Source organism: Ambystoma mexicanum, chromosome 13 (assembly GCF_040938575.1).
Source record: "Ambystoma mexicanum isolate Mex_15411 chromosome 13, UKY_AmexF1_1, whole genome shotgun sequence".
Classification (NCBI taxonomy): Eukaryota; Metazoa; Chordata; class Amphibia; order Caudata; family Ambystomatidae; genus Ambystoma; species Ambystoma mexicanum.
The window spans coordinates 511,613,025-512,189,740 of record NC_090938.1 but is presented as its reverse complement, the minus strand read 5'-3'; positions in this window follow the sequence as shown (position 1 = coordinate 512,189,740).

The window sequence follows — 576,716 nt, the reverse complement described above, 5'->3', positions numbered from 1 at the left end:
TGGACTGTTCCTACCCTGAACCCAAACTCTATTCCTCCTCACCTGAGAGACTGGATTCTGAGCTGGTCGGTATCTGTGGTCGGCAGGCACGGTTGTCCTTTTTTTAATGAAGACTGTGTCTAACTCGGAAGGAAGCCACAGTGAATGCTTACACGACAGCAAACCTGTGACTCCTCTCCCGAGAGGGACTTTTGGGGAAAAAGCCTCACAGAGGCACAAAACACCCCAATGAACAGCAGGTTCCAAGCGGTAGGTGAAACTCCTGAACACAACCCCTTCAAGCGGTCCACTGGGAGATGGGCTCTGATGGCTAAGTAGTTGTAGAAAAATGGGATCAAAAAGCCCAGCAGTCGCTCAACAGTAGAAATCCAGAGAGTGTACACCGTACAGGTTAGGAGAGGAGATGGGACTCCACAACAAGAAAGAACAAAAGCTGAAGCGGGGTCAGCCAGCAGATTGGGGGGTTAATGGAAGCGGATAAGGAAAGATAGCCGAGGGAGAGCCAGAGACGGCGAGGAGGTAAGTGTAAGAACAGACGCACATCACCGAAGCACGTAGCGCAAGAGAGAAGAGACAGCAGGGACGAGAGAGGACACAAGCGCACCTGCAAGGAAAGCAGGGCGCCGTGCGGGAAAGGCTCAGAAGGATAACAAGTTCCCACAGTGGAACGGAAAAGAAACGTGCGTGCTGTAAACAAAAGCTGCGGGGAAAACAAACCGCATTGGTTGCAACGCGCCAAACGCCGGTGATGGGCATGGTTTAAAGGCTCCAGCAATGGCGGTTGACAAACACTAGACCGTAGCTATGGTGAACTCAGTGCGTGGTGGAACAGCTAATGGCAGCCTAGACGTACACTGGGCCACAGGTGCCACGGAGAGAGGTGCATGACAGTTTAATCGGTATCCGGTGATGACACTGACCTTAAAGATATAAACTAGAAAAATAAGAGTCAACAATTTCAACAAAATAGGTACAAAAATGTAGGGTGAGGTTGACTTTGTAGGGTGAGGTTGAGAAAGTTCGGTTGACTTAGGGGTAGTGTGGGCTGAGCTTCCATGGATGATGTCGGAGAGGGTGGGAAAGTGGAAGTCTGGGTGGTACAGGAAGGGTAAGAGGTTTGGAAATTATGGGCCTCATCACGAGTTTGGCAGTATCCCGGCGGTATTACTGCCGGGATACAGCCGGGGCAAATACCGTTACCGCCACACCCCCGGAGCTATTAGCGCCGGATCATGGGTTTGGCGGAACAGGAATTCCCATTCCCCATTGGGCCCATTTGGGAATTTCCCATTGGGCCCAATGGGGAATTTTCGGTGCAACTACCATCGGCGGTATTACTGCACAGTAATTGTGTCGAAAATCAGCAAAATCACAGCGGCTTTACTCACATTTAAGGGTTACCGCCAAACTCTTGATGAGGCCTTATGTATGTTATATGCTTGTTGGTGGTTGGGAAAAGTGTGTTGGGAGAATGAAAGAGACAGATGTGGGTGACTCGCAGGTAGATTTGTTCCATAGATGTACCAGTAAAATATTCAAACTGAATTATTTAACATTAAATGTTATGTTATGTTATGTTGCTGGTATTTATACAATTTAATTGCTGCCCTTTGCATGGTATCCAGGGTCTATGGCGGATCTCAAAGCAAGGGAGATGGGTTTGATAAGTCGGAGAAGAGGGAAAATGCAGGATAGTCTTGGTGGTGTGGTTGATGATGCAGGCAGAAATGTTCCCTGGGCTCTGCGTGCTGGTGACTTTCAAGGTGTTCTCTGTCAGGAGCGTAGAGGCGTTTGTGCCCACAAAGGAAACCTTGTGTGCCCATCGAGTTGGGATGCCTTGGCCGGGGCACTGGCATGTAAGTTGGTTGTAGAGGTGTAATGCTCAGTTATTCGATGACTGTTGGGAGCAGTGCTTAATTTGTGGGGGTGTTTGCCAGGGCTCAGCCTTGGCACCTATTATTGAGCCCCGGAACCTATTGTCTCAGATTCACTTTAATCATGAACTGGTGATAGTCAGTGCATCCATCAACCACAATGAGCAGGTGTAAGCTGTAGTGTAACCCCGAATATGTTGACAGTGTGGGGAGCAGCTATGGTGGTGGCAGCAGTGGTGGGTAAATACCCACCCACAGTGTCAGAGGAGTGCTAAAAAATGATGTGTGCCTAGAACTTACTTTTTAATTAAATTAACCACTGGTTGGGAGGGGTATTAAAATGCTGTGTGTGGGTGACTTAGTGTGTCTGTGTGTAGTGTGTTTGAGTGCTGAGGTTGTAATGTTAGTGGGTATGGTCAGCATAGGAAGCAGTGAGACATCAGGGAGTGCCTATAGTTTCATTGCTCATATGGCGTAGATACAAGTCACAGTATAGTACAAAATCCAGTGGCACATGGCGTGGTGGGACAGTGGTGCAGCCATCCTCTGCGACAACAGGCAACAGAAGTAATGTAGTATGAATTATGTTATGGTAGAAAGGTCCAGAATGCCCTTCCCGGGCTCAACGGGCAAGCATATACAACTCTCTGGTTGAATTGCCGTTTAGCGTGTAATGCTGAAGGTCCTCTGGTTGCTGGATGCCGCTATCCCAGGTTAGGCATTGAAATGTCTGAAGATAAGATGATCCTAGCTTGCATGGATTGACTTTGGCAAAGTAAAGTAAACAAGAAAATATAAGGTTTTATGTTCATTCATCAGCTGGTTTTTTTTGCAGCACTTTTTGCAGGCAATTTTTTGCTGAAATGTTTTTTTGAATTTTTGTTTTGTTTGGCGGGGTCCCCCCAAGTCCCTCTCGTCTATTATTTATTTCCTATACACCATCCCACTTTACCACTTACATGCCCTCACGCCCCTATATTTTTTGAAGATTTTCTTCAGCAAACTTTTTTCACCAAAATGTGCCGGAAAAGAAATGGGCGATGAATGAACGTCGCACCAAATATACATAGACATAGCCCCCTGGTAAGCTAGGAGCAACGACGCATGGTTCCAGCTTTGATGATAAATGAAATCAGTAAACAATGCAACAACAAAGAATTCAACCAGTTTAAATTCCAAATCACAGAGAACCAGGAGCCATGTTTTTCCATTGGCGGCCAGAATACCAGTGGTGTGTATCTCTTTAACAATGAAGATTTTAATGTATAACTTTTAGGGTTCCTTTTCCAAAATGTGGGTATGCCCCATCCCACCTTTTTCTCTTCCCAGTTCCATTTGCTTTTTCATATAATACAAACTTTAGAACATTACCAACAGTGATGTAACAGCATTTCAATAGCCTTGCACTGATGTGAAAACCCATACCTCTCAACCTGTTCTGTCCCCAGGGCGGGTGAAAGCACAAGATTTCCTTTTTTGGCTGGTGAAAGCTGTGAGAATCCAGAAGGAGTCTCAGCCGCTAGTCCCCGCAGATCTCTCACTCAGGTGGCCAGGGCATGACCATCACCTTTGGATCCAAGCCCTGGGGGGGTACTAGTGCAGGAGGATCACCACGGTGAGGGGTCTTCAAGGAGTGGGGGAGGTAACCGATGGTGAGACGCAGTATTCCCCTCTTTTTTATATCTGACCCATCCTATTTTTTGGGATTTTCCAAAGTCCCAAGCCCCCCCCCTTTTCACACAAACACTGGGTCGAGGAAGAGGGCAACTGAGAGTAAACAGACAAACTGTCCCACATCGTCTTGGATATGTCCGGTTAATTGGGTCAGGCAAAGTCAGGCACTTTACTCTAAGTGCATACGCCTAATACCAATTAGCTCTTCTCACACGAATAAAAGGCAACACCAAAAGACACACTCTGAGCAAGGCGGAACACAAGTATGAGCAGAACTTCCAGGACAAAGGCACACCTACTAGAGCAAAGCGACATACCAAGGGATGAGAGCAGCGGGTCGAAAACCCCAAGAGTTCCCTACTGGAGGTTGTTGCCTCCGACAGGCCGCGAAAGACACATGGAGAAGGCCAGATCCCACAAGTGAAGACTGCATTGTGTTTCAAGGAGGCCAGCTACCTGCTTGGGTGAACGAAAGAGTTGGATAGGTGAGGCCAATCCTGTGGTACTAACCTTTACTTGTGAATTGGAAAAAGCAAAACCAAGAAAGAGACGCAGAAACGCAGAAAGAGAAAAAGTAGCAACATTATATCGCAAGTGAAGGCTGCACGCGTGTGGATGAGATGCGGAAAAAGGCAGACCTGTGAATGAACTTTGAAGTGAGGACAGCTGTGAAATCATTGATACTAAGGGCCTCATTACACGGATGGCGGAGAACCATGGTGCTATTAGCGCCATGGTTCATGCCGGTAAAATACCGGCACCGCCTTGGAGGAAAGGGGAATTACCGCCCCATTCCAGGGTTGGCGGGGCGGTAATTCCCCCTTCCACCATTGCCCTTCCCCATTCCCATTTTTGCCCCATAGGGCATAATGGGAATGGGGAAGGTGCTAATTACGGCACCGCAAATTGCGGTACCGTAATTAGCTCCCTGGGTCCCTTTGCGGGTTGGTTTTTAACGCCTGTAAAAAGCAGGCGTTAAATCCCCCAACCCGCAAAGGGACCTCGTAGTAAGGCGGTAAGGATTTACCGGTACCAGTATTTTACCGGTACCGGTAAATCCTTAGCGCCATCCGTGTAATGAGGCCCTAAGTAACGGAGTGGTCCGGCAAAAGAAAGTAACCCACTCAAAAGTCTCTGTGAAAGGTACATTGTTTGCAGCGTATAAAGCAAATGAACAGAAAAAGTGAAGTAAGCAAGAGAAAATGTGAACTTTGCAACAAAGTGGTCATTTGGTATTCTGTAAAAAAAGCCACACACATTCAAAAGTCTTCGACATCCGAAAGTGGTCTGAGCCTGACTTAGGGGGACACGAAGTATAATACGCTTTGGGAAGTGAGCCCCCTTGCACATTTGTGTTGAACGTTGTTGTGAGATGTGTGAGCCCAACAGAGGTGGCCCTACGTGAACTGTGTGCTGCAAGGTCTGAGCCCGACAGAGGGGGGCCTTTGTAAACTTTTTGTTGAAGCATTATTTTGGAAGTCAAGAAAAGAAGAAAAGAGACTTTAACGTGGAAGGCCAAGCGGACCTCAATCCACATTTTGGAATTGTTTATTGTGTTGGAAACCGAGCCAGAGTGTGTCATCCTGCCTACAGGGACAGCTTTATTCCATTAGGTCTAACGTGTAGAGGAGAGCTGGTTCAACCACATTTATTCTTCTGAACACTGATTTTTCCTTTGCATACATTTCTCCTTTTTACACTGTTTATACAAGACATAGGGCAGGCATTGCATTTTGTCATTTTGTCAGTGTCATACTTGTGAGACCATGCATCCCCTACAGACCTCATTGAGTTGCATGGGCGGGTTAGGGCAGGTTTGCACACAATAAAATGAGCAAGTAGGTGAATTCTGAATATACTTATTGGCCCTCATTACGACCCTGGCGGAAATCGAAAAACGGTAGCGGAAATGCAATACCGCCATCGAATAGCGCTCGGTGCGACTATGACCCGTCACCGCAAAGTACGAAGCCATTAGCGACACCGTAGTGAACGCCAACGCTAACTGCACCAAGCACGCGCGCGCGCGCCATGCCAAACCGCAAACACCACCATGGTGCAACGGTACGCCAATTCCGACCCTAGCGGACATGCACCTAACGCCATCAGGCATGGCGTAATGTACCATTCCGCCATGGCGAGAAGTACGGCATCGCGAATCAACCGTAAACGGCCCCACTGAGTGCCTGTACACCGCTCCCTGCCCACAAAGTACAACTCCCCGTAGGTGCAATGAAGCCACAATGCAACCATTGAAATGTACAAGTCACCCATGCATGCCAACGAACAAAAGAAACACAACAGGGGCCAATGGGAGCTGCAGGGCACAGATGGCACGAATACAGAAGCCATCCCAATGGACATGACCACAGTCCCCCACCAAGAAACGCACGCAAACACAGGCACCTGTGACCAGCAATATTCCGAAAATCACATCATTCCACCAGTCCACCTGGCTGACCGGCATCTGTTACACAAAACCCAATCCCCCGCCCCTGAGCATGACAACATTCAAACTGTCATATTGGCAGCCCCCATCCCTGACCTCACTGGGCTTCGTAGGCAAACGCGGCCAGTACAGTACCACGCAACTAAACCCCGAAGCCGGAACCCGATGCAGATCTCCTCACAATACATCGCCCCCCAAATTGGCATATGCCACATCACTTGCAAAGAAAAACGCTACACGGGCCAAATCCGAATAGAAATTTAATGCACATCAAAATCACCAAGCCCATACAGCCATCAGGGCATGAACTCCAAAACACCAATCACCATTGTGGGCTGCTTCCGCAAGAAATGACCAGCCACTACCTGTGTGTCGCCCTCTTCCCCCATGGTACACAGAGCCACAATCACGTACGAAAAGGCAACATGGAAGCGCACAGAACCGCAGGCCCGTCCCAATGGGGAGGCACTAGTCCAGCTGAAAGGCCGAAATGTTGCTCCGAGCCACCAGTACTGCGTAAGGGCATGTGGCCCATTGGCGATCGTCCCATAAGATCATAATGCTGCTCCACTGATTAACACGAAGCAGCAGGTGTCGGGAGTAAAATCCATCTGCAGGAGTGGCATACAGATGGCAGTGGCAAAAGGGGAGGAGATACCTGTCAACCAAAAGAAAAGAAAAAGAACAGAATGGCCATCAGAACTACATTCCAACTACTCACTTCAATGATCACACGAAATCCACAGCCATATGCATGCTAGCCCAACCAAAAGGATCATCACCACCCCAAAACCACTTGCGACTCATAACCATCTATATCGAGGTGCAAACACCATCACAAACGAGTGTACCTGTGCATGCGTCTGTCAAAACAGATTCCATCAGATGGGAATGTTAACGTGCATGGACACAAGTGTCTGAGGGCGCCTCGAGACAGGGAGGGCTCAACAAGGCCAGATGGACGATGGTCCCACAATGGCAGCCCTGCATCACATAGCGTAGGGGAGGCGGATAGATCCCAAGAAGCCCTGTACATGGCAAACCCTGTATCAAATCACCTGCCCATGCATCCATCCATCATTCCCTCATCCCGGGATCAAAATGCCTGAATAATTACTCACATAACATTAGAAACATCCATTGAGTCCGTGCGTTATGCAGCCTGCTAAATCCACAGTGCCCCAGCCCGTAATTCCAGTGTTGTGAAGTAACATGTTTTTGGGAACGGACGGCCTCATCGCCCACGTAGCTATTGCGCATCCCAAACTATTCATATCAATCATTGCTCCCTCGCCATGGGCCCTGTCTCAAGGACATAGAACAATAGAACGTTACATTTGCAGTCAGACCTGTGGGCATCTCCTCGCCGCTAGCTGGAAACCGAAAGCGCCGCCCCTCGAATTCCTCATTTGCAACATCACGTCGAAAAGGCATCTGTGGCCGTTTGAAATCACTAATTATTCCATCGAGTGCGGCTGTGTGTGAAAATGGCAACTGCCTTCACCCACGAATGGGACGCCCCGCCCGTCGTTGAACCTCGGTGCAGTGATGCATGAGGGTCCACCGTTACTCGAGTACTACGTTCCACTGACCCCTCACAAGTCAGTTCGCGACTGCACAGATAGTATGTGAAACAATGGGACCACAGCAGAATGAACATATCAACCAATCTTACACGGCCATCGGGTACAAATACATGATTGCAATAGCAAGATACAATTCCCCGAATTGCAGTGTTGTGCGCGGGACGTGCTCGGCCAAAGGGGAGAGCAGTTTGCACAGGTGGAATCAATCACCACAGGTGGAGGCCATACAGCCTGAAAACACATAAATTGCACAGCCAGTCTCCTCCCACAACCACACCGAAATGCTACCGGCAGGACTCGCGATGTTGGCCCTGGGGGACCTGATAGCACTGCAAGCGCTCCGACTCCAAGAAGAAGACGAACACCAACTACAACCAGCCGCACGGAGGAGACGCAGGAGGAGGAGGAGGCCAAGGCAGGGCCAGCAAGGGCTGCCAGCACAGCCACTACCACCACGCAGGCAGCCCGCAATCCCACGCCTCCGAGCACATCCGTTCAACCTCACTGATGAGCAGATCCACACCCTCTACCGTCTGGACCGGGACACCATAACCGCCATTGTGGACATGACACAGGCTGACCTTGTCAGCATGATAGATAGCCCAACCGCCATCCCACCCCTACTGAAGGTGGTGTCTGTACTCCACTTCCTGGCCACAGGCACCTACCAGCACACAGTCGGACAGTTGCATGGCATGTCTCAGCCACTGTTCTCACGGACACTATTGCAAGTGCTCGATGCCCTCCTGAAGCACGCAGACGACTACATCTCTCTACCACGCTCGGAGCAGGAAATAACCAACACAAAAGTGGGATTCCATGCACTTGCCGGCATACCGGGTTGCATTGGTGCCATCGACTGCACCCATGTTGAATTGGTCGTCCCACATGCCATGGAGGCCCAGTACCGCAACCGAAAACAATTTCATTCCCTGAATGTACAGATGGTGTGTGACTCCAACAGGATCATTACACATTGTTGTGCCCGATTCCCTGGATCAACCCATGATTCGATGGTCTTGAGGAACTCTACAATACCACGCTACATGGAGCGACACGCAGGGAACAGATCCTGGCTACTCGGTGAGTCTCATTACATGCATGATGATGTGGGGTATGTGAATTGGCATTGACCTGCCAGGAAGGGGGGGGGGTGTGCGTACGTATCAATGGCATTCCACATCATACGTTTCTCGTCCACATACAGGTGATGCTGGATATCCACTGAAGAGATGGCTCCTCACACCAGTCCGGAACCCACGGGACCAGCATGAGGAGGACTACAACCATGCCCACTCACGTACCCGTGTAGTCATTGAACAGGCATTCGGCCTACTGAAGACCCGTTTCCGCTGCCTCAGCAGGTCTGGCGGGGCACTCCTGTACCGCCATGAGAAGGTTGCAAAGATGGTGATGGCATGTGTCATGCTCCACAACATGTGCGTACGTAGAAATGTGCCCATGCCCCCTGACGCAGAACTGCAAGCACCTGATGATGGTCATGATGAGGGTGGGGATGTGGCAGCACCTCATGGAGTCTGCGAGGCACCGGAGGCCCGTGACATTCGTCAGCATCTCATTGATGTATGCTTCTAGCACTCACGCCTGGTGGCTGATACATGGACACGGGACTCGTGGCACTGCGTGTGTCTGGGACATGCACAATATGGACTGTACGCCTATGATGGCCTAGTACACAAAGATCAATGTCCACACTTCTCATTGGTTGATCGTGCACTTTTTATGGCATATGTGATATCATGTTGAACACCCTATCGACCCGCCACCCAAGTGAGCCCAACACACTCCCTCCACCCTCCTACCTCCCCCCCGAACACCAGTGTCCAAAGATGCTCATTGTAAGTGGGCTGTCGCTATTGCATGCCCCCTCTGCGGGTATCAGGGGCACCCCTGCCTGTGGAGCGCAGGTTCCTCCCAGATCTACGTTGGGGGCTGCCCTGGACGGAACTTGCAACGGATGATGTGTCTGCCTGCTCACGTCCATGCATGTCCCTAAGGGTTTGCGAGAGCTCAGTGAGCACACGGCGCACTGCGGCAAGTTCGGCACATACGTCTTTGGACGTCGCATGCAGTTCCCCCCTCAGGCTCTCGGTGCTTCTCTCAATTTGTGCCCTTAGCGTCTCTGTACCTCTCTCCATTTCTGCCCTAAGTGTCTCAGTTGATGTTTCTATGTCTGCCTTAGTGCCCCCACATTCATCGGCATGGTCCTTGAGGAGTGTGGCCAGTTGCTGCTGTTGTTCGATCAACTGGTCGAGGGACTGTTGCCTCTGCTGGGCCATGGCCATTTGCGGGGGTGTCACAGAGGGGCTGTTGTCCTCATGTTGCCTTGCCACAGGGCTTGTGGGGGATGGCCAGTCGTCGTCTGGTGGGTGCCCCTGCGTGGTATCCTCATGTTGTACGGGATGGAACAGACAGGGGGATTTGGACAGGTCATGGATGGATCTGACTTCGGCATCCCCGTTTTCTGTGTCCGAGCATGCTGCCATCAATGGGGTGTCACCTATGGTGCTGCTGCCACCAGAGGCAGTGCCTTCTGTGGCATCCATTGGGGGGACCTGTGGTGGTGGTGTTGTGGGCATGCTGGCTGCTGGGGTGCCTGTTGATGTTCCCTCCTCTGTGCTGCCACCTGATTTGTGCTGCTGCCGTGTCTTGATGCGTGCAGCTGAGGTGGAGGGTCTCTGGCCGTTGGTCTTGGCCCTCTTTGCAGGTGTGCTGGTAGGGGTGTCCTGTAGCTCGTCGTTTGGATCGGACCCTGTGGTGGAGTAAAGGAGGGCGAGGGTTATTGATGGGTCTGTGGGAATTGGAATGGCATTGTATCACATGCATTGGGGTGGTACCTGAGGGTGATATGGGTCGGGGCCTTGGAGGTGCTTTGATTTGTGTGTGGAGTGAGGGTGCAGTTGTCTGGCAGCCTGCAGTTAGGGTGTGCCTGCTGCACGTGTAGTGCGTGTATTAGGGGTTTTTAATTATTTATGTATTTATTGTGGGTTTTAACGTGCGCTTGCAGGCCGATGTGTGTGGACGTTCTCCTGGACATGTGTTTCTGTTGCACTATGTGGACGCATGGTACTTCACATGGATGGACTTTGTGGATTTGGCATTGTTTTATTTGGCCCACCTACCTGAATCTTCGGATGTCTGCACTCCTTTCTCCATCCCTCCGACTCCCTCTATGCTCTCCATTCCGATGGTGGAGGCACAGATTTCTTCCCAGGGGGTCAACTTGATGGGTGATTCAGGACCTCCCCCGGTGGCTGTGGCAATGTTGCGGTTGGCAGAGAGTATGCTGCGGACGCGTATCCGCAGGTCGTCCCATCGCTTGCGGCATTGCTGTGGGGTGCGGGGTGCGGTCCCCACCGCACTTACCCGCTGTGCCACCAGAGCCCATATGGCCTTCTTGTTTGCAAGTGCCGTTCTGGTCATTTGCGTGGAGAAGACGACGGCAGCATTCTCCTGGAGGGTCTCTGTTAGCACGGTGAGTTCCTCACGGGAGAAGTGGACCTGCCGCTTGCGGTCGCACGCTTTCTTCGCTACTTTTCCCATTTTTCTTGGTTTCGCTAGGGTGGTTGACGGGTTGGGGTGTGTTTCAGGGTAGTGATTTTAGTGGTTGTGTGGTTTTGGTGTATTTATAGGTGTACGCCGGGATGTTTCCCGTTCCGGGCCCATGTTTTAACTTCCGTTTCCGTATATTTCCGGCCACCGTACTTTCCGGTAGGCGCACACTGCGGTGACCGCTAAGAGGGGTGGCGTTATTGCACCTAGGGCGCCGTACGGCGGCGGTGTGGGCCGTTTTGGGGTCATTTCCGCCATCGCGGACTTTGCACTTCCGCCATGCCGTGGTGCTCGTGCCCGATGGGTCGGAATGGGCCGCACTTTGCTCCTTCGTGCAATGGCGGAAACGCTATTTACGCTGTGGCGCTCCGGTCAGTCGCTTTCCGCCAGGGTCGTAATGAGGGCCATTGACTTTATTGTTCGAAAAGCCTGTGAGTTGAGAGGTTTGGATTCCAGGATCACTGGTCTAAGGGGGCATAGATGGGGCTTTCCCGGTCCGGCATGCTCCATGACAGGGAGCAAGGCTTTACTCACCTGGGAACAGCAATTCAGCCAATTTGTGTGAAATCGCAATTCTGAGAAGTTTTGTCCCTATTCTTGCACTGCTTTCCAAACTGTGGCAACATTAAGAATAAAACCCTAGCCAACACCAGCAAGGTATATTCATACAACCTAGCTTACTGCTATTTTGTGCTTGCAACAAAAGAAAGCATAAGATTTGTCAATTTTAAATGTGCCATAAATTCTAAGATACTATTAAAAAGGTGAAAAATATAGTATTGTTCCCATTTGGTACTTATTATGGTCTGATTGACACTTTTGCGTCAATTAATAATACCCTGTGCCCACATCATTTGTGACCCCCCCCCAAGTCACACACATCATGTATCTGACATAAATTGCATTGTGAGAGATTGTTTTCAATTCAGCGGCACAGTGAGGGCATTAGAAATGGAATTATGTAAGCTTAGTAGCTACCTATAACTATTTCATTTTTTTTAAAAAAAGACTTCAAAATGAATACTTTTGTGCTGCAATATTTCTATTTTCTTTCTGCACAATTTGCAAATCAATGCTCCAATATCCTGAGGTAGTCTGCATATGGCATCTTTTGCATCGAGGAAAAATGTTCCATCTCTCGCGCACTCCCACAGGACGGGATCCTGAGAACGTTCAATCTGAACGACTGACCACACACGGCATCCCGCTTAGAAAAGTGTCAGTGATCATGAGAATTTAGATGATCTAACACCGACGCGAGGACCGCTTTATGCCTCATTGGTTTCAGTGCCGAATTTTGTTGCCAGCCGAACCTAACAGATATATCACAATATATCACAATTTCATGGATTACTACATACTTATAGGTGATAATTCATGGAATCAAGCACAGAAGTGGCACTTGTGCCAGCCGCGTGCGCCAAAACCCATTTTGACACACAGCGTATTCATGGATTCAAACATACATAACCAGCCGTGGCACAGCATGGCGCAGCGACCCTGCAGCAGCACCAGTTATGCCCCCAACCCCGCCCCGTGCGCCAAAAACATCTGCACAAATCCCCTACTTGGAGCAAAGGCCAGTGCACCAGCATACAGCCCCCCAACAACGAAATCGCGCTAAAAACGGCACTCATCCCTCACGTGACAACCCAATCGCGCACTGCTCGGAATATGCATACCCCGCTTGCGCCAAACCAATCGCGTGTAAAACTCCTCACGCACCCCTCTGAATACGCGTAACCCGCTCCCGCCAGGCCAGTCATGTGTAAAACTCCCCGCGCACCCCTCACAATATGCGTACCCTGCTCGCACCAGAACAATCGTGTGTAAAACTCCTTGCGCACCCCTCAGATTACACTTACGCCACTCGCGAAAGGCCAATATGTGTATAAAACTCCCTGCGCACCCCTCGGAATACACGTATCACGCTCACGCCAGGCCAATCGCATGTAAAACACCCCGCGCACCCCTCGGAATATGCGTACCCTGCTCGCGCCAGACCAATCGCGTGTAAAACTCCCCGCGCACCCCTCGGAATAGGCGTACCTCTCTCGCGCAAGGCAAATAGTGTGTAAAAAGTACCCCCTGTGGTATCACGTTGATCCTCCGATTTGATAAAAAAAGGGGGATCAGCTGTTATCTGGAGCGTTGACTTCCCGGTCATATGACAACGCCTTTTCCGTGTAGCGCCGGATCAGGGAAAGGATTAGTTATTAATTGTTCTTCCCGCCCAGGGCCCATCAGGGAAGGCGGCCAGGAACCTGTGTTTGCTTTGGAGAGCAGTGAACCCCTCACTATTTTTCTGTACTTATTAGTGGCACTGTGAGCAGGGTCGTGTTCTGGTATTGCGCAGGTGAGGAGGCACACAGTTTGGTGCACACAGCTCAGTGCATTTGTACATGACTTCATGATGCACCAATAACCACGTACTTGTGCTTCGTACTGTATATATTTTGCTGTATTGGGGTACTGTTTCCTATTAGCGTGTTGTGTTCTGCATAGTATTTATTATGGCTTTGTCTGGTGTCCCAGGACCTCAAATTTGTATGCCTACCCCAGGCCAACCTAGGATCAAGTGGGGCCCATGGAAAAGGGGATTTTTGCATTATGTTAAGGCGACCTGTGGAAATGGAATGTCTACGGAGAAAAAAGTATCCACGTTAATGCACTTTTTGGGCTATGAAGGCCAAAGAATTTATGAAACTCTGCCCAATATTGAGGAATTGGATATGGAAGGGGGTGGAAATGACTTTGATTCAGCTTTACTGAAATTGGATAAACATTTTGAGTAAAAAATCAGCACTGTTTTGGAGCGATACCATTTTGGAATGAGATTCCAACATGATGGCGAGTCTGTAGAAGTCTACATTACAGCATTGAGACATTTGTCATTAAATTGCAAATTTGGTGGAGGGTTGGATAAACACATAAGGGATCAGTTCATGTTGCATTGCTCTAGTGATAAGATTCGGGAGGAAGTGTGGCTGAGAGATGATCCTAACCTAGATGAAGTCATAAATATTGCTAAGAGAGTAGAGCATACTATGCAATGTGTGGCGAAGTTAGGTACCAGAGAAGTAAAGTCCTCGCAGGCCACTGAAGTCTTGAAGATTGGTGAGAACAAAAAAAGTGGTGTTAGGGAAAAAAGGAAATCGAAAAACAAATATGCGAAGGGAAATGATGTTGTTCAGGGCAAAGGTGGGGGAAGTCAAGGTCAAGTGGGTGGTAAAAACACCCAGAAGGATGTTGCCCAGAGAGGCCAAAAGAGAGATGATCGATTGTGTTTTAGGTGTGGTAGTGCACGCCATTTATCAACATCTCCGATATGTCCTGGAGGCGAGCAAATTGCAATTCATATAAGAGGTGGGGGCATTTTGAAAACTGTTGCAAGAGCTACCGGATTGGTGGGGGAAGGGCAACCATGTTTGTTGAGGAAGGTGATGTTGCGTCGTCAGGAGAAGGTGAAGAATCTTAGTGTGAAGTAGTCACAGTCAACATGGTGAAATGTTCAGAGGGTGATGAGTGTGAACATCCTGCTGCTTGGGTCAGGGTGAATGGTCAAGAAGTAAAAATGTTAGCGGCCTTGTGTTCAAAAATTACGTTAATTTCTAGAGCTACTTATGAAAACGTAGTGCATGGTCGGATGGAAGATTTAATTCCTTCTGATAAAAATCCTGGAGACTACAATAGTGGGAAAATAAAATTGTTGGGAAGCTGCATGGCCCATTGCAGTTTTAAAGGGAGGATGATATATGGTAAGATATATGGCGCAAGGAGGGGAGAGACCTTGCTTGGGTGGAGGGAACAAAGAGGTTTGGGCATCAGACTGGACCTAAACAGTGAAGAACAAGTGCTGAATATTGGTAATGTGACTAAAACTGTCAGGATGGGTGATGGTGTGAATGATTTGATAGTAAGATATCGAAAAGTCTTTAATAATGGTGTTGGATGTCTCAGAGGGATGGTACACAAGATTATGCTTAAAGAGGGGAGTATGCCTGTATGTGCAAAACTTAGACCCTTACCCATGACTATGCGTGATGCATTAAATGAGGAATTAAGAAAATTGGGAAAAGCAGGTATTATTGAACCAGCCAAAGCTGTAGAGTGGATCTCCCCGGTTGTAGTGGTAAAAACCCAGTGGAGAATTGAGAGTTTGTATAGATTTGAGGGAATTGAATAAGTGTGTTATAGCTGACCGACACCCACTTCCCAACATGGGTGAGCTACTGAGTAGACTTGGCAGTGCTAAGTTCTTTGTGAAATTGGATTGAAAAGTGAAGAAGCATTAAAACAAAAGGTGGAGACTGTCTTAAAAATATTCAGTGACCGTGAAATTACGTTACGAGGAGAGAAGTGTGTTTTCTGTACCCGCACAGTGGAGTATTTAGGTCATGAAATATCGGAAGAGGGCCTCAAACCAAGAAAAGATTTGGTAGATGGCATTAAAAGAATGCAAGCTCCAAGAAATAAGGCAGAATTGAGGTCATTTTTAGGTACCATAGAATTCTATCATCGTTTTGTAGAAAACTACACTGATAAAGTGACAAGTTTGAGAAAACTTTTAAAGAAGGGTGTGGAATTTGACTGGGATAGAGAGTGCCAGAAGGAATTTGATGAAATAAAATTGAGAACTCACATGGCGAAACCATTAGCTATGTATGATACAAAGGGGAGGACCATACTTTCTGTGGATGCTAGCGATATGGGCATTGGTGTTGTAATGTCGCAAGTGGGAGTGGACGGTATTGAGGAGGTGGTGTTGCATGCCCCACGTATGTTGAAAGGAGCTGAATTAAACTATTCGGTCCTAGAGAAGGAAGCCTTAGCATGTCATTGGGGAATTGAGAAACTCCAAAATTTTGTGTGGGGGCAAGAATTCACACTTAGGACTGACCATAAACCATTGAAGGCGATTTTTAGAAGCAAAGGGCTTGATAAGGTTTCAAGAAGAGTTGCTTGTTGGGTAACTGGATTGCAATGTTTAAAATTTAATATTGAAGTTGTACCTGGCAAAAACAATGTACAAGCTGATTACGCTTCAAGATTGAGAGTAAGAAGCAACAAGAATGGAGAGGATGACGAATACGTAGATGTTGGTAATATGGTGTTTATCACCACGGAAGATGTGATACAGAAGGAAGAGTGGATTGAAGCCTTACAATCTAATGAGAGGTGGAGATGTATTGTTGGATTTGTTAGGGATGGCTGGCCAGAGAAGAGATTGCTGTCGGGTGAGGAAAGACCGTTGTGGGAAGTGAGATTGGAATTGTCAGTGAGAGATGGGCTGCTATATCGTTGGGACAAGTTAGTTGTTCCTGGGAGTTTGAGAGCAAGATTGGTGGAAATTGCTCACCAAGGTCACGTGGGCATATGCAAGACCAAAGAAGTTATAAAGGCAGATTATTGGTGGCCGTGTTGTGATCGTGAGATTGAGAAAATGGTTGGCGAATGTGCAGTTTGCATCAAATCGGGAAAAAATGTTTCAGCTGTTGTGCAGCCAGTGAGAAAAACGGTGGAACCAGAAGGTGTTTGGCAAGATCTTGCTATTGATGTTCTGGGTCCTGTTGATATGGGCAAAGGACGAGGAAGATTTGTTGTCACCTTAATATACATGTTTTCGAGGTGAACGGAGTTTAGAGTCTTGAGGGATGTTACGTGTCAATCTGTTGTGGAGTTTCTAGAGAGCATTTTCGAGAGAGAGGGATTGCTAAGGAGCGTTCTCACAGACAATGGTCCACAATTTACTGGTAAACTGTTTCAAGAATATTTGTTCAGATGTGGAATAAAGCATAAGAAAACTGCACTGTGTTATCCACAGGGAAATGGTATGGTCGAGAGAATGAACCGATGTATAATGTAGGGAATCAGGGGAGCATGTGCATGTGGTAGTTACCGCAGAGTTGCGGTTAAAGAACATTTGTATGCTTTGCGGATGGCACCGAATGTTGAAACGGGAGTTAGTCCTTTTGAACTGATGACAGGACGAAAGGGGAATACCATGTTGTCACCTGCCTGGCTTGGTAGAGCGAGAGAGACAGATAAGGTGGTGGATGAGGTGAGGATGAGGATGGAAGAACGAAAGGAAAGATGGGTCAAGAGGATGAATAAAAAAGTTCCAATGAGGAAGACAACAGTTGTTGAAGTGGGTGATTGGATCAGAATTAAGAAACCTGTAATCAATAAAAAGGGGGATCTGTTGTACTCTGATCCAGTTAGAGTTGTCCAAGTGTTTAAGGAAGCTGTCAGGATTGAAAGTTGTCAAATTTGGAATTTATCAAGAGTTGCTAAGATAAGGAAGTAGACATTGCACCATTTTCTTGTGGTACTATATATGCCAGGGTGTATGTATAGATATGCTGAAAATGCTTAGCTGTTTTTTTGTAAATAAGGGAGGGGGGTATTATATATATGGGCTGTCAGCATTGTGGGGATGTTGCTATGGATTTGTTGTGCATCACTGATATGCTGCCATTGGTCATTAGAAGGCTGATGTCACAAAGGGTGCTTTGGAACCCTTATGCTTGTTATGGTTTGTAGTTGAGCAGTTGGGGATGTAATGTTGTGCTGGTTGGGGGTCTCATATATGTATCCTGCATATGCATATTAAATACCTGAAAGAACCTACCTGGCGTGGTTTTCTTCTCAACACTAATGCATTCCAAGTCAGAGCCACAGCTATACCTGGTTAGGGGCTGATTGTCTATGGTGTGGCATCTATCCTAAATAGTAGAGTTTTCAAGTTTTTCCTAAATGACCAACATAAGAAATCATTTCTTAGATCTGTGGGGAGTGTGTTCCAGAGTTTTGGGTGCAATTACTTGGAAGCTTGCACCTCCCACTTTCTGTCTTTTGAATCTAGGAGTGATGGGCAGGTTAGTTTAAGTCTATTGGACTGGGTTTTTTTTCTAATCAAGTGGTTAAGGTAGTCAGGTGCCTTGTTTGAGATACATTTGTGAGTGAGCGTCAGTATTTTGAATTTGATCCTATCGTGGACTGGGAGCCATTGGATGTTCCTCCTGGAGGCAGAAATGTGGTCATTGATGGGGATATTTAAGGCAGCTCTGATGGCGTTACTTTGAATGATTTGTAATTTTTTTATGTTTCTGCTACTAGTTGCAGCAAATAGAAAGTTGCCATAGTCAATCCTGGAAAGTATCAAGGCTCTGGCCAAGGTGATTGAGTTGTCTGGTGAGAGGAAAGGTCTACTGGCTCTTATTAGTTTAGCTGTGTAGGCAGCAGAGGAGACTATGGCATTGACCTGTCTATTTAATGCGAGTGAGGAGTCAATGTAGACTCCAAGGGTTTTTATTTCATTGGCAACCATAATGGTATTACCATCAATGTTGAAGGCTGTATACTCTTGTGGTAAGTTGTTTAGTTTAGTTCAGACATAGTGCATTGAGTTCCATCCAGGCTTGGATTGCGAGGTGAATTCTGTTTAAGATGTTTAAGTCAGTGTCATAACATCCGGTGATGGGAATGAGTATTTGTGTATCATTGTCATGCGCCGCCCAGCCGATTGGCGGGTACTTCCGCGATGGAGGCTCCGGCGCCGACCGTAATTCCAGCACGTTGTGTTGTTTGCGTGCAGTCACGGTCTAGTCTTCCTTCAACATGGCGATCGCTGGGAAGTATATAAGTCCTCCTCTCCCAGCGATCAATGCGTTGCAACCCCCCCCCGTAGCTTCCGCTTCAACCTTTTGGGTGAGACGCTAGTTTTCCGCCTTGCGGCTTGGCCGCTCTGTCTTTTCGCCTTATCGCTCCTTGCGGTACCTCTTGTTCTTCCGCTTCTCTTTCTCTTTACCTTTCTGGTTCTGGGTCAGTTTCTCTTTCAGTTCCGGCGGCTCTCCCCGGCTCCTCAGTCTCTCTCTCTCCCTCTCTTTCTCCTGGTTCCCGTGCTTGAGCTGCCCTTTTTGTGAGAGCGCTTCCTGGTCTCCGTCGCCTTCGGCTCTGCTCCGCCACCTCAGCCCGCAGTGGCCGTCCATCTTCACTTCTTCGACTGTTGGTCTCTCGTACTTTCCCAAGAAGGACTTCTGTCTCGACCTCCTGCCTCGCAAGGGTTTTTTGTGCCAAGAAGGCTTTTTCCCTTGTCGCCTACTACGGGAGAGGAGTCCCAGGACTGCTTGTTTCAAGCATTCACTGTGGCTTCCTCTCGTGGTAGGCAAGTTTCTTCATCCACAAGAAGAGATTTCTGCGCACGTCGGCGTCTCAATACAGACGAATTGGAGGATTACCACTCAGGTGAGGAGGGGAAGGGAAAGGAATTGGACAGATTGCAACGCCCAGAAACCAAGATGTCGGCAGAGGAACAGATCCAGGAACTCTGGAAGGCGGTTCAGGGGTTATCACAAGAGTTGCAGACCGTCAAGACTGAAAACATAGTTCTATGACAGCTTGCCACTACCCGAGATGTTCCGCCTGCCGAACTACCCCCAATGACGCTCCCCTCAGGGAAGTTTGATGGTTCACCAAAGAAGATAAAAGAATTCTTGGAGGCGTGTGTGGTGTACTTTACCTTTAGGCCTCGTGCTTTTGCTACCGATCAATCCAAAGTTGGGTTTTTGATCTCAAACATGACGGGCAATGCCCTTGCTTGGGCCACCCCATTGGTTACCAGTGCCAACCCCATTCTACATGATTTTCCCGGGTTCCAGGGTCTACTGAAACAGACATTTGAGCGACCAGAACTAACTTTCACTGCCAGCGAGGACTTGTTGGATGTAAGACAAGAGGCCTCAGATGTTCTTACATACATATCTCGATTCAAGGCTCTGGCCGCAGAAGCGGGTTGGCCGGAACAAGCCCAGTATGCCATATTCCGAAGGGGCCTTCGAGAAGAGATCAAGGACGAGCTAGCCAGGTCCTCCCGACCACCAGCCTTTTCTGATTTGTTGTCTTCCGCATTACAGATTGAGTACCGCCTTCAGGAACGCCGAGCTGAACGCCGCAAGCACCGCCTCACGACGGGTTCTCCTGCCTCCACTCCGTCTACGTCCTCTTCTTACCCTTCCTCCCATTCCTTCGAAGAACCAATGCAGATTGGGGCTACCAGAGGCCCTCTTTCGTTTGCTGAGCGAAGACGGAGAAAAGAGAAAGGACTGTGTGCCTATTGCGGGTCAGAGCAGCACCTACTTAAGGAATGCCCGGTGGTACCAACCAAATCACAGGGAAACAAAATTCCTCGGCGCCAGTAGGGACTTGGTTCCGAGGATCATCTTGCAATTTCCTACGTCCCTACGTATCTCTCTCTATTACTGCTCCCAGCACTTTGGAAGATTCCAGGCTAATGGTGATTCCGGTATGTATCGAATCCCGGGGGAGATCCATAGATGCCCTAGCCCTCTTGGACTGTGGGGCTGCCGGAAACTTTGTGGACACTCTGTGGGCTGAGAAGGTAGGCCTTCATAGAGTAGCCCGTAATGAAGATCAAAAGGTTGAAGGGGTGGACGGTTCTCCCCTCTCTTCGGGCCTGATAACGCATACCACGGAGGAACTAGGAGTCACCATTTTCCAACATACAGAGGTGCTCAAGTTCGATATCATCCGAGCAGCCCATTTTCCGATCATACTAGGAATAACTTGGCTGCGCAAGCACAATCCTCAGATAGACTGGACCTGTAACCAGTTGAGTTTTCTGTCTCTATTTTGTAAACAGCATTGTTTCTCAAAGTCATTTCTGAACAAACACCAGACCGCAACGATATTGACAAGTGATCATGTGGGTATCCACGCTTTGCCACATTTTTGTGTACCCTACCAGGAGGTATTCAAGGAAACAATACCGGCGAAGCTGCCTCCTCATAGGCCGGAAGACTGCTCTTTGGAACTAGAACCAAATGCTTTGGTCCCTTTCAGCCGGATGTTCTCTTTAACCCAATCTGAGAGACGAGTATTAAAAGGGTATTTGGATACTAATCTGCAAAACGGTCTTATTCAACCCTCCAAGTCTCCGGCAGGAGCTTCTTTGTTTTTCATAAAAAAGAAGGACTCCTGCGATTTGCGTCCTTGCATCGACTACAGAGGGCTGAACAAGGTAACCATAAAAGACCGTTATCCCATGCCCCTCATTTCTGAAATCATAGAGGCTGTTCAAGGGGCTCGCATTTTCACCAAACTGGACCTACGTAACGCATACCATTTGCTTCGCATTGCCAAGGGTGATGAATGGAAGACGGCATTTCGCACCCCGTTCGGGCTATACGAATACAAGGTTATGCCATTCGGATTGGTAAATGCCCCAGCTATATTTCAGCGGTTCATGGATCGATTATTTTCCGATCTGCTTTTGGTCGCGGTCGTCGTCTATCTGGATGACATTTTGGTTTATTCATCAGATCTCGATTCCCATATCCTTCACGTGACTCAAGTACTAGAGCGCCTTCAACATTACGAACTTCTGGTCAAACCAGAAAAGTGCGTGTTCTTGGCCTCCTCAGTGCATTATCTGGGATACGTTCTCTCTGGGGAGGGTATTTCCATGGATGAAAGCAAGGTCGAGGCCATACTGGGTTGGTCCTCCCCTGGTAATGTGAAGGAAGTACAAAGGTTTCTTGGTCTCTCGAACTTTTACAGAAGGTTCATACCAAACTTCTCTGAGGTAGTACTTCCCATCACAAGTCTCTTGAGGAAAGAGTCAGGGCCTTTCCTGTGGTCACCAAAAGCTGAACAGGCTTTTAGGAATCTGAAGAGATTGTTCTGTTCCGCTCCGGTTCTTCGTCATCCAGATCAAAACCTACAGTTCATTGTTGAAACAGATGCATCTGCCATGGCTATCGGGGCAGTACTTTTGCAAACCTACAATACTGTGGAACATCCAGTCGCCTATCTCTCTAAAACATTATCCCCCAGCCAACTCAATTATTCGGTTCTCGAAAAGGAACTACTCGCGATGAAACTGGCTTGTGAGGAGTGGCGACATCTACTGATGGGAGCACGTCATCCCTTTATCCTCAGGACCGACCATAAAAATCTCAAGGCCTTACAAAACCTGGAGTGCGTGAATTCTAGACAAGCCAGATGGGCCTATTTCTTTGCCCAATACGACTTCCACATCACTTATGTACCTGGCACCTCTAATAAAGTGGCGGACGCCTTGTCTAGGAAGTAGATTCCCGGGGAGGGTGCCCTTTATCCTCGGGAGACCATGTTCAAACGGAATAAGATCCTGGGATTTATCAATGTTTTCTTTCAGGAAATTAAGACCGCTATAGCTTCGGAAAGGTCAACATCCTTGAGACCACAAGGAAAGGCATACACCGAGAAGGAAGGTTTAGTGTTTTTTGGTAACAGACTGTACATTCTGGAAGGTCCTTGGCGCAAGAAGATCATTCGGTGGTGCCATGACTCATTGACTGCGGGTCATAGAGGAGTGCTTAACACAACCGAACTCATCGCAAGGAGATTTTTCTGGCCAAAGTTGAAAGGTGATATTAAGGACTACGTCAAGGCTTGTCCGACATGTGCCAGAGCGAAATACCCCTCTGGGAGGCCTTTAGGTTTGCTTACCCAACCAGAAATGCCAACACGCCCATGGGGTCTCATATCGACCGATTTCATTGTGGACCTACCGGTGTCTAATTCCTGTACCTGCATCATGGTGACGATTGACACCTTCACCAAGTTGGCGCACTTTTCTCCGCTGCCTGGATTACCTACCGCCACTCAAATGGCAGAGACCTTTACAAAAGATGTCTTTAGACTGCACGGCCTACCAGATAAGATCATTTCCGACAGAGGTAGTCAGTACGTCTCAAACTTCTGGAAGGCTTTGTGTTCTAGGGTCGGCATAGAACGGGCACTTTCTTCTGGTTTTCACCCTCAGTCAAACGGCCAGACGGAACGACTAAATGCCACCCTAGAGCAATACCTGAGATGCTATGTCAACCAACATCAGGATAACTGGGTTTCTCTATTACCCACAGCGGAATTTATGTACAACAATTCCACCCATTCTGCTATAGGTCTCACTCCTTTTTTTTGCACGTACGGAGTGCATCCTCGATCCATTTTTCCCCTGATTCCAGTGCCCACCAATTCTCCCACTGCAGAATCAGTGCTCCAATCCATTGGGGAGGCGCATAAGACAGCTAAATGCAGTCTACAAAGGAGCAGAATCCGGAACAAGGAACAGGCGGACAAACACAGGCAGGATTGCCCCGATTGGAAACCGGGGGATAGAGTGTGGCTCTCTACCAAGTTCCTACCTCAATGGGTTCACCCTTCCAAACTTTCTCCTCGTTTTCTAGGACCTTTTTCCATTCTGTCTAAAATCAATCCTGTTTCTTTCAAATTGAAATTGCCTCCTCCTCTCAATCGCATTCACCCTGTTTTTCACTCCTCTCTTCTTAAGCCCTTCACTCAAGATCCCCACCAAAGACTCCTTCCTCGTCTTCCTATGCAGGGTTCTGGGGGTGCTAAGGAGTATGAAGTTGCGGCTATCCGTGACTCCAGATACTACAGAGGTCGATTAGAATATCTGGTCTCGTGGAAGGGTTACCCGGAGTCGGAGGACTCCTGGGAGCCGGTCTCCCACATACATGCCCCCCGATTGCTGAGAGGTTTCCATCGGTGTTTCCCGGGTAAGCCTGGGGGACTTCGTTTTGGAGGGGGGCATACTGTCATGCGCCGCCCAGCCGATTGGCGGGTACTTCCGCGATGGAGGCTCCGGCGCCGACCGTAATTCCAGCACGTTGTGTTGTTTGCGTGCAGTCACGGTCTAGTCTTCCTTCAACATGGCGATCGCTGGGAAGTATATAAGTCCTCCTCTCCCAGCGATCAATGCGTTGCAACCCCCCCCCCCGTAGCTTCCGCTTCAACCTTTTGGGTGAGACGCTAGTTTTCCGCCTTGCGGCTTGGCCGCTCTGTCTTTTCGCCTTATCGCTCCTTGCGGTAGCTCTTGTTCTTCCGCTTCTCTTTCTCTTTACCTTTCTGGTTCTGGGTCAGTTTCTCTTTCAGTTCCGGCGGCTCTCCCCGGCTCCTCAGTCTCTCTCTCTCCCTCTCTTTCTCCTGGTTCCCGTGCTTGAGCTGCCCTTTTTGTGAGAGCGCTTCCTGGTCTCCGTCGCCTTCGGCTCTGCTCCGCCACCTCAGCCCGCAGTGGCCGTCCATCTTCACTTCTTCGACTGTTGGTCTCTCGTACTTTCCCAAGAAGGACTTCTGTCTCGACCTCCTGCCTCGCAAGGGTTTTTTGTGCCAAGAAGGCTTTTTCCCTTGTCGCCTACTACGGGAGAGGAGTCCCAGGACTGCTTGTTTCAAGCATTCACTGTGGCATCCTCTCGTGGTAGGCAAGTTTCTTCATCCACAAGAAGAGATTTCTGCGCACGTCGGCGTCTCAATACAGACGAATTGGAGGATTACCACTCAGGTGAGGAGGGGAAGGGAAAGGAATTGGACAATCATCTGCATAATTTGTATACGTGATACCCATTTTGTCGAGCTTATCGAACAGTAGCTTGGTGAATGCGTTATATAGTGTTGGAGACACACAAGATCCTTGTGGGACGCCACAGGCCACAGAGATAGGGGAGGCAGCAGAGGTATCTGAGAAGACCATCATGGTCCGATTAGAGAGAAAGGATTAGATGCATTTAATGGCATCAGGGGAGAAGTGAGCGGCAGTTTCCAAGTGTTGGCACAGGATATCATGGTTTACCAAGTCAAAAGCTGCATAGAGGTCGAGTAATAAAAGGGTGCAAAGATCCCCTTCATCTTTGTATTGGTCCATTTGTGTTTTCAAGTCCAAAAGGGCTGTTTCTGTACCATGGCCTGGTCTGAAGCCTGATTGTCTTAGTCCAAGGAGGTTGTTACATTCCAAGAAATTTTGGATCTGCAAGTAGGCTGCGCGGTCCAAGATTTTTAATAGGAATAGTACAGTGGTGATAGGGCGGAAATTGGTAGGAATGTTAGGGTCTAATGTGGGTTTTTTGAGCAAAGGTAGGACCCATGCTGTTTTTAAGTCTTCCTGGATGGTGTTGGTGGCAAAAGAGCTATTAGATTGGTGATGAGTGGTGCCAGTTCAGGTGCACATTCTTTGACCAAAGTTGCGGGGCAAATGTCACCCTTGCATTTAGACGATTTTAGGCCTTTGATGATATTGACGGTGTCTGAAATAGACAGAGGTGTAAAGGCAAATGTAATAGCCTTGCATGGTTCCGTTGGAGGGAGAGTTGGGGCAGGAGAGGGCTTGAGATTAAGTATGGATTTGTTAGCGCTATTTTTAGTTGTAGTGAAGAGATTTAGGGCCTGATTCATGGAAGTGTTTTATAATGGCGCAATCCCATAGGAAAACATTCCGTGAATCAGACCCTTTGTCTGCTAAGGCAATTTGGATATTAGCACACCATTGTTTGTTTTTGATGGTATGGTCTGGGGTGGGTGCTGGAGATTCTAGTTCCCGGAGTATTGTGAATAATTCCCTTGTGTTAGACTGGGTATTCAATATTCTTTGGTTGTAGACTTCGCTCTTTGCTTTAATAATTTCTTTTTTATAATTGTTTGCTAGAGTCTGGAATAGTTCTTCATTTATTGGTGTTGGAGATTTTAGCCAGTTGTTTTCCGTAATGGGAAGAAACTAAGAAAGAATGTGTCCTTTTGATTAGTGCTAAGCTGGCATCTTGGCCGCTCCATTATAAAGTTCTTGGAGGAGTATATATATATATATATATATATAGTTAGTGATTTGGTAATCTCCTTAGCTGACTCTTGGGTGCCATGTACATGGATGATGCTTCCTGCCAAACTGAAACTTCATGAATGGGTCACTGGCAAACTGAGAGACAGGACAATTTAAAAATCTGGGCGCCGATATTTTAGAAAGCCATCCTGGCCACGATTAAGGACATCACAGGGTTCAAGGTACTCCTCAACACAATGGTTGTGATATTGGGGGATGTTGCTGAACAGGCTGCATATCCAGTGACGAGTCACTTGGCCAAGCCTATCCCTGCAAGTGCCAAATCTTGCCAGAGTGACTCTGGCCAGAGACTGGAAACTTGCTATCAGTCACACTATTGTGAAATGGTGATTAAGTGTCCTGGACCCTATAGCAAAGGAAATGATAGCGGCAACTGTCTGGGCCACCAGTTTGCAAATATTTGAAAACCTGGCTATCATACATAGATTAGGCCATTCGACATGAACGCCTTATATTTAAACCTACAATGTTGACTAACTTAGTGCTACTTTACTCTGAAAGCAGGGAAGGCATAGTTGCTTTGAAAAAGTCATATGGAAGGAGCTGTGGTCAGGGCGGGTTGTGTAGAAAGGATTTTCCAAACCTGAGCAGGGAATTGTACATGCCGTAGGTCTGCAACCGTGTGCTTTGCCGATGTTTTCGACTACAACCCCAAACAACCTTATCCTTCAACGTCAATGGTGAGAGATCATGGGAGCCATGGTCCACAGTTTCCAGGAAGCCGCAGGTTGCACAGCGCTTGTATATTATATAAAGAACATATAAAGAACATATTATTGATTTTGAGATTGTTGTCTCCTGATTGGCCTGTAGCGGACCAATGAACTAGTAACATACAAAATACAACTAGGGGAAAATAAATCTTGTCCTCAGTATAAGACGGCAGAGGGCTGCCCGATATTAAAATCAAGCAGCGAAGCTTGTGAGGTTCTGGAAGAGAAAACACATGTCCACTCCATCAAAATAACGAACCAATAATAAACAATGTCTTCATAGTTCAAAATCTTTACTTGTCTTCGAAAAGATTAAGAATACCGCTGCTCCCTTAAAGAAAATGGTGTTACAAAAAGGTTACAAAGCTACATGGCTCTAGACTTATGTCGTTGTGCTCTAACCCAAAGTAGCGATTCCTGACTCCTACACTCATTTGGATTCTGACATTACTTCAGTCATGAGTCTATCCAGTGTGACTTCAATGAATTGCCGGCTGGGTGGTGTAGCCGGCTAATTGCCCGTCAGAAGCTTGTCCAGTTTCCATAGTAAAGGATGGATTCAACCACCAGTATGGTTAATAACACATTTTGTGGATGCGTCTCATAGTCTAATCCTAAATCCCTTTAAACACCCATAAGCCTACCTACTCATTCCACATCCCAATGACAATATTACACAACTTCTTAATGTTTGCCCATCTGTGAAAAACCCCTCCTAGGCAACTTCTCGGTGCCCAAAGCATACGTTGGGGCTTGGGTGCTGTGTAAGCTGTTTGGCAATCATGCTTTGGGCCTGGCCAAGGGAAAGAGAGTGCTATTCCAAACACTTAAAGTTGACAAGATGGCACTCATGATCATTGGCAATTCTAATGGATCATGGTCCATGAAGTATCAGTAGTTCCGCTCTCCATTCATGCAAAACTCTCTCTCTATGCACCCGGTAGATCTCTTGGTTCATCAAATCAGTTCTTACTGTCTGTCCCCCGCTTTCATCGTGCTTGTGCAGAGGGCAGATCTTTCTCTATGCTGGCTCCTTCCTTGTGTAATGCCTTCCTTACAATTTACGGGCTATCCATGAGCTAGCCATCTTTCGTAAACAGCTCACAACTTTGCTGTTTTGATGTCGAGTTGCTTCCTTACTCTCTCTGGTTTATTCCTTTAGCGCCTTGATGCCATGTCGCGCTCTTTACATCTTTTAACATTACATTACATTCACACTAACATATCCGACCAATACTTGAGTTTACATTGCACCTATATGGCAAAAGACATTTCAAAATAATAAAGGACAGGTTTGGCCAGGATTCTCGAGGTTGCGGCCTTCCATGACTTCTCTTAAATCTACATGGGCCGCCAGTGAAGAAGCTCTAGCGTCAGCTGGGTGTAACGTTCCAAACCTATGCCAATGGCATGTCAAGTTGTATTTAGGTAATCTGCAAATGGCCATCTGTGAACAGCTTTCTGTCAAAACACCCAAACAGGTGTAATTGAGTTGATCAACTATGAATGACAAGACAGCACTTTTGCCTGGTCTCTGCAATAAATAAATAAAAGATTTGGCTGTCCTGTATCACTGCAAGACACTATCACTGTGTCATTGGGCCTCATTACGACCCAGGCGGTAAGTTACCGCCTGGGCCGTGACTTTACCACCATGGCGTAAACTACGTTTACGCCATGGTGGTTGGCGGACTTACCGCCCCATTCCGACCTTGGCGGGGCGGTAAGTCCCCAATCCCCATTTACCCTTTCCCATTCCCATTTTTGCCCCATAGGGCATAATGGGAGTGGGGAAGGCGTTAATTACGCCACCGTAAATTACGGTGGCGTAATTAACTCCATGGTCCCTTAGCGCCATGGATTTTAACACCTGCTAAAAGCAGGTGTTAAGTCCGCCATGGCGCTAAGGGACCTCGTACTCAGGCGGTAAGGGTCGGCGCTGTTTACGCCGCCGTAAAACCCTTACCGCCTGAGTCGTAATGAGGCCCATTGAAAGTTAAAGCACTGGTGATCGACTTTAATGGCCTCCCACATTCACCAAGTTGTCCAGCCCTTGCTCTACTGCTGGAAGCCTCCAAGGAGGACTAGGACTCTCCTGTTTCCAATGAATCACGCATCTATGGCGAGAGCAATAATTGGAGCACACTGTGATTGTTATCCCTTCCTCTTAGACGGATCTTTGAAAGAAAGGTAGAGCACATCGACAGATCTTGTAGAGCATAGGCGAGGGAGTAGTTGCTAGGATACGCAGAGGCTTTCACATCACTTACAATTATTGCATGCTTCAATGGTTACATGTGACGGAAATGGTGTGACTCGGCCTTGGGCTCAAAGCTGTTAACAGCAACACATTGGTGTCACTGTGGAATGGACTGAAGCTGTGCCAAAAGATCCAAATGCAACTTTCCTCTGACAATATAAAGTGTATTACTCACATCATCCATCACAAAAGAAAAGAGATGGAAAGAATGTTTATGGCCCCGCAGTGGTTGGGACAACTTGCTGTCTCACATGTTGAAAACATGGACTATTTCAACTTCATGAAATCTGAAAAAATGCTCTTGTTTGTTTAATCTTTAAGTGCAGTTTTTCTGGACTGCCCATGTGGGCGGGACAAAGACTGATATGCAAATGGATATTTCCCATCTGTGAAAGGTACAGTGAGCAAAAAGCGTGTGCTGCAAACTCTCATCTCAGAACAGGTTACCATGCCATGTTCTTTCTGGAGAGGAGCGCCTGCTACCTTCTTTGAAATGGTTGCAAGGAACTTGGGGTTGGTCACCCTGAGTTACCTGGGGGCAACCAGACGTGGACTCCCTGCTCACTGTGCTCGGAGAGACAAAGCTTCACCTCACTGATGAGGCCGAACAAGGCTGAAACACGTGTATGGGGTTGCTTTTGGTACTCTTGTTCAGAGAGGAATTGCCATAGCATTTCGGTGCTGGACTGCCCATGTGGGCGGGACAAAGACTGATATGCAAATAGCTATTTCCCATCTGTGAAAGGTACAGTGAGCAAAAAGCGTGTGCTGCAAACTCTCATCTCAGAACAGATTATCATGCCATGTTCTTTCTGGAGAGGAGCGCCTGCTACCTTCTTTGAAGTGCAGTTTTTCTTATTCTACCCATATTTGTGGGGCTTTTAAAAAAAAAATTCAACTTGGAAAGGACAGAAGGGCTGTTCAAAGGTCACTACAATGAGACCTCCTAAAGTCACTGTTGGCCCTTATGTCAGTGCTACAGTTTCAACAGAAAGCAGGCGAGTGGCAGCCTTGCCTTACAGCACTGCTTCTAGAGGGGAGTAAGGGTCAAGTGATTAGATGTTGGCTGGGGGTGCGTCAAGGCTGGTACATGTGGGTGCCGTCTATGAAAGAACAACCAGTGAATGCCACGACAGCATTCGGGGGTTGGTATGTTCACATGGAACGCTTGGTATACTACAGGCAAGGTAGTGTGGGCTTCCAAAGTGTTGTGTTCTCACTCATCGCTATGCTCCTCTCACCTCAAAGTGCCGCAGGACCTCCAGTCGCGAAATGGAAGTCACAACGACCTCTTAAGCCAGTTGCAAGTGAGACAGGGTGTGAATCCTGTTGGTTCTCGTTCCCATGGTGCCGGTTTGATTCTGGTAATTCTGTTTGCATACCGCTCATGCTACTGGCCGGTCTCTTCAGATAAGGTTTTTATCAGGATGAAGTCGGAGGTTACAGAGGACAGCAAGATGTAGATGGAAACCGTAAAGGGAGGACCATTACAGTCCAGACCTTCCATTTATGGGATAGTTCTATTTTCAGTCCCTTCAGATACCCTTGGATAGCTCTGGGGCAACGTGCTCGCCTTGGAATCAAGACGATGCGGAGCAATACAGGTTCGATCCCCATTTCTGCACTAAGAAACCTCTGGGTTTAAGTGCGTTATAAATAACCTATCATATCATACTCCATTGAATCAGTTTAAAGAGAGGAGGGTAGTGGGGCAAAGTTCTATAGATTAGAAACTCTGAAGCCTTCTAAGGGGGAAGATCTTTCCAGAAAGCATATGTATCTGTCTGGTAGGGGGAATATTGCATTATGGGAAGTTAATCTTAGGCGCACTGTGAGTTGGAAGGGATTGCATTTATGTGTTTGGGTTTCTGCAGACTCGCCCAAGACAACAGGCTGTGGAGCCACATCTGCAGAAGCTAAGAATCTTAGTGGGGCAACAGAAACAACTGTGGCTATTTTCGTGACTAATATTGGAGAGTATGGATTTCTGTAGGGTGGGCGCTTGCGCAGGAAAGCACCAACCTCTCTGGTGGTGTTTTGAGAAGCATACTCCCTGGAGGAGGGCCGACTCTGAACATCTGAGGGAACCTGGTTTCGGATTGATCTCAATGAGTCCTGGATCATGGGCAGTTCTGCAGGTCAGGCACAGGAGCTTGAGTTGGACTCCTCCGGAGGACACAGTGAGTGAATGACATTGTTCAGTAGTGGGATACACGTGACTATGAGGATCGAGATTACAAATCAGCAGAGCAACTTTGCTCTGGATGAATTGAAGTTTTGAGAGAGCGGCTCGGGGGAGGCCCAAACAGAGAAAACTGCTGTAGTTAATCTTAGATAATGTAATGGCCCAGATCAAGCAAGCTCTGGGGATGACATAGATGAAAGGTGTGGTGATGTTGAAGGCTGACCTAAACTGGAGATTGCAGGATGTATTATCTGGTTGAGTTGGGTGTGGATGGGCAGCTCATTGTCAAAGTGGAATCTTAACTTCCTGATTGACTGGAAGGGGGCAGGCATAAAGACTGCTGGAGGAGAACAGAAAAGTGGGGGCTGGATGGATGAAGTGTGCCGAAGATTAAGATTTCAGGTTTGTTGCCATTAAGTGTGAGTTTGATCAAGTGAATACATCCATGTACCGCTTTGAGGCAGCTTTCGAGGGATTCAAATGGTTGGCAGGAAGGACGAGGTCCGGATGTGCAGAGCTTCTGGCTCTCGTCACCAGTTTGCTGCTGTCCCTGTGCATCTGAAAGTCAAGATTAGAGGATCTGATGATCAGTGTCAGAGGCCTTGAAGAGGAGGAGGGAGAGTGACGAGTCGAAGGAGATGTGATGCAACATGTTATGTGGCCTTGCATGTCATTGTGTAGGTTGTAGCAATTGTTTGGGTGTCCAAGCGGGTCATTGCGAGCCAATCTGGGGTATTGAATTCCACAAGCTGGGTAATCGGGTTTTCAGGCTGTGGCGATGTGGCACTATCACTTTAGTCTGAAGAAGATACAGGAACCTGCATTGTGCGCTTGTTGGTGATTGGTTAGAGCTTTAGCTGAAAGCCTGTCGTACACCCCATTGAAGAAACTGATGAAGGAGGACACCGGTGTGAGGACCCGTCTAGCAAGCTAAAGCATTGGATGCAGAATCTGCCTAAAGGGGATAAAGACTTAGAACAATTTTGGGGGTCCATAATGACCAATTTGCATCAAATATGAATGCAGGGCTTTTATGCGTGAGTAGGCACATGCTTGGGCTGACCTATCATAAAGCAATGCCTGAAGGGCTACTCTGAACGGGTAGTGTGGGCAGCGGGCTACTTTTGTAGGCTAAAGGGTGCCAGTTTACTATAGTAGTTTTGACAAATGTTATTAATCCAAAAAGAATTAACACAAACCACCTGTAACAAATGGTCCCAAAAGTTTCCCCTCCACCCACCCCCCCGCAGTACTACACACACAGTTTTGCCCCCCAAAAAGTCACAAATTGCAGTTTTGAATTTCATCCACTCTCTTTGCTGCCAGGCTCTTTTATTTTGGCCAGTTCATCTCATATGGGTGGCAAGGTGGGCAGTACATCCAATAGACATGAAATGGCATCTCTTTAGTTGCACTGTCCAACTCCCAGCTTGGACTTGAGTGAGGCTTTCCACTATTTGAAGGTTTGTGGGACAGTCACTAGGTCGGGAAATGTCCTTTCGTCAAATTATCCACTTCAGAGATTGCGAGCGACTGTATGATTTTCCATTCTATGGCAAACGTGCACTGTCTCATTACTTTTCAGAAGGTCCAAATGTTCTAAATCAGTTCTGGGTCTATGACTAGTACTGCTTAGAGATTGCATCAGCATAGATGTATATGATTCTAGCCCATGACAGGAGTTTTAAACAGCAGTGGAATTTGGCTTTGGAGCCAAGCTAGTGTTATAGTTGATAATGGCATGGTCCAACCAAGAGGTGCTGCAAGTTTGATATGTGGAGTATTGGGATCTTGGTCCTCGCTCTGATCGGCGTCCTGCCTGGGAGTGTTGACTAGTTTGCAAAAGCCAAGATTGATCATGTCATCAATTCTTTTGCATGTTAACATTTGAGGGTCAACTACCCCAAATGAGCTATCACATCAACAAGAAGAAAGCAGTGTCCCAAAACGGTCAAGACCGGTTGAGGCCTAGGACTCTACAGGCAAAGAAAGGTGCATTCTATTTGGGAGCATGGTAGAATGCTTAACGACCAAATTCTCTTTACAAGATTGTATTTCAAGGGCACTTGGTGTCAACCAAAAATCTCTTTGCAGTTGATGATAATTTGGAAGATGATATCAACACAACCACCCCCATTGTTTACATTTTCTTTAACCCCTTCAGTGCCAAGGACAAGTATGCTCGTCCTTTTTGCATAGACTTGCATAATAGCCTGGTACTTATAAAAAGACATGCTAGAACAGACCAGCAGAAGGTGTGGGGGTGTCGGAAGGTCTGGGAGGTGCTGACAGGTTGGTGAGCCAGCTTTTGGCGAGAGCAAGAAAGTTCAACACAATATCGTGGCAGATATCAGGAATGTTGGTGAGGTGTTCTGCAAATCCTCAAGGACATCCTTCCTGAAATTCTCTAGAACAAAAGACTGCTGTAATGTTTTGAATTGCGCCAGTAACCGCTGTCGAGGCCGAATTTTTTCGTTCCTGAAATTCTCTAGACCATTCGCTCTTCGGACTTACAGAGCCAAGGCTCACACAGAATCAGTTCAGTTCAGATATGTTCACTCATGTTCGGTTCGGTTATGTTTAGTACAGTTAAATTATGATATGTTCAGTTCAGTTATGTTTATTTCAATTAAGTTACGTTCAGTGTTCAGTCATGTCCAGCTCAGTTATGTTATGTTTAGTTTTGTAATGTTATTTTCAGTTATGTTATGTCATTTTTTATTGGTATATATGTTTAAAACTTTAATCTTAATACATAAGCAAAGACTCAAAGAACACGGACATTTCATTGTGCAGCATCATAGATCACAATAAATTAGAAAAAACAGATTTTATCCATTAATGATATTTTAAAACCTTTGAAGAAATACATTAATACAAACTGGACAATCGAAAAACACTTTTCTTTAAATATTCGTCTTGCTGTAGGCGATAATGCCAAATTGACCTAGTCTTTTACTTCATCCAAATGTACACAACTAAAACATACTTTAAAAATTCTGTTAATGTAAAACACAAGCTCAGCTGTCTTATTGCCGTAAATCTGGCCCACAAGGCGTACGAGCAAACCACACTCAGTGAATGGATACATTTTTGAAATAAGAGTCAAATTATGTTATGCTACGAAGCGTTTATACTGTGCCAATCACCACTGTAGTGAAAAACTGAAATATGTTACCCCCGCCTGCGGTAACCAGACTGTAGTCTATAGAGGAACATGAGAAAAGGGGAAAAAGTGAGGGAAGCAGGAATAGAAAATGGACAGACAAAACTTTGGGAAGATTCAATCAGGTTGAGATCAAAATAATGTGGCTGGCTGTGTAATGGCAAGTCTGAGTACTTCCATAACTTTAATAGCAATGAGTACGAACATTTTAACATTACAGTTAACAAACAGAGCTACCCGACTATTTCAATACAATTTTCTTAATATTACACCCATTATATGTAGGTTAGACCATGGACCAGAGATAGGCACCCTTTGACTCGGCAGATGTTTTGGACCACAATTCCCAGTAGCCCTAGCCAACTTAGCCAATGGTGAGGAATTATGGGAGCCATAGTCCAAAACATTTGGAGAGTTTCAGGTTGCACATCCCTGCCATGGACCAACGTGAAAGCCTTATATCATAGAAATGAAGGGTGTTAGTTGCTTCCTATTATTGGGTAGGTCAATTTGGCTATAGCTGAGTGGAGATTGGAGCACATGCAGGAGTGCTGAGAGTGGCCTCAACGACTAACCACACACACACACACACACACACATTCACCATCCCAGAATCACTGCATTTGGACTGGCTACAATCCAAAATACTGTCTTTGGTCTGCCCACACTCCAAGGCATTCCCTCGATTCAAGTACGGAAGTATCTGCTGGTTGTTATATAGTGTAACACTAGATGTGAAGCAACGGAGCACTGCACACCAAGGGGATGGATATAGGTGGAAGTATAGACTTTCAAGGGTACACTTGGAAAGACAATGAACAGAGGTGTAGAGGAGGAGCCAAGTACCCCCCACTCCAACTACCCCGCCTACATTACCTGAAACTATGAACCAAAGTATGTGATGTATACTGAAAAGATAAACCAGCAAAGAGAAGACCGGGGGCTCTGCGCAGTACCCATAAGAATTCCTATACCTAAGAGAATATGGGAAGTAAAGTACCCATTGAGGAAACCATACTTGCATCCAAGACAATATGATGACCATTTGAACGTGATTCCTAAAGAAGCAAATAAACTAAATGACAAAGATGAATGGTGACGTCAAACAAAGTTGAATTGACACCCATATAGAAAGATAACCGGACCAAAGAGGCAGGCGATTTATAAAGAACAAAGAAGTACCAAGGATAAGTGACTTCTTGGGCTCAAGATGAAGAGACTTATGCCACAGACCTGATGAAGATACTTAGTTAGTTTAAACATGTACAGATGCAATGAAACGCAAGCAGCAAAGCAATCATGAACCTAGACAAATGCTTTTAAATAGATAATACTGCGCAAAGCGCCAACATATACATATATACCTCTATAAATTCATATGGACAAATAAAGGATGAATGTTTCCACTACATACATAAGCAGTTCTGAACAAGGGAAGAAGGCCTCAGTTTAGTGTCGCAGTTGAGAAAAGCAATTGAATTAAATAGAATAAAATTTCAGCTAAGGAGTTCACTGAGCCAAGAAAGCCAAGGTCTTATCAAACTGGAATTGGCTGACATTGGATACAATTTACATGAAATAACAGAAGCTCCTGTTCAGAGAGGTTAAGCAAAAACAAAAGACGTCAGAGGACTATTGAAGAATAAAATCAAATACACAGAAAGGCTCAATTTCATGGTGTCCAGTCACGTGATGGAAGAAAGTTGGACAAGCGAGATGATCACACTTAAGCACGGAAGCCGGCTAGTGCCCACACTCCTTAAAAATTCTCAGAGAACAGTACAAACTCAAGGCCAACTTCAAAGCACTAATTGACACTGGACCCTTGAGCTGATGATGGATGATATTTTAATTGGTGGGAAGCTGGTGCTATGACGAGCTCACCTTCACCTGGTTGTTCAGTCTGCGTGCTGCTAAGGTAGGTAGGAAAAATACTGACGGGATTAGAAGCCAGCCAATTGTAGGGGACCACGTAGATGGGGGTCCTAGACTGTGTGTAGCCAATGGGACATCATACATTTAGTGACGTTCATAGAGGCCATTTTGAAGGGAGGACTTAGTCGTCCCACCTGATGTTAACTATCCAATGACCTCTTTCCGTTACTCCATACAGATATAGAACCTATGCTTAGTTATTCACCTTGAACCAATCCCACTTCCCGATAGGTTTTTGTAGTTTGCCACGTAGGATGACGTTGGTAATGACGCACGTCAAAACGTCAATGATGACCGGTTATGGGTGTAAGAACCCAGCTTTTTTATGAAGTAGTTAGAGTCAGAGTATCAGATTGCTGATGTTTGTTGTACTCCCTGTTTTATATACTTGATATTAAAACAGACAAACCTTTGCCAAACTAATTGTGTCATCTTGGATGTTGATGTATGAATAAAATCTGCATTCCCATCTTTCTCCCGGGTATGGCTACCCATCTTAAAGGGCTGGATGGAGCCTAAAGTTCACTTGGTAGCAGAGATTAGATGGTTAGATAAGATAAAACCATTGGCCGTAGACATGAGTAACTTTTGAGTCTCGGCAATATTGCACGACCTTTGCCATTTGGCTGACAGGACGTGAAGCTCTGTCACGATCCCTCATCATGTGGTCCCAAAGGCACTCCCCCATCCCCCGATCGCCCTTCCCTCTCTTCCCCCCTTCCCCGGGACTCACGTGGACTCTCACACGTCTTGCGAGCGCACCCGCGCCTGGTCCGTAACAGGACGGCTGTCAAGTTGCAGCCGTTCCTACATTGGCAATTGCCTTGGCGCCTAGGATCGCGAAGGGCTAGCCCTGAGCTTCCACGTCGCGGGACTGTAAGGTCACGTGATGCTCTTGCCCGATCACGTGACCCAGCCGCTCATCACGTGACCAGAAGCACGAGTACTTAAACTCGGAAACCCGGGTACTCGTTGCTTCACAGCTGTGCTCTGCATTCTGTTTGGCGTTACGAACCTTGAATCATCTTTGGATCACTCACGAAATCGACCTGGCTTGCTTTACTGGACTCTTCTTGGATTTGCCACTTTGGATTCGTTTGCACAGTGATACACGGCTCTCGACCACGGACTGTTGTTGGACTGCCTCCTGGATCACCCTCTTGTACCTTGGCTCTTTGGACTTCTTGCCTCACAGCTCCACAGCTCCACAGCTCCTGCTAACAGGTGAACTACTGAGAACTGCTCCTCTTGGGGTACCTCCGTCCACGTGGGTCCCGGACCTCTCCACTAGGTTCACTACCTCTTCCTTGACCCTGATTGGTAAGACCTTTCCGTTTTTCTTAAACACCGTGGTTACTGTTTCTTGCTTGGTACTTAATCCGCATTTTCTTGCAGCAGTGTGGGGTCCCAGAGGTTCGCGGTCCCGGACTTGAACATCTTCGCCTGTGGCCTCAACGGCTGCACAGAGAGTGGCTTTAAGTTCTCTCTGTGTGGCATTTGGGGACGGAGGCCTCTTCTGCCTACACGACACTCAAGTCTCAACAGACTGTGAAGCCTATTGTCGTGTAGGCAATGGAGGGGAACGCTGAAGACCCCATGACTGCTATAGTCCAAGCCATTACAGTGCTATGAGCCGATATGGCAGCAGCCAACACGGCTATTCATCAACGTCTTGACAACATACAAAGTGTCAGACACCCTTTACCCCCAGATGCAGAATTCAGAGACACACCCTCTGTTTCCCAACCCGTCCCGCCTCCGATTCTCCCATCTCAGAACCCCGTTCCCGTGGTACTACCTACTCCTTTCCCATTGGCGGCCCCTGAGAGATACCATGGGGATCCCAAGAAATTCAGGACCTTCCTAAACCAATGCAAGTTGCATTTCCTGTGCCGACCTCAGGCTTTCCCAGATTCCACCACGAAAGCAGCGTTCACCCTTTCTCATTTGGCTGGGATAGCCGCTGCATGGGCCAACACCTTGTTGGAGAACGACAACCCGGCCTTATATGACTTCGATCTCCTTGTCACCGAGATGTCCAGGGTTTTTGATACTAGACACAAGATCTGGAACTTCTGGATTTGTGTCAGGGTAGGGGTTCCCTCATTGAATACATAACCCGTTTTAACCAGCTCTCCGCTGAAACTTCTTGGCCCGAGGTCAAGAAGGCAGTAATCTTCTATAGGGGTCTCAGTAATCCCATGAAGGACGCCTTATCAGTAGTACCCTCATTACCCACTGCATTCCAGGATCTGGTTGACTTGTCACTCCAGGTGGACGCACGTAGGTCCGAAAGAAGAGCGGAAGCAGGTTTCGCTCAGTCCTCCACATCTCACACGGCAGTTCCTTCCTCTGACTCCTCCCAAGAACCCATGCAGATCGGGGGCGTCAGGAGCTCGATATCTCCTCTAGAAAGGGAACGTAGGAGGGTAGATAACGCTTGCTACTACTGTGGCACCTTAGGTCACTTTGTTAAGGAATGCCCACGCCGTCCCAAACACAAGCCACAGGGTTTTCAGATAGCTCGATCATAGTACCGGGGACGGGATCGAGCTATACCACGTACACCCCGAACCCAACACCCTCTTTCGGGCGTATCCGGCCCATTCATGTACAAGCCACTCTACAGCCCACAGCGTCCATTTCGCATCCTGTTACTCTGATAATCGACTCAGGGGCAACAGGTAACTCTATCGACATTTCCTTGGCCCATTTGTTAAACCTGCCCCTCTTGACCAAGACCAGGCCTGAACCGGTACAGGCTGTAGATGGCTCTTCTTTGATTTCCGGCCCAGTAAAACAACAAACAGCCCCTTTGCTATTGACCATACAATCCAGACACAGGGAGACCATAAGTTTTGATCTTATCACCATGCCACAGTTTGGGCTCATTCTGGGAATCCCTTGGCTTCAGGAACATAACCCCCTCATTGATTGGAAATCGGGTTTGGTTCACTTTCAGTCGGACGTCTGCCAACATTTCTGTCTTCCCACAGACGCACCCAGCGACAATCCTGCCCAGGCTATAGCTCGTCTTACAGTGCAGGACCCGCAAGAAATACCATCAGAACACGTAGTTGGGTTAGTGGTGCAAGACGTTCCCCAGGTATACCAAGATTTTGCATCTGTGTTTGATCGTGGTTCCTCTGAAATACTGCCTCCACATCGTCCGTACGACTGCCCCATCGATCTACTCCCTGACACAGTGATTCCCACAGGGCGGATCTATTCCCTCTCACCATCCGAGGAAACGACTCTCAAGGAGTACATTAGGAAGGCCTTGAGCCTAGGGCACATACGAGCATCCACCTCGCCTGCAGCAAGCCCTATCTTTTTTGTGCCAAAAAAGGAAGGCGATCTACGCCCATGTGTTGATTATAGACGCCTGAATGCCATCACGAGGAAGGATCGGTACCCTATACCCCTCATCACGCCCTTGCTGGACCGACTCACACACGCTACCATTTTCACCAAACTGGACCTCCGCGGAGCCTACAACCTGGTCCGCGTCCGTTCCGGGGACGAATGGAAAACCGCTTTCTGTACCCGGTACGGCTTATATGAATATACTGTCATGCCTTTTGGGTTGTGTAATGCCCCGGCGACCTTCCAGAGGTTTATGAATGACATCCTGAGTGATATCTTAGATGTCTACGTCATGGTTTACCTCGACGACATCTTAATCTTTTCTCAGTCTCTGGAAGAACATGTGCGACACGTTCGTGAGGTATTATCACGCTTACACAAACACTCGCTATATGCCAAACCGGAAAAGTGCCTGTTCCATGTTGATAACGTTGATTTCCTCGGGTTCTGTATCACTCTCGGGGGGTTGTCCATGAACCACTCCAAAGTTAAAGCGGTTTTGGATTGGCCTATTCCTACGAACCTGAAAGCTCTTCAGTCCTTTTTGGGTTTTGCGAATTTCTACAGGAGATTCATCTCTGGTTTCTCTTCTATCGTGTCTCCCCTCACCGCATTAACCAGTCCTAAAGTTCCCTTTCTTTGGTCTGATATACAACAGAAGGCCTTTGATTCGCTGAAGACTGCTTTCACCACAGCCCCTGTCCTTCAGCATCCCGACTCAGAACTCCCTTTTATCGTGGAAGCCGACGCCTCCTCCTTCGCTCTTGGTGCCGTCTTGTCCCAAGCTTGTCAGGCCACGGTTCGTCTGCACCCGGTTGCATTCCATTCCTGCAAATTTACCACCCCCGAGTCACACTACACCGTGACCGAGAAGGAGTTATTAGCGGTTATGGACGCATTCCTCGTGTGGCGACACCACCTCTTGGGCGCCAAGCATCGGGTCACGGTGTTCACTGATCACCAAAATCTGCAGGATTTGGCGTCCCTGAAATGTCTTAACAGCCGACAGGTGAGGTGGCACCTTTTCTTCGCAGCATTCGACTTCCAAATCCGACATCGGGCTGGTTCTGCACACGGCAAAGCCGATGCGTTGTCCCGCTCTCCCGGGGGGGTTTCTCTGCCGGTATTCCCTGACACAATACTAGACGACACTAAGGTTATTTGTCTATGTACCCCCTCAGTGCCCTTAGTGGACGCGGTACGCAAGTGGGTGTCCTTGCATCCCGACCAGCTATCAGAGTGGGATCCGGTATTCCAGGATGGTCTCCCGTTTGTGCTGAATCGCCTATTCTTGCCCACTGCCGATACACGCAACATGGCCATGGAATGGTCGCACGATGCCCCTGTGAATGGTCATCCTGGCCAACGCCGTACGTTATCCCTCCTGAAGCGCTGGTGTTGGTGGCCGGGCATGAAGAGGGACGTGGATTGCTACGTCAATACATGCACCATATGTACACAATGCAAAACCCGTGGGGGACGCCCATTAGGCCTGCTTCTCCCCTTACCAGTACCCCCGAAACCATGGCATACAGTAACCATGGATTTTGTTACAGAACTTCCTCGGGTACAGGGTTACGGCACTATTTGGGTGGTGGTAGATTCCTTCTCAAAATTGGCACGCTTCATCCCCTGTAAGGGTATCCCCTCTGCTTCCGTCCTGGCCACCCTGTTCTTTAATACTGTCTTTTGTTTCTTTGGGTTGCCCTCTGTTCTTATCTCAGATCGGGGTTCTCAGTTCACTTCTCGCTTCTGGCGCGCTCTGACCAGATTGATGGGTATTGATGTCCGGTTCTCTTCAGCCTACCACCCGGAGACGGATGGTCAGACCGAAAGGACGAATTAGACGATGGAGCAATATCTCCGCTGTTTGATCCTGCAACAGCAGTGTTCTTGGTTGCGTGCTCTCCGACACGCTGAATTTGCTTACAACAATGCGGTTCATGCATCCACTGGGTTCTCCCCCTTCTATGTACTCTATGGCCAACATCCCCGCACGCTACCGGTCCCTGACCTTGCGGCCTCCACCAATCCGGCCGCTAGTGCCTGTCTTAGGGATCTGTCCTCTATCCACGCCCAGACAGCATTACATCTCCGTGAGGCCCAGTCATCCATGAAGGTCCAGGCTGATAAGAAGCGGCTGTTGGCTCCGGCTTTCTCGGTGGGTTCCCGGGTGTGGCTTTCTACCCGTCACTTGCGGTTAGTGGGTTGCAGGAAGCTGTTGCCCCGATTTGTGGGTCCCTATGTGGTCTCCCGGGTTATCAACCCTGTCACGTACCGCTTGGTTCTCCCAGGATCTTGGAGGTTTCATGTCTCCCTTCTCAAGCCGTGTCCGGCCCCTTCCCGCTTGCGCGCCTCTGCTGCCCCGGTGTCCTTGGCATCCCCAGACGAGTATGAGGTGTCCTCCGTCCTGGGCTCCCGGGTCTGCAGGGGGCGCTTGCAATACCTGGTTGATTGGGTCGGTTATGGCCCGGAGGAGCGCTCTTGGGTTCCTGCTATTGATGTCCACGCTCCCCGGTTGGTGGCTCGCTTCCACCGGGATCACCGTTCCTGCCCACGGGGTTGTGGGCCCTTGGGGGGGGGGTTCTGTCACGATCACTCATCATGTGGTCCCAAAGGCACTCCCCCATCCCCCGTCTCGCCCTTCCGTCTCTTCCCTCCTTCCCCGGAACTCACGTGGACTCTCACACGTCTTGCGAGCGCACCCGCGCCCGGTCCGTAACAGGACGGCTGTCAAGTTGCGGCCGTTCCTACATTGGCAATTGCCTTGGCGCCTAGGATCGCGAAGGGCTAGCCCTGAGCTTCCGCGTCGCGGGACTGTAAGGTCACGTGATGCTCTTGCCCGATCACGTGACCCAGCCGCTCATCACGTGACCAGAAGCACGAGTACTTAAACTCGGAAACCCGGGTACTCGTTGCTTCACAGCTGTGCTCTGCATTCTGTTTGGCGTTACAAACCTTGAATCACCTTTGGATCACTCACGGAATCGACCTGGCTTGCTTTACTTGTCTCTTCTTGGATTTGCCCCTTTGGATTCGTTTGCACAGTGATACACGGCTCTCGACCACGGACTGTTGTTGGACTGCCTCCTGGATCACCCTCTTGTACCTTGGCTCTTTGGACTTCTTGCCTCACAGCTCCACAGCTCCACAGCTCCTGCTAACAGGTGAACTACTGAGAACTGCTCCTCTTGGGGTACCTCCGTCCACATGGGTCCCGGACCTCTCCACTAGGTTCACTACCTCTTCCTTGACCCTGATTGGTAAGACCTTTCCGTTTTTCTTAAACACTGTGGTTACTGTTTCTTGCTTGGTACTTAATCCGCATTTTCTTGCAGCAGTGTGGAGTCCCAGAGGTTCGCGGTCCCGGACTTGAACATCTTCGCCTGTGGCCTCAACGGCTGCACAGAGAGTGGCTTTAAGTTCTCTCTGTGCGGCATTTGGGGACGGAGGCCTCTTCTGCCTACACAACACTCAAGTCTCAACAAGCTCCCCATAGAAGTGGTTAGAATAGGTAACTCCTTGCAAGGGAAGGTTTGACGGGACCCCTATTTTAAGATAGAAACCCCTCCCACATCTACACGAGTGGATCGGAAAGCAGCTCGAAGAGGCGGTAACAAAGGCCATGATCCCGAGGGTCCCAAGATGAAAAACATGTGAACGGTGAGTGAATAGACCAAAGAGTGTGGTAAAAGGGATGCATGCATAGTGAATAGCAGAGAGTATTGGAGGGAGGTGGGATAAAAAATAACGCTAGAGTAAGAGTGTAATATATATGTATATGGGAAATTAGATATTGACTTGAGTGTGGCTGAGCAATATAAGAAGAAGAATAGTCGTGAGTGTGGCCACGTTATGAGGATACGCCCTGTTCCTAGACTTTAAAGAGTGCTAGCAGAAGCTTTAATTCAGAGCCCCTTAGCACGACATACAGAAGATGAGACTCGTTAAAGACAGTCTTAAAGGAATTAGCTTAAATTCCAATCGAAGCAGATTTAGAGGGTAAGACGAGTCTTAAGAAAAGATTGTTAGTAGCACGTATGGCCGGTCAAGTTTGTCTGTTTGTATTATGTGATTGAAAGAGGTGTAATGATTTCAGAGTTGAAAGAAGAAAATGTTATGTAAAGGAGAAGCGTGCAGTTGAGACACGAAAATTGATTGTTTTATAATTGAACGTTGATGGTTGTTTGTTTTTTAGCAGGGTTAAAGTGAAAAATTGTGTTGTGATGGGATTGGAGCTTGCAACGATTGGTGCTCGCTCATAAGTGCATTTTGTTTGAGACATAAATTGGAAACTGTAACTAAAACATAAGCGAGTGGTAGCAAAGAGGAGAGCGAAGGTTAGAAATGGAAGAGGTTACTCCATTAGTGCATCTCTACAAACAGCTACCGAAACATGCGCTTAAGCTTAAACAATACAGTGCAGAGTGGGTTAAGGGGACCGCAGACAAAATGTTTATGCCATGGCCACAAGGTGGATCATTATTGAGAGCAGTTCTGCAGCATATGATGACATATTTGCATGTCGCGTACACAGGAAAAAGGTTAGAAAAGCGCCCAGCGAGTTTAGAACTTTGGAAAATGTATGAACACGAAAAAGGAGGAGGAGCCTCCTTTAGATTGGATACTCAATATATGCAAAGAGGGGGATGAAGAGCCTTCTGCTCCACCCACCCCGTCTGAAATAAAAGACGAAACAAAGAATGACAAAGGGTTATACCCATTAAGGGAACTTAAAGCAGTGACGGGATATAGCAATCTGTCATATGAATCACCTACGCAAAGCAGTGATGAGGGCCTAGAGAAAGATCCCGAGAAAAATATAACCTCCAAAGTCCCGAGGGACAAGGAGCGACGCAATAAGGAGAGATGTGATCAAGCAAGTACATCTCTAGATATAAGGAGAGAAATAAAGAGATGGAAAGGAGACACGGATAAAAACTGATGAGATGGTGCTCTTACAGAACGAATGGATGAGAGGTCAGATTTTACTTAAACTTGATGGCAAAAGTATTGAAGATGTAAGACAACGGGGAGATCAAGACGAACAAGATAGAAAAGACAAAGAAGGGGAGGAATGATTAAAAGATGAAGGAGCTAAAAGGAAAGATAGACAAAGACGAGGACAGTTATATCAAGATGAGCAAGCTAAAAAACAGGAAAAAGCAGAAGAGCAAAGAAAATGTGATAACAGAAAAAGAATACAATATAATGAACAGGAAAGGATAAGAGAGAAAAGAATACAGAGATGAAGGGATGAGCAAATACGAAGGGCATATTAATGAAGGGCTATGAAAAAGAAAGAGGAAGATAGAGTAAGAGCAGAAGCAAGAAAGCGCAGAGAAGTCAATGACGACATGGAACGCAAAAGAAGATAGAGAGCCCGCGATCTCGAGTATTTGGAAAGTAAGAAATCCCAATCCACAGGTAACATGGGAAGACATAGAAGAATTATTTGCCGAATCTGAGTCATTACCAGGCATGTCTAGAGTAAATCTAGAAGATAATTTTGACTCACAGAATATTGGGGAAGCGATTGATAAAGTTTACCATGAAATGCAAGCCCAGAAATAGTCACACGGAAGGTAAAAAATGATCAACTCAAAAGCACTCAGTTGTATGACACGGAGGAAGCCTCCTGTAGTGCAAGACATAAGGAGCTGTCTTTAGACAGACGAACATTAAATATAGATGATTATGAGAGAAGTCGCATGAGTTGGGCACAAGAAGTATCAGACGAAAAAAGGGAAGCCTTCCCGAGGGAAGAGAGAAGTGATATATGTGATCCAGAGGGATATTCACCTTTGGATAAAGGAGTAAGATGGTCAGATTTAATGATTCCCATGTCTAAGGCATCAGAGCAACTGACATAGTCAGACCGACATAAGGGGCATCCCCACGGTGAGAGGGGGGAATCCCCACCTTATGTAAGCAGGCTAAGATCGCAGGTAGACGGCGATGTGGAAATATTACCCCGGCAGTAGATAGACAAATGCTGAGAGGTGAGAATGAGTTTGGAGAGTCACAGTTCCCCTTGTTAGAAAAAGGAGGGGCCAGGCCACAGTGTATACCGTGGCCTCAGATGGACAGGGATAATTTAAAATGTAAACTCCAGAGTTCAACTTCTCACACTGGAAAATGGATACATGAGTTAGAAAAAATGATGGGAGGGAATACATTAGTTATAGGGGATATTAAAGGTGTTCTAATTGCCATACTTGGTGAGAGAGCTGATGACGTATGGACATGGGAAGGTTACCCTGCTCTGCTATGACTACAGTCAACATCACGCACAATGGAGCGCCGTTCAACAATTGTAGGGCAGCAATTTGGCAAGAGTTTCAAGTGCTATATCCGGACACATCTGATATGGGAGCTATAATGACAAGAAAGATGAAAAAGGGAGGGAGAGTATCCGTTGCTTTATATTCTTAATTTTCAAGACGCTTGGATGCTTGAAACTCATGAGGCTTGGAGGAAGTCTATACCTGTGTTTTACCATATATTATGTCAAGGGCTTCCAGAGCAAGTAGAGAAGCAGCTCAAGAAATAGTGGGGATTGAATCCAAACCGTGGTCGGGAATCCAGTTAGCCATTGCACATTACTGCAGGCTCCTGCAGGAAGAGAATCACAAAAAGGACGATATGCCAAAATGTGAGGAAGCCAAATTAGTTCCGAAAAAACTGTCCAAGTACGCCATTGAAGGGGCGATGTAAATTAGCATAGGTAGCCCATATGTTGGACATGTGGAATGACAGGGCACAATGCTCGAATGTGTAAAAGCCAAGGGATGGTGCAGAGTGATCAGTTTTCTAGACAGGGATGCCAAATCCACCTGCATATTCGCAGCAGAGAGGAAATGGATTTGCGCAGATCAAACAGTGCAGTAGCAAGCGCCAAGAATACAGCAAGGCTTGCAAGCACAGCAAGTGACAGGTAATCAACCGGAAGGACAATCACAGCAATCTCCTATGCAACTTCAGCAGAACAAGAACACAGAACCGCCTATGATGCGGAGAATAGGAGGCGTCACTGTTGATGGAGGGAATCCATTCACGAGTGATGGAGTGAGACTGTAACCAAAATAGGACAGCTCACCGGGAGACCTGATGTGTTCAGTCGTATCTGTAACGCCAAATCCTCATGAGGAACCGAGGATAGACGTAAATATAGGCGGCAAAGCTTTTTCCTTCTTAGTGGACACTGGTGCAACATGCTTGTTTATATGTGAGGGCAAATTTTCAATGTCTGGCAATGCGATGAATACTCAGGGCTTTACAGGAGCGACAAGTCGAGTTCCTTTCACAGAAGAATTACCAGTTTCCATAGGAGAATACGATATGAAGGTGCCACTGCTTTATTCAAGGCAAACACCTGTCAACATATTAGGACGGGATTTGATGACAAAAATGAATATGACCATTTCATTTACAGACAAAGGCATAATACGCTCAGCACCGGGAATGCATTATCTAAATGTGTGCGAAATGATCATGGCATTCGCAGGGCAAATAGCGCGTAGAGCGATAATGCCTGAACCCGAGGTGTTCCATTATGGGATATGTATTCTGTTAACATGACTACCTGGTCTAGTAGGCAGAACCATGAGGATACAAGATGAGTTTCTACTCAGGCTTCAGATACCCATGGACGAAGAGGAGGGACACATTTTCCCTTAGACATAGAAGTAGCTATATTCTGAGGAAATATGGCTTTGCTTGATGCAACTGATGATAAGGGTAGACTATGGAGCACAATAATTGCCATTGAGGAAGGCTGCAGAGTGACTGATGTCACTGATGAGGAATTATTTGGAGATTACCTATCTGATGATTTGTAATATTTGAAATGTGCATTACTAATTGGGAAAAGGCGATCAAGAAAGAAGTTCTGCAGAGAATGATGCTAGCAAAGAAGCGTCCTGAATATTTTGATGAAGATATGGTGAAAGTGCCAGTTTCATTATGGACCACTGGCCCCTATGGCATAGGCTTACCTCGAGCACTGCAATATCACATGTCTCGAGAGGCAGATGAAGGCATTTTCAAGATGATTTCCGCCATGTTGGACCAACGTCAGAGTCACCATGTAATATGTCAGTTTATGCTGTGAAAAGAAGTAAAGGGGAGTCTAGGAGACTAATACAAGATTTGAGACCAATAAACCACATTGTAGAGGCTGAGTTCCCTTTAGTCTCGAACCTGTCTACAATTCTATGTAATATACTTGTTGATGCATGATATTTCATGGTGATTGACTTGAAAAAAGCATTTTTATCAATCCCATTGCACAAAAACATGCAAGATTTGACATCATTTACCTTTAGACAAGTGTGATTAAAAGGCAAAAGGCTGCCCCAGGGGTACTGTGAGTCCCCATCAATTTTCAACAGAGTCCTCCAGATGGACTTCAGCAATATTGCTATAGAAAGTGTTGTGCTGCAATACGTAGATGACATTTTAGTTTGCAGCACCACAGAGGAAGAGTGCAGACGCGATTCTGTTCAGCTGATGATTATACTTGTTGACAAAGGATATAAGGTTGACAAGGAAAAGTTACAATATTGTCAACAAGAAGTGTTGTATTTAGGCCAATTGATTTCACATGAGGGAAAAAAGGTCACTCCTGAGAGAGCTGAGGCTATTTTAAAAACAGCTCAGCCACACACAATAAAACAGAAGCAGAGTTTTCAAGGATTATGCAATTATGTCAGGGCATGGATCTTTGACTACAGCTCGTATACACAGCCTCTCTTACAGGCCTTAAAGAAAGTACAGTACAGGCAACGCAAGAAAAGAATTGTGTGGACTGAGGCAATGGAAGAAGGGTTTGATGAATTGAAAAAGGCAATTTGCACAGCCCCAGTTCTAGGGATCCCCAATTATGCAGAGGAATTCTTTTTATTCTTGCATACAGATGGTACTTTTATGACAGCAGTACTCACACAAAGAACCACATTGGGGTACAAGCCCCTTGCTTATTACAGTGGAATTTTGGACCCAGTAATGAGAGGTAACTTTCCAAGCAAACAAAGTTTGGCAGCCGCCGCGTTCGCCCTAGAGAATACCACAAGCATAGTGATGGGATGTTCTATGACGTTATTTGTTGAACACGCACTATTTGCCATTTTGGAAAAACCGAAAGACACATTGACTTCTCAAAGGGCTTCTGCCTATGCGGTAGTGATATCGAATCCAGCGATTAAAATAATTTGAAGTAAAATTGTGATCCCAGCTATGTATATAGCTGAGCCAATCACAGAAGCAGAGCCCATGCATGATTGTGCAAACTATAAAGTGTTTTGTGATGAGCTCCCTAGAGTAAAGGAGAATGCACTTGCAGGGGGAGAGATTGTCTTCATTGACGGGTCTTCAAGAATCGATCAAAATGATGGGCAAAGATATACAGGCGCCGGGGTAGTGAAACATCTGGCAAATGGAGAATTTCAAGTACTCTTGAGTACTCGATTGCCATCTCATTATTCAGCAAAAGCTGCAGAATTATTGGCATTGATACTCACAAATGAGAATTACACAGACCAGGACGTAACAGTGCACAGCAACTCCACCTACGTTATGTCGACGGTGCATGCAGGACTAGTGCACTGGAAATTGAGATGCTACCTCTGAGCGGACTGCACGCCAGTGCAGCAGGTAGCCTTATTGGACAGACCTATTAAGGTACTACAAATCCCAGTGGGCATAGCAGTTGTCAAATGTGCAGCTCACGCGAAAGGGTCAGATTTTATCTTGCACAGTAATCAAGCAGCAGACGCTGAAGCCAAGCACATAGCAAATACAGATACAGGAATTAAGAATTTTGAAATCATGGATGTGAATGAAAGGATGAATGTGATGATGATTGTGAGTGAGGGATATAATCATATGCCAAAAACACAGATAGTGGAGCTCCAAGGGGAGGCACCGCAAGAGGAAAAGAATTTGTGGAAGCAAAGAGGGTGTTATTTAAACCACTCTAAAGCATTGTGGAGACAAGACAGCACTAGTAAACCAGTGATGCCTATAGCCTTATTAAGGGTAGTGCTAGAACAGTTACACTACCCAGCGCATACAACTAGGGAGACTCTTGCTGTAACTATTGCTGAGCATTGGTTCATACTGAACCTAATGGAACATGTTGCATTTTTTATGGTAAAATGTATTGTTTGCCAACAATTCACGGCTGGACATACACTGCGCATATTGAGGGGAGTCATCCCAAGACCCAATGGCCCTTTTCAGGACTTGCATATTGACTATGTCGACATGATACTAACTAGATGGATAAAGGCATGTCCATGCACACAACCAGACTCTACCTGTGCAGCTAACTTCTTAGTACGGGAAGTATTTCCTAGATTGGGGAGTGTGTGAGGTAATGAGATCGGATAATGAACCTCATTTTGTTAATACAGTTTTTGAGCAGATCACCTTGTTGCTTGGTATAAAACACAAGATTTCTTCGGCTTATCATCCACAAGGAAATGGGATCTCTGAACAGCTCAATGGCATGTTAAAAGAAAGAATAGCCAAGTTGACGCTTACTCTGAAAAAAGGGTGGTTGCATTGCCTACCACTGGCATTATATGCACTGAGGAACCAACCAGGTTCTGACCACGATCTTACGCCTCACAAAATCATGACAAGAAGACGAATGAGAATACCCTTAATGCTTCCATCCTGAGTTAGAAGTGATGCTCAGCCAACATCAGAGGTTTTAGGACTTGAGTTGTAAAACTATTTGAACTGTTTGACATCTAGTTTTTCTGTAACTTGAGGACAGTTGCAGAGACGGGGTATAAGGCAATACAGAACACAAAAGGAGATGCTTCAACAACCCATTCTGCTGAATTTCAACTTCCCCAATTATACCCCAGATGTGTGGTCTTAGTTTGTAATCACACAAGGAAAAGGTGGGACGAGGCCAGATTCAACGGTCTTTTTATCGTAGAGGACGTGATGCCATCTGCTGTCAAATTGCAGGGTAAGCGTGCTTGGATCTTCCTGGGAGATATGAAAATCTACTCTGGAGAAGCCCCTCTGCCTACACCCCTCCGCAAAGAAGCTACAATCATCGGGAAGAACCACAGCACATGCAGACAAGATCTATGAGGAAGAAAGACGCATAACCTGACAAGTGGAAAGCGTGAAAACCTTTTTAGTGGACTGTGGCTTGATTTTAGACACACCCTTTTGAGCTATAAATAAAAGGGTAAAAGGACACATTCGAACACTCTGTGCATATTAGTTGCAGAGTAAAGGAAGATCGGCATTCTTAAAGCCACAGTAGCTTATTGACTTTGGACTAAGGCATGCTTAAGCCTTGATAACAAGAAAAGTGAGAAAGTTTTATTGACTTTGGAGCATGTTTAATCCTTGATAAGAATAAGGATATGCCAGATTCTGATCATGGACACAGCAATTGGAAGAGGGTACAATACCCGATTCCTTCTACACAGAGTTCTTGTTTGGTTCTACTCATGGTGTTACCCAGTGATGACCTTTCTAGGTATGTGCTTACTTATTTCGAGTTGGTGTTACACTCTTATCCTACGTTGGTGGGGAGAACTTGTAGCATTCCAGCTTTTATTCAAAATCCTGACAATGAAAAGCTCATAAGAAGATTGTTCATAATCATTACTAAAGAATTTTTGAAGTTGCCTAAGTACAGTGAAGAAAGCACAAATGCCCTTATTGTTATGTTCACCTGGTCTCTGCGGAAGCGTTGGGGCACGGTTGCAGCGCTCCCGGGGGTGAGGTCGGTCGGGTCTGTCTTCGCCCTATGCGCTTATGTGGTGACTGGTGGTAATAGGTGATGCTGCTCGGGACTGCTCCTGCGTGGAGAATAGGGGGCATGAGTATGTCAGCTTGTGCGCCTGTTCCCCTTCCAGATCCCTTCTCCCAAACCGTGGTACCGTGGGATGCGCTCTCCCTGGAAAGCTCACCTGTTCATTAATTTTGGGGAGCACTACGTCCTGCTGCTTCTGGCAGGGGCGCTTGTATGATCTGGACGAGTTCCTTCACTGTTCCCTTGCACGTGGTAGTCCAGTCCTGCTGCGACTAAGCCACTATACTTCAGGTAAGTGTTCCTGTTTGCCTTTGTCTTTCCTCGTCTGTTTTTGTTGTATTGTAAAGTTTGTTGTCTTGTATTGCTGTCCGTTCCACTTTTGTTTGCTCTTTTGCTTTCTTCCCTTGCAGGTAATGTTGCTGGCCTATCAGAAGCTGCGGAGCTTGAGGCAGCAGCCGGAGGGAATGAGGAAAAAGCTGCAGTGGTACAGTAGCAGGTATATTGTTAACTAGCGGGCGCACGGGGTTCAAATGTGGTGCGGCCCTAGGACGGATGTTCTAACCTTGTCTTTCTTCTTCTTCACAGGTTCCGAGTTCATGGATGCGGAGTGCAGTGATGCGACATCAGGATCAAGATCACTGGATATTAGGCGATGAGTCTGCAGATGAAGTGATGAAGCACCGGTTTCCTGGAGGTGAGTATGCAGCAGAGCGCCTGGTTTCAAAGGTAAGTAAACTGGTCCAAGTGGCGGTGAGTGTCACTTTGCATGCAAGTGCACAGTAACACGAAGCACCGGCCTTCAGGATGGAGCAGCTTATATAGCTGAGGTTCTGAAGCCACGCCCACCAGGTTCAGCCTGCCTGCCACACCCTGCCACTCCCGATGAGTCAGCACATCAAGACCAGGCCTAGGGAGCCACACCCGATGAGTCAGCACATGAGGATGTTCTATGGAATAAAGGCTTTCTGCTCCTGGAATGTTCTTGTAAAATAAAAGCACTCCTGCACTGAAATAAAGTAAAAGCACTCCTGCAATGAAATAAAGTGTTCCTGCTCACATCTCTATATGAACCGGGCGCCAAAGGCACCAGGACTGAGTCCATCCAGGGCCCCTGTGTTTATGGATCCCAAAAGGACATACGTGAGTCAAGTGACCCATTGCCCCCATCAATAGATGGTGTGGTTTTTGTGTTCTGGGGCCTGTGGCCATGACACTTATTAAACGACGCAGCACATAGACTGGTCATTGTGATGTTCTTTTGTCTAATTGAAGAATACCCGCATCTCGTTGGAAGACATACAGATGTGGTAACATTTCTGAGTGATCCAAGTAACACTGAAAACTTGAATGTGATCCTGGAAGGAATAATAATCCAGGTGAGCATCTATTCTGAAAGAAATCACAGAGCGGTGTAGAAACTTTCCTCCAAGGAACAGATCGAGGAAGAAAGTGAAAGACAAAACTTTTGTTCATGCTGACAGGGAAGCAACATGTCATCTGGACTGAAGCACATTCGAGGCATCAATTGGGACCTGGTATATGAAACAGAGCTTTTATAAACTTACAAGGAACATTTGCATCCCGACTGGTGAAAAGATTGGATCCAGAAAGAAAGATAAAATCATTTCTTGGCATCCAGAAAGCAGATAGTTGATCGAGGACGAATTCTGAAGAAGGCAGCAGCTCCCTGAAAGCAATCAAAAATGCAGAGTCATTAAAAGTTTGTTTTTCCTTCCTTAGCATCAAATGATCGAGATGGGGAACTTTAATAGCAACGTTGTGTTGCCCCATGAGAACATACGAACACATTGTCCAAGAAGTAGATGCTGTAACCTTACATAGCACTGCATCATCTATGCATGCATTATAGTCATACTCATATTGCTTTCACTGACAGTGAGAACTGCATGTCTTATAGGAGAACATGGGGGAAATTCACCTGTATATGTTTCTGAACAGAAGGAAAAAGTAAGCGTGGCAACTACAAGGCAGCTTAGACTGTACATAGTTATTCTTATCCCAAGAAAAAATTGGAAGCTACCTGAGCTTGAAATGGATTTTGTTAGCAATCAATCACACACAGCACTTGATTTAGAAATTGCTTTTAAACGCCGGAGACAGAGTCGGCGGATCAGGTAAGGTAAGGGGTTGATAAAGGTTGGACCTACACAGATAATGCATTCAGACACACCTAATCCAGTGACAAGAGGCCCAAGCACAAGTCCCAAGGAAAGGTCACGTGCAGAAATTATAGCAGAATCTTTATGGCCATTTTTAGCTGTTGCTAGAAAAAGCCAGATGGACAAAGACAGACTTTCTGGACTTCCGTCTACACAGGGAACCCGGATGGAGGTTCCTGCAAATAAGCCAGCCAGAAGAAGCTGTGTTGATGCATTTAGAAATGTAGTGATAGAAAACTACATGAAGAGTTTGACAACCAAAAGAAGCACCCAAGAAGATAATTATGAACTGAATGATTATCTGGACAGCACAGCACACTTGGGAAACAACATATGGTGCCAACACATCAAAGAAGTTGGAAGAAGGACGTCAGATGAAGAATGATTTGCATGTGCACTCCTGCCATTCAGCATGGGAAAGTCAAAGATCTTCATAGCTATTGAAATAGATGTCCTAACTGCACACTGCATAGTGCACCTAGCTTTCTGTAGTACAAGAGGCCAGTTCATGGGTCGAACAGCCTCTCTCAAATGGGCAACTGAAGGAACAGATTCAAATGAAGATGACTATGTTCAAGATATAAAGACAAGAAATAATGCCAAGTCAAAGAATGTTGCTATCAGATACGAGAAGCCTGGAGTAAAAGGAACTGGAATAAGAAGAGAATTAAATAAAAAACAGAAAGTTCCAAGACACTCTACAGAAGACATCCGTAGATGGAAAAACAGAGGCCAGATGCAGATTTGGGGAACTGTCCTATCACCAGATGACTGGGAAGAAGGAGTAGTAATCTGCAGAGCCTGGGTAATAATGGGTCACTACCAACCAACAATCAAGAATGCACAAATGTTGTGTAAACCATTATGGCCAAAACTTGCCAAACTACTGACATGGGTCGAAGACAGAAGAGAACCCCTGCAGATAGAACCAATGGAAAGTTCTACATTATGCTTCAGGAACAATGGTACAAGAAAAATGGGGGAGAATCAGAACTGTGAACAAATCTTCGATGCACCAGGAATGAATATCGGAACAGCAGTCATCATGAATCATTATTGGGCTTGTGGATCCAAGGCCTACATCAGACTTCCTAAAGATTGGGGAGGGAACTGCACATTGGTGAATGTCCATGTTCCTGCGTTGGTGGTCTCTTACTTGGCTGTAGGCTCTCAAAGTATAGTAATACATACCTATCTATAGTGACAAGATGTACCCTGTGCTATTTATGTAGTCTTTGTTCATTAGACTGTGTGAAAAGCAGATGTTGGTGTAGAACAAACAGGCTAGGTGATGAGCCAGTTGTCGAACCTCCTTTATGGATTGACAGGCAGACTGTCATCCGTTTATGCGAAATGATGTGCTTCCACAACACCAGGGTGCCATTGTGTGCCGAAATGTTGTAAAGTCAGTGGTCAGTTATTACAGCCTTTACAGCATACTGACTTAAGCCAAATCTTAATAACCTGCCACCAGAGACTTAATATTAGCCAATGCTTTAGGTTGTTGGACTGAAGTTGCAATAGTGCAGTATGACAGAGCTCCTTCTATAGGACGCCAATAGAGCAATGCCGGAGTAATCCCAAAAGCACAGGCGAGGCATTAGATTACTGTGCAATCAAGTTTAACAAGCAATTCAGTTTGCAAAAATGTTCATTATTTTGAATTGCAATATAACTGAGAAGTTTTTCAAACAGAAATAGCTTCATGTGGTGAATGTCTGTAAGCTTTATTGTAAGTAGAGGTCGGCCCATAGGTACAATTCCAGACAAAATCAGTAGACCATAAGGTGATTATGTTAACTGTCTGCTGATGTGTAGGGGGGAAGTGGGACAGTGCATGCAAGAAGCTGACACAGCCAGAATTACATACCCTGTAGTTTTGGAGCCAAGGAGATGGCGTTGTCATTGGTTTATGCAAGATTTCTAACAACACCACTCCAACCTTCAGGAGGCTCTTGAAGATGTGGTGTGTGGGCTCGGCTAGGAGATCTCTGGGTAGGAGGTTCAGTGATGAAAGGCTAGAGGGTGATTGCAATCTAGAGGAGACTCAGGGACAGCAAAGCGGTGAAGGATTTGGTAGAGGATAGGTCCGTGTGCAGCAGTCTGATGCACACTGATTGTTCCAGCTAGCGATGGACGAGGTCATGACAAGGCCATTGATGGAGTTACTGACCAGGAACCTCTTGTGTGGGCAGTCAGTGTGACACGTTCAGAAAGCGTGTGTTAGGTGTGTAGCAAGGTCTATCAAACAAGATGCAAATTTATTTATTTAGTACATTTATAAGAAGTGCACAAAGCCTGTGGGCAGCTAGGCGCTGGTTACAGAGGACTAAAAAACAGTAGAAGGAAGGGGAAGGCACATAAGCGAGGGGGGAGAGGAGTGTCAGTTAAAAGATGTTTCCTGAAGGTGTTCTCGGAATGTTTGGTGGGAGAATCAATGATCTGGCCAGGATGGTTGGTTGTGGGGAATGGGAGTGGGTGCCCTGATATTGCTTGATCTGTCGGCAGCTTTCGACACTGTCATCCACTCCATACTACTCTCCCGCCTGGCCTCGGTGAGCCTCCCAGGAACTGTTCTGGACTGGTCTACTTCCTGACTGAGAGGTGCCAATCACTGTCTCTCCCTCCTTTTCTGTCTTCCCCTTACTTGCTTTCTTGTGGTGTCCCCCAGGGCTCTGCCTTGTCCCTGATGCTATTTAACATCTACGTGCAGCCTCTTGTCGGTGTCATCTGCTCCCGCAGCTTCAGGTGTTCCTCTAATGCTGACGACACCCAGATCCTGGTCTGGCTAGCTATTGACCAGGCTGAGCTGTGGTCCCTTCTATGTGACTGACTGGTGGCCGTAAGTGGCTGGATGAACAACAATCGGCTTAAGCTTAACAGGGACAAGACAGGGTCTTGTTGGTGGGTACTCCTTCTGATTCGGTCTCCTGGACCTCTTCCAAATGGCCATCTGCACTGGGTGACTCTCCTATTCCGGTGATGGTGGTGGAGAATATTGGTGTCTATCTTTCGTCTTCACTTTCCATGGCTCCCCAATCGAGTTCTGTCTTCAAAACAGGTCACTTCCTGTGAAAGTGCTCTGTAAGGGTTTGCCTTTCCTACCTGCTCATCCTCACCCAGCAGTAGTAGCCTTGTTAGTTACGAGCCGCTTAGACTACTGCAATGCTCTGCATTTGGCCCAGCCCATCGGCCTGATTCATTGGCTGCTGCTGTTGAAGAACCTTGCTGCTCGAGTGGCTACCTGTACCCCCTATGGCTCTCATATAAGCCCGGTATTACGATCCCTCTACTGGCTCCCAGTGGCTAAAAGTATTGTGTATAAATCTCTCTGTCTGGTCCATTGGGTGTACTATCATCTCGGAGCGGACTTCCTTCAAGATACGTTTCTACCTTATATCCAGGGACCGACACTCTGCTCAGGTCAGGCCTGTCTGTTTGCCGTCCCCAAATTCTGCCTTTGTAGGCTGGGGGCAGGCCTTTTCTGTGGCTGCCAGCAAATTGTGGAACAACCTCTCGGTTGCTCTCAGGCACACTGAGAACAACTTGCAGTTTCGGTGCTCTCTTCAAACTCTGCTTTTTTAGCTCTGGTGGGTCCAGCTTTCTGGTCCGTAATCCTCACGCCAAGATGCCCTTTGGGTGAATGTGCACGCTATAAGTTTAAATAACATCACAGAAAGAACTTCTTAAAGGGCAAGAAAGATTATTGAGGGGGGCAATGGAAAGAACTGTTGCAGCAGCTGAATCGGCCACTTCCTAGTCTGTTCATGATTATTTTGGGTGAATGGATGTGGATGTAGTGATGGTATTGAATGGACGTAGCACTAGGGTGATGGAAACAAAGCATCAAATGTTTTATAATAGTGGAACAGAAAAGATTTCAAATCTTTCCCAGAATTATTTGGGTCTGAGAGGAGGAGTAAGAGACGCCATTGTTTGAAGAAGAGGGTCTTGAGCTCCTTCCTGACATGGAGAAGCGAGGGGATGATCATGGTGTTAATGCGGAGGATGTTTCCGAGCCTTAGGGTGCAAACAGAGAAGACCTGCCTTCTGGTTCCTTCCGTCCTGCAATGGTGGAGTTCAAGTCTGAACATGTCCTGGCTTCTGGTGAATCATACGCCTCTGGAAGTGTTGTGCTTCTCAGCAAGGACATTTGGGGACTTGAGGGTGATGGCGTTGTAGATGATGCCTCAGGATTTGAAGGTGATACAAGCAGCATGAACCGGTGCAGTTCGATGAAGATTGGGTAATTTGGCCAACTTTTGCAGGGGGCTGCTAAGATGGTCACTCGAAGGCCTTCCTGCAGAGCATACCCACCATCAAAGGTGGCAAACTATCAAGGCTTGGACAGCAGATCTGAAAAGGTTTTCTGGGTAGAAGGGCTTGATTTCCACAGGAGGGAAAGTTATTAAACACGTTGCAGTCTTCCAAAACATCTGGAAAGTCAAATATTCTAAAACATCCAGAGAAACAAAGGTTGCAGACCCCACTCTTGAAAATCCACTCTTCAAAATCCTAATTTCCAAATCGGGCAGACTCAGCCTTTCATCCTTCTCAGGCTGACAATATAAATGCTGTTGAGTTGGACACCAACAATGCCCTTTTATTTCAGCACCATGGGACAACAGAGTTTGTGTTGTAGATATATTTAGGGCTGAGCATATTGTTAAAATCTGTTCTGCCAGCCGTAGAAGTGAAATCTATTTAACCCTAATCCATTGTTCCACCACTCCTGCGTATCGAAAAGAATGGTACTAAGTTGCGTGTGCTGTCTCGCGAACCAAAACGAGCTGTGCGAACCTAGCACAGATGGAAAAGAGTGGCTAAAAGTTTCTCGCGCTGCTGCGCGAACCTAGCACAAATCAAAAAGAGAGGCACAAGGAACCGAACAAATAGCTGTGCAAAGTTTCTCGTGCTGCAATGCAAAAATAGTACTGATCTAAAATAAATCCACATGAAGTTTCTCGTGCCGCTGCATGACACTACCATGGAATAAAGACCCACACAGAGCTTCTTGTAATAATTACTACAGATAGTGTCGAGTACCTAGCACGCATCGAAGCAGGACCCACACAAAGTTTCTTGTGTCACTGAGCGAACCTATCATGAATCGAAAAACCACGTGAAGATTCTCGTGCTGCTGCACAAATCTAGTACGGATTGAAAACAGACCTGCACAACGTTTCTCATGTTGCGAACCTAACTCGGATCGAAAAAGGACCCTCACAAAGTTTCTTGTGTCGCTGCTCGAGCCTATCACGAATCGAAAAACCATGCAAAGTTTCTCACGTCACTGCACGAAACTAGCACGGTTTGGAAAAACCCACCCAAAATGTCTCATGTCGCTGCACAAAACTAGCATGGATAAAAAAAATTAAAAACCCGTTCACAGTTTCTTGTCACGCTACATGAAACGCAACACCACACTCTACACGAAACCCCACGATCCCGGCGAAATTTCAATGGCAGCGCAACAGAAATGCTGATTCCGCAGGATGGGCAGCGATTTATACTTAGCCTTGTAATCATAATTTGGAAAGAACTTTGAGCTATGCTAGTACGCATGCTTCCCTTTTTGCCCGTTAGATGGCAGCAGTGCATTCGACATGAATTAAATTAAAAGAACCATCTGTTTGCTGAACGCTTGGCCTCCATAGAGTTGCATGGGTAAATTATGTTTCTATTCATGCAATTCATTTGCTGCCATTCCAGCTCATGATTAGGGAAAGCGGGATGCTGTACGGGTGGTTGAAGCCGGCACGTGAAGAGGGTAACAATTGCGAAATACAAGCAACCGCCAAGACATGAAGAGGGGAAAAAAACGGAGAAATGCAAAGATACGCCGGAATGTCTATAGAAAACATTCCTTCCCCGTGATGATGTACGTCACACGCATGACCCCTGCAGACCTACATTGAAGGGCTCATCCGCATGGGTTCTCTAGCAGACCGTGTTCAGGGTCACTCCTCAGTAAGGAACAGCCAATTCTTAGTTTCAGAGATTCCAAGGTAACCTGCAATAATTACGTGATCTAAAGACAGTGGGACGTTGTCAGTCAAAAGAAAAAACACCCTCAAAGAGGTAGCCCAATGACATATGCATTTTGCGCTGTTGCTTGCCAAAGTGAGGATACTTGGGGGCGGTGCTGGCCAAGGCCCAAGATGGCTGCCTTGTTCTTGTGCTTTGGTATTTATTCATGGCCCTGAAGCGTTTCTGAGCTGCTGAGAAGGTAGAAGGTACACGTACCGGTGGATCCTTTTTCCATAGGAGGACAGGAGGGCTGACAGAGGAGGAAAAGGGTCTTGCCAAAGCGTCTCTCTTCAGCGCATGACTGTTGCTCAGGAGAAAGCCAGGGCAGGACAGCATGAACCGTCTGGAGAGTGGGATGGAGGAGCAACTGCGGGAAGACAACCAGGGCTTTAGGTGGCCCGGCGCTAGCCGGGACGGAGCACCAGCAGTCTCCAAAAGGGGGTCCCAAGCTGGCACCCTGCCAGGGTGCACCACCGGCTGGCCACAGATACTCCAACCCCTCAGGCAGCCCATTTAGCCAAAGCGCTGCACAGTTAACGGACTGCCTGCATGTGTCAGCACTTTGGATCAGAAAAAAGAAGAGGCTAATTTGAAGTGTTGACACTTGCAGGCAGCACTTTAACCATGCAGCGATTCAGTTGAACAGGCTTCCTGCTAGGGTTTCACTCTTTACTCAGAAACAAAAGGAGAGGCTTGGTAACCCAGTTCCTCTTCTGTTTCTGAGTAAAGAGCCAACACCCAGCAGGCAGCCCTTACACTCAAGGAGTTGAGTGGTTAAAAGACTGCCTGCAGTCGCCAGCGAGTTCTGCAGATAACCCTTTGACCACATAGCTCCATGAAGGAAAGGGCTGCCTGCTGTGTATGCCCCCATATTAAGACAAATAAGGAGAGCTTGGGTGCGCTGGTGTCATACCCTTCCTCTACTTTTGTTTCTTAATCACAGGCTTCGACCCCAAAGCAGAGCGCAGAGCCTGTGATTCGAAACAAAAAGGAGAGTCAGTGCACACCAAAGGTAATAATGCAAGTGTGCCCTAGATCTCCTGCTCTTATCAGGCCCTCACTCCCCATAGGTGACGGTGCTCTAGTTAGGGGGCACAGCCTAAGTACACCCGCCCGTACTTAGGCCATGCCCCTAACTAGAGCCTGCCCCTTACTCGATTTAGCCTCCTACTTAATGTACCGAGGACAACCATTGAGGTCCACACCTTGAATGGGGCTTCAGGAACCCAGATAGAAGCATTCCGGGAGCTTGGGGAGCCACAATGTGAATAGAGAATGTACCCTATCTCTGGGGGCAGTGTGAGGAATTCGACCATCTGCATGATGTGTGTGGGCTTGCCTGGCCCCTTTTTGACATTTTCAATCAATGAAATTGAATGATGGTAGATCAACCTCAGAAAAATGTGTGGGGCTAATACACACACATTTCTCTATGCTCACCGCATGACATACACATAGACCCGTATACTCTGGTGGACACAGCCTACAGACGCAGTCCTCCCTGTCATATTTAGTTGGGATCTGACGGGTGGAGTACACAATGCACCTCAGAAAGGGGGGGGGAGCAAAACCTTCCTCCTGCCATGGCCAGCCTAATTAACTATCAAAGGCTCCATGGATCTGCCCTGTCCATTTGTTTATCCTCTGCATATGGTGGCAGCAATTTATATAATTAAGATACTAATAGAGTATAGTTTATACAGGCCCACATGGGACCTGTCTACAGAAGCTAAAACAAAGGAGACAGGAAACCCCAACAAACCTTTGATATGCACTGTGTCAACCTGAAGCCAGCTCCTGCCTCTCAGTTTCAAGGGCAGTGACCTATCATGACTGGGACTTTGTGTTTACAATAGTCATCCCCAGAGAGAAACCCCATTGAGACGATTCGAGTATGTGGTTTGACGGAGACAGAAATCTGGTCTCACCGCAGCTTCAAGGTAGACCGGCCGCTTAAATCAGGAACCACAGAGAGCTATAGTAACCAGAGGAACCCTTTGAGCCACAACAGACAGGAAGATGGGTGGGACTTAGTATTACATGTTTTCACCCCTTTACCTTTTCTGTTGCAAAGCACTCACCTCACGCATACAAGAGACTGTTGGTGGGGACCCAGGATTGGTTTAATTAGGGTGGGCTTATCCTACACCAATTCCTGTGGTCCATTTGGCTTTAAAAGAGGGCCAAGCACTTCTTTTGGCAGGTCATCTGAAAGTTTCACCATAAGCAGAAGGAAGAACTCATCACTGGACCCTGGCTGAAGGTATAGTCTGCTATTACATCTTCCACCAGTGAAGCAAGGCCAGTACCTCCAAAGAGGGAAGCAAGATCCCTCCCCTAAACTTCTTCCAGGGAACAGAGGGAGAAACTGAATCCAGAGGACCCTCCAGCAGCTCCAGAACAAGGACCCAGCCAGCAAACAACGTGACCTGATAGGCTCTGCAGCAAGCTTCCTAGGTGGGAAGTACCAGAGAGTCTCTGAACCAAAAACCAAGGCAAGGCAGCTGCCTGCAACACACTCCTCCTTTTTGGGCCGTTCACCTTAAAGGATAACACAAGCCCAGTGAAGAAGCTAGGAGAAAGTGATTCGACAAGCATCTACCGACGTCTCCCTTAAAGGACATTTTAGAGCCAGTCGAGCCCCTCGAGCTACAACCGACTGCACCTCTGACTGTTGTTACGCCGCTGTTGCTAAAGCCGTCCAAGATGCCGTGACCAGTGCTTCAGCACTGAGACAACTATTCCTAACCCTGAGCTGCTGTGTAGGCCAGCTTGCAGCCGTCTGTCCAGTTTTGCTCGTCGAACTGTCTGCTGCCTGATACCCGCAGCAGTCTCCCATCTTGTACTCTGTTGCAGAAGCTTCAAGGTGCCCTAAAACCGACTCGACCCTGTCAAGAACCAAAAAGCCCTACAGCACAAGGTACATTGTGCTTCTGTCCCCCTGGTCCTTCTCCGATACTATACTGACTACCCCTCTGTGAAACTGTCTGTCCTTTGCATTCCCTTACAGGGTGGGGTGTATTTTGTAGTGTACTGGAACCGTCTTTTGTGATAGTAAGAAAGTAGATATTTTTATACAACCTTGACTGGACAGTCCCTTTTATCATTGGGTAATAATTGTATTTACACTGTGTTGCAACTAACCAACGATCCACAACCTTTCGGATATAAAGCTGTCGTTCCGTCCACGTTACCAAAATTGGACATGGAGGTTTTGTGACGAATCAACTGCTGAGGCACCATTGATCCAGGGATGAATATCGTTTTCTAAACCATCGATCAGCCCCACACCTCTAGTACACCACAAGGGATCTGAACAGATTGGAAATAAAAGCAAATTATAAACCTCCTTGTCCAACTTTGGTAACATGGACAGAACGGCAGGCTCATCTCTGCAAGGTCTTGGATCTTTGGTTAGTTTCAACATTATGAAAATACAATGATTACCCAATGATAAAAGGGTCTGTCCAGTCAAGGTGTTATACAAATATCTATGTTATTATTATCACAACAGTCACTGCAAAATACATGCCACCCTGTGACGGAATGCAGTGGACAGACAGTTTCAAGAAAGAAAAGGAATGCACTCTGGATAATTATAATTATTATAAACATAATTGTTCTTTTATAACCCACGTACTACCGGAGAAGTTTCTAAGCACAAGCCCGGGATTCGAAGATTTGTTGCTATGCGTTGTCTTTCTTCCAAGAGACATGCGTTGCCCCTTAGCTATCCTCCTTGCTCCCAATACTGACAGGAGGGTAGTTGGTAAAGCAATTAATCACAATAGTCAAGAATACTTGGTTTCAACATAAAGGGAGCACTGGGTCGTAACATTTCAAGAGGGGCCTTCGGAGAAGGACAAGGGGGACAGAACCACAATGTACGTTGTGTTTGTAGAAGTTCTTGGTGTTCGACTGGGTCGAGCCGGTTTCGGGGTGCTTTGCAGTTCCTACAGCAGAGTTCAAGATGGGAGACAGCTGCGGGTATCAGGCTGCAGGCAATTCAGTGAGCAAGGGTGGGCAGATGGCTCCACACTGGCCTACACGGCTGCTCAGGTTCAGGAATCGTTGTGTCAGTGCTAGTTGGTGGGTCTAAAGCACTATTTGAGGCATCTTGGACGACGTTAGCAACTGTGGCGTGACAAACGGCAGCGGTGCAGTTAGTTGAAGCTCGAGGGGCTCTACTGGCTCGAAGATGTCCTTTATGGTGAACGCTGGTTGATGCTTGTCGATGCACTCCTCCTAGCTTCTTCACTGGACTTGTGTCATCCTTTAAGGCGGACAGACCAAAGCTGAGTAGAGTCTTGCAGGCAATGGCCTTGTCCTTGTTTTAGTTCAGATACTCTCTGGCACTTCCCACCTAGGAAACTTGCTTGCAGAGCCTTGCAGGGAACGCTGGGTGCTGGCTGGGTAGCTGTTCTGGAGCTGCTGCAGGGTCCTCTGGATTCTGTATCTCCCTCTGTTCCCTGGGAGATGTTTAGGGGAGGGATCTTGCTTCCCTCTTTAGAAATCCTGGCCTGCCTTCACTGACAGAAGCTGTAAGGCAGACTGTACATTCAGCCAGGGTTCAGATGAGTTCTTCTTTTTACTCCTTGTGAAGTCTTTAGATCATCTTCCCAAAAGAGGGGCTCATCCCTCTTTTAAAGCCAAATGGGCCACAGTGTTTGGTGTAGGCTAAGCATTGTCACGCCGCGCGCTCGCTCGCGGGCGTCGGCGCCACTTACCTGGGTCCCTGGTCCACGGCCGCAGCAGTCTCCTCCTTCATGGAGGCTGTACCCGCGGTGGCGACTCTCTTCACGCCGACCCGCGGTTCGGATGGGCGCCGTGGACGCCGCCATCTTGCGAGGATCTGCGCATGCGCGGATCGTCAGTATTCGACGTCCCGCGCATGCGCAGCATCGGAACATGCGTTCCAAGCCTCGTTTTGACCCCGGACCATAAATAGGCATCGCATACACAGGGACAACGCGTCTCAACGCGGTTGTTACTGTGTATGCGCTGCTGGAGCCCTGGTGCTAGGTTTTCAGTCCTCCAGTTTCCAGGTCCACCTTTCCTGCTCAGTCCTGCCTCTTCTCTTTACTCCTTCTTACTTACTGGTCCTCCTACCCTTTCTTCCCTTATTTTCGTTACTAGCCAGTCCCTGGTTCAGGGTGGAGGAGGTTTCGTCTGGGTTCCTAGTAGTAGTGGGGACCCCTGTCAGTACTGCTTCTTCTTGCAGTTTGCTTTCCTTTGCCTGTCTTGTGCCCTGCCGGTACCTGTGCCTTACTGCCTTGGAAGTTCCTGAGTTCCTCTCCGTTTTCATCGGTGATTTCATCAAGCCTTCTCAGCCAGTGGAAACACTGTCCCGACGTCACGCTAATCCTGAGAAGTGCCACCCGTGGCGTTGGGAGTTGGTTCAGTGCCATCCTGTCATATACCGTCAGGAGGGGATTGGGCTAATTCCTCGCGTTACTCTTTCATCGGCTATCAAGACTTCGACAAACTGGCAACCTCAACTCCACGGTCTACAGGAAAAAGAGGTAAACCACGATCCCGTGAAGATTCGTTTAACAGATTGAGACGCCTTAACCCCAGTTCCGACATGGACGACATACAGGAACTACGTGAAGAAATGCGTGCCATGCGTCTTGAAATGACCACTCTCCGCCAGGAGAACAACACCCTCAGACAGGCATTGGATCGGTGTTTGGCTAGTCCCGCACAACCTGTCACATCGCCAGAGAACTCCATGGCTTACACGACTCCGATGAAATATGATGGTGATCCGCGTCGAGTGGCTGAGTTCTGTACTCATTGTCGGATCCATTTCCAGTTCAGATCGACTCATTTTGCTCAAGACAAGGCCAAGATCGGGTACATCCTTGGCAATCTGACCGGCAATGCACTCGCCTTGGGCAGCACCTCTAGTCTCTACTAACAGTCCTCTGTTGGGTGATTTCACTGCCTTTGAGAAAGCCTTTTTGGACGTCTTTAAACCACCCAATTTGGCAGCCATGGCTCAGAATCAATTAATGGAGATCAAGCAAGGGTCAGATGACATAATCCGCTACATCAGTCGGTTTCGACAATTAGCAACTGATTCACAATGGCCTGAAATTACTCAAAAAACCTTGTTTCGTCGGGGATTACGAGAGGAGTACAAGGATGAATTACTGCACATTCCGGAGCCAGAAACATTGCCTGCTTTGGTGGAACAAGTCTTACGCATTGACCACAGGTTGACCGAACGACGGAGTGAACGCCGCAGGTCTGCCAGGTATCAACCGATTCCTCTTGCACAGAACCCCGGACCAGCTGTTTCTACTGAAGTAGGTCCAGAACCCATGCAGTTGGGTGCCGTCCGTGGTCCGTTGTCCGAGACCGAAAAGAAAAGAAGACGACAGAAGAATTTGTGCCTGTATTGTGGTGGTTCTGACCACTTTTTAGGCACCTGTCCGCTGCGCCCGCTGAAGAAACAGGAAAACTAACAGGCCCGTTGTTTGAGGCGAAGGCAGCAACGGGCCGCCCTTCTGATTCCGTCCTTCCTCCCATGAACTCAGTACCTTTGTTGATCCTGAAAATCGGTGTTGCCTGGCTTGGAAAATGTGTGCAGACCTGGGCCCTTTTGGATTGCGGAGCATCCGGCAACTACATCGATGCCTCACTTGCGATTGCCAAGGGGATCCGTTTACATAACAAGGAACGACCTACAGTGGTCGAGGTGATCGATGGTTCTACTTTGTCTTCGGGTCCTGTTTGCCAACACTCTGATCCCTTGTGGCTCTCTGTAGAAGGGCATCTCGAACGTATCTCCTTGGACGTCATCAAATCCCCCTCTTTTCCGGTGGTTCTGGGGTTACCATGGTTGTTGTATCACAATCCCCAGGTCGACTGGACCGCTCGCTCTTTGATGTTTACTTCGACACGTTGCCCTAGTGATTGCGTAATCCATGAAACCTTTCCTGCAGTTATGGAGTCCCTCAATCCTGCTGGCGTGTCTACTCGTCTATGTGCCACTCAATCGGTACCTCATGAATATGCTGACTACCACAAGGCGTTCTCCAAGCCTGAAGACATACCATTACCACCTCATCGGTACTTTGATTGTTCCATTGACATTCTGCCTGGTGCGATCATTCCCCACGGCAAGATTTATTCGTTGACTCAACTCGAGAAAGGCATCCTACAGGAGTACATTACGGATTGCCTGAACAAAGGCTACATTATACCCTCCAAATCCCCTGCGGGATTCCCGTTATTCTTCGTCAAGAAGAAAGAGGGCACTTTGCGCCCTTGTATCGACTATCGTCAATTAAACGAAATCACGAGGAAAGACAGGTACCCGTTACCACTCATCCGGGACATCATCGAATCTCTGAAATCAGCACAGATCTTCACCAAACTGGATCTAAGAACGGAGATGAGTGGAAGACGGCCTTCAAAACGCCTATTGGTCACTTCGAATACAGGGTGATGCCGTTTGGACTCTGCAATGCCCCGGCAGTCTTTCAACGGTTCATGGACGATGTCTTTTCTGACCTTATTGGGATTTCTGTCTGGGTTTACCTTGACGACATATTGGTTTTTTCTGACTCTCGTACTGCACACGTAGTGCATGTTCAGGAAGTCCTCCAGAGGTTAATACACAACGGCCTGTATGCCAAAATCGAAAAATGTCAATTTCATAAGGAAAGCATGGAGTTTCTGGGTTATGTGATCAGCAACACAGGAGTACAGATGGATCCCGCAAAACTGCAAGCTATACAAGAATGGAAACCACCACATGGCGTGAAGTCGCTTCAAAGGTTCTTGGGCTTTGCCAACTTTTATCGGCGTTTCATCCCACGCTTTTCTAAACTGGCCAACAGTCTAACTCGCCTGACCAGTACCAAGGTGCCGTTTATCTGGGACACGCGGGCCGAGGAGGCATTCCTGGAATTAAAGAAATCTTTCATGTCGGCTCCTGTTCTTAGACATCCAGATGATGAAAAACCATTTGTGGTTGAGACAGACGCTTCTGACTACGCAATCGGTGCGGTGTTACTACAGCAAGATGCAGTCACAGGAACAGAACACCCGGTGGCATACTACTCAAGGAAATTGTCAGTGAGCGAGAGAAACTATGCAGTGATAGAAAAGGAACTACTGGCAATAAAAGCTGCCTTCGAGGAATGGAGACATCACTTGCTGGGTGGGAGGTACTCGGTGGTGGTTCGCACTGATCACCTCAATCTACAGTTCCTGCGCTCTTTGCAATGCAGAACTTCCCGTCATGCTCGTTGGGCCTTTTTCTTTTCACAGTTTGATTTCACTGTCACGTACATTCCTTGTTCCCAGAACACGAAGGCTGATGCCTTGTCTCGTTCTTTGGAAAACAACGTCGAAGGTGTCAATGAACCGGAACCTTTGATTGCATCCAAACATTTTCTATTGATGCTGACTCCTCGGCTCCAACAGTTTGTTGAGGCCACACGTACGGATCCCACAAGAGCACAGATACTACAACGTGCCGACATTAAGGAACGTGACGGCTTGTTGTTCTTCAAGGATCGTCTGTACGTTCCCACATTGGATCTCCAGAAAATCATTCTACAGAATTGCCATGATTCCGTCGTTTGCGGTCACCGTGGAGTCCGCACAACACAAGAACTGGTTGCACGACAGTACTGGTGGCCTGGATGGGCTACACTGGTAAAGCAATACGTGGACTCCTGTCCTGTATGTGCCCAGACCAAGATTCCTCGCAAAAGGCCTATTGGCCTTCTGAAACCCACGCCTACACCTCCGTACCCTTGGCATACCATCGCCACGGATTTCATCGTTGACCTGCCCTTGTCCGGTGGATTTACCTGTATAATGGTGGTGGTGGATTGTTTCACCAAGACGGCTCATTTCTTGCCCTTTCCTAAGCTGCCCACTGCATCTCAGATGGCACGATGTTTTCTACATGAGGTGTATCGCCTTCATGGTCTTCCGGAGAAGATCTTGTCAGACCGGGGGTCTCAATACATCTCTTCCTTTTGGGGTCAACTGTGTCGACATTTGGACATTCAGCGAGCCCTGAGTTCCGGCTATCATCCGCAGACTAATGGACAGACAGAACGTACCAATCAGACCCTTGAGCAATACCTACGTTGTTATGCCAATGCTACCCAAGACAACTGGTCGGAATGGTTGGACACCGCGGAAGCAGCTTACAACAACGCTGTTCATTCCGCTACTGGACTCAGCCCCTTTTATTGCTCTACTGGTCTTCATCCTCGCCTGCTGCCTGTTCATCCAACGTATTCCAGCACCGTTCCTTCCGCAGATGCCCTGGTGTCCCTGATCCGCGATCAACATCGTCTGGCGGCCAGTACCTTGGCAGCGGCACAAGCACATATGAAGGAGCAGGCTGACAAGAGACGGAGCCCGGAGCCTGTCCTTCATGTTGGGGACATGGTTTGGCTATCCTCCAAGAATCTACCAGTACGCAACTTACCTGTGAAACTAGCCCCCCGCTTTTTTGGTCCCTTCCGCGTCTCTGAGCGTATTTCCTCTGTTGCCTTTCGTTTGTCTTTGCCTCGCTCTTGGAGGATCCATCCTGTCTTTCATGTTTCCCTTTTAAAGCCCTATGTGCCCGATGTTATGGGTCGTACCTGTTCCCGTCCTGCTCCGCTATTGGTTCGGGGGGTCCCTGAATTTGAGGTGCAGGAGATTTGTGATTCACGAATTTGGCGCGGTGTTCTGCAGTTCCTGGTCAGCTGGAAGGGTTATCCAGCTTGTGACCGCACTTGGGAACCGCGCTCCTTCGTGCATGCACCGCGCCTGGTTCGGGATTTCTATCTCCGCTTTCCTTGGAAACCCGGTGCTCCGGGGTTGTCCGGGAGGGGGTATGGTGTCACGCCGCGCGCTCGCTCGCGGGCGTCGGCGCCACTTACCTGGGTCCCTGGTCCACGGCCGCAGCAGTCTCCTCCTTCATGGAGGCTGTACCCGCGGTGGCGACTCTCTTCACGCCGACCCGCGGTTCGGATGGGCGCCGTGGACGCCGCCATCTTGCGAGGATCTGCGCATGCGCGGATCGTCAGTATTCGACGTCCCGCGCATGCGCAGCATCGGAACATGCGTTCCAAGCCTCGTTTTGACCCCGGACCATAAATAGGCATCGCATACACAGGGACAACGCGTCTCAACGCGGTTGTTACTGTGTATGCGCTGCTGGAGCCCTGGTGCTAGGTTTTCAGTCCTCCAGTTTCCAGGTCCACCTTTCCTGCTCAGTCCTGCCTCTTCTCTTTACTCCTTCTTACTTACTGGTCCTCCTACCCTTTCTTCCCTTATTTTCGTTACTAGCCAGTCCCTGGTTCAGGGTGGAGGAGGTTTCGTCTGGGTTCCTAGTAGTAGTGGGGACCCCTGTCAGTACTGCTTCTTCTTGCAGTTTGCTTTCCTTTGCCTGTCTTGTGCCCTGCCGGTACCTGTGCCTTACTGCCTTGGAAGTTCCTGAGTTCCTCTCCGTTTTCATCAGTGATTTCATCAAGCCTTCTCAGCCAGTGGAAACACTGTCCCGACGTCACGCTAATCCTGAGAAGTGCCACCCGTGGCGTTGGGAGTTGGTTCAGTGCCATCCTGTCATATACCGTCAGGAGGGGATTGGGCTAATTCCTCGCGTTACTCTTTCATCGGCTATCAAGACTTCGACAGACTGGCAACCTCAACTCCACGGTCTACAGGAAAAAGAGGTAAACCACGATCCCGTGAAGATTCGTTTAACAAGCATACCATATTGAATCCCCACCAACAATCTCCTGTATGCATGAGGTCATAACCAGAGTGCTTTGCAGCAGAAAAGGTAAAGGCGTGAAACCATGTAATACTAATTCCCACCCCTCTTCTTGTCTACTGTGTATCAAAGGGTCTCTAGTTAATGGAGCTCTCTGAGGTGCTTGATTAAAGCGGCAGGTCTCCCTTGAAGCTGAGATGAGAATAGCCTTTCTGTCTCCATCAATCCACATACTCGTACCTTCTGAATGGGGTCCCCCTGTGACGGTTGCCTACTGTAAACAAAAAGTCCCAGTCATGACAGGTCACTTCCCTTGATACTGAGAGGTGGGAGCTAGCTTCGGGTTGACACAGTGCATATCAACGGTTTGTTGGGGTTTCCTGTCTCCTTTGTTTTATCCCCTGCAGCCAGGTCCCATGTGGGCCTGTTAAAAGTATACTCTATTAGTATGTTAATTATATTAATTGCCGCCACCCTCTGCATAGGGTAAACAAATGCACCTTTGATAGTTAATTAGGCTGGCCATGGCAGGAGGAAGGTTCTGGCCCTCTCCCTTCTGAGCTGCATTGTTGACTCCACCCGTCAGAACCCAACTAAATATGAAAGGGAGGACTGCGCCTGTAGGCTGTCTCCACCCAAAGTAAACATGTCTATGTGTATGTCGTGCTGTGAGGTTAGGAAAATGTGTGCAGATTAGCCCCACACATTTTCCAGAGGTTGATCTACCATCATTCAATTTCATATAACATTTTAAAAAAGCCAGGTTGAGCGCAAACCCACCCTGCGGATGGTCAAATTCCTCACAGGTTTATAATTTGCTTGTGTTTCCAATCTGTTCGGAAGCCTTCAGGTGTACTTAAGGTGTGGGGATGATTAATGGTTTAAAAACCGATATTCATCCCTGGACCACTGGTGCCCCGGAAGTTGATTCTTCACAGGCAGTGCCTTTGGCCATTGCCTGCATGGAATGACAGAGCTGGTCAGGGATTTGACTAGATGATTGGATGACCAACAACATCTTACACATGCACTCCTAGTCTGATCGTCACTCTGATGTTAAGGATTTGGCGTGCCTACCATCTTTGCTTCTGAGTGTCTGTTTAGAGCGAGCCAGTAGGTTGCTCAACATAGTGGATCGCAGACATAAAAAGGGGGGTAAAAATGTTTTTAAGCCCAGGAGATTCTCTTCTAAGAAGGGTCAGAAGAGTCCTCTTTCCAAGTATCGGTGCAAAGAGGTATAATGTGCATTCGGTGAGCGGGCATTGAGGAAGTCCCTCAATGCTTTCCATTAAGTTGCAACTAAGGATAGCACCTTTGAGAAATGGTTGCATTCAGTGGAAAGGGTGACTAGAATGGTTTCAGCACTGGAACACTCCATGAGTAAAGCTGTACAGTGGCTAACTATGGTGGAACATCGATGATCCGTGGGGAACAGACATTGTACAACAATGCTTATTGATAGGCCAGGCAGTAGAGAGATATCTGGATTTTGGGCTGAAATCTTTGGATAATTCCACATGTGGTACCCTAGGTATTACCCAAATTGTTCGTTTACAATTGTTCGAATGAACAATTGACCGAATTTAAAGGGTCACAATTGACCTTTTCACAATTGACCGTATATATATATATATATATATATAAATATATATATATATATATATATATATATATATATATATATATATATATATATATATATATATATATATATCTGTTTGGTAATATATATTTATATATATATATATAGGGGTTTTGGGGGGTTTGGTGTTAGGTGGGGGTTGTGGGGGGTTTCCCCCCACATATATGTTGAAATTGACCTTCACAATTCGGTCAATTGTGAAAAGGTCAATTGTAATTCGAACATTTGTAAAACGAACAATTCGTATACAACCGGTACCCTATACTGGGTCCTGCAACCTCTTGTGGAGGACATGGTGGAGGTTTTTCATTCAGAGCTGGAGATACTCCTGACGGAACTGCTGGGCATGCAATTGGCTGAAGGGACCCAGTCTTCAGAGATTGTTCAGGTCTGCCACTAAGGGACCTGCTCCAACTTCAAAACGTGAGGGTAGGGGTGTTGCAATCTTCCGAGCTTAAACGTGAGATCGTATGAGAGGTTCTTAAGTGCAAATGGACATTCTTTATGGCTATTCACATTCTAGTGTTTCCAGACTTTCGCCGTGAGACTAAAAGAACAAAGAAAGCATTATCTGAGATCAAAAAGGATTTGGAGGCAACAGCGAGCTCGTTTCGTCTTCCCTGTCAACCTAAAGCTGGATCCTATGGGCAGGATGTGGGTGACTTTCCTACACTAGTGTGGTCTACCAGACTATGGATATGGTGTGGGTGGGTTGACGTCTGGTCGGTGAAATCTAGCCTACTGATGGCCGCATCAGAGTCGTCACCTGGGGAAGGAGCGGATGTTAGTGTGGTCTTTAGGCCTGGCGTGGTTGAGAATCTTTGCTGAAAATGTTCGTCTCCTTTGTCTCCCTTTTCCACCCTGCCTCCTTTTTAGTCTCTGGGACCCTCAAATTCACGATTTACCAGATAGAGGCACATGGTCTTGGGGGCATTCTTCAATAAGAAATTGTAGCTGTTTTACAGGGGGCATATGCTTTTGGATGGGAATAGTTTTTGGGGGCTCTGGTTGTTCTTGTATTTGGATGTGAACTCAATTTCGGTGTTTGGGTTCTCCTTTGATGTATGTTTATTTATCTTTTTCAGTCCAGTAAAGTTGCCATAATAAATATTACAATCAGGCTAATGATACTTGCCATAAAAGGGGGTTATTTGTACACATCCATTGCTATTTACAAACATTGTTGGGGATCAGGCATTATTGTTGAATAATTCATTTATTTGTTGAGCAGTAAAACGACATTGTTGTACTATAGGATCACAGATATATGTGCTGGATTTTACATAGTTCTAACCTAGATATGATGAAATGGTGCTGTACACAAAATGCTTACAATTAGTAGGCTGGACTATTAAGGAAAAAGTAGAATCAGCATGATGAGAGGGGGTGGAGAGGGGTACAGTCAGGGGGTGCATGTTAGGGACAGAAAGGTGGACCCGGTCTTGATTGGCTGCCTGGTGGATGTTCAGCAATGCTCCTGTTGAAGGTACACAGTCCGGCCTTTCTAACTGCACTGTTGAGCCTCAGGGTCTGCATCAACAATCCTCTCCCTCGTGTTCTTTTATTATAAAAGGGAAGCAAAGTGCCTCTCTTTCTTTTATTGCTTTATTTCGACAGAATAATCATAAAAGCAGTTCACAGAAAAGTTAAAAATCACATTAGTTACATCGTCACAATCGCTTAGCTCATAACTACTCCACTAAAATTACACAGTCAGTGCTTTACCTTAAAACCAAATAAATAAAGATCAACATTATACAGACGATGGCAGCTTGTACAAAAAGATGTCTTTACCCCATAGCACTGTTCAGCAACTTAGCCTCAATTTTTCTTGCCCATCTCAGATAACTTGTAGTGGCAAGCACAGCCTCCGTATCCGAGGCGTCCAGGCAAATTGCCATATCACCAGCTAGGGACCTACATCCACGGCTTAAGAACAGAGGCTTCAGGGAGTGCTTCCTCAGAGGCATGGTGGGCGGACAGAGTAACAAATGGTGTTGTACCATCTCTTCAGACTCACCGCAAAGGATACAAGACGCGGAAACAGCAATATTCCATCTATGCTGAAATACATCAGTTGGCAAGATTCCAATACGGAACTTTAAATATAATGCTCTTTCCCACCTGGGCGAGACATAGTCCAGGTATCTACACAGCCCGTCCTTGTCTTTATTGAAAGATATCCGGCCAACTGCTCAGAAGCCTTGGATGTCCTCCCGCACCTTTGCCCCTGCTGCGCTCTTGATTGCTTCCTTTTTCAACCGGTGTGATGATTGAGGGATTTGATCAATAATCCTCTAGACCCAGCAAACCCAGATAACCTTTCACATGGGCAGCCCACTTTAAGGAGCTACCCCCCTGCTGGCACAAAACATCTGTAACTGCCTCTTTGTATTTACGAAGGTGAGGATTAGACCAGAGGCGAACCCAGTAAATGACCGGGGCGTTACTTACAGATCATCTCAAACCCCTCCAATCCAGTTTCCAAAAGCACTGGGATGTTCGGGGCCGCAGTGGGCAACCCAAGGATATTCTTCAGAAATGTTGTCTCAGCCACTGCAAGGGACTTGGTCTCCACGTGCGCCCAGAGTTCCACCCCAAACAATGCTACCTGGCGTGCTTGTGCTCTGTAGGCCTCCAGCGAGACCCGCACTGCCCCATTCCCATGTTCATTGGTGAATCTAGTGAGGGCACTGCTATATCTAGCCAAGGTGAGGTTGGCCTTATTAACCTGCCTTTGCTAACTGCATAATGCCATAACTCTCAGACCTAGATAATCTAAGGACTGAACCTACTCAATTGCATCCCCCTCTACAAAGAGAGAAAAGGGCTTGTGCTTCTTCATAGATTTGGCATTGAAGATCATAGATTTGGTTTTTGTGATATTCAAGGCAAGCCCATTCTTCTTTGCGAAAGACACAAAAATCTCCAGCTGTTTGTACACACCAGCGATGGGAGAGAGAGGAGCACAGCATCATAGGCAAACAACAATGCTGGAAACGTGTTGCCTGCTAGCAAAGGGGTGTGAGTCTGGGCGGCCAACAACCTCTTCAAAACTTCATTATCGAAAATACAGAACAGCCTTGGCACCAACATACATCCCCAACAGACTCCCGTCTGTATAGCAATACTACCGGAAGTGCTTCCCTCTTGGCTCCAGCAGACCACCACAGAGTTCTCTGTGTAAAGACTCTGAATTGCTGAAAGCAGAGGCACAGGGATCCCAACCTATTCCAGGACCTTCCACAAACGTGCCTGTGGGACCGTATCAAAAGCCGTGTGGGGGTCAACAAACACAGCATGGATGCTGACCTTTCTCAGAACAGAATACTTTTCACAGATCAAGTGCAGCTGAAGCCTTTGGTCTATCATGCTCAGACCCTCACAAATTCCAGCCTGACGACGTAAGCTCAATACCCACTCATCCAAGTGGAATAAAAGTGCACTGGCAAATGTCTCACCCCCAGCATCCAGCAAGGAAATCAATCTAAAGTTGAGAGGGTCATTGCGCATACCCTTTTTATGTATTGGGACTATTTCAGCCCCAAACCAAGACCACCGAGCCATGGTGCTGGCACGCACAGCGTTATATAACTTGGTCAAATAGGGCACCCATATTGAAGACTCATTCATCAAAAAATCTATCGGGACTCTATCTGGGCCTGGGGCCTTGCCCAGCTTCTCGCGTGCCAGCACACGCTCCACCTGGGCCTCTGTGAGCATCATAGGAGATGGGGGTAGAGCCGGGGCCATCACAGGGCAATCGCCAGCAGTGCAGAACTCCATCGAAGTCCCGGGGTCCTTGCGATAAAGGGTACCATAATAATCTGATCATACTGTTTCCGGAATTAAACCATACAGCTGGGTTTAGCTCCCCCGGTATACACCCTCCATCTTGGACCAAAATCCCCTAGAATCCCCATGGGTAATTGCTTCCAGGAGATCCCCCCATAGCTCTTCGTGCCAGCCCCTTTTCTTCTCACTCAACAACGTGCGGTAAGCAGATATTGCCTGTCTAACCACAACGCATCTAAGGGGCCTTTCCACTTAGAAGCAGCTATAAGGTGTCCCTTGGCTTCCCGACACTCCCTTCCATACCAGGGTGTCGTTTTCTCGCTAGGTTTATATGTGTTCGTCGCAGGTTTAGAACAATAGGCTCCTACTGTCCCCATGATTTCCTCATGGAACTTAATCAAGGCCGCAGCATCTCTCGGGTCTGACCTTGTAAAGTCCTCGAGAACAGGGCAAATTGCAATATACACCTGCAGGAGAACCCCTTCCAGGTCCAAGTGACCCCACCTCACATTCTTTCTCGCCTGGTCCAATAAATCAGGGACAAGTGTTATGTCATCTTGGGTGCCCTTACTCCCTCCTATATCCCCCAGAAATCCTTACTCACCGTCATACATAATGGGTGGTGCTCGCTCTCCTTCCTCCTGTTGATTTCAAATGGCTCAATAAATTGCCAGGCCCACAGATTGACAAACATATAATCAATTCAAAAAACAAGCTGCTGTGACTGCAGAAGAAAATAAGTCTGAATCTTCAATTCAGACTTATTTTCTTCTGGCGCAGTAATATGGTGCAGTCAAAGCAGCTTGTTTTTTGAGTTTAACAAATTGAGTCGAGGAGCTCAAAGTCTCTGTTCTAAGACACACCAATGCGACAGCGCACATTTTTGCAATTAACCAGGTCGTGGAGGCATAAAGTGATATCGACCCAAAAGTTCCTTCACATTGATATAATCAATTTAGCTAGACGACCGACCATTGTCAAAAGTATGCATTGCAGGGCGGTCACCCGCAAAACGTCCATTACACGACCAAAGATTAACAGAGGCTAACAGGATGACCATCTCATCGGCTGCCTCATACTGCCTCCTTTGGGGGGCTAGTAAGTGGGGGAATCATACCCCAGACATTATCCTCCTCTGTCGTGGCGTCAAATAAAGTGGACACCGGCTCAATCTGGGCATTGAGATCCCCCATAATCAAAAGTTTGGGGAGTCTGGAGGAGCGCCCCCTCTGTGCCATAACTTCCTTTGTAAACTTCTCTAGGAATGACACCCCTCCGCCAGGCATGCCCCTGGTGTAAAAATTAACAAGGACAGGGGTGTTATCACACAATTCCAAGTCCAGGGCGAATACATCAGGAGAATGCTCATCCAGCAATGTGACAGCTTTGCAAAGGGAGTCCTTGACCCAGATCACCAGGCCCCCAGACGGGAGTCCCCTTGGTCCTTTGAGTGCAGGTACAAAAAAGGTTGCACACCCCTCCAGAATTGTTAATTTCAGGGCCCAGGTTTCCTGCAGCGAAACCACCTCTGACCCCCTAATGATCAAACGCCAGTCCTCATCAATAAGATGTTTGTCGACCCCAGCTATGTTCCAGGATAGGACCCGCACCCCGGGAAATGTGTCTGGGGGGGAACTCTACCACACCTTGGGTTGGATTCGCTCACAGCACCCTGTGGTTTTTTTTTATTTGTATTTTGGTAATGATGTAGTTTAGTTCTAAACTTTTTCATTTGTCAGAGAAGACCATTTGCGGAAAAGATGTGTCTTAGATAGTTCTTTTGTTAAGTTCCATGATGGTATTAAGAAATAAGGTGATTGTGTACGTGTATTTGTTATTTTGGCCACTAAGTATCGCAGCCCATCTTTCCTGAGTGTCCATTTGTTGCATTGATAGTTTGAAAAAGGCACCAAATTGTTCCCGTTGAGCCGAGAGTGCTTGGCATTCCATCACAAGGTGGAATGAAGTTTCAGGGATGTTTTGATCCTTGCAGAATCGACAGTAGTTACCTGTAATGGGTATCTGTCTTGTAACAGCAAGAATCGATTTTGTAGGTATCGTGTTCAGATGTATTTTCAAGAACGTTGTTCTGATGCTCGGATCTGGGAACAATGAGAGGTATTTGGGTAGCTTGTGAATTGTTCGATTATCTATAGTACACAGAAGATTCTGCTGGTAGGTATTTTTGATTTGAATGGTTTTTATCCAGTCATTGCGTTGGAGTTTGATTTTTGCTTGTTGTGGACGCAGAGTTAGAAGTTCCTCTGATATATCTTCGTTGACCATCTCTTCCCGTAGGTCTTGTTTCCATTCTTGGAGGACTGTGTTGTTGATGGTGTTTGGGTGAAGCCTCAGGATTTGTATGGCTGGGGTTTTCTGGTCAGTCAGAATTTACTGAAATATATCCAGTCGCTTCCAGAGTACGACAGAGGCCATTGATTGAGTTGCCATCTCATATCTTATTCCTGGCATTAGGTATGACGGTGGCAGATGTAGAATTTTGCACCAGAAGATTGCCTCGTACCTTATCCAGTTTATTGATCTTGCATTGAGCATAGCTTATGTGGCGTAGGTGATGATTCGAGTGACTTTTTGTATGTAGTAGGCTATGATTGGTTTAAAAGAAATTTTCCGTATTTGCAGTGTAGCAAGCATCCTTGTTGTGCAAGTGTTTGTGCTTTCTGTTAGATTTTATCTAGCCATTGTTGTTCTGATTTCGACTGATTTATTGGGACACCAAGATATTTGAAGGTGGGTAACCGCTTCCAATAGTTTCCCATTAAGAATGAAGGTTGCTTGTTTTTCTTTTTTAAATGGAATTTTGGCAAGTGCCATAGTCTTGGTTTTTGTGATATTGATGGCTAGTTCGTTTTTGGTCATGTACCTGCTCAGCGATGTCAAGGTCGTTTGTAATCCTGATCTGGTCTTATTAAGGAGGATGATATCATCGGCGTAAGCCATGATGGGAACTGGGATGGAATTTATCTTTGGTGGATTTGTTGAGGTGCTGAGTATGTGTTCTTCAATGTCTGCAGTAAAAAGGTTGTACAGGGTTGCCGCAAGTGGGCATCCCTGCTTTAGTCCATTTTCCGTGTTGATAGGATTTGTGGTTGCACCTTGTTTTGATAATCTGACCTTGATTGATGTTTCAGAGTATATGAGTTTGATTGGCTCCAGGATGTTTGTTGGGCAATTCCATGCTTTCAGTTTGGACCAGAGTTTTTCTCTTGATATGGCATCTAATGCCATGTGCAGGTCTATGAAGGCAGTGTATACGGTGGTATGGTTTTTGATGGCCTCATGTTTGATTAGGTTAATCAATATCAGATTGATGTTGGTTCCCACATTGGGGGTGAAGCCGGTTTGTCTAGCAGAGAACCTGCCAATGTTTGTTGCCCAGGTGGTCAGATCTTTCAGGAGGATTGCCACAAATAATTTTCTCAGAGGATAAAGTAGGGCAATAGGACAGAAGTTCGCTGGATTATATCGTGCTCCTTGTTTGTGGATCGGGACAATTGTGGCAGTCCGCCATGAGTTGGGAATTTGGTTGAGTGCATTGATCAAGGTTAGAAGATTGCACATGAACATCACCCATGCCGGTAGATTTTCTTTGATGACGGCGTTGGAAGTGCCATCTGGTCCAGGTGCTCTGGAGGTGTTTAGGTTTTTGATCAGAAGAATAAAGTCATCGTAAGGTGCGGTTACTTGCCATTTTGATTTGTTGATAGTCCTTTTATCGAGTTCTTGTGATTTTCGGGCTTTGTAGATGTTTGAGAAGTATGAGGTCCAAGTTTCTTGGGAGATGTTGGCCGTCAATTTATGTTGGTTTTGAGAGTTGTCGTTTAACAAGTTCCATAAGTCTCTGGTGGCATGGGACTTACAAGTCTTCATGATGTTCTCAGTGTCAAGTTGCTGGAGGATTTTTTGTTGGGATTTTCTCCAGTTCGAGTATGTTTGTTTTAGTTTTTTGCCGTTGCAATGTTTTCTGCAGTTTTGATTTTGTTCAGGTGGCGTAGAGATTTGGTTAGGAGTTTTTTCTTTTCAGCCGATTCGTGGTTATATGTATGTTGGTGATTCTTCAGGGATTGAGTACTGGTCGATTTTTGAAAGGTTATTAAGATCCATTCGTAATTAAGTTTATCCGCGTCTCTCAGAAAGGGATTTGGAGTGAGGTTGGGAATCCGGCCATCGCTTGCTGTGGGATGTGTAGTGTAGTTGACGTAACAGTTAGTTCAAGAGAGCATTGAGGGGTGAGTTTGATTTGTCGCAGTAGGGCGCAGCAGTGTATGGTTATTTGGATGTGGTCACTTTTGTCCGAGAGTATCGTTTGTGTTTTCGATACAGATGCATGCAGGTGTTGTGATAGAAAAATATAATCAATTATCACATTTGAATTCCCTCTGGACCATGTCGGGATGATTTGGTTTGAGTTGTCAGTGGCGTGGTCGAGAAGAATGAGGTTGCGTGTCGTGATTTCTTTCATCCATCTTCTGGCTTGTGGCGTTAGTTTCGTTCGATTTAGTAGAGTGCCATCTTGTGTGTGTAAGTGGATATTTAAATCTCCACAGATTATTATTTCAAGAGACTGGTGGTTTGCAGCAATTCTGTCAATGGATATGAAGACTCCGTCAATGAAGGTTTCGATCGCAATTGCCACTGGGTTCCAGTATAGGTTTAATAGTGCAATTACAGATTCGCCCTTTTTGGGCAGTGGGTTCCCCTGGGTGGATATGCGTGGTTCTGTGGTTGTTATTGTTGTGATTTGTGTCCACGAGTTAATATTTTCAGTGTTCAATACAGACCATTGTGGGTTGATCTTGATCAGAGTAAGGAGACCGGGCGCCGGTCTTCCTTGCTTTTTTACTATTGCCGGATTAAGAAAAGTTAGGAATACGTCGCACGCTGGTGTTTCGCTGAGCCAAGTTTCTTGAAAGCAAATGATTTGGTAGTTATCGAATTCATGTGAGGGATTAGTGAAGAGATGGGAGTTTCCTCTGATATTCCACGAGCATAATGACCAAGTGGCATCTGTATTGGTAAGTGGTTATGAGCTGGTGATTGCAGAGTTATCTGCATCTGAGATTTCTGTGTTTGAGGTTTCTGTGTCATAGTTCCTTCTGAATGGTTGATCCACTTCCTGGGTGAGAGCAGAAGAAATATTACACAAACTTGCCCGGGGTGTGACTCTCCAGATGTTTTTTAAATTAAATTACAAGAATAGATTGTAGGTACCAGAGAACTGCACCTTCTAGGTAAAAGATACCTGATTACCTAATGTTAAAAAAGGTCAAGCAGCTATGTTGCATAGAGCCCAGCACACAACCAAGTGCTGGTGATATAGATACAATGAAAAACAGCTTGGCATAGGGGCAGAAGTGCTGACTAAATGAATAGATGTAATTTCTGTTTAATGTTCAGGGACATTTATGACATAGCCTTGAAAAAGCCTAAGGGGGCGAAACACGTGGCCACAGAGTCGGCTTTTCACAATATGCTCAATGTGTACTACTATATGCATTGCGATTTTTGATGTGCATTTGAATTATATGCCTTATGAATGATACACCTTACTAAGGAACGTGATTTATGTTTGGGTTGTTTTGATACCCTTGAAGGATTAAAAACCTTGAAATGATTACTAATCATTGAGTCTGTATTACACATTTAGTCAGCGTTTCAGACCCTATACCGAGCAGTTTTTTTATTTATCCTGATCTTTTGGACTAAGAACCCTTTCCCCTGACTGTGCTAGGTGGGGCTAATAGGATATGTAGTTCAACACATCAAGGGAGCCACAAGTTGTAGACCCATGTTATAGAGTACTGGTAGTACAGAGTAAAGACTACTGCAGAGGTTTTGGTCTTTAATTGTCTGCGCCTATTAGTGAACGTATAGTTTAAGGCATGCACGTGCTTGCTGCTAAAGTCATTTTCATGTGCTTTGAAATGTTCCTTTCACCGATTGCCTACCTTTGCCAAGCAACTCTATGTTACCCTGAGAATTGGCACACGCTTCTCTTTTCCTAAATTCTCTGATCCCGCTGTCAAGGAGAGGCACCAGAGAAGGAATATTGGTAAGAGTAATCTGCTCAAGATCACACAGGATTCCAGCACTCATTTAGAAAACTTAGGAAGAAATGCTATAAACAGAACCCTTAGGTTGTGCAAGAGACGAGGTCTATTGCCGTACTCTAAAATGGGTATGGAATCAGCACTCAGAAGCTGCTTAAGGTCACTCATCAAGATCCTCACCCATATTTGCTGTTGCAGACTCCGTATCTACTAAACCCACCGTCGGCACCAATCTATGTGATGCTGACACATGTGATGATTTTATGAACAGTAAAAAGTATTTGCATGTGCATCTACTGGGACAGGAAGAACTTTGACAAGAAACCATTGACATAAGCAAGTATGGCTGACTGGGCAATCCCAAGAGTGGGTGCCTTGGAATAGTGAAGGCGAGGTAAGGACAAATACATTAAGCATGTGTACTGGGCAGGTACTGGGACAGTAAGCGTGGACCGGAAGGCCTAACAGTGATGACAAAAGAAGACATGCATTGCTGGACATGCAATACTTTGGGAGTATTGACGTATGCTACACGCTTGCCAGATGCACATCGATACCCAGGTGGTTGGCCAAGATGGTGGATCATGGTTGTGGTGACACCAAAGCGCAGCTCGCGTGCTCTCACAGGGGGAAATGACGCGCTCCTACAGTGGGGATGGATTTGATGTCAAGGGAAAGGAGGTTTCAGTGGGGGGAGCAAGTAGGGGGAAGGAGCAGCTCTGAGACAGAGAAGCCAGAAAAGGAAAGGTTGAGTAGGGAGGTGATCTCGGGGGGGCAATGGGGTAGTAGTGAGTGAGAGAGTCGGCGAGATTCAGGGGGCTAGCCCATGGATGGATGTGCAGACATGAAGAAAGAGTTGAAGGATGGAACGATTGGGCCGGGACAGGCGCCACCCTGCATGGAGGCGGAGCACAGGGGTGGCCGAGGAGAGAGGGTAGGATGAGTCTCCCACGGAGGCTGGAGCAGGAGTGCTTCCTGCTGAGGACAAGGGGGGAGATGGGAGTTTTAGTGGAATGGCAATGGAGAGACCAAAGGATATTATGGATACTTAGGGGGGTTACATGGCAGCCGCAGTGGGGTGCGGGGGGGGGGGGGGGGTAATGCGCTGTTGTTGCTTGTGGTCACTGTCAAAGAGAACTCCGAGGTTGCGGGCCGTACCGGTGGAGTGAGGATGTCAGTGGGAAAGGATAGTGGAGTGGGGAGGAGAGCTGAGTCAGTGACTTCCCTGCAGCCGCTCAGCACTGGCAGAACCACAAGTAGAAAACTCTCTTCGACCCATATTTATTTATTTAAATTCTTATAACGCGCCAACATGCCCGCGGGCCTCAGGGCGCACAATTGATTGATTGTGGGTTATTTCGCCATTGTGCATTGACTCATTTCACAAAGAAAAAACACGCTTTTGGGACATAGAAACATCTGTACTTCCATGAGAGAACAATATAAAAAAGAAAATGGGGACTCTTTCCCCAAACGAGATGACATGTACAGACGATTGCCTTTGTTTCAGGTGTGCCTTTATTGATCGTTCCTGCTTCCACTCACTGATTTCACCGCCCATTCCAGGAATTTCTCTTGGACTAGCTGTAACCAGAGTAGCAAACTCTGACCTAGCAGTTACCCTACTACATTGGTAATGCATTGAATGCCTGTGTGAGCTGTGGATTGTAAAGGTCTTTCCACCTCTGTGCTCTTTGTGTGCTTCGAGTGTTCGGGACACTCTGTCTCTCTGTGCAATGTCTTTCTGACTTCTCTGCCCCTCCATGTGCTCTGTCGCTCTGTCTCTCTTTCTGATCTGTGCTTTGTCTCTGTGTCTCTCTCTTTACCCTACCAGCCAGCGTATGCCCAGTCCCCATTGCACATACATCCTTACCATCTTATACATATAAGAAAGGAATATTGTTTCATGTTGCTGTATATGTTATGTTGCTTTATCCTATATCATTCTCTAAGAAGGTGTAGGGACTAGGGACGCACACAGCCATCCTTAAACTGAGTCCTGGATTACAACCTCCGCTTCTCCTTGTCTAAGTTTCGGCAAGGCTCTCCATTCTGGGGAGCAGAAACATTTTAAAGTGGCACATGTCATAGAACATTTTACCCTTACATCCACATCCATACAATGTCTGAATGAATATATATGGTTCAAGTTTACAAAAGCATTGAAAAATTAAATGAGGGCCAAGTCAAGTGTGCACTGTGTACTTAGTGATGCAACCATGCAACCCTTTTATTACATATTTTTCAAACGTACAACTATAAAGCTCCCTGGTCATTGTATGTTCCCAAAATATTCTTTTATGGTATGCAAAAACAGGCAAGAAACCTCATTGGTGCTATTTGTCCCCTTTTGCATATGGGTATTTCAAAATAATGTAATAGGGGTGCATTAGACTGTCCATCTTGGAATGACAACCTCTCAACAGAAAATAATAGTTTTTGGTTGTTTTAGGTTTTGAGAATGTGCTTTGCTCAGTGTGGAGTGCATTAGAGTATACTCATTTGGCACCTGATCTACCTTTTTAAATTGTTTCTCTGCTATGGGTGGGGTTTTAAATTCAAGTCCCCACGAGTGGGCTATTTTACTATGAGCCTTTCGTGTGTTGATGACATTTGAATTTGTGTAAACAGTGCCAGATTGCCTTTCACGGAAACAGAGGGCCTCTTGCTTCCATGTGTAGGTCAGGCCCGAAAGAAGCAGAAGCGGTACAAGCTTTCCCAAAGAATCCCACGTCACCAAGGGATCCACCCGATCATGCTGCACAAAAGCTTCTCAGGGATCTTTGACCAAACAATATGCATCAAACATTGGGAGCCTCAACGCAATAGCAGTTCCGGGTCAGGAAGCAGGAAGAGACGGTGGCATTGAAACAGTGTGGTGCCATCTGCACGTGCGGGTGTGGGGGGGGGGTAACTAGGCTTTGGCGGTTTGGGGTTATGCAGTGACTGAGAGACCGAGGGGGTGGTAATGGGGTATGGAGAGTGAACCCCCCCCCCGCCCCATATATGGAATGGGTTGGGCGGAGGGTAAGGGGGATGTGCTAGGAATAACATGTGTGTGGGGACAGGGCCACCCAATAACGAGAGCGATCCAAAGACAACTGAGCCAGTGGGATGGATTGGGTGGGAGATGTGTCCCTTAGTGGACTTCTGGGACTGATTCGGCAGGTGGGGTTCAAGGCAGGGGCAGGAATATCGATGTGCTGGACTTCGGTAAAAGCACACAGATCCGCAAGAAACATTTGTTGCAATTGGATTTTCATAATTGTTGGTTTTATTGCCCGATATGCGCTTTTATATCATTTAACTCTGTTTTGTTCTTTAATATACATCAATAATGTAGGTTTAGATGAAGAACTCATGGTCGCTTTGTAGGCATAACGGATATCTCACCCTCCATGCCAACTCACATGTGGGCATCTCTGCTGCACCGGCCAACAAGCAAAGTGGTCCATTAGCGCCATCATTAACATTGCTCCTTTAGTGAATTCAGCTCCAGTCCACAGGGGAATGGGCGAGATCACCAGGGTACAGCTACCAAGCACCAACTAGTCACTCCTGACCTGGGTCTGATCTTCAAGTGTGACTGAGAGTTCAACTGCTGTTCAGCCGAGTGGCGATCCATTGACGCACTCTGCCTATTCTATGTTGCCTGTAAGGTCTTTGTCATAGCTGACCGCACCTTATTTGCTTGCTGCTTTTGTGCTATTGGGTGCTGCTGGTACAGCCCTGCATGCCTTGCTTCCTTTGACTGTCACTAACCTGCCGGTTGCCTGTTCCTTCTTTGTTTTACTATTTGCCCTTCTCTTTGTTTCTCCACGTCCTTTCCTTTGACTTCCTTGGGTTCTTTCTTTTAGTTCTGCTGTGGTTGTTTATCTCATCCACCTGCTGTTGTTTCCCCTGACAGTTTCTCTATACTTTGCTTCCTGGCCACTGAGAGTTGGCGGAGCCCTTCTTTGCACCTGCATCTGACCTTGGATAGCCTGCGTCTTCATGGCTTGGGCGGCACCATTGTCAGCGTCTTCATATGATTATCGTTCAAGACCGGCTGCAAAACATCCACAGTTTGGAAGTGGGTCTCGCTAATGTTTCTGGGGGTTTATCTTGTGTTGCATGTACAGTTGGGCACTTTACACCAGGTGTTCTTTAAAGTGCATGTTTATCCTGCTGGATGTCTCTAAGTGTTACTGATACACAATAGATGTTTATTGTTGGCCAACTCAGCTGTATGAGGGTAGAGGTGGCACCGTGGGTTGTATTTTACTAGTTGAGCTAGTTCGTTAATCCATTAAATAATGCACATACAGCTTGATTTTAAGAACAGCCAACACATGTTCAATTAATCTGTATTAGAGACCCAAGTTGCCTATCACTGATGATGCCATTGAGACGGAAGCAGGTCTGGGGTTGCTTCCAATTTCGGGCGGGTGAAATATGACCTAGTCGTTCGGGCTGGACCACCCCAATGGTCGGGCCAAGCTTGATTTGACTATGGTCTTTCGGTTCCATGTAATAATGTCCCCTCAAAAATTTTCCCTGTTGCAGAGTCATTATTACATTGAACATGCAGGGGACACACCTGCACACCCCGTTTTCTTTTTTTAAATGGGAGCAGGGGACAACCTAGAAACCGGTCCCCATACATAATGTCACCAATGGCTTTTCCCGTCGACATTATTCCCTGATACCGGTCTTTCCCTGCCTGTAATGTCTTGGCAGGCTGAAAAAACTGTCCTGGAGGATTGCGAGGGCAAGCCTGTGATTATGATTAATTCAAAACCTCTCAGGGATCCCCCTTCAATTTTGCTCAAATAATTTCTACTGACACTCATTGTATATAGCGTTCTCTCATATGCTTTGTGACTAGCCTGAAAAGCAGACTGCACTTTACCATAACTTAACTGGTGTATTTGTAGAGCGCACGTTCACCCCCAGAGCCATCTTGGCGCTATAACAAACGTCTATTGTTACCCAACTTAATGGTACTCATTTTATTGACTTTGGAAGTATGAGGAGCTGAGTGGAGCTGGTTGGATTCGAACCTGTGGCCATGAGGTCAAACACACGTCTCTGTAGTGGATGCATTAGTCCAATGAGCCACAGACTGTCTGGTGCTTGTAGAAGTCTCTCCTAATCTAGAAGACAACGTAAAGAAGCATGCCTTGAGTTTCCCTGAGAAGCCAATGAAGGTGTGATGCTGTACCTGAGAATCCATGACCTTTACCCTGAGCTCTTGCTCTGAGTTTTTGAAACTCACATGTGGGCATTCCTTGATGAAAGAATGCAAACTCACGCCTTTAGCCAGAAGAGATGTAAAGCTTACACCACATCAGGTGTCACTAGATCATCCAGTCCTCGTTTTATTCCTTTGCCTTCAAGCACTTGTAATTTTGAGCATGTCCATAAACTATTCAGACTGGATGAGCCACAACAACTGATATTGAGGCTTAAAATGCCATGGCCACACACCTTTCTCCCTTGGTGCGCCATGAAGTGACCCGGGTCACAGTGGTTGCCTTATGAATGAACAATAAATAAAATAAATAAATATTGTCAGAAGGAAGTGACTGTGCTGTAGACAAGTGTGTCTGGAGACTGCCCCTGGGTGGCAGCGGTGTGTGGTATAAATCAACATAACATAACATAACATGGGCAATGCTTTTTGTGCTGCACTTCACAGTGCGTGTTCCCTCGCTATTACTAACCGTATGATTTAGGCACAAGTGATAGTCACCCCTGGAACTTCTTAAACAATAAAGCCATGAACCACATGACACTGATGAGTTTCAAGCAGGACCAAAGAGGCTTTTTCCACTCCTTTGGAGGATTTCTGTTTTAGGCTGACAAAATCACATTTAAAGTGGCAAAAAAGTGTCAAGCGTGCTGGAAGCGTGTTAGCCGCGCAGTGGCGCGCTGACGAGGACAGCGCGCGCGACAGTTGGACGCAGGACCCAACATGAAAGATGTTGCCATGCCAACTTTTGAAAGATGCAATGAGGGTCATTTCTCAATTAAATGTGGGTCAAGCCCAGTGGCATAACACAAAATGTAAGTGACCCCCCCTTGCAAAAAGGGATTCACGCTCCCTAACAGATTGATAGTGTGCCGGCTTGGCTCAGCAAGGAGCGCTGAAGCGCCAAAGAACATCAAATAGCAGAGTACAATAATGCTGCTATCCAAGGGTCATTAACAGGTGCTAATGGCCCTGGACCAAGTGAATAGGCCTGTGCCAAGCAAAGGCAGTTAATGGGGGCCAATGGACGTTTCCACCTCATAATGGCCTGAGGAGGGGGTCAGTATTGCTTTTAGTACATTGCAACTGATATTGGTAGATTGTCCTGTTCAAAATAAGGAGAGGTGATGGAGAACAATTGGAATGTTGGGTCACAAGGCTTATGACAGCCATTATTGTCCTCTACTACTGCACTGTCGGCAATGGAACTGCCCAAATGGAAAACTTTCATTACAATTTCTTTTGAATCAAACAACAATAGAATACAAAATATAGATGCCTGACTAAGAACATCAAGACCACCTCAATAAAGATCGAATTAGTGTCTTCCTAATAATCAAATAAAAGAGCATTTCAGTCCCCAAGTATTAAAAATAAAGTAGGGTTATTCTCTGCTTTCTGGGGTAGAGAATTGCATTTAAGTTGGTAGATAGGCACTGTACAACCTGCAGCAGGGGAGCTGACATTCTAAACAGTTACATCCGCTTTTCAGCATTACCGTAAGTCAGGGGAGTGGGGGATAGGGATCTTTTTCATCATTACCGTAAGTCGGGAGAGTGGGGGAGAGAGACCTCTATTCGAAAGGGCCGAAATGCCTTTTCACCAGGCGTGTTTACAGTTTACAGGACTAGAATCATAGGAAAACATATCTAAAAGCTCTCCTGTCCCTGCGCCTGCTTTTGTTTTTTTAGAAAGTAATGACTACTTTGATTTACTAAACAAAATATGATTAAAAGGAGACGAACTTACCCTTTTACATTTAGTTTAAACAGCTGCTTCAACAAGCACGCAGAGAAAATAAACAATTATAGAGCATGTCATAGTTGCCTTTCATGCCCAGCAGCACAAATGCCAACAGTAAATCCTGTGCCCACAGCCATATCTAAGCACACCTTCCCCTACGCTATGTCCTCCATCCCCATCCACCCTCCTTTCTCCACTTTCCCTACAGTGCTTTGAAGCACCCTCAAGGCAGTGTTAAGCAATGTAAGTGAAAGTTACTTACATATATGTAGACACTCCCCTGACAGGCGTTAGGATTTCATGGAAAGACAAGGAGGCACATGGCATATGTTCTAGTCTCTCTATTCAACCACTCAACAGCATAACATACAGTTTGTTCTCTGATATATATATTCAGTGAATATATATTCAGTGAAAAAACTTTGTTAAAGGGACGTTATGGTTAAGTTGCGCTACTAAAAACCTATGAAATTTAGTGAAAAAACTTTGTCAAAGGGACGTTATGGTTCCAAGTAAAACCGAAAAACCCTTGAAATTCACCAGTTATGGTAAGCACTCGCGCCACCACCATGCACTGCTAAGACTAACACCCAGGACATCAAAGATGACATCACAAATGTCATTGATGACATCACTGATGACATCACATGTGTATGTACTTTTCATGAAATATGTGTACAAGGGATTCTTATTATAATGTTGCAAAACAAGTGTCAAGGATCATTGCAATAAATATCATACCCTAATTAGTGCATTGAACGATGCATTGATATAAATAGCATTCTATTATGGGGTTCTATCTAGTATACTAAGTTACTCATACAGAAACATAACATTGTGTGCAGCGTACAAGATGAAGGTATAATATTCGTAATGTTAATATGTTGAATAATGAAATGATAATTGTTTTCTTAATAGATTTTTGTGTACTGTGAAATATGTAATACGTAGCTAATAAAACACATGTATTACATAATTGCATTACTATAGACAAAACACAAAGACACAAGAAGACATACCAATATGGGTATATACAGGGAAAGTGAAGTTAGCAAAAAAGCACAAGTAGTAGCAGAAACAATTCATAACTTAACTGATTATTTTCATGCAAATAAATGATTGCTCTGTTTCAAAGCTGCTATTTACCCTATGTATATGTATCACTTGATGTGATTGGACCCACAGGGAAAGTACAGCCATAAAAAAAAAACAACAGAACTATCAGGAAGTGCTCATAAGTCTATTGATTATCTTTATGCACAAAAAGGATTGCTGTCTTTCAAGCGTGTGTCTTCCCGTATGTATATGTTTCATATGATGTGACTGGACTCTAAGGGAATTACTGTACGAACCTACTTGAAGGATACGTCTACAAATAAAATAACATTTTTTAGTTTCTGACTGTTACTGAAGAAAACCGTGTGGCCTAGATATGTCAGCAAAAGAAAAAAGAGTGAGCCAGACATGTGATGTCATCAATGACATTTGTGATGTCATCTCTGATGTCCTGGGTGTTATTCTTAGCAGTGCACGGTGGTGGCGTGAGTTATGGTTGCTTAGCTTACCATAACTGGCGAATTTCAAGGGTTTTTCAGTTTTACTTGGAACCATAACGTCCCTTTGACAAAGTTTTTTCACTGAATTTCATAGGTTTTTAGTAGCGCACCTTAACCATACCATAACGTCCCTTTAACAAAGTTTTTTCAGTGAATTTCATAGGTATTTAGTAGCGCAACTTAACCATAACGTGCCTTTAACAAAGTTTTTTCATTGAATTTCATAGGTTTTTATTAGTGCAACTTAACCATAACGTGCCTGTAACATTTTTTTTAAACTAAATTTTAAAGGTTTTTATTAGTGCAACGTCACCATAACATCCTTTTCAATAGATGAAGACCACTAACATCTTATGTCCTCAAAGTGGGAACGTCGGGTGGTAAAAAAAACAAAAAGATTTTCCTTCCTACACTGGGATGCCTGCGGCGTCCCGGTGTAGGAAGGAAAATCTTTTACCAAGATGGCCACCATGGAAAGGGAAGGCGGGGTGTATAAAGAACACAACAGGACATGAGCAGGGGGTGGGGGGGGAACAGGGGAGACACATGGGCATGAGCGGGGGGTTAGACGGAACAGGGTACAAATGGGGCATGAGCAGGGGGTGGGGGGGAAAGGAAGGAAACACGGGGCATGAGCGGTGGTGGGGGGAACACGAGAGAGACACGGGGCATGAGCAGCGGGTGGGGAGGAACATGAGGAAGACACGGGGTATGAGCAGGGGGTGGGGAGGAACACGAGGGAGACACGGGGCATGAGCGGGGGGTACAGGGCACACACGGGAAATGAGCGGGGGTGGGGGGGAAAGGAGAGAGACAAGGGGCATGAGCAGGGGGTGGGGGAACACGAGGGAGACACGGGGCATGAGCGGGTGGATGGGGGGTAACACGATGGAAACACGGGTGATGAGCGGGGGGTAGGGGGAACACGAGGGAGACACGGGGCATGAGCGGGGGGTGGGGGGCAACAGGAGACAACACGGGGCATGAGCGGGGGGTGGGGCCAACAGGAGAGAGACACAGGCATGAGCGGGGGTGGGGAGAACAGGAGACAGACACGGGGCATGAGCGGGGGGAGCAACAGGAGACAGACACGGGCATGAGTGGGGGGTGGGGGGTACAGGAGACAGACACAGGGCATGAGCGGGGGTAAGGGGGTACAGGAGACAGACACAGGGCATGAGCGGGGGGTGGGAGGCAACAGGAGAGAGACATGGGGCATGAGCGGGGGGTGGGGGGAACAGGAGACAGACACAGGGCATGAGCGGGGGGTGGGGCGAACAACAGAGACAGACACGGGGCATGAGCGGGGGTGGGGGGCAACAGGAGACAGACACGGGGCATGAGCAGGGGGTGGGGGGCAACAGGAGACATACACGGGGCATGAGTGGGGGTGGGGGCCAACAGGAGACAGACACGGGGCATGAGCATGGGGTGGGGGGCAACAGGAGACAGACACGGGACATGAGCGGGGGGTGGGGAGAACAGGAGACAGACACGGGGCATGAGCGGGGTGTGGGGGGCAACAGGAGACAGACACGGGGCATGAACGGGGGGTGGTGGGCAACAGGAGAGACACGGGGCATGAGCGGGAGGTGGGGGGCAACAGGAGAGACACAGGGCATGAGCGGGGGTGGGGGGAACAGGAGACAGACACGGGGCATGAGCGAGGGGTGGGGGGAACAGGAGACAGACACGGGCATGAGCGGGGGGTGGGGGGAACAACAGACACGGGGCATGAGCCAGGGGTGGGGAGAACAGACACGCAGCATGAGTGGGGGGTTGGGGGGCAACAGGAGACAGACACGGGGCATGAGCGGGGGGTGGGAGGAACAGGAGACAGACACGGGGCATGAGCGGGGGGTGGGGAGAACAGGAGACAGACACGGGGCATGAGCGGGGGGGTGGGGGCAAGAAGAGAGAGACACGGGGCATGAGCGGGTGGGGGGAACAGGAGACAGACACAGGGCATGAGCGGGTGGGGGGAACAGGTGACAGACACGGGGCAGGAGCGGGGGGGTGGGGGCAACAGGAGATAGACATGGGGCATGAGCGGGGGGAACAGAAGACAGACACAGGCATGAGCGGGGGGTGGGGGAAGGGGAGAGAGACACACGGGCATAAGCGGGGGTGGGGGGAGGGAGAGAGACACACGGGGCATGAGCGGGTGGTGGGGGGATGGAGAGAGACACACGGGGCATGAGCGGGTGGTGAGCGGGAGGGAGAGAGACACACGGGGCATGAGCGGGGGGTGGGCGGGAGGGAGAGAGACACATGGGGCATGAGCGGGGGTGGGAGGAGGGAGAGAGACACACGGGGCATGAGCAGGGTGTGGGGGGAAGGGGAGAGAGACACACGGGGCATGAGCGGGGGGTGGGGGGAGGGAGAGAGGCACACGGGGCATGAGCGGGGGGTGGGTGAGGGAGAAAGACACACGGACATGAGCGGTGGTGGGCAGGCGGGAGAAAGACACACGGACATGAGTGGGGGGTGGGCGGGAGGGAGAAAGACACACGGCGTTCGTGTGCAGGCAGCAGATCCCGCTCGCTCCTCGGCCCTCCGCTGGCCACTGTGTGCCGATGGCGTGAGCGGGGGGCTAAAGGAAAAGGGGAGACACGGAGCATGAGTGGGGGTGACAAGAAGGACACACGGGGCAAGAGTGGGGGGTGGGAGGAACAGGAGACAGACACGGGCATGAGCGGGGGTGGGGGACTTACTGTGCAGGCGGGATACAAAGCCTCTCATGCGAGAAACAAAGATGGCGGGCATCTCTGAAGCCAGACGCACTGCACGCTTTCACCGCATCCACTGAGAGAGCACGTCAGATGTCCGCGGACATCACGCAAGCTGCTTGCCCAATCACCGTCCTGTCCGCGGAGCGAACAGGGAAGTGTGTCCGCGAAGCGAACACAGATATCACTAATTCTTTTCACTTACATTTTTGTCATTTTTTTAAAAACTACTGGACGGATTTACACCAAATAAAGCAAAGCACGCTTTCGGGACCAAGCCACCGCTCCTGCCACAAATTTGGTGTAAATCCGTCCAGCGGTTTGGGCTGTAGGCATGAGCAAAGTTTTTTACCATCATGTCTATGGGAAAAAAAGTTTTGGGACCCCCCCTATAACTTTGCCCCCCCGGACGAATCCTCACCAAACTTTGCAGATAAATTCAGAGTGACCCAAATACGTTTTCTGCAAAGTTTGGTGAGGATTCGTCCAGGGAGAGCGAAGTTATAAGCCGCCCAAAAAGTGCTCTTCCTATGGAAACAGCAACTTAACCATAACTACATGGCCACTACCGTGGCCATGTAATTACACAGCCACGGTAGTGGCTGTGTTGTTACGGTTAAGTTGCTGAGCTTTGCTCTCCCTGGATGAATTCTCACCAAAGTTTGTAGAAAGTGTGATATGGGTGGGCCTATATAGAGAGTTCAAATGTTTGATTCTATGGGTGTGATCTATGGGTGTGATATGTTGTGGTGGTTGTGGCCAGGGCATGGAGTCTTGGGTGCATGGCCAAAGCCATGCACCCAAGACCGAAGTTATAAGCACTGAGGTTATAAGCCACCCTGGGTGTGATATGCTGTGGTGGTTGTGCCAGGATCTAGACCAGGACCATGTGGCCATGGCCGAAGGCCATGCACCCAAGACCGAAGTTATAAGCACTGAAGTTATAAGCCAGGATGGGTGTGATATGCTGCAGTGGTTGTGGGTGTGATATGCTGCCGTGGTTGTGGCCAGGGCTTAGAGTCTTGGGTGCATGGCCGCTGGCCGTAGGCCATACACCCAAGACTCTAGGCCCTGGCCACAACCACCGCTTTATATCACAGCCATAGATCACACCCATAGAATCGAATATCTATCAAATGTTTGAAATTATACTTACTGTTTCATTTGTTGAGATTCAATATATTTTTTAGATGAGTTTGGTAACTGGAGGAAATATTCTTTTTCAATTTCTGTGATAAAAGAAAAGAGCATGTTAGTGCATATATTTTATACAGACTCATTACATTGCATAATAGACATTTCAGCTTTTTTTCAACCCTCATATTTAGTTTACAAACCAGTGTACTGTGCATTTTGCACAGTTTCTGTGTTTGTTTTTCAAATCATTCGGTCTGTGGAAACAAAAAAATCCATTTCAGATTAGAAAAAACTTGTTTTGTTATGCTACAGTCTGTTTGTTTTCAGTGTTCACTTGTTGTTTCTGGCTAATGTTGGCATATTCTATTTGTTTATATTTTTTTATAGAATTTTTGATAATGTTAAAGTACATATTAGTTATCAAATTTTGGTTTTAAGAAGATGGAATAAGCGTTTGTAAGATTTGCTGGTAGTCTCTGCTTCAGAGTATTGGTACTATCATTACATTCGGACCATCCACATTTCTTTTTTATATATGCAGTGTAGTGACCTGCATTGGTTGTGGCTCCTGTGTGGTAGATTATACCTATTGTTGTGAAGGTTTTCTTACCAAGTGATACTTGACCATGTGTGAATCCAGTCAGCTTGCAGTTGTTTTTGGTACCATCTGCATTGTAACGTAGAAGCATTAGTATTACGTAGTTACTATGTGTTTGTATTAGTAAGGTGGAGCGATTATCTTAATTGGCGGTGGTACATAATCTACCATGGTTTGCATTTTGTACAAGTTGCTGAAATGGAACGGATTCACAATTAGGTATGGATACATAAACAAAGCGCTCATTAGGGATTTGTTCCTGTGTCACATTGTTGCAGAGAGTGCATGTATGTTTCCACATGTATGAAATCTGGAAGATTTCATTTATAGGTATGTTTTTGTTTTCCAGTACTTGTAGTAAGTACATTAGAAATTCTTGTGGACCTTCTTGTGAGTTTATAGTGAATTTCACCATTCCAGCACAGTAGTCCAATTCTTGTTTTATTCCATGAACACTATACGTGTTGTCAGAATTGTTTGTTGTGTTTCTATGAAGGACTAACATTTGCAAACACAATTGGTCTGTACTGTGTAAGTAAATGTTGTCAACAATTGGTGGCAATTGAAATAGAATGTTAATTGCTACATTTGCGTAGCAACTTACACCAGTTACATTTGAAAATTTGAATGGACCAGATTTTCTGTGTCCAAGTCATTTTTTCGGAGTGTGTGTTGCTTCTTTGAAGAAGTACCTGAGTTAGTTTGAGTAATACGTTCTTCTTTGATTGTGGTAATTGATGAAGTATTAGCTTCTTTTACTCTCTTTGGATGATTTGCAGTCAGATCCTGTTGCATTTCTGTTTGAATTAGTTTTCTTTTACAACGTTTTCCTTTTTGTGGAACAGGATATCTTTTTAGATGGGGGGTGTATAGTGAACGTAGTTTATTGTATTCTAAAATGCAAGGCATATCAGCGTTTAATTTACTTGCATCAAAGTTGATTAGAAATAGACCCTCAAGTGTACGCAAGCGTGATAGTGCTACGTAGCTCATTCCTTCTTTAAAGACTGTGTTACCAATATCTATCAATGCTTTGTCTAGGGTAAGACCTTGGAATTTATGAACGGTGACTGCATATGCAAGAGTTAGAGAAAATTGTTCTCTGCATACATACATGTCTTTGAAGAGAAGGAATCGAGCTGTTGAGCGCCCTATCCGTTTTACTTCTGAAAGTTTGTCAAAGAGAATATTGACAAATTGAATGTTGTTGTCACGTGGATATGTTTGAAAGCCAAAAACTGTACCCAGTGCGCCATTTACTAGTCCTTGCTCCACGTCAAGGTTACGTTTAAACATTGCTCTACAGTTTAAGGATAATTTTAATATTTTCTCCAAAACAGCTTTGTTGGAGATAGAATTTTCTAAGGTATTTAGTCTTGTTGTGGCTTGTTGTGGGTAGTGTCATACCATGTACGTCCAGTTTGTCTGTGGAGCAAATTTCAATTATTGGTTGCATTTCTTTTTTCAACATTGTTTCATTGAATTTGGACCAGATTGCAAGAGTTGGCATTAAGGACATACAATTGACATTTTTGTGCGCTAATTGTTCCATAACATCAGTAGCACATGAGTTATCGCCATAAAGTGCATGGATGTGCCGAGTTTTTAATACGGCTTGTGCTTCTTGAGATAGTACACCAACTCTAATACTTATAAAAATGTTGGCTTAAGTGAGGTCTGCAGATTGGTGCATGTTTTCTGTTAATTCTCTGTATTGGAAATGTTGCCAAAGGTTGACATTTCCTATGCTGCCAGCAGTTTTGTGGCAGAGTTTGTGTCCTAAGATTTTAAAAATAGGTTCACCTTTCACTGGTGTCAATTGAAGAAGATCTTCGAAAACAATAATGTGTTTTCCTCCAAAGAGTTCTTCGTAGTTTGTTTTAAGTACTTCTTGCAATCTGAGGTGAATCAAAGCCAACATTAGGTTGGAGACCATGCTCACTTCATCTATTAGTAGCATTTTCATTTGTTTTAATACTCTGCGTAGTTCCATTGCAGCTTCTGTAGAAAGTTTGTAATAGTCTAATTTGTTTTGGTGTTCTACTGGAAGGAGTAGTAATCGGTGTAAAGTGACACCGCCTATGTTGTAGGCAGCTAACCCTGTGGGGGCAGTTACAACAGCTGACAGTTTGTTGTTTGTCAATTGTTGAAGGAACTTGCTGATGATTTTGATTAAGAATGTTTTGCCTGGGAGGGTGTGGCCGGCGGGCGAGCAATGAAGACGTGATTCCTCGTCGCTCTTGGGCCACCAGCCTAATCCTGCATCCATCCTGCTGTGAAAACTACATTGGAGGAATTTAATCACGCCTCAGCAAAGCGCTAAATATTGCTGCAATGAACAGCAACGCAGCGTACCATAACCGGTGTGTTTTCTCGAAGTTGCGGTGGTTGAAAGCTGGAGATGAGAGGCCACGAAATGAACCTCTAAGATGGCCGCCGGGCATATCGAATGGGCGGTGAAGCGCACTGACTAACTGAGGGGACCAGCCCACGCAGAGAAGAGGCTGTCCTCAGCAGCGCTGACACCGTAAGCGTGAGGAGTGAAGCGTGCACTTGCCCCCACCTGGCAGTGACAGGGAGTGGGTGCGAACGAGCGGAGCGGGTCCGCCCTGCCCATCCTCGGTGGCGGATCAACCTGTGACACAAGGCCGCAACGAGCGCTCCCATCGTACCGTGTGGAGGAGTGATCCTGTCCCCTACCGTCTGGTGACAGCAGGGATCGAACGTGACCCGAGGCGCCGAAAGCGCACGGGTGATTTCTGCAGCCCCGGGACCTGCTGTGTGTGCCGTGCCCTGCTCGGTGTGGACGGCCTGCACCCATCCCCGCGCACCGTGGCAAAAGCGAACGAGGAGAAGAAAAGATCCCGCAGACAACCGACAAGACCCGTGATACGGGCGCGGGCGCTCCGTTCTGCGTAGAGCATTTGCCAGCTCTTCCCCAACGTGATAGTGCCGTATGCTGGAGCAGTGAAGCAGCGCCATCGAGATCAGTGGTAAGAGGGGAGAGAGGAGGGAGACGGGAGGCAGAGATCGCATCATTGAAATCACGCAGACCAGCTGCCCCTGCCTCAACATAAAATGAATCGTGCCAACCCGACACGATCTTGTCATTAAAGCTCCATAACGGCATGGGCACATAGACACTCCGCCTGACCCTAATTACATACTGCACGTAAAGAGACAATAACGTTAACAGGGCCTAATGGAAATGAATCTTGCAAACGCAATATTAAGTCTTCAGTGGAGGGAGCGAGATACCCATAACAAGACCAGCCACCTACCGTGGTAGACACAAGTGGTGCCACACCCAAATAAACCACGTAGTCCAGAAGATACAATCCACGTGGCAGCACACAAACCACATGAACACTGAGCAGATCTCCAAGAGTTTTGACCAGTATGACAATACACACAGCAGCTGATCTCACCTGATAAGATCCACGCAAGGTGTAAAGGCATCATCCCCACCCCCTGGAGTACATGCCATGCCCTACACCCTGGAAAGAGCCGTAATAGCGGTGTCACACATACTAGGAAAGCCCACTAGTGCTGCTCGTAAAGACCCACATAAGCCCTGCCAAGCAGCCATCGCCAGGCGTACGCGACGCCAGAGGCAACTCAACTTACAAGTATACAGATTTGGCCCACTTGGTCTGTTGCAACTCCAGCAAATATACACCAAAGCAGCATAGACTGCCCTCCCCCTGATAGTGGAGGACAGTAAGGAACCCAAAATACGCTGCAGCCTCATCCACGCAGCTCCGTCCACCAGCGGATGCGACCCAACACGTGTGCCCCACAGCCAAACTGGGTAATGCACTACACCTTTGAACAAACTAACTAACTGTGACAACCAGGACAAGTGTAACTGCACACTCACAACTGTCGCGATCCCAAGCGGAACCCCACGCGCATGACGGATACGGAGTATAGGTGATTTGCATAATTGTGTTCCACAAGATTAATAGCTACACTGCAATAAGGCCCAGGGGTAACTACCCTCATCGCCACGGAGGAGGTTGCTTATCCGAATTGTCTCTGCCTCCCCCCCCTCCAGACAAGGCTTCCAACTCCAGCATCACCTTGCCAAATAAGCAAAAATGGGGAAGGATAAACCTAGAAAAACCTTGACACAAAGCAGGATCAAGCAATATGCAACTTCACCCTTGTCTCGCTCCCCGGAGAGGCTGTCGTCAACGGAAGCGGATTGCGTGGAAGATGATATCTCCCTCAGAGACATAATGAGTGCCATTGTCAGCTCCAGAACATCGATGGAAAAGAAGATAGACAGTATTGGTGCGGACGTGTTCCTGCTAAGGCACGATCTACAAAAACTAACTTCACGCACAGGTGAAGCAGAGGCACGGATCTCGGAGACTGAAGACAACATGCGAGGGGTAAACCGCCAAATGTCCAGCATGCTAGCCCGGATCAAAATCCTGGAAGCAAGAGCAGATGACAGTGAGAGCAGATCCCCGCGAAACAACATTTGCATTCTCGGTCTTCCCGAGAAAGCAGAAGAAGAGGCCTGCATGGAACTGTTTCTTGAAGAATGGCTTACGAGCACATATGATGCAGAATCTTTCTCCAGGTTTTTCTCCATTGAGCGGGCACACCGCATACCAACCGGCAAAGTCACACCTGGCACACCACCGTGCACAGTTATTGCAAGATTCCTGAACTACAGGGATAGAGACACTGTGCTACAGCTATCAAGATCGAAAGGGACAGTCACATACAGCGGATCAAAAATCGCTTTCTTCCCTGACTTCACCAGAGAGGTGCAGAATGCGCGTCAGTCCTTCGACCCGCTCAAAAGACGACTACACTCAATGGGAGTCAAATATGGGCTAATCTTCCCTGCCCAGCTTAAAATGTTCCATAAAGGCATGACAGTGCACTTCACTGACCCGAAGGAAGCGTGGAACTGGGCGGAGACACACATAGATGGTGAATGGAGTTCCGAGGGGAGGAGGAGAAGGGAACGCAACAGACCACACCCTGAGCGATCACCAGACCTGGAACCCCAGCAGCACCCACAAGCTGAGATCCCGCAACAAGGAAACAAATAACGAGACCCATACCACCCAAGACAATGTTAATGCTGCAAATGTAAACCAAAGGAGCCCACGCTCTGCACTGTAATCCAATCATGAAGCACACGAAGGCTGGCGGCCACCCAGCAGCCACCCCCCTAGATGAAGTAACAAACTCATAGCACCGACCAGAGGCGCTATACTGCCCAGTCCCAAGCCGTTCCCAGACTGGAAAGCCCGGCTCAGGCAGAGCGGGCACATGCAAGCTAAAGTTTAACTGTTTATAAGTTTATGTTGGGCCGACAGATGCTTCAGTTGTGGGTGAAGTATGGGGAGGCGGGAGTTGGAAGTAATATTTTTAATCAATGTTTAGCATACAATGACACTATGAGCACATTAAATGAGGCAATCGCCGCAATAAAACTTGCCTTGTTATCTCCGGCACAACTACAACCTACAGAATGCATCCGGGAACCTAACAACCAAACACCTGATGGCACCTACGACGACTCCGAATAACAAACGCCTAACACTCCTGACACGGAATGTGAATGGGCTGGGTTCCAGCATCAAAAGAAGACTCTTTCTAAAACACATAAACAGGCACTGCCCAGATATAGCCCTCCTAACAGAAACGCACCTGGCGCGAACCACATGTAAATTATTCCAAAAATCCAATTACCGCACAGCGATGCATGCAGGTTTCTCCATGGGGGCGAAAGGAGTACTAATACTGATCCATAAAAGACTACCACTTGAGATCAAACACATAAAGCAAGACAGTGGTGGGCGATATGTACAAATTCAGGCTACATTATGGAACCAAACTCTGGCGATTATGGCAATATATTCTCCACCAGCCCTCCTCAATATTTGCTAGCTGACATCACCCCCATTCTGGCGACAAGCATGACAGACACCTGCGTGATAGGAGGGGACTTTAACGCCGTAATGAACAATGCCCTAGATTGCACGCATCTGAGGGCCAGAAACCCCACCACTATCACCAAACTTGCCACTTTTGCGTCCGCACTGGGGCTCCGAGATACGTGGCGAGACCTACATGGGGAGAAACGTGAATATTCCTTCCACTCAGGAGTGCATGCCTCAATGTCCAGAATAGACTATTTCCTTCTTCCATCTCAGAATATCCACAAAGCCTGCAACGCATCCTTCCTCCCACGAGGCATATCTGATCACTCTCCACTATTATTAGAGCTGGAAACGGAGAGGCCACGCCCCACGCCCACTTGGCGACTTAACTCCTACTACCTAGGGTTCCCAGACCTACAAGAGAAAATAGAGGCAGCCACCTCCAATTATTTTGAGCCAAATACAGGCTCGGTAGATGACCCCACTATTCTATGGGAAGCATACAAGCCAGTCCTGAGAGGTGAGATCATATCGTGGACTTCTGCGAAGAAAAAGACGCAACGAGAACTGATCATCGAAGCCGAAAAAGAAGTTGTGATCAAAGAAATAGAGCACATCACCAGTGACAACCCACAGACAAACAGAGCCTTAATGCTGGCGCAGTTACATAATCTGTCCCTAGACTGTGCCAAGAAAGCGCACAGTGCCATGAAAGCACGCTTATATGAAACAGGGGAAAAAGCGGGCAAGATGCTTGCATGGTTGGAAAAACGTGATGAAGGACATCACAAAGTAAAGAACATCAGATCAAGAAATGCTTTGCTGACTTCTATGAAGAACTCTATGCGCCTCCCAATGGCACAACAGACAGCTCCATGCTGGATAACACCGATCTCCCAACACTCACCACGGAGCAAGCCAATGCGCTAGATAGCAAAATAACAGAAGAAGAGATCTCCACAGCCATCGTCCAACCTCAAGCAGGCAAGACCCCAGGCCCCAATGGTTTCCCAATCGACATTTGGAAAAAATTAAGCCATCTAGACATATCCACCCACCTACTCAACCTGTTCGAACACTCCCTCACAGAGGGTGAGCTCCCGCCAGACCTCCGCAAAGCCACAATAATAGTGATTCCCAAAACAGGCAAACCCCCAGATGAGTTCAGCTCCTACAGGCCCATATCACTAATCAATAGTAAAGCAAAAATACTGGCCAAATTATCAGCAAACAGACTCCAAACGGTCATCACAACACTGATCCAACCAGACCAATGCGGCTTTATGCCTCAAAGATCAACAAAAATGAATATCTGCATGCTGCATTTGGCACTGGAAAGAGCGCCTGCCCTACAGCAATCAGTGGCGCGGCTAGCCATAGATTTTGAAAAAGCCTTTTATTCAGTGTATTGGGAGGCTCTATAGGCAATCATGAGAAAGATGAATTTTGGTGAACCCTTCATAAAATGGGTCCAGCTTCTCTACCACAACCCGCTGGCAGAGGTGAGAGTGAACGGGTGGCCCTCGCGCATCTTTCGACTGGGAAAAGGCACCAGGCAAGGGTCTCCCTTCTCTGCAATGCTGTTCGCATTAATAATTGAGCTACTGGCAATCATTCTGCATGACGCAACCACATGGACAGGTTTCCGATGGAACCCAGATTGGGAAGACAGGATATCCCTATACGCAGATGACCTCCTGATATACCTAGGTGACCCGGCAATCTCAGGCCACATAGTTTCTGAAATTTTAATAAAATACGGAGCCTTTAGTGGCCTCAGAGTGAACTGGCCCAAATCCGTGCTCTTCCCAGTGAAGGGAGAGGACTGTATACCACCACACGGCTCCCCATACCAAATCGAACTCACACAGTTCCGTTATCTAGGCATCATAATCGCCAATACACTGGATACCTACATCTCCCAAAACCTACACCCACTAATCAAGAAATGTGCCCAAGATGTGGTCCACTGGGAAGCATCACCATTAACACTATTAGGTAGAGCAGCGCTCTTCAAGATGCTGGCTCTACCCCGGTTCTTGTACGTCCTCCAAAACGCCCCTCTGCCCATCCCCACAGAGGAATTCCGCAAAATAGATAAAGCAACACGTAAACTGCTATGGGGAGGGAAACACCAGAGAATAGCTCTCAAAACCCTCCAACGCTCAGTCTGGGAGGGGGGAATAGTACTCCCTAACATCCAAGTTTACTACTGGGCGACCCAAATGGCGACGGTAAACGATATACTTCATGGCAATCCGAAACTTCTGCATATACAAGTGGAAATTGCTGTACGACATGACATGTCCCCGATCAAAGGCCCTACGGCAAAAAGTTTCACCCTCCCGAGTGCTTGATAATGGTACAGACAGCCCAAATATGGAAAAAAACACACAAACATATTGGCTGGGATAACAGAATCACCCCAGTTCAGCCCATCTGGAACAACATCCACCTCACAGGTCTCAGTAAACTCCTCAAATGGCCTAACTGGGCAGCAGCCAGTATACAAACCCTACAGCAAATATATGTGAACAACCAACTCATGCCGTTTGCCGAGATCTCCGTCACATACGGTCTTCCGGCCACCGAGTGTTACCACTATGGACAGCTGCAACATGCACTCTCTGAACAAAGGGATCAGCTGACAGACATGCCGGAATACACACGAATAGAAAGAAATATAGTCGTAGACTGTGTGAAAAACAAAGTCACATCCACCATGTATAACTCCATCTCCTCATTTGCCACGACAGAATTATCGACTCTGAAGCTGAAATTGGGAAAGAGATGTAGGCCCAATACTACCTGAAGAATGGATTTCGATCCTAATGTATCCTAGAGACACTGCAATCTCGGCCAGGATCAGGCTCATTCAACTGAAGATACTTCACAGAATATACTACCCGCGACTAGCACTGTACAATTCGGGCAAAGCGACCGACCCCAAATGCTTACGCTGTAAACGAGAAGAAGGGACCTTCTACCACATCCTATGGCAATGCACGCGAATACAGCACTTTTGGCGACAATGCAGTGAAAGGCTCTCGAGGGTCATGGGCCGCCCAATACCAACCGACCCCAAACTCCTCCTCCTGGGGATTGAAGAGGAAGGGGAAATGTCTCGCTTCGAAAAGCTGCTACTCTCAACATCCACAGGAATTGCCAAAAGAAACATTGCACAACTGTGGGGATCAGATACAACCCCACACTATGACCAATGGACCACAGATGTAGATGCTATCATCCTAATGGAACGCCGAATATACCAAGCATGTGGCTGCCCGGGCAAGGCAGATAAAATATGGTGAAAATGGGAACAAACATTATAAGCATGCAGAGAATGAGCTAACGAGCTCCAGCATGCAACTTTGCCATCACTCCAAAACATAACACAACTACCTGTCAACACCCGGTTGTGATAACCAAGAATGTGCCGAAGTTGACTTTATAGATGTATAATCCGTCTTTGTATATATATATATATATATATATATATATATATATATATATATATATATATATATACGCACGCAGTAACTGTTCATGATGCTCTTTCATACGTATGCACAGTTATTTTCTCTTGTTTGTTTGTATATTGAATGTTTTGTATGTACAGACAAAAACTCAATAAAAATGTTGTAATTAAAAAAAGAATGTTTTGCCTGATCCAGCTTCACCACTGACGTATAGCAGTATAGGTTTGTAATTTTGGCAGTTACATTCTTTATTTTCGTGTTGTACACCATGTGCAATTTCTTTTGTTACTTCTTCAAAATGGTGTGCTGGTCTTTGTTAAGTTTTGATTGTAGTACAGTTAAGTCTTCTGTATCTTCTTCATAGTGACACATGATGTTTTCTACTTGTGACATAGATAATTCTGTCTCATTTGCTATTAGTGGCTGTCCCAGTGGTTCCTGTTACAGAAGGCTGACTACTGTCGGAAGTGTCCTTATCTAGTTGGGCCTGGAGTTATTCTTCGTGTTGCTGTTCATTGTGCAACATTGTTTTGTACTGCGTGAAGTTCACATCGGTGAAAGTGCTTTCATTTGTTTTGAAAGTGTCTTCATAGCAGTCATAGTTATCTAGTATCTCTTCTTCTTTTCTCAATGGTTTAAAAAGTTGTAGCAGGGACATGTAATATAGTTCTTTCTGTTGAGGAGTTTTTAATGACAATTTGATATGATTAATTAAGCTTCGTTTGGTAAGTTTCACTAAGCTGCCTTCACAATCTGTCACTCTATATCTATATATTAATTTTGGATGCAAAGTTTTGGGCTATGTGGTATAGACACATGGTTTCCAAAGTGGTACTCCTGTTCGGGTAGTATGTGTCTAGTGAATTGTTTTTCAAAATGTCTTGGCTGTTGGGATCATTTTTGGCTATTGTTTCTATGTCCTAATATGATTTGAGGACTCTTTTTCTAAATTTAGCAGGACTAAGATTTAGCCATATTATATTTTCAGATTTTCCATACAAAGCAGTACCGGTTAAACGATCTGCAGCTTCATAGGCGCCATATTCTCTATGAGAGAGCATTTTTATGCCTAAGCTGTACAATTTCTGAGATAGTGTTTTGTCTGATGAAAGGTCATTCCTGAGGTCTTGAAGCTCGTTTTTTTTCTGCTTTTGTTAAGTAGGCTGTAACATATCATGCAACTGAAGTGGAATAGTCTGCAATGTACTGCACATCTATGTTTGCATTCCATAAGAAGGCAATGATTGCATTGTAATCATTGATATATTTTGATTTGTCTGTTCTTTTTATGTAATACGTGTTCTTAGGTGATTTACCTTTAACACTATGTCTAACTGAAGACATGAAGTTGTTCACTTCACCTGTTTCTGTAACTGGTCTTGGGAAACCAAAGCGGCATTTGGTGTTTGTATTTCCCTTTGTTTTTGTATCTGCGACGACAATATTTGCCACATTTGTGTCTTTGAAATTGTACAATTTGTGCAGGAAGGTCAGTATGTCTCGTTTGTGAAGGGATTTCACAAGTGACATATTTTTGGATGAACTGAAAAACAGTGGCATCACTGTCCTGACCAAATTTAGGAGCAACTTTAATCCATAAAAGCATGTGGATATGTGGTGCTCCTCTGGCTTGGTATTCTTTTCTCCAAAAGAAGTGTTACACTTCTCTGAGGGGAGGAACAGTTTTATTACAAATAAAGTGTAGCATAGCAATGAAACGATGGTGGAAATATCTTGAAACATTAACAGGATCTAGAGAGCAAAGTTCTCCAGGTGTTAGTATATCTATGTTTGTTTTGTTTTTGTTTGATATGCGTACAAAATCATGTAAATCTTCCAATGCATATTCTGCACAACTTAATGTAACAAACCAAGTGGGTGGTCCAAGGTTTCTGATCATAAAACGTACATCTCCGTGACATCGGAACCAGTATTCTTTCGTACCACACATGTTTGCAAAAAGATTTGTAATGCTTGAATGTAAAACCTCATCTTTTTCTTGCACTTTTTGTATTAATTGCGTAGCTGACATATTTTGAAAGTGGGTTCCCGATTTCAATATGTGTGCAACTCCGTAACATAGAGTTGCTAGTTCACTTTCAAAGAGTAGATGGAATATGTATTCCACATTTTGTCTAAATCTGGGATCTTCAGAATACATATGTAATGAGCGGTATTCTGATGCTGTTATCTGAGTGGGTCTATCATCGTACCTTCCTCCTTTGCCAGTAGGAAATAGTAGAGGAAAAGCACGTGCTTCTATACTTTTTTCCCATATGCTCATTGGTGATCCTTTGGTTTGTCGCATTTGGTACGTTTCTAGTGCATCAACTATGCTGTCATTAGAGTGTAATGGATGAATTGTATAATGGTCTAAAATTTTGGATACTGCAGCAGGATCTAGAAGTTCAAATTGACCAGTTTCTAGTGACTCTTGAATTATTTCAGTTGTTTCCCTTAAGTTTTCTTCAATGTTTATTTCTTTGTAGTATTCATTATTGTCTTTTAGATATTGCAACGCTTGTCTAACTTTATGTAAGTCCACGAGTTGTTGCCAAATTCTTTTGTCTTTTGCTTTTGTTGGTACACCATTTACTGAGACAATTAAAGATTGCTCTATTGGACGTTGCACTCCTAGAGTGTGCACATTTTCTGTCAGATCTAATAGTAAATAAACTGCTTTGCCACAAATGCCCTTTACCAATTCAGCGGGAGGTAATTTTGCTGTTTTTGGTTGAAGGCGTATTATTGCTTGAAATGGGTGCATTGTTTGAATTATGATGCTCTCATATAAATTGAGTTGTTGCAGGGGTTTTGGTAGTGGGAATAGCTCCAAGTTATTTGTGATAGCACATGAAGGAGTTTGGTATTGTAGTGCAGTAACTGCAAAGTATTAAGGGGTCAGTTATTTCGTATTTGTTTTCTGCTAAAAGGTAGAGAGCTAATTCAAACCATTTGGAATCTTCATTGTCTTCTATTTTGTATGTTACGTCTATGGTTGTTGTGTTACTTTTGTAAAAAGTTCTGCAGCAACACACACACACATTACTTGGTACTTCAGCGGTTGTACTTTTAAATTTTAGTGTTTCTTTTTTGTATGTGTGTAGTAGAAGATTGCCATGTGCAGAATTGTTGCTAATCTGTTGTAAAGCTATTGCATTTTGTAAGTGGCTTTCACTTCCAAAATATTTTCTCCGGATACGGTCGATTTCTTCTTGTAGGTCTTTGGGTGTATCATGTAGAAGAGTGTTATTTAAATTGGGTAGTTCTAAAGCAGGACTTTTAGCATAGTACACTTTGTAGACTACATTTCCGATAGTTGAATGATGTGATGATATCATTTTGATATCATGGAAGGTGCTTTTGCAAATAGGTCCTGAAATGCAGGCTAATGAATGTCCTTGTAGTCCTGTGTATTTATGCACTGGACAGGTATCCATATTTTGCAGCACTTTCATTTTGATTTTGTCTTTACCTTTCACATACTGATTGAGGAACTGGCGTAAAGATTTGAAAGGTTTGTTGGGAATGTTACACATTGACCTGCACAGCCATTTATATACTGGACGTTCTGGTTCAGTCGAATGGAGAGTTAATTCTGAGTTTTCTGGGGATATTTTTGTAAGCAGTGTTTCTTGTTCCATGATGTTATTATTACTTTTTTCATAACCTCGTCCACTGCTATGGATGGCAATTGTGTTTGTTTGGTTTTGGTTGTATGCTTCTTCATTAAAATATGGTTCTGTGGTCGTGGTGCGAGTCCATTCCCCTCCACAGATATTTAAGAAGTTATTTTTGTTGACATTCCGTTTATTGAGAAGTTTTTTTGTAGCTTAGTACTTAGTTTTGTTAATGGTTTCATCCTGTTTAAAACAAAAATAAATAAGTTCCTTTTGAGAAGGATTGCACTGTCTGCGAGAGCTTCTAGGATGAATTTTCAATGGTAGGTTTTAAGGGTTGTGAATGATTTTGCTCCTGTTTGTATAAGATTCTGAAGGACTTTGTGGCGGAACATTTTTGCTAAAATTCTTTTTTTGGTATGGTTGCTTGCTAGTATATGAAGATTTATAGGAGCAGTTTTAGCAGTAGTGATAGCCGAATTCTTGTTAAGCATTTTCTGTTTCCTTTTACATTTTGATAAAGGAGGCAAAGTTTCTGTACTAGAAGTTTGTTTTGTTTCGCTAAATGATTGCATTAGCTGTTTTGTTTGAACGTTTTGTACAAACTCTGGTAGAGATGGATCCTTATTTTGGACACTTTTACTTTAATTTGCTCTATTTCTGCATTGCTTCCTGCAGACTTGCTTTTTGGTAGGCATTCTTTGGGGTCTGTTGAAAAAAAAGAAGGTATGGGTTGGTCTGTTTTGCAATTCATGTGTGCGGTGTGCATGCGTGTATGAGTTTGATGGGAAAGATGTATGTGGTGGTGTGTGATTGTGCATTGGGCAGTTACAATATTCTTCTGTTTATGTGTTACTACACTGCAGTTCAGATGAGAGTAGAAAGTGAGCTAGTGGTGAGGAGAAGCATTAATAGTAAATGTAATGGTATGAATTTAAAACAGTTCTTTGTTTTGTAGTACTAACATTCTAAGGGTTGAGTATGTTATCTGTGTTCCAGAAAAACGGGGATTTGTGTGCCATTCTGCCTGCTAATCTCTGTTTAATAAATGGGGATTTGTTGGCAGAATGGGTCAGAAATCGATGTTTTTTTTTGGTGGGCGAATTACATGTGTCTTTGAGGAACAGTAAGAATATAAAGGTAGTATTGTACTTTCTCTTTTTTTGTGGAATGAGCAGGTTTCTTCAGATATGTTGTTTGTAGTTTAGATGATGCTGATTTTCAGGAGAGTGGTCTTCCCTGCAATTGTAAAAGGAAGAAGTTAGTAATTTTGTGTGTTTATAGAACTGATGTTAATGTACACATTGATGTTTATGTTTTTGTGGTAGAATTCTTGTTTAATATCTGAACATAGTGTATGCATGCATTTCATTTGACTATGTGCAGCCTTTATATGTTCTTTACAGTATGTTAGTTCAACATGCTTTGCAAATGAGTAGAATTTTAAGTTCATGAAATTCACTTGTTGTTTTACAGCTGTGTTGTAGATAGCAGAGAGGTTTGGAAGTGATAGTTCATTATAGTAGATGGGAAAAATTTGCATAATTTCATATTATAACTAGGCATGCCAACAAACGGGAGCACCTGAGAGGGAGATTTCACCACAGCAATCAGGAACATTTATTTTTCTCATAGGATTGCATTGGGATTAGCATTAATTTAGGCGGGAGACAGTAAAAAATTGTGACATTTTTCAATAAAAAACAGGGAGTCTAGCGCTTAAATCGAGAGCGTTGGCATGTATGTATTGGCTATGCAGATTTAGTGGCATTGCTCTGTTTATATGGAATCATAAGAGTTGTACATGTACTTTGAATAAAATATGCATACCTGTACTTTGTAATCATGCATGTGGATATGCATGGAGATGTAAGTAGAAATCTTCGAGACTTGTACAGTAGTTTTTGTAGTTGGTGCTTTCCAATAATATGAGACTTGTATTCAGAGTGATCAACAATACATTTGAAGTGCTGCACTCTGATGATGGAGTTAGATGTAGAGGTCTTGGATGTGATTGGTGGATGGTTGTGTGACTGCTTAGCTGTATCCAATGAGGGAATGCAACGGAGAGTGATGTGGAAAGCGTAGAAGGGTTGGCTAAGAGTTACGTGCTGCACGGTCACCGCGGCTGCCTGTGGGTAGGGCGTGCCACATACGGGGTTTTCCAGCAAATCCAGCATGGAAAGGGGACTGTAGGGATCAGCCAATCAGATGTTAACGTTGTTGATTTGTGTAGAAAGAGAGTGTGTGTAGTGAAGTTGGCAGAGGTGGAGAAAGTCAGGGTGTTGGTGCTCGGAGATATGTTTGTACATGGTTTACAGCAGTTTTCTCAATGCAGGCATGTGGCAAACAATTTCGCTATTAGAGGAGTGGAGGTGGTGTGGAGCGATGTGCCCGACTGCAATGTAGAGGCAATTCTCCAAGTTTTTAAAGATATGCGTAGGATGAACAGTCCCCATCTGGTAGTTTTGCACTATGGTGCTTTCCATTTGGGCTATGTGATTTCCCCTACTTTGTTGACAGATTTGGAACAGTTGGTTTAAGCAGTAATCAACATCCTTCAAAATGCGAAAGTAATTTTTTCTGGATTACTACCTAGAGTAATATGGGACAATTGTTCTGTTTTTTGTCCTCAGAAAAACATTGCTAGGTGTGCAGTCAATCGAGGCATGCGTGCTTTCATGCTAAGAGCTGGTATGTTTTTCTGTAACAACAAGAATATTGTTTTGAGTAATGCTGCTTATTTTGAAGCAGATGGTGTTTCTTTATCTTTTTTGGGAAATGCCATGCTGTTTTGGAATGTAAGGGTTGCTTTGGAACAGGTTATGTGAAGATTTTAGCTGTAAAATAAGAAGAAAACCCCCCCCAAAAAATACAAAATAACAGGTGTCTGTCAGGCATCTGCAAAAAAACCAAAAAAAAGTCTCTTTTCAGAGCCCAGCTTAAATGGGAAATGGGGAACACTATTTAAATGTATATTCACCACGCTCAGATCTTCTATATGTCCGCGGACATGGCAGTATTCTGCGGACATCGCGTATTACATATGGGGATTCTGGGGTGAAGAGGCATGCAAATGAGAATGAGCGGAGCTAGGGGTTGGTCAGTAAAGTTTAGTGGGTGTGTTGTGTAAGGAGAGATTTAGTGAAAAGGTCTTTTTCCTGAGAGAAGTACAGATAGCTATGGCTGTGTGTTTTCGAAAACAGATTATCTGGATTTTGGGAGACTCATGGATACATTGGTTGGAGGTGCATGCAGAACGTTGTGGTGTATCTGCAGATCTTGGATTTCATCATGTGGAAGTGTACTGGCATGGAGTGCGTGGAATGAAGTGGCTGGAATTGGTACCTCGCTGTGCTACTTTACAGACAGAGCGCCATCCTGACATAATTATAATTCATTGTGGAGGGAACAGTTTAGGATATGTGTCTGGAATTGCTTTGCAATTTGCAATGAAAGAAGGACTTGAGAAGGTCATGGACATGTTTCCAAATTCCCAAGTAATTTTTTCTCGTATTGCGCAAAGACAAATGTGGCTGCGTTCTTCTTCATTTGGTCCACAAATGGAGAAAGCGAGGCGCAATGTCAATAAGGCTGTTTGTGCCTTTCTAAGAGATGTTGGCATGTCCTCTTTTCACAATGAAAATATTAGGTTTCGTAGCACATTCATTTTTCGCAGAGATGGAGTCCATCTTACATATGCTGGCAATCAGATTTTTCTTAGAAATGTACAAAATGCATTGCAACCTTTTTTGGAATTACAGTCATCTATTTTGCATTAGATGTTTGCGAATCCAAGTTTTTCAAACACGCAAAACACCACCAAAAGACTCTTTTCAAAGCCACCACTTACTCCCATAGAAAAGTGCATTGGTTTTGCTAGGGCAGCACTCCAACATTTTATCTGTCCTAGGACTGTCCGTGGACTTTTAAAAAATGCAAAGAGACCTGCACTGTTTATTTGATACTTCTATTTTTAAACTATGAAAGGCGGCTCTGAAAAGAGCCTTTTTTGGGGGATTTTTGTTGTTTTATATCTTTTTGCCTCTTTTATACACGACACACTAGGAGAGGAGGAGAAAGAAGGGTAAGGAAGGGACACCAACCACAGGGATAAGAAAGGGCAGGTCGAGAGAGGAAGATGTAGGGTGAGCCTTATTTAGGTAGGTAGCAGATCTTCTGGTGGTCCGTGACCGTAATGTCTCGAAAGCACTTTCGAAGACTCTCCCCCCTGCAGAGTACTGTATCGCAGTACATATACAATATTGTGACCCCCGAAAGGTAAGGGTCAACAGCACCGTGAATGGCCTGTGAAGCAGCTGGAGGGATGCGCTCTCCCACAGGAGTGTCTCTTGTGGTGAGAGGAGCGGAAACGGAGGATGCTGTGGAGGAACTCAACCTACTACGTTCATCACAAGGTACAACCTTGCGAATGTCCGCACCGTGGAACGAAGTTAAGTGTTGCTTCATGGATATCGTACCAAAGCTGTACGAACCACGTCTCCCAAGACTCAGCACCAATTTGCACTTGTTACAGGTGACCTTGTTCACACGTGCTTTTGGTACGTTACCATAAACGGTAAACAGCCACCACACCCAAGACTCCCGGCGAGTGCTGGTAGTAGGGAGTTCCTCCACCTCATTCTCTTCATCCTCTTCATCCTCGTTCTCTACATTCTCACGCGTGTTCCCCTCTGCAGGCCCTTGAGGAGGTGGTGGTGGTGGAGGGTTTGGGGGTGGCGCTGAGGCTGATGTAGCAACAGCAGCCATGGATGCCATTAGTGTTGATGAGGTAATCTCAGCTAGAGCACTAAAGGCAACAAAAGTCAATCTGCAATACCCAGAAGTACAATGAAGTTCAGCTCTGGGGTGGCCTTTTATAGGGGTGGAGGGGTGCGCCTCAAGAAGATATCGAACACTCAAAAGCGTTCAAAAAGTTACAAAAAATATGTGGAAAGCCAGGGCCATTGTCTGGGACATGTGAAATGGTGATTTTTTATTGTAAAATAATTTGGATTGTCTGAATAAGTTCTTTTCAAATGTTGGGCACCCGGACAGAGGCCGAAAATTAGGACACATGTTCAGCGTGGGTGCGGTCACATGATGACGTCAGGAACACGTCTGCGAAGGGAACGGGTGTCCGCAGGACAGCAAATGCACAGGAGCGGTTGTGTGCATGCACGCGGGTGTTCTACGGACAGTGTTCGGGTCCTGAAACTAATTAAAAGTGCGACACAAGTGAGATGGACAGTTACAGAGAGGTGCGATGTTCACAGGATTTACGGGGATGGTGCGCATGTGCGTAGATGTTCTGCAGACTGTACGGCCAGGTATGGTGTCCTTAGGACACCTCCATTTTGTTTGACTATGGACATCCCGGACACCGCGCCTGTTCTAAGGACAGTTCTGTCTTGGTTGCGAATGGTACGGACATCCCGGACACCTGGTGTGTTCTAACAACAGTTTCATCTTGGTTGCGAACGATGCAGAGAGGTATAGTGTCCTTAGAACAGCCCCATTTTGTTCATTTATGGACATCCCGGACAGCTGGTGTGTTCTAAGAACAGTTCCATCTTGGTTGCGAATGGTATGGACAGGTGTAGTGTCCTTAGGACATCCACATTTTGTTAATTACGGACAGGCCGGACAGGTGTGCTGTCATGGACATTTTAACTGCTTTTAAAAAAGAAATAAGACATAAAGAATTTCATTACAATAAACATGCCATTTTTTTTTAATTATATACATATATACAAATTATGAAAGAGAGGGGGAAGCAGAAACTGATACAAAAACAGGGGATTTAGGGGTTTGGAGAGGATGGATGGGAGGGGATGAAGGGATGGAAGTCTCATCAAAATGTCTATCTTGTTGATGGTTTGGGGATAGTTCACTGGGACATGGAGAGGGGGCACAGGTACAGGTGGGACAATGGTACTTAATTTTTTCTTTGTTGTGGTCCTTCACTAACTGTTTCAAAGTATTGAAATTTTCCTTCAACATGTCTACTTTCTGTTCAATGCGTATCCAACTAATTTCCAACCGACTATACATGGATATTTTGGAGATGCCATTTGAGAGTGAGATCTGTATAAAGTAAGGATGTAGAATCCTACTGCCAGAGTACCCAACTAATTTCCAACTAACTACACATGGGTATATTGGAGATGCCATTTGAGAGTGAGATCTGTATAAAGTATGGATGTAGGATTCTAGAATACACTGATGTGTCTATTAAGGTGGTTTAGAATATATGAATATGTTTGCCAATTGGCTGTGAGCTTCTATGTGAAATATCCTCGTGAAACTCTGTGAATACATGCCATGTCAGATCGAACTGTATATTTGAACAAATGATATATTGGTGCGGGTATTTGGAAACGTACGGGGTTATCCATTCCTCCCCTTTTCAGACGGCATTCACAGCATAACAGAATTATTGCTCTACTGCTATAATATGGATTGGATATAGTGAAGGAATGGCATTTATTGTTAAAATTCGAGTGCCCACATGTCAGTTGTTTTCAGTATCAGATACAGGCATACACGAGGTGCTCCCCGCACTACATTACCCATAAGAAATGAGTAGTCCGGGTCCACGCGCGTGCGACGGTGTGATGACGTCATCACGTCACGTTGCGTATGCGCCGACGGGATGACATCATCACTTCTCCCGCGAAAATGATCCCGGGATCCAAACACTAAAAACAGACCCATCTAGAGGCACATCGTGCTATAGGATTACCTCGAGACCGACCGAGTGAGTAACTTTACATCATTACACATCCTCCTCATGATTGAAAGACTAGCGGTCTTCATGAGATATTTGTCATTTTACAGCTACTAAAGTAAAGAAGACAACCCATTTAGTGAGGGTCTGGATGGGAAGGGACAACCGAGCCATTTGGCAGGATACATTGGAGATAAAAACCGTCCTTTCAAATACAGATACATAAGTAAGTGGATGTTTTTAATGAATTTTTCAGCATTTTTCACTTAGTATGAAATAAGCGGACACATTTCTGAGGGCTTTTTTGTTCCCATCTTTATATCTTTCAGGGAACAGATAGCCTTTTGGAAATTTGAATAATTTTGAGAAGTTGGAACATAACAAGAGTTGATGGAATGACGATGTGGCCATAAGTCTATAACAACAGGGGAAGATCCATTTTTTAGGAAAACAAGATATGATAATACATTATATCAGGCCAATATGAGTCTAATGTCGACATGTGTTGTACACTAGGACAGAAGATAGAGGAGACAAGGCATCAAGTTCTAAAACAATTGGAATTTTGCCGTCAAATTAACCATTCATGGTTAGAAAAGACTCCAGCATAGTGAACCCTCGAGTCAGAGAGGTATGTAATTAACAACATACTTTTCACCTTTATGGGGATAAGGGTTACACAGCTAGTTTATTTATAGGACCAGAACTGTGATATGAGAGAGTAATATAGTGCCTCCTTTATTTTAACAGGGTACATCGTCTTTACAAGAAGACGGAGGTTTGATAATATGGTTTCATCTTGAATAGAATCTACACAAGATACTGCACACCCCTGAAGAATGCCCTACATTGTTGTGTGAATGGGACAGAAACTTGTACAAGTTGAGAATCTGAAAAATCAAAATATGCAATAGCCATAATGACATCACAGGCTAAGGGAACTCAGTGTGACTAGATCACACAGGTTTCCAGACATTGAATTGAATCTTAGAATTGACTTAGGCTGTTTTCATTTGTGTGGGTTTTAGACCAGATTGATTATTTTATGTGATATGATCATTTTTAATGATGTTTTTGAGTAATGAACTTTGTTTAACTAATAAAATTTGTATTTTTTGAGTATCATAGTGCTACTTGACTGCAAGACAGGATACCCATGTGGGTTTGGCACTTTTTAGTAATTTGAACTTCTTTTTGTAGATAACAGATATTGCTCCACGGAGTAAGAAGTTTGCAAATCCCCGCCTGTGGCTTAGAGCCGTGTTGAGAATAGTGTATAATCCATTTTATTACATATCGTACTTCAATGGATGGTTGATGTGTTAAATATGTAGGTTCCACTGCTTATTTATTAATATATATAATGTGCTGCTTTTTCAACTTGCATAGTGTTTATATGGTATGATAGAACAATTTCAGATACCCCCTGCGTGTTTGGGTAGTGTTGATGTCGTCCGTGACCGTCCGTGGACATCAAAATCATTAGCGGGGTGTTCGGTATGTTCTAAGTTAATTGTATGTAAAGTAAGGGAATCCTAGCAAACATCTATCAAATTTACACTATGAAAATGTATATTCAGTAAAAAAACGTTGTTAAAGAGATGTTATGGTTAAGTTGCGCTACTAAAAACCTATGAAATTCAGTAAAAAAACGTTGTTAAAGGGACGTTATGGTTAAGTTGCGCTACTAAAAATCTATGAAATTCAGTAAAAAAAACTTTGTTAGAGGGATGTTATGGTTCAAAGTAAAACCGAAAAACCCCTGAAATTCGCTAGTTATGGTAAACTAAGCAACCATAACTCACGCCACCACCGTGCATTGCTAACACCCAGGACATCGAAGATGACATCACAAAAGTCATTGATGACATCACTGATGACATCACATGTTCATTTACCTTTCATGAAAAGTCTGTACAAGGGATTCTTATTGTAATGTTAATGAAAAAGTGTCAAGGATCATTGGAATAAATATCATGAGGTACGTAGTGCATTAAGTAATGCATTGATACAAATAGCATTGTATTATGAAGTTGTTTCCAATATACTAAGGTACACATGTAGTAACATAGGCATAGTGGGCAGCAGACATGATTGAGATGCAATATTAATAATCTTGCCATGTTAAATAATACAATTATAAATGCTTTCTTATTAGAGTCTTGCATACTGTGAAACATTTAATAAGTAACAAATCAAACCCACTTACTACATTATTGCATTACTGCACACAAAACTCAAACACCCAACAACACATACAAATGGAGCATATACAGGGAAAGTGAAGTAAACAAAAAAACAGCAGTATTACCCAACACTCTTCATACCCTAACTGATTATCTTCATGCACAGAAATGTTTTCTCTGCTTCAAAGCTACTATTTCCCTATGTATAACTATCACATATTGTGACTAGACCCTAAAGAAAGTAGTGTAAGAGCAAAGTGTAGAAATATGAGCATAGCCAGAAAAAGTGCAGTCATAAAAAAACAACAGAACTATAAGAAGGTGTAGATAACCTTACTAATAATCTTCATACATAGAAAGCATTGCTGTCTTCCAAGTCTGTTTTCCCCTTTGTATGTGCATCATATGCTTTAAGTGGACCCTAAGTGAATTACTGTAAGAACATATTTGAAGTATAAGTCTACAAATATAGTACTTTGTACTATAGTACAGTGAATTTTTAGTTCCTGACTGTTACTGGACTAGATATATCACTAAAGGAAAAAACAGCGAGTCAGACATGTGATGTCATCAGTGATGTCATCAATGACATATATAACAGGTTTTCTTGCTCCACATGTGGGTAGTACTGAATTATGCATTGCACACAGGTTACAACGCAAATCCAAGTTCAATCCGCCGGGTTGCATGGAGGCCTTCCATGATCTCTCCATAGCAGATTTAGGTAAATTAAGATTAACATCATTATCTACAAGAGGGAACAATCTCAACAGGTCCCAATTGGATTGAAATATTACAAGATCTGAAGGATGTCGTGATCAAACCCTCTGACAAGGGTTCAAATATAGTGCTGCTTGATCGTGTAGATTATATTGCCGAAGCTTTCAGACAACTTAAAGATAGCATGTGCTATTTGCAGTTGACAGTGAACCCTTTTCCGAGGTTACAATCTGAATTGAGGGCATTAGTAACCAGGTGGAATGAGGCAGGTATGATAGATTTAGTTACTTTTTTGTTCCTTCCTCCTATACCATTCCTACCATCTATTTTTTGCCCAAGACTCATAAATCCTGTGTCAAGCCACCTGGTAGACCAATTGTCACATTGTCAGGACCATTAATGAGGCGATATTAACTAGGGTGGTGGGCTGACCCTCTCGATAACGGCCCACCGCCCAAGTAAAGGGCCTGTGCAAAGCGAGGGTCCCTTAACGAGGGTGGCGGTGCCATAACCGACAGGGTCGGCCCGCCACCGAGGTCAATATCGCCAATAGCACCCGTGTATTTTCCCTACACGGGTGCTAATGGTGTTTCTTAAATAAGAAAAAAAGGAAGAAACTTACCTTTATGTTGCATCTTGGCTCCGACAGTGCTGTAAGGGAAGTCCATTTTCCATGTTGATGACTTTGACGTCCTCAACATGGACAACTGAGTTTCTGAAGAGCAGCACTGCTAGAGCCGAGACGCACCACATATGTATGTTTTCTTTTCCTTTTGGAAAAAAGGACACCATTAGCACCCGTGTAGGGAAACTACATGGGTGCTAAATGGTGAAGGGGGAGTGGGGAAGGGAAGAGCCCAACACCAATGAGAATGCTTGGAACGTGGCCTTTCCTTGGTGAATACAGCCCAGGTTCTGAGCATTCTAATTGGTGGATGGTGCCACCCAGGGTGCTAACGGAGAATATATAATGTTGTATTAATGAAACCTTGATTTTGTTTGTTTCTCCTTTACCTTCCTTTTTGAAGGATACTAAGGATGTTTTCATCACACTCATGAGGTTCCTTGGTAAGATGGCTTTGTCTTGGCCACCATGGGTGTTGAATCCTTGTATACATCCATTGATCATTCAGGTAGGGTCAAAGCATGCAAATATTTTTTACAAACCAGATCCTTTAATATGTTGTCCCACAGTAATATGATATTAGAGATGTTGGAATTCTGTTTGAACAGTAATGTTCTTTTGTTTGAAGGTACTTTTTTTCATCAAGTACGAGTGACTGCCATGGGATGTTGCTTTGCTCCCTGATATGCCAATATCACTATGGGCTGGTGGGAAGCCACAATTCTATCTGAAATCATATCTGAACTTTTTGATGATCACATTGTTGCCTGGTTGCATTCTATCGATGATGTGTTTATTTTGTGGAAAGGGTCTGAGTTGAGTTTGGTTCAAATTGTTAAAAGGGTTAATGCTAACAGTGTTAATTTAGCATTTACAGAAAGCCACAGCACCACTGACATTGTTTATCTTGACATCAAGTTTACCATGGATATTGATGGCCTACATACCACAGTCTACAAACAAGAAGAAGAAGAAATTGCTCTGACTTGGTTCAATTTGACAAATGTTGTACAGATGCATTGCACAAGTTTCTATCCAGGAGTTATTCGAAGGGTATAATAGAGAATGCATACATGAAGGCCAGACAACTTAATAGGGCTTGAATATTAAACATTAATAGATCTCTGAATGAAAAGACAGATGAAGATCCACGCTTTGTTGTGACTTTTGGTCCATACTCCCACAATGTAAAGAAGATTATTCTAAAACATTGGCAAATATTAAGGATGGACAAAGATTTGATGCTTTGCTCTATGTGCAGCCAACCTTGACTTTTAGATGAGCATCTTCCTTGCGTGACAAATTGGTGTCTAGTTTTCTTCAGCCCTGTAGTAAAATGTCTGCACAGTCTTCCTGGTTATCCACATCACCAACTGGTTTTATGAAATGTTTTAAATGCAAGGTCTGCACCCATGCGACTGCACGCAACGAGTTTGAACATTCCATTGAGCTAATGATATGATATGATAGGTTATTTATAACACACTTAATACCCAGAGGTTTCTAAGCGCTGACCCTTGGAAACATGCATCTGTTACTGATGTGATTACACCAGAATAATTCTGAGTCCAAATAACCAGACAAACTCAAGAAGATGGCAAGTTGCTGTTTTATAAGCAATTATCTAAAACATGGAGTTACAACAAACATCAACGGGCGTATGCCCACTCTCAGCGATATCCATATGAAATACAGTGATATACTTTCTTTGTGCGTCAAAATAACTTAATGCTATGTGGCAATAATAAAAAACCTATCAAGGTTTAGGATTGGTTAAGGGATGAATCTATATATACAATCATATAGTAGCTAGGTTTATTATTGCTGTCAGATATCAGGTGGACAACTCATGACTACCTCTTCAAAGTTGTTATTTAAGAATAATCTGTTACACAGTGTTTCATTGGTTTCTCAAGCTATAAGGTCCTTCGTTATATGGACCAATACAATTAATTTGGCATGCTTGTGCCATGTCTGGAACATTCAGTTGAATTAGCAGCACATAAGCCAAGGCCAAGGTGCAAGTAGATAGGACATGAAGCTGCCCTACCACTCAATTAGCCCAACATCTCTCATCACTCATGCCTTCTGCCATGAAATTCTCTTTGTACTTGGCCTTGCAGAGTGTTCTTGTCCTAGGAATGCAACAGGAGTGAGGGCACTTGCTATCGTATCTGGAACTCCGAGTTCAAGCCCTATTTTTAGCCTCGACTCATATGAAAAGAGACCACGATTCTGTTCATTTTGCAAGCTTTTACATGTGTTAATGAATTAAAACTTGGCATATTCTGTGTTCTTTCCTGCACCTTGACGTGAGAGGATTCATCCTCCACACACATGTTCCTCTTCAGCGTAGGTAGCTGACCTCAACTTCCCAGTTCTTGACTTCAGGCCAGACAGCCTCCTAAGGCAGCTCCAACAACCTGCTATTCTACTGCGACACAGCCTTTCATTTTCTCTTCATGATTCTTTGGCTTACTCATTTCATAATACCAATATCCAGTTTCTGTACAATGGCTGCTCCGCCTGCATTCTATTTACTACTTACAGCTAGCATATACGATGACTTGATCTATCTTGCGCTTCAGTGTATGTACATTCATTATATTTATGATTTCTGCAGCACTTTCTAATGTGTAATCTTCTTCTTTTACACTTTTAAGGTTCACTTGATTCTTTACTTTGTCATTTCTTTTCTAGTATTCCTACATTGTCTTCAATCGGTATTTCAGGAATTTGTGCACACTTTCTTATGATGTCATCAATCCCTTATCTTAGCTCTTTCTCATATTCCTTCAGCAATTTCCTCCTGCAGGCTGTCATCAACTCGAAGGTACATTCGATATGGTTATCTTAATGGATACCTTCTTCCAAATATTTGCTGTGGTATTGTTACTATAGCTGGTGTTAGACAGGGCACGGTCTCATGTCTCCAGTACAGGGCAGCTAGGGGGGGTGGGATCTCCTGAGGATGTGTACGTCTGCTCCTCTACGCCATCACTGCCGTATTGATAACATGTGATACCACTTTTGTTGTATATGTAATGTGTTGTCCTTGCAACAAATGGTGTCCAGGCAGCACTACTTGCAAATTGAAAATGAGGATTTTACAACATTTAAGAGCAGTTAAGAAATCTGATCCCTCTTATCCGATGTCCAAACATTTTAAAGAGTTTCATGGCATGACTCCCAGCTGTTAAAATTATTTGGAGTGGCCCATATTCCCATCCATCCACAAAGGGATGATAGAATCTTAAAATTACGTCAGCTAGAGACAAGGTTAATTCTGGATTTTGATACCGAAGTCCCACATGGCCATAACATTGACAAGGAATTATATACTTTTATCAAAGTCTGAATTGTTCTAATTGCTCTATTTGTATTAATATATTAATGTACTGCTAATGGATTTTTTCTCTTTTTCTCATTTCCAGGATGGTGTTCTTTACTGGATGTTTATGAATTACAATATTATATTGCTGTTCTGTTTTTATAAGCTTACTCTAGGTTTAGTTGTATTGTTTTCTCATTGTTCCATTATATGTATTCCCTTGGTGTTATCCCTTCATGATTTAGAAGCTGTTTAGTTACAGTTTTTGCAGGTTGTCCACTTTATGAAACCACTGTATATTGTAGAATCATACAAACTGTTTCACGCTTTTTATGTGTATTGTTGTCTCTCATTTTTGAGGTGCAAGTAATTCACATACCCTTGTTATGAATTGTTTTCATTGCTATTGAACCATATGTACTTTTAAATATCTAGACTGCTTCTATCATTAGACTTATTTGTCTCAGCTGTGTAAGGTATTTCACGTATTTGCACTTGATTATGGGCCTCATTACAAGTACTCCGGTCCGGAATTAACACTGCCAGTAAAACCATACCGGCACCGTTTCCATGTCCGCCCAATCATGACCCGCGGCCCCGGTAATAGCACCACCCTCAACCGCCACCGCGGAAATAGGGGTCCCGTTAAGTCCGTCTGCACGGAAACACCTCCGTTACCGTCAACACGAAACACCATGAGAATCACAACTAGCGCGGACACAGAAATACCGGCAAAAAATGGCGTAAATACCGTGATCACGGTGGCGGAACCGCCGCCACCGCAAACATGGTGTTCTACACTGCCTGCTGAACTGAATCAGGGCACAGGTGCACCAAATCAGCCCAGCTGGACCTAGCAGGCCACTGGGAGCCCACAAAAGGGCCACACCCAGCCCAACACAACACAGAAGCATGCATGCAGCAGGTCTAGTAGCACTGGGACTGGGCCTACTCAACCAACAGGCAGCACTGCACATGGTGGCAGTAATGGCGCAGAGTAGGAGGCGTAGGCGGAGGAGGCGCAGGCGGCAACCAGCCAACCCTGCAGCTATGGCAAACCCCATTGCCCAGCCAGCCCGACCCCGCCGCCAGCCACCAATACCACGCATCAGGGCCTCACCCTGGAATCTCACCCCAGGACAGATCCACACACTATACCGGCTGGACCGTGCAACAATCCTGCACATCACCGCCATGATTGAGGACAACATCAGCAGCCAAATTGACACCCCCACCGCCATCCCCCTCCCCGAAGGTTGTCTCAGTACTGCATTTCCTTGGCACTGGCACCTATCAACACACGGTTGGTGAGCTGCACGGCATATCACAACCCTGTTTCTCAAAAATCCTGGTACAGGTATTGGATGCCCTGTTGCGCCATGTGTCGGAACACATAGCCCTACCCCGCACCCTCCCCGAGGTCATTGCCACCAAGTTGGCCTTCCATGCCATAGCAGGCATGCCAAATTGCATAGGCGCAGTTGACTGCACCCACGTTGAGCTGACAGTACCACGTGCAATTGAGGCGGTGTTCCGCAATAGGAAACAGTATCACTCTTTGAATGTCCAGATGGTTTGTGATGCCATGCAACTGATTACACACTGCTGCGCACGTTTCCCAGGCTCATCACATGACTCAATGGTACTGCGGAATTCCACGTTGCCACGGTACATGGAACGCTATGCCGGACAAAGCACATGGCTATTGGGTGAGTACAGCTGACGATGCTACAACCCTGTCGAAGTGGTGTGTGTGTGTCCAGCCCAATGAGCATTGTGAGTGTGCCGCTGTGATCGCACATGCATCACCCCCCTTCCATCTACCAAATACACAGCGGATGCCAAACATCATGAAGGAAGACATGACAGGGCACCGCAATGTGCCCGTGCACACGCTGGCACAGCCAATCCCGTCACTGTCCCATGAACCTTGTGCCACTGCAGACACCCACCCTCAATTGAAACACTACCTCAAAAGGCACGAGAGGCGTGTAAATGTGACGACGTGTATTTACTACTTCCGTACAGTGGAGTCACTCTGCCATGTGTGGACAGCACTGCACCGTGACATGCACACAATCAAATGTCACCCGCAGGGCACAGTAAACATGCAAGTTAATGTGTAGGCCCATATCCAGTTAGCAACATACATCGTGATGCCCAAAACATACCTCCATACACTGCATGGTACATATGCATGAATGAATGATGACACAAGAATGCACAGCAGCAGATGAGGACATGATGCCACAAACACTGACATGTTCCCCCATCTACATCCCATGTAGGTGATGCGGGATATGCACTCACGCCATGGATGATGACACCTGTACGGAGACCAAGGAACAGGCATGAAGAGTCATACAATAGGGCACATATCCGCACACGTGGAATGATTGAGAGGACATTTGGACTGCTGAAGGCCCGTTTCCGCTGTCTGAGCAGATCTGGCGGATCACTGCTGTACAGCCCAGTGAAGACGGGTAAAATCACGCTCGTATGTGCCATGCTGCACAATATATGCCTGCGCAGGAACATCCCAATGCCACCAGACGCAGATGAGGAAGATGGGGATGGAGATGGGGATGGGGATGGAGATGGGGATGGGGATGGAGATGGGGATGGGATGGCACCGCCTCCCCCTGGGGGTCCACATGATAGCCAGAGAGCACGGGATGCCCTGATTCGCATTTACTTTTGAGTCACAGCACATTCACAGAAATGCACAAACATGGCGACGACAATGAATTAATAGTTGCACTGCAAAATAAATGATCAATGTCCACACATGTATGTCTTGATTCGAAATGGTGATGTATTGATGTAATAACAACAGGGAAGGAGGTGCATTGCTTAGGGAAGCTGTACACCCGGGGCCACCCACCACCCAAACGTGCCCACCCCCACCCAGGACCCATTGTTCAAACCCCCAAAACTACCTACCCCACCACCCAAACGTGCCCACCCCTCTCACACCCTTGTAGTCCACATGTGTTCTGCACTGCCCCACACACTTGCCATCACTTCCGTGTGCGCTTCTGTGCCTGTGCAACCTTGCCCGAGGCACCCGTTAGCCTACTCGAGCGCCTCCTTGGACTGGCAGTAGTGGAGCTGGATGGGGTGGTTGTGTTTGATTGCGCAGAATCAGGAATTGAGGGCATCCATGCCAGATTTGCCTGTTGGCCAACCAACATGGCCTCTACAAGCCTGGAGGTGTGGTCGTTGCCCTCCCGCACATGGCGTGCAAGGGTCACTATAGTGCTCGCAAAGCGTCCGATGGACCTCGACAGGCGACGCACTGAGGCGCTGTAGCTCTCCCTGGATTCCTCTAGCTGCCTCTCCACCAGCTGGGTGAGGGTAGCCTGCTGGTCCTCCATCCGCTGCATGCGGGCATTCAGTTCGGCCATGGATGGGGTGGGCGACCTCTTGGGACTCCCCAGTGATGTGGGGCTGAAACCCAGCTCATGAAAGGAGCCCAGGTCTTCAAATGTGGGCATCTCCCCCTGTGGCCCCGTTTCCGAGTGCTCTTGCGGGGTACTGTTATCACTGCAGGCCGCCCCCTCTGCAGTGCTGCGGCCTTCGGTGTTGTGTTGGGTGGCAATGATAGGTTCCCGTGGCACCTGTCTAGACTCAGGCAGTGTGGAGACGGTGGGGACGTCGGTGGTGGTGGTGGGCGGCACATCTGTAGTGGCTGGTAATGTGGCCAGAGATGCAGAACTGCCGGCAGCATCCTCCTGTGTGGTGGCGGTGGCTTGTGTACTTGCCGGTGCAGATTGGCTGGCCTGTTGTGCAGTATCACTGTCACTTGAAACGGCTGTGGGGACACAAAGGGCATGCAATTAGTGTTGTTGTGGTGGCAGATGGGTGCATCACATGCGTCATTAAGATTGTACATTGAATAGTGTTAGTCACATGCATCTGATTGCTGGTGTATGCATTCTGTGATATTGGTTGCCATACGGATCATGATGGGTCCTTTGGCCCACACATGCACTGCCTGGGGGGGGGGTTGTTCATGGGTCCTTTGGCCCAGTACTCACAACTGCATATTTACATGTGGCATTCATGTTTGGGCACTTACCGGCATCTGCAGGTGGGCTCACTCCTGCCTCAGCCTCCCCGATCCCATGGATTCCCTCTAGGTGGAGGACGCTGCTGCAACGCTCCTCCCATGCTTGCAGCCTCAGTGGGGAAGGGGGTCCTCCGCCTGTCCCACTGCTGCGTTGGCGGTGCGTGGAAATGAGGTTGCGTACCCTCAGCCTCAGGTCGTCCCACCGCTTGTGGCAGTCCTTCACGCTCCTCACTGCCACGCCCACAGCGGTGCACTTGCGTGCAGCTTCGGCCCACACCTCCTTCCTCCGCTGCTGTGTGGCACGCCGTTGGTCGGCGCTGAACAGCATCTCTGCATTGTCCACAATGTGCTCCACCAAGACGGTTAGCTCCGCCTCACTGAAGCGCTGTTTGCGCTGCCTCTGAGCAGGAATCCTGGCAGACATGCTGGTGGTCCCTTTTGCCTTCTCAGAGTTAGGATTGTGCTTGTGCTGGCTCTGGATGGCAATGGATTGTGCTTTTATATGATGGCTTCCTCTCTGTTTCCTGTTTTGGCGATCATGGTATTTACGGTTCCGTGTCCGTGGCGGCGGAGGCGGAAACGGGTTTTGCGCCACTTGTGGCTGCGTTATTTCCATTTCCGTGGGGTTTTCCGTGACGGCGGTAACAACGTTTCCGAGTCCGTGTGGTGCGCGCAACCGACAGCGTGTAATCGGACGGTTTTTCTGCAACCTTGCGGACACGGAAACATTTTTACCGCCGTCACGGATTTTGCACGGTCCCGGACTGGCAGGTTGTAATGAGGCCCTATGTCTTTTAAGAGCTGCTATATGCACTTGCACTTTGATTGCATCCACACTTTAAAGCATTTGCACTTTGACAAGCCCTTTTTAAAGCTGCTATGAGCATTTGCACTTTTTCTTGTGTTTGCCCTTTAATTGTAATACCCAATGCTGTAATTAATAATTGTATTTTATATACTTGGTTGCCTTTTTATGTACTGTTACGCTCACCTGGATCCCACAGGGGCGTCAGTCGGACCCGGACAGTTGCGGTCTCCACCCACGTGATGCATAGTGCAGCGATGACTGACTGGATCTGCCCTCCTAATCTTATCTGATTAACCCGTAGAAATATTCTCCTGCAAGTGGAGAGATGGATTTAGCCACTTGTGGATTCAAGTGATGGCACACCCACAGTCCTCCTCAACTAATCACTTCCGAAATGCCCTCACAGCAATCTCACCTTATATTCTTGAAAGATGAGCTCTCCATCCTGCGTGGATTTGCAGGGGCGCATCGATTCCAGTTACTTCACTGGTTTGAAGGCTCGGGAGAGTTCCGGAGAGCATTGACTCTGAGGTTCCTGGTGAGGACCAGTAAGTATTAAGTTCATAGAGTTCAATATAACCGATGTTCACTCTTGTTCCCCCCTTCCTTTCTTGTCTTGCAGCTGGCTCCTGAAAAGATGCTCTTGTGGCAGCTGGTGGCGCTCAGGTAAGAGTCTGTATTACCCGGCGCTGTCCGGTAAATGTTGCACGAGGAAAATGTGTTGTTTTGTCTCTCTTTACAGATGCGGCACTTGAAAATATGGAGAGTCACAAAAGGATGCCTCCGGTGGTAAATCAGGTAAGTCTATGGTGGTAAGAATTATATTTGTTGGTTCCCTCGGCTTACCTTGTGGTTTTCTTTTGTGTCCTAGGTGCCGAAGTTCGGCGAAGAAATGATGGAGGCAGCACTGACCCAAAGGATGTTGTGAAGACTAGTGAGTATGGCGCGGCGCTGCAGCTGGAGGTGCGGCGCGTGCAGAAATGATGTTCTTTACAGGTCCGGAGACAAGATGGATCCAGAATCAGGTGTGGAATAGAAATAAGTTTGTTTTCTAACATTGTCCCTTTCTTTCCTCTTTGTTTTAGGAGCTCCGGATTCGAGGCGGGCGTGGCAGAAGACTGGATGCAGGCTGCAGGCACGGTGAGTGTTACGCTGCTGGATGCAGAATAACGCGAAGCGTGTGTTGCTGGTCGGGTGTGGTTTAAATAGCCTCATAAGTAGTCCCAGTTAAGAAGTCCCTAGAACCACACCCGAGTAAAAAATAGTCCCTGTAGAAAAATAGTCCCTTTCAGGCTTCATGTTGGATTGGAGTCATTTGCAGCATGGTCTGCCTGAGGTAAGTAATGACTATGAGCCTGGCGCCTAAGGCGCCAGGACTGAACCCAGATAGCCCCTAGCTGGGTCTGCTGAGGTTTTACTAAATGTCTAGATGCCTGCTCCCGGGGCTGATGGGCTTGGTCCGGATGCCTGGGGGTAGGCATCATGACATGTACATCATATATAAGTATGGGGGGGATGTGTACAGTTTATAATGAATCAATATTGCGATGCGCGTGTCTTTCCGTTGTTTACATTAAGTGATTTATATCAGTTTTTTCATGGTGCATTATGCTGATCCTTTCCACTTACGGGGTGCATTTTTAAACATGCAGCTTTTCTGATTGCACATGCATTTCAATATTGCAATCCCGTGTGTTTTGAACTTTAGTGTGTAATATAGAATATGCCATTTGAATTGCGCCATGATTTGTGGTTTCTCTTGTACCTTGTCCAGTAAAAGCCCACTTGGGCTTGATAAGTATGGTGAATATTCTTTTACAACATGGCTGCCTGCATTTCATGTATTTTTACTTTCACTTATCAGTTGAATGTGATTGGGACTAGGATGTTTTATGATGCTGAGACAACTTTAATGTGTTGTGAACAAGCACTCTGCAATACGAAACGTGTCTACACTGTCTGTGTACCCTGTGCTTGTCAGTCTAAACTTGTTTCATTAAAGACCTGTGTTTTCATTTCTTCATGGTGTTGCCTGGATACTTTTGTATCAAACCCTGGATTGTGGTCCTAGACGGACTCTGGCTATTCCCTTTTTTGTGTGCAATATACATATATCGCCACCCTATGCACCCTATACATAAGGTGAGTCATACTCCCATGGGAACCCCTCAAAATTCTATCATTAATAACTTTGGATTTGTGTAACAGATTTGACTGAAATTTGGAAAGTGATTAAGGACTTGTGCCCACACCCGTCGTGCAGACTGCCAAGTTTCGTAAAGATGTGTTAAAAAATTTAAAAGTTATTAAGCGTCCCCAAATTCTTTTTTTCCAAAAGTGCAGCCTACTTCCCATTCATTTTCCCATAGACAAACAAGGTCAATTTTTTACACAGCCCAACCTGCTGGGCAGATTTGGACCGGGCCCAATACAACGTAGGCACAAAGCGTTTCCCCCTTATCAAAAATAGATAGCATTATTTTGGGGATTTAGCCAAAACAGTCTTTTTGAGAAACGAAATGATCTTGTTTTTCTCTCGATGCGAGAGATATCCGTGGCATTTGGGATGTCATCTTTGATGTCCTGGGTGTTAGCCTTAGCTGTGCACGGAGGTGGCGCGAGTTCTGGTTGCTTAGCTTACCATAACTGGCGAATTTCTGAGGTTTTTCGGTTTTACTTGTAACCATAACGTCCCTTTGACAATGTTTTTTCATTGAATTTCATAGGTGTTTATCAGTGCAACTTAACCATAATGTCACTTTAACAAAGTTTTTCAGTGAATTTCATAGGTTTTTATTAGTGCAACCTAACCATAAAATCCCTTCAACAAGGTTTTTTCAGTGAATTTCATGGGTTTTTACCAGTGCATGCTAATTTCCTACAACTCACTAACATCATACTTACCCCAATATAGCAACATTTCTGTCCAATTCACAAAGTTTCACCTTAAAACTCTGCCATTTTCCACCTGCTAGCATAATTTTTAACACTTCTATACACTTTTTACAATTCTTTCCACTGTTTTTGTGTCCGTCGACATTCGTGAACATCTGACGTCATTGCAGACTTTTCGGACAGTGTCACGTGAGTGCACGCGTGCGCACCGCATGATGACGTGTTCGCAAACGTGTCTGCACTTTGCAAACAGGTCCATGCTTCATGGGCAGTTCGGAACTGCACTTTCTACTGACCTAGGAACTTTCAAGCTCAACATGTTCCCCTTGTACAGCTCCTACACCTATTCTTACTCATTATCCATTAACAATCTTGTACAGAGCACATACTTGGAAGAATATTAGCAAAACTTAAAAATGACATCAGCTATTGCCATCCCTCCTCCTCAAGAGTCGTCACCATCACCAGCTGGGGGACCTACACAACAATAAAAGCGCAGTACTTCAAAGACAATGAAGAGGACCAAGAAGATAAGGTAGAGGAAATGCCTACCTCTAGCACCAAGAGAGAATTGTGGGTGTGGCAGTTCTTTACCACTGTTGGGAATGTACCAAAGGTTAAGCTACCAAAGTGAAATGTACTGAGTACTCAGTTGCAGACTACCTGGACAGTACTCATATGGACCACCTCGATGCACCGCCAGACCCGATCCAACCACTGCAATGTTCTCAGAAAGGCTGTTCCTTTCTTAGCAAGTAGTAAGCTGTCTTCCTCCACCTCATCTTCCTCAATCAATCAATTTGTGTCCCACACAGCCTACTTCTGTGGGACACAAAATCCCACCAGCTACCTTGCAAGCAGTAAAAGGGGCTGTTGATCCATATCTTTCGAAGACAACAGTCCTCTGTACATCCTGCAACACACCACTCTGCAGGGGGGAGCAATTTCGACAAGCTTTTGAAGCTGTAATCAAGGAGCATGAGAAACACTGCCCCCTACCTTATATGTAACACACGCGCAACATCTTCCCCTGTCCAATTGCCCCTCCATACATCTGCCCCTCCATATTAGTGCTTGGTGCCTCTTCCCTCATCCCCCCACCTTACATTCTAACCTCTCCTGCAAAAAAAAAACAATAAAAAACAACAAAAAAATTGTTCCTTTAGAAACCACCTTTCACTGTTAAAAAATAGAACTAAAAAAAAATCTTATAGATTCCATCTACTTTACATTTCTCAGTAAATTACATAGACCCATTAAGATTTTCTAACATTTCCATTAGCATTTTGTGTTATGCTAATGGGAATAATGTGGCGTTCATCCCCCGTTATAGGGACTTGAATGGGCGGATAATGATCCCCTATCCCAAGTTATCGGGCCAAGCAAAGCGAGGTTGGATAACAAGGGCTCCGGACTGTTATCCCCCGTTCCAGCCCCTTCAATGGGGGATGAAGGCCATTACCACCCCGGGTTGCCAAAGCAGAAACCTGGGGTACTAAAAAGAAAAAGGATATTTCTTCCTATACGGGACGCGCGCAGCGTGCCACTGTAGGATGGAAAATCCTTTTCAAAGATGGCCACGATGGAAAGGGAAGGTGGGGCTCCGTTCAGAGCCCCTCTTCCCTTTCCATGGCAGCCTACAGAAGGAGAAGAGAGACCCTATGACCATATTACCACAAGCACATTTTTTTTCCCTTTCAAATCTATCCCAATTTCAAAAACTTTATCACATAGCCGGTCCCTGGTGGACATGGCTACTTTATCCCGATTGGTCTTCCCTCGTGGTAATGGCCAGTAGCAAGATTATCCGGATCATGACCTTATGCAGTGACCTGGACAATCTTGCCACTGCCCATGGCCACAGGGTATCTCAGTCACCAAAGGTATATCACTATTTTTTGCACCTACATTATGACACTTGTCAAAGAATAAAACACGAGCACCTTTGCAAAACCATGCTTTCGTGTCCTTGCCATTGGTCCTTACATGAATTTGCTGGAAATCCACCCGTGTTTTATTTTTTCAAAGGTGTCAAAATGTATGTACATACAATAGTAATATAACTTAGCCCCCACTTGACAAAATCCATTCTGACTTTGCACAAACATTCGAGGTTGGGTCTCTAATCTTTCTGAAAACGTTTGTCTACATTTGTCAAACGGCAACAAAGTTATAAGCCATCTAAACATGTGTAGGCCCCTCCTCTAATTTAGCCCCCTCCTGACAAAACTCCACCAAACTTTGCAAATACATTTATATCTAGATCTAAATCTTTTTGCAGACCTTTGTGCAGATTCTTCAAATGGCACCACATGTAGAAGCCTTTACAATATTTTGGGACCCTACCTCTAATTGTGTTCCCTCTTGACAAAACAGCACCATACTTTCCAGAACCAATCAGAATCATGTCTAGAATGACATTCCAAAATGTCAACTGTTTCATTGTGTGGCACCAAAGTTATAAGCCATCCAAAAACTGATTTTCCCCAACCCTGCAATGCACAAATAAACATAGAAACCCCCGAACATCACAGAACTGTTCCGGACTGTTTGCAGACACCAGAGAAGAACCATGCCCATGTTTTGGATTTTTAAGGCCTTATACCATCCCATCCTCATCACTCCTCACCTCCCCAAAGATTGATAAGTTTGACAAGTGCAATGTTGTGTTTTCCAATATGCTTTTTCCGCAATGTTCGTGGACACAAGCGATGTCTGCGAATCCAACATGGTGGGCATTTCCAAAAATATGACACACCTCACGTTTTTATTGACCAATCAGCAGGCATGCCCGATGTCCACGGACTTCACGCAAACCCTCTGGACCAATGGGAGGCCTGTCCGCGGACCGAACAGGGAAGTGAGTCCGTGGACCAAACCCAGATATCACACATTTTTTTGACCTACTTTTTGCTTGTTTTAAAAAGAACTACTGGAGGGATTTACACCAAATGTACAAAAGCAGCACACTTTCGGGACGAAGCCGCTGCTCCTGCTGCAAATTTGGTGAAAATCGTCCAGCGGTTTGGGCTGTAGAGGTGGGCAATTTTTTTTTCCCATTACGTCTATGGGAAAAAACTAACATTTTGGAACACACCGTATAACTTTGTCCCCCTTGACAAAACCTCACCAAACTTCGCAGGATCAATCAGATTGGGCCTTATACATTTTTGCAAAGTTTCGGGAGGATTCCTCCATACCGGGGGGGGAGATGTCATAATGTCCCCTTAACAAAGTTTTTTCATTGAATTTCATAGGTTTTTATTAGTGCAACTTAACCATAACATCCCCTTAACAAAGTTATTTCATTGAATTTCATGGGTTTTTATTAGTGCAACTTAACCATAACATCCCCTTAACAAAGTTATTTCATTGAATTTCATAGGTTTTTATTAGTGCAACTTAACCATAACATCTATGAACATCTGACTTCATTGCAGACCTTCCGGACAGTGCCACATGACCATACACTAGCGTGCGGCATGATGACATGTCCGAGAACCCGTCTGCACTTCACGATAAGATCCATACTTCGCGGACAGATCGGAACTGCATTTTCTACTGATCTACGAACTTTCAACTTCAAAATTTCCTTTTCACAGCTCCAACACCTATTCCTACTCATCCATTAACAACCTAGTACACAGTACATACTTTTAGCAAAACTGTTATTTATCTTAAAATGGAATCAGCAAATGCCATCCCTCCTCCCCAAGAGACACCCCCACTGCTGTAATCAAGGAGCATGAGAAACACTGCCCCCTACACCTTAAAAATAACACACGCGCAACATTTTTCCTGTCCACCTGCCCCTCCATATTAGTGTTTGGTGCCTCTTCCCTCATTTCCCTCCCCACCTTTCGTTCTAAGCTCTCCTGCCAAAAAAGAAAATGCATCCAAAAACAATAAAAGAAATGTTCCTTTAGGAACCACCTTTCACAGTTAAAAAAAAGAACTAAAAGAAAAACTTATAGGGCCTCATTACGAGAAGTGCGCCAAAAAACAGGGTCATAACCGGCATGGAGGAACCAGTGGGTCTGTGCTCGTGTGATGCCGCTAATAGCGACTGATTATGAGTGTGCGAGCACACACGAACCCCCATGCCAGTAATGGCCATACCGCCATGCCGCTAAAGGCCCTCCAACCCCCGATAGCGCCATCACAGGACCCGCCAATACCGCCTTTGTCGAGGAGGCACCCCTTAATACCGACCCAGTAATAACATCATGTTAATACCGAGCTCGTAATACCGGACCCAGAAGTAACGTCATTGCGCTGGAACGGTAAATGCGCCCGCAGTCATCTTTAAAAACACAATCCATTGCAATCCTCCCAAACCACCACTGTTACACAGAAGAGACCAGGGCCTTCCGAATCAACATGTCCAAGGCAAGCAGAAAATCTAACCCCCGCCTGTGCAAGAAGCATTTTTCTGATGAAGAACTCAACATGTTGGCGGACACCCTTGCTGCCCATGCTGAGGAGATAAACACGCACAACCTCAAAAGGGAGGTGCAGCCAAGGAAAAAGGAGATTTGGGAGGAGGTAGCCCGCAAGGTATCTGCGGTTGGCACCACCCCACAGACAGTCAAAGACTGTAAGAAAAGGTGGGATGACCTCCACCTTAGGGTACGGAACATCCTGGCCAGCAATAGGAGGGAGGCCATGGCCACAGGTGGGATGCCCACTCCCCGACAAAACTAATGTGCTGGGAGGAGACGTGCAGTACCTTCATCCAGATGGAGTCTATCGAGGGCTTCGGGGAGATGGAGTTGGGTGCCGCAACATCTGGAGATGGAGGTGAGTGACCCTGAAGACCCCAGTAGGGGAAACCATGACGTGGCACAAGTGATCTGGAATAGAGTCTAGGCAAGGCAATGCATGTCCAACACACACATCAACATATCCATGTCCAGATGGAGGCCCAAACCCTGCCACACTGAAATGCATGCTGAGTGCCAATCCCATTACCAACAGACAGCCAACACACACAGACCATGTCCATGTTATACATCACACAAACCCCAATACAACGGCATGCCACCTGCCATGCAGCATTCCTGAATTGAGACGTCACGGCAAATGCGAAAATGCCCCCTTCAAACTACCCTGTGTGACACACCTGTCAGATATGAATGCATGATAAATTAAATTCTCCACAGCACCATATAATGCATCTTGCATGTAACACCATCACTGATGCCCTGCATCTCTTCTACTCCCCCAGACACCGATGGCGAAGATGCCAGTGAAGAAACACCCACAAGAGCATCCACGTCTCGGCCCAAGACAACTGCCACAGGCAAAACCACCTCCGGGGTGGCCTCACAGCCCACACCAAAACCCAGGGCGAGTGCCCAGGCCAAGCTCGCACATGAGGGCCCCACAGCTACACCTGAGACCACAACAACAGAGCTGCCAACATCAGTGGAAGGCGAGGCCAGTGGCACCCATTCGGCAGAAACCAGTTCCGTGGGAGAGACACCTACCACTAACCCACAGAGCGACATTGAAATTGGAGCAGAGGAGTATGTGGACAAGGGAGGGCATGTGTCATGTCCACACTCCCCAAGCCCCCTATTGACCCCCCAACCCCACACCCAGGACACACCCACCAGCACCATTGCGGATCCTGCACTTCACAGCTCAGACCTCAGCAGCACCCCCATGGCCGTCCTGCCAATGCACGCCCGGTCGCAGCACCCTCAACCACTGCTGCTCCCACCAACCTTGAGGCACGGCTAGCAAGGGTGGATGCAAGACAGGACTCCATGCTGGAACTTGTCCGACAATATGTTGCGGAGGGTGTGGACACAAGGCGGGAGATAGCGCAGGCCATTGCGGGGAACACTGTCGCCATCAATGCCTCTGCGGTGATGATGCGAGACAGTCTGGGGGCCGGCACGCAGGTCCTGACCTCAATACTGCTGCACATGCAGCAGCAACAACCCATGCCAGCCAACGGCAACCACCCCATCCACCACACCTCCATCCTCGACAGCCGCTTCCTCTGCACCCTCCAGCCCTGTGCGCCTGACAAGGCGAAGTGCGAGGCAATCAGAAATGCTGCCCCCGGACACCAAGAAAGCACGGAAATAGTGTTGGACAACAATGGGAGTGGGTTACAAGGTGTCGGTGGTGTTCATTGGTGGGTATGGGGTGTTCATTGGGGGCTATGGGGTGTGGGTGTTCATTGGGCGTATGGGGTGTTCATTGGGGGTATGGGTTGTTCATTGGGGTATGGGGTGTTCATTGGGGGTATGGGGTGTTTTGGTGTTGTGGGGGGGCTGAGGGGGTAGCACTTTTCGGTAGTTTATATTAATACACCCATTGTGTACAAAATCATTCAATAACTGGACATTGTTCATTTTGTGTGTATTCATTTCATTCATGTCGGTGCACAGTGCCCACCTCCCCACATTCCCTGTGTGCATGTCCACATGGACCCAATGTTCAGTGTAGTAGTGACACATATCCATCAACGTCCCTGTGAGTCAGAAGTATTCATCAATCAGTGATTGGCGTAAAGAACGTCCATCTTGTGCATCACGTACAGGCAGGGGTGCTGCTTCTCCTCCATCTTCATCCTCATCATCCTCACCTGGTGCATTCACGTGAATGTCAGGTGGGAGTGGTACATTTCTCCGGACGCACATGTTGTGCACCATGACACAGGCCATGGTGATCCTTGCCACCTTCTGAGGCCTATAAAGGAGTGATCCACCAGATCTGCTTAGGCAGCGGAATTGCGCCTTCAGCAAGCCAAAGGTCTGCTCAATCACCACACGGGTACAGATATATACATGATTGTACTCCTCTTCTTGGCTGTTACGCGGGTTCCGCACGGCGGTAAGTAGCCTCAGCTTCAAGGGATATCCTCCATCACCTGCATGGGAGTACAGAGAGGTCTGTGTGAGTCATTCTGAGCTGCCACCTTCAGGATTCACAGCTATGGCTGCAACTATTTGCTGTTGACATGCACGTGTCCCTGTACGCATGCACTGAGATTATTTGGATGCATTGTATACTACAATATGGTCTGCTAGTCTGGATGGCGTTGTACAGATGATGCAGGGTGTTAACTTGCATGCTGATACAGATGTACTGTGGATGGGGAACGACGTCTTGCCTCCCATGATTTCAGTGTATGCTACACTGTGCCTAATCACACTGGCCACATTGGCACAGTTGTAATCATGTTCAGTCATGTATCGCTTGACAGACCCATGGTGGCCTGGTTGGGCATCTTACATGTTGTCATTGATGTACGGCATTGGTCCAATGTGTGGCAGTGATGTGTCAAGTTTGGGTTGGGAGGTTCAGGTCAGAAGTGTTTTGCTCTGAGTGCATTATCCACTCATCGCCCACTCCCACCCAGGTAGAGTATGCATCCCCCCCATTCCCACCTGGGTGGAGTATGCATCCCCCCCCATTCCCACCCAGGTGGAATATGCATCCCACCACATCACAACCCTGATGCACTGCCATGGGCCAGTCAGGCAACTCACCAACCAGCCAGGCATGTCGTCCAGCATGTTGCTCCATGTGACAGGGCAGCTTGGAGTTACGCAGCACCATGGAATAATGTGTCGATCCGGGATATCGGGCACAACAATGTGTGATGATCTTGCTGGAGTCACATACCATCTGCACATTGATGGAGTGGTATTGCTTGCGATTGCTGTACACCGCCTCTATGGCATGAGGGACTACCAATTCAACATGGGTGCAGTCGGGGGCACCGACGTAATTGGGCATGCCTATCAGTGCATGGAAGCCTACTTTGGTGTCGGCAATCTCCTGGGCAGTCCATGGTAGGGATATGTGGGTGCTAGCGTGCTTCAGGAGGGCATCCAGCACTTGAGTCAGCATGTGTGAAAAGAGTGGTTGTGATATACCATGCAGCTGGCCCACTGTGTGCTGGTAGGTGCCTGTGACCAGGAAGTGGAGCACAGACACCACCTTTAGTAGTGGGGGGATGGTAGTGCGAATTTCGGATTGAATGCCATAGGGTTGAGTCAATTTGACCTAAAACAAAAGGGTCGCATTTTTTTTTTTTGGTGGGGGTTTCCTTTTTGGAAAAAAGTGGTTTTTGCCACAAAAAAGGGAGTTTGGGGGTGACTCACGCCCCCCCCAAAAAAAAAAATGACCCTTTGGTTTTCAGTCCTTTTGATTCGACCCTTTGGTAATTCGATCCTTTGCATTTGAAACTTTGACCTAGAACCTGTTGTCATGTATCATGTCCACAATGGTGGTGATGGTGGCCCGGTCCAACCGGTTCAGGGTGTGGATCTGCTCAGGGGTTAGATTGAATGGACTGGGTCTGGTGCAAGGGATTGGTGGCTGCCTACGAGGTACTACTGGCTGCACTGGTGGTAATTGCTGGGCCTGTCTCACCCTCCTTCTCCTCCTGCGTCTCCTCTGTGCTGCCTGTTGTTGCTGCTGTAGTTGTTGTTGTAGTTGCTGTAGTTGTAGCAGTACAGGTATGTCCTCCAGCCCCATGATTGCAACAGCTAGTGGTATCATTTTGGTGTAGGAAGGGGTGTGGTGTGTGGGTGTACTCCTTTTATGCTGGGACAGGCTCCATTCACTCACCTGTGGTGATTGTGTGCACCTGTGGCAGTTGCTTTGACTGCAGGTTGCTGTTTACGGGTGGTCCGCGATGCCTGCATGGCCGCCATCATGCAGGCCCTAATTACCGCCTTTGGGATGCCAGTAATTGCATGCCCGCGTGAGTTGTGATGTCCTCCAATTACCGGCATCCCGGTATTTACTCCGCGAAGGGGCGCGTGTACGCGCGCGAGCCGGTATGAAGGGGCATGGTACGGGCGGTGGCGGTATTGGCGGGTTGTCAAGTCGTAATGGCCCGGACCCATTGACAATGCCGGTAATACCATTCCGCCTTCCTATTTTCATTACCTCCATTCTCGTAATGAGGCCCATAGACTCCATCTGCTTTATATTTCTCAGTAAAGTACATAGACTCAATAAGATGTTCCAACATTTCCATTTGTATTTTGTGTTATGCTAATGGCAATATTGTGGCGTTTATCCACCGTTCCAGGGATGGAACGGTGGATACCGGCATGGCAGCCCAAGTTATCAGCCAAAGCAAAGCGAGGGTGGATAACGAAGTCGCTGGACCATTATCCCCCCATTCCAGCCCCTGTAATGGGAGATGAAGACCATTAGCACCCTGGGTTCCCAAAGTGGGAACCCGGGATGCTAAAAAAGGATGTTTCTGTGGCGTCCCGGTGTAGGAAGGAAAATCCTTTACCAAGATGGCCACCATGGAAAGGTAAGACGGGGTTCCGTAGAGGGCCCCTCTTCGCTTTCCATGGCAGCCTGCAGAAGGCGAAAAGAGAACCCTATGACCATATTACCACAAGCACATTTTTTTCCCTTTCAATACCTATCCCAATTTCGAGTAACTTTACCACAAAGCCAGTCCCAGGTGGACATGGCCACTTTAACCCCATGGGTTGTCCCTCGTGGTCATAGCCAGTAGCCTGATTGTCCGGATCATGACCTTATTCCATAATCCAGACAATCTGGCCACTGCCCAGGGCCACAGGCTACACCTCGGTCACCAAAGATAAATCACTATTTTTTGTACCTACATTATAACACTTGTCAAAAAACAAAATCCATTCAGACTTTACGAAAACATTTATATTTAGATCTATAATCTTTTTGCAAACCTTTGTGTAGATTTGTCAAATGGCACCTCATTTATAAGCCTTTACAATATTTTGGGACCCCCTCTAATTTTGCCCCCCTTGACAAAATCTCACCAAAATCCCACCAAACTTCGCAAAAACATTAATATCTTAACATTAATTATCAGTTTGCCAAAATAAGTGTAGATTTTTCAAATTGCACCTCATTTATAAACCTTTACATTATATTGGGACTCCCCTCTAATTTTGCCCCCCTTGACAAAATCCCACCAAACTTCGCAAAAACATGAATATCTATTTCTATTATCAGTTTGCCAAATTAAGTGTACATTTGTCAAATGGCACCTCATTTATAAGCCTTTACATTATTTGGAGACCCCCCTCCAATTTTGCCCCTTCTTGACAGAATCCCACTAAACTTTGCAAACACATTCGGAATCAGGACGGGAATATAATTGCAAAATTTCAAGCAGTTTCATTGAGTGGTGCCAAAGTTATATGTCATCCAATAACTGCCCCCAAACATCTGAAGTGTCCCCAAAGTTCTCAGGACTGCTCGTGGACATCCAAACTGTTTGCTGACTTTTGCGGCAAAAACCACCCGTTTTTTTGCTTCTTGCAGCCATATTCCATCCCATCCTCATCACCCTTCAACTCCCCAGAGATTATTTGATAAGTTTGACAAGTGCAATGTTGTGTTTTTTATATGTTTTTACCGTGCAGTCCGCGGACACCGACCGATGTCCGCAAATCCAAGATGGCGGGTGTTTCCAAAAATCTGACGCCTCTCACGCTTCACGCCAACCGATCAGCAAACACGTTATGTGTCCGCGGACATGACACAAGTCTATTAGCCAATCGGTGTCCTGTCCGCGGAGCGAACAGGGAAGTGTGTCCGCGGAGCGGACATAGATATCACAAATTTGTCTGCCTTACATTTTGGTTGTTTAAAAAATAACTACTGGACGGATTTACACCTAATTTTAAAAAGCACGCTTTCGGGACCAAGCCGCCGCTTCTGCCGCAAATTTGGTGAAAATCTGTCCAGCGGTTTGGGCTGTAGGCGTGAGCAAAGTCTTCTCCCATCATGTCTATGGGAAAAAAAGACATTTTAGGACCCCCCCCTATGACTTTTCCCCCCCTTGACCAAACCTCATCAAACTTTGCAAGAAAATTCAGAGTGGGCCATATACTTTTTTTGCAAAGTTTGGCGAGGATTTGTCCAGGGAGAGCGAAGTTATAAGCCACCCAAAAAGTGCTCTTCCTATGGGATTAGCAACTTAACCATAACTACACGGCCACTACTGTGCGCCATGTAATATAATTATTTGAACGTGTGTAATGTATGTGTAGTTTGATTATTTTGCAGCAGCAGATATCTCTAACCGATACTATTACTATCGTACTTTCAAACTCTATAGGGGAGGTGCAGCAAGGGTGTTGAAAATGTAATTCAAATGGAGATTCTTTCGCAGCAGGAGTGTTAGACATAGAGTGAATTACACATTTCACAGTCGATTGAATTCCAGCGTACTCCATTTTGTTGCTCTTATCCCAGAGATGTTCAGCGTCCGAAAAAAGGAAATGGCAGCACTTAGCTAAGTGGCAAAGCATATCCCCGGAGTATAGCTTCACTGCAAAAAGACAACACATGATACAGCTAAGATTGCCATTAAATAGGCTGAGAGGACATTTCTAGGCTTAACAAGAAATCGCATTTGTGTAAAACAGGGAAATGCGGTAGACGTGAACAGAAATGTTTTTTGTAAAAGAACCTTTAATTCTGGAGCCTGTGAAATAGCTATTATCTCCATTACCTAGAAATGTAATGCCTCAACAGTGCTTTCAGGCATGCTATGCTTCCAATGCTTTCCTATGTGAAGCAGGCGAGCTCATTCTGATCAGAGCTACCGCTCCATTTTATCAGCGAATGCTGGTGTCCAGCCCACCTGACCTGACCTTAGGGAGAAGGGCAGTTAGGCAAAGAGTCACTCCTGTTTACCTGTTTTCCTGGCGTGACCTCCACATCCCCCCATCATGGCTGATGTCTCACTCACCCAAGTAACTTGCCCATCCCAAATGGATCTTACTAGAATCCAATTTAAATCCTGCATGGCTCTAGTTGCTGGTGGCCTACACATACATTTTGAGGTAGATGCCAGCGCGTGCTTCATTTTTGTACATTGGTGCTGGCTTTGTAAATTAATTGTTGGTAGCTACCGGTGTGCACCTTAATTGCAGTCGCTACAACCTTTGTACTTTAATTGATGTGCCATGCCAACTATTAATTTAATTTTGAGATCATTACCGGCCTTCTGATTCCATTTACGGTAGCTGACGTTCTTGCAATTTAATTGACTGTCCCGCCTGTCTGATATTAAATTGTTTGTTGATGCTGTTCTTTGTCGCTTCCCATCTGCAATTAATTGATGGTTGCTAGGGGACTGCATTATGATCATTTGGTTGCTACTCTCAATCGCCGGCACCTTGTTCATCTGCACCTTGTCCGCTTGTGCATGGATGTTTCAACACCGTAATGCTAGATTGCCAATCAAGGATTTACTTTGTCAACCCCAGGTTTCCACCCATCCTCCCAAGTAGCCACCATCTTTCTTCCCTTCTGGAGATTCCAGAAATGTCCCCCCTGCAAGATATCACCAGCTTTGCTCTGCAATTACTACAGCTGACACATCCTCATGGTTACCGCCTCTTCTATATGAAAACGTGGTTGCCCCTTCACCATTCAAACCACTTTACTCCAAACTCATATCTTGCTGACATCTCCCCTACCAGCACCCCTTTCATAAGATTCCGGACTGCGAAGGTACTCACACAGGGACTCTGTAATGTCCAGCTCCTGTGTAACAGGACCTTCTTCCTGAAAGACCAATTCCACTCATACCAGTGGTTACAGAAGCGCGCAGTGCCTCCACAGCACGGCCGCACTTGCTTCCCTCCCTACTCATTGTTCCCCAACTAGAAGTAAAGTCTTCACTCATATCCCTCCCAGTCTCACTCCTTGACTTAAGACATATCAAGCAAGTCGTTCTGGGCTCATCACTGACCTCTAAATCTGAGCACTACTATCTGCCAAGCCCATAGCTCCCAATTCCCCAAACATGCATCTCTCCTCTGATATGACAGCTAAAGACAGCCCGTATGCATCGCTAGTGCAAAACTTGCTTTCCTGCTCTCTGGGCATCCTGAAAGAAATCTCGTCTTTCCCTCTACTCTGCCCTATATCCTACGAAATATTCGTACTACACTAATTTAATCTCACCGCTCCATTCCCATCCATGCAATCCCTTCGCCACCTTCTGGGTCATGCTGCTCCTCCCTGCCACTCTCTCGCTACTTCACCTATGTTATCTCCTCCGACTTCACCTCTTACTTTTTCTTAAAAATGGCCGCCCATGTGGCTGCAACGGATGCCATTTAGAAGTGATCTCTGCAACCTCTGTCGTGAGCCATCCTCTGTGAATGGAGACAGTGGCGGCCCCAGACATTTTTCATAGGGTTGGCCATACTGGAAATCCTGAGGTGGCACACCAAAACAAACACACATAACTGAATGGGCTGGAGGGGGGGGCAGAATTTCTATGAGAGTGGCCGTGGCCCCCGCTTGGACATCCCTTGGTGGCGCCCCTGGTGTCCACCTGCGGGAACACAGCGGGGGCTGATGTCAGGCTCCCCGAGTGTGTGATGTCCTGGAGTCCAAACTGAGTGAGTCAAGGAGGACACAGTATGGCACAGAGAGACATTAACAGCGAGATGAGTATTAACCAGTGCTGGCAAGATTGCATTACCTGCAGTGTGTCCTTCCCCGGCCTGTGTGCCTCTCATGCGTGGGAGCCCTGCTGCTTATAGAGGCTGGGGAAACAGTTGCTGTGGTGACTCTCTGGGCCATGCTGTGGAGGACGACTGGTGATGAGGGGAGATGAAGCCCCGTGCCTGACAAAGCCAAAACTTAAGGTAGCAGTGGACGGTGAAGGTAGGATGAGGGAGCAAGCTTCGTTATAAAGAGCCATCCATTACACCGAGATGGTTTCCTGCTGTCCCCCCCCTATGTAGGGTCTGCAATCCTCTTTCCTTCGCTGGTGAGCAGAAGTGAGGGGTGGAAACCAGCTTGGGCACTGAACGTCAAGAGCAGTACATGTGTTGCCTTTTCGGATGTGCTCAGCAGCCAGAGGAAGATAGAGAGGTGAGAAACTCCACCTGCCTCTGCGTGACATCCCCGGAGATGGCAGCTGGAGGTAGGAGAGTGAAAACAGGGAGCAATCTATTTTTAAAAGGAGTTTTTCAAAGGTAGTTCACTAGTGCCCTTGCAGTCCATAGATTGTGCCTCTGAGGCAGTCCCACAGGGAACTGGTCATGCTGTTGGGGTGAAAGTGTCTTATTATACACACTGCAAGACTGGATTATTCCCCGGCGTTTACCCTTGGGTGTCTGGTCTGCAAATGTGTTCTTTAGAGACCTCACCAGTTTGACAGTTTGAACCTATTTTATAGTGTCACATTGAATACCACCCAGTAAACCTTGGCAGCTGCATTAAAATTTCTACCAGTCCTGACACTAGACAGGGTCTGCAGAACACACTTTTAGACTTTTTCAAGAAAATGCAACATATGCCCTGATTTCCAACTGTGGGACTTTACATTTTTCACTTCAATATGTTTCTAAAAAACAGCAGTAATTTAGGAAGATACTGGGGTCCACTTGGAGACTGCCTGCGCCTAACTTTGAGAACATACTTAACAATGACATGTGAACAAGGTTTGTTTTCTTAAAACACAACTATCTGCAAGAAATGCTTACTGCTTTCAGTGAAGATTGGAGTGTAACTCCCTGCTTCCAGTAGATGTATGATCCTTTAGCTAAGGCAGCAATTTCAGACTGGCATTCCAAACATCCTGATTTACTGACATCTCATTGTCTTGATGGGGGACTTAGAGCGGAAATAGCATTACCGCCGGGTTGTGCGGCAGTATTAGCACTGCATCACATCCTAGCATGAACGCGAGCCCCACTCCGGCAGTGATGCTATTACCGACAGAGCGCCGAAATAAGGGTTACCGCCAAAGTATCTGCACAAATAGCACTACCGTCGATGACCCCGGCGCTGATAGCGCTGGCAAAAATTGTGACACTGCCAGAATGGGAAATCATTGCGGCAGCCATCTTGAAAAACACAATCCATCTATAATCTCGACTTTTTTCAGCAATCGGGACCTAGAAACAAGCCAAAATGTCACAGGAGAGGACCAAAGTCAAGGTGCCTGAAAATCGTTTGAGAAAAACAAAGTTCAGTGAGGGAGAGCTGGTGGTCCTCACTGATAAGGTCATTGCCCACTGTGAGGAGCTATATGGCCGTAGGCAGCGAAAGACCACAGGAGAGCCATCTGGCATGCCAAGAGCCAGAAGGTGACTGCTGTGGTGAGCATACCCCGTGATGGAGAGGATTGTAGGAAGTGGTGGAATGACCTAAGGGTGGTTACATGTCTTTATATTGAGGTAATGTATAACGAATGCCCATGTATCGAATCTTTTATCTTGAAAACCTTCATAGTGAATGCATTTTTTATTTTTGGGGTCCCCCCCAAAACCTCTATTTTCCACCCCTAAAATCCCATCCCAACCATTTCCCAACAAAATGTAACCCTTTACCCCACCCTAAATACATTCACTATAAAGGTTGTCAAGATAAAAGATTATATATATGGGGATTCGATATACAGGATTCGATATAAAGACTGTATACCCCTATGGATCAGGGTATGTGGACGGATGACCCACCACCGGCTCGAGTCCATGGCGACTGGAGGAGGCACCATCTAACTACTGGTCCTCACTGCCTGGGTGGAGAAGTGCAGCATGGTGCTGGACATGGATGGTATTAAGGGAGTTGGAGGTGCGGATGCGAGTGCCAGCAGCCAGGATGCAGGAGGTGAGTCAAACCCCTCCCCAGCATTCGTCCATGCACAAATGTCAGTCTAGCACAAGATGCCCCAGTAGACAGAGACACATGTCAGCAGAACCAGAAGCTGGGCATACTAACAGGGTGAAGTGACGGGCTGGCACATCAGGGCACCCCTGAGCATTACAGCAGCGGGAACAGGTGGCAATTAACCTATCCAAGTGCGACGCACACCACACCTCAGCTCATACACCCTGTGCCAGCGGGATTGTGGTGCGTGAGCAACCACAACACAGTGCAGCAGTCACACCAACATGTTGCAGGCCTCAGCGGCCCACTTCTCCCAGGACGCCATAGCATGAATCCAATCCTTTCTAAACAATAGGACCATGAGAGTCTTCTCTCTGACAGTGGCCGCAGAACCCATCCCAATAACCTGTGGTGTACTGCAAGTATCCTGCATCTCACCAACAATGTACAGCATATTCACAAAGTCATTGTTTGATGACTTGGACCATCTGGGTGTCATCTACACCAATTATGCAGATCATCATACCACTCTCGGGAGCCTATGACAAAGACATGGCCTTAGTGAATAAAATGTATCTAATCATCCAGGCATGGATGGCCGCCCATGGCCTATGCCTGAATGATGATAAAACAGAGCTACTGATACTTGGGCCGTTGCCAACCCGAACAAACTTAGCACCAAATAGGCATCATTCAACATCTACAGGAATAATATTAAAGTTTTAAAGGTGGTAAAAACTTTAGGTTTTTACTTAGATTCAGCTTTAACCAATTGATTACTGCAATGCCTTGTACTTGGGTGCAAGTAAATACATTGTTAATGAAATCCAAATTCTCTAGAATAATGCCCTTAGAACCGCACTTGGCATACTCAGGAGAGAGCACATTTCGGAACTGAGGAGACAGAAAAAATGGCTGTCCATCAACGACAGAATTCTGCTTAAAACCGTCTCATTAACCCATAAATGCCTTAATAATGCTGCGCAACTTAACCTCGCTGAGAGAATGGTCAAAAAATCCACTTCCTGCCCTATCAGAACAGCCAACTCTTTTTGTCTGGTCGTGCCTAGATTCAAACAAAAAAAAAGCGGGCGGAAGCAGTTTCTGGGTTATGACGGTGCAGACTTGGAAAGCACTTCCTCATGCCTTGAGAGCGGACCAACACTTCCACTGCTTTAGGCGTAATACCCTAAATTGGCTCAGCACTAATGACATGGGACTCCCCGGCTCACCTGCTGACACACGACCTGACATTGTAAGTTCTTCCTCTGTCAGCCTAAGTGTGTTCCCATTTTCCTGCTTCTCATTGACTGTCCTTCACACTTTGTATATTAACGTTCTTCATGTAAATGTATATATCCAATGTCATTTTTATGTATATTCTACTGAATCATTATGTACATTCTCCATATAAACTGCTGCAGCCTCAAGCCTAAATTATAACTCTAACCTCTTGCGCCCAGATACCCTCGGCTTTGGTGCACCATATAAATAAACAAACAAACAAACAAGCCACATGGAAGTACACGTCCCCCTACACTAACATGGGTGCAGCTAGCCAATCACTGCACACCACAGCGCAACACTGCTGGCTGCACAGCAGTGCCCCAGAGAGCCAAGCCAGTGCCATAGACTAAGCAACCAAACGCACTCCCACAAGGTGTGTGCCAGCTGGGGAGGGGATGTGGGTGCATGAAGGATCACAAGCATGAAAGCCATACCTCAACTTCCCCGGCATGGACACACTGCCCTCCCCTCACACAGGCCAAGGACCAACTGGCCATGTGTCACACACTAATTGTTGCAACCATCCCCACAATGCAATGCCCACATTAAATCTCCCCTGACCAGCCCTGCCCATCTGCCCGAATGTGTAGGGTCCCACTCTGTACCATAGCAAATGTGTCTTGCATGCCAATGCACGTGGAAGAACCATACCTGACAAAATGCCCTATGTCCCCAACGGGCACTTATGCATCACCAGAGGCATCAGAGGAGTACGAGGTAGCAGGCCCATCTGGGAGTGGCGCATCCAGGCCATTAAGGTCATCCACCACCATCACCCCACAAAGGTGCAGACAGGCTACACCTAGGCGGATGGCCCGCCGTGAGACACCACCACCCAGCAAGGCCAAGCCAACGGCAACACCACAGCCCACCAGAAGCACCTCAAGGCCCACTGCATCCACTCCCGCAGCTGCAGAGACTGACACTGGGGCCACACCTCTGGACAGGGCAACTGTAGAGACACAGGGGGACATCAGCCCAGTGTCACCACCTGCAGAAGTGCCACAAACCCCTGAGAGCCCTCACCACTGCCAGCGTGGCCAGACACCTGAGCCAGCTATCGACACGTCATCCTATGGCACCCCTGGCCAGAGCCAATGCACAGTCCCCCTCCCATTTGGCCCACACCACCAAGAAACATTATGCTGCAGAGGCTGGAGGAGATGGAGAGGCGACAGAGGGAGATCGAAGCAATTGGGCATACCAATTCTGAACACCTGCAGGCGATCCATGACTGGCTGCAATGGGCCACCCACAGGATTCTGCGGGCCATGACAAGAAACCGGGCGGACGCAGCTGCCAGTACTGCCACCCTGACAGTGTACAGGCAGAGGGTGAGGGAGGAGACCGAAGGAGACTCAGCGCTTGCAGAGGCCACCCACCAGAGCAGAGGTCACACTCCAGCACATCCGTGGGTGAAGCTGAGTAGCTTCCAGTTCAACGACATCCACTGAGGAATCGCAGCAGAGTATGTCCAGGCGCGGGCCCAGCACCATTTGGGGCCAAGATCTCTGGGGGCTGGCATGGGGGGAAAGAGGCCACAGATGTAAATAACATTGAGACACTTTTTGCCTTGATGGCCATGCTGGGGAGTAGGTGGTAGGGGGGATAGTGTGCTGGGGAGTTAGTGATGGGTGGCGGGAGGGAGGATAGTGTGCTGGGGAGTTGGTGGTGGGTGGTGGAAGGGGATAGTGTGCTGGGGAGTTGGTGGTGGGTGGTGGCATTGGGGATTGTGTGCTGGGGAGTTGGTGGTAGGTGGGGAAAGGGGGTTTGTTAGTTAGTGAACATTATTTCTGTAAAATAGTTGAACTTCATCAAAGCGTGGATATTCCTCATTGTGTCATTGTCGTGTTTATCGATTGATGTGAGTGTTTCACAGTGGTGCATGGCATGTGCCATGTGGATGTATCAAAAGAAATGTTCTATCAGTCCCTGGCGAGCCAGTCTCCCATTCCTCATGTCATCTCTGGAAATGCATGCCTTTGCCTCTGCCACGGACACTGCATCCTCATCCTCGGGGGTGAGGCATGCCCACGTCAGGGGGTAGTGGAACATTTCTCTCCAGGCAGACATTGTGCAGCATGGTACACACAAGCAAAAGTGTACCCACTTTCTCTGGAGCATACATCAGGGCTCCACCAGTACGGTCGAGGCAGTGGAATCATGCCTTCAGATACACTTGATGCACACACAGGTCCTGCTCTGAAAGTGGTTGTAGACAATATCCTTTGGTGTTTGTGGATCACGTACAGTGATCATTAGCCAGGGCAACTGTAGGTATCCGCAGTCACCTGCATGGGGGAGGCATCAGTCATGGTGTAATCTGTGGGGGTGGTATTACACAGTATCAGGGCAATCGACATCATGTGCATGCATATGAGGCTTAATTTTGTAGCATGTGTCTGTGTAATGTCTGTGCATGATGTGTTACTTGTATCATGCATTGTTTTCACTTCACATGTACCCTGTTCCCCTGCAGCAGTTGTTACATAAGGTGTCTGGTCAGTGACATGTGCCGCGGACATGGTGACTGTCTTGTGGCAGTGTATTTCTCCTGTGCATGTGACATGCTGAGTTTCCCATCGGCCCTCACAAGGCTTCTGGGGCCACCGGGTCGGCATTGCGGGCTGGGCGCACAATGGCGCATGGCTGTGCTACTGACAGGGTTGCTGTTGTGTGATGCGATGTGGCCATTTGTCAGCATTGCTTTGTTTTGTGCATGTTGCATTGTGGTACCTGTAGTCATGTTTGTGTTAGGAGTTGCTACTATATGTGTACATCAGCTTCCCCGTCCAGGTTTGCCCGACATGTGCATGCTCGCTGTGCTGTACTGTGACATTGCTGCGGGAGGTGGGCAGGTGCATCTATTGTATTTGCTTGTCATGCCATACTTTGTGTAGTCATTGGCACCCCCCATTTGGCCCCATTTGGCCCCATTTGGCCCCATTTGGCCGGGTGCTTCGCTGCACATGCGTGCAGGCAATTTTACTCACCCACTATCCACGTCCACTGTCCTCTGTGCCTCTCCATGTATCCGGGTAGTGTGCTGTTCCGTAGCACCATGGAATTGTGGGCGGAACCAGGGTAGCACACACAGCAGTGGGTGATCTACAGGTTGAGGTTGCAGGTTACCTGCACATTCAAGGAGTGGTAGTGCTTGCAGTTACGGTACACTGCTTCGTGGGCCCAGGAGGGTCACCAACACAACTTGGGTAAAATCCAGGGCTGCTATCACATTTGGCATTTGGTCAACGGAATAGAACTGTGCCTTCATGGCATTGACCTGGGCGGTGGTGGTAGGCAGTGAGATGTGGCATTGCACTTGCCGCAGGAGGGCTTCAAGCACCTGGGCCAACACTGCAGAGAATGTGGGCTGTGCCATGCAGTGCATCATGGCCACGGAGTGCTGGAAGGTGCCAGTTCCAAGGAATTGCAGGATGGACAATTGCTTCAGCAGTGGGGGCACAGATGTCCGGATGTTGATCCTGCTCCCTATGTCATCCTGTATTGTGGTGAGCAGCTCAGTTATGGTCTCCCTGTTGAGGGGCTACAGGGTGATCAACTGGCTGTGAGTGAGGGTCCAGGTTGAGAGCCTGTCCCTGGGGATCAGTGCATGCCTTGCTTGGGCTCTCCTCCTCCTCCCCCCTATACTCCCTGTGCCCTGGCCTGGTTGTCCTGCCTCTCTGCTTCAAGGCACAGCATAAGCAGCTGCCTGCCCCAACTCACTTTTAGCGCTTACCGCCCAACTTGTGATGGGGCCCCTTGTCTTTCTGTCTACTTCACTCTCCTCCTCTGTATTATCCATTGATCCCTCTCCCTCTGATTGCTCCATTACTCATTTTAGCATCTCAGTCCCCACTCCACCCTCTAATACCCCGCTCCACACTTCAGTGAGTAAGAGGAATTCAGCCAGATCTCTCTTACCTCTTACCTTGATGATGTGAACATCTCTCTTCAGTCTCTCTACCCTATTCATGCCCCTTTCATTGAGTGTGCACTTATGACTCCCTTGGACAAACGCTTTCCTGCTCACAAATTCATACCTTCTTGTCTCCATCCTCGGCCCTGGATCACCTCTGAATTCAGACCCTCAGTAAACATGCATCATGGGCTACGATGCTGATGCAAATAACGGACTCATAGCCTGCAAAACAAAATGCGCTGCCCTCACCTCTGCAGCACCCCTAAGCCCCTCCACTGGACTCTGCCAAATCCTACTACATCACAAACCTAATCTCCTCCCTTTGCAATGATCCCTGCACATGCTTATCTACCCACCAAGCTTTGCTCACACCTCCCAAGCCAATATCCATCCCCTCCCTTACTGCTAATGACTTTGCTCATTACTTTTTCACAAAAATATCTAAAATGCATGACACTCCTACAGCTCTCCTTTCCCTCCTTGCACACACTCCTTTCAGCCATCACCTCTCTACCCTATGCATTCTACTCTCGACTACTTTTCCCCCACCGCTCCTACCAAATGATCACCCATCTTTTACAATGCCAGCCCCTCGTGTGCTCCTATGAACTAGTTTGCTCCCCAAATGTTCAAAGACGTAGCCTCAATCACCTGCCTGTATCGCTCTTTCATCTCTGCCTCTGCTAGACTTTCCCCAGCAATATTCAAATCTATTTGGAATAGGCACAGGGTGCTGCGCATTGCACGACAGGGTCTTTCCTGACACTGTCATGCATGTGTATTAAGTGTGACAGCAGCGGTCTGAACCGCTGCTATCCCACCTGCACATCTATCCCTCAAACAGAGATAGAATTTTGTTGTTGACATTTCACCATGACAGGCTCTTGAAGGGTCCATCACAGTGAAATGCACTCCTAGCACTCATGTGGGAGCTAGGAGCCCCTCATACATTAGGGTTTGGTATACCAGACCAGGGAGCTGGCCAGCACATTTGCTGCCCTACATCTCAGCCCCAGCAAAATGCACAGGTCTCAAAGAATAAGGTGACCTGCACAGTCCCAAAGGTGGGCATCTTTAAACTGTGCATTCTCTGCACTACTTCTAGATGCTCATTTTTTTGAAACGCGGCCCTTAGTTTTTAGTTAAAACAGTATGAAGATCAGAGGGGCAGGCTTCGGCGGTGTGCTACTGATCAATTGCAGCGCATTTTGACAGAAAAATCCAAAATTAAAGATGGTGTTGCTGAAATATACAGGCGGAGAAAGACGCAGAAATGTAAGGGACAGTTGTTTGTCTCCTACCTTGTAGCAGAGGTAGCTTTTGTTGCCAGGGGGTACCGAAAGCTCCTGAAGGGGCACCAACTTTCTAAGCGATTTATGGGCGATCCCTCACGGGGATGGTGAATGTTTTCAGTGAACAGTCATACATTTTGATGCGAATTAGTGAAAGGAACCCTGTGCTGAAATTATGCATTTTGCTGCACAATTATAATTGTTTCTCTATGGAAACAACATAAATATTCCAGTAAATGTCATGATTCATGGGCAGATACGCCTGGTAACTATTTTGATTTGAACAGCCTAAATATCTCCTCAAATTAGCGCAAATGGCCAAGCGTACGAGGGAGAACAGAATAATTAAGTGGGGGATATTTGTTTTGAATAATGTGCTGAAATAATGCATTTTGCAGCACTTTTATTTTACAAAAAAAGAGTTCAAAGCCATCAAATGTTCATTTCAGGAAATGCCATGCCACCAACAGTGCACTACATTGCAACACTTTATATTGTGTTCATGAGGCGCCTGCCACAACCTAGCTTTGCTAGTTAAGAGTCTCTTTAAATCGCATGCATGAAGTCCTTCATGGATATGATTTAAAGTGACCATTACAGGCCTAGATTAGATAGGTTGTGGCCTGCTTATGATTTAAAAGTGACCATTACTGGCACCGATAGGGCAACCTATCTATGCCAGTAATCTGCACTTTAAATCACATACATGAAGGCGGAAGGGTTTCATGCTTATGATTTAAAGTGTCCATTACTGGAAGAGATGGTACCACCTATCCGTGCCACTTGTAGTCCCTTTGAGTCACATGCATGAAGGTTAAAGTACTTCATGCATATAAGTGCCAAGGACGAGGTATCTCTTCCTTGGGATTACCTCCCTGTTGCCAAGGATGAGATACCTCATCCTTGGCACTTAAGGGGTCACTGAATGAGAAAACGTTAGAAGGCATTGTATGGCGATATACCAAAATCACCAAAAAAGGACTTGGCACTGGGGGGGGGGACCCATGGCAGTTAAGTGTTTAAAGTGAGCATTACTGGCATAGATGGGACACCCTATCTGTGCCACTAGTGGTCACTTTAAAGCACATGCATGAAGGCTGAAACTTTTCATGCCTTTGATTTAAAGAGATCATTACTAGAATGGATGGGACAACCTATCCTTCCCACTAATGGTCACTTTAAAACGAATGCATGGCAGTTTGATTCCAAGATGGCTGCCGACACCAGGCAGACGTGTGTCATCGGCACTCCAGAACCTCCAACTCACTTAAGCGGTTCCACCACCCACTCAGGAAAACAGCAGCCAGCGCCCCCGTACTTTCGATCACCCGTAGCTGCACCCAGCAGGAGAAGGGGAAACAACCGCGGCGCGCATCGGAGGCCCGCGGGCGAAAGGAGACGCATCAGGCCTACTGTGCTGGGCAGGAGAGGGGGCGCTGCAGGTGGGACGAGATCGCAGCCCCGTCCCTGTCCTCACACCGGGGAACGGACAGAGTGGCATGGCCTCGGGGGAGCGGACGTGCTCTTGGCCGCACAGCGGGCTTTCCCGCCGACCATCGGGCGGACGCGGCTGGCTGAGCCGGGGAGGAGGAGGAGACCCCGGGAAAGGAGGCACCTTCGGGACACACCAGCGGAGTTGCTATTGGCCCGGTGGCGGAGCCTCGGATCGGAGGCCCGCGAGTGCCGAGCGCATGCCGGGGGGCCCGCGCAAGTCATTTGGAGCGGCGGCGAGCTCCGGGCAGGAACGCCGGCCGGTGAAGTGGAGTGCGGCCCCGGGCGGCGAGTGGATACTAACAGAGCAGTGCGGTGAGCGGCGAGGGGAGTGGGGCCCGGGGGACATTTATGCTGGGCTTCTGGGCTGGCGTCGGCACCCCGCGCGCCCTCACGGAGGTACTGTCCTACTACACGCAACCCCAACAGGCCCCAAGGCAACGTTAAGCATTGCAAGGCTGGGGATTCAGGCCTGGTCAGGAACAGCGAGGCAAGGAACTCAGGCCCGGTCAGGAGTAACTCCCTGGGGAGGCACGGGCAGGATCAGAGGGGACCTTCCGGCCTTCAAGCCACAATTATGGTGGCTAAAAACAAGAGCAAGGCCAATAAGAGCGGTCATTCGCAGGCGGACGCCTCAGGCCCCATCATGGCCCTCTGGTCAAACAAGGACGCAGCCGAGGAACGCAGGGCCACACAGGGGGTAAGTATGGAGCAGGAGCACGCAGAGACCCTGGAAGTGTTCGCACAGATCTCACGCCAGGATCTGCACGGGGAGCTGCTTTCATTCCAAGCATCCTTGGGGAAAAACTTTCAAGAGCAATTTCAATTAATGAGGTCCGACATCAACCACGTGCTGGCTGAAATCAAGCAGGAAGTGGGTCAACTGGGGGAGAGAACGGACATAGTCGAAAAAGGCCTGCAGGATATAGGCAGAGAGGCCACGGAGAACAGTGAAGCTATCGAGAGACTCGACACGGCAGCGCGGAACTTGGAAATAAGAATGGAAGACATGGAAAACAGGTCTTGGCGGATCAACATCAGGTTGAAGCTCCTGCCGGAGACGGTGCAAGATAGGGACCTGAAGAAAACGGTTCAAGGAATTTTTGCAGAGCTACTGGGCGAGCCTTCACCTGATCGGATCGAGTTGGACAGGGTTCACAGAGTGGGCTTCCTCAATAGGAACCCGAAGTCTAGGCCGCGGGACGTGTCAGCGGCGTTCACAAGATATGCTCAAAAAAAGGCAGTACTCAAGGCCGCTAGACAAAAAGAGCCGATATCCTTTAATGACCAACGTATTGAAATGTACCAGGATCTCGCCAGCTGTACCCTGCTCAAGATGCGACAATGGAGCCCCCTCACCCTTAAGCTTAAAGAAAAGGGGATTAGATATAAGTGGACCTTCCCTTTTGGACTTGTCTTCGAGTGGGCTGGTTCTCAGAAGCGGATAACCACGATGCAGGAAGGAGCAGACCTACTTCAACTTGAAATGGATCAAGAGCTGTTCGGGGAATCGAGGGTGGCGGGCCCGAGCGTCTCCTCGGAGGCAGGAAGTGGTGTCCGAACCAGGCCATGGGAATGGTCACTGGTCGGTGAGGGGAAAAGGAGGAGGCCCGGCGGCGGAGCCCCCCCGGGAAGGGAGCTGATGTGGAGCCAGCGGCGGTGGAGTGATCTGGACCAGAGGAGAACTAATTGGGTACTTGAATAATCTCAGGGGGTGGTGGACACAAAGGCTGTTTTGATTACAAGGAGGAGAGAGGGCGCTAAGAGCAAATATCATGGGATCACCAAGGGCGAGGAAGCATGGGGGGGAAGCGGGTGGACCAAGTTTTAAGGTCATTAGGGGTTGGGAGGGGGGCAGGGGAAAGGGGTAGAAGGGGGGGTGGGATCCTCAGGTGCTGCACGAGGGGCGAACAAGAAGTGATCCACGCACCCGGGTAACAGACATGGGGCAAATGAGTGGGGGTGGGGAGCTGCTGGGGGGTCTTGAACGGCGGGGACAAGTGTCTAATCACAATTCAAGTGGGTAACGCATAATGTTAGGGGCCTCAATACCCCGCTGAAAAGGAAAAAGCTGGAGCAATTTACGAAGCGGGGAAAACCAGACTTTTTGGGATCAAAAGAGACACATCTGCTTCGCAAGGACCAGAGTCGCTTAAGGTTGAGAGGGTTTGATCAGGTGTTTCAGGCGTCTGGTCCCATGAAACCAGGGGGGGGTGGCGCTGGCCATCAGGGGTACAGTGAACTTCCGCTTGGAAGACACCCTAAAGGACTAGGAGGGTAGGTTTGTTGTGGTAAAAGGCACAATTGCGGAAGAGATGTATACAATAGGGGTGATTTATGCGCCCAACACAGGGCAGGACTCCTTCCTCTGCGATCCCATGGGGAAAATAGGTGACTGGGCAAGAGGCCAGATAATCATAATGTGGGACCTGAATATAGCATGGAACAAGGTTAAAGACAGGTCAGGAGGGACTAAAAGCCGTGGGGGAGGGGCGGTAGCCTCAGCGGAACTCCGGGGCAAAGTGGAGAGCGTAGGGTTGAGGGATGTCTGGAGGGAATTGAAAGGGGACGAGGAGGGCTACACATTCCTTTCCGAGGTTAACGGGACCCAGTCCAGAATTGACTACATCTGGATCTCGGCCAATCTGGTGGGTAAGGACAAAGAGATAGAGGTTGGGCCCATGGGAATAGCAGATCATAAAATATTGTCGATGCAGCTGGAACTGGGAAAGAGGAGGAGGGGGCTGTGGGGGTGGAAATACCCGGAACACCTGCTGAGGGACCCTATGGTAAGGGAGGAGATAGAGGGCAAGATGAGAGAGTTCTTTGATAACAACAAGAGAGGGGACACGGGTGAGGATATAAGATGGGACGCGTTTAAGGCCACATTGAGGGGGGAAATATTAGCAGTTAAGGCACAGAGACAGAAACAGCTACAGGCCTTAGAGTCCAGGTTAGAAGCGGAAGTTGGGGAAGCGAGAGGCAGGGTAGCAGCGAACCCCAGCAGGACTAACCAGAAGGACTACAGGAGGGCAGTAGGACAATTGGGGATCCTTCGGACCAAAAAAACGGAGGGGGCCTTGCTTTTCGTGAGGCATACATTTTATGCAAGAGGGAATAAGGCAGAAGCCCTGCTGGCTCGCCTCCTTTGGGGAGCTGCCTCTAGAAACACAATCACGGCTCTAAACTCAGATAGGGGGGAAAGGGTTACTCGAATAGAAGATATCCAAGAGGCCATGGCCGAATTTTACGAGACCTTGTATGCTTCACAGCACCCCTGCGGCCAAGCCCAAGAGAAATTCCTGGAAAGGGTTAACCTGCGTAAAATTGAGGGGGACGCCCAGACTGGTTTACAACAAAAGAAAACGGAGGAGGAGGTGAGGGGGGTTATTCGGAAGATGCCCGCAGGTAAGGCCCCTGGCCTTGATGGGTACACTGCGTCCTTTTATAAGACCTTTGCGGGAGTGCTGGTTACACAGTTGACCTACCTTTTCAACTCTTTTTTAGGTAGTGGGCAAATCACACTGTCCATGAAAGAAGCCAAGATTTCCCTGATTCTGAAGGAGGGCAAGGATCCCCTCGAAAGATCCTCCTACAGGCCAATAGCGCTAATTAACGTAGACGCAAAAATCTACACTAAGATCCTGGCGAATAGGCTCGAGGGGCTTCTCCCGGATCTGATCCATCAGGCGGGATTCGTGAAGGGGAGGCAGAAAGCGGATAATATTAGAAGGGTGGCCCATCTGGTGGAAAAGGCGGAAAAGACTCGTACACCGGCAGTACTTCTGTCCTTAGACGCTGAAAAAGCATTCGACCTGGTGGAGTGGTCCTTCCTTTTCAAAACCATGGAACAAATCGGTTAGGAGGCGCTTATTTACAGATGGTCAAGGTGAACTATGAGGGCCCGCGAGCAAGGGTGGCGGTTAATGGGGCTTTAACTAGGTCATTCCAACTCCAAGGAGGTACAAAACAGGGATGTCCCCTATCGCCCCTGCTATATGCGGTTTACTTGGAGCCCCTCCTGCAGGCAATTCGGGAATCCGAAGGAATACAGGGAATACCGTTTGGGGACAGGCAGCACAAGGTGGCGGCCTTCGTGGACGACATGTTGCTTGCCCTGACCAATCCCATAGAGTCGAGTATGCAATGCAGGCTACTACTAGAAGACTTTGGGGAAGCATCCGGATTGCGCATTAACATGCACAAGTCCGTATTGATGGACCTGACATCAGTGGTCGAAGTGTATGAAAAGAAGTAGTGGAGCTATGTTCCCTGCTGGTATGCCCCTGCTCCCCACAAACCCCATTGCCACAACCCCTCCCACACACAATACACCCCCCCAAACACTTGCGCCTGCTGTTTAAGGGAACGTTCAGTGCAGTGCACTGAAAGTGAAGGTTTCAACTTCTTCCTACACTTTTATTTTAAAACAAAACCATTCCGGAACGGTTTCTTTTTAAAATAAAAGTATAGGAGCTGTACAAGCTAATTTAAAAAAGTATAGGAGCACCGCTCCCGACCGCTCCCGCTCACTTCGACCACTGCCTGACATTGGCAAGGGTAGAGACGGAGGAGTTAAAGGGGACGACGCCCTTCGCCTGGCGACCGGGGGGAATTACGTACCTGGGGGTGAGAATCACTCCGGCTCTACGAGGATGGTATGCAGCAAACTACCCCCCACTCCTGCAAAGAATTAAAAAAGACCTCCTTAAATTGCGGAACTTGCGGATCTCCTGGTTGGGGAGGCTAGAGGCACTTAAAATGGTTACCCTGCCGAGGCTGCTCTACCTCTTCCAAGCTATCCCTCAAGCAGTCCCGGCCAGCTTCTTTAAGGAGCTCCAGGTGGTAACAAACAAGTTTATATGGGAGGGAAAAAGGGCAAGGGTGAGTAGGATGCAACTTACGGCCCCGAGAAAAGGGGGGGGACTAGCTCTTCCCAACTTCCGTCAATATTACGAAGCGGCCCAACTGAGGGTGATTAGGGAATGGCTCCGGGAGGGGGAAGGAAAACACTGGGTTCAGATGGACAGAGCGGTCACGCGACACGAACTGGGGGAGGTTCTGTGGCTACCCAGACAGCATCGTCCGGGCCATATGTACTTGAGCTCGATCACCAAACTAGTTGCAGACAATTGGGACAGACTGGTCCAATGTAAGGAAATTACAACTTACCCGTCCCCCTTCACCCCCATCTTCAATAATAAAGACTTTACCCCGGGGTTGGAAAGAGGGGCATTCCGGAACTGGCGGGAGGGAGGATGCCGTAGGATGCGGGACATGATTATAAGAGGGGAGATCAGTTCTTTTGTAGATTATAAAAGGGATTTCGCACTGGGGGAAGGTGAAAGGCTGAGATACAGCTGCGACACTGGCTTCTATACCTCATAAATAAGGAGGCGGCTACTAGATCACCAACCCTTTTTGAGAAATTCCTGATGAGCAACGATGGCTCGAAAGGCCTTATCTCACAGCTTTATAAGATCTTGGATGAGGCTACCCCGAGGCCGCAATGGGCATATATGGGAAGGTGGGAAAAAATTCAGGGCAGGGAAATAGAGAAGACGGAGTGGGAAAATCTATGGAGGAAGATCCCTAAACTAGCGAGAGCCTCTCAAACCCGGGCGGCCTGGTATAAGATATTATATGGGTGGCACTATACTCCAGCTCGGCTGCGCAGGATCTACCTGGATTCGTCGGGAACTTGGTGGAGGGGATGCGGCCAGGAGGGCACTGCGGAACATATTTGGTGGCGATGCCCAAAAATAGTCCCGTTCTGGGGAGACATCAAGCAGGCGATGGAACAAGTGTTTGGGGCAGAGGGAGGCATACCCCCAGAATGGTCACTATCAGGCTTGAGGCCAGCAGAAGGGCCGGCGGGTTCGAGGGGCAGGGAAAGAGCGAGGGTGATGCTCACTCTGGCAGCAATGACAATCATAGCCCAGAGATGGAAGAGCTCGAACATACCAATGTTTCAAGACTGGTTGCGTAAAGTCTGGGAGATAGTAGCGATGGAATGGGCCTCCTATGCAATGAACAATACAATACAAAACTTTGCGGGCGAGTGGGGTGAGGTGCTTTCCTTTCTCAGAGATGATTTCAGGATCGGGTGGCACCCGCAACGTTTAAGACTTTTGGATCTGGAATAACCCCGACTAGACACTTTGTGGTGACAGGGAGCTACGGAGAATTTGGAACAGCACTGGGGGGAGGGGGGAAAGGAGGGAGGGGGGACTTATGGGGATTGTTAATGTTGTTGGAAAATTCAATAAAGAGAATTAAAAAAAAAACATATGCATGAAGGCTGAAGCTGTTCATGCTTTCATGATTTAAAGTCACCATTACTGGAATAGATAGGAAAACCTATCTATGCCAGTATTGGTCACTTGATATCACATGCACGTGGGCTGAAGCGCTTCATGCATATAATCGAAATGTTTTTAAACATTGGGTTAAAAAGATGCATTATACAGCACACTTTCTTTGAAAAACTGGGTAAAAAGCCAAACAGTTTGCAATTTGTTTGCCCATACATTTCCATTCTGGTTTCGCCCATATTTGCCAAAATGCAAATATAAAACAAAACGATGTTTGCTTTGCACATAATGCTAATAATTATAATATAAGAGCCAATATATGGCAGCATCTCCACAAAGAACATACTCCTGTTGGTTTTGCCTTTATAAATGCCATGCCAGAATAAGAAAATGTGCCCAAACTGGCTGCACAGTGTAGTCCAGTCTTGACATTTACTAACACTTATCATGTTTGCCTTATCCTTGATGCCAAGTAACAAATGCCATGCCACAGGCGTTTCTCGTTGCACCAAAATGTAAATCTAACAACATAACAACACTTATCATGCTTACTTTAACATACATGCCCATAGTAAAATACCATGCCACAGTAAGAAATAGTGAGACTGGCTGCACCAGATTGCCAGTCTAGCCACCTAATAACATAAACCATGCTTGGTTTAACATAGATGCCCAGTAAAACATGGCAAGTAATGATACATTTGATGTGTGACTTATCGTAGATGCCCAGTAAAATAAACGTCATGCCATAGTAAGAAAAGGCTGGTCTGGTTTCCCCAAACTGCCACTATAGGCATGTAATAGCACTTATCATGCATACTTTATCATAAATGCCCAGAATAAAATGCCATGCCACAGTATGAAATAGCTAGACTGGCTGCACCAAAATGCAAATCTAGCCATATAATAACACGTTAACATGCTTTCTTTATCATAGCTGCCCAGAATAAAAATAAAAAGATGCCACAGTAAGAAAGGGCGAGACTGGCTGGCCCAAAGTGGCAGTCAAGCCAAGTAATAACACATACCATGGTTGGTTTATCATAGATGCCCAGTAGAAAAATTACATGCCACAGTAAGAAAGGGCTAGACTGGCTGCCCCAAAATGCCAGACTAGCCACGTAATAACACATCATCCTTTCTTTTATCAACAGCAGGTTGATAAAAGAAAGGGTGATTTTTTTTTACTATGCATCTATGATAGATGGGCAGTAAAAAAAAATGCATTGTTAATGCACCCCCACTGCCTGCCCCCTTGCTTCTCGGCCCAGTACAAACATGCACGCACATATACATTCACACATAACATTCACACACAACATTCACTCTCATTCATACGCACCCCCATACATCATACACTCACTCATTCACACACATAATACATACAAAAATAAAATCTTATCTGCAAGGAGCCCTAATCCTCATGGACTCTCCTGCCACCTACAGAAAGTATCCGGCTCCCGCACAGCAAGAACAAGAACCAGGAAGTGAGGACGTTCACCATTGACAGTTCAAGCCAACCCAGGAGCACTTCCTCAGCTGTGCTAGCAGATGAAGCTGCGCTCATGGGCTGGCACAGTGCTTTCATGATGGGTGAAGGCTCTGGTGGGTCGGCACCCCTGGCCACAACCTACCTATTCCACTAATGGTCACTTTAAATCACCTGCATGAAGGCTGACGTACTTCATGCATATCATTTAAAGTGGCCACTACTTGCAACCTATCTATGCCACCAATAGTCACTTTAAATCACCTGCATGAAGGCTGAAGTACTTCATGCATACCATTTAAAGTGGCCACTACTTGCAACCTATCTATGCCACCAATAGTCACTTTAAATCACATGCATGAAGGCTTAAGCGTTTCATGCATTTGGTTTAAAATGACCATTACTTGTTTAAAATAACCATTACTGGCATAGATAGGTTAACCTATCTATGCCAGTAATGGTCACTTTAAATCTCACGCATCAAGCTGCTTCCTCAACCTATCTATGCCAGACTATAACTAGATAGGTTCTGGAAGCAGCTTCATGCATGTTATTTACAGTGACCATTACTGGCATAAACAGGTTGTGCATCACAGCCTACATATGCCAGCAGTGGTCACTGTAAATCCCATGCATGAAACTACTGCCACAACTTATCTATGCCAGCAGTGCCTGCAAGGGATTTACATTGACCAACCATACAAATGATATGGTTGGTCACTGTAAATACCTTGCAAAGATGATGCAGGCGCATGCACACACACACACACACACACACACACACACATGCATGCACATGCACTCTCAGACATTCTCTGATCCAACATGCATAGCATACATACACGCACAGCTACAAACTCACTGAACTAGTCATTATGCATACACACACATACAATGCATTATAGTCAAACACATACATACATATGTATATATATACTGTAACGCATCACAGGGTATTGCCCATCCCATGAGACCAGGGAGGTGAGGCCTCTACCCGATAGTCCCCCTGGGGGTGGTACTCAGCAGGTGGATCTCATGGGCAGAGAAACCCTGCATGGAACCAGTGACAACTATCCTGGGAGAACATGGTACGCACCTCCTCCGTCTCTGTCCCCTCACTCCTCTCACCCCACTTCGCCTTCTATAATTCCCCACAAGTCAATACATTGCTGTAAGATAGGAAACCCCAACCACTTTGAACATACTGGGCCTCATCACGAGTCTGGCGGTAACCCTTAAATGCGGCGGTAGCGCTATTACTGCCGCATTTAAGGTTCCACCAGATCATGGCCTTGGTGGATTTCCCCCCAGCTCTCAGCCGGGGGGAAATCCGCGGCAAAATTGCTGTTTTTCGGCGCTATTACCGCTAGTGGGAAATCCGCTGGCGGTAATAGCGCAAATTTTCCCCATTGGGCCCAATGGGGAATGAGGAATTCCCGAATGGGCCCAATGGGGAATGGGCAATAACCCTTCCACCAAACCCGTGATCCGGCGCTAATAGCGCCAGGGGTTTGGCAGTAGGGCTATTAGCGCCGGCGCTAATAGCGCCAGCATTACCGCCCAACTCGTGATGAGGTCCACTGTGACGAAGAAGAGTAAGAACTGCCCAGTTGGAGTCCCTCTTACTACTGACATGAAGAATATTGGGCAAAGAGGAAAAAGACCACTGCAGAACCAACATAACATATGTGGTGTGGTAGATCAAACTCTTTCCCAATCATAAAAAGGGAAGAAGGACTATACGCAAAGGCAGATCCTCACTGGAAGAACCGAGAGCTGGTGAACGGCTTACCGCTAAGAGCAAGGGGATGCTGTCGGAGTCTTGCCGAACACAAGAGGTGTTCAGAGCTGTCCTGACTTTAGACCGGAGGTCCGGGAGCAACAGAAAACCAGACCACACAACCGAGGCAGGAGGCGTGAACCGAGAGAGACCACACCTGGAAGCACAGTGAGGCGATGCCGAGAGAGCTGGAAGGTGCGCACAGCCCAAAGCAAGCAGAGACGGTCCAGCGAAGACACCTCAGGCAGACGGTAATTATGCTAAAGGTACCTGGGTTACCACAATGGGTGGCATTGAACACAAAGAGCAAACAAGGCAGTTGGGGAAAGCAGAAGAACCCCTTCTCCCTCATCCCAGTCCCTGGGGAGAAATACAAATCAGACCTATGAGAAACAGTGCCTAGCAAGTTAGTGAACCGGGCCTAGCAAGAAGGGACAGCAAACCTGAGAGAGGGGTCTGGGACCCACATGAAACTGGGAAAGCCACACAAGAAAAGTACAGACCCATTGCAATATAAAGAATCATGCAAACAAGGTACTGAGATTCATCAGGGAAGCCCGGAGAAAGCATAAAGGGGTTGGGAACCTACAGAAATGAGAGAAAAGACACAGAGCAAATCAGGGAGGCCCTGGAAAATCTTAGAAGAGTCTGGGACCCAAACAAACATGAGCAAGATGAAGTAATGATAAAGAGGCAAGGGCCCATTGTTAAAAATGCACAGCAATCATGTCTGCAGGGGAGTAAACCAGACTTGATGACACATTTTGTGGACTTTGCTTTTGATGATTGATTTATTGTGAGACACAGCTGCAGGTGAAGAAAGACAAATCTGGCAGGAGAGTGAACCAGATTTGCTGTGTGATATTTGTTTTGTGAAAATACAATCAGGAGGACTTGCAGATTAAGGGCCTGATCACGACTTGGGCGTTACCGCCGGTGGAAATACTGCCGGCGGTAATAGCCCTACCGCCGAACTCCCCGGCGCTAATAGCGCCGGATCACGAGTTCGGCAGTAAAGTAATTCCCCATTCCCCATTGAGCCCATTCGGGAATGCCCCATTCCCCATTGGACTCAATGGGGAAAATGTGCGCTCTTACCGCCGGCGGATTTTCTGCCGGCCGTAATAGCGCAAATTTTCGGCGGATTTCCCCCCAGCTAAGAGCTGGGGCGAAATCAGCCAAAGTCCTGATTTGGCGGATCCTTAAATCCGGCGGTATTAGCGCTACCGCCGGATTTAAGGGTTAGCAGCAAAGTCGTGATCAGGCCCTAAGTCTGGTAGGAGCAGGAACCAGACTTGATTAGACATTTGTGAGGTGAAAGAAGAAGAGGGGAAGAGACTTCCCCACCTGCTACTTGGGAATAGTGTTTTCTTGTCAAGATATGAATATTAAGAACTGAATTCTTTTTTGTAGGAGTCTACAACAGGAGAAGCCTTCTTCTGGATCCAGAAGGTCACAGTTTTCCTTAATGTGTAAGGACGGAAATAGGTTTAGACAACAGACAGTGGACATGTTATGTTTTTGGACTTACGGACTGATTCCTTAGTCTTTTTGTTGAGATAGGGAAACCCCTCTTAGAAATAGGGATAAATAGGTCTTTTTTGTCTTCATCTTTAATAAAAAAGAATTTGCCAACAAATATGCCAACTCTGTCACACTCGTACTTCTGCACCCTTATAATACATACATACACACAAGTCAATACTTACTGTGGCAAATCTGTGGTGATCCTCCTTTCTCCCCTAGGGGAAGTCCTTTCCCAAGGGGCCAGGGTGGTGTGTCCACAGTACAATAGTCCCCCTGGGGGTGGCGCACAGGGGGAGGATCACATGGGAGAGGAACCCCTTACTCAGAACGCGGTACAGCTCCGCTTTGTTACCGCCCTCTTTTCCAAAGCCAAACTCTCCCCATCCTCTTCCCAACTAGTGCCAATGGGCCTCATTACGACCCAGGCGGTAAGTTACCGCCTGGGTCGTAACTTTACCACCATGGCGTAAACTACGGTTGGCGGACTTACCGCCCCATTCCGAGGTTGGCCGGGCAGTAAGTCCCCAATCCCCATTTACCCTTCCCCATTCCCATTTTTGCCCCATAGGGCATAATGGGAGTGGGGAAGGCGTTAATTACGCCACCGTAAATTACGGTGGCGTAATTAGCATCAAGGTCCCTTAGCGCCATGGATTTTAACACCTGCTAAAAGCAGGTGTTAAAATCTCCATGGCGCTAAGGGACCTCGGAATCAGGCGGTAAGGGTCGGCGCTGTTTACGCCGCCGTAAAACCCTTACCGCCTGAGTCGTAATGAGGCCCAATATCTTTAATTTAAAGTCACCCAACCTAATATGTTAGACCTGACTAGGGCACCAGAGAACATAATTAGCTTTCCATATAGTTACAATGAAGAAGAAGATGATAGGAGTATGAAGATCACGCCAGAGAACCGGAGTGAATGGTCTAGTCTCTCACAGCATTTGATTGGTGAAAGGGAATACAAAATAGCAGAGGGAAAGCATCCTCTGAGGAGCAAACCCAGGAGATGCCGATCCCGCGAGCAGGGACCCGCACCATGAGACATTGTGTATGGAGGCAAATGGGAGCAAGAAGATAGTCCAGGACGAAGAAGCTATTTCGACTGCTGCCCAAGAAACCCTCTGGGTGTCCCAACGTCCAGGTAGCTGCTGGAGACCGTAACTGCAGCCCAAGAAGGAAGCAGTGACTGACGGAGCAACCGATGATGAGAAGAGATACCCAAACATGGCTAGAGATGGAAAGCACGGCAGAAGGAGCGACCAGCGGAGCCGCCACCGACTAAAGAGAGCACCCAAACACTACCAGAGCCTCACAGTGGAGCACAACGACTCAGAAGATACAAACCACACAAACAGGTACACAGGGAGACCAAAAGGGGCTAGAGATGTGGGGGGAATTGGGGAACAACTACAGAGTATGAGATAAGAGGGACTAGGTCCCTGAGAATAACAGAGAGAGAAAGAAACACTTGTATGCTTGTCAGGAAAGTAATCCAAGTAGGCAAGAATCATTGCAAGTCTGGGACCTGCACCCATATGAGACCCGGAAAATAAGAGTCTGTCACCTTGAGAGAAACAGATACAGTCCAGAAGAAAATATATGCTTGGCAAGAGAGTAAACCACGCTATTGTGACACAACATTGCGAGTCTGGGACCCGCACCCATTTGAGAACCGGAGAATAAGAGAGTCTGGGGCCCTGAAAGCAAAAGAGAAAGACAAGAATAAGCCATATGCTTGGCAGGAGAGTAAACCACGCTATTGTGACACCGCATAACAAGTCTGGGACTCACACCCATATTAAGGTCTAAGAATAAGGTGACTCTCATTCTAGAATGTACGGGGTCTGGGACCCACGGAGATAAAAGAAGGAAGTTAACAGTGACTATCCGTTATAATTTCCTGGGGTGTGTTTGCAAGAGAGTGAAGCAGACATAAACCCTCCATGAACAAAGAAGAGGTGTTCACAGAAAAACCTGAAAACGTTTGTTGTGCTTCCTTGGGAAAGCTTGTAAAGTCCAGGGAAATTGAGACAAGTTCCCTGGTTTTGGAAAATACAGTGCTTTCCTTTTTTTGTCACTTTTGCAAAGTAAAGGAAACCGCATAAGGAGGAGACGAACTCTTAACTTGTCAAGTAGAACCAGAAGGAATCCAGGGGAAAGGCGCTAATCCCTAATCATTGGAATATTACATTGTGGAAAAGGATCATTTGTTTTGTTTTTTGATAACACGAGGCCTTGGGCACTTTCTGTTGGTAAGAATTGTCTTCATCACTTTAGTTCTGAATATAGCGTCCTTACACATTAGATTTAAGTCACTAGTGGTAGGATCAGAAGCAGGGTTTTTGGATACAACAGTCCCCCGGATTTGCCTCTGTTCTTCCCTTGGCAACAGGTATGTCAGGTGGCAAAAATGACAGTCACAAATATAGGCGACAAATGGGAGAGAGGGGGTTGCCATCATTACCACCATCATTACCATCATTATCTGGCCCCCATCCACCAACAGAAAAAGTGGGTCCCGTTATTATGCTGCACGAATGCTTTTCTGGGGGCTTTCTTCAGTGCCCTATATTCTACTGAATGAGTGAGTGAGCGGGACCGCTTGTATAGCACATACGGCGTAAATGAATTGCCTCTTGATGCACTAGAAACATCTATTTTGAAGCTGGAAAATTGTGGAAGCAGCTGACCCCGTCATGGCCGATCTCTTGATGCACGGGTCTACGCCTCATTGAGTTCGGCTTGACTCAAGAGTCTGTTTTCGTTAGTGTCTACACTCGGCTGATTGTAGAGGCTGGGCGGCCTTGTATTGGCTGATTGTTTTCCTAGCAGAACCGAAACTACTATGTTGGGAGACCAGTCATCCGTTCACTGGCTCCTGGACTAAAATCAGATTGAATAGAAGGGCTTATGTGCAACTCAAACAACACCTCACACAAGTCTCATGCATATAGCATTGTGGAACACCTATGCTGACCAGATTTTCAAAACAAATAAACGGGATAGAGAACATAAAAGAGGGGCTACCCCACTTCCACCTCTCCCCCCGCTGTCCTATCTTTAACCTGACCCACCGCACCCCTGCACTCCCATTCCAAAGTATCTTCATATAAACTGGAAGTTTTTTTCTGTGTATGTAAACAGGTTACTAACAAAAGGAGCTGCTGCTCCGTTTCACCTTATACACCTTTCTATATTCACTAGCTATTCAGGCCTTCTCTGTGGCCCAAGCACTGAATGCATGCAGGACAGTACCTCGAAAGTTGGCGGTTCAAGCCCATCCTCAGGCACAGAAATTATGAAAATGTTATGATGTGTATTTCATTTGTAATTTTTGGCCACACAATCCCAGTCCTCAAAACAGGGATTTTCATCTTCCTTTTCCCCAAAACTGCTACAGTTTTCTCTCGGGACGGGGGCAGAGAGCCCAATTCCAGGACAGTCCTGCCAAAACCGGGACGTATGGTCACCCTAGGAACACCTCTCGTTCAAGACTCATGTCACCAGGAAAGTGTAGTGTGGATTACATGCAATGCTTTTAGTGGGGTAAGAAATTGAGGGGGGCCCTTCATTTGGGGGTGTGGCTTGCCTGACGGGCGTGGCCTAAACCTTGAAGGCGTGGCCTAAAGAAGAGCATGTAAAAATGAACAGGGGTGGTCTCATCTACATAACTAAGCGCATACTGCAACACTGCTGCTACAACCAAAACGTGTGGTCCTGGGCAAATCATTTAATTGCACTGTGTCTTATCTGCAGCACTTAAAGTCCTGGTGTAGTAAATACTGACAGAGTGTGATATAATGCTACAGTATACTGCAGTGTAGCCCCACAGCGTACAGTAGCGCCTCCTCCATATGAGATTAGTTTGTGAGTCGTCTCTTGTGAATGCAGAAATTACAAGAACCAGAATGCAAAGTTAAGGAATCATAGAATCCAGTAGTGGCTCGTCATTTCGTACCTGAAATGGAACAGGTTGCGTTTTTGAGTAATCATAACCAGTTTTTCAGAATGTTTTTTTTTTTATTACAGTAAGTCAAAAACCTAAACAAATCTAGTTAGGTCCCAATGGTAGAATGGCCAGCCAATCCTGAACCTCTGCTACCTCTGTCCTATGGAGGCCATAAGCCACTCCAGACATGCGTGAGCCTCATTAGTTGTCATGAGTGAAGCACAGACAGGAGCTCTGGGCACCGCCAGCTAAGGGCCACATCTAAGCATAGTCATGCCACCCAAGGCATCTTTCCATCCAACACTTTTTGGTGTTGTTCATTTAGTGAGTCCCCTTAAGTGGGCCAAAAAGGGATCCCCTGCTCTTTTTGCATACTGGACCGAGCTGCACTTCACTGACGAGGCCCCACACAGTTCAAATATGTCAGGGGTTCCTTCTATTCTCTTGCAGAGTGGGGCATGAACTTGCATTTAGGATGGATAACTCCTGGCAGTGGCAGGACGAAGACTGATTTGCGTTTTGGTTGGTACCCTTGAGCAATGGTGCCGATTGACTTACAATTCTGGAATGGAAGGTATCCAGAGGAATTGCCAGTGGCTATGATTAGTTAAGAGCTTTCCATCCACCAAGGAAAGCCGAGACCTCGATTCAAGCAAGGCTGAAACATGTCTGGGGTTGCGCTTAGGGTTGAAAGGATGTGTTCTTCAAATATTGTCTGCAATAACTTCAGGACCTCAAGGTGCGTTTCCATAATGTTCGATAGAGGTAACTCATAGAGTATAATGCTCACACTTTACACTTGTGAGATATGGTATCACTAGAATAATGTTTTTCTTTGCCGGTTGAATTTTAGAAACCATCAGTAAAACATCCGAAGTGTCTTAAGTGACGGATTCCTCGTGTTTTATCAGCTGTTTTCAAATCCCAATCAGTAGCGGTTCGACAATACTGGGCCGTCCTTTGAGGCACACTTGGTCTGTCTGGCAGGTTCCTCAATGACAGGCTTTCTGTGAAGTGAAGGCTTTCAGAAGCTAATGTCTCTGCCATGGAGCTAATGGGTCAAACATTAACACCCTTTTGTCTCCACTCCTGTTGTGCCTGTTTCAGTGCATGGCTGACACAGAATCCTTACTCTCAGCCTTACGCTGTAAAAGGCACAACAGGGAGTGGAGACAAAAGGGTGCTAATGGTGGGGGCAATGTGTGTTTCCTGAGCTGTGACTAACACAAGTCACTGCCAGCCACAGCTTCGCGCAAACTAGTTTGAGCGAAACTGTGACTGCCCTGCACTTCTGTCAGTCACAGCTGCCTGACTTAATGACGGCGGGCTCATCTCCCGTTGCAGCTGCGGACGTGGCAGGACAATGACCCGCCGTGAAGTGGTGGGACCAGGGGGCCCTGGCAGGGCCCCGGCTCAGCCTCATTTTTTGGAAACTACCGGGGCCCAGCCCTGGCAGGCCCCGGCCCACTTAAAGCACTGATTACATGAAGTATTCCTACTCTGTAAAATCTGGCCTTTGCTTACAGGAGCTGACTCCAAAACGCCTACATTGTGGCAATGCCTGCCATGCAGGCATCCCGTTTCTACCCTGACACGTCTGGGGTGGCACATCTGATCACTGATGCTTAGAAATTGAATTATAGCTCGCCAGCCCTCTTATGCTTTCTAACCAGCAAAAAAATCTCATGAAGTGAGGCCGCCTGCGCAACACAGATAGCCAAGACATTTCTAGGTTAGAATCGAAGAACAAAAAACGTGCCCAGAATCTGGAACACGGTTGCTTGCAATGTCTAACAAGCCCCCCTCCCGCTAGTGCCAGGAAGCTGGGAACATTGCTATCATTAACACTAGGCAGACTATCACCTTCTGCTCTGCGCCCAGGACACTGCTACTGTCAATGTCAGAAAGGCCCGCACCCAGAATCTGGAACACCCTTACTATCAAATTAAGACATGCACCCCAAGTCCTCTGTCGGAATCTGGAAGTCCTTTGCAACAATGTCAGACAGGCCCCACATCCTGCACCAGAAGATGTAACACCGTCACTATCAACGTAAGCCAGGCCTACCAGACACACACATTATCTGAAACACCCTGTCACCATCAGACAGGCCCCCACCTCTTGCACTCAGAGTAGGCAGAAGGGATGTGACAAGGTCGGGATGCTCGTCCCTTTTCTGGGTGGCACCAAGCCTGATTTGGAAATGTTCTGTAATGGCTTGGCGGGAAGAAGAGCGATGGTCTGGAGGTTTATCCAGAGCAATGAAAGTGGTTACGATTATTTCTAAACCTTCCAGCCATCAACAGTGTTGTTTGTTCAATGAGCTTAACATAGATTGGGCCCTGAATGATACAAAATAATATAACCCTTGTACTTTTTTATGTTCAAAGGGCATTCAGTCTCTGATATCCGATGAAAGTTAATGGAAGGTCAAAAGCAATTGACGAGCTCTCATTGGCTGCTGGTATTCTTTTTTACTGTAGGGAGGGGGGATATTGCCCAACAATAAGCAAGCAACTGAGCATAGCTAGGGAGTCAAAATTAAGGAAAAAGTTTTTCGAGGGTTTTCCTCCCCACACACGTTTTAAATAATGGGTTAAAAAGGTGTCTTTTACAAAACCCTTTTTGTTAAAAATTGGGTACAACTCCATACAATTTGTAATCAATTTGACAGAGTAACACATGAAAGACTGGTAGGTCACCAACAGTATCGAGGATCATTTTCCAAGGGATGTTCACAAGGCTTTTGCCCACAACACATTCCACTATAACCACTGTAAGGACACATTCATCTTGACTGTTATTAAAAATGTCAGTATTGCCACTGTAAAGATATGCTGGCTGTGCAAATATATGCCACTGTTACCACTGTATGAACACACTAATGGTGGCCGTGTCAATGATTGTTAGTATTGGACATTCTGTGAAAATATATGCCAACATTGCAAGAACACATTTATATTGACTGTGCCCAATAATGCCAGCATTGTCAATGTTAGAAGACCATGCCATGTTAGTGGTGTCAATATATGCCAGTACAGCCACTGTAGGTGCATACTCATGTGGTCTATGTCAAATTTATGCCAGGATTGCCATTGTAAAACACACTCATGTTAACTATGCCCAATAATGCCACGATTGCAACTGTAAGAACATGCATACTAGCTGTGCTATATAATGCCAAAATACCTACTGTAAGATAACATGATGGCTGTGATAATGTAGGCCAGTAGTGACACAATTTGAACATCCTTGCATTGGCTTAATCCAATAATGTCAGTATTGCCAAAGTAAATACACGTTTTCATGCTAGCTCTGCTAATGCGTGCATGCCAACATTGACCTGTAACTCTTTCTACTGTCAGTGAGCCCTGTCGAACACTTCCCCCACATCTCAAACACTGACCCTGCTCAATCAGCCTTCCTCCACAGCTCCATCCCCATCCTCCACAAACACATACACATTGCAGTTATTCACATCAGTGGTGGAGGCAAGAAGTGCAGGGTGGTCAGTTGGCTCCCAGCTCCTTCCTGGTTCACCAACCCCAAATCGCCAACAGGACTTTTGCACAGAGCACAAATCCTGATTTGTTTTATTCATGGTTTCTCAGCAACCAACCGCATTGATCAATGGTACAGGACAAGCATGCCCCAGGTGTTCAGCTCCTTCTGGGATATGCCAGCACTACGCACATAGATTCTTCCCAGTGCCTGGAGTTGGGTTCACTGCTCATGTGCCTTGTTTTGCTGCCCAAAGTGAAGAAGACTGAATGTTCGAACAATGTGCTTTTTGTGATGCATGCATGTTTGAAGGGAATGCAGTGTGTGTGTGCGTGTGTGTGTGTGTCTGTGTGCATGTGCACACGCATCTCTGTGTGTGTGTTTAAGACTAGTTGGGTGAGCCTGTAGTTGTGAGTGTATGCATGTGTATGTTAGGAACTGTGTGTGTATGCATGAATCTGCATATTAGTGTGTGTGTGTGTGCATGTGTTTGTATGGTCGGTCACTGATCATCCCTTGCAGGGACTGCTAGCATAGATAGTCTGTATGGTAAGTTTCATGCATGTGATCTACATTTACCATTACAGGGAAACAGCAGCTTCTTGGATCTGATTTAAAGCGACTGTTACTGGCAAACAGAGATTGCAGCAGCAGCTTCATTCATGTGATTTACAGTGATTGTTAATAGTATAGATAGGTTGTGGTAGCAGCTTCATGCAAGTCATTTACAGTGACCATTACTGGCTTAGACAGATTGTGGCAGACGATTCATACATGTGATTTACAGTGTCCATTTCTAGCATCGATAGGTTTTGGCTGCAGGTTCATGCATATGATTTACAGTGACATTACTTGCATCAATAGGTTGTGGCAGCAGCCTCGTAGAAGCGATTTGCACTGACTATTACTCGCATAGATAGGTTGTAGCAGCAGCCTCATGATACCAATTTACACCAATCATTATTGGCGTAGATAGGTAGGTAGCAGCCTCATGCAAGCAATTTACACTGATCATTACTGACATAGCTAGTTTGTGGCAGCAGCCTCATGTAAGTGGTTTTCACTGACCATTACTGGCATTGATAGGTTGTTGCCGCAGCCTCATGAAAATAGTACAACATGCTCCTGTGTAGTTTACTTTTGGTGACATGGCATTTACTGGATATTTTCATGTTACCATAGCGAACCAACTATACATTGTTTGCTTCTTTACCTCATTTTTCCCAAATATTGTGCTGCAAAATGCATAATTTCAGGGGGGAAATTGCCCCTCTCACATGACCCCTTTTAATAATTATGGGCTCCCACTCTATGTTCAGTCGCTCATGTCAATTTAGGAAATATTAAGGCCCCTCCATTGATAACAATCCTCAACCGTGAGGGATCACCCGTCAATCATTTAGAATCTTTGTGCCCCTTCAGGAGCTATCCACTCTTCTTGCACTAATTCACATGCAAACACTCATGCACACACATTTAAACATTCAAGCACTGACTGACACACACAACCACTCGACATATACACAGACAAACCCTGCATATATGCACACATGCAAGCACACAAACGCACATTTCTTTTTAACTCATCTGCTACGCCGGCCCTGGCCCGCCTTACCTCAGGACTCCACAAACATACCTGCTACGCTGGCTCCAACTCACCCTTGCTTCAGGATGTTATCCTGCTGCCAAGATCCCCACATGTTATAGTCTGGAGGCAAGAAGTAGGAAGTGTCTAAAAATACCTCTCCCAGAGTCCTGCTTCCTGCACATGCCTGAGTTGGAATGCCAGTGTCCTCGGGATCATCAATGAGAAGAGATGCACTGGACCCCCCACTTAAAGAAAATGGGAAAATGGGCCTGCAGTACCCCTTCCAGCATGCCCAACAGGCCATACACGGGTGGAGAAGCACAACGCCCAAATCCTTGCCTGCACCATTGAGTATGCAAGGGCTGGGGTACTCCAAGCTAAGGAATACCCGTTTTCCACACAACACAGCCCAGCTCAAGAGCAGCCTCTAAGCTTATTGCTGAAGCTGAGGAAGCGCCGAGGTGACACTAGGACTTCCGCCTGTTGATTCCCCATAATTGGTCACAGGCTACTCCATGTTGCCCATTTTGAATAAGCCACCACTACAGATGTGTGCATATTGAGCCTGCACGGCCAAAGAAGCAAATCAGTGTGGCACGTTCTTTGAACTGATGCTTGCAAAATTGACCAGAATAGGTACAAAGCATTTTGCACTGGTTCCTGGGGGTTAAAGGATACTGATCAAAGGAACGTTCCCTCTGAAAGGAAGGCACTCATCACAACACCATTGGGAGCAGAAGCAAAGGTGCTTTGAACATCCCATTGTGTATCTCAATTGCTAATTGATCAGAATCCATATGGGTACCTCTGCATTTCAGCACTGTACAGCCGGGGGAACCTCTGGCCCACATTTGAGGGACAGGTCTATCGAGAATTCAGGAGCCCAAACTCTCAGCTGATCTGGAAGGGAGCAGAAGCTTATCCAGCCATGGGACAACGGTGGCTCCAGTCAATGTGTTGGTTTTCCGTCGCTCCATTGAAGCTGGTCTTGTGTTAAGGCCCCTTCATTGCTGATTTATCAACAGAGGACCAGAAACCTAGGCCCACACTGATGTGTGTCTGATCTCTTGTTCATGTTCGTGCTCAGAAAAGCCATTGACCTTTTCTGGAAGTGCTAAATATACTGCCATTCTCTCTTCCAGGATACAGACAGTCTCCCACAAAGACAGGCCTCTCATAGGCCCAGAGCCTTGGGATCTTGGACTTCTGCATCTAGGATCATTAGACTCACCTGGATGAGGGAAACCTTCCTTCAAGTAGCAGATTTGGGAGGTGGAGGTTAGTCCATTGCCTCCTCCTGTGCTCCACCTCATGCTTTATTTAGTTTGGCTGATTACTGTGTCTGATGGGTGTCAGTTGTTGATCATGAAAGAACCACCGAAGAGGCTAGGTGTGGTATCTTAGGCCTGTCCATGCACACCTTTCCCTCCCGGTCCTTGTGGCGGCCTAATGCGAAAAAAGGAAGCAGTGAACTGGCAGGGCAGCAGAACCTGAAAGTGCATGTCCCCATTCGGGCAGTTCTAGGTTGATGGAAATATGTTAATACTTTGTATCCCTAAACAAAGGTATTTGAATTGGGAACCTTTTCTCAACCTACTCCCTAATTTGTAATACAAACACTGCATCTTCTGTCATGACAGTGGTGATGAGGTCTGGTATCTGGCCCTCAAACATTAATGCATCTGAGAGGCATCACACTACTGATTCCCTGACTGCCATTCTCTTCTACCCTCAGAGTTCTTTTCTCTGACTCAATCGCAAGGGGTCACATTGCTAACATTAATGACCACCTGATCACTGTATGTGCATGAAGGCCCTATACATTTCTATACCTGCTGTTGGACAACTCTTGCAAAAGATTTCCCAGCAGCCAGTCTGGGGGGTCAGAAATGCGAGACGGGCACAGAGGTATAGTGTTCCCAACATTAGCCTTTTATTAATATAGAAAGGGGTGAGATAAACACCTATCATTCCCTATCCTAACCTCAATGTCCCGCTACCTAGCAGACTAAAACTACAGAAAGATGACTTAGTGTCCCAAAGGTATCTGACCCTTACGCTAATACACATAACAAAAGTGTAGAAGGAGTTCAGTTCAACAAAACAATACAAAAGTTCCAGGGGTTTAGGTAGGCATTAATTAAAGTCTCTTTGCCTCCCCCACCTTATTTCACTCTGCTTTCGGGCTCTGCGATACTCACTTGCGTGAGCGGAAAATGCTACACAGCCCCCGGTGTCCTGTATCTCTTCTGAGGCTCACTGGTTACTGTTCGCAGCTTTGGCGTCCTCCTCATGTGTTACACGGCCCAGCGGTTCTTCTCTTCTGCATCTCGAGTACCTCTTTGGTTCTCTTGCCCTCTGGGTCTCTCTCACTGGGAACTCTGCTGCTCCACTTTCAGCGACCACGGCTCTCCCAAGTTGCCATTCTCCTCGACAGACAGCGCCACCTCCGCCTCCTTGCCTTTCCACACACCTGCTGTTCTGTACACAATCAGATCCCAAGCCATGACTTGGGTGGGTGAAGTCTCCTCTTGCTTCACCTGCGGCTTCAACTACTTTAGAATCTTCACAGACAGCTTCTACCTCTGCTGCTGCACCCTGCCCTCTTCCACTTCCATCTTCACACAGCTGTGTTCCATTTTCAGGTTTAAAAGTCACGCTCAGATGTCTGTCCTCCAAACAACTCAGCCGCATATTTTCTTCAGTGTCATTTGTTATCTTCATTGACTCTTGGTCCTTCCTAGTCGTCCCAGTACCACAGGCATTATGGATCTTGTAGTCCATAATCAATATGTATTTTAGGTTTAATCATTTCTGTTTGTTTTTTAACTGGATGTCAATGAAGTTAGGTGGTGTTATATGAAGGATGTGTGACTTAACATTAGGGCTAAGATTTTTACCCAAGTCAGAAGCATAACTACTAGAGGGTGTATCTAATTCAGGGACTTCCATATTATATAATTTATTCTGCTTAGGTTGCTTTTCACAGAAGATTCTTTGGTTTTCCTCATGCAGGGGACTTTTGCACTGATAGCATGCCATTGGAGATTTGGGGATCGCAGAACTCTTATCCTCAAAAGAATGTGACTACTTTGTCTCTCCCAAAGGAGTCACCACCACACTCCGACAGCCTTTTTCCTCTCATGTGATCCTCCCTCATGATGCCGCCCCCAGGGTTTGGATCAGGTAGCGGCTGCCTTTCCCTGGCCACATTGGAGGAGATCTTAGGCTGAGGTTCAGTGATAATCATCGCAGCGGTTTCTAGACAATATTGCGCCCACGGCAAAACACCAGAATACACCCCCACCTTGCGCCTCTCCTGCTACTCTGCACTGCACTCACTCTCAGAAATTAGTAAATCATGTAAATTAGATACCGTTTTAATGACTTGCACTTAAAATGAATAAGTAGACGACCTATACAACAATATATTAAACAGGAATTCATTTTCTAACTCATGTTTTTGTTTGTTGTCTAAATGGAGGACACTTTCCTAGATGTTGCTGCCGAAAAGTCATCTATTGCTCATGCTAATCTATTTTTCCAACAATGTCTCTCTAAATTGAAAGTGTGGGAGGAGCCAGTGGCTCTCTTCAGTTGGTGAAAACAGCGCTCAGAGACGGTGCCAAATGCTCGGACCGAGGAATGGAAGATGGATGTGAAATATATGGAAACAGTTAGGCGGAGTGAAAAAGAGTGCAGTTCCAAGCTATATTATGTAAGCTTAGGTTATGAAGAGTTCCTTAAAGCTACTTCAAAGCACTGTAGTAGAAGACCTGACAAGTATATAGGCTATGAGGTACCTAGACAAAGTATAACAATGCCTGCCAAATGGTGAGTGCTTGAGCATCTAATGAGCAAACATGGTACATGGTGAGAGTACCTGGGTATAGGATTGAATAAATAAAATACGGCATGAATACTTGTGTATGGGATGGCAATAGCTGCCTAATGGTGTGAATTCCTGGGTATATCATGTTAACTTCTGGAAAATAGTTCCACTCCAGATGAATAGCTCATGTGCAACATGCTGGTTTTCAGAATGGGACAATGCCATGCAACACGTTTGAAACCATAGTGGCACCGACTATGCCCATCTTCTTTCTGAGTGTGATGAATCGAGTACCATCAGTGGCTAATAATATAGCCTTATATACTAAGGCGGGGGGGTTGTTATGGTGGGATAATGACCCGCCACCAAGGTATGTCCCGAGGCAAAGCTGAAGGCCATATACTTTGGGGAAGGGTCTTTAAGGCTATTAGCACATGGTGGTAGCGGCATTGCATGTTTTGGAGTTTTCGTAAGAAGAGTGTTTTAACAGTGAGTAAAGTGAAGAGATCATTAGTAAATTATTATTTTGTAGTATTTAAGTAACATGGTTGTCTTCATAAGTTAAGCATTTTAATTGCAACTTGGTTAAACTGGAACAGGCTTAACCTTAGCGTGCATTAGCTGACATGTAAAAGTAAACGTTTTCTCTATAAGAAAATGAGCATTTTCCAATGTTGTAGCCTTCTCGTTTGTGTGTTTAAAATGATGTTGCAGCTAAATAAAAAGGTCCTGTCACAGAGGAAGTGTCTTGTTGAAACAAAATCTATGCCTGAAAATTGCATTGTTATTTCCCTCTCTGCTGTCAATACCAGTAGTTATTATCGGTTCCATGTAATAATGTCCCCTCAAAAATATCGCCATGCAAAAATGTCGCCGAAAAATGGCCGTTTTTTGTGGGGATATTATTGCATGGAACATATATGGGGATAATATTACCTGATACCTCATTATCTGCACTCCAAACATTCCGATTGGTTGATAGGTCAATAATGATTTACATGTGCTAATAAAATTAATACAGAGCTTAGAAGTGAAGCTCTACAAAAATCAGATTATAATTATATGATGCAGGTACAATGCCAAAAAAATGAAATGCATATTAAATTGTTCTAGGCAATTGTGCATGCTGCTGTTGTCTCATGGAAAAAACTGGCCATTTGTTTGAATACCTGGCAAAGATGTGTATTACTTACTGGACGTTGACAATACCTGCAATAGGGTTTATGTTAACATATCCTGGAAAAACCTATGAAATGATGGTAACTTGGACATTCAAATGTAAAACTAGACAAATCATGAACGTGTATGGGCATGTCCTCTCAATTCCCACAATTGCAAGAAAGAAAGCCTTTTCACTACACACGTCAAAACTGTTGACTTCGTCATTATTGCTATAATAAACGTTTTATACCTCCCCATATACATTTTGTAACAGAAAACATACACACAACCAAAGGAAATAATTCTCTATACAAGCCCCTAAGCCTTTGAACTTCATTTTTTTCCAATTTAGGGCCCCTCTGCTAAAAGCTAAAGGGTAGCAACAAACATAATGGGTAACAATAGTGTTTCTTTCCCCCTACTTACTCAAACTGTCTCCCCTTAAAGAGCATAATCTCGGAAGGGGAATCCTTGCCACCTGGGCCCCTGTAGCCTCAGCTTTCGTGTGACAGGTCAATGTATTCTAGGAGTTGTCGTTTTTTGTCTCAACTGGATTAACATACCAGAAAGCAATGCTTTTCGAAGGAAACCCCAGTGGTGTTCAGATGGCATGAGTCACTCATTTGATTGCCTTCAAAACATCCGTTAAACAAGAAAATTAGCCTCGTCACACTGAGACACTGAGAAAAGACCATAAATGAATGCCAATTCCTCCCCCTCCTCATATTACACCTTCCTTTTCGGGTGTTTCGGTCATCGATCGATTTGAAATTATTAGTCAGCAACATTGCGACCATAACATGCTCGCACTCTATTGGTCATGGGATCTTAATAAGCCTATTCCTAACACACAATGGTCACATCAGCTGTTATCCATTAATAATTCCAAAACGTACTTTCACTGGTCCGGTGCCAATTTAGACGCCTTAAATAAGGCTCTCCTCTTTCAACAAGCCACTGGAAGCTCATCTCAATACACAGGAGCCTTAACTTCTTTTAAGAATGCCATGATGCACTCTGGGCCTTCAGCATTGAAACATAAGCATAGCTATGATCAAGAGTTAAAGCAAAAGCGAGACAGTTATAGGACAGAAAGGAAAAACATCATGAGGCTTGAAACCACAATAGGGTTAGAGCCCTGAAGTCCGCTAAATGCAAATATCAAAATTGGTTACGGGGCCGGAATTCTAGAATGTTCCAACAAGATAGCCAGACCTTCTTAACCTCTTTACATAATAAAAATACAGCACAAATTTGAGGCATGTTAAATGACTGTGCTTACAACAATCAGGGCAGTAGTCAGATTAATGGTGTGACAGAACATCAATGGCTGGAACATTATTCAAGCCTCTATGCTGACCCGAATTTTGACAAATTTAGATATGTAAATCAATCCACGCAGCCCTGGACATTAGCTTTCGCCGAAGAAATTATAAAGGCTCTCATAAAAAAATGCAGCACTTCAAGAGCAGCGGGCCCTGACGTCCTGAACAACTTCATGCTTAAGTTGCACTCTAGACATTGGGCCACTATCTTGAACAACAACTTCCGAAACATCCTAACCACATGTGTCATCCCTGCATCTTGGTGCAAATCTCTAATTGTCACAATTTTTACGAAGGGTGACCGTTCTTCACCAAAAAACTACAGACCCATCGCATTGCTTGATGCGCCTGGGAAGATCTTCGCCCGGCTAGTCCTTCGAGACTTTAACGCTTGGACCCAGGCTCCTCAGCAACGCGATCCAAATCAAACAGGATTTGTAGTAGGCATGGGCACAGCAGTCAATTTATTATGCCTTAATGCTATTAAATCTCAGGCCCACTCCGCCAGGCAGTCGATCTATTTTTCGTTCGTTGACTTTCATTCTGCGTTTGATTCGGTTTCATAAGTTATACTCATGTCCAAATTATTTAAGGCCGGCTGTCCTTCCTCCTTGAGTGATATTATATATGCACTCCACTCAAATACATCAATTCAGATTAGATTATCAATGGAAGGATTGCTCTCCACCCCCATTCCAACCTCTAGAGGGCTGAAGCAGGGGTGTATCCTTGCTTCAGCCCTGTTCAATTTCTTCATGCAGGATGTTAAGTATGCCTTTGAAAATGTTGCCTCAGATTCTCCAAAACGGAATGGCACTGTAATACGAGCTCTATTGTATGCCGATGATCGACTCCAGAAACTACTAACTGCTTTAACACAATAAATCGAGCAGAATGAGCTAACAATTAATTTGCACAAAACACAAATTGTAGCTTACACCCCATTTATCTCAAGTAGAGGCAAAATGAGTTGGGGTATGAACAATGTTCAGTTGGATATGGTCCCACGCTACATGTACTTGGGGATGGTGATTGAAGGAATGCCGCATTTGGATGGCCATATGAAAGCCATGGAGCAAAAGCTAACCACAACCATATCGCAGACCAAGATTATTTTGCATACGTATGACAAGTTTTCAATAACCCCGGCCATGACATATTGGAATTAAAAAGTCACACCAAGCCTTCTATATGGCCTGGAAACTAGACCAATCTTTCCAATCAACTGCCTCAACAAATTTGAGGGGACATTTTGGAGACAGGATTTGCATCTGCCCCAAAGTACCCCAGTCCCATGGCTGAGATGTGAACTGCGGATTACTGGCTCAATGCGCTATATATTTGGCGCCTGTGCGCCTTATTGAGGAAATGTCTCATTTCTACTAATCTAAATCTTGTCCTCAAAGTACTGTCCAAGTATGTATTTTCCTTTGAGCATGTGTTTGTCCGCAATTGGACAAGGGGCATTTATCGTACACTTGCTCTGGCCGATGTCTCTGTAGAATTTCTCATCAGAGATCCTGACAGAGCCGAGCATAAAATATATCTGACTGATTGGATCGAGACAAGGAGACTGTGTCTGAATTATAAACATTTTGCAAGCTATCGATTTGGGGAAAAGAAGTTTCGGATCATGGAACCCTATCTTTGCAAGTCACCCTCTCCTTTTATCAGTTCAGCCATTCTATGACTGCGCTTCAATTTATGGCCAACTCGAGATCTTTTAGCCGAAGGGAAGATTATTATGTTGGACAAACATTTCTGTTGCTATTGTGGAGATCAAACATGTAAAGAAACACTTGAGCATATGATCATCCACTGCCCAGCCCTCAACTCGGCCAGACTGAGGTTTTTTGCCAAACATTTTACACACATTGTGCATCTGAACACAGACTCCAGGTGGGCTGTGATCTTGTGTACTCCATCTATTAGCATTTGTATCACCACTGCTAATTTTTTGACAGCTTTAGCACTGGATACTGCAAATGAATCAATGTAGTCAGTTGCATAGATTTGCCCTAGTGATAACTTTTCATGAATTGACCTTGTTTAATGTCTCAGCACATTGATGTTTCATTGTGATACACAGCTTTTGATGTTTTAAATGTCACCTGGTAGCATGCATTCATGCGTTATAGCCCAATGAATTTAGCAGTCTCTTACTCCTTTTTCAAGACACTGGGCCTCATTACGATTGTGGCGGTAAGGCAACAACGGCGCCGGTAGTGCTAGCGGCGCCGTTGTTGCCATGCCACCACATTACGAGTTCTGCTCGCGGGTGCAGCTCTGCACTCCAGGTAGGAGTGCAGAGCGGCACCCACGAGCAGAACAGGATGGTAGCAACGGTACTGTTATGCTACCATCCTCCCCATTCCCATTGAAGCCTGTGGGGGCTAAAATAGGAATGGGGACGTACCGGCTACGGGTCCCGCGCAAGTGGAATTACTGGGCCTGCCGAGGTCGGAATGGCCCGGTAATTCCCCTTTCGCGGCACCCGCGAGCCGGACCCGAGTTTGGGGGTAGCCATGCCAGTATAAACGGCATGGCTACCTCCAACCTCGTAATGAGGTCCACTAACTTTCAAATAGCAATTTCTTGGTATTTACATGCAATTATCGGTTTTCACCACATGATAAGCTCACCTTGTGTTATAGAAAAGGACAACCAAAATTATGTTTTATATTAATTGAGCTGGTTTTTCTTTTCTTTTTTCTGTCTTCATATTAGCAATGTGACTTAACATGTCTTGCAGGTTTCTAATGTATTATGAATTGCTCCTTATGGTTAAATGAATGTTACTATTTTACTGTAATTTAATGAAATGTTATCTCAATTGTATTGAGAGGTTGGTTAATTTCAGCTAAATCAATAAAAAAAAACACTTTCCTTTAGCCATTTACTTAGCTCTACCACTCCTTCCCCTACAACAGCCTACTCCTGCAGGCAATCTCTGGCCCTTATGATTAAGCCAGCCATAAACAAAAAAACAAAAAAGCCTTTACAGTCCACCCTGCACGCCCAACCCTCTATTCAAGCATGCCAATGCTACCCACAAGTTATCAGACTGTTTAAGCATCATGGGTTTCACAAAGAGATGCTAATTTGGGAGAGGGGAGCCTTCCTAAAAATCATCTCAGCAGTGTATTAAACCATTGGCTGCATCACGGGAGATGGATGGACATGGGCAGGGAAGGCTTGTGTCCCCTGTCTCTTTGTGCAGCACTCAACAGAGTTAAATACGACAGCTGCCTTCCCCCACTCACAGGAGGGAGATTAGCAGGCTGTCTGCTACGCCCATCTGCCGAACTGCACCCGGGGCCTTCGCCCGGTTTGCCCGCCCCTAGGAACGGTATGCTGACTGGTGTGCATCACATTCCATTGACCCAGTGGGGCATCGCTTGCAAGAACAACTTTGAAAAGATAGAATGGATCAGATGTCTATGACACCCCTCTGAAAAATTGATCCACTCATCAAAGCACTAACGACTGAGGGTCAAATTCTGTTCACACTAGCATCAAAATCGAGAAACCAGATGGTGAATCGTGTAACGGCACACTTCGGGAGGCTCAGCTGCAAACAGAAGGCAAGTTTGGTACCAATGCGAATGTGGTAGTAGGCCGCTGCAAGGGCTACCTACACACGCTTGCAAGCAGCAAACTAAACCATAAACAATTTTGTAACTTCACCGAAGGAACTGGCCAACATTTGTGACTTTGGGGATGTGGGATACCAATGTGTTCATTCACGAGGCAGGTGGCTTAGATGTAACCCCAGGCCGGAGGAAGCCATCACCATTACAAAAGGGGTAGAGCAAGCATTGTGCTGCATGAAGTAACTGAGGAAGGGGGAGTCAAATGATAACCTGTGTGCCGCGTTCATACGCCTCTTATCCTGTGGGTCTGCGTCCTTCGGGCTCTCGGGCACTATATCTATCAACCTTTTGGTTTGCCAAGGCGGGTGAAAGAGGATTTTGTGTGTGAGAGCTCCATTGACACCTATGGGCAGGCAAGGGGATTGGTGAGTGAGTGAACTGACTGTATGGCGGATGACACCCACTGAAAGTGGGTGAGTTGGCAGGTAGCATAAGGAAACTGGCAGAGCAACAGCACGGCAGACCTTTGAGCTCGGCATCCCCATCAGAGCAGGGCGAGGGAGAGCACCTAAATGATTTTAATCATTTGTAACACCAGAACAAAGGTATTGTCATTGCGAACTGTTCCTCTTCTTCAGATCCTTAGTTGTCATGCCAACAGTGAATCCTCCAATATCCAAGCAGGGCAAATGACGACCAGCTCCTCGACTGCTTCCTGGATCGTTACCTCCTCCAATCACAATGCGATCGTGGCTTCCTGCGCAAAAGGCCTCCTGCATGGAGGCTCGCGGCTGTTTCGTCAGATATCACATCCTGCGGAGGAAGGCATGGAGCTGAAAGGCAGGAAGGAAGACAGCAATGAAATGCAAGCAACACGCAGAAATGTGAGGCTGAATGGAAAAGCTGATTGAGCTGTTTAAACACTTCTCCACATATGCCATTTCTGTTTTTATTTTCTATTAAAATCAATCACCATACTCCCTTTTGGAAGAGCCTCGTGCCTCCCGCTGGACACGCTTTGGGCCCCCGAAGGGGGGCCCGTCCCACATTTTGACGACCACTGACCTAAACTGCCATCATAGCACTAGCTGTGCTGTGGCGGGCACATGCAATGAGACTGGAAACGCTAGTGAGTGTATCTGTCTGTCACTGATCCCCATGCCATGCTGAGCTCCCTGTCTGTAACAAGCAGACAATTCAATTTCCAGCCTGGATGCTGGAGAAAAACAGAAGGGACGTCTCAGGAGGCATTAGTCACTCTCTTTAATCCCAAACCCAGTAATGCTGGAAATTGAATTGTAGGTCCGCTGAGGAGCACACAGGTTACTGCGCTGTGCATTCTTTGCTCATTTCATGTCATTACCGTGGTGTATTTATTCACAAACCGGAACCCGGAGGAGCAGCCGCAGGGAACGATCGTGTGGCCTTAAGGAAGTCACAATTCACTGCAGTGTATGCTGTAGAAATGTGTTACAGAATCTTGGGACTTGGCAGCCAGCAAGGTGTGCCAGGCTCAACCAGTACTCTCTTCCCCCTGCTTACTCTTAGCACACAGTCCACAAAGAGTGTCTAGCTTTACCCAGATTTATTTATTTTAATTTTATTGAGCATTTGTTAGGTGCATATACAACAGAATTGTGTTTCAAGGCGCCACACGGCTAAATGAGGAGGGAACAAGGGTAATTAATAACAATGGCAAAACAGCAAACATGCATTCGTGGTCCTACTAGGCCTTGTGGCATTCGGACATGCAAGTTCAGTGAAGAGAAGTCCAAGAGAAAGGGTTGGGCGGGGGTGAGGAATGGACAAGTGCTGGTGGCTGCCCAGGAGGGAATTGCCAAGCGAAGCCAATGAGGAGGCCTCAGGCTAAGTGCTAGGGCACACTAATTCCAAGGGTGGGGTGCACAGCCGCAACGCAGGGTCCCACAGGAGGCAGTGCAGTTGGGGGGGCGGTGCCGGTATCGACTGGTTTGTGGGCATAGTAACCTGTGAGATGCATGAGGTCAGGCCACGGGTCTCAGAGGCAGTGGGGTGGTTAGCAAGGAAGGGAAAGAGGGAAAGAGGTAGAGAAGAGCAGAGCTTTGAGAAAGTTTCCGGAACTTAAGCCGGTCCGGCACAAGTCTGAGAGGGTAAGGGATGCTGTTCCAAAGGGAAGCACCAGCCGAAGCGAGAGACCTGTCCCCCACTCTCTGCTTGGAGAACCGTTTGACAAGCAGAGAGTTGGAATTAGAGGAGCAGAGCTCTCTAGCAGGGGAGTATTTAGGGAGGGAAAGGTGGCGACAGAGTGGTCCCAGGCCCCAGAAAGCCTTGTGGGTGATGAAGAGGGTCTTGAATTTGATCCTCGCTGCCACAGGGAGCCAGTGGGGAGATTTTAGGGCAGAGGCGTAAGGTCCCTGGGCTTCAGATCAAGGATAAGTCTTGCAGTCCTATTCTGAATTAGCTGACGGGGGGCGTAGGGAAGAGAGGGCGAGATTGAGGAAGAGGCTGTTGCAGTAGTCCAGCCTAGACAGGACTAGAGCTCTGGAGACATTGAGCTTCAGAGGGAAGGTAAGGAAAGGTAGAATGCCTCTGAGGAGGTGAAGCTGGAAGTGGCTTGGCATTTGGGTGCTTGACTGCCCCAGGGCCGGACAAAGACTGATATGTTTTACAGATATTGCTCCTCTGTGAAAGAGATAGTGAGCTAAAGAATCTGGCTAAGACTCTCGAAACCGGGACTAATGGCTGGTAGATGGACTCCCAGGATAATCCTTGTTTTCAAATAAGCTGAAAGCGGGCCTGCTTTGCAAGGTCCAAAATGTGAGGGGTGAAGGAGAGAGCGGAGTTGAAGATGACCCCACCGAAAGTTCTTGGCCTCACAAGATGGTGAGGGTAGAGGTCCCAAGGAGGGTGGCAAGAGGGTAGGAGGAAAACAGGTTGCAGGTGTCCCAATGGCAAGGATCTGTGTCTTCCTGGCATTAAGTCAGAGATTGGTAGCTGCACACCCTGCCTAGATAGCGGTCAGACAGTCAGGGATGAGATCGGAGGAGGAAGAGGCAGTAGAGGGAAGTTTAGAGAAAGCTGTGTGTCATCAGCATAGCACTGGAAATGAGTTCCTTGCAGATCTTGAAAAGTTCAACCGTGTTGTTAGTGGCTCCAGAGATGTGGGTTTGAATGTGGGCCCTCTTCTTGGAGCGGGTAGAGCAACAATATTGCTTCTGGAGCAGGCGGCTGGCCAGTTTGTCAGAGGGTAAACCCAAGGTCTGCCACTTCCATTCAGCAACTCTGCACTTATGTTTCCGAGATGCTAGATCGGAAGCATACCAGCCGTTACTCTGGGAGGCAGGTTTTAGGCAGATCCTCATGACAGAGGCATGGATATCGAGGGTGTTAGGGATGGAGAGGTACAGGTTGGCAAGGACAGAATCAGAGAAATAGCCAGAAGTAGAGGTGTGGGGGGGGGGTGAAGGTGGAAGCAAAAGCTGCAAAGGACACTCGCTTCATCAGTTGAATGACGGCAAAGTAGGCTGGCAGTGCTGGGTGTGGCTCAGATAGAGGGCCAACGAGCCCCCGGGGGGGGGGAGAGGAGAGAGTGAACAGACGAGGAGAGGGGGTGGTGATCGGGTTGGAGATAGGGATGTCACCAGAGATGAAGGCGTCCGGAGGGTGTCCGGCTGAGTAGGATGGGCCGGAAGGAAGGATAGTGAGAGAGTTGGAGTCACAGAGGAAACGGATCTGTGAGATGGCTGATTCAAGGGAGTCGAGTTGGATATAGAAATCACCAAGGAGGAGGAATTTGGAAGAAGAGATTGAGAGGGAAGAGGCACGAGTTTCCTCCATACTATTCAGTGGGACAAATTGCCAAAGCGATTGATCCACTTGTGCATGTATATGTGCATAGTGAAATAGAAAGAAGCACAAATGTGCACTACGCTCAATTAACATACAGGCCCCTGCACGCCCGGTGAGCATCTCAGGTGCACACATTCAGGGGCACATTCGTGGACACATGCACAGTACGCCTAATAAGGGGATTGCATATATGACAAAATGCCATGGCATTACCCTGTTTGGCACAGGTACTGGGGAAAGCGCATTGCACAGAACGGTCAATATTAAGCTTTGTTGGCAATGCCTTTGATTTGGACAATATAGGCATGAGCTGTTTCTCCCCCAAATACTCTTCTACCCCTTTGTAGATATAAATAGTTCTTCAAATATTGTAATTCTATCTGATCGGTCTTCTTATAACAGTCATGACGATTTGCACTTCAGCTTGGGAGCGCTGGGGGCTCCTGAAGTCAGCAGCTACAGCTTCCCACCCATGTGGATGTGGGAAGCCAATAAATAAACACCTGAGCATGTTACACCCGCCCCCACACAACCCCGCCCCTAATACAATGTAGTTCATGGAGGCTGAGCTGCATCATGCTGCGTAGCATGCCTAGCCTTTCCCCAAAGAACAGGTCACCTTATGTTTTGGACAATGGCTCCCATGATCCCTCACTCTTGACTATGCTGGCTGAGGCTAATGGGATTTCTAGTTCAAAACATCTGGAGAGATAGCAGACCCTTAGTGAATAATGTAACACACAAACTCTCTGTTAATGACTCTGGCCTAGAGCCTTTCCTCCGGCTCCACCAGTAGCTCTTCTATGACCTGTCAAATTTGAGTACTCGTCCTTCCTTTTCAGCCAGATACTATTTTGAACGTGATGTTTTGTTCAACTGGTCCCCATTTTAACTCCTTGTGGACCTCGCTGCCTGATTCTGAGTCCTTTAGTGCTTGAATTAATTCCTTTGTTTGCAACCTCTATGTACATGTTTGCAATATGGTTAGATGAAACTGATCAAATTCATCTGTCTCCATCCATACGCAAAAATCACTAAATATTTGAATGTGAGCCTTTCAGATATTTTTGTTTTAGCAATGGTGGTTTGGGCATGTGGCATCCCCTTTCAAATGAAGCACGTCTTACAAATGCTGCTCTGCCAGCTATATGTTTGCCCTTACCTGGTTATCAAGTGAAGAGATAACTATTACTGTTGTGTCTCCTACTCAACACGGTTCATTAGGCGGTCCCTGGTTTGTAAAAAATGCCAGAACAAATGCCAGTAATTCCGGCTCTGCATTTTTTCCAGACTGGGGAAACACAAGTTTGCCGGTAGGGGCGGTGATCTCCTGGCAAGCCTGACCTTACGGTAGTTCAGGTCCTATCAGCAAATAAATGCTGGAAACACTGACACCGGTGCTACCAGTGCCGGTAATTCTGGCAATCCCATCCTTGGAGTCCTATCCATGGAATAGGAATTTACCTGCATCTCCGCCGGACGTAATATCTCAGTGGTACCGGCATATCGAGTTACATAAACGGTAAGGCAGTTTTGCCAGTATCCCACTGGAATTAGCAGCAGGATACCAGCGACACTGTAATGGGGGCTGTAGTCTATAAAAGTGGGGGGATTCCACTAATTGACATAGGTCAAACTTTAGTACTATTCATGATGACCTCCATTTACTGGGGAAACAAGAGGCTTTTGTTTACTGTGCTAAGTTATGAAAGGTGTGTGGGTGAGGTGTGGCCATCTTTCCGTCACATTTACTGTACCTAGATCTTAATCCACCTTGCTTGGCCACCCTGTCTCAGCTCCATTTGGAGAATCAGATGTGCCACATGTAGGCTCTTACACATTGCCTGGGGCCTGCAACCTTTTTCTCACCAGATGTTTTGCACTACAGTTCTCATCAGCCCTAGCCAGCATAATGAATGGTGATAGATTGAGAAAGTCATAGTCCAAAAGATGTAGAAGAACCACATGCTGTGGATCCCTACATTAAGGTGTGGAGGCAGCTACTTCGCACACAAGTGTCATTCATTCACTACTCACTGCTGTATAATTCGAGCTGCCTAGCTATCTCTGGTATCACCCTGCCATTCCCCCGTGTGAAGGAAACACAGGACTAGCAAACACACCGGCTATAGTGCCAACAGCCACATTTGTGTTGTAATGTCAGGAAAGATGATATCGACACTATGATTAAGGAAGGAGAGAGCAAAAGGGAGAGGGCTGTTTCCAGGCATTTGATGAATGGCATAAGCAGGTGAGAGTAAAAAGGAGCAGGGAAGGAAAGAGCCTTCACTGAAAGGAGGCGGGATCTAGACTCTTAGATCATGCTGCCCTCTAATGTCTAAAAGTTCATCAATTCTCTACCCTAGTCTGTATGGCAACAAATGAAAGATGTTCCAATTGTGCAAGAATCCTGCACAATCACAGTCTCCATTGCCAAAACATGGATCCAAGAACACACCTTCTGGCTAAAAGAACACAGACTATAAATAATGGCTGATCTGTAGACCTTTAAAGCTCATCAATGATCAATGTGTTTCCAATGGTCCCAAAGTGAAACACATATTGTAAAGGTGAGGTAATACAATCTACATATTCCCAATATGGGCAACCCCTTGAGGATACACAATTATCTTAGATGCAGAGTCCAGGTTCTCGTTGAAGCCTAGCAGGAAACGTTCAATAGGTTGTTGAAAAAAGCCATCAGAAAATGGAGCTGCACGTGTTTGTGTATGCAACAATGCAGGAGTGTTGTGCAGAGCTCATTGATGCAGTTTCCAATATGTATAACAAAGCAAGCTTCTTGTGTTAACCTTCTGAGGCTGTTCTATTACGTAGGAACAAGGCCACTGTGACGGAAAACAGACGGAGAAGCCGATCTCAAGTGAGTTTAGTTTGTCAACTCTTTAATAGCAGCACTGTAGACGAGCGCAAACAAGAAGAACATAGAGGCCCCAATGCAATCTGAGACTCGGCCTCATCACGAGTTGGGTGGTAGCATTTAAATGCGGTGGTAAAGCTATTACTGCCGCATTTAAGGGTCCACCCAAACCTGAGTCTGACAGCATTTACCCCCAGCTCCAAGCTAGGAGTAAATGTGCCAGAAAAATGCTCATTTTCGGCCGCAATTAGCGCGGCGCTATTAGCGTGCAATAATTGTGCCAAAAATGACCCATTGGGTCCAAAGGACCCAATGGGGAATGGGGAATACCCATTACCGCCCAACCCTTCATCCGCCACTAATAGCACCGGACCGGGTGGCGGCAACGCTATTATCACAGGCGGTATCCCGGCGGTTTTACCGCCGGGATACTGCCCACTCCAGATGAGGCCCACTGTGTTTTCCAGCCCCTAAATTAACATATCGTTATAACTTTTTCCTTCTATTGGTTTTTATGTAGTGAGTCGAATGTTCTATGACCTCATAAAGGACTGTTTTCGCCTTACCAAGTAATGCAGTAACAGCTCTTTGAAATCTACCTCTTGCAGACACTCAAGGTCAAATCTGAACCTTCAGGAGATGTTTTGCAGCTGCAAACAACAAAATGAATTAACTTATAGTAGTCTGTCAGAAAGAAACAGCTGTGTTCTTTAATAAATAACTGTGTTACTGCAGCAGTTTCCAACGTGTGAGTAAATACAGCATTAATAGCAAAGCTTATAAAACTCCATTTTGCTCACAAAAACGTTCAAGATGGATTCTCTTTCTTGGCTAAGCTCAGGTCTAATACTAGGTTTGGGGCCTAGTTCCATCCAAATCAGGATTCAAAAATGCAACATGTTTACTTACAGTTGCATTTCTCATCAACATGTTTAAAGCATATGTTTGCATCTTTCCCCTTAAACTGCAAAACACTATTATGTATGGTTGTTGGTCAGCTCGCATTACAATTTCATTTCATTTTCTATAACCTCGGGCAGTCAGAAAAGGTTTCCTCCAAATTCCGCCTTCTGCCCACCTGTCACTCTCAAGATGAATAAAATAAATAATGAATTCAATATGAATGAGCATAGCCATAGCCAATATCAATATGATGAGCATAGCCAAACGATGGAATGTCAAGGTGCCGAGTCTAGAAAGATCCATTACAATGAAGCTAATTGCAGCCGACTAGATCCGCAGTGCCCTGTGTCCTCAGGCATCACACTGCCACAGCTGCAATGAGATGAAATATGCACATTAATACCAGATATAAAAAAGGAGGGAGCAATTATATTCAGAGGAGCCTTCAAAATCCAAGACTGAATGAACAATCTGGCTGACAAGGGATGGTCAGGTGTGTAAACTCAGTGTTAAAGTTGGGAAAATTGAGTTAATTAACGTGGTGTCAAATCCTTCAGACTGGGAGAGTGAAATATGGGCTTTGCAGGCCGGGCCAGGCCCCTGGAGCCCCTTTCACACGCCGGCCACATAGACAGTGCCCATTGCCATGCTGCGCTCTGACAAGGGAGAGCAGAGACCAGACTCCTCTGCCGCAGCGCCTTCCTTTTCCTTATCCTGGGAGAAGGGCACTGTCAGGAGTGGCTCATTCCCGGGAGCCCCAACCACAGGACAAAAAATAAAACAGCCAAAAAAGATGGCTTATTAAAGCAAGGTAGTGAACTCAGTGTCGAGCGAAAATGTATCCAACCCAAAAAATGCATACAAATAAAAAGCCACACTACCTTCAGACAGCTGCATTCTTTTAGGCAAAAGCAGAATGCCATTTGTTTTTGCATCTACCCCACATGGATGTGTTCATATTTAAAAAGAGAGAAGACAAGGATCCTGAACTCAACAAGATACACACAAAATAAATTAGCAGTGCCCGAGACACACCATTGTAAAAACGTCAAGTCTGCAATCTGTGTAGTATCTGAACGGATCTATGTGACTATTTCCAAAATATAATTTCGAATCCCAAAATACCGATTTTCGTTTGTTTGTTTTTTACCCCATTCTTATGCAACCTCCTCCATACCCCTCCACCTTTTTATGATTTTAACCAAATGCTTTCATACGTTTTTTGTTGCTATGATCCCATCTGAATCCGCATTTTAGACAGACAAGCAGCCCCACCTGTCACAGATTTATTTCCGGAACGGTGTAGAATAATTCTACTCTATCGCTGTATCTCCTTGTGATGCCGATCTCTGTTGCTTCATACAAAGGTGCACGCTAGATCAATGTCAGCACACGCACATACATTGTGGATAAGGACAGATTCGACAGGCAATTTCTTTTTAATAACACCAAAAAGCCGCAGGCAGAATGCTCCAGATACGGTGAGGAGAGGAGAGGAGCGAAGGCGATTTCATGATGAAAGGGGGGACAGCGTGTGAGGGAGAACGATCATTTCAGTGAATAAATGGACAAGGAGAGACAGCTGTGATGAAAGTAAGGTTGCGGTTATCACCACAGAGAACGCAGAAGTGTAAGAAGGAAAGGAAGAGAGCTCGAAGATGACAGTAAATTGGGCCCAATTTTTGTCAAAGGATGGGCCTCCATAATAGGAACAAAAGACTGCCTTTCGTTTGAACATTAGGTGAAAAACTGAAAGTGTCACGGAACGGTGTGGCGCATCCGGCAGCCCGTGACGCGCCCAGACGTTCAAAGGCCCGTGAGTGAAAGCGGTGACAGTCCTCATAAATCCCGCAGTCCTGCCAATAAAGCATTAGTGAGGGAATTCAATTCAATGAACTGATTAGATTTCAAAAGTATACTTAACGAGCAGGGCTGATATGAATCACGCAGACATTTCACTGCCAAGCTTTGGAGCTCTGAGCTTCGATGATGAAACTGCAGTGGGGCAGACCTGCCTGATCTCCGGGTTTATCCCGGAGACTCCGGGTTTGTACGATCTTGTCTCCTTAGAAGAGTGTGGAGTCTCCTGGATTTCCGACAATTCGTGGAACACCGCCCATGGCTTAAAGTGATTGACCACAAGTGGTCCATTTGTAGCCAATCACATTGAGGCATGGGCAGAAACGAAGTATCGAGAGCAAATCCTGCTCAGAATGATGTCTTTTGATGATTTTCTTTCTTAAATCGGCGAGTAGGGTGGGTGGAGTCTTGGAGAAGGGAGCAGGGCATCATGGGAAGTCAGTCTGGGTTTTCTGTTTACAAATGTAGGGAAGTCTGCAATTGGGAGGGGAGCACATGAAGCTTTGTGGCAATGGTCACAAAATGGCTGACAATGTGTAAAATGCATGGAGGAGCACCCACGTGCATGCTATTTTTCCAGTGCCTTAAATGGCGTGAAAAATCGCTGGGGCCTTTAGTGTCACAAAAGAATGTTTATTTGGGGCTTGACCTCTATAGCATAAGTAACCTTTATACACGGTGTGGGTGGCCTATGCAATGGCGTCACCAGGAATCGAATTTAGGAGGGGCACAGAGTGGGCCAAAGACAAATGTAGGGGGGGCACAGACAAAAGTAAGGGGAGAACATGATCACTGCTCGTCTTAGGTAGGGGGGCACAAGGGGGGCACAGGGTTTCACAGGGGGGCCCTGGCCCCCCATGTTCCCCCCCTAGCGACGCCACTGGGCCTATATAACCGAAGGAGTGGCCTAAAAATACGGTGACCAGATTCTCAAGCTTAAAAAACTGGGATGGCCCACAACATAAAAGAAGGACTACCCCAACAACCCCTCCACATCCCCACAAACTGCACCCTCTGCACCCCCACCATCCCACAGTATAGGCATACACATCGTGCGGGTTTGGCTGTGGATAAAAGCACGTAAGTAAGAGGCATGATTTATTTTAAATAATACTGATTTAATGATGTATTGTAATGTTACATGTATACAAGTTACTTGTATACAATGAACTTGATTGCTACTGGTATTTAGTGTGAAAAGTTGAGCAATCATAACACTTAAAAAAAAGCATATGTAAATAACAAAGGAGCTGTTGCTCTGTTTCACGTTACCTGCCTTTCTATGTGTACGATTCTCCGTCTCTGTGGCGAAAGCAGTTAAACCATACAGTTTGAACTTCCGAAGATGGGTGTTCGAGCCCCTCATCAGATCACGAGAATCTAATAATGCTCTTTTAGTTTATAATTGTTGGTCATTTAAAAAACAAAACAGACAGGACCTGACCTAAAAGCGTGTGAGTTAGGCTGCTTGAAAATGTACAAATAGGATTGTCAGCTTGTGACATCATTTACTGGAATACAATTGGGTTGTGTTAATGAACAGACTATGCAGTCAGCATGTCTCAAGTGCTACATAAAAAGTGGGGAAACTCTGACATACCCGATCGGAAGTGACACCACAGGAAGTGAACATATCCGGAAGTGGACTATGCAAATGTTATTCAATTCGTCTGTCCCAATTGGACAAAGTGCACGGGAGAATAAGAATTTGCCAAGAGAACATATTTTCCTATAACCTTGCCAAGTATAAAGGATGTGCACCTTTTATGTCTCCGAATCTGTAATCAAATGTCTCATATTGATATTCTGCTGTACATGACGTTTTGCAGCGTCTTAATAAGAGGTTCGAGTGGACCTGAGGCGAAGTCTCTCATCTCACAGAGCAGCACCACCGTTTACTTCAACTGGGCGCAGCGAGGTCTTTTTTTCATTCCTTGAACAAACGCAGGAAGGGACGTGCTCCACGCGCGTGCTCCCTTGACTTGTGCCCTAGCAATCATCGTTGATGCTATCTTATAGACATGTAACTTTTGATGGTGACTAACGGCCATTAAGGGGCGTCTAGCATGTCACTGCCTCTGTCCCAGCCGTGCCAGCCATTCACAGTTGCCAAACGTTCCGCATTGTCTGCATTCCATATGTTGTTATTAGCGCTTCATTCCGGAATCCTCCATCTTCTAGGCGCTTGACTGGGACCCAAGTTGCATTGTGTCATCCTGTTCCGAAGGTGGGCGCGTGGCCTGAGCTATTCTCACTATAGTAAAACCCAAATGCTTTCTGGAAAAGGCAAATGTACACATGGACATTTCGCTCCTCTGTGTCAAGCAAAGGGGGAAATCTCGTATGCAAATCAGCCCAAAAGACACCATGCAGATGAATTTCCTCCACGCAAAATAACAATTCCCCGCGAGGCGGCATTGTGAAGGAAGGGCGTGGCTGTGTCGCTGACCCTGTCATGCTGTGGAAACCCATATCATAGAGATCAACACACAAATGTATGGAAGCAAGCAAGGCTCAAAATACTCTCAACAAAATAGAACGCGATGTAATTAATGGCCCAGGTTCAGACTCTTCACGCCTTGACGTGACATTTCAGCTCGCCGATTTGCAGATGGAAAAGGTCACATGCTTATCAGTCCTACGCGTTCTCTCACTGGTGCCCCTGGGGGCAGAGAGGTTCCCTTTCCTAGCCAATCTGAGGCCTAACTTCCTTCCGAAGCAATGAACATCTTCACAGTTGCCTCATGTCTACTTAACAGTGGCTTTTTGCTACGTCTGGTTTCCCCCGTGGTACCTGAATGCACAGGGAAACCACATGCAACACTTTTCTTGTCAACTATCTTAATGCATATATTTGCCTCTTTCTCGGACACTGCAGACACATTTGTGTGGGCAGCTGGAATGGCCATTTCATCTGATTTTCTATCCCTCGTTCAATCACAAAAGGTTCTACTCCAAATTCTTCCCCCCAAGGAGAAGGAGGGTGATGGGTCGAGGGGGAGAGGGAGCTTCTGCTGATCTCAGCCCACGTTCCACAGAACCCACAGGCTGCCTCTCCCGCCCCGGACCTCTATCTTCTCCCCACCCTCCTTTCCCTTTTTTTTTCTAATACTCCCGACCACCCTCCCCAGTCTGACTTATCTGATTGTGCCAGTGGCGAGGCCCGCCACTGCTTTTCTGTGTTTCTCTTTGTCAGCCACAGGGGAAATGAAAAAGGGGTTCTTTAAAGAGACCCTCCTTCCATCTCTGTCGTGGCCATCTTTGAACTGTCATTTTTATGAATGAACGGGATGCCACAGGGTGATGATACCCTGCACCCCGGGTTACTGCTTTGGTAACTCGGGGTGCTATTGGAGTTAGTAACCCATTCCACGGGCTACACCGGGGGGTAAGGTCCTGGAGCCCTCGTTAACCGCCCTTGCTTCACTCAAGCCTGGTGTAGCCCGTGGAACGGGTTACTAACACCACATTAGTCACTTGGACCGTCAATTTATAGTACACCGTTTGAACCAATTGAATGTCTCTGACCATGGGAACGACCACCGGACCAGAGCGATAGCTTTCTCCACATCTAAAAAGAACACACCCAAATGACGATTCTTGGTTGTCGCTGTGTCTGCAGCTAAAATTGCAAGATCAGTAAATTGGGTGGCATTCGGATGAAGAATTGATCCCTCTTGATCTGCTTAGAACGTATTTTTAAAGATCTTCTTAAGGGGTTTGTATGCCATTTCATTTAATTTTAGAAAATGACGTGGGTCTGTATGTTGTGTTATGCGAAGGGGATTTTATGCCGCACCAGTTCACCACTGCAGCAGTCTCTGAGCAACTAGGGGTGCCTGGGAAAATGTAAAATGTGGTGCATTGTGCCCCCGCCCAGGGTATCTTGATCATAGTCTGTGGAAGGAAAAGTAAGTGCAGGGCAAGATAAGAGGATGGTAAAGAAGGTGAGGAATGGCAGACCGCTGGTGCGGAATTCAACACGGGGAGGAGAGGGATTGTAAACATAAGCATGCACGTGATCCTTTGGGTGGACCATGCCGGTTATGAAGAAGGTATGATATATATATATATATATATATATATATATATATATATATATATATATATATATATGGTTTGAGTTCGAACTCAATTACCTATGAGAGGCAGCTCATATTTGTGGAATGGTCTTGCATTGTGTGGTTGTAGGATGGGCTCAAGAAGTACTCGAATCCACAAGAGGGTCTGATTGATTGAAATCTTAATGATTCTATTTCTTTTTTTGTCAATTCTGGGTTGTGTCCTTAACGTTGTAAATTGATTTGATAGTTTCAAACTATAGTGGGCAATGGTATATGATTTCCTATATGTATTGTTCAAATGCATTATGGAAACCCATGTATACCTGAAGCTTTCGGCAGAGCTCCAGCACGCATCTCAACCTAAAGCACGCATCGCAACCTCCAGCACGCATCTCAACCTCCAGCACACATCGCAACCTCCAGCATGCATCGCAACCTCCAGCACGTATCTCAGCCTCCAGCATGCACCTCAACCTCCAACATGCATTGCAACCTCCAGCATGCGTCTCAACCTCCAGCACAAATCGCAACCTCCAGCACGCATCGCAACCTCCAGCACGTATCTCAGCCTCCAGCATGCACCTCAACCTCCAACATGCATTGCAACCTCCAGCATGCGTCTCAACCTCCAGCACAAATCGCAACCTCCAGCACGCATCACAACCTCCAGCATGCATCTCAACCTCTAGCACGCACCTCAACCTCCAACATGCATCGCAACCTTCAGCACACATCTCAACCTCCAGCACGCATCTCAACCTCCAGCACACATCCTACCAAGAATTCAAGGCAGGTGGAATCTGTAGTTTTTGTTTCTGGTGAATGAGAGCCCATTGAAGTCTACAGAGGAGTGTTAGGCTGGCTGTGAGTGCAAGATGAGTGAAGAAGGGGTGAATGCCTCCGAATGCGGGGTAGATGAGAGGTAAGGCTGTAGCAGCCTCCAAAATGTACACCAAAGGAATACCCCAAGATAACACTGCGCTCTGCTGATGAAAGGTCAATTGATGTTAAAGTGGTGGATGTCGATTGTGGGTGAAGTTACTTTCCTGGTGTCGTTCACGTTATCATTGCTTGGGTAACTTCATCTATTTGCCTGGAATGAACTACACTTGCTTTTTCCCAACCACGCAAACCTTTAACTTTTTCCATAGATCCAAGAGCCGGTACACTCTGAATTTTGGCATCATATTCATATAAGTCTATTCTATTTCCATTATAGACCGTATGCATATTATTTGTAATTTATACTGTGCACAACCTTATTTCCTGTGAATAGATCCTAGTGTTAACTAGATGACTTGATATCGTATATGCGAGCATTGTGACCGTGTTCTGCATCTCGGCCTATTGAATCTCTCGTTTTTTATTGTATCAAATGTTTTTTTCTTTTCTCCCTTATCATGCTGTTTTTGTTTATCTGCATTTTTTTTATGTCCACCCACATATAGGCTTAGAATGAAACCCATACTACGGCCAGTGAAAAGTTATTTAGACTGGATGAAATGAATTATTATATGGATTGTGTCAATGCTTTTAAGGTGCTGGTTTCCAAGTGCACTCTCGACAACCCCAACCAGAACATATTTTAATACAAACTACAGTCTATGGGCCTCATTACAAGTCCGGCAGTAACCCTGCCGGTGCTGCTGGCGGATTGCCGCCGGACTTGCAATATTTACGGCGCATGGCCTGCCGGAATCACTGGGGGATTATGACCCTGGCGCTCCAGGAAGTCAGGCTCCGGTAAATGTTAATCCCCATGCCAATGGGAATGGGGAACACGGAAGAAGTGGCACAGTTCATAACGGTGCTGGTGCTTCCGTGAAACTCTGCGGGTGGGGGCCGTTCCACCCACCAGGTCTGAACCTGGCGGGCGGGACGGCACCCGCCCACAGACTCGAACTGTGCCGGTCCGGTAACAACGGTGCCGGTAGGCTTACTTTCACTGTTGTCACCGGACCGGCACACTTGTAATGAGGCCCTATGTCAGGGGTCTGCAATCTTTGGCTCACCAGGTGTTTTGAACTACAAATCCCATCAGTCCTAGTCAGCATAGTAAATGGTGAGGGATCATGGAAGTTGTTGAGTAGGGATCTGGAGAGACAGACGTTGTAGACCCCCAATGAAATAACTCTTACTTAGATTCACTGTATGGAAATGCATTTTGGATAGATGTCCAAACAACATGGATGGGATTTGGTCCTGGAAGGCGGGAGTTGGAAAGCATTTAATAATTCGCCATCTTGCATTATCAGCCAGACAAACAAATCCACCACGTTTGCTTAGTTTCTCATTCAATGCAAGTAATGGTATTCAGACATGGCCACTTATGCCAGGGGGTCAGCAACCTTTGGCTCTCCAGAGGTTTTGGACTACAACTCCCATCAGCCATCCTCTGCATAGTCGATGATGATGGATCATGAGAGTCATAGTCCAAAACAGGTGGAGAACCACAGGTCACAGACCCCTAACATTGGCATATTGTGTCAATATTTGTGTCAGAGTTCTGGACAAGATAAAGTCAAGATATGTTATTTTTCCACTAAGAAAAGAGATACCATCATGTTTCGCACTGCAATTATGCCTTTGGACATCATACCTCGAATTCCATTTAATATGGACGATGACCCAAGACCAGCTTGGAATCTTCTGTGAAATTTGACTTTGGGAATTGGATTAATGTGTGTGTCTAACATCAATATGTGACTTTGGCTCATCGTTAAGTGAACCAAAGTGTCAGACACTCAATAGAGGGCCCAGTATCCCAATGGTGAGGCGATGACTATATCCAAGATAAAGTGAGAAACAGACTCCTGCAGACAGGCTAGAAGTATTGAAAAGCAACAAAGGAAGGGAACAGAAAAGTACAAGGAATCTAAGGAAGACAAACACGTTTAGTTCCCACCGGGGGCGCACACAGAATGTTCCTAGTTTTTCCCTCAATGTCAGGGGACACTCTATAATTTAGAGGAAGTTATACTTACCATCCCTCACTCTGAAAGCTCATAGGAAGGAGCAGTAGGGTTAGACCTCTCTGTCTGGGCATAAGGCATGTATAAGGATACAACACTCACAAGAGCGGTACCAATCGGGGGGCCCACAGAGTTGGAACAAGCAACTGACTCCTGAAAAAGGAACCAGCCCACTGTTAACAAATACAACACAATGCACAAAACATACATGACAAAGCGTAGGGACAAAGATTGCCTGGTCAGCAGCCAAAGTCTGGATACAAGATTTCATAAACACATGCACGGACAGGAACAGAAACACAAACATTCGCAGACAATCCCAGGAAAAGAACAGGAAGGCTAAGTATCTAATGGTTCAATATAGAGACTAGACCTAAAGGCTAACAGACAGACAACGTGCAAGAATAAATACACGACAAGGCAGTGGAGATCTCTGGCAGTGAAATAGGGAAACAGAAAACAGGGAGAAGGAGCATGAGCAAGAGTACTGCAGACTTAAGAAAACTGCGGACTGGAATCAAGGAAACGCAAAGGGGATGTGGGCAGAGAGCAAAGAATAGAGAAACAGGAAATAATACAGAAGAGACCAGAATGGAGAACAGGGGAGTCTGCGGAATCTAGGAGCAGGAGTAAAGGAATCTTAAGGGTAGGAGGAGAGATTTACTGAACCACCAACAAGTGCACTGTGGGACTATAGTCTATGAACTGCAACATGGAATTTCTATTTCTTTTAGAAGGGAATACAGAAATAGGCAAGACGATAGCTCTTGATGAACTCTAGCAACGTACTTTGATTTTCAGATAGACCCCAAGGGCTCCTCCTAGTGATCCAGTGGAAGAGTCATGGCACATAGTTCATGCATTTTGAGAATTCCCTATTCTCAATTCTAATATTACAACTCATCGCTGCACTCAATCTCTCAATGGAGGACACAAATTGAACTCTCTTGTTCAAACAGATAATAGCTGTCCCTCTTTGTTTCTTCCAAATGAATGCTTATCACTTAGAGTGGCCTCTGCCCTTTAGCAGACGATGCTCCTGATATGGGATCTGACTTTCCTGAATGCAAATTACATCCAATCTCCCGGGTGCAATCAGAGAGAATATCTTGTGCCTTTTTTAGACGCATTAAGCGAATCATTGACAATTCAAGAGGCGAAGCTAAGATAATCAGGCAGGGTATTCTCCATGAGCTTGCAAGGAGGCATTACATTCTTAAACTGTTCTGCTTTTCTGTAGAAGTCTTTTACTGTGCAGATGTACCTTGACGCTGGTATTTATGTTACACCGTACTTCAATATTTACCCGCGTCCTAAAGTGAAATTTCTTCCTGTCGAACCATGCCCTCGCCCTCGCTAGGCACATTTCCCACTTTACTTCACCCACTGTGCTCTTCCACTGTTGGAGTTTGTTTTGAATGTGTGTAGCCTCTGTTTTTATGGCACGGCCTGGGTACGACGTACTTTCATCGTGGGTTGAAATTTTGATGGGATTTTTTCAGCTTAATTTTAATTAAAAAACTCACTGACATTTTTAGGGGGGTTATAAGAGTATATATATGGGTTGTGGGTGTTCAGGAATAGATAAAAAAAATTGAAGGGGATGGGAGAATCCCCCAAAAATAAAAAATAAAAAAAATTAAACTAGTGTTTTTTGTTAAAATATCTGCGGAAAAAAGCCCAGCAAAATGTCAGCCCACGATGAAATGACATAGAACCACAAGCCTGGGTGACCACACTTTAAATGTACGCCAGGCCAGTAACTGGCCACACTGGAACCACCCCACCATCCCAGTCCAGCTGTCAAGGTGAGGCGCTAAGCAACCTGCGATTTAACGATGCGAATCCTGAAGATGGCCCACAATCCTGGGTTCCTGATATTAAATAAGGTGCAGTATACCAGAGGGGTGTTTTTTACCCTTACGGCCATTTTATATAAAAACAGATAAACCTACTTAAACAAGTTTTCTCTCATGGGGCGCGCCCTTCAATTTCCATTTCTTGTTTGTTTCGCTTTATACAGGGTAAAAGATACCCATCTAAAACAAGCCACTATCCATGTGAGCCTGTAGCCGGTTCCCCATCCACAACATCCCTGGGCTTCCTCATCCCTGTTATACATTTACTGTTTTTCCCGACAGTTGTGAATCCCTTTCTATAACCTGCTCAGCTGAAGTCTGCCTTTAAGGGTCAGTCCCCCTTCCCCCACAGTGTAGTCATAATACATGTACCCATATAGTGACTTTAATATCTTTCCTTTGTTCCTCTCCAGCATGGGCACTCCCGCTCTGCTGCAGGTGGCTGCCACAGGCTACTTCACTTACTCCTCCTGAGCAAGGCCAGACTATCATATATGTCCCTGTGTTGACTTTCTTCTTTGCCTTAAACCTTCCCTCTGCGGCAGTACACATGTAGTTAATTGTTGTTTAAAACATTCCCTCTGTGGCAGTGCACATGCAGATAGATGACTGCTTGTATGGCCTGGGTTTAACAAGCCCTTATTTCCCCTCTGTGACAGTGCTGTGTTTTAAGTATCATTCAAAGGCCTTCAGCACCCTCATTTCCTCTGTGGCAGTGCTTCATGTCAATTTCTTCCATGGAGCTGAAAGGGTGTTGATGGCGCCGGGCTCTGCCCAGCACTGCCCACGTGAGCGGAGCCTATGCAGAACCACCACACTCACTCTAATAGGACTGGTAGTGAAGTATAAAAACACCAATGGTCCCAGGGAGGGCGTAGACCTCACAGGCCCCCCTGGAAGCTGCTGAAGGTCCCACGCATACCTCTAGGGCCATTGAGGTTTTTAAACTTCACTACCAACCCCATTAGAGGGTGGACCTCCTCCCATGCCACTGTTAAGTGACCTCAATTCATCAATCCAACTAAGTCAATGCCGAGTCTGGGATGCCCAAAGGAAGCCCTTAATTATATATTTTTATGACAAGTTCATAGATCTGGATGATAAACCCTTGTATAACGCCACTCTCTTCGAATCCCCCTGAGCTCACTGAGCCAAGAAGTAGGTTTGTGTTGCAAATTAAAAGATTTATTGAAAAATTAAACAAGATATATATCACACTTTTATAAATAAATTAATATTTGATAGCACACTTATTAAGATGCAGTGATCAACAATGGATAGTATTATACTAGCACACTTTTTTAATTACTTAAGAGTTGGTATAGACAGGATAAAGTAGCTGAGAATGCTTTTATGGGTTCAAGGAAATGCAATGATGGAAAAGAATGCAGCACAGAAATAACTGGGATGGTTTCCACAAGAGATAATATGATCGCTTTTTCTTTTGACAATTCACTCCACCCCATGCAATATAAGGAGATGGAAGAAGAGCACACAATTTTCAGGAATACAATCAAATGCAATACCAATTCAGTTCCCCCCTAGCAACCTTAAAGCAACAGGGATGATTTTAAAACAAGGCAAAAATACTTTAAATGTGATTTGCAAAGCAGTGAAAATATGCTAAAAATTATTTGAATTCCCTATAGGAGATTCCGGGTAGGTGATAGATACTTAAGATTGGTTCAGGTCAACACTATCAGTGATTCATGAGGGATTATCAGGTTGAAAACGGATTTCAGCAGTTGCAATAAAAGACAGCAATTTTGACAAGTGGAGAAATTTGATTCAAATTGCAATTCGCAGCACTATTTCCGAGTGCGTCGAGCGCGATTACGGAAAAACTATTAGTCGGCTTAGGGCTTGTTGGAAAGCTGAGATTCTTAGCTTTAAAATGAAAGTTAAATCTCATTCCTAGCACACGCAGTTCGAAAGATACAGACAATTTTGTGGAGGTAGATTTTCAGAAATAAAGTAAGATTCAAATGGCAAATGACACTTTCACAGGTTTGAAATCACAGAATGGACACACGATTTCTATGTAGTTCTAAATAGGTGGAAATGGTTTGAATTAGATTATTTTAAACTAAGAGATTGGTTTGCACAGTTCTGGCTGGATACTCACTCCTAATTTTGGAAGGAATGGGCCTCGTCACAGATCTGGTCAACAGGTTTAGCTGCGGTTCTCTCTGCTCTGCTGGTCTGGATCTCTGGTTCTGGCAAAAGTTCTGGCACTGCACAGCGGTCTGGTCTGGTCTCTGGTTTGCGGTTCTGGATACAGCTCTGCTTTCTGGGTCTGGTGCTGGCACCGCGGTCTGGTCTGGGTCTCTGGTTCCGGCAAAAGTTCTAGCCAGAAGCGAACAGCGCAGCCCGGCTGTTGAATAGTTTTGTTATGTTGCTGGATTCTGAGGCCTCTGAAGGATTCAGCTTTTGGACTAGGCCTCTCTGATAAAAAGTTCTGGAATCTGGAGTCTGGTTTTCTAAGTTCTGGTCTCTGAATATTGTCTGGATTTGAAGTCGTCCGGCAAAGTTCTTCGCAAGAAAGTGGAATGAGCAGTTCCCACCTGGGTTTCAGTGGGTCTTTTTATGTCTTTTGAAAGTGGGTGGGAAGGCTGATTTTCTATGCCCAACCTCTGAGGATCCTGATAGGCTATAGGATTCTCTGTCGCATGACTGGGGAACTGAATTGTGAGTCAGCCGGCATCCTTTTTATGGCATACAGAAAGAACACTCCCCTTGTCACTTTGCACACAAATCTATTTTTGACTTAAATGCATATTTATCTATTTACAATTTTTCTAATATTGTATGTCCACTTAACATATTTTCTGTAGCACCAAACCATCCGATCCCTGTCTTTGTAAGATGTCGTGTCCACTTCTGACAGAATTCTGACCTTTTCACCCAGAACACAACCTCTAAACTTTTCCAGAATTTACACAAATGTGCGCAAGGAATATGGGCATCAGATGATGAAGTGTCAGATTTTTAACATACAAACATTTGGAGTAATACCCTATTTTCCGCTACTCCCCCCCAGAACATACCACAGAGTCCTAACACCTCTTTAAATGTGCACAGAAAAATCACCGGAATCATGATATTATTGATATAATTTTGGCAATGATGTACTATGGATTAACCATCTTTTTAAAATTATGCTCTGGCCCAGATGGGTGTGGTTTAGGTTCCAAAGCACATTGGGGGATTTCTGTCTGTCCCCGCCTCCAAACTCAGCTGGCTCACAGAGGCAGTGCTCCCCCCAGTTCCTTCCGAGAGGAAGCCATTTACGACCCCCTGATTTAGAAATTGCTTGGAGCAAAGGGAAGTTCATTGTTCTGTTTCCATGCTCCCAGGTGCTCCTCCCCTAATTCAATAAAAGAGGTGTGATCTCCTTTTGGTGGGACAGCAGAAGGAAGGCCAGGCCTGTGAATACAGTTGCTGGGCAAGTTTCAACTCCTGTCGGGGGTAGTTGCCGGGCAGGATTCAGTCCCTTTAAGCCAGGCTTCAGCCAAATGTCACTTTTGTTCCCATTTTTCTTCATTCAAATCAAACTTACAATTTTGACACATGCAGCTAGAACGCTGATTCTAAGTTCAAAACTATGACATTTAAACAGTTGCAACCTATGTGACACTCCAAAGTAAAGCACTCATTTATTTTAAACATTTCGATTTTAGTGGCTTTAAGTCCAATTTCACTTAAGCTGCTGACATCCACAGCTCAGCCAGTTTTGTTATGAACATTATTTTAGGCTCTTCATCTTTCCAGATTTGGTATGCACACAAGACTTCATTCTACCAGACGTCTGCTGGTGTTCAGTAAGATTTTTGAATATCTTGCAATGTTTGAAATAGGCATGTTGAGCTTGCATTTCAGAGAAACAAATGTGATTTCAAAGTGCTTTTTTGAGCTAACAGGCACTGCTGTTTTTCCTTTGGCACCACGTTTCACTCATGGCGGTTCTGGCCCATCACGCTCGCACTGGTGGGTGGCAGGTCAGGCGACCATTTTGGTGTGCGCAAAACTGCATGGTTTTCCTGGATTCTGGTGCAAATGTGGGCTTTTCGGCCATCTTGGATTTTCTAAGCCCACAGCATCAAATGTTGTAGCATAATAATTCAAACGTGGGTCAAGACACCTGACACCACATCGCCTTCTTCATCCTGCCCACCATGAGCCATGCGGCCCGGGACTCTCAATTTCCTCTGGCCTGCCCGGTCTGGCCCCCAGGCAGACCGTAGTCTCACATGTTGAGCCCCTGTTTGGGGAAGCCTGCTGTCATGACCACGTGCTGGGGCATCATTCTTCACAGGGCAGTACTCACTATGCATCCCAGGCTTCCCTATGCCCCCAGCCCGCCCTGACTGATAGGCGGCATCGCTGCTTGTCTTGGGGATGATTCACTCCACGGGCCCGGGCTGGGGGCGGTTCTTTGCCTGGGCCACACCCGGTCCAGGGCTTCTGATCTTTTGCCAGGCTGCGGCTGGCATACACAGCCCAACCGGCCACCTCTCTGATGCCCTGTGGGACTTCAGGAGCCCACGACCCCCAGAGAGTGCTAATCTATTTTCTTTTTCCCCCCTTTCTCCTTCCTTGTTTCTCTGTATATTTTTGTCTGCCTTGCTCTGTTTTTCCATTCTTCTTTCCTTTAGTGAATTCCCTTTTGGAATTCTTCTTGGGTAAGTCCATTGTTGCTGGCAGGGGAGTTCTGCCCATTTACTATTGTTCCAGAGTTCTATGTGTCCCCCATGGTGGGGTAACATGTTTCAGTCAAGTAAGTGCAGTCAAGCAGATACACATTCAAAAAGAAGACCTGTAAAACCCTGTGACTTAGTTCTTTCTTTTAGCTCTTCCTTTATCTTACCCCCCACATGAACCTGCCTTTAACCCCCTACCCAAAAGGGCCGTTTTGAGTTGGGGGTTTCATGTGCATATCTCATATCCACGTCCTGGCGTTTGTCCATTGTTATATTTTTTAAGGTGTGCTCTTTGTAGTAATGTAGCTGGTCAGCTATGATGCAACTAGTGCTGTGATGTTAGCCTATGTGGAATGTGGGTGCTCTGAGTGTTCTGAGAGTGGCGGTTGGGAGACCAGAGTGAGAGTAGCCATTATTGGGTGTGGGGCAATCCCGGTGTTCCTCCTGTGTAACCTGTCTTGTGAACCCTACCATCCCTGTGTTTGTACTGCGGAAGATAACACTGGCTTGGACAATAAACCTTGTTGAACTTACCTGCTTCTCCTGCGACAACATTATTACACTGACGATGAGGATGGGATGGTAGGTGGTCCCACTGATGTCATCTGGTGCTGCTAGGGAGGGTGCAGTAAGTTGAGGACACCGCCCCCGTTGACCTGCCCCACACCCAGGAGTTTCCCGGTTTCAGCTTGTCATGGCTGCGAGGGAGGCCTAAGGAGTTCAAGTGCATAGGACGCCATTAATGCTGGTTGCCATGTTTCATCTGATGTCCTGGCGTTGCTGTGATTGTCCATTGTAGTGACTCTGGCAGCCCATTCCGATTGGTGGCTGGCCCCGTGTTCCGTTGCCAAAGCGCGGTGACTGCGGCCCCTTAGGATGTTAGATGAGTCATTTTGGCGTTGTGGTCCGGGTCCGGATGGTGAGCACTACCCAAGCGGCCACATGTCAGAGCACCAGCCGGTGATGGTGACTAGAACGAGAGAGCTCTCTGACTTGAGGGCGAGGAATGTGGCCATCGCTGGAGGGCCGGAGGCTGTTGTTTCGGAGTCTCCCTTGGATTTGGCGCATGTTGTGTGCCCAGAAATGGAGGCGGAGTACCAAGCAGGTCTTTGCGAGCGAAAACAGCAGTGTGGAGGATCTGGGGAGACGCACCAAACGCGCCATCCAACAGGTCTGAGCATAAGACGCTGGCAACCATGGGTGCCCAAGAACCATCCGGTGCCTTCCACGCAGAGGACTCGTGGGGCTGGTACCCGTGGGGCCGCAGGTACTGGTGCTGGGTATTGGCAAGATCTGGCGGGGACCGCTTCTCCCAGCATTGTGATGACGTCGGTGCGGAGCGGTGCATCTGTGCCAGGTCATGTGAGCAGCCGTTGGTGTGCCTGCGGGAGGTGCCCAGCCCACACCAGTGTGGAAGTCACGTGGAGTATGGCAAGTCTCTACGTGAAGACAAGCGGAAGGTCGCCAGGAGTGATAAGCGATGACTGGAACTTCCAGGGTTTCGGAATGGAACGTGGTGTTATTGTACAACGTCTTCAAGAGGAAGTGTTATGCGAAGGCCTTCCAGAGAGTGTTTCTAGTAAAGCGGGAAGTCAGGAGATGCCTTCAAAGTCCGTGCGAAATACGGATGGGGCAGATTTGTTTGCGTTTCTGGATGACATTCTGGGAAGTCTTTGTGAGCCAGCAGGATGTGGCCCGGGATAGAGTCACAGTTCTTTAGGTGAGTTGTCATGGGCCGGTTCTCTTGTGTTTGTGTTTATGTTGTGGCCCTTCGATAGGGGTGTAGGCTCCTTTTGGTTCCCAGGGTTAGTGTGGCCTTATGTTGTTAAAGGCCGTTGTCTTTCCTGTCACGTGTTACGTTGTGGCCTTTTGGGTGTAGGCGTCCTGGGTATGTGATAACTGTCTTTTTTTTTCTCCTTTCTTGGACATGTGGGAGGAGTGGGCATGTATAAAGGTGTTTGCGGATCAACACCGGATGGAAACCTTATTAGTTACGGAGATATTGTCTACATATTATTGACATTGACCTTTTCACCACGCATCACAATGTGAACCTTACTTACGTTGAGTGATATCGAGTGCTTTCGTGGTGAAAGTATGCTTCTTTGTGCTGTGGATATGGTGAGTGTGGAAAGTGGTTGGTGCGTATTTCCTTCACCTTTGTTATCTGGCCTTGGCGTAACGGCCCAGTGTGGGCACGCATGTGTCCGTAGTGTTCACCTTAAGAGTTACCTGGCTTTGGCGTAACTGGCCAGTGTGGGCACGGGGCTCTCCGTAGGTTCACCTTAAGAAGTATGGGTTGCTGTAAGGTGTAAGGTGAATGAATGTATGCAGATGCCGGGTGGGTCTGTGTACATAAATTCAGTTGGCGCCTTGGATGGTGTAATCCTTAAGCGTTGTGCGTTGTCGGACAACTGTCGGCACAGTGGAATCGGTGCTGTTAACCAATGCTGTGTGAGTATTGTAGTGTCTAAGGCAATGTGGTTGGCAGAGTGTGTTGTGCTAATACAGATGCCGGATGGATCTGTGGTAACTAGGGCTGTGGCGCAGTCGTGTACGATTTGGGGGCAAAGGCATGTTCTGTTGTTGTGGATTCGATTTAAACTTTAATATGGTTGCTCTTCTTTGGCGTTGTCTAAATCGAGGGCTAAGGGAGATATAAGCGTGGCAGGCTTATGTTCTGAGGGGCAGCTCGGAACTGGTGGAAGCGCTGTTTATTATTTTTAGTCCTCGAGGGTTCTGCCGAGACGGTTCTAGGCGTTGGGTTCATGTTAGAGTGTTTTGTTTGGGTGACCTGTTTTGGTCATTTGCATGGGTCCGGTTGGCTGGTGAAGGTACCTTATGTGTCTTGGTGCAGAACTTCTGATCATGGACGGCCGCTGTGTATAAGAAGTTAGGTGCTTTAGTATTTCGTTCTTTGGGAAGTGTGGTTAATGCTGGTCATTTATCCATCCACTTTCGCTATGTAGTGTCTTCCTTTAGATTTGGTTTGCAGTGTTGTTCCCGTAGTATGTGACGATGTCCCTCTACTTCTTGTGGTTCTCTAGGGAGGGAGAAGTGTAGTAATGTAGCTGGTAAGCTATGATGCAACTAGTGCTGTGATGTTAGCCTATGTGGAATGTGGGTGCTCTGAGTGCTCTGAGAGTGGCGGTTGGGAGACCAGAGTGAGAGTAGCCATTATTGGGCATGGGGCAATCCCGGTGTTCCTCCTGTGTAACCTGTCTTGTGAACCCTACCATCCCTGTGCTTGTACTGCGGAAGATAACACTGGCTTGGACAATAAACCTTGTTGAATTTACCTGCTTCTCCTGCAACCCACGTTATCACGCGCTTCATTGGTGAATGGAATCCGAGCAGTGATGTCTGCATGAGAGGGACATAGACCTTGATATTGGAATGCAGCAGGTGGGGAGGAGAGATATTAGGAAGAGTGTACACCAAAGCATCTGGATATGGGGTCCAATCAGCTAAGTGTCTGAGAGTGCAATATAGACCTTAATATGGGGATGCACAATTGTGGATATGTGGAAGAAAAGTGAACCAGGCATCCGGACATGGATGCTGAATGTGTTACCCTCATTTTACATGCGAGGAGTGAGAAATATGCGTGTAAAAGCCAGGAGTGATGTTTTTAAGCCTCAATTTCCCACTCTGTGCCATTTAAGAGTGGTCAGTAGGCGTAGGAGGCGCTCGGAGCAGAGATAACATCTCTGCCGTGCAGACGACCACCGTCTCGTCATTGCATTTCGTTTTACACCTGCATGCGATTTTCAGGCATGCGTAAAACGAATGGATTCCACCTTGGTTTGCACCTTCACAAAACCAGGGGTCTATGTGATCACTGTGCCGTTTTTACTGCGACCACCAAAAATGATGACTTTTTTGTTACTTTGGCATCCTTTTCACCCCATATATATGCAGGGGAAACCGCATGCAGCCCCCCTACTGCCCCTACATTCATTATATACTGTACCCATCCCCCCACATATATATATGCGGGTCAATTTAAAAAGAGATCAACATTTTCGGTGCTCGTCATAAAAACAGTGCTGTAATGTATGATTCCAAACCAGGCCGATTCCATAGGAATCCATTGGAACACTCCATCTTCAAAGCATATTTTCCAGTTTCTGTTTACTTGTTCACGAGACAGAGAGGAAAATTAAAGAGTAAAGCGAGTGTGCTTCTCTTTACTCTTTCTTTCTCCCACCTGCCTTTTGAACGTTTAACATTGCTTGGTGGGACCCAAAGGCGTGCAAGTGCTAACTTTGATGGTCTCCTGCATGCAATTGACATTCATTGCAAAATGAGGCTGTGTATGAAAGGAATGCAGACCTTGAGATTAGGATATAGAAAAGAGAGGGTACACGGGGTGTGAGGAGAGATATGTGTAAGTGGGACAAGACTCTACTATGTACATATTGACGCACATGAATGTGTGTTTTCTATACAATCAGGAAAATAAACAAGAGGTGGTTCTACCTTGTTTTTTCGCCACCCTTTTGTCCGTGTGCACTTTGTTTGTGAACTTTTTGTCGCATTGAATTCGATTTTCTATTCTATAATGGGGACGCCCCCATGCTCCTATTGGCCCACGCAACCACCAAGGGAAAAAAATCACAAAGCAAAAAAAATTCCACCAAAACAGCTACCTGTCCTCACAACTGATGGTGTTGAATGACCCCCTGACACAGATTCACACAAAAGAGATCATCTAAATTTAGACAGAGGTACACCAACTAAAAAATACATATTTTAATCTTGATAACTACAAAGTAATACACATAAAAGAACTATAAATCAGTCTTGTTTGACAAAAAAACAGGTTACTGCCTCAAAATAATTCATTCGCATTTTCACAAATTGAAGTGAGGTTAGTAGCGCAATCGTGAAACTGTGACCCTGAAAGATAGATACTATCTTCTTTCAGTCACTTTTGAAACACAATATTTCAATAGCTTCTTTTTTTAAACAAGGGTGTGTCCTTCAACCACCAACCACGCCCCCCTTTCTCCATTTTACCTGCATTCACATAATTGGTCGAATTCGACGATAAGTGCACGAACAAAGTGCACACGAACAAAAATGTGGCGACAACAAGTACAAAATATAACAAATCAGCACATTTTGAATTCTTTTCTTAGATAATGTGAGTGCCTCTGTGGACGAAGCAGTCTCACTTTCATGTTGCCATGCGGCCACCGATCAGTGCGTCAGAGCTGCAATCCCAGGCACGCGTGGCGACAGCCCCCGGAATACACAGCGGCCTTGTCTCCCAGTCCCACCCACGCATCCACCGGGGACTTCTTGCAGCCTGACCTATTGCTCGCGACAGAAATTGATGCCGTAATTTGCCAAATATTCGCTCTTCACTCTGTATTCCCCGGGAGCTTCTCTCAGTAATTGCCTCTTTCGCCCATAAGCCTTAGCGCGCCTGCTTGTTATTTGTCTCTCTTTAATTACACCCAGCCCTGGCTCTCGTTCTCGTCACCCAAGGCCGGCCAGAGACGTTGAGAGGCAACCTTTCGCTTTTCACCACTGCATCCATGCACGTCACGAACCGCCATTAAAAGTGTTGCTCACTGGGGGGCTAGTTTAACAGCAAATTGGAGGGATTTAGAATTAACAGGGTTATTTCCTTGATCGGAGAAGGCACCTTGCGCCTCCTAATTTAAATATCTTACTTTATGATAGACCTTTATGGTTTCAAAACACCCAAGTAAAGGATTTTCGATGGTTTGATGAGGATAACGCAGCGCTGCACTGCTATGCTACATGGCTTAAATGCATTGGCAACGCGGGTTCTGTGACTCCATCCATCCTGCACGTTTACCCCGCGCCCCGTTACCAACCTCTGCCTGGTGGCACAAACGCTCCCAAAACATAAAGGGGCCGATTCATGGAGTCACTTTGCACTGCCAACACAAACCCTAATCCATGGCACTGTGCAAAGTGCATTTTTTCAGGGCAAAGTCAGTGCAAAGTTCATTGTGTACTGCAAAAATGACTTTGCACTGAAAAAATACACTTTGCACAGTTTCATGAATCAGGGTGTGTGTTGGCAGAGAAAAGTGACTTTGCAGCGGGCAAAAAAATTCCATGAATCGACCCCAAAGAGTGGTTCAAATTAGCGCAAACCAATTATTTCTGAGCTGTAATGGCATACAAAGGGCCTAATTTACAACCAGAGCTTTAAATGGAAAAAAGAAGTGCAGGTACTCACCAAGCTACAAAGCCGGACATTCCGGCGCAGCGCTTTCAGCTCCAGTCGTTTCGCCACGCACCTGGTACAGGTCCCTTTTAGGCACTGTTAGGAAAGATTTCGTAATTGTAGGGAATTTTCCTTCCATGTGGCAACCCCTAAACTTTTTGCTATTGTTTTTAACCTTGTTCTTGACTTTGCCAGAGAAGTACAGCCTTCTGCCGCACTTCTCTGGGCTTTCGCTCCTTTTCTTACGGGGAAACTGACATGCCCTTAAGACAGTCAGTACCGGGGAACGTGGTTTCCCGTAGTTTCTTAAATCATGTCGCCATTTTAGTGCAACACGACACAAGAGGGCACTGTAAGCTAAGTTACAGCTCTCTTGGGTCTCTAGCCTTCTACAGGCCCTAGATACTCTTTTAGGATGGTATTTGATCGGTGCAAGTCATTCAGGGACTCGAATGGTGGCAGCGATCGTTTTGTTTATTTTGAGCTCCTTTTGGCGTTCTGAGCACGTTTTTGCACTGAACCCAAAATGGTGGCCTTGCTCCCAAAATGGCCAGGCCGCGAGGCTCCTTTGTCTTGTCCACTGACCGTCTTGCTCCCTTCACCTTCCCCAGGTCAGACGACCCGGGGCCTTCCTTATTTGGGCATGTACTTTCCCGCGAAACGTGGTTGCTTTCGCGGGCTTCTACATGTCGTTTGTGTGCCTCCAGGGTGTGGGCTGGGATGTCTGGTCCCAATACACATCCTGGGTGCCAGAGAGTCTAGGGTGGTGTGAATGCCTGGGACCACCGTGGTCCGTGATTGGTCCACGTATGGTATGTGTGTTGATGAGCGGATCTCCCATTGGCTCCCCTCCGTTTTGGCGCGAAGGGAACCGTGGATAAGAGGGAGCTGGAAACACCACTGCCATGTCGATCTCCTGAGTTCTCACGAACGAAGGAATACAGGAGCCAAGTATCCTGCAACCCAGAGGCTGGACCGAGGAATCGCTGGTGACCCGCTGAAGGAATCCTCCTTTGCACTGCTGTCGTCCTGTGAAGCCCTTTCCTCCTTGGATCGAACCAGAAGGCCTGTACTGGTGCTTCGACCTTTGGAATAGCAGGAACAGCTATTCCCGGCGACTTCATCATCTCCTGCCAAGTAAGCCTTCGGAAGTGTCTCTGGGCCATCCAGTTGACTGACCAGCTTACAAGGGAGTCCTGCTCTGTAACTGCCGCCAGGTTGTGTTGTATTTCGAGTCCTTGTCACTCTCCCACGCTTCGTACACTTGGCGTTCCCAAGTCTGAAGGGAGGAGTGTACATTTGGCTTGAATACACACGGCCGCTCCGTTGTCCTGCTGCGGCAACAAAACTGTGCTGGTTTCGTCGATTGGGACGTCTTTTTGCTCTACACGACTACGAGGCGTTCCCTGCTCTTCTGAACCTGCCAGCTGCTGAAACTAGCGTGGAGAAGCCTGGGTCTGCTTGCTTCGGGGACCGGTGAGTAGTTTAGCTAGGATCTGGTCGCCCTCCTGCAGAATCTCATTGCTTTTCCCTGCTGTTTAAAAACAGCACCCTTTTGCCGTACTCGCGCTCTGCTTCTGCCCGCTGTGGAGGCTGCGCTTGAGTTGCGGAACCTGTTCTCCTGCTGCTGTGCACTAACCCGAACTGCCTGACTTCCTCTGAAGAGCTTCCCCTTTTGCCCGTTGGCACCGGCGTGGCAGGTACTTTGAGCACAAGGCTCCACTCTTCGCAGGGCTCGGACTTCCATCTAGTTAGGTGCCTCTGAAGGCGAACTGAGTCTAAAGCGTTATCGCACTGCCTGTTTTCCTTTCCTTTCAGGTGGACTACATATTTCGTGCTTTAAACGCTTGCGACTGTGTATTTGTATATATATTGTGTTGATATGGTATGTGTTGGTTTAATATTGTGATATTGTGATTTTCTCGCTACGGTCGTTGTTTTAAAGGCCTTAAAATAAATGTGTTTATATTTTTGATATAACACCTGTTTGGAGTAGTTTGTAAGCGCTCTTGCTTTGTGTGCTCATTGCGGGCTTTCAGTCACCCTCACCCCTCTTGAGACCTAGTCTTGACCGCCGCGATCGCTACCTTGATTGGTCTGGCTTGTCCAGAGGTTACCCTGTTCCAAGTAATTAGGTTGGCCTTCTGAACTTCTGCGCCACCAGGACAGAGTTTAGAAATCCGTCTTAACAAATTGGTGTACAGCGGTGGGACAAGACTGAAGGTATCCAGTGTTGCGCTCGAACTAAGGCATTTCAGGTTATTCCAAACAGTACACGTAGTGAATTGTTGTAATATAACTTTAAAAAGGCCATAGTCCTATCAAACAGTATGGAAACAAATACGTTGTTAACTTTAAATGCTTCCAAATCAGAAACGCTGAAAAAGATGTGTGCGGAGAGAGAGGTGTTTCCTCTCAAGGCACAAAATTGGAAATGATCCAGAGAATCGTGGCGTGGCAAGAAGCGCAGCTTGACGCTATAACTTCCGAGGACAGTGCAGAAGGGGGTGGGGCTGCTCTCACTGGTAGAACCGACGGTTCTGCCGCTGCACTGATCCACCGCGACCACGAGGACAGGGAGGATGTAATGTCTAATGTTTCCTCTGCCAGTGTTGATGGGGAGGCTATGCTTGAATTCAAGAAGCAAGAGCTGCGGTTTAGGCAGCAGGAGCTTGAATTCAGCATAGCCAAACTAAAAATCGAACAGGCAGAAAAACAGAAAGACAGGGATCACCAGTTGGAACTGGCCAAGCTTCAGGTTGCAAATGGATCCAAGGGTCCTAGACATGGGTCTGGGGCTTCCTCTCATCCACGGTTTCCGAAAGATCTGCTCAGTGTGTATGAAGAGAGGAATGACATTATGGACTGGCTGAATGCGTTTGAGTATGCATGCGAGATCCAGGAAGTTGACAATGCTGATAAGATTGCGTGGTTGCTCAGTAGACTGCCCCATTCTGGCTGTAGTGCCATTATGGAAATGTCGAAGGCTGAGCGGGCTGATTTCGCAATGTTAAAGCAGACTCTCATTTTAAAGTTTGGGAAGACTCCGGCCCAATATTTAAAGCGTTTTCGAGAGTATAAGAAAAAGGAAGGTGGTACTTGGGTATCTTATGTCGCTGAATCTCTGAAAAACTTAACTGGCTGGGTTGAAGGTTATAAGGTTTCTACCTTCGAAGGCATGATCAATCTGGTCATGCTGGAACACATTTTTGCTTCTTCTTCCCCGGAGCTTAAGCAGCATTTGGCCGATTCGAAGGAGATAGATCCTAAGAAGCTGGCCATTGCAGCAGACTTATGGGTGTCACATCGAGTGTCCCATAAGGACAAAACTCATCCTGGTAAGCAGGAGGAAGGGAAAAAGTCCAAAGATATGGAGGGTGGGGAATCTGCTAAATCTTCTTCCCATAAGGGCCACAAAAAGAAAAACAAGGGTAAGACACAAGAGAACTCACAGGGTAGTGGAGGTTCGCCTCCGAAACAGAACTCTGGTTACAATAAGCCTCCCTACGTAAACAGACCCAATGGGGCTTGTTTTTCTTGTGGAGCAACTGACCATGTGAAGGGGGATCCCCGTTGTAAGGTTAGACCTTTGGGGGTCCACTCCGCTAATCTGGCCTTCTCCTCCTACGAGGAAGAAGAGATTACAGGAGCATCCTTCTCCTCAGACTCATTTCCCAGCGGAATAGAGGCTGAGGTAGTTTTAGTGTCCCTGGGTTCCTGGGAGCCTAAAGTCGCAGAGGCGTATGCTAGGATTCCGGATAATACCAAGCACTACTTTAAAGACAGTGTGCTGATCAATGGAGTGGATACTCCAGCTCTTAGGGATAGTGGGTGCAGTCGAACTGTAGTGGATTCTACCTTGGTAGACTCAGAGGAAGTTGCCAGAGCTACTCTGATGCCCACTAAGTTGGCTGACGGCCCCCTCCGTATGTTTCCCGTGATCCCTGTAAATCTTACTTTAAATGGTACAGCAGTCAGGATTCCAGTGAGCATTCAGAGAAACGTCCCGGGAAAGGTCTTGTTGGGCAATGATCTCAGAGCTTTAGGGCTCGTAGGAGACACTGCCGAAAGACCCTACACACGGTCTCAAGCACGGGCAGCATTGGCCAAGTCCAATACGCCGCCCCAGCCGAAGGGGAAACCCAAGGCGAAAGGAGTCTACAAGTCAAGACGAGGGAAAGAGAATATTCCCCCGAGCTCGCCTACCACTGCGGTGGAGGAAGTTGGTCAATCGCCCGGGCCTGACGAGGAGGTGGCGATGCCTGAAGTATTCGACCCCAACGATCATCCTGAACTAAAAGACTTGTTAGTTGAAGGAGGTCCTGATAGGGACGAATTAAGTAAAGGCCAACGTGAGTGCCCATCTCTGGAAGGCCTAAGGAGACAGGCCTGCTCCCAGCTTGAGGGTGAACCTCCTGGGATGCATAGGATTTACCAGGAAGGTGGACTCCTGTATAGTGAGCCCACAGAGTCTACAGAAGGAGACCATAGGAGGTTGGTGGTTCCCCTTGCTGTTAGGCCCTTCCTCCTGCAGTTGGCGCATGAAGTTCCCCTTGCTGGTCCCCTCGGTATGAGGAAGACCAAGCAAAGGTTATCCATGCACTTCTACTGGCCCAAGATGGGGGAGCAAGTAGAAAGTCACTGCAGGAGTTGTGCCGCCTGCCAGTTGTCTGGTAAGGTTGGCACGACAATCCAAGCTCCGTTGGTACCGCTCCCAGTTGTGGGGGTACCATTTGAAAGGGTAGGGATCGACATGGTTGGTCCCCTTGACCCGCAAACATCCTCAGGCAATAGGTTTATCCTGGTGCTGGTCGACCATGCAACCCGGTATCCTGAGGCCGTCCCATTTACAACTGTAACTGCCAAGCCAGTTGCAGAAGCTTTACTCGGCATGTTTACTAGGGTTGGCTTCCCTAAAGAAGTTGTGTCGGATCATGGCAGCAACTTTATGTCGAAGTATAGGCAGTCTATGTGGAAAGAATGTGGGGTCACCTACAGGTTCTCTTCTGCATACCGCCCCCAGACCGATGGTCTGGGGGGGCGTTTCAACAGGACGTTAAAGAGCATGATTGGGGCTCTGGAGGAGCCTCAGAGAAGAAAATGGGATCTTCTTGCTTCATGCTTACTGTTTGCCTACAGAGAGGTACCACAGGAGGGTGTTGGCTTCAGCCCCTTCGAACTTCTGTTCGGTCATCCCGTACGGGGACCCTTAGCCATCGTCAAAGAGGGATGGGAGATGCCCACTCCCCCTGTTACTACCAATGTAGCTGATTATGTGCTAGGGCTCAGAAAACGGATGGTACTTCTGATGGGCTTGGCCAGTGATAAATTGAAGGCAGGGCAAGCGCGGGTGAAACATTGGTACGACCAGAAAGCTTCCCTCATCAACTTTACACTTGGTCAGCAAGTCCTGATCATGAATCTCATAAGGCCTCGAGCTTTACAGGACAAATGGTCAGGCCCTTACCCAGTGGTGGAGCCCCTGGGTGAGGTTAACTATTCAGTGGACCTTGGAAGGCCTGGACAGGCTCCAAAAGTGCTTCCCGTGAATAGGCTGAAGGCTTTCGGCCCAAGCGTCGAAATCGCAGCACTGCTACTGGCTTCAGATGTTGGGGAAGAGGAGTCTGAACCTCTCCCCGACCTGTTCCCAAGCAGTCCTTCAGTTAGCTCTTTTGAGGGTGTCCGAGTGGCCCCTCACCAAAATGGACAAGGCTCAGTGGTTTACCTTGGACATGAAGTAGTTGGAGGGAGGAGACAGCCTCTACTCAGTCAGGTACAAGCAGTACAAGACTGGCCTACCCCCACTACGCAAACCCAAGTGAGAGCCTTCTTAGGACCCACGGGTTATTACCGCAATTTTGTACCAGACTATGGCACCATAGCTGCTCCTCTGACTGCCCTCACAACTCCGAAGAAACCCAAGAAGGTAACTTGGACCGACGAGTGTGAGAAGGCCTTCAATGGCTTAAAAGACTCCTTGTGCCAGGCCCCTGTGCTCAGGGCCCCTGATTATCAAAGACCTTTTATCGTGCAGACGGATGCCTCTGACACTGGGATAGGAGCTGTACTATCACAAGTAGATGAGAAGGGTAAGGAACACCCTATCGGTTTTATTAGTCGCCAGCTTAAGGACAGAGAGCTCAGATGGTCCACGGTAGAGAAAGAATGTTTCTCTGTTGTGTGGGCCCTAAGGAAGCTGAGGCCCTACCTCTATGGGACCCACTTCACTGTGCAGACTGACCATAAGCCGTTAAAGTGGCTAATGAACATGAAGGGGGAGAATCCAAAGTTGCTTAGGTGGTCCATAAGTCTTCAAGGCTTCGACTTCACTATTGAGCATAGACCAGGTGTCCAACATAGCAATGCTGATGGGTTGTCCAGAATGTTTAACCGACCTGAACAAGAGACTCATCCAGGGGTGGATTAGTTCCCCCTGTCCATAGTCTGGGAGGGGCGAGTGTTAGGAAAGATTTCGTAATTGTAGGGAATTTTCCTTCCATGTGGCAACCCCTAAACTTTTTGCTATTGTTTTTAACCTTGTTCTTGACTTTGCCAGAGAAGTACAGCCTTCTGCCGCACTTCTCTGGGCTTTCGCTCCTTTTCTTACGGGGAAACTGACATGCCCTTAAGACAGTCAGTACCGGGGAACGTGGTTTCCCGTAGTTTCTTAAATCATGTCGCCATTTTAGTGCAACACGACACAAGAGGGCACTGTAAGCTAAGTTACAGCTCTCTTGGGTCTCTAGCCTTCTACAGGCCCTAGATACTCTTTTAGGATGGTATTTGATCGGTGCAAGTCATTCAGGGACTCGAATGGTGGCAGCGATCGTTTTGTTTATTTTGAGCTCCTTTTGGCGTTCTGAGCACGTTTTTGCACTGAACCCAAAATGGTGGCCTGGCTCCCAAAATGGCCAGGCCGCGAGGCTCCTTTGTCTTGTCCACTGACCGTCTTGCTCCCTTCACCTTCCCCAGGTCAGACGACCCGGGGCCTTCCTTATTTGGGCATGTACTTTCCCGCGAAACGTGGTTGCTTTCGCGGGCTTCTACATGTCGTTTGTGTGCCTCCAGGGTGTGGGCTGGGATGTCTGGTCCCAATACACATCCTGGGTGCCAGAGAGTCTAGGGTGGTGTGAATGCCTGGGACCACCGTGGTCCGTGATTGGTCCACGTATGGTATGTGTGTTGATGAGCGGATCTCCCATTGGCTCCCCTCCGTTTTGGCGCGAAGGGAACCGTGGATAAGAGGGAGCTGGAAACACCACTGCCATGTCGATCTCCTGAGTTCTCACGAACGAAGGAATACAGGAGCCAAGTATCCTGCAACCCAGAGGCTGGACCGAGGAATCGCTGGTGACCCGCTGAAGGAATCCTCCTTTGCACTGCTGTCGTCCTGTGAAGCCCTTTCCTCTTGGATCGAACCAGAAGGCCTGTACTGGTGCTTCGACCTTTGGAATAGCAGGAACAGCTATTCCCGGCGACTTCATCATCTCCTGCCAAGTAAGCCTTCGGAAGTGTCTCTGGGCCATCCAGTTGACTGACCAGCTTACAAGGGAGTCCTGCTCTGTAACTGCCGCCAGGTTGTGTTGTATTTCGAGTCCTTGTCACTCTCCCACGCTTCGTACACTTGGCGTTCCCAAGTCTGAAGGGAGGAGTGTACATTTGGCTTGAATACACACGGCCGCTCCGTTGTCCTGCTGCGGCAACAAAACTGTGCTGGTTTCGTCGATTGGGACGTCTTTTTGCTCTACACGACTACGAGGCGTTCCCTGCTCTTCTGAACCTGCCAGCTGCTGAAACTAGCGTGGAGAAGCCTGGGTCTGCTTGCTTCGGGGACCGGTGAGTAGTTTAGCTAGGATCTGGTCGCCCTCCTGCAGAATCCCATTGCTTTTCCCTGCTGTTTAAAAACAGCACCCTTTTGCCGTACTCGCGCTCTGCTTCTGCCCGCTGTGGAGGCTGCGCTTGAGTTGCGGAACCTGTTCTCCTGCTGCTGTGCACTAACCCGAACTGCCTGACTTCCTCTGAAGAGCTTCCCCTTTTGCCCGTTGGCACCGGCGTGGCAGGTACTTTGAGCACAAGGCTCCACTCTTCGCAGGGCTCGGACTTCCATCTAGTTAGGTGCCTCTGAAGGCGAACTGAGTCTAAAGCGTTATCGCACTGCCTGTTTTCCTTTCCTTTCAGGTGGACTACATATTTCGTGCTTTAAACGCTTGCGACTGTGTATTTGTATATATATTGTGTTGATATGGTATGTGTTGGTTTAATATTGTGATATTGTGATTTTCTCGCTACGGTCGTTGTTTTAAAGGCCTTAAAATAAATGTGTTTATATTTTTGATATAACACCTGTTTGGAGTAGTTTGTAAGCGCTCTTGCTTTGTGTGCTCATTGCGGGCTTTCAGTCACCCTCACCCCTCTTGAGACCTAGTCTTGACCGCCGCGATCGCTACCTTGATTGGTCTGGCTTGTCCAGAGGTTACCCTGTTCCAAGTAATTAGGTTGGCCTTCTGAACTTCTGCGCCACCAGGACAGAGTTTAGAAATCCGTCTTAACAGGCACACCCTGTTTTCAGGCCATACCCAGTGAGATTAAATTATGTGTCGAGGAAAACACACTTTGGAAAAGCAGTGTATCTGGGATCCTTTCACACACACACTTCCAGTTTGTTGTTATGCACTGTTTTAAGAAAGTTTGAATAGCTCTATTAAATGGGACTTTCGTTTTTTGCGCATCAAACTAGCAGATGTCATAGCTGTCAACTAAGCTTTAGAAGGGGAGTTTTATTATTGCTCGCTTTCATTGCCTAATAAGAAATTCGGCAGGTAGCGGGAGATGTGTGTGAGTTTTCAGTCGAAAACGTTCTATCACAACTACAATTAGTTAAACATTTACATATTATAACAGGCACTGGTAATAACAAAGAAACATCTTAAAAAAGTAATGTTCAGGCTTTCCAAAACAATCCCTGCTCCATCAAAGGGCACCAATGGTAACAGGTGTAACCCACTTAACAAAACAGAGTTCCGCGCCTGGTGTGCTGGGAGCACAGTAGCTGCATGATTGTCCCTCCTTTTGTTCTGCAGGGGGGCCCTGAAGGAGACATTATGGGCACTGCAGATGGTGGAGAGAGGAGGAGGGAGGCAGCACTGCTTTCCCCAGCAAAAGGCTGCAGAAGCTTCTTTTAAGATGCAATAAAGTGAAATGAAACGCTTTCACAGTACCGGTACTCTCTTTCAGGCATTGCAAAGTGCAGGTACTCAAATGCTCAAAAATGTAGAAGTGCAGGTACTGAGGATGGGTAGGAACTGGCCCATTTAAAGCACTGTTTACAACACGTTTTTAAATGAGGTTGTGCCAGTGTAAAGCAGTTTTGTAAAGCAGGCCCCCAACTACCGAGACCATGTTGCAGAACAAAATGTTGGAATGGGAAAAATAGTGCACAAGAATGATTCCATTTTGTGTTGTAAACTTCCAATGGTTATTTGAAACCTTGACTCCTTGCGAATGCACGCCTCTTCAAGAGATCTCACCTCCACAGCGGAGGTAAGGCACACCTTTTCATCCACTGTTATCCCCAATTTCATGTTTTCTTCTGCAATATGTTTAAAAGTCTTTGGGCCTCATTATGACGTTGGAGGTAGCCATGGTGCTGTTAGCACCATGGCTGCCTCCAAAGTCGTGTCCGGGTCCGGGTAGTCGTAATGGGGACTTACCGGGTCATTCCAACCTTGGAGGACCCGGTAAGTCCCCATTCTGAATACCATTCCCCATTCCCATTCGAGCCCCCATAGGGCTCAATGGGAATGGGAAAGGAGCTAATAACGGGCCCGCAAATAGCGGGCCTGTTATTAGCACCATGGTCCCTTAGCGGGTCCCGCTGAGGGCGGCTGGTTTTACCAGCCGCCCTCAGAGGGACCCGCTAAGGGACGTCGGAATGCGGCGGTAGGGGGTTAACGTCACCGGCATCCTTACCGGTGCCGTTAACCCCCTACCGCCGTACTCGTAATGAGGCCCTTTGTGTTTAAAAAATCACCAGGGTACCCTGTATCACCAGCAGAGCAAAGCCATTAATCAACACAACACAAATTCTCCTGGACATAACCAGTGTGTGTGATTACTAGGTAACACTTCAGAATACACCTATCACTGTCTGTGTATCAGCATCTCTCGTCCTCAGTACGCGAGGCAGGAGCACACCTGAAAACCCACATGAAAAGACAACAACCCGTGGTCTAACAAATCCAAACCAGCAAACAATTTATTATAACAAATACCAAAAATGTAGTAATAGAACTAAGATCAAAAGAATATATAATGAACAAATAACATTGCATTCAAAGATAAAAGTCTCAATGTGTGTGTGAGCGGATTCAAAAGGGCTTGCCTATCTATAACCTGTTGTAATAGCAGCAAGGGAGCTGTTATCAGTCTCCCTGTTTCCGTGCAAGAGGAACTGGGCCCTGGAAGTCCCCTACCCTAAGAACGGAAAACCCAGCCATAGGACAAAGTTCACTGTCTTCATCAACAATTCAGTGACAGGAATTGCAGCATGAACAATATAAAATCCTCCAAGCGCTCTCAGTTTCCAGGCGTCTGTCAGCCAGATTGGCTAAGGCATGATGTCACAAAACAAGGTTACATCCTAGAAAACCTAACAGGGGTGGGGATTGGTTTGTGAGGTGAACTATACATATTATCTATAAGGGATGAGTGTTTTTATTGGGTGAGCCATACCTGGTTGCTCCTCCTGAGACCACCTCTACACATAACAAATACAACCTTTCAGGTTAGTGGAGGGTGATTGGCCAGTCCAACATAGCGTAAGTTTATCGAGGAAGGTGAATAGGGATTGGACAGGAAGATTCTTCTAAGCTTGGAGCTTTGGACCGGTACTAGGCCAAGTGCAACAACTCAAGGTAGTGGGAATGACCCCAAAGGTGCCGCATGATCCCAATAAGTTACCTTCTCCAATCTCCTAGGCTGTGAGAGAGAACATTTGGCTTTGAACCTATGTTACTTTTGTATCCTCCTGCCTTTGGTTCGATGGGAATAGCCATCTCAGTCTGGCTCGAATGAATAGGCTCTGTCTTGTAGGTTCAGATCACGTGTGTAAGGACCGCAAAATGGACTCCTCTTGCTTGCAATTATGAGGATTTTCAGCTTGTGTTCTCTGCAGGTGCCCCATCTCTTCTGTTAGCTTGAAACCTTCCTTCTTTTAGTGTTCTTGGCGAAGCTGTGCACAGCGTCTGCACTTTAAGCCTGGTCTGCATTCTCCAGCAGGATGAGCCTGTCAGCCTTTCTCTGAGTTCTCAAGCTCGCCCTGCTTCTCCCATTCACTCCAATGTACTTATGGCTTCCATCTTTATTTGTATGGCGGCCCATGTTGGTTGCAGTTAAGCGTCAGCAAGCAGTTCTTATGTATTCTTATGCATCTTGATGTTTCCACGCAGCAAAATATGTACGTGTGTCAGTCCTTTAACTATGTGACTCATAAGCATATCCTTTTTGTCTACCAACAATAAAGTTAAATGTCTGTGTAACTTTGTGCTTTGGTGCCTATGTGCTTCATGTCTAACGTATCTATGTTATGATGTAAGTTGTTGACTGCAGTCAGTCAGCTTGCTCAATTGATGGTGTGCTCATCTCGTCTATGACATCCACAGGATACGGTCTGAATGGCTTTCTGAGTGGGTAGCGTTTCTCACATCTGCGATACATCAATGATAGGGAGGAAGGGCCCAGAAGCGATGCACATTTCTCGCTTCTCTGTTGCAGGGCTGAGAGTGGGATGGGAGTACCCAAGGCCATGTTTGAGTCCCCCTCTTCAATGTAGTCCACTATCGCATTATGGACACAAATCCTGCTGCCTCTGTGTGGCATTCCAGATCAAAAGTCACTCCTAATTGTATGCCCAGTGTAGGCATTGCACACTTATTATACTTTTCCAGTAGGAGATCACACATCACTACACCTGGCCCTCTTTGTGGAGGGCAAACTGTCACTATACAGATTTAAGCACATAAAAGCTGAAACTAGAATGCTTGAATAATTTCACTTTGTGTTGTAAACTGCCACCGATTATTTGAATGAAACCAAAAGGTGATGGCTGGAAGGTTTTGCACCAATCTTAACTACAGGCACAGTTCTGGCAACCCTCCAGACCATCATTTTTCAGCCTGCCAAGCTATTAACAGAAGGAAAAAGACCCTATGCAAATAATGCTTGGTCCCACTTCAAAAAGGGCAGTCCATCCCGAGCTGCTAGGTCACATCCCTTCAGCATGAGATCACAGTCATCCCCAGACATGTTTCAGCCTCATTGGGTGTCATCGGTGAGGTGCAGCTTTGGTCTCTAGGCCCAGCAGGCTCAGAACCCATGTCTGGTCATACCCATCCCACTTAGGGTGACAAAGCAAAACAAAGAGGTGATGACTGGAAGGTTTCAAATCAATCATGACCACAGGCGCAGCTCTGGGCAATCCACCAGCACACCGTTTTTGAGCCTGCCAAGTCGTTACAGAAGGGGAAAGGCCATAGGCAAATCAGGCTTGGCCCGATCCCAAAAGGGGTGCCTGAACTGCTGTTATTTGAAACCACACTTCTCTGAAGGATACATTCCTAATCAATCAATCAATCAATCAATAACCTTATTTGGGCCATCGGCCATAAAAGTACATCATGATACAAATAATCAACAACAATATCAATAACAAATTAAACATTCCATCCTTGTTATAAATTAGTCATATACAATATCCCTGTGGCCTACATATTTACCCAATGTAGCGCACTACCATTAGTACTTTTTTCACACGCTTTGCTCCCTGAAGTCGATTTGGACATAGTCGTGGGCACTTTCCCCCTGGTAGGGAAGCCTAGTACACCTTAAGATCTTTTCCTGGGTTATGAATCGGCAGGCCCTCATGGCCCGAATCCAGTGAATACACTTGTTCGCAAGAGCTTCCCTGGATTTGTGGTAATTTAGCAGCAGTTTAGGTGAATACACTTGTTCGCAAGAGCTTCCCTGGATTTGTGGTAATTTAGCAGCAGTTTAGGTACCCCATGTAGGTAGATTGACCATCCCCTATCAAGCACTCTCACTTTGCTGGAGTTGGCAGTATGTTTCAATGAGTGTTCTCTGAAAGACACAGGAGACCCCACACTTTGGATGGGAGTATTATTTTGAAATTGGATAACGGAAAAACATCCAAAGGAAACAATTCAAGAAATGTGGTATCAAGGATTTTATTAAACCTGATACTAATTTAATGTATGAAACAAATCATGATTAAATCTGCACTTGTAAAAACAATTTACATAGCAGGAAACAACTTTTATTAAAAAGAACACGTCTATATAGTAAAAATCATCTTATTCAATCATCCAAACATACAACCTCATCCATCCATTAGACAAACCACTCATACCAAACACCAATAAATGTACAATATAAAATCTATAAGAAAATTCATCACAATTAATTCATCTGAACAATTTATAGAAAGAATATGAAATCAGTTTGACGTGCCACAACAGGTAACATCAGTGGCCTAGGCAATTAAGATGGGTCCCAGAGTTTTCTGACCACAACCTCATCTTAGTCCAAACTCAACCGGTTTCGACGTATATACTTTAGTGTAGTGACGTCTTCATCAGGAGTAACAAAAGTATATTCTAACATAGAAAAGGAAAGAAAAAACAAAAATAGGAAACATCAATGTATGAAACCCCTATGCTTGGAAAAAGAACATATAACAACATATGGCAAACCACTAAACAACTCTAGTAAAAATTATGTGTATAATGAAAAATAAAATAAAACAATGGGTAATCATATACAAGAACCTGCTTCCAACCCGGGGTATCTCCGGGATGGACCTGAGGTGTCTGGCAGAAAGCAGTGCTACCCTCGTGCATTGGTGTCTCTGGGAGGCAGGTAAAATGTGGAACCAGGCCATAGGCAGAGTCAGTACTTCAGGTATACACACACATGACAAAGCCATTGTATAGAACCTTCACTATTGCAGCCCATGGACAGAACACAAAAGTCACATACTTGAGATCCAGCTCAAAAAGGACCTAGCAATGGCTGACAATGGACCAGAAAATGCGTCCACAGGTGTAAGACCATGACCGCAAAGAATATTAACTAACCTTCATTCATACAATGGAAGGCTGTACGTCTCTTCCTTTGGTTGTAAGCTGGGTCCACTTGTATGAACTAAATAACAGCGTCCCAGCAGAGGTTCCTGCAAACAACGGAATACATAAACGCCAAAATTCCTCCCTGTAGAATGTACAAGGGCAAAAAAGCATGTACACATCATCTAATTAGCTCCCACAATACAGATCATAAATTTAAAATTACAACGGTGGGCTAGCGGGTCTTACCGGGAATGTACGAGTGCTCGTTCAACCAGCGGCCGTAAATGTAAAGATGACTCCCCGGATCCAGGGAGAGCTGCGCCTGATATTGTGTGGGCCTAAACACAACACAGACATTTAAGTATGTGAAAAAGGACCCATTTGTTCTTACAATTATATCATGGGCTACACCCAAAGGAGACTACTGCAAATTGATAAAATAAATTCATAAACCAAAGGCAGCTAATATGTGCAGTGTCTAATTATTTACAAAAATGCAGCTAATCGAATACGGCTAATCGAAAAACTTACTATTTAAGAAATTTCAAAAGTAAAGTACCCAATATTTCTGACTACCCACAAAGTCACTTTGCTAGGGTAGAGACTGTAGAAGACCCAAATATATGGGGCTACCTTCTATATGAAGTAATTGCAAAGAGCGATTCGGAAAACAACCGCACAGCAGAGTGTTTACCTTGAGCGAAGGAACTCTCAGATTCTCACGGCAGCTAGTCACCCGTACGCCAGCTGAGTCCAATTGGAAGTAGCGTGCAACAAAGTATCACTGTTTCCAAGATGTTAATATACGCGTAAGAAGCATCATGTGATCACGTAACCGGCCACGTGACTACAAACTGGGCTGGCCAACTTTCTAAAAGGCCGCACGATCTCAGGAGAAAAATGCACGTAATTGGAGCACAAGAAGTGTACCACATGACATATCCACACGATCGCGGGGGATAAAAACCTGTATGTTTCAATGACACAGGGCCTGATTACGAGTAGGACGGTAAGGGATACTGGGCGGTTACCAGACATTTCGTCGAAAAAAAAGGTCGAATTTAATTCTTTTTGTATTTTCACTTTTTTTTGCTTTTTTTGGGGGGGTCCTCCCCAACCCTCTTTTTTTCCCTAAACGAAAACTTAAAAAATATATATATAAATAAAAATAAAATTCGACCATTTGGTTTTCGACCAAATGGTGTCGACCATTTGTCCTGTCGACCTTTTTTTTTCGACGAAATGTCCGGACACCATACTGGGCACCAATAAGGAGACCGGTGCCGGTAATCCCTTACCGCCCTACTACGAGTTCCCTTAGCGGGTCCCTCCTTCAACGCAAATTGCGGTACCGTAATTAGCTACTTCCCCTGTGGGGGCTCAAATGGGAATGGGGAATGGTATTTTCAATGGGGACTTACCAGTCCCTCAAAGGTCGGACTACACTGGTATATCCCCATTGAACGAGACTGGTGCCGGTGTTGTTATTGGAGCAAAAACAAAGAGGTGATGGCTGGAAGGTTTAGAATGAATCTTAACCACTGGCAATGCTCTGGGCAACCCTCCAGACCACCGTTCTTCGCCTGCCAAGCCATTACAGAAGGGGAAAGACCATATGCAAATCAGGCTTGGCCCCACCCCAAAAGGGGCAGTCCAGCCCAAACTGCTAGGCCACATCCCTTCTGCACGAGACCACAAGCAACCCCAAACATGTTTCGCCCTTGTTGGGGCTCATCAGTGAGGAGTAGCTTGGGTCTCTAGGCCCAGCAGGCACGGGACCCACGTCTGGGCATACCCGTCCCACTCGGGGTGACAAAGCAAAAACAAAGAGGTGATGGCTGGAAGGTTTAGAATTAATCTTAGCCACTGGCAATGCTCTGGGCAACCCTCCAGACCACCGTTCTTCGCCTGCCAAGCCATTACAGAAGGGGAAAGACCATATGCAAATCAGGCTTGGCCCCACCCCAAAAGGGGCAGTCCAGCCCAAACTGCTAGGCCACATCCCTTCTGCACGAGACCACAAGCATCCCCAAACATGTTTCGCCCTTGTTGGGGCTCATCAGTGATGCCAGAGGTCAAGATTTATTCTAAACCTTCCAGCCATCAACTCTTTTGTTTTGCTATTGTCACCCCGAGTGGGAAGGGTATGCCCAGACGTGGGTCCCTTGCCTGCTGGGCCTAGAGACCCAAGCTACTCCTCACTGATGACGCCCAACAAGGCTGAAACATGTCTGGGGATGCTTGTGGTCTCGTGCAAAAGGGATGTGACCTAGCAGTTCGGGCTGGACTACCCCTTTGGGGGTGGGACCAAGCCTGATTTGCATATGGTTTTTCCCCTTTTGTAATGGCTTGGCAGGCGAAGAACGATGGTCTGGAGGGTTGCCCAGAGCAATGCCAGAGGTCAAGATTTATTCTAAACCTTCCAGCCATCAACTCTTTTGTTTTGCTGGTGCTGTTATTGGAGGCAGTCATGGCGCAAATAGCGCCATGACTACCTCCAATCTCGGAATGAGGCCCACAGAGTCAGCTCCACTGTATGGCTTTCCCCTAGTGGCATTAAACCTAGGGCCATCTTCTTCCCTCCTACAGGGGGCTCTGGTGGTGGGTGTGAATTGGGCTCCTGTGTGCTTAGAGTGGCTATAGAGTTGTATCAATCAGATTACTTTCAATTTTGGGGCTCCCATTATGACCGCTGGTGCACCCTGCCTAACATGGTTGGGGTCTGCATTATAGAAAGAATAACAGGATCAGCAAGCGGTGCAATCTGCAAAAGATTAAGGCCCTCCCTTTTGCTCCCCTAGGTAGTTGGTGCCTCGCCCTTGGACCCTCCTTTCCTGTATCCTTCCAGCAGCCGCAGGAGTACATTTTTGATCGACTCCAGTTCGGACAAAACAAAGTTGCATTTGCATGCGTGTGCCCCTGGGTCATCCACCCCATCCTGGTCAGCAGTAGGCATTGGCACAAGCCCGAAGTAGGCAGGGTTAGCTGGGGGACAGGTGGGGCGGGAGCAGTTGATCTCAGGATGGGAACCACAGTTGGCCCCTGTTAGTTCGACCAGCATCGGCAGATTCGCAGGGCCCTTGTTCATCGCTTTGCAGAAGCCCTCCTCCTTCCCACCCCTTCCCTGGTGCTCGTTAGTTTGCATTCTGGTCGGGGGACTTGTGGCCCTGCTGTCTGCTGTCACAGCTGTTAGGCCGCTCTCGAAACTAGTTGCTACAAGCTCCGGGGAGTCAGAAGTGCCAGTAATTTAAGAAGGACGTGAAAACTTACCTCTTCAACCTCTCACCTGATTAGTATTATTTTGTTTCTTCCGGTCTGCCTCCCTGAACCCCTAGCCTGTCCCGGTTTTCCCTAGAAATCTGTTTGTATTTTATTGTTTAGGATCTTGTTTGTCACACTCTGTGGTCTGCGCGCCCTGAGGCCTGCGAGCTCGTGGCGCGATGGACTACACATTTTAAAGAAATAAACAAAGTAAATAAAGACAAAATTGATTAAAGGAGGCTGTCTCAAGGTCTGGCCGGTAGAGGATAAGATGGTCATCCTGGTAGTCATGGTGCCTTTTATGCCATTTGCATCAGGGCTCAAGTCAAGGGTAAATGCGGGGGTATGGAGTCCTATCACTTTATTCAGAGGGTGGACTCAGACACCCCAGCTACAAGAGAATCATTGGATGTGCTCTTTGAATTTATGAATTAAAGCCGACCTGAGGGATCAAACCGCAGTTGTCAGGTTTGTAGGCCAGACAATTCACCACTGTACTATATAACCTGATGAAAAAAAGCCAACAGCTAAAGATGAAATATCCAATTTCAGTACTGCAAGTCCCAGGGAAAACAATTGTATTGGTTCTTGGAGTGTAAAACATGCACACCTTTTGATGTTTTCAAAAACACTATTAGAAGAAAATATCCTGTCTTGTTTTTGTGTGTGTGTTGATTTTATGAAAGGCAAATGCCATTCGTCCTGTTCAATTTGGGTGGTTATGCAAAGCCAATTTAATGAAATGTGCATATTTCACCTTGATATGCTAATTTCTGGCAACGTCACATCCCATTACGTTTGTTGATGAGTCCCCCCACTTTCATTGGTAGGACTTGACCCCTGGTTTGCATGTGTTATTGGGCTTCCTGTAGCCCCAGGTGATCAGGATCTTTCCAGGGCTAAGGGCATTTTGTGGTGCTGTTCCCCAGACTTTGGTTTACTGGCAGCAGCCTTGGTTAGATCCTCAATGGCCCAATGCACAGGACTGGAGCGGGCACCCAAACCCCTATCACTAGAGCATGTAATTATGTCGACCACACAATTTAGATTAGCACTGTCCTTCACCGAAGCCGTTACCAACAAGCACTGGCAAAGCCAGCAGTTTGGCTTGTACATACGTATTAGGCATTTGCCAGGCACTGCTATTATATTCCCAGGTACTCGTCACATTTTGCAGCTGCTGCTATCAATAGCCAGTTAATACCACTACAGCAGTGCCCGGCAAAGGCCAAAACTGTTGGAATTGCCAATGCGTGCCTTCTTTGCATTCTGACACTTGTATTCCTCGATTTATGACGGGGAAGCGCCGTCTAAGTCCCAGAATGGAAAGAAAAATACAGCACCGGGCAAGTGCTTCCCAAATGGAATCGAGCATGTTGGCCTATAAATGCCACATACATCACAGCCTCGTTCTGAGGGCTTCCCAAATTGCAAATAAAATGGCCCCTGACAAAGAGGTGGACAAGACCCAAACCATTGCTGAAGATGGGGCAACGAGGCGTGCTAAATAACAGGCTAATAGCCCATGGATATTAGCCCATGTTTTTATTAGGTCATTTCAAGTGTTTCTGGTGTGGATTATTTCTTTAGCCGGTAGATTCGGGTAATTTCTCTGGGCTGCTGCCCCTGGGCCAGTAGCCCGTGCAGTTTGTGTTGAAATCTCTTTATCTGCTGTGATTACACCCTCGCGTGCTTGCATCCTCGCGTGCTCCCCCACATGAAACGTCAATTTATAATAAGCCTGTGGACGTACACTCGACACTGCGCCTTTCGGGAAGGGCCACCGATCTGTCTAATGAACGGCCTAAGATCTGCCAGTGTGGAAGACGGCAAAGTTCCCAGCTGTGGGTCAGGTGCCCCCCGGGCAGAAGATGCATTCGAGAGTGCCCCAGTCCTGCCATTCAAACATCCTGCGTGAAACCTGCCTCCCAGCCAAGGCTGGTGCCGTCCGCCTGCCGATTCAGCCGTCTCCAGGCAACCGCGTAACCCAGCAGCGGCAGATGCCTGCGTTTTCCCTTTCAATAATACATCTTTCTTGTTAACTGTTGGATTATCTCCGAGTGACAGCACAAGGCGGTGGCGGGGGGTTGGGGGTGGGGACCGGGGGGGTTGGCGCGTTGGCAAGCTGCGGCAGTAGTTGCCTCCATCTTTTTAAAGGTGTATGGGCCGCAGTGCTGGAAATGGAAAACACAAGATAAGGGATTTAAGGGGGGACGGGGGCGGAGCTAGGGACAGAGCTGTGACTGGCAAGGGCTAGCTAGGCGCGTGGACAGCGGAAAGAGCACAGGGGCCCAAATAAAATAACACACCAGCCAGATTCTGACACCGAGGCCGACATAATTCAAAGAAACTCGACTGAAAGAAAACACATACCTAGGTTGATCAGACGTCCCGATTTTGGGGGGACAGTCCCAGTGTTTAACAAAATGTCACCCTGTCGCGCTTCTGCAAAGCAGCCCCATGTCTACTTTTAAGGAAAGGTCGTTAAGGAAGGTGTTATAAGCGAACTTCTCTGGCGAACGTAGAGAGGACACCAGGTTACTGCTTCAGGGAAAGTCTGTCACCGTAAAACCCGCGTATCTCTGCTACAAGACCAGAGAGCTAAACAAAAAAAAAACATAAAATAAAATGATGGTATGAACGAAGCTCTTTGAGAGAGAGCCGTAAGAAAAAAACGAATAAAATGACGGACGGGAAGGAAAAGACGGGAGAAAAGTGACCCCTTTGACCCACTTGGGTCCCCCTCAGACATTCCCCTCATCAGAGCGATTGAAACATGAGAAACCATTAGCAATGCTCTGGAAAGAGTTGCAACTATCCTGAAATGACACTAGAATAATCTAAATAGGAAATACATCTTTTCTTATTTGGATCTATAATCAAAGAACAATTGATCAGGGCGAACCCGAACATGCTAGGACCCAGTGGGCCTGATTCATGGAACGTTTTCCTATGGGATTGTGCCATTATAAAACACTTCCATGAATCAGGTATTCAGGGAGGGTGATCCCATTGAAATGCTTGGAGCCATGTGGCTTGCCGGGATTAGTGGCACCCTGGAAGCCAGGGTGAACTTCTGTGTTTACCACTTTCCAAAGTAAATAAAACAAGATAGGATTACGCACATGAGTGCAATAGAATGCCACATTTGAGAGCAGTGAACACATGGGATTTGACACATGAATGTAGTTTAATACCTGTAAGAGAATTTCAGACACCTTTTTGAAGGAATGTAACCCAGGAGAAATACAAGACTTACTTTACTGATACTGATTTTACACAATTTGCACACAATACATTATGTAAGTGCAGAGCAGTCCCTTCCCATTTTCTTCTATAACAGTAAACATGTTCAATAAATGAACTGGTTGAGTAGTGTGACACCGCAAACAGGGGTCTCAACATTTCGGTGGAGTGGAACAATCTAATTGTATGATGACACCACTTGCCTGGGGGTTTCATGCTTTGACACTTCCCTGATCATGAGACAGATGACATGGGGCACGTTGCCCTCTCCCCGGGCCATGTACATCGGATTGCAAGACACCGACAGGAGACACCTGTCACTGGTAGCATGGGGATCCAATCGCCCTCCACAAAGTGACACACCAGTTAAACATGTATATTGGGCCCTTGTAATACATTGTAGTAGACATTGAATGTGTGCTGGCGCGTACTGAGGCAGTAACTTGCCCCTAACTCCTATAAGGGGGGGTCATACAACATGACTTGCTTCACTCTGGCGGTGCCAGCTACAATTGCCACTGAACGCAATGGCTGCAAGGCGATCCAATTGTCCTCCACAATGGTTTGGTGAATTGTGGACCCACAAGTCGAATATGTATATTTGCCACTTGTAATACAATCATTGAATGTCTGTTGATACACATCTAGGCAGCTATTATAGGTATAAACATGGCTAGTCGAACCCACTAGTCGAACATTTGTATCAAATACAATATAATATTAATTGACTGTCTGTTAACACATAGTGAGGCAGCCATTATTGTTATCAATATTGCTTTAGGGTCGAAATAACCCAGTATTTCAATGGTGTAACACCACTCCAACATGGCTGACTACGCTACGTGCACCAGAAAACTGGGTCCCCTAGGTATCCATTAATAACATTGCTGTCCGCGGTGGCCAGCCTCAGTGTTGGTCAGAAAGCCGTGCCGCGCGGCATGATACATTCTTCTACCATTGAGATAAGAACATGTTTTTACACATCGGCCACAGTTTGCTCACTAGCTAGATAATAATATATCCGCTGTGGGGCGATTGCTCACATCTTGTGTGAGGGCTAGATCAACTCTCACCAACTGCACATACTAAAGGCCCACACTATATCATACGAGCTTGCATGGAGTCACGATGGGCAAACGCTCTATGCGCCACTTGGGCAGCCGGAAGACAGGAATGGGCGAATACTACATGCGCAACCTGACCAGCTGGCAGACAGGCACTCCAATATACAAGGGGTTTAGAATAGAATAGCCCCTCGCCCATGCACACGTTAATCAGTGCAGAGGGACATAGTATAAACTATCGTTAGTGATGCAATTACTTGATCACTCGTTAGACAGGCACTCCAGAGTACACAGGGACTAGAATAGAACTAAATCACTAATAGCACCCCGCTAATCTACACACCAGTAAGTATAGAGGGATACAATATAGCCATATTCCCTATACCACGCTGAGACAGTGATGCAATCCTTTCCATCACCAGGTCATACTGGCACTAAATCACAGCTGATCCATTGGACACCAGGAATTACCCTGTTCCATTCCAGCTCAGTGACAAAGGCATTCCTTCCCCAGGTAACTTTTTGTACCTCCTTGCCATTGTTGTGCCCTCGGACAGCAATGGCATCTCATTAAACAATAAATTGTGTGATTTACAGATCTCTGAAACACAGCATTCTGTCCTTCTCCATATGTTGTTGCACAGTAAGCTCCATTCCTTATAAATTCTCAAGAAGTAGACGTGTTAAATGAAACCCGTATAAAGACCCCCAACACCCACAGTCACACATTTGCTTCTTTTAGACTCCCACAGGAGATCCCATTTAGTGAGAAGCTCCCTTATTTCTCCGTCCTGATGAAGGCCGTCCTAATCACAGCACATCTCAACTGCTCCTAAAAGCCAAAACACACCTGTGTCGACTTCTCAACCATAGTGTTTACCACTCACACTACTCAACCAGTTGATTTATTGAACATGTTTACTGTTATAGGCTCCCCAAAAATGGAAAGGGACTGCTCTGCACTTACATAATGTATTTTGTGCAAATTGTTTACAATCAACGTCTATAATGTATATCTTGTATTTCTCCTGGGTTACATTCCTTCAAAAAAGTGTCTGAAGTTCTATTAAATCTATTAAACTACATTCATGTGTCAAATCCCATGTGTTCACTGCTCTCAAATGTGGCATTCTATTGCACTCATGTGTTCATTGCTCTGAAATGTGGCATTCTATTGCACTCATGTGTGTACTCCTGTGTGTTTATTTCTTTGGAAAGTGGTATAAACACTATAAATACTAGGTCATGGTATATTTGGGTTCGCCCATATCAGTTGTTCATTGTTTATAGAGATGTTGACCGGGATAGATCAGGGAAGTGCCAGGTGCTCTTCTATTTATTATTATTTGGATCTATGTTATTTCCTCCCAAGGATTTCACTGAATCCCATTACACTGTTTTTCACAGTATTTTACGCCAGAGACAGTAAGGGTTGACCCCCACACACACACCTTTCTAAATACCTAACCCCAACACCCCCATCGACTTTTTGCGGTAACATGTGGTAGAACAATTGCAGTAAAACCGTGAAAGTGGCCTGCGAGGAAAGAGGGCGTTGATTTACCGTAAATATACCCACGTCTTGCTGCAATGAAGGGATCCCTCATCTACTTCTTATTCTCTGGGGGCAGCCATTTTGACTTGTCACATATATTCCATGGCTTATTCCAGATGTCTTTTGTCTATGTGTTCTGTGGATTGAGTTTGCAAAATGATCCTAGACTTTAATTTGTAGAATGTCTGGTCCTCTTGTACATAGCACCCTCCCCTTTCTAATCACCCACCGTTCTCCCCTCGTAAAGGGCATTTGCCACTCCACTCCAGCGCTGCTGTGTTTGCGGCCATCTAACGTTAATGGAACTTTAATGTGTTTTGTTTATTGCAAAACTAGAGACGTACTGGAGCTGAGCCCTCCTGCTCAGAGGTTCGTCTCAGCAAGCATGGAATATATGATCACAGCCGGTGCAGTGTGTCGCGGCCGGTTCAGGCTTTGCATTTCCCGGGAGTCGAAAAAAACCACTTTTACCGGTTTCTGAAACAGGTGAAATCCGTCCCAATTCCAGGACTGGCACAGTGATGGGCTCGAGCCGATTTGCAGCAGCAGAGATAGTGTTTGCTTCGCTGGTCGAGCCGGAAAGGCCCATATGCAGCAGCCACGGTTTCAAAGCACCCACGAGTAAACAGGCAGCGAAGGTAAGGGTGCAGGAGGCGCTATCAAAAGCGTTGGTAGGTGGGCTGACGCAGAGACATGCACGCCTGACGGTGGGCAGAAAAGGAAGGTTTTGGTTGCAGCGCAGTAAAGCGACAGCGCCTGAGTTTGAAGGCCGCCTGGCTGGAAGAACTATTCAAGTCCCTGATAGAAGTCTTATCCTTTGTTCTTCTACAGGGTGTAATTAAGCAATAAGACCAGAGTCATGGATAGGGTAGGGCCTGAGCGGTCAAGGCCCACCCAACATCTGTAAATGCCCACTCAGCAGCGCTGTGTGGGCAGTTACAGATGTTAATGTCACTGTGGTGGGCCCAACTACATTAGCGTCAGGCCCCACCTGTTAGACAATCCTGGCTACGCCTCTGAATAAGACCTGAGCTGGTGGGCCGTATAGGTTGGTAATGGCTGGTGTCCAAGTTACAGGAGTGAGCGATCGCCGTTACCACCTGATCTGGCATGCCGGCAAGGGTCTCACTGCTATTAGCACTCCAGGTTTTCAATCCGGAAGCCCAGCATGCTCAGCAATGTCATTTTGTTTAAATGAATGGGACGTGTTGCCACATTCCGTTGATTCAAACACAATACTCATCTAAGATGCTCACTGTGGAGATGTAAGTTAGGGCTCCATGCTGAACCCCTCTTCGAATTTGCATGGTGGCCGGCGGTGACGCAGAGCGGTGGAGGCGGTTGCGCCACCGCTGAAGGAATTAGGTAAGTGGGTAGGGCATTGAGAGCGAAGGGAATGGTTACCGGAGGGAAGCCGAGGGTCGGTCGAAGATGGTGGCGTGGGAGAGCAGCATTCAACTTGCTCAGAATGCAGAATTGGATCATGGGATTCAGCCTGCAAACTTAGCAACTTGATTGGATGGCTCCCTCACCCCAGGAGCAAATAACATTAATTAACTCCTGGAACCATGTCAGGACTACAATTGGCCTCTACACGGACATGGTTCGGGGCTGTAAAATCATACTAATGGGCGCAGTATAAAAGACAGATGACATAAAGTTGCCCAATAAACACCCTGAATTCTAGAGTGATGGAGTAGTAAAACTGATACTGAAACCCGGAAGGACACCAAAACTCTCTATTAATTATCAGCCAATCTCCCGCCTAAATCAGGACATGTTGATCTTTTGGGTGATTTCGGCAACAGAATGGGAATGATTGTGGGCATCTTGGCACATGGAGACCAAAACAGTTTTTCCTAAATAGATATTTGCTGGTATCAACTCATTCATTGATAGGAGATACAGCTCAAATTCAACCGTAGAAACTGGATTTTTTTGTGGTGTTCTAGATATGTTCAGTGCAGGATTGGATTTATCAACATGATGTAAGATGTATATTCACCCGGATCATAGTTAATAATACCCTTTTCCACAAGATAAAAACAAATAGAAGGACTAGGAAGGGCTTTCCTCTTCTGCCTTCTCTTGGCTCAGCTGATAAGAGGCACAAAGAATATTGTCCCCCTGCATTATAATAGTTTGGAAAAGAAATTGTCATTGTACGCAGATGACCTGTTGACTTTTACAACCAATTCCCCCACAAACCAAATATGTTTAGATTGAATCCTAAGTCAATTTAGCAGGGTATCAAGATATGGAGGGAATTTGGATAGGACTGAAGCAATGATCTGGAATCCTCAGTTCGATATGCTTTTACTTTGAAATGATATTTCTCGGGAGGATAGCTCAGCCGCAACGTGCTCGCATTGGAAGCAAGACGACACGGAGCAACACAGGTTCGATCCCCGGGTCCGCGCTTAGAAACCTCTGGGTATTAAGCGTGTTATAAATAACCTATCATATCATATCATATTTGATACCTAAGTGAGCAAATCCAGAGGGATATCTAGCAAATTGTCAATGTGAATTTCAATGCCTTAAATATCCAGAAAAAGGTGTTACTCCATAGATGGAGCACATTATCGCTTACAATATTCAACAGAGTAACCAACATTGAGATGGTGTTCCTGCTAAAAATAACCTTTGTCTTTGATACAATACAACTTCATATAGAAATAATTAGCATCATAATAATGCCGGGAGTGAGAAGCGATTTTGTGTGGGCGTATAGAGGCCATATGTTAGCATGGAAAAAGATGTGCATGTCCCTGTCGAAAGGTGGTTGCGCTTTAATTGATCTACAACTTAATTTCTGGGTAAGTCAACAGTGTGCAATGACAGTATTGTACTGTACAGAAAATAGAGCAAATTTATATCTATCGAAGGCGTTATTACAAAAGGAAAAAGCAGTAGATTATGAAGCACTAGGATTTATAGAATGACAAAATCAAGAACGATCTATACTTACTCCAGGACTTGGGGTGAAATAGAGATCACGCGGGGCTTTCCTTATTTTTCAACACTTATGGGTTCACCCAGCCCACTTTATTAAAACTTGTTTTTCTTAATTGTACCAAGTTCAAATTTGAATTGTTCTTAAAGACGGTATGTTAGATTATGGAATATAATCACCCCGTTCGCAAAACTGCACTGGCCTGAATAGCTTCAACTGAACAAACCAGTCAAAGAATGCCATAGTGAGGAGAATCTTTTTAAAGAAAAAATATCTAGATAAGCATAACAAATAGAAATATGTGAGTCTGGTAAAGGGAATTATTATTGTTAGAAGAAGCAAAATAGACCGCCTTGCCCCCATGGGAAATATGCTTTCCGATGCTGGTGTAAACACTAGGAAGTTATTTATTTACTTCCTACATGATATTTTTTAAACCTGCACAACCTGCAAATTTTAAAAGAAATGATTCTTTTCACTCACTATAGCAACCTGCTGCTCTCCAGGGGCCAGATTACAGAAATGTTGCACTGGTTCTAGGGCAAAGTCTGCCTCAGTGCAAAAAACATACACTTGCAATTCAGAATGGTATTAGCATTAGGGCAATCTTTGCCCTGATTCAAATGTTCAACCGGGTGCCTCTGTACTCCATATAGCATCTCACTTTCCACTTCCCACTATCACCCAGCAGTCTCCAGCTTTCCATCTCATCTACACCCACCTCACAGGTGTGGGTCCTTCCTTGATGATATCTCTGAGCTCATCAGATTGGCATGAATTGTACGCTCAACTAACATCTTCCGTGGTGATCCCAACTTACCAGGATCCCAAGCCACCAAAAACAGTAAACGTACTATCCAAATACAATTAAAATGCTGGTGCAAAATACAAGCATTAGTACCTCTTCACCATAAAGGCATTATGCAGTTTTCATGAGCACTCATAACTGAAGCTAAGAGAGTGTTGATCTCTTAATGATGCAGATTTGGGCTCCCCTGCAGTGTGAATGGTGTCCTTTTTCCTCCGATGTTCGGTATTGGGGGCCGGGGGGCTGATGGGTGCTGTGGTGGGATTGTACTTGTGTTGTGCTGAATAGGTGGTGTTTGAACAACTTGTATAGGGATTGTGGTCCAATACGTGGAGATGTTTGGGCGGAGTGAGAAGCATTTCAATTGTGTAACTTGAGGTGTTCTGTAGCATTGGGAGTAAACTGGGTGGGAAGTGATGGGGTTTGTGTTCAGAAGGTTAAGTTTGGGTTCATGTTTGATGGGGAGGGGGTCGGGACTTGGGACTTTGGTATGAGTTTTGTGTATTACTACTTGGGTTTGTGGTTGCTGCTAACAGGCTGCATCTGTTTCAGCGGGGGTGGGTTGGGTGTTTTGGGAGGGGGTGTGTGTATTTTGCCTTGTTCTCTTCAGTTGTTTATGGTTGCTTGGGTTGTCGGGTGGGATAATTGTACAGTGAACATGTTGGGTGAGGATTTGAGGTTGGTGACTTGGAACGTCAATGGATTGAATAATGTCAAGAAAAGAATGAAAATCTTGCGCTTCTTAGATGATCTCATGGCTGATGTGTGTCTCCTGCAGGAGACTCACTTGGCAAAGGGTGAAATTGAGAAATTGAAGAAAGGTTGGGTGGGGCAGGTCTATGGTGCCTCATTTAATACCAAATCGAGGGGTGTGGTGGTTTTGTTCAGGAAGAATGTCCCGATCAGGGTTTTGAAGGAGGTGTCTGACAAAGAGGGGAGAATAATTGCTCTGCTACTTGATGTGCAGGGTCTTGAGGTGTTCTTGTGTAATATTTATGCGCCATCAGTGGATGATGGTTCCTTCTTCAGAAAGGTGGCGCAAATATTGCAGGATTTGGGATCCAGGAATGTTGTGTTGGGCGGAGATTTTAATATTGTTTTGGATGAGTCTGCGGATAGGAGTGGAAGTCGTTATAGGGGTGGTGCGGACCGACAACATTTGGCCTTGGCGGATTTGCTGTTGGAACATAATTTGCAAGACTGTTGGAGATTGGAACCTCCCTTGGATAGGGAGTACAGTTTTTACTCGGGTGCACATTCGGTCTATTCGAGAATAGATATGTTTTTGACTGCTGGTCGGATGACGGAGTGTTGTGAGACGTGTGAGATTGGTAGCATACTTTTGACGGATCATGCGCATGTGGTTTTGCAATTGCGGCTGCGTTATGCACTGACTGTGCGTACATTTTGGAGGATGAATATATCATTGCTGCAGAAGGATGATGTGTTGGAGACATTGAGGAAGGAAGTGGACTGTTTTGTGGAGTGTAATCATGATGGAGTGATGAGTCCCAGTGTTGTCTGGGAGGCTTTGAAATGTACGATATGGGGCCATTTAATTGGTGTATTGAGTGGGCTGAGGAAAAAGAGCATTGAAAGGGAGGCATTGTTGGAGACTAAACTTACCGAATTGTCAAGGAGGGTGATGGTGGATCCCGTTTGTGGAGAGTCGGTGGGTGAACTTAAAAGGGTAAGGAGAGAATTGAACTTACTCATTGATGAACGTAATGATCGGAGTAACTTCTATTTGAAATGTGCGTATTATGCGAAGGGTGAAAAATGCGACAGGTGGTTGGCTTATAGGCTGAGGAAGCGGGAGGCGAAGCAGTCTATTCCGTCGATTCGTATGCATGACGGCAGTATAAGTTATCATCCGGGTGAGATAAACAACATTTTCAGAGACTTTTATGAAGAACTTTACAAGAATGAGTCGGAGGTATCAGGTGAGGGTACAGAATTTCTGGATAAGGTGGGCCTATCTAGGATTAATGTGGATGATTAGGAGTTGTTGGAGGAGGATTTTTCGTTGGATGAGGTTAGGATGGCGATTGGTAAGTTGAATGCTGGGAAGGCCCCAGGACCGGATGGGTTCCCGGCCGAGTTTTATAAGATGCTGCCGGATTCGGCTTTACGATTGTTGCAAGATATGTATGTGGAGTCGTTGACCATCGGATTACTTCCTGAGACTACTTGACATGCTCTGATATCGGTTTTCTTGAAAGGAGGGAGGGATGTTACTCTGCCTTCCAGTTATAGGCCCATTAGTCTTGTTAATGTTGATAATATGATTCTGGCAAAAAAATGCTGACTTGCATGTGATACACATGGATCAATCTGGTTTTGTGAAGGGTAGGAAGACCTCCAGTAACATTAGGAAGATTTTGAGTATTGTATCGAAAGCGAGTGGTCAGGAGGGGGATAGTGCTGTTTTGTCATTGGACGCGGAGAAAGCATTTGATAGAGTGAATTGGGAATTCCTCTACGCAGTGTTGGGCAAGATGGGTTTTGGTATGAGGTTTATTTCATGGATCAGGTTGCTATATAGTGAGCAGACTGTGGAGGTGGTCACCAATGGTATGAGGTCGGGGAGGATTAAAATGGAGAGAGGTACGAGGCAGGGGTGCCCTCTGTCACCTCTTCTGTTTGTGTTGGCTTTGGAACCACTGGCCGAGTTTATCAGGAGGGCGGAGGACGTGGTTGGTCATTCGTGCTGGGGGATAGCGCAGAAGATTTGGCTGTTTGCGGATGACATGCTCTTAGTCCTTAGTGATCTTAAGAAATCTATACCGGCATTGATGGATGTTGTGGTGGAGTTTCATCATTGTTCTGGCTACAAAATTAATTGGATGAAATCAGAGATTATGCCTTTGACACATTCAGTTGATAGGAGGTTTGTGGTGGACTTGGGCTTCAGGTGGTGTCCAGATAAATTGCTGTACTTGGGGGTTTGGCTTACTCCGGAGATAGGGGACATGGTTAAGGAAAATGCGTGGGTCATGTGTAGTGGACCTTGAGAGATGGAGTCTTTTGAATCTTTCTTTGTGGGGTAAGGTGAATGCCTTAAAGATGATATCTACCCTGAGAATTACTTATGTTTTCAGTATGGTCCCTTTGATGTTCCCTGAGACTTTTTGGAGAGAGTTGGACAGGATGCTGCAGGAGTTCTTGTAGGATAGGAAGCCCCCGAGGTTGAAGTTGTGGAAGTTACAATTGCCATTGCATAGGGGTGGTCTTGGGGTGCCGAATTTCAGGGCATACCACCTGGCTTTCTTTTCAGAAGTTTTGGTTCCATTTGTGGAGGACTTGCAGGATGTCTGGGTAGAGGCTGAAACCAGTTTCCATGGGCCTCTTACTCCAAGAACTGTGTTGACTTCGGTCTCTAGACTGAGTTGTGGACATGATTTGCTGATGGATAACATGAGGAGCGCCTGGAAGGGCTTGTGTCGTTATTTGAAGGTGGACGCTTTGAGGGAGCCCGGTGCCTCGGTGTGGCTAAATCCTGCTATCAAAATAGATGGCAAGGTGGTCTTTTGGGCAGATTGGTTTCTGGGTGGGGTGGGGTGGGTTGCTGATCTGTTTACAAATAGTCGTTGGATGAATGCAAGGGAATTGCAGCAACAATATGGTATTGAAAACTTTAGACCCTCTGATTTTGTGAAGCTTAAACGTGCGATTGGAGTTATGGATTTGGAGAGGAAAATTGCATTGGGTCTGTTTGCAAGGAATTTGGTGGGTTCGGGTGGGGGACTGGCCAGTCGCCTGTATAAAGCATTTGTGTTGTGTTATCAGGGGAATGATTCTTTAAGAGAGGAATGGGGCAGGAGAATCGGATTGGATGTCACAGAGGGCTTATGGCAAAACATGTGTGTGAATGTGAAGTTGTGCTTGCTGGGACTCACGGAAAGATCGAGACGGATTAAAATTCTTAATCAAATTTATTGGACGCCTGAGAGAATGTGTAACAGAGGGTTGTTGGAGAGTGCAGATTGTTGGAGATGTTCATGTGAGATTGGTACGATGGAACATCTGCTATGGGATTGCAGGCTGGTGAGACTGTTTTGGGGTGAGATTGGACGTGTGTGTGTGATGAAGTGATTGTTGGTCTCCCGGTCTTGGATTTTAGTGTGATCATATTGGGGAGTGATGAGTCTTTGGATGATCTCACTCAAAGTGAGAAGAAGTGGTTGTTCAGAGGGGCAATGACTGGTAAAAGAATTATATTGAGGAACTGGAAGAATGCTTTGACATTGAATGTGGAGACGTGGTTGTCTGAGATGCATGAATTGGCAAATATGGAGAGAGTGATGTATAGGAGACTTGGTAAATTGGCTTTGTTTGAGAAAATATGGGGTAGATTTTTGCAGTTGTTTTAAATTGACATTATAGTTGTTTGGTGGGGGTAATTGAGAGATGTATTTGAGATGTTGGGGATTTAGGGTATTGTATATCTCGCTGTGTACACAGTACTGTGTAAAATGTTGTGCTTTTCTTGTGTTTTTTTTCCATGTGTTATTTGATATACGCTGATTGTATTGGGATTTGTTATGGATGTTGTGTAAATAAAGTTACAAAAAAAAATGTATGGATTGTAAAAGCTACATGCTATCCATTGATGCAAGTGACAATCAGCCACAGTGTATTACGACTAGATAGAGGCAAGATTTCAAAGCTTACTGAAGTTAAATAAACAAAATTAAACATTGAGCCTAATGCACCTTAAATAAATAAATAAATAAATAAATAACTGAAGCTAAAGCTGCATATTTCTCTACGACTATCGTGACAGACGCTACAGGAGTGAAGCTCTTTTTGTGGCAGTCAAACATTGCTCAAACTCCTTGCACGGCCCTTCAATCCCTGAGTAAACAGGAAAATATAACGCAATTAACAACCTCTTCAACTGCAAGACAGATAAACTCAGACAGCATATTGTGCATTTTAATCAGTGCATTTTAGAGTATAACTTTGGATTTTGTGCGTGGTACTGTTTTGGGATTGCTGGCGTTTGATTTACCCCACTGAGAATGTGTTCCTCTGCACACCAATGCACAAGAGTTCCTGCTGAGGTTAGTGGGTTGATTCTCCCCAATAATTTGTATATTCACCTTTCTGCAAAGAATGAATACCACAGTGTCAGCTCTGTGGCAATTGTAGATGTTCTGTTTCATTAATATGCATGAATATTATATATATTATATTATATAATATATTATATAATATCACCTCACCCACCCATATTTATAAATTCTATTTATCATTTCTAATCACCTGCATACTTCTACCTCACCATCAGACATTAGTTCCTCACTTTGCCACCCAATGCTGTCCACCTCCATGTCAAGTCCTGATTCTTCACCATCTTCTAGTGAAATTGCAAACCTTCTGTTGAATCAATTCTTATTGTACCCACTACAAGCAACACAAACTAACAATAAAGTGGAGAAAAAGAAAAAAAAAACATTAATGTAGTTCATGTGTTGCCCTTGAACCAGAGTACACTGACTGCTCGGAGTCAATTCTACTACACGAAAAACAGTAGGATGTTGATGCATCTTTCTACCTTCCATCTTAATGACTTCGGTAGATTGCTTTTCATTCCTAACGGACAATATGCAGCAACCCAAAAAAGGAAATAAACTTGCAGAAGCCTTTGTGTTTGCGTTTTTTTTGTATCAGCTGGATTTTTGATCACGGGTAGCCATTGACATCACTGTATACTGGTAGAGTCTAGCCACTGCAGTGTGTTTCACTGTTATCCAACATCAAATAATGTTAATTCGGTGTCTAGCAAAGACTGTAATGGATGTCATCAAGAATTTACTTGGATGAGGCAAGAGGTTTGAAAAGTAAATGAGGCAATTCATTGGTGGTGGATCCTGGGGGCACTCTTTGATGAACAGTTGCCCAATGAAGAGTTATCTTCAATGCCTGGAGTGCACTTTCTTTATTGTTGAATTGGGAATAAGGATAAGATGCAAATCTACCTGTGCATTTCACAACAGAGATGACTGTGCCCATTGATGGAATGCCCCTCATTGTAATCTCTATGAAGTCAAATGGGTAATATAGCAAGTGCATAGATCTGAGAGGTTTATATTTGAACATATAAATAGACATAAAATAGTGTATCCAAAGTACATGAACTGTTTTTGACTTTATCTAACTCAACGATATCCACAATAAATGGGGCTGAAAATCTAGTACATGATGTGTGAAGAGTTACAATTTATACCCACATTTGCAAACACTGACGTTTAAATGTTGTTGAATGCCAATGGGACCGTTGTTGTTTCCCTGAAGTTAATCTACCAGTTCTCCAAGGGAATGAAAGTGGTTTTAGACTTTCAAAGTGGTATTCTTGCAGTTGTAAAGGACATCCAAAGTCAAAATAGTATTTCAGTGAAGTAAAACACAATTCAAGCAGCCACCACAATGTAACATTGCTGTGCGACCTGCAGTCACACATTTCAATCATTGCAGTCCAGGCTAAGCCCTTTAACCTTCTGAGGTATCATTACATTAATTAATAATAACAACTAGTATTACATGTTCAGGTGCATCCAGGAGAAATAAGACGATATATAGCACTTTACATCAAAATGTTACATATGCCATTGCATCCTCCTCAGCCTACTACTCCAAACTCCTCAACGCAATCAGACCGTACCTCTCCCAACAGAACTGCCTTACTATCGCCAGGGCAATCATTGGCTCAAGATTGGACTATTGCAATGCCCTTCTAATAGGGATGTCAGGAAAAAACCTTGCTAAACTTCAACTAGTCCAAAACAATCTCCTAAGGGCCACCATTGGACTTTCATGCCGGGACCACATCTTGAACCTCAGGTTTCAGGTCCACTGGCTACCGGTCAAGGAAAGAATCTTGTTCAAAACCCTTGCCCTCATGCACAAATGTCTTCACGATCAGGCCCCTAAATATCTCATCCAGAGATTTTCCAAACCCATTGCCTCCAGGCCCTCCAGAGGGGCCTACTCCAACCTGATAACTGTGCCAAAAACCCCCAGAGTGCGTGCTGGTGGCACTAGTTTCCCCACCATGGCAGCCACCCTCTGGAACGCACTTCCACCGCACATCAGACTACTTGACTCTCACACTGCTTTTCGCAAGGCCATCAAGACTAGTCTCTTCAAATAATGTGCCTGGTTCTTGTCCGCTCTCTAGGACCTATGTACCTGTAACACTGTATGTATTTTTAAGAACTCTTCTGGGGCGGCTTTTTTGTAACCCTTAATCGAGCCTTCCTACGCACCGCTTTCAGGTCCTCTATGCCTCCGGGCTGCAGTGCGCTTTACAAATGCAAAAAATAAAATAAATAAATATCACATGTTTGCTTATGTTTTTATGTGCCAACAGCATAGAAGGTCTCACCTTATGTTGGTACTCATTTTTACTGAATATTTTGAAATCTGTGTTTCTGTGTGATTGGGTCCAAGTCTCATCACGCTGCTTGCCATTATGTTCCACTGGGCATTTGGAAATGTGTTATGTTTTTCAGTTTGAGCTGCGCCAGTATAGTTTCTCCACTGGTAACTTATTCGCAATTATATTTGGGTCCGGTTTGCGATTATGTCAACTGGGAATAAACAGGGGTTTGTCAAAATGAGAATTCATTGAGGTGTTCTAAACTGGAACTATACTACTGGAATCTCATAACTGAAAATGCATTGGAATCATGCTCACCTGCTGCATACTGATATTATGTAATGCTAAATAGAGGATATTGGAATTATATATTCTAAATTGGGATTTTCATATGAAATGATATAAGTGATTTATAACAACAAGACAAGGAGCGGGGGACAGATGGAGGACAAAACAACAATCTTACTAGGCCTTGTGTCATTCAGAACGCGCAAGTGCATGGAGGAGGGAGCGGAGAAATGCCGGGCTGGGGGTGCAGGTAACACAATAAGTGCTGCTGCAGGGTGGCTCATAAGTGCAGAGACAAGGGACTGTAGGGTTGCAGATACAGACCCTTAAGTGCTGGGGGAGCCCGGAGGCAGTGTGAGGGCAACTGGACATGCAGAAGCCTGGGCCTGAGTTTGAGTGGGTGGCCAGGTGACCAGTGTGTGGAGCAGTCAGGGACATCAGCAGGAAGGAGAGAACGTGGAAGCAAAAACAAAAGTCTTCAGTTGCCTCCGGTACCGGAGGTGGTTCTGCTCAAGTTTGAGAGAGGCTGTTCCAGAGGGAGGGCCTAACTGAGGAAAGAGATCTACACCCCACTCTTGCTTGGAGAAGCATCTGACCCTCAGAGAGTTGAAGGTGGATGAGCAGAGGGCTCGAGAAGGAAGAGGTTTAGGAAGAGAAAGTTGGAGTAAGTGCAGTCCCAGGCCCCAGAATGCCTTGTGGACAATGCAAAGGGTCTTGAACTTGATCCTTGTAGACACAGGGAGCCAGCGGAGAGATTTCAGAGCTGGAGAGATACAATCCCTGGGCTTGAGGCCAAGGACAAGTCTTGCAGTCCTGTTCTGGATAGATTGTAAAGGTCAATGGTTAGAGACGGGCAGATTTAGAAAGAGGCTGTTGCAAACGTCAAGCCTAGAGTGGACCAGAGCTCTGGAGACAGTGAGCTTCTGGGGGAAGGTTAGAAGAGGCAGAATACCTCTGAGGAGGTGCAGATGATAGCGTGACTTCTTAGAGACATCAGAGATGTGAGGAGAGAAGGAGAGGGTGGAGTCGAAGATGACACCAAGGTTCTTAGCCTCACAGGAAGGAGCAGGAAGAGGGCCCAGGGTGGATGGCCAGAGAGAGAGAGCAAAGGAGGGAGCAGGTGTGCTAATGAGGAGGATCTCAGTCTTACTGGCATTAAGGCAGAGAGTATTGGTGGCACACCATTCCTGAAATGCGGCCAGACAGTCTGGTATGGGAGAAGAAGCAGAGGTGGCTTAGTGGATCCTGAATGAGTGCGGAGTGTCATCCATATAACACTGAAAGTTAGAGCCCAATGTAGTGATGCAGTGGACAGGAAGTGTCAGGTAGTGGTTGAAAAGCCAGGGAGAAAGGTTAGACCCCTGGGGTACACCACTAGTCAAGAGAGAAGTAGAAGAGAGGAAATATCCAAGTTGGACCTGGGAGGGTCTGTGAGAAAGGAGGTAAACCAGGCCGTAGCCCTGACCAGTGATACCCAACCCAGGTTGTAGCAAAGATGATTGAGCAGGATGGCGTGGTTGACCATTATGCAGGAATCTATGAACTAGGATACTGATCAAAATAGGGAGTACTGTGATTGGAATATATTGTATACACTGGAATATTGCTAATGTGCTGGGATTGTGAAACTGGTTGTGTACTGAGATTTGCAAACTGTGTTCATGCTGGGATTGTTAAACTGATACCACTTTGAGATTGTGAAAGAGAGAATGCAGACTGGGAATGTTACAAAATTTGAATTAGAATTATGGAACATTGAACTTGTGGTATATCGAGCATCTCCAAACTAAATATAAAACTCTGAATGCAGTGGAATGGTGGTGCATGGGAATATAGTAGGATTGTACCAACTATGAATACACTGGACAGCACACACTGGGGTGTACTGGAATTGTAAAGTAAGAGGGTACTGGTGTTCTCAAACTAGAAATATATTGGTATTATGCAAACTAGGAATAGCCTTAGATAGCCCAACTCAGAGTAGACTTAAATTGTACAAACTATAAGCATACATCCATTTAAAAAACTTGACATATACTGGGATTATCAACTGGATGTTTTACTGAGTTGTGCAAACTAGCAATATACTGGGAATGTGCACACTTGAAATAGACCAGGATAATCAAACTGTGAATATGCTGGCATGGCACATTGGCCATCTTTGAAACCTGGGAATATACTGTAATTGTGCAAACTGCAGTTTTCTGGGGTTGTTAAGCGTGGAATATGCTAGGGTTGTCAAACCTGGAAATAACCGGCATCGTGAAATTGGCAAAATGCTTTGTTTGTGCAAACCAAGAGTAAACAGGGGCTGTCATATTAGAAGAATACTGGATTGCCAGAGTGGGGGCATATTTGTATTATGTGAACTGAGAATGTACTGTGATTATATAACAAAATATATATTGGAGTTCTAGGCTTGTTCTCAAGTGTTTCAACTAGAAGTATACTGATAATGCCAAACTCAGAACCCATTAGAATTGTACAGACTGAAAATATATGTATGTTTACAAAGTAGGGGAATAGTGGAATTTTACAAACAGGGACTTTATTGGGATTGGACTGGGAATGAGTTGTGTTGGTCAAATTGGGACTATATTGGGATAAACTGGGAATATGCTTGTATTGCAAATATTGGAGGTGTACTGCATTTTCAGATACTGTGCAGGTGGGGAATTCTGTATTTTTAAATGGTAATATACAAGTATTCTCAAACTTGAAACAACCATATGCAGAAAAACTAGGAGTCTAGGGGCAGAGTGCAAAGTGTGAGTTTACTGTGAAACGTGGAATATTCGAGGGTTAAAAACAGGATCACATTGTGATTTGCGCCCTCAGAATGTATTCGAATTGTGCAAATTAGGAGTGTGTTGGGATTGTCAAACTCGGGCTGTATTGCTAAGGAGAGATCCATCGTAATTGTGTAAATGGGGAATACACTGAATGTTCATATAAAAACAGGGCACAACATTTTCCCTCCCCTGCAAGCACTCGTTATTCACAAAGTATTTCAGTGTGTCACTCTATTTACAGATTTGTTTCATTTATGCCAGATGGATCGCAGTTGCCTTGGTGTGGGTCCATATTAGTAGAACATGTTTCTGGTACTCACCCTCTCTCAAGTGAAAAAAAGTAACAATTGGACAGTATATCAATCTTTGTATAAGCCTACACTAGAACAAGCATAAATCACAAAAATCACACACCGTTAACTCACTTGGAATTAATGAAGCTGGTGCTTATGTATTTATTTACTTACTTACTTATTTATTTGTATTGCGCCGAAAACCCGCAGACATCAGGGATATGATAGATAGATGACCAGTGTGGTCTTGAAATAGGTTGGAGCTTTACCATAGGGGCATCTGTGGACCAGCATAGCAGTCTTAAATTAGATTAGGGCTGTAACTGGGAGCCAGTGCATAGCTTGCCTACTGGTGGAGATGTGGTATTTCCGAGAGATCCCTTTTATGCTGTGTATGGCATCATTTTGTGGAATTTTGAGTTTATTAAGGCATCCTTTGGTTGTACCAATTAAGAGGGCATTACAATAGTCTAATTTTGAAAATATGATTGCACGTGCTATGGCTGTGCAGTGGACCTCGGAGAAGAACGGTTTTATGTTCCTGAGTAAGCTAAGATAGTATTGGCAGTTTTTGGTTGTCTTGTTAACACGTGCTTCGGCAATGAGAGAGGATTCCAGGTAAGTGCCCAAGGTTTTGAAGACCGAGGTCCAAGTATGGTCTCATGACTGTCCCAGAAGACTGAGACACGACAGATGTACCTCACTTGTAGGCTCTGCACCGCCATTGTCAATGTATCGCAGAGGTGAGAAATGTTACTCTCTCGACAGCCATTCAAGCCATACCCAGTCGATGATCTAGAGGAGATGGAGATGTCACCAATCGAACAAGTCGAATGACCGCAAATCAAGAAATCAATTATGTCATCATGGACATAACGACGTAGCTGCACTTAAACATGAAGCACATAGTCATCCATTCACGAAGTTGCACGGACATTAATTAGGTAATTGCATATAGACACACAACACATGCTTATGACTCACACAGGTAGATGACAGACGCACATACATACGTCTATACATAGTCACATTCTTTGCCAAAGCTGTATCGCAAGACGCCAAAGTATACGTATACCAAGCTTGCATATACTTTACTGTCACTAATATGGAAAAGCCATAAGGACAAATATGGAAGCCACATGCCCACTGAAATGAATGAGGAAGGGGAGACATGCTTCGAATACATTGAAGAGCTTTGACAATTGCTGCAGCCAGAGGTAAGCAGAAATGACGCACCCAGCCAAGGATGAATGGAGACAGAAAGTTCCTGGTTACCAAGACGATAAGCCACCTGTGCGAAATTCAGAGTAAAATACACATAATTACAGACAAAAGAGCTCAATTTCATGATCTCAAAACACGTGACCCAGCAGAACAAGACACTGCCCATCCAATCAAGGTGGATGGAGAGAAGCTGTTCCCACCAAATGAGAGGTGGAAAGATACAAGTGTTGCTCACACACTACTAACTGAATGCACTCTCCCATGCTTAGGTGATCAGAGATGGCAACATTAGAGAACACACAGCCCCTCCATGTTCATTCACATTGCCTTGAGAAGGTACACTCAGCCTTGTAACCGTCCAGGGTCCAGAGCTGGGAGGACACATTCTGCCCAATCCAGAGTCACCTTTCATGTGAAGATATAATATGTTGCACAAGCCAATGGACCTCGTGCGACCCTGCAACATTGTAGATTGAAACATGTAGAGGTGGTCCCAGAAGGAGCCACTACATATGGCTTCCCAGTAGGAGAACTAACCCCTATAGACAGTTTATATAATTCACCTAAACTGACCAATGTGAATGCCTGATAGGCTTCGGGGACGGAGCTTGGTTTTGTGATGTCACACCTGGATAAAACTGTGTGACAGACACTCAGAAGACTGGAACCCTTGAGAATTTCTGGTGTGATCCCTGTCGTTTGTTAAATAATAAAGACCGTAAACTTTGCCCCATGGCTGAGCATTCCGTTCTTGTGGTGGGGAGTTTTTTATGGGCCCAAGTGTCTCTCTGCTGGTAATTGGCATGACTGCTATAGAATCCCTGCCGCTCCCTAACAGCTTTAACTTACCCTATTGTGGGGATATTACTGTCCTTGTTATAAAAGTGATTCATTATTGTAAATTCGTTGAAATCACTGTATACCAAACAAATTCCTTCCTTGAAATCCATTGCTTTGGCAGATATCGAACATGTGGAATTCCTTGAGGTGGAATGCCCAGAAAACGTGGCTCTGTTGGAATTTGTATCCCCCCTTGTTGTGGAACTAACATGTGCACATTTTGAATTAATACGAAGTCTGGGCTTTAATCTTATTATAAGTTGAAAGCATTTGTTGGTTCCCCCACTAACTGAAATAATACAAACCAAATTTATGATGGACTCTGAAATTCAACATGGACACGCAACGGAGCGGTCCAGCCTTCTTTCATGTACTGTGAAATCAACATCTACTAAGCAAAGGCAGAAACAGATTGAGCAATGGGTACCTGAAGTGCTAGGGGAGGGTTTTCCATGATATGTATCCACTTATAAACGTAGAATGCTTTCATGGTATACCAGGGGTTTCCGCTCTTTTCTGTGCACTAAGTTAGGTCTAATTTAATGGAATTATTAGATAATTAGATTTTTGCCTTCCAGTAACCTTCTCTATTAGAGATTTCATGATAGATGGTTATAATATAATTTATCAGTCGGCAATCATACAGGACAGAGGGAGACCAGTAGCTGGCCTTTGTATTGGAGCTAAGACTTATTTTGGCCTGACACATTTTGAGGTGGGGCATAGCTACCCCTTTGTTTGAATGTGGTAGTTTGAGGCTTAGCTCCCCCATAAAAGAGGCGTTGATCATTAATATATATGACCCCCTTGGGAGATCACACACTTTGCAGATTCAATGAAAAATTAAGAAGACAATAAAAAAATGTTGCAACACTATGAATAAAATGAATGTTATCATTATGGGAGATTTCAATGAACGCAATATAATCAAACAAATCGAAAATCACCAATAATTGAAACCGTCTATCAATCTGCCTCTAATAGTAACCATGGGGTTACATTAGAAGGTATAAAGGGAGAAAAGATAAGAAAATGGGTAGAATATCTGGCAGAGTTTGATGTGGCCTTTATGGAGATTGTAAATGAGAAGGGAGATGATGAGCTCTACACTTGGTCTAATGGTAATGCTAGTTCTCACTTAGATTATATTTTTGCCAATCTTCTAATTCAAAATTCATCTTCCAGTATATTTATCTAAGCAATACACTACTGAGGAAAGGCGTTTCGTTAGTTACTTGGGTCTCAATATACTCCCTACTCTAGAATATATTGGTGGCTGGAAGAGCATGATGAAAGAGGAAAGCATGTGCCATCTGTATGGTAATGCTTTTGAAACAAACAGACACATCGTTACGCAATGTAGTAAACTACTAGAAAATTATAGGTTGAGTTATAGCAGATTCGTACAGATCTCTTTGGAATTTGATTCGGATCATTATTGGAGCACACTTCAAAGAGAGGAATTATTAGTTATTACAATAGCAGCTTTCCACACCTGGAAAGAGTTTATACAAATCCTAGTGGCTCCGATGTGAAGGACACCAGTAAGGCTCATATAGACAGCACTCGATTCAAGTACATTTTTTATAATAAATGAATATTTATATGTAATGAATTTTATCATGAATGTACTAATGTCAGAGCAAAACATGGCAATTAGGATTTCTTTACCACATTGGGGTTTATTAGGTCAAGATATTGGTATCCATGACATTTGGTATTAGAAAAAAAATGTTTAAATGTTAGTAATGCACATATTTTTATATTTGTGTTTTAATGTATATATTTAATATAGTGTTAACTGTTGGAGTTCTTCTTCTCAATATAGCACTTCAATAAAAAGAAAAATAGAAGAAAAAAACTGGAAACTCTGAGAGTATCAAACTGGTAATGTTACATAAACTGGAAACATATCCAGAAAGCAAAACTGGCTATATACTGGCATAGTGAATATGGACATATACTCAGGTTGTCTAGCTGGAAGTATACCAGCACTTGGGGAAATACTGTGATTGGCACCTTCAAGATTTATTGTGATTTTGTGGCCCCAGAATGTTTTGGGATTGTCAAATGGAGAGTTACGGGCATTATCAAACTGAGATTATGCAAATGTATCACATAGCTGGATTGCCATAGTGAGAATATACAGGATTTTGCTGTGCAGGAGCTCTGTGCAAAACGGGAAGATCTTGGCATTGTCAAATTAGTAACATGAAAGGATTTCGATGATGGAAACATACCGGGCTAGCACAACTTGGGGTATGTGGGCATATTGCCAAAACAGAAACTGGGATTGCCCAATTGGGAAAATACTATGGTTTCAAATGTCTGATTATAATGGGTGTTACCATCAGGAGAACCCCAGAAATGATGAACTGGAGGCATAATGAGATTTCAAAAAATGGGATTATACTAGTATTTTTCGAAATGGGAGTGTACTGGGATTGTCATACTGGGAATGTTACCAGACTCTGCAAACTGTTAATAAAGTGGAGATGACCAACAGGTTAATACTAGGTTTGTTGAACTGGGAGCATACTGGGTTCATCAAACTAGGAATAAACTGGTATTGTCAACATGAGAATACACTGGGTTTGCGTGGGTTTGAAATCCACTGTGCTGTTGAAACAGGAATATACTGGTGTTGTCACACTGGGGCTTTGCTTAGTGCCTCAAACTGTGGATCTGTTATGGCTGGACAAACTGGGGATGCAAGGTCCAGTTAGCAATAGACAGGAATTGTGCAAACTCAGAAACTGTCCGATCCCCTCGAGTTAGAAACTCATTGGAAAAGGTGAGATGGATTCATAAGGTGGGGGATGCTGTTTGTTCATGGGTAGCAAGAAATTAGGGGAGTGATGGGCTCGAGCCGATTTGCAGCAGCAGAGATAGTGTTTGCTTCGCTGGTCGAGCCGGAAAGGCCCATATGCAGCAGCCACGGTTTCAAAGCACCCACGAGTAAACAGGCAGCGAAGGTAAGGGTGCAGGAGGCGCTATCAAAAGCGTTGGTAGGTGGGCTGACGCAGAGACATGCACGCCTGACGGTGGGCAGAAAAGGAAGGTTTTGGTTGCAGCGCAGTAAAGCGACAGCGCCTGAGTTTGAAGGCCGCCTGGCTGGAAGAACTATTCAAGTCCCTGATAGAAGTCTTATCCTTTGTTCTTCTACAGGGTGTAATTAAGCAATAAGACCAGAGTCATGGATAGGGTAGGGCCTGAGCGGTCAAGGCCCACCCAACATCTGTAAATGCCCACTCAGCAGCGCTGTGTGGGCAGTTACAGATGTTAATGTCACTGTGGTGGGCCCAACTACATTAGCGTCAGGCCCCACCTGTTAGACAATCCTGGCTACGCCTCTGAATAAGACCTGAGCTGGTGGGCCGTATAGGTTGGTAATGGCTGGTGTCCAAGTTACAGGAGTGAGCGATCGCCGTTACCACCTGATCTGGCATGCCGGCAAGGGTCTCACTGCTATTAGCACTCCAGGTTTTCAATCCGGAAGCCCAGCATGCTCAGCAATGTCATTTTGTTTAAATGAATGGGACGTGTTGCCACATTCCGTTGATTCAAACACAATACTCATCTAAGATGCTCACTGTGGAGATGTAAGTTAGGGCTCCATGCTGAACCCCTCTTCGAATTTGCATGGTGGCCGGCGGTGACGCAGAGCGGTGGAGGCGGTTGCGCCACCGCTGAAGGAATTAGGTAAGTGGGTAGGGCATTGAGAGCGAAGGGAATGGTTACCGGAGGGAAGCCGAGGGTCGGTCGAAGATGGTGGCGTGGGAGAGCAGCATTCAACTTGCTCAGAATGCAGAATTGGATCATGGGATTCAGCCTGCAAACTTAGCAACTTGATTGGATGGCTCCCTCACCCCAGGAGCAAATAACATTAATTAACTCCTGGAACCATGTCAGGACTACAATTGGCCTCTACACGGACATGGTTCGGGGCTGTAAAATCATACTAATGGGCGCAGTATAAAAGACAGATGACATAAAGTTGCCCAATAAACACCCTGAATTCTAGAGTGATGGAGTAGTAAAACTGATACTGAAACCCGGAAGGACACCAAAACTCTCTATTAATTATCAGCCAATCTCCCGCCTAAATCAGGACATGTTGATCTTTTGGGTGATTTCGGCAACAGAATGGGAATGATTGTGGGCATCTTGGCACATGGAGACCAAAACAGTTTTTCCTAAATAGATATTTGCTGGTATCAACTCATTCATTGATAGGAGATACAGCTCAAATTCAACCGTAGAAACTGGATTTTTTTGTGGTGTTCTAGATATGTTCAGTGCAGGATTGGATTTATCAACATGATGTAAGATGTATATTCACCCGGATCATAGTTAATAATACCCTTTTCCACAAGATAAAAACAAATAGAAGGACTAGGAAGGGCTTTCCTCTTCTGCCTTCTCTTGGCTCAGCTGATAAGAGGCACAAAGAATATTGTCCCCCTGCATTATAATAGTTTGGAAAAGAAATTGTCATTGTACGCAGATGACCTGTTGACTTTTACAACCAATTCCCCCACAAACCAAATATGTTTAGATTGAATCCTAAGTCAATTTAGCAGGGTATCAAGATATGGAGGGAATTTGGATAGGACTGAAGCAATGATCTGGAATCCTCAGTTCGATATGCTTTTACTTTGAAATGATATTTCTCGGGAGGATAGCTCAGCCGCAACGTGCTCGCATTGGAAGCAAGACGACACGGAGCAACACAGGTTCGATCCCCGGGTCCGCGCTTAGAAACCTCTGGGTATTAAGCGTGTTATAAATAACCTATCATATCATATCATATTTGATACCTAAGTGAGCAAATCCAGAGGGATATCTAGCAAATTGTCAATGTGAATTTCAATGCCTTAAATATCCAGAAAAAGGTGTTACTCCATAGATGGAGCACATTATCGCTTACAATATTCAACAGAGTAACCAACATTGAGATGGTGTTCCTGCTAAAAATAACCTTTGTCTTTGATACAATACAACTTCATATAGAAATAATTAGCATCATAATAATGCCGGGAGTGAGAAGCGATTTTGTGTGGGCGTATAGAGGCCATATGTTAGCATGGAAAAAGATGTGCATGTCCCTGTCGAAAGGTGGTTGCGCTTTAATTGATCTACAACTTAATTTCTGGGTAAGTCAACAGTGTGCAATGACAGTATTGTACTGTACAGAAAATAGAGCAAATTTATATCTATCGAAGGCGTTATTACAAAAGGAAAAAGCAGTAGATTATGAAGCACTAGGATTTATAGAATGACAAAATCAAGAACGATCTATACTTACTCCAGGACTTGGGGTGAAATAGAGATCACGCGGGGCTTTCCTTATTTTTCAACACTTATGGGTTCACCCAGCCCACTTTATTAAAACTTGTTTTTCTTAATTGTACCAAGTTCAAATTTGAATTGTTCTTAAAGACGGTATGTTAGATTATGGAATATAATCACCCCGTTCGCAAAACTGCACTGGCCTGAATAGCTTCAACTGAACAAACCAGTCAAAGAATGCCATAGTGAGGAGAATCTTTTTAAAGAAAAAATATCTAGATAAGCATAACAAATAGAAATATGTGAGTCTGGTAAAGGGAATTATTATTGTTAGAAGAAGCAAAATAGACCGCCTTGCCCCCATGGGAAATATGCTTTCCGATGCTGGTGTAAACACTAGGAAGTTATTTATTTACTTCCTACATGATATTTTTTAAACCTGCACAACCTGCAAATTTTAAAAGAAATGATTCTTTTCACTCACTATAGCAACCTGCTGCTCTCCAGGGGCCAGATTACAGAAATGTTGCACTGGTTCTAGGGCAAAGTCTGCCTCAGTGCAAAAAACATACACTTGCAATTCAGAATGGTATTAGCATTAGGGCAATCTTTGCCCTGATTCAAATGTTCAACCGGGTGCCTCTGTACTCCATATAGCATCTCACTTTCCACTTCCCACTATCACCCAGCAGTCTCCAGCTTTCCATCTCATCTACACCCACCTCACAGGTGTGGGTCCTTCCTTGATGATATCTCTGAGCTCATCAGATTGGCATGAATTGTACGCTCAACTAACATCTTCCGTGGTGATCCCAACTTACCAGGATCCCAAGCCACCAAAAACAGTAAACGTACTATCCAAATACAATTAAAATGCTGGTGCAAAATACAAGCATTAGTACCTCTTCACCATAAAGGCATTATGCAGTTTTCATGAGCACTCATAACTGAAGCTAAGAGAGTGTTGATCTCTTAATGATGCAGATTTGGGCTCCCCTGCAGTGTGAATGGTGTCCTTTTTCCTCCGATGTTCGGTATTGGGGGCCGGGGGGCTGATGGGTGCTGTGGTGGGATTGTACTTGTGTTGTGCTGAATAGGTGGTGTTTGAACAACTTGTATAGGGATTGTGGTCCAATACGTGGAGATGTTTGGGCGGAGTGAGAAGCATTTCAATTGTGTAACTTGAGGTGTTCTGTAGCATTGGGAGTAAACTGGGTGGGAAGTGATGGGGTTTGTGTTCAGAAGGTTAAGTTTGGGTTCATGTTTGATGGGGAGGGGGTCGGGACTTGGGACTTTGGTATGAGTTTTGTGTATTACTACTTGGGTTTGTGGTTGCTGCTAACAGGCTGCATCTGTTTCAGCGGGGGTGGGTTGGGTGTTTTGGGAGGGGGTGTGTGTATTTTGCCTTGTTCTCTTCAGTTGTTTATGGTTGCTTGGGTTGTCGGGTGGGATAATTGTACAGTGAACATGTTGGGTGAGGATTTGAGGTTGGTGACTTGGAACGTCAATGGATTGAATAATGTCAAGAAAAGAATGAAAATCTTGCGCTTCTTAGATGATCTCATGGCTGATGTGTGTCTCCTGCAGGAGACTCACTTGGCAAAGGGTGAAATTGAGAAATTGAAGAAAGGTTGGGTGGGGCAGGTCTATGGTGCCTCATTTAATACCAAATCGAGGGGTGTGGTGGTTTTGTTCAGGAAGAATGTCCCGATCAGGGTTTTGAAGGAGGTGTCTGACAAAGAGGGGAGAATAATTGCTCTGCTACTTGATGTGCAGGGTCTTGAGGTGTTCTTGTGTAATATTTATGCGCCATCAGTGGATGATGGTTCCTTCTTCAGAAAGGTGGCGCAAATATTGCAGGATTTGGGATCCAGGAATGTTGTGTTGGGCGGAGATTTTAATATTGTTTTGGATGAGTCTGCGGATAGGAGTGGAAGTCGTTATAGGGGTGGTGCGGACCGACAACATTTGGCCTTGGCGGATTTGCTGTTGGAACATAATTTGCAAGACTGTTGGAGATTGGAACCTCCCTTGGATAGGGAGTACAGTTTTTACTCGGGTGCACATTCGGTCTATTCGAGAATAGATATGTTTTTGACTGCTGGTCGGATGACGGAGTGTTGTGAGACGTGTGAGATTGGTAGCATACTTTTGACGGATCATGCGCATGTGGTTTTGCAATTGCGGCTGCGTTATGCACTGACTGTGCGTACATTTTGGAGGATGAATATATCATTGCTGCAGAAGGATGATGTGTTGGAGACATTGAGGAAGGAAGTGGACTGTTTTGTGGAGTGTAATCATGATGGAGTGATGAGTCCCAGTGTTGTCTGGGAGGCTTTGAAATGTACGATATGGGGCCATTTAATTGGTGTATTGAGTGGGCTGAGGAAAAAGAGCATTGAAAGGGAGGCATTGTTGGAGACTAAACTTACCGAATTGTCAAGGAGGGTGATGGTGGATCCCGTTTGTGGAGAGTCGGTGGGTGAACTTAAAAGGGTAAGGAGAGAATTGAACTTACTCATTGATGAACGTAATGATCGGAGTAACTTCTATTTGAAATGTGCGTATTATGCGAAGGGTGAAAAATGCGACAGGTGGTTGGCTTATAGGCTGAGGAAGCGGGAGGCGAAGCAGTCTATTCCGTCGATTCGTATGCATGACGGCAGTATAAGTTATCATCCGGGTGAGATAAACAACATTTTCAGAGACTTTTATGAAGAACTTTACAAGAATGAGTCGGAGGTATCAGGTGAGGGTACAGAATTTCTGGATAAGGTGGGCCTATCTAGGATTAATGTGGATGATTAGGAGTTGTTGGAGGAGGATTTTTCGTTGGATGAGGTTAGGATGGCGATTGGTAAGTTGAATGCTGGGAAGGCCCCAGGACCGGATGGGTTCCCGGCCGAGTTTTATAAGATGCTGCCGGATTCGGCTTTACGATTGTTGCAAGATATGTATGTGGAGTCGTTGACCATCGGATTACTTCCTGAGACTACTTGACATGCTCTGATATCGGTTTTCTTGAAAGGAGGGAGGGATGTTACTCTGCCTTCCAGTTATAGGCCCATTAGTCTTGTTAATGTTGATAATATGATTCTGGCAAAAAAATGCTGACTTGCATGTGATACACATGGATCAATCTGGTTTTGTGAAGGGTAGGAAGACCTCCAGTAACATTAGGAAGATTTTGAGTATTGTATCGAAAGCGAGTGGTCAGGAGGGGGATAGTGCTGTTTTGTCATTGGACGCGGAGAAAGCATTTGATAGAGTGAATTGGGAATTCCTCTACGCAGTGTTGGGCAAGATGGGTTTTGGTATGAGGTTTATTTCATGGATCAGGTTGCTATATAGTGAGCAGACTGTGGAGGTGGTCACCAATGGTATGAGGTCGGGGAGGATTAAAATGGAGAGAGGTACGAGGCAGGGGTGCCCTCTGTCACCTCTTCTGTTTGTGTTGGCTTTGGAACCACTGGCCGAGTTTATCAGGAGGACGGAGGACGTGGTTGGTCATTCGTGCTGGGGGATAGCGCAGAAGATTTGGCTGTTTGCGGATGACATGCTCTTAGTCCTTAGTGATCTTAAGAAATCTATACCGGCATTGATGGATGTTGTGGTGGAGTTTCATCATTGTTCTGGCTACAAAATTAATTGGATGAAATCAGAGATTATGCCTTTGACACATTCAGTTGATAGGAGGTTTGTGGTGGACTTGGGCTTCAGGTGGTGTCCAGATAAATTGCTGTACTTGGGGGTTTGGCTTACTCCGGAGATAGGGGACATGGTTAAGGAAAATGCGTGGGTCATGTGTAGTGGACCTTGAGAGATGGAGTCTTTTGAATCTTTCTTTGTGGGGTAAGGTGAATGCCTTAAAGATGATATCTACCCTGAGAATTACTTATGTTTTCAGTATGGTCCCTTTGATGTTCCCTGAGACTTTTTGGAGAGAGTTGGACAGGATGCTGCAGGAGTTCTTGTAGGATAGGAAGCCCCCGAGGTTGAAGTTGTGGAAGTTACAATTGCCATTGCATAGGGGTGGTCTTGGGGTGCCGAATTTCAGGGCATACCACCTGGCTTTCTTTTCAGAAGTTTTGGTTCCATTTGTGGAGGACTTGCAGGATGTCTGGGTAGAGGCTGAAACCAGTTTCCATGGGCCTCTTACTCCAAGAACTGTGTTGACTTCGGTCTCTAGACTGAGTTGTGGACATGATTTGCTGATGGATAACATGAGGAGCGCCTGGAAGGGCTTGTGTCGTTATTTGAAGGTGGACGCTTTGAGGGAGCCCGGTGCCTCGGTGTGGCTAAATCCTGCTATCAAAATAGATGGCAAGGTGGTCTTTTGGGCAGATTGGTTTCTGGGTGGGGTGGGGTGGGTTGCTGATCTGTTTACAAATAGTCGTTGGATGAATGCAAGGGAATTGCAGCAACAATATGGTATTGAAAACTTTAGACCCTCTGATTTTGTGAAGCTTAAACGTGCGATTGGAGTTATGGATTTGGAGAGGAAAATTGCATTGGGTCTGTTTGCAAGGAATTTGGTGGGTTCGGGTGGGGGACTGGCCAGTCGCCTGTATAAAGCATTTGTGTTGTGTTATCAGGGGAATGATTCTTTAAGAGAGGAATGGGGCAGGAGAATCGGATTGGATGTCACAGAGGGCTTATGGCAAAACATGTGTGTGAATGTGAAGTTGTGCTTGCTGGGACTCACGGAAAGATCGAGACGGATTAAAATTCTTAATCAAATTTATTGGACGCCTGAGAGAATGTGTAACAGAGGGTTGTTGGAGAGTGCAGATTGTTGGAGATGTTCATGTGAGATTGGTACGATGGAACATCTGCTATGGGATTGCAGGCTGGTGAGACTGTTTTGGGGTGAGATTGGACGTGTGTGTGTGATGAAGTGATTGTTGGTCTCCCGGTCTTGGATTTTAGTGTGATCATATTGGGGAGTGATGAGTCTTTGGATGATCTCACTCAAAGTGAGAAGAAGTGGTTGTTCAGAGGGGCAATGACTGGTAAAAGAATTATATTGAGGAACTGGAAGAATGCTTTGACATTGAATGTGGAGACGTGGTTGTCTGAGATGCATGAATTGGCAAATATGGAGAGAGTGATGTATAGGAGACTTGGTAAATTGGCTTTGTTTGAGAAAATATGGGGTAGATTTTTGCAGTTGTTTTAAATTGACATTATAGTTGTTTGGTGGGGGTAATTGAGAGATGTATTTGAGATGTTGGGGATTTAGGGTATTGTATATCTCGCTGTGTACACAGTACTGTGTAAAATGTTGTGCTTTTCTTGTGTTTTTTTTCCATGTGTTATTTGATATACGCTGATTGTATTGGGATTTGTTATGGATGTTGTGTAAATAAAGTTACAAAAAAAAATGTATGGATTGTAAAAGCTACATGCTATCCATTGATGCAAGTGACAATCAGCCACAGTGTATTACGACTAGATAGAGGCAAGATTTCAAAGCTTACTGAAGTTAAATAAACAAAATTAAACATTGAGCCTAATGCACCTTAAATAAATAAATAAATAAATAAATAACTGAAGCTAAAGCTGCATATTTCTCTACGACTATCGTGACAGACGCTACAGGAGTGAAGCTCTTTTTGTGGCAGTCAAACATTGCTCAAACTCCTTGCACGGCCCTTCAATCCCTGAGTAAACAGGAAAATATAACGCAATTAACAACCTCTTCAACTGCAAGACAGATAAACTCAGACAGCATATTGTGCATTTTAATCAGTGCATTTTAGAGTATAACTTTGGATTTTGTGCGTGGTACTGTTTTGGGATTGCTGGCGTTTGATTTACCCCACTGAGAATGTGTTCCTCTGCACACCAATGCACAAGAGTTCCTGCTGAGGTTAGTGGGTTGATTCTCCCCAATAATTTGTATATTCACCTTTCTGCAAAGAATGAATACCACAGTGTCAGCTCTGTGGCAATTGTAGATGTTCTGTTTCATTAATATGCATGAATATTATATATATTATATTATATAATATATTATATAATATCACCTCACCCACCCATATTTATAAATTCTATTTATCATTTCTAATCACCTGCATACTTCTACCTCACCATCAGACATTAGTTCCTCACTTTGCCACCCAATGCTGTCCACCTCCATGTCAAGTCCTGATTCTTCACCATCTTCTAGTGAAATTGCAAACCTTCTGTTGAATCAATTCTTATTGTACCCACTACAAGCAACACAAACTAACAATAAAGTGGAGAAAAAGAAAAAAAAAACATTAATGTAGTTCATGTGTTGCCCTTGAACCAGAGTACACTGACTGCTCGGAGTCAATTCTACTACACGAAAAACAGTAGGATGTTGATGCATCTTTCTACCTTCCATCTTAATGACTTCGGTAGATTGCTTTTCATTCCTAACGGACAATATGCAGCAACCCAAAAAAGGAAATAAACTTGCAGAAGCCTTTGTGTTTGCGTTTTTTTTGTATCAGCTGGATTTTTGATCACGGGTAGCCATTGACATCACTGTATACTGGTAGAGTCTAGCCACTGCAGTGTGTTTCACTGTTATCCAACATCAAATAATGTTAATTCGGTGTCTAGCAAAGACTGTAATGGATGTCATCAAGAATTTACTTGGATGAGGCAAGAGGTTTGAAAAGTAAATGAGGCAATTCATTGGTGGTGGATCCTGGGGGCACTCTTTGATGAACAGTTGCCCAATGAAGAGTTATCTTCAATGCCTGGAGTGCACTTTCTTTATTGTTGAATTGGGAATAAGGATAAGATGCAAATCTACCTGTGCATTTCACAACAGAGATGACTGTGCCCATTGATGGAATGCCCCTCATTGTAATCTCTATGAAGTCAAATGGGTAATATAGCAAGTGCATAGATCTGAGAGGTTTATATTTGAACATATAAATAGACATAAAATAGTGTATCCAAAGTACATGAACTGTTTTTGACTTTATCTAACTCAACGATATCCACAATAAATGGGGCTGAAAATCTAGTACATGATGTGTGAAGAGTTACAATTTATACCCACATTTGCAAACACTGACGTTTAAATGTTGTTGAATGCCAATGGGACCGTTGTTGTTTCCCTGAAGTTAATCTACCAGTTCTCCAAGGGAATGAAAGTGGTTTTAGACTTTCAAAGTGGTATTCTTGCAGTTGTAAAGGACATCCAAAGTCAAAATAGTATTTCAGTGAAGTAAAACACAATTCAAGCAGCCACCACAATGTAACATTGCTGTGCGACCTGCAGTCACACATTTCAATCATTGCAGTCCAGGCTAAGCCCTTTAACCTTCTGAGGTATCATTACATTAATTAATAATAACAACTAGTATTACATGTTCAGGTGCATCCAGGAGAAATAAGACGATATATAGCACTTTACATCAAAATGTTACATATGCCATTGCATCCTCCTCAGCCTACTACTCCAAACTCCTCAACGCAATCAGACCGTACCTCTCCCAACAGAACTGCCTTACTATCGCCAGGGCAATCATTGGCTCAAGATTGGACTATTGCAATGCCCTTCTAATAGGGATGTCAGGAAAAAACCTTGCTAAACTTCAACTAGTCCAAAACAATCTCCTAAGGGCCACCATTGGACTTTCATGCCGGGACCACATCTTGAACCTCAGGTTTCAGGTCCACTGGCTACCGGTCAAGGAAAGAATCTTGTTCAAAACCCTTGCCCTCATGCACAAATGTCTTCACGATCAGGCCCCTAAATATCTCATCCAGAGATTTTCCAAACCCATTGCCTCCAGGCCCTCCAGAGGGGCCTACTCCAACCTGATAACTGTGCCAAAAACCCCCAGAGTGCGTGCTGGTGGCACTAGTTTCCCCACCATGGCAGCCACCCTCTGGAACGCACTTCCACCGCACATCAGACTACTTGACTCTCACACTGCTTTTCGCAAGGCCATCAAGACTAGTCTCTTCAAATAATGTGCCTGGTTCTTGTCCGCTCTCTAGGACCTATGTACCTGTAACACTGTATGTATTTTTAAGAACTCTTCTGGGGCGGCTTTTTTGTAACCCTTAATCGAGCCTTCCTACGCACCGCTTTCAGGTCCTCTATGCCTCCGGGCTGCAGTGCGCTTTACAAATGCAAAAAATAAAATAAATAAATATCACATGTTTGCTTATGTTTTTATGTGCCAACAGCATAGAAGGTCTCACCTTATGTTGGTACTCATTTTTACTGAATATTTTGAAATCTGTGTTTCTGTGTGATTGGGTCCAAGTCTCATCACGCTGCTTGCCATTATGTTCCACTGGGCATTTGGAAATGTGTTATGTTTTTCAGTTTGAGCTGCGCCAGTATAGTTTCTCCACTGGTAACTTATTCGCAATTATATTTGGGTCCGGTTTGCGATTATGTCAACTGGGAATAAACAGGGGTTTGTCAAAATGAGAATTCATTGAGGTGTTCTAAACTGGAACTATACTACTGGAATCTCATAACTGAAAATGCATTGGAATCATGCTCACCTGCTGCATACTGATATTATGTAATGCTAAATAGAGGATATTGGAATTATATATTCTAAATTGGGATTTTCATATGAAATGATATAAGTGATTTATAACAACAAGACAAGGAGCGGGGGACAGATGGAGGACAAAACAACAATCTTACTAGGCCTTGTGTCATTCAGAACGCGCAAGTGCATGGAGGAGGGAGCGGAGAAATGCCGGGCTGGGGGTGCAGGTAACACAATAAGTGCTGCTGCAGGGTGGCTCATAAGTGCAGAGACAAGGGACTGTAGGGTTGCAGATACAGACCCTTAAGTGCTGGGGGAGCCCGGAGGCAGTGTGAGGGCAACTGGACATGCAGAAGCCTGGGCCTGAGTTTGAGTGGGTGGCCAGGTGACCAGTGTGTGGAGCAGTCAGGGACATCAGCAGGAAGGAGAGAACGTGGAAGCAAAAACAAAAGTCTTCAGTTGCCTCCGGTACCGGAGGTGGTTCTGCTCAAGTTTGAGAGAGGCTGTTCCAGAGGGAGGGCCTAACTGAGGAAAGAGATCTACACCCCACTCTTGCTTGGAGAAGCATCTGACCCTCAGAGAGTTGAAGGTGGATGAGCAGAGGGCTCGAGAAGGAAGAGGTTTAGGAAGAGAAAGTTGGAGTAAGTGCAGTCCCAGGCCCCAGAATGCCTTGTGGACAATGCAAAGGGTCTTGAACTTGATCCTTGTAGACACAGGGAGCCAGCGGAGAGATTTCAGAGCTGGAGAGATACAATCCCTGGGCTTGAGGCCAAGGACAAGTCTTGCAGTCCTGTTCTGGATAGATTGTAAAGGTCAATGGTTAGAGACGGGCAGATTTAGAAAGAGGCTGTTGCAAACGTCAAGCCTAGAGTGGACCAGAGCTCTGGAGACAGTGAGCTTCTGGGGGAAGGTTAGAAGAGGCAGAATACCTCTGAGGAGGTGCAGATGATAGCGTGACTTCTTAGAGACATCAGAGATGTGAGGAGAGAAGGAGAGGGTGGAGTCGAAGATGACACCAAGGTTCTTAGCCTCACAGGAAGGAGCAGGAAGAGGGCCCAGGGTGGATGGCCAGAGAGAGAGAGCAAAGGAGGGAGCAGGTGTGCTAATGAGGAGGATCTCAGTCTTACTGGCATTAAGGCAGAGAGTATTGGTGGCACACCATTCCTGAAATGCGGCCAGACAGTCTGGTATGGGAGAAGAAGCAGAGGTGGCTTAGTGGATCCTGAATGAGTGCGGAGTGTCATCCATATAACACTGAAAGTTAGAGCCCAATGTAGTGATGCATTGGACAGGAAGTGTCAGGTAGTGGTTGAAAAGCCAGGGAGAAAGGTTAGACCCCTGGGGTACACCACTAGTCAAGAGAGAAGTAGAAGAGAGGAAATATCCAAGTTGGACCTGGGAGGGTCTGTGAGAAAGGAGGTAAACCAGGCCGTAGCCCTGACCAGTGATACCCAACCCAGGTTGTAGCAAAGATGATTGAGCAGGATGGCGTGGTTGACCATTATGCAGGAATCTATGAACTAGGATACTGATCAAAATAGGGAGTACTGTGATTGGAATATATTGTATACACTGGAATATTGCTAATGTGCTGGGATTGTGAAACTGGTTGTGTACTGAGATTTGCAAACTGTGTTCATGCTGGGATTGTTAAACTGATACCACTTTGAGATTGTGAAAGAGAGAATGCAGACTGGGAATGTTACAAAATTTGAATTAGAATTATGGAACATTGAACTTGTGGTATATCGAGCATCTCCAAACTAAATATAAAACTCTGAATGCAGTGGAATGGTGGTGCATGGGAATATAGTAGGATTGTACCAACTATGAATACACTGGACAGCACACACTGGGGTGTACTGGAATTGTAAAGTAAGAGGGTACTGGTGTTCTCAAACTAGAAATATATTGGTATTATGCAAACTAGGAATAGCCTTAGATAGCCCAACTCAGAGTAGACTTAAATTGTACAAACTATAAGCATACATCCATTTAAAAAACTTGACATATACTGGGATTATCAACTGGATGTTTTACTGAGTTGTGCAAACTAGCAATATACTGGGAATGTGCACACTTGAAATAGACCAGGATAATCAAACTGTGAATATGCTGGCATGGCACATTGGCCATCTTTGAAACCTGGGAATATACTGTAATTGTGCAAACTGCAGTTTTCTGGGGTTGTTAAGCGTGGAATATGCTAGGGTTGTCAAACCTGGAAATAACCGGCATCGTGAAATTGGCAAAATGCTTTGTTTGTGCAAACCAAGAGTAAACAGGGGCTGTCATATTAGAAGAATACTGGATTGCCAGAGTGGGGGCATATTTGTATTATGTGAACTGAGAATGTACTGTGATTATATAACAAAATATATATTGGAGTTCTAGGCTTGTTCTCAAGTGTTTCAACTAGAAGTATACTGATAATGCCAAACTCAGAACCCATTAGAATTGTACAGACTGAAAATATATGTATGTTTACAAAGTAGGGGAATAGTGGAATTTTACAAACAGGGACTTTATTGGGATTGGACTGGGAATGAGTTGTGTTGGTCAAATTGGGACTATATTGGGATAAACTGGGAATATGCTTGTATTGCAAATATTGGAGGTGTACTGCATTTTCAGATACTGTGCAGGTGGGGAATTCTGTATTTTTAAATGGTAATATACAAGTATTCTCAAACTTGAAACAACCATATGCAGAAAAACTAGGAGTCTAGGGGCAGAGTGCAAAGTGTGAGTTTACTGTGAAACGTGGAATATTCGAGGGTTAAAAACAGGATCACATTGTGATTTGCGCCCTCAGAATGTATTCGAATTGTGCAAATTAGGAGTGTGTTGGGATTGTCAAACTCGGGCTGTATTGCTAAGGAGAGATCCATCGTAATTGTGTAAATGGGGAATACACTGAATGTTCATATAAAAACAGGGCACAACATTTTCCCTCCCCTGCAAGCACTCGTTATTCACAAAGTATTTCAGTGTGTCACTCTATTTACAGATTTGTTTCATTTATGCCAGATGGATCGCAGTTGCCTTGGTGTGGGTCCATATTAGTAGAACATGTTTCTGGTACTCACCCTCTCTCAAGTGAAAAAAAGTAACAATTGGACAGTATATCAATCTTTGTATAAGCCTACACTAGAACAAGCATAAATCACAAAAATCACACACCGTTAACTCACTTGGAATTAATGAAGCTGGTGCTTATGTATTTATTTACTTACTTACTTATTTATTTGTATTGCGCCGAAAACCCGCAGACATCAGGGATATGATAGATAGATGACCAGTGTGGTCTTGAAATAGGTTGGAGCTTTACCATAGGGGCATCTGTGGACCAGCATAGCAGTCTTAAATTAGATTAGGGCTGTAACTGGGAGCCAGTGCATAGCTTGCCTACTGGTGGAGATGTGGTATTTCCGAGAGATCCCTTTTATGCTGTGTATGGCATCATTTTGTGGAATTTTGAGTTTATTAAGGCATCCTTTGGTTGTACCAATTAAGAGGGCATTACAATAGTCTAATTTTGAAAATATGATTGCACGTGCTATGGCTGTGCAGTGGACCTCGGAGAAGAACGGTTTTATGTTCCTGAGTAAGCTAAGATAGTATTGGCAGTTTTTGGTTGTCTTGTTAACACGTGCTTCGGCAATGAGAGAGGATTCCAGGTAAGTGCCCAAGGTTTTGAAGACCGAGGTCCAAGTATGGTCTCATGACTGTCCCAGAAGACTGAGACACGACAGATGTACCTCACTTGTAGGCTCTGCACCGCCATTGTCAATGTATCGCAGAGGTGAGAAATGTTACTCTCTCGACAGCCATTCAAGCCATACCCAGTCGATGATCTGGAGGAGATGGAGATGTCACCAATCGAACAAGTCGAATGACCGCAAATCAAGAAATCAATTATGTCATCATGGACATAACGACGTAGCTGCACTTAAACATGAAGCACATAGTCATCCATTCACGAAGTTGCACGGACATTAATTAGGTAATTGCATATAGACACACAACACATGCTTATGACTCACACAGGTAGATGACAGACGCACATACATACGTCTATACATAGTCACATTCTTTGCCAAAGCTGTATCGCAAGACGCCAAAGTATACGTATACCAAGCTTGCATATACTTTACTGTCACTAATATGGAAAAGCCATAAGGACAAATATGGAAGCCACATGCCCACTGAAATGAATGAGGAAGGGGAGACATGCTTCGAATACATTGAAGAGCTTTGACAATTGCTGCAGCCAGAGGTAAGCAGAAATGACGCACCCAGCCAAGGATGAATGGAGACAGAAAGTTCCTGGTTACCAAGACGATAAGCCACCTGTGCGAAATTCAGAGTAAAATACACATAATTACAGACAAAAGAGCTCAATTTCATGATCTCAAAACACGTGACCCAGCAGAACAAGACACTGCCCATCCAATCAAGGTGGATGGAGAGAAGCTGTTCCCACCAAATGAGAGGTGGAAAGATACAAGTGTTGCTCACACACTACTAACTGAATGCACTCTCCCATGCTTAGGTGATCAGAGATGGCAACATTAGAGAACACACAGCCCCTCCATGTTCATTCACATTGCCTTGAGAAGGTACACTCAGCCTTGTAACCGTCCAGGGTCCAGAGCTGGGAGGACACATTCTGCCCAATCCAGAGTCACCTTTCATGTGAAGATATAATATGTTGCACAAGCCAATGGACCTCGTGCGACCCTGCAACATTGTAGATTGAAACATGTAGAGGTGGTCCCAGAAGGAGCCACTACATATGGCTTCCCAGTAGGAGAACTAACCCCTATAGACAGTTTATATAATTCACCTAAACTGACCAATGTGAATGCCTGATAGGCTTCGGGGACGGAGCTTGGTTTTGTGATGTCACACCTGGATAAAACTGTGTGACAGACACTCAGAAGACTGGAACCCTTGAGAATTTCTGGTGTGATCCCTGTCGTTTGTTAAATAATAAAGACAGTAAACTTTGCCCCATGGCTGAGCATTCCGTTCTTGTGGTGGGGAGTTTTTTATGGGCCCAAGTGTCTCTCTGCTGGTAATTGGCATGACTGCTATAGAATCCCTGCCGCTCCCTAACAGCTTTAACTTACCCTATTGTGGGGATATTACTGTCCTTGTTATAAAAGTGATTCATTATTGTAAATTCGTTGAAATCACTGTATACCAAACAAATTCCTTCCTTGAAATCCATTGCTTTGGCAGATATCGAACATGTGGAATTCCTTGAGGTGGAATGCCCAGAAAACGTGGCTCTGTTGGAATTTGTATCCCCCCTTGTTGTGGAACTAACATGTGCACATTTTGAATTAATACGAAGTCTGGGCTTTAATCTTATTATAAGTTGAAAGCATTTGTTGGTTCCCCCACTAACTGAAATAATACAAACCAAATTTATGATGGACTCTGAAATTCAACATGGACACGCAACGGAGCGGTCCAGCCTTCTTTCATGTACTGTGAAATCAACATCTACTAAGCAAAGGCAGAAACAGATTGAGCAATGGGTACCTGAAGTGCTAGGGGAGGGTTTTCCATGATATGTATCCACTTATAAACGTAGAATGCTTTCATGGTATACCAGGGGTTTCCGCTCTTTTCTGTGCACTAAGTTAGGTCTAATTTAATGGAATTATTAGATAATTAGATTTTTGCCTTCCAGTAACCTTCTCTATTAGAGATTTCATGATAGATGGTTATAATATAATTTATCAGTCGGCAATCATACAGGACAGAGGGAGACCAGTAGCTGGCCTTTGTATTGGAGCTAAGACTTATTTTGGCCTGACACATTTTGAGGTGGGGCATAGCTACCCCTTTGTTTGAATGTGGTAGTTTGAGGCTTAGCTCCCCCATAAAAGAGGCGTTGATCATTAATATATATGACCCCCTTGGGAGATCACACACTTTGCAGATTCAATGAAAAATTAAGAAGACAATAAAAAAATGTTGCAACACTATGAATAAAATGAATGTTATCATTATGGGAGATTTCAATGAACGCAATATAATCAAACAAATCGAAAATCACCAATAATTGAAACCGTCTATCAATCTGCCTCTAATAGTAACCATGGGGTTACATTAGAAGGTATAAAGGGAGAAAAGATAAGAAAATGGGTAGAATATCTGGCAGAGTTTGATGTGGCCTTTATGGAGATTGTAAATGAGAAGGGAGATGATGAGCTCTACACTTGGTCTAATGGTAATGCTAGTTCTCACTTAGATTATATTTTTGCCAATCTTCTAATTCAAAATTCATCTTCCAGTATATTTATCTAAGCAATACACTACTGAGGAAAGGCGTTTCGTTAGTTACTTGGGTCTCAATATACTCCCTACTCTAGAATATATTGGTGGCTGGAAGAGCATGATGAAAGAGGAAAGCATGTGCCATCTGTATGGTAATGCTTTTGAAACAAACAGACACATCGTTACGCAATGTAGTAAACTACTAGAAAATTATAGGTTGAGTTATAGCAGATTCGTACAGATCTCTTTGGAATTTGATTCGGATCATTATTGGAGCACACTTCAAAGAGAGGAATTATTAGTTATTACAATAGCAGCTTTCCACACCTGGAAAGAGTTTATACAAATCCTAGTGGCTCCGATGTGAAGGACACCAGTAAGGCTCATATAGACAGCACTCGATTCAAGTACATTTTTTATAATAAATGAATATTTATATGTAATGAATTTTATCATGAATGTACTAATGTCAGAGCAAAACATGGCAATTAGGATTTCTTTACCACATTGGGGTTTATTAGGTCAAGATATTGGTATCCATGACATTTGGTATTAGAAAAAAAATGTTTAAATGTTAGTAATGCACATATTTTTATATTTGTGTTTTAATGTATATATTTAATATAGTGTTAACTGTTGGAGTTCTTCTTCTCAATATAGCACTTCAATAAAAAGAAAAATAGAAGAAAAAAACTGGAAACTCTGAGAGTATCAAACTGGTAATGTTACATAAACTGGAAACATATCCAGAAAGCAAAACTGGCTATATACTGGCATAGTGAATATGGACATATACTCAGGTTGTCTAGCTGGAAGTATACCAGCACTTGGGGAAATACTGTGATTGGCACCTTCAAGATTTATTGTGATTTTGTGGCCCCAGAATGTTTTGGGATTGTCAAATGGAGAGTTACGGGCATTATCAAACTGAGATTATGCAAATGTATCACATAGCTGGATTGCCATAGTGAGAATATACAGGATTTTGCTGTGCAGGAGCTCTGTGCAAAACGGGAAGATCTTGGCATTGTCAAATTAGTAACATGAAAGGATTTCGATGATGGAAACATACCGGGCTAGCACAACTTGGGGTATGTGGGCATATTGCCAAAACAGAAACTGGGATTGCCCAATTGGGAAAATACTATGGTTTCAAATGTCTGATTATAATGGGTGTTACCATCAGGAGAACCCCAGAAATGATGAACTGGAGGCATAATGAGATTTCAAAAAATGGGATTATACTAGTATTTTTCGAAATGGGAGTGTACTGGGATTGTCATACTGGGAATGTTACCAGACTCTGCAAACTGTTAATAAAGTGGAGATGACCAACAGGTTAATACTAGGTTTGTTGAACTGGGAGCATACTGGGTTCATCAAACTAGGAATAAACTGGTATTGTCAACATGAGAATACACTGGGTTTGCGTGGGTTTGAAATCCACTGTGCTGTTGAAACAGGAATATACTGGTGTTGTCACACTGGGGCTTTGCTTAGTGCCTCAAACTGTGGATCTGTTATGGCTGGACAAACTGGGGATGCAAGGTCCAGTTAGCAATAGACAGGAATTGTGCAAACTCAGAAACTGTCCGATCCCCTCGAGTTAGAAACTCATTGGAAAAGGTGAGATGGATTCATAAGGTGGGGGATGCTGTTTGTTCATGGGTAGCAAGAAATTAGGGGAGGGTATTAGGGTTAGAGAAACTAGATGAATGTGCAAGTTTGGAAAGTGATTGGTGTGAACATCTTTATTCTCCTTAACTAAGAGCCTTCAGGAAGGAGGTCTGATCCCTTTCCAAGATGGAAGTGGAAAAAACAACAGAACTGATTGTTCAGGAGGTCACCAATGCGGTAGTATGGAATCCTGAGCGAGATTCTAATCTGCCTATCACCCATTGTATCTGAGTTAGCAGGTCACAGTTTCCAGGTCTTACTATTTAGTGCCTAATATGAAGAGTCATCATGGAAGAAGAATTCATAGAAGATGTGACGAGGCGGAGAAATCATTAAATGAAGAACAGCACAAGGAAAGAAGAGCTAGGTGAACAGGGGAGCACTTTTCTGACGAACATAGTCACATTAAAATGTTTCTGAAGGGAACACTAGAAGAATTTTCATTTTAAGGAAGGCAGCAAAGCGAGGGACGCTAGAAGCCTCAAACTGTATATTGTGAAACAACCATGTGCCGATGTTCATTTTATAGTGGCATTGAGTAGCACGGTATGTGTAGCCGGAGACTGGAGTAGTGCTGTATGGGAGGACGGACCAGCAATCGTGAGAGGCCACCTGCGACATGGGTTGGGTGTGTTTCTCCAAACCGCGTACATGTTCATAGCAATGGGTGCAAACATTTAAATGTGCTATGTTTCATAGCTTGGAAGTAATAACGCATGTGAGGGAGTGTATTAAGGAATTGTTATATGCAAGGTGGGTTTGGCGCGAGCACACAGAACCAACCCTAGAGTAAGGCACCTTATCACATGGCGAGCGCTAAAGCATCAGCACAGATAGCTTCATTTTAAGGAGTGGCAGAGTTTGTACCAAAGCAATGGTGTTGCATGCACTTTTAGTCTACATAAAAAAGGTCTAAGGACAGCAATACAAATCGATCCTGAGGGGCACAAAATGAAATAAAAAAAACTACAAACTCTACTTTGAGAGCAACAAGACTCCAGTAGGACCCAAGAGTAAACTGCCTGAATGCTTTGCTGCATGAAATTACCTGTAGGCTCGTAGCGGAGGTTAGCAGGTATAAGCATGATTAGAAAAGGTGGGAGGTGGGGTAAAATAAGAGAAAGGGTATTTTAGTTGAATGGTAACTCTTGGTTGTTGTCTTCTGTAGATCCACAAACTGAGCACAGAAACTATAGTGGGAGGACGAGCAAGTTGGAAACTGGTGGTTTGTTATTTTATCCACTATTCCTTTCCCTGTGGGGGTGCCAGGTCTTCTGCTGCTAGAAAGGTGGCCACGGATCAGACATTCCAGTGGGGTTTGTGGGTTCAGCTACTTCTGCAGGAAATCAGTCTGCTTGGACCTGACAGAAACTCACTGGCATTACACTGATGCATTAACATGTATAGGATTCTGGTATTATACAAATGGGGAATATACTAGGATATTTCAAACTGGGAGTTTATTCAAATTGTTTAACGGTAAACAGGAAGTATAAAGGATATGTGTTATAACTAAGTGTGAATACACCAAAAGGTGTGGAACGTTAACCTGGAAGTAAGACTGAATTGTGCAAAGAGTGTAATTATTGGTAATGGGAACACCCAGATATACTGAAATTGTGTGGGCTGAGAAAGTGAGCAATTAGTAGACAATTAGTAACTAATCCAAGGGTTAATGTTAATGTTAAAGGTATTTGTACCGCGCACCGTTGCCAACGGAATTGGTCCCCAGGCGCTCTGGGGGATCTGCAAAGAAGAAGGCGGGGTGGGGTTAGTCGGGTGGAGAGGGAGTAGGAAAGTGAGAGAGGTGATGCCCTGTTGGCTGCTTCAGTTCGGTTTTCACCGTGCGCTGAGCTTCGGTGTGAATATCGGGTCGATGTAAATCAGTGTGGGCTGTTGGTGCGACTTATATGTTGTTTGTTTGTTGTTGCAGTGTGGTGAAGTGTGCACGGTTTGCTGTGTGAGAAGGTGGTTGTGTGGATTTTTGTGTGAGGTAAGTATGCAGAAATTTGAGTTTTTGGGTTAGTGGGTTATATGTCTCTAAATCCTTATAATTATTGTTCTATGTATCCGGTTGTCCAATGGGGTACACATATTATTTCTAATTTTCTTTCCTGTCTGTCTAATTGTTAGGAGTGATCATGTGGCAAGTTCCCAGTTGTGTTATTTGCAACCTTTGTGTACCAGGTTGGGCGTGCATTGTCCCCCACTCTGGTATTGGTGCTGTACTTTTATAATCACCCGCTCCCTTTCTATCTATTTCCTGTCGGTGATCCTTTGCTGCCTGTGTTTATTTTGTAGGCTAAGTTCCTATTGATATAGGGTGCTGGTGAGATGAACGTGTACAATAGAGCTGCGAAGTCCGGCGCAGCCGAGTAGCAGCAAGTAGATGTACCAAAGAGCTTCAAAATATCCAGAAAGGCTCCAAAGATATTTCCAGCCTGATCCATGGAATTATTTGCATGAAAAACACAGATTTGCGTGCCTTTCTGCCTGAAAATCCCTGTTAAAAGTATGGGTATTTTCGGACAGAAAGGCGCTCAAATCTGCGTTTTTCACGCAAATAATTCCATGAATCAGGCTATTCATCTCTCCAGCTCAGGCCCGGCTCCAGCAGGTGGGCCAAGGGGGCCCGGCCCCCCCAAGGCCAGCCCCTGGCCCCCCTAGAAAGCAGGGCCAGACAGGGAACCAAAAGAGGCCCTGGAAAATTTGATCAAAGTGGCCCCATATTTCACCGCACAAGCAAGAAATTTAAGTGCACAGGAAAATATTACTGCACCAAGGGACACTTTTGCAAAATAGGGCTGGTGATTCAATCATATTGAAAACAAGCATTGGAATGCCAACAGTTTGTGTAGGCATGGGAATTGCACTTTCCAAGCACTGCTGGTATTAACTGCCCATTACTGGTAGCAGGTGCAAAACGGTGTGAGTACCTATATACAAAAGGCCAAAACGTTGGCTTTATCAATGTTTAACAGGACTTAAGTGAAGGACATGCATAGTGCTTATAAATGGAGTGGCTAAAAGCAGACCTGGTGAAGACATTTTTATTACACCAATAGTTGGTTTACAACTCCAATTAAGTCATTAACACTCAGAAGGCTGCTTCGACAAAACACTGGCAGACACTTTGAGTGCAAAGTTTGATGGTAAGGCTTGAATAAAGTAAAGTCAAAGAGTTCTCTGGAGGAGGTGTTCTTTGGCAGGGAGGGATGGGAACTGGGTGGGAACAGCCATAAGGATTATCATGGGCAGTCAATGGGTGGGCAAATAACCAAACAACACCTGCACGCTGGGTGTCCCTCCTCAAAGCTGATTTCTCCCCATCTATACTTTAATGCAATAGTTTTGGTTTATAGCTGGTGAAAGCCCCATCTAGAAGCCCAAACTAATAAAAAAACAGCACAGAGATGAGGATAAGAGAGCATGTAGTGAATATTACAGCAGAGGAATCCCACGGCATGGGGGTGTGAAGGCAAATGTGATTGTTAAAGCAGAGGGTAAAATATTACTGCACTGAGCTGGACGATTTTGGTGCAAATACATTTTAATGTCATGGGTGGTTAAAAATCAATAACCACACTAATACCAACACCGAAAGCAGTCCCCTTTGTGTGTTCCTAACATGACTTTTGCCCGTTCTGCTGGCAGTCCATCAGGACACCCATTTTTGTTTGTTTGATAATGGGCAGGTCATGCTACAGCACAGGGCTGGCTTTATGCAGGGCTAAGGGATTACATAATATGGAAGGGGATTTTTCTTATGTGGAAGAAATATTACAGAATAGGGCTGGGGTTTTACACACCAGGGGAACCGCCGAGCTGTGGTGGGCTGGAGGATTACACAGTATGCACAAGCTGTGGGCTGGGGTGCTCAGCGCAACGAGAAGACAACGGCACAATCAGGCAGGCACCCATGAATCAGCCGGGCAGATATGAAATTACCATCGGAGTCCGGAGGATTGGGGAGGTTTAGGGGAGGACAGAGAGTGTGTGGAGCAAGGGGGTGGGCAGGGCATAATGTACTAGCCGACGATTGCTGAGCAAGGAGAGATTTAGTGCAGGTGTTTTTAGGAAATAACACCACACTGATATATTACAGCACAAAGGGTGGGGCGTTAAAGTGCAGGAAGAGAGGTGCACACCACAGGGAACGACTTTACCAGCAGAAGAGGCCAATGTTACAGTGGGAAGTGTATGGTGCAGCAGACAGTGAGAATATTACAGCATGTGGCTGAAAGAGTACAGCACTGGGAGAGCACAATACCCCCACCGAGAATGTTACAGCACAAGGGTGTAAGCACCTTGCTAAGTGCCACCTGCGGGCCTAAGCCGTCATCTGCACGCCCCGCAGCCAGAGAAAGTCTGGAATCACTGGAAATTGTTCTCGCAGAGACAGAGGGGCCCAGAAGCAGAGATGCCATGTCAAGGCACCCAAAATACAACCGGATATGATAAGGGGTTGGGAGAGGGGGGTGCTGGAACACTCCCCTCCGCCCCCCACATACACAACTCCTCCTGTCCAGAAACAGCATAACCTTGGACCTGGTTATCAGTGGCATGCAGACCTCACCACTTACCACAAGCATGAAAGATCAGACAGCGGCTGGCCAGGATTGAGGTCCATTGGCAGAGCTTTGTGGGAATCAGTGTGATGGAAGAATGGGGGTTGCTTCTAGCCAGGATTTAGTTACACTGGTAGAGCTGTGTGTGGAGGAGCCACTAACTATAATGGAACAACGGAAGGTGTTGCAGGCCAGGATTGAATGTCCATTGGCATATGTGAGCCAGTGTAATGGAACAACGGAGGTTGCAGCTAGCCAGGATTGAGGTTCATTGGTAGAGCTTGATGTGAGCCACTGTTATGGAACAACAGGGGTTGCTGAGGGCTAGGATTGAAGTCCAATAGCACAGTTTTGTGGATAGCTGTAGTAATAGAAGCAAAGGGGTTCCCTTTGCTGGTAAGGGTGGAATAGTTATGACAGTCATCAGGCGTCAATGGAGGTCAGTGCTGAGGCACACTGGCAGAGCGGTGTATGGCTCTAACATACTGGAATTGCGGGGGTGTTGGAGTTCAGGATTGGGAAGAGGTGCATTAGCAGAGCGGTGTGTCAGCCTCTATAATGACATAGGTAGGGGCTTCTTTAGGTCATGGTAAGGTACATTTGTAGAGGTGGGGGTGAGTGGCAGTACTGGATTAGCAGTTTAGTCTTGAATAGCAGAGCCGAAGTGCATTTTAATAGGTCTACGGGTTGCCAGTATTCCCACTACACCCCGATAACCATCCCCATTCAGTTTGGGGCCGGGGAATCACCACACAAGGATTGGATATTAGGTAAACAGGGTGCTGTTTTACAGTATAGCTCAGGCAGGGAACATTAAAGCACAGGAAGGGAAATGTTAGAGCATATGGAGAACATATTACACGACCCCGGCCGGTAAATGATTACAGCACAGGAGGAACACATTGCAACAGGTGGAGAATATTACAGTCCATGGCATCTCAGTACGAAAAAGGTTCAGCACTTGGATGCAGGATAGCAACACAAGGAAAACAGTGTAGCATGATGGCTAGAAAATATTACAGCACATTGGAAAAGGTTTACCGCATAGGGTGAGGGTGAGGGTCAGAAGCACTCAGCAGAATGGGAGAGGGGCACGCACGTACAGATAATCCCTTAACTTTCAGGTCTGGCTACTGCCCTCAGCTGCTCTCAGCCCCAGCCACAGCCTCACTTGGGTCACTTGCTGTTGTCTGCTGATGGAGGCAGTGCAGCCCGCCTCACCTGGTTGGTTGGCTGTCTTTCTTGAATCTGTCAGAGCACACCGTGAAGACGGGCACAGCACATGGCATGGACCCGGTACCAGCACAGCACTCAGACTGTCTGCCAGCAGTGTCTATCAGGTGGCAATGGCACATTCAATCACGGGCCCAGCAACACCTGCGCATGCGACTCGGAAGCAAAGAGCATACTAGGGCACGTGTGGTTTCATTGTGCACGTGACCTAGTGCTACAAGAGCGCAAGCCCCAAAATCCATGGGCAGTGGCGGGCCTGGCAGGCAAACAAATCATGCAGCGAACGGCCACACCCAGGCTGGCCTGTATGGATACATATCACCGAATGGCGAGTGATAGTTTAATTTTGTTTAATTTTGAGTCCCCATGTATCCTTCCCCCAAGAAAATAGGCCCTATGGCCGAGGCCTACCGGGGAAACTCCCAGTGTCCTGGTGGGTCAGTCCAGCCCTGCTAGTATGGAAGCCTTGCCAGTGGTGTGAGGTTTTCTTGCTTTTTTTCATCAAAAGGTTGAATGTATACTATATGCAATAATAAAAAAAAAACTTTAACCGCCACTGGAACCCAGAGGGTGGAGGGTGAGACTAAGAGGTTAAAAGAAAATTCTTTAAATTATATGCGCTTTTAAAAAGCTATTTAAGTGTGACTGTTGGGTGAGTAGACATGATGGGGGTACAGAAAAAGCTGTGTGAAACAATAACTTTGTTATGCATTTCATTTCACTTTGTGCCTGTATGGGATTTTTTGTAAATTCTGATTAAATAGCATTCTGGATCTTGTGGGCTTTCAATTAGAACAGGGAAAATAAAGCTACAATCAAAAATAATTTTACTGCCACTGTATCCACTCCACAGGACTTGGAAAATTACGACCTATGATTGTAACTTTATTGGTAAAAGCAAGCAGATTCCCAATCGTTAATTGTGGGAGAGATGTATACTTTTGCAGACACATAGTGCAAAAGTGAAGTGAAAACGTGATTTTGCATATGTTTTACTATTTACTTTTTCCAGTACTTTGTGGAAACAGTTCAAATTGCCTATAGGGGCCCTATTGCAAAGAAGTGCAAACAGTAGCAGTCCCCTCTATGCAATTTAGGATTCAAAACAAAATTGCCCCAATACTCTTTTTCATCAACCCGATTCTAAATGATGAACACATTGTCGGGTTGGTTTATCATGTGACTTGTGCATTTTTTTAAAGTAATCTGTATAAAGTGAGTATTATTATTTGTTATTGCTTATGGCTTATTATAAACCTTTACAAAAAAGTTAGCAAATTAAGAAAAAGAAACTAAATAAATGGAAAAAGAAAAGTAAAGAGAAAAATCGAATACAGGAACTTACAAATTAAACAACATTTTTATTTTCATGGCTTACAATCATTAGTATAAAAGTATGCAATAAATAACAATAAAAAATGTTTTCCTATAAATCATCCCTATCACTTAAAGTTTCTTTTATATACAGACTAACGGCTGGGTATAAGTACCATTCCAAAACCTGTACAAAAAGTGACCTGTGTGCAAAGATCCAGAATTGTAATATTTTAGTATTTAAACCAAACTTAAATACATGTTTGTACCGCCTTTAGCTGGGAAGATGTGTGGTTAAGAACCTACATTTCAGGCTCTGATGACATTCTGGCTTTACCACTTAGTAAAAGTGTGTAATCCTGGGAAAATCATTTAATCTCTGTGTTTCCTGCAAAAATTAAGAGCCCCTTGAAGTGATCCAGTTTGCAGTATGGCTTAATAGATGGGCAGCACAGGGGTCAGGGCCAGCCAAGGAGACATACACACATCTTTCTTTGGAAAATGTAAGGCCAGATTTATTGTACAAAATTGTGACATTCAAAATAGCAAAGTAAACATGTCAAATACAAAGTTATCATGGACATTTGCATATTGTAAACAGTATGAAAACAGTATGTACTAGACAATGATGTATAGGGGTGGCAGGAGAGCGGCGGACCCTCCTCCCTGCCACATCCAACCGGGAGTGATGCAAGGAGGCCAGAAACCCTTCAACCTCCACTGTCTACCTCCTGATCCCACTCTCACCTGCATGCTAGCACTCCCACACACCCTCAACTCAATTAAAATTAGCTGCAAAATTGCCACAAAAATACAATTTTGTGCTTCAAAATGTCATTTGTAAGAAACTAAATACCCCATTCCTTGCTTCAATATTTATTGAGGAGGAGGGGGCTGTCTTTCACAACAAAATGGCTAGACCACAAGCACCTCCTACCTGACCCTACCTGGCCTCCTGGGAGTAGCCACAGTATTCAGGAAGGTATTATTGAGCGCACACTAAGTTAGATGGAATAAGGACTGGGGTCCTCGTTGCTAAACCCCAGCAGAGAAGGAGATGGCATCATCCTCGATTCTCCCCAGCCAGGCCAGGAAAACATGATGGGGGAAGGCTGGGGTAGGTGGGAGTGATTGTAAATGGGAATGGTAGTCAGGGGGAACTGATAGAAGGTGACAGGGGGTGATATTGCCACGCTATTTTTTCTGCTTTTCTTTTTTTCTGTACTGTTCTTTCATTTTGCATTTTTGGCAAACGTTTTCCATATGGAGATGGGGAAGCATATGGAAGATGAAGTGAGTAGCCAATAGAAGTTCAAAGTAGTGAGGGAGCTTATGGAAGGAAACAAATGAGCAAATGGAAGAAGAGAGCAGAAGACTGTGGAAGGGGTACTGGAGAGCCTGTGATTTTGGAAGGGATGAGCAGGTGGAAGGCAAGAGCAGGTTTCCCATTTGAACACATTGAGTGAACCTGGGCAAATCACCTCATGTCAGCAAAACCTGGTGAGGTGAACAGGCTGTTTCCAGCTAGAGTCATACCCCTAAACATACAGCTCCAATAGTAGCAAAAGACAACTTAAAAAACATGTAACATTTATTGCACTCATGACAGTGTTTAATGACTCCCCCCATAAGCTCCACACCCATGCCCCACCTACCCTGGACCATCTGTCAGCCTTGCCAAGAATTCATTTGGCTTAAATCGGCCAGGGAGTGCAATCCCAACAAGCATCTTCATCAGACATTCAAGTAGTCTTGAGGGTAAATATGTCAACCCTGGTCCTAACAACCTGGGTCTGAATCCAGGCTTCTGCCTTATAAAGCACGCTAACAGACTAAAGAAGTTAAGGGAAAATTATGGGCAAATGGATTTTTCAGATCCAGGAAGAAATGTTTTGCTGATCACGAATCTGAAAAAAAGTTTGGCCCCCCTGATTACAAACGTGGCCCACCCAGATAAAAATTCCTGGAGCCGGGCCTGCTCCAGCTCCTGCTGTTTAGTTACTAATTCTAAAGTTAACTGGCCTCACAGAATAGCGGCACATTTTGGCACACCCTGAACGCAAGTATTGCCCTAGAGAAGGACCTTGGGGTCCAAACTGCATTGGCCAGCACTCATCCGCCTCTTTGAATCATGGATGTTGATGAAGATGATGTTGCTACCTGGGTGGGTACTCCAGGTCCTGAGGATTCCGTCCTCAATCTTAGTTCTCATTTGATTGACATCCACATTCTGCAGTGTGATCTACCAGTGTGCAACTATTATTATTAGGATTTCATTTTTGTAGCACGCCACATGCCCACAAGCCTCAGGGCACACAGAAAACATAAAAAAACAAAAACGACAAAACAGGGTTAAAAAACTGGGGACAGAGAATACTACAAAAGCTACCTATCTAACCTGGGTTAAGATTGAAGAGATGGTGCTTGACCAGTTTTTTAAGAGTTCCAGTGTAACAGACAATTTTATGGGTCCTGTAGAACCTTCCACAGCAGTGGAGCCTGGACATCAAAGACTGGGCCACCAAACCTGACTAGCTTGTATCTGGGTTGAAGAAAAGTAAGGTTGCCTGAGGATCGCAATTGGCGTCCCGGTTAATGGGCCTTCAGCCAATGCTTAAGGTATTTAGGGCTAGCATTAGTCCGACATTACTAGGCCATAGTGAGAATTTTGTTTGTGATCCAATGTGCAGTAGGTAGCCAATTAAATTTCCTCCTGGCATCGGTGACGTGACTCTGCTTTGAGAGACCATGAATCGTGCAAACTGTGCCATTTTGCACAACCTGGAGCGAGTGGAGATTAGCCTGTGAAGTACCCGCCAGCAGACTGTTGCAATAGTCTAACCTAGAGTTTACTAGTTCTGTAGCTAGAAGAGAGCAGTTGCTGGCTGAACTTAATGGGCTAATATGATTCAGTAGCTTGGTGGTAAAGCCGCAGGAGGAGCGCATGTGTGAGACATGAGTCTTCCTAGACAGTTTGGCATCTTGGAATACGCCCAATGTTTTCACTCTTAGAAATATTAATGTTGAACATTGCAACATTTAATGTCAACAGAGCAGCTATCACCCAGACAGGAGAGTGAGCACTTGTGATTCTGGTGTTAAGGTGGACCGATTTAGCTTCAAAGATAGATAATTGAAATTCTTTCACAGCCTGCCTACAGTGAAGGCGGGATTGAGGACAGGGGTTCTTCCGCCATAATCTTTCGAGAGACCTTTTGGTACGCCTAAGTGTGATGATACTATCACTGTACCAGTGGGTCTCGGGTTTGATTGTTTTCTTCCTCAAGGGAGCTAGATTTTCAATAGCAGCATGGATAGTGGCTGTAAGATGAATCACCAGACTAAAAGTGTCGGAGAGGCTGTCTCGAGGCTGAAACAAAGATGTCAGTTGTGCCGAAAACTTCGAGGGTGTAACATTTTTGAAGTTTCTGGTGTACCTTACACATCTGGGTAGGGAGTCCATCCTAGCCGTTCATGCTGACAAGGGAACACGTGCATTCACTGAAAAGTGGTCAGACCAGGCACAGGTGATAATTTCAACATTGGCAAGGGTTATAAGATGTTATGTTATGTTATGTTATTTTGCATTTATATAGCGCCTTATATACCATTGGTATGGTCTGAAGGCGCTGGTAGGTTGAACGCCCTTGGGAACTGAAATTCGGGTCAGTAGAGAGAGTAGGGGGAGTCAAAAGGTGCATGTGTGCACCATGTATGTGTGCAGCTGGTGCAGAATTCAAGTGGTAGCTGCTTCTTAGCGGTAGGTGTGGTGGTTGAGATATCAGGAGTATGTGTTCGCTCTGGATGGCTTTATCCAGAACGAGTGTGGCTGCGTTAGGCCTGAGGAGGACGCCTGGCTGGGGGTGTGATACCAGCAATGTTTACTTAGAGTGATGTGGAGTGAGCGGGATATGTAGATATGAGAACAGTTATACCGAATGGTGTCATAGTATCTCTGTGTTCTAGTTGAGTGGTGGTGTAAGGGAGAGAGTAAGCATGGGGTGTGGTAAGATGTATGTTTTTCAGACGTTTCCTGCATTCCAAAGCATATTATGTATGTCACACAGTTGCGTGCGGGTTGGTCTTTTATATGCATTTTTGTTCAAGATTGTATTACACATTCATGTCTGCCCGACAGTGCATATTCATGTACTCTGGTTCATTTTGCGTGCTCAGCTCTGTCCTTCATTCTCCAGTGCGGTTCACGCATGCTCTCATGTGTTCCATACATATGCACTCCTGTGCTTCTTGCGCATGCGCTTCGGTCTACCCCGCGGTTGTACTCATGTCTGCCTACGCTTTAATCGGTTCTGTATACTATACTGCTTTGTTAGCAGTCTGTTTGATTGATCTACACACTTATCTGGTCTCACTGATTTCATACATACTGTTCTTTGATTCTACGTAGTCGTCCATTCTGCATACTGTTCCGGTCAGCATACACGCTTCTGCGCTTTCCACGTTCAGTCTTTGTTCATTCTCAACTGTTCTCATGTTCTCATGTTCATTCGCTCTCTACACTACTCTGGACTCCACACCTGTCCGTTTCTTCATGCTCATTTGCTCTCCGCACTCATCCGCTCTCCGTACTTATCAGGTTTATGCACTCATGTGCTCTCTGCACCCATCTGCTCTCCAGACCCATCCGTTCTCCACATCTAAATGCAATTGGGTACACTTCTGGGTTCAATTTTCAATGAGAGGTTATTGGGTGCAGGTTCAAATGCAGTTGGGTGCGCTTCTAGATTCAATTTTCAACTAGAGGCTAGAGGTTATTGGGCGCAACTTCTAAATGAAGGCTGGAACATGGATAGTGGCTGTAAGGTGAATCACCAGACTAAAAGTGTCGGAGAGGCTGTCTCGAGGCTGAAACAAAGATGTCAAAACCCAATCCAGAGTATGTCCCCCGATGTGCATAGGACATTTAACCCATTGTGAGTATCGAATGGTGTCCGGGGCACTGATAAGAGAGAGGGCTTGCTTATCAGAGGGGTCTTCGGCCCGAAGGTTCAGATCACCAAGAATAACTAACAGGGTCTTAACCTTAATGATCTAGTTAACAAGTTCTAGGAATTGCTCTTCAAACAGAGGCATACCTCTTGGGGGTCTATAGATGAGCAAGAAGCTCAAGGTGACATTAGCACTGATTTTCTTCTTGACTGGAACTGCTCCACATTTGTCAGGGATGGAATGGGAGACCTTGTGGCAGTTAAGGTGTTTTTTAACATACGGGCCACGCCTCCGGCTTTTTGGGCCAAGCGATCAGACCGGAAAAGCGAGTAGTCTGGTGGATGAAACATAGTGGCATTGATGGGTATTGAGGAGTTAAGCCAAGTTTTGGTGAAGGGCATAACATCGGGGGCAAATTCAGACAGATGATCGATTTAACATTTATCGTACTATACATTACATACAGCAACTGCTATGCCTACTATACAGACTAATACCTATTTAGCATTTACCGTACTATACATTCATTACAGCACATATACACTTCTCTTCTAAGTTATCTACTTGTGCCATTAAAGTTCCCAGAGAGACCTGCTGTCAGAGACCCTCCCCCTATATGCATGCAATTAGTTTGCTGGTTGGCTGGGGAAGCGTGTCCCTGGCATACCAGCCTCCACCACCAGCAAGGTTGCAAGCCAGTGGCAGACAATGCTATGCGTTACTGCAATGTCCACCGCAGGCTTACACTTGCTGCCCAACAAAGCCCTGCACGAAGTGGGGCATTGGTCAACCTTCTTTCTGGCACCATCACGAAAAGGCAACACCTGCTTGTAGAGAGCAGTTATGTCCAGGCATTGATGGGTTAACAGAACATTTTGGAAAGAGGCCATCAAGTGCTAACAGGGCATTATGGAGCCTGGAAATTATGAGCTAAGCAGAAATAATGTAAACAAGCAAGGATGTGCTAAGTGGATATGCTTGAAACCATCAACGATGTGTTAAGTGGGAATAATGGAAAATGTCAATGATAATAACGTGTGGTCTTACTTAGTGCTTCATATCAGATTCCTCCCATGTTTAAGTACCGCAATAATCAATGTATTCAACTGCAAAGGATGAAGGGCTGGGACAGCTCTGCTGATGGATTCCAATTTCCAAAGAGCCATCAGAATTTCTGGGGCATGTGGGATATTTTCCCAGTCAATGTAATGTGATACATTGTCATATTTAGTGCTTTAAGTGGGCTGGGCCCAGCCAGGGGCTGAGCCCCGGCAGTCTCCAAAAACTATCGCGGAGCCAGGGCCCTCCCAGTCTCACCACATCACAGAGAGACACATTATCCCACCACATCCGCGACGGGAGAGACATCCGCCATTGAGTCAGGCAAGCTGACAGAAGTGCCAGCCAGCCACAGCGTTTCTGTGGCTGGCTGGCACTTCTGTCAGTCACTGTAACCTCCTCTGGTGACCCTTTGGAGGATGAGTCACCAGAGGAAGTTACTGTCCTTTTGTTAACCCTCCCCAGGTCACTGAGATGTCTTTAACCCTTAGTGAACCTGGAGACTGTGTGACATATTTCTATGTTTATAAAAAATGGCTTGAAAAGTACACAATTCAAGCCATCTTTTCTAAAGCTTTGCCAACGGACAAACACGCCTCGGGCTTAGTCCGTCATCAAAACTTTGTAAAAGATGGCTTGAATTGTGTACTTTTCAAGCCATCTTTTACAAATATAGAAATATGTTGCATATTTGTATGTTTAAAAGGATGCCTTGAAAAAGTACTCAAACCATAGTAAGGCACGCAAACAAATATGTAAATGTATTTATATATTTATTTGCGCACCTTACTATGGTTAGTGTACTTTTCAGGCCACGCCCATCATGCAAACCACGCCCCTAAATGAGCTGTCCTCGATTTCTTACCCCACTTAAAGCCCTGGTCATATTGTAAACTGGGAATGATGTGCAAAGTGAATACACTGCAAACTGTCTATGAAGTGCAAGCGAAGCAAAGCTGGCGCTTGCATTGATACAATGAAAGCTGGGCACCGAACGAGGAACAGTTCGTTCAAGGTGCGTCAGCAGTTGCTGGGCACTTTGTCTAGTAGCGCACTAAGCGCATAATAATGCACGCGGTCGATATCTGGGCAGCTATATGTGTCTGTGTGCATTCCCAGGCGGACTGGCCTGGCCTGGCTTGTGGAGAAGCCACGAGACTTTCCCGTAGGCTGGTTGGTGCCTCCGGCAGCCCTTGGGGCAGAGTCGGTCACGTGTCAGGCGAAGCTATGGCTGTTGTTGAAGTTGCTTTGTGTGCCCTGTCTTAAGAGTCCTTCCCTCGGAATAAAGCACGAGCCTTGAAGCGGAAAGGCGGCCAGAGCTCAGCCAATGTCTGCTTGTCCCACCTGCTGCTTAGCAGCTGGATTCTTGGGGGAACACTTGGGAGAGGTTGCAGAGCTGGCGTGTCAGGGTTTGTGGGCCCCGGCTAATTCCCGCTGTGTTTTCATGTGAGAAAAGACTCCCCTTTCCGCACCGCTGAGCTCGGTGACCAGCCTTCCTTGGCTTATCCTTCTCTGGCGGCCTGAATGGGCTTTGTTCTCCTGGCCTTTAGGCAAGGAGACGAAATATTATGGAATGTTCATGTAAAGGGAACTGGATACTGGAGTTCCCCGGGTGTATCACCCCCCCCAGAACCCCTCCCTCCCCCACGCCCGTACACACCGCCCCCTGGCAAACTATGCAGCACTAGTCCTGTCCACCGCCGCACGAGTAATCCCACAACGCAACCTCTTCCCACCTTCCATTCCATGTTCTAGTAGCCCAAGCTGTCCCTTAATGCTATCTCTACCCCTTCTCCCCGCTCCTGCTTCTCGCACCGCAATGCAACCAGGTGTCCGAATGTCCTCTGCCGCCAGGATCCAATGTAACCCCCCCCCACTTTCTTTCCTACCGCAGCTATATGGACCACAATGCAACTCTCCCTTATCCCCTTCCCCTGCTCCCCACACCGCGCCAAAGAGCTATTGCACACCCCTGCTTCCCACGCCACAATGAACCAGCCCGCCCAATCGCATTCCCTCGCATTTCTCCCCATCCCACAATGCAACTTTCTTGCATTGCCCCTGCTTCCGACCTCACAATGCAGCGCCAAATGCACAAAATCTCCCCTACTTCCCGGTCCACAATGCAACATTCTGTATGCACGCCCCTGCTCACCACCCCGCAATTAAACCATCCTGAGACCACTTCACTTTAGAACCTTGCCCTCTTACACACTCTTCTCCAGCAAGCCACCCAAAATTAAGCCCACCAGTTTTCTCAGGGCGTTCCAACCCACCATGCAACCTCAGGCTCTTGCATTTGCTCAAACTGTTTCCAACCCCACATTCAGGGCTGGCCCTAGGAATTGTGGGGCCAAGTGCAGGAAATTAATAGTGGGCGCTTTAATTTGCAAATGATATGATAAGTCATTTATAGCACGCCTGTTCACAAGTGTTCTGAAGCGTGACAAGACACAGGGGGGGGGGGCAGAGGGAGGACAAGACAAAATATCTTACTAGGCCTTGTGTCATTCAGATCGTGCACGTGCGAGAACGAGAAGTGCAAAGGGGAAAAGGGGGGAGAAGTGCAAGAATGAGAAGTGCAAGGGGAAGGAGGGGGGAGAAGTGCCAGGCAGAGGGACAGGAACACGGTAGCGCTGCTCAGAGTAAGTGCAGCACATGGGCAGCGCGGCTCTGTGTACGTTCAAGGAGGCAAGGGACTGTAGAGGTTACAGTTGCAGCCCCTAAGTACATGGAAACCCAGAGGCAGTGCAGGGCTGACTGATCAAGAGAGAGCCTGGTACCCAGTGAGACTGTGAGGGTGGCCAAGCAACCAGTCGGTGCAGCAGACCAGTAGGTCAGCAGGGGCGGGAGAGAGAAAAAGAAGAGGAGAAAAGGACAGTTTTGAGCTGCTTTTGGGACTTCAAGTTTGAGAGGGGCAGAGAGGCCATTCCAGAGCGGGGCACCTGCATAGGTGAGAGATCTAGCCCCCACTCTCTGCCTGGAAAGCAGCTGACCCTTAGAAAGTTGGAGGTAGCTGAGCAAAGGGCTTGAGAAGGAAGGTATTAACTTTACTTTACTTTAATTTCTACCGTGCTCCAGGGTACCTGAGGGGTTACTGGAGCACAAATAACGATAACAAGATAGACCAACGGTAAGTTAGAGGGGTCTTCCTTAGCAATCACAAGTAACCATGAATTATGTTGGTGATTTCTGGGTATCTAGTAAAATAAATATGTTTTTAGCTTCTTTTTGAATGTATCTGTGGACTCTGTCTCTCTTAGATCCAGGGAATATCATTCCATGCCGTAGGGACTGCCATGCTAAAAGCTCCCTTGAGGGTTTTGACGGTCTTACATCGCTGTGTTTTAATAAGTGGCCATTGTTGGATCTTAGTGACCTCTGGTTATGTTTCTCCACCACTCCTTCCATTAGATAGGTTGTCATGCGGCCCAACTGACATTTGTGTACGATCAGTTAATTCTGAACTGGATTCTTGCTTTCACTGGCAGCCAGCGCAAGCTGCGCCTGTCACCCGACATGTAGTCTCTCCATTTCAAGCCTTTCACAATCCTAACTGCACTATTCGGAATTACTTGCAGCCGATTGATTTCTGCGTGTGTAACCCCTATACGTAGACTGCAGCAATAGTCGATCTTAGCGCCGATTATGGCTCTAGCAATTGCTTCTGCCTTTTTTTGTGATATTGATGGCCGCAGATGAGCCAATAATTTTAAGCAATAGGTGTAAGATGAGATCAAGTTGCTCACTTGAGGTTTCATAGTTAAATTCTGATCTAGAATTATGCCCAGGGTTTTAACTTTCCTTAGGGTCTCCATCTGACAATCTGCTATGATGAAGTTATTAAAAGATGGTCCTAGCTTATCCAATTTCTTCTTTGTTCCCACCACCATGAGTTCTGTTTTTTTTATTGTTTTATGCTAGATCGTTAAGTGCCATCCATATCTGGATGATATCATATATCTTATTAATTTCAATTTCGTCTGTCACACTGTGTGTCGTCTGCATAATTGGAGAAAATGATGCCTTTATGTTCCAACAAATTGAAGAAGGGCATCATGAAGATGTTGTACGGACAAGGGGATACACATGCACCCTGTGGGACACCATAGGTTAAGGCCATTGGTTCCAACTCTGCCTCCCCACTGGCTACGCTGCCCTGCTGATTGCTTAGAAAGAATGTAACCCATTAAGCTGCTTGCTCTGAGAAGGATGCTGTGTCCCTCAACCTGGTGGCCAAGGTGGAGTGGTCCACCAGGTCAAAAGCCACAGAGAGATCAAGGATCATCAACAGCGAGATTTGTCCTACGTCCATTGCTTCCAATAGTTTTGATTTCAGGTTGAGAAGCGCTGTCTCCGTGCCATGATATTGTTGAAAACCCGACTGGTGTTTTTTCAAAATCTGATAGTTATTTAAGTGCGTCGAGATTTGGTTGTAGGCAACCGTATCAAGAATCTTTAGGAGGAATGGAGTCTTCGTAATTGGTCTGTAGTTGGTTGGTATTCGTGGACATAGACCTGTTTTTTTAGGAGCAGTGTTATCCATACTCTCTTAAGATCTTCTGGCAGCGGAGTCTGTGCTAATGACGTATTTACAAATTTGGTTAAAGCTGGTATTAGTGTGGATGCACATTCTTTAATGATTAGCGCAGAACAGGGATCCCCCTTGCAGCTAGTGGTTTTTAATTGTCTGACGACTGTTTCTAACTCTACCTCCGTGATTGGTAAGAAGTTACATTCTTGTTGCATATTGGATTCCCTAGTGGCATTCTTTAGGTTTGTTTCAGAAGAGATGGTAAGTGTAAGCTTTTTTGCCTCAGTGCTTTTTATTCTTTTTTCCAGTTTATCCTTCATGGCTTCCTGAATGAGTGAACACCATGCCTTGTCTTTCACTAATGGTTCTTTGCTGGGTCCCTCAGGGCATTTCTGCTATCTTAAAATCTTAAACAGTTCTCTACTATCAGAGGTGGCTTTTAGTATTCTGTCATTAAACATCACTTTTTGTTGCCTGTATAATAGCATTTTTATAACTTCTGGCTGTTTCTTTATATACTTCCAGGCTTGGAGATTTTGCCTTCTTCTCCAGTCATAGAAGCATTTGTTTTTTTTGTGTTTAGTTCTTGAATGTCTGCGTTAAACCATTGGTTATTTTTCCGTTCTTCAGGGCAGAATTGTTTATTTAGTGGTGCTACTGTTTCTGTGATTTCCTTGAGCGAGGAGATGAGTGAAGTGGTAATTTCCGCTGGTGTGTCTGCCTTCATAATGTCTGCGGTTAGTGTGGAGGCCCATGGTTTCAGATTATCCGCAGTCAATTTCTTTACATTCCTTACAAGAATTGGTTCCTTGGTGATTTTTTAGCAAAGCTTTCAGTTTTAATGTGAAAATATATGCAATGATGGTCCCAGCATGGACATGGCATAACTCCGCTAACCTCAATGTTCACTTTATGGGTGGCCACTCAATCCAAAGTGTGTCCTTTGTCATGTGTAAGGGTTGTAACCGCTTGTCGGAACCCGATTGTGTTCAGTGCATTCTCTAAGGCGCTTGCTGTGGCATCTGAGGTGTCGCCTAGCCAGTAATTGAAATCGCCTATCATTAGCAGGTTTGTATTAGGCTTGAGTAATGGAAGGATGCGGTTGCACAATTGGTTGCAGATGTTGTGTCCTACTGTTGGCACTCCATAAATCACGATTATATTCAGTGTTATTTCTGCACTCATAGCTATTTTTACTAAGATTAACTCAGTATCTGATATGTCTTCTACCTTTGTTTCCCAAACTTTTAGCTCTGATTTGAAAATGAGAGCAACACCTCCGCCCCTGCCCTTTTTCCTATTGTTGCGTATGATAGAATAGCCTTCTGGGATGGCTGGACCTAGGGAAGGGCCGGCTGCAGCATGCCTCCATGTTTCTGTTAATGCACAAATATCTAGGTTTTGTTCCTGTATATGCGTTGCCACTTCTTTTGCACCTTTAATGAGGGGTCTAGGAAGAGAGCGTTGATGTAGTGCGGGCCCCAGCCCCAGAAAGCCTTGTGGACAGCCAAACGGTCTTGAACTTGATCCTTGAAGTCACCGGGAGCCAGTGGAGGGATTTCAGGGCTGGAGAGGTACAGTCCCTGGGCTTGAAGCCAAGGATAGGTCTTGCACTCCTGTTCTGGATTAGTTGCAGAGAGCGAAAAGCAGCGGAAGGCAGTTTGAGAAAGAGACTGTTACAGTAGTAGCCTAGAGAGAACCAGGGCCTTGGAGACAGTGAGCTTCTCGGGGAAGGTGAGAAAGGAAAGAGTACCTTTGAGGAGGTGCAGCTGGTAGTGGGACTTCCTAGCGACATACAAGATGTGCAGAGAGAAAGAGAGAGTGGAGTCGAAGATGACACCAAGAATATTTGCCTCACAGGTAGGTGAAGGAAGAGGGCCCAAGGAGGGTGGCCAGAGTGATAGAGGGAAAGCAGGAGCAGGAGTCCCAATGGGAAGGATCTCTGTTTTACGGGCATTAGGCAGAGATCGTTGGAGGAGCACTAGTCCTGAATCGCGGCTAGACAATCAGGAATGAGCTAGAGATGGTAGAAGACTGAGGGGAGCCTGAAGGAGAGCTGAGTGTCATCTGAATAGCACTGAAAGTTAGAGGAGAATGTAGAGATCAGGTAGGTGAAAAGGGCCAAGTAGAGGTTGAAAAACCAGGGTGAGAGGATAGAGCCCTGAGGAATGCCAGAGTTGGAGAGAGAGATGGCAGAGAGAAACAAACCAAGTTGGACCCCTGAGGGGCAGTCCAAGAGGAAGGAGGTCAACCACTTCAGGGCCTGATCCGTGATGCCCAGGTACTCACAGAGTCGATTGATCAGGATGGCATGGCTGACCATGCCAAAGGCAGAAGAAAGATCAAGGAGGATGAGGACAGAAGGAGTGCTGGAATCAAGGTTAGAGAGCAGATCCTCACTGGTGTTAAGGAGAGCAGTTTCCATACCTCTGGCAGCACTGAAGCCACACTGATGGTCATGGAGACAACTAACAGATTCAGTGTGGAGAGTAAGCTGGGGGATGGCCAGCTTTTCCAGGAGTTTATCCAGGAAATGGGTGATAGAGATTGGGCGGTAGTTTGCCAGAGAGGAAGGATCGGCAGAAGGCTTCTTCAGGAGGGGGTGCACAAGAGAGTGCTTTAGGAGGAGGGGAAAGTTCCAGTGCAAAAAGAGTGATTGCAGAAATCAACCAAGTCAGGAGTGAGGGTGTCAATATGGTCCTTGATGGTTCTGGAGGAGCAGGGGAGCACCTGCTTGGATGATACCTTCATAGATCGGACTTGTCTAGACTTGTCTATGCACTTGCACGTTCTCAATGTCCCTGGGCCCAGTAAGATCATTGTTTTGTTCTCCCGTTTCCCCTCCCTTGCCTTGTCGCGCTCTGAAACACTTGTGTACGAGCGTGATACAAATAAAATATCATATCATATCATAACATTGTCACGAGTGAACACAGGGAAAGAGAAGAATGGAGGAGTATAGGGAGTGGTGGCCAAATAGGGACTGAGGGAGGTAGAGGGAGAAGAAGAGGAGAGAGTGGTCAGGATGCCCTGAGTTTTAGTGGTGAAGTGAGAAGCCAGTTCTGTGCAGAGGGCCTGGAAGGGAACAGGAGAGGTGGACACTGCAGCAGGATTAACCAACTCCTTCCAGATTTTGAAGAGTTTGGCCGTGTTGTTAGAGACCACAGAGACGCAGGCTTGAATGTAGGCTGTCTTCTTGGACAGGACAGATAGTCTGTACTGCCTTTGGAGCAGGCGAGAGGCCCGTTTATCAGAGGATGCGGCAGGGTCCTGGTTCAGCTTCTGTCTCTCATAATGTAAATGAAATAGTAGATGATCTTGAGCGCAAATCCCTTTCCAGAAGGAGGTATTTCATTATTTTGGATGCTGGAAAGATACTCTTGCTCATAGATGTGTGTCCACATGCAGCATGTCTGCAAGCGTAGAATATGTCTTTGTTCTGTCTTTCCATTGTTTTCATAACTAATCCCATTAGTGATGTCATACGTGATGTTGCTGGGAATGTCATGGTGGCATAATTGATGTCTTTGAGGATGGCATTAGTGATATGTAATGTTATGTTAAAGGTACTTATATAGCGTACCGTCACCAACGGAATTGGTCCCCATGGGCTCTGGCGGATCTATAAACAGGAAGGAGGGCGGGTAGGGTTAGTCGGGAGGAGGGGAGTAGGAGAGTGGGAGAGGTGGTGTGCTGTTGGCAGCTTCATCTCGGTATACACCGAGTGCTGGGCTTTGGTGCATGTATCGGATCGGGCGAGACCTCGTGTGCTGTAGGTGCTGTTTACATACTATAAATCATAGGGCATCTGGCAGGGTCCTGATTTACCCAGGTGGGTATACATATCATAAACAAATAATCAGGATGAGGAGATCCAATACAGAGACACAAAAGTGCTGTGTGTGTGTTTATTATGTAATCACACAGGAAGTAGTTAGTGGCTCAACAATTTACTTTACATTTCTTCCGATAAGCACGAAAGATGGTTGAAACAAACGAACGGACAAAGTTAGTTATACAGTAGTAACACAAATAGGTGTCGGCCTCTGGAGTGTAGAGGTCAAAACTACATTGGGATACATGTTTCCTTACAAATACAAGGGAGTGATACAGTTGTGTCATGTAGTTTTAACTACGTGACACAACTGTATCACTACCTTGTATTTGTCATATTCAAAGATTGGTGTGTGCACTTTTTGTTTACCACGCCTCAGACCATCCCCAGTCTCAGGCTCGTGTTTTTCCTGTACCAGCGGGTTCTTGTACCCCCTCGATCTGTAAGGAAACATGTATTTTACAGGCTTTGGTTGACCTCCATACAAATAATGAGGCCTGTGTACGCAGGGGCTCTGGGGGGCACTGCACGGCATGCTTTCAGGTGGGGTGTGGTGTGAGGCAGGGTTGTGTACTGGCCCCCATCTGCTTCTGCCTCTACATTAATGGCCTTTCACAGGACCTGATTGGAGTATTGGCCGATTTTCTAGTTTTGGGAGGAAGGGGGTTTCCAGTACTGGCCTATGCTGATGACACTGTCCTTCTCGCAAGAACACCTAGGGCCCTACAGATACTGATTAATGCTTATTCAAGGTTCATGGATAATCTGGGCTTAAAAATTAATTCTAAGAAATCTGCAGTAATGGCGTGCGTTGGTAGAAAACGTCCTGTGCCCATGAAACCCATGCTATGTGCAGATGAAATTATTCCCAGAGTTAGGACTTTTGATTACCTTGGTATAAGTTTTTCGGAGGCCTTAAATGGTAAAGACCACGTGGCCAAACAATCTGTTAAAATGAGCCAACAGATAGGTGGAATCTTTAGATTTATGTCGAAGTGTAGGGGCCGGCCTTTGGATGTGATCCTTAAGATCTATGGTACCCAAACTGTGGCTTCCACTCTGTATGGCGCAGCTATCTGGGGCTTCCAGAATACAGTGGAAATACAGAGTAAGGAGAGTAAATTTTTTAAAAACCTGCTTGGGCTCCCGTCCAGTGTATCTGGAATAGCCGTCCATAGGGAGTTGGGTGTGGAGTTTTGGGAAGATCAGTGGGCGTTGGCCCCTCTTTTATTTTGGGTCAGGCTGTGGGCTAATGAGCATGCTTCCTTGTGCCATACTATTATTCGTACTGTGTTGGGTAAATGTGGCTGGAAAAAAAAAATTCCATGGCTAGCGTATGTTTTTTCAATTTTGGGTGAAGCCAATTTAGGCGCCCTTTTTCCGCCTGACACTATTTTGACCAAAAGTGAGGGGTCTGTTTACAAAGCCTTGCTGGGTGAACTCATAGCAAGTAAAAGAACTTTGCTAGAGCGTGGCCATAGTAATGGTGAATTTCACTCAAGCATTAGCTGCCTAACGGGAATCCAACCTTACTTGCTTTGGAGTACGTTAAAAAAGGACAGGTGGCTGATTACGAGGGCACGGTTCGATTGCCTTCGGTTGCAAGGCAACACCTATAAATGGAAGGGTTTTCCCGACTCAGCGGGTTGCCCGGTTTGTGGACATGGTAGAGAGGATCTCTCTCATTTGTTATTCTTCTGCATAGGGTATGCAGGTATACGTAAAGTGTCCCTGATTCCTGCCCTTAAGAAGTCGATGATCCGCACACACAGGGCTGCTCTTGTGTTTCTCTTGAGCGCCGAATCAGTTCACACCGCTTGGGCTCTTTTGACGTTCCTGAAAAGAGCGATGTATTTTAGAAATCGTATTGTGAAACTGCAAGGTGGTGAGGGCCCGTAAGAAAACTTTATAGCACTCGTAATGGGTCAAAGCATTTTGTATTGTCTTCTAAAGGAATCATTACCAAAACATCTTTTAATGTAGTTCATGACGAGGCAAGCGTCTGATTGCCAAATGTATTTGTATGCTGCCTTCGGTAATGTTTTTTAACTCTATTTTTTTCTGGAAGTGTAATTTTAAGATTTTGTAACTTGAATTAGTGTAATAATTGTGTTTATTTGTCGTTTAATGGTTGCTTTATACAACCGAATAAACTTGTTTGACTTGACTTGTTTACATGTTGTTGATGCAGTGTGGTAAAGTGCGTGCAGATTGCTGGGAGAGACATGGTTGTGTGACTTTTGTTGGGTTGAATATGCAGAAAATTGAGGGTTGGGTTAGTGGGGTCTGTATCCTGATTCAGGTACTTCTGGTTCCGTTTGAGCTGGATCCATGTGGGCTCATTGATGTTATTGGTGTCGTAAGTGAGGGCGTATGTGAGGTTGGCATCTTATTTATCATCAGTGTGCTCTAGTTTCCAGTGATGCCAATGATGATGTCATCAGTAATGTAATACATTATATCGAGTTTGATGCCATCAGTGATGTCATCTGTGGTGTCAGCATTGTGCTCATGGTCTCTGTAACACGAAGGCTCAGAGTTAAAATGCCATTGTTTGCAATACCTGCGGAATTTCATGGGTTTTATTGAATCAAACCGGCACCTTTACCTTAACGTCCCTTCAACTAAAGGCTTTCATTGAATTTCAAGGGTTTTGCGATGCTATATCTCCAGGCATCAGTAGCCACACGCTTTCTTTTGTAAAACAGGTTGAATGCCACTTTCTGAAAAATATTAATTGTTGTTGCTATGCTACGCAATATGGTCTACAAAGCCACTATCATTCATAGTTGACCTACATTCAAATGTCTTTTCTTCTTCAGTTTATCTGAATACCTTTTGGTCCCCTGCGTCTACGAGGTGTAACTTGCAATTGTAAACCTGCCTCTATAAACGAATGTCAATTTCAATGCAGCACAATAGTCACTTTCGATCAAGTCTGGGACAGCCACGACTCTTTCCTGAAAGGCGTCCATTGGAGAATCTTCTTTCATTCTTGAATCTTCTGTAACCAGCCAGGCTTTCCACCATTGGCATTTACCACATAGCCCGCTTTTTGGAAATACACATCTCTGTGGTTCCTTAAACATTGCAAAGTTTAGGAAAGTGGTCCTTCATTTTCTCCCTACCTACAGGAGGAATCCCCTTTAAAATGTATCATAATTGTTTAGTCCCTCCTCACATCTTCCCTTCCTGCCCCAAAACTCAAAACAACTCCTTTGTGTTTTATGTACAAATTGTATGTGTTCATTGTCATTCTTCTATATACTTATGTAAATACATGTCCATTTTATGGTTTACCTGGAAACATGTATTTAAATCACATATCCGCGTTGCTCCCTTTCCTGCTTCCCCTTCTAGTCCCGCCTCCCGTGCCATCCCTCCGGCCCCTATTGGCTAATTCCACATGTTGTGTTTGAAGGCCTAACCCTCTAGAGACTTGCCGCCTGGGGCATTTTCAGCTTGTCCTTTCAGGTAAGCTTTTTGTTTCTGGTGCCCTTGCCCCATTTAACATCATGGTGCAGGGATTTGTCAGAGCGCAAGCCTCTAGGTCCGCGTTGCTCCCTTCCAGCTTCCCCTTCTAGTCCCGCCTCCCGCACCATACCCTTGGCCCCTATTTGCTAATTCCACGTTTTGTGCTTGAGGGCCTAACCCTCTGAAGACTTACCGCCGAGCCATTTCCAACTTGGCCTTTCAGGTAAGCTTTTTGTTTCTGATACCCTTGCCCCATTTAACATCATGGCGCTCAAATTTGTCCCAGCACGACCCTTGAGGTCCGCGTTGCTCCGTTCCAGCTTCCCCTTCTAGTCCCGCCCCATGCACCCTCCCCCAGGCCCCTATTAGCCCCCCTCCTTATCCTGGACTTGACCAGGGCAGCCCTCTGCCCGTTAGCCCCTGCGGCTAAGGGGTCCAAGGCTAAGGGTGGCTCCTACATTGGTGGCTCCAAAGTGTGTCTGCAGGTGTCAGCAGGGGAAGCCAGGAAGCCAGAGAATCCAGTGGCCAGCTGTCAACCATCAGCAACAAAAAAAAAGTAAGTGTGGCATGGGTGGGGAGTAGAGTAATCACTCTACTCCAGAAAGCCCTGCCACTCTACATTACCTTACCTAAGAACATAGCTTGCCAGGTGAACATCACTCTGTTAGGGAATACTCAACACTAGCAATCGCAAGGTATACATTTACTCCGAAATATAGGTATAGCAAACCATCTGTGACTGCTATAAAATGAAACCTACTGTATTATATTCTGAAACCTGCTGCATTATGAAACCTACGCCTTTCTCCCACTATACAGGACTCTCAAATCTAGGCATAGCCCCGATTTTTGCATATGGTTAATATACCATTAACCATTAGCCTGTGTCAGACAGAACTGTGAATGTTAGCAAGTCGCACACTTAGATTCGTGAATGCTAGCAAGTCCCACACTCAGATAGATTAATGATTGTCAGCAAATACCACACTTAGATAGAATTGTGAATGTTAGCAAATGCCACACTTAAATAGAATTGTGATTGTCAGCAAGTCCCACACTTAGATGGATTTGTGAATGTTAGCAAATGCCAGACTTAGATGGAATTGTGATTGTCAGCAAGTCCCCCACTTAGATGGATTTGTGAATGTTAGCAAATGCCAGACTTAGATGGAATTGCGAATGTTAGCAAGTCCCACACTTAGATAGAATGTGAATGTTGGCAAATGTGAAACTTAGATAGATTTTCTTTTTATTGTATTAGCTAAAATTAATCAGCTTTTCAATACAAAAATATACATCAACGAAATATTTACGAAAGAACAAAGTAAAATACAATTGATAAAGGAAAAATTAATAAAATAAACATATAGATATATTTAACATTTCATTCTGTGTAGTCATTCCCCTACTATAAAAACAGTTCATTATTAGAGTCCTTTATAACACTAAATAATTCACACACAGCAATTTATACAATGTTATAAATAAATGACTGGAGATACTACGGTCCATTGTTTGGTTTTACTAGCAGCAGTTACACTATAGTTGTTGGTTTCCCATCAGAATTGTTATGGTTTCCTAAATTCAAGGATTCCAGGAAGTTTACCAACGCTATCTGTATTTTGCTTTTATCAGAACATATTAGAAAAGACCAACGTAACTCCTGTTCAACATGTTTTAAAATTGGAGTTGCATTTGCGAAATGTGTTATTCTTGCATCATTTAATGCTGGACACTGGCATACTAAATGTTCCAATGATTCAACTATATCTGGCATGATGTAACATCTATAGTAATTTGTGTTATCAGGTATCTGATGCCTTCTAGCTTGTACTTGTCTAGTGGCCCATAGATCAAAACGCACTCGTAAGAATGCTGATCTGAATGCCACCGATGGAGACTTCAAAAGATATAGTTCTGTCATTCTGGGTTTTTTATGCCAAAATCTGAACTTACAAATCTGGCGCTACTTTAAACACAGTGTTCTCATAGTTATCCAATCAAACTGGTAAATTAGAGCTTTGGCTTTATCCTGGTTTGACACGAGCATGTCAATTGATACATTTGCATCAGCCAAACATGTAAGAGTTTTCTCTACCTATCTTTTCGCAAACTTACTGCTTGAAGAGAACCTATATTAAGCAATCACTTGCAACATATTTGTCTGCTGGCTTACAACCAAACATCTGCGAAATAAAGCACAAAGTCGCCACAAGTGAAGAGCATGCAGGGAATTCAAACCCAATTCATAGTGCAAACACACCCCCGGTACACACTGTGGCAAAGACAGCACCGACCTCCAAAATCTGGCTTCCATTCTGTCCAATTTTGTTATTTGCCAACTCGGTAGAGTTTCCGTGCTCTATAAAATTGTTGGAATAGCTTTCATGTTCCAGAAAATGATAGCTGGTTTTACTGTAAATTTGCCATATCGATGCAGTAGAATCTTTGCTTGGGATATGGCTGTGTTCAGTTTCCGCTCCATGCTTTCCACTTGGCCCTTTGGATTGCTTATACCTTCGAAAACCATGCCCAGATAAGTATATCTAGTGACAACTTCAAGTATGGAATGGTTTATAGTCCAACTATATGTATTCCTCTTATTCATGTTTGCTTGGTATATTACTATTTGAATTTTGTTTGTATTGATAACTAATTGATTTAACTCCAAATATGAATTATACGCACACAGCAACCTTTGCAGTCCCACCAGGGTTTTGGAGATAAGAACTATGTCATTCACATAGTTTAAATTTGTGATTTTTTCTCCATTAAGAATTGGAGAATCGGACATTATATGCAAAAACGAATAACGGAGATCTTGTATGAAGTAGTTAAAAATTGCTGATGCTAGGAAACAGCCTTGCTTAAGCCCACGAGCTGTCGAAATAGGGGCGGATAATAACCCTTCTAATGTGAGATGGATGCGGAAGGATGTATCCGCGTGAAATGCATGAATAATGTCTTGTAGGAATGGGGGACACCCATCTCTTTTCAATTAAGCCATGAGGAGAACACGGGAGACGGAGTAAAAAGCCGCGTGTAAATCCACAAAGGTGAAAAAGGCTGGCTGCTTATTAGAGTGATAGTGTGCTTTTATAGCATTAAGTGATAAGAGGTTAACATTTGTTCCCAATCCTGCCACGAATCCAGTTTGATGAGGGTCCCTCAGGCCAAGCAACTTTGGCCAAGTATTAAATTCACCTAGAATTAGTTTGGCTAAATGTTTACCAGGCGCATCTAATAATGCAATAGGGTGGTCATTTAATGGGTCGGTGCGGTCGCCTTTCTTATATATGGGCACTATAATTGATGTTTTCCAAGATGCTGGTAACATGCATCTTGCCATAATTTCTTTAAAAATTATATAGAGGATGTTTGCCCAATATCTCGGATCTTCTTTACATAAGGCATTGTGCAGCCCATCAGGGCCCACCGCTCTTGAAGAGCTTTGTTTTTTATTAGCTCTTCCACAATTGCTGGCGAGCATTCAATGGACTATTTTGATGTTGTTTGTCTAGTGTATTCGTCTGCTTTGAATTCAGGATCCTTATACAAAACCGTGTAATGGGCTATCCATACCTCTTCTAATACTGCACTTGTTTGAACAAATGCTTGGTTGCAGTCCACTCGATGGTTAAGGAGTCTCCAAATTTCCACAGAATTTTTAGTACCTAATGCATTGAGCATTTGTTCACTGTCATGCTGAAAGAACAGAGAGTGTTGGCTGCATATCGATTTTAAATATTTGCATTTGGCTGTTCTTAAAGCTTGAATGGGGTTGTTTAAATTTGCAGCCAATATTGTTATTCTTTTTTACGGTACTCACTTTTGCGCAGTTTAATTTCAGGATCAAAGGAATGAATATGAGCTCTATTATGTTGATTGGGAACAATTGTGTTCTTAAAAGGTTCTAATAGATATGTGTAGTGAATTAACATATGTGAATTTACGGACATGGTAACTGAATATGAGAATTTCAGCAAGTTGTTTTGTGACCATTTAAATCGAGTTTTTGTATTATTGACAACTACCTGTTGCCTCATCTGATCACGAATTAAGTTTTCTGTTGGCCAATGAACAAGCAATGATAGTAAGTGGTGATCACTTTGTGGTTGCGGGATTATTTCAAATAGACAAATTCTATCAAACAGTTGTTGGTCTACATACATATAGTCAATTGTGCTTCTACTCGATTCACGATGCCATGTGTGTTTTGGTGGCATATCTCCCTCCATTGCACCATTTACCATACAAAAGTTCCTATCACTCATAAAATTGGACCAAGTAGAAACATCTTAGATCTTACGTTTAGAACTGGTGGATAGACAGTCTAAATTTAAATCCCCGACTAAAATAGTATCCGTAATTCCCATTGTCAAAGTTGTCAAATCCAATAATTTTGCCAAACCCTGATAAAAGGCTTCATCTGTCAAGCCCCCCGGGTTACGGTATACATTTACAAATGCAATGACGTGTTGTGGACATGTCATTTTCACCAGTTGTATATAGATACTGACATTTATCCATGCTTCAATTTTAAGGCCATGATTTATATTTACAGCAACTAAGAGCCCCGAGGAGGGGCGGCCTCGAAGGCCCACTCTTGCCGGCAGAAGGACCAGATCATAATTATCCCATGTTGGAGTCTCAGTGTACCACGTCTCTTGTAAAGCAATTATGTCATATTGTTCTGGAAACATTTTAATAGAGGCTTGCAGATGGCAGTGTCCTTGTGAGTTCCAACTAGCCACCCTAAATGCAGGTGGCTGAGGGGTTAGTAATGGTTATATTTTGGATATCTGATCCAACCCAGAGTGCTCTTCATTGCGAGAGCCCACATAGATCTTATCTTGTAACTTGTTTGACTCTGCCATCAGTGCTACACTTTGTGGGTCCTGAGCAATTAAAAACCCCATTTCAAACAAAGACATTTTAGCTTTCCATATAGTGTTTAACACTACTCCCGAGGGTATGCACAGCCTCACAATAGAGATGACAGTGTCTGAAAGATATTCAACTTGGGCAATGTTGCGAGATACTAGATCTTCAAGGTCCACAACATTCCCAAAGATATTAAGGACACTTTGTCTATTTAGATTATATGAGTCATAAGGGCCCGCCCCACATTTCAAAATTAGAGAATGACAGTCCGACTGTAGAGAGAATGAATATTGTGACAGACTGGAATTTGAATTTGGTGTGTTGCTATTTGTAGAGGAATTATTAAGTGCCTTAGGCCTGTGCTCTGGAGTTTCCTTCTTCTGAGCGGCAGTGTGCTGCATTGAGCTCTGACGGTAGTTGTCTATTTTGCTTGGCGATCTCACACGCTCAGCCACTGTACTGGCCCACGATACCGATTTAGCCTGAATTCCAGATCCATGCTTATTTTGTTCCACGTTCACACATTGCATGCGTTCGTCCAAATAGGAATCAACTGTTTTCCGCAGTTCGGTCAACATTACCGATCTTTGATTGTTTGATTCTTTAGCACATAGTGTCTCAGTAGATCTAGTGTCAGGCACCGGTACTACCTGATGATGTACAGCTATATGAGTGCTCGGATTTGCAGCACGTTTAAGCTTGTGCACCAAGTCATCCAGCGGCCCATGAGCCAGCGGGGGGATAGAAGTGGCTGAGCATTTTCTTGCCTGTGGAGCACCAATCGCTTGTTCTGCTATTTGTTTGTTGCAAATTGAGATGTCACTCGTTCTATTTTAATTTAGGGTGATTTTTCAAAAAAAGGAATTCAGAGTGGCTTTAATGTTTCTTGTAGACGGCATATTCTTTGATTTGTTTTGCCATCAATCGAACCCCCTTCTTTTTTTTTTATTGGTTGAATATCACCACTGTGTCTTAGACCGTCTCTTACCGATGGATGCAGCAAGTCACAGTCTGTTTCATTTCATTCTACTGGCGAGTCCAGCACACTAGTCCAGGATGCATTTGCCACCAAAGGGGATGATAAGTTTACACCGTCCGTTGGTGCAGTGATTATGTATTTAATCACCGGTAGTGCAGTTAAAGTCACCCTGTCCATTACCTCCAGTCCCAAATCAGTTTGCGCCACAAGAGGCGCATTTACCTTATTGAATTCAATTTGAGTAGGGATTTGATTAGAACATTTTGGCCAATTGTCCTTATTTTGGAGCCAATTCAACAAAAGATCTACTTTTTATTCTTGGTTAAATATTTTTGTATTTAGAGTTTCAAACAATTTGAAAAGCGTCAATAAAGTAGTATTGATGGCCGTCAATGCTGTTTGGATCAACTGAGATTGTGTTTCTATACTCTCACCCAAAGGTCTCACTATTGCACGTCGCGGTGTAGGCTGCACAAATGATACTGAAGATACGGATTGATCTTTAAAAGAAGAATCTGCTACAGACACATTTCTGTGGTTATTTTGTGAGCTACGAATAGAAATTGGAGATTCACATTGACTTGCGTACAATGAAACCTCCTGTTTGTCTATACTTTCAATTGATGAAACTGTCGACTGAATACTAGTTGACTGGTGCCCCCAATTCAGGGTCGGGACAGGGCGACGCTAAAATAGTGTTACCCGATAACACCTGGGGAACCCTGGGCCCAGCTACTCCCCTCGACAAACACTGATATTTTGATGAATCAACATCAGGTTGCACTGTAATTACATTAGCAATCTGCCTCTTATCCATTTTGGTGGGTTTTGGGGTAGATAGCCCTTGAGGTTTAAAAATGGCATCACTTCCACCATGAAGTGAGACAGGTGAAGGATTGAGAACAATCAATTTATGAGTCACTTGTAATTTCTTGTGATTCACCATTTTTTCCAAGCTGTTACATAATCCGACTGCATTTGGCATATCGGATTTTAAAGAATACAATCTACCACGTACATTCATACTGTCAAACTCAATACGTATCCCACGTAGATCACACATTTCACCTGATCGAATTTGATTTCACTGACCACAGGCCTCCGGCCGCCGGCCACTCGGCTAAGCGGCCAAGCGGTACTTAGAGCGAGTGATTGTTGCAGGTGCGCGCACGCCGTGCGCCTGCGTACTCGTATATATGGGGAAGGAATTTGGTTGGTGAATTAAACGAGGGCAGGTCCTAGGAAAAAGAAGAATCCAGTTGGGTCACGGCCAAGTATTCAAATTGCCACAAAAATTGCCACCAACCAACAGCCTCCTGCTTACTTCCTGCTTAGCCCACTTTGAGTCTCTTAGGGGCCACATTGTTTTGTCACAGCACTGGAAGCGACTCCAAACAATCCACAGACTCCGGGCACCAACGAATGTCGCCAAGTCCACAAAGGCACAGTCCACACAAGCGGGCAAGCGGTACTTAGAGGGAGTACTTGTTGCGAGTGCACGTGCGCGGTGCGCATGCGTACTCGTATATATGGGGAAGGAATCTGGTTGGAGAATTAAACAAGGACAGGACTTCCTGCTTAGTCCACTTTGAGTATCTTAAAGGGGCCACACTGTTTTGTCACAGCACTGGAAGTGGCTCCAAACAATCCACAGACTCCGGGCACCAACGAAAGCCGCCAAGTCTACAAAGGCACAGTCCACACAAACAGCCAAGCGGTACTTAGAGCGAGTACTTGTTGCTATCTTAGATAGATTTGTGAATTTTGGCAAGTGCCAAACTTGGATAGAGTTGTGGACATTGGCTTGCGCCGGACCCGGATATAACTGTGGATGATTGCAATGGCCACAATTAGATAGAATTTATAAACACTTACCTGCGTCGCGTCTAGACAGGATTGCGAATGTTGCCTTGCGTTGCATTTGGACAGATTTGCAAGTGTTAGCAAGTGCCACACTCGGATGCAGTTGTGAACATTAGCCTGCGCCGGACCCATATAGAACTGTGAATGATAACAATGGCCACACCTAGATAGAATTTATTAACACTAACCTGCGTTGCATCTAGACAGGATTGTAAATGTTGCCCTACGTCGCATATAGGTACATTTGTGATTATTAGCAAGTGCCAGACTTAGATAGAAATGTAAGCACTAACTTGTGTCGCATCCAGGCAGAATTGTGAATGATAGCAAGTGCCACATTTAGTTAGAATTGTGAACAATAGCCTGCGTCGCACCCACTCCACAGGAATCTCAAATCTAGGTATAGCCTCCCCTTTATTGTATGGTTAAACGTAATGTAGTAGGATACCTAGGCCTCTCTCCCACTTTACAGGACCCTCAAATCTAGGCGTTATCTCCTTCTCTGTCTATTATATGTTAAAACCCACTTAGCGTGGAACCTTGGCCTTTTTCCCACTATACAGGACTCTCAAACTAGGTATAGCCTCCATCTTTGTCCACTATATGGTGAAACGTAATGTATTATGAAACCTAGGCCTCTCCATGGCTTTGCAGGACACTAAAATCTAGGTGTGGCCTACAAAATTGTCTATTGTATGGTGAAGCGTAGTGTATTCTGAGGCCTGGGCCTCTCCCTCACCATGTAGGATTCTCAAATCTAGGCATTTAGCCATACTGCGAAAGTTAGCTGCGAGACATATAACCCACTAACGAGAAAGCTCCAAATGTCTGCATACTTAACTCCCACAAAAACTCACACAATCACCTCTCGCACAGCAAGGCGCACACACTTCACCACACAGCAACAACAAACAAACAACACATAAGCTGCACCAACAGCACACGAGGACTGACATCGAACCAATACTCGCACCAAAGCTCAGCGCACAGTGTAAACCGAACTGAAGTTGCCAACAGAACGGAGTGCCTGGGCACCAATTCCGTTGGTGACGGTGCGCGGTACAAATACATTTAACATTTCACATGTGTACCAGCCTATTTGACCATGTATACGCACACAGACCACCACCCTAGAAACATCCCGCGCACAGTAACTGCCTGCGCATTTCCAGTACTCTTAGTCACACGTGCTTTTACTGATTAAATGCTACGCAAAGGCACACCCACACCACTGTCTTTCAAAGTAGCCTCCTACCTTTGCAGTAGATTTCCTGTTGAAACAGCTGGCATCGTATGTCTCACTTTCCTGGGAATAGGTCTGGCATCTCCTATCTGACTGTCCTGGCTGCGGTGTGGGGGAGGATTTGATTATTAACGTGTTACTGACTTGGGTATACCCAACCTTATGTCTCACTCTCCAAGTCTGTCTCTAAATGTACACATCCCATTCTCCTGAAATACATATGACCTCCTAAGCCTCTTTCTGTGAGGTCTGCCTGTCCACCTTTGTCTCATTCACTTTGAGGATGATCGTATTTGCAAAATCTAACTCTCTTCTGGGGTTATCTGACATCTATATCCTCATACTCTTGCAAATCTGATCCCCACGCATCTCAATCACCGTCTGTCTGTACCCCTTCTCTCTTCTTTCTCTCTCGCGCCTTCTCTTCCTCTCTCTCTATATCAATCTGTATCTTTCATTCTGTCTCTATCACTCTATAATCCTCTCTCTACATCAAACGGTATCTTTTTTCTCTTCTCTCCCCCTCACTCCCTCTTCCTCTCTCTATATCAATATGTACCTTGCTTTCTCTCTCTCTCTCTCTCTCTCTCTCTCTCTCTCTCTCAATCACTCTATTTCCCTCACTGTATGTCAATCTGTATCTTTCTTTCTCTTTCTTTCTTTCTCTATCGCTCTATTTCCCTCTCTGTATATCAATCAATCTTTCTTTCTTTCTTTCTTTCTTTCTTTCTTTCTTTCTTTCTTTCTTTCTTTCTTTCTTTCTTTCTCTTTCTTTCTTTCTTTCTTTCTTTCTTTCTTTCTTTCTTTCTTTCTTTCTTTCTTTCTTTCTTTCTTTCTTTCTCTATTTATACCCTCTGGTATGTCTGTACTGAGTGCCTCTATGGCATGACACGTGTTGATATTGTTAAATTGGATCAATTAGGGAATATGTAAAACACTACCGTGAATACAAGATGGCAGTATTGGGTGGAAGCTTCGCCTGCCATCATGAGCAGGCTGCCCACTCCCCAGGTTGCATGCATGGATGATGGAGGGGGTGCTACACAGCAGTAGTGATATTGCTCGGCTCTGGCACTTAGTGATTGCTTCCTGATGTGTGTTTTGAGTTGGCAATGGGCTTATTCTCGTTGGTGTTTTGAAGCTCTCCAGGTCGAGTGGTGGATGTGTTTAAGTCTTTGAAAAGGAAATGTCAGGCTAAGTACCACATGTGGTGCCCATCGTGCCAACAGTTCCCACAGCGCTCTGATCACTGAAAGGCCACACGACCTGCAGTGCTCCCATCACCCACTGTGCCATGGTTGCCATAGTCCCCATAGGGCACCCATTGCCCACGTTGCCATAGGCTCTGGGCATTCCTATCCTCTGGAGTAGCGACAGTGGCCATAACGGGTCCTTCGGGCCCAGGTACCTGCTCACCCTGCCTCCCTCTTGCACTGCCTCCGGGCCACCCCTGGCACTGGAATCTGTATCTGTACCCATACAGTCCCCCATTTTTTTTCCTTCTGCACTTATCACTTATACCCTATCTGACTAATCATGCACTTGCCACTTGCTGGCTGCACTACCTCTTTTCACCGCCTTTATTTATTTATTGCACTTATTATGTATTCTGTTCTCTCCTCTGTTCCGCACTTTCCACTTCTCCCCCTTCCACGCACGTTACCCCTTTTCACTTTTCCATGCACTTGCACGTTCTTAATGTCACTGGGCCTAGTAAGATCGTTGTTTTTGTTTTCTCCCTTGTTCCCCTCTCTTTGCTTGGTTGCGCTCTGAAACACCTGTGTATGAGCGCGATATAAATAAAATATCATATCATAACGTCTGCAGTGCCCTCCTTACCCATGTACCCCACGGCTCTTGCAGTACTCGCAAGTGCACTTCTGGCATATCCTGCACAATTGGGCCTCATTACGACCCTGGCGCTAATGGGTTAACGGCGCCGTAAAAGGCTGCGGCTCCATTAACCCATTAGCGCCGAGTTACGAGGTCCCTTTGCGGGACCCGACCTTAACGGCTGGTCTAGACCAGCCGTTAAGGTAGGGACCCGCAAAGGGACCTTTGCGGTAAGTATGGTACCGCAATTTGCGGTACCGTACTTAGCGCCTTCGCCATTCCCATTATGCCCTATGGGGCAAAAATGGGAATCGGAAGGGCCATGGGGAAATGGGGAAATACCGCCCCGCCAACCTTGGAATGGGGCGGTATTTCCGCATTTCACCATGGCGGACACGTTACGATACCGGCAACAACCATGGTGCTAATAGCGCCATAGTTTAGCGCCGGTATCGTAATGAGGGCCAATGAGTCTATGCACCGGTGCTGCTGACGTGCACTCCTCACTCCCTGCTAGATCGTGCTCTGGTGCCCTCCCTTCTTCTCCACTCCCTGTTACCCCCAGGAAGGTGCTTTAACCCGCTGAGCTCTGCTATTGAGACTGGAACCCCTGATCTGTTGGTGGCCCGCACACCCTTGTACGTGGAGGTGTGAGGAAACAGAGTATTGTAGAGCAAGGCATTGCGGTAGTAGGGTGCAAGGCTATGCAAACAAAAGGGTTTGGACCCCCTGAACGGCAATGGAAGAAGGGATGGGATTCTGGGAACACCAAGTGCCGCTCCACTGCAATGGAGCAGGTGCTCAGTGGGGCTAAATTGCTTGTGTTTCCCTGGGCGCGCCGTCATTTAATGTCAAACAAATCTTGCTTAATTATTCCATTAGATTTCAAAATGTTCACGCTGTCCAAACACAGCGAGGCAGCGTGCCCGCTCGGCGCTCGATCCGCAGCGCATCGCGGTGTGCTCAGCGGTGCCTTGGGAGCTCCAGCACGGAGCAGCAGCCAAGGAATGCGGCGCAGGCTCCAGGTGGCGTCACGCCTGCCTCAGAGCCATTTCCTCGCGGGTTTCCAACTTCACCTCCCCCGCCTCCAGCACACGGCATGAAACAAAAGGCAAAATAATGAAGGCAATTGCTTTGACATTCAATTGTACATCTAGAGTGAGCTCTCTGCTGGCGTGGTCTGCTGCATTGGGCTGTGGAGGCGCTCGGGGCCTGATTCTGAACGCTGCTTCCAACACCACCATTCTGAGGTGGGTGAAAGGATTGGAGTGGAGCTGCCAGGCTTCCCAGCTGCAAAAGCTGATACAATCGATTGTTGTGGGGGCAGTCTGTGCACTAGTGTCACTGCGAGCATTTCTCAAAAGTCTTGCACCTTTCTGATCTACAAAAGGGCCTATGAGTTTTCAGTAAAGCAGAAAAATGGTGCAGTCATCTGAGAAATGGCCAGTTTACACAGGAGAGACTACAATACTTGTTAACAACACGTCACGGGTTTCCGAATTTTAACTCATTTCTTTAAATGAAAAAACAGTGCTCTGCCAGGAGAATCCTCTTGCAGTGCCTGTCCTGCATTCCCCGTCCTGCATTCCCCAGGGCCACTGTCAGGCTGTAATTCAGGGACTTGACAGAGTCGGGGCTTTGATGTCAGTACACCACATGTTTTCTGTCACAGAACATGGTGCTTTTAGGGAAAGTGTTGTTCCTTTACAGAAGACAACTTCCAATTTTACATGTGCCTCAGAATTGGGCCCTCTGTGTTTCAAGAATTTCTTTTGAAGTGGGTATATTATTGTGGGCCTAAACAGTGTCGCACTGGGACCGAAAATTATTATGGCCACCAATGAAAAAGTGGCCAACAGTTGCAAATGGCTATTCATTCACGCTGTGACAGTCTGTTTGGGTAGTGTTGCACATTGTGAATTTTAAAGAATATCTGTTCAGTAACACTCTCAGAATTACTAGCTGCACAGTGAAATAACACAACAAACGGGCCTACTTTGACCATAAAAACAGGCCTACCTTGACCATAAAAACTGGCCCTCACTAATATGTGAGGCCTGGCATTTTGAAGCCCAGGAGGCAGCACTCTGCTCTAGTGGCCAGCATGGGGCTCTAATAACAAAGGGTGCAAAGGCAGGAGGCAGTCAAATTGCTCACCTCTGGGCACCCTGGGTGTAATTATGTGTAAACAAGTGTACCGGAGGGTGGAGTGTCCTCTGACGGGCCCATAGGTCAGAGCTCACCCTCGGGTACCTGTAAGACAAGATAGCTGCACCTTGAGGAGGTTGGGGTGCAGGATTCTCTTACTCCGACACAACACAATAAGGACAACTCAATTGTTTGGCAAAGGGAAGTCGGTTTAATGACAAATACAAAAAACAGGGAAACAAATGGTAATCAACAGTGTCGGGATCGCCTGTCTCGCTTCAACTCCCAAGTTCTTCATACAGACAGCAATAGTTATAGTCAAAACTCGTCATCATTGACGTCTAACCCTACACGTTCGTCATGCAATATTATTGGTTGGAAAAGGTAACTTAAGTATAGGTGCTATATTTGTATATGGTAATAGAGTATGCGGATTGGATAAATCTTATTCGGTGGGCGTCTACGCCCATCCCTCTACATCATTCGTGATAGACGTCCCTACAACTACTACATCTTATTGGCTCTACAAGCTATAGGACCATAGATTACGTGGTCCATTGTGATTGGGTAGGTTACACTCCTAGACATAAATCTCCACTTTAATTAGCAGCATGCAGAATGGACACCCAGGTGCCTAGTGCCCCAAGATTCACCCTGCCTCCTTTCCAGCAATCAGTACTTTTAGGGCTATGTGTCAATTAGTTGGCTGAGGATGGCCTCGAAACTGTAGCCTCTTATCTGGAGAAGTTATGGTATCATTGGTTCTGGGTGACATCAGACGTTGGTAACTCTTCGTTCCTAGCTGGTCACGTGTCTGTTCACCGTGAATCCTCTTCAATTTCCAGCTTTTAGTGTATTTAATTCTCCTTCGGCCTCGCCACCTGCCTGGGCCCCTTTATCTTGACCTTCACGGGGCAGGCTGGTATGCTCTGAAGTTTCGATTCTTCAGAGTTGCCGCTCTCCTTTCTTCCTTAAGTTGACCTTGAATTTCCAGGCATGAGCTGCTTCTTGGCTAAGTTTCGATTCCGTTCTTCCTTCTGGCTTTGGCTGGGATATGAATCCTGGCCTGGTAGGCCTCTTGCCGCCTGGGCATACTTCCGCTTTAAAAAATGGAGTCGCACTTGTATAGTGTGCTTTATTGAGGTAGATATGTGGTTGGCGCTTGCCGCTCTTTTCTTCTACTAAACATTACAAGCAGTATCGTTTTCTTAGCTTCTTGCGTTCCAAGCCTATTTACACGTGTTATCTGGTTGGATATTTCCATTTTGTTTCACAGCAATGTTTCCTTACGTTTCAACATCGTCTCCTCTTCCGTGTCCATTACATCTATTTTCATAGCTACTCACACTGGCATGTTATCTTTGGTTGCCGTTTCCGTTCATCCGTGAGTCTGTCCGGGCCCTCGTGTCATTACCACTGGCCATCCATTAAGGCTCTTTGGGTCTCTTCGTGGACAGTCTGTAGATACTCTTCATTTCGTGTCAGCTGCTGGTACAGTCGTCTAAGAGGGTACCGTGCAGCCCATCATTGTCTGGTTATGGGTGCTTCAACAGGTATTGCTCTTCTGATGTGCACTGGGCAGAGTCCAAGTGCAGCTCTCTGTTGGTTCATCTGCTCCTCATACGTCACATACCTTGGCGAGTATGTTCCTGGTACCTCGAAATGGGGGGCAGGGGTGCAGGCCATGTCTGGGACCTCCTCTACACAAGTGGGCAGCAGCAGCAAAGGTGGAGAGACAGAGGACAAATGCCTTTCCAGGAGATATTAATGTACCCCCCTATGACGAAGCCAAGGGCTTAACTGCTGGCCTCTCTTCTTAGATAGCCCACAACGCCAACAATCCGCATGGCTTTCTGAAACTAAATAGCCACTGAATTGAGCTGGAAGATGCATCTATTGGATGAAAGACAAGCGTAATAGCTAGTCAGCCTCCTGGGCTCAGTGGCAAGGTGGTTTGGGGGCGACAGTGCAACAGGTTTAATGGCCCCTCTAACAACTACCTGGTTTCAAAACTGTCACCCAGCCCTCCCAAAATGTGGAGGCTGACTCCGCCCCTGATTGCTGACCCTTAGATGATAAGAGAATACTATGTCATGAATGACACCTTCTGTCAGTCCTGGCTTTTTAGACAACTCTTTGCATGCTGGGACTTGAAGCTCAATACCTCGAATGGAAAACTTGAAACTGCGAGCCATGGAATGCAACATGCAGATCACTGGAAAGTCAGGAATGGTTGATAGAATCACACTGGGAGTTTGACAGCTGTGCAGCCCCACTGCATGCCTGAGACCCACAGCAATGGTAGGGCCAAGGTGGCCCTGGAGAGCTCTCACCTGGGCTCCTTTCAGATCCAGATTTGCCCCATGTCACCCACAAATTAGTGAAATGGCATTGAGCCACACCGCATGGGCAGCCCTTTACCCCTTTCTGACACCAGAATTGCCTCCACCACTCACCCACATGGTCGGACCATTCGGCCTGCTTTGTCCACTGGCACCTTCCCAACAGGCCACCTTGTGCTGACAGCAGCGCATCAGCGTTCCCGCATGCATGATTGATGAATGTGCGATGGAATAGGAAATTGGAAGCAGCAGAGAGACTCTAGGGAACCAGTAAAGAGGGAATGGGCGCGGTATGTAAAGTGCTTAATTTGTGGCAGTGTTTGCCTGGGCTCAGCCCCGGGACTTATTTCTAAACCCTAGCACTTATTCTGTTAGACTCAGTCTGATTGAGATGTTGTGTTTTGGCAACTTTATTATTAAATTACATTTAGGAGTTGTCACACAACAAGCAACAATATTGTGCAATGGCCACATTCTCGTCACCCTGTGTCGTCACATCGTTATTCATGAACTTGAGGACCCACGCAGACAGCAGAGTGGTAGTTATCCATTTTCATTGATAATAATGAGTTGGAAGGTGCAATTGCTAGGTGCTTGTGCTGGCCACACCCACACACTTCTCCAGTCCTCCTGCACAACATTGGAGCTCCTCCACTACTGCAATACGCAGCAACACTACAACATTATTGTGGGTTGGCAACAAGAGGACAGTCACCAGCCAGCAGTACTAACACAGGGGAAAGGCCAGGGAGGAAGCTGCTGCCTAAGAGGAGTGTCTGTCATGAATGTAAACCTAAACACAGAGGTTTTAATGCAATGTTAGACAGACATGTTTAACAGTCCAGTAATCATTTGTCCTGCATTAGCCCATCAATTAAACTTAGTAGGAAAGAAGGTTTGCTTGTTTTTCTGTGGATAGATGGTCAACATGTTCCAATTGCCACCTATACAATCCGAGCAAAAAGTCTTAAACTAGTATGTTATGTTATTTTATGTTTCTTGGCATCTGTAAATTGCACATTTGACATGGCTAGTGCATCCATCACCCAAAATAGCCAGTGGGAGTTGCAACTTTAACCCTTAACATGCAGGCAATGTGGGGAAGCAATCATGGGTGTTGGCAGCAGTGGGCCGGGCGTGCCCGCCCGATGTGTCCCAGATTCTCTAGAAAATATTTGGGCTCTGGCACTTATTTTATTTTACCAATTAAGCACTGGGGATGTAGGTGGGATGTTCAAGGCCTGAGGTTGCGCGGGTTGGAGGCACACCCACAGGACCAGGGGGAAGAGTGGTTTGGAGTAGCAGGGGTGTCCCCAGCATTGAGGCGCCATGCAGTGGTTGTCCACCAGACTCAGAGGGCTGGAGATTGACTGAGGTTAGATGGGGGCACGTGGTTTGCGGGGCACGAAACAGAACATGGATATCTTGCTGCAGATGGAATGAAAAACATGGCTTTCAACAAACCCAACCTGTCGTGAGTCACCATGGATCCGGTCAGTCGGCTAGGAGGAAACAGCCAAGACGTAGCATCGCTATTTGAAATGGTCAATGGTCCCACAATGACAAGGGCATTTGATTCCACTCGATCAGTCATTGGATGCAACAAAGCTCGGAAGGATTTCTCCAGATCCTAGTGCCACCAGAGAGTAAACATCAGTCTTTTAAGATAGTATTGGTATAGCTCCTTCTGGTCCAGGGGATCTCAGGGTTCTGTAGCTTACTTGGCTCAACTATGGTTTATGTCGTCATGCAATCGAAACACATGTTCGGCAGCAGGCATGTGTGGAGGGCATGAGATAAAGTATAAAAACATGTGACCAAGTCTCTAATGGAGAGTATCCATCCAGAGCTTAGGTTAGAAAGTTGCTGTGATTGGTGACCTGGGCCCTTATGCATCCTCGGGGCCCCTGACCTCCCACACCAATCGCCCCAGCTTCTGTCTACTCTCAGCACTTACCTGGCACTCCCTCCGCCTTGGAGGCTCGCACTTAAACCCAACACGGCTCCTGGCGTGTAGCACTTACCTCACCATGAACTTCATCTGTTGCTCACTCACGAGCATGGATACTCCAGCACCTACCCCCTCTGTCCTTTTCCTTGCTGCACTTGTATGTTATGAATTACTCACAGGGAATAGTAGGGCCTCTGTTGTGTATTCAATATGTATCACTCCCTTGTTCCCTCCCTCGCCCTATGGGCGCTTTGAAACAGTATGTACTTGCTGTACAGGCACCTAATAAGCGAACAATAAATAAAAGAGAAAAGGGATCATTCTTAACTTGCACACTAGAAAATGTATACAGTAAAAATATGTATCCTAGAGACAGACTAGACGTCTCCAGTCCAAACCAATGGTGAGCTCTGGCCATTAACACTGGTCAGGCTACCCTGGTCACTGAAAACCACAGGAATCATTGTAGTCATTTCTATTATGTTTTTCTGCAGCAGGGAGACTTTACTTCAACCCACATTTAAGGCTTCATTAACTGCTTGTGTCTCTTACAGGAAACAGGCAAAAACATGGATAATTAATTCATCTTTTATTGCAGGCTTAAAACCAAAGGCAAGTCTCTAAGTGCGGGACCAGAATTTGAACCTGTGTTGCTCTGGATTTTCTTGCTTCCAAGACAATCACGTGGCCCGTGAGCTATCCTCTCAGCCCGGCCCTTTCCTTTACCCCTGCACATTTCCTGGGATAGGAATCTCAAGATTATTTAGAGACTTTCAAGTGAATCTTGGCTATGATGACATTCATGTTGGTGACCTGCCTGGGATTTGTGGTCGAAGGGTTGCAGCTGCTTTCAGCTTTTTGTGGATTGATGCTCCTGTAGCTGTTCAATTCTGGCACTACTTGTCAGTTAATTGAGAATAGGGGACTTGCAGTTTTTAATTTTGTATTCCCTCATCAAAGTGAAAGGCCAGCTTCTCCTCAAATTATTTTATTTTCTAAAGACAGTGCTGGTGGCCACATGCTATTAATAGTATTTTTGCTATTTTTAGTACAAGACCTGTCTGGACTAAAAGACTCTTTCCTAGAAATTTGCACCACTGTCTTCTGGTGGGTAGGCCCTGTTGGGAAAGAGATGATCCTTGCCCCGCCCCTTGCGTCATTCCAGGAACATACCATAGGTAATAACCAAGGGGAGGAGGCATAGCCACCGCCGCAGTGTTCTGTTGCATCACATCCCATAGAAAATAACACATATACTATAGCCCCAGCCCCTCAATAAGAAGCCATTTTGAACTAGGCCCAACGCCATCTTTTCTACTAGGCCTGAAAATCCATTTTCTCGGTAGACATGCAGCTCTCCCATTCCCAGCGCCTCACACCACCAGCCCACGCCATTACCTCCCCCTTGCTAGCTCCGTGTGAGCCCTGTTCTCACGGAAGCCCAGCCATGCCTTGTTGCAATACCGTAGTATAATTTTCGAAATAATGTGCTCTGTGGAGAGCATGAGACAGTGACAAGTCATAAGCCCTAGTGCCCTTTAATTTCCACTAAACCGCCCGTTCCCTCTCAATCCCCAATTTGTCAGGCCAGAGCCCACCAGCCCGACCCCCCCCCCGTTGCTTCCATGCTGATACCCATCTGACCTGGCCGCACCTCCATCACTCCAGGACCCTCACCACAGCCCTAATCTCGTGTAGCAGTATGTTTTCCCAAAAACAACAAATCGCCACCTATATTACTAGGACCCTAGGAGGACAGATAGCAGATCAAAACCTTTGGGGTGAGCACCTGGGTGCAAGATCTGCGGTATCAAAGTGAATCCAGAGTGCAGGGGTCGGAATGCCAATATATTAGGTCATCTGACCTAAGTACCCCCATTCATGCAAGATTTTATGCGTGCCATTATTTCTGCATTATGAGTTCCTGTTGTTTAGTTTAGTTAGAGATGTTGCTCCCTTGCCCTGACCTTCACACCGTGGAGATGAGCCCAGCTGCCCATGTGTGCCAATAACGACTGCAAGACGGCGACCAATTAGCATCCTGTATCCCATATAGTATCAACTGTTCTATATGCCACCCACCAATCAGATGCAAGAATTGTGTACTATATGCATGTTGTCACAAGTAATGCTGTGTGTCCTTTTAATGTGCTGCCCGTGTAATGTTTCGGCAGAGCACTCTCGGGAAGCAGAGTTCTTTGCTGGAAATTTTTATGGATCTATAAACTTTGTTATCTTTGCAACTCATCTCCTGGTCTCATTCCCCTGGGGGGAGTTTCTCTTATTTTTTATATATATGTTATTGGGACACGTGCTGGGAGGCTACCTTCAGCTCCTTCAGGATAGTAGATGTGTTTAGGGCCTTCGCAATATCGCAACTTGCCTTCTCTCCAGGACCCTTATCCTCAACTTATTTTAGAAAAAAAAAACACACAATTGTTTAGTGATTAAGAAAAAAAATTGCATCACATGAAATGTGTACGATTCGATGTAAGAACAAGCCTGTTCAAGTGGGGCAACTCCAGATGATCAACAACTTCCAGGTCAAATCTGCCTTTTATTTATAATTCCAAGAAGGGGAGTCGTGCAAGCAGGCATCCATCACAGTATGACTACTCTGACTGTCATAGGAAACAATATATCCGACAATGGGTTGTCTCAATGATGGCATCCACACCTTTGTCAAGTAGTCATTTCATTTGAGTTTTAGTGATGATATTTTATACATTTAAAAAGTTATTTGCATAGTCAAAAGCAGTTGCGATTATGATGCAAAATCTTAGACATCCTACTAAGCTGATTGGTGGGACCACGTCAGTCCCCTTTAGCTAGAAATAGGTTAATCAACGATGATTGGAGCAAACTATCTTGACCCCTCTGTTCATCACCTTCCCTGTGGCACCACATTTCTCCCTGCCCCACCCCAAGAAACAACCTTTTGTTTTATTTGTAATACGAAATCGTGCTGACCTCCGGGACTTTATTATTCTGCCATTGGCCAGTACATATAGGAAAAGACACGAGACGCCCTGAGGCTCTGGGAAGGAAGACATTCACACGGTATCCGACCAATGAGGTGCCTCACAGACAACCGCGAGAACACAATATACTTGTTGCCTTTCAGGGACACCAAATCTCACCTTCTGATTGGCTCCTTCCCCTAGTCGCACCTGCCAAGGGGCAAATTGAAACTGCTGACCACACTATGTCAGTTCCTCACTGAACCTGTTTTCATGAGTTTAATTCTCCTTAGTTCCCACCGAGAGCCTAGATCGCCAACCTTGCATGTTTCTGCTGGTTCCTGTTACCAGCGACTACTGTCTCCTGGAAACCAGTCAGGTGGCATCAACCTTTCCGCACCCCATATACCGCAGAGCTTTGATGCAATTTTATGTTTGCCCGTCATGCGTAATGGTCAGTGTTATACTCATGTGATTTACTTACCTTTGGTTCTCACTGCATAATGACAGTTACGGGGTTCCCCCTCAAGTTATGCTACTCTAATTATCTCATTCTCATACCCCACACTCCCAAAGCCCTATCATGCACTTCCCCAGAAAAGCAAAACCAATTGGGGACTAACTGAAGAGTTTGCATGGAACACTTCCATACACTTGTGCCAAAACACTGCTTTGTGTTCACTTGTTGGTAGAAAGATTTAAAATAACGGGTTCAAATGGTGCATTGTATAACAACACCTTTTGAAGAAATCAGCTACAAAGCTATAGGATTTACAAGCCATGACAAGTTCTCATGGGAAGCATATAAGCTTGTCTAATACTTTGCATGCTATAACTCTGCAACGGTACAAATGAACATGTCACTCTGACAAATCATGTCTGTTGACATCAGAAATGCGAGCATCCAACAGAAACACTGGACGTACATTAGGCAAATGCACGTGTCGCATCGCTGAAGCAGCGTCTGATATAATGTACTATTACCACATTGGGAGAAATGCAATCATAAATGATATGCCGGTGAAAATGATAGCAGTTTTATAAATTGTGGAAAGGCATATAATTGCACCAGTTTAAAATAGGAGATATAATTTACATCATTGTTTCTAAGCAAATAAATAAAACAAAAACCAGAACTGCCAGAAAAGAAAATACACTCAGACTCACTTGTATGTCTGCTATCGGCACATACAAATTTACTTCCAAGGTATATTTTAGTATTGCTCAAATAATCCAGGGTCCTTATTAATGCCAGGGAAGAGCCCAAATATTCGAAGACGCTGCTATTAATGTGATGTTCAATGTGTCATCCTACAAAGGTGGTCTTATAAGTGCCAGAGTTTAGCTAAATGAGCCAGACTTTTAGAACACAGCTGGTTCTATGTTTCCTGCAGAAAATGGCCATGCACCTTTCAACACATTTTACCGTAGATAAGCACATTGTCATGCAGATGTATATTACCATTTGTAAATGACCATGTCAGTTTCCAATTTCTGTAAAAAAAAAAATAAAGCCTGCTGCATTGACCCCAGAACATTGTGACATGCCACTTCTCATTAGTTCTTAATCGACCACTGCCACTTCACATTATCCCAGACGTAGCCCATACCTCTTTCGCATTCCTCTAGTATGTGTAAGGGTGTCCCTAATTACACTCACACCAGAATGAATACACCCCTCCAGGCAAAAAGGCAAACCTGTAAGGATAACAAGTTTAATCTTACAAAATGAGGATGGTAGCAAAGGACTCTGCTGCCTGAACGGTCTTCTCCTGTCCCTCTCCCCGTTCCTTCCTACCAAAGTGGTTTTAGGCAGGGATTTATAAAGGCCTGGCTTGATGTGGTGGTGTCACTGGAGCTGGATCATGGCTTCATCCCAATCCATCCTTTTTCCATAATAGGGATGCTCCAAAGCCTTATTTTTTTGTTGTCAGCGGTTTTGTCAGAGCATTCTGTTATACATTTTGCTAGCATTTTGCTAGCTAGCTATGCAAAACGCACTGTAGCTCAGACTTTCCTCCATTTTGCTAACTATGCAAAAACACACTGCAGCTCTGTAGACTTTTACAAACCTTGAGGCCTAGCCCAAGGTAAAACTAAACATTTTTATGTACAAAATTTTTTAATTCATTCTATCCATATTTCACTCCTCCTACTAACGTTATCTGGGTCCTGTAGTTTCCTCCACACTTAATACTTATAATTTATCCCATTCTGCATTTTGCCGCACAAAAACATGTGAGTCCTATTTTTAACCTGCATGGACCCTTGACGGACAGTGGACACCTGGTGAGTCAGTTTGCACTTGACATAGTGACGGACACCGCACACTAAGCCTGCGGTCTATTTTGAATCACACAGTCCACATTCCTTCTGGGAAGGAGGGGGAGTTTGACTCATCTACAGCACTAGTTAAGCTTTCAAAAAGCCTGGGATCTGACATTACAAATCTATCCAACTAATAGTGAATTGTGCCTTATATTTAGGCAATAAATACCAACTTCAGTGCTTACCTATGTCTGTGTACGTGATTATGTTTGCTTGAGAGAGCCTCCCCGGTGCCCCCCCCTAGTCCATTATAGCACCTTAAAGAGGTCTTGCCTAACTGTAAAGCGCTTGGGGGTTCGGGAGGACCCAGGTTCCTTCCCAACATATGCCTCATGACAATTCACATTGGTCCCAAAATTAGCCATATTGCTTACTTTGCCGACAGACTTGTTGCATGCCACTAAAGATGGTCCCATCATTTTCCTATGTCAACCACTTTGCCCCAAGAACTACCCATCCCACTTCACATTACCCTAATTTGCCTGACACTAAGTCTCTTTGCCCCCAAAATTGCATGATAGCCCTTACATTGCCTACTTTAAACACCTATTTTTGTTGCCCCATACACTTGCCAAAAGCAACAGTCACATTGCCCCCAAAATGACAAGGGTCACTCTGCATTGCCCCAAGAAACCCCAACCCCAAGCAAATCTCTCCTTATCCTGATTTCTACTTTCTTAGCCACTACCTGAATGTCCTATGTATTTACTGCTATCAGTGCTCTGCACCGCTAGTAAATGTTTGCCACCCTAATGCCATTCTATGGCTTTGCCAGGACCATGTAGCACTGTCTCTGAAGAGACTCAATCTGGCCTCTTGAGGCTGGGATTGGGCAAGCATTTCACTCGGCCAGACATGGGCAAATGAGATAGCACGAAGCATGCTCAGATCAGCTTGTGGATGACTGGCTCCTTCTGATCCACTAGAAAACGAAAGAAGTCCCTAGGTTAAACCAAAATCCACAGAAAATCAGTTTCATAATGAGATTGTAACTAACGGCAATCTGAAAAAATTATTATTTTAATAGAATGAACCAAGTGGTGAAAAGCAACCCTTCAAAACAAGCCACCATCAATGACAAAAAATGTTTGACAACAATATGTAGTGTCCTTCAGCTGTGCTCCTGCGTGAGTGTTGATTGGAATGGTGAGTGTGTGAGTGGCAGAATGTATGGTGCGTGGAAGGAATGTTGGTGAGTGCTGGAGAGGCGGTGGAGAGTGGATGTCGGAGGGAGCACAGGGTTGTTTGGTTAATCGGAATAAAGTAGCTGTATTACTTAGCCTGAGGCTTTAGTGTTTATGTGCGTTGACACAAAATGTTGGGGATGAGGCAGCCAACGACCCTGTGATGATAGGCGGGGGACCCATGCAGTGAGTCGGGCAGAAAGGGCCTTCAGGCAAAGCAATGTTCAATGGCAGCTCCCTCCTAATTGGAAATACAGGTGGGCCAGGTGCAATTGAAGTTAATTGCTGCAATAATTGAGAGCACAATATCTTACTGGGGAAAGTGTTCACAAGTGCGCGCCTACAGACTGCAACAGCCACAGCTGATTACAGGGCTAGAGTAAGGCACCCTAGAGTGTCATCCACATAAAGGGAAGTCAAGGCGCAGGCAGTAATCAGCATTACTCGCAAGACTCATTTTAGTCACAGTGCTTTCTTTAAAAAAAAAAACGTTGTGAAAGGAGAAAGTAAATTGACCTGATTGGAATCCAGCTTTGCTTGAGATACTTTAGTCGTTAATCTTGAACCTGCAGTGCTGGATTTTCATCCCAAGTGAGGTGAATTAAGTGAAAGCCCATTTCAACATGCAAGGCATCACTGTACATCCACCAGAGAGTTTTCTGCCAAATCCTGGTCGGCCAACCATATTGTGGCCAGAGTGGAAGTAATACTGGAAAAACTACATTAAAACTGTTCAACAAGTAGGTTTGATCCCACAGAAAAGGAAATTGTTATTGCCACATACCTTGGGACCCGAGGGCCAATGCAAATTCAGAGAATTTCCAGAGCTGTCTGGTGACGAAGCTGGTGACTTGGATGAACATAAACAGCCTTTGAGACAGTTAGATAAGTATTATGCCGGTTGGAAAAGGGGCTCTGACTTTCAACAAAAATGAAAACTGACCCCACTTGTCAACACAAGTGTGAAAAGAGAGTGTGAGACTTGGGGCTGAATCTCGTCTGTCAATATTAACTGAGTCAGTCTGGGTTTGAATTTGGTGCTGCATAACAGCTGATGTTATCATGACGCGCATCACCACAGTAATATGGACTGAGTGCAATGAAGAATAAAACTAACATGTACTAATTCTACCAATAACCCCAAAACTCTAACTTATCCCATTATTAATATTCAAGGCAGATCAGTCCATAGCCCTGTGGTGCAAAATATTGGTGCAAAATATTGATGACAAGCCGGTTCATTTTAAAAGAGAATATATGTGCAGGATGGAAGCTGCATTTGCAAGGAAGATTTGAGCTAAGTGAGGTGGAAAGTTACGCTGTTCAAATTAGCTTCATTGTTTAAAAGACTTTCAGAACAGGAACCAGCACAAAGATATGTAGCCATTGTTGCTGCTGCCTCAATCTCTGTGCAGAGGTGACAGGCTGAACATGTGTTATCTGGAACTTTCTATTGGGTTGGCTGATTGAGAGGGCATCTCTAATTGATGGGATGACATCACTGAAAGAGGCAGGGATATTGTATGCCTTCTGTAAGGGGTATATACCTTGAAAGGAGAAGAGTTGGGAGAACTTAAAATGGATGGGCAGTGAGGGTCGGGGGAGGGGATTCTACTTTGCTTTCAAAGCAAGGAAAAGGGGGTTGGCAGAGGGGCGGACAGACAGCTAAGCTGCCCATTACAGAGCCTTGAGGCCTGCTGCTTTTGCTGAGAGTGTCTGCACAGGTTGGTTTCGCTGAGTTTATTCATGCCAAGTGGGAAGAAAATCAGGTAAAGAAATTCTCCAGTGCGGGTTCTGTACAGGCAGAAAAAAATATATTTTGTCACCAGTCCAAGTGGAGGGGATCCTGGCTTCGCTGTGCAGAGGCACACAGAACTAAGTGTATTTTGGTGAGTTCCAGTAAAAATGGAGGTACATGGAATGAATATGAAAAATATTTTACAGGCATTTTGTAGGCTGGCGAATCTTGTCATAAGTTAACAAATGTGGGTAGTTCATTTCAGGTGCTGCGCAGAGCTATTTGCTATATTTCAAGCGTTTTTGATAAGTACATTTTACAAACAGTTGCAACCTACAAAAGCACATTCACGTTCATAAATGTAGACATTTATTAGATGTAATAGAAGGTTTATGAACTGCCAAGATTAGTAACGAATTTCAAGGTCAGTTTTAGCTGAACTGTTGGTATCTATCGCAAAGAAGAGTGTTTGAAGTCTATTGTATAGAAAAAGCTATTTACCGCAGGGGAAGCAACTGCAAAGGAATTGTATTTGTGGATATTAAATCTTCATTTTTCAATCACAGGAAATGTCATGTGAAAACACTGCGCATTTCATGTTTTATATTTGTATTTTGCATAATTCTGATCTCTTATAAGGCACAAAATGGAGAAAAGTGAATCAGCCTCAGACTACTTATTATGCATCTTGGTTTCTTGTGATAACATACAGACAGTTGTGAACCAAGTGATATTTTTGTGTCACTGCAGGCGGTATCTCGATTCTACCGCAGGTGATAAAAATTCAAAACCAACCTGGTCACTGTGGACTGGGTCAAACAAAGGGGATGGTTTTCAGGTATTCTGGTAAGTATATTCTGGGTTACCACCAAAGTGGTATTGTAGATAAAATACAACATAATAATGAAATTGTGATTTAGGGCGCACCAGGTCCAGTTTTGGCTTACCATTTATGATCCCGATATAAGAATAATACAGGCAGTCCTGTATATTTAGGACTCACCAAAATACCACAAAATACCCGAACAGGCTCACCAAAATACCACAAAAATACCCTGACATGCTGCAGAGATTAATGGCCCCATCAATAAATATAATATCTATGCTATAAGAAGATGAATCAGTGGATTCTCAAGAAGCTTGCTCACACATGTCGATTTGTTGCAGGCATCACATTGGATGAGCTGATCATGGATCAAATCATCATCCAGACTAAGGAACCCCTGATTCAAGATCGCTTGTGGATGGTAGGAAATCTTTCACTATCGGAAGCTATGGCCATAGCTAAAAGAGTTGTACACACACATCTCTGCTCGAAGGAGATCAAGAATAAGAAAATGGAAGTTCTTCAAGCACAAACCAGAGGTCAGACAGAGCAGGAGTCTGCAGAGCAACCTCTTGTAAATGTAGCAAGGGGCAAGCGAGACAAAGTGGATGGTGATGAAGCTGTACCAAATGACAACCACATGAGAATAAAGGATCAGGCTCGCAAAGAAATCAAGAGGGGAATGAAGAAACCTTCGTTGAAGAATGAGGAGAGAGAGATAGATGCTTCAGGTGTGACAAAGAAGGTGATTATGCCAATTCAAAAAATGTCCTGTCATCAACCAGACGTGTGCAATATGCAGGATGAGGGGACATTTTTCTGTGGTCTGTAAAAACAAAAAGAAGGTGTCTTTGGTACAAGATGACGCAGACTCAGAAGCAGAGCGAGTAGTTGTGGTGTGTGTACCAGCCAATGGGGATTTAAAATGTCCCAAATGCAACATAATGTTTGAGAATTAAAAATGGTGGTGATGGTTGACAGTTGTTCTCCCTATACTATCAGACCAGCTGGGACATGGGAAAAACTCAAAGGCCAAGGATTGAGAGCAAATCTTCTTTGATCTGACAAAAAGAATTCAGGAGGATTCAAAGGTTTGAAGATTCATATCACAAGTTGGATCAAAAGCATAGTGCAATTTAATAACCGCAGAGATCAGGCTGCGTTGAGGATTAGACTGGATCCATGTCAAGACGAGCTTGTGCTGGTTGTGAAGAGCAGCAAATCAAGTGCGTAGAAGAGTTTTAAAAGGGATGCTGCTGACGTGTTTCATCAAGAGTTGGGGCTACTAAAGAATTACACTCAAAGAATTATATTCAAACCCAGAGTGGTACCAGTTGTGCATTCCAAAGCAAGACTGATTCCTTTTGCATTAGTGGAGAGTGTTGAACAAGAGCTAAATAGACTCGAGAACGAAGGCATCATTGAAAGAATTGAGTTGTCTCAATGGGGAAGCCCTATTGTTGTTGCAGTATAAAAAAATGGAAAGTTGAGGATTTGCATCGATCTCAGAGACTTAAACAAGAACATTTTGGTGGACAAGTAGCCACTGTCCATATTTTTGGAGAGGTTGCATTTCATTGAAGGGGCAGATCTGTTCACCACGTTAGACTTGTCTAATGCATACCATCAAATCAACCTCACAGAAGATTGTAGTAATTTGACAGACATTCTCACACCCTTCGGCAAGTACCGCTGTAGAAGATTGCTATTTGGACTGGCATCTGCAGCTGCAGTATTTCAGAGTGCAGTGACCCAAGTGCTGAAAGGTTTAAAGGGGACCTTGGTCACCAGGACAACATTATCGTATTTGGAAAGGGAAAATGTGAGCATGATGAAAGGCTGCGTAACATGCTGTGCAGGTTGAGGGAGAACGGTTTAAAAGTAGAAAAGAGTATGTGCAGATTTAAAGAACCTGAAGTGGAGTATTTGGGCTATTTAGTGAGTGGCAAAGGATATAAACCTAAGGTTGATACGATGAGGGCTATCAGGACCACAAGAACAAAGAAGAGCTCAGATCATTCTTGGGACTATGTGAATATTAAAATAAGTTTGTGCTGAACTTTGCTAGCTTAAGAGAGCCAATGAGAAGACTACTCAAGAACAAAGTAAAATTTGAGTGGAATGCTGAATGTGAGAAATGTGCTGAGTGCATAAACAACAGTTCATGTGAATCGTTAATTCTTGGAGAATTTGTGATTGGTAGAACGACTAAGCTCACTGTGGATGTAAGTGGCTTTGGGCTTGGGGCAGCAATGTCACAGGTGATGGAGAACAGACATGAGAGAATTTTTTGCCATGCTTCTAAAGCTGTAACAGATGTGGAGAGTAGATATTCAGTGAATGAAAGGGAGTTATTCGGTTGTGCCTGGGGAATAAAGTATTTTTGGAAGTATGTGTGGGGCAATAAGTCAACAATATGCACCAATCACAAACCTCTTGTGGAGGTTCTGTCAGTATGAAGAATGTGCAAGGCAAGGCCCAGGCTTGCGAGGCTAAGTTTGAGGTTACAGGTTTACTATTTTGAAGTCAAGTACGTGCCTGGTAATGGGAATGAGGTGGCTGACTTTCTTTCAAGGTTACCCCTGAAGTTGGAAGGAGGATTTCAAATTGATGATTTGGAGGTAGTTGCTGCAGTTTTGGATGTTATTCCTAGAGAAAGGTGGATCCAGGAGATGCAGGGTGATGAGGTGTTGTGCAAGATCATGGATTATACAGTGAGATGTTGGCCTAATAAAAGTCTGTTGGATGGGGCATGTCTTCCGTTTTGAGAGATTAAAGATGAGTGATCCATTGAAGACGATTTGTTGGTGAGAGGTGAAAGTTGATACTGCTACAGAGTCTGAGAGAAGGTTTGATTGAGAGGGCGCATCAGAGACACCCAGGGTCAACAGGCACCAAACGGAATGTCCGGTCTGAGTATTGGTGGCCTGGTGTGGAGCTTAAAATTGAAAGGTTTTTGAGATGTTGTTGGCCCTGTCAAAACTCAGATAAGAGTTTTAAAGTGTGTAAGTCTGAATAGGTGATGATTATGTGACAGCCAGGGGAACCAGGGGGACAAGTTAGAATTGACACTGTGGGCCCATACGGCAATGTAGGCAGTGATTGTCATGGTGGATTATTGTTCCAAATGGCTGGAGATCTAAATGGTATGGAAGGTAGGTGCATCTGATGTCATAAACTTTTTGGAGCATGTGTTCAGAAGAGAGGGTTCCTCGAAAACTGTCATTAGTGACAATGGTGTACAGTTTAGGAGTAGTGCGATGGCGAGGAATGCTAGGTCGGTTGGCATTAAATGGAAATATTCAGCTTACTATCATCCACAAACTAATGGGCCTGTAGAGAGGTGTAATAAAGTTGTTGTTGAAGCTGTGTAACAAGCCATCAGAAATAGCATCTCGGTAGAAATGGCAATAGAAGAAAAATTATGGAGCGTTAGGATGTCTGTTCGAGCAGACTCAGGAAAGTCTCTGTTTTGTTGATGTGAGACAGATAGCTGAACACAGCTTTGAATCATGTATGGGTGAATGCAATGGGAGGAAATCGAGCAAATACCAGAGTGCCAAATTCTGTGAAGAAAAGGTTGGCAGTTCTGTAAGGGAGCGTGGGGTGCCTGGTGATTTAGTCAGGATAAAGATGGGATGGTTGGTGAGAAAGGGAGAGTCTCAGTATTCCAGGCCTGTGAGGGTAAAGGAAGTGTTTCACAATGCAGTCAGGATACAGGATGGATCGATATGGAATATGGATTGAGTAAGTAGATGGAGATGGGAAGGTACGAGTGTGGGTGGTGAAGCATCAGAAGTGAAGAGTGTAATAGAAATGGGTTGGGTGATGTGGATGCTGCAGCAGAGGAGAACAGGGTTGTTGAAGAGAATGTTACCAATTTGAGAGACGAGGAGGAGGTCATCACGATCAACCAAGTTGTTGAGTCGAGAGGAAGAATGAGGAAACCTCTGGTGTGGTCGAAAGACAATGTGAGGAACCGATACGCAAGGACCTCTTACATGAGATTTCGCAGGAACACTGAGGGTTTTCTCTAAGTGCACCCCACAGAATTGTATGTTTCTGTATTGTGTTCCGATCGTATTCTACTACGTTTTGTGTTGTTGTTGGGGGGAAGGGTGTGTGTAGTGTCCTTTACCTGTGCTTCTTCACATATTTATTTTATTTTATTTATATATTTATAACGCGCCGGGCGCGACAAGCACACAAGGAAAGAGAATCACGGGACTATACAAGAAGAAAAAAGGGCGGACTCAAGAGAGTGTCAGAAGTTAAGAGTCAGTTACCTGAAGAGGATGGTTTTCAGCTGTTTTTTTAATGAGTGGAGGTTGCTTTCTAACCTCATTTCAAAGAGAGATGGCCTTAGTGGGAAAGTCCCTACCCAAGCCAGTGGCTTTTGTTCTGGCATGGCCAGATTCAAGTAGGCCTTGTTTAGTGAGTATTGATTAGAATGGTGAGTGCGTCAGTGGTGGAATGTATGGTGAGTGGAAGGAATGTTGGTGAGTACTGGGGAGGCGGTGGTGGGATGATTTGGGAGGGAGCACAGGTCGTTTGGTTCATCGGAATAAAGTAGCTGTATTACTTACCCTGAGGCTTCAACGTTTATGTGCGTTGACAGAACGCAATACATTTCATGAAAAACATGTGCCGTAACAAACAATGAAAACAGCAAAACAAGAAAAGGGGTGTTTGCCAAAATGTGTGTCAAAAACATTAAAAACTAGACACATGAGAACCTTACAATGAATTGAAAAAACACAATCAGAAAACACAAAAATAATGAAAAAACAAGTAGAATGTATGTAGTCAACAATAAAGATTGTAGTACTGTCGACCCGTATATAGGGGTTGCAGCTACATAGGCCCGTGTGTTATATGGTGGGCCAAGCTTTCTTCAGGACAGAAGAGAATATAGCCACATGAAATCTGGAAAGTCGTAAGAAGGGTAAAGACTCTGAAAATAAAAGTACTTGCAAAAACAATTACTCAATATACCTGTGTGCACACTCATTGGGATCCACTTGCAGGAGATCAGAAGGGAGAATCCATTCAGTTGTGAACAAGCCCACCTACGTCTGGCCCAGTGTCCATCACATGTGCAGATTCAAAATCCCACCATCGACCGTCCCTGGCAAGCGCTGCACAGACACTCTTCGCATACACAGCCAGCAAGTCTCAACCAGGTTGAAAAGCTTCTCTCCAGCAGAACGACGGGCTCCCGCGCCCTACGAAGGAGGGCCCCTCGGCGGGGGACCACCCTTAGTGACGACTGCCTCAAAAGGCACGGTGGCGTCGAGGGGTCGTGGGGAGGTGCGAGGGGGGGTTGTGCACCGGGCATCACTCCACTCGGGTGAGGGGGTGGAGGGGTGGGGTGACGTCATCACCCGCGCGCCCGTTTGGGGGTTTAAATACACCCGGTCGGAGACGCGGGGTCTCTCTCTGCCTGGCTGCCCTCCTACGTTGCTGTTGTCCTGTTGCTGACCGCGTATATCCTGCGTTGCTGTTCTCCTGCTGCCGTCCGGTGTTGGGAGTTCGAGATCGTAGCTTCGGTGGTCCAGTGCTGCTGATCCGGTTCCTGTCCGGAAGGAAGCAAAGGGAGTACGGGTGAGCGAAGGCGAACGGGTACGTGGGGTACACGGTCGGATGGTTGGGTTCGGCGGGTACATGTTGGGGGGAGGAGCATGGGGAGGTTTTGGATACTGGCTGGGTGGTGGGGGCTGCGCGGCACAGGCACGGGTAGACGAAAACAATGTGCAAAGGCATAAGTATGCAACCGAGTGGGAGTGTCGAGCATAGAGAGGGAACGGCGGTCAGCGAATACGGGGAAGGAAGGTTAGAAACACTGGGGACCGGATAGGGTAAATACACAGGGACAAGCAGACGAAAATAATGTGAAAGCTTTCAAACGGCCATTTGGGGGTTTCGCCTCGGCATATTTGGTCGAGGGCGACGCAAAAAAAAAAAAAAAAAAAACGCGCATTCCCCCGAGTTCTCCTTTGCATCTTACGTCGATACACGCTTGTAATGACTTATGGGAAGATGGAAACAGACAAGGGGAAATTGGGGTAACTCAGGAAGATATAGGGAGAGCTTTACAAGAAAGCAGATTTGTATCATGTATGATGCTGCTTAGAGTGCGCCTGTCTGTCGGGAAGTTAGTTAACTTAAAAAAAAAAAAAAAGGGGTCGGGGAGCATGGGCGCCAAGTTGAAGTTTGATAGGAGCGGGGGTTAACTTATGGGTTTGCATCGCCACGAAAGCCGGCGGTCTAGAAGATTTGGACTCCCGAGCATTCAGTTCCCGTTACCGTTATTTTGGCAGCATGTTGTACGGTGGTTGGCTACACGGCTACACCGTGGTGGCTGCGGTGGGGGTGGGGGGGGTTTGAAGGTTTGGTCCGGAATGTTTAGAAAATGTTAACGGAATGCATGGATTAGGGCACACGGGGCAACACGACTGCATGGAATTGTGAGTTTGCTATTGCATTGTTTTGTTGATTACAATTAATTTATGGGTGTGACTCGCCACGAGAGCCGGCGAACAAGCAGATATGGACTTTTCATTCTTTCAGTTTCTGTGACCGATTTGTCGGCAGCATGTAGTACGGGAGTTGGGGTCAACGGCTACACCATGGTGGCTGCGTTGGGGGGGGTGGGAAGGGTTTTGTAAGGAACTTTAAAATTTAATGTGTACGGAATGCACAGCACAGGGTATGGGCACACGGGGCATCACCCACTCCCTGGGGTGTTTTGGGGCCATTGGGTGCCCCCTTTGGTTATTTCTTTAATGTGTGCTGTCGCGGGGTCGCAGGCCGGCTCGTGCCAACACGACCGCACTGAAGGGCGTTTTACCACTCATAAATAAGGCCTTATTGAGATTTTGCTGTTTAATTTGTTGTTGTGATTACGATCAATTTATGGGTTTGCCTCGCCAGGAAAAGCCGGCGGTCAAGCAGATTTGGCCTTTCAGGCTTTCAGTTTCTGTTACCGACTTGTCGGCAGCATCTTGTACGGGAGTTGGTAGCAACGGCTACACCATGGTGGCTGCGTTGGGGGGGGGGGGGGTTGTGTCCGGAGTCCTTTTACATTGGTTTTGAACGGAATGACTGCATGGAAGCCCGACTTTACCACGCATAAACGTGGGCACAGTGTGATTTTGCTTTGCCTTGTGTTTTGATTTCGATTAATTGGTTCTAAATGTGGACACCGTCACAGTCTGCCGGCAACGTTAATTTAAGATTCTATGGCGTACTTTTAGCGTAGTGGTGCTACATTTTAGGAGCGCTAACGTAAAAAAGGGATCAAGCGGTCAGGTAGTAGAGTCAGCGAGACCTCACCAGCACCATAGTAGAACGCTCATGACACGTGAAGGTGGGGTACAGGTTCGGTCCAGGTTGGTGGGGGCCAAGGGTGTGTGGCAGGGGCGATCGTTCGCCAGGCGGAGCTGGGTTCGGCCGTGCGCTAATCTAAGCCGACAACGGTCAGGATGGAGCAAAAGGGAGCGGTTGGGTAGGTGGGGGCCTTCGAAGGGGGGAAACGGAAGCGGCCGCGGCGCCCTGTGCTCAGGGGGGGGCAGGGCAGGTAGGACGGGTGGCACATGGCTGGAGGTCACCATGCAGGGCCTACCGTGGGGCCTCCTACCCCAGGGCTTACCCTGGGGCTGCGGTGCTAGCTGTGCATTGGTCGCCTCTAACATTGGCGAACGGTGTTTGCTTGGTTGAGGGGAGGGGCGGAATAGGAGGTCTGCGCACGTCGACAGGTTTCATGGAGAAAGGGGGCTCCGGGGGAGGAGGGGGCAGGCGGGGGGTCCTTCTTGGGTGCCATGCACTTTTGGGATGGTTTTTTAAATAAATGCATCCTACTTTTCAAAGTCTTCCCCTGTACGATGCAGTGCTTCGCTGCATAGTGATGGAACTATTTCTGTTTTTATATTTTCTCGTGGAGTGCTTTTCATGTGAGAGGGGGCTAATGAACGCCCGGGTATTTATCCGAATGTGCTTTTGCTGTTGCAATGCGTCAAAATGACCGATTAAGGTTTGAATGGATGAATTAAGTGCTTGCCCTGCACTTGTGAGCGTCACACTCCGGCCATCTAGCAGGAATTCCCACAGTTCATGGTTTCCATCTAATTTTCTTGACTTTGTAAATATGGGTCCTGCGCTATTATCATGATTTAATTGTTGCAGCGCACCGTATGTTCAGGTCGTTTACCTTGTCTGGGCAGAGGCATTTGTAATCTCTGGTGTTGCTGCCTAGCGTTGGGAGGAGCTATCTGCGGAAGGCTTTCGCTCGTGGTTCATCTCCGTTTGCGGCCAGGTTTGCGTTCCTGCTTGGTGTGATTGGAAGGCGCTCAATTCCTCTTGCGTCCTCCATGCCATGTGCTTTGTGTCACCGCGGGGGTGAGGATGTTTGGTGAGGTGGCATCCGTGCCTTGTGGTTGAGGTCACGGATTGGGCAAGGGGAACGGGGAGAATGGGTTGCGGCGCAAGGCTGGTTGGTTGGTCGGCAGCGTGGGTTTAAAGTGATTTTCCAACCATGGCCTACCTTGTCGAACTTTGTGGCCACGGTGCGAGCTGTACATTGGTCACTGCAGGGAGATTTAAAAAAAAAAAAAAAAAAAAAAACATTCGGGGGGGAGGTTCGCTCTTAACGAAGGGCCCGTGTGGAATGTTCCACATGGACCCTTATGACGCAGGGTTGCAGGTTAAACGTTGATGTAGGGATAGGGGGCCCGGTAAACGGGGAGCGTTCACGGAACGAGAAACCCAGCGGAGGGGCCAAGCAAGGAATGTGCGACAAAGAAAAGTTGTATGGCACAGGCTGCGCTGCATGGCTCAGCGCTGCGTTTCCATATGATAATTCAGGCAGGGAAGGCGTTTTGCAAGTAAGGTGTGGGGTTGAGGGGGAGGAGTCAAGAGCATGGCCCCTGGCGTCGCTCACTCCGTGTGGACGTTGTCGGACGGGAGTAATGGGCAAGGGGGGGGCGGCGGAGGAGGGTTAGGTAGGGGCAAATACTGTTATATGAAGATGCGGGATGGCCGGGGGACGCGTTGCAACCACGGGATGGGGCAGTGCTAGTGACCAGACCGTGCTTGGTGCGAAATGCTTGTTGTCCTTACCGTTTGGGGTGATGCTCTGGGTAGCAGGCAGGGCCCTTTGGTGGACACAGTTGGTTGCCGGGCAGCATGGTTACACTAGCGACGCCACATCCATTTTGGGAATTCAAGCTAAGGTCGCGCATGATTAGCTATGATTAGACAGAGCATTTTGGGCAGGGTGCATGGGCAAACACGCCCCCTCTGGAAGGGGAAGCGATGGAGCGGCACGGGTGCAATCTCCCCCACAGGCGTAGATGTGGGATGGACAAAGGCGCGGGTTAAACTATGGTGAAGGTAGGGCGCGCAATGCTTTTTTGTTGACATCGTTGGTTTTGTTACACTGGAGTCAACTAATATGTCCAGTGGTGTGGGTTGCACGAAGCCAGTTGCTTGAAGGATTAGAGTGTCGGGGAAGGCGCGTTGCAATTGGGGGGGGGGAATGACGTGGAAATGGAGACTAGTGGCATGGACGGCACGGGGTGTGTCTTCATTGAAGTTCATGCCAAGTGCGGACGGGGGCTCATATGTTACGTTATCAGGTATATTGTGGCTACACGAGGTTATACAGTTATCATGGTGGACTGGGTACGTACAGGGCACCATGGGGGCGTCATGGGTAATGGCAAGACAGTGGGGCCCCGGGTCGGTTTCGTTTCAAGTCGAATGGTATGCAGGACGAGCTGGTGCGGCGCCTCGCAGGGCGTCCGTGCGATGCAGCGTTGTGCAGCAGGTACCATTGGGTGAGGCAGGGAGCACGAGGTACCAGTGAAGCGGCTCACAGGGCCTTTGCGGGATGGAACGGTGGGCAGGAGCGATCGGTGCAGCGCCTCGCAGGGCTGCCTACAGACGGGTGCAGGGGGGTCATGTGCTCAAGGTAGCTTAGCGCCGTCCCGCCTTCCGCTGGTACTACTGGAAAGGTAGTCGGGCGGTTAGGATAGTTATTTCACATACTACCGTGCCCGGGTGGGAGGAAGGTCGTAGTATTTTCCCTGGTTCCACCCCTCGCCTTTGAGCGGCTCGAAACACATTATGCTAGGGGTGATATATGGGATAAGCAGCACATCATCTTAAGCGAACGGGGCGGGGCTAACAAAGGGGCAATGCAATGGTTGGCCTTCCCATAGCTCATGCAGTTTCTCCCATCTCCCAGGACACATAGGGCGGAGAAGACCGACAGAGCCAGGCCCATCGCAGCCGAGGGGGACAGTCGTGTAATCACAAGGTAATGGGGGTACCAAGCATTGCCCGGGGTGGCGACGGGGGCAGTCAAGGGAAGCCGGGTTATGAGAGGGGTGGCGAATTTTCTTGTACTTAAGGCCGGTTGTGACAGCATTATATTTTCCCACAGGTCGCCATGTTCCACACGCAAGGCCCAGATATGGAGATAGTCGCCGACACACAATTGGACGAAGGGACAGTCGAGGTGGAGACAGCCCTTTCGCCAGCACAGGGTCAGACCATGAACGCGGAAGCATGGGCCACATTCGCAGTACTTGCGAAATCTATAGGGTGGGAAGCGGCGATGATCAAGATGGGCGCCCCCCAGCCTACCGGCGACATTATTATCACGCAAGCAAGCATCTCCCCTTCCCCAAATAACAGCTCCGACTCTCAGTCTTCTTCTGGTTTGGGAGAGTCAGTGGGCTCACGCAAGAGACAAGCAAAAATGAGCGGGTGCCCCAGGGGAAGAAAGACGAAGAGAGAGCTGGAGGAGGATTTGGCCGCTTTGACTGCCTTAGTGGCGGAGGGGAGAGACAGGGAGGCGTCAACTTCTCCGGCGGGTGATCGCATTAACAGATCGGGACCCCCTCACCCCACTGGTGAGGCACAGGACGAGGCGTGGCAAAGCAGGCGTTTTGGGGCTCCGCCGGCCAAGGGACGTGCCTTGGAGGGTGAGTTGGACTGGGGAGCAAAAATGGATATTATAATGGATGTGTTGCGCGGGGGGAATCCTGTGGCACAAGGGAAGGAGCCAACTAGGGGGGAAGGGGCAACAGGCCCCAGCAAGGTGTGGGCAGCTGGGGAGAAGACCTCGACAAAAAACACTGTCCCCGGGGCTGCACGGTGCGAAGACAACAGGACAGGGGGACCAGCGAAGTGCGAACACCCGGCAGAGCCTCCCTCCCTCACGGGTAGGGCTGCGGAAGGGCTTCCGGCAATCACGGAAAACAATTACTTATGTTGGCACATACCGGACTGTGTTCAAAAGGAGATTGTGAAAGGAAGGTTCATAGACACCTTTTCACTACTAGAGCACGAAACAAAAGGTTACGATACCCTGCAGGCCAGTGGGAGCAGGGAGGGGGTGAAAGCGAGGAAGAGGGTGAGGCCTGAGGAGAACCTCCAAAACTGGGTGGCAGGCTTTAGAATCCTTGCACAAATCATAGTTCAGTCAAAGCCCGAGCAGGGGCCGGCGCTGTACAATTATAGCCAATGCGTAATTGAAGAGCATAGGAAGTGGGGGGGTACTGCATGGCTTCTGAGGGATCAGAGGTTTAGGAAAAGAATGGAAGTCGACCCCAAGCTGAAATGGGAACACAAACTAGTGGAGGATTGGTTGGATCCAAGGCCGGTTTCTGCCAACAGTCTCATCACAAGGGGATCCAGCATAGTAGGGCAAGCTTTCGATGGAACGCGCGCCGTGCAGCAGGCGTTGCCATCCACTTCAAGGGCAGGGCGCAGGGAGTTTCAACAGTTTGAGGCCCCCTCAGGGCCAGTTGGGGGGAGGGGGTGGCTAAGTTCACAGCCAGGAAATTCCAGAGGGGGGAGAGGGGGCGTAGGCACGCAAGGGTTGGCGCGCATAGCCCATCCATGCAGAAACTTCAATGATGGCCACTGCAATTGGGTGCCCCATTGCCGTTTTAGGCACGAGTGTTCCACATGTGGCAGCATGACACACGCTGCAAAATTTTGCAGGTCTGCGGGACCGGGCCCGAATACGTGGCCCCACAAAGAGGGCAGTGTACCCAACATGTAATACTCGCGATGCCCCGATACTCTTTGTCATTGCAACAGATCATGCCATGTGTATACACTAATAAATGTATCTCTCTTTAAGGTAACGCAGCTCGTGTTTCATTTGTCTCGAGGGAGCACCACGCATACCTAAACGCCGGCGCAGGGGGACCCCAGCACGATGGTAATAACTGCAAACGGGGGGGAAGGACAGGGGTGCGCGGTCGCACGGCCAGGGGTGGAGGGCAGGGGAATAACCCATTCGGGGGTGGCGAGTGCGCTTTAAGGGGAGCAGCGTCGTTCATTGCCCAGAGCGGGGGGGACCTAGCACAAAAGGGGCCATCTCCCATCTTTCTTCCAAAACTCCTGCCTTGGTTAGCCCGCTATCCCGCTGTGCGGGAGAGGAACATCTTGTTGAAAGGTTTCACTGGGGGTTTTACAATTCCGTATGCAGGGCCTTTGATGCCACGCTCAGCAGATAACTCCAAGTCAGTGAAAGTCTACCCCGGGGTGGTTCGGGACAAGATAAAGAAAGAACTTCGTTTGGGGAGGGTGGCAGGCCCATACGCGTCCCCCCCCTTGGACAACCTCATAGTGTCACCCCTGGGTGTGGTGCCCAAGAAGGAGCAAGGAAAATTCCGACTAATACATAACTTATCGCACCCCAGGGGCAACTCAGTTAATGACTGGCTGGATGAAAAGGTATGCGCAGTATCATATGCGTCCTTTGACCAGGCGGTGGACGGGGCCAGGAGTTTGGGGAGAGGCGCACTAATGGCCAAAGTGGACATAGAGGCGGCTTTTAGATTGCTCCCGGTCCACCCTGATAGTTTTCACCTGTTGGGTTTCCAGTTTGAGGGGGGGATCTATGTGGATAAATGTATGCCGATGGGATGCAGCATATCCTGCGCCTACTTTGAAACATTTAGCACATTCTTGGAATGGGCAGTGCATGTGTTAGAAAGCAGGGGAGTCAAAACACATTATTTGGACGATTTCCTGTTCATCGGTGGGAAGGGCATGGACATTTGCGGCTCCCTATTGAATAAATACATCGGTCTAGCCGCCGAGTTGGGGGTTCCATTGGCCGCGGAAAAAACAGAAGGTCCCTGCACCCGTTTGACCTACCTGGGGATAGAGATCGACACAACGGAAGGCCTATGCAGGCTGCCCCAGGGGAAGGTAGAGGAATGCATTGCTCACATAGACACAGTGCTCAGCTGCCACAGGGTATCCTTGAGAGATATACAGTCTTTGATTGGAAGGTTGAATTTTGCAGGGAGGGTGATCCCGGCGGGGCGGGTGTTTGCAAGGCGGTTAACAGCAGCGGCAGGGCGGGCCTCCAAAGGTTGGCATAGGATTCGCTTGGGCGCAGGTATAAGGGACGATCTGCTCATGTGGAAGAACTTCCTGGCAGAATTCAATGGGGTGCGCTTATGGAGGGCCCCCTGGGTAACATGCAACGAGCTCCAGCTTTTCACCGATGCAAGCGGCAGGTACGGTTTTGGGGTAATTCTGGGCACACAGTGGTGTAGAGCGGACTGGCCGAGCGTTTGGGCAAGGAAGGGATGGTGCAGGAACATCAACGTACTGGAATTGTTCCCAATTTTAGTGGCTTTGCATCTCTGGCCTAGCATTTTAGCAAATAAGCGTCTGACGGTATGGTCGGACAACATGGCGGTAGTGGTGGGTATAAATACACAGGTGGCCCATTGTCCAGCCACCCTGAGCCTGCTGCGCCACATGGTGAGAATTGGGCTCAGAATTAACACAGAGTTGCGGGCGCGCCACATTCCAGGTGTCCTTAACATTGCTGCGGATGCACTTTCTCGTTCGCAGATGGGTCGATTCCGGAAGGCACATCCAGGGGCAAACAAGGACATGGTACCGTTCAACAGCGAGTGGTGGAGCCTCGTGACCTGGAAAGGGGTATGAGGGCACTAGCGGACAGGGCACTTTCGGAAGGGTCAAGGGAGAGGTACAGCAGGGATTTTAAGACTTTTCTAAAAGTCACGGGGGACTGGAACAATGATCTCGGGGAAGTCAAGGTGCAACAATTCTTACTATGGGCCAGGGAAAACCGCAAGTCCAAATCTTGGGTCGCAGGGCACTTAAGTGCCATCGCCTTCCACAGCCAGCTAGCAGGCGGCAGTGACCCTACCAAGGGCTTCTTAGTAAGGGCAGCCTTGAGGGGTTGGGACAGGGGGGAACCCCCGAGCAAGGACGATAGACGTCCTATCCATTTTGAACTGTTAAAACAGATGCTCACTCGAGTCAATTTCGTATGTTTCTCCCCATATGAGTGCGTTCTTTTCAAAGCATGCTTCACTTTGGCCTTCTTTGGAGCCTTACGCCCCAGTGAATTGATTGCCCGCTCCAAGCATGATCGGGAATTCAGGGCGCTACGTAGGGGTGACATAAGCATATCAGAGGGAGCACTGAGGGTGACGATAAGGAGTTCTAAAACCGACCAGCGGGGCACCGGAAGGAGCCTGGTGCTGGGGTGTTTGGGGGTGGCGGATTACTGCCCGGTCATGACCATGGGGGCGTTCTTGGGGGCCAGGAATGGGGGCCAGGGATACTTGTTCATACACGAGGACGGCTCCCCCCTCACGCAATTTCAATTTAGGAAGGTAATGGCTTTGGCTCTCGCCGGCATCAGGGGTATCAGCGGGCTCTTCACGCCTCACTCTTTTCGAATAGGGGCAGCGACAACAGCATTTCAGGAGGGACTGGGGGAAGAGAGCATAAAGAGGATTGGGAGGTGGCAATCCGACAAGTACAAACTTTACATAAGGCCGGAAGGTTTATAGGTGGGGTCGCATCGTGGGGGGTAGGGGGTAGGGGGAGGAAGCCTTGGGAGCCAGGGGCGACATGGGGACGCGACATTTACCAACCCGGAACATTATCTCTCCACAGATCGCAGGTCGGTGTGGGTTATCGGCCACTCATTCGTGGCCCGAGCAGCAAAGGGAGCGGAGAAGGAATATCAAGACACGCATATGGGTTTCGCGCGGACCCAAGTACACTGGGCATACAAAGGGGGGATGAGATGGGATGATGTGTGGGGGGTGTTGGATGGTTGCAGACGACGTCATGGACGCCCGGACATAATAGTGATACACTTGGGGGGTAATGACCTAGTGGACAGGGGGCGAAGGGGGTTGCTGGCGGGGATGAGGGCCGGCCTCACCCAAATTGGAAACAGTTTCCAGGGCACGACATTGGCATGGTCGGAGATCATACCCAGGCAGATTTGGAGGGGGGCATATTCCCAGGGGGGCATCGAGGAATCCAGGCGGAAATTGAATATGAAACTAGGAAAATTCCTGATCAGCAGGGGCTTTGGTTGGGTCAAGCACGCCTTGATCAGTTTGAAAACTCCGGGTTGTTTTGCCAATGACAAAGTCCACTTATCAGAAGTGGGGGTAAGGGTGATGGTGTACAACTTCAAAGATGCCCTGGAAGGAATGGGCTGCTTATGAGTGCAGGCGGGGGCCATTCGGGGGGGGGGGCAAAACGATAGCAGGCCTTTAAAGGGTCCGAAACGCTCCCTCCCTAACCATGCCTGGGGGGGGGGCCCCCGTTAAGGGAACGGAACGGTCAAGGGAAGACCTCAGTCGGCATCATCACGCCACCGGTTCTTGCCGGAGGGCCAGCGCGTCTGTTACGGTTGGAATGAATGGTGTGGTGAAGGAGCGGGTGGCTAGGACAACTGGGGACTAGGGTACTAAGGCGACCAGGTGCATGAGGGGGAACTCACTGCGGCCGGTGGCCCGCTGTGAGTCGTGGCGGTGACACCGTTCGCAGCGACCGGTCTCTTGCAGACAAGCCCAGCGGATGTTACCTGGTGTTCCCGTTAGAAAGTACTGGCGGATACCACAAGGGGAACTGCACAGCCATCAGTTTATTAAGAACGGCGCCCAGGAGTATTAGACTCAGGGGAGGCCCACATTAATGGGGAGGGTTAGGGGGGTTTGGAAGACCTTTCCAACTCCAAAAGTGGGTGGGGGAAATGGGAAGTGCATCTTTGGAAATTGAAAATGGCAAAGCAACATTGAAGTCAGCAAGGGGGGGTGAATTGAAAAGTTGGCACTGTAAACGGGGCTCCGGCAAGTACGTTGGTAACTGAGGGGAAGGGGGGCCCATGGGAGATTGGGGGACGATAGGTGGGGCTCAAGTGAAGGGGGCCCTTTGGGATTGGCAGCTTAAGGAGATCAAAAGAAACCAGGGGGGGGCCTGGGAGTGCGGGGGCTAGGGGCCTGGGGTGACGCAGGGGAAGTGGAGGGGGATGAGAAGGACGTTGGGGCTCTGGGGGATAGGTACGCGCGTGATGGATGGGGCTCTCTAGATCAGGAGGGCGCAATGGGGGCCGGGGGGGATGGGACAACGAAGGCGGCGGGGAGAGTCAGGGCTGATCGGGGTCTTGGCTGAAAGGGGGAGAGGGGCTCCCTGGCAGGATGGGCTGGAGGAAGACCCGTTTGGGGTGAGAAAGAACTAGGATTAATAAGCCAACCCGGGAAAACGGGGAAGAGGGAACCCAGGGAAAAGGGAGCAAGAAGGGGAAAGGAGACCGGAACACATCCTTTAGAAGGAACCTAAGCGGTAATGAACAATGAAGAAGGTAAAGCACGGAACAAAAACAAAGAATTGCACTTAAATAGCGTTGGGGAAAGAAATTGAAAAGAAAAAATTGCAAAAGAAAGAAATGGCCAAGGGGTAGAGAGGGACTGCTGAGGAAGGGACTGGGCGCCCGCGTCGGGTCCCCCAAGGACCCGAGGGGGCGGGGGGGGAAAAGTTGCTTGCACTCAGAGTAGAAAATCCTGAGCGTGAACGGAACACCTGTAAGCTAACTCCTGACTTTATGTGTAATAAAGTTTGCTGTGGCAATTTTTTCTCCCACTCATCCTACTGGTCTCTGCCTATCCTTTGGGGGGACGGGGGTTGGGTTACTTTGGGAGGAGGGTAGTTGGGAATGAGTGAGAGTCGGAATGTGGAATGAGGGAATGTGGAATGAGAGCTGGGGGGTGGGGGGGGGGTTATTGGGAGCGGCATGGGGGGCCACCGTGCCACCCCACTGAGGGTGTCGGCGCTACGACGGGCTCCCGCGCCCTACGAAGGAGGGCCCCTCGGCGGGGGACCACCCTTAGTGACGACTGCCTCAAAAGGCACGGTGGCGTCGAGGGGTCGGGGGGGGTGCGAGGGGGGGTTGTGCGCCGGGCATCACTCCACCCGGGTGAGGGGGTGGAGGGGTGGGGTGACGTCATCACCCGCGCGCCCGTTTGGGGGTTTAAATACACCCGGTCGGAGACGCGGGGTCTCTCTCTGCCTGGCTGCCCTCCTACGTTACCCTCCCACCCTCCCTCTTTACAATGTTGTACTGATGTGTGATGTTTTTCTTACAGACAAGCCCAGCGGATGTTACCTGGTGTTCCCGTTAGAAAGTACTGGCGGATACCACAAGGGGAACTGCACAGCCATCAGTTTATTAAGAACGGCGCCCAGGAGTATTAGACTCAGGGGAGGCCCACATTAATGGGGAGGGTTAGGGGGGTTTGGAAGACCTTTCCAACTCCAAAAGTGGGTGGGGGAAATGGGAAGTGCATCTTTGGAAATTGAAAATGGCAAAGCAACATTGAAGTCAGCAAGGGGGGGTGAATTGAAAAGTTGGCACTGTAAACTGGGCTCCGGCAAGTACGTTGGTAACTGAGGGGAAGGGGGGCCCATGGGAGATTGGGGGACGATAGGTGGGGCTCAAGTGAAGGGGGCCCTTTGGGATTGGCAGCTTAAGGAGATCAAAAGAAACCAGGGGGGGGGCTGGGAGTGCGGGGGCTAGGGGCCTGGGGTGACGCAGGGGAAGTGGAGGGGGATGAGAAGGACGTTGGGGCTCTGGGGGATAGGTACGCGCGTGATGGATGGGGCTCTCTAGATCAGGAGGGCGCAATGGGGGCCGGGGGGGATGGGACAACGAAGGCGGCGGGGAGAGTCAGGGCTGATCGGGGTCTTGGCTGAAAGGGGGAGAGGGGCTCCCTGGCAGGATGGGCTGGAGGAAGACCCGTTTGGGGTGAGAAAGAACTAGGATTAATAAGCCAACCCGGGAAAACGGGGAAGAGGGAACCCAGGGAAAAGGGAGCAAGAAGGGGAAAGGGGACCGGAACACATCCTTTAGAAGGAACCTAAGCGGTAATGAACAATGAAGAAGGTAAAGCACGGAACAAAAACAAAGAATTGCACTTAAATAGCGTTGGGGAAAGAAATTGAAAAGAAAAAATTGCAAAAGAAAGAAATGGCCAAGGGGTAGAGAGGGACTGCTGAGGAAGGGACTGGGCGCCCGCGTCGGGTCCCCCAAGGACCCGAGGGGGCGGGGGGGGAAAAGTTGCTTGCACTCAGAGTAGAAAATCCTGAGCGTGAACGGAACACCAGTAAGCTAACTCCTGACTTTATGTGTAATAAAGTTTGCTGTGGCAATTTTTTCTCCCACTCATCCTACTGGTCTCTGCCTATCCTTTGGGGGGACGGGGGTTGGGTTACTTTGGGAGGAGGGTAGTTGGGAATGAGTGAGAGTCGGAATGTGGAATGAGGGAATGTGGAATGAGAGCTGGGGGGTGGGGGGGGGGGTTATTGGGAGCGGCATGGGGGGCCACCGTGCCACCCCACTGAGGGTGTCGGCGCTAAGGCATTCTGTGAACTTGAGGTGGCCTTGCAATCAACACACGATAGATACAATCGTAGCATGCTTCCATATGGCGTTGCCTGTAAAGGCTGTTAAGGCAGGTGTTATTATTGCCTAATGTGGTGCATTCGTTATCGACCTTAGGGGACTATACGGGTGAGCCAGCCTTGTCTGGGTGTCTGTAGCACGTGTGTAACTTGCTGAGCTGTCCCGCCAGCACAAAGATTCTCTCTATAAATTACTAGTCAGGAAGTCAACATTCAGGCAAGTCCATCAAATGGCACCTGGGTAATGGGCAGCGCTCAGGTGACTTGGCCTTCTCCTGATGTAATAAATTAAATATGGCGCTGGATACTACAAGCGACTTTCGATATTAGTTGTGCGAAAATGTCCCCGACACAAAACATGCCTTTTAGTGTCCGGCTTGTGATAGGCATTTCTAAATTCCCTATGTACCACACTTCACTTTAGAGCAGTTCTCCCCTTGGATTTAACTCGAGATAGACATTTCAATAGAGTTTTTGGTCTCTCTCACTGTATGTATGTCAACGGTAATGACGTGCAGTATGTATCACTTGGGTAGTTACGAGTGTGAGTTGTTGGGGGGGCGGAGGGTGGTCAAGGAAGGAGACAAAGATAGACGTCACCCGAGCCCTTCCCCTCTCCTCGACAACCTGGACATAGTCAAAACCGAGCAAAGTGTGGCAACGTCGTGTCCGCCGAAAATCAGGTCACGTCGAAGTTACAGAATCGCGCCGGTGATGAACGGTGAGGGGGCGCTGCGGACGAGCAAAAGGCGCCTCTCCCTGGTGAAGGAGAGGCTGCTGCTCTTCGCTGTTGCCAGGGAGACAACATCACGTTGTGTCAATTGGCTGCCAGGCAACCTATTGGACAGGCATCCTCTCTGGAAAACAACAGAAAGAGCAGACAGAGGCGAGGGTGGCTTGCTGGAGTCCAGAGCCCGCAGTCAGAAAGAAGCTCACCGACGCTGGCTCCGAGCAGGGGCGGTAAAAGGAGGGCTTGCTCAAGGATAAAGGGCTGAGTTGGCCTTGCCTTGACTTGCGAAGTGCAATTAGGGTGACCAGATTCTAAAAATGACAGGACAATGACTTAAAAGAAGGACTTCAATTGAACACTTAATTTTCTAGTAGTTCGGGAAATATGTGGGCCTGTCATCCCAGTGGTTATAAACTGTGCGGATTTAACTTTGGCTACAGGCATGCTCAAAACAAAGAAACTTTTGTTTCTGTTGCTGTATCAAGGATTGCCAAGAGACGCTTACACGAGTAGTCTTTGTGGCACAATCAGTTAATGCATGTGCCTGCAAATTGAAACGTTGGGGGTTCTAGCCCACTCCTGGAAGGTGTTCTTTTGTTAAGGTACAGTTACCAAACTATTCTACATTAATTTGCTTTATAATTGTTGGTTATCCAGGATATCACAATGTCTGCACGTTGTCACCCTCACTTTCCTAAAAACTGGGATAGAGTTTTTAAATATAAAAACCCTCTCGAAACAGGGAGAGAGAGGGCTAATATCTAATTCTTGGACAGTCCATGCAAAACCAGGACGTCTGGTCATCCTAAATGTAGTCTCACACTATGTCAGATGCAAGCATTTCATCTTGGAGATATCGGCTCTAAAAGCAGGCATATCCTGAACTGTCCAGTGAAATGCATTGGACTCGAATCATATTTTTGAGGGTCACTGTAAAGGAACTTCCACTATGAGTGTAAAATGCTGGTTGACCCATTTGAATGAAGTTGACCTGAGCAATGAATACGAGGTGTCATTGTACAAAGAGTATTTTTATTACTACCCCAGCCTCTCATTCAGCCAAATAAATATCTGCCTCACTTGGACAGGCCTCTGCTCAGATGAGCCCTGAAAAAATGGCGGCTGGCCCACAAAGAAATCAGGCACTTTCCTCTCAGCACATGCCTAAAAAAGGCCGGAAGAGCTAGGCTGAGATAGTTAAGCAACAAATAAGGGGGTTCCTAGAAGGCCCTCTGCCGGACATTAGTCCCGGTTGCAAGAGCCTTGCCCAGATTCTTTAGCTCACTATCTTTCACAGAGGAGAAATATCCAAAACACATCAGTCTTTGTCGTGCTCTGGGGCAGTCCAGCACCGAAATGCTAGGCAATTCTCCTCTGAACAAGAGTGCCAACAGCAACCCCAGACATGTGTTTCGGTCTGGTTGGACCTCGTCAGTAGGGTGGAGCTGTGCCTCTCTAAGAATAGTGAGCACGGGGTCCACATCGGGTTCCCCTAGTAACTTAGGGCGAGACCCGAAGTTACTTAAATTATGCAAAAAAGGGGGGGTCCTGGGAGTACCTCTGCCAGACATTAGTCCCGATTATGAGAGTCTTACCCAGATTCTTTAGCTGACCATCTTTTACAGAGGAGAACTATCCAAAACATATCAGTCTTTGACTTGCCCTGGGGCAGTCCAGCACCGAAATGCTAGGCAATTCTCCTCTGAACAAGAGTGCCAACAGCAACCCCAGGCATGTGTTTCAATCTGGTTGGACCTCATCAGTAGGGTGGAGCTCTACCTCTCTAAGAATAGTGAGCAAGGGGTCCACGTCTGGATTCCCCTAGTAACTTAGGATGAGACCCAAAGTTACTTAAATTATGCAAAAAACAAGGGGTGTCCATCACTTTTGTGGTTAGAGTTTGTCTCACTATGTGAGAGAGGGTATGTCTAGACGTGTGTCCCTTGCTTGCTGTGCCATAGGGAACCAAGCTGCACCTCACTGAGGAGGCCCAACAAGGCCAAAACATGTCTGGGGTTGCTGGTCTTTCAGTGCAGAGGATTTATAGCTCATTCTGAACTAGAAGTTCAGAATGGGCTGCTGCCATTTGTAACAGTACCTGACTGATTTGCATATGGCTGGACCCCTTTCGCAATGGTGCAGAAAGGCTAAAAAACGGTGGTGCTGAAGGTTGCCCAGAGCAAAGCCAGTGGTTCAGACTCATTCAAAACTTTCCACTTATCACTTTTGTGGTTATAGTTTGTCTCACTATGTGAGAGTGGGTATGCCCAGACTTGGTCCTTTGCTCGTTGTGCCATAGGGAACCAGGCTGCACCTCACTGAGGAAGCCTAACAAGGCCAAAACATGTCTGGAGTCGCTTGTATTCCATACAGAGGAGACCTGGCCTAGCAGCTTGGGCTCAACTGCTACCACTGGTGGCAGTACCTGATTTGCGTATGGCTGGACCCCTTTTGAAATGGTGCAGACAGGCTAAAAAACGGTGGTGTGGAAGGTTGCTCAGAGCAATGCCAGTGGTTCAAATACATTCAAAACCTTCCACCCATCGCTTTGTGGTTATACTGAGAAAGTTACGGCCAGGCTTCGAAAGTTTAATCTTTACCTTCACTGACTTTGCATGGTGTGAATTCCCTCCTGCCTATCTGTACCTATGAGCAGGCTAGGCCACGAAAACATTCAAAAATTCTTATATCATATATTGATCTGATAGGCAGCTTGTTGATGTGTCCAAAGTGGATTCTGGAGTTCATGTAAAGTGGTACAAGATAGAGAGGTGACTCTGTTAGCGGGCGAAGGAGAGGGCACATGTTGAATTAGAAATTAGCCTTTTATGTCAAGATTCTTGTTCCAGAGCCATTGACACCATGGGATGAGAAGTTCTTAACATTCCGACTACATTTCGAAGGGTGCAGGGAGACCAAGCCAAAAGGATCCAATCGCTCGACTGCCTTCGCTGATTTATTGTGTGTGGTCACAGGGAGACCAATCTGAGTGAGTATATCCCTCAACTATCTTGGAAGATGAAAGACTCATTGGTGCGCTCCAAAACATTTTTTGTTTTTGTTTATCATCAGTTGTAAATTCACAAATCATACTCTATCTTTAGTTTACTTAAGCTCTGTATTGCATTCATACAGAGTATTTTCACAATTTTTCACAATTGTTTGCTTAAATCTTCAATCCCAATTCTCAATAGTGCAGTTTTGAATTTTCAAACTGGTGCCAATATATATACAGTGTAATCTTGGTTGACCCTCTTATCTCCCTCAGATTCTTAGCTTTTCTATATGTGATACGTGGTTAGTCTTCTATATGATTTGTTAAGTCATTGTCTAATTTCAAAAGGTGCCAATGTTTTTTCAATATTTTTTTCAGAATCGTGGTCTGTGCTGTATGACGTTATGAATCGTGTTACATTTTTCGATTGTTTCTTTGCATCTCTGGATTTATTTTGCAAAAGTTAATTTCTTGATAGTATTTTTGTTTTATATGTGCTTTGCTTAATTGTGATCTGTCATACCCTCTTGCTTGGAATTTGCCAATGGCTGTTTACACATGTTTCATCATTTCTTCTTGTTGAGTACAATTTCTTTTGATTCTTAGGAATTCTCCGTACAGTATGTTATGGATGATGTGTTGAGGATGATTGCTGTTCGCATGTAATATGCCGTTTCCAGATGTGGGTTTGGTATAGAGTGTTGATTGTATTTTCTTGTTGTCTATGTACAGCTCCAAGTCTAAGAAGTTTATTCTGTCTCTGCTCTCTTCCATTGTTAATTTAAGGTTGTATTCATTTGTATTTAGGAACCTATGATATTCTTTAAAAGAATTTTGATCTCCTTTCCAAATTACCAAGACATCATCTATGTACCGTCCTCAGAATACAATATTGTTGTCTTGAGTAAATGCACAATGGGTCCAAGCATGCTTACGTTCGAAGTTCCCCATGTATAAGTTTGCGTACATTGGGGAAATTTCGCCCCATTGCAGTACCTTGACGTTATTTGTATATGGTGTTATTTAATAGAAAGACATTATTGTTGAGTACAAAGTTTAACATTTCAAGGATCATGTTGTTCTGGTCCAAATAGGAGATTGATCTGGCTTTGAGAAAATAGTTAACTGTTTCCATTCCTTTTAGGTGTAGAATACTTGTGTATAATGCAGTGACATCCAAAGTACCCAGTCTGTAATCCTCTTCCCAATTGATATGTTCGAGCTGTTGTACAATATGCTTGCCGCTAAGGTTGTAGGTGTCTATCTATGTATGCTGATATCGGTTCACTCACTGAACCTATTCTATGATTATTGGTCTGCTCGATGGTATTTTGCTGTATGTGTTATGTATTTTTGGAAGAAAATATATTGTGGCAAGTATTGGATGTCTATTCCTTACAAAATCATACTCATCATCCATTAGTAAACCATTCTCATGCCAATGCGTGCTCATGATATTCCATTCCTCTAGAATATGAGGCAGGGGGTTCTCTGATCATTTTTCATAGCATGTTACATCATTCAGATGTGTTTCGGCCATACGTATGTAGTCTGTTTTATTCAAGAGGACTATTTTTCCTCCCCTGTCCGCCTCTTTTATTATGATTTCATCATTTTTTCTTAATTCACAGATAGCTTTTCTCTCTTTGGCATTCAAGTTATGTTTGCTCCAATCCAATTCCTTCTTAGATAAGTAATTTTTTCTCAAGTCCTTCTGAACGGCTAATACAAACATGTCAATTGCGTTTTCCATAGCTAGTTGTGGTGTGAATTTAGATTTGGTTTTAAGTTTTGATGTTTCAATTAGTCCAGTGTCGATGCTGAGGTCTGATAAATAAAAGCAATGGGGGTGAAAATCTGCCCCCCTTGTACGCAAACTTATACATGGGGAACTTCGAACTTAAGCATGCTTGGACCCATCCTGCATTTACTGAAGACAACAATATTGTATTCTGGGGACGGTACTTAGATGATGTCTTGGTAATTTGGAAAGGAGATCAAAAATCTTTAAAAGAATATCATAGGTTCCTAAACACAAATGAATACAACCTTAAATTAACAATGGAAGAGAGCAGAGACAGAATAAACTTCTTAGACTTGGAGCTGTACATAGACAACAAGAAAATACAATCAACACTCTATACCAAACCCACATCTGGAAACAGTATATTACATGCGAACAGCAATCATCCTCAACACATCATCCATAACATACCGTACAGAAAATTCCTAAGAATCGAAAGAAATTGTACTCAACAAGAAGAAATGATGAAACATGTGGAAACAGCCATTGGCAAATTCCAAGCAAGAGGGTATGACAGATCACAATTAAACAAAGCATATATGAAAACAAAAACACTATCAAGAAATTAACTTTTGCAAAATAAATCCAGAGATACAAAGAAACAATCGAAAAATGTAACACGATTCATACCGTCATACAGCACAGACCACAGGATTCTGAAAAAAATATTGAAAAAACCTTGGCACCTTTTGAAATTAGACAATGACTTAACAAATCATATAGAAGACCAACCAAGTATCGCATATAGAAAAGCTAAGAATCTCAGGGAGATAAGAGGGTGAACCAAGATTAAACTGTATATATTGGCACCAGTTTGAAAATTCAACACTGCACTATTGAGATTTGGGCTTGAAGATTTAAGCAAAAAATTGTGAGAAATTGTGAAAATACTCTGTATGAATGCAATACAGAGCTTAAGTAAACTAAAGATTGTAATGCAAGGACAGTATGATTTTTGAATTTACAACTGATGATAAACAAAAAATATTTTTTTTGGAGTGCACCAATGAGTCTTTTTTGTTTATTTCAATGTATTAATTCAAGCACTGGTCAGTCGCAGTGACTCAGGGACAAGGTGCTGCAAACAAAAATCCATGACTCTTTGATCATAAGGAAACTCGCCATAGTTGTTACAGGCTTGACCCAATCTACACTTTGTATCTTGGAAGATGTGTCATGTGCCGACATCTGGCATGGTGGTTAGCGTAGAATGCTCTGTTTTATACATGTCTCCAACAATGGGAGGACTCTTGTTGATGTTGGTCCAGGGTGTTCAGGGGTGGTCTAAGCTTTATGAGTGCCATGTTATTGTGTCAATGGAATAGTCAGGTTTTCACAGATTGTTGGAAAGGCTAGGTGGTTTTCTCCTGGGGATAGAGTTCCAGAGCATGAAAGAGAAGGACGCTCTTCATGTCATTTCTGATTGATAATGGGCACTTTCACCCTGCTGGGTGTTAAGGTAAGCCTTGGGATAATTCGTCCATCACCCCAAGCAGAATTGCGGTTCGCGACACCCGTGATTTTATTTGCTCCAATTTTGCCAATCTACAAGCATATTCATTAGAAAATACCCAGATCCACTAAAATCCACAGATTGGCGCATTTTTCCTGATTCAAGTACCAGTCGCCATTAACATCCACAAGGCTTCTGCTCTTCAAAGTAGGCCACCCTCGAAAATTGACGTTCACTACCCTGAGCCCCTGTGCCCAGAGGCGACCAGATTGGCTGTATTGTATTACTTACTACAATCACATCTCGCCGGTAGATGATTGCCGGCCCACGAAAGAAGGCACAAGAAAAAAGGCTCCTGTCCCGAGCCTGTCGGAGCCTGTTGGACCGCGTTGATTTGCCTTTAGTTGTTGTCGCAACAATTCCTGAGTACTACATCATTAGTACAACCAGCACCTCGGCGTTGCCCATCTGTTGCTCCATTGTCATATAACCCTTTCATCTTGCGCTAAGATGTACCGTGTGTACTCTCCACTAGTGCACCAACTACTAACCTAAACCACCTTCGCGCTATACATTGTATTGCCATCGGTACTCATATGCTGTTCAACTGAATGCCGCGTCAGCACCATTATCAACTTTGCTATTTGGTGTTGCATTGATGCTCTGACACTGTGCGCCACCTTCGGCACCTTTATTAATTTTGCTATTTGGTGTTGCATTGACGCTCTGACACTGTGCGCTGCCTAGGCACCTTTATCAATTTTGCTATTTGATGTCTCATTGATGCTCTGACACAGTGCGCCGCCGTCGGCACCCTGATTATCTCTGCTATTTAGGGGGTAATTCATAGAATTCAGCGCACAAGTGGTGCACGCGGCTGGCGCACAGTGTGCGCGTCCGAATCCCTGCGCCAGCCGCGTGCGCTCAAATCCATTTCCGCGCACAGCGTATTCATGGATTCCAGCCACCAAAACCAGCCGTGGCGCACAGTGGCGCAGCGACCCTGCAGCAGCGCCAGTTACGCCCCCAAGAACGCCTCCCGCGCAGGGAAAAGCCATCAACATACCCAATCCAGCGCAAAGGGCTGCGCTAACCCTGTACCAGCACAGCAAGCGGGCTACGTGTATCACTGGGGTGCGCGGGAAGTACCTTACGCGATTGGCCCCGTGCGAGCAGGGTACGCGTATTTCAGGGGTGCGCGGGAAGTTCCACACGCGATTCCATCAGGGTACGTGTATTTCGGGGTGCGCGTGAAGTTCCACACGCAAAATCAGCAGGGTACGTGTATTTCAGGGTGCGCGTGAAGTTCCACACGCGATATCAGCAGGGTACATGTATTTCAGGGGTGCGCGGGAAGTTCCACACGCGATTGGCCTGGGTGCGTGTATTTCAGGGGTGCGCGGGAAGTTCCACACGCGAATAGCCTGGGCGCGTGTATTTCAGGGTTGCGCGGGAAGTTCCACACGCGATTGGCCTGGGCGCGTGTATTTCAGGGGTGCGCGGGAAGTTCCACACGCGATTGGCCTGGGCGCGTTTATTTCAGGGGTGCGCGGGAAGTTCCACACGCGATTGGCCTGGGCGCGTGTATTTCAGGGGCTCGCGGGTGGTTTCACACGCGATCGGCCCTGGGGGAGCGTGTGCGTGTATTTCAGGGGTGCGTGAGAAGTTCCACACGCGATTGGCCTGGGCGCGTGTATTTCAGGGGTGCGCGGGAAGTTCCACACGCGAATAGCCTGGGTGCGTGTATTTCAGGGGTGCGCGGGAAGTTCCACACGCGATTGGCCTGGGCGCGTGTATTTCAGGGGTGCGCGTGAAGTTCCACACGCGATTGGCCTGTGCGTGTGTATTTCAGGGGTGCGCGGGAAGTTCCACACGCGATTGGCCTGGGCGCGTGTATTTCAGGGGCTCGCGGGTGGTTTCACACGCGATCGGCCCTGGGGGAGCGTGTGCGTGTATTTCAGGGGTGCGTGAGAAGTTTCACACGCGATTGGCCTCAGGGTGCGTGGGAAGTTCCACACGCGATTGGCCTGGGCGCGTGTATTTCAGGGGTGCGCAGGAAGTTCCACGCGCGATTGGCCTGGGCGCGTGTATTTCAGGGGTGCGTGGGAAGTTCCACACGGGATTGGCCTGGGCGCGTGTATTTCAGGGGTGCGCGTGAAGTTCCACACGCGATTGGCCTGTGCGCGTGTATTTCAGGGGTGCGCGGGAAGTTCCACACGCGATTGGGCTGCGTGCGGGTATTAGGGGTGCGCGCGAAGTTTTACACGCGATTGGGCTGCGTGCGGGTATTACAGGGGTGCACGCACATTTTCACACGCGATTGGGCTGCGTGCGGGTATTACAGGGGTGCGCACGAAGTTTTACACGCGATTTCAGCAGGGCACGTGTATTTCAGGGGTGCCGGGGAGTCCTACATGTGATTTGCCAGTGTAGGTCCTCCCAGGTGTTCCCTGTACACCCTCCACGGCCCCTGCAGGCAGCCCACACCACAGGGGACTACCCTGCATCCCTGGTCATGTCCCGCAGGCAGCCCACCCAACATGGGCATGCCCCCAGCAAAGGCACATGTCTCCTTGCACCAATGATCACCAACTCATGTCCCCTTGCACCCCCACCCCCAGCATTTCGGGGCACCTGCCAGCAGGCCCCCACCCATGTCTCCCAGCACCCCCACCCCCCAGTCACCAGGGACAGCCTCCACCAGGCCCCCACCCATGTCTCCCACCACCCCCACCCCCCCAGTCACCAGGGGCAGCCTCCACCAGGCCTCCACCCATGTCTCCCACCACCCCCACCCCCCCAGTCACCAGGGGCAACCTCCACCAGGCCCCACCCATGTCTCCCACCACCCCCACCCCCCAGTCACCAGGGGCAGCCTCCACCAGGCCCCCACCCATGTCCAACTCATGTCTCCCACCACCCCCACCCCCCAGCACTGTGGGGCACCTGCCAGCAGGCCCCCACTCATGTCCCACTCATGTCCCCTTGCACCCCCACCCCCCAGCACTGTGGGGCACCTGCCAGCAGGCCCCCAACCATGTCCCCCTGCCCCCAGGTCCTGACGATACACAATCATGGCAGTAATGGGCAGCATACCCAGCACAAACACCCAGCCAAGGATTGCATCCACCCACATAGCAAATGCAATTACATGATACAACCCCAATGGCAAGTATGTAAATGAACACATGTCCGTCACACACACATACACAATGGGTGCAAGTGAATGTCAAAACCCATATCATGACATGCATGAAACCAATGAGAAAATACCACAAAAGAAAGTTATAAAAACATGTATTCTCGAAGAAAATGAAGTAAACTAATCAAACATACAACAATTGGGATAACAAAATAAATTGTCCATGTCCGATAAGTAATGTAAAAATCAAAAAAACAAAGGAATCCAAAAACTAATGTTGTCCAAAGCAAAATCATGGTGAAAAAAATAAGGAAAAACCATTGCCTCATGGTGAACACAAATATAAATAAAAAAAAAAGTATTTTAAAAAATCCAACTATACACAAGAATATTCCAGGGTCCATGAGCCCAACACTATAAATGAAACCTACTACTACCTAATAAAAAAACTATATACAGAAAAGTGGCCATTGTCCGAGCGGTCCAAAAAAATCTCAAAAAATAAAGGAAACCTAACACTAACTAACTAAAGAACTATATACAATGGCAGCGGGCAAGTCCTGCGGCTCACTCTGTGATGTTGCCGGCCAGGGCATCATCGAACTCCATGTCGATGTCCTGGAGGCGGGACTCTGTCCTGGCCCCGAGGTCTCGCAGGGATAACCCCATGTTCACCTCAAACCCCCTGCGAGCTTCCTCGAGGCACTCAGCCCGCCTCAACGCCCGACGCATGGAGAACTCCGCCCTGACCAAGGTGAGCCGCTCCTCTTCCGCCCGCTGCCGCTCCGCACCTATCCGCTGGACCAACTGCTCCCACACGGAAGACACTACCATCCCAGGGTTCTCCTGCCCTCCGGCCGATGCCTGCCCCTCTGATCTTGATGGCCCCGAGCCATGATGCCTCCCACGTCGAGCCTGCTGCTGCCTCCGACGCCACTGCCTTTGCCAGCACGACGGCATCCAGGATGATGGAAACCACCGACGCCGTCGTGCACGTGCCCTGCCCGATGATGCCGTCATATCCTCCATCTGCTGCTGGACCTCTGACTCCCGACTGTGACAGGGATGGGATCCCCACCGAGCTGGCTGCATTGGTCAGGGCAGGTCCATAAGGGCCCTGGTGGCATCTGGGCCGGAAGACGGCAAGGGGAACGACTGGCGTATAGTCTCCACAGAGGAGGAGAGGGCCGCCAGATTGGCTGACACATGCAGGAAACCCCCGAACATGGCCGATCCCAATTGGGCCACGTCGGCACGGTGCTCTTCGTGATGACGTGCGCGCTCCTCCTGGGAAGCACGCACGGCATCACGAATCACAGCCGTGCGCATCGCGACCCCAATCAGGACCTTCTCCACACGGCCAGGGGTCCCCTCGTCCGCAGGTGGAGGGGAGTCAGATGACATGGACATCCCCTCTACCTGCGGACGGGCCTGGGACGGGGCATCCCTGCTGGTGCAAGGTGGTGCACCCACAGGTTCAGGGACAGCGACATGCACAGGCCCCTCCACGGTGACCTGTGCTGCCTCCTGCCCCTGCCCCTGGACTGCACCACTTGCACCAGCAGGGATGCCCCCACCAGGCCCCATGTGCGCCTCAGTGGCGGCCTCCTCCTCCTCTGTGGAAACCACCAACCTGGATGGCTCCTCGCCGTCTACCGCCGTAGCAGGCCCCTGTGGGGGCTCACCCACCCCTTCCGCTGCAGCCGTGGGGGCATCCCCGCCGCCTTGCTCCACAGCGCCGTCTCCGCCCTCTCCTTCACTAGCCGCTGCGTAGAGGGAGACATAGAACACAAGCATCAGGGTACTGTACAATGGTCCCCTAGACAGGAAGCAATAGCAGATGAGTGCCACTGTCAAAGTACACTTCCATCATGTCACACCACAACACATGTGTCAGTCCAGGCAAAACACACACAGTGACAGTCATGGTGCGTGCCCTGGACATTTCAATGCATGTCCAATGGACTCTCGAATCATACAATGTAATGGGACTCACATGCATCATGGGTCATGCCTATCACATGCACACACTTCACCTCAGTCACATCCATCTGGCCCCATACACCCCAATCACAGTGCATCAAGGATGACTAGGCTGCATCAGTGAATCTGCATCCATGGCACTCACAAGTCACAGACACGCAGGTCAGGCACACAGACATGGATACCACATATGTATCTGCCATCAGCACCCATCCCTTGCCCCCACCCATGTCCAGGAACAGAGACTGCCATGCTCTCATGTGTGCAATCTGCACAGGGCTCCCCATGTCGCATTCAAACACATGCAACAACCGTGCGGTTCACACATTACAGGTCGCACATGCATTCCCATGATGTCCCTGCACACATACATGCGTACATGGCCTATGTCACACATGCAGGCAAGTATCAGACAACCAGCACACTGCAACATGCCCTGTCTCACACAGCAATGCTTGGCCACTTACCGCTCAACTCCAGACGGGCAACCACACAGTCGGCCCAGATCCTCTCCTGTCCTTCCTTGTTGGCGCGGGACGATCCGAAGAGGGCATCATACTGCCCCAGGACTTGCTCCACCAGGACACCAACTTCGGTGGCAGTGAAGCTGGTGCCCCTCTGCCCCTCTGGCCGGGGGTTGCCACTGGTGCCAGACGTTGATGTGCCCGACATGGCAACCCCAGGGGCAGGAGTGGGTGGGCAACTGGGTCCTGGGGCTGGGCTGTGGAGCGATGTTATCCGAGTCGGGAGTCTTCTGTTCCAGCAGGGGTGGACACAGCAACTGGACACCTGCAGATGGCTGATGTGCAGGCACCAAATGGCAGGGCACGGTGGCAGCAGGCAGGCAGGCAGGCAGGCAGCAGCAGATGGCATGTGGGAGGCTGCTCGGGGCACTGGGGGGCAGTAATTCGGCCTTCTGGGCAGGAGCGTGGTCTTCCGTGTGTTTTCGCGTGGCCAGCTTGATACGGAGTGATTTGGCACGTGAAAATCCTGCACGTCAGCGTGAAAATCGAGGAAAGGCCCTTAGCGCATAAGCGCGTCAGCACGCGTACGCGATTTCATTGGACCAAAGGCCCTTACAGCGAAAGCGCGTCTGTGACGTTTTGCGCACGGGCGTTGCCCTGGCAGGGCTTGGTGATCCCGCGTGCCTTTATGTTCTGTACGTGCTTTTCGTGCGGTGCGTGTGTTTTCCATCCGTTGGGGTTCACACGCTATTACTTCACAGCGGGTGTTGGCTACGGGTTCTTCTACACGCAAGGGAGACAGTGAGTGGTACCCCGCTCCCCCAGGCCCGATCGCGTGAGAAAGTTCACGCGAACCCCTGAAATACACGTAGCCCGCTCCCCCAGGCCCGATCGCGTGAGAAAGTTCACGCGAACCCCTGAAATACACGTAGCCCGCTCTCCCAGGCCCGATCGCGTGAGAAAGTTCACGCGAACCCCTGAAATACACGTAGCCTGCTCTCCCAGGCCCGATCGCGTGAGAAAGTTCACGCGAACCCCTGAAATACACGTAGCCCGCTCCCCCAGGCCCGATCGCGTGAAAAACTTCACGCGAACCCCTGTAATACACGTAGCCCGCTCCCCCAGGCCCGATCACGTGAGAAAGTTCACGCGAACCCCTGAAATACACGTAGCCCGCTCCCCCAGGCCCGATCGCGTGAGAAAGTTCACCCGAACCCCTGAAATACACGTAGCCCGCTCCCCCAGGCCCGATCGCGTGAGAAACTTCACGCGAACCCCCGGAATACACGTACCCCACTCAATCGCGTGTGTAACTTCCCACGCAACCCCGAAATACACGTGCCCCGCTCGCACAATTGCTGTATGTTGCCACTTTTGTAATGGGCAGGGACGCTACCGCCTGCCTTCGTGTGGCGGACGTGTATCGGCTTGTGCGTGTCTTTCGCTGTGCGTGGCTTTGCCCTATTCGATTCCATGAATACGTGTGGTTCGGGTGCGTGTGGGCGTTCCGTCTGCTTCCCTGCAGTACATCCCCAGTTACGCCCTTGTTTTCGCGTGTTGTTACCCATTCTGCGCGTTACGCCCCGTGTTCCGCCCACTTTCTGGTGTATGCGCCGAGGTTGTGCGCTTTCACTGTGCACGTCGCGCACGTCTTTTGGGATGTTGAAGTGACGTGTGCGCCATGCACGGGTTTGGCGCACATCCCGAGGTAAACACGCGCAGGGACTTCCATGAATCGCACGCGTGCGCGTGCGCCTGTTTTTTTCCGCTTGCGCCTGCTTGCGCCTGCTTGCGCGTAGATTTTCGGCGCACGTTTGTTCCATGAATCGGCCCCTTAGTGTTGCATTGACGCTCTGCCACTGTGCGCCGCCTTCAGCACCTTATTGATTTTGCTATTTGGTGTTGCTTTGACGCTCTGCCACTGTGCGCCGCCTCGGCACTCCTGCTGATATTCATTGGTACTTGCCCACATATGGTATTCCCTGCCGCCCCAGTAACATTGCTGTGCTCCTATATGCCTACCTATGAGGTATACTGTTCGGGGTTCACTTGCTAATCTGATGTGGAACACAGGCTGATAATTGTTATTGGACGCCTGTACAATTTCACGCTCCCACCCGCAAGTTTCACTGCCTAGTAATTCTGCAATGTATACTCTTCATGTACCTGCATCTGACTTTCACAGACGACCGTACATGTTCCATTCTACTTAATCGCTCCTCAGCACTGTATACAGATTGTTCCTGCCTCGCCACTGAATGTAATTGTTCTACTGTTTTCACAAATGCTGCTCTTGCTTTTACACCTACACTTGGGTGCCTTCACTTCCGTTCACTTGGAAGTCCTTCTGCTTGTACCTAGTGTTGTTGCTGCCTCGCAAAGTAATCTTATAAGCATTGGGCACTTCTACTAGCCACTTCGCTGCGCATGTTATTCCATCTTCTGTATACTGCCCATGCTCTAAACTCCTGCACACCTATACCACTGTAGCCGCCTAATGTTGACCTGTATATCACAACACTCACCCTGCCTATGCTCTGTTCTAGTGCTATCTTCATCATAGTTATCCACCATCTAACCTCATACCAGACTGATACACCCAGCACAATGGACCTGTAGTACTGAGGTCACTAGCATTATACTTAGACTCCCATCTCCTGACTTTACTTGCCCTGCTCAGCATAACCTACACCCACACTATGCTCTCTCTTGACCGACTTCACAGTTACCGTCTGCCACACCTCGTGCTAACTATACTGACCGTGCTGTATGCGTATCATCGCTGCGCCTCCTCAGGCATGCACCCCAATCTAGAGAATACCTACACCACCATGCATGCTACCACCTCAGCATGCTGGCCTCTTGACTTGCAACACAAAAACAGCTTCACATCGCTACAAACAACACCATCCATTAATCCTTATTTGAATGCCCCGGCTCTCTGGTTGGAACACTTTGCCACTAAACCGACACCTAACCAACCTTGTGCACTACACATCAGGAATTATAGATTCAGTTCTAGATTTGTACGCAATACATGTCGATCAGCCAATCACTGCAGCGCACAGAAAGCCTCATTTACTCCCAGATCCTCTCACCAAAATCCCACGCAACCAAACATGCCCTCTTCCCCACGTGAATCTCCGCCTAACACCAACTTCAGCACAACCCGCGCACACAAAGACATCACCATCAAGTGTGCTCTTATCAATGCCAGGTCCCTTACGGGCCACGCACTTGACATTGCCGATTTCATCATAACCCAGGATCTGGACCTCCTTGCTATCACAGAGACCTGGCTCTATGCAGCATCAGGACCCCTCCTCTCTCTCTAGCCATACCTAATGACTACACCATCATCAGATGCGATTGTAACAACAACCAACTCAAAGGCGTTGCCTTCATCCACAAAAAATCCATCAGCCTGAGAATCATGCCTGCTCATCAGATCTCCTCAGCAGAACATTTGTCAGCTAAACTTCTCATCTCACATAACCAATGTATCACACTACATCTGATCTACAGGCCACCAGGCCCTAGTGCCACATTTACAGATGACATTACCTCCATACTGACTGACAAAACCAAGACAAATTCACAAATCCTACTTCTAGGTGACCTCAACCTGGGTTTCCAAGACCCCAATGATTCGACAGCTCCAGAAATTGCAAGTTCACTCACCGACCTAGGCTTCACCCACCACATTCGCGAACCCACCCACGACAAGGAAAGAATCCTTGATTGGTTGGTCAACCTTAACTGATCCATCAACCTTGTAGCTAACTCACCCTGCGCCTGGTCTGACCACCACACTATTACATTTAACATCCTATCCAGCTATCAACGATCTAACCCTGACATTGCACCACACATATGCAGCAGAAACAAAAGAGACACAACCAAAGGCAATCTCATCCCCCTCATCAAACCCACCTTGAACAAAGTACTATCATCTTGCTCGGACCCCACAGTCTTAGTTGATTCTTACAATAAGACCATTCTCAAAGCAATGGATTCCATTGCCCCTATTAAACCCAGAAAAGTGAAACCACGCGCACACCTCAACTCATGGTTCACACCACAGTCGAAGGTATTATGAAAAGAAAAAAGAACGAGCGAAGCCCGTTGGAAAAGTCACCCTTCCCCTACTAACAGGGATAGCCTCATCGTAGCCACTCTCAACTATACAGAAGCTCTCTTTCTTGCAAAAAAAGACACGTATAACACACAGATCCTGCAAGCTGAATCCAATACCAAAGAGCTCTTCAAGATCCTCAAAGAACTTGAAACTCCTACCACACCTCCCAATACCTGCAGTAAAGACAGCACATGGTGCTCGATCATTCAAAGAGCGCTCCTTGGCAAAATCTCAACATTACAGTCTAAAATGAATGCCAAAAATAGTAATCTCCAGTCTAACCTCCAATTTAACCCCCAATCCACCAAAACTAATCTCACCGTACACACCTTTAAACCGTTTAGCTTTGCATCACTAACGGTCCCCGAGATTGAAAACATCATTAATAATCTCAAACTGTCTAACTGCCAGGGCGATAGCTGCCCAACTACTATCATAAAGGAATCTGCCCACAAACTAACATCCTTCATCACGGCTCTTATAAACACATCTTTCAGCACAGGCATTGTACCCGATAACCTTAACGACGCATGGGTTATCCCACTCATGAAGAAACCAACATTAGACCCTAATACACCTACCAACTATAGACCCATCACAACTGTGCCATTCCTCCTGAAAATCCTTGACTGTGCAGCATATCTGCAGATCCAGGACTAATTGGAGTGTAACAGTCCCATTGGACACAGGCAATCAGACTTCCGTCCCAAGCACAGAACCGAAACTGCCCTTATTGACCTCAAAACACAAATTGAAGATCTTAAAGATAAAGGCAAGATTGCCCTCCTCTTATTACTAGACTTATCTGGCGCGTTCGGCCTAATGAACCACAAATCTTGTGCCAACACCTGAAAGCATCTGCCCACTTCTCTGATAAAGCCACTACCTGGATCAGATCATTTTTGGCAAACAGATCCATGAGGGTCTTCTCCTCTGCTGCTTCCGCTGAACCATCACCAGTATTATGTGAGGTCCCCCAAGGATCCTGCGTGTCACCCACGCTCTACAATGTGTTCACTAAACCCTTATTCGATATTCTCGCCCTGTCTGAGTGTCACATACACAAATTATGTGGACGACACCCAGATACTCATTCCTATCACGGGTGATCACATTGTGGATTCCAAAGCCTTAAACAATGTTTATCAAGTCATCCAGGCCTGGATGGCTCAACACGAGCTCTGTCTTAACGACAAGACAGAGCTCCTCATCCTGGATTCACCCAACCGACTTAGTCGACTAGACTACACCTTTAAATCTTTTATCATTGACAGTAATCTTATTATGGTCTCCAATGACACCAAAACGTTAGGTATATACCTTGACTCCACCCTATCTCTCTCTCGAGGCAAACCAACACTGTGATTTCTGCATCTGCTAATACGTGCAAACTTATCACAGCGTGTCGCCCTTTCCTCACCACAGCGAACTGCATTATCCTGGCCAAAACCTTAATTATGGCTAAATTAGACTACTGCAATGCTTTCTACCTAGGGACTAGTCAACGTAACCTCTGTAAACTTCAGGTCACCCAAAATAATGAACATTCCTAGAAATCAACACATTTCGGATATTCGGCATAATCTGTGCTGGCTCTCTGTAGCACAAAGAGCTTCTCTCAAAGCACTTGCCGTCACACATAAATGTCTAGCTGAAAAGGCACCACAATACTTGGCCAGCCGGTTTATTCCACATACCTGCAGCCGCCCACTGAGAGCAGCCCAAGTCCACTGCTTATCCATACCCAAATTCAAATTAGAGAAATCTGGGGGTGTCAGCTTCCCGGTCCTTGCTTCCAAACTGTGGAACTCACTGCCCACTACACTTAGCTTAGAATCCTCTTTCCAAGGTTTCAAGAGCAAAGCCAAATTGTGGCTCATTGCCCAGGATTCACATGACTCGTCACTTCAATCTTAACTCTACTCGGTTCTACCTTCATCCACTGTATCTTGAGTCACCTCCACAACTCTAATTTGCTAACTTATTTCTGTATACCTGACTTGTATGTTATCTGCATTTGCATCTGTATGTGATGTTGTTTATGAAAGCTATACGCCCAGTGACTTGGCCTTTGCACTGAACCTCGTGGTTAATCATGTTCTGTAAATTCGATCTGCAACTACCTGCTTTTGTACATGGATCCTTGTAACGATTATTGCACAGTCTCTATGTAAGTTAAGATATGCGCCCAGATGCCCTTGGGCCAGGCGCGCTATACAAATAAAGAAATACAAATACTGCTGCAAAGGCTGCATTACTGGACTGTAGCATTCAGGTAGACTTGTGGTGGATGAATGTTCTCATGTGGATTCCGGACTCCTGCACTAGAAGGCACGATGGTCAATGCATAGAGTGTTCAACGGAATCCTGTGGAGTATTCACAGGTTTGGGATGATGAAATTGTGTCACTAACGTCTCCGAAGACGTATAGCTGCTGCATTTCGGACCCTGTGTACTTTCTTCAATAGGTACTCAGTGAGCCCCCTGTAAAAGCTGCTGGCACAGTCGGCTCTTGAGAGTAGTAGTGCAATGACTGTCATGGTTCTGTGCCGGAATGACAAGAAAGGCATAATACCCCTGATCGTTCAGCCTTAAAAGAAGTAACTTCCCATGAAGGCTGTAACCTGTGGATCGCGTGTGAGATGCTGCCCACCAGGATCACCAAGGTGTTTTACAGTTCTTTCTGGCAGTGGGCAGGTTGCCATTTCTCCATGCCAACAGATATGTATGGGGTTCAAGGTTGTGGCTACACGTCATCAGTTCGGGTTTTGGTTGGGTTGAGTTTCAGCCTGTTTTCCGTCTTCTGCGAGCAGACATACATGAGGCATTTGCCGAGATCCAGTTTAGCGTAGATGTGTTTGGAAGCTTGTAGATGAGGTTATCAACTGCATAGTTGTTACATGGGAGGCCTCAGTTATCAAGGGTAGTTTGAAGATGGGGGTTCATGTAAATATTGAAGAAACTGAGAGAAAGGCTGGTCCTTTGGCTACTCTGCACGTGAGGATGCAGGCACATGAACTTAAAAGGGTCGTCATCCAAACCTTTTTGCAGAATTTTGTAGCTGACAATATCAAATCCAGCTGAGACGTCCAGTAGTATGAGTGCACTTTGTGAGTTAGCATCATCATTGTTTTTTCTTTTTTCCATTGTGATATATTTCATAAAAACCTTTTACAAAAATATCAAATTTCATACAAAACATGATCTTAATCATACATAAGCCGAAAAACAATATTTTTTCATAAATATAATTCATTTATCCCAAACTTCATCTTAATAGCATTCCATCATTTATATTCTAAAAAGAGCAAAGAAAAAGATAGATGAGTGCGTGGATGAAGAAAGTACAAAAGGAAAATACATTAAGAGAAGAAAAAAAAACTTATACTAAACTGAAAGTTAAAATCCCATTCCCAAAAATAGTTATCACACATAATTTCAATATTTCATTTACATTCTCACACTTTCCTTTAAAAACAATCTACATCTCAGCGCAATTGATCTACAATCATTTTCCAAAACTGTGCAACCATTAACACTATGGAAATTTAATTTCCTGACAGAATTTGTTCCCAACAGTCCTCCTTATGCACCTTGGTTCATATACAAAACACCCAAACATTATTTCCCTTGCCAATTCCGTGCCCATACCATGTATATATATATAGCTGTTTTAAGGTTTCAACCTCTCTTCCAGATTCAGCCAATGCAATTTAGTTTAATCTTCTTTTCCTGAGGGCCTACAATGTGCACTGAATCTAAGGCATATCACTATCTTTTCTAGAGAGGAAACTAATCACGTGTCTGGATCCTCCCGTGATACGGATACGTTTTCACATTATTTTTCTACGTAGTTTTTTTTATTCGAGATGTGAATAATTTCTCCAATGGTCCCATTTTAAGAATGTATTTTTCATGACCCTCAGGTCGCTTCCCATATTGTCTCTGGCTGTATCATCCTTTCCCGGGATGTTCATATTGGGAGAGTAGATTATGTTCCTCTTGTTGGTCTGAATCTGTGCTGTGACATGTTCCCGATGTTAGTGGCATGTATGCTCAGAGGATTTCCTTTGGTGACGGGTGAGTTGGAGATTGTTCTGTAGTTTTCCGGGTTGTGTAGGGGAAGCAGTCTTGAAATCATAGCAGATGAGGGTTTGTTCAATAGATGAGGTGGGGGGCTGGTAAGATGGTGCTTGCTGAGTTACTGCTTTGTAGATATGGCTGTTGATTTTGGGCCTCACTTTTGAGTATGTGGGTGCACCATCTCTGGGATTGCGCCCCCACGCTAGCCATTCAGTGCATCTAGCACATTGCACTTTTTGGATACTTAGCAGCACTTTAAGCATGTGTGTGCTTTGCATCAATGCTCTCACAGAGTATGTTTTTAGAAATGTATGTGGTTTGTATTATTCAGTTGTTGCGATGATAAATGTGGTATTTGTAATTGGAATTTGTTTGAGAATCTGTTGTTGAATACATTTACTCATGTAACCATGGGTATGTGTAGGAATATCGATGACTAAAGGTGCGTAGGATAGTATCCCCATGATAGGTTTTTTTTCATATTCATCAATAATCCACATAATCTTTTCAGATGGCTTTACTTGCAAAGACAATGTGTTTCTATATATTGTAGATATGAGGGGGCGGGGGGGTCATGGGTACTCCGACGCACCTGCTGGGTACTGCCATTGACTGTGGATAAAAATGGTGTGTTGTGAAGGGCCAAAAAGTGTTGGAATTGGTGGTCTGAGCAGTGCTGTTTCAAATTGCTTGGATTGGTGGTGTTGGTCCTTTCTTGTGGGGGTGTTCTTGTATTAACCACATTTTGTCACTAGAGTGTACTGCCCGGAGTCGCAAAGCTCCTGAGATAGTGTCGGTCGGGGGTGTGTTACAGGATGAATGGTTTTTGAATTTGTGGACAATTATGCATTTTTTCTTAGTGACCCTTTATCGCTATTGCTGTTTCTGTTCTTTAGATCCAGGGCTGTAAATCGGTTTGTCTGTCTGTATTTCATTTTATCTCCAAGTTCTTCCAAGTCTCCCTTTTTCTTTTTCAGTTGGTTGAGTTAGGGGGTGAACCATATTGTGACTTGCTTATTTTGTGAGAAGTTAAAGGATTGTTATTTACGGCCAGAATGTTGCAATTGTTTGAAATCCGTGCATGGTGGCCACTGAGTTGTTGGTCTAGAAGTCTTGTCTAGTTTCCAGATGGGAGATGGTGGTTCGAATGCTTCCAGATTCTCAAGGAGTATGTCCAGTGGGATTTCCTCCCAGGGTATATGAAGGGTCTTTGATCGATGTTTGTAAACATGCAACCTGCGTTAAGATGTTGCAAGGCCTCAACACCTAGGCCATCACATCACCCCTCCGGCCACCTGACTCGGGAGACGCTGCCTTCCCCTCTCGTCCCTGCCACCCCATACAGCTGTACCCCTCCTCAGTGCCCCCCTGTATCCTACCCCGAGCTGTATATCTATTCTGTTGTTACCTCCCAAAACACTCCGTTATATATCTATATTATTGTATACCTCTGTAAAGCACTCTCTTGCTTCTCGAAGCTAGGTATTGTGCTCTAGCACCTTGAAGCATCGCATGTACTAGATGGAATTACCAATAAAGATCTCAGATGCAAATAACCAGACAGACTCAAAGAATATAGCAAAGTACTACTTTATTATTAGCATCAAATAAAGTAGGGCTATCTGGCGAACACCAAGCTGTAGTCCAAACACTCACACTCAAACTTGATTATACAAAGGTTTTATACCTCAATGTACGTCAGCTATGACATCATCCTACGTGGCAAACTGTAAAACCTATTGCAGGGACAGATTGGTTAAGGGAACTTATATACCTGTAGTATGTATAAGTGTTAGTGACACCATTGGCTACCCCTTTTCTGTGAGGAACGCCTTGAACTACCTCTAAATACGTATAATACTGATTATAGCGGAAAAAATGGCAGAAGGTTGGTCTTTGCAACATTGTATAGCATGTTGCTACATAGACTCTCTGATGGGTTGGCAGCCTTTCCCAACCTCGGACATTCGGCTTGTTAGCAGCACATAAGCAAAACGAAACCCAGGTGCAGAGAGTAATGTCAGACTACTCCCCAGTTTCCCAATTAGTCCATCATCTCTCATCGGTCCAGCCCTAAGCCAAGGATACTCCTTTATAGTTGACCTTGCAGCCTGTTCTTTGTTCTGGGACTTTTAAGGGAGTGTAGGCATACCATTATCTTCATTTGAAGCTTAATTAATAACCCTTGTTTTCGACTTCTGAATCACATGCAAGGAGACCATGAATTTGTCCATCTCTGCCTTCTAGTTACTGCTATTTGATTCAATTGTAAAGGGTGTCATTACTCCGCTCGGCCTATAGAGACTTGCTGACTCCACCTTGCATGAGCTTTCTGCACTTTTAATGGTCCAATACTTGCCTCTTGCAAATGTTTCCCTCTTTGCTTAATCTTGGAGAAATATGTCTTACGTAAATGGGGCCTCATTACGAGATTGGTGCTAACAAGCCGGTGCGACAGGTCGGTTGCCACCAACCCCGTAACACCAGATCCAGCGCCTGACTTCCTGGTACCACCGAACATTACAAGTCCCGGCGGCACGGGAAGTCAGGCGCCGGATCTGTAACTCTCCATGGAGTCCTAGAGTCCCATAGGACTCATTGGCAGTGAGGAGAAGGAAGCACTGGAACCGTTGCTAACGGTGCCGGTGCTTCCGTGAAGAGTCTGCCTACTGGGGCCGTTGTGCCAACCAGGTCAGACCTCCTAGGCGCGATGGCCCCGACAGGCAATCTCATAGTGTGGCAGTCCAGAAACAAGGGTGCCAGTAAACCTACCGGCACCCTTGTTTTCAGATCGTCACACTCGTAATGAGGCCCATGATTTATCCTATTGCCTCCCCTTGTGCCTTGCAATTATTCCTTGAAGTAGCATCCTTGATCCCAGGCCAATGGACTCCTCTTTATTCCTCACACAAAGCTGTTTTTCCAGCGTCTCCTAACTCTGCAGCCCTGGTCTGCCTCTGAGTTAGCTTGATGGGTTTGAATACTAGTCTGGTGTCCATCTTTCATCATGGCCACTCTAGCCACGTTATGTTTTCCTCTGCAGCAAGCTTCTATATGTCTCGTGTACCTTGCATTTCTGCGTATATATACACTTATTAGTCAGCAAGCTTCTTTATCTTCTTTGCCTATATTATTTCTTCATATTTGATTACATGTTCTCTTGCTACTTCAGTTACATCTTTATTCTTAAGTATTTGCATATCGTTTCAGTGCGTCTTTGTGTCTTCCCTTCATGATGTCACTCTGCCCTTGTTAGATTTCACTTATAGTTTTATGATGTCCAATGGTGTATGCCGACATCCTTCCACCCTGTCAGTGCAAGGGTACATTCGATACGGTTGCCTGAGTGCATACCGTCTCTCATACACTCAATGTGGTGTTGAGATGATACCTGGTGTCCCACAAAGGGCTCTTCTCCTGCTGTTCCATTATGACGGAGATGAGGGGGACGGGAGCTAGGGATGACGTATCCACCGGCTCCTCTACGGTATGCATTCAATAAATAGCATAATAATAATAACAGCAAGGTGATTTGCCCTGTGTAAGGATACTGGGGAGGAGACAGTAGTGATGTTTTCATTGCAGAATACATAATTCCAAGTGCATCCTGTCACATGAATGGCACCTCTAGATGCTTGAGGTATAGGGCACCCTGGTTTGCAGACAAGAACTTTTTACTTTGTCATCCTCCTTTTCCAGCCAAAAATTGAAATCCACCCAATATGGTAAGGCATTCACGGTCTACCAAAAGGTTAATCTCTTGCGCCAGGTTTTCTGCAAAAGAGGGGTTGCTTGCGAGTGGTCTGTAGATAACTAGAAAGCTCAGTGTGGAGCTTTGTCAGGGGGAACATAGTAAGTGAAATGGTCCATCGTCTGGAACGTTGTATATGGGTGACATTTCAGTGTCGATGGAGTCTTTGTATGGAAGTGTGATTCCTCCTCCTCTCTTGGCAGTTTTATTGGTGGGATTCATCTTATATCCTGGGGGTGGGAAGGAGCGCATAACCACAGAGCAGTCCTGTTTGATCCAGAGCTCTATGATGAATAGAAGATCGCATTTGTCCTTGCTGAGAAGGCTGTGTATGCTTGTGCAGTGCTTTGCCATCAAGTGGGATGAAAAGACGCCTGGTTCCGAGGTTTTTTATTTATATCACGCTCGTACACAAGTGTTTCAGAGTGCGACAAGGCAAGGGAGGTGAACAAGGGAGAACAAAGACAATAATCTTACTGGGCCCAGTAGGGTCGCAAGTGCATGGGAGAGGAAGAAGGGGAAAGTGTATGGGGGTGGTGGAAAAGCGGTGAGCAAGGACAAAAATAAAACATAAAACATAAATAAATAAATAAATAAATAAATAAATAAGAGCAACAGGCAGTGAAAGTGCAGCCAGCAAGAGGCAAGTGCTAGGTATAAGGCAGCAGACAGGGTGTGCCAGATAAGTGCAGAAAAATAGGTGGGAGGGACTGTAGAGATACAGACCTCAGTGCACGGAATTGCCAGGAGGCAGTGCAGGTGAGTGGCAGGGTGAAGAAGGTACCTGGGCCCGAATGTCAGAGGGTGACCAGGTGCACGATGCCAAAACACAACATATCAGCAGGGGAGAGGAGGAGAGAAGGCAGAAGCAAAGAGGAAGGTCTTGAGATGCTTCCGGAACGGGAGATGGTGCTCCTCAAGTTTGAGAGTGGCAGGGAGGCTGTTTCAGAGGGAGGCCCCAGCTGAAGACAGAGATCTATCCCCAGCTCGCTTCTTAGAAAAACGACTGACCCTGAGGGAGTTAGAGGTGGAGGAGCGAAGAGCTCGAGAGGGAAGGTATTTATAGAGGCAGAGCTGAAAGTATTTTGGGCCCAGCCCCCAGAAAGCCTTGTAGACAATGCAAAGGGCTTTGAAGTTAATCCTTACAGCCACTGGGAACCAATGGAGAGATTTGAGGGCTGGAGAGATACGATCCCAGGGTTTGAGGCCAAGGACAAGTCTTGCAGTCCTGTACAAATCAGAATCTTTGTGAGAATTGCATTCATCGTGGAACAGACTGAGCAGGCTCTTCTTGGTTTCGGGGTGAACCATTTGATGTTCTAGTTTTTTTATTTTTTATTTATTTTACATTTATAAAGCGCTCAAACAGCCCGCAGGCATCGAGGCGCTGTTACAGGAATTGTTTGTTTTTCTTAGTTGCGTAATTGTGTTTTTTTTTTTGTCTTAGTTACGTATTTATAGCGCGCTTAAACACAGTTGGCCTATGTAATGGCTGAGGGGCATTGCCGGGATTCCAATTTGCAAAGTGCAGGCTCGTCCTATATCAGAAGCAAGTGCGTAACTCATTGCCTACACCGATACTTATGAACTGCCAATAACATTCTTAGTAACAATAGGACAGACTATTAACCCTTTACATAACCCAATCCACAAACTGAATCGTCTCTTCAGGCCCCTATAACTGTTTACATAATATGCAAATAAGCAATTAAAGATAGTGTTGTAATAATCTTCTAGCTGTGACATCACCGTTGGCTGATTACAGTGTTATTCTGTTTTTGTGACATCACAATTTGTCAATTATATTTTAATCTTGCAAATGAATCAGCATGTATCACAATCTTCTAGTTGTGATGCCATTTCGCACTGACATGAGGCAACTTGCAATGGAAATGATTGCACCCCCCAGGCCACTTTTCACACCCCAGTGCATTCATCCAGAAGCAGATGCACTTTCCCAAAACAAAAGAGAACCCTTCAAAGCAATAAACGTTAAGAAGTGTTCCCAAAAGACGAAGGCCATGATCCTGCTGGAATGCTATAGTTTAATGTAAATGTATGTTCACCATCAAGCACATTTTAAGGGTCCACATTACCTTGCTCTTCCATGTCTGTGTGGAGTGCTTGCTCCATATGGCACAGAACTCGTCCTCAATGACTTTTCATGTCTTTTCCATCTCATTTGGGGGTCCATATTCGGTACATTTTCTGTACATTATCATTCACATCAATAGAATTGTTTGGATCGAACTTTGACGAATGTGCTGGCTGAGCTGTCTTTCTTCAGCATCTTATACACACCTCTGCAGACGACACAGAACCCACTGAGCTATCTTGCTAGAAATAAGTAGGAGGTGGGTTTGCAGCAAGGGCCAAGACCTATAAAACACTTTGGGGGACTCATTAGCATTCCAATTGAGTGTGGTGTCACCAGAAATTAGCATATCAAGATGCCCTCTGAAAAAAGTGGGGGACTCCGTCCACCTGCCTGCACCCTCGACCTGAGCTTGGGTTACAGCTACAGGAGTTGGACTAGAACCCTCCAGCCCTGTGAAGCGTTTGGTTGGGGGCTCTCCTACGTGTGGTGGCATGGTTGAGAACTCACCCGTAAAACCTTTTTGTAAATCGATTTGTCAGCCTATGAGCGCCATATGAATCACAGATGTCGCTGCGCTTGTTTTTTAATAACGTTTTTCCACCCTAATTAACGAAAGCTCTGGGTCCAAGAAAGGAAGCAAACAGCCCTCTTCTGGCACTTGAAATCCTTCTGTCAGGGCTGATGAGTGCCAAGTATGGCTGGGAGGGGAGCCGGTGACAAATCCTTGGCTGCGCCGCAGAAGTGGCCCGGGGTCTCCCCCACCGGCCACGCCTCATCACTCGCCGCACGTGATTCCGTAAAGCCTTGGCTCTTTCTAGGCGCTAATCAAGAGCACATGCGCTGGCCACGGATCTGATTTCGACTGCAAGCAGGAATTTGGCACTGGTTCTAGACGTGCAGTGAGAATACCGCCTGCATCCTGGAGCTGAGAGCACAGCTGCTTAGTGCTCGTTAAAAGTCAAAATGCTACTGAAGCCATACACTACCCCTTACCCTCTCCTCTTTGCCCACCTTCACTCTTCCCTATGCCTGTCCCCCACTCCTTTGTACTCTACAGGGTTTTGAAGAAGTACATGGCGGTACTAAATGCTGGCCAAAAAACCTGCGTAACTCCATGCACAGCGAGGCCATCAGGAGTTGCAGACGGGCGCTTTACAAAACCACTTAGATTACATTGAATAATACCTATCTAAAAGCCAAACAAGTTTGTCTTAGTACTTGTTTTTAACAGGACACATCTTTCTTGTTTTAATTACAACAGGAACTCATTTGCATGCACAATGAAGCATTACATCTCAGAAGACTACTTAAAAATACTGTGGCAGGTCTCATAAAACACACACGTTGATGTTACTACATGATAGACCTACGTACAAATCAAGGATTAGAGATTTTCCAAGCACTGCCATAATGGACCTAGCCATAACATGGCGACAACTGGAAAATAGTGCAAGTACCCAATCTTATGATGTAATTGTATATATGTGTCTGTGTACATGTGTGCATGTGTTTGTATGTGTTTGTGTATGTCGCTGTACAGGTCAGGTTAGACTAAAGAAGCTATTACAGCAGAATTCTACAACACGAGACCAGCTTACATATTAGCCTAGGCATTCACAAAATGATCCTATCCGGAGAGATTTTTTTTTTGCTCAATTTTCTGAGACATAAAAGTTTCTTCTTTGTGTTGCATGTGTGTATGTGTATATAGGTCTATACACTGGGGAGACTAAAGGAACTCATACAGACACCCCACACAATCACTCTGCAACTCCCTCTCCCTACATTTCTACAACACAGCACTTGACAGGACGGCAGCCCTTAACACCAAACTGTCCTTCCTCTCGCCATTCCCATCACCAACTTCTCCTCATCCCGTTGCCCGATGCCCAATTGCCCTACTTTTGACTCCTTCAAACCTATCTCCAGAGACAAATTCCTTGACCTACTATCAGCCAGCAAACCCTCTGGGCCGCCCCTTGACCCCGCCCCCGCCTCTGTCCCGAAATAAATATTCTCATCTACCTGCGCAGGAGAATATGCGAGAGCCATACTTATTGACTCCCTCACCTCTGGAATCTTCCCTGATGCCTTCAAAATAGCACATGTCAAGCCACTTCTAAAAAAGGCATCCCTTGACCCCCTTGACTCCAAGAATTACAGGCCAATCTCCAACACCAGATTTCTCGCGAAACTCATCTGCAAAGACTTAGAGCCATTTACCATTCCTGTTGTAGTCACAGAGGGCGCACACAGCAGCTACGCAGTTTAAGACCCAGTGTAGGGCATTTCTGCTGACTTCTCCGGCATTTTCTTCAGACTTCTTAGGATGCACCTCCGCCTTTTGCACATCCTTAAAACTCAGCCTGCGATGGTTGCAGAGGCTATATTTTCTCTATAAATGGCTATGTATTACCGCCATTAATACATTTGGCTTTTTTTCACTGCATTCCACTCTGCAACACTGTCTGTATCAAACATAAAACATTTGTACTGCAATAACCTTATGGTCTAGACAAGTGGACATGCTTTTAATGTATCTGACATATCTAAAGGATTGTGCATGCAACTTGCATGTGACTATATGTTATTCAGTGTACACATGTGCTGCATGTAAAGTACAGCAGAGCCCTCAACTGTAGACAGTTGCCCAGAGGTTTGATCGACTTTTTTATAATAATCATTTACCCCATCTTTCGCTGCAACCCAGGGACTACAGCTGAGTATCTTGAACAATTTAGTCACAGACATAGCAGTCATCTCTACATCTGAACACCATACGTTGCAAGGTTTTTATAATTTTATAATTGTATATGCACAGCCGCTGAGTGGTGAAGGAGTGGTTATTTGTGGCTGGGATAGCTGGAATGTAATATTCATTTTAACCTACAATAAAGCTGTCTTAAAGAATATACAATCTTCTTCAGAAAGGCGAGCAAGTCAAAACTGATACATCCTTACAGAGAATGCAATCGATGGAATCTGAATCTACAGACATTAATTTAACAAAAAGTGTGCTGCCTCTGACTACAAATGCTTCTTTGGTGCAAGAAGCCTAAACAATTAAAACATTTTAAAAGTGCCACTGAAGATTGTCACCTCTGAAATCACTCTACACACTACTGACCAAACTACACAACCTCGATTATGCACTTTTTCTACAGAGATAGACAGCAATAACTCATGACTTAATCTCTGTTTGTCATTACACATGGATGTTCAACAATTACCAGGTACATTTAGCCCAAAGACTCTGGCTAATATGAGTACAAATATCTTGGGAGGTTTTTCAGTGCCAGAGGAAATTAATGAGAAACTCTCATGCTCACCTCGACTAACTGGGCTAAATGAGATATTAAATGAAGTGGTCTCTCAGAGTTGACTGTCTAGAGAAGCAGATGTACACGTCATCTCTAGTGCCCGCCCCCTCAGCTCCATCATACTGGATCAACAGCAAGAGAGCACTGTGTGTGACACCAGGTATCGTCCCAATACTGCATCGAAGATATGAGAAACGTTATGCACTCAGGCAACCGTATCAAATGTACCCTTGCACTGATGTGGTGAAGGATGTCTGAATATACCACTGGACATAGAAGAGTCATAAGAGAAATCAAAACAGAGCAAAGTGACGTCATGAAGAGAAGACACGAAAATGCACTGAAATGATATGCAAATATTTGACGAACGATGATGTAACTGAAGTAATAAGAGAAGCATCTATGCAGGCACGAAGAAATCATATTCATTAAGAAGATACGTGAGGAGTGGATCAATAAATGTACACAGGCAGAAATGCAAGGTAGATAAGATATATAGAAGCTTGCTAGAGGAGAAAATATAATGCGAGCAAAGCGGCCATGATGAAAAGATGGACATCAGACTTGTGTCAGGAATAACCAAACTACCTCAGAGACAGACCACGGCTGCAGAGCTGAAAGGTACTGGAAACAGCTTTGTGCGAGAAACAAAAAATGTCTATTGGCCTGGGATCAAGAATGCCACATCAAGAAATAATTGCAATCCACAAGGGGAGTCAAAGAGAATAAGATACATATGCATGACATATTTCTCTTAGATTAAGTAAAGAAGAAAACATTTGCATGTGCCAAGTATTGAGCAATGAAAGATGCAGAAAGCATATGTGAGGTGGAACAACCAAGTCTCCAGAGGCCAAGAGGAGTAATGGCACCCAACATAATTTAATTAAGTAGCTTTAAATACAAGGTTGAAATGGACAAAATTGTGGTCTCCTCACACGCAATTCAGGACTTGAAAACTAGGCCTAGTCACTAGGCTCTAACTGAAGATAGTGATGTACCTATACTCCCTTATAGATCCCAGAGAAGAAACAGTCAGCAAGGTCAACTACAAAGAAGAAGCCTTGGCATAGGGCCTAACTGATGAGAGATGGTAGGCTAATTGATCAAGTGGGTAGTAGTCTAATGTGTTTCCCCGCACCTGGGTTTCCTTTTGCTCATGTGCTGCTAACAAGCGGCAAATCCAAGGTTGGGAGAGAATGCCAACCAATCATGAGGTCCTATGTGGCAGTGTACTATACAATGTTTCAGAAGTCAGTCCGATGCTGTTATTCTGCTATTAATTTGTATTATACATATTTAAAGGTAGTTCTAGGCGTGCCTACCAGACAAGGGGCAGCCAATTGTATGTTCCCTTTACCAATCTCTCCACCCAATAGTTTTTACTGTTTACCACATAGGATGACGTCATAGCCGACGTACATTAAGTTATAAAGCCTTTGTACATTCAAAATATAGTTGACAGTGAGTGGGCTGCAATTTGTCTGTTCATCAGGTTTACTTTATTTGAGCTGATAATAATTGGATTTGATTTGGATTTTTGTGCATTTATAACATGCACTAGACGGACTTAACCATATAAAGGCGCAGCTGATAAAAATAATGAATGACAAGAGAAAAAGGTACATCATCCCTCTGAATAACTTAACAGAAAGCAGCCCCATAACCCCTATCCCCTTTATTTAAAGAGAAACGTTTTAAGGGCCTTGCAAAACTTGTAGAGAGTCTTAGAGGCCCTAATCTCCATAGGAATGCCATTCCACAACCTGGGGCCAAAAACTCCAAACCTTCTATCTCCCCTCGAATCACATAGTGACGGGGGATGGTCTACCGCAGCTGATCCTTAGATCGTAGTGTCTTAGTTAGCTGATAGCAGCAGATTTTGTTTCTCTAATATTCCGGGTACAAGCCATTTAAGCATTTAAAAATCAGACATGCCACCTTAAATTTAATGAGATCTTCCACTGTAAGCCAATGTAGGGTGCAGCGTAAATATGATACATGGGCTGATCTACTTAAACAGCCGACCAGCCTGACAGCCGAATTCTGGACTTTTTGATGCCTGTGCAGCTGTTTAGCCCCCACAACCATTGCATGATCCTCCCCTGAATAAATGGCAGGACCTACCATAGCAATCGTAGCAAATAAAAAACAGCCTGCACTTTGACACCAAACTGCGCCTCACTCCTCAGATTGTCCTCCCAACATGGCCGTAGGACATGGTGGGGACGGGAGGGACAAATCCCCCCCCAATCTTAAGTAGTGGGGTACAATGTAATTTATCACCCCCAGTTTGTGTCCTGTCCTGGAGTCTGCTCATGTACCATCATATGCACTGATGCGTGCAAACTTCCGTCTCTTACGTTTGCACGCAGCAGGCGTGGGTCGTTGATTCTATCTGAATGATTCACAACAACAGTGGGGGAGGGGGAGGAGAACGATGCAGGACAGCGAGCAAGAGTTGTTGACAACAACTCTTACTCGTGCGTTCCCCTCCTCCCCCACCCCCGGGAATATGGCACATGCCACTGCCAGCCCTTCCCGAAGTGTGCAGTGCACTGCTGCACAGCTTGCCAGCCTCCTCTCTCCTTCAGAAGCCACTACAGCAGGCAGCAACGCGTGCTCCTGGTGCTGGGCTTCCGAGAGTGAGTGTGAGCCTGACTCAACGGTGACAGAGACTATCACTCGACGTGTCTGCACCTCCACGGTCCTCAGGTATTCTTCCTTTCTGTCCCTGCTCACTGAACCGCCTCGTGTTGCAACCACTCGCTTCCCTGCTCTCTGGTTTAGACACCAGTGATCCTTTGACTTTTCCCTTCCTCTCACCTGCCTTCTCTCTTCCCACTGGCTTCTTCCTTCATGTCATCGTGTTTTGGTAAATAATTCTGGAAGGTTTCTAACAACTCTACTGCGACTGCCTCGTGTTGCAATCACTCGCTTCCCTGATCTCTGGTTTAGATGCCAGTGATCCTGTGTCCTTTCCCTTCCTCTCGCCCTCCTTCTCTCTTCCTGCTGCCTTCTTCTTTCATGTCATTGCGTTTTGGTAAATAATTCTGGAAGGTTTCTAACAACTCTACTGCCTTGTGTTGCAACCACTCGCAACCCTGCTCTCTGGTTTAGACACCAGTGATCCTCTGTCCTTTCCCTTCCTCTCACCTGCCTTCTCTCTTCCCACTGCCTTCTTCCTTCATGTCATTGCATTTTGGTAAATAATTCTGGAAGGTTTCTAACAACTCTACTGCGGCTGTCTCGTGTTGTAACCACTCCCTTCCCTGCTCTCTGGTTTAGACACCAATGATCCTGTGTCCTTTCCCTTCCTCTCACCTGCCTTCTCTCCTCCTGCTGCCTTCTTCCTTCATGTCATTGAGTTTTGGTAAATAATTCTGGAAAGTTTCTAACAACTCTACTGCCTCGTGTTTGCAACCACTCGCTTCCCTGCTCTCTGGTTTAGACGCTAGTGATCCTGTGTCCTTTCCATTCCTCTCACCTGCCTTATCTCTTCCCGTTGCCTTCTTCCTTCATGTCATCGCGTTTTTGTAAATAATTCTGGAAGGTTTCTAACAACTCTACTGCCTCGTGTTGCAACCACTCGCTTCCCTGCTCCCTAGTCTAAATGCTAGTAATCCTGTGTCTTTCCCTTCCTCTCACCTGCCTTCTCTCTTTCCACTGCATTCTTCCTTCATGTCATCGCGTTTTGGTAAATAATTCTGGAAGGTTTCTAACAACTCTACAGCCACATTATGCATTTAGTTTCTGTGAAATTCAAATCCTGATGTATTTCTAACACTTCCTGTTGTTAGAAACACACAAGGTAGGATCAAAATGTATTGAAACTGAAGGAAATAAACAGGTACAAAACACGCTGAAATGCTCAAAATACATTCAAAAGTCAAAATCCAGCCTGTAAACTAGAAGGAAGGATCTCTACTTCTTGATAGGCCAAGAGACGAAAAAATGAGCTCCAAAAGACGCATAAGTTCTCAGAATGCATTGAAAAATCCATTATTCAACATACAGCCTGTAAACTACTAGTGAGAAACAAACCGTATTGAAACGTATTAAAGACCAACAAAACAGCTTAAATACATCCTTCCCTCGCGTAAATGGTAAATGCGAATTCTGGTGGATTCCCATTTTGTATTGGGTTTCCATGCTTTGTTACTTCAAATCCTGATATATTTAACAACTCTCTTGTCCCACACAAGGCAGGATCAAAATGTACTGCTGTTTACAGGCTTTTTCACTGATGACATCTTCAATGCAGTTTAAGCTTTTCTGCATGTTTTGGAGCTTGAATTCACCATCCTTTGATCCATCCATTCAACACGTGTGCATACTCCCTTATAGTTTTCAGACTGGATTTTGAATGATGACATTCTCAATGCATTTTGAGCGTCACGTGTATGTGTTTTTGGAGCTGGTTTGTCCCTCTCTCCTTTGCGTCTAAAGTCTAGTCTTTCACTGATGACTCTTTTAATGCTTTTTGAGCACTAGGTCTTGCTCTGGAGCAGTTTTTTCCCCCCACTGAATCTTTCAATACATTTTGATCCTGCCTTGTGTTTCGAGGCTGGATCTTGAATGGTGACATTTTCTTTTTTTTTTTACCAACTTTATTTATTCAAATATCATCAAGTATAGTTACTGTTCTGGCGCAGAGTTCAAGTAATTTTACACTTATTATTTGACAGGGCCATCTGTCACCTTTTGGTTTTGCAATTATTAGAGCTAGCTTTCTGCATTACTTAACTTTAACTACAATCATTCAACAACCCTTTGCCTGCCCCCCTTCCCCCTCCCGGTTCCCCAGTGGCATGGTCCATTCTTTCTGCTTCCTGTTGAGTGTCTTGTAATCCTGTTAGATGACTTCTGTGTTAGGCAAAGGCTTTCGTGCTCAGTTTATCAGAGTTCAGTTATGGAACGCTCTCAACAGCGTTGGTCTAAAGAAGTATGCTTCTCTGTGTCTGACATAATCGAAGAAGGGATCCCAGATTGCCCAGAATTCCAGATATTTGCCCTCCTTCAGGGCCCCCACCTTTTCCATAGCCATCACGTTCCATGTTTTCACCCACCACCATGCTGTTATCGGTCCTTCTGGATTTTTCCATGCTTGTGCCAAAGTCATCTTTGCTGCCATTAGCAAGTGAGTGATAAGTGTTGCATTGTTGCCAGATGCCGCATATATATCTTCAACCGTTGTAGCCAGGAGTATAACCTTTGACGCTATTGCCAGCTGTTTCCCTGTGATTTCTTTTATGTGCCCCAGGACTTCCTTCCAATACATGGTCGCTTTAGGGAATGATGACATTTTCAAAGCATTTTGAGCATTTACATTTGTTTCGGAGCTCGGTTTTCCTCGTTGAACCTCTCAATACGAACTGGTTTTTACTGCCGTTGAAACTGAATACATTTTGATCCTGCCTTTCAATGAAAGAAACAACCTGAATGGGCTGACAAAACGCTGCCACCCCACTACCGAACAGCCCCAGTATGCATGCACACCCCTAGACTTTCAGAAACACCTGCATGCACACAATTTCATGGAACACTTGTGGCATGGTGTGTGCCAGCAGAAGTGTGTGGCTGCTGCATGAGTGCAGCACTGCTAACAGAACTGTGTCCACCTCATGGTCAGTGTGAAGGAGTTGTGAGTGCAAGCATAGATGAGTGAGCACACATGGAAGTGTGAGTTAGGCTATGTTATTGGATTTATTAGGAGCACTGCTTCTATTTGCATGGTCTCTTGATGTTCTGGGATATGTAAGGGAACATGGTTGCCTTTCGTTAGTACTCACAGCATGAAACAGTGCAAGATTGCTTTGATGCTGTACTGATGCATGCAGGCTCTGGTATATTTGTATGTGTTTTGTATTAAGGATACTTGATGTATTTGTATCGAGAGATGCGCTTTATGCTTCACTAGAACAAGGGTCATGGACTTATGCTGTGTTTTACAAGCAAGTGGAAGTGTGTCGTGTTCAGATAGTGTGTAATGGGAAGGTAGGCCAAGCTGGTACTCAATTTCCATGTGTGATCGGTTTGGTGAGTCAATATAATTTGTTATTCAGTTATATACTACCTACAGCAGGTGCCCCTGTAGTATATAACTGAATACTGTGCTTCCATGTGTCCGAAGTGTGGAATATGTTTTCTGTGGCCTGGGTCTCCAGTCAGCAGATTAGTGGAACAGAGAATAGGAGGAGAGGATGAATGGAGAGGGAACAGATGTTTGATAAGCCTGAGAGATGTACAGTGTTAGGCAAGTGTCTGGTGTTGGAAAGCTAGCAATGTGCATGTTCCAAAACTTCATAAATAAACATGTTGTGCTGTGCGCATCTAACATTGTGCTTCATATGTCCTTGGTTCAAAAAGGAACTTTGAAGACCTGAAGCAGTGAAGCGCATGTGCCAGATTCGATTACTTGCAGCAACCAAACCTCACACAGGAAAGCGGACAATGTAAACAGCATAATAAGTGAGTAAAGATGATTAACAGAATGGCATATATGTTGCAATCCTCTTTTGTCCGATCCTGTGTGTACTGATGTTTTGGTTGGAAGTATTACTGTTTTTATTTCCCTCGCTGCCCCCACCACCTTCTCATGGGAACTGTTTGTGCTTGCTTTATTCAAACCTTACCATCAAACTTTGCACGCAAGTGCCTGTCAGTGTTTTTTTAAAGCAGCTGCAAACCCGCCACTGGTGTAAGAAAAATTATGTACCCAGGTCTACCTTCAGCCACTCGATTTATAAGCACTTTGCATGTCCTTCACTGAAGTTCTGTTAAAAATATGCATTGGCGGATTCCAAGATGGCGGCCGAGCGGAGCGGACGTGCGTGAGCGTAGCTCCGTCCCCCGGCTCGGGCCGCAACATTAAGCACCTCACTTCGAGAGCCTACCGAGACACCAGAGAGGAGACTTCCCCCCCCAGATAGGGAGGAAGGGGGAACAACCTCCCTCCGACAAGCTGCGGAACGTAGGGGAACATCAAAAGTGTTCGAACGCCGGCCCGGACCTGCCCCTCCCCCGCACGAAGCAAGGAATCGTCCCACATCAAGGGGCACGACTCCCGCCGAAAAAACCAGTCCGGGCGGAAAGAGGGAGACCTGCCGAGTCACAGCCAGACGGAGCGGAGCGAAGCAAGCTCCCCAACTCCCTCAACCGGCGCACCCCGCAAGCGCAAGATCGGCCCCCGACCCGACGCCGGGAAGCACACCAATAAGGACGGGACCAGACAGCGAGACCCACCCCCACATCAGGAATTGAGCGAACCCAGAGAAGTGAAGTGAGCGAGGAGCCCGCGGCGGCCAAGAGGAGAACGGCAGACCCTCGAGCCCCTGGAGCAACTAACGGATCAAAGGTACGAGGCGGGGGGAAGGCAGAGGGAGAAGCGGGAAGGAGATATCCCCCACAAAGGTTGTCGGCAACGAGGACCCCCCCCCATCCACTACAAAGGAAAAAGAAAGACACGTGGAGGCAGGGGAAGACGGGGAGACAAATCCACGGGCAACACCCAAAGCGGGAGGGAGATAGGGAACCTCCACGGCAGACCCTCCCCCCCCCCCGGCAAAAGGCAGAAAAGCGGGCTGGCAAAACTCAGCAGAAGCACAACGCAAACGCGAAAAGGGGAGGCCATCAGGCAGGGACCAACCCGGGTCACGGCAAGTAACAAAAAGCTGAGAAAGAAAAAACGAAGCAGAGACCACGGGGGAAATACGAGAAAGCAGAGCACCCAACACAAACGAATAACCGCTAAGGAGAACCCCGCTAAAGGAATCTCAGAAGCGAGGCCCAAACACATGTCAAAGCCCAGAACGAAGAGTGGATCACAAGCAACGGTGGCAGAAAAAGGCAAACCCAGACGAGACCAAGATCTGACCCAAATCTGGGGACTGGGACACTCGTTACCCAAACGTCCAATCAAACAAAAACATAAAGGAGGCGACACACCGGAACAAGTAGAAAACGCAGATATGGCCTCGAGGGACGATATGAAATCCTGGTTCAAGGATTTTCAGGACCAGTTCATCGCATCCACCCAGGCTCAATTTGACAACATGAAGGACGAAATGAAGCAAGCAGTACAGGAACTAAAAAAGGATATAGAAAATCTCGGAGAGAGAACAGACAATCTGGAAAAGACGGTCCAGAACATGGATGAGGAGGCACTCCAACAAGCAGAAGCGCAAGACAGACTCGCCCGCTTGGCACAGGAACTAGAATCCCAATGCGAGGATTTGGAGAACAGGTCTAGAAGATCGAACATCAGAATTAAAAGCATGCCGGAAACAATAGAAGACAAAGACCTCCTAACGGCAGTACACAAAAAGTGTTCCAAGAAATCATACAGGAGGGATCAGAGGAAGATATCCAAATAGACAGGATACACAGAGTAGGGCCCCGCAGAACAAGAGAACCCGGATCCCGCCCAAGGGACGTACTTGTGGCCATGACAAGATATACACAGAAAGAACAAATCCTTAGGAAGGCCAGAACAATGGGGCAAATAAGAATGAACGGAAAAGAAATCCAGCTATTCCAAGATCTAGCCCAATCAACGCTTAGAAAAAGAAGAGAAATGAGTCAGGTAACAAAAATCCTCTCAGAAAAACAAATACGATACAAATGGACATTCCCATTCGGCCTCCTATTCACTTGGGAAGAAAGACAACACCGAGTAACGAATTGCGAGGACGGCCTTAGGATCCTGGGAGACCAGGAACCAGAGACCACAAACGATAGTGAACCCCGAAGGCAAAAGAGACAACCGAAGGGCTGGCAAACGGAGAAACGGAAAACGAGACTCCAATCACGCAAACCAGAAAAATGCTGAGACATTAGAACCCCTCTACACGAGAGAGAACCACCCGGAGGGGAAGGCATTATCCGCAAATTAAGACAGCCAGAGCAGGAGGCGACCACAAGCGCGGCCGGGCCGGAGGACGGCCATGGAATCCACTCCACAAGCAGGGTTTAGGACTCCCTGCAAACCGTTACCCCTGAGAAGTTAGAGGGCATGGAGCAAAGGCACAACGCCAGAGCAACCATAGGGCCCAGTGCCCTCCTCAGGGACAAAGTTGGGGGGGGGGGGGGGAGGTGGGAGAGGGAGAAAATAATAGGGAAAGTTCAAAGGGGAAGGGACCCCAAAACCGGTATCAACGAACGCAGTCGAGTCCCACGAGGTGGAAATATTACGAAACAACAAACCAACCAAAAAGAATGGGGCTGAAAATCCTAACGTACAATGTCAGAGGACTGAACTCACCAGTGAAACGAAAGAAAATAGAACATTTCCTACACAGAGAAAAATTCGACATAATCACCCTCCAAGAAACTCACATACAGAAAAATAAGAGAGGCCACTTCCGGTTAAGAGGCTACAAGCAAATCCTACAATCAAACAATGAAGGGAAAAAGAAAGGTGTACTCCTTGCCTTTGCAAACCACTTGCAAGTAAAGATCAAAGAGACACTAACGGATAAGGAAGGCCAATATATATTCACGAAGGCCCAGATACATAACCGCATACTTACAATAGCCACCCTGTACGCGCCTAACACAGGCCAGGAAGGCTTCATCAAAGACACAATAAACAAACTAGAACCATTCGCAGAGGGAGAGATAATCCTGACCGGAGACTTTAACCTGGCATGGAACCGCATAGAAGATCGCTCGAACCCCAAAGGCTCCCAGCAAGGATCCCCCAAGCAGGCGCTAAAGGAGGCAATGCAAAACCTAGCTCTAGAAGACATCTGGAGAAGACTCAAAGGAACGACAGAAGGATATACCTACCACTCGCATGTACATAATACAAGCTCCAGGATAGACTATATCTGGACAACGGGAACACTAGTAGGGGAAATACAAGACATCGAAAAAGGCAATACCTCGCTATCAGATCACGCTCCGTTGTGGATCTCACTCCCAAAATTTGCGAAAAGATCGAACCTATGGAGATGGACATTACCTGCGGAAGTGATACAAGACCCAGTAGCGAAAGAAACCATCAGAGAGAAAATAGAGGAATACTTCGAGGACAACATCACCCCGGAAATCTCCCCAAGCATGACATGGGAAGCCTTCAAAGCGGTGACGAGGGGACACATAATAGCTATAAAAGCGCAAAAAGACAGGATCACACACAAATGGGAAGAAGAACTTGAAGCAAAATTGGAAGAAACAAGAGAAGAAATGTTTAAGAACCCCTCCAGAAAGACCAAAAGAGCATACAGACACATACAGAGCCAAATAGACCTTATCAGAACTAAAAGAGCAGAAACACAGCTGTTATACACGAAACACTGGTATGCAATGAAATCCAATAAAGCGGACAAACTATTGGCAAGACAATTGAAAGGCAAAAGGCAGGAACAAACGATACAAACCATAAAAGACGAACAAGGAACAAAGAAAACACAAACAACAGACATCAAAGAAGTATTCCGAATCTACTATCAGAACCTATATTCCTCGCAACACCCGAACGAGCAAGAACAAGAGGCCTTCCTCAAGGACATCTCCTTGCCAACAATATCCCCGTCAGAGAAAGAAGCCCTGGATGCGCCAATAACGCCAGAAGAGGTGAGGAAGGCAATCAGAGACCTGCCAAAGAATAAAGCCCCGGGGCCGGACGGCTTCACCGCGGCATTTTACAAAACATATGCGGAAACCCTAATCCCACATCTGACCACCTTATTCAACACCTTCAAATTACAAAATAACATTACCCCATCGATGAACGAAGCAAAGATCCTGGTCTTTCATAAAAAGGGGAAAGACCCAGAGAGCCCAAGCTCCTACCGCCCGATAGCCCTAATCAATATAGATGCCAAACTCTATACCAAGACACTAGCGAATCGGCTGGCGCCGCTGCTCCCCACACTAATCCACCAGGAACAAGCCGGTTTCATCCCCACCAGGAAAACACATGACAACATAAGAAGGATTATACATCTCATAGAGAAGGCAGGCATTATGAAACTCCCATCAGCAATAATATCGTTAGATGCAGAAAAAGCATTTGACCGAGTCGAATGGACGATGCTGATGGCAACCCTCAAGAAAATGGGAATGGGGAACGAATTCATAAACATGATCCGAGCCATCTACAACACACCGACCGCTAGGATTGCAGTCAATCAGGAACTCTCAAACCCCATCAAAATAGGAAGGGGTACGAAGCAGGGATGCCCCCTGTCGCCCCTTCTCTATGCAATATTCCTCGAACCACTATTGGAAAAAATCAGAGTAACGCCAGAAGTCAAGGGAATGGAAATGGGAGGTCTAATTCATAAGACAGCAGCTTACGCAGACGATATGATGATGACCATCACAGAACCCAGTACGACGCTCCCGCATCTTATCCAACTGATTGATGATTACGGAGAAATATCAGGCCTCAAAATAAACAAGCAGAAATCGTCGGTAATGACGTTGGCCGGAGACAAAGTGGAGACACGCAAGATAACGGAAGATCTAGGTCTCCAAATGGCAGAGGAAGGAGTGAGATACCTGGGAGTAACCCTCACACCCACGATAAGAGACCTATACCCCGGGAACTACACGAAACTCCTGGAACAAGTCAAATCAGACCTCAACAGATGGAACCCCCTGAAAGTGTCCTGGTGGGGCAGAATAACGGTCATTAAGATGACGATACTACCCAGACTGCTCTATTACTTCCAAGCACTCCCCATAAGAGTCCCAACATCATTTTTCAAGTCACTCACAAAACTAATCACTAAATACATATGGCAAAACAAGACACCAAGACTCTCACAACAGGCGCTAACCGCCCAAAAACCAGACGGAGGGATGGCGCTCCCACACTTCAGGAAATATTACGAAGCGGCACAGCTGTGGGTGTTACACAAATGGATCACAGACACATCAGATAAATGGTGGATGGCTCAGGACAGAGCAGTGGCGAGATCCAACCTGCAACATCTATTATGGAAGAGACCCACACACAGGCATCAAAACATCGAGAGAAGCGAAATCCTGAGCACCACAATGGACATCTGGGACAGAGCCACCAAAAGAGAAACCCTCACGATTGACCCAGCTCCATTCATCCCGATGTTCGACAATCCAGACTTCCCCCCAGGGGTAGAAAAAGGCACATTCCAGAAATGGAGAAACGCAGGGTGCACGAAAGTGGGCGACATGTTTGAGGGTGGACAGATAAGATCATTCACAGACTGCCAGGATATACTAGGCCTCACGGAGAAGGACAGATATCAGTACGAGCAAATCCACCACTGGCTCATGTCACCCAGAATCACGAAGGCACTGACCAGAGATCCAACCCCGTTTGAGAACTACATACTAACCCAAACGGGAGAAAAGAAATTTGTCTCCTCCCTTTACAAATTCATCAACGTCCAAGAAGAACACATCACATGGTACTACATGAAAAAATGGGAAACAACGCTAGGAAAACAAATCCCGAGAACGCAGTGGACATATCTGTGGTATATAATACCCAAGTGGACGCGAGCAATTCAAACAAGGGAAGCATGGACAAAGGTGATGATCCAATGGCACTACACCCCGGAAAGGTTACATAAAATGTTCCCGACAACCCAAAATAACTGCTGGAGGGGATGTGACTCAGTAGGCACCTGGAGACATATCTGGTGGGACTGTCGAGAGCTACAACAGTTCTGGGTAGAAGTCAAAAAAAAGATGCAAGAAATATTCAAAGATACGGCTAACCTAGAAGAAGAGATTTGGATGTGCGGCATGTGGGCTCCCACAGACAAAACACTTAACAGGACACAAAAACGTAACTTTATGGGACTCCTAATAGCCGCCTGGCTGGCAATAGCACAACATTGGAAACAAAAGACCCCCCCCGACCACGCAAGAATGGCTCCACAGGATATGGACATACGTGGCGATGGAAAGGATAACATATAACCTCCAAGGGGACAGACAGAGATTCGCTACAGACTGGGGAGACACCATAGAATTCCTGCAAAGTGACTACATGCTCCAATGGTGCCCACATAACATCAGAATTCTAGACATGTTTACAAGCTGAATCAGAAATACACATGGGACTCGAAGAACCGCAGAGACACTAATACCGGAGGGGAGGGAGGGGGGTGGGAAAGGGAAGTTTGGGACTATGTTGAGTCCAATGTTAATGTTTAAGAAATGCCAATAAAATATATTTAAAAAAAAAAAAAAAAAAAAAAAAAAAAATATGCATTGGCAAAGCCAACAATTTCAGCTTGTTTATGAATATCAGGCATTCACCAAGCAGTGCTATTATATGTCAATAATGCCCAGGTACTCTCACCACCTTGCAGCTGCTACAATCCACTTAAGATCACTGTGACAGTGCCTGGCAAATGCCTTTCCAATACCTACAAAGAAGCCAAAACTGTTGGCATTGCCAATGCCCAATTAAGAATGCCTTTCATCTGTGTGCCCTGCTGCTCTTCCCTCCCAACATGGGAATAGGATGAAATGGGTAGAGGATGCATGTTGCCCGGGCACCTTGCTTTGTTTGAGAAACTATGTTTATAGAGGTAATGTATTTTTCCAGTGATGTAATTCCCCATGATTTCATTTCCTGTGCTCACCCTACACACATTACATTGGTCCCACTCCCACACTTGAATTGCAGAACTTAGCTCCACAAGTCCTTGGATCGCTCATATAACACACACACACACACACACACACACGCACGCACGCACGCACGCACACGATATATGTGATTCAATACGTACTGCTATTTAAATTTTGTGAAATGTTGAGTTCTTTGACTAAAAAACAATAAATAAATAAAATAGAAAAGTCCCAAGGTGTCCCCTGACCCCCCCCCAGATTTTATGGGTCTCCTATGCCCCTGCCTCCCAAATAAGGCTAGATTTTTGATCTTAGGGGCAAACGTCAATTCTACACCCAGCATATTAGGGACAACAGATTCTTTAGCAGAAACTATAAGATGCTTGAGTCCAAACTACACCAGCTCTGTTTTGGAAGCATTCAATTGGAGCTGGTTTGGACATCCATTCACTCACCTCTTCCAGGCACTGCTTAATCTTCAAGAAGATCTCTGCTGTGTTTCCAATTTTAATGAAGATCTGCGTGTAGTCAGCATAGGAGTGATAATCCACCCATGCCCATTCAGAATCTATCAGTGGACGCAAGTACAAGTCAAAAAGGAGGGGTGACAATGAAGACCCTTGAGGGACTCTGCATCCCATCAAAGTAAAATCTGATGTTTATCCCCTGAATTTGACCTGCTGTTGTCGATTGGCCAAAAATGAACCAAACCACTTAATGACATGCTCTGAGACTTTACCTACCTCTCACAGGCGGTTTATTAGGATGTGATAGTCAACCATGTCAAAGGCCGCCAACAGGTCCAGCATCACCAACAGTGATAGCCCTCCCTGATCTGCGACCCTTAACAATCATCCTGTACAGTAAACAATGCTGTTTCTGTCCCAAACTTGGGCCAGAAACTTGATTGTAAACAGTCCAGCAACTGATGCATTTCTACATAAATTTGCAGCTGGGAGGTCACCATCTTTTCCAGGATTTTCCCCGGCCATGGGAGGCCTGCAACTGGCCAGTAATTCTGCAGACTGGCAGGGTCCAAATTTGGTTTCTTTAACAATGGCATAATGATGGAATTCTTCAAATTCTGGGGCACCATCCCCTGGCCTAAGGATTCATTTATAAACGTATTCATAAAAGGGGAAATCTGTCGGGCCATCCGCCTAGCTGCATATGGAGGCAGAGAAATACAGAGTCATTTGTGGGTTTCAAAGCTAAAATAAGCATCTGCACATAGTCCTCCATCACCGGGTGAAAATCAAATAGTGAACCACCACCTCCTATCTCAGCCTGCATTGGGCATAGAGGGGCCCAAATCCAGGGCAGCCTTGTGTCGAATGGCATGGATGTTTTAGCCCCAATATTATCCTGAATCCGTTTGCTTCTTTCTTTAAAAGATTTGATAAAAACATTAACTTGTGCTTCAGAAGGCTCGACCGATGACACAATACAACCTGTTTGACAGAACTTGGATACGATTGAGAACAGCTCCCTCAATTTATTTTTTTGCTGCACTTATTCCCTTGTGTAGAAATTCCCTCTTTGCCCTGTGAATGGAGTGTTTATAAATCATTAGAGCCATTTTGGCCCTGCTTCCACCCTCTGGGGTTCTGCTCTTCCCTCCATTCCTTTCAACTGAGCGGACCTGCCTACGTAGAGGGAGTAAATTCCGGGTTTTGATGTCATCTTTTTCTTATATTTCAGAGGTGCGGTTTTCAAACAAATAACCTCCAAAATCCCAGTGCCAGTACTAATAAATTTTAGAGAGTAAGGGATCAATTGAAGCTAAATTTCCCTTCACCTCCACTCCTGAAATATGATCTAGATCTTTGAATTTGCGAGCTAATGACAGGGGTCTATCTCTAGTTGCCGTATTAAAGTAGTACTTTACCATATTCTTTGAGTCTGTCCGGGTATTTGGGTCTGAGATCATTTATTGGTTATTCCATCTAGCACTTGGAACACTCAGGTGCTACTGCACAGCTGGAGGATGAATTAGAAGGCAAGAATGGACCAATATTCATGGACTGATGCTTTTTCCCGAACAGCATGACTTTGCCTTAAAATTATTGTTCAAACTTTGCAACTGTATTTCAAATGAGTCCCATAAACAAACTCTTCTTTTAGAACGAATATCTCAAAATGCCACAATTAACATGGCAACTGTTTCCAAATTGGTTTGTAATACTTTGAAAAAAAGACCCTCCCAACAAAGCGAACATATTACCGTGCCTCTACACGCGACAGTGATTGATAGAGGTAATCTGAGACAACGTTTGTTGAACATCTAACCAGACTAGAAATACGAGTGGTGGAGAAGGAGCCACATTATGGATTAGTCACACCAAGAAAAGGGAGACATAGGAGACTGGAGCTAACAAAGGGTAACAGTCAGAAGCTGCTGTGCCTTAATTTATTAAAGAAGGGCTTACATGTATTTGCCATGTCAAGCCCTATCTCCATGACCACTCCCTCTCACAAAAAGGCTTGCAAAGGGGCTGCTAGAAGATCCAGACGAAACAAGAGTAAGGAGGGAAATTGAACATCATGGTTGATAAACAGTGACTCCCATAAGCACAGGCAAAAGTCAGTGCAAGCAAAAGCAGAGGAACACCTCCAGGATGAGGTTATTGATGAATCTGAACTCTCTGAGTTTGACTATGCAGAATGTATCACAATTGAGCCCTCTCTGTTGGGCGTGAGTGTAAAAAACATCATAATTTTAGAACCAGATCCTTTGAAATTAACCTTTGTGGACAAGAGCTCTGTGCTCCAGCGGCTACCTCCAACCTCTTTTACTATTTCAAGACTATTTGAGGACAGTAATTCGGCCCTTAATTGACATGTGTTAGTAGATCTTTTCTGATGTTTGCCAGCTCTTCGTGTCTTAGAGAGCAGCAATCTCGATTTTGTGGGGCAGTTGGAGGGTTTCTGCTCTGTCGTAACCAGAATGCATTGTAAAGATGCACTTTGGATTAAGGTGCTATATAAATAACACATCATTATCCTTATCATTATCATTATCATTAAAGATACAGAAATTCCAACTCTGGTTCGAGGAAATGTTACTGATCTATTAAAATGGGGCTATGACATTGTCCAGATCATTGGCATGAGTAAGAGGATGCCAACTCAATCAAAAGTCATTGATATTGTGAATGCTCCTAATATTGTTCCTCAGAGTAAGGTTGCTTCTCATGTTCCTAAAGCTTGCACTTCTTCTAATGTCAAAGATTTTGTATCTAAATCCCATTTTGAATGGTGGCTTCTTTCTTTTTACTCATCCCCAAACAGCATTCCTAAAAATGACCTAATACTGTGCTCCTGAAATACAAGTGGTCACCAACATTTATTTCTAGAGGGTGGCTCATATAGTTTATTTTATGATCAAGATATTACCTTATTCCAGGAGACTTGACTGAAGGGGAAAGTTATTTAGTTATTTTTTTATGGATATTTCTGTTTCTCTAAACCTGCTAGAAAATGTGCTGGGGGGGCATATGGAGGCCTACTGACCCTATGTTCTAAAGCTTTGGTATTTATGAAATCATTACATCTGATATTAAGAACTACCATGCCATGAATTTGATTATTGGAGAGGAGTTTAATTCCTCATGTATCAATTATCTGCTAGACGATAATAGGGAAGTGTTGATTCAGTTTAAAGCCAACATGCATACCAAATCATGAGTCTCGCCATGCTTGTGGTTGGTATTTTGTTTTGACTTGGGGCTTCAGATATTTAATGGTTGCATAAATGGAGACGTACCTGTGACCACGACTTGGCATAATGGTGGTGCTCAATCGACAATTTTTTGTTTCTTTGGGAGTATTGTTTTACACATTAGTACCCGGCGGACGTCCGTGCCTGGGTTTTTCCCGGCGGGGGGCCTGACAGCCCCTTAGCCAATGAGGAGGCTCGAAATGGGGCAATCCCGACTCTGAGCCTCCCCATGGCTGGAGGCTGCCTTTGTCCCCTACTGGGGACTCAGGTAAGTTTTATTTTTCCTCGACCCCCCTCCCCTGCAAACTACCCCCCCTCCCTCCCAACCCCACTTACCTTCTTTTTTCTTCTTTTCTCGGGAGCGAACGTACTGGGAACACTTCTGTTCCCAGCACGTCCGCTCCCGATAGCCACCATGGAAAGGGGAAATGGACACCGTTTTACGTTTTCCCTTTCCTGGCGACCATTTTATTTGACTTTCTTTTGTTTTTTTTTAAATACGGTAGCAGCTATCACTCCTGGTTAGAGTGGTATCGTCTTACCTTTTAACTTCGATACTAAAGCCTGGAGGAATTTATATGAAGTAATTCATAAACATGACATTTAGGGTTTGTAGTCATTCCTTAATGTTAATGGATTGCAATCTCGGTCTTTGGTGGTTAATTGTATCCCCAGTAAAACCTGGAAAATGTATTTGGGGCCTAGATCTGCTGCTAAAAGTACTCCTGCCCTTTTTTGTCACTGCCCTCTTGATTTGTCCTTTGATAGGGATAATTTGGTGGACAGTATAGGTAAACTAAAAAAATCAAGAGCACCGGGTCCGGACAATGTTTCTAACTTATTTATGAGAACCAATCCTGAACTTTGGGCAGGTATACTATCAATCATTTTCAAACAAATAGTTGACTTTGGAGAAATTCACGTTTCATGGAACAAATCTCACTTTATTCCCATCTTTAATCATGGCAAAGTTGATGATCCTTCGAATTACAGTATCTGATCCCTTCTGGATGGTCCAAGTAAAATCTTTGCAAAATGTCTTGTCAAAAATAGAAGAATGGATTGGTGAAAACCATATCCTCAGTTCTTATCAGACAGAATTTAGGCAAGGTCTTTCAGCTAATTACAATGCATAATTCTTTTTAACTCCTTGATAAGACAAGCACGTGCAAGGTCCACTATACCTTTGTATATATTATTTGTGGACTTCCCAGCACCATTTCATATAATAGATCACCCGTTATTATGGGATAAGTTAAAGAATCTGAATATGCCAGATGATTTGCTTTTTGCCTGCCAATTACTGCATGAAAATAATATTGCACGGGTGATGGTGAACAGTAAGGGAGAGCTGTCTGCCCCTATCAATATAGCCAGAGGGATGAAGCAGGGGTACATACTGGATCCTGTTTTGTTTAATTTGTTTATCACAGATGTTGGCGAATTTCAAATTAATACCCATAACCTTGCCCCTAAATTGGCTGTTAAGAAAGTTTTACATCTGGCATATGCTGACGATCTGGCTAATTTTTTATATCACTTATGTGGGCTTATGTAGAAGTGCAAATGCAGTGATTGAATGTGCCAAATGTAACCATCTTTCGAACAATTTGGATTAATCTAAGTTTATGTGCTTTGGCAAACTTAAGAAAGAAAAGGCGAGGATAGTTACTCCCAGGATCGCTGCAGCATATCTATAGCTGTAGGTATCTCGGATACAGAGTCGAATCCCATCCTCACAAGCCAATGGCCCTAAAAAAGAGATATGCCAACGCCATAGCAATAATGCTACTAATAAAGAAATGTGATAATTAATGTGCTGGCTTTAGTTTGATAGGGATAATAACTCTATACCGTCAAAAATGTGTCACTAGCATTTCATATGCATTAGAATGTTCTTATACCAACTATGAACAATCCGGCAATCGGCTGGAGGCGGGTATTTGGCGTTGTGTCCTTGGTCTCTCCAAAGCGACATTCATACAGGCCCTTAGGACAGAGGCTTGGCTGAACATTTCTGAATATGATTATTAGTGTCAATACGGGTAATCTATTTATAAAAATAATATGCAATAATTCGACGTCACTGCTAAACCTGATCGGGGTTGAAATATTAAGGGACACCTGTCGATCTTTGTCCGAATTTAGAGTCAGGAATGAGGAATTTATTTCAAAATTTTCATGGTCCACTGAGTGGTCTGAGGGGGTCCCTTATTGGTGGTATTTAAGAAGAAAGCTTTGGAATGGACGACCACATAGGTAAATTAACCTCACTGAATACCTACTCCACATTATTTTTCCACCAGCATAAGGCACAAAATATTTATATCAATTTCCAATCCTGACTGCCAGATGGTTGTTTATGCTGATAAGGCTAACACAAACTCCCGGTTATGAAGATTATGTGGGCCAGGCTGTGTCTACCTATGGAGGAACGGGTATGCAGTCTCTTTAGGGGAGAATTAATCATTGAATCACTGCGCCATGTACTTACATTTTACGGTCGCATGATTAAACATTACGTTAGCTATTGCATGCATTGTGCAGATAGTTTGTACAACTTAATGGACACAGAACTTTGGATGGACAGCCTGTCCGGCTGTAGCTTGGCCAGATCAATCAAGGTATGGCAGGCTATTGAATTTGAACTCTCTAGACTGAGTTAGAAGTATTCTCATTATGGGCAATTAAGGGCATTTTAAAAGGTATACATTGCCATTTATTGGACTCATGTTTGGTTGATTATAGATCACTGTTAAGTAAAATATAGACTGTGTTTAGAGAAACGGTGGAGTAACAGGCTCCACTGCATATCATTGGGTGTGCATTCTGTATTGCAAAAGGATACATTAATTATATTGCTGCTTTGCTATTCCGTTTTAACTTTAGGATGTTTCCTTATTTTCTTTATATATTATTTTAACTTCAGTTGTAACTTTATGATATGTAATGATTTTCTTTTCACCGTTTTATATTGATATATTGATGTTTCATTTTATATTGGTTGTAGATTTGGGCAGTCCAGCACCAAAATGCCAGGCAATTCTCTTCTGAACAAGGGTACCAACAGAAACCCGGACACATGTTTCGGGCTAGCTAGGCATCATCAGTGAGGTGGAGCTGTGCCACTCTCAAAACAGTGGGCAAGGGGTCCACATCTGAATTACTCTAGTAATCTGGGGTGGAAACCCAAAGCTACTTAATATGCACAAGCAAGGGGGTCCTGGGAGTCCCCCTCTGCCGGCCTATATCAGGGAGAGTCTCAACGAAGTGTCTGGGTTGCTATCAGTACTCCTCGTGTTCAGAGGAGAATTGCCTAGCATTTTGGAGCTGGTCTGCCCCAGGGCAGCGCAAAGACTGGTGTGTTATGGATATTTCTCCCCTGTGAAAGAGATAGTGAGATAAAGAATGTGGCTAAGACTCTCAAAACCGGGACTAATGGCTGGCAGAGGGACTCACATAACCCCCCTGTGTTTGCATGATTAAAGTAACTCACCCTGAGCTACAAGGGTAATCCAAACGTGGACCCCTTGCTCACTGCTCTTAGAGAGGCACAGCTACCAACCTACTGATGAGGCCCAACCAGGCTGAAACACATGTCTGGGGTTGCTATTGGTACTCTTGTTCAGAGGAGAATTGCCTAGCATTTCGGTGTTGGACTGCCCCAGGGCAGGGCAAAAGCTGATATGTTATGGCTATTTCTCCTCTGTCTAATATATATTGAGCCAAAGAATCTGGCTAAGACTCTCAAAATTGAGACTAATGGCTGGCAAAGGGACTCCCGCAACCCCCTGTGTGTTTGCATAATTAAAGTAACTCTCTCTGAGTTACAAGGGTAATCCAGACATGGACCCTTTGCTCACTGCTCTTAGAGAGGCACAGCTACCACCCTACTGATGAGGCACAACCAGGCCAAAACATGTGTCTGGATTACCCTAGTAACTTGGGGTGAAAACCCAAAGCTACTTAATATGCACAAACAAGGGGGGTTCTGGGAGTCCATCTCTACCAGCCTATATCCCAGGAGAGTCTCAACCAGATTTTTTAGCTCACTACCCCTTTCACAGAAGGGAAATCTCCATTACATATCAGTCTTTGTCCTGCCCAACAGCAGTCCAGCACCAACATTACAGGCAATTCTCTTCTGAACAAGAGTACCAACAGCAACCACAAACATGTGTTTTGGCCTGGTTGAGCCTTGCCAGTGAGGTGGAGCTGTGCCTCTCTAAGAACAGTGAGCAAGGGGTCCATGTCTGGATTACCCTAGTAATTTGGCGTGAAAACCCAAAGCTACTTAATATGCACAAACAAGCGGATTCTTGGGAGTCCCTCTCTACTGGCCTATATCTCGGAGAGTGTCAGCCAGATTCTTTAGCTCAATATCCCTTTCACAAAAGAGAAATGTCCATTACATATCAGTCTTTGTCCTGCCCAAGGGCAGTCCAGCACCAAAATGCCAGGCAATTCTATTCTGAACAAGAGTACCAACAGTAACCCCAGACACATGTTTCGGCCTAGCTAGGCATCATCAGTGAGGTGGAGCTGTGACACTCTAAGAACCGTGGGCAAGGGGTCCACATCTGAATTACCCTAGCAATCTGGGGTGGAAACCCAAAGCTACTTAATATGCACAAGCAAGGGGGTCCTGTGAGTACCCCTCTACCGGCCTATATCAGGGAGAGTCTCAAACAAGTGTCTGGGTTGCTATCAGTACTCCTCTTGTTCAGAGGAGAATTGCCTAGCATTTTGGAGCTGGTCTGCCACAGGAAAGCACAAAGACTGATGTGTTATGGATATTTCTCCTCTGTGAAAGAGATAGTGAACTAAAGAATGTGGCTAAGACTCTCAAAACCGGGACTAATGGCTGGCAGAGGGACTCACAGAACCCCCCTGTGTTTGCATGATTTAAGTAACTCACCCTGAGCTACTAGGGTAATCCAGATGTGGACCCCTTGCTCACTGCTCTTAAAGAGGCACAGCTACCAACCTACTGATGAGGCCCAGCCAGTCCGAAACACATGTCTGGGGTTGCTATTGGTACTCTTGTTCAAAGGAGAATTGCCTAGCATTTCGGTGTTGGACTGCCCCAGGGCAGGGCAAATGCTGATATGTTATGGCTATTTCTCCTCTTTGTAATATATATTGAGCTAAAGAATCTGGCTAAGACTCTCAAAACTGAGACTAATGGCTGGCAAAGGGACTCCCGGAACCCCCTGTGTGTTTGCATAATTAAAGTAACTCACCCTGAGTTACTAGGGTAATCCAGACATGGACCCCTTGCTCACTGCTCTTAGAGAGGCATAGCTGCCACCCTACTGATGAGGCACAACCAGGCCAAAACATGTGTCTGGGGTTGCTATTGGTACTCTTGTTCAGAGGAGAATTGCCTAGCATTTCAGTGCTGGACTGCCCCAGGGCAGGACAAAGACTGATATGTTTTGGATATTTCTCCTCTGTGAAAGATAGTGAGCTAAAGAATCTGGCTAAGACTCTCAAAACTGGGACTCATGGTACGGCAGAGGGACTCCCAGAACCCCCCTTGTGTTTGCATAAAGTACCAAGAGGCCAGGAAAATGGCAGAATGTCTGCTACATAAAACTCGATAACCTAATATAACATGCACATTAAGATTGCTTTCCCAAAATGCAGTTCAGTCTTATTTTGCGAAAGTCTCAATAAACTGCACAGTGAATATTTAAGTAGGGCAGGTCATCCCTAAATTCTTTGGCCCTACCCAAACCCGTTTAAAAAACATGAAAAACCTTACTAGTGCAGTCCCTGCCCAACTGAGAAATTCTTAAGCCCCCCTTGAGCAGACCCAAAACTCCAACACAGGAAAAAATGCTTGTCCTTCAAGGGAAATTAGTTCTCTGCTCTCAACGATGGAAGTCAGTGTTTTTGTACAGGTGTGCCTTCACCCCGTACTTCAAAGTACTCATTTCCGGTTGGCATAAAACACGGCGAAGCCTGCATCTCTGAGGAGACATATTACTATTTTGCGAGTTCCTGAATGCTGAGGTTTCAGTGCAGGAGGCAACGTTCCTAAAGCATTGTTCCTCTGCAAGATACTCCCATGCCAGGGATGTTTCTATTTTCCCAATCACTCAAGGTAACAAAGCGGCATATTTTCACCGAGCCCTACTGTTAATTGAATGTTTAAAAGTCCTGCATAAGACTTTTATGCATTCAATTAATGGTGCGGCTCATTTTCTACCATTTCCATGGCGCAGAGGAGGTGCGGGCCTTAAGTTTCAATTCAGCCTCGACCCTCCATGATGCAAGTGCTACAGCATTTGCGCAGTTTCATGCTAGCACATATGCTCTGGATTCCTATGGAATCTGCCTGCTTTTTACAAAAGCAAAAATCATTGAAATTAATTGTAAAGGCTGCCTGCCATGCATTTATGGCAGGTGGTGTTTACTTATTTTGCGCAGCCGAGTACAAAAGGGCGGCGTGCAAATGAGTATGCCACCTTTTAATACTGCACTTTTTCACTAACCATGCAAAAGATGAAAATTACACGGAGGGGACCTGTGTACATAAAGGTGCAAACATGACGGAGCCACCGAGTGTAATTTATGGGAAATTCCCAAAATGTTTTGTAAGTGTTTTTGTAGACTCTAAATCGCACACTGGAAATAACGAAGGGCTGCGCATAGCACAGGCAGGACCTTGGAGAGTAAGGTAACCACTAATCCTAGCCCTTGCCTAATTAAAACTCGTAGGTGTAGACCCTCAGCAAATGTCACACCCAGGAAGAGGAGGAAGCAGGGTATGATATCACCCAGCACCAGCTGCTCATTGTGGGCTACTGGTGAAGGTTTTAGTGAGTGGTGGGACAGTGTTGGCGTGAGATAGGAGGAGCAGGTAGGAGGTGTTGAAGGAGAGAAGGGGAGGTCATGAGGAGGAGGTGGCAACAACTTAGCAGAAGGTGTATTGTCTGCGGACGATATGGTAACAACGGAGAAGAAAGTGTAAACAACCAAGAAAGTGTTGGGGTTAGTGGAAGGAATAAGATGAGTGAAGTAGGCAACCCCCTATCAAAAAAGCACAAGCAGGCTGGGCTGGCTAAAGGCAGAGTGAGGAGTCAGGTGGCCGCAGCAGTACAGAGATCCAGAACTGATGAAGACCAAATGATAACATGTAGAGGCGAAAACCCTGGGACCATTTACACCAGCACAGAAATATTGTGGTAATATGAATGACTGACCGAAGAGACTTTATACTTGACTGAAAATCTTTCCGTAGTTGAGGAACAAGGCCAGATGAAAGTGTTCAGAAACCCCTGGGAAACATGCAAAGCCACTGGAAGTTGAGACACTATCACACCCAGTATGAGAAATTGGATTTCTGTGGTTTGCCTTCCACACTTATTAGTAGATATATATCTTAATATACATTTATGAACACTCCCTCCAAAGCCGTTCTTCTGTGCATCCTGCATAGCACTTTTGACAGAACATAACTGAATTATATTTTGTGTGGTGAACCAAAAGAAGCACTACGACTACAATATCTGACCTTATCACTATGGGGGAAGTTATCTACCTTCTAAAACAAAAACGAAGGGTGCTCATCGAATTCCAAAATAAAGAGCCCTGGGTCCAAATCCTACTTGACTAACTGGCCCTACCACTTTAGAAAATCTAACTAAAAGGAAAAAGGGAGGCTTGCACAGAAGCCTCGGTATGGGCTTCTACCTGGCCCAACTCGTATGTGACTTATTCTCTGTCTCAAAGTTCCTTTGAAGTGATTGATAAAGTTCACAGTTGGTTGAAACACAAATATCCTCTGTCTTGCTTTCTCTTCCATCTTTGAAAAAGAAGAATTCTTCTTATAGTGTTTTCCTCCACGTTTTTTATCAGGGGTGAAATCCCTTGTGGAATTCTTTACATACGCGTCTCTGAATCCCACCTTCTTGGCACTAGGACTCTCCAAAGTCATATGGCTCTTTGGCACAGAGATAGGTACTCAGTCACTCAGGTAAGACAGGTTTCCTGTTACTTGGTTCCCCCTTTACATAAGGGAAACCCTTTTGTTGAGTATGATGAGTTTGAACAAATATTTTTTACAATGGTATGACCAGAAATATGTTACTGCATTTCTTCCAATTGCATTTTTAGTTGGCTTCAATTAATCAAAAATTAAGTTGATGGAACTAAATGGTATACACCAAATTCTTTCGTTATTGGTACATGTTTTACCTTTTTCAATTTTAGGTTTTTCCTTTTCCTTCATATTATTCTTTTACAGACTTAATTTGCCTTGTGTCAAGTTATTTCATAGCTATTCCCTTGTACACCTCATTGACTGTTAATTCAATTCTTTCCAAGAGATATACAACATCACAGCATTTTTTGGAAAAGAACAAACATTGATTCAGTACAGAAATATCATAAAAACATCAATATAAGCAAAACCGAGGATGATATGATATGATATTTATAACACGCTTAATACACAGAGTTTTCTAAGCACAGACCCGGGGATCGAACCTGTATTGCTCTGTGTCGTCTTGCTTCCAAAGCGTGCACGTTGCTGATGAGATATCCTCCCGAGACGCAGTATTCCTCGTCTATGCTCAAGTGGTGTGATTCCTCTATACACCCAAGATATACACAAATTCCTTATAACAGGGTCTACATCTCAGAAATGTATTAGTTACATTTCTCCTATGATGAAAATGGCTTGCAGAGGGATCCTGGCGACCCCAACCTGCTAGCCCGACTTTACCTGATTGGCTTGGCAAGCCTTGCTGCAGAATGTTCAAACTCCTTTCGCTCAGTTCCACGTGCGAAGTATGTCCATCCAACTTTATCAGTTCCTCATATGTTGGTTATCTTTCCCAGTCTTGGCATAAAGGACACGTATCACTTTAATTCCTTTTTACATAGGATGTGTGCCTGGTCGGTTCTTTTAAGCATTTGTACAACCAACGCAGATCACAAGCATGCTGCCTAACATTCTGCCACACAGATTCAGGATCTTATGGAGGGCCCACCCCACATTAAAAGGAAACATGTATCCTTGGACCAATTGGAGCTCTTGTTTTCATAAAAACGGCATAATTAAGCTTGATAAATGAAAATGTACCTTACAGCATAACATAACTTTTTGGCCCATAAGACAAGTGTCCAAAACAGTGAGTTGCATTTTGCAAGACTAATATTGATTATGTTCAACAGCATACAACTTTTATTTCTATTCAAACTTCTGATCCTCAATCGTAATTTAGTTTTAGCTTAATCTTATGGGAAAATATATAGTACAGAAAATGATAAAAATGTTAGAAAATTAACAAAGAAATCACGAAATTCTGCACAGCAATGTGAATTCATGTGGTTAAAACACATGTAGGCACAGACATGTACAATTAATACTAATAACTAAATTATTATATGGTTTTCATCGATCTTCCTACATTAACAAATCCTATAAAATGTTTGAACTTAACATCAGCTACACACATTGCACTCCTATTGGTAACTGGTACTAATTTCATGCGAAAAATACAATAACAGAGTGATTATAGATTCCAAAAATTGTAAGGAAAATAGTACCAGCAAAGCATGAATATCATTGATGGAAACATGTTAAGAATGCAAGAATATATATATATATATATATATGAAGGTCTTGAAAAAGCACCAGTAGGTGAGAAACACGTGTAGGCCAAAACAGACTTCACCAAATACACATGAAAGAAAAGAAAACGAACTCAATTAAACTTTCACTTGAAGCATTTTATTGTAGTAGAAGAGCAAATCCTCGGAATTTTGAGCATAGACCTACTGTTTCATCCCTGGTAAACCGTTTCTGTTTTGTTTAATATTACTTAAAGCAGTGTAGTTAGAGATTACTTTGGATACATTAACGTACCTTCGAAACTCACTCCTTGCTTGTCGCTTCTGTAGGAGTATGCTGAAGATCCAACACCGTGTGTGATCATGTGGTTTCTGTTCCCTGGTTCCCTTTTTCCCCTAGAGCAGTTTCTCAGGGGACGAAGGATGCTAGCGTTTTAAATGCTTCAACAATGATGCACACTGATTTCATCATTGAATACAATTTTCCATTCACTGCCTGGATTTGAACGTTTATATATATTCCTATATGATGCATTGCCTTGCCTTGCTTCTCCATTGAACTTCATGAATTGTGAGTTATTTTCTTTGCCAATTGCTTTCACACTCTGCATTATTTTCACTATCCTCCTATCATTGACACCAAGAGTACAATCTGTATTTGCATGCCCTGCAAATACGTTCCCATTCCCATCCCATTTACAGCAATAATAGTACTAATTTACTTTATAATGCACTTCATGCTAGATTCCTTCCACTTCTAAACGCTGCAGTAACAAGTGTTGTTATTACCCAGATTTATAGTCCTTGGAAGTATGGAAATCTAATGTGATACTGACAAGGGATTCGAACTTGGGGAGTTTACAGTGATCACACGTTTGCAATATTGACCGTGACAAGTAAGCGGTTCCAGATCAATTAATCATTTACATTTTCAAATGCAGCCAAGGTTCTTGTTGATGCTGCAATATGATGTGTTCTATTGGCTCCATGATATGTTAGGCCAAATATGTGACTTTGCTTTAGGACAACCAATTTTGTCATTTGATGACGTTGTTATTTATGAAGGACAAATCCATAGGCCCACGTTGCTTCGACACTATCCGCTACATCCAGAATGGACAAATGGTACCAGGCAAAGTAACATTTTATTTGGTCTATGCAGTGTAAGAGGAGGGCTTCTAAACGAACCTGTGAGTGTCAGGTTCTCCCCCTCTATGACATCTTATCAGTTGTTGCAAAATAAATGTCAGCAACAATCTCCTAAAGCTATGGAGGTGGTGGAGTATTTTGCTTTTTTCCATCCTCTACTGATCATATATCTTTACCTGAAAATACAGGTTACGTGAGCGATATAGACTGCATTAAAATCCAAAACAACAATTCCCAGGACAGCTGAGCAGTTGGAAATCGTCTGCCAAAACTAAATGATTAAGAGTCACTGTAAATTCAACCATTTTCTCTAGTGATCACAAAGTTGTCACACTTCCTGTTCATAAATACACACACCGCCCTTCCTAAGTACTTGAACCTCACCTATTTACATTCCATTATGAAACCAACTCAGCTCTGGCTTCCTGGCGACCACAGTGACCGTGGTGGTTATCGTGGTGTATGCGCAGGTCTCTCCCCGCTCTGTGGTGGATCACGAGTAGCAGTTTCTGCTGAGCTGGCTCTCACGTTTTCCAATTGGAACTTCTGAAAAGGCAGAACACAGGTGCTCTTTGTCTCTTATTAGTGCACTCCAGCACATTCCTGCACGGGAATATGCACCAGGAATTAGTGCATGAGGTCAGAGCATGGCTCAGCTAACACAGTTAAGGTACTTCCTACGAAGACTCCCTAGGCGCAGCAGCAATCACATTGCCATTAAATGGTGGGAAAAGGGTATGCAGCATCTCATAACTTTCATTTGGATTAAGCCTGTTACAAATCTTAGCCTGAATCTCATTTTTGTAAAGCAATACCTTCAATCTGTCAAACTTTCCCTCTTCCAGCACGGTGCCTTCCCCGACCTCTCCATCAATGGCAAAGCCTATATCGTCCTTAGCTATCTCAATGCCAGACATTTGTAAGAAACTCATGGTGGCAACAGTAAAGACAGACACAAGTGATCACAGTTCAAGGGTTTTTATTAAACTGTATAAACAGGTGAAAAAAACGCCTAACCTAAACCTAAATCCAAGATGGGAGTAAGCTACGGCCATCAAATAATAATAAGGCAGTCCTAGTGGCATCTTGTCAAATTAAAAGGGCCTACACTAAAAATAAACTATTGCCTATCATTACCGCTAAGTTACAAAATAGTGTGGGCTAATATTCATCAGAAAAGAAAGAAGTGTTCTCAAAATGATAAGTCAGGATGGTTGACTGGGGTATCCCTTCCCCACATTTTTAGCCACGGCCAAGACGGGACTCTGGAGCACAGCACACTCCTGTGCTTCTTCAGCACAAGCTTACAGTTCATTTCCAAAATATCAGGGCCTTCTGCGACCAAGTCTCTTTTACACCAAGTCTCTTGCCTCAGAGGCCCTGATATACTATTAACAACAAACAAAATGTTCCTTTCACTAATCTTCCCGTTGGGTGATTTCCATCCACCCGTGGATCCCCCTCAACCAGGCTCTGATCCCTTTTGTAACCTTGGCTTCCCTCAGTCGGGTTCACATTTGCCATTTTCACACAGTTCACTTATTCCTTATACCTTGCGGGATTCACTTCCATAAGCTTTTCTAGGCACCAGTCAGGTTTTCTCTTAATCCCCCAGTCAGGCTTTCCACATTTATTGTTTGTACAGTGTTTCCCTCAGCTGGGCGCACATGCCTGTTTCACAATGTCAAAACATCGGTAATGGGTTAAGGACTTTCGATTACACAAGGTATTTTGTCTTGATCCTTGCATGACCACCTCAACTCTTTATGTCGACCTTTCTTACGGCCTCTTATTACTATAAAGTTCACAAGAAGAGGCGCCCAGCCAGAGTCTTTCAAATGGATGTCCACGTGGCGCCAGACCACTCTGCAGCTGGTCTTTCCCTGGACTTTAAAAGTTCACTATCACACAAGTTCTTTGTTCATAACAAGTTGCTGTTTACAACCTTTGCTCAACACCATCCGGTTTACTATCGGTTCTCCCTCCAAATCACCGGCTGTGCTGATCTCCTTGTCGTTTCTTGTCTCTGGAGTCAAGGACGGTACCACGGTTGCAAGCGCGCCTCCCCACCTCAGTTATCAGCGCGGGAGGGTCCTGAGCACGTTGGCATCTGTAACACCACACTTCAGCTGTAGTTCCCGGTTTTATGATTCCTTTCATGGATGCTTCGTGAGTTTGGGTCGAAAAGGGCAAGGGCACTTCCCTCCTTGTTGTCCTTTCCGGTCTTGACACCTTTCTTCTCCGTTTGAACTGCCATCCTGGAATAGCCGCTTCCTCGTGTGTTTGTCCTTGCTCAAAGTGTGCTCTCGTCAGGTGTGTGTAGTTATTGTCAATTGCCTGACTCTGTCTTAACCTTGTGTTGGGACACGTCAGGTAAATGGCTCTGGTGTCAGTCCGTTGTCTTTGATGGTGTTAGAAAGTGTTTGTGTCGTAAAGGGGGGGTACCGCGTCTCACTGTCTCACCGTCAGTGTCCCACTTCCACTTCCTGAAGACCCCCTATCCAGGTGATCTTCCTGGAACTGGATCCAATAGTGATGGCCATGTCCTGGCCACCTGGATGTCAGATCTCTGGGGACTGTCGGGGGAGACACCGTCAGGTTGCTCACACTATTCACAACTCCCAGAATCCACAGCTCCACTCCCTTTTCTCAAATACTTAAGCAAGGGCAGTGGAAGTATTATCTAACTAAGGGGGGGTGGATGAGGAACAGCTGCTTGCAGATGAATGCTAGCAAGACTAAGTGTATCTTTATGGGGGCCAGGGATCTTTAGCATGTCCCCTCTTATGTCAGCCTCCTGCCTTCTCTCCTGATAACATACAGGCAGAGAATGTAGTTTAAACCATGGGGGTAATGTTAAATTCCCAAATTATCATGTCAGGCCAAGTTCAATAGACATTCAAATCTGTATTTTTCCAACTCTCACATCTCAAGCCAATGTTGCACCTTAACCTCACATCGAACAGTGCTCCTTTTGTAGGGGTGCTTAAGAATTCCTGTTTAGATTATTGTAATGCCCTTTATATGGGAATTGCTGAAGACATAATAACTAGGTTACAAATTGCCCAGGATATCTCACACTGGTAGGGAGTCTATGAAAAAAGGGAGCCAGTCACCACTTTTAGGAGACTGGTTCATTGAGCATCCATTAAAGAAGTACTGGGTTAAAGTAAGTATATTTGATGAACACGGGTCTCTATGCCTTTGCTTCTAGGTGCTTAAGAAAAAATATTCCCTCCTTCTTAGATTGCAGGGACATGGTCTGCTTGTGCTCCCCTCCCCCGCTAACTGGAATAAAACAAAATTATGGGAAGGGGGTTTCATGTACAAGCCACTAACGTCTGGAAGATGCTACCTGCTGATTTCAGGCTGGACGGCAATCTTTCTGCCTTTGTCCATTGTGTCACCTATTATTTATGTATTCAAAAAGCGTTTCATACTTCCTAGTGGTTGCTTCAGTGCACTCAAGTTATCCCTCACTAATGGAGCAGATAGCAGATTGGGTTCCATGTGATAATGTCCCCACAGAAATGTCGCTTGGCAATAAAGTCGCCAAAAAATTGCTGTTTTTTGCAGGGACATTATCACATTGAACATGCAAGGGACACCCTTGAAACCCCCAAAATGTTATTTTTTCAAGGGGAGCAGGGGACACCCCCACAATCCCTGTTCCCCTTGACCCCATATATATGGTCACCATATATAATATCGCCACAACCTTTTCCCGGTGACAATATGTACGGCGACCATATATATGGGGATAATATTACCGGAGACCGCAGATTGACAGCATCACTGCATCCTTTTGCATAGGTAGCACAGTGGAAAGTTCTTTGGCACCACACATCAATGTTGGTTGGTCAGGTGGTTTCAGGCAGGAGCTGCATCGGTCCCTGGTGGGGAGTGAGCAGGGAATCCTGTGAGTACAGCTAGCAATCGAATCGCAGGTTCACAAGGAAGTCCACATGAGATGTCAGCTTCTCCATTCACATTGCACAGTTCATTTGCATTGTGGAGCAAGACTGAAGCATTGCCTGGAGTGTTTACCTATGAATATCAGTATCTAGGAGCAAATGGTGCCATTTATGTGGCCACTGTGCATGATGTCCTTCAAGTTACACAAATCAGTGGTTCCTCACTTTTTTGAGGAGGTGAATTCCCCAGCACACCATCATTGTGTAATCTAATCCTTTATTGAAAAAGTTCACATTTCCAACAGAGATTTTCTTTCTCATTGATGGCTGTCTCATCATTGGCTACTGTGACAAATCAGAGGATGTCGTCCCTTCCCCCATATGGGGAGACCTTTCCCATGGGACAAGGGTGGTATGCCGAAGTACAATAATCCCCCTGGGGTGGTGCACCGAGGGAGGATTACATGGGGAAGGAAATCCCCTATGGGATTGGGAACTACCATCAGCAGAGAATGCAGTATCACCCTGCTTTACCATAAGTTAAAGTCAACCAAATTTTCATGACAACATGAAAACTCAGATAATAGAAAGTATCCTGTATGTCGTTTGTAAGACTGGTACTGAACAGAAGAAGATTGCCGCAAGTACAAAGATCACTCACAAGAAGCAGAATGAGCGTTCTAGTTTCCAAAGGCCAGTGATTGGCCCTGAGCAGTACATGGGTCCGACGTGGGAATTCAATGATGGATCAAGCTCAAACCGAATCGCAGGAGAGATGTGTGTGTGAGAGAGAGAGAGAGAGAGAGAGAGAGAGAGAGAGACGTCCCCAAACGAGGGATAGTGGGAGCCATGCGGGGAAGCTGCTGATGTGAGCTGCAGGACCCTGTGAAGCGCGGAAGAGACAAACCGCACAGCAGGAGGAAGGCATTAGTCTGCAGAGCCACTGCAGACCCTGCTGGATGCCCCAAGGCTACCAAAGCCTCCAGAAGGAATACAGCTGTCTGACAACCACAGGTACCCCCGAGAAGGAAGCAAACAGGTACGTGGGTTGCCCAGAGCTGTGAGAGATCTGGGGGAGCAATGCGGTTTGCTCAGGAACTGAAAAGAGAGGGCCTGGGACCCTGAAGCAAATGAGAGACAGTTGTATACGTGACAGGAGAGTGAACCAAGCATATACAACCCAACAGTGTGAGTCTGGGACCCACACCCAAGAGTAAGATGAACTGGGACCCTGATGAAAGAGAGGGTCTGGGACCCTGAAGTAAATGATGTACAGTTGTATATACAGCATGAGTTTGAACCAAGGGCATACAATGCAACAGTGCAAGTCTGGGACCCGCACCCATATGAGAAGCCAATGTTTAAAGCAAAGAGGGTCAGGGAACCACTAAGAGGAAAAGAGACAGCCCAAGAAAGATCTCTTGATTGACAGCTTGGCAGGAGAGTGAACCAAGCCGTATAAAGTATTGCGAGTCTGGGACCAACACCCACATGAGAGATTGGGGATAAGAGGGTGGAGAACCCTAGGAATGATAAAAGGAATCCTATGCTTGGTAGCAGAGCGTGCCAAGCTGGTAGGATATAAGAACTATCAAACTAAGAATCAGTTCCTTGTGAGTCATCCAGCAACTTGGGATAAGAAGAAATCTAGGGGAAAGGAGCACAACCCTAGCTTTGAAATCTTGTATTTTGGAATATTATTTTGCATCACTTTTTACTATCAGCGAAACCAGGAACTCTTCTGTTGCTTGAAAACTGTGAGAAACCTATGTGTATCCTCACACCGACTCCCTTGGATCCACTTCTCAGGTGGCCAGGGAAAGGCTATCACTTTTGGATCCTGACCCTGGGGGTGGAGAAGCAAGGGAGCATCACATGGGTGTAATGTCCTTAGAGATTGGGGAGAGGATATCCACAGGTGAGACTTGGTATCCCCCTTTCCCTGTTGAAGAACATCCTAATCCTTCCCCGGCCTTTATGGGCTATTCTAACACCTTCCCCACATTTTCCTTTAGCACACTATGGTACTGGGACGAGGAAGATGCGACTCAGAGTGATGAACACTTGTAGGTAATTTCACCACTCTAGTACTAAGATGAGGAAGAGACATGCAGAGTATTGTGAAGATTAGGCATGCCCCTTTAATTATGGTAAGGCAGTTAGACTAAGTGACCACCACTTGTGGCCACTTAGTAAGCCCAACGGGTATAAGAATGCAGGCTTGGCGGATGTAGAGAGGTTGCACAGCACGCAGGAATGTGGAGCCGGCAGAAGCTGGAAGGTGGCGTACATGAGAGACAGAAGAGGGAGATGCGAGTGTTGGAAGCCGTGTCGGCAGAAGACCAGAGACGTCGGGGCAGGGGAAGGCCCAGAGAAGGTCAGGAAGTCCTGTGGCCCTCTGTAACAGGAGCAAGCAGAAGCTGTGAGGCACCAAAGTGGTCCAGTAACCATGGACCTCAGGGAGAGCCAGTAGCGCTCTTCCCACGCTCAGTGAGAGAAGCACAGAGACCGTGTAGGTTTGAAAAAGCCAAGCAAGGAAGGAAGCGAAGCCAACGGGAGCAGCAACCTGAAGCCGATGAGTGCAGAAGGGGAACACCCATACTGGGGCGCTCGGCATACCGGCAATTAGTCTTTCATGAACAATGCAAGTTGCAGAAACTGTTATAAACACTTTTGAATAATGACGCAAGTGTTTGCAAACTTGAACAAACTGAAAGCATTACCAAGCCTGTGAGTTTTGAGAATGTAATGAACTGAAAGCTTTACTGAAGATTATACAGAATGAAAATAGATAACACGGATGATTGAATAAGCAATTTGAATGCCACACAGAAGGAAAGCAGATGATGAATATATTCTGAATGGAATAAAAACAACGTTGTGCAAGGGCGAGTGCCACAAAATGAATTGACTGAAATTCAAGGATTGACAAAGCAAGTTAAATCCTGAGAAAGGTGTGATAAGAGCATTGACACAAGTCAAGTGGTCAAAGAACTACAGGTTAGAAAGAGACTTGTATTGGCAGGAGCCAGAGAAGTATCAAGAGCACAACTAAGTGAATGGAGACAAGCTAGACACGATAAGGTGTTGAAAGTAAACATGCTGCAAACATTATTGTTCACTGTTAAGAGAAAGCAGTGAACCGGGGTTGATAAAGCAAATGAAAATGGGTGTCAGTTGCACGACCTTTGGTGTGTGGCCCATGTGGTCTGTCAACTGTGCCTAGAGCAAGGGGACCCTTGCATGAAAGCGATACTGATCAATCACAGCAAAGAAAGGAGCATTGGTTGCATGGCCTGTGATCGGTGGACCGTATGGTCTGTCAACTGCACCTAGTGCTCCACATAAAAAAGTAGCAAATCTTTGAAGGCAGGGGTGTTGATGTCAAAAGGAGCAAGTCAGTGAAATTGTACAGAAAGCGACTTGTGTGATTACCAACGTGGATTGGCGAACTGTGGATAGTAACCCTTGTGAGGAGGTTGGGAAGGATCCGAATCCTTGGTGAAATGTTTTGTTTTGAATTTTCTTGAACTTAGGGAAGGGAAGCTTGGGACTTTGTGAAACTGTTTTAAACATGGGGACGGGAACCCTGAGAGACTTTGTGGGATTCGTATGAACTTGGGGAAGGGGAGCTGGAAAGTAAGCCAGGAGTTGGAAGAAGCTCATAATTTTGTTTGGAACAGTATTTATTTTATTAATGTCATCCCTACACATTGTTTAGCTTTAGTTGTGAGGGCAAGTATAGGTTTTGGACACAGACAGACTACTAAGTTGAACTTTCTGACTCAGGCTGTCCATAGTTTCGTTAGGTAGGGAAGTCCCACCTTAGCATAGGGCATGTTAGGCCTTCAGCCACCCTTGCACAGTTACTATTAGATTATTAGTGCTAGGGACAAGAGTCGTTTTTAGGGACATGACCTTTTAGTTTGGGCTTCCTGAAAATTGAGGTTGGGAAACCCCTCTTAGCTTTAGGGATAGAGAGGCATATTTCCATCCCTCTTTTTATTAATAAAAGTCTATATCCAAAAACATGCCAAGGTTGTGTCCGAGCCTTACTTCCGGACCCTTACACTACCCTCAACCACATTACTCCTTTTCAATACTAAATTAAGCTCATAGCACAAAATTATATTTAAATTCCATCAATGCATTCTACATCTCATACTCAACCTGTTGTCCCTTCTAATCCATGGCCAGTTCTAGTATTTTTGCTGTCCTAGGAGAAGTGACATGTTGAGCCTTCCATTATCTGGCGATTGGACATTTAATGATTTTAGGGCCAATGTGCCCCTTCTTCCGGCGTGTTACACAATACATAGCTACCTTGAAAAGTGTATTCTATAACTGGCTCTCGTCTATTCATAATAATATAGCATTCACCCTGGGGGCAAACAGCCTGCAATTTGGAGCTGTGTGAGGGCATTGACGCTGTTACTGCCCATACCTGCCACCTGTGACGAATCAACTTTCGGGGCACCAGTGGCCCAGGGATGAATATCGGTTCCTAAACCATCAATCAACCCCACACCAGAAGGGATCCGAACAGATTAGAATACAAGTGAATTATAAGACCTCCTTGTCCAATTCTGGTAACATGGATGGAACGGCAGGCTTATCTCTGCAAGGTCGTGGATCGTTGGTTAGTTGCAACACAACAAAAATTCAATTATTACCAAATGATAAAAGGGACTGTCCAGTCAAGGTTATATAAAAATATCTACTTTATTATTACTACCAAAGACAGTTCTAGCACACTACAAATATGACCACCCTGTAAAGGAACACAGAGGACAGACTGTTTCACAAAAGAAAGGGGTGCACTCTGGATAATGGCAGGAGGGTAGTTGGTAAAGCAATCAATCTTACTGTTCAAGGTTATTTGGTTTCAACACCAAAGGGGCAAAGCATCGTAACTGCCTCTAGGGGCCTTCAGAGAAGGACCAGGGGGGTCAGAACCACAATGTACCTAGTTCTGAAGACATTCTTGGTGCTCAACAGCATTGAGGTGGTTCCAGGGTACTTTGCAGCCCGTAAGACAGAGTTCGTGGTGGGAGACAGCTGCGGGTACCAGACGGCAGGCAGTTCGGCAAGCGAGGCTGAACTGATGTCTGCAGACTGTCTGGCATGGCGGCTCAGGGCCAAAAATCATTGCTTCTGTGCTAGTTGGCGGGTCTGGAATGCTGGTCGAGGTGTCTCGGGCGGCTCTGGTGACTGCGGCATGACAAAAGTCAGCGGTGCAGCCGGATGCGGTTCGAGGACCCGAGACTGTCTCAAAATTGACCTTAAGAAGATGGACACTGGATGATGCTTGTGTGGAACTCCTCTTAGCTTCTTCGCAGGGCTTGTGTCCTTTTCTAAGCAAATGGCCTAAAGCTCAGGAGGGTTTTAGCTGCCAACAGCCTTGTCCTTTGTCCAGACACTCTCCGGCACTTCCCACCTAGGAAGCTTGCTGTCAGAACCTAGCAGGGCACGCTGTGGGCTGGCTGCAGTAGCTATTCTGCAGCTGCTGGATTGGTCCTCTGAGGCCGGTATCTCCCTCTGTTCCCTGGAAGATGTTTAGGAGAGGGATCTTGTTTCCCTCTTGGAACCCCTGGCTTTCCTTCACTGGCAGACGATATAAGGTAGACTGCACCTTCAGCTCGCATCCAAATGCGTCCTTCTTCTTACTCCTTGCAAAGCCTTCAGATGATCTCATCAGTGAGGGGCTCAACTCTCTTTTAAAGCTAAACGGGGCCTAGGGATTGGTGTAGGCCAAACCTAACTTAAGTGAGCCAGTCCTGGGTCTCCACCAACAATCGTCAGTGATGCTTCAGGTCAGAACCAGGGTGCTTGGCACAGATAGGGGAAAGATGACAACATATACTTCTGAGTCCCACCCATCTTCCTGTCTGCTGTACATCAAAGTGTCTCCCTAATTAACTGAGTCCTATGCGGCGCTTGATCACAACATGGGCCTCCTTTGAGTAGGGGGTTGCAGGCAGACTTTCATCTCCTACAATTCGCATAGTTCTCTGCTCTTAAGGAGTGGTTCCAGACAGGACATTCACTGCCCTTTCATACCAAGGAGGGGTGTTAGTACCAATTGACACATTGCATTACAAAGAGATGTTAACGTCTGGTCTCCATTGTTGCTTCCTGCCCCCAGGCCTTCCCTGAGGCCTGCTAATTAACATTCTTCAGTATTCACCGCCACCAGCAAGGTTTCACAATGGAGATGCAAATCCATGGGGCCTTGAAATTCTAATCAGGCTGCTCATGATCAAAAGCTTTTGATGTACCCACGGCTGTCGGGTGTCAGCTACACATGACAGGGGAGGGTGGCACTGGTAAGCAGTGTCCTCCCAGAGTACATGACTATTTTTCTGCTGTGCGGTGAGTGTGGAAATGTACATAGGAATGGCCCCATCATTCATTCTTTTAAACAAACAAAAAATGCCCAGGCGAACGCACACTTCCCGTGTGGATGGTCGAATTCCTCACACCACCAAAACAGGAGGTTGATGATATTAGCACCCTGGGCCTATGTCCAGTGTACAGATACTTTTTTTATGGGAAAATGTCTTTGCACTACTCATGTATGCCAATTTCCTTTAAAAAGATACTACAAAACTAAATGGTTGCCAAGGAAAAGGTAAAGGGATTTTGTACTATTTGCATGACCTGAAAGTGGGGACACAGGACGAGTGCCAGAACAGGATGCACGTAGGTAAGTGAGAGCCATCGGGGATAATGTGGGATCTCAAGAGGGGACGGGGTGGAGGGAGGGGAAAACATGGTCAGGGCCACTGGTTTAAAATAAAAATGGTGAACTTGAAGGTGTAACTCGGGTGGCTAGAAGAGAACATGGGCAGTTACTGGCAGATTCCGGCTGCATTCATGGCCTCCTGATTGCCTGGCCCCTCTCCCACCAGTGCTTAATATCACATATCCCCACACAAGTCTCATTTTGGTGTTTTGCTACATGCTACATGTCACCTTACGGATTCTGCAGAATGCTTGTCTGCAGGGCAGACGGTGTAAACGTTGAAGTTCGTACATCTAAATCTAAATCTTCTAAATCTGCCTGCTTCTACTCTCTGCCCTCTGCAACTCATCCAGAACAGGACTGCAAGACTTGTCCTTGGCCTCAAGCCCAGGGATGTATCTCTCCAGGACTGAAATCTCTGCACTGGCTTCCAGTGGCTGTGATGATTATGTTCAAAACCCTCTGCATTGTCCACAAGGCCTTCAGGGGGCTGGGGCATCAATACCTTCAACTCTCTCTTCCTAAATATCTTCCTTCTCGAGTTCTTCGCTCATCCACCTCCAACTCCCTCAGGGTCAGTCGCTTCTCCAAGCAACGAGTTGGTGGTAGATCTCTTTCCTCAGCTGGGGCCTCCCTCTGGAACAGCCTCCCTGAAACTTGAGGAGAACCACCTCCGGTTCCAGAAGCACCTCAAAACCTTCCTCTTTGCTTCTACTTTCTCTCCTCCTCTCCCATGCTGAATTTCTGGCTGAAACTGTACTGGTTACCTGGCCACTCTCTGATCTCGGGCCCAGTTACACACTTGCGCTGCCTCCCAGGCAACACCCGCACTTGGGGACTGTTTCCCTACAGTCCCCCACCAGCACTTGACACCTCCAGATGTCTGCACTTACCCTTGCACTTGCCAACAGCTGGCCCTACTCCTCTAGTTGTTATTTATTCTACTAACCCTTGTACTGCACTGTCCCCTTCCCACCTCCCACTCCGCACTTTCCCTCTACCTCTTCCCCTGCACTTGCGCGATCTGAATGACACTCGGCCTATAGAAGGATTGCTGTCTCTATCTTCCCTCTGTTCCCCCTCCCTTGCCGCATCGCGCCTTGAAAACACTTGTGGCTAGGCGCGTTATAAATACCATATCATATCATATCATATCATCATATCATCAAGATGAATTGCTAGAGCAAAACATAGCAATGTGTGTTTGTTAAATATAAGAGAGCCCAACCTATCAGATGATATTATGTTACTGTGGCATATCGATAACACTTACGTGTGCGGTATTTCTGTGAAAATATGTGTAGTGCACACACTGTACGTGAGAGGTAGAGGTATGATCGACTATTCGATATCAGACAGTATGTTGGAGTTTGAAATAAATATTGCTGCTCTTTTCATTTTGTCCCAATGAACATGCTTTTTTTAGTATTGTAGTCTGTGGCATGTATTTCTTATTGTACACTGTGTGGAATACTTCTGTCCATTCTGTCCAGGATTCTGGACTCAAGCATCTCTATTGTGGTTGGGCCGGTGTGGAGGCTAAAGAAATCCATTTTAATTTACCTCGCTTTCACATTTAATTTCAATGGGGCCAAGTTAGCAGCAATGGCGGTGTAGATGCCACCACACAGGAGCTTTCGGTGCAGCTGGCCAGTGCGCATGTGAAAGGCATTGGGAGTGTGAACTGTGAGGGCATGCAAAAGAAGGCTTGTGGAATTGAGAGGGCTAGTAGGTATGAGGTGCCACATCATGAGCCCCTTTTATGCATGTCCACAACATTTTTGAGCGATCTCTGCAAGCAAGCCTACCAGTGCATATTTTATTGGTTTTATATAACGCACCTAGTACCATACCTGAGCTTGGGTTCTAAGTGCGGATCCAGGATTCGAACCTCTGTTGCTCTGCGTGGTCTTGCTTCCAAGACCAGCGTGTTGCCCCTGTGCTTCCCTCCATTCACATTGCATCGCGAATGGCTGGATCCATTCTAACAGGCGCAGCCGGTGACTCCATATCAACATGTAAACATGAAAGCCATCCTGGTTTCTTGGCCTCAAAGGATGTGCCGGAAGCAGACAGCATCAGGCAATAGATGCGTGATAAGGATATCCAAAAGAATAGTGTACTGAAAAGGTGGGCTGCAAAGGCAAGGCGAGTGACACGTTTATTAGACCGGTGGTGCAGCGGCTAATGCCACCACAAAACACAGCCAACTGAAGCAGAACCCCTCCTAACACTCTAGAATAAGAACCCTAAGCACAACATAGAACCCAACATGTACCCTGCAATAAGTCAAGGTGTTACAATCCAAGGATAAGGCTCCATACACCAGTGCTGAAATCCAAGTGGTACAGGGTCAGTCAGAGATATACCTTAGCAGAAGCGAATGTGAGGGGGGATATGCACAGTTAATGCCTGAGAAACAGGGAGATAGGAGCAGGGGGGTCAGGCCAGGCAGTTCATGTGTTTCCACTGTGTTTATCTACTCTACTTAGCATTCAATAGGGATTTGCCTGCCCTGCTTATGCTGTGCAAAAAATGTGGGCTTAAATGTCACATGGCCAGGTGTTGTAGGCCAGACAAACAAGATAAATGATAACACGTGTTCTTGGCCATGGGAGGAAGATAGCTCCAGAACAGAGTCCAACATCAGTGTTATAGCTGTCACCATGCTGATAGATTTAGGGGCCAAATACAATTTAGTTAATCAAAGGTGTTTAATGATGTGTTTGCGGACCTCAGACTACAACAGGTAGAAATCCAACCAGAAGTTTATGGTGGCATACGGGTAGCTTTAACAGAGTGGTTTTGGGCCAAGATCAGCTCCAACAGCAGACAGGCCCCTGGCAAAGTGTTTGTATCAGAGAAGGGTTCCATCCTTCTATTAAAAAGGTCACAACCGAAAAGATTGTGAATAAAATTGGAGCTTCAACTCCCTTGAGGTGATCATATCATGTCAGGAGGGTAAGCAGGATGAGAAGCTGGGTGTATTTCGAAATGGCATGGGCTGATTTAGAGGCTGCTCCAACAATCAAAGCCAATTGTACACAAGGAGAGGTCCATCCCTTTTACCATAATGCAAAATGTCAAGGACAAATAAGATAAAAAAGAAAAAGGAAGGCATTTAGAGGATCAAGGAATCGGAGCAAATATCACCATTCGTCAGTGTGAACAAAATCTCAGAACAATAAATATATGTGTAATCCATGAATGACCCACATTACCCATTATAAATTAAATAAGTACCACTGTTGGTGAGGCCAAAGTATTCTAAACATCGTATTTAATGCCGGCTTACCTCAAGATTCCCCTGCATCCTGATTTAAGGGACCCAACAGCATTTGTTACACCAGAGGGTTTGTGTCATTATTCAAGTCGAGCTAAGTACCAGACACCAATCCCACAACTTGGGTCTAGGGGTTCCTTCTACAAATTACATGTACTCTTTCATATTAGAGTAGACACCTGAAGGAAGGTGGGTATCATAACACAAGGGAAGAAGGGTACACTTATTAATCGACAAGTATAGAACAACAGGACTAGATTACTAGGTGATCTTCTTTGAATGTTACCACTCTGTCCTCTATGTTCCCCCTGCTTAACTACAGAGGAAGTTGTGGACTCTTTCCACCTCCTGGTTCTCACTGCCAGTACTGTATAGGAGGTGCCAACCCCTCCCCCCTCAACTGAGTATAGATAATATGATAGGCAGGTCAAATGGTTCTATTATTACAGAAATTAGGATTATAGTGCCTTAATTTAAGGTAAAAGATGCACATGGTGCTGTGCATATTTGGGTTAGAATGACCCAGGAAGTGAAGGGTACTTTAAATATCACACATCTACCATGAGTGTATAAAGATATATCATGAATAAGGGATACACAGTGAGAAATGCTTAAATAAATAAATAATAGCTCTCTGAAGAATTGATACAATGACAGACAAAAAAAATTCAAAATGGATGACTCAAGTACAAAATGGTGTCCAGGTTTAAGACAGGTGTGGAAAACCGACTCATGCTGACAAGCAACACAGGCTGATACATTAGAAAATCTTTGGCAGCATCTCGCAGTGAGATAATTGGGTTTGTTAGCCAAAAACTGAACTTGGCAGGAAAAGCAGACATGATTAATGATGAAACTTGGATACATTTATCTATGTTGTTAATAAGAAGGGCACACTGTGCTTTATATAGACTAATTTGACAGACCAGCTGGAGTATTTGGCATCATATAATAGAGGTTATTCATTCCTCTACGGTATAAAGCACTAACTAACTTGGCAGGACCTTGAAAAGTAGATAAGGAGTTAACATTGATGTGATAAAGTTGTTTTTAGGAGAAATTGAGAAATGTCATAAATGTGTCCAGCCAGGTCTAAATTAAGCTTATCAGTTTGGTCCATTAAAGAAAGGTGTGGGTGTCAGGTATGCTAATGCGGGCTTGGTGTATACAAGATAAGCCACCCAATCATGTCAATGTGAGCATAAGGATGTTACATCATCCAAATAGCCTATAGCAGGTTGAAGGCAAAATGTTGCTAAGTGCTTTTTTCAGAGTGCGTCTTGTAACTGCACCTAATAAAGACTGTTGAGAAAAAAACTTTCAGGCGCCTGATTTTCTTTTGTCCCTGTCTCTGAGGAAGGATTCCTGGATGCCTGGTGTTTGATGGGGACTGGGGTCCTCAATTCAGTACCCTTATTCCGGTTCTGGAATCCTGGAATGACTTCTTCCTTCTCAGTGTAGACCATAGATAAGAGATTATGGTCTCCGTAATGGTACCAAATTGTAAAGAAGTGTGAGTAAAAGGATGCAGGGAAGGGGCAGGAGGTGATGCTGAAAGGGGCGTGGCAGAGTTGAATGCTGACATGCAGATTGGTGTGGTTGAGATGACTGCCCGAGTGTTAGCCTGATGAGAGGTGCCAGACTGCCACTGAGGGAGAGTACACCAGCTGCATTGGAAGGGCAGAGAATGCTTGAGCAGAAAATGGGGTGGAATGATCCCAGCAAAAAGGAAGTTCCAGCACGGGGAGAACAGGTAGCAGTAAAGGATACGGGGTATAAGGATACAGAGAGAGAGAGCGGGAGGGAGAGAAAAGAAGGAACATGGCACCAGAGACAGCGGCAAAGGAAATGGGGGATCATTGGAGATACTTGACTCAATATATCATTTACCCAATAGTGAGCAACTAATAATAGTTAAATGGTTCTTAAGAAATGGTTCTTAACAGGAGAGTTACAATATTGCCCCCTCTCAACATGGACCATGAGGCATACCAAGGTGTTAGCCAGAGCCCTCCCTCAGTGGGGGGGAGGGGTCAGAGACTGGGGATGGCCCCAATCTCTGTTCCCCCCACATGTGCCTGGTTGAAAATGAACAGTACCTCTCTTGATCACCCATACCCACCATACAAAGTGCTGGCCATTTTCCTCTCTTTTCTATTTCCTAGACTCCTATGACACATTAACAGCAATAAAACCAATAAGAGATTGAGCAACTAAAACTACAACTACCAGACTTCCTTGCGGCGAACAGGAAACACTCCAACTTACATGAATGAAAGCAGCCGGGAGACAAGAACAAGGCAAATAAAAAGCTTACCGCTCACCTCCTGCAATGGCACCTTGCTGCGACTTTCCCAGAACGAGGAGACGAGCAATAGCCAGATATCACGGGGCACCAGCAGAGCTATACCGGAAACGTGTGCTGTGCTTAGCAGAGGATTTCTGCTGCACCACCTGTGTAACCCGGCCTGTGGGGGAAAGCCTGTTTGAGATTGGCCCATGGGGGCAGATGTGTGATACAGCCAATCGGAAAGGGAGAGGACAGCTACAGAAAGGAAGGCTCAAAATCAAAGGGAGAAGGTGAAAGTCCTGAGGGTGGGTTACTTGGGTGAGGTCAAGGGGCAGGGGAATGGACCAAGAGGCCAGGTCATGGAAGGACAGTACAGCAGAGAGATGGAGGAGACTATCAGAGACAGAGTATTGAAGGTGAGGTATTGGGTGATTACAGACAGTGATATTATTAGGAATCTGATCCTGATCCCTAGTTGGATAAACAGGAGATATGGCGAACGTTTACCGGGCCGCAGATGGCAGCAACGCTGGATCCACAGGGATGTAATGGCAGTGTGATACCCCTCCAGTGGCTCCCAGCTGGTTGCAAGGAGCGGCGTCTCATTCCAAGATGGCTGCCACATCACATTCCATATTCTTCCTTCATCATGTTACCACTTCTCCTCCCAACCCTCCCCTCCCTTATGATCCCCTATAGGTCCTTAGTCTGATCCTGCTGACTCCACTGAAGGGGGTGCACCATATAAGTCTCTCCGACCCGGGAAGGAGGATTGCCTTTCCACCCTTAACAGTTAAATACATGGAAAGCAATCCTCTGTTTCTTGTAGTTGTGACATATCATCCCGGATTCCTGAGAGACACATCTTCTAGTTCCTCCAGGTCTGACAGATACTTGGGTAGAGTGTGTGTATGGTGAGTAAAGTGGGTGAGTAAGGCAAAGGGTGAAAGTAGGGGACTAAGTGAGACTGATTGAGGGGATAGTAGGGGGAATGGAGAGTTGTGGAGAGTGTAGCAGAGTGGAGAGTAGAGGGGAGTGGCGAGTAGTATAAGGTAGATGGGAGCAGAACATAGTACAGGGGAGTGGAAAATAGTAGAGCGGGAGAGGATAGGTGGTCGAGATTAGAGGAAGGAGGAGAGTAGTGGACAGTACAGTGGAGGGTAGGAGGAAGGGGGAGAAGCAGGATGGAATAACATCAGAGAGACAGACGAGAGGGAGAACAGAGAGTGAGAGGTGGAGAAGTGGGAAAGCAGATGGAAGAGAAAGGATGAAAAGAACATCAAGGCAAGGAATGTGAGATTGTGAGAGGGGTAAGAGTGAGTGAGACCTGGGTGCTTGGAATGTGCCATTTCCTGTTTTGAAGACCATTGTAATTCTTGTGGGACACCTGGCTAGGATCCACATAGAAGAACCCAGCGGGAGTGAGATAGCTACGTTTTCTACCATTAGGCCCTCACGTCTAGCCAGGAAATTCTGGGCTAGGGTGGATGAAGCCCACATGAAAATGACAGAGAGAAGGATGGCCCTTAGTTGGACCTCCTTAAAAATTATAATACAAACTCTTCAATTGTCACTGAGAGTTGGTGTGTTCTTGAGGCCATGTATGACACCATGTTAAATAGATTACAACTGATTTTGTGACTTTGTAGCATTTGCGTCATTGCTCAGCCTTCCTACAGTTATCCGTGAGAAGGGGGGGGGCAACGTGTACATCATGGACTGCACCCAGGACTATATTACAGATAAAGAAGGTTCCATGGGAGAGAGTAGGGTCAGTCATCCTTTATCCAGTGTGGCATTGTAGTCAGGCGGAGTATTGCCTAGTTCTGGTCAATCACCTAGCAAGGTGGGCAGAAGATGAGTTCACAAGGGAGACTTGTGCAAGAGGTGTGATAAAAGTTTCTTGAACAGATATTCCTCAGTGAAGGTTGTGCCATAATCACCATCCCTGACAATAGGGCCAGTTTAATTAAAAAGCAATGGAGGAGTAAATGGCAAGAGTCCTCAAGGAATGTGCTGTACATCATCCTGAAACAAATGGCAGAGAAGAACTTGAATCGGGTGATCAAAGAGTGCATATATTGGGCACTGGTGTCTAGCATGGTCTTAAAGGAGGCTGCACTGGAAATCAAGGCGGTGCCATACACCACATTCCACCACTGGGGTTAGTCCCTTTGAAATTTTACGAGGTAGAAAACCCAATACTAAATTAAGACCTCCATGGCTAAGCAAGACAAAGAAAACACATGTAAATTACAATATAGTCCGGGATGGGATAAGAGTAACACAGTGGAACAACAAAACGTGTTTTGCTAGGTGCAGGGCAGTCAAAAGGACATTTCCAGAGGTATATGGGTGGGTTAGAATCAAATTGCCTGAGGCCTACGGATCAAGTCTGTGTAAATGCTCTAGTCCGTTGATGGTGATAGACATTTCGCATTATTCTGTACATGCACTCACTGAGAAGGTGTGGACTTTCAATAGGATATCCCCTTTCAGTGGCAGAAGAGTAATGGGTGCTGATAAACCCATCATTGGGACACACTATTTTCATGAACTCAGCCCTGGGACATACATGCCTTTCTCAAGAGCCCAACCACAGACACAGAACATGACTTTGTCTAGTTCCTCTCAATGCATATCTGACCTAAGGCCAGTTAGAGAATAGGAGGAATATATATTTGACTGGATGGTGAGATATGGGTCCTTGATCTTAGTTGAGGCTGGGGAAGGCTAATAGCGGAGGCGGTGAGGCCTCTCTGTGCTGTGAGAAAAGGGTGAGTTGTGACATGCATTTTCTTCTTTGTATACCAAAAGAAAGGAGACGTGTGTGTATGGGACACGTATATTCCTCTGACTATTCTGTAAGGAAGAAGATGTATGACATGTATGTTCTTACTGTACACTGCGTGGAATGCTATTGTGCATTCTGTCCTGGAGTCTGGAATCAAGTACCTGAGTGGGTGATCAGTACAGCGTGGGAGCAGATGTCCAAGCATGTGGTGTCACTCATTTCCAATTTATTAAATCAATTTCAATTCACCTCTTTTTTACAGTCTATTTCAGTTTGCTGATACAGGAACAGCCAATGTTTTATATTGTTTCAGTGAACAACTCATATCTACCAATCAATGACCACTTCACCTCGTCCTAAAAGTCAGTGGGTAGGGCAATCCCCCATTTGCGCCAAGCAAGAAGTATAACTTGTCCTATAACTTGTCCCTATTCTCATTCAGTGAGGATGGAAGCCGGTGACCCAATGTCTATTAAGTTCTGGTACGAGTAGTTCTTCAGTTCATTGGAATACAGCTCTCACCAAAACCCACACCAACCAATGAACAGGAAGCTGCAGCTCAGGAAGAGACAAGGGGCGGATTCTGCACATGACTTGCAGAGGCTGCCAGCCTCCACACAAGAGGGACCCAGTTTCCACAGTCCAAAACAAGAATCCACCAGCCGAGTCATTACAGTGATTGTCACTGATTGTGCTAGCAAAGTACATTATATGGATGTGCAATTATATGAGGGACTTCACTGTTAATATAACAGTAGATAATGGCCTGCTGCTGAATAATGTGATATGTTATCAATGCTAAATGCTATCTCCATATTTAACACTTTGGACCTGTCGCTGAAAACTTTACTCTGCACCCAGAGTAAAATGTTTAGCAATCTTCTCAACTAAGGGGGCAAACTCATTCTGAAGGCGTCCTTTTGGGTTCGCAGTTTTTCACACACTGCTGCACAGCTTTGCAAAGAAAATCAAAGAAGTCACTGTTTATCATGATGGTAACCTAGCCTATAGAAGGGGTACATTGTGTCATAACACAGTGTTACATCTACCATTATCTCGGTTGAGAGAGAAATAATTAAATCTATGCAAATCTAGGTGTATATGTCACATGTTAAGGATTGTATATCTGGGCCAGAGAACCTGGTGATTGCTGCAAGATCTGAAAATGATCAGGCTGAAACTGTAAGACATGTTCTAAAGCCTGTTAGCAGGGACATGTATGTTAATTTCCAGGTGTCAGAGAAAGCAACTCAAACCCCATTATGGAGTTGTGAAGAAAAAGCGGATCTGTTGAATGTAGTACTTAAAAGAGCAACATTTCTTTGAAATATGTTGGACCACCTCAAGGAGGCTATCAGCTGTGCTCAAACATTGCACCCCTTTTGCACTGCAAAAGAACACGTCACACTAAGTCAGGAGGTTTCCTCGCCCAAAAGTGTATTGCAAGCAAATTATCTGTTGCATTCTTACTCTGGAGCCCTCGTATATTTGGAGTACAGAACGACTGAGAACTGAGCCTTTTCATCATAGTTGGAAGTGATGTATTGCAGAACGTATGTGGGGTGTGGCTTTCATGCTAAGTTCAGATCAGATCAACACCCTTCTTATTCTTCTTTACCCCCGTGGGTCTAAAAATACGACACCAAGCAACATTCAATGGTGAGCGCAAATCTAGGAGACTGTTGTCAAAGTGAAAAATATCTTCTAGCTATGCATGCCATAGCAGATAGTGTGTACTTTGTGTATTTATGAGTGCAGAAGAAAATGCAAGAGGATTGTGAGTGCTTCACTGCTCATCTATCAAATGTGATATTGTGGCATCCTAGCCGGAATGGGTCCATATTTACAAGCACTGAAACCTTGGGGCAAATTATGAAGTAACAGAATATCCGGGCTCTGTAAACATGAGCGAGTGCTTTTTGTGCCATTGACTGTTAGAGACTCGAGCAGATGTCTACCACATGGTCTATAAATTTGGCACTTTTATGCAGCAACATTTTTTTAGACTATTAATGCCTTTCTCAATGTATTTGTTAATAGTATTATATTATTCACTGAAGTATCTTTCATATTCTTTGCAGATACTGCCAAATCCAGTTTCCGGTTCAGTAGTAAACACACGCCAAGTTGACAGAATTAATGATTGTCATATTTTTCCAGTCTCACTTTATAGAATATTAATGTCTATGTAAATAATGTTTGGCCATATATTAACCTGATGTCTATATAAATTGAATGACCCTAGGTAAGAGTGTTTGTATTTACCATAAAATACATAATTAGGTTAAAATGAAGAGGTACAATATTGCCAGAATATAAGTGCATACATTATGCTCAGCCATTCTGTTTATTTTGATTGTTGATTCATTGATGTTGGCAAGTTTGAGTTATTAAGAGATAAGGTGATATGCATATTGTTTTGTGTTACTTTTTCGTAATAGCCCTAAAGACGACAGGGCCTTTATCAATAATATGGCTATTTGTCGAAACTAGTGTTCACTAGATAGCATCATGAGATTAAAAGTCATCTGATTCAAGAAAGAAGATACAGATTGTTCCTTGCTAAAAGCTAATAACCGCATACATGTTATTGGAGGATTATATGTGTGTGACAGCTATTCACCATTTCAACAAATTATAGAATTAGTCATTGTCGGATCGTCACCGTATACACAGACTGTTGTACTCCAGTTACGGAAAAAACACCTAGAGGGTCTTCTCATTTAGGGTGACCTTTCATATGAAGCAAAGCCTCACCCAGGATTATATACAGATGAGTCTGAGATTCCTATGAAAGAGCAGTATCCCCAGGAAAGAGCCCGTCTGCAAATAAAACAGAACAATGTTATAGCAATGAGGATGTACCAGAATAATGGCTTGATACCATAAGACACAGTCTAATAACCTGCATGAGCTGGGCACTACTGTTCTGTTGTTAGAAGGAGGTGATGTTGGTAAGGCTCTGTGGTCTGTTTGGAAGGGGCACTGGTCAGACACCTAAGGAGGGAGGGATGAGGAGGCGAGAGAACGGCAGGACCCCAGGGGCGAGGAATAAGATAGGGACCTGGGGGCCGGGTATTAGGAAGGGGTTGGGCAAAGGGAAAGTGTAGAGCACATACAACGGACCAACGGGGAGCAGTGTCGGGGGGCAGGTGACGGGGGGGTAGGTTTAACAATCCTGCACCTGGGAAAGTAGTAAAAGTGGAACCGGCTGAAAATTAAGCAGGTGCCGAAAGGGGAAGTGATCAAAGTACCAGTTAACAAGTTAATAAAGTGTAAAAGAGTGGCGGGGTCAGCTACGCACAAACAGATGCTGCCCGCCATCAAGTTCGAGTTCATACTAAGTGGAAAAGTAACGGCGTCAGTTCCACTACCGGATGCTGCTCGCCATCAAGTTTGAATTCATGCTAAGTAAAGTGGAAAAGTAACGGCGTCAGTTCCGCTCAACGGATGCTGCTAGCGTTTACATTTTGAGTTTATACAAATTAAAGTTGAAAAGTAACGTCGTCACTTCCGATCAGCGGATGCTGCTCGCCACCGAGTGGGGAGTATAAAGGTGTGCAGCTCAGAGCAGAATAACCGGATGCTGTATTACCAAGTAAGAAGTAAGGGAGCACCCGTAAAATACCTCCTGCTAATAAAGCAACTGCGGCCTGTACATCCATAACCTGAGTCAGTGTTTTATTTCTGGGGGGGTGTTGGGGGAGGGTATGGGAAAAGGAAAATGTGTGGAGGGCCGCAGGTTAAACCAAAGTGAATTTATAAACCAGGTAAATCAAATGCAGGGCCCGTGGAAGGCCAGTGTGGGGTGTTGCGGCTAAACAGGGGGATGCGCCGAGTGCAAGGAAGATTGTAGCAGACACCATCATAGCCGCTACATGCAGCCGGACGCACTCGGGCCAATGTACCCCATCCCCCTCTAACAACAGGATGGGTGGAACAGGGGTGGGGGGACCTCCTCAGACTGTATGGCACAAGGAGACAGGAGAAGGGAGGGAGCAAGGAGGTGCAAATGGGGCATAGGGGGAGCGGCCTAGACCATCCCCTATCTCAGGCTTAAAGGCACGGGAGGTGAGGGAAACATCCTCATTCTCCGACGACCAAGAAGGAAGAAGTTGCTCATGTACATCTTTGATCTAGGTACCAACGCATTAATCCTTAATGCTGCGAAAAATGCCAGTGAAAAACAATCTCTGAACAATGTTGCCTCGAAAATTGAATTGCAAATCCCTTCAAAATTGTCCATTAGTATTTGTAAAGTCCTGATGGTGATTGGTAGCCTATTGTCCTTATTTCTCATGCTCCCTGTATCCCAGCCTCTTACTGCTGTTCTGACATGAAAGCTCTTAGTTGGGTCCGCCCTAGCCCCAAGCTGTGCATGGAATGCTATTGCTGCCAAATGGTTCTTTACCCAACCCTTGGTCTTTCCTTTGTCTTTAGCCCACACGACGAAAACCTTTACCCTGCTCTCCCACTCCTGTCCTGCTCCTGGCGATATTTCATCAAACAATTTGATGCAAGTATTATATTTGCCTCTTGTTGCCCCTGCCAACGCTTCTTCCGCCATCCTCCTCATTCTTGCTTCCACTTCACCAACTCCTATAGTCCCTCGTCGAACTGCATAATTTCCTTTTCTGCCTGAGGGCAAGCCTGTCTGAAGCTTTCCATCTGTGAATGAGAAAGAGCGTCAGCAGCTGCATTGTGGATGCCCGGTACATGCCTGGCCCTCAGGTCCATGTTGCAATGGAGTCCCACCCTGACCAAGTGTCTGACCAGACCCAATGTAGTTGCGCTCTGCGCGGATCAATTCTTGATCGCTTGGACTACCGCCATGTTATCCGACCAAACCGTAAGTCTCTTGCCAGTTAACCTACTTGATCAAGTGCATAAAGCTACCAGTCCTGGAAACAACTCCAAGACGCATATATTTTTGACCCATCCTTTTTTCACCCATTTGTTAGGCCAATCTGCCCTACACCAAGCTTGCCCCATGATAGCTCCAAACCCATGTTTCCCTGCTGCATCGGTAAACAATTTCTCTTGTTCGCAGAAAACCCAGGGCGCCTGCCATATCCGTACTCCATTGAATTCCTTGATAAATTCCTCCCACATCCTCAAATCTTCCTTCACACATGCCTTGAGATGAATCATATGCCTCCCTTCTGTTACCCCGCCTGTGGCTGCCGCTAGACGGCGTGCAAATGCCCTTCTGGCCGGTATTACTGTTGCTGCAAAGTTCAACCTCCTCAGTAAAGTCTGTATCTCCCTTAGGCACACTTTTTCTTTGTTTACTACGGACATGACACTCTCATAAAATGCCACAACTTTATCTGCCGGCAGTCTGGTTACCCCTTATACTGTATCTATTTCGATCCCAAGGTATGTTAGTCGCGTGCATGGTCCCTCTGTTTTTTCCCTAGCCAGTGGGACTCCCAGCTCTGCGCACAATTCGGTGAAGCCCAGCAAGAGTCTTTTACATGTGCCCGACCCTGCCTCCCCCACAAATAGGAAATCATCCATATAATGCGTTCTACCCCCTTCCCGTATTAGTTGGGACAGTATCCACTCCAGGCAAGAGCTGAACGCTTCAAAACAAGCACATGAAATTGTGCAGCCCATGGGCCTACATCTATCGATAAAGATCTCGCCCTCTTCCTGGGAACCCAGTAAGTGGAAGCTCTCGGGATGCACCAGGAGAAGTCGGAATGCCGCTTCAATGTCCACCTTAGCCAGCAGTGCACCTTTCTCGGCCCTTTACGCCAAATACACTGCCTAATCAAATGAAGCATAATACACTGAACAACCCTCTCCCTTCAGTCAGTCATTTACTGAGTTCCCTTTAGGGAAGGATAGGTTATGTATCATGCGGAACTTCCCCTTCTCTTTTTTAGGCACGACCCCAATTGGTGAGATGATTTGATTTTTTTTTACAGGTGGTTCGCTGAACGGGCCCACTACCCTCCCCATTACCAGTTCCTTCTTGATCTTCTCCCTTACCACTGCTGTGTGTTCGCCTGCTGACTTTAGGTTCCTAGAACGCAGTACCTGCAGTGGCACCCTATATGGAATCTTAAATCCTCTCAGGAAACCTGTTGACAGTACATCCCTCTCGGACACCTAGGGGTACCTAGCCAGCCACCCTAATAACTTTTCCACCTTGATCGGGGATGGTCCTTTGACCCACAATTCCGCCTGCAGCAGGCTGGCCATTCCTCTTCCTTCCTTTTCCTCCCCCAACCCCTTGAATTTGCTGCAAGCCAATTTACCATGCCCTTCGGCTTGACTTTCCGCCCCTGATCATGCTGTAGATGACTCTGTGCCGCCGTCCGTTCGGCTATTTATCCCCCCTGATGAAGGAAGACAATTTGTTAATTAACTGTTTATTCATGGAAACAATGTGTAAACAAGCATTTATACATGTATACCCCTTTGTGGCAAAACTCCCCTACTCTACCTAATTGTGCGTCCTTTTGTGTCCTTGCCCTGCCCCGTCCCTTAACCATGTCTGCCTCTGCTGATGCTTTGTTCGCCCCCTTAGTTCCTGGGTCCCCCCGGCACCTGCTCCCTTCTCTCGTCCCCAACTACTCTGCCACACATTTTTCTGTTGTGACCCACCCTCCCGCAGTTGGCACACACGTGCATGAAGCGACATGTATCCCGAATGTGAAATGGCTGTCATTGAAGCTTCTGCACCCATTCGTACCCCTCCAGATACCTTGCGTGCCCCTCCTCTCTGTTCCTATCTTGCCCCTTCTGCCCCACCCCCTTGAGTGCTGCCTGCCCCCTGTAGGCTGTATCTATCCAGTCCTCCCGACAGCCAACCTCCTTGTCTCATGTAACCCCCAGTGTTTGACGGAAGGGGAGGCTGTTCGGCCAGACCATGCCTGACATGCCCTCCGGCTCCTGACATGTTACCGAACTTCACAGTCGTCCTCTCTGTCCCCCGTGATGCGTTAATGTTTTGCTCCATGCCCTCTCCCCCTACTCTTGGGTCGAACCACTCCTCAACTAGTTTGTGTTCCCACTGCAAGCTGTGGTCACTGGCCATACGTAACCAGAATCTTTGGTCCCTCACCAACCATCCTGAGCCCCCAAATAATCTGCACTGCTCCGATATATCATTCCTGTACCCATAAAGTGCTGGCCCTTGTCCTGGGAATTTCTCAATAATGACATGTGCCAATATCTTGAATGCCTTTAGCCAATTCCCAATGTTCTCTGCAGGTCTGATCCTCTTCCTTGCTTTCACCAGCTCGCTTCCTCTGCTGGTTTGCAAGGTGTTGCACCTTTTTGTCTCATGCTCAAGCAGTGAAAATATGTCAATAAATAGCCTACTCCATATTTGTTCCTTCACCGCCAGGGGTATGTGCCAACTAATGAAGTTAGTATTGGCACGTGTTGGCGGAAATCCCCCCTGATCCCCCCAGCTAAAGACCTGATGGGTGCTGTTGGTCTGTTCTGTGTCCCCAAAGTGCTGGTGCCCCCTTGTCCCGCTTCACCGCTCTTCCTGCCTACTGTTTTTGTGGCATCACTGTGTCCCCAGACCGCTCCTGCTCTTAATCCGACTGTGTCAACCCTGCTGTCCCCTACTAGCGGCGAAGTCTCACCCCCTTTGCTTGCCCCCCCCCCCCTCCTTCTCTTACTTGCCTGTACCCAATCCAGCACTACATCTAGCCTTTCCTTTAGTCCCTGGACGCACTCACTCAACAACTCCTTGTTCAGTACCAACTTGTGGCCTGCGCCCTGGGGTGCAGCGCCAGCTGCCCCGTAGTTATTGTGCGATTCCTTTCTGCTCATCCCGGGAAGGCCCCCATTCGAGGCAGTGGCGTCACTCAAAGTATCTCCCCGATTAATGATTGCTGTTGCCATAGCGAGTTCCTCCTCCAATTCTTTCTTGGTTTTTTGCCCCCTCTGTCCATTGTTCGTTTTGCACAACCTTTTCTTGTATCTCAATTGAAACATCCTTAATTTGGGTATCATCGATAATCTCAATACGTGGACTGCCTTCATCATACATCTCGGCCATTATAGCACCCTTGACCTTATTTCTTTTCATCTTTGGTATTCTGCAAAACAAATGTGTGCAGGTTAAGTATGCAATCCCACTGATGTCCCCCACCCTAACTCCCAGTGCTCCCCCTTCATAGGTTCCCTATTCCAACTCATTTGAACTTCAAGTTATTGTAACGTAAATTCTCTCCCCTTTCTGTGTCATACACGACATATCATTGCGTGCGACCGTTCTGAATTGCCGCCGACCAGCCCTCTGACTGAACCGCACCCTTTCACTTCCTTACCCTGTACCGATCCTCTTCTCTCTGTACGTCTCTCGTAGCTCCTCTGTATTTGTTTTTGTTTTGTTTTTCTCAACTCCCTGTTCCTTTTGTCTGGACCTGCTTCCCGGACCTGAACTCTTGGCACCCTGCAACCGGATTTGCCGGAACTCTGGTTAATTTGCTTCTTCCTTCAGATTCGCAGGAGAAAGAGGCCGTTTCCCCCACCTCACCGTGCTTATAAAGCTGAAGTAGGGGATGTGTCCATGCCGCCCCCCCCACACCCTCTTCTCCATCTTGTGACTCCCTCCCTTCTTCTTATCTCTGAGCCCACCAGTTTGAAGAGGTCCCACCTTTCTGTCCTATCCGCATCCAGTTGTTGTAGGGGGATGGGGGAATTTTTGGGCCCTCGAGTGTCCGGCTGTGGGTAGCATCTAGGGTGGGGTATGCTATATACCTCCTTACTCTCGGCGCATCCCCCTGCTGAACGTATGTGGGGTGTCGCTTTCATGCTAAGTTCAGATCAGATCAACACCCTTCTTATTCTTCTTTACCCCCGTGGGTCTAAAAATACGACACCAAGCAACGTTCAATGGTGAGGGCAAATCTGGGAGACTGTTGTCAAAGTGAAAAATATCTTCTAGCTATGCATGCCATAACCGATAGTGTGTACTTTGTGTATTTATGAGTGCAGAAGAAAATGCAAGAGGATTGTGAGTGCTTCACTGCTCATCTATCAAATGTGATATTGTGGCATCTTAGCTGGAATGGGTCCATATTTACAAGCACTGAAACCTTGGGGCATATTATGAAGTAAGAGAATATTCGGGCTCTGTAAACATGAGCGAGCGCTTTTTGTGCCATTGACTGTTAGAGACTAGAACGGATGTCTATCACATGGGCTAGGAATTTGGCACTTTTATGCAGCGAGATGTTTTTCGACTATTAATGCCTTTCTCAATGTATTTGTTAATAGTATTATATTATTCACTGAAGTATCTTTCATATTCTTTGCAGATACTGCCTAATCCAGTTTCCGGTTCTGTAGTAAACACACGCCACGTTGACAGAATGAATGATTGTCATATTTTTCCAGTCTCAATTTATAGAATATTAATTTCTATGTAAATAATGTTTGGCCATATATTAACCTGATGTCTATATAAATTGAATGACCCTAGGTAAGCTAGTTTGTATTTACCATAAAATACATAATTAGGTTAAAATGAAGAGATACAAAATTACCAGAATATAAGTACATAAATTATGCTCAGCCATTCTGTTTTTCTTGATTGTTCATTCATTAATGTTGGCAAGTTTGAGTTATTAAGAGATAAGGTGAGATGCATATTGTTTTGTGTTACTTTTTAGTAATAGCCCTAAAGACGACAGGGCCTTTATCAATAATATGGCTATTTGTCGAAACTAGTGTTCACTAGATAGCATCATGAGATTAAAAGTCATCTGATTCAAGAAAGAAGATACAAATTGTTCCTTGCTAAAAGCTAATAACCGCATACATGTTATTGGAGGATTATATGTGTGTGACAGCTATTCACCATTTCAACAAATTATAGAATTAGTCATTGTCGGATCGTTACCGTATACACAGACTGTTGTACTCCAGTTATGGAAAAAAACACCTAGAAGGTCTTCTCATTTAGGGTGACCTTTCCTATTAAGCAAAGCCTCACACAGGATTATATACAGATGAGTCTGAGATTCCTATGACAGAGCAGTATCACCAGGAAAGAGCCCGTCTGCAAATAAAACAGAACAATGTTATAGCAATGAGGATGTACCAGAATGTTGGCTTGACACCATAAGACACAGTCTAATAACCTGCATGAGCTGGGCACTACTCTTCTGTTGTTAGAAGGGAGGTGACGTTGGTAAGGCTCTGTGATCTGCTTTGTGCTCTGTAGAACAGAACAATAGGATTGTACTAATTGGTAGGTAATATATCTGATATATGGAACAATAAGGACCAAAAGCTCACCTCCTATTTAGTTTGAGCTGTATAGCTGTATTGAGGTTAGAAGAGAAGGAAAGGAACTGAAAAGAGGAACCCCTTTCACAGAAATGACGGGTATTGTTAGTATGGTTAGGGGACCATCCCCAGACAGCACACAGACACAATATACAGATTGATGGCAATACTCGTTGTTCAACAGCATAGCGTCCATGTAGTGTTACCATTGAACATTTTTCCATGAAGTCATGCAAGTAGGAGGTTCCAACAGTTCCAGGAAAAGATGCAAAAAGCCTACCAGAATTCCGAAGAAATATCAATCTAGAAACACAAATGCCGACGTCGATGGAATACCTACGTCTAGAGCTTGGGCTATTATCACGTAAAGCAATGCTTCTTAAATGTAAAGGTGATCTATTTATCCGTACCCAGATCACAACTAGAGTTTCCTTGATGGCCCAGATGGCGGGACATCAGCATGTTGGGACCATGCAAAAGGACAAATATCTGGAAAGAGTAAACCAGATATTTGTAAATATAAATTGGCAACCTGATTTTTCCAGAGGAACTAGTTATATAAATCTTTAAAAAGTGTTCTCGCGTTAGTTAAATCAGTGAGATTGGTTGTGTACTTACACCCACCTGGGAACACTACATGGGTATACCCCAGTTTCCCAAGTTGTGCATTGGTTTATGCGCCCACAACCATACTTAGTGGTCTGTCCCAATCCTAAAGTAAGAACATTGCATCTGCTCACAAGGATCAATCTACTTCCGGTACAGTCAGTTACTGGTGGACAGCTTAAATTGAGCCAGGAAAACTACTTCTGTAGGATCTGTAAAAACCCAACCAAGGTAGAAACGGTGAAAACTTGGTCATCTGTAAATGCAACACCTGGGTAATTTGGTACATAACTATGAATCGATCTGGAATGGGGATTTCTGGACCCTGTGTTTAAATACAAATTCCACACCAACTCTTATTGCTCTGTATCAAATTTGGGCAATTATTAAGATACATTTCGAGTAATTAACTATGGTATTAATAGCTTTGAGGATTGTTTTAGGAAGAAGTTGAATTTTCTTCCTTTTGCAGCTCTTTGTTGTGGAACGGTAATGCACTATTTTAGTTCATGAATCTTGTTTTAGGAAAATTTTACGATGAATAGATATAGATAATTTAACTGCGTTAATTGAATCCAGACAGAAAGAGAGATGCTGTCTTGTATTTGCGCTTTGAGTTGTTAACTTGATTCTCTTCTTTTAGGTATGTATGTATTTATTCTATGTGTGTGGAACATTGGCTATGTTGTGTGTTTAATACTGGTTATGTTGTAGCAGGCTACAATATATAATGGTTTGTATAAGTATATGAAAGGTTCTATGAACTTAAACGTATATTAAATAAATCAAGTATCAATTATGCCCTACATTTTTAATAGTATGTATGAGTTGGGCATTGCACAACTCTCTCTCTCTCTCTCTCTCTCTCTCTATGTATGTATGTATGTATGTATGTATATATATATATATATATATATATATATATATATATATATATATATATATATATATATATATATATGCACACACACACAGAAGCAATCCTAAGCCAAATGCCAGTGCACTCGTTCTTGGTATAACGTGAAATGTAGTAAACATGTACTTACAAAAGAGAAGAATCTGCTCCTAAATGGAAATTCCTGTGCCACGTGTTCCGTCTCACTGCAAGGACTTCATCAGGATTATCCCACCTGCGTTTTACTGGCTCAGTCCTTTTTAAATACATTGATCTTCTTTCAACCTCTAAATGTATCACATGATCAGGTCTAAGTAACTGTAATAATACGTACAAATATGGTGTGTGACTGGGTGCCCGTCATGAATAACCACTCTAACTGCTTATGCAAGTCCAAGGGTGTTTATTTCATTAAATATAGACAGATTGGCTGACGGAATACGGTGTTTCTAGGGTCTTCCAGTGTTCAGGAATTTGGCACTAAGGCAGTCCCTTTCTCTCTCTCTAGACTTTCCTGTTCCTATCCCACTTTGCTAACCTAGAAGTTCATAAGGGGTGGTAGCTCTATCTAACAGTGTCACCTGACTGTCTATCACTTGCTGGGACTAATGGTGTGTTTCATGAGCTGATGTCTACCTAAGGGCCTTCTAATATTTTTCCTCCTATGCCCGCTTGGTACATTAAAAGAGTTAGGGATGGTGCTTCTTTCCACACTGTTCCACCGACTCGTAACCCATGCACAGTCTTACCTGACCCCTTCCTACACTGGGTCCCAAAGATGGTCTCCTCCCATCACGTTTCTGTCCCTCTGATCTTACACTCCCCCTTCCTAGCTCCATCCTTTGATGTTACCTTTCAGTTCTACTTCTACTTCCTCCCTTCCTCTTATTCCTCCAATCACTACTACCACTACCTCCAGCTACCACTCTGCTACTACCTCCCCTGCTATCTTTTTTTTTGTACTCCATGTCCTGGCTACTGCTACCTCTTCACTTCCACCACCACTACCTCTGGGCTCTTATCACTATCCCTACTCCACTACCACTTGTGAGGAGTCAGAAACGAAACTCGAACACAAGTTAGACATGGTTTTGGCTAAAGACTTTTTTTGACAAACAAAAAGGGGTGGGAAAATGCCTTGCTACGCACTAGAGTTGTTTCACTACCTAAACTCAAAACTAAGGATCTGTCAGTGTCAGAATGCCGTAATAAAAACCACCCTGTGTCCAAAGTACTGTTCTGACCCTCACATTCTAAGGAAATGCATTTGAACGTGAAAGGTATAATGTCTTTGGCCTTCAGTGTTTTTAGAAATGTTTGAATGAGCAAAGCACAATAGTAACTCCAACAAAAAGTCTCTCAAAGATATTATTCCTTACTCCAGAGGGTGTCTCCCTTCCCCTGGATCCTTCTTCACATTTTCTTATGAGCAACAGTTCTTGTCATTTCTCTTCATTAACATCAACATTATAATCAGCCATCTTTGATCTTTGTTTTGGGCCTTCAATGTTTCAGAAATGTTCAAATGGGAAACGCAATACGTAACTTCAACAAAATGTCTCTCAAGGATATTTCTCCTTAATCCACAGGGTGTCTCCATTGCCCTGGATCCTTCTTCTCAAAATTAACAGTTCTTGTCTTTCCTCTTCATCAATACCAAAATCATGTACAATTGTCTTTGGCCTGTGAATTGTCAGGATACCTGCTGTGCTCTCCTGGCAGGGGTTCTTTGCTCTCTTATATTCATACACTTGTATTTGCCTGGTATACTCTTGGTCCAGGGCATCTTACATTCAAACACTTGCATTTGCCTGGTATCCTTCCCCGCCAGAGCTTCTTGTATTTACACACTTGTATTTGCATTGTATACTCTTCTGCCAGGGATTCTTGTATTCACCCACTTGTATTTGCATGGTATACTCTCCTGCCAGGGCTTCTTGTATTCACACTCTTGTAATTTCCTAGCATACTTGCCTGCCAGGGCTTCTTGTATTCACACTCTTGTAATTGTCTTTCTATGCAACTCCACTTTTGAAAATTCACCACATTAGCCTTTTTGGCTAATTAATTTAGTTCATGGTATATTTTCTCGTTAGTGTGTTGCTTACACTTCCCCTCTTGGTAGTTCACTGCCTTGGCCTTATTGGCTAGTTCACTCAGTTATATACTAACATATTACTGTTCCTTATATGTCTATTTCGTATATATGGATTAACTTCACAGGCTCCATTCTTTAGCAGATGCACTTTCACTTTCTCTCTTGTGGTTTTAATAACCGCACTTCTGTATTTGTGTGTTCAATTATTAACATGTATTGTGCTCACCAATACGCCCCTGTGTTCCCTTCGTTACCGGTTCTTCGTGGTGTTCATTGTGCTCCTCTAAGCCTGCCGATAACAGCTGCCGGGTCATTTCTTCCTCCTGACGTTCAGCTTTCCGCATCACTTCTTTCAGCAGTTCCAGCTGAGCTTCTCTGCTTTGCATGGTCTCCGTTAAGTGTCTTGCTGAATCTTTCCACCAGCGAATGGCCAGGATGCCTGCTCTGTCTTCCCCCACGTGTAATCTTCCCTGCACAGCTTTTCTCTTCTCAGCACTTGAGCGAAATGGCTCCACCGTCCTTCTCTCAGCCAATCTGTCCCACAGAGAGGAGCAGCCCGCTCCCACCAGCAGTCTACTTTGGTTTCTGGCAGTCCTATTTTAAATGTCTCAGGCACAGGTGCATGCTTCATCGCAGTATGAAGGTGTTTCTGGGAACGGTAGTTCCTGTTAGTTAACTTACACAATAACATTGGAGGAATGTTTCTAAAAGGTTTGGAGGGCAAGTCAGTGTTTGAAAGTTGGTCAGTATATTGCAATAAGAGAGATTCAGGACTCTCTTTGGAGGTAGCATGGAAAGAATCATAACTGGCCAGTAGGTTGTTATGAATGGGAGATTCATCTTGCAAGAGAAAAGGGGAATACCATGTCTCATCCGTGGATACCACAACTCCCTCCCGGAGATTGTCTCCCTCTATGTGATCCCCCCCTCATATATCCACCCACAGGGTAATTATCAGGTAGCGCCTGCCGTTCCCTGGCCTTATAGGAGGAGGTCACCCCCTGGAAAACAGTGATGACTCCATCGGATTCATCACACACTTCTCACTACTACCGCCTTTCTACTACCACTCCCTGTCTACTGCTACTACCTCTTCTCTCTGCTATTGCTACTACTACCAGTGCCTACTACTACAACCTCTCACTCCTGCCACTACCCCCACCACTACTACCACTATTTCAACTCTCAACTACTACTACCTCCTCTCTACTCCTACACTACAACCACTACACATACACATCACTCTCACACACAAACGCGCCAAAGAATCCTCTCTCCAATAACCTCCATAATCGTTTCACACACTCCTTCTCTGGTCTCTCGGACATCCTCCTCCACCTCCTGTCCTCACACAACTAACCCCCACCTAACAGCTCCTAGCCTTACCCTTAAATATCCCACCCCTCCCAGGATTGTCCCACTTACTCTACTAATCATTTACCTTGCTTCCAGGGGGTGTAGCAAGGTAAGGCTTCGGGAGGGATTACACAATCTTGTAAGCTCCACCCCTTTTCTATCCGGGTCGGTCGTGGTCTTGACAAACAGGTCTCCTTTTATCTGGCCTTCGTAGAGGCAGTTATCCAAAAAACCCTTTCCCTGATGTTTTGGTGGAACATCTTTAGAAAGGCTGCTGTAAAGGCCTTTATTTATTAATATGGATCTCTTGTGGGTTAGTGCTTTCTTTACCAGAGCTTGGGTTCCAGCAGATGGTATCTGCTGGAGTGCTGCATCGCTCCAGGCCGTGTCATTGTTGTAAAGACTGGAGGGGGGTGTCTGTACTCCTGCTCTCTAAATGGCAGAGGAGAGGCACAGAGGACCCCAGCCAAGATTCTCTATAGGGTAGCGCTGGTCGAGCAATCAAGGCCTAGCTTCTCAGTAGGTGATGCAGGCTGGTTCTTAAGTACAGTGTAGTCCCCAAGCCCCCACAAAGGAATGTCCACATACTGTATTAGTTAAAACAGAGTCTTTATATAATTAAGTTCAAGGTTATGTACACAATCACAATAACTCACTTTGTGCTCAGTGAATCTACAATGCCAAATATATACAGTTCTAAGTGGTACCACAATTATTATTAGATTCAATTAAAGTGCATCAACTGTACTCTGGTTAAATGTCACACAAATCAATTAATAGAGATAACCAACAATACTATAGGAAGAAAGCAGTTGGTTAGAACAATTGGCAGAAAACTGGCCCCTTTAACTAAACACAGTTCTGTGTGGGGATCCCCCCACCAGGGCAACCTGTAAAGTAAAGATATATCACAAGCCCAGTCCATATATTGTTCTAGAAGTCTTATTTTCTTCTAAAATAGTTGTACAACCCAAATGTCCCTGGAATAGCAGAGTTCGTTGTCGGGTCGTCAACGGATCCTTCTTGAGCAGCTCCCTTTAAGGCAGGAGCCACGGATCGTCGAGATCCCATGAGGAAAAGGATGAACGATGACGGTGAAGCAGCAGCTTCGTTCCTAGACGATATTTCAGGACCGCAAAGAGATTGTGAAGAACTGTGGCCCAGCAAAGGCGTCGAGTCATCTGGCGTCTCTACGGTCGTCAGGTGGCGGAAAACCTACCAGCGGATGCTCCTCAGCGCATCAGCGGCCTCAACTTTCTCCGGTGGGATAAATCGGTCGACAGTGCAGGCGAGAGCATCCTTGGATCAAATATTACTTAGGCAAAGGGAACATGGCGGCTCCAGTCAGCGACGGCGGTCGTCGACGGTGATGGACAACAGTGTCAAGGCGCTTCTCCGTGTGATTCCGCGGCGGTCCCCGTCTCCGGTCGGCAGCCTTTCGTAAGTCTGTCTACCAGGGAGCGCTGCCAAAGATTATCAGTGCACGATGGTCCCTCGTAGCTCGGGAAGAGGGCGCCTAACCAGGTCCTCTCTGGGTCAGTCCTTGGAGACACAGCAGCTTTCAGATCAACAAAGTAGAGCAGCTGCAAGACTTCTCTTCCAGCAGGGCTTCAAGGGTAAGCTTCAGTTTCAACTCCAGTTTCTCTTCAGCTTCTGAACTTGAATTCTAGCAGTGAGAGGCCCCCAGATATACTAGTTGATCTCCAATTCATTCTGCTGGGTCACACTCAGGCAACCAATCGATTAGAAGGGCATTCATGCAGGCAGGCAGCCAATGAGGTGCATAGAGCATTCAGGCCATTCACTTTTCTCCAGACACTCACAACAAGTTATGTGTATTGGGACAAGTACCAGCCATTCAACACTCCACACTGCATTCATACCAGTTTCGGGCAGGGCTGTCTCAGTCATTGTGTCAAACACCAGAAACTAGACATGCACAACAAGAAGTGCATATTTGTCATACACTCCATTCACCCAGGTCCCATCCACAGGGTGTACCCACAACATACAGTCATTAGGAAGGCTCCAGCCAGTCTGGCAAGGACTTCACAACAACACCATATATGGAACTTCCACCCAACAGCCAATCAGAGGGATGGGACAGAGTCAGGCTTCCCAGGACTTTAGGAAAACAAGGTAACAGGCAATGGAAGGCAAGAGGCCACGGGGGCTATCTTGTTTCCATCAGGAATCTACTGATTCCAATGACAGGGCCGGGGCATCCCAAAATGGAGGACGCTCAGAGCACCTGTCAATTCAGCACAGAGCTGCCACCAGCCCATAGCCTGGTCTGTGGGCCACACACATGTGCCCAAACAAACATACACAAGGGGCACAGGGTTGCACCCCCACCCATGGGTGTCATAAGGGAATCTCATGAGTCTGTACACCAAACCAAAAACAGTAAGAGCTGCACTGCCAGGAGTCCCACATGGACTCCTGGGCAGAAAACAATACACAACACAAATGAAAATGGACTACAGGACAAGGACAGGGAGGCCCTGTCCCTCCAATGCATTTCCAGCATCACAATTGACCTCCCAGATGCTGCACGATGGCCTTTCTGGTATTGGCCCCATCCCTTGCTCACCTCCCCCTGAAGGAGTGTCTCCGTCGGCTTCACCCCATGCTGTGGCTCTTCTGCGACCTGTGTCATTATGGCTGCTGCATCCCGCAGTGTTCTTTTGGTGTTCTACCTTTCCGGTGGTCTGTCACAACCACCTTACTGCAAGCTTCTGCTGCGCCTCTCGCAGTGATGTCCTCTTCCATGGCGCTCTGCTGAGGCATCAGCTCCATGTCTCCTTGCGGTACAATTTTCGTTGTTGCAGTGTGGCACGCTGCGCTGCGCCGCCAGCGTTTCCAGATAAGGAAGGGCTTGAAGGGGGCATGCATGCACTCTTTCTGGCACTGAAGGGATTAGTAATGGTGTACTGTAACAAGGAAGAGCCAGGTGGGGTTATTGGCAGACTGTAAAGAGTAAGACTACATTTGTGTAGGACTGTGACAAAGAAGATTGAGGTGGGCAGTTAGAAAGTGCAACAAGGAAGAGCGAGGTGGGGTATTTGGGGACTGTGATGAGGAATAACGAGGTGTGGTTAGTGGGGAACTCTGACAAGAGAGACTCGGCCCCCGATTCTTAACTTGGTGCAGTGAACATGCTAAAGAGCACGATTCATTGTGCCAAATCAGGATGCGCAGGCTCCACTACTATTCTCAAGTTGGCCTGGGTGTCCTTGGAGTGCACGACAGTGCACCTTCAGCATTGCACCTGTTTTTGGCTTAACGGGCGCAATCCTGAAATCTCTGCAGAGTTTTTGTAAAATAACAACATATTCGTTATTTTACAAAACGAGAACACGGGTGTGTATGAACACTTTCATATACACCAAAGAAAGCAGCTTCAACGTTGTATTCTGCAACGTTGAAGCTGCTTACTTTTCTGCATATGAAAGTGTACATATAACGCCCGTGTGGTGCATATAAACGCTTTCATATACACCAAAGTAAGCAGCTTCAACATTGTATTCTGCAACGTTGAGCTGCTTACTTTGGTGTATATGACAATGTTCATATACACTTGTGTGGTGTATATGAACACTGTCATATACACCAAAGTAAGCAGCTTCAATGTTGCAGAATACAACGTTGAAGCTGCTTACTTTGGTGTATATGGAAGTGTTCATATCCACCCTGCACTGCAGGCTTCTTGTGGCACTCCTCCAGATTAACGGCACAAAAATAGTACTGTATATGTGCGCGACTTTAGAGTGCCACAAGAATACCAGTCTAAAGAGGCAGGTAACGAATGTGGCGGTTGCTAGGTTGGTTTCCAACCCGTCCTAGCAACCGCCACAGGTATTCCGAAATTGGCGCATTCCTACCAACTTCGGAAGAATGCGCACCTTCAGAATAGGTCTTAAGTACCGAAAAGGTTGTTAACGTATTTAACAATGTTTTCGGTACTTAACACGAGTTAAGAATCGGCCCTGAGTTGGTACACAAATATACCGTACACATTATAAACACAGAAGTACTACCTATAAATATGAACTTTTTTTCAAAAATGATACTTAGATCGAGATCTACGAAAGTACTGGGAAGAGGAACAGGGGCGTGCTGATTTGAGAGCTAGATTAATGGATAATATCAATGTCGTCGAATATTGAGATCGAGAATTAACAAAATATGTAAGATATGAAGACACTATGTGAATCAAGAACTAGATAAAATAATGTTTCTGAAAAGTACCTTGTTTCTATCCCCCCAACCAAAACGAATTGAGAAGTCAATTGGTACGAATTATTCAGATGATACTGAGACCAGTAAGAGTGCATTGAACAACAATGCAGATCATGTATACACTCAATTAAATAACAACTGGATCTTAATCATCCAATAATAACATTAAGATTATTTTATGTGAAGGGAGAATGTAAACACTACAAATAACACTGATGATGGCAGTCTCTGTTCGAAAAAGTTCAATAAAAACAGAGAAAAAAACACACTTTTTTGATCAGCTTCGTGCTTCAAACCACAATGTGAGCAGCACTAAAATTCAGCATTCGATTCTTAAATCACGATTCGTCAGAATATTCATATAAGCAAAAACATATATATGACATTCATAGAAATAAGTATTTGCCACACCTGATCTAATCAACAACCAAATTGGCACTTAAAATATTCAAAAATCCTTAATATAAAAAGAATGAAAATGAACTCTTTTCTTTTTGAATCACGATTCACAGGTACAAAAAATCTACAAATGGATTGACCTAAAGGCATTTACATAGTATGAAATTCGAGAGTGATTCATAGACACACAGATAGCGAACCAAATATATATATGTGAACAAGCACTCAGTTGAGTGTGAAACGCGTTGTGTGCGGGTCGTGTGTACTGGCGTCCTGCCTCTGTTTTTGCCGCTGCTCTCCAGCCGTATTTTGTGTATTTTGTTTATTTTTTGGTCACATTAAATACTCTAAGACCTTTACTTTCTTTGTGAGCTGTGCTATGTGTGTTTCCTCATGGATTTTGGTCTTTTCATTGACCGCGGAGAGTGCGGTTCACTTTCTCCTCTTTTTTGTGCTATATATATATATATATATATATATATACACTGCAGAAATCCTTACATTTCCTCATTGCTTTGAAGACAAATTATTAATTAAGGTAGACATACTTTGTCACTATTTTCGACCCAATCCTTTTCCCTTTGTGATTTCCCTTTTTTTAACGTTGTTTTCTGTCTGTTTGATTTATATTCATTTGAGGGGGGTTTTATTCCCTTTTTAAGGATTCTTTTATCCTTTTTCTTTTGATTTTTCTTTTTGATTATTTTTTGGAGATGGTGACACAACATCACGAGGTACCCTTCATCGATGAAGAGATCGACCTTGTCACTTTCCCTGAAGACCCTGAAGACATCCAGTGGGTAGAGCAGCCAGTTCAAAACAAGAAGTACCCCTGCAGGAGCTTCACATCTACCCCGTGAAGTGGGAGAATGGAAGACCAGGCTCCCGTCCTTCACCTCTCGCGCTTGGCCTAAAGGGTCGCGACCCAGACACCCGCCACGAGAAGAGTTTGTCCATTTACCAGACGACCAGATACCCTGGTACAGGAACATACGGATGTGTCCATCTGCCTGCCCAGCAGCCCGCACTGGCCATGCCGACACCTGCGGCACGGACCAACTAGACTAAAATCTACACGTCGTTAGAGATGCCATGACGACCTAGACAATGGGAAGCACATCTGTACAAATATACACACTGGACATTCCCACACCGATCTACACGAAGAATATACTCAGTGCTATGACGTAGGCGACAGGCATATTCACGGACGTGCATCTTTATTATTTTTTACATAGGCTTTCAGAATGCAGAAACGCAAGACGCGTCATGAACTTATCTACAAAGCTTGCTCACGCTTCTCTTGCAACCAGTTACCACCATGAGAAGTATAATGAAGACACGATACTGGTCATGGAACTATATGCCACTATAACCTAAAGCACCCATGCACCAAACGGATCACTTATGCACCAGGCCCAAGTAGGCCTCAAACAAGAGCTCCCGTGGACATTAACAAAGCAAAAGTCAGGTTGCTGATCCTGCAAGAATGAGCCCGGCGATGCAACCAGCCAAGGTCGCAATGTTGCAAATCCACATTGCAAGAACAAATCATCAAAGGCACGATGTTGCAACCTCGCACTCTGCGCACCAACGTTAAGGTAACACCTGCAAATTAAATCAGACACACAGTGAAAAAGCAATATTAATTGTGCAGAATTCTGCCTCAAACACGGTCCCTCCCCACGTGACCAAGCCGAATTTGACGAGATGCCAAACCCAGGAGAAAAGAGGCGTCTGGATCCCTCGCTACGAGACACAGGCAGATACACTTGAAAGGCTCAATGGACATCTGCGACAGTGGGAGCGGTCAGCCTTCCAGCTATGAATAAATCCTCACATTGTCTGCACGTATCCATAGTGAAACATTGTTGCAAATTGCAGGTACACCGAGAGCTGGGAACAGCGGTGGTCCCAGGCTGGGAAGCTCACGGGCGCACCAATCAGAACATGGGGCTCTTATCACTGACGCCAGTAGTTTTAACCAATCCTCAGGAGTCTTCATGTAACAATTCTCATGTATCTAATTGTAGGGACAACCCAGATATATCACCTGACTACCCTTTGTCCACTAATATTGTTCTCTATATGTGTGCTATACTAACCCTACCACTTGAGCAACCAATTAAGAGTGGCGATAGGTTTTTTGTTAACTTTCTGAAGTGACGCAAGTAGCGCGTCATAATACAGTAAAAGGGGCCTGCGAGCCCCACGATTGTGTGTGTGTCAGGACGGACGCGTACGCTCCTTGACCCATCCCTGCCGTTTTGTCTAATAAACAGCAGAGTCGCCTTGCTCCTTGTGTGTGCCTCATACTCTATCTCATCTGGGATACACGGGAGGAGTTGGGGCCTCCCTGCCTGGAGGTCTGCGGACGGCCCGGCCGACCCCGGCAGAATTTCCCCCCGACAAGTTGGAGGCACTGCTGAGATCTGTTTAAGATCGACTTTTTATTTTTTACTTTTTCCAGGCACTCCCGTTGCGAGGAGGCCCGGCGGCGCGGCCCCCTCTGCCGTTGCCCCCTTCTGAGGACTACAGGACCATCGCGGAGCTGCGAGAAGACCGGACAGCGCAATCCGGATATTGGCCCTCGGGAGCCGGTTGAGAAGTATCCCGCCCGCGGTTGGCGAGTGTCCAGACGTGGTCCAGACGAGGGGAGGTGGCGAGCCGCTCGGAGGGGTGCACGCAGTCGAGCGGCCCTGCATCGAGAGAACTTGGTGAGCATGACACGCACAACAAGCAATGCGAAATTGTGAGGGAGGGGGGAAGAAGTAAAATAAGGGAGGAGGGAGGTGTTGTACAGACGCACGGCGAAGGTCTAATAACTTAGTGCTGCCAATGGAATGAATGGTAGCGAAACGAGTGCGAGAGCAGTTGGCTACGTCACGCGAAAGAGGGGGGGGGCGGAGCACGAAAACATCACGTGCGGCCGCTCGTACAGATAGTGATTGGCCTAAGTTGCGACTACGTGTAAGGGTGGGTGTGTGTGGTTTCCTACGATTTGGCATGTATTGATCAATGAGTAGACGAGGATCCCTATTGTTCGAGCAAGAAACTCGATAGGTAGATGACGTTTCCCTGTAGGCGGTAGCTAGTTGCCTAGTTGCCCAATACGGAAGATAGTTGGCTGGTTAAGCCCTCCTGTTGAGGGGCGTATCACACGCGAGGCGACGCAGCGTGCGCAGTCCGATTATATTATTGATTTGATTACCTTGTTCCAGGAGTGACAGGAAGAGAGCTGTAGGGGTAGCGGGGATAGATCGCAAGTGTATTTTGAACTTAAAAAACATATGAAGAGTGTACCAGTAGTTCGAAGAGATCGGTGACGTCACCAGTAGGGCCTTAATAGGATATCGCGAGCACAAGGAACTTTGGGTTTGAGAGTGGTGGGGAAGAGAAATGTGATAAGGGAGCGGACACGGAAATAAACGATAGACTAGTGAATAGGAAAAGGAGAAGGGGAGAGGGGCGTGGCTGTGCACGGAGAACGCCGGCCACGGCAAGTGTAAAAGGGGGAGGAGAACGGGGAAACAGGACGACTGTATAAGAGCGTCGTAAGGGGTACGCAGCCGCAGGGGGCTGCGTACGCTTCGGCCGCAGGGGGCCGTAGGGGAAGGAATATACAATATAAAATAATACACATATATTTTTTGTTTTAATAATTTCTACTGCATATTGTGCCAAAGGATTGTCGTAAGTCCCCACACTTGCGGGGCCAGGTAAACAATATAAGGTTGTATATTGTAAACTGCTAGTGAAGATAAGGGTAACAAGGGGAGCGCCACTATGTCATACGGGACAGGGTCAGGAGGGTGGGGGAACACCCTCACTACCCCACTACAACACATATGTACCACACTGCCACCCCATAGGGAGAAATTAATTAAGTACAGCATAGAGTGGACCCAGGGGACAGATAACAAAATGTTGACACCATGGCCGCCTAATGGTAGTTTCGATCCATATGCCCAACATTCACTGCTAAACCATCTGCACAATACATACAAGGGGAAGAAGTTGGCAAACCATGTGGAGGTGTTTAACTTATGGAGGATGTTTCAAGGGTCCAGACCAGGACCAAATGGAATGTTCACTATGGGGGAAACACCAGAAGAAAAGGAGATTAAGAAAGAAGGAGAAAATGGGAAAAGGGGCCGTGAAAGCACAAAGGATACGGGGAACGGAGGAGAGGGAGGAGAAAAGATTGATAAATCAGACGACATAAAAAGGGAACCCAGCAACGAGATACCCATAACACCGGGAGTGAAAAGAGAGGGAGGAGGATTGTACCCTTTAAGAGAATTAGGAGAAATAGAAGGACAATTAAGGGCGGCTGAAGGATACTCGAACCCGGCATACAGCCCTCCACCATATGTGGCTCATAGGAAGGTGCCAGTGGGGGAGGGGAGGATTGGAGAAGAACAGACTGTAGAGATAGGAAATGACGAGTGGGTAGCTGCACAGATATTATTAAAATTACGAGGTTCACTAACTGGAGAAGAGAGGGAGGTGGTAAAGAGAACAGACGAGGATAGTGCAAGAGAGAGTGAAATGAGGGGAGAGGAGCTATTGCGGCAAAAGGAAGAGATTTTGGAGGAAAGATTAGCAAAGCTAAGGGATGAGCAGAATGAATTGATCAAACAGCTTGAGAGGGAGGAAAGAGAGAGAGTGAGGAAAAGGAAAGAAAGTAAGAACGAATTGGAAAAATTAAGGGAACGAAATGAGGAGCAAATGAAAGAAGCTGAAAGGGTAAAGGCAGCAGCAGAAAGGGTATCAAGAGTAGTGCTGAGAGAGAAGAAGAAGGAAGAAGAAGAAAAGGAAAAGGAAATGGCAATATGGAAGAGGAGGGTACTTTCAGAGACAGCTAAGAAATATGAAGAGGGGAAGGTAATAGAAGGCATAGTAGAACGAGAAAGGGTGAAATGGGAAAGGAAGAAAGAGGATGAAAGAATATTGGAACAGATGAGCAACGAAGTGATGGAGGAATTGAAAAGGAAAAGGGAGGAAATTTGTAGGGAGATGGAGGAGAGAAGTGAAGGGGAAAGAGAAGGGATGAGTAGGGAGAGTGAAAAATGGGGGGATGTATATAGAAGTAGAGAAGTGGCAACAACATCAGCACTAGGGGGAGCAGCTGGTTACAAAAGAAAGGGAGAAATAGACCTAATAGACTTAGAAACAGTAACAATAAAAGGGAAAAAGGCAGAGTGGGGGGTGCAATGTATGAATGATTTTTGCAGTGAGGAGGAAGAAGGAGTGGAGAGGGATGGAAGAAAGAGTGAAAGGGAAAGCTTAGATAAGCTATACCTCACTAGAACAAACATAGACTCGCCATGGATCAGTAGGAGATGGGAGGAGCTGGAGAGAAGTAAGGAGGGAGTGAAGGGACTAGTGGAAAGACAAACCCATGAAACCACACCACCCACATCACCATCACGCCCTCCCACATCACACCCTACATGTTTAACTACCGCACGCTCACTGCACAGAATAAAGCTCGCGCCCTTCATGGACGAACTTACACCTTATGCATGTCGGCTTAGGGACCTCCCTAGTCGCAGGCAAGGCAGACAAATAAACATGCCCACATTAAATACAGGAAATGACGAAAGGAGGGAAAAGGAAGGAGTTAGGAGCAGGGGTAATAAGGACGAAATTGAAGAGGTAAAGGAAACAGAAGGAGAAGAGGGGTGTGAGGACTCCATATTATGGAACGTAAAGGGTGACACAAGACACAACTTAATGCCACTGTTGGAGAGAGGAGGGGTTAGACCACAGTACGTCCCTTGGAAGCATACAGACAAAGAAAATATAAAATGTAGGCTCCCATCACTAAGTGGGGGTGCGGGTAAGTGGATATATGAAATGGAAAAACACACCGCAGGACAGAAACTAGCAGTAGGAGATGTGAAGGGCCTGTTAATATCAATATTAGGGGATAGAGCGGATGACATTTGGAAGAGAGCGGGATTCCATGGGGTAACAATAACAAACACATCACATGATGGGGCACCATTTGCAAACTGCAGACATGCGCTATGCCAGGCACTGAGAGTACAGTACCCAGACACATCAGACATAGGAGCAATTACTTCCCGTAAGATGCGTGAGAATGAGGATCCCGTTGATTATATCCAGGATATCCAAGAGAAGTGGCGCATGGAAACTAGAGAACAATGGGACAAAACACCAGCCATATTTTATCATATACTAGTACAAGGGCTCCCAGAAGGAGTTCAGAAACAGCTAAAGAAAGTAGTGGGAATGGAAGCAAAACCATGGCCAGAAATACAACTGACTATAGTACATCACTGCAGGACATGGCAGGGGAAAATGAAACAAAAGGAAGAGGACAGGAAAACAGAAGAGGCTAAACTAGTACAGAAAAAACTTACTAAATACACAATGGAAGGGGCACTAATAACTACGCCCACACCAATGGCCCAAAGCCCCACACAAGTAGTGGCTGCACAAGATCCCGCCCAAATAGCACCTCCACAGTCTATAACACAACAAGTGCCGCAACTGCAATTACATGCACCAAACATGGGAGGAGGGTACCCAATGCAAGGAGCTGGGTATTATAGTTATAACAGGGGGAGAGGAGGATTTATGAGAGGGAGAGGATACGGATATAATACCCAACAGCAGGTGGGAGGACTTAGAAATACCTACCCCACAGGACAACCAGCATACCAGGACAACACAGGGAGCTTCCCATGGCAAAGCAGGGAACCACCAGTGTGTTGGAGTTGTGGATTATTAGGACACATGTCACGTACGTGTAGGGTCAGGCCAGGAACACCAGCATGGAATGAACAGGCACAACTTAGGATCTCACAAGAACAGCAAGGCATACAACAACAGCAGACGTTGCAACAAGGAACTGACCCACAACAACACATAACACAACAACAGCCACAAACGTATTCACTGCCACAACAACAAATAACACAACAACAGCAACAAACGTATTCACTGCCACAACAACAAGTAGCGCTAACACAACAACCCCAAACACAACAAACGCAATTGGGTGGGGTGACGGTCTTGGGACACAACCCTTACACAGGGAATGGCCAATCATTGTACCCCCAATAGGACAGCCCACAGACGGCCTTGGTGTGTCCCATCCTGTCAGTAACACCTAATAGTGCGGAGGAGCCACGCATAGAGGTAACGATAGGTGACAAAAAATTATCATTCCTTGTTGACACCGGGGCAACCCGGTCTTGCATAAGGGAAGGTAAATTTAAGATGTCAGGCGAAGCCATGAACACCCAAGGATTTTCTGGGGCTAAAGGGTTGGTTCCCTTTACGGATAACGTTCCCTTATCTATTGGAGATTATGATCTTTCAGTTCCACTTTTATATTATAGTGCCTCACCAGTAAATATACTGGGGAGGGACATAATGAACAGGTTGAATATGACGATCTCCTTTACAGAGGATGGCATAATTTGCTCTACTCCAGGGATTAACATGCTCGCAGCACGACAGATTATGCAAGCATACTGTGGACAGACAGCAATTAGGGCGGAACCAGTAGATGGCGAGCTATTCCAGTATGGAACAGACATGGCATTTGCATGGATGCCAGCGATAGAAGGGAAATTATGGAGGAGGCCAGCAGCATATCTGTTCCGACCAGAAACACCTGTTAATGAACCAGAAGGAAAGGTGGTTGTAATGGACATTGAGAGCATTATTGCAACAGCTGATTATATTGCTGTGCACGCCCAAGATAAAGAAGGGAGAGCATGGAGGGCAGTGATAGCACTAGCAGAAGGTTGCAGGTTGACCCAGGTGTCAGATGAGGAGCTGTTTTCAGAAGAAAAGGAGGAAGGTGAAATGGTGTTCATGATGAGTGTAGAAATATGGCTAAGAGTGGCTCATAAACAAGTAGCACAGAAAATTGCAATGGCACTTGAGGCACCCGCATGCACCCCAGTCCCGTTCTTTAAGGAGGATATGGCAAGGGTGCCCAAATCATTATGGACTATTAGCCCTTACGACGTGGGATGCATAAAAAGCATAGGGGGCGTAAGGATAAAATTGAAAAAAGGTGCTATACTACCAAGAGTGAAACAATACCCACTGTCAAAGGAGGCAGATGAGGGCATATATGAAACTATAACGGCCCTTATAAACAATGGTATATTGGTCCCCTCAGAGTCACCATGTAACACAGCTGTGTACCCAGTGCGCAAGGCTAAAGGGGGATCTTGGCGCTTCATACAGGACCTCAGGCCCTTGAACAACATAGTAGAAGCAGAGTATCCAGTAACAGCAAACCCGGCCACAATATTGTGTGGCATTCCAGCAGAAGCATCACGATTTACAGTGATTGACCTTAAAAATGCTTTTTTCTCAATACCATTACACCCAGACTCACAAGATTTGACAAGCTTCACTTACCGAAATACAAAGTGGAAACATACCAGATTGCCACAGGGGTACTGTGAATCACCCTCAATTTTCAATAGAGTAATACAGATGGATTTGGGTAATGTTGAGGTAGAAAGCACAGTGTTACAGTATGTGGATGACATAATAATTTGCAGTACAAACGAAAGTAAATGCAGAGAGGATTCCTTAAAAATGTTGACGATATTGGCTGAAAAAGGGTACAAGGTAGACATGGAAAAGATACAATACTGTCAGGAGCAGGTACTTTACATTGGCCAACTGATATCCCAACATGGAAGAAAGATTGCACCACAAAGAGCACAGGCCATTTCAAGCACTCCAATGCCACAGACTGTGAGAGAACTGCAGCAATTTCTGGGGCTGTGCAACTACTGTAGAGCATGGGTATTTGATTACAGTTCATACATAGGACCCCTGCTTGAGGGTTTGAGGGAAGCAAATAAAGGGGAGAAAAAGTTGGGGTGGACTATGGAAATGAGGGAGGCCTTTGACGAATTAAAAGACGCGATATCAACTGCTCCAGTACTGGCATCCCCAGACTATGAGCGACGATTTTTTATATTTTCACATTGCGACTCAGCAGTGATGAAAGCAGTGTTGGCCCAAAAAACGAGCATGGGCTATAAACCAGTAGCATTTTACAGCGGTCACTTAGACCCTGTGATGTTAGGTCACTTCCCTTGCGAACAAGGTCTCGCTGCAGCTGCTTTTGCAGTGGAAAAAGCATCAGCAATAACCATGGGGTGTCCAACTACACTGTTTGTGGAACATGCACTATTTGCAATCTTGAATAAACCTAAGTCCACACTAACAACGCAGAGGGCATCAGGTTATGAGATTATTTTGTCTAGAGCTGAACTAGCAATTGTTAGATGTAGCACGGTTAACCCTGCAAGGTTCCTAGCAGAAGTAATTGAGGAGGGAGATTACGCCCATGACTGCACCCAAATAACTGAAATGTACTCATGTACTAGAAAAGTTGAAGAGAACGCACTCGAGGGAGGTGAGCTTTTGTTTATTGATGGGTCATCAACTATTGATCAAGGGGATGGGATACGGAGGACTGGGGCAGCAGTGGTAAAAATGATGGAGGCGCCGGTATGTGTGGCTATGAAATGTGTACAATTACCACAGCATTACTCTGCTCAAGCCGCGGAACTGGTTGCACTAATATTGGCATTAAAGGAAAGTTTTGACAAACGAGTAACTATATATTCCGACAGTGCATATGTTACATCCACTGTCCACTCAGGGCTATCAAAATGGAGAAGAAGAGGGTTTAGGAGAGCTGATGGCACTCCAGTGCAACATGCCCTCTTATTAGCTGAACTAATTGAAGTAATAAACGACCCCCAAGAACTAGCCCTAGTAAAATGTACCGCACACACCAATGGTGAAGACCACGTCTCAAAAGGGAATGCAGCAGCAGACGCACATGCGAAATATGCTGCATACTTTGGTGAGATATGGAACCCCTCAGAGTCACAGAGAGGGAGAGGGAGGGGAATGGCTAGGGAGATGTTGATAAGAGAAGGGTACACCCATCTCCCAGCCACATAGATTATGGAGCTACAAGCGGCTGCACCAATGGCCGAAAAGGAAATATGGGTAAAAAGAGGATGTACAATGTCACCAACCGACGCACTATGGCGCCAGGGTGGCACTGGAAAGGTTGTAATACCGTTGGCACTTTTAAACACCGCCCTGAGCCAATTACATCACCCAGCCCATACAGGCAAGGAAATAATTGCAGCACGAATTAGAGAAGATTGGTTCTGTCCCGAGTTAAATCCTCATGTGTCGAATTTTATCAGCAATTGTCTCACATGTCAACAGTTTACGGCTGGTCATACCCTAAAAGTGATAAGAGGTACCATACCCCGGCCAGAGGGACCTTTTCGGCACCTTCACATTGACTATGTTGATATGATAAACATATGTCAAGGTAATAGGTATATGATTGTAGTAGTATGCCCATTCACTAGGTGGATTGAAGCAGGGCCCTGTTCACACCCAGATGCATTTAGAGCAGCTAAATTCCTAGTAAGGGAGGTCTTCCCCAGGTGGGGAGTGTGCGAGGTCTTAAGGTCAGACAATGGCCCGCATTTCGCAAACGAAATGTTCCAGCATATCACATCCTTACTAAGCATAAAGCACAAATTTGCATGTGCATACCACCCACAGGCTAACGGTATATGTGAACGCCTGAATGGCCTATTGAAGGAGGCAATTGCAAAAATACAACAAACAACAAAGAAAAGCTGGTTGTATTGCCTTCCATTAGCCCTATTTGAATTAAGGAATAGGCCAGGGTCCGACCACCACCTCACCCCTCACAAGGTGGTTACTGGACGTCAAATGCGCCTTCCCCTAACGCCAACGTCAAGGGCATTCACTGACCACGAAAGTTCAGCGAGTGTGTTAGGTGATGAAATGTATCAATATGTGTCTTCTTTGATTACTAGTGTTGTGTTTGTGTCTCAACAGCTCGAGCGCACACGGGGCGGGTCTACCAGCAATCAAGAAGAAGGTGCCAGTACAGAATTGGAAAAGGAGAACTTGTGCAAACTTGCCAAAGGTGACCACGTGCTACTTCGCAATTTCAATAGAAAATGGAACGATAAGAGGTTCACTGGCCCCCATCTGGTAGAGGACGTATCAACAAGAGCAGTAAAACTAAAGGACAAACGTGCCTGGAACCACCTACATGATGTAAAGATCTACAAACTGCAGACCCGCCCCAGCGCCAACGACAGGTCCATTGGACGAACAGCAACAACATCCCCGACAGCGGAAGAAAGTTCTACCACAGACAACGACCCAATTGTTCCCTTACCGTGTAACTACCCAGTTTCCCCAGAGACAATAACTGACGAAGAAAGGGGTGATCCCCCTACTGCCCACCCCATGGTCACACGTTCAAAGAGTAAAAATACTTCGGCCATCTGAGCACAAACCCACCCCCCGCCCATTGACCCCCAAATATAGTTATAACTGAACTGAAAGACATTACCTGCACCAATGCACATGTAAACAAGTGAATGTTCTCTTCTTTTCTCTCGCACATACAGGAACTGCGTATTATTGTATTGTTAAGTAAAGCTAACTAACAAGTTCACTACCCAGGCGTAGATGGTACTCCCAGACGATAACTACCCAGAAGAATTGTCACACCAATTTGTATACGAAATAAAAAGGCCAACATACCTAAAGAAGAGGAGGGTACGTGTCTACTACACAGCATTCCTCCTGGCCATAGAATATTCCATGCCCCACCTCCGCCCATACTTGCCGGTGCTAAGAGACCGATCGCTTAGAGTAGCATGGGAGCAGCTCTTCGCCTGGGCACTGAATGACTATTTGATAGGGAGAGCTTAAAACAAACAAACAACTAACATTTCATAACAAGCATTTTTGAGAATTTTTAGGCGGGCAACTTTAACGTCGCAAGAATACGCTGCCGGGACTGCAGCAAGGTAAGAGCAAAATGCCGGTGAGACTAGCATATGTAATAAAAGTAATAGGGATTTTTATGATCACCGGGTTCGTGGCTGCCTCTGTATGGCAGTACAGCTATGCTATTAATTTTATTGCTGCACCCAAACCTAATATACCCCCGTCCCCTGCTGCAACAGGTGTTACGTCAGGTGATATTAGTAATATTACACCCAAGCAAATTAGAGTTAAACGCAGCACATACTCAGACAATAAAGGTATTGATAGTTATATACAAGATTCAGCACACGTTACAAACAACATATGGTACCAACACATGACCCGCATTGGTAAGCAGACAACTGAGGACAGCTGCTACGTTTGCTCATTAATACCATACGCCATGAGTGCTTCACGAACATTTGTTGCCACAGAAATTGAAGAAAAGACAGCACAGTGCATAATATACTTGGCACTGTTCCAAACGAAAGGAAGATTTCAAGGGACAGTAGTACACATGACATGGAAAACACGAGACTCATACCCATATGAGAACAACTTCCTCAAGACCTATTTGAGTTACCACAAGAGCAGTTTACATAACAAGTGGCCCTGCAAAAGGAGAAACAAAGAAAGTAACACTGCAGTATCTACCATGTGATTGGTACGCCACTGAAGTTCCGGGTAAACAAGGATGCTGGGAGAGGCCGCTGTTGACGATAACAGGGAAGGTGTATCTGGACAACAGCTGGGAAATAGGAGTGATTGGCAGCAACATGGTAACAAAGGAAACTATCTCGACTATCGAGGCACACAATCACCGATGTTGGACGACGTGGACAAGTATGTACCAATGCTCACGTGGGTTGAAACAGATGAAGACCCAATAACAATACTACCGCTGACTGCGCCCAAGGTATGCTACCAGCATAAAGGAGAGGTGGACGTAGGATATAACACCAATTGTGCAAGTGTGGTGGAGTTACCTGAGGGGGGAGCAGGAACAGCAGTAATAATGGACCATTATTGGGCCTGTGGAGAAAAGGCATACCATACACTGCCTCCCCTGTGGAATGGTGTGTGCACAATGGTGCACGTCAATGTACCATCACTAGTGGTACCCAAGAAGCATGTTAATGTGGCGAACTTTCCCAAAATGGATGAAGGGGACAAGAGAAAAAAGAGATCTGCACCACTTCAGGAGGAGCAAGGGAACAGGACCAACAGCAATGATACTGTCCTAAATAGAATAAAAAGACAAGGAGAGCCACTGACAGGAAATTACCTGTGGGGAAGGTCGGAAACGGCACTAACCTCAATACCACCAGAACACAGACTATTCAGCAGAGCAGCAATGTTCTTCTCCTCAATAATACACCCGGGACTGCAGGCTTACGCAAACACAAAATGGCTCCAAATAACTAGATGGGAACTAATGATGACCATCAATTCTACAGTAAATGGGTTTAACGCAATAAAAGAGAAGCTGCGAGCTATAAGGATGGTAGCACTCCAGAACAGATATGTATTGGACCTTCTCACAGCAATGGAAGGAGGAGTTTGTGCAAAGATAGGACAATCATGCTGCACGTTCATACCTGCCAACGATGCTGACAATGGTACGCTGACAAGAAGCAGTTTCACAATTGGCCCAGATGCACTCCAAAATGATGGATGAAAGTAACGGTGTAAACAAGGATAAGAGCTGGTTTCACTATTATGGTCATGGATGCCATCCTGGCTGTCAGATGGACTGAAAATAATAGTGGGTTGCACTATTTTGGCTGGAGCTACACTGATCATAATTAGATTTTGGAAGGCCCGGAAGGCACGTACCACTGACGAATTGCTAGAAATGGTGGGAATGCACCCCTTGATGCCAGCAGATGACGGCCAACATACAGGTGCGATAATACAGGAGAGGGAGAAGTTGCGCACCCAGATAATAACCAACCATCTAGACCCACCATCAGTAAAGATCGAGAACCCAAGAAACCCCAGGAGCTACATAGGAAAATGGGTATACTGTACTCCTGGAGGAACCTGTGAATATATGTATTGGTCATTTGAAGATCATGTAAACCATTATGGACATCTAGGAGGAATAACTAAGATCTGGCGAGTAAGAGGAGATAACGAGAAGGATATGTTTGTGGTCGACAAGTCGACCAGAGGGGGGACTGAAGTGGGAGAATGGAAGACCAGGCTCCCGTCCTTCACCTCTCGCGCTTGGCCTAAAGGGTCGCGACCCAGACACCCGCCACGAGAAGAGTTTGTCCATTTACCAGACGACCAGATACCCTGGTACAGGAACATACGGATGTGTCCATCTGCCTGCCCAGCAGCCCGCACTGGCCATGCCGACACCTGCGGCACGGACCAACTAGACTAAAATCTACACGTCGTTAGAGATGCCATGACGACCTAGACAACGGGAAGCACATCTGTACAAATATACACACTGGACATTCCCACACCGATCTACACAAAGAATATACTCAGTGCTATGACGTAGGCGACAGGCATATTCACGGACGTGCATCTTTATTATTTTTTACATAGGCTTTCAGAATGCAGAAACGCAAGACGCGTCATGAACTTATCTACAAAGCTTGCTCACGCTTCTCTTGCAACCAGTTACCACCATGAGAAGTATAATGAAGACACGATACTGGTCATGGAACTATATGCCACTATAACCTAAAGCACCCATGCACCAAACGGATCACTTATGCACCAGGCCCAAGTAGGCCTCAAACAAGAGCTCCCGTGGACATTAACAAAGCAAAAGTCAGGTTGCTGATCCTGCAAGAATGAGCCCGGCGATGCAACCAGCCAAGGTCGCAATGTTGCAAATCCACATTGCAAGAACAAATCATCAAAGGCACGATGTTGCAACCTCGCACTCTGCGCACCAACGTTAAGGTAACACCTGCAAATTAAATCAGACACACAGTGAAAAAGCAATATTAATTGTGCAGAATTCTGCCTCAAACACGGTCCCTCCCCACGTGACCAAGCCGAATTTGACGAGATGCCAAACCCAGGAGAAAAGAGGCGTCTGGATCCCTCGCTACGAGACACAGGCAGATACACTTGAAAGGCTCAATGGACATCTGCGACAGTGGGAGCGGTCAGCCTTCCAGCTATGAATAAATCCTCACATTGTCTGCACGTACCCATAGTGAAACATTGTTGCAAATTGCAGGTACACCGAGAGCTGGGAACAGCGGTGGTCCCAGGCTGGGAAGCTCACGGGCGCACCAATCAGAACATGGGGCTCTTATCACTGACGCCAGTAGTTTTAACCAATCCTCAGGAGTCTTCATGTAACAATTCTCATGTATCTAATTGTAGGGACAACCCAGATATATCACCTGACTACCCTTTGTCCACTAATATTGTTCTCTATATGTGTGCTATACTAACCCTACCACTTGAGCAACCAATTAAGAGTGGCGATAGGTTTTTTGTTAACTTTCTGAAGTGACGCAAGTAGCGCGTCATAATACAGTAAAAGGGGCCTGCGAGCCCCACGATTGTGTGTGTGTCAGGACGGACGCGTACGCTCCTTGACCCATCCCTGCCGTTTTGTCTAATAAACAGCAGAGTCGCCTTGCTCCTTGTGTGTGCCTCATACTCTATCTCATCTGGGATGCACGGGAGGAGTTGGCGCCTCCCTGCCTGGAGGTCTGCGGACGGCCCGGCCGACCCCGGCAGAATTTCCCCCCGACACCCGTGCTGGCACTACTTCAATTTGCCTAAAGACACTCCTCTGTCAGACGTTGAGAAGGAACAGTGCATATTTAATCGTGAGGTGAGAAGGAGAGGATTATCCATGGTTCCTGCAAGCCTGGGTACTGCATCATTCATGAACCACCTGATTCATTACCAGTGGCAGCAAGTGGATGAACATTTCAGGAGCAGGTTGTGGCAACAGGAAATCCACCTTTGTTGCAATGCCCTGCAACACACCGCCAGACCGGCAATGCCAAAGGCTGCAGAGGAAGCAGGACCACCATCACCCACTGTGTCAGCCTCTGGACTTCTCCCATTGACTTCATCTAGTCCCAATGATGGGAGTGTGACCTCTTCCGCCCCAGCATTGGACACTCCACACCAAAGCAGGTCTCCAGTAAGTGGTGTTTTCACCTGCAGAAATTTCTATATGCCAATAGCACAGAATGCAATAACTTTTGAGACAATTGAGGATGGCTAGGTGGCACATGGGCGAAATTGGCATTACTTTCTGTTTTGTTTTTTTAAAGTTTTTTTATATCTGTTTTTCAGGTTTGTGTTTACCTGACTGTTAATTAAAAACAAAAAACTATAAATCTTATCAAAAAGTAAAATTGTCTACTTTCCACCTATCTTTCCTAGACCCACTCCATCCCACACTCCTCTTTATCCCCACAACAGTTCTTTTCAAAACCACCACAAAAGTTAAAAAAAATAATCTGAAGTAGGGGGAGGTGGGTTTAACATGAAGCATCACAGCAAAGTGCTCACCATACAGGTATCCGCAAGCAGCTCAAGTGAAAGTTCTCCATAAAAACAAGGGTCCCTTAACACAAGCAGTGATAGCATTACTGCCAGTCTTGGGCAGTGGCCACGGATTATATTGTCATTAATATTAATACCCATGTAGTTTCATACACGTGTGTGTTAAGGATTTCAATCAGGCACACACCCAGGTCTCGCCTAGCATGTAGTGCGCAATTAAACCCTTATTTATTTGTGTCTATAAGTTCAATATTCTGAATGATATACCACTCATATCCCACCCTTCTCAAAATACCCCCCAGGTCACACTGAACCAGGAATCAGGCTAGTTTGTAAAGGTAAATATTTATTTTATTTATTTAATATTCAAATCACACATAAGTTTAATATATTATGTACAATTTCCCCCCCCTTTGTTCTGGGCTTTGCTTTGGCTCCCATTGCCGGCTATTGTTGCCTACATTCAAACATGGCTGCCACTTATTCTATTCCCCCACGCACTTCCCCAGTTCCACTGACATAGCAAAAGGACTACATTTTTCAGCTATTAGTGTGCTCTGGTCCTTCCTTCCTTCACGTGACCAAGCGTTCAGTTGAGCGTGAAACGCGTTGTGTGCAGGTCGTGCCTACGGGCGTCCTGCCTCTGTTTTTGCTGCTGCCTTTCCAGCTGTATTTTTTACCTGTTAATTTTTTTGCATTTAACATTAAACTCATAACCACTCCTTTGCCGTGAGTTGCGCTATTTTTATTCACATTGGCTTCTTTATTTTGACCTGTGGAGAGTGCGGTTCCCCTTCTCCTCTTTGTTTGTTTGAAATATATATATATATATATATATATATATGGGACAGCAATCACCTAACAGTGACAATAAAATTCAGAAAATAAGCAAAGCAATTGAATTCACTTATAATGATGCAGCATAGAAAACACAGGACATAGAACAGTTTTGGTTTGTGAACAGATAGCGTTTAGGTTAATATTCCCCCTGCAAAGTATTTTAGATACAAATGAGCAATCCTACACAGATGTAAGTTATCAGCAGGTATTCAGGAATGAAAGACAATGCCTCGAGTTTAAATGCAATCTTCCCTCTCCAAACAAGAGAGAAAACCGTTTTTGGAAAAGGAAACTTGTATACTGACAGGTAAAAATTGCTTTGTAAAATAATGCAAAAGGATGCAAAAATGCTTAAATGGATAGAAATTCTGAGGAAAGCAACACCAAACAGGTCCTAATACACATGAGCTATAATATAAACAACAGGACACACTTCAGATCAGGATGGGATGGAAGAAGCACTTTGAAATGGGAAAAAGACACGTGTAAACTTGTGAAAACTGCAAATTCCCGGCAAACTTTTACGATGCGATATTGGAGAAAAACAGGTCAAATACACTGTTACGTGATGCGGTTTGTTGGTGTAGCTAAGAGTCTTAGGTATCAGTAAGAATTTAAATTTAATTTCTATCTTTAAAATTGAAGAAGTTATAGAGGTTTTAGTGAGAGGCGCGAAAATGGAACATGAATTCAGTTTTAAAAATGACAGATAAGTTTTATTACACTATATTAATGACTATGAAAAAGAGGAGGCCACACATGAATCTTCACAGCTATGTGGCCAGCGCAACCATTCACGTGGTGGATACTCGATATCGTTCTGGGATTTACTTTAGTTACTCAAAATCACTAAGGAGTTATGGTTTTGTAACACAGATGAGAAAAATCAGTGCAAGAAGGATTCTAGCGATACTAGGGTTCTGAATTAAAAGATGGGATGGGTTGAGATTGGGATAATACAATGCAGATATACTATGGGTCACTGTTCTTCCTATTAATACTTACAGTCCTTTGTAATTAAATTGGTGCATCCGCTCTGGTCATTGGATCGGCTCAGGTCTACCGGCAGCAGGGCACTTCTGGAGGGATTGGATCAGCGGCACGGTTCTGGTCAATTGGGACTGCACCTCAGATTGGATTTGGATGGGCCCTTCTGGTCACTGGACACGTCAGATTACAGGATGCAAGTTTGAGCCGGCAAGCCTTAATAGTAGCAAGCCAAGCTGATTCAGAATTATATCCCCTCAGGTTTGGGATATTTGAAATTTGGTCTAGCTAGCAAGAGTTCAGCAATGATAAAGTCTGGATGCTGCAAAGAAATCTGGATCTTCAAAGAAATCTGGAGTCGGCTACAAGATGAAGAGTTCTGGAACAAGGTGCTGCGCGGAAATCTGGATTGTGTTCTGGAAGCAGTGTGTCCTATGTGTTGTGAATTTCCTATATTTATACTATCAAATGCCATCCCCCAGTTTATGTTGTGGGCAGAATTTCAAAACACACCCCCACGGTTGTGAGTGACTGCAGGCACATGCTTTGTTTTGGTTGGCAGTCAGAATAGAGCTGTAACCTTTACGATGGGATTTAGGAACTCCCACATTGATCTTTACCAAAACTTAACTTTTGCACACATGTACATTTCTACAATTATGTACCCTAATAAAATCGGACACATACATTTCATATTTGATTGTCTATATTCGCATTTAATCCCCATCTTTGTGCAAGCTGTCTTTCTCATTCTATGGATTTTTATCAGTTTTAACCATAACAGTTTGGATCAATGATTTCTAATTCAGTACATCTCTGGGCGCTTATGAGTGAATCATGTACATACAATCTTAGGTATGCAAGATTAATGGATCTGCTACAATGAGCATTTATTTTATAACTTTGGTCCCTTAAATGGTACAGGTTTCATCAATGTCTTCAAATCAAAAGCCTGAAATTAGGTTACTGTCTACCCATTTTCAGATTTATCCTTCTTTCGGTTGCACAGCTAAAGAGTTTTAAACTTTAATCACAAATAGTGATTTAACATCAAAGTTCTCCTTTGTAACCTCCCCTTTCCAGGCAGCAGCTGTCGAGTCCTTTGATCAGGGTGGGATGTAGAGGGAAGCATCCTGTCCCTCCCCTGCAGAGCCTGTCCTTTGTTCTTGGCTCAGCCAGAGACGAATGTCTGATGTGGTCTCATTGTGCGGGAACCATTAGCATCACTTAAGCCTTCCTGTAGCAAGGGGTTGTCAAACTGAAGTGTCAATCTTTCCCAGGCTGGGCTGTCAGATCAGAATTAAATAGTTGATTAGCTCCAGACTGGGTTCCATTAAATTAAAGTCTTTTCATTTCCCGCATATAAAATATAAGCACAGTTTATAAGGGATTTAGACATTTTTAAAGAATTAGTCTTCACAAAAGAATACTTTTAAACTGGGTTTGACAGCTAATTTTCTGATGCAGCTGTAAGTCAGTGAGGCCTGGTCTTCTCTGAGCCACCTGTAGAATCTGTGATTTCAGCAACTTTTCATTTCAATAGCTCACTGGGCAAATGACTGAAATTAGCACCAAAACAGCACTTTGAAGGTTGCCATTGATTAGGAAGCCATATTTAAGGCATTTTCAGATTTTGACACACTTCTGTGGCATTGATTCATGTGACAGGTAACAGCACCCACTGGCATTCTCCTGCAGGGAGTTCTTGTTTTGTCATGTACTTTGTCATGAATGAGATTTGTGATGGCATCTTTGATGTCATGGGTGTTAGTCATTGCAGTGCAGACTGGTGGCACAAGTTATGGTTGCGTACCTCACAATAACTGACGAATTACTGTGGTTTTTCGGTTTTATCTGTAACCATAACGTCCCTGTGACAACATTTATCCATTAAATTTCATAGGTTTTTGCTAGTGCAACTTAACCATAACGTCTCTTTAACAATGGTTTTGTTAGTTAATTTCATAGGTTTTTAATAGGGCTCTGTAAGCAGAACGTTGCTTTAGCATAGTGGTTTCTGTAAAAAGGATAACTATTTGGTAAGGCAACATAACCGTAACATCCCGTTAACAAAGGTTTTTTACTGATTCGTTGGCTGCCCTCATGAAAACGTGTGGAAAGGCCAAATTGTCTAGTGTATGTATCCATTTGCGCTACCCCTTACTTTTCCGAATAGTGTTGGTGTATCTTAGCAATTACAAATGTACATGGTAAATGTGGTTTAGTGTGTCAATAGGTTCTCTTTTTTGTGTTAACATTGCATGGTAAATCTGTGCTGCACACTACTGGCCGAGATGAGTACAGAGAAGCAATATGGACGTTTCCTAGGGAGACTGAACCTGGTTGGCGTATGTGCAATCACACTACAAGTATCCGTAGGACTCCATTAGTGACTGCATGTCCGCATATTCAAATGCACTTTTAAATAGTTGTGGAAGCGCACGTGTTTCCCTTCCACACCTAGAGCCATGCATAGGTCATCCACTGTGTGCTGGTAACACCGCCCCTGTCACCAGCCCTACAGATTCATGCAGTACGCTACCGCATTCGAAGTACTGCTGCCAACTTCATGGGTGGCTCTGCAAACCTACCAATGTGTGGCTAAAGCACTCCTGACTTATAACGCCCACTGGTAAACAAGGAACAGCAACCTGCAGTGTCACGTGAGCGTGTTAAATGTTGCATTAATTTGATTGATCTGCTGCTTGCCTTTCCATTACCCGTGAAACAGACACATCGTGTCTGCACTCAGCAGTGTGACAGAAAGTATCAAGAGGTCGCCTGCGGGTCGTACAGTTTAAGAAAACATGTAGGTGCAAGTGGTACAGTTTGTAGTAAGTCTGCCAAATGGCAAAGCTGGTGCACCTTGGTCACGCACATACTAGTGCATTTAAAGGCAAGTAAGGAAACAGCAGAATATGCAGAGCGCAAACAATCTTAGTGGTGGTTAGAAAAGCACTGTAGCTGCATGGGTCGCACAGAGGAAATGGCTTCGTGCTCCATGTAATGAAGCTCTGTTTCGCGTTGTTGGAAACATTCTTGTATTCCACAATCTATTCATCTCCGTGAATGCTACCCCTAACACTAATGGCATAGCAGAAAGTGTTTGTACTGCATGTGACGACAACTGAAATGAAAGCACAAAGGACCAGTGAGCAGTCTACCGCCCTTCCAGCAATTGCGTAGGGTACGTTCATGTACAGCATTTGCCACATCTGTTACGGGCAACAAGAGGGGCACTCCTTTAGGGCAGCGGGGCTGTAAAACAACCTTTGCAAACCATTGGCCACGCTACAGACCCTTACCCGGCTAAGGGCATTGTATTGTGCATGTACTGCAACGCACTACTGTAACTATTGTACAGAGGGAAGGTACTTGGAAGTGCGTGGCAAGGGTCCTTACAGGAGCATTACAATGACTGCCACCTATGTAGGTGAGGGCCACCCAATAATTCCGTCTCCCGGCACGCCCCCTATAGTATGCATGCAGGTGCTGCCCCTTCTGTACCGGACCTTTCCTGCGTTCCTTCTCTGGCGTGTGTGAGAAGACCATAATAAATGGAAATGAGCTTGGCACGGAAAAAAGGGAAATGAAGAAAGCACCTTTTGCAAATGAACAATGGAATTGCCAATGAACGCATGCATGGCCGGAGATGTGCCAGTGTGCTAAACACTCTAGTGCAAGCCGTTAGAAAGGGGGTCGATGTACAAAGAGGTTGCTTCACGTGTTGCAGCGCGTTTTCAAAAGTGTCAGTGCGCAACACTTACTACAAACATTTTTCACTACTTTCAAGAAGGGCACCAAGGCATTTTGAATGTGGTGTGCAGAAATCATGATGGCAGGCATAGTAAGATGAATGTTATTGCTGGGGAAAAGTATTCATGCTGTGAAACGTTATATTCCCATGGTCGAGGTATGCCAGTGGCACATGTCGAACAAAAGCACAAATACACTTCTTTGCAATGTCTGCATTTACGGCCCAAATACAAAATGACGCTGCCACATCGGTGGCTGCATAATGCGATAGAAACTTATGCAAGAGATTGGAAACAAAGGCATGAACTGGGCAAGTGCCTCCTTCATCGCAAACAGCACTCAAACTCGTGTAACATGCTGTGCAATTTTCCCTGCACAATGAACAATAATATCAGCATGATTGCGTGTCACTAATGTGTCACGTAGAGAAACCAAAATCTGTCACTTCATTGTAGCTACCCCATAGCACTACACATGCACATGATACATTGCAAAATGAGCAGCCAATGCACAGTGTTTTTCATTCACTTTCAGTCAATCTATTTCGGAATCCCCTAAAACCTGCACGCTGTGCCTCGTGAAACACACAGCCATAACCGCACCCTTTCCATTTCTGTCGACAAATTCACTGTGTAGCTCAACAGTTTGTCCGTACACACCACACCCACATCTTTATTGCCCAATCCCGTAGCCTCTGCAGGCCCATTTCTATGGCCGTCATCTGCAAAAGGGGCATTTGTAACACGTGCCAACCTGCAACTATCGTGATATTCGCTGACCTTTCGTGCTGCGCGCACGTAGGAGTGGGGGAATAACTTTCAACCAGGGAAGCGGACATTGTTAGTTGGCGTGGCTCTTAAAAGAGCCTTTGTGGTCTTTGTTTTTTTGTTTTTGTTTTTTTAAAGGTGCTTCCTAGCAAACACCTTTTTTTGCGGTTTTCATATGTAAATTTGTGTTTTCAACTCCAGCTCACATTCTTACAATGGGGTCTTCAGTGCAGTGTGTAGATTATGAAACAAAATGTCATTGCCACTTGTCGACAAAGTCATGCCATTTGCCTTGAAAAGGTGGATGTATCACGAACCAATGTTCTCATTCTCACAGGAGAACATCACAGCAGCACTCAAAAAGTCGCACATGTCTCTGTTGATGAGACCCCTTCCGACCTCTGGCTGGTGACAGGAATCATTGGAATACTTACACACTATTCTCGGGGGTATACATGAGAAAAGCACCTTTGCAGTAGGAAAAATATGGTGCACTGCTTTCATCATAATCTTCAGTTGACGGTATACACGAGAACAAGGCATGTAACCCAAGAAAAAGGCTCCAAAGTGCACAATCACAACATGTGCAGTTGCCGAAGAGGCCATGCATCGACATTCTACAAGCAGTCTGCCAAAACAACATGATTCGACACTGCACCGCAAAGCGTCTACTCCCTCCAAACCAAAATTGCCAGAAAAGTCTTCTTGGAGGGCATAAACGCACAGATCTTCCACAAAGGCATCATCCACGATGAAAACTGTGCGTCTTGCCATGTTTGCCAGCCGCAGTACAGAAAGTAATGGAAAAAGTTAATACCGCCCTTTCCTATGACGCACACCCGGAGCACTTGATTGGCCAAAGGCCATAGTCCCATTCCTATTGGCCAGCTTGGTAAGAAGCACAAAATGTGGCACATGCCTTTACCCAAGTACCACTAGGGCCGCACCCCTCCAAGCTGGAACAGTCCTTCTTCCCTTCGCACTTTCTTCTCAGCTGCACTACCTGCTTGGCTTACCCATAAGTAGGCACACACGCATCCACCAATCACATCGAAGCTGCCATCATCCAACACTGTCACTCCTGTACAACACTTCAAATGTACTGTTACACATTTACAATACAAGTGTGCCATTCCAAAGCATGTCCACTAAAAAGTTCAGTAAAAGTATGCACAATTTCGCCATCCGTATACAGCAACATGTCCACCCAGGATGTGGCACGTGTATTCCTCAAACTACCGCACAATCCGCAACCTTTTTATGAGAGTGAGGGGGTTGGTGGGGTAAGCAATATGAAGCTGTGTAGGGGGTTGGGGCTTCCATCGTAGATGTTTTTTTTTGTTTATGTGCGTGCAAGCAACTGTTTTTGTTTTTTCTCTTTATATGCATTTCTGTTTGCCTCTCCTCACATTTTTACCACATTCTAGTCAATGCTTCTTGCACAGTGTAAAAGAAAAAGGCATTGCCAATGGCGCTCAAATAAATGCCATTTGCACAGAACCACTGCATATTTTGCGACCTCATGATCTCATACTGGGTGGAGAACATGCCAGCACTCTGCATAAATTCACACATAATTCTGTTTGTAACACGACTTCCGAACTCTGGCTACAGACAAATTACACCGCCATAAGCCCATTCCCCTCTTGGTATTATGCTTGAGAAAACGACCTTGGCAGTAGGATAAATCTGCATCACTGTGTTCAGCAACCTCTTCAGGTGACGGATTAAACGTCCACACGACATGTAACCCAAATGTACACTTCCATAGTGCACAACGACAAAGACAACGTTCGTGACGGAGGCCACATATCTGCAAAGGCGAACCGTCCCGCCAACACTGCACTCACCCTGACAGCCCCAAAAAGCGTCCACTCCTTCCAACCCTAAATTACCAGCAATGCCTCTTTGCACAAACACCTGTGCAGATGGCTCACAAAGGTTTCACCAACAATAAGCACTGTGCGTCTCTCCATCTCGACCAACCTCACGACACAGTATTGGGACGAATTGGTACCACCCCTTCCTGTCAACCACACCCTAAACACAAAATTGCCTATTGGCCACAATTTAATTTCCATGTCCACTGTGCTCATAATGGCAGATTATTGCACATGCGCTTTCCCATCTGCAATGAGGGTCAAGGCCCAGTTACCCACACACAATACTTCTTCCCTTTGTACAGGCATTTTTGCAGCACTCCCCCATTGGGTGTTGTCAAATTTTCAAACACGAATGCAGCAGTCACATACAAAACCTCTGCATTGGACCCTATCATTTCTGTACACTACTCCATATTTACAGTTACACATTCTTATTACACGTTCCGTTTCATTCCAAAGCCCCTCCACTATAAACGTCTGCTACAAAATGCACGATTGCAGCATCCTGAAAGATGCTGAGGCGCACCCAACACACCTTTCACCATGCACAGAACCTTGCAGCCCTTTCCACACCCACCACAACACTATGGATCCATGCATGCGACCATGTGGGCACCTAACATGCACAAATGTAACATACGTAGCGCCACTTCTACCCAACTCCCCCACACCATAAAACACCCATTCACCAAAAAGTGTCCCAATTTGCAGATTTCACAAACATACCACAGCCTGCACCACCCCTACCCACTGCCATTCACAAATTGTTGTGTCACTGGCAACCTGTGTGCAACAGCTATACAACATTGGGCCTACTTCAATAAATCTTCACACAGCACTGTAACCAAGCACATATAAGCTGCACTTCAACCATACCCTCTTCCATGCTCACATTACATAAACACTACACGCTGTGTCCACACTACACAACTTCTCACTGCAGCATCTTCTACCGTTCAAAAAATACTGTAGCATGTTCCAACTATCACCACAACCATGTAAAGCACAATACACGCTTTGCAACTCACCAGCACTCCTACCCAACCTGTGCACCGCCATGGCGCTATACAGGAATAAATTGCTACACTTACCAGAATGTACAAACAAAACACTGGCCCTCATTAGGACTCCGGCGCTAAGCCATGGTGCTATTAGCACCATGGTCGATGCCGGAGTCCGCCATGGCGGAATGGGGAATTACCACCCCATTCCAAGGTTGGCGGGGCGGTAATTCCCCATGCGACCATGGCCCTTCCCCATTCCCATTTTTGCCCCATAGGGCTCAATGGGAATGGGAAAGGCGGCAATTACGGTACCGCTAATTGCGGTACCGTAATTGTCTTCAAGGTCCTTTTGCGGGTCCCTACTTTAACGGCTGGTCGAGACCAGCCGTTAAGGTCGGGACCCGCAAAGGGACCTCGTAGTAAGGCGTTAAGGGTTTAATGGCGCTGCAGCCTTTTACGGCACCGTTAAACCCTTAACGCCGGGGTCGTAATGATCCATACTATCTCCTGCACCCCTGTGCATTTTCATTCACATAGTACGGACCTACCCACTTCCATTCACAAAGTATTGTGTCACTGGCAACCTACCCACATACTGAACAATGCATTACTGATGTGGTTGTGCTCAAGCCCTAGGCTCGTGAGTGCATGCCCTATGAATGCAAAGTCAGACATGCATTCCTACAGTGGGTAAGCTGTGGGCCTAGGCTCTTGAGTGCATGGGCTACAGCATATAGGCTTTGCCCACGCACCCAATAGTCTAGGCCTTGCACACACCCACCGCAATGTTATGCCACCATACATGTCACCAACTACGACAATCCACATACACAGCACTGCCACCAGCACTCCTACCCAACCTGCTCTCTGCCATATATCTGTACAGGGAAAATTGCTACACTTACCAGAATGCAGAGTCAACAATGCATTACTGCGGTAGTTGGGCTCAAGCCCTAGGCTCTTGAGTGCAGGGCCTACGAATGCAAAGTCAGACATGCATTGCTACAGTGGCTGAGCTGAAGGCCTAGGCTTTTCAGTACATGGGCTACGGCCCACAGCCTTCACCCATGCACCCAAAAGTCTAGGCCTTGCACACACCCACTGCAATGTAATACCACCATACATCTGACCATGTCACCAACTATGAAAATCCACATACACAGCACTGCCACCAGCACTCCTACGCAACCTGCGCACCGCCACGGAGTTATGCAGGAACAAATTGCTACACTTACCAGAATGTACAAACAAAACACTGTCTCCTGCACCCCTGTGCACTTTCATTCACATAGTACGGACGTACCCACTTCCATTCACAAAGTACTGTGTCACTGCCAACCTACCCACATACTGTTACCAACATTGCCCCTACTCCACCCAATCTGCACACACCACACTATACAAGCACCCATTGCTGCAGTGGGTGAGGTGAAGCCCTAGTCTCTTCAGAGCAGGGCCTGCGGCCTACGGCCTTTGGCCATGCACCCAATAGTCTAATCCTTCCACAAACCCATGCAACTGCATGCACCCATGCATGCCAACATGTGCCCAACTACCTCTATCCACCCGCATAGCACATGCTCCCATGCTCCCACCCACCCTATGCCATGAGCAATTCACTCCACTTCTGAAATTCACCTGCCACCACCCACCACGGAAAGAGGTAGCTGCAAACAGGTCACGCCAGAAGCTATTGGGCCATTATGACAGCTGCCTCAAATCACCACACAAAGTTGTCGGCTGTCTAGGTACCCGCAAATTGGTGCAATACGCACTAATACTCCAGCCACTCTGCCGTCTTCTTCCACCTATTTACATGTCACATTAAACACTTCCCACTCCCCCACCCTTTCCCTCCGTTCCTGCGGCCAACACATGACATACGGCATATTTTGCAGACCCTTCCGCCAGCGCACTGTACTCCACGACACCATGGCAGCGTTTCTCAAAAATTGTTGACGCAGAGCACACTTCCCTCCAGCCAACAACCGGCCGCATCCAAAGTTCTCCGACAGCACACTGTGCCACAGGCCAATGACACTTCGGTCTGTGGATCAAACAGGGAAATGGGTCAGCGGAGCTGACCCAGATATCACACATTTTTAGAGATGTACATTTCAGTCGGTTGCAACAAAAGTACTGATCTGATTCCCGCCAAACACAGAGCAGCCCATATACTTTTTTTGCAAAGTTTGGTGAGGATTCGTCCAGCGGGAGCAAAGTTATAAAATGCCGAAAAAGTGCTCTTCCTATGTGTTTAGCAACTTCACCATAACTACACTCCCACTACCGTGGGCCGTGTAATATATATGTATATATATTCTGTTTTTAATAAACACCCTTAGCACCCGCATAGGAAACTACACAAGTGCTAAGGGTTGAGGGACATGCGGGAGGGGAAGGGTGTGCAGGGGGAGGGGGCACTGGTCAATACCACTCAGGCTGCTTGTGCTACTGGGGTTTCATTAAAAAATATATATACATGATCTTATAGTGTGGAACTGTGCCATACCTTCAGATATTTCATTCCCTGTTAATGATGTCACGGTCATCAACATAGAAAATGGATTTGAGCAACTAGGGTGTGGCACTGAGGTTCGCCAAAAGGTAAGTGGGTGTTTCCTAATTAAACAACACAACAACGTTATGTTTTTGTATTAAACACCCTTAGCACCCGCATAGGAAACTACACAGGTGCTTGGAGGTTAGGGAGGAGTGGGGAGGGGAAGGATGTGCACGGTAAGGGGAGTCTGGCCAACAGCACTCATTCTGCTCGTAGAGCAGGCTTATGCCGCAGAATACAGCCCACGTTCCAAGCATCCTAGATAGCGCCCTCTGCAAGGAACATGATGAAAAAAAGCAAAAACGTACCTTTAGCTAATGCCCAATCCTCCTGAACTCTTTTTCAGTATAGTGCGGTGGTTCCCGCACTATAGTTAAGGTGAGTGTTGAATTGCTAATAACTTTTGACTCATATGACAAATGTGTTTGAAATTTTGCAGACAATTCTGAACACACCCCCAAAGCCCCAGTCCACCCCGCTAATCCCCACCCCCCGCCGCACAGGACATCCTGGAAAACATTATATAAAAAATAGAAAAGGTATTTAAAAAACACCACCTTCATTTTCCCATAGACATAAAAGGCCATGGATAGTGGCTTGGTAGTGTTGTAAAAGGTAGGCAGTCTTTCCATAGAAAAAGTTTCCAACAAAACTTTTTCCATCGAATGTTTTCCAACAAAAATGTTTTCATCAAATGCATATATGTGTGGGGTAAAGGGTTAATTTTGTTTGGGGTCGGTTTTTAAGGGTAAAAATGGGGGGGAAGGGGAGACCCCCCAAAAAAGATTTTCATTGGAAAACTTTCGATGCATTTTACTTTTGTTGGAAATTTTTCGATGCAAAGAATAGTAACCTAGTAAAATATACAATGTTCACAGCCAAAGGCCATGCTCACTAGCCAGGGCCGAAAACCATGGCTAGTGGCTTGGTATTGTGGTTAAATATACAGTGGGTAAGGCCGAAGGACATGGTTGGTGGCATGGAGAAAACTATTGTATAACAAAGCCCTTGAAATAAACTAAAACATCTTCAGTTAAAGTTTAATTAAAGTGCCCAAATGTATCGCAACTAAATCCCTGAAATTCAGCACATCCAGGAAGTCATGACCCTCTTAACTCAGCGCGTTCCTGTTGCAAAGCCAATGAGCACATACATATTATATGAGAAGGGATTTAGAATGACATACAAAATGTCATTTTGGGGGGACATGGCATTATGGAGGACATCACTGGGAGCACGCCCAGTTAAGCTGGCCATGACTTCCCAAAAGCGCTGAATTTCAGGGTTTTTGTTGCAATAAAGTTTGGCACCTTATCTAAACTTTAACTCAAGTTTTTTCAGTGAATATAAATATAAACATAACAAAGTTAACACAACACCATCAACTTCTAATATACAAATATACAATCTGAATCGAGAATCACATCTCAAACAAATACTCATGCATCTTTTACTTTCAGACAATAAGCGTCACCAGTTTGTACATCATATACTCTTCGTTATTCACATCTTATGAATCGAGAAATCATGCAAAACAGTGTGAATTTATCGCTGTGCCCACTGCCACTTTACTAAATCTAACAACACTAATCTATCTCTTTTATACCCATTGCATTTAACCTTCAAACAAATCAAACATTAAACAATCCTAAAAGGACCTTTTCAAACTTCTGTACATATCCTGACTCAGAGAATCGCTCCGTAGAGAACACTGATCAAGCATCTCCTTTTTTACATTGTATACTCTTCATTAGTCACGTCTAACAAATTGAAAAATAATATGAAATAGTGTGGTTTTTTATCTTTGTCCCACTGCTTTTTTCTCCAAAACTGACAACCCTAATCAACCTCTTTTATACCCCTTACATCCACCCTTCAAAACAAATCAAACATAAAACAATCCTAAAATCAACATTTACAAGTTCTGTCCAAATCCCGACTTCGAGAATACTCCGAAGAGAACACTGAATCAAGAATGCAACTCAGTGGCACAATTTATTTTCATTAAACAAAGTTAAATGAAACAGTTCTCGTTCTCAATGCACAAACGTTGGATGTTAAATCACCTTAAAACAACCTCCCTAAGAGATCTGCATTTTTGTACCAATTCCAGTCAGGCATCAACCTAGCCGGGGCACAGAGAGTGTTTTATTTTCTGTGATTGATGATCTCACCCAGCTCTCTGATCAGGGTGGGATGGGTGCACTGATACTTCTAGATTTGTCGGCTGCATTCTGAAGAGGGAGTTGGGGGTCTCGATACAACCCTTCCGCCCCATTAAGTTCATGAAGAGACGAAAGGCCAGAAATGCTCGCATCCACCCAGCTTATTTCAGATGAATTCCAAATGCACCAATGATCGATGAGTACACTAAGAGGTACCCACTCAGCCAGCCATATAGACAAAACACCATGCAAATCTTTCCAGGTGTGGGAGAAGAGCCCATGATCATGAACAGAGACACCTAAATGGACAGCCTGGACCAAGCATCAAGAAGCCATGTTATTGACGTCATAAGTGACACCACGACATAGCAGCGTTAGACATGAAGCACACATGCAGTCCGCACTGCACCACACAAACACACACTCAAATACATCAAGAACATAAGCGCACAGTTCTATAGCTAGAGGACAGATACACATACATACTGTCAATGCTTTTATTATTTTGTCATTAGCCAAATGCAGTAATGCAATACCGCAAGGCACAAGAGATCCTGAGCAAGTTTGCAGATGCCCAACACGAATAACCCTATGGAACTGCAAGAATATGTATGGAATCTGGCAGAACCAAGTGTGACTAACCTATAGGGAATGTAGTATAACATGGACAGTGTAGAAACCACAATATAAGGTTTAGGAAAATTACAGCAGGCCTCAAGCCACTTAGCAGGAGACGAGCTGAGCTGATTCAGGCTGGGAGAGAGCAAGACGTGTGAGATGGGCCCACAGCCAAGGTCAAGAGATATGAAAACACATTCCAATCCCCAGAGGACAAGTGGGACCAGCTGCAGAGAAACTGAATAAATCCTCATAATTAGGGGCTGCAGAGCTCGATTTTGTGGTCTCTAAACATGTGGTACAGCCAAATGAAACAATGGACAGTCTTCCATGGTGGGAAAGAGAAGCCAGTTCCAGCAACCAGATGCAGATTGCAACAAGTGGTGCTACCATTAGGAAAATATTCTCATAATGCAAGGTAGTGTACACACGTTACAATACGGACACATAATCGTTCACATCACCTTGAAAAGGTAGACAGCGAGCTGAGAACTTGTTTAAGTCCCAGGCATGGGGGGATCAGCTCTAACCAATCACAGTTTAACATTGTAGGGGTGGATAGCAATGGACAAGAACAAATGGTAAACCCACTACTCGGCAACAATGTAATAGATGGTGAATTGGGGACAGGACAGGCTAGCCACCTGAAATATGAGGGCCAGTAGAATAACTTCTATAGGTAGCCATATAGGTAATAGAGGTCTCAATATCCAATCCCTCATAATGATAGGTGTTTTAGAGAAGGGCCAATATGATGACAGAGTAATGAAGCAATTCTGCAGTAAAACTGGCCTGTGAGCCAAGAGACGTTGAGAAGTACTTGAATCCACCTGTGTTCTTGTGTTTAATCCCTGTTGGTTTTATTTGCAATAAACAGCAGTTTGACCTTGCTGTTGACTGAGTCCTCTGTGTAAACTGGGGGAGGGAGTTGGGCTCTCCAAGTCCGCGGACTTCCAGCATCGCTCTGGCATTCCTGGGAGTACACCCCACCAATTCAACACAGTCGTACACTTCATCCTGGTTGCGTGATTGATGGAGGCAGGGTTGTCGGACCAGGTGTAATCAATCTCACTCTCTCTTTCCTCCCTCCACTCTGCCCCTCTTGTCCTTTCCTGTGGTGTTCCTCAGGGCTCCGCCTTATCCCCTGCACTGTTTAACGTGTATATTCAGTCCCTGGTCAAGCTCATCCATACCATGGCCTCCGGTGCTACTCATATGCTGTGAACACGCAGATTATTGTTTGCATTGATCTCCACCATCAGGAGGCTGCATCTCGGATGCAGGGGTGTCTGGAGGCAGTGGGAGGGTGAATGAGAGATAATTGGCTTAGACTGAATAGGGTCAATACGGAGGACCTGGTGGTGGGTCCCCCTTCTGCTGATTCTCTTTGGACTTCTAACTTTTGGCCCGTCTCTCTTGGCTCCCTGTCACCCCCTGTTCTAGTGGTGAGGGGCCTTGGTGTTAAACTATGTGCTTCACTCTCCCTGGGTGCACGGGTGGCAGCTGTTTGCCAGGCTGTATACTTCAAATTAAAGACTCTGCAGAAAGTCCTTCCTTTCATTCCTTCTCACCTACATGCTCCTGTGGTTGCCTCACTCGTTCTGAGTGAAGCAAATTATTGCAATTTGATCTCCTTAGATCAGCTGCTATATCTTTTACGACGTCTTCAGGTTTTACAAAATTCTGCGACGCGAGTGGTGTCCCATGTCCTGTTCTCTTCTCACATTTCACTGGTTCATCGCAAGCTTCACTGACTCCCCATTGAGAAACAAATACAGTTCAAATCTCTCTGCTTAGTACATAGGGCGTTTTATGGACTGGGGGCGGAGTATCTGCAACAGAAATGTCGTCCGTATGTCCAGAGCAGTCTGTTTTTCTCTCAGGATAACGCAGTTATCTCGATTTCTAGGATCCAGCTCTCACGCATTGGCGGCTGTGCCTTTTCTGTAGTGGCCGCCAAGCTCTGGAACTCGCTGGCTCTGGGACTGCGAGTTACGGAGAATCATCTAGCTTTTCGCTGAGCCGTAAACACTCTCCTCTTTTATTGAGGTTGGCTGATGGTTCCTTCTCTGCTGGTTCTTTAAAGCCAAGATGCCTCCGGTGAATGTGCGCTCAATAAATATGAAATCAAATCAAATCCCTACACATTTTACGTTAATTTAAAAAGCCTATATATATATACATATATGTTGATATTTTTTTAATTCCTAAATTTACTTGAAATACTCATCTTTCCCTAGCCCTGATTACCACATCACAATGTATCATAGTTTTTGAGTATTTACTCTTTTTTTTCCTGTTCGCGCTGCTTCTCGATCTTGGCAAAGCACTCAGCAAAAACAAAATAATGCTATCCCCAAGGCCCAAACCTTCACCAATCATCATTCCTCACCCTGTCCACGTGCCCCCGCCCTCAAAGTTCTAAAGTTCAATCATATGAACCATAGAATTGTTGCTTTTCCCATGGATGACACCTTAACTTTTAGGGAGGAGAAAGCCGCCCTATAATATATCACCAAATTCGTCAAGCAACTGGCCTGTTGACTAAAACTCGTTTTTGCAGTGGATTTTCCGAATATCAGGAAAGATACACACTCGGCATGCATATCGAGAATTTCTCTACTTCTTTCTTTTTTTAGTTTTTGGCTTACTTTGAACTTGCATGCAGCACAAACGTATTAAAAAAACAGCTGTGAAGCAGCATAAGTATTCTCACACTTGCTGCTTGTGTCTTCATTTTCTTGCATGTCTCTTCAGTCGCTCACTCCACTCTCTGAGGTTATATTGCGACGTTGGTCAATCCATTTGCTGCTTGGTCTCCTTTTTCTTCACAAACTTGAACGGGAGCGTTGGTACATTTCTACCTACCACCTTATCGGTCTACGTCCGTAGCTGAAAAAATTATAATAATATTTTTTTTAAAAGTCTTCCAAAAGCACATGAGTAATTTGTTGGGTATCACTCAGATGGTAACTATAAAACTGGTAGTATTTGATGAATACTGCTGACTTTACTGACCACCCAAGGGTTAAGTCAAATACCACCAGTGGCATTCCATGGGAACAATGCCACAGTGTTCCAGGCAGAATCGAGATGGAGGTAAACCTTCCATTGTGGCCCTAGACATTTTTGTTAAACCTTTTTTACTGTGCAGAAGGGGGGTGCGTGTCCCTTCCCTCAATGCAGCTAAAAAATAATTTAGAATCAGGCATTCAATGAGGTCAAAGGGTAGGCATCTTTAAAGTCTGCCTTTACCAGCTTACCAGTGGAATGCATGAAAGGGTCAAAACAGACCCTTTCGTGAATTCAAACAATGTCCTTCAGTGGTTTGAACCACTACTGTACTCTACCCATGTCCACCTTTTCGTTGAAGCTGGAAATTGGAATAGTTTTGAAAAAATGCATTCAGAGGTTACTACTGGTGGAGGTGTTATTTCAGAAATTCTGTCAGAAATACAACTAATTCCCCCCCTCGCCCCCTCCCCCCCCAAACCCCCTCCCCCCTGCTGAGGTGGTAACTTCCTCCCTCCAGTTATGTTTCATTACAAAAATCTACCAAACTCTAAACAAATGTTTTATATTTGATGGCATTTACTTCCAGAATGGATATATTTTGATTTCCAATAAAAATAAAATCACTTCCAAATTTTCAGGAATGGAATTGTATGACTACACTGCTGCTGCAATGAGTACGTTCAAAATGGCGGCCAGTGGTAACTGCCTTCTGTCATGAGTTGCTCACAAAGTAGAACATACTTTCCAGACGCCCGGGTTTAGCGATCAAGCGGGGAGTGGAGGACTGTCCTTCCAAAAGGAGAGCAGTTGCAGTGTTTGATATACACTCTTGCCATCTCTTTTCACAGCTTGCTTGTGCTGTCTTTTCACTTGCGAAAGTTATGGAGACCTTGACTAGAGAGCGGCCTCTGTCCCTTTCCCACGCTGTGTCTCATCACCGAGCATGAAAGAATATACAAATGACAGTGTTTGTAACAACTCGTTCTTTGTGTCTGTTTAAACGGCCTCCTGGGTGAGAAAGGCCTTGCTCGAGTACAGTGTGTCTTCTCCCCTGGAAGTAAGCAGCTGCTCCAGATCACTAATCAGAAATCACACAGGCATTCATGCACAACCTCCGCAAACCACACACAGCCAGGCACGTGGTAGCAGCCACCCATACCATGGCTTCCCAACTCACCTGCCACACAAAGGTAGGCACTGCAGCCTTCGACAGGCCTGTGCGACACCTATGACTCCCGAAGCCACCAATCAGGGATCTCACAGATACTGTGTGGCACCTCAATGAGCCAATTCGGATAGGTACGGGGTGGGAAAGACGCAGAGGGGTCCAACTACCCGCCCCAAAGGCTTCTCACATCAGTGACTTACCTACTGTGTTATCCCATAGTATACTGTAACGCTCTGTCACAGTCCAGTTTGCCATCATTGGCACTCACTTAAAGACCGCCCCCAAAACAGCATGGCCAAGCAAACGCAGAGTTATGGTTCATAAGATAACGCAGCATCCAAAAATCAAGCCCTGAACGAAAATGGTTCACTATAGTAGTGATAGTAGTGAAAGTGGTGCAAGCTGGGGGACACTAAAATTATAATTATTCTTTTATAACGCGCTTAAGCGCGGGATCGGGATTCGAACCAGTGTTGCACTGCGTTGCCTTGCTTCCAAAATAAACGCATTGCCCCTGAGCTATCCCCCCTCACCTCGCCCTCTATGGTGACAGACATGAGGTGAGCAGTTTCTAGACAGCACAGCCTGAGGGCGAAATACTAAAAAGTGCCCTCTCATAGCCCACAGCCTGCTCCAACATTATGAAATGGAAGTAATTTAAACAACAGCTGGTCATATTAAAGTGTAATAAAAGTATCGAAAAGGCTCAGCAAGTAGACAAAAGTGCCAAAAAAGGATGTATTTCCATTGTCTCATGTATATGGTGTCATCCATGCAGAAGCTCCTAGATTTCTCTGCCTCAAAGCGTGCATTGCTACTGTATAATCTAATTTTCTCAATAACGCTTCTCTCAGTTGAAAGCTCATCAGCAATAGAAGCCCATAAATATGCACTAGTATCAATATGTATTTACTGAAACTGCTCTCAGAAAGAAGCCACAGCTTTTTCAAATGTAACCAGCATCCTCAGGTCACCCCTTAGATTTGAAAACAACATATGGCCCTCACCACACATGGGGTGGCCTTTTTAGCATAAGTAGTGAGTGCTGATATGATATGATATGATATGGCATTTGTAACGTGTCTATACACAAGTGTTTCAAGGCGCGACGAGGCAGGGGAGCGGGGGGGGGACAAGGGGAGACAGACAACGATCCTATTAGGCCAGGTGTCATTCAGATCGCGCAAGTGCAAGGGTAGAGGGGACTGGGAAAAGTGCAAGGGGAAAGGGAGATGGGGAAAAGTGCTGTACATGGTTAGTAGAATACAAGATAAATAATAGGGCCAGCTGGTGGCAAGTGCAAGGAAAGTGCAGTACATGGTTAGTAGAATACAAGATAAATAATAGGGCCAGCTGGTGGCAAGTGCAAGGAAAGTGCAGTACATTGTTAGTAGAATACAAGATAAATAATAGGGCCAGCTGGTGGCAAGTGCAAGGAAAGTGCAGTACATTGTTAGTAGAATACAAGATAAATAATAGGGCCAGCTGGTGGCAAGTGCAAGGTAAGTGCCTGGAGAAGGGGCTGTAGGATACAGAGACAGTCCCGTAGTGCAAGGAGGCAGTGCAGGGAAGAGTGGCTGGGCCAAGGACCGAGATCGGTGAGTGGCCCAGTAGCAGATTCAGTGCAGCTTCAGTGATTTAAGCAGGGGATTTTATATCGCTGCTGGTGTTGAATGCCACCCCTGGCAGCGGTATTTCAGCAAATCCACCCTAGTCAGAGTTTACCAGTGGCAAAGGCGGAATCTCTGGAATAGGGTATATCATAAATACCTCCTCTGCCATAGGTAGCCTTTAAATAGGGGGGTAGCCTGCAAGTGTATGGTATACTTTCTTTTTTGACCTATTTCCACCTTCAAGATGAAGGCTACTCTACAGTCTAGCACACCACGAGTGAGGCTTTTATTTTGGCAGCACGCACTACAAACTGAATCACACCTAAGGCCTCCAAGGTTTTGCAGCAAAGGCACAGTGCGATTAAATGATGTGCCCAGGATCACCCACTTTGGTTGGTTAAGTAGTGAGGCCACTTAACTGCGGGATTTTAGCCCAGTCTGCAATGTAGGCACTTGACCACGTTTCGAAGGCGCTCTAGTTAGGGCCTATACTTTTAAAAGGTGCTTGTGGTCATTGTGCCACACAGCACGCCACTCCTAATCACCCCCATTCCTCGATTAGGAGCACTTCTGGGGGCCAGATGCCACTCCCAGCAGCCCACTCACTGCTGCGTCTGCAGCCATCTGCCACCAGTCACTTTCCTTTTGACATGCACTGCCCATAACAATAGTAATATGTTTAAAAGATGTTTCACAGAAGTGTCAGAAAATCGGGATGCCCAACACACAAAGTGACAACCAAAATACACGCCGACTTAATGACGAAGTTGAACATGCAGAAGTCAGAGACAGCTCAGAGGTGTCCGCCTGTTCTCCATTTCAAGACCCTCGTTTCAACATTACAGCAGGTGTCTTCCAGTACCCTTCTCAGCAGCACTATTTTTTAACAAGAGCAACTTGTCAGGAGTGAGCACTATTAGCGGTCTGTCATTTTGTCTCCTTGCATCAAGTGCTTAGCAAACACATTGCAGTGTCTGCAGTATTTTATGTAGGGCTGCTTGCACTAAGCATAGTCTATGTAGGGATGTAGTTTAATTGCGTCTCTCTGGGCTCGCGCGGCTGCTGTGCCACATAGCCTGTTGTGGGATTAGGTGCCACTCACACTATTCTATCCCGGTCTGTTTTAGCATGTACACGCTGGTACGGCACACCATGGGTGGACATTACACCATCCAACGACACCAACTAGTGTGTTTCCTTTTCCCCACAGGCGCGATCTTGTTTGGATGATGCGCATATCCATTTTTGGACTCACCAGCATCCATATGCTGTGACACACGAATGCATTCGGTCTGCTAAGGAAGAGCGGTGTCAGATTATCTACCTTCTATGTCATTGTTTATTTTGAACACCTTAGCCGCTAGGTTTTGGTAGTAATACTTCTAGCCCTTATCGACAGATTGGACCCGTATTGGATCACTGAATCCTTTTGTCGAGACCACATGGACGCCCGGACACCTCTAGACCGTGATTTCAACAAAACACGGTAAGATCCCCTGGATCAGTTTCCACTTCGAGACTTTTGCTATGTAATTAACCATAAATTGCTATTGATGAATGAGTTTACATTGTATCTGGAACCCTACACACTCCTGATTTGCCTCTCTGTCTGAATTTCCTGTCCACAGGATACTACTTCTATAAACGTGCTACATCCTGATGAAGGCCGACACAATAGCCGCTATATAACACAGCTCTATGAGGCCGAAACACAGTCGTGTTGACGATATGACTTTAAGTCCCAGTGTCTAACTCATACACTGTCTATATTAGTGCATCGAAGCACCTTGTATTGTTTGTGTACACTTTTCACTCATGTTAATCCTGATAGGATCTCAGGAAATGTATTTGTTATGAATCACAACCCAAGGTATTGACCCTGGGTGAGCACGAATTGTATCATGTACAGATATTGTATATAAATTGTTGAGTCTCCTGTGACAGCTTGTAAATTGAATATTAATTCACTTCATGTATTACATTTGCTAAACAACAACCACCATTACTATGTGGTAATCCATAAAAGGAGTGGGTGTATTGGGTTCTGTTACCTTATTCATTTGTGTGTATTTAACTTTGCCTACAATTAGCACATGATTGCAATAACTCTGGGTTCACGGTATGCCTGTCTATTTGGCAGCAGTAACCACACAATACAAACAGTACAGTGTTTGCTGTGTGTGTTTGCCTGCACCAGGCAGATGCTACACATTGTGCAGTGTAAACAACGGTTAAGCCAGCTTACACTAAGCACATGACTGAAGAAATGAAGCATCTTCAATTGATGTGTATGGCTGGACAGAGCACATGTTACAAATGGCGCATTGTGGGAGATTGTTTCCAATGCATTCTTTGACCCCATTCGTATGATGGTAGGCTGCTTTATTCAAGGCAGGTCTTTCAATATAAGCCATTTGAACATCATCAAGCTTTATTAAACCCCTTCACTTTTGCTACTCACCCTTCCCTTCTCCCTTCTTCTTTTAAGCCCCCCTATTTTTTCTCTGCTGATTTCTTATCCCCAGCCACATCTCTCTTTGTTCTTTCGACTTTCTTTCTGTTTTCCCCCATCTTTCTCTTGATCGTACTTGCTCACCCTATGACCAAATACTGTTGTTCTTTTCTCTTCTTTTCCACAAAACCCTCATAACATTTTAAAACCTTCAATTTTGTTAACCTTTTCTTCGATTTGTCTGCTCCCCGCACTCTGTCCGGCATTCAGCTGGACCCTCCCTAGATGGTATCCCGCTGCCCCCACAAAACGTCTTTCCTCTTTCATAAAACTGCCCACCACCCCCATCAAGTTCATTAGGTATGTTTCTGTTGCCAGAAATGACAAATGTGCCCTGTCGTGTCGAAGGTACCCTGGAATCTCAAATGTAATCGCATCATGCTCCACCCCCACCACTCCCATACCTGCGACCCTGCAAAAACCTAACACTTACATGGATATTTCCTTCCTGGCCTTGTCAATACCCACCAGCGTCACAGCGCCCGTGTAAACTCATTGTGGCAGCAACTGTGCCCACACTACCTTAGTTCCCATCCGCAGTCTCTTTACAAGTCTGCTGCCCTCTCTTGTCCCCCAGTTCGAATCGCATGGGTAGCAACTGTAGCCAGCGCATGTCCTCAAGCATGGACCATACCAATTCAGCATCTCTGTAGGCTCTTCCAAGTTGCTTTCCATGTGTCCTGGTCTCCGCCTCCCATCCGGCACACTTCACAGTTGAGTGTCCACAGATCCAAATTTCTTTCAGGGCCTCCAGCACTAGATGAGTGAAACGAGACACTGTAAGCCCACATCATGCTACTTTTCTTTTCCTAGCTCCCTGGCATACCCTCAGAACCTGCGAGACTTCCATCTACCCAAAGCCTTAATCTTCTTTCCCCCAAACCCAACCCATCCCCTTTCGATGCAGCTCCATTGTGAAGAGAGCGGGGGGCAAATTGCCTTGGGTCTATACTTGCCGATCCAGCTCCTGTACTCAACATTGCCAGCACTTGCCATCCTTGTACTACTTCACCGTTACCGTGCACACAGGAAACTTCCCTCCTACCTCTACCCTCCTCCTTCCAAACTTCTCCAGTCACAACAGAGCAAATTCTGTGTGTCCCCGACTTGTGCAGCTCCACAGCCATCCCTCTACACCGCTGTTGTCCTCCTCTTTATCCATAGCTGACCCCCATCTTCTGTCCAACCCACATCTTCCTCTGTCATTCTGCCCCAAACTCTACCCCAACCAACTCAGAATTCTAAATGACCTGCAAAGCAAGGCCAAAGACATAGCCCAGAACAAACAATGTTCCTAACTCGGATAACATGCCACTTCAAGTGCTGCCATCAATCTGTTTAGCAAAGCCACTGAAACCGGTCTACGTAGATCCTCACCTGCTCCCTTTTTCCTAGGCCACCCTTCTAATATCCTCCTGCCCAGTTCGTCGGCTGCGGGCTCGTACATTCAAAACCATTTTCCATAGAAAGCAACGCCCGCTAACCTTGCGGTAATCATCACTGGTGACAGACCCTTTTTTGTTTCTGTTTACTTGTCTCTTTATAAAGAGCACCACATCACCTGCTTTCAATTTCTGCCTTTGGCACCCCCAACCTCGAATTGTCGCCACTTTCCTAAAATTCGTCCCACCTCGTCATGTATGAAGCCCTCGTGGATGCTGCCAACAGGCCTTCCACTAGCTCCAGGATTTCTTCTTTCCTATCTCCCATATTCTTTGCCTTTACCACTGGCCAAATATTTGCATCAGGCACCAGCAAGAATCTCCACTCCTGTGGATGAGTGTGACGTATGCCCCAGGGATATGTCTCGCTCTGAACATAATATTCCTCTTAAGGCATAACAGCACCAATCTACGTGGCAGCCTCAACACCCACATGTCCATGCTAGACTGCCTACTGCCTATTGATATGAGATGATAGGTTATTTATAACGCGCTTAATACCCAGAGGTTTCTAAGCGCGGACCCAGGGATTGAACCTGTGGTGTTCTGTGTTGTCTTGCATCCAAGGCGAGCACGCTGCCCATGAGCTATCCACACCGCCACAAAGCATTCATTATCCACACTGAACAGCACTCACTTGTTCTTCCAACACTTTCCCCAAGCAACAAGTGCTTCAATAACCAGGAACAATTCCAAAAGCGATATGATAAGTTTCTCAGCCAACCACTCCATCTGCAACTCAGCTGTGCACCACTTCCCTTCTCAAAATGCTCCAAAACCATTCGCCCCTGCTTCGTGTGAACACATTTCCACATTCCATTGAATACATTTTTCTTCTGCCATCCACACTGATATCCCCTTATACCCAGTCAGAAAACAAATTCTTGCTGTTTCCCTGATCCTGTGACGGGGCCTTTTTTTGCTCCTGGCGGAACCAATGCCATCTGTCTACAGAAAGTCCTTCCCAGCAGCTGTTGTATTCTTCTAATCTCATATTTCTCTCTGAAAATCACCTCCGATATCTTTTCTCTCAATTTCTGAAATGCACCCCTCTGCAACCTTTTCCATTCGCACTTTGTCTAATTCAATGTCCAAGAAAGTCAGAACCAATGCCCTTCCCTTTTGTCAGGTGCTAAGGGGACGGCGGAATCTTTTGCCGGCAGTTCACACTCTGCACATAGTTGCACATGTTCTTCCTCACCGCTGTCAACCAATAAGAAGTTGTCAAGATAGTGCATTATACCCAACCTCTCGAAATCAGCTTGGTTAGATTTTACCATCTGTGCCCACGCTCCACATACCCCTAGGAGAGCAAGAACATCACCCACATTAGAGCACTTCACAGTACAATCGTCCAGCTCTATGTGATTGTCACGGACAGGACAGGTTATCATCCGTCCAGAACTCCCTTTTTTTCTTTTTGGGCACAATGTTAATTGGTGATGTGACCAGGTTTGGAATTGAAATTTCCTTGAATGGAACTGTCACCCTACCCCCTCCCCTGCACTTCCATCTTCAAATTCTCCCCCAATTTGGTGTGCTCCTTTGTAGACCTTAGGTTCTTTACCCAGACACCCACCCCAGGGCCTTGTAAGGGATCTTAAATCCTTTCTCAAACTCGTTGGTCAATATATGAGTCGCACCTCTATATTGGTACATTGTAAGCCAATCTGTCAGTTTCTGGAAGACTAACCAGAGTGCTTGCCATTTTCCAAAAATTCCCTGTTTCCATCCAACCCTCTACTTGCCCCTTCTCCCCACCCCCGGCATTGCGTGAGAGGGTGCTGCCCAGTGCATCTTGTGCCTTCATCTTTATATTAATATGCCACCCAGGCACAGGTGCCCCAGTGTTATGCCCAGTACGCTCCTCCGTGTCCATAACCTCCTCGCTGTTGACCCTGCATCCCTCTTTTGATGGGACGTGACTGAAAGGGCATGAACGCCACTGACAGCCCACTAGCCCTGTGTATACCTGCCACTGTGCGATGGTGGGGGCAACCCACGGTACAGTGATATACCCAGAGAACCTCCCAAGGTGCTGCATGCTCACCAAATGAGTCTGAAAGACCCTTCAAGAGATGCAGACATATCATTCCATACATCAATTAAGAAGGTATTGAGTCATGCAGGCTCACTCATAACAGTGATGATTCCGTGATTTAATGCAAATGAACATAAACATAAAAAGCGAGGAGAACAGACACGGTTAGCCTAGCCAATGCATTGCGGACTGAGTCCATCGTCTGGGCCGAATCGATGTAAACGAAGAAGAAAACAAGAGAGAAAACATGAGCCAACCAGTCGGATGCATGCACATGTTGAGAGAACTGCAATGACGTCACAATGTAGACCCAATGCAACTTATCATATCTATACCATTTATCACTGTGGGTCTGAATCATACATGTGCATGCCCAAAACAGGACCACGGAATTCAGTACATCAAGATAGAGCCAATTACTAGTTGTTGTTCATTGAAGATAAAATAGTGAAAAGATAGCTATTCTATGAGAAGTACCTGAGAGACTAGTAATCCTACTAGTGTGGTCCTTAGTGTGTAGCAGGCAATTAAAAGATAGTTAAACTGCCTATATCAAAAACACAAAAGGAAGGAGAAAAGGTCCCTTCAAAATATCACATGAACAATTAATGCAACACTAGTAGACAAAAAACAAAAAAACACAAAGGTAAAAGGGAGGCAGTCATTTGTTACCTGTTAAGGAGTATCCAAAAGAGCACAGGAACCTGCTTTGGTAGGCAACGGCTTTGGATAGACACTAAGCGCCTTCAGTTAAAAAAATGGAGAGAGTTGAAAAAAGATGGCGCACAAATGGCAGCCATTGCACATGACTCGATAGTGTCATCACGTAACGTGATGCGTGGCATCATCGGTCATGTGTGGAAGCAGAAACCGATAGCTGTCTCAAGGAGACGCAGTGCCCAAAGCCCTGTGATACAGAGTGTGTTTTACTTGTAAACATACAGCTGTATAAACTCATAGACATAAGTGAAAAAGAGAAGTTCAAGTTGTCTCACATCCTCTGCAGAGGAATACTGCCTCTTGCACTCTAAGATGGCCGACACGAGGGAGATCACCTTCTCCCAGGAACAACTTGCCCTGCAACCACCTAGCACCATCAGGGACGCCCATTGGCTGAAGGGACCATCAATACTCAGCCCAGAAACCGGAGCCAGCACTAGCCAAAGGCAGTAGCATAAGGCCTGTCTTGGCCTGTCCTGGTCGACATTGGTCGCTGGTGCCCGGACCCCTGCTTTCCTCCACTCGCCACGCACAACAACGTACAGCCACCCTATGACTTCCAAAGCTCCACCCCGGACTATAAGGTATCTAATGCTGCTGCATCTTCTCCCAGTCTCCTTAAGCATACTCGTACCTCTCTCACCTACTCTCTATCCCTAGCATGGTAATACGTCACTTGATCCATTAGCTCTTCCTTATCGCTGTGCTCTGTAAATCCATCATTTCTGGTCCTGACTATTCATTGTAACCATGTCTTAACTCATATATGCGCTTATTTGCTTTACGGTGTACTCCCCACCCACCCCCCTCTTGGTCACCTGTTGTGTTGTACGTAGACACGGTGGAGACATCTAAACAGCTTCTAAATCACAGCCCTGTGCTACCTGTTGCATTTGTAGTGTGCTAGGTTCTTCCTGCTCAGTCACAGGTGGGCAATCATTTCCTAGCTACCTGGGTATTTCCAAGGGAAAACGCGACACCCTTCTGCTTTCTTGTCATTCTTTCCCCTGTGCTTCTCCCCTTTGTCCTTGACTGTGTCCATCTTCCGGTCCCCTCTTTTCTGTAATTTTTTGTCACCCACTCTGTATCCTCTTTTGTTTCATCCCCCTTCTGTACCTCCACACCCTTTCTGCTCTTTCTTTATCATTTTCCCACCCACCCACCTCTTTTTCTCTTCTCCTTACACATCCCATGAACTCCACCATCTTTCTTGCCTTTCCCATTGGCTCTTCTCCTTTTTTCTGCACCACTCCCCAACCCCTTTCCTGTGCCAAGGCCACGCTCCCTACCTTTCAACTGCCCACACCCTGCATACCTACCATTCTTGGACTGCGCCAGGCTTGTACCTTGCAGGCAGTCTTGCTCTCATCGCTGCAACCTTTCTTCCACTCTAGCCTGTGTAGATCGCCTTCTGGCCTGCCCCGCTTTGTTATGCCAATTCCCATCACCTAAAGCATCCCAAAATCCTCTCTCCTCTCCCTCCTTCCCGAACGATACCATTGGATGCCCTGCTCCACTGTCCTCTGACATATCTCAGTACTTTCCACCTCTCCCATCTTCTTTACTTGTACTCGCATGTTTCTCTTCCCCCGTTCTCCCTCCAGCAGAGCCCATGACCCAGTCACTCCCTTCCCTTTCATTCAGCTGTAGCCCTCATCCCTTTCCCTGCCATTTTTAAAAACGTGTTTGTCTCTTGCTCTGTCCAAATCCTTTTCATGTCCTTTCTTCCTCTCAGTTGGGCTGCCCTTTGGCCAATCAGGCCATTTTCTTGGCCAAGATGGCAAACTGCCCTTACATTGTGCTTCCTCGCCCTCTGGTTCCGCCCTCACAGAGGCCAGTTCGTGCTGTGGGCCATACGTCCCCTGTTGCTTGCACTGTAGTCTTCGCGCACTTCGTCTGTCACAGCCTTATTTCGCTCCTTGTTTCTCTCACCTCATCATCTTCTTTTGTCACGTCACTTTTGTTTGTATTGATACTCTCCTCTTTCCTTCACAACCATTCTTCTTCATTCCCATCTCCTTCATTATCCCTCCTCTCCTCTTCATCACACTGCAGTGTGCCTTTCTTTGTACTACCTGCTCTATCTGCCTCCTTAGTACGTGCAGCATGCCTCGTTATTCCCTTCTGGCCCCGTTTCTGACCTGGCTCCTGACCCCTGAAAGGTTTTTCAATTCCTCCCTTTGCCAAACCCCTATCCTACTTACACCTTTCTTCTTCTGCGCCCCTTATTTTACCGGCCCTGCTCTCAGCCCTACGCGCCCCCCACCCTTTTGGCGTTTTTGGGCTGCCACAAGCCCAAAATGCTGCTGCCACTCCCCCAGATGTAACCCTTTCTTGAGGCCATCCCCAATTGTTCCTCATCATTATTTCCCCTACCATTCCACCTGCCACTTTCAGGGTGGCAATGGCGGCCGCAACCTTGGCTTCGGAAGAAGTCGCTGCCTGTACCGCCATTGCTCCCAATCTCCTCCTCAGCGTTGCCAACTCCTCAGTGAAGAAAGTAGCTATTGGCTCCCCTAGAAGTTGCCAGAAGTAGCTAGATGATGTCACTGCCTAATTTGCATAATTACCTCCACTTTCCCCCTGCGATTTATGGCTTTTACTGTGGCCCCCTCCCCTTTTAACACCTCCCTTTTAAGTTATCAGTGTGTTTTTGTATTACTCCCGTTAGAAAACAGGCGAATGACCACACTTTTTTCAATTGTTTTGGAAACTTGCATAAATGAGCAAGTCTCCAAACCAATTGAAAAAAGTAGCTAGATTTTTCCCTAGCCGCTTTTCAATGAAAAAGTCGCTAGGGGGGCGTACTTTCTCGCTAAATATAGCGAGAAATTCGCTAAGTTGGCAACACTGCTCCTCCTCACTGCGAGACAAAGCACCTCTGTCCTTCTCTTTCTTGGGACCCAGGACCGCTGACCAATCCCTACAGGCCGGCATCACACATCACTGTGTTTTCCCCACCCCTTCCTCCCACAATATCCATGTGGGCTGGACTTTTCCTTCCCACCCAAAGGGCCCTCTTTGTGTACAATCTGGGTGTATAGCTGCACAAAAAACCAGACCTGCCTAGTCTTCGGGTTTACCCCGGAAATTCAGGGTTTTTACATTCTTCTCCGGGTCTCCAGCGAAGAGCAAGAAACCTCTGGGATTCCAAAGTAATGAGGGGCAGTGATTCACGGCTGCAAACTGGCTTCACTCGAGGGTGTGATCCGCAGGTCAAAGACAAGCAAAGGTGATAAGTGGCAGCATCGACAGCTGCGTTTCAATCTGGGAATCTGGCTCCCTCCTTGTATGAGGAAGGCCCCCCTGCTTTTGTTCTGCCAGAAGACCACCCTTTGCCGATTGTTAATAACATTAACATTACAAGAACTGACCAGAGGCCTGAACGGCAGAGGATCACAACAGGAAAGCAGTGCACATGAACACCCATGGATTTAAAAGGGAATGTTTTGGAGGCATGAATACATAAACCTGTTTTTTAAAATAATTTTGATATGAAAATAGTTTGCAACGTATGTTTCTTTAATGCAGTCATGGGTATTTGGTGTGCTTTGTAGAATAATAATGCAATCAGCACCTTGGGCAACATTTGTAGGGGTCTTCTTGCTCATATGCCAGCTGCTGTCGATCTGGCCAGGGGGAATGGGTGCCAATGTTGGGAGCCTTAGGAATGCAATGAGGCAAGGAGGGGTCTAATCGTGCACATTATGCCAAAAATATGGTACATAGCACCCAGCCTGCCTTTCAAGTTCTTTTTTTTAAATGTCAGCGGGGCAGGTGGGTGGAGTTTCGAATAGCTGTAGGCGTGGCATCGCGTGGCATTCAGGGTTTTTGATTTTGAAATGTAGGCAGGTATGCGAAAAACACGATACAAATAATGCAATGATTACAGTTGTGTGCCTGCCTATGTACGACAAAAATAGGGCAGTCTTTTCTATCTGTGTTTATAGTCTGCGCGCCTAAACTAAGCATATGATAGTGTGTGTGTCTGCAAACAACAAGCACATGATACAAATAGTCCAGTGGTTACATTTTGGCTACAAAAAGCACATGGCATAGAGCACACGGAAAGAATGCTGTAGCGTCCTAGCCTGTCTGCATGCCTGTGCAAAGTAAGCAAAGAAAGCAAATAGCGTAGTGTTTGCAGTCTGTCTGCGTGCATGTATAGAAGAAGCAAGCAACGCTAACAGTGTAGTTGTTGCAAATCGTACACCTCCTTCCTTCCCACTCTCCTGCTCCTGCTGTCTCGCCCTTTCTTCGTTCTCCCATTGCACTTTGAAGTTGACAGAAGGTGATGTTACTTGCTATACAAGAAACCTACATAAATACCAGAATGCACTGTTGGCCATTGGTATCTGCCACCTTAGATGGCGCTTCGCCCAACAAAGGACCCTCGAATGCAGGAATGTCTCTTGGTTATGCAAATAGAGGGCTTCCCGTGGAACCTCCCTGCAAGTGTAAAATCTCAGGGTTTACACCGAGGACAACCTGTCCTCTAAGTCTCACAGCAAGAAGAAAACCCCAAAAGTCTGGTGTCAATGCATACCCATTGGCGCCCTGCAACATGGGGTAAGGCTCCATGATTATGCCCACTGAATTGACTCTTGCATTTGCTTGTGCTGCCGCCCTGCAACATGGGCTTAGGCTCTATGAATGTACTTACCTTGAACTCTCTTTTGCACTTTGCATGTGTTGCATTACTTCTACATGTTCCTCTATGATGTAATCACCATATGTGTTTCCTTTCATTCTGTAACCCGAAGCACTGTAACCAATCTCTTAAGCAAAAGCGCCCAGATACCCCTGGGTTTTGTGCACTATATAAATAAAAATAAATAAATAAATAAAATACTGTGCAAGAAAGCAAAACCATTTGTCAAAGTGAACTAACTCCAGCTCCCCCAGAGCCCTCTCTCGCCCAAGCGTGATTTATTGAAGGACTGCGTGCATTGGTGGGGCTTATACACACCCTTAACATGCTGTGTTGAGTACTAACCAAAAGCAGGCTTCCGCTTGGGCAATACAAAGCTCTGATGCCCAAAGACCAACAAGCTTGCTAATGATGTGACAGTGTTCATACCACATGCCGCAAAGGTGCCCACATGTTGGATATCATTTATTATTTATTTATTTATTATGGGATTTGGTACAAAAAACAAAGGAAAAGAGCAATTCCTTACTATGAAATTCATCATAAAATGAGATTACAGTCCAATGTAAAGAGGGACTCGTTGTAACATTACACAAGCAGTAATGTAAGAAAGGGAAGAACGGGAGAAAGAAGACCAAAAAGGGGTTAAGACCAAAACAATCAATAACCCTGTATGAATGTTTCACCTAACATGTTTGAAGTGAGTGATCGACTGAAGCCAAGGTGAGTTGCAAAAGAAAGTATTTCTTGTACATATGGAGGCCCCCCTGTCAATCCTGGCAAGTGACTAACAGCAACATGTCCAGAGTTTATATATTTCTCAGCCTGGAAACCTGGTAAATTCCAGATTACCCAGGTTACAGGTAAACATGTAGTGCTTAATGGGCGATGACATGGCAACAGAATCAACAAGTGACCATATGAATTGTATACAAAGATAAACAGGTGATGCAACAGATTATGTAAAAAGGAAAACATATGGTACATCAGAATATATACAAAAGTAAATATGTACAAACAGCTTCAACACATAACAGTGTCATATAAAGTCTTGATAAAGTGTACACGTGCAATGATAATAGACTTGTTGTTGCCGGCTAAGAGGCAAAACCCCAAGATGTCACTATGCGTATTGATAATAGTCGAAGTGAATTTGCCCAGATGTTAATTGTCTCAGGGCAATCAAGGAGAAGGTGTATAAAATTATATTTCTTCCTGATTACAGAGCGGACAGATTCTATTGCAGCATTCCAGCATTCTACATTGGATCCATGCCATCCAATCTACTTAGAATGTTTAACCTAAATCTTAGATGTGTTGCTCTTATTCTACGATCAGGAAAGGTGGTCAGGTAATTTGGTAAAGTATTTGGTTTGTTAGTTATGTGTTTATAGTGTTAGTATACTTTGTAGTCCTGCAGTTTGTCGTGTTGGGCGGCCCAATCCCATAGAGTTACCTTAGATGTCATCTTGTTTGGATATAAAGTCCCTCAAAAAACAGAAGGCCCAGAAGACAGCCTTCCCCAAATATGTTTCCAGAAGGATCTATGTGATCACTGCGACCACATATAATTGCGATGGCCGTAAATGCCGACTTTTTTCAAATTTATTTTTTAATTAAACCCCCTTTACATAACATAGATATGCGGGGGCAGACCCCTGCAGCCCCCCATATTTCTATAATATCCCATACATCCCACATATATATGTGGTGTAAAGGGGGTGTTAAAAAAAGTCGGGCATTTCGTCCGTCGCAATTGTGAGGGTGACATTTTGGCCCATTTCCTTTCCAGAACCCTGAGAAACATCTCATTACTAACCAGACTCTACTCAACACTCAGGCAACTTAAGAAAGAGATCAAACATATTCACGTCAACGTTCGGCTAATTTTTCTCCAAAGCACCTAAATGTGATTGGCTTTGCAAAGTTGCTAGAAAAATGTTGAATGAATGATTGACAAAGAGCTTGCCACTCCAATTGTCCCATCCCTTTAGCTCCTTTGAAAATAACCCAGAGCTGGATTCCCTCCTGTCCCCAAGCTTCCTCCCCAACTATTGTTAACCATGTGTCTAACTGTACCCCATTTTTATGATAATCTCTAGACCATGATACCTCCGTAGTCGGCCGAAAATTACCACATTTCGTCCCTGAGATTTACAGTGGTCTTCCTCAGGGTATTTGACGCTTTCTACTAATTGCTATAATGTTGGTGTTGTGACCATCTCAAGCACTGCCTTCTGATGAGTCTCAAATCTGAAGAAGCCAAAAATAAAGCAGAAAATAAGGTTTCTAGATGGCATCTACAACATGTGAACTTAAAAAGGTTACCACAGAAATGAGTGGGATTGCTGGAGGGCAGAACAAAGCTTGGCAGCGGCACTGTATGCAACGGGTTTAGGGGGGCAGGAGGACATTTTCGGGAAGCCCGGGGAGCCTGGTTTCTTCCAAGCAGGTGCATTTGGCAGGGCTGACGGTTCCTTCCTTTGGTCCCAGAAATGTAGGATGTAACCAGGTTTTTTTCTGTTGCAGGAGGAGGTGCGTGGCAAGATCTTTCCATTCTCTGTTTTTTTTTTTACAGAAATTGCAATCTTTTATTTTTAGATTTTGGGTACAAGGTGGTGCTTTAGCAACACATAATGGAGTAAAGCTCAATGTGAAAGTACGGTGGTGGATGGCAAATGTGTATGAATACATGAGGTGTCATTGTGCACCCTTTCTGCACGTTTCTGACATTGTAATTTGTTGAAAGATGTTGTGATTCATTGACACTGTTCTCCAATTCTTGAAAAGAGTCCCAGATATAACATACCTGAGTCCCCAGTGGGGGGCCATGGCAGCTTCTCAGTCGTGTGGAGGCTCGGAGCAGGGGTAGCCCCGATTCGAGCCTCCTCATTGGTTGAGGTGCTGCCACGCCCCCCCACCGGTAATGACCCGGTGAGAGCCAATCAGAAAGTGTTTTACATTCTGGTTGACTCTCGCCGGGTACTAATGATTGTTATCACTTTGATGGTGCAAACCTTTTGCTCCCCTTAAGTCGTGGCACAAAGTCTATTGGAGGTATTTGAAGCCACATTTGACATATGGACACCATAACCTACTGGATTTGCCAATCTTTGTTTTCTTTAGCCTGCTTCCTCTAAAGTCAGTATAAAGTGGCCAGTTAAAAATAGTTTCTACTGGGTCATTTTGCTGGGTAGGTAGGAGGAGGAACTACCAAACTGTTATGTAGCAAATGCTGGCTGATTCCATTTGCACCATCAACTAATGATTTAGTTCTAATGGTGTCAATGTATTTAACCAGTATACTTACCCTCTTGTTAACTTTTTGGACAAACGTAGCCAGATGTCCAAAAACCACATCGAACAACTGAATCTAGCAAAAAAACAGGTCTTACTGTCAATGACATTGCTAGATCAAGTCAGCCTTAAAACAGCAAGAGTGGCGAACAAAGTTGCTTTAGCTCTGTTTCAATATTTTTTGATTGCTTTTTATTTTTTATTCTGGTGAGCTTGAGACTTTTTGTTTATGAAGCTGCTGCACTAAGGTTCTGTTCCTGAGGCTGATCAGAAGAGGATGGCATTTTTGGTCAATGATATGAAGCTTTGTTCGTGTGCGCTAATTTTTATTATTGTTGATTTCTGCCTTGAAATTCACAATTCACTTTTTTGTTTCTTTTAAACATTTGAGTCAAGATTCCTTGTTTGTTTGAAAAAAAATGGTTTATTGTTTTTTCTTGCCCTCTGCACGTGTAACAAAAATGTGGGACTTACAAAGACTCAAAGGCAATTTCAAATGTGGCCAGTGTATTAGCTGTCAATACAGTGCAAATGGAAAAACAGAAATACACCTACCAAATTGAAGAAAATACAATATTCAGGATTTTATCAACTGTAACACAAAATGTGTGGTCTACGCGATAGAATGCGGTTGCAAAAAAACATATGTAGGAAGCACAACAAGAAAATTAAAGCAAAGAATACAAGAACACATGAGGACAATTATCAAGGAAGACCCAAGATACCCTTTGGGATATCACCATCAGACTGAACAAAAAGGCTTACAAAAAAGTGATGTAAAATTCTATGGAATAGAAAAAATGATGGCGTCACCAAGAGGAGGCAATGTGGAAAAAATGCTTAGGATAAGAGAAGCATATTGGGTCTGCACTCTGGACCTATGCCATAGTGATTTGAACTCTGAAGGAGAGTTGGCCAATTTACTGTAGCAAAACTAATCTCATTTTATTCTACCAAGTGAATGAAAAGAAATTGTACCCGTATCATTACAAGTTTGGTTGGTTAAAATCAATTACAATTATGTTCATTCTAATTTCACCTAAAAATTCGTATCTAAAAATATACTTTGCACCCATAAATATTACATGAAAGAATATAGTATAAATCATTTGACTAAATACATCATGTGATTACAAACAAACTGGCCTAGGTTTACTGCTGTTTTTGATAATTGAGACTCAAAATAAATACAGAGCTCCTAGGCCTTTTCCTCTTTCTCCTTTCTTTAAAAGTATTAGGTAATCCGGGAGGGGGGGGGAATTCTTGGAAATTAAGACAAACGGGACACATCAACGTGCGAGCGAGCTTAATGTCAGAAACCTTCCCATTTCAAAATGGCGGCCGCAATAACATGAACAAACTTAACACGTGATCGCGGCACCATTCTGAAGTCGAGAAACACACAGTGAACAAAGAAGAAGACGATTATCATGCCGCTCCTCCAGTAAAAGACCAACATCTGTGTAACTACAGAAAACAAAGGTAAGAGGCTACAATAGTGTTACATAAAGTCCTACAAGCCTCTACGCATTCTTACATCCACCAAACAGAGTATAAGAAGAGCGCGTAAAAGAATTTATATATCTTCTCACTCATTCTTTTTAGGCATTGCCATTAAATATCAATAAACTGTGATGAAACCAAAAGAATTTTGAAGTAGTGAACCAAAATAGGAAACAAAACACTGAACACAAAATAACTTTAGAAAAGCAACAAATGTGAGTATAAATTCCATAATGGATGCAAATGACTGAAAACAGCAAACACTTTAGAAAAGTAAACTCTGCGAAAGCACTGGTAAAATTAAGAGTTCATTTCTGCCTGTACTATAATGTGTAGCGTACTTTGATCCTTTCCAACAATTGAAATCTAATTACTGTCTTAATCTGTAAATACTTTTAAATACTTTTAATAATTGATTTGAATTGAAACACACAGTGCTGTATATTTAAGCTATGTTTTATGTCTGTTAACATTTCAGTTGAATTTCACTTAAACCCAAAATGGGATTATCCCTCCTGAGGATCTGCCAAACAATGAAATGGCAGTGAAACATGTGTAGAGGGCAAGAAAAAACAATAAAACATTTTTTTCAAACAAACAAGGAATCTTGAATCAAATGTTTAAAAGAAACAAATAAAGTGAATTGTGAATTTCAAGGCAGAAATCAACAATACTAAAGTTTAGCACGCACAAACAAAGATTCATACCATTGGCCAAAAACTGTCAATGACATTGAACTGTTCCAGTTGGGGGAAATGTGGGTTAAGTGTGCATCTCTTGTTTTTTTTATTATTATTATTTTTAATTTTACATAACAGTGTGGTTTTAATTAAATACTTAGGAACTGGTAGGCATGGGGTTAGGCAACAGAAGGAGAAGCTGAATAGGTAATGGCCTCTTTAAGTGTCTAAGGAGTCCTGTATAAAAAAAAAAGATTTAAAGCGAAGTCTTTATTACCATGAGCCGAATAAGACATGTTTGTTTTTGTGGTGTTTTGCATAGAGCTAACATGCTGCATTCTGACTGCTTTCAAGCACTTTGAGACTCTGAATGGATGGTTCAAGCAGCTGCAGTCAGACGAACAGGTGTTACACAACAGGATCTCTGCTGGGGAACCCAGTTCCAAGGTCACTGGGAAGGTCCTTGAGAAGGTCCCATGTCCCAGAAAGCCCTGTTCTGTAGGTGGGATATAGGAGGCAATAATATTGATGCAATTAGAAAGGCAGAATAAATTAGAATGATATGTAAAGAGGGGATATAGAGGGTCATAAGCACAGATACAGAATAGGGATGGAAAGGCAGCTGTGGTCTGGGTTGGGGCGGTTCCATATTGTCGAGGGGCAGATGAATACATCATTCATAGCATTGGCCCCTCCCCCGTCTCTATATTGTAGAAATGAGAGGTGTGCATCATTTATAGAGCACACCCCTCCCCCACAACTATACTGCAAGTGCGAGAGACACTATTCACTAAGACAACCCTACCAACCTTATCCTGGAACAATAGAAGAAGAGATGAATCTGCAAACTCAAGAAGAAATGAACATGCTGTAACTAAAGATGACGAGAGCAAGTGACATCACTTCCAACCTGACACACGAAGATACAGTAGACATGAAGCAAATATGCACTCACCATGAAGAAACACAGACACTAGGTCAAGCTTGCATTTAGACATGAAGAATATTACCTGTACCATATAGACAATAGTAACATAACAATCAATGTATACGCTGCATATAAAGCTTGCTAACCATAGAAATGCACCGGTAACGAGTGGGCATGTTGAACAAAATGGACGGTGAACCCACATTAGAGTGAATGGGAAGCATCGAAGAAGCCCAGAGGCTGTGGAGAGATTTGACTTGCTGAATTAGCTAAAAACACAGACTTATGTAGGACGGACAGTGGCTGCACAGCGCCCTCCAAAGTTACAGAAAAAAGGGAGGTTTGAATGGCTCTGCAAAGAACAGAAGATAAAAATTCCAAGCGTTAGGCATACTCTTCTTAGATTAGGTAAAAGAATAAACCACCTTTCAATGCCAAGAGCCCAATAATTGAAAGCTTAATACTGAAAGAAGAATAGCCCAAACAAGTCTCCAGTGGCCAGAGAGGGTAAAGACACCCATATTAACATGTATCTATAAAAAAAAGAGGAGCCACTATTCAATGGCAATGGTCTGCCCCTTGGGAGAGGCAACAGTATAGGGCAAAAATATCTAATGTCAACAAAAAAAGAAGGTACTGATGCGTCAAGGATTGGCCCTGTTAGGTTTGACTTATTTAAAGCAATTAACTAGTTCAATCCTGTTTAACCACATAGGTTATAACTTCTACATACAATTATATAGAACAAAAAGACACCTTGTGAGCCTCAAATTTTCAAAACAACAAAATGATATGATTAAGAATACCATCATAGAAGACACGAAACAATCAATAAATAACATTTAACATGTTTCAATTACAAAAAGATTTTTGTGGACAAGAACAAAGAATATACACACAGTGAAGCCCAACCTAATGGGGCGTATTAATTTGACAAACAATTACACATTCTTGAAAGTAAGTATAAAATACCTGAAAATCAAGAAAAAGTTAGGGAGATGGAGAGAAAAAGGGGGAGCAAAGCAACATGAAGGAAAATATATGTCATTTACATGCTCAGTTTCTCCATATGGTCAGGAATAAAGCTTCTTTTTGAAATCAATTTAGTATTCCTGACTAGGTTGTTGCCTCACAACCAAACAAGAGATAAAAAAAGGAAAAAAACAATTTTGTATAAACGGAAAAAACATCCTTGTATCAAGTTAAGGTAGAACCCCAAAGTTGAAATTGTTCTGGGGTTGGGTCTGCCAACGCAGAAAGGGGAGATCAGGAGAAACCTCAAAGGATGTTCCTTCTGGCGGTGGACTATCAATGGCTCAAAGTCCAGATTGGATTGAATAGTCTGTGAAGGACCTTCATTCCCCTCTTGACAGCAATGCGTTTCGGCGGTTGTAGACAAATAGAGATTTATCTTCAAAACAAAAGAAAAATATGATCCGCCGTCATCAGGGCAGTGGGTAGCAGGACCCTGTATTGTAAGAAGAAGAAGAGAAATAAATAAAGAGGTGCTGAAAAGGAGACAGCAAGGTAGAGAGGAAAAAATGTATCTCTCATGGTGTTGAGTTTGATATATACAAGTTTGAAATGTACAATAGCATGAATGCGTAGATGCAGATCAATGAACATGGTCACGCCTGCATCCAAAATCCGGGCCATGTTTAAAAGTCCTAAGTGCAGGGATAATCTCCCTAAGTACAGATAAAATCCCTGGGGAGAAGAGAATCATGGTCCGGGGTCACCTTCTAAGAATCAGCATGGGTCCCAGGTCAGACGCCCGCGTCCACCATCCCCAAATGGAGAAAGGAAGAACACAGAGAGAATGGAAGGGAAAAAGGGGGAAACCTAATTAGGAGATACCTAATCAGGGGACATAATATGGTCCAACCAATGGACCAAACCACTCACCTATAACAGTGGAAACCTGTGTGTGAGCGTGAAGTTCCTGATGCACGTGGTGGGTTAAATCTTCCCGTGCGGGATTAGAGGGTGCAGTGGTTGGACTTCATGGAAGGCAGCATCCAAATTTGCTGTGCCTAGAAACAAATATGCAAACAAATGTATGGCGATTGTAAAGTCATGTTGCTGGGATGCATGTCTTAAGAGTATAGGTGCATTATTCCATTTGTGTGGCTCATGAATAAACAATAGTCTTTATACATGTAACATGGCCATACATAGAAGTGTTTAGGAGCAATGGGAAAAGAGAGAGAGTGGAAAAAGAGATACCTGTAGTGTGCCAGCTGAGGGTTAACTGTTGAGTCGAACAGTCTGGACAGTAAGTGGTAACCTGTATCGTAATCCAGGCGAATGTTGGCGCTATACGAACGTTTGGGTCATCCCCCAATGTCGTTTCCACAGTATGCTCTGTAAAAATAACGAAAATGAGAAAAACAGGAGTAACAAATAAAATTACTCCTCTTGTGTAAAAGCGTGTGTATGCAATAGGTGCAGGCCTTGGGAGGTACGTCGTGAATTGACACGCCTACCTGGTATGAAAAATACGGAGAGCAAAGCTTCGTATGATGTAGGAGAGTGTGACTGGCAACAACTCTGCAGCGCCGGGTAGCCGGGGACGTGACTCGTCAGTCCGATGACGAATGCGGAAGAATGGTGTCAGTCACTATGGTGACGACGTCATGTGCGGGGGGTGGGTACATGCCGTGGTGCATGATTGGTTAAGAGCAGCCAATGGGAGGACCAGGATGGAGAGTAGCATGGAGGAGTTGCCAGGGGTGAGAGACGGCTGATGTGGCACCGTGCCATGTTCTTATAAAGATTATAACGTAGCTGTAAAAATCGAGTGGAAGAAATCCGACTCCGTTGTAAAAGTAGCCATCTCAGCAAAAGGGTATGAAAGGCTCTGTGTGTGAACGACGCGGCTCCTGTCCATCCTTGAAGTTACGAGTCCAACAATCAAAATAGAAGTGCCATATTGTGTCGTAAAGGGAAAGTGAATTTCCTTTGTTACGGAAATGCATAAGCCACATAAGTGTATGGAGATCAAGGCGAGAGGGTATAAAGCACAATATGTATCAATGGTCTATAGTCCCATATCACAAAAAGTGAGCGGCAAAGAAAAAATGAGAAAAATGTATATTTTGACAACTTTGCTAGTGGTGATGTATATAGCCCTTAAATGTACGGAAATCAAGACGGATGAATGTAGAGCATAGTATGTGTCAATGGTCAGTAGTCCCATCTCACAAAATTGGGGACGCGGAAAAAAATGTGAAAAGTGTGTAATTTTGACATCACAAGAGAATTAATTCTGATGATGTGGGCACCACCCAGGGTGTATAAGTCTGGTCCATCAGTTCCAGAGGTGGGCCATAGACCGTTGGGAATGATTAAAAAGGCACACGGAGAGACTCTATCCTCATTAAGAGGGAGACAGCTCATTCAGTCCATTTTCCAAAGAGTCAATTCTATAAATCCACCACTTTTCCAATTCAAGAGTCTATTCTGTATGTTCTGTCCTGTTTTAATTTTTCCCAAGACCCACCATAGAATGTGATCCGGTGTGTGATGGTTAATCAGAAAATGTATGACCAAGGGTGAGGTGATGTTTTTGCACCGGATCCTGGACCGGTGTTCTGAAATCTGTGTACCTGCATTACACATTGTTTGGCCCACGTAGCAGAGGCCACATGGGCATTCAATGCAGTATACAACTTGACTGCTTTTGCAGTTGGACTGATTTTTAAGGACCCATTGCCTGTCACCAATGGCAAATGATTGCATTTTTTTGGTGAATTTACATGCCGAGCACGAGCCACATGGGTAGTGGCTGGTAATTTTCCATAGGTTCCAGAGTCCTGTGCATGGTGGATCCCGGGCAAAAGAGGAGTGAACCAAATGTTCCTTAATATTCCTCGCTCTCTTGAAGGCAAACCGGGGTATGGGTTCATCTGTGAGTTGTAATCTGACTATGGCCCAGTATTTAGGAATCACTCTTTTGAAGTCGAAAGTATTGGGGCCATGTGTGATCACACAGGTTAATCTTTCTTCTTTGTGTTGGTCGGATTCCATCCTTGGTGTCAAAAGTGAGTCCCTGTTGGTAAATCTGGCCCTCTTGGTTACGTTGGCCACTAGTCTCTTCCACGTGTGCGCAACCGTATGCACAGTGCATTTGCATTTTCATAAAAGTCGTCCAAGGAAGTACAGTTCCTTCTGATCCTCAAAAGTTGGCCATACGGAAGGTTCTGTTTCACATGTTGGGGGTGGTCACTTTGATAATGTAGGAGTGTGTTCCGATCCGTAGTTCTCCTGAATAGATTACACACAAGTTTGTTTTCAAGACACAATATTTTCAGGTCCAAGAAGTGTATCTGTGTATTACTGCATTCCATGGTAAATTGAATGTTGTTGTTGCATGTATTAAGCCAATCTAGAAACTGAGGGATATCTCATCACCTACCCAAATAAAAATGATGTCGTCAATATACCGATACCAGTGAAGGATTTTAGAGCTCCACTGGTAAATTTGATTGTATATAAATTGATCCTCAAAGGAGGCCATAAATAGGATGGCTAAACTGGGTGCGAATGTCGCACCCATTGCTGTTCCCTTGACCTGCAACTAAAACTGGTTATCAAAGGTAAAAAAGTTTTTGCATAAAGCAAAGGTAGCCAATTCAATAATGAATTCTGGTGGTACTCGGTATGATCCGGGTTGGGCATATTCCCGAGTCAGGTGCTCGTATATACAATCTATTGCTGCATCCTGTGGGATTGATGTATATAAAGCCTTAATGTCCATGGTTACTAAAAGTTGCTGTTGGCAGTCAAAAGGCAGATTTTCAAATATCTAAATGGTATGCATTGTATCCCGAAGGTATGATTTAGTTTTGATACTTAAAGGTTTGAGGAAGTAATCAATGAAACAACCAACTGGTTCTAAAATTGAACCACATCCAGAAACAATCGGTCTCCCTGGTGGGTCCTGTATATTCTTATGGATCTTGGGGAGAGGGTATAAACAAGGTGCTATACATGAGCTAAAACCCTAATAAAAGCCAAGGACAATAATTCAAAACGTGGTCATCTCACAAGTGACCTATCATTGGAGAACAGTGTCCATTTATTAAACTGTAGACAGATAGACACCTGCCTCGACTCACTCCCTATAGATTCCCAGAACGAGAGAAGCTGAAGAAGGCCAAATTCAAAGCTAGATACCTGGGCATGAGGCCTAGGAAATCAGGGATGGTTTCTTATTTGCTTGCAAGATGCAGCTCCTTGATATCGCTCCCCCTACTACTATGTTTGCTCATGTGCTGATGACCTTCCAAGTATTCAAGGTGGGTCAGTAAGATGCCAACCAATGAAAATCCCCAATGCTATGCCACCCTGGAATGTTGCACTAGCCAATTAGCTGTTGTTAAGATTATGTCTTTTTAACCTTTATTAGTTTAGGAGTGGTCGAAGGTGTGGCCATCAAATAGTTATGGCCAATGAAAATACTAATCCCTACACATTGTATATGTAGACAATTTGCCTAACCAAGCCCCTGACCCATAGGTTTGTGTAACCTAGATTGCAGTGTGACATCAGTTGTGACATATTTTTTCCTTAAAAAACCATTGTTTTGTATTGTGATTTTGTCATTTACCTTGACTATTTCCGCTATCAGGTGCGGGACTTAACGGCCTGTCTGTTCTACTAGCACTAGGACTTTATCAGTGCTCCCTTTAAAATACATTATAGGACCATGAGATATTATTTTAAGAGATGCGTGGTGGCCATTTTCTGGATTGCAGGGCAGAGGTAGCCAGTGTGATGTCAGAGGGAATGTTGATCCTTATTCTTTGTGCATAGCTGGATAAGGCTTCCTTCCTGGTCTTTTGCTTTTTAAAATTCTTGGGTCGTAATCTTGTGATGTCCAGGCATCTAACATTGCGCTGCCATCCAGAGATGGTACATTTGTTGGCGAGGTAAGCAGGGATGTTGGTGGTTGGTGCCTTGTAGGTAATGCAGGTTATCTTGAAGGTGATGCAGGCCCAGAAGGGTAGCCAGTAAAATTCCCCAAGGATAGCTGGGTGGCCATGACGATCCCCTCAAGTGAGGATCAGACTCATTTCGTAAGCTGCCAATTGGGAACACTAACCTATGCCTGCTCTACCGGTTGCCCTCCTTCCCATACCATTTACATTTTAGGGATCCAGTAGTGCATTGAAGACACAGGCCATTTTAAGCCAGTGAGAGGCTTGTCTGGAGAACATCTGCACGTGTCAATATTCACAAACACCCTCCAAATGCTGCAAGTACATCCTTGCATTCCACAGTGGAATCCAGACAGAGACATGTTTATGGGAGGGCAAAAGGGGCACTTGCCCCGGGCCCCCAACTTGGAGGCGGCCCCACAAGGCTACCTGATCTGTCAGATATTAATCCCTACAGAGAAGCCATTAAATTGTACAAACGTTATATCGATGATATAATTATAATCTGGGACAAAACAAAGGCAGATCACCTTTTATTCCTTCCATGGCTTAATACGATGGATACGAACCTTAAATTTACTATGTCAGCCAATAGCACCTCTTTACCATTCTTGGACTTGTTAATCAAGAACCTCGAGGGCTACATTACTGTTGACCTGTATCGAAAAGAAACTGATCGGAATACTATTTTAAGATTCGATAGTTTTCATCCTGAATCATTGCGTAAGAGCATTCCCTATAGTCAGTTCCTTAGGGCTAGACGAAACTGCACCAAAGTTGAAGACTATAAGATTCAGGCGAACATTATTGAAGAAAGACTGCATCAGCGAGGTTATCCAAAATATTTACTTCGTCAAGCTCGTAAAAGAGCCAGATCTCAACATCGAGATATCCTCCTTGAGAAACATCCTCGGGAAGACATCACTAAGGAGCGGCTAGTTTGTGCCATGACTTTCAACACCTTTCATCATAAGATTAAACAAAGCATTATGAAACACTGGCATCTGCTCCAATTAAACAATCCAGGACTTGCAAAACCTATTTTTGCATTCAAGAGAGGCAAGAACCTCAAAAGTTGGCTCACCAAAGCCGACAGGTCGAGTACTGGACCCAAATTGAATACGGTGACAGGCCTTTGGGGTGTTAAACCTATCCAAGGTCACTTTTCATGTGGTTTTTGCAATCAATGTGCTTCTACAATCACTGGAACCTTTGTAGGGATTAATGGTAAAAATTGGAATCTCAACCACCATACCACGTGTAACACTAAAAACGTGATTTACGTAATCATCTGTCCCTGCGCTCTAACGTACATTGGCAGAACATCTAGGCCTATTAAAACCAGAATTGGTGAACATAAGTCCAAAATTCGTAACAAAATTGTATCTGCTCCCTTAGTGTCGCATTTTGTTGAAAATAATCATGATCTGAATAGTTTGAAATGGTGCGTTTTGGAAAAAGTCTATGGTACCGATGCTAACAACACAGCAGCCCGGTTGGCGCAAAGGGAACAATGGTGGATGTACAATACCAATAGCTATGAGACAGGATTAAATCGTCAAGAAGAATGGCTCCATTGTATACCTTAACGTGCAACATAAATTAATAAATTTCTTCATAGAGCCCTGCAGGTTTTCTCTTATCTGGTTTTGCCTTTGATTATTTTATACTTCTATACCAGCAAATCTTGCTTCTGCCCCTGCATTGTTTTGAGACTAAGTCCCTTTTGAACATTCTATGGGACTTTAAAATTGACGTATGCAGCCTTACTTCGATTAGGGCGTTTTTCCGTTCGTATTGATGAACACAGCCATGGTTACAATACACAAATGGCGTCTTTTTACGACAGTTATTCAAATATAGCCATATTATGTAACTCCACTGGCCTATTCTCATTATATTACAACTGACAGCCTACATTCGTTGTCTCTGCTCGTTGTGAGGCCGTACCTAGCCCCTTTTTTAGTCTCTACGGGACCAAAGGCTCATACGTAGTCCTATCTCTTTTTCCATTATCGCGTGTGCCTATACCTAGTCCTTTTCTAGTTTCTACGGGACTAGGGGCACATACGCAGTCCTATTTCTTTTCCTAGTACCGCGTGTGTTTATAAACACGGCCGCGGAGGATATATCGGACGGTGTGCAATTTTAGCGGCCGCCTTTAGAGGCGAGAGAGAAGGCGTATTCCGGGTGAGAATCTTGTTATTCCTTTATATACACTTGTAGGCTTTCCCTTGTCCCTTTCGCGAGCTGATTCTAGTCTTAGGACCAGGACAGGCTTGTGTAAGTGGCTTTTGCCCGACTCAAGCTTTAGTCCTTTTTCTTCGACGAAATTGAAATTCATTTCAATATTCTAAATTTCACGTATTCCAGTTTCTCAGAGGTTCAGAGCTTACCCATCGGGTCGAATTTATTTAATTAGGATGCAGCTTGTTTTTTCATCTTTTTAGGCTTTTTTGCAACTGCTGCATTCAATGTTTTGCAACCCTTTAAAATGCAAACCTGTCTTATACCTTTTTCTTAGGGTTTCCACCTACGGTTTTTCATCTACGGTTTCTGGAATTGTTGGTCTCTCCTTCCGACTTGATCTCACACCATCTAAGATTTAAAAATTTGGAATATTCTCGACCCTGTTGCAGACTTGAGTCTATTGCGGCTTCGATTAAGAGTTTGAAACATTTTAAGGTTAGCAATTGAAGAGGCAAAATGTTGATCTACTCCCTGTGGAGACAGGGGACACTGTGTTTTAGCTATTGAAGTTTGAGATAATCTTGGGATATCTTTCTTAACTTCTTATTTCTGTCTTTTTAGATGTAAATTCACTTGCATCATCAGTCCAGCTTGGGTGGCGGATCGAAACAAACATATTTTTCGGCACCACTTTTGGACCAACTTAGGTGAATATATATACATATCCCTAGGCTTCATTTCTATGGTTAGAGGCATCGAATATTAGGAGGCTCACTCATTATACTCTGTTTTTTAACACAAAGTTTTTTTCTATTTTGTTTGTTGCAATGTGTTTTATTAAGGGTCAATGTCTTCAACAGACTTCCAGATCTACAATCAAGCCCTTATGAATTGTACAAAGATTTTACCTGTGGGAACTACTGAATGATAGATCAAAATTCAAGCATTAGTATGTTCTGTTCATATTTGCAACATCTAGTGCGCCCTGAAGAAGGCGACTACTGGCTCGCTTAATTGAGCCAGATAGGTTGAATTCGCCGAAACTGTTTTGATATTTGAAGATCATATATGCACAGTATGCACAGTAGGCACTTAGCACTTTTTTTGCATTTAGTACTTTATTTCTTGGTTAACAATTTGGCACTTAGCACTTGGTTGCATTTAGCACTTTATCCAATTGTTAACTATTCATTCTCTCTACAGCAATTCCGTTTCTTGAATGAAATTTAAATATGAGACAGCGATGCTCTACCTTGAGTAATACAAGGTTATGAATTGTGGCAACTAAACTGCGATTGAATGTATTGAGACATGAGATTTGATAAGAATTTTATACTTAAATTGATTCATCTATTTTATTGTTGTTTTGATGTTTATATATATTATGCAATTTTATAACGATAATAAATTAAAAATGAAAATGTGAATATGTATGTCTGGGCTTCCTTCTCTTCCTCGCCTCTATTTTTCACAATCGAGTACTCAAACTAATATAGTACTCTTCCATGCGAACTCCTTTTTCCCTTTGGGATTTTTTGCTATCTAACATTGCGCTGCCATCCAGAGATGGTACATTTGTTGGCGAGGTAAGCAGGGATGTTGGTGGTTGGTGCCTTGTAGGTAATGCAGGTTATCTTGAAGGTGATGCAGGCCCAGAAGGGTAGCCAGTAAAATTCCCCAAGGATAGCTGGGTGGCCATGACGATCCCCTCAAGTGAGGATCAGACTCATTTCGTAAGCTGCCAATTGGGAACACTAACCTATGCCTGCTCTACCAGTTGCCCTCCTTCCCATACCATTTACATTTTAGGGATCCAGTAGTGCATTGAAGACACAGGCCATTTTAAGCCAGTGAGAGGCTTGTCTGGAGAACATCTGCACGTGTCAATATTCACAAACACCCTCCAAATGCTGCAAGTACATCCTTGCATTCCACAGTGGAATCCAGACAGAGACATGTTTATGGGAGGGCAAAAGGGGCACTTGCCCCGGGCCCCCAACTTGGAGGCGGCCCCACAAGGCTACCTGATCTAAATAAGTAAGATTCCATTTGTAACCAGACTTAAACAGCACATGTCAGGATATTTGATGGTGTGCTGCTGAGGCTCTAAACCTATTGCCTGTCGATTGTTCTGCCTTGATCAATTCAACATGTAATGCTGTCTGTGTTCACTGCAGTATACATAGTCTGTGTGCTCACTACTGCACAACTCTTGTAGCATTCCTTCCTTCCTGTGGGAACTATGTTGATCATGTGCAATAGCCAAAGGTCTAATGCATTTTGATAGTTCAGAAGTTAGCTCAGTGTGTTAAGCACTCATTGCAGAGGCATGTGTTTATATGCAAGATTAGAATAGCACATTCCAGCAATGCTGGCTGACCCTTTCCTATGACTGAAGTTTATAAACGTGCCTGCATATGTATTTGGTTTTGCAGCACAAAAGGTGCTATTATCAGCAATGTACCTGCACCAGATAGGTGTTGATATACAAACTAACATGTCATTGTATGAAGAAGGTCTAGAAATTGGCTTGTTCAGATGGGGTGTTGTAAAACGTAGGCAATCACCTCCAATGATGAGCATAAACTGTTAGTACAAGGGGTGAATAAGTATCCAAATTCAAGACTGTGGAACCAAAGTGTTCATGCTTGTATCCTGTATTTGCCAGCAGATGATACAGTGATCCTGGACGAATCATCTAATATGTCTTACATCACTATGCTGTCTTCTGTGAGGTTTGCCTTCTCGCATGCTGGGGGCATCGTTAAGCCCATTACTTGATTTTTCTTCTTATGGAGGCCATTTGAGTGGAAGGTGTGGTAGACAGAGCAGAGCGGACCAGATGTTGTAGGCCTCGGTCAAGCATATTTTAAGGTCTGCTCATTTGAAACAAAAAACGGTTTGCTTTTTTTAAAAGTCAAAGGTTTTTCTGCACTTTTATAAATTGCAATTTCACAAGCCATTGTTTTGGAAGTATTTATAGCTTTAAAATACAAAAAACAAATCCAGATTAAATCTGTTAAATCACATTGCTTGGTATGCTGGTAATTACTTCCCTTGATGATGGAGAGAACGAAGCTAGAATCATTCCCATTTTGCATAACACCCTTCTATAATATGTTGTCTTAAAAAATGGTCATGTGTCGTAATGTGATGTGTGTACTTTCCAAGCCAGTTTTATAAAATGAGATTATTTTAGTTCATGGTAAGAACTGAAAAAGAAAGTTCCTAAATGCAGAAATTGCAGAGTTGGCACGAATCCCAGCTTCACCCCTTAACCAATGTGTGATCCTGGGCATCTCATTTAATCTTGTATTGCCTAACCTCTGAAAATTGCCAGTCCCCAAACCTTTCAAAATTCTCAGCCCTTCAGAGTGATATCCTTCTCAGGGTATGATCTTCAAAAAAGCATCACTCATGGTTTCACTGGCTGTAGTGTTGCTTGCACTATAAAAGTGAGCATTGATATATTGCATACCACAGGCATTTGTTACTTTTATCTCTAATGGCAGCACTATTCGTAAGCCATGTCCCTCTTCTAATCTCAGTCAGTCTGAATACAAACACCTTCCTGGTGGCTTCTAATCTGCATCCACTATACATGCTATGCTATGTGTAGCTTTCTTCTTCCTTCCAATTGGTCTCCTGTATCCATGCTTGAGCACTTTTGCATTCTGTGAGGCAGCTAATGTGAGTCTCTGTCTATTCTGGGTTACATGTACCTTTTACAAATGGTCCTGTCCTGCATTAATACTACAGGCTATATTACTACCTTGATGCTATTGATAAAAGTCTCCCTTAACTATACTAGAACAGAGGTAACCTCTTTGTAGACTACTAATGTTGGCCTTCAAATGCTACTTGTTTATCATTCTGATTAGAGCAAGAATGAACTAGGGAGTAAACATGCTTACCTTTGCATGCTGCGAGGCAGCATATCAATATATAGGTTGTGATCACGATGAGGGGAGTAAGGGGGAATGGTGCAACCAGATATTCTTGATCACTTAATTCCTTTGGTTTGGTGGAGGGGGTCCCCAAAGATGTCTGTGCCCAGGGCCCCAAAAGTGCTTAAGATGGCCCTGCATCCAGATAAACCATAGAGTTGCACCTTAGGGTTGAAGGCAGACTTGTTGGGAGCCCTGCACATTACGTGAACAGCACTAACAGGGATCTGCGCTATGTGGCTGCCCTTATGGTTTGGACTACAATACCCTTGATCCCTCACCATTGAATATTATGTGTAGATCTGATGGCAGATGTAGTCCAAATCATTTGGGAAGCCACATCTGTGGGAAAGTGCCTCTAGTTGGGGTGTGTGGTTGCAGGCATTAAAATAAATGTAAGTGGCAGAATCCACTGATTGGCCAAAGCTTTCATCAAGAGTGAGCGAGGTCTACATCCATGTTTTATGGAGAGGTGGTCCTGTGAAATTTGGGGCAGGAACGACCGAGAGTACCAGTGCTTGGTAGTTCGAACTGAAAAGAAAGCATCACCCAGGTGGAATTTAGAATCTCAGAGAATGTGCCTCGGTGAGGAGTTGTGGAGTTTTGACTAAGGCACTTGGGTCCCTGCCATGGAGCGCCTCAATGCTAATGCTTTGAGCCTCAAAGGGGATGCAGTGGGCAACTGTTGCATTGAAGAACATCTGGAGCCACTGAGTTGTCATCCCAGTTGTTGATGTGTTAAAAGTGGTTATGAGAGAACAACTAGTCCAACATGTCTAAATGTATGCAGTTCGCCATTGAAATTCTAACACTCCATAAGGTGAGCAAGATGTTGAGCTGGTACTGGACAATGTGAGCTCCCTGGTGGGAATGCAGTGAGGGGCAGCTTATTTAGGCAAGCAGCCCAATCCCCCCCAAAGATCTGGTACAAAATGCAAAGAATTCTACATTTGGATGTTTTTTGCTCTTGGCACCCAGAGTAGGTGGGATTGTTCTCAAGTTGAACCAGAGCCTTCTAGGTTCACGATATCTTTATTCATGGCGTTTCGTCTCTGTGTGTCATCTTTTTGGTTGTCGTTTCTTCCATCTGTGAGTCTGTCCGGGCCCTCGTGACATCACCATTCATCTTCAATTAAGGCCTTTTGAGTTTCTTCCGGGACAGTGTTTAGTCTTCATTTCGTCTTATTGCTGGTAGGGTTTTCTCAATGGATACCTTACTGTCCATGGTTGTCTGGTTATCGGTGCTTCAATAGGTATTATTCTTTTGATAGGCACTGGACAGAGCACTACTGCGGCTCTCTGCTAGTTTATTTGCTCATCATACGTCACATATCTCGGTGTGAACGTTTCTGGTACTTCAAAATGGGCGCTGGGAGTGCAGGCTTTATTTGGGACCTCCTCTACAAATGCTTGGATGATTTACATTTATTGCAAAGTCTAAATGGGTGCGGACTGACCTTTTGAGCATCAGACGTTAATACGCTCTAGGAAAGTAGTCACCTGCTGGGTGAACTCAACTCTGAGGTTCCCTACTTTTAAGAACAGCACCACTCCTAGACTCTGCAGCCAGTGGAAGTGAGTAACCGCAATGGCAGGAGCAACCATCACCAGTGTCTCCAATTCCTTATTCCCATTGTGACAAATTAGGAGTAGGGCTTGTGAGGCTAAGGAGGTGAGCCTGAGACGCAAGACCCTCCCTAGGGATCTGGGCAATTGACCTCACTGGGAGTGACTCCCCCTTAGGGGACAAGGACGCCCATTCCTAAGGGAACTTCCTTTGGAAGACAAGTATTCCGCCTAAGTGGCACTGCCATATATAAAAAAAAAAATTGGGTCTCATTACGAAACCGGCGGTAGCCGTGCCGGAAAAACCGGCAGGCTGTCGCCGTACCCGGAATTAATTACTGCCTCTGTTACTGCCGGAATCACCGGGGCATTACAACCCTGGTGACCCGGTATTTCCGGAGGCGTAATTCCATTAATCCCCATTCCCATGCAGTCCCATAGAAGTCCATGGGGATGGGGTCAATGGAAACACTGGCACCGTAAATAACGGTGCTGGTGTTTCCATTTCCATCTGCAGGTGGGTGGCGTTACTCCTGCCAGGTCAGACCTGGCTGCAGGAGTGACACCACCCGCCTGCAGAACTCGTAGTCTGCCAGTGTGGAGACAACAGTGGCAGCGGTTTTACCCCCACCGTTGTTTCCGGACCGGCAGGCTTGTAATGAGGCCCAATGTGTCTTATGCCAATTTTGATGAACACAATGCTGGCTTAACTAAGCTGTGGGACAAAGAGTGCATACCTCTTTAAGAACAAAGCACTATGAAAGTTTGACGAAGAAGCCCGAAAGGTGAAGAGAGAATAGTATGCAGGGGAAGCCCTCTTGCATCAGAGTGCCTTTGAGGGGTGGAACCAGGCAAGGCATGGAATCTGAAGCTCTCTGGGAAGCAGAGTAGCCCCATCAGAGCTGCCAGAGGGCTGGGAAGGTGGACAGCAGGGAAGCCTTTGTCCAAGCAGGCGTGCAAGCAGTGTCTGAAGTGGTGGCTTCAACACGGACATAGCGTTTTGTGACAAGTGCCCGTACAGCAATGCCAAGACCAGCAAAACTGAGAGGGGCACCAACTCCCAGCCACCGCCGTACAGTGAAGGCAGCAGGCAAAAAGCATGCTGGACCAGAGGCGAGCGAGAAACCAGACTGGAGAGAGGCAATCGAGAAACCAAAGCAAACGGACGGTCGAGAGCCGACCAAGGAACCCGAGTGAGTGCCGAGCCCTGCAAGCATAATACAGAGGAACACAGGTACCAGGATATGCGGGAGTAGCGGGAGGCCGCCAGGAAAACTCGTACTACTGAGTTGGGATGATAAAAGTCATAAGTGTGATAAAGGAAGAGAAACCCAAGTCATTGAAATGTCAGAGGAAATATTCAAGAATAATGATGCGTGTAAAGTATTAACTCAGAGGAGAAAGACATTTGGTGTCAGAAGCACCCCGCAGAGAACTCAAGGAAAGTTACTTGAAGAAAGTATAATAAGGCACGGCGTGCAATAAAAGTGTCGAGTGAAATAAAGCAAGGCAGACCGGATATATAAAAGAGCTCCCAAGTTTAATTATCCAGTTATTAGTGGTAGGGATAGATACAGATAGGTTTGGACAGGTGACATTTCTGTTACGACTTCCTGATGACAGATAAGCACCGTTAGTTTAGTTGGTGAGGCAGGGAACTACCCCATAGCGATAGGGAGAGTTAGGTCTGCTTTTCTTTATAATTTAAATGAAATAAGTGAACATGTCCATCTTGTGACCATATCTTTCTTCTAACCCACCACACCATGTAGGAAATTAAAAGAATTCCTGTCAGGCCAGTGCCTTTAAATCAGGGATTTGCAACCTGAGGCTCTCCAGGTGTTTTGGACATCAGCCCTCATGATCCTTCACCATTGACTATTCTGGAACCGCCAATGGGACCTGTAGTCCCAAAGGTCAGGAGAGCCTAATCTTGCAAATCCCTGCTCCCAAATGTTTGTAAGGAGTGGCAGTGGAAGTGAAGTCTTTACCAGTAATTCAGTGGCAAAGGCCAGTCTGGAAATCCCCCAATCTACCTGCAGGCCAGTCTGCCTCAGTGTAGGCCAACTTGCCTGCTTGCCGCAGCCGGCTACTCTAAAATCTCAAGGGAGAATTACTCACTCGTAATGCAATTTATTTTTCCTCGTACCAAGGTTATTCAGTTGTGTTTACCCAGTATTAGGCAAAGTCAACACAGTGCTGTTTATTCTATTATTTTTTCTTTTGCACACCTGATTGAAATGGTTTTTAATTTAGCAGGGGAGCCAAGCTGGCAGTTCTTGGGGACTTTCTCTTGAGTCCAATATAAACAGTTGTTTTATTAAGTCACCTGCCTTCTTTCGTCCTAACAGGGACTGGGACCTTTTATACAATTAGAGCACCAAATAAAACCTGCATTATCGTTTTATTGATTAGAAGGCGGCATGCGTCACTCTGCAGCAATAAAAGTGAAGGGATAATATCTGTATTTTAGTGGATAACCCTGACTGTAACTCTGTCTATATGTTTACTCAAGCAGGATATCAATCCGGGTGGGTATAATAAAGACTGAATAGAATTGCTGGGGTATTTTGAAGCTGATTTTGAATTTAAGGCAAGGTATGCAAAAGGAAAAATGTACGTTACCTATAATATCCTATAAAATCCTTTTTGGAGAGGATTGCTTGCCCTATTACTTTGTTTAAAAATACAAATTAATGGAAGCTCACTGATAAGTGGCTGAGATTGCTTGAAATGCTGTCATGATGACACCTCTCGGCACTTTTGCATGGCAGTACATCGAGATTATTTGCTAATGGAGTCCAGAGCGGCACCGTCTCCTGACTCCTGCTTCCCAAATTCATTGGGCCTCATTACGAGTCCGGCGGTAACCGCGGTGGTAAAACTGCCTGGTTACCGCCAGACTTGTATTACCATTCCGCCTCCGTGATTCCCGGAATTACCGGGGCATTACAACCCCGGTTTTCCAGGAATCACAGAAGCGGAATGGTGTTAATCCGCATTCCCATTGAGTCCTATGGGACTCGATGGGAATGGGGATCATGGAAACACCGGCAGCATCTCGTAATGCTGCCGGTGTGTCCTCGTCCGCCTGCAGGCGGGCGGTGTTAAACCCGCCAGGTCAGACGTGGCGGGAACATCACCTCCCGCCTGCAGGAGTTGTGATCGCCCGGCATGGAAACAACGGTGGCGGCGGGTTTACCGCCACCGTTGTTTCCATACCGGGCGATTTGTAATGAGGCCCATTGACTAGTTCGAAAGAATATAAAGATCCATAGCAGCCGAGTAGCCCCATATTAGCTCATTCTGCTCTTGCATATTGTATTCTGGGGCTTGTAGTGTCATTTATCCCATATAATGGGACAAATGACCCTACAAGTCCATGAATGACATGTGCAAAACCGAGACTGCCTGAATGCGTCACACATGGGTTCTGTGAGAAAGCATTCAATCTTTTTTTCCCAACCCTCTTTTAACGATTTTTAGTCATTTCCGCCCTTCTCCACTCTCCTTGCCGTTCATGGGGAGATCCCCCATACCACCTCTTGGACCCCCAACATTTGACGCAACCTGTGCCACCAACACCGATGGACCTCTGTGGCGAGGGCTATTAAAAAATCAGTCATTTTTCCTCCTTTTCTGAAATAGGAAGTTTTTACCCTTTTTCTGGGTGTTGAAAATATATGGGGGTTTTCAGTAAACACACGTCATGTTATCAGGCAGTCAGTCAAAATACTTTATTTCGTCTGAATGCCATAAAAGAGTACACACACAGTAAATACAAACATACGTGAACTATCTCATTTACAATAATAAACAGTTAACAATTAAAACGAGTGTGTAGCCAATTAAAACAATTAAACATGCACCAGTGACAAATGAGGTAGCAGTGCTGACAGATGTTTCCTTTCTACCCAAATTTTGAGACATAATTCAAAGACACTTATGTTAACATTTCCTTCACACCGCCAAACCCCATGTGACATGTGCTTGCATGTCATATAAGGACTAGGAAGCCGCCAGTAGCTTTTTGTTATCAGAGTCCCCTTGTCTAGATTTCTAGTCCTCATAATGTCTCAAGAGAATGGCTAGATGAGATCAACCTTAATATTTACAAAAAGTTATTACTTTTCTATTAAAATTCAAAAAACTAAATTTCAAAATACAGCACTGAGGAACCAAAACGTATAGATTCACTGTGGTGATCCGTTCGCGTTACATTTGGTGACTACATAGGGAACACGCCCTCCCTCATAACTATATACACATGATAAAGGGATCGAAGCTTCATTGCTATATATTCTCGCTGACATCAACTTTTGTTGTATTTCCTGTTTATCACCTGACAATGCCCTGTGCCCGAACTTACCCGTGTCAATGCTTTTTGTCTTATTGACCAGCTCTGAAGAGATACTTTGCAACTGTATACACTATCAAATCCGATATTAGCATAATTGACCTAAAAACCTTTGACCTAAAACATTTGAGTGAATTATTTTGACCTTTTTTTGGTCAAACTTATTTAAATATATATATGGGGGTGTGTAAGGGGATAGATTAGGTTGAGGGGAAGTGGGTGGTGGGGTTGTGGGGTTCTCCCCCATTTTAGACCAAAATAAAGGTCACATATATTTGACGAAATGTGAATAGGTCAAATGTTTTAGGTCAAATAGACAAACCTCAAATCCTCCTCTGTCCTTGAACAGCACTCCAGTGCTTCTGGAGTATTTGTGGTTCCATACTTTAAAAATATCTGTCTCACATATGTGTTCGTTATTTTCAGGTAGGTTGTGTAAATTAACAGAAAGTGTAATTCACTCTCAATCATTCTGTTGCTGCAGTGACATTGATCAGTAACAGTGGGATCCCATTGACTTCTGTGGGCTGCTAGTGCAGGATACGCATCTTCAATTTATCATAAAGTGCTCATGCAAATTTTGGTTTCAGCACATCAAAAGTACCACTTGAAACCATATGAATGCTTCCTATACCAGTATACATGAAATGTCTCAGAGTTGATTAGTTTACCTCTCAGATTGGCCTCTTCAGCCTGACTATGTTTTCTTTTGATATCCCTCTTGGTGGTGTTATTCAGAGAATCTGTGTTCAGCCAATGTTCTTTGCACCTTATTTTCCCCCAGTGTTTCCTTTATATACTTGCACCCTTTCACTCCCTGCCCTCCTCCTGAGATAAGAAGACCTTGAGCATGTGACTGTATACTGCGAGGACCGGCGAACTCCAATGTCTTACCCAATAAAGCAAAGGGTTAATCTGCACTAAGCTCTCCACATCCTGGAACGGATCATAGCTTCCTTTCCAACTCTGCACAGTCTTACCTGTCGCAGAGTATCTCCAAGACCAGTTCATCTAAACCGGCTAGACCAGTCCACAGCCATAGACTTACCACCCTCTCGTTTCCGATTCATTGCTGCGTGACTGTGGAATAACTTACCTCCTCACCTACGTCTTTCTGAAAACAATCTTATTCCACTGATACTGCACAGGCCCCTGGAACTATTATTTATCCTAACGACTATGTACCTGATTTAGTACTGTGTAACAAATTATTTTTCCTTGCCTTCCTCCTATCTGGACGTAGTCCCTTCTCCACGATCCATGGTGGCCATTTTATTTGCTTTTTTCTGATTTATACACCATTTCTAAACTTGAGACAAATGCCCCTGGGCATTACCAAACCAGTTATGTCCCCTCTCCAAGGGTTCTCTTGCTATTATTACCCTGGCATGTTGTACAGGGGTATGAATAGTATTTTTCTCAAGTTGGAAAATGGCATGTAAACCGTTTCTCAACAGAAATGCCTGCCATGGTTTGGGGAGAAGGAACTACACATAGTCCCTTCTCACTTCCCATGGTGGCCATTAAAACGTGTTTTAAAAAAAGTAAACAAAGAAAATGGTCACCAGGGAATGGGCAGAAGGCACTACACGTAGTCCCTTCTCCCTTTCCATGGCAGTCATGCGAGACACTAGTGTGCCCGGCGCCAGTGAGGGGCAACACAGCACAAGGTAAGTGTGGAGGTGGTGGGAGGGCTTGAATATGAGGAAACGTGGGGTGGAGGTGGGGGGAAGGTGGTGTGGGGGGCACAGAGAGCTCACTTAACTGATTCCCAGCGAGGGTAGATGGCGGCCTCCTGTTCTGAGGAGTCTTGGAGCAGGGTACTTCCCTGTGTATAAAAGTCCCCGTTCTGCGCCTCCTCATTGGCTGGGATGCTCCCACCCCTTCCCCCCCACCCCTTTTCGCCCAGTAGTAATTAAGCAATAGAACCCAAGGAGTGGAAGCATTACAGGCATGGTAATGCCCTTGCTTTGCTCAGACTTGTAACTGATGCCCCCAGAGTGGTTATGCCCCCCTCTCCTTGGGTTCTATTGCTTAGTTGGATTCCTGCCTTTAAATGGTTTATCTGCCTGCTCTCTTATACCCAGTCTTCTAAATCGGCATCTAATAAGAAGACTGGGATGTAATTAGATGGTACCTCCCCCCCACCCTTCTTGTAGATAGGAAAGATTTCTGCTTTTGTCCATGTTTCCAGTACCACTCTACAGGCATTTACTGCATTGAACAGTCTTGTTAGATATGATTTGCAGATAACAGGTTCCATCTGGTATTCTGTCAGAGTGTGGTGCATTGTTGTTTTTTTTAGCTTCTATAGCCTTTCTGACCTCATTGATAGAGAAGACTAAGTATCTGGATCCTGTGTCATCTAACATCTCTCCCTTGCCAGACTGTTCACACATCAATCATGTTTCCGCATCGGGTCCCCTGAAATGGTCATACCAGATAGATTGCGGTATTCTACCCTGGATCGCTGAGAGCTTCCCCGCCTTCCCTTTACCCATTAGGCTCCAACATGTTGCGCTATCTTTCTTCTTTATTGCTGAAAGTAAATGTTGCCATTGTGTCTCAAAGTATTCTTTCTCTTTCTTTTTCAACATTTCCTTATTGGCCCACCTAGCTGATCTAACTGCTATAAAATCCTTATGAGTTGGACTTTTGGCCCAGGTGAGTAGATGTTGTTTTGATTCTCTGCATTTTTTATCAAACCACGGGGTCTTCTTTACCGTTCTAGCATTAATAATGGTAGTAGATCTGGCAAGCATCGGTCCTGTCTAGAAACTGCCTCATTACGAGTTCAACCATCGGCTCATTATTGAGAGCAGCAACACTGATCATAGTTTCCATAAATGGTAACAATTCTTCATAAAGAGTAGGCAAGGTATGCTCTTTATCCAACGCTTCCCATTTCACCACGCGCCTAGAGAGACCTGTCATATATATTGGGACATTCCTTGCTCCTCTCTGTATTAGCAGAGCTTTGAATGTTCACCCTTATTTTCGACCGAAGCAGGCGATGGTCGATCTCGTGTCCCTCCACTATCGCAAAGGTTCTTAAATGTACCCACATTTCAAGGTGTATTCAACTATAATCAATGTGGCTTTGGCAGCCCTTACACACGTATGTGGGCTTCCCCAGTTGGCCTCCATGCCCCCTACCATTACAACCCTATAGGTTGAGGGAGGAGAATGTTCCAGCATATTCAAGGGCATATTTCTTCTGTCTTCTTGGTCGTACAGCTATTAGAACCTGAGCATCCAACATTTTTTTAATGGGTTATTTATAACGCGCTTAATACCCAGAAGTTTTTTAAGCGTGACCCAGGGATCGAACTTGTGTTGCTTCGCTTCGTCTTGCTTTCAAGATGAGCACGTTGACCCTGAGCTATCCACCCCTTCGCCTTCCTTGAATAAACCTACAGTCATATCAAGGGGTTCACATTGGATATTAAAATCCCCTACCAGGATCATTTTCCGCTCCGGCGGGTAAGCTCGCTTGGACGTAGGATAAAATAGTCAGTCCACTGCTATATAATAACACACCATTATCGTTTGGCTTTGGACGTCTGCTTGTATTCACTGTAATTTGGTAATATGGGCCTAAGCGCGCTATTAATGATACATATGGGGATACATCTTGTATAAAATGTATATCACTTTACAGTGATACCGTATCCATATTTTTTGTAGTGTACTTAGAAACAATGCTATGTGAAGCCACTTCCTGTTTTGTCAAAGGGTGAAAAGTCGTGTCCAATCACTTCCTCTGACGTCACTTGCGGGTGGGGTCAAATGACGTGATTTCCTGTGATGTCATCGGAGGTCAAGGTCGTGTGGTGTCACTTCCGCTAGCGTGGGAATTTTGGTGAAATTACGTCCCTGTCATTGACTAGGACTGGATGGGTAACTGAACAAACCGTTTCTGCATCGTAGATGAGAAGCCTCCACTCGCTCTTGCAGGCTCGTCTGCTGTAGGAAAGGTTCAAAGCTACAGCTGTTAGATGTCGTGTTTCACATCTCTGTCCCTTACACCTACCCATCAGGATACAATGTCCCACTTGAGCCATGTCTCAGCACCTGCAAGAGTGGTTCGCATGTCTGCAACTCTGCCCCTATTGGGCCTTCCAACTAACAATGGAAATAGTAATTCACACCCTGATTGAGGCAATATGCCCTGAGGTGGCGGCCCGACCCTGTAGCTAACGGCCCACCGCCCAAGTTAATGAGGATGATGGACCACTATATCACCATTAGCACCCGTATAGTTTTATACACAGGTGCAAATGATTAGTTGTTGTTATTTTAAACAGAAAGAATTTTCTCTCCGTGAACGGGACGCCTTGCAGCGTCCTGTTCACAGAGCGAGACTATTATACCAATATGGCCGTCATGGAATGTAAAGGCAGGACTCCGTATGCAGCCCCTCTTCCATTTCCATGGCAGCCAAATGGAGCGTGGACCAGAGCTGCAGAGGCGAAAAAAAAGCAGGGTAGGTGGGGGTAAAATGGCGTGCGAGGGAACCGGCCATCGGGTGGCTTGGAATACGAGCTAACACTTGCAGTGTCAGCCCGCATTCTGTGCCTCCTGATTGGCTGGCTACTGCGCTGAGGGTGCTAATATGGGTTTTAGTTACATGAAAGGGGGAAAGAGGGAGGGAGACAGAGGACTTTTCACTTTTGTGTAGGCCAGGGAAAGGTATTTGTCAGGCACTGCCATTATGGTATTAACTGCCCATTAATGATTGAAATTGAAAAATTGTGTGTGTGCCTGGGCACATAAAAGCGGTGCCCGGCAAATGCCTATCAAATGTCTATAAACAAATCAAAATTGTTGGCTTTGTCAATACTTACTTTTTACAACACTACAGTGAAGGACATGCACACTGCTTAAAGTTCAAGTGGCTGAAGGCAGACCTGCTTAAGACATTTTCATTACACCAGTCGCACATTTGCAGCTCCAATTAAGCTATTAACTCTCAGAAGACGGCTTTGATATAACACGGTCAGGCACTTTGAGTGCAAATGTTGATTATACTGCTTGATAATCTACATCAAAGAGATCTCAGTAGGATGTGTTTTGGACAGACAGGGCCCCGCAGGTGGGTGAAACTGGCCATAGGAATTAGCATGGTCATAGGCAGTCAATGGGTTGGTAAATAACCAAACAACACCTGCAAGCTTTGTGTCCCTCCTCATGTGCCATCCCCCCTTAGCTGTACTCTAATGCATTTGTCTTGGCATATAGGTACACTAAGTGCCACGTAATCGCCAAAATTAAAAGAGAGGGGAGGATTAGTGAGAGAAAGAGGGGGAGAGAGAAGAAATGAAAGATTCTCCACCCTCAATACAAATGCTTCAATGGGGAGAGAGAGTGAGAAACAGCAAAGGTGAGAGCGAGAACAGAGAAAGGCAGAGACAGACAGAGAGACGGTGCATCTCAGACAAAACAGAGATCCCGCCCACAGACAGACACTGTGGCAAGGCTGCTCTGACAACTGAAAATGAGGGCATTGAGGGAGTGCACAGAGAAAGGGGCGGCGCACACAGAGCGAGCACTAGCCCAGCCTATGATGCGCGGGGTACAGCTAGTGGCATCTAAAACAAAATGTGGCGAACTGGATTATGCTTGATTTATCTTGTGTCGTCGCTTTATAGATAACCCTTTTATATATGTTTGCCACGTTACTGTATGCTAAAGATGGCATTGTCTGTCATTTTAGACAGACCTAATTAGTATGCTTAATTTTTCTACGAAAACGTAATGGGAAATATGATGAACTACTGTATATTTAATGGTGATAGACTTTTAAAATGGGCCTCTTATATCTCGCTTCATGTCGGACTCCAGACTCTAAGCGCAGGGACTGGGTATCACCAATCACAGATATGATATGATATGTTATTTATAAAACGCTTAATAAGCAGAGGTTTCTAAGCGCAGACCCGGGGATCGAACCTGTGGTGCTCCGTGTTGTCTTGCTTCCAAGGCGAACACATTGCCCTTTAGCTATCCTCCCGAGACTTGCAGGATTCCAAGGTTAAAACCAATGGACGTCCTTAGTAGAACTTAATGTCGAGGATGTGGCCCTTACTGCCCCTGAGTCCTGCAGTCCAAAACCCTACTGGTCTGTTTCTAGCCCATCATCCACCAGCCCAGACATCCTCCTGAATAACCAACACACAACAGCCATCTAAACCAAACAGAACAAAAACCGCACCTTCCTGACTATTGCCAACAATTAACCTACTCACCAGTTCACCACCCAACCTCCTTACACTATATACACAAGTCCCCATGTACAGGGCTTTAAATTGGCCGGGGCTGGTCAGGGAACAGCCACAGCAGGCTCTGACAATTGTGTCTGAGATTGGCTATGCCAGGGTACTCGAATGTCCCCTCTCAACTCTAGCATGTTAGAAGCCAAGACTTTTTTTTTAAAGCCTACAGCTCTCACGTATTCGAAAAAAAAATTGCCTGCATTTTCATTGTGGCACTGACCCCTGCAAGACACTGCTTTCATTAGAAATGCAGGGATCATCACCCTCGCGCCCCAGGTGCCAGGGTGATGATCAGTGCAAAGTGGTGCCTGGCAGGGGGGGGTCAGTGCCACGATTAGGCAGTAACACTTACCTGATTTGAATGCCTCCAGTTAGGCCATGGGCATTTTTCAAAATTGAGCTGGGGCCCTTTCGGGGGCATGACCCAACAGTTGGCACTCAGGTGAGGCAAGTGTTGCCTCTTAATTGCGGTGCCGACTCCCTGCCAGGTCGCGCCCCTTTTCAGCCACGCCCACCTAAGAGCCCCGGCTCGATTTGGCAGGCCGCTAAAAGCACTGCCCATACACACCGTCACCTTAGGCCTGCTAGCGGCCCACCAGCACACTAACCAATGCAGAGCCATGGAGAACCCTTGGCGCATGACCACACAGCACGAATGCTCACATCACATACCCCCTAGTGCTGGCAGCAAACCTGGTGGCTAGACAGATCTCTCACTGCCACAAACCACCTGGAAACATACCAGCACTAGGGCTTGAGTAATTCTGGAGTGCACCCATCAACATCTCAAGTTTCGCACCTGCCTCCCCCTCTCCTCAAATGAACCCTCCCTCCACTGCCACATCTGTTGCAGAAACATGTGCCAAGAGGCAGCCAGAATGTATGCTAGGCAAGACCCCTTTAAAAGGTTTTCACATTGCATAGAGTCACTCTTGATAAATGCTGAGTGGGATAAGGTGAAACATCTTCCTTCAAGCCTGTGAATACTTGAGGGGGGAGAATATCAGCAGCACTAACAACATTGCAGACATTCCTGTCCGCGCATTCCGGTGTCAGAGTAGAGCAAATCATTCAGAACTTCATGACGTTTATGGGCATTACTTACGGATTAAGGCCTTGCCGCTGATATGAGGCCCATGCGCAACTCACAATTTGAACCCAGAAAGGGCTGACTCAGCCCTTCATCCCTCTGATGGCTGAGTGCAGTTACATCTGGTAAAAATAACAGCTATTATTACAGCTCTTAGAAGTGAGGGAATTGAGCATGAAGCGCTATACAAATTCCCGATGATGTTTTTAATGACTTGAACCATGATTTGAGTAAATGTTCCCACTCAGAGGCCTGAGGATCATACAGTAGGGCAAACACAACAAGAAACTGTATTGAAGGAGGGCAGAGCATTCCTCTGTGTTAAGGCACGCGTGGGGTGTTGCATCTCTGCTCAGTCTGTGCATAGTGTCACGATTCATCTAGCACCGCTATATTCTTACACACTGTGGAATACTGAGGGTCGTGGTTCACAGTCCGTTTTCAGTGTTGATGACTGCGACACATTCTTCGAGGCGAGGGCGAGGGGAGAGGGAGAGCAGGGAAAGTAAGAGGGTGCTGGCCAGCCGCGACCAGGCTGCTCGGAACGCGGGCTTGTACCATACAATGCAGTCTGCATTCCGAGCATCCTGATTGGCCAGCACCCCTTCCAGGGTGCTAATGTTCTTTAGCCTTTTCTAAGCGTTCATGTTTCATGCAGATGAATTTGCTAACACATGGGAGCAAAAGAGTGCCAACAGCGCATCATGGCAATATGAGGCAAGGTCCAGCTCTGTCACATAAAGCCCCTGGCAGCAGGTTGAAGGCTTTCTACTGGTACAAAACTCCAATGCTACCTTCAATATCACTGACATGTATTTGATGGGGGTCAGTTATTCTGTGTAATACCAAAGTGACCAGCGGTGCTCTTCTTTTGAATCAGTCGGCAGGTATCTTGAAGTTAAGACAATTCGACCCAGGCGTTAAGGGTTAACACTATTGTTAACCCTTAACGCCTGATTCTGATTTTAACGGCTGCTTTTAGCAGCCGTTAAAATCCATGGCGCTAACCTGCCATGATGCTAATTACGCCACCGTAATTTACGGTGGCGTAATTAGCGCCTTCCCCACTCCCATTATGCCCTATGGGGCAAAAATGGGAATGGGGAAGGGAAAATGGGAAATGGGGATTTACCGCCCCACTCACCTTGGAATGGGGCGGTAAATCCGCCATCCACCATGGTGTAAACATAGTTTACACCATGGTGGTAAAGTTGGCGCAATTAGCGCCTGGGTCGTAATGACCCGGGGGTCAAGGCGCCATGACGCCTGGGCCATAATGAGGCCCATGAGTTTGGGGGTAGCCATGGTGCTATTAGCACCATGGCTGCCTCCAAACCAGGCTCCATTACCGGGTTCCTTCAATAAGGAATAACAGGGTCATTCCAACATTGGAGGACCCGGTAATTGCTCCTTGTAGGAACCATTCCCCATTCCCATTTGAGCCCCCATAGGGCTCAATGGGAATGGGGAGGGAGGTAATAACGGGTACATTACAAATGGCCCGTTATTACCTCCCTCTTCCCCTTCCGGGCCCCGGAATAGACGTCTGGTTTTACCAGACGTCTGGTCCGAGTCCCGCAAAGGGAACCTCGTAATCGGGTCCGGGTTCTCAGAATGGGGAATTACCGGGCTGTTCCGAGTTCGGAGGGCCCGGTAATACCTCCCTCCAGGAACCCGGGCCCAGACCTTCCCCATTCCCGTTTCAGCCCCTACAGGGCTGAATGGGAATGGGAGAGGGAGCAAACAACGGGCCGATTACGAGCGGCCCGTTGTTTGCTCCCTCTTCCCCTTGCGGGACCTGCTCTGCACATCTGGTAAAACCAGACTTGCAGACCGGGTCCCGCGAGGGGACCTCGTAATGTGGCGGAATGGTATTAACAGGTCCGCATCCTTTTGCGGCACCCGTTAACCCATTCTGCCACACTCGTAATGAGGCCCTAAGTCTTTGATGGCAGGAGCCCTCTAAAGCATGTGTCTGGAACCTTTGGATCGCCATACGTTTTCGACTACAAGTCCCATCAACCCTAGTTAGCACAGTCAATGGTAAGGGTTTGTGGGAGTCATAGTCCAAAACATCCGCAGAGCCCATGGTTGCAGACCCCCCGACTTACAGTGACCTGTCCTGCCTGGAGTGCCTGTTTACTGATACTACAACTAAAGATTCTGATTTATTCGGCCACTTGAGATGTGGAATTTATTAATATATTTTTATAGTGAAATCACAACTAGAGGATTGCAAAAATATGATGTTGTATTCGCTATTTGTATATTTATTATAATTTGTTTTTTATAAAGTAATCCCAGGTGACTCACAGATTGGATAAATATGGATGTTTGATTAAAGGCCCGTTTATACACCAGTAACCCTTTCCAAAGCCGTAAGGCAAAGAATTTTTAGGTTCCAATTACGACAGCAGATAGGGATGGGCATGTTAATTGGCCAGGGTGGGTGTTTTCTATGTGTGTTTTACACCAGTCTCAGGTGCGAGGATCTCACCAGGCCTGTTTTCCCTTTGTATTCTGGGTCTTGTAGTTCAGGATTTCCCCCATTATAATTCAAAAATTCAAACAAAAGTACATTATATTAGCAGCGCATGCCTGGCATGGGACAACTAGAGAGCCTGACATTTTACGTGAAATGCACAAAGGGGGCATTAGTCAGCATTACATTTGGTAGCTGGTACACTTGTCCAATCTGGCACCTTCAAAAGCAGTTAGGAAGAACAGTGGTAAAAAGGTTAAGAAGGAATGGTACCCCTCAAACTTTGCCTTGCGCTGTAGTGGCTTTAATGAGGGTGAACGACGTTTAGGCGGGAAAAATTCTGCTCGTGAAGCAAAAATCTCCTCCTTACACAAATGCACATTTTGTATTTTTAATAAATTATTAAGACAAAGAGAACATACTTTCTGGCTGGGACATATCAACAATTCCAATAGAGATAAAGCACACTTTTAAGTGCTCTAAGAACTTCCAGACTCTAATGCTTTGAAACAGGCCTTAAATCCATTAAGCTCCTCAATAAACGCTCAGCTTCACACTTTATGACCAAGCTACAGACCATCCAGATTGACCTACATGTAAAGGCACTAGCTGGAGACCCAGTTGCTCATTTAGGTTTGCTAAATTAAATAGGCCAGCTCTACACCAGTCTCTAATTTTTCACCAGTTTCCTGTACTTTTTTGCTCAACTTAATGAGCAAGGTCAGCATTATGGATCTCCCCAGGAAGCATGTCCTCCTAAGATGTTAGAAGTAGTGGGATCAGTGTCAGGCCTAGACCTTTTGGGGCTTATCATTCAAAACAAGTCTTGAGACTGGTGTTGGCCAAAACACTAAAGATGGGGTAAGACCCCTCATGAAGAAAAGCAACCTCCAGACTCTGGATCAGCTAGTTTCCATCTGATCTCCAAGATTCCCCTATGTCACCGAATGTTGGAAGCTGTGGTCACGAATCTGCTCCAGACATTCATGGAGGATTCCAGTCTTCTGGAAGACTTCCATGCAGGTTTTTTGACTGGGATGAGGTATTGAAGCGGTATTGGTGGAAGTGATGGGTGACCTCAGGAGACCGAGGGATGAAGGGATTACCTGTGTGCTGATCTTATTATACCTTACATCTGTGTTCGATACCATTGATCGCCCAACTCAGTTTGGTTGGGTAAATTGGAAGGTCAATAGAGACAAGGTCCTCGTTTGTGTGGCATCTTTCCAGTCTGAGAGAATGCAGAACACTGAACTCGCCCTTTAGCTACTGCACTGGCTGACCACTTCTCCTCCAAAACATCAGACATCCTGTTCTCCCTGTCATCTGCTCCCCCCTCCAGCCCCTCTCTCCCCTTCTTTGGCCCCCCATACTCCCATACTCTCCGTTTTCTCTCCCATTGCGCCATATGAGATCTCTAGAGTCGTCCGCTCTATGAACCATCAAGGGCAACATTGCCTCTCTCGCTCCAGCCTTATCTGACCTCTGCAACCACTCATTTACCACTGGCTCCTTCCCCTGACCCCTCAAGCACTCTCTTCTGCACCCTCTCCTAAAAAAGCCATCTGCTGGCCCTTCTTGCCCAGCTAACTATAGCCCTATCTCTATCACCCCTTTCTTGAGCAAACCCATGGAGAAGCTGGTCAACCCCCAACTGACTCTCCACACCGCAATGGCCGGCTGCCTCCACGATCACCAGTCTGGTTTAAGGGCTACCAGAGGCACGTAAACTGCTTGCCTGAGCACCCGTGAAGACCCACTCTCCAGCCTGATCCCAACTCGGCCTCTCTTCTGCTTTTGACAGTCAACCAGTCCATCCTCATAAATCGTCTCCATGATTCCCTAGGGATCACGGACAGGGCACCGGCGTGGCTTACATCCTTGCTTTCAAACAGACCCTCCCAAGTGCATATGGGTCCTTTTCTCTCCTCCACCAAACTCTCTACCTGTGGCATTCCTTCAACATCTACCTGGCCCCTCTGGCATACCCGATCTCTACTTTCTCACCTCATTTCCAGTGTTATGCAGACGACACAGAGCTCTCCTTCAAGCTACCATCCTCTACCTCCTCCACCCTCATACCTGACTACCTGACTGCTATTCAGGGTTGGTGTTCTGCCAATGATCTCTGACTTAATGCCAGTAAAACAGAAATCCTACTCATTGGGACCCATGTAAAGGATTTTAAAGATGCGGCACACTCCAGACCAGGACTCTTTCTACTGTCCAGTGATGCAGCGCACAATTAAAAACGCTTTTATGTTTATTTCCTTCAGATTCCGTTTTTGAGAAGACAGCCAACCCCTCTCACACCCCCCTTAACGTACACCTAGGGTCGCCGCAATGGACCATTAACCAGGCCGGTATGTAATAATTAAATATGGTACCCGGAATTACGAAATAGTTATTTTACATGTACGGTTGAACAGATAAGGCAAGAATGGGTGTGGCTGTACTAACGAGGCAAGAAAACTTACAGGCTACAAGGCAATGTACTAACAACGGGCATACATGTTAGAAAAGCGACTTTGGAAGGAAAAAACAGTGCAGCAAGAATCACACGTGGCAAAATTGCAATTGCTTTGTTTCACGGGTTCAAAATAGAAAAACGGGTTGGAAAATGAACTAAACAGACAGAATCGAAAATCAGTTTTAATGCTAAGGTACAAAGGCATATAACAGGTATGATATGAAAGTAAGTGAAAGGATGACTCTGGATGTGTGACATTGGGGGATTCTAAAAAATTGGATTTTCTAATGAAAGCAGTTACATGGGCGAAATCGTTTTAAAAAGGAAAATGACAGGTTCTACTGAAACTATTTTTTAGTGGGTAGATTATTAAAGAAAGACACTGCCCGCGAAAAGGTTAATTTGCAATGTTAACCCATTCACGCCGTGTGCCTCTTTATATGGGAATTCATTCATTTATTCCAAATAGTACTATGGATTTATCCAACGGACTGAAATGATTTGGAAAGAATTGCGCTAACACATGCAGATTAACATGTTTTTTCTAAGGACAGGATCCACAGAGGATTCTGACAGTTTTAAGAAGTTACTAGGATACTTATAGGATTTCTTATAGGGTTTCATATGGGGTTGGATAAATTGCAAGGTAACAAAGCAATGGATGCAGCTTGTTGGTTACTGGGGAAGGGTGATTCTTACAAAGAACACTTGAATGGGGTAGTTTGGACAGCGAGCCGGGCCTCTGGACACGGGACAAGGATCTGGTAACTTGGGCAACAGCTGGGCTCTCCTCTAGGGACACAGCAAGGCAACCAGGGTCTGGTCTCAGTGGACAGCACAGTGCATCAGCTGGGCAAAGCAGGTAGTGGGGCAAAGCAGGTCTGGTAGTGGGGCAAAGCAGGTCTGGTCACTGGATAATCCCAAAAGGGTTCTGTAACCTTTCCCCCTTTCTCCCTGACTTATTGGGATTTACTGCATGGATCCGGATCAGCTACCCCTGACCTGGCACTGGAATCTGGAATTAATGTGGAATGTCTGGATCTCTGGATGTTGCGGGTTGAATTTTTGCATGCTGGATTTTTTTTAATGTCCCAATTTGTTATGTCTCCTCCATATATAGGCCGGATGACATCAGAGGATTTTTACTATGTGTGCACAACTAAGCTAGACATACCTCTAAAATGGGATAGGTCAGCCTGAGAATGTCTCTGCCTCCCTGTAAGCAGATTGGACTGAAGGAAGTGACTAAGTTTTAGTGTGTGTGTTTTTCTGAGGTGCTTTGTTATACCACAGTTACTTTGCCAAAATCAGTTATGACACAAAATGCTAATTTTTATAAATGTCACCCTTATAAAAATTAGATAGGCAAATACCATATTTCACATGGAGCATACTATTGTAACCCCCAAGTTTGTTTGATGCTGTTTAGTCCTTCTGGCAATCTTTCGCAATTTCTATGGCAAATATTACCTCATAAAATCTACAAATGGGTACACGGAAGCTTATCAATATCGGACATATTTGCATTTAAGTGTCATAACTGTAGCATGTACGCCTGCCCCAGAAATGACACTTTAATGCCGTTCGTGTCCCCCACATGCTAGGAAGATGCACATTGTCTTATTTTCATGGCGCAACAATTACATTGAAATAGTTAACATTTTACATTGCTGATTCTTTAGATTACTGACATAAATGTCTTTTTATGAAAAGTCTTTTCAATCGCATGGGCCGGCTTTGTTCCGAAAAGTGGGCAGTCCTTTCAACCCCTCAGCCAAATGTCATGCTTTGGTCAACTTTGCCCAGAGGTTGCTATGACACCCCTTTGGTCCTAGGCAGTTGGAGCTGAGGAGAGGTGTCAGAGGAATTCACACTTCAGTGACAGGGCCTGTCCATTGTCCCATGCTACAGCAATGCCTCTAAGTCTGATGTAGCTGCCACTTCCCACACCTCTGGGCCTTTCATGTGGTAAGGGAACTTCCTTTACCATCGGGCTGGCACATTGGAAGTGCCTGCATTGTAAATACAAGTTTGACAGCAATTTCTGGGCGTAGCCAGGATGTTGAAGTTATTTTTGTGGGCAAAAATAAACTACACAGAGTACAATTTACCTATATATTGGCAGCTTTTCTTCCCAACATATACAGTTTTGTTCCTGGGCATGTTACAGTATTATTTCCATTGAGTTGTACACTATCCACTCATTGCAGAGCAGTGCCGCACAGGTTCATTTTACTTTCCCTGCTCAGTTACAAATGTGATTTCCTTGCATCTTTATTCTGAACATTTCCATAGCTCTGGTCAATCTCTAATACACAGGAATTTGTTCCAAACAAAGGTTCTTTGAAACTGACATAAGCAAAGGGAGAGAGAGAGCTCCTTGTGAGGAATTTTGCCTGGGTTACTTTGTTGCAAGAGTAAATGCTTGCCGTACAGCCTGAAACGAATTTCTCTGCTCTTTCACAGTTTTCACTTGACACACATGCCATTCAGTGAGGAATGCCCCCATTTGCTGGTGTACAACCCGAATATGGATGAACATGGCTGTGTTTTACTAAAACCCAAGCACTGTGATGTTCAAAATTGCAGACAGCACCGGTGCAAAGTCGTTTTACATAACACATTTTCTTTGGCAGTTTGAAGTTTATGCAAATCCCAGCACTGCAGTGCTGAGCCAGGCTGCCTTTGAATTCCTCTTTTTGGATTCCCATGAAGATAATAAATGCAGCCATTCTCTGTGTGTCTGCGCTCCATCTCGCCTCATATGTGCACAGAAGCCACAGCGCAGCCATTATTTTTGTAACTGCTGAAAATGCAGTTTGGTGATGTACGGGAGTTCTGCTGGGCTGGTAAATGTAACCCACACCCCTGCTCCTTCATTCCACCCCCCCTCCCTCTGGCCAGACTCCTGGGTCCCATGTCCTCACCCACCCGTGAGGAAAAAAACCTTGGGATCATCTTTGACTCCTCTCTCTCTCTTTCTCTCCACACATCACAGACCTTGCCAAGAAGTCCAACATTCAGCTCCATCTTCTCAGGGGCATTCTACCTTTCCTCATCTTTCCCCAGAAGCTCAACGTCTCCAGAGCCCTGCTTCTCTCAAGGCTTCACTACTACAACATCCTCTTCCTCAATCTGCCTCTTCCTTCCCTTCACCCCCTCCAACTAATCCAGAATAGGACTGCAAGACTTATCCTTGGCCTCAAGCCCAGGGAACGCATCTCTCCAGGCCTAGAATGTCTCCGCTAGCTCCCGGTGACTGCAAGCATCAAATTCAAGACCATCTGCATCATCCACAAGGCCGTCTGGGGCCTGGGACCTCTTTACATCCAGCTTTGCCTCCCTAAATACCTCCCGGCCAGATTCCTTTGGTGATCTGGTGCCAACTATCTGCAGGTCAAATGTCTCTCCAAGCAGAGAGTGGGAGGTAGATCAATTTCCTTAGCTGGTTCCTCCCTCTGGAACGACCTCCCTGACCCCCTCCAACTTTAGCCAGATCTTCTAAAGTTCTGCAAACTTCTCAAGACTTTCCTTTTCTCCTCTTCCTTCCCTCTCCCCCTCCTGTGCTAACTCTCCCTCTGCTGCTAAGACTGGGGACTGGTCCCTTTTACAGTTCATACAGGGACCAGACCAACCCACACCAGTCCCCCCTCATCTTTTCCCAGCACTTGCCCTCAGGCTCCCTTTCCCGGACTAGCCCAACTTGGTCCACCCTGCCCACTGCACTCATCCTCCCTTTCCCCCTTTTCCCCTGGCACTTTCCACCTTGGCCCACCCTGCACTTCCCTGCCCCCTTCCCCGGGGGCACCCCACTCCTGCGCTTCTCCCTCTAACCCCTCACCCACTGCACTAACCACCTTCTCAAGCACTTGCATGGTAGGATTGTCACATGGCCAATATAACCGTTGTTTGTTTTTTGTTGCTCTAGGGTCATGATTCCCTTGCTTCCCCCTCCCCCATCTTGTCTTGTGGCACCTGGAAACACTTAGGTATAGATGCCCTACAAATGTCCAATAAATAAATAAAATAAATAAATAATAAGCAGCAATTACATGTGAGTCCCCCAGGGATCAGCTTTAAGCCTCTGATGCTTGCAAATGAGGCCAATTGCTGAACTGGTCGATGCCAAGAGATGAGGTTCTTCCTGTATTCCAGTGATAATCAGTGATAATTTTGTTTTTCTTATGCGCGTATTCACGCTTGACATAACACATGGATGCCTTTCACTCTTAATATCTTCATTACAGATCTAGTCTGTACCCTCAGTACTTAGGAAAATTAACACAGTACATTCACCTGCAAGGAAATGTTTAAATGGTAGTAACGCACTGTGGTTGCCAAGCAACCTATGCCCTTAACAATCAGATTCTGCGCACTCATCATAGACACCGCCGACTTGTGACCTTAACTTTTCAGAAATCATGTTTAAAATGACGTGAGAGCATTACATACCCCACACAAGTAGAGGCAATCGTAACTAGTGACATGACTCAAACAATCGTCAAGCTGCTTTTGCAAGTGGAAAAAAAAAGAAAAACTATGTGGGTCGCTAGGCAACTAGTGCGTCGACAGGTCATGTGACTAATGACTTGTTTCTTGCCTGCTGAGCTATTATTGGGCACCGCAGACAATGCCCATATTCCAACGAGGACGCGACCGGGAAACTGACATGAAGCAACTGATACGAACGCATTCAAGCTGTTATTGGTAAGCCCACGAAACACAGTTGCCGAATTAGAATATTACGAGAGCGCTTAAACTATAGCCTCTTTACCTTTTGACTGACGGAGTCCCTTTTCCTTCTGTCTTTCTTTTTATTTGTTTTATCAATGCACATTAGATCGTGTAGAAACCAACAATAGGACAAGTTTTGAATTGCACACTAAACCAGCATGCAATGACTGCACGCATTAAGCATATGACCAGCTGGTAAACTGAAGCCTTTTATTTACTTGTCTTCTAATACGGATATGGTAACTGTGATTTACATATTTATTTCTAAAACAGGCCTTTTGCCCTTACAGATATGTTTTAAAAAGTTATTTGGAATTCTATTAGTGAACTCATGTCCAATTCACGTTCTGATACAGAATATATGGATGACCATATCTATGAATAGAACTACCAGGTACCCCGATTATATGGACTACTTTCTCTATTTTTGTGATGTGGTGTACACACATATCACAGTACTATTCTTTTGGTTTTTTGACATTTCTTTACAATTGTCATTATAACTTGGACCAACAAGAGTAAACTAATGGCCTTTCTCTTTTTTGCCTCTTCTCTCTCCCTCCCCCATGTTTCCCCTGCATACCCCTGTTATGTTTTTTTGCTTTATGTTCATGGTGTTATAATACTGCATGATATTTTGGTACAATTTTTTGATATTGTTTAATGTGTCAAGCAAATGTATAATTTGACACATATTTTGGAAAAGAAACACTATTAATTACGCCCTGAGGATGGCCCAGAGAGGGCTGAAACACGTGTTGGCGTGGCGTTTTTTCAGTGGATTAAAAATGATGGAACTTTAAGAACGTTTGTGTTGTCAGTTCGCTTAAAACATGCATATAATTTGTGGAGTTTACCCATACTTTTTGACACATTTCTCTCTACCAACAACCATGAGGAAGGAGCGCAGAAAGTGAGGCACTCCACACTTTAGTAATCTCTATCTTAGGTAGGGGTTTTGAGAAATTACCCCTCCATGCCCCACTGCTGCAGCATGCTCTGAGAACAGCATTTAAGAAATCAACATTGTAGTTTGTGCGGAACTACCCAATTTTGGGCTAATTTCTCGAACTCTCCCTTTATGCGACGTAATCTGACTGCCTGTTTGTGAGGCCGCTCCGGTTACGCCCAAGCGTTGCAGCGGCCCCAGTCGGTGACATAACGGTAACGTTACCTTTTGTTGTTGTATTTAAGCTCTGCACAATCAGTGAACAACAGCGATCGCAAGGAGCTCCCCTTCTCATATTACGCTGTGCGACCGCCGTTGCTACCTTCACGGTTTCCCTGCCATTTGATTTCCTGATTTGGAAATGCACGCATGCGTGTTTGAGAAGACCATATGCAAATACCAGATCTGTCGAGTTGGGACGCATTTAAAGAGGCATACACTCCATAATTCTCCTCTACATACTTTACATGGGCTGCATATAAATATCTATCCCTCCGTATTAACAGATACTTTTAAAGGCCATGTGTGCATATAAGTAGTTATCTCTGCAACGTGTGTGAGAACAACAGCAATAAATGAAGTTGATGCACAACAGCGGACACCCATTGTTAAACATATATTGAATTTACTTATGTACCATTAGAAATTTGTGCCGTATGAACAGGCATGAATTATATTGATGTTGGAGCACCCCACCAAGCATACTGCCTTATGATAACAATTTGAGGAAATTGTAGCGTTTGGGTGGCATCACTCACATCGTTTTTGCTATGGCATTCAGCAGTGTTCCTCCTCCCACATTTTTTATGTCCGATACAGATGAGCCTATCATCCCCTGGAAAAGGTGGATCCGTTCCTTTGAGCATTATGCAGGGGTGGTTTGTGGCCCGAACTGTAGTGCAGAAAAGAGGAAGTCATTGTTATTGCACTGTTTGGGGCCTGCTGGCCAAGAAAAGTATGAATCTTTACCGGAACTTCCAGTTGATGAAGATGTTGATATCAACGAATATGAACACACAATCAAAAAGATAAATAAACATTATGAGAAGAAAGTGATTATCATTTTGGAGAGATATAAGTTTGGCAAGAGGACACAAGAGGAGGGAGAACGTGTTGAAAAATGTGTGACTGCCTTAAGGAAACTTGCCAAAATGTGTTCTTTTAATGATCAACTAGATGAAAGGTTAAGAGACCAGTTTATGTTGGAGTGCAGGAGTGCAAAAGTGAGAGAAAAGCTCTGGTCGGTGAACAATCCCACGTTGGATATGGTGCTCAGAGTGGCGATAGAAGTAGAACACACTGAAGAATGTGTAAAAGAACTTGAGAACAAGATGAAATCTGTCCAATTAGAATCCAACAGCATGAGAGCTGCTAAGATAGCACGTGACAATACTGAAGAAAAAGAATCAATTGCCATGGTGAATAATACTGCTGTCAGAAGAAAAACATCTAGTAAATCATATCACCCACCGCCGAATGACAGAGGAAAGTACAGATCCAATCAAAAGAGTAATTTCAATAATTATACTAGGAGAGAAAGTCCCAATGATCGACTCATGAACTCAAGAAAGAAACATCAAGGAAGATATTACAGGTGCGACAGCATCAATTATTGGGCTGACGATCCTGAATGTCCAGCGATGAAAATCATATGCAGTAAATGTAAAGGGAAGGGCCATTATTCCAAGTGCTGCTGATTTCGCAATACATCCACTAATTGGATAGCGGGAAATTCAGGCAGTGATCACAGTGACCTAGATGAAGGTGAAGAATGTTTCTTCATTGTGATGGATGATGAGGATGAAACAGTCCTGGAGAGCCCCAAAGCCAAAATTTCAATTGATGGAGTGGAGATAAACATGATGATTGACACTGGTGTGAAATATACATTGGTACCGCAGCAACTTTGGGATAGGAAGAAGCATGAGTATTTGCACGAGACAGATATCAAGCCCAGGGCCTACGGCGGTGTAAAGATAGACACAATTGGTTGGTTCTGGGGTAGTCTGAAATTCAAAGGGAGAAAGGCTAATGGGAAGGTTTACATCACTAACTCAGGTAAACTCCTCTTTTAAGGTGGGCCCATCAGAGCAAGCTGCAAGTGAAAATAGACTCTGTTGCGGAAGAATCTGTTTTTGCTGTCCATAACGATGTGAACAGATGTGAGAATAGTCTCAAGGTAAAGAACTGTGCCACTGAGGATGTCATGGGAGGAGTATTCCGTGATCATATCGGGTGTCTTCGTGGATATGTGCATGAGATACAATTGAAATCTAATCATACTCCGGTGGCCCAGAAGTTAAGGAGTGTACCTTTATCTATGCGAGATGAAGTCAGGAGAGAGATCAAACTCATGGAAAGTCAAGGCGTTATTGAAGGCATAGATGCCGGTGAATGGGTTTCGCCACTAGTAGTTCTCAGGAAGAAATCAGGGAAACTTCGAATATGTGTAAATATGCGGGAGCTGAACAAGTGTGTTGTCCCTGATAGACATCCTCTTCCTAACATACAAGAGTTGATTTCTACTATTGGGCCTTCGAGTCATTTTTCCACTCTCGATTTAACATCAGCTTATCATCAAGTCAAATTACACAGACGTTCCAGACATCATACGGCCTTCATCACGCCAGATGGATTATATCAGTTCAAAAGGATGCCTTTTGGTTTGGTGTCAGCAGCATCCGTCTTTCAAAAAATCATGCATAGTCCTTTTGAGAGAGTGCCAGGAGTAATATGCCTCCAAGACGATATATTGATATATGCCGATAGCAAAAAAGTTTGTGATGAGAGATTAAGATATGTGTGTGAAAAATTATACAGAGCTGGAATGACTTTGAGCAAACACAAATGTAAAATTAATTGTTCAGAGATTGAGTATCTGGGACACAGGATTTCTGCTAATGGCATATCACCTAAAGAACAATTAGTTGATGCTATAAAGAAAATGCCCAGACCATGCAATAAACAAGAAGTGTGTACATTCTTAGGTATGGCAGAATACTATTCCAAGTTTTGTTCGTGATTTTGCTGTGCATACTGTTCCATTACGCAAAGCTATTAAGAAGAAGAGTTTCGAATGGAATGATGAATGCGAGGAGGAATTTCAGTTTATTAATACTGCAATTGATAAAGCCCCAGCATTGAAAAATTTCACCAGTAATAGGAAAATCATTATTACCACCAATGCCAGTAATATTGGTCTGGGAGCTGTCATCACGCAAGAACATAAAGGTCGTTAAGTGGTAATTGCGTTTGCATCTAGACTACTTAAGGGGGCTGAAAAATCTTATGCTGTCATCGAAAAGGAGGCTTTGGCGATAAAGTGGTCAGCGGAAAAATTCAGGAGCTTTATCTGGGGTGGTGAGGTAGAGTTCCGAACAGATCACAAACCTCAAGTCCATGTTATTATGTCTAAAGGATTAGACAAAGTATCCAATCGGATCAGGAGATGGGTAATGCTCCTTCAGGAATACAATTGCACAGTACGTTATGTACCTGGAGCTAAGAACATTACGGCTGATTGCTTGTCACGTCTTACCAACATATCAGAAATTGTGGATGAGGATGATAATACGGAAAATGTTCTCAATATAGAGACAACATCCATTTCAAGGATAGAATGGAGTGAGGCTAAAAAGGATGACAGAATGCTGGTTCGTTTTAAGGAATTGATCTGCAGTCAAGGTCCATGGAGTCAAGTGATGTTTGAAAAAGCAAATCTTTTGGACTATTGGTTGGTTGCTGATGAATTACATCTACATAATGATATCGTCATGAGAGGAGACAAGATTATTCCGCCATATGGCTTAGGCCGAAGAGTGATTGAACTTGGTCACGAGGGTCACCAAGGAATAGTAAAAACTAAACAAAGGATAAGAAATGACTTCTGGTGGCCTGGATGTGATCTGCAAATAGAACGTTACATCAGAGACTGTATCCTTTGCAGTAATGGTGAAAAGAGCTGTGTGGGTGTGAAACAACCTATGGTGGTGACTGAAATTCCGAACAAAGCATAGAAAGATCTTGGTATGGATGTGTTGGGCCCGGTATACAGTAATGGTGTGCAAAAATTTTGTTTAGTGGTAATTGATCTCCTCACCAGGCGGGTTGAGGTGCTTATTGCGCCAAGTATTACAGGGAAAATTGTGGTTGATTTTCTGTCTGGAATTTGTGAGAGAGAGGGTTATCCTGGAAGTATCATGACAGACAATGGTACCCAATTCAGATCGAAGGAAATGGTGGATTTTTGCAATAAGTACTCCATCATGCACAAAAAAAAGCGCCATTTACCACCCACAGACCAATGCGACTGTGGAACGCTTTAACAAAGTGTTGAAGCAGACCATTAGGTTAGCGTGGTCCAACGGCATAGATTGGGAAACAGCTGTTAAGGAGAGAATAGTGGTGCATCGTTTCACACCACATTCCACCACTGGCCTTTCTCCTTTTGAGTTGAGCAGAGGGAGGAAGGCGTGCACACAATTGGCACCGTTATGGTTAGATAACAAAAATGATGGTGTGGATAAGGATTTTGGGGTTGTGTGTAGTAAGATCAGAGGCACAAAGTTAAGAAACAAATCTGTGTATGATGAGAAGAGACCCATGGGGAAGTTTGATAAAGATACAGTAGTGGGAAAGATGGTAAGAGTCAATCTTCCCCCTGCCCTCAGGGAAGGCCCTTGTAAATGGTCAAAACCTATCAGAGTTGTAGAAGCATTTAAACACTCTGTTAGAACGGAGGATGGAAGGAGCTGGAGCGTTGAAAGAGTTTGGGTATGTGGTGAAAGTAGATTCTCCACTGTCAGCAGAGGTGAGGATGTTGTGAGACAGTTGAATGAGAACAAAGTGTGTCAAACAAAAGAGTTTAAGAGAAAATATATGCAAAGAAATGGTTCTAACAGATCTGAAGTAATTTCCTTCCTTGCCAACCCTTATCAGAGAGACGTCCTGCAGGTCCAGGTGGGGAAGAGTATATCGCAGACCAAGACGAATGGAGGACTTTGTGTGAATGTGTAGTTTCTTTTGCATTTTTAGTTGTTGTGTTTTGTTGTGTATATAATGAAGGAAGGGAGATGTGTAGCATCTGTGCAACCATGAACATGCACAGAAGCCTATCTACACTGTAACATTCCATGCCTGGAGCTTGTCATAGACTACAGTGACATCACAAGGAATGTGGAATGCGGATTGAAGAATAACAGCTAAGAGCCTCTGCAGCTCGATGTACACTGACTCCCTCCTCCATATTATATGTATGATTATAGTTAAGTTGTATTTATTTATTAAAGTTAACGTGACCCATTTGCCCTGAGCCATCATTTCCCTGCCGGTCACTTCAATACCTCAGGATAAGAGGAAGACGAAGAAGAAGACAGGACAGGATGCCTTCTTTTTGCAGAAGGTGTGCTCTCAGAACACCGGTGACCAAAGGATGCTCAGTCTATCAATACTGATTCAAGTCTGCACATAAAATAAAACATCAACCAGCCGTTATGCTAAATAGAGACCAAAAACACAAAACAACTAATAGGAACAACATCAATCAATTCCTTTGGTAACCTCTCTCATAGCACCAGAGGCGGAGTCCACCCGTCTCCGGAGCAACGTAGATATAATATCAACACGAGCCATAAAGCTGCTCGAGAAAATGAAGGCATTAGGAGGAAGCATCTGAAAAACGTTGGTAGACTCATGCTCCACCCGCCGAGCCCCCAAACCTCCTTACCTGCACCCTTGCCAGGCAAGGCAATCCAGCTCAACCGGGTCCCGAGCCCCGCAGGGAACCCGGGAGTATCGCCGCACCTGAGGGAGCCGAAAGGCCCCGCCACACAGCCCCATCAGGGAGCCAGCAATCGTTGCTCCCCAGCGCCCTGCACCAGGAATAAAAAGCCCAACCTGCCGGAGGCAGGACAAATTTAACTGAGTGATAGGGTTATGGGGGAGGAGTTATAGGGAATAAAAGAAATAAAAGAAGGTCCTGTGTCGGAGGCAGGAGCATCATGAGGTAAGTACTGGGACGAGGAAGAGTGGACATGGAGGTAATGCGCAACATGGGCCACTTTGAAAATGACTTCATTGGCCTCTTTTGGTTCCCAATCACCCCTTTTACCATTATCATATCGAAGTAATCCCATCATTTGCTTTTAGGGCAAGAGCACTACAATTGGAGAGGGGTAAATGTCACACAGTGATGACCTCATAGTGTCTCTAACCATTACAAGACCGTATGAGCGTGTTGTGAGGTACCAAGGACTAACGCTCTGATTACTTACCGGTAATATTTATTACTCCTAGCCCTACTCTTCCTCATCACAGTACTTACCTAATGAGGCCCTCCTCCGATACTGGACCTTTTTACATTTCTTCTTTTTCTTCATATAACTCCTTCCTGGACCCAGTACTCCAGTTCGTTATAACCAAGCCGGAATGTGGGACTCACCCCACAGGGAGGGAGAGGAGGGTCATCCAGTACTGTGACGAGGAAGAGTAGGTCTCGGAGTAATGAAGATCAGAGCATTACCTCCACATCCACTCTTCCTCGTACTTACCTCATGAGGAATACCAGAGCAGAAATGGGGAGAGGTCCCAACAAGACACATAGAGACACATAGAGACAGAAGTGCAGTAGCACAAAAAACAGAACTTCAATAACCCCGAATCTACACTCCATAAGATAAAACTCCAACCCCAAGAGACCCATCAGTGGAGTGGGAGACAACAAACTGATAGAGGTCGACAAAGGCATCCTGATTTGCCCCTAGAAGGCAGCCCTACAAAGTTCCTGCAGGGAAAACCCCATGCGCATCTGCCCAAGAAGCAGCCATACCCCTGGTAGAACGACCCAAAACATAGTCGGACACAGGCAAAACAGAAGCCACATACGCAATGGAAATGACCGTACAGATCCACTGGCTGATGGAAACCACAGAGGCTTTCTGCCCTGCATCTGCAGCGCCAAAACGAATCAAGAGGCTATCAGACTGGCAACACGGGGCAGTCTGAGCCAAGTCCAGAACTGCCCGCCGCATATCAATGGAATGCCAGGCCTCCTCCGCCGGCGGTTACGGATTCTGAAAAAACGCCGGGAAAACTAGAGCCTGGGAAGTGTGAAACCTAGACACAATCTCGGGCAAACTTAGGATCACATTTCAAAAGAACAGTCAGGAAGAACTCACAAAAAAGGGGGCCAAACACAACAAAGTCCTGATTACCCCCAACGTACGGGCAGACGTCATTGCAATCAGGAAAGCAAACTTCAATGTGAGGTGATTGACATCAATTTCAGACAGGGGCTCAAAGGGAAGCCCTGAAGGATCCTTCAGACAAGAGGAAGATCCCAGGGGGGCAGGCCCTCATAAGCACATGGACAGGAGATAGAGAGACCCCGCAGAAACATTCCCACTGTGAGAAACCTGAAGGTGTCTCACTTACTAGTCCCAGAGGATCTGTCATCTAGGTGGCCAGGACACGGCCATCGCTATTGGATCCAGTTCCTGGGGGTGGACCAGTGAGGGAGGATCACCTGGGTGGGGAATCCTTGGGGAGTGGAATTGGGACACTGATTGGTGAGACGCAATAGCCCCCATCTTCCGAAACCTTTCCCCATCCTACCACGTAGGACGTTCAGAAACACTAACCCCCCAGACTATGGTTGATCCTGCATTAAATGAAACTACAGATACCAGAAGGCCCTAGAGGATCCGCGGAGGTCAAAGTGGTCAGACAGGGGTGTAGCAAAATCCCCATACAGTCGACAGTCTTTGACCGAAAAACCATTGAAAACACAAGGGAAGTAAATCCAGCAGCAGAAGAAAGTACAAGGAATTGTGAAATGGCAAGAGTGACCCAGGCGGAGGGATGACAATAAAGATGGGAAGAGTCTAAAGTCCCAAGAAACAGTGTGTTGACAAAAATAAACCCGGCAGAGGGCTGTCCACGGAGAACTGTTTGAAAAGACATTAAGATTTGTGAATGCCAAGGAGAAAGTATCTTGGCAAAGGCCATAGTGAATCTGACGGAGGAAGGTTCAGATTCATGACGGGTCAGAACCCAGAAGAGGGGGACCAAAGGGTGAATTCATCACCCAGCGTACATGTGGAATACAACTGTGAAAGCAAAAGAGAAAAGCCTGTGAATGCGAGCCAGAGTGAACCCGATGGAGGGAGGCCATTAATCAAGACAGGCCCGGGAGAGGGGGATCCAGAGGGTGGAAAAGCAACTCCCCATCAACACATGAAGACAAGAATAAGAATATAAGCCAGAGTGAACCCGACGAGAGGGAGTCTGATGTTCGACAGGGGTCTGCTCCCGGAAGAGGGGGACCCAGGGGTGAAGAATCAAGAGACTTTTTGTGGAAAACAGATTTCACCACTGAAGGTCCTGATACATGAAGCGGAACTGCTTATCACAAGGGTCAGCTATGTCCTCTTCTTCAAATGAAGTTTCAGTCTCAAAACCCTCCCCCCCTCCTCACCTCTGTCTTTTCTCCTGGTTTTCTTTTCTTCCTTGTTTCCTGGTTTCTCCTTTTTTTATGAAGGTATGGACGGCCACGAAAGGACGCCACCGCGACACCGTATAGGTAAGGCGGTGAAAGATCTTCCGTGACCGTCGGATCAGGGGAAAAAGCCCAAGGCACAAAAAACCCCTATAAGATGATTTCAGGCTGTGATCCGTTAGCAGGCTGGGTCGGCACACAGGAAGGATAAATGTCCACAGAAACGGAAGGCGAAGGCAGCCCAGTGAGCAGGCAAGCTCGGTACACAGGAAGATGAAAAGTTCACAAAAAAACGGGAGGCCGAGGCAGTCCAATAAGCAGGCAAGGTCGGTACACAGGAAGATGAAATGTTCACAAAAACGGGAGGCAGAGGCAGTCCAATAAGCAGGCAAGGTCGGTACACAGGAAGATGAAATGTTCACAAAAACGGGAGGCAGAGGCAGTCCAATAAGCAGGCAAGGACGGCACCCAGGAGGAAGAAAAGCTTCACAGAAAAGGGGGAGAAGAAAGAGGAAAGAAGGAGGGAAAAGCAGAACGAGGGCGGAGAGAGGAAAAAGGGGGGTAGAAGCGCCGAAGAAAGAGAGAGAGAGAGACGTGATGAAAAGGGAAGAGAAAAAGTCAAGCACGAAAGAAACAGAAAGAGCAGAGAGAGATTTACACAGAAAGCAACCAAGCGTGGCAAAACAAGCGGAATCAAGGGAGCGTTGCAACGCTTACGCGACCCGGAAGCTGAGGGTTAAAAGCTCCCGGTCGCGTACGCGAGCGGAGAAAGACTAGACCTGCAAGCACGTTGGGGAGAAGAACGTGACGGAAAGCTCTATGGCGGGCCACGGCGATAAGGATTCCAGACTCGCCATCTTCCCCACAATGTGACACTGCTATCTTGTGCTGGGAATGCTTGAGAGTGTGCTGTACTCAGGAGTTCCATCTTGCCCCATGCTCAAAACGTGGGGAAGGGAGACCCCTGGCTAACACATCCTGACTTATCATTTGTGAACACCTCTTTCTTTCTTGTGAACCCTATTCCACACTAAACTGTGATCACTTGTGTCTGGCTATTCTTGATACCATGCTTTCCTTACACCACCAAAACTCCCCATTCCAGATGGCCATCAGAGCCCCCCTGTGATGCAGGCCCCTATGGAGCGAAGAGTGGAGACAGCCAGGCCTTTGTCATAACCCTCCTGGAGGAACTAGAGAACCTCCGGCAACCCACCCGGGGGAGGAGGGTCCAGACCATCCGCACCAAGCACGAAAGTGATCCCATGTCCTCCATAGGCCCTCCAAGTCGAAGGCCGCCGAGCTTAACGGATCGAGTCCAACACCAGACCTGAGAAACCTCAGGAAACTAAGCTGGGCAATGCAATCGTCAAACATCCCATTGAATCCACCAGACCTTGAACCCCAGCCCTGCCTGCAGGGGACAAGGCTGCCTCGGAATCAACCATGGAGCCTGGGACCTAAGTTCCAGCAGGTAGGGAAACCAGCTGCACTGATATGGAGCTACCAACAGCACTGTTGCCCTGCTTCCCCATATGCGCTGAAACACCTGGGGAAAGAGGAAGACGAGAAAGGCATAAAGGAGACCCTGAGGCAATGCTACATTCAGGGCATCAACTCCCCATGCCACCCTAGTCGGAAACCCGTGAGCAGAAGAGGAACATACACTGACACCCGAGAAGCAAAGCGATCCAGCAGCGGTTCCCAAACCCATTGCAGATCCCGGCAAACACCCTGTCCGACAGAACCCATTCCACTGAGGGGAAATGCTGGCTAAGCCAGTCTGCCCAGAGACTGTCCGCCACTCTGACATGAGCGACCCTCAGGGATAGCAGGTATTTCTCCCCCATCTCCCAATCTGGGCAGCCAGAGCATTCAAGGAGCGGCCGGACCCACCCAGGTGGTTCAGATAGGCCAAAGCGGTGGTATTGTTCGTCCGGACCACAGCTGCTCGACCCTTCAGGAACTTCTTGAAAAACAACAGGGGCCAGAGAATGGCACGCAAGACCTTCCAGTTGAAGGACCGATGAATATCCTTTGAGTCCACAAACCCTGAGCCAAGAGGACACCCATCATAGCTCCCTATCCCGTCCAATGACATCTGCAGTAAGAATGGACTTCATGGGCCAGACCAGGGCCACCCCTTCCCCTTCCCCGGAGATTCGGAACCTGCAACCACCACTGTAAGCTGGTTTTCAGATCTTGTTACACTGGAAACAGGGCCAGACAAACCAGAGACGCCAGGAGCCCATGGGCCAGTAGGTAAGACACCAAGGAACGCAATTGAAGACGAGTTCAAGGGACCAGAAACACGCAAGAGGCCATGTGCCACTGCAGCATGAGCAACAGGTGAGCCGAGACCCTGCGCAGGACTGACAGCATGTGCAGGACCCTTCCTGGAGACAGAAACACCCTCCTCTCTGTTACATCCGGCCCCTCGGCCCTCACATGCATACGCGCATGCACACAGATCAAGGAGGACACGGGACACGATGTTGCTTGCTACGCGTCCCGGCGGCAACTGCCGCACGGATGCAGTTTATTCAACTGCGCATGCGCGGGTCCAAACGAGGCCCGCGCATGCGCGCTACGCCCAACTGGGACGTCACATCCCTTTTCAACTTTAACCAAAAACAATGTAAACCTTCGGGGTGTGCATACCCCTGCACAACTGGTGCCCGTGTGGGCGGGCGCATGAATAACTGGGAGTCTCACCTTACGGTTCTCAGTTCAGTCACCTGAGTCCAGGACGTAGTCCTTGAGATGCCCTGGTAATCTCCGCTCGCGGCGGACCGGGTACCTTGGCGAGGTGGTGGGCGGAGTAGAACACTCTCTTCAGAGCTAGCAGAGTCCCTGCACTGTTCGCCCTCCTGATCTCCAGGCGGGCCCTCCCGCCCCATGGATTCCTCTGAGGCCCCGTTCTCAGCGGGTGCTTCAATTCTTTTGAAGAACGACCGGTTGCGCGTGACTGTTCCTCGGTCGCAGGCTGCCGTCACCATTGTGCCCTTTACATGCGTTACCTTCCACGGGCGCGGCTCAAATGGTAGGGACAGTTTCCCCTCGCTGTGCCGGTTTCGGACCAGCACTGTGTCCCCTACTCGCACCTCCTTTTCCTGCAGACCCCTCCGTTCACTTTCTTTGTCGTTACGCCTAGCCCGTTCTTCCTGGACACCCTCGTTGTTTATTATCCCTGGCGGACAGCCTTCCTCTTCCGGTAGCATTCCCCTCGGGCATCGTCCAAACAGTGCTTCGGCGGGAGCCACTCTCGTGGACTGGTGGGGTGTTGTGCGGTATTCTCTTAGAAACTCCACTAGCTTCCTCTCCAGGTCTTCACCGCCACTGGCGGAAATTCTTAGGACCTTATTAAGAGTCTGCATCATTCTCTCGGCCTCCCCGTTGGCTCGCGGCCAGAGTGGGGACACCTCGCGATGCCGGATCCCCCTTTCCCGGAGGTATGTTGCAAACTGGCTGCCCGTGAACGGCGGCCCGTTGTCTGAGCACAGTAGGTCCGGGAACCCATGCGTGGCGAACATTTTGTCTAATGCCTTCGTCGCAAACTCTGTCGCTGTCGACTCTACCACCTCCACCTCGGGGTACCTGGACCATTGGTCAACTGCTACCAGAAAGTACATGCCACGACCAGTCGAGCCAAAGTCCACGTGGACAGTTCCCCATGGTTTGCTGCTACGCTCCATCGACCTTATTGGCGGAGCTCTGTCTCCTGGGGCTGCTGCTTGGCACGCCACACATCTCCTCACGAAGCTCTCCACTCGCCCCTCCAAGTCCGGGAACCATACTTTGTGTCTCAGCCGAGCCTTAGTTTTGACAACCCCCTGATGACCAATGTGGGCCAGTTCAAGCACCCTTGTCCTCAGTGCCCGTGGGATGACTATTTGTCTCCCTCGAAGTATTAGCCCATCGTCTGAGACGGAGAGTTCATCCCTCACTTTCCAGAGTGCTTGGAGGTCGCTCTGGGCCTCTGCTTGACGGCGCGAGTTGTTGTGCAATACCTCCCTCCAATCACCGCTCCTCACGGCAGTCTTGATGATGGTAAACACCTCGTCCTTGGAGCATTCTGTCGCAATTTCAAGTCTTGAGATTGCCATTGGAAGGGACCCTTCCACCACCTGACACAGCAGCCCGTGGCACTCGTTCGCCCCCATGTCAGTGACAGAGTTTTCCTTGCTGGGGTGGCGCGACAGGTAGTCGGCCGGGTTGTTCGTTCCTGGTCGGTAAACTAGTTTCACCCCATACTCCATCAGGGCCAGCATCCACCTTTCGATCCTGGGGGGCGGCTTGGATGACACGCCCGCCAGTATGGGCAGTAGCGGCTTGTGGTCAGTCACCACCACGACAGGTTTGCCCAGAATGTACAAACGGAAATGTTGACAGCCCTACAGGATTGCTAACGCCTTCCGTTCGATCTGCGAGTATCTCATTTCCGTGTCCGAAAAAGCCTTACTCGCATAGGCGATGGGACGCATGTCCCTGCGTTCATCGGGTTGCAGCAGCACAGCCCCTACTCCCACTGGACTCGCATCGACCACCACCTCCGATTCCACCTTGGGGTTGAAGTATGCCATGGTGTCCCCATCGAATAGGGCGTTTTTCAGGGTCTGGAATGCCTCTTGTTCACCGGCGCCCCATTTCCACGCGGCGTCGTTCCTTGTCAGCACTCTGAGTGGTTCTGCCAGCGACGCCAGCCCTTTGATGAAACGCCCGCAATAAGTTACCATCCCCAGGAAGCTCCTTACTTCCGTGGGGGATTGTGGGGGGGCGGCTTCCTTAATGTCCTTCACTTTGGCTGGGTCGGGCGACACACCGGCCGCATGGAAGATGAATCCGAAGAAACCAATACAGTCCTTGAAGAACTCGCATTTTTGTCGATGAAGGGTGAGCCCTAAATTCTTCAATCTCTGGAGCGTGTTCTCCAACCTCTTCATGTGCTCCCTTTCCGAGTCCGCGAAAACTAAGATGTCGTCGCTCATGTTCAATACCCCTTTTAGGCCAGCCAACGCCCCTCTGATGGTGTTCTGGAATACTTCGGCAGCTGATGAGATACCGAAGCTCAGGCGTTTAAATTGGTATAGGCCGTCATGCGTCGTGAAAGTAGTTATGAACCTGGAGTCCGGGTGCAGTTCAAGCTGATGGTAGCCCGCTCGTAGGTCCAGCTTTGAGAAGACTCTTGCCCCCTGAAGCTCTCCGATAATGTCATCTAGAGTTGGAGTAATGTGCCTCTCCCTCTTGATCGCAGCGTTTGGGAGGCGCATGTCCACGCAAATCCTCACCGCCCCGGGCTGTTTCGGCTTGGGCGCCACCACAATTGGGGACACCCAGGGTGTCGGCCCCTCCACTCTCTCAATAATGTCCATATCTATGAGTGATCGGAGTTCCTCCTCCACCTTCTCCCTTAGATGGAACGGAATCCTACGGTGCTTGAGGGCTGTCGGTCTTATGGACTCGTCGATATGCAGGCGCACTGGGGGTGCTTTAAGCTTCCCTATGCCCTCGAAGATGCCCGAGAACTTGTCCAACAGCGTTTCAATGTCGATCTGGTATACTCCATATGCAAAATGAACCAAATTGAGGGCCTCCGAAGCAGCACAGCTGAGAAGCGAGTGAGAGCTAACGTCCGTGACAAAGAACTTTGCCTTGATGGTGCTTTCCCCCCTCGACACTGGTGACACGAATACACCCTTGAGTGGCAATGGGGTGTCTCCTCCAAAAGTAAATATCTTCGCCATGGACTTGTCCAGTGCCGGCGGGCCTGGGAGTCTTAGATAATCTTCCTCTGCCAGCACGCATACGGATGCTCCTGTGTCGATGAGGATCTGCGACGGCACGCCCAGTATGTCTACCACACACCTGGGTTGCCTCCTCGGTTTGCTTTCTGAGGCAATGTTTGAAATGAAGAATACCTCTTCTTCGTCCTCCTCCTCTTCTTCTTCTTCCTCTGCAAGTTGCAACCTCCGCACCTCCTGTTCGAGAGCTGCGATGCTGCGTTGCCTTCTGAAACCGCTGCCCCTTGTTCTCGCGGGGCCTCTCTGAGTAGGTACAGGAGCAGGGGCGCGGCACATGCGGGCATAGTGCCCCGGTCCGTTGCACCGTCCGCAGGATCTCGTTTTGGCAGGACACTCCTCTACATGTGGCAGGTCATATCCGCAATCTTGGCAGATTGATCCGGGTGCAGTGGGATGTCTGTTCTCCGTTGTCTTCGGGACCCACTTATCCTTCAGCTTCGTCCTTTTGTTTACAGCAAAAGCTCCTCCCTTGCGCTTGGCCTGACTGCCGCGTCCATGCTCACTCCTCTGGATTCTGCCAGCTCATACGTGCGGCCACTATCTAGTATCTGCTGCAGTGTCCACCCCGGCTCTCTCAGCACTTGTCGCCGCAATTTACCCGAGCTACAGCCCTGGAGGACCTGGTTCCTTATCATCAGCTCGTAGTTGTCCCAGCAACATGTGTTGGCTATCATTCTCAGTCTGGCGCAGAATTGATCGAGAGACTCTTCCTCCCTTTGTTTCTTTCTGCAGAACAGAAATCTTTCATAGTCGACATTTGACTGTGGGATGAAGTGGTTTTCTAGCGCAGTCTTGACAGTGTCATACGTGACTACTGGCAGGGTGAGTGATTCATAGATGCGCATAATGTCCAGCCCGGCTCAATACAGAAGGGTCACCCTTTTTGCATCGTCGTTGGTGGTTCCGGTCGCTGTAAAGTACATCTCCAACTTCTTGACCCATAGTAGCCACCTGGGTCCCAGTTTGGACGGGGGCCCCGACGTGTCAAACTCCCGCATGGGCAGCAGCGACCCCTGTTGTGTCCTCACCGCCCTTGTTGCCACTTCTGTCTCATCTTCGCTACTTGCCATCTTCACAGGTCACACAGGCACCTCTGGGTGTGTTAGAGGCCGCAAACCTGGCTGGTGTAAGTCTCGACGTACCTTCTGCTGTTATAAGTCGCCTTGACCTTGTGCCCGGCTTTTTTTTTTTGGATTGTCCCCAGGTTGTTGGGGACAATCAAGTGTTCCAAAAATTGTCCCTTTCTTCTCCTTGTAGCAGCGCACGAGCACCTTTTCAGGCCGCTACTGCTCTGAGGAGAAAAACGTTTGTGCTCGGTCCGCGTCGTGTCCTCGCGTGCCGACGATGTGGATTGTGCGCCCACGTACGTTGGGCGAACGCTGTGGCAGCAATCCCGCCTCGTCGCCAGTTGTTACATCCGGCCCCTCGGCCCTCACATGCATACGCGCACGCACACAGATCAAGGAGGACACGGGACGCAATGTTGCTTGCTACGCGTCCCGGCGGCAACTGCCGCACGGACGCAGTTTATTCAACTGCGCATGCGCGGGTCCATAACGAGGCCCGCGCATGCGCGCTACGCCCAACTGGGACGTCGCGCTCTCCAGGGAAAGATCTGGGTCCGACGAACACCAGATCCCGGGAGTGCTCCAGGTGGGACTCCTGCCAGACATACAGATACCCCCAGTCTCGCAACTGATCCAGGACTGCCTTGAGTAACCAATCGGCCAGGTAGGGAAAAACCTGAACGCCCTTCAGGTGGAGGTGCACCACCAGGGGCCCCACCAGCTTGGTGAATACCCGGGAGGCAGATTGCAACCCAAATGGGAGCACACTGTACTGGAAGAACTTTATTGTGCAAGGCAGGAGAGATACATGGCATCAGCGTTCCTGGTGATCCAGGGACGCCATCCAATCCATCGGTGCAACATCGGAAGAATGCTCCGCAAAGTCTCCAATTACAACCGCCCCTTTCAGACAAAACAGTTCAGAGCCTCGAGATCCAGAATGAAACAAAAGATTCCGCGAAGGTTTAGGCACCAGGAAATACTCTAAGTACCGTATCCACAAGGGAGTCACCAAAATCTTTGGAACCTACAAAGGGAAGCTTAAGGGCAGCCATCTTCTGAGAGCCTTCCGTCTTCCTATCTCTGCAGTGTAGGAACTGCAGATATTCACCCTGAGGGCCATATGAGCACCCGCATGAACCTTCTTCAGACAGGAGTTCACCCTACGGTCCACCGGGTATCCCACCGCTGCCTCCTGCCTCCTCCGCTGACATAGAGGAGCGACCCACCAGACCCGCAAGGATATCATCCACCTCAACCACATCCGAAAGCAACCTCCCACTCCCCACCAGAGGGTACAGTTCAGCCATAAATCGGGCCATGGCAATCCTTTCTGGATCACTTCACTCTTGTAGAAGCAACTATGTAATATCTATTTTTGTCAAGGAAAAATGCCTAGAATGAGGACGACTGGAACATACAGAGGAAGATGAAGAGAGAGACACCACAAGGTGCCTCAACTGCCTGCCGTGCTTCCCCAAATTACAGCCACATAGCAGGCAGCCAGGGACACAATCCAGACTCAAAAGCACCTGGCCCAGATCACTTACACTAATAGGGGACATCACCCAATGAATTCCCCCGGCAACCGGCAGCCTTGTGCACTCTGAGGCAACAGGAGGCGGTCCACCTGCCCCAACTGTCCCACAATGCCTGAACAGGAACACTCTGTGCTGAACGGCCGCTGACCGTTACCAATCATGTACCATGGTTACGGCTGCGAGCCTTCTCACTTTATGCCCCGGGCCTGATAGAACCGGGGCAGTGACACCATCCTCGTTGGGCCTCGATGCCCCGCAGCAGCACAGGAGAGATGGCTCCATCTCAACCAGCTCCCAAGCCGTGCAGGGGAGCCGGGAGCACGCCACCCCCTGCAGGATACTGAAGCCCCGCAAATAGTACCACTAGGGGGTCCGCATATGGAGCTCCCTGGTGCCCCGCACCTGAAAGAGAAAGGACCCTGCCAGAGGCAGGAAAAACTGAACTGAAGTACTGGTTGAGGGGAAGATTACATGAAGGAAAACAAGAAGGTCCTGTATCGGAGGCGGGGCCGCATGAGGTAAGTACTGGGACGAGGAAGAGTGGACATGGACGTGGAAGTAATATAGCTCAATACTTCGACTGCGTGTTAGAAAGAAGCTCAGTGTAACAGGTAGATCCACGTTTTGGTGTTATTGCCTCAAATTGTCTTGAAAAATATTAATGTTGAGCAACAATAGCACTTTTTAAGCACTAATGGGCACGAATGGACGTTGTTGGGAGAATTATATCAGAGTTCAATGCAAAACTGCCCTTAGACATCAATGGGGTGATCAGTGCATGTCTGTTCAGAATCCTACAGAAGGGCCAATCTCAGCAGCAGACTACCATAATGTCACGAGGGTCACTTTTCAAACTGCTTTGCATGCTGGTACTTGTAGTGTTGCATTTTATAACTATAGACCCACATGAATCCACATGTAAAATGCAGGTGGATAAAAGGCATGACTGGACTCAGGGACACCGAGTACGCGGGTGCTCCGGGGCCCGGGCACCCGCCGGCAGAATAAAGTCGGGGCTGAGCATCTGTGCCTCAATTTCTAAAATTCGTTTTGTGTTGGGTGTACCGCTTCATCTATGCACCCTGGTGCACAGATGTAGAAGTATACCCAACCCAAAACTCTTATTGACAAAGCCCAGCACTTCTCAGCCAAATTATTTATTTTTATTTTTATTGGTTATTTATAATGCGCGTAATACCCAGAGGTTTTCTAAGCGCGGACAGAGGGATCAAACCTGTGTTGCACAAACCGAGGGATTGAAGCTGTGTTGCGCAGACCGAGGGATGTTGCCCCTGAGCTATCCTCCCATGACTCTGAAGAGCTGAAGTACATTTAATGATACAGAATCAGAACTATTGAGCAAGTCTGATATCATCTTCATCATCATTAGAATAACTAAACACTGTCGTGGTTATACAAGAGCTAATATATTTAAAGGGATGGAATTACTCGGAATGTAGCAGCACTATTCAATAACCAAAAGTGCCTAAGGATAGTTAATGTGAAAATACTACACTTTTCACCGTTGGGACAGTACTGCCACTTCCTTCTCGCAGAGGCTTCTACACCTTTGTGGGGCAACACTGATTCAGACTACTGGACAGTTCACTTTTAATGGCACTTCTCAATAGGGCTGCTATACTTCAGTAGGAAATGACCAACACTACCCGGCAGGGAATTGCATACTCTTGATGCCACCGAAGCAGCACTTCCACCCACCACAGCTGCTTTATTTTTAATGGCATGGTGCTTGTACTTCTCAGCCACTCTGCTTTACATTTAAACAGACCAAATTGTCATTTCTCAGCGGGACTGCAACACTGTACCATTGTGTTCTGTATGGTGAGTGCTTCTTCACCACCAATGTGGATTCATGGCACTCTCCCAATGTCTAAATAGTAGATCTGGCTACATTCAATTAGCAACAGGCATGTCCCGAGCTGCCTGCTGTCCATAAGATACCGCTCAGGATGTTGGAAGCCGTCATGGGGCAAGGGATAGAAGGCTTGAGCCTGTAAGATATCAGAATCAGCAGGGTCTGTTAACCCTTTATCACTCCTGAATGAAAGAATGAGCTCTCAGGCACAGGTTAACACCCCTGCACACACATTGAATGAATATGGTATGGATCTATAGATCGAGAAAGCTGTGGTGAGAATTCAGGTTGCTTTATCAGAAATATAATTGTCTTCCCAGATGGGAGACTGACTCCATTAATATACATGCATGGGGCCACTGAGATGACCAAGAGTGAAATGGTACGTTCAGTTGTGAGATTACCAGCAACAGGTGATACTATGCTCCAAGGAGTGAGGTGCCCATCAATAAATCACACTGTTTAAAGGTGTGAGACCCATCCTGAATGCTTGCCCAAAGAGCCTTGGCCCGAATTTCACACTGAAGAAGTGAGCATGTGATCCGGGGTCTGCAGCCCACACACACGCAGGGGATTCCAATGCTCCCACTTGCGAGATTTGCACCAAATGAGTGAGATTGTGCTCCAAGGTAGGAGGCACAGGCACAGTCTTTGCTCTGAGATTTGACACACTCACAGGATGGGCTGGCATTTCGTTCTCCCATCCTACTTGTGTTGCTCTGCCTTTTGAAGGCTACTTCAACCTGGAGGATTACAGAGGGGTGGAGTAGGGGCAGTGATGGCCTTCTGGAATGCAACTGGAAGGCTTAAATCTCCTTCTTAATTGACTTCAGTATATGCAATACAAGCTAGGCAATGTTTCCACTGTTCTGCGCCCCGCCCCCTTGCACCAAGTTGAGGACTACGTACAAATGCGGTCATTCATATAACTGCTAGTGATGTCACTTCCTACATTTGGGCACCCCCCGGGAAATTCATAAGTCGGCTCTCCTGACTGGACTCAAGCGACCCATGTAACTGAGGGTCCTTTCTCAGCTTTGAGTTTCTGGTTCAGGCACACACCTTGATGCAGACACTGTGTGCCCCCACATAGCTTTGTTTCCGGTGACGGAGATGCCAAGGACCCCCATTTCAAATATGACACCTTTAGCCAGTCCTGGCCTTTTAGTGAACAGTTTTGCATGCTGTGACTAATAGGCCCACACTGCTGAGGCAAGAGAGAAACTGCGAGTTCTAGAATGCTTTGTTGTTGAATTAAAATCTACAACTGGATGCAGGTTTTGACATTGATTGGGCCATTTGGTGGTATGATATGATATATGATATGACATTTATAACGCGCCTATACACAAGTGTTTCAAGGCGGGACGAGGCAAGGGAGGGAGAACAGAGGGAAGACAGAAAACGATCCTACTAGGCCAGGTGTTATTCAGCTTGCGCAAGTGCATGGGAGGGGGAAGGGGGAGAAGTGCGGGGGGGGGTGGTGGAGAGGACAGTGTGCAGTACATGGGATAAGAAAAACCGAAAACCAAAAAATAAATAAGTAAAGGTACGGCCAGCAGGTGGCAAGTGCAAGTGTAAGTGCAGGCATCAGGTAACGTCCTACATAGCCTAGTGTTGAAGCATGCATAAAAGGCATCTCGTTTGAAAATTGGGTCTTGTTGGCTTGCCCAATTCCAAATAAGAAAACCCCAGTTTACAAAATGGCGACCTCTATAGATAGATCCAGCCAGGCGAATGTTTCCCAATCTAGTATTCTGTGTGGTCTGTGGGAATGTCGATCCTGCTTTTCCCTTGGGACTCAGTCCGGCAGTTAGATATATTCATAATGTACACAATCAGCGCGATAAATGTTCGGTGGGAGACCCTGAAATAACTCCACTCCTGTGAATTATAGCATTGGGGGAGGGGGAGTAAAAGGATCGCGGGTGCAAACAAAATTACAGACATTCCTTTCAACGCATTCTTGTGTCAAGGAAAAATATATTTCTGGAGTTTTCCTGACATTCTAAGAGTATCGCCTGCCCTGTTAAATCCAGATGCGATTAAATGTCATACTCGCAGAGTAGAACATATTTTAACAGCACGCATTTTTCAGGCAAAACAATGTTTCAAAACCGCGGTACATCCGAGGGAGGAGGCCTGTAACAGGTGTTATTGGCCCACACCGGAATTACGGATCGCCCGTTCTCGGGCTTTAAGAACATTTCAATAAGCCATGACTACTTCTGTTTTCACAGGATTTAAGTGATAATGAACGAGCCGGGTTCGAGTTAATAGGTCTAGATTGAGTAAATAACTAAAAAGGTATGGATACCCAGTACTGACAAAATGTTTAAACAACGTCAAGAGTAATAGTCTGCACCTACTTCTTTCAACCACCGCAACGCGAGATTTTCAGAAAAGTTTCGAGTCATCCTAAAACATACTCAAAATGAAATTGGTGGGGGTGCACTAGTCCATGTTTTACTAAAGTGATAGTACCTATTTTTCTTTCAAAGCTGTCATTGGGTGATTTGATGTTGGATGAATGTTGCTCCTTCTCGGTTTTCAGAAGTTGTTTGTGTGTGGATGCGGCCAGTCCGTATTCCCCAGAACGGATGAAGGGACTCCTCTGTTTCCAGTTAACTCCCTCTTTCGGTCAGTGATTGTTCACTAACACCAGAACCTTGCCATGAACAGACATTTGTGATGTCACAACAGGAGGATTGCAGTGTGTTCTGCCAGTTGCAATCCCACAACTAGAAGATTCTAATAATATTGCATCCTAATACGTAAGCAATATGAGCCGAGCGGCGAGGGCATAAGGTAAGTGGGGTTGGGAGGGCGGGAGGGAGGGGAAGGTGAATAAAAAACTAGCTTACCTGAGTCCCCAGCGGGGGGCGAAGGCAGCCTCTCAGCCGTGGGGAGGCTCAGAACGGGGAGGGCCCCGCTTCAAACCTCCTCATTGGCTGAGGGGCTGCCACGCCCCCCCCGCCGAGGACAAGGCGGCTGGAATCCCGGCCAAGAATTGAAGGATTCTCGGCCTGGTAAGGACCCGGTGTTAGCCAATCAGAATGCGTGTTGCATTCTGCTTGACTCTCACTGGGTACTAATTATAAATATATTTAAGCAATAGGCCCCTAGCGGGGGGGTATTACCACTTCAGGTAATGCACCGGGGCCCATAGTTACAGGCCCCTTAACGAAGGCCCCAGGGCATTACCTGTAGTGGTAATGCCCCCCCCTTTAGGAGGCCTATTGCTATTGTACCCTGGCCCCTAAAATCAGGGTACTAAAAGCATTTTTTGTTGTACTGAAAACCTCCTGCGTTTTGGAACATTATAAATAATGTCAGGGATCCCCTTAAAACAATTACCGCGATTACAGGTACCATGGGCAACAAGTACATTTCGCTATCTAGGAATAGAGATATACCACACGGTGGAAGAAGAGCATAAGCGCAACACAGAGGTAGCCATTAAGAAAATTGAGAATTGCATGCGGTTCTGGGTAAAGCTCCATTTAGCAATGATGGGACGTGGGGTAATGTTAAAGATGGTGGTCTTGCCTAGGCTCTTGCATTACTTCGGGAATAACCCGTAATTGATACCAAGGAAGTTCTTCAGTAGATTGGACAGCATGTGCAGGGATTTCCTGTGGCATGGTACACGAAACAGAGTGGCCCTCTGGAAGCTACAGAATTTCTATGAGAAAGGGGGTGTAAAACTGCCTAATTATGAAGTATATTATGTTGCAAGTCAGCTGCAATAAGTGGCCAAATGGCTTTCAGAGGAGGTCACCTCTGAATCCAGGTTGTTCAGGCGGCACTGTGCCCGGTATTATCTAAAGGAGATTATGTGGGTGCCCCAAGCAGAGATGGAAGGGCGCCCAAAGATGATGGTGCTCGGAAGGAGGATGTGGCGCAAGGCCTGTCAATTGATGGAGATTCCATTCCCGTGTTCCCCACAGGTACCACTGGTTGCACTGGCGGGTGGAGAAGAGGATGATTATCAGAAACCACTGGGAGCCAGCTGGGATAGCGACACTGGGAGATATTTGGCAAGGGGGGACCATAACAGATTTTGAAGAGTTAGGGGCAGGAACTGGGTTACACACTGGCCAGTATATCACGTATCATAGACTGGTATGAAGGATTAAGAGAACGTGGCCTAAACTGGTGCTAGAGGAGGAACCAGATGCTACTATAGACATAATACATGACATAGCAGAGGGGGGACATGAGATATCTAGAATATATGATATGATGATGTCCAAAGTGGGAAAGGAGGTGGCACAACTAAGACTAGAATGGGAGGGGGAAGTGGGAACCCCGATGGAGGATGAGATGTGGGGACGAGTCCAAGGGTATCACAAGAAGGTGTCGAGGAATGCAAGACTTAAACAGATGCAACTGTATATTATGCATAGTGGGAATCTGACACCCCAGAGAATAGCCAAGTTCAAAAATGCAGGACGGCAGACATGCCCTAAATGTGATGAGGAGAACGCGGGCATGGTGCATATGTTTTGGCCATGCCCGGTTATTGAGTGCTTCTGGAGCGAAGTGGCACATAAACTAGCAGAAAGAGGTATTAAGATTGTGGGGACACAGTGTGGGCCTGCCTGTTAGGGGGGTTCCCTAGGCCACGGAAACTTAGGCATGTAAGCAAACTGACGGATTTGGCATATGCGCTTGCGAAGAGGAGAATTGCTATGGGATGGAAAACATGCCACAAACCTTGATTGGAGGTATGGTGGACAGATTTACAGAAATGGGCAGAGATGGAAACCATGGTATGGAAAGAAGCTAGCAGTGCTGGGGGGAGGAAGAGACTGAGACCCTGATGGCCAATAAATTACTGATAGCAGAACTATTTGGGTCAATCCGAGACCCATCGGAACCCACGGAGAGGAATACCCTATCACAAGATGTAGAACATTGATAGAAGTAGGCTAGTAACGGGGGTGGGATAAGGGAAGCAGTGAACACAATTGAATGATGTATAATTGAAATGCTATTGTATGCACTGCAAGTTTGGTTTGTATTGTTTGTTTGAATAACCAATAAAAAACATTTTAAAAAAATAATGTCAAAAAATGGTCACTGGGGACAGGAAAATTAAGTCAATTTCCCCTTTCATGACAGCCATTGAAAATAAGTGTGAAAAAGTAAACAAACAAAATGGCCGCCATGGAAAGGGAGAAGGAACTACATGTAGTCCCTTCTCCCTTTTCTTGGCAGCCATTCAAAAAAGAGGTAAAAATGTTATTAATAAAATGGCCACCATGCAAAGGTCGTAGTCCCTTCTTCCTTTCCATGATGGCCTGTCACTGATCGGGAGTGGACACGATGGGGTCAGAAGTGCTCCCAGCGTGTCCACTCTCGAAATGGACAGAAAAGAAGATAGTGGGGTTGGGAGGGTGGGGAGGGAATTCTGTGGGTTGGGGGGGGCAGACAACGCTTACCTTGTTCCTCGGAGGGGGGAGATGGTGGCCTCCAGCCATGTGGTGGCTCAGAATGGGGGATTACCGCTAGTAATTCCCCCGTTCTGAGCCTCCTCCTTGGCCGAGTGTCTGCAATGCCGGGGACAGAAGGGGAAGGAACTTTGTGAACAGTGCCGAATGGCAGTGTAGGTGAGGGATTCCTGGGAGGGTAACCCCCGCACTGGAGCCAATGGCATGCGCTTTTAGAAAGCATGTGACACCTTGTTGGGTACTAATATGAATTAGCACCCAGGGCGGGGTGAGCAACCAATCAGGTTGCTCGGAACATGGACTGACTCTACCGATATAAGCCCGTGTTCCGAGCAACCTGCTGGCTGCTTCCCTGCTTCACCATCTTCCCTCGAGCCTCGGCTCTCCATTTCCTTCCCTTCCCTTCTTTTAATCTCCCCCACCCCACTTACCTGATTTCCTGCTGCTGCTACCTCCTCTCGTTGTCCGCGCAGGCCGCCATGGAAATGGAAGAGGTACACAGTATGGAGCCCTGTCTTCCAGCTCTGTGGCAGCCATTTTGTTAAAGTATTTTGTTTTAATGAACAGGATGCCACAAAATACAATGCTCTCAGCACCCCGGGTTACCGGATTGGCAACCCTGGGTGCTAATAGCGTTCATACCCTCTCTGGTGTGCCAGAGTGGGTGTTTTCGGCCCAGGGACCCTCAATAAATGCCCCTACTATGGTGCAGTCTTTATCTTGGGCCCTGGGCCGATAACCCCCGATCTGGCCCGCCGGATCAGGTATGAATGCTTAAGTTACTAATTGCAACACTGATGATACTCAAAAATATGACATTCACTAATGAGTGGGCGAGGTGGAGCATACAGCAATACATGGCGACGCATGATGGCAATACCAGCGACAAAAGGCACATTCCAGAGGAAATGGAGTTCAAGGTCTTGGATGCATTGAGTCGCAAACATTACATACTAGGGTCTGCAACCTACCGCTCACCAGATATTTTGAACTATGGCCTCCATGACGCCTCACCAATGACTGTGCCAGCTGGGGCTCGGAAGTTGTAATCCAAAACATCTGGAGACCCAAAAGTTGCAGACTCCTGCTATATACAATACACAGAAACCCCCCATTCTCAAGGCCATAGAGCACTTGGCAGTAGGTTAGGCAAAACCACTATGGGGCCGCGGTCAAGGCATTGCCAAGAGGGTACATGCGTCATCCTGCGTACTATCCACTGACGATGTGGCATGGGGTCACATGGTGAGTTTGTGGCCAGAACAAGGAGGGTAAAGAATTTTCAGTAGCACTTTTTGGGCGTGTCTATGCGCAGAATGGGATTACCATAATAAACACTCTTTGACCCAAATCACTGGACAGACTCAAAGAATATGGCAAAGTAAAACTTTATTATCAATTCAATAAAGTAGGGCAATCTGGTGAACAACTGAATACATTCCACACACTCACAATGATAGTTTGTTACACAAATGCTTTATACTTCAAGTGTGTCAGCTATGACATCATCCTACGTGGCAAATATTATCGGGTTCAGTGATTGGTTTGGGGAACATATCTAGTTATAGAATCTATACATGTTAGTTACTATATTGGCTGCTCCTCTCTGGTAGGCAAGCCTCAAACTTCCTTCAAACTATACATAATACAGATTATAACAGTATAACAGTACCAGATTCACTCATGCAACATTGTATGCTCATCGTTGCATAGGCCTCATGATAGGTTGGCATCCACCCCCAACCTTGGACACTCGGCTCACTAGCAGCACGTAAGCAAAACGAAACTCAGTTACAGAGAACAAGATCAGACTACTAGCCACTTGCCCAATTAGTCCACTGTCTCTTATCAGCCAAGCCTTCAGCCAATACAAATTCTTTGTAGTTGGCCTTTCAAGCTTCTCTCTTCTCTGGGATCTTTAAGGGAGTGTAGCTACACCACTATCTTTGTCTGGAGCTTAAAGAATAGGCCTTGATTTCAAGTCTGAATCACATTTGAGGAGATGACGATTTTGTCCAGTTAGACCTTTTATTTATTGCTATTTATTTCCATTAAGCCTGGAGTCTTTACTCCTCTTGGCCTCTGGAAACTTGGTCGTTCTACCTCACATAGGCTTTCTAGGTCTTTGATTGTCCAATCCATGGCACTCGTATATGTTTTCTTCTTCGCTTAATCTAAGAGAAATATGTCTTACGTACATAGTGTATCCTCTTGACTCCCTTTGTGCCTTACTATTGTTCCTTGATGTGGCATTCTTGATCTCTGGTCAGCAGCTATTCTTTGTTCGTGTATGGATTTGTAGTTCCAGCCTCTGTCAGCTCTGGTCTCTCTCCTTTGAGCTCTTTGCTTACTATCTTTTAGAGCCGGCGTTCATCTTTTCAACATGGCCGCTTCACCCATGTTATGCGTTCTACTGCAGCAAGCTTCTATATGGCTCAGCTACCTTGTGTTTCTGTGTATATAGATTCACTACTCATTTTCTTCTTAGTATATATGGCTTCTTCTTACTTGTTCGTATGTTTACTCTTATGTCTTCAGTTACATCTTCATCCTTAAGTATTCTTATATTGTTTCAGTGCGTCATTGTATCTTCTTCTTATGACATAATTTTGCACCTGTCAGATCTTCTTTAAAACTCCTCGATATTCAGTGGTGCCTGCAGCTCTCCTGCTACCATCGCAGTACAAGGGTACATTCAATACGGTTGTCTGAGTGCACAACATCTCTCATACACTCGATGCGGTATTGGGATGATACCTGTTGTCATTCACAGTGTCTTCCTGTTATTCATTAAGTATGACAGAGGCGAGGAGGCAGAGTCTATCAGTGACGAACACGTCTGCTCCTCTACAAGGACATAAATAACCCTTGCTCACACTGCTAGTCCTCAATGCAGCTTCAAGCCCCAAGCTCAGATACATCTGGAAGGTTTGCACACACGTTTACAATATATGGGGGTTGTGTGGCCCTCTTTTTTGATGAGGGGGGCCTAAGTCATGAGGGGATGTAGCAATTTGAGAAAGACAGGATTTAGGCTACCCCACCTGTCTGACACTTGCCGGGAATAGATACAGCACACTTTTAACAGATCACAGAAAGTGGTCTGCACATAAGAGAGCACCCAATATGCATGTAGCACAATAACAATTTTTATTAATGTGATTTAAAAATAGCATAACAAAGCTATCATCAAAACCTTTTTCCTGCCCGTAGTATACCAGGGATATACACTGTTTAAGGCATTTCAGAAAAACCTCATACATTGATTCTTTGCATTCAATTTTTTGCAGTGTGGGTTAGTACATGTAGTGATTTAGGATGTGGTCGGGTTGACCTCACATCTGTCTAGTCGACACTCAATGGTGTTTCTGGCACATAGTAGGTGGCTGGTGTTCTAGTGCCATCTTCAGGACGATTGTAGTGGACTGGGTAGTGTCACCGATGTACCCCAGAGTTGGAACATCTAAAGGTAAAGAGGTAAAAATTAAAACATGGGTGTGTCTCTACAGGGACAATGGTGCCTGGGAAGTGTGCTGGGCATGATCTTACCTGAGCCATTGCTTTTCAGTGTCCCAGGTTGGTGAACAATCTTATTCCAGTTCTTCGCTCCAAGCGCCTTCTGTGCACTTTGTATGATTTGATCCTGTGTTTCTAGGATCTGGTCTTCAGCTAAGTAGCTGTTGAAGAAGGTAATAATTATCTGGTGAGATACGAGGGAATTGTCTACACTTATATTTAACGTGCATCTAATACCATTTCTGGCTGTGGTGGTGAACAACTACTCGTGCGTGCTATATGGCAGTGGTATGTGCTATTATCAATGGCTCTGATCTACTCCAAGCTCAATGCATACTTGGTGTTTACGTGGTATGTTGAGACAAAATGGTGTGTAGCAATCATCACCGTGAGGCACGTCTCAGATCTAAAAGTGCTCCCTTTCGTGCCTGAAGAGCGTCTCTACCGTGTGGATGGGAGACCATTATGAATCGGCATCGTAAGCTTACCTGCGTTTGCTCGTAGCTGCTGCTCGCCGTGGAAGTGGCGTTGTCTGTAGCTCCGCGCACGCGTGTGGACTATTTGACCTCGCATAGGTCGTGTATGTGTGCCCGGTCATCAGGCGCGCATGCATCAGTGTGGTTGTTGGCTGGGATGGGGGAGTAGTGTCTGAGCCATGGGTCCATGGGAATATTTCTACAATTAAAATGTGGCCAGTCTGAGATGACTCCTGATCGTGTGATAAACGGCAGTTGTTCTAGCTGCACATATTGGTATGGACGCTGCCTCCTACTAAGACATAACTAGCATTTCATGTTTAATGACACATTGTTTGCTTCTTTATATGATCAAGAGCACATTTTTATTTACTCTTTGACATATGGCACTTGCAGTGCTTTTGGCATCACCAAGTTGTGAAACATAGTAGAGCAACATATTAGGACAGCATGTTAAAGCAATAGACACCAGTGGTCACATTCCATTTTGAGGTTTTTGTCTTGCATTACAGATTACTTTCAGAAAAAAAGATTCCACTCTATGGACACATTTAAACCGTTTTTTACCGTATCTAGACGGTGTATTCATTTTTGCTAGAATTGTCTTAATTCTAAATCTCTGTCTCCCCCTCTTGCTTTGGCATCAATAGTTTGGATCACACACCATCTTAGTTCTGTGTGTTTATGTTGCTTTTTGACAAAGTGGGCCACCATTGGTTTATCCTCCATTTTGTTTTTCAGGCAGGACCTGTGCTCGTAAATCCTTTGTCTCACTTCGCATTTACTTTTACCTATGTATAATAGGTTGCATGGGCATTTGATCATGTAAACACTCCATTTGATCAGGCAATTTGAGAAAGTTCTGTACTTCCATATGGTGCCGTTTAGGGATACCTCTTTCTGGTCTTGTGTTAGGTGGCAGACTGAACACTTTCCACAACGGTAGTGTCTGACTACGGGTGGAAGATGCCAAAGTGTGGTTTGGGCTGTTGTTTTAAGTTTCTCTGTTGGATACATGTGTACCAGATGGTCTTTGAGGTTTCTACTTTTCTTGAAAGCAAACCGTGGCATTGCTGGTGCAAAGGTGTCTGTTTGTAACAAATGCCAGTTTGTCAGGATCGTCTTTCTGAGTGCATTACTGACTGGTGAGAAAGTGGTGACGCAAGTCATCTTGTCTTTATGCTCTACTCTCGTCTGTTTGGTCAGGCAATCTGTTCTGTTCCGGTTTCTCGCTGTTTTCCGCGCTTTTCTGATAATTGCTGCTGGGTACCCCCAAGTTTTCAGGCGGTTTTCTAGGTCTTTCCCATGGAGATCGTACTCTGGTAAGGAGGAACAATTCCTTCTTATTCTCAGGAACTGCCCGAAAGGTAGGTTTTCCTTGAGGGCTTGTGGGTGGGAACTTGAGAATTTCAATAATGTGTTTTTGTCCGTGGGTTTTCGATACAATGTTGTTGTGATTGTCCCATCCTCTGCTCTGAGGATGTTGAGGTCTAGGAAGGCCAGGTTATTGGTGTCATAGTGCACTGTGAACTTGATGTAGGGGTCCACATTGTTGAGCCATGTGTAAAATTGCTGCAATTCCAGGACACTGCTTTTCCAAATGGTAAAGATGTCGTCTATGTATCTCACCCATCCGACTAGCTTGTTCTTGTATTGGTTGTTGTCATTGTATATGAACAGATTCTCTAGATTGTCCATGTAGAGATGTGCGATATCTGGCGCGAATGTCGATCCCCTCTGATCTGCTGGTAGAATTGTCCTTGGTATATAAAGTAATTCTCTGTGAGAGCCAGGCGGATACATTCTTGAATGAATGAGGTAGGTGTGGATGCATCTGTCCGCTTGTCCAAGTATTCTTTCAGTACGTTGATACATTCCATTTGTGGTATACTTGTGTATAATGCTTAGACATCAAATGTGACGAGTATGTCCTGTTGCGAAGTCGGGATGTTGTTCAGGTGGTGAATCATGGCTGTGGTGTCCTGGATGAAGGATCTCATTTTTCTGACACATGGTCTGAGGAATACATCCGTGTATATGGACAGGGCCTCTAGAATTGACCCTATAGCAGAAACTATAGGTCTCCCCGGTGGTTTTGTGGTGTTTTTGTGGATTTTCGGGATGCAGTAGAATGCTGGTATGACTGGGTGTTCTTTGGTGAGGAATTCTTTTTCATCCTCATCGATCCATCCTTGTGTGTTGGCATAGAGCATGAGGCTTTTGATTTCTTCCGCTAGGCGCGTTGTGGGGTTGGTGTCCAGTTTTTTGTAAAAATGTGTGTCGCTGAGTTGTTTGGTGGTTTCTTCCTCGTATAGTTCTTTACTCCAGAGGACTATGCCGCCTCCCTTGTCTGCGGGTTTCACTAAAAAAAGGTTGTTCATTTCAAGGTTCTTTAAGGCTTTTCTTTCTGTATGTGTAAGATTATCTCTATAATGGTTTTTGGTCTTGAATATGTTGTCCACTTCTCTTAGAATCCTGTTCTCAGGTAAGCTTACGATGCCGATTCATAGCGGTCTCCCGTCCACACGGTAGAGACGCTCTTCAGGCACGAAAGGGAGCACTTTTAGATCTGAGACGTCCCTCACGGTGATGACTGCTACACACCATTTTGTCTCCTCATGCCACGTAAACACCAAGTATGCATTGAGCTCGGAGTAGATCAGAGCCATTGATAATAGCACACTACCACTGCCAAATAGCATGCACGAGTAGTTGTTCACCACCACAGCCAGAAATGGCGTTAGATGCACGTTAAATATAAGTGTAGACAATTCCCTCGTATCTCACCAGATAATTATTATCTTCTTCAACAGCTACTTAGCTGAAGACCAGATCCTAGATACACAGGATCAAATCATACAAAGCGCACAGAAGGCGCTTGGAGCGAAGAACTCGAATAAGATTCTTCACCAACCTGGGACACTGAAAAGCAATGGCTCAGGTAGGATCATGCCCAGCACACTTCCCAGGCACCATTGTCCCTGTAGAGACACACCCATGTTTTAATTTTTACCTCTTTACCTTTAGATGTTCCAACTCTGGGGTACATCGGTGACACTACCCAGTCCACTACAAACATCCTGAAGACGGCACTAGAACACCAGCCACCTACTATGTGCCAGAAACACCATTGAGTGTCGACTAGACAGATGTGAGGTCAACCCAACCACATCCTAAGTCACTACATGTACTAACCCACATTGCAAAAAATTGAATGCAAAGAATCAATGTATGAGGTTTTGTTGAGATGCTTTAAACAGTGTATATCCCCGGTAACCTAGGGCAGGAAAAAGGTTTTGATGATAGCTTTGTTATGCTATTTTTAAATCACATGAATAAAAATTGTTATTATGCTACATGCATATTGGGTGCTCTCTTATGTACAGACCACTTGCTGTGATCTGTTAAAAGTGTGCTGGATCTATTACCGGCAAGTGTCAGACAGGTGGGGTAGACTAAGTCCCTGTTTTTCTCAGGTTTGCACACACAACAGAGAATTTAAAAAGTAAGGGAAAGACACGTGAGGCCAGAAACAAGAGTAGGAATACCGCTAGCCTCGCCAAATCAAGAAAAAGGTGAAACCCCCACACTCCTTTGCTCTTTGTAATGCTATCTGGTATGGATACATTTAAAGTATCACTGTGTTTTCATTGTTCAATATTGCCATGCAGCAGCATCAGAGCAATAGTAGAATAGATAGATTAATAATCATACATAATTACGTGGAACAGATGATTGAGGCTTTCGGGCCTTCTGCTTCTTTTCAGAACCATGGCATCTAGATTAGCTGAAAACCATCACAGAGCCAAACAAGGAGGCCAGCACATCTCAGTCAAGAAACAAGACTCCTTAATTTTCCTCTTGGGTAGCGCCTGCCAAGCACTGGGTTCCTCTGAGAAGTGTGGAGCCAACAAGGAAATCAGTATTTTTATTATTATTATTGTTAGGCTATTTATTGAGCGCAGGCCTAGCTTCAGGAAGCAACAGAGCCCTGTACTAATCATAGATGGAAGGACATAGTGATGGAAAAAGAGATACAAGGGAGCTGGGAGCTAACAGCTGGGTAGGGGTAGGGCAGGCAATTCAGCAGCAAGTCATCTACAAGCAACCAGGGGGGCAATAGAGGGGAGCAGATCAACCAGTCTCAGGTAGGGTGGGGAGTCAAAGGTGTGTGGACCTACATGTTAGGGAGGAGCCATTTCTTGAAGAGAAGGATCTTGAGATCCTTCCTGAACTGTAGAAACGACGGGGGTGAGTCTGATGTTGACAGGGAGGAGGTTCCAGCATCCTGGGGCCTAGACAGTGAAGGGCTGTCTTCTGTTTTTTTGCTTCCTGCACCGGTTAGGCTCAGGTCTGTACATGTCCTTACTTCTGGTGGATCGTAGGCCTCTGGAGAAGCTGAGTTTCTCAGTGAGGTAGCTTGGGGACTTCAGGGTGACAACCTGGTAGATGATGCAACAGGTTTGGAAGATGCTATGGGCTTGCAGTGGGAGCCAGCTCAGTTCGATGAGGTTTGGGGTCATGTGTTTAAATTTACAAAGTCCTTTGATGAGTCGTGCTGCAGCATGAAGGACATATCTCCGGGGTGCCAGGGGAGGCGCTTGTAGGCCTTCCTAAAGCCCATTGCCACCATGCAGGTGGTAGAGGACCAAGGCATGGACAGCCGATCTGAAGTTGTTTTCTGAGATGAAGCGCTTGATTTTCTGCAGAACAGAAAGTCTGTACCAAGCCCTTTGTGTCTCCCTTGCTATGTGCTGTTTGAAGGAGAGGTGTCTGTCGATGTCGAACCCAAGAGACTTGGTGCAGTTGGCCAGCTGTAGTGTGAAGTCCTCGATGTGATTAGCAGAGAGCCAAGTCTGGATGTCAGGGTGTACTGTGTTTTTCGTCAGCAATATGAATTCAGTCTTAGAGGGGTTGAAATTCTGGTAAGCACTGGACATTGTGAGATAGGCATGCTATCAAGAGAGACTCAGACAAATGTGATACTGTTTCAAGACCTTTATTCAATGAATCAGGATGGGTTAAATGCCTATCTGGCCCTATCGCTATGGAGGGACTGCCCTGCCTAAAAAAATGAAGGATCATCAAAGTCAGTGTGCCCAAATCAAAGAGTCTGTCTGTGTTCAAACCTATGCTTGCCCTCACAACTGAGAGACAACAATAGTGAAGGGATGGTTCAGCTGAAGAAGTGAATAACATAACGTTTGGAGCACTGGCTAGCTCCCTTTCCCAAGTGAGGATGCAGTTCAAATAGTAGGAATTTGCAAAGTTCGTACCCTCTGGGGTATAGTCTCTAGCTATAATCCACACAAGGGTTACTGGCAAAGGTTCAGTTAAAAAAAGGAGAAGGTTCATAAGAAGTTCAAACGCCCTTCCCCAAACATCAGGTACCAGTTCATGAAGTATCCAGTTATCAAAGGTTTACAAGAAACAGCCGCTTTGTATTAATCCAAGGCTCAGGGATCCCTTCCTCAAGCTCAATACAGTTCTTGCTCACAAAAAAAATAGTTCAATGGTTCTTCTCACCAGACAACTCTTTTATTGGAGCCACTTCCTGGTCATGGCGCAGTTTTAGACCGCACGGTCCACCCATAACATGTCATCCAACCAGTTGCTTTTTATGTTATGTTATCATAACATTGGGGCTTAGGGCCTTTCTTTATATATTAGGGCTTTCTGGTCTATGTGCAGTTTTAGACCACACAGGTCACGCAACCAGTCACCCCAGCACTGCCCTCAGCCTCTTCTTTTACTTTGACCACTTGCTTTTGTATAATCCTGTGCACTTCTCTGGCCCTCTTAATGATTCAAGCTCTTCAGCCTATCTAGTCTTTATTGTTCTCTTTATTCCATCTCCGGGCCCCTCTCCTCAGACCCACAGCTTGCTAGGCCTCTCTGCCCATTTCTGACTTCCACAGCAGTTCTTATATTCTTCGCAGCCTTTTGCTCCCACTTCACTAGCTCCCCTGTGTAGCTTTTCATTCAGTGGTTTCGGGAGATTCAGCCCTGTTACAATGTTACATTGCTTTCTATTATTGGTCAGGCGCTCTCCTTCAGTTTCACACTTGTACAACTTAGCAGCCTGCCTCCCGCGACTACGCAGTCGCAATGTATCTTCAGATTAGACGCGTACCGGATTTCATTCAGCCTCTGAAACTCACTGGTGTTTGCGTCTGGATCTCTGGTGTTTTCGTTTTTCCTCGTAAAAGGTAGGGGTGCTGCATCTGCCCATCTGACAAACCTGTGCTGGCACTTCCAGCCAGGGTAATGAGCAGTTCTGGGTGCAGATGGGGCTCCCTGCATTTGTCCGTCCGGTTCCCTGGCCACACTGCCGACTTTCCTGTGCAGACAGCTGACACTCTCAGCGATGACACCGCTTCCTGCTGCTCCCAGTGCTCTGTGTTCCCCGTTCTCTCTGGGCTATCTGACTGTGTTCATTTTATACTCCCAGCAAAGGTTGATGGTAGTTAGTTTTAAGTGCCTGATCTTGTTTGTGGGACACATGCATTGCAAGTACTGGTTTACCTCTACACACATCTTCTTCTTCTCAGTGCTATAATGGTTTCTTTCATAGGTAATCTTCCTCACTTGAAGATGCCTCATCCTGTTCGCAGTACTTTGAATGTTGTCAATGGGTAAGGTACTGTCACAGTAGCCTACAAAGGTAGAGGGGGGTAGTATGAATTGTCTTCAGGACAGGGGGAAGGCCACCTGAACAGAGGATGCCCGGGGAATAGGTGTGAGAATGCCCTCAGGTTTCTCACAACATACACGACTGGACCGATGAGAGGAAGGTCTTGATCCCCTGGATGTCTTAGATGGAGGAAATCTTGAGGTAGAGCTGCATGTCGTATGCATATTGGTGGATGTGGATATTGTGTGGAGCAAGGAGAATTTTGAGCTGTTCCATGCGAAAGGGGAGAGGATGAATCCTTGCAGGACTCGACAGGTGATGGGTAGTGTTGGTGATCTGGAGAAATACATTTGTACAAAATTGGACCAATTTACAAGTTAATATTTGAACCAGCTGAGGATGATCTCACTGATACCCATACAACAATGTACATTGTCAGTGAGTGTTTGGTGGTCTCCTGTGTCAAATGCTGTTGAGAGGTCAAGGAGAACCAGGAGGCAAGGATGGTCATCATCAAGGATTTTAAGGGTACCGTCAATCACCTCGATGGTAGCCAGATTGGTAGGGCTGAAAGAGGTTGATAGCTTTGATGTGTTGGTGGATTTGTGTGGCTACTACTTTCCTAAGGATCTTACCTAGGAAGAGAAGATGTGTGATGGGAGTAGTTCAACTACAACGAGGAATGAAAAAGTGGTGGATCCAATATTTTAGGTACAATTGCAAAGTCGACATACTATGAGTGCAAAACAAGAGAAAACAGATTGGGCCTGCAGCAATGTAGCCAACCGCTGACTGAAAGGAAGATACTCACCAAAAGCATTGTCAAGGCCAAGAGTGTGAGCTTTTGCAAAGTGAACATGTTTTACCATTACAGCTTCTGCCATCCAATGAAGAAAGCAAGGCGATACAAGATAATCTTCGAACAAATCATTACAACTGGGAATTCTTGCGAGCAACTTTTCATCTCATTGTATTCGACTCGTATGTGACATCAAAGAAGGCGGTATATTGACTACAAATCAATCTTGGTTCCACTGCAAAATGGGCAGTGCAACCTGAACTGCTAGGTCACGGCACTTCCGCATGGAACCACCTAGAACCCTAGACCTGTTCGGCCTTGATAGGTATAATCGAAGGCAAGAAGACTTTGGGCCCCAAGAATAGTGATGTTGGCATTTATGCATACGAGGCATAATGTAATCCAACATGAGGCAATTAGTTACACCGACTTTGTGACGGTGAGGAGGTACTCTGTTAATTTGGGTACTTTTCAAATAGCACTAGCATCTTGCATGTCACCTGTTTCTAAGTCCTTTGAGGCACAGTACCGTCGTGTCTTCTAGAACTCAACATGGGACTCAAAGTGGAGTTAATCTCACTAAAGACTCGTGCCAAGGCCTCGCAGCCTACCATTTCTGCTTTAAATAATAACAATATAACATTTCCGCAGAGTGTGGCGTGTTCCTTCCTCTTGCTTCTAAGCGCTGCAATAACAGTGCTATTATAATTGAAATTGGTTATTTATAATGCACTTAATATGCAGAGGTTTCTAAGTGCAGACCCGGGGATCGAACCTTTGGTGCTCCGCATCGGCGAACGCATTGCCCCTGAGCTATCCTCCTGAGACAATACTATCTCAATATTAACTCAATTGTATTCGATGTCCCATTTATCAACCCTAGAATGCTGAAGGGCTGAGGCATTACTGCTAGATTTGAGCCTTTGGTTACAGGTTGCACATAGATATCCGAGCTCAGAGCTATTTGTCTGGGGTTATATGAGCACCTGTGCCGATGGGGCAACGCCCAGCACGTTGGGCTGGACTGATCCCTTTGGGGGTTGGTTCAATGCAGATTTACATTTGGCCGCCCCCCCTTGTGTAATGGCACACACGGGAAAAGACAAAGTAGAGGAAAAAGCGACCATTTGCATTTCTTGTGGTGAAAAAGATTCTATGGAAGGCCTTGTTATGGTCTCTTTTGTCATTATGTGCTACAGTACTCACTCTGTCAAGTATTGGAATCGTGCTGGTAAGATAGCTGAGTGGGTTCAGCACTCACTACTGTGATCTGTGTGTGATCTACAGGCTGCATGTTCGAATCCCTGCAAAACCAACTCAGCCATTCATCCTTTAGAGGGCAATAAATGCATACCAACTTTGCTTGGGTGATAATAATTGCATTTAAATGTTCTGTGTACAGTGTTATAGCAAAAGCACTGAATAAATAACAAATCATTATCATATACACTGCTACTCACAGCATTTGTCGACACTTACTGTCTTTACTTAGCATCATTTTCCAGGTATTGCCATGATATTCTCACAGGCTCTCCTCCTTACACCAGCTACTGCTACTACGTAAAAGCTCTGCTTCTTGCAGAGGCCAATGGGCCATGGAGGCAGTTACCTGTGCCCCTGCAAAGTGGACAGTGGCAGCTGCTAATCTGCTTTACCTCTGGAGGAGAAATGCTTTTAATATGTGTTCATTCACCTTCCTCAGTTAACCCCAGTAGATAAATCAAGAAAGATATGTATTGGTGATAACAGGAAAATAATAAATCCTACATTCCAAATGGCACTAGTCTTAACGCCAAAAATAAATATCTTGCTTCAAAAGTTGTCTTTCACTGATTAGCAGTTTCAGAAAACATTTTAAACAATCATTGGCAATGCCAGCGTTTTTGGCTTTTGTGTAGCCATGGCAGATGTATATTTGGTGCATATACCACCAAGACTGTTGGCTTTTCCAATGCTTGCTTTTAACAGGACCTCAGTGAATGACACGCATACGGCTCATAAATCAAGTGACTGAAAGCAGACATGGTTAAGGCATTTTTATTACACCAGTTGCGCACTAATTAAACCATTAACACCATCAGAAGACTGCTTTAAAAACCTGGCAGGCACCTCGAGAGCAAAGTTTGATTTTAAGACTTGATAAAGGTAGCTCAAAGAGATTCGAGGAGGGTGTGTTTTGGGCTGGAAAGGGCAGGAGGTGGGTGGGAATGGCCATAGGGATCAGCATGGCCATGAGCAGTCAATGGGTGGGTAAATAACCCAACCACACTTACACGCATTTTGTCCCTCCTCATATGCTATCATAGTGAAGGCCGGTACTCTCATTAGTCCGCTTAAATAAGACAGAACTTTCTCTTATAGTTCCTTATCGGATGTGTGACCCACGTTGACAATACTTAACTGTGACACTTAGCATCCTATTTTACATGCAGCCTTCCGATGCTCATTATTCACTTTTTATAAGTAGAATTTCATTGGCCGACTTAGCCACTTGGTTTCCCACATCATTCCTGCGTCCATGATGAGATATAGTATATTTGTTGACTCATTCTTGCTACTATTTACCTCATCAGTTCTCCTACTTAGAATCTCCCGCATTAGCCTATCCTCTGGAGCTAGAAATGCCTTCTTCTCCACTACAATAGTATCTTAATGATTTACCTCCCTTTTATTACAATGCCCAGAGTTTATTAAGCAGTTCTTTTTAATCGGTTTGACATACGTATGGCGCTTTGTTTACATGGGACTTCACCCGCGCGCCTGAGTGATGATGTCATTATGTAAACAGGGTTAGTTACGAACAAAAGATAATTCCCTAGAGATACTTAACAAGGTTTCAAATTACAGGTGTATATTTTCGACCATACTCAGGTCGGACACCATTCTAATCTGTTTTAGCCTAATTACTACTCTCTCGCTCCTTCTTCTTCTTCTTCTTAATTAACGAACGCGTGGGCGGATGATGTGCACCACCTACACCAATCAACACACAGGCCACACTTCCACACAAACCACCCGCAACCCCACCGCAAACAACCACACCCCACCAATCCACACCAACAGACACTACACCCCAAACTCACACCACCCAGTGAGCCCACACACGAACCTCCAGCCACAAACAACTACTACCCCAAAACAACACCAGCCACCCGCAACCCCACCGCAAACAACCACACCCCACCAATCCAACACCAGCCACCCGCAATCCCACCGCAAACAACCACACCCCACCAATCCACACCAACAGACACTACACCCCAAACTCACACCACCCAGTGAGCCCGGAGACCGGCGCGCAGACCCGCGAGACCCTAGCCTGTACGCCTACACATGCGCTTCAGGCGAGTCACCGCGCGCTGCTGCCAACCCACCGCGACCAACCCGAGCGACACCCACACACGAACCTCCAGCCACAAACAACTACTACCCCAAAACAACACCAGCCACCTGCAACCGCACCGCAAACAACCACACCCCACCAATCCAACACCAGCCACCCGCAATCCCACCGCAAACAACCACACCCCACCAATCCACACCAACAGACACTACACCCCAAACTCACACCACCCAGCGAGCCCGGAGACCGGCGCGCAGACCCGCGAGACCCCAGCCCGTACGCCTACACATGCGGTGCAGGCGAGGCACCGCGCGCTGCCGCCAACCCACCGCGACTAACCCAAGCGACACCCACACACGAACCTCCAGCCACAAACAACTACTACCCCAAAACAACACCAGCCACCTGCAACCCCACCGCAAACTACCACACCCCACCAATCCAACACCAGACACCCGCAATCCCACCGCAAACAACCACACCAACAGACACTACACCCCAAACTCACACCACCCAGCGAGCCCGGAGACCAGCGCGCAGACCCGCGAGACCCCAGCCCGTACGCCTACACATGCGCTTCAGGCGAGGCACCGCGCGCCGCCGCCAACCCACCGCGACCAACCCGAGCGACACCCACACACGAACCTCCAGCCACAAACAACCACTACCCCAAAACAACACCAGCCACCCTATCACAAACCACACCCAGCCAATCCACACCAACAGCCACCCTACCACAAACAAACGCCCCCCACCAACTCACTCCCCGACCCCAGCTCCGCTACTCCCGCCACTACTAATCGCATCCGCCACCCGCGCAACACCTCTCAACAGCCCGACCACCGACCCGAAACACGCCGACCGCACTCCAACGTTCAAACCCCAAACCCCCGGGGGCCCGCACTCCGTCTGCCGCCTCCGAAACCCAAGGCCTCGAAGCGCCACGAACTGCGTGCGCCCCGCCCCTCCTGCGAACTCTCCCCCTACTACTCTCTCGCTCTTCTTTTTTTTTTTTTTTTTTACCCAGGACGTCACACACGCATGTGCGTGATGACGGCATCCCTCAATATTGTACTTAAGACGCCGCAGCGTTGCAAATGGACTCGGACATCCTCACGGGTATCTCGATTCCATTCGGCAACGCTGTTTGCTTAAGGTAAGATCCCTCTTGCTCTGATGAGCCATCCTACTTAAGGCATCTATATAGAAGCGTCATCACTCATCCTGAAGTACAGACTAGCCTTTACTTTCATTCTACTTTCTTTTCTAGATCCCGCTTCACGCCGGAGATTAGTAAAGTACACTCACCTACCTTGATTGTACCATCTTCTAAGAGCCATCCTGCAGACTATAGTAAGTCATAGTCCTGCTCTATCTTTACGTGCTATAACGTTCAGTCTAGCAGTTACTTATATTTACCCTTCTTCTACAGACAGGATTTTTTCAAGTTTAGAATTTTCAAACCCCCATATGAGCGGGGTCCATTATCTGGAGAATTATTCACCGGTTTGAATACAGAAGCATTTTATAGAAAAATTACAAGGTTCGACTTCCTAATCTTTCTTATTATCTAAATCTGAAATAGGCATACTGACCCTAATGACGCTCCAATTAGGCTCCTCCTCCTGATGTACCCTGTGTTTGGCAGTTATAGATATTACATGATCAATGTCTCACTTTGTTTTTTTATGGAAATTCATTCTTACTGTACTAAAATGTGTAACAATGATATACTATGCCATTTTGGGAAAAATTGCTCATCATATTTATGAGGTCTTAGCACTAACTGATGATTTGAAGAATGTTTCTTGACTGGGTTTATGATATTAATTACGTGTTGATTTAAAGGACTATATTTTTCGACATTGAATGTAAATATTGTACATAAATCCTTTTCCAGAATTTGAATTGCCCCTGATGAAGAGTGTGTTATCACTTCAAACGTGTTGGGCCCTCTACAGCTGCATCATCATGAATAAAATGAAGACTGGTTCTTGTGACCTAATCTGACTGAATGATTATTATTTCAAAATTGTTTTCTCTTCTAATATATGTAATACAAATATTCACTTGAAATACTGTGAATCTAAATTATGAATTGTTGGTCTGGTATACCAGACATACGATAGTGTGCAGGGGACGTGAGTTCCCTAACTGGGAACTTGTTTCTCTTCTCTGACCTTTGTAACCATTCATTTGCCACTGGCTACTTCCCACAACCCCTCAAGCAGTCTCTTGTGCCCCCTTTCCTAACAAAGCTGTCTGCTGACCCTTCTTGCCTGGCTAATTATCACCCTATGTCACTCGCGCCTTTCTTGGCCAATCTCATGAAGAAGCTGGTCATCCCCCAACTGATCCTCCACATGACCACCAGTCTTGCTTCAGAACTTCCAGAGGCACAGAAACTGCTCTCCTGAACACCCGTGAAGACCTGCTCTCAAACCTGAACTCCAACCCCCCCTCTGCTCTAATCCTCCTCGATCTTTCCTCTGCCTTTGACACGGTCAACCATTCTATCCTCATAAATCGTCTCCATGATACCGTGGGCATCACGGACTGGGCACTGGCGTGGTTGACCTTCTTCCTCTCAAACTGACCCTCCCAAGTACATTTGGGCCCTTTCCTCTGCTCCACTAAACTCTCTACCTGTGCTGTCCCTCAGGGCTCTATCATATTTTCATGGCTCTTCAACATCTATCTAGGCCCTCTGGCCACCTGGTCCCCACCTTCTCTTCTCACTCCTAGTGTTATGCTGATGACACACAGCTCTCCTTCCATCTTCTACCTCCTCTCCTTTCTCTCTCATACCCGACTGCCTGACTGCCAGTCATTCATAATGCTCTGCTAATGATCTCTGCCTTAATGCCAGTAAGACAGAGATCCTTCTCATTGGGACGTCTGTTTACTGCTTCCGCCCTCCTCACCCTCTTGTGAGGCAAAAAAACCTTGGGGTCATCTTTGACTCCTCTCTCTCTCTCTTTCTCTCCACATATCACAGACCTTGCCAAGAAGTCCAACTTTCAGCTCCACCTACTCCTAGGCATTCACCCTTTCCTCACCTTCCCCAAGAAACTCAACATCTCCAGAGCTCTGGCTCTCTCTAGGCTGGACTGCTCTAACAGCCTCTTTCTCAATCTGCCTCTTTCCTCCCTTCAGCCCCTTCAACTAATCCAGAATAGGTCTTAAGCCCAGGGACCACATCTCTCCAGCACTAAAATCTCTCCACTGGCTCCAAGTGACCACAAGGATCAAATTCAAGACCCTCTGCATCAGCCACAAGACTATCTCTGGCTTGGGACCCCCGAACATCCAGCTTTCTCTCCCTAAATACCTCCCTGCTAGAGTTATTCGGTCCTCTAGCTCAAACTCTATGCAGGTTAGACGTTTCTCCAAGCAGAAAGTGGGAGGTAAATCATTTTCCTTGACAGGATCCTCCCTCTGGAACGATCTGCCTACTGCCCTCAAACTTGAGCCGGATCTTCTTAAATTCCGGCAATTTCTCAAGACTTTCATTTTCTCCTCCTCCTTCCCTCTCCCCCTCCCTTGCTAATGTCCCTCTGCCATTGTGACTGGTGCCTGGTCCCTTCGGTGTCATGCAGGGGCCAGACCACTCTCAACCAGTCTCCCCCAGCATCCCTTAGCAGCACTTGCCCTCGTGCACCAGCCCCCGGACTAGCCTAATCCTGGTCCACCCTGTCCATCGCACTTGTTTCTGCCCTTCCTCTCTTCCTTCCCCTGGCACTTGCCCTTGTGACTCCCTTTAGCATTTGCACACCGCCCTGGGATCCCCACTCCTGTACTTCACCTCCTCCCATTCCTGCGCCCTCTCTACCCTTCCCAGCACTTGTATTCCCCATTTCTATGTACTTGCACGGTAGGATTGTCATGAGACCAATGTGATTGTAAATGTTGTTTTTGTCCCTATGCACATCCCCACCCTTTTGTCGTGTGGCGCCTGGAAACCCTTGTGTATAGGTGCCTTACAAATGCCCAATAAATAAATAAATTGACTATTTATTATGCATGTCCTAGTGGTGCTTTAGCTGCAATGTGTCGTTATTCAACCAGCATTTGTCCACTGTGAACATGCTCTCTTTTGAAATCTGTAACTGTGCAAATGCATCATTGGTTGCTGGAAAGCAAATAAATACATATTTCTTTTTTAAAGATCTACAGTCATTGTCAAGCATTTTATTACAACTGGCTAGTCCAGTCCTGGTTGCAACTTTGTATTCTGGGACCTGAAGTCCTGGGTTTATAACATGAGCCATGTCTCTCGTTTGGTCCATTTCTGTGGGATGGCGGTACCTTGCATTGGGCCTGGTTGTGTAAATTGGCCACATCTCGCATTTGGGCCAATTGTGTAAATTAGCTATACTCTGCAATAAGCCGATTTGGGTACAGTAAGCCATATCTTGCATTGAACCTAGCTTGTATAAGGTAGCCTTATATTGCACTCAACCTCCTTGCTTAGGCTAGACACTTACTGCATGTGGCCTATTTGTGCAAAGTGGCCCTTCCTTGTCTCAGCCCATCACTGTTAGTCTGCCATAATCTTCCATCTGTGTTAGGGAGCAATATCTCGCATTTAGTCCATTTGTGCAAGTGCACGCACGGACTGCGGGGCACAGGGCACACATCACCCCTGGAGGAACCTTTGAGGGTGGTAACTGCTGTGCACCAGAATGCCTGGCAGGGGAAGGGATAAGGGCCGCAGTTAGAACACTGGGGGTAGAAAAGGTACTGCCACTAACAAACCCTACTAAAAACTCACCCTTCTGCATACAACTTCTCAAACTCTGAACTAAACGCAACCATACTTCTACAACACAACAAACCACACGGACTTCACAACACCACAACAACGAAACAAAACACATATAGCCTCGCCCAACACCACATGGTGGCTGCCAACCGAAAAACACCCCTAAGCTTAGTGAACGGTGTCACAGGACTGAAGCTACCAACAGCACATCACAGCTCTCTCGCTCTTTTCCCCCTTACTACTACTAACTTACCTGCCTCCCCCCTTGCCTTGCAGATCCACCAGAGCACCAAGAAACCATGCAGGTGGCAACAGTGCACGGTATAAGAACCTTTAACATAACATAACATGGGCAAATGCAGGACTACAAATCGCAGAATTGAAAGTTAAGACCAGGGTTGGACTAGCATCTCCGGAATGGAATGAATAATGCTGGCATGTATGTATCACTTAAGTAATGGAATTATTTGAAAAACACATTGCCCTCACAACAGAAGACCATATAAGGTTTCTGGTGTCATGTGATACAAAACAGAAGTAGCAGCTGGTGCATGATGTAGAAATTGTGGGTGGGGATTGAAGGCACAGGGAATGATGTGGGAGTGGAATCTGATGCCATAAAACATTCCTTAACACTGTGACCTCCAAAGAGCTTTTTCTGTTTCGGAAGTTTGAAAATAGCTTGAAGGAATGATGTAGGTATCACCACCGTTGTAAACTGGAGCTTCCGGAATGATGTCACTGTGGTACAGCCAGACACAGTGGATGCCCCCGTCCATCAGATCTAGATTAACGTGACTCGTGCCCGAGCCATTTGATGCAGAACATGTCCACTGATGACATAGCGCTTTCACACTGTGCCAATCATTGTCGTAAGGAACTGGTGGTACCTTGTCTGAGAAACATCGGGAAACATAGAGGACCTCTCCAACTACAGACCCATCTCCAACATCCCGTACACAGCCAAACTGCTCGAAACATACATATACAAAACGACCCAAGACTTCATCGAAGAGCACGGCCTACTAGACCAAGAACAAGTTGGCTTCAGACCAATGAGAGGAACGGAATCAGCTTTACTCTCAATATGGGACGATCTGAAAATAAACGCAGACTCGGACAACAGCACTGCCTTGATACTCCTTGACCTATCAGCAGCATTCGACACAGTTAATCACGACACCCTCATAACGAGATTAAAAGGACTGGGAATAACCGACACCGCCTTACTATGGATCAAATCTTTCCTAACAAACAGAACAGAAACTGTATGGATGAAACCCTTCTAATCTAGCCCAGGAGATTTGACCTGTGGAGTACCACAAGGATCCTCCTTCTCCAAGCTACTATTCAACATCTACCTGTATCTACTTATCAGAATCATCAAAGGCCACGGCCTCACCTGCTACTACTATGCCGATGATACACAAATAATCTTCAAAATACAAGACAACCCGGAAATAAACTCAACGCTAGAAAACTGCCTCTGAGATGTATTCCTCTGGATGAACTACAACTGCCTCAAAATCAACCCAGGCAAAACAGAAATAATGATTGTCACAAAAAAAGGAGGAGAAAACCACTTCATCCCTTGGCCAAGGGTACTCGGGACAACCCCGGCACCCTCGCCGATTGTAAAAAAAACCTGTGGGTCCTGATGGACAATGATCTCACAATAGAGCCACAAGTAAACGCCCTTCTCAAGAAAAGCTTCTTCCTCCTGTGAGCGGCAAAGAGGATCCTGCCATTCCTATCGTTCGCCAACAAAACAACCACCATCATCGCCCTAGTCATGTCTCGAGTAGACTACGCCAACAGCCTTTACTTAGGCGTGCCAGAACGACTTTTAAAAAAATGACAGAGCATTCAAA